Raw genomic sequence first — 446556 nt, forward strand, 5'->3', positions numbered from 1 at the left:
TGACATTGTGAGTATTGTATTTATATGAGACAAGAGAGCAGAAGTAGGCAGCTTTTGCAGTACAGCCCTACAGATAAATAACATACAATTCAATTGGTTAAGGAAGACTATCCCACCTTCTTATGTAAGATGCAGTGGTGAGTTAGGAATTTATCCCTTAAAACAAAGCAACACCTACTCGCAAACTCTCATCACTCGTTACAAATTGTCTTCCAACTGAATAATTTAATGCTAAAATTTCGGCTACACCAAGTTCTCAAAAAGGCTGCGGGGTGGCACAGAGAGGAGGAAGAACATCGTTTGATCACAAGGTTAGAGCACTGCCACAGGAAGTGCACCCTCCAGCAAAAACAAGTTCTGCCTTTGAGGGAACAACAGAATAAATAGACCAGCATAATTAATGCTGCAGAAGTCACTGCAGAGAATGATCACACTCTTTCTAAAAATAAATACATACAATAGAAACTATTGTTATGAAAGAAACTGCTCAATTGCTGGCACACATAGCCATCAGTGAAATGCTGATCACTCATCATAATCGATGCAGAAATTATACAATGTCACCTTAACATATTTTAGCCCTGGAGTGGTTGAACATGTGACAGGGGGACAGTATGGAGGTTTCAGATCTTATCGGTATGACGGCATTTCAACAATGTTCTCTGTCACATGGTGTGGTATGCGCCGCCTCTGAAACAATGCCACTGGAGATATTGCGATCTCCTGTCAATCTACAGGTAAGTGAGACACAGATCAGCGCATCGCAGGTATTCAAACAACAAAGCTTTTCAGTTTTCCTCCTTTTTCTTTGCTCATGTAAGAATTGTCTTGAAAAATACAGTAACCGTGGCATCCAGTCAGGCCTGCCACATGACATCACTCACAGTTGAAGTATCGAAACCACAGAAAGGATTAAAAAAGTACAAATGATACACCAACAGTGTTATACAGCATTAATTGGAACTCATTTGTACACATTGCTCACACTAAGTGTTGTGATTGTATTGACGATAACCGTGATATTTTAGAAATGAAATGTTGATATCAGGTTAATAAAACAAATATGATACAATTTTTTTTTTTTTAAATAATATTTCTAAATAATTGTCACAAACCGCTGTTCTTAAACAGCCCACAATCTGCTTGTGCTGCTGTCTCCTCAGAAACTTTTTTGTTGAGAAGATAGCGATGATTAGAGCACACATCCAACCCCCTCCCAATGAGCCATCCATTACTGTACTGTCCATGCTCAGTTTTAGCCAGTTTGAGTTTGTGTTATATTTAAATTATTGTTCATATGAAATCTTCAGCTTGTTCCAATATGGACCTGTGTTCCCTGGATGTGATTATGAACAGTGATTTTAAATTGGACAAACACACTGAATCAGTGATCAAAGGAGAAGTCCTTTTTATCATTTCATTAATTTAAAAGGGTTATACATGCTTTTATCTCATCCCGACTTGACTACTGTATTCCCATTTATGCTAGCTTCCCTTTCATGCTTGCAGCTTGTTTTTTAATGGGAACATGCAAGCGAGAGCAAATTTTCCCCCATACTGGCCTCCCTTCACTGGTTCCCTGTACGTTTTAGTACTGATTTTAAGATTTTATTGTTTGCCTAAAAATACTTTAATGGGCTGCCTCCAATCTATGTCTCTGACCTTTTGCGACCACACATCCCATCAAGGTCGCTCAGGTCCAACACTGGCCAATTACATCTGGTTTTTCCAAGATCAAGGTTGAAACACAGGGGAGATTTTACTTTTGCAGTTGTAGCCCCCAGACTCTGGAACGTGTTGCCTCCACATATTAAGCTTGCTCTACACTGCTTGTTTTTAAGACTGTGCTCCTGTAAAAAAACAAGCCCATAGGTTGTTTGTGCAGCAGGTTATCAAGGCCCATATTTACAGCAACGTCTAGCAGCCAAAGTAATTATGAAAGGAACAAAGGGAAAAGTCAACAAAACACAGGATTATGATACAGGAGAGCAGTGTTGGGTTCCCATGTGAAAGGAGCTTTTTTTGTTGTTTTTATCATCCATGACTGTTTGACAAAGTTAACCTTGTTGTTATTATGGTAACTATGACAACCAAGATCCGGTACGTCTGCTGCCATAGGGGTGGGAGACAATCCTATGGGTCGTATTAGAGAGTTTAAAAAAAAAAAAAACCTATAGGTTTGTTCAGGTTGGAGGATTGTGTCTTAAACTCTCCTTATTCCCTGGCTGACTCAGTATGAGAGTATCTTTTGTTATTGTTATTGTGGACTTTTAAACTTGTCTTTATGTTTATATTGTGTTGTCCTGTGGATTTTTCAATTTTGGTTGTACAGCACCTTGGTCAACTGTTGTTTTAAAATGATCTGTATGAATAAATTAAATGTGACTTGGCTTTTTCACAAACTAGAAATTGATCGCTTCATCATTGTCTGTTGGGAAAATAATGTGAAACCAACAACTTTTAAAGCTTGAAGAGTGAAAAGGCATCAAATAATTGCTTCCTTCTCGTATGACTGAAAACCTGTTTTCTTTGGAATCAATTAGCATCTTGTCATTCATCTCAGACACAGTATAATTTTCTATTGTGCGATCTATGACAGCTGTAAGAGGTAAGCCCATCATGTGAAATTGATCTTTACTGCAGAGCTTATAACATAACTGTTTTCTTAAGATACATTGTGTGTGTTCAGAGAAATAAAATGTCAGTCAAGTGTTTGGCACTTTGATATAATCCATCTGTGAAGTGTGACTAATCAGAAAAGTATTTCCTCGAACTCTGCAAGTACAGTTCAAAACAGCACATGGAGTCAGATGAAAGATATGAGAGCGTCAGGCAGTCGGCAGCTTCTTGGTGACAGAAAACCAGTGCACACTCCTGAAGATGATCTGACACTCAGATAACCCTTAGCTACAGTGTTATAATCAGCAGAGGAGACAGAACTTTTACTTTGTCAAACAGCATCTTTGTCTCTCACATGCTTCGTCATGAGACTCTAGGTTTGAGCACATGCAAATCAGTCTGGAGGTGTCACCCGGCCTCAGGTGCCTCAATCAGCCATACAGGTGACTCTGAGCAGTCAACACATTTTACTACATCACAAGGGCGTAATCTCAGCTTTCATTATTTATTTTTAGGTGTTTCTGATACTTACAAACTTAATTTCACTTGCGTTTTGTGAATTGCAATTTTTTCATAAAATGTACTGTTAATGTTTGTATTGTAGATTGTTGTAGTGAAATAAATAATTAAAACCAAATTAATATTTGGTGGAAAATCTCGGTTTGATTGAAAACCTGTAACAAACAAATCAATCTCAGGAGTTCACAATAGTTCATGTTTACAAAAACTTATGCATGTACAAGGAATTTATTTATGGTATCATGTTTTTGTCTTGATTAAGTTGCAATTTTTATGGCAATGTGGAGAAAATACAACAAATAGGATTCTTATAAACTCGTGATTTACTGGGTTGCATAATCTACTGAAATTTTAATGTATGAATTGTAACATCACAGACCTTTGAATCTCATGTCATTGTATGTATACATTATATGTATATTCTTTATCATCTTATTGCAGCTCTTCACAGAAACCATTTGATGTTTACATTAAATAACATTTTCAAAACCAATACTTACATAATTCCATCAAATAGAAATGTGCATAATTTTATACACCTTTGCCCACAATTTAGCCTGACATATCTGGTATTTTTGAAAACTTTGAGATCTCTACTAGAAAATAAACTTAAGATCAGTGGGTTAGAACAATGTTTGGCTGCAGAGTACAAGTTTGTGTCAGCTGTTCTACTGGCAGGGCAAAAGAAGTCGAAGAGTTAATTCCATCTGAGGTGATTTATTGCCTGAGTTCAGCTAGCAGGTTTCTCTTCTTTAATTTTTTTCAGTCAGGATTTGAAAGGACATGTTTGAGGATCCCATGCTGGTCTAATTTGTACCACTATTAATACTTCTAAGCTATTACCTCTGACATCATCAACTCCATGACAGACTGCATCACAAAAGTACATGAACTTTTGTGTGTACACAACATCATCCCCACCAGGACAATGCAATATTTCTCCAGCAACAAGCCTGGATGACCAGCGACCTGAAGGCACTGCTGACCATGAAGAGGAGAGCCTTACTGAAGAGCATGCAGAGAGTCTTGAAAGTGAGGCTGAGGGAGAGCGAAGATACTCACAGGAGGCACCTGGTAAACAACAGCAAAACAATGCAAGGGATGGTATGAAAAGATTACAGGGTTCAAAGCTAATCAGCCGGAGGGAAACCTGATGAGAGCCAATGAGCTAAACGTGTTTTTCAAAAGGTTCAGCTGAGCCCACATGCTTTTATGTAAGGGTGGTAATTCATGAATCAATTAATTGCCCCAGACCTATGTTTTTGGACTGCTTCTATTTAATAATGTATGTCGCCCATCATCTTCCATCTCAGAATTCAATTCTCTTCTGCTTTAACATTAACAGTTGGTTCCCATTTTGTGATTTAGCTGTGCGCCACCTAAAAATCAAGGAAGGTACGACCTTACAAGGCAGTAAAAGGAGCTCACATTTGCAAGCTGTCGAGCTTCTGCTACTTTCTCCCGCAAACAACAATGGACAGCAGTTTCATAACAACTGGCCAATCAGAGATGCTCTTTAAAATCTTATTTAATTTAATACATGGCCATGTCTTGAATGTCTTTAAATGAAAGGGTCAATGAATAAGACACTGAGCATGTTAAATAAAAACATAAATAAATAAATAAAATTAAACCCTCTATCTCCTTATCCCATTGTAAACAACCCCACAATTTTACAGGCTGTTCTTTTAATAATTCTTCATAAATTGTGCTTAATTTTTGTTATGCACATTTGCAAGAGTTTTCAAATAAAGTTCTCAAAGGCCCTGGAACTAGAAGCAGCAGCAGTACTGATGTAAAATTCAAAAATTTGTGTAATTTATCTTTCCCAGTATCGCCTGGTCCCTGTCACTGTGTCTGTGTGTTGAAGATATGTGTGAAATAAATACAGAGCACACAAGAGTGACAACTATAGCTTGCAGCTGACTTCATTAAATCACTCATCCACTTGATCTTTTTTGAGATATTTCACAAGTCACACTTTGTGAATGTTTATGGGTTAACATTGTTTTATCATCCTTGTGTTTTACAATTTTATTTCTTGTTTTTTTTTTTTATTTCTTAGGCATTTTTTTCTTTCCTTGTAAAGCATTTTGTAACTTGGTAAGAAACATGCTATACAAATATGTTATAATTTTCCAGAAATAAGTTATTACTGACAATCCCAGATAAAAATTAATCTGTGGGATAATTTTTAATTTTGAAATGCTACATCCATGTTTAAAAAACTTTATTCTATATCAAATTCATGGAATTCTAATTATGAGATTTTCTGTATGTGCACACACTGATTTAATATCAGAATAATATGAGCACTTTTTTATTTATTCTATTATTCTTATTTTTGTGAATACTGCGCTGTAAATGAGCTGACACAAACAGGGCCTCTCTCTGAACCACTTTTTACGACACTTGACAGGGAAACACTGTGTCCCATTCTGACAAAGGCACTTCATACGCATTGTTAACACTATATTAACGCATCAACAAAACAGATATTTAAGAAATTCTGCTTTAAAACAAAAAGGCACATGCAGGTAAAATAAAAAATTGCAGTCAATAGTTGAGTATGTAAGGAAAAAATATTTATTATACCTCAAATAAATATTGAATGGGTATGAATTACTTTTCTAATTTCTAAATGAATCTGTCAAATAGTCTCAAACTAGAGGAAAATAGGCTTTTCAGAGAGGTATTAGCTCTTTACATAATGTCCTAGCTTCATGTTTTGTTACCTTGGAGCCAAATAAAGGCTAATGCACTGAAATAGTATTTTTATTTAATGCAGGCCCCAGCATCATGAGACTCTCATGTGACAACTAAAAGTTACAGAACATGCTCAACCGGTGGGGTGGTTTCAAGTACAAATGGTGGAGCAGTCTGTTCAAGGAGCTAAAATAAATTAATCACACATTCCTTCAGTCATATGGGTAATGAATGACAGCTGCCACACCTTCCTCACAACATGGTGCCTACTGGGTGTGTGTTTGATATGTCCTACCTGACAGGGTCATCTGAAACTTTTCGATTGTCTACTTTCACTTCTGCTCTGGTACATTCAGTTTTAAAGTTTTACTCATCTTAAAGACCTGTTTGCAGTTCTGAGGAAAAATTTAAATGATGATACAGAAGTTGAGCAACACCATTGTCATGCCAGCAGGTTCACCTTCGCAATCACTCTCTCCAAACCCACGCTGTATTATGAGAAATGTGAGGTTCCCTGTAAAAAAATGGACAAGCTTGGTGCAATGACAGAGACCTGCGGGAAGAACAATTACTATAATCCCCTGATATCTTGACAAAGAGCCAAGGATATTCAGGGCCATACAGCAACATTTGTGGCACTGTCTGCATAGAGCAGTGTAACAAGTCAGTGTAACCTCTCCATGACACTACACACCCACACTGCCGCCATGAGGTGTCATGTCAATGTCACTCAGCAATGTCACTTGCCTTGTCTCAACAATGCGTCTGGAACTCTGGGTGAATCTGATGCATCCGATTGGATGGTTTTCTGTTCTCATGAAAAACAAGAGAGATTGATGTTCTACTAATTCTTGTCCAGCCCCTTCCAGTTGTTATTTTGTCAGTATTTCTACAGTAATAGTAGTTAAAGTGATTGTTTGAGTTATTTGAGTTGGGCTTGTGTGAAGTAGTTGTGCAAAGTCAGTGTGTTACCTGCGGTAGATTCAGATCAGCGCGCTACCAGTTAGGACAGGCAGCAAGGAGCACAACACACTAGCTGGGCAATGTGCTGCTGTGGATGGGGCCACCTGAAAAAAAATGTGTTTTAGACAGTTTTTAAAAATGGCCATCAAAACAGTCTAATAAAGGTTGAAATGTACGCTTCATTTAGAGTATTTTCAGTTTATCTTCCTGTCAAAGGGAAGACACTACATTTTCTCAGTACACAAACGCACCTACACGGTGCACCATATTAGAACGTGGATCGGCAATGTGAGCGGTTTGTGATAGATGGGAACCAAATAAGAAATAGTGCTGCCCAGAGGGTATATTCTACCCTCTTGACTTGCATCGATGGCTGAAGTTCTTCGCAAACAACCTTTATCACCACCACCACCACCCGCTTCGGGCAAGAAACCACATTCAGTGACAGAGAAACCTTACACCTAGCACCTTTAAGGCAGGACAGGTTCCAACCAAGAAACAAGCCAGTACATAACCCTCTGTAAAACCGCAATTTGTCATTTTTACAGTTCAGTTGAGATATAACCTGTTAATCAGTCAGCTTTAGAGGTGCAGGCAGGTGGATGTTTCCATCTGACAGAGGCAGGCTAGCTGTTTCTGCCTGTTTCTAGTCTTTATGCTAAGCTAAGCTGACTAGCTGATCTTGGTAGCTTGATATTTGGCATACATGAGTGGTATGGTATGAATCTTCTCATTTATCTGTCATATTCTGTAATTTGTTTAACTAGTCCTTGAAGCAGCAGAGTGGCCCTAGAACATGGAAAGAATCGATTATTACAGCAGTAGTAAATAAAATGTCTCAGTGACTTCAGGCCAGTGGCATTAATTTCAATAATAATTAATACTGAAGGTATCTGAGACACTGGTGAGGACCCAGCTGCTCAGCAGGCTGTGGTTTGACCCCTTGCAATCTTTACTCTTTGTGTTTATCTCTATGAAAACTTGAGAGGAACAAAAAAATCATGCACAAATTTAAGTTATTGATTGTAATATTGACAAATGGATTGTGGACTACCTTACTGGTGGACCTTACAGGGTCACAGTAAATGGTATTCTGTCTAAGCAGCATTTGTCCTCCACACATTCAGCACAGGGTTGTGTACTGTTCATTCTCTACACCACCGGCTGTAGAAGCAAGAATGAGGACAGGTACATTCTTGAATTTGTAGATGCCAAAGGGACTGCCAGTTTGTTTTATGGCATTGAGTCATCCTGTGGTTAATGATTCAATGATTACTCAGTGGTGTACATATTTCCAAAAATGACAAAACAAGTTTTCATTTATCCCATGCAATAAGTGCTCACTGTCTGTTTCCTCACGCACCTTAAGAATTTTTTTTTTTAACTTTATTCTTCATGTTGTTGTTTTCCTTATATTAACTTCACTCCCCTTATTAAATTCTGGATTCCATGCATAGTACTAGAACTTTTAACGTCTTCAATTATTGTGTTTTTATTGTGTTTATGTTTCATGTTTTGTCTATATATACTGGCTGCTGCAAGACAAATTTCCATGTGGGACGATAAAGATCTGATCTCTAAGATAGTTAATAGGCTTATTTCCGGAAAACTAACTGTACATGAATGATCACAGAGAAGTTTGTAGATGACAGAAAGTTGTCTTCTTTACGATACTGCTTTCTTCAGCCACACTAAAACATGCTGCATGCATTTTAAGATTCAAATACTCTCAAGTTTTCAAAAAGGTTTCTGGCTGGGAAACACCTACCCTTGGATTAACTTGTCAGGTTTCATCAGTCTTATTGTGCAACATCCCTGTAGTTAACATAACTGTTAATTTAACATCTGTTGAGCATTTGCATGCCTGTGGTTAGGATGTAGGTTAACTGTAACATGTCAGCATGATGTTATGTTTAAGTAGCACGTTGAAATTCTCTTGTCAAGCACTATTATTCAATCTATAGCATTTAGCTCGAATACATTTAGGATGATGGCAGCGGAGGTTGAATTTGGTCCATTCATATATTTATCCCATTGTTCTTGAACTTCCACATACAGATACGGCTACACTGTTATTAGCTCAGAATGCAACACATTTACAGGAAAACATGTTTTCAGCTCAGCCCTCCAATGATTACAAGTGTAGGGGTAACAAATACGCTCTCATTTTTTAGATGTCAGAGTAATTTACACAAATCCATAAATGTCAGCAGCCTCCACCAGCCTGTGTGTGCTGTGCCCTGAATCAGCTGTACAAAGAATCAAAAGAAGTCCTCCGTTTGTTGTAGCATCTGTGTTGTGAGCAGTCTGCTCTCACAGACTGCTCACAACACAGGATGCTACTTTAATCAGGTTTCAAACAATATATTATATTTATTTTATTTAAACTACACAACTGTAATTGCTTCCTCAACCACAAACAACAAAAAGGTTAAATCAATGTACAGCAGTAACAGATGAGAGCAACTATTCCAACATAATGTGCTACAGTTTTATTTTTGTCGTCTATGGTACTCTGTGCAAACTCTACTGAAATTCCATGTCTGTGATTAACACTAATTCTAGTAAACTTTAATTTGTTGGTAATACATGGTCATATTCCTCCACCACAGGGTCTCGGGATGGAAAGGAGTTTTACTCGCAGAAAAAATGCGTCTGAACTATTTGTCTTAAAACATCTCAGTTGTAAAATGATCTTTGTTTTGAATGAATTCTTTCTTTGCTGAATGTGCTGTCATAAATATTCTCCAGGGATTATTGTCAAAAAACTAAACAGTTATATCGATCTAACATATAAACATATATACATATATATATTATATAAAATTGGTTGTAATGCTCTTCCATAGTAATGACAAACCAAATATATTAGAAATGTAATGTAAATTGCTAAATAAGGTTAACAGGAGGGACAACACTTCTTTTAATGCCACAAAAGTATTTTTATATTTTTTTGATGGATGTTGACTTAAATAGTGTTGTGTTGTGCCTTGGCCATTAAAAACTAAATATGTTTCTGCCAGGCAGGTGTCCATTAAATCTGTATAACAGGAGACCTCACACCTAGTTTCAGTCAACTCCACTATGTTCACCAGTAATTCACCAATAATTTTGTCTGTCTGCTGTGTGGTGCTGGGTGAAAAAAAAAAAAGCTGCCTTCTGCCTCTTGAAATGAAACTGATGACAGCGGTAAGAACCACAACACTAAAGTTACTGGTTATAAAACCAAGGGAAATGCAGAGTTTTCTGTGGGTTTGTCACCATGAATGACACCTTTCCCATTACAAATAGTAATTTCATCTGTTGCTGAGGTAAATATATTGATTATAGAAGCTTTAAGTCAAATTCCTTTGCAAAGAGTCAAAAAGACAGCTCAAACAGGCCTGTACTTTTATTTTAGATCATTTGTTTTTGGCATTACAGGCACATCATGTTTCTCTTTTAGGAACCCTTCAGGCTACTGCCTTACAGAACTAAATTAAGTCAATAGAAACAAGTCAATAACTAAAGTCCCCAACAGACTGGACAGAAACAGCCCAAAAGACTGTGCCGCCTCAAGTACTATCGTCCTAATGTCAGTGTTGGCACGCTCTCCACTCCTCAGGATGATGTGTCAGTTTAACTCATCATTGTGGTTTCTCTGAGACAGACGTGGGTGTTACATTTCAGCACTTATGGTGATAATCCACAGTATAGTATGTTTGTTGATGTTAGCAAAAGTTTGTGCTGTCTCAAAGAACACAGATGTGTTGAAGACAACCTTCTGTTGTTAGGGGGAGGAGGAATGAAAAACAGACATCAGGGCCAGAGGGGAAGAAACAAATATGCTGCCACCCACTGGGCCATATGCTGGAAAACTCTTTCTTAAGGAAAAAAAACATACAAACTATCAAACAACCAATCAAACTGATTGAACAAAAAAACTTGTATTATGTAATTTTGTTGTATATAGCACTGAGCTCAGCCCGAAGTTTCTTGAAAGACGGTCTGTTTCTGGCTTCGTACTGCCAGCAGTTGTTCATAATCCTGGAGATTTCCACAGGACATCCATGAGGAGCAGGCATACGGTACCCTGAAACACATCACAGACAGTTAAAACAGGTGTTGAGATAATCTTAGCAAGCTGTACACATTTTCTGAGATACAGAATCAGAAAAGACCTTAGTGTCAGGATAAAGCACAATAAATGAACACAATTATGTTGACATCTTATCTCCCGTGAGTCTATCTATGACCCTCTACCTCTCTCCACTTCATCTCGTGTCTGTTGGTTGGTCATGCTCGTGTAGGGCGTCATTCCCAGGGAGAAGGTCTCCCACAGTAAGACACCAAAGCTCCAGACATCACTCTCTGTAGTATAACGACCTGAAAACACCAGCAGGGGGCAGCAATGGTAAAGGCACAGACCCAGGTCCTCGTCAGTTTTTAACTGAGTATTTGGCAGACAGTAACAGGGGAAGTGTGTCTGACTGTGACTGCAGCGCAGAGGAAGTTGTGTCGTACCATAGTTCAGGGCTTCAGGAGCTGTCCATTTGACAGGAATCTGTCTGAGGCCGCCCTCTGCAGAGTAGACACCATCATCTTGCTGACGGGACATCCCAAAGTCACTGATCTTCACCACATTGTGCTCTGCAACCAGACAGTTTCTTGCTGCCAAGTCCCTTAAAAAATACAAGAGGGAAAAATATTTAATTCATGCAGAGGCAAAAAAGGAAAAAGTGACACAGAAATATCTATCTCAATATGAGAAGCAGTACTGGAACAGACAGCACTATAGATGGATCAGGAGAACGGGCGTTCTTGTCATGTCTCTGATGCTGCATGTTAGGCATGCAGCATTACAGGCTGAGCAGCTACCAGGAGCCTGCTCTGATCTGTACCCGCTGGGCAAATTGTACAGCGCTCCTGTAATGAGCCGAATGTCACAAACTCATGTCTTTCCCAACACAACCTCCACTGATGCTTCACCTTAAGCTCCCTAATCGCTCCCACCCAACAACAGATGCCTTAAATCATACACACAGGCCCATTTCAGTTCATATTTAGTGTATTTTCACAAAAAGAAATTTGTTTCTGTTTTAATTTTCTGTTTCAATTCAGTTTATCCTTTGTTATGTATGGTGATTATTTAAAACTGTGAGATCCACAGTCTTTTGAGGCTGTGCTTGTTAAAAATAATAGAAATGAAAAAAGGGAACATATCACACCCAGTTCAGAATCCTTGCACTGGCTTTCTGTCTCTTTTATAGCAGATTTTAAAATCTTATTCAATAAAATCAATATACAAGAGTGTACAAGGCTCTGAATGGTTTAGCACCCCCATGTTTAGTTGACTATTGCTCCTTGTAAACAGCCTCAGGTCATCAAGCACTATAGAGACAATATAGAGAGGCAGCCTTTTCTTGCTCTAGACCAAAACTGTGAAATAACCTGATATGCCTATGTATTCTCTTACCAGTACAAAGTTTTTTTTCTGTGGACTGAGCTCTAACTGAAGTCAGGAGTCACTACCGGAGGCTGAACACAGGCTGAACACAGGCCTACTTTTTCAGACCACAACTTAACACCACATGCTGGTGAGAGAGAACAAGAAAAAGGACACCCAGCACTTGCACCGCATGTCTCTGAAAACTAGTAGATGTTTATCAGGTGCAGTTCTAATTCTGGATGACATTTGGCTTGTTCCTTTTGAGTTTGAATGTACTTCTTGTAGATTGCTTTGGCAAAATGTGTCTTCTAAATACATGTAATGAATTCACGCCTTTTTCATTTAAGAGAAAAACTCTGTAGGTTTCTAGTTTCACCTTCATGTATGCCACAGCTATCATTTATTTAAGGAAACTCTTTATCCCTCTTTTTCAATTTACAGTTTGACTGCTACATTAACGTATGTGGACGTGCTGGTGGGAAAGTACAGTTTGGTTAACAGTTAGGTGAACTGAATGAGTTTTTTTGTTATGTCTAATGGAGGCTTAGAGATCAGTCTGCTGCAGCTTTTTGTAGACACTACATTGCACTGTATGTAAAATGAATATGTTCTAATATTTTACAAAATTCAGTTTCACTGGAACAATCGTTTGTGTAACACACTGCACTGTGTGTTTTTCCTGTGTGTTCAGTTCATGCTGGCTTTAGAGCCACCACATGTATGTTAGGAGACAAGCAGGAGGAACACAGTGTTGGGGATGTTCATGTATGGGGATGTTTCACCTACTCTGGAGTTTCACACCTGCACCGAACTGACTACACCCTGACCATGAAGAAGTACCACTCCATTCATCAAAGACATGTTGTACCCTCTAATTTGCATCTTAGTAGAGCAGGACTCATAGTGCAGCAGGATAATGACCCCAAACACCCCTCAAAGCTTTGCAGGATCTACCTGAAGACCAGGGAGTCCTGACTGTCAATGACTTTCCTTCACAGTCACCTGACCTCAGTCCCACTGAACACTAACAGGGGCTCTCTGTTATACCAAATACTAAAATATTCTGAAATTCATGTACATTTTTCAAAGATTCAACTTTTCATTCAAATAGTTTGGCTGATAAAAATAATATTACATTTGAAACAAATGCAAAATGGAAGTATCTGGGCCAGGGGTCTCAGACCATTATGGACTGAGATCACCTCAACTGATGCATTTAGGTACATATCACTTTAATGTTGCAGCTGATGAAAGTGGGGCTCACATTAATTACCTCATGTACTGCTGGGTAGCTAAAACCATAATAATATGTTATCATTTATTTTTGATTATATTTGAATGAACAATTTGAATCTGCAAAATAACCAGTAACTAAAGCCTTTAGTTCAAGTAAAAAGTTACATAAATTATTATAATTATAAATGGAAATTACTCTATTAAAGTACAAGTACCTCAAAATTATACTTAAAAACGATACTGGGGCAAATATACTTAGTTACCTTCTGCATTGCAAAACCATCTAGTATAAATAGTCAGCTCCTTGATGCAAGTGTGTCTGACTTAGATTATATAAAGTCACAGTCTTAGCTGTTCCTGATTTGATGAGACAGGGTGCTGTAAACTGTCTCGTCCCCACGGAGGGGGCTATATAAAGACTGACAGACTGAGGGACCAACCTGTGAATACACTTCCTGCTCTCCAGGTACTCCATGCCAGCTGCTACATTTTCTGTCATATTAACCAACACCTTCGGCCTCAGACTGTGACCCTCGTGGCGCAAGAAGGAGAGAAAATCCCCACCTTATGAAATGTGTACACACATACACACAAATACACACAAAGATAAACATATACAGTGATGATGAAGGAACAAAGTGGGGAAGCAGTAATGGTACGATAAATCTTGAAGCTGTTGAGATGTAAAGGTGGTGTCTATCAGGATCATATTCACCTTGAATAAGCTCCATAATGATGTAGATGGGCTGTTTCTGAGTGCACACCCCTATCAGCTTCACGATGTTAGGATGGTCGTACTGCTTCAGGATCCTGCACAGGAAAGAAGTACAGAGAGGAGTGTGTTAGTGTGTTAGTGTGTGTGTGTGTGTGTGTGTGTGTGTGTGTGTGTGTGTGTACTAACCTGGCCTCCATCAGGAACTTACTCTTGTGCTCTGGGGCCAGATTCTCTTTACAGGATTTCACAGCTACAGGAGTGTTATCAGAGCGTAAACAACCACTGTACACCTCTCCAAAGTTGCCCTGTGTAGTATCAACACCAACATGATCAATAACAGCTTTTTGAGCTCTCTTTTCTCAATCATTAGAGTATTCATCTAATCCAGCACCAAATAATTTATGTCAGTTCCACAGCTGATTTTCTTCATTTATCAACCATTTTCTTGGTGAAATGTTGTGCACAATTTTATGACCGCAGATAAAATGGGAGATAAACATCTACATCAATTGTAATGGTTGCTGTAGTTGTCCCTTCTGTCCAAACTGGCCATAAAGAGATCCCCTTCCCAAAGCAATATCAACGTAAGTGATGGAGGACAACATCTGCAGTGCGTCCTCTGTGTACAAATTATTTCTAAAGTTCAGCTGTAGTTAATATGAGACTTCAGCTGTCTGAATTACACGAACCAAGTGTTTTTACTACAAAATTCCCTCTTTGTTTTTCCAAGGGTAGTGTTTGCTTGCTGAGCCACAACAGAGGGAGAGTAACCAAATGTGGAAATTTTGTACTAAAAGACTAACTTTTCAAGATACCCACTTTATTTGAATAATTCAAACTGCTGACGCCTCATAATAGCTTTAGGCTAAACTACATAACACATTTTTGCTTAAAACAAGAGCTTTGCATTTTGTCCCCCAACACTTAGGCTGAAATCATTTCAGACAAGAGCTCTTTGTAGCCAGTATGGAGAGGGGAAATCAAAGTATTCATTTAAGACAGATAAGAAAACTTGTGAACCTTTAAACTGGTAATAAGGTCTTCAGGGCACTCATGTTGTTGTTGTTTTTATTTTTATTTAAGTGAATTAATACGACTCACTACGCAGGTCTTCCTTACCCTTTGGACAAAAAGGTTAATGCAGATACGTTCACAACATTTTGAGATGACAAACACATGGGCACACTACGCATGGCTTACTCTGCTAATAGGCATAATGAAAAGCAATGAATTAAAAATAAAGTGTTTGCTTTTGCTAACTTCGCTTCTGCATTTCTGTCAACAGATTTCAAGCTTACCCACCCGTCCAATGAGCTGTCCCAGGATAATATCATCATGTTCCAGGACCCACTTGTCCTAATGGGGTTAAAAATTAACAATAAGAGAGACACATACTGGTGATGATGTAAACTGAGACTAGCAAGGGAGGAGAGAAAAGGACATGTGAAAGACTTTGAAGGCGAGATCATTGGAGAGCAAGTTTAGGTTTGTATATGTGCAGCTTAACAGCTATAATTGTTTGCTATCAGCATGCTAAAAGATCCGTGTGTGTGTGTGTGTGTGTGTGTGTGTGTGTGTGTTACAGCAATACCTTCAGTACAGGTTTCTTTAGCACTATGTCAGCCCTCCTGGTGATGTGTTGTTGTGAGGACAGTAAATGATGGATCAGCAGCGGGATACTGGGGAAACCTTGTCCATCCAGACGGTACAGATTCTACTGACACACATGGAAAAGCATTTACAGAAGTGAACTGATGTGCAAACATCATCAAAATATCAGTTTTGTATTAATTCTAAACATATAAACTTCTGCTGAATTTGCAGAAAATAACACCATGTACAAAATAACCACAACATTTACATGAACTCTTAACTTCCTCCTATATAGATAAAATTGGAAATCTACCATTATCATCTTCTTAATGATTCAATCGGCCTTAATTACTCAATACTTGCACATGTTCAAACTTTCTGATATGAAATAGGAACAACATATATAAATTAAAATGTACCTCTACAACTCTTCTCTCTACAAAAGTTTTCTACTACTTTAAGCAGGTTCACTTACATCCGTGTTCTGAATAAGGAAATGCTTGCAGGATCCATCCCATTGCACAGAGAGCACATAACCCTGTTTCTCTTGACTCTTCCTCACCAAGAAGTCTCCATCACTCTTCAGCAGCTGCTGGACCTCTAGTCTGGGAATGGCTCCATGGTACCAGTCCTGCTGCCCCAGAGGACGATCCACCTCCTTTACCGGGCTGAGGACCGGAAGAACCTGGAGGCAGGGACAGAGAAAAGTAGAATCTTTAAAGCTGACATGAATAATGAAACAATAAGAAGTGATAGATTCTGGGTTTTAGGGTGATTCTGCAGAGATTGTATGGAGATACTTCAAAGAAGAGTCTGTAATACTTTAAACTCTAACTGCACCACCCTTCATGCCTCCAGGATAACACAGAGTTGGGAGGTGGAGGGAGAAATGGTTCACACTTCAAATAATTTAGACTTGAAATCTAACACATTATAGACATTAAAACATTATTAGCTCATCATGTTCTTCTACAGCATGCATGCTGACATTTTTGTCTGTCTGATTAAAAAGTGAAAGACTGTGCAAGGCCTTTTCCTGTTGAGAGTTTGTGTGCAGGACAGCTGGGTCATAGCTCCCTGAGTATTATCGTCTGTCAGCAATGATAAAACCATGAAATGTAAACTGGCTGCCTGGCCGCCTGAGAAGTAAACTTAGTTTTAGGTCAGGCAGAATTTCAAAAGTAGTAACTTGACCGACAAAGCTGACCTCAATAAGTCCCATGGTGCCTTCACAAGCAAGAGACCCCGAAGAAAGATCATGTGCCTGAGTGAGCGCCACAGAGGATACACTTTGAAACTTGGGCACTTTCACCAAAACATGATGAATTGTTTATTGTGAAGCAAGAGGTCTGAGTGTACAAAAACAGGTGCTGCACTTAGAGTTTAGCGAGGGAGGGTGTTAGAACCAGGAAGGGAAGTGCCCTTCAGCGGGAACAACTGATCTTCCTGTTAAAGTGTTCTTCAGCAACGCACAAAGAAATAGATATTGTTTAATGTGTACAACGTGATGCCATACAGTTAAGTATAACAAGTTCTCCTCTATCCATTATTGTTTGGTGTGTGATTATTGTAGTCGTTTCACATACCTCACATTTGGATTTAAACAGGCCACTTAGATTGTTTATGATGCCTTCCATGAGGACTCTGGAAGTTTGGCTGTGGTCCTGAGAAAAGAAAAGATCAAGAGCACATTATGACAGTAACTGGCAAAAGTGTCCTCCCTTCCCTTCTTTTTTCCATGTCCACCATTACTATCAAAATAAAAGCAAAAAATGCTTTAGGAAAAAAAAAAAACATTTGATCTGATGGTGGCGCTACATGAAGAGGATAACAAAATTCAACAGGATTTAGTACTGTTGATATCTGTAGAAAATTTCATGGAAATCTAGTTGATTGTTGGTGTTGATGTATTTCAGAACAAAGGTAAGAATGGGCTTCACTTGTTGCTTTTCAGTTTAATCTTTTGAAGTTGAGAAGTTGTGACTGAAAAAAACTGCCATCCATGAAGGCAAAAAAGTTAGAGTAAGTTGAAACTGTTGATGCCGCTCCTTGGGTAGTGATGGTTTAAGCTAAGGTTAGCTAAGAGCTGGTGTTAAGTACCATACAGTGTGGTAACAAAATCTTTAGTCTAAATGTTGTCTATAAAAATCAATAAACAAGTGGTAATATCTAACATTAGCCCTCTGTTATTGATGTTGTCAGTAAAATGAGCCCGATGATGCAGTTTTTGCTAATTGCTATAATGACTTGTTTAAGGTCTTAGATAGAAGAAGAAGTTCAGGACATGGACTAGGAACTTATCCAAGACTTATGACTGGCTATATAATGAATCTGACCTACGTCTGGTGGAAACACTATGTAAAGTAATTCTTTAAGTTGTTATGTCATACTGTTTGATTATGTTTAGAGGAAGTAGAGAACGAAAAACTGTTACTATATTTAAACCTGACATAACATCTTTGTACTTCATACCAACAATAGTTGTCCATTATCCAACACAACGTCAATCGCCCTCCTACCATAACTTGTTTTTTGAGTTTAAATGTAACGCCCAACCTATTTTTTGCATCTGGCTGACTGACAGAGCTAAATTGATGAGGAGCTAGACAAAGGAAGGAAAGCCTCTGGCAGGGAGAACATACATTGCTTGAGTTGGATGAAATTGAAACAGTGTCTGGGTCCAGTGTCAGGGCGGAGGGAGGTTCTTTGGAGCCCAGCTGCTCAAGTTTCTCCTTCAGAATAAGTCTCTGCGCCTCTAGCTTGGCTCTCATGCCCTGAGACAGAGCAACCTGCTGCCGGCACTCCTCCAGTGCATGTCTCTTGCTGAACTGGTAGACCCTGGGCAAAACAGAAAGCAGCTCTACATCAGGAAAGGTAATTTATATATTGTGCAGGACCTTATCAGTGTGAGCAACACAAAGGGAGGAGGAAGTCAATAAAACAACACACATGGCACAATAGGACAGTACAAGAGCAAACAGACATCAATAAAAAGCCTGTCTGTGCAATTATGTTTACAGATGCTTCCTGTTGACTGATGCAATCAATAACTGGGCTTCTCTAACAAGAGTTTAGTCAGCCCTGGTCCTGGATGGTGAGCATGTACGACCAGTAAACCTCAAATGAGTCCTTCTGAAGTCCTGAAACAGAACTTCAAAAAAATGAGATGAGGCTTCACTGTAGAGGTCTTTATGGCTCATCAACGCAAGGGTCAACAGAATAGGAACAGCCAGTGCATGGATGGATTGACCTGTTAGAGGGCACCAGGGCAATATCTGCTGTTTGACCTCTGATGACCACCCCAGCCTCCTTCTGTACACAATGTATGCACCCTGTCACCTCCAAGATCCTGTATAGTCCACATGGCACAGTGCACACACTATAATCCCAGCTTCATTATGTGCCCATTTAGCATAGTTAAAGTTACAGAAATTAATATGCAACTATTTGGATAATAATTAAATGTTGCAATCATTTTTCAAGCAAAAATGCCTTGATTTCAGCTTCTCAATGTGAGAATTTGCGTTTCTTTGTAAACTGCATATGTTTGGTCATAAAACAAAGATTTTAAAGATGGTACTTTGTGCTCTGGCAAAATATCATGGGCCTTTTTCTCTATTTTATGACATTTTATAGACAAAATGATTTATCCAAAAGTGGATGGTAGATTAATCATCAATGAAATTAACCATTAGTTGCTCCGTAAATTCAGTTATGCATGTTTTTATTTTGCAAATATGTATCCTGTGAGTGCAATATAATAAAAATGCAACATTTGCCTTTTTGATATATTCTAAAGTAGTGCAAATTTTAAACAAACTTGCAATAACCAGCTGTATTTCTGCAGTGAAGCTGGGGCTTCTGGGACACCCTTGAAGTCTGCGGGGCAGTTTCCTACTTTGACTAGCTGGTAATCCAACTTTATGATTTAGTGGCCTGAAAGCTATAAAGAACAACAAAAAAAATCCAATTGAATCTTGTGATGAGATTTTTTTGTCAACTATAAAGAACAAGCCAAATGCTAACATGCCACTGCTTGACCAGATTTCTGTCTTCACTGATGCTTTTGAAATAATCTCAGAGTGACGGTGAACAGGAACCACAGAAGCAAGTGTATTGACTTTTCCTCAGGTAATCAGATTCTCAGCTACAAGAGGTCACTCTTTGTCAGAGTTAATTTATAAAATGTTTCTTCAAAATCCAGACCAAAGGGCAACATAACCTCCACTCACCTCACTAACACCACCACCACCATATGTGCTCCCCAGCTGCCTTTACAAGTTTTCAACCTTTTGCAAATAAACACTTTGCTTCCAGTTGTCCTCCAGGAGCCTGTTAATGACTCGATCACTCCCACAGGACTGTAAACCTCTAACACTTTCAGACAGCCTCATCAACCAAGACAAATGAGGGGGTCGAGCTCCATAACTCTGACCATATTACTGTATTATAATTCATAGAGCACTTACTGCCCCCAGAGACCACACTGGTTATTAACTGTTGCCCAACCAAGAGCACACTGAACTCTCCTGATGGGAAGAGCTGCCCACAGAGACAAACTTTGGTAATTTGTCCTCACAGCTACCAAAGGCTGCGTGATTTTAATTTGGAAACCTCCTCTGAACCTCTGAATACAAAACTGGAGCATCACCGATTCTGGTTCATGCCTTTGGTCCGCTCACCTCTGGCCTTTTTTGACACCTTCCTGCTCTGCCTCCAGCTCCAGCTCCAGCTGTTCCACTGAGGTCTGCTGGGAGCCCAGAGTCCGAGCGAGGTCCAGCAGCTGCTCCTCTACTGCAGTTAGTCTGGGGGAAGAGGAAGGTAAAATAACTTAAGGAGAGGAAGTAATTGATGTACAATAGTCAGAGGAAATAGGAGGCAAACAGATCAGGGAAGGGTTAGGAGGAAGTAGGAAGTAGGAAGTAGTTGAGCCATTAAAAAAAAAGGAATTGGACTTAAGTCATCTATTGAGTTTGTTCTCACTTGTGCTGGATTGTCTCAAGCGTGAGGTCATTCAGTTCAATCTCTCTGGGGTTTAGCGGCTCAGTGTCCTCCAGAAGGCTACAATCAAACTCTGCACAAGCAGGAATCTCTACCACAGACCTACAAACACACACACACACAGTTCATGGCATCATTGCTCTGCAAAGTGGGCTGTCATCATGGTTGGTTGATATCTGAGAAGAAAAGTTTGCCTGTTCTGGTGAATGAAGCTTTCGTATTCTCTGTGAGGATCGATGGCCGTTAGAGCCGAAGATATCTCTCTGTGGATCTGCACTACTTCATGATGAAGAAACGTGGAAATGTCGAAATACTCCTGCAGGATCTCCTTTCTGGATCAGAGGTCCAGGGGGGGCATGGGAAAACATGCATTACACATGATGCACATATGTTGGCCTGTACATTGATTTCAAGGAACGTTTTGCAAAACTTAGCTAAATGCAAACTACATTTACATGACATCTCTTTTCCAAAGCATAAGATAAGAATTTGGAGTTTGGTTGGCTGCAGGTTGATTCATATAAATCCATCTACTTAAAGAGACTTGCCTGAGACAAGCGGTTGATCACAGTAAATATTTAGATGCTTTAACCTTTTGTCAAATTTGTGTTGTTATTGTTTGACATCTAAGATGTTCACTGGATGTCAAACATTTAATGCATGAAACTGTTCATTCATTTCACTGTTTCACTTCTCATTTCTATTTTGAAATTTTCTGAAAGTTTTCTTGAGTGCACAAACAAAGATTAGTTGTCAAAACAGCCCCCCCCCCCCCCCCCACCCACCACCACCACCACCACCACCACCAACCCACACCCAATCCCACACACACACACACACACTCACACACACATTCACAGTCTTCAATCCTCTCTGTCATATATTTGGTCTTACAGGATGAGCACCATCTCCTGCTGCAGCGTCTGCAGGGCGGTGAGCAGGGCAGGTTGGATCTGACTGTAGTGGTGCTGATGGTAAACCTGAGCAGCTCGCACGGACAGAATGTATTCATTATGCAGCTCGTGGAGTCTCAGTGTACTTTTTATGTAACGCTCTTTGGCCTTGTCTCGCTCTTTCTCTGTTCACATATACAAGAACGAGATGACACATTGTGGTAAATTATGTGACAATGGAAATACACAAATCAGATTAACACTGTATAAGTTAATTAAATTAGCCTAGTTTCACAAATCTCATTTGCAATCATCACCCTCTGCACTCAAACCCTCAAAATGGTTAATGAAAAACTACCCACAAAAACTGACAGACTGTGCCATCAGTGTGAAACTGCTCAGAGAAGTAAGTTATGCCAGGAATCCCAACCTTTATTGGCCTCCTGGTACTTCCTCTTAGCCTGAGCTGCATCTCTCGCTGCCTGTCTGTAGCTGCTCTTCAGCTTCTCCAGCTCTGTTTGCGTCACCTGAAGCGTCACACAGACACACAACAGCATCTTTTACAGCACACATGCAGATGGAAAATATGCAGTGCGAGAATTATGGTAATTTGAAGAAGGTTTTTGTGCGGTTACAAACTGCCCTCCTGAGTGAGAGCGCTACTTCAAACAGGAAGTGGACAGAGGCTGTGATACATTTCGCTGCAGAGGAACATGAAACATGAGAGAAGACATATGAGGAAATGATCTGACCTTTGTTGTGTAGCTGCAGCCAATACTTATAACTCCACCTGACTGCATCCGACATTGCTGTTTAGTTGCTATCACAACATGAATTTCAGTTATTGTGCAACTGCACAATGATGTACACAAAATCAAAACTGCCAGAACTTGAGCTGCACAGCAAAGTAAGAAAATTCAAATAAATAAATTGAATCGCAAATGGCCAAACTGCAACTCAGTATGGATAAATGAAAATGAACCCATCATTTGCCTTATGTAATTGGGTAATAAAAACAGTGTGGAGCAGCCACCAGTTTGAGATCCCATCAAAATGCATTTGCACACATTCTTTCCAGTCTATTGAACCTCATTTCATTTGACTGCTGTCTGCTTATAAAGCTGCCACTGCAGTGCTCGTCCGCATGTCAAGATGACACACTGAAGAAAACAAGCAACAACTTCTGTTTCTTGTAGGAGTCATGTCATATACATAAACTCTACCACTTCTGTTATCACTGTTTCATACACGCAATAGTCATTTACATAGTCTGCTTTCATTTTAAAATGATGAAAGCATTCAGAAAAGGAAATAGATAGTGATATTTACACTAAACACTGAGGTCTTGAACAAAATGAGTAGATGGTTTATGTGTGCAAGAATGGCTGCAAAAGAAATGAGATATTGCTTCATAACATCTGAGCTGTGGATGATATTTTTTTTCAAATACATCAGTGTTTAGAAAAAGCAAACATTATGTAAATGTTTCACAAAGTGAAAAATAACTTTACACAGTATCCATCCATAGAACACAGAAAATATGTAGTCACTTGTCTATGCACCAACACTATCTGCCTCTATCAATAAACTCAAACATGTTTAGTTTAGCTTTTAGTTTGGCTTTTATTGCATGTCCCGTTGTCTGACTGTGCAAATATATGAGCAAAAGAGTGTGCAAAAAGTCAAACAGAAGAACATCACAAGAGGAATCAAACATTATTTTCAGCAGTGAGTGGTTTTATCACAGTTGGAGGTCTGATTGTACAAAGGCGGTTCTGGCATGATAGTAGCAGTTTGTACGTAGTAGTGTGTGAGTTTGTGTGTTAGTCACACACCTTGCTGAGCTCCTGCCTCAGTAGATTCCACTGCTCTGCGTAGGTTTTGCGGAGCTGCTGTTTGTCTCTGATGAGCAGTGTCAGTTTGCTGATGGGACCATCCAACAGATCCTCAGAGCGCCTCTTCATCACCTGGCTGAGAAAGTCCGTCTGCGATACCAGCACTCCCCACGACTGACAGACAGAGGGCAAAGGTCAAGGAGACAGGGCATTTAAACGAGAGACAATTAATAAACCTCTGCAAAGGCTACACAGTCCTCCACAACCTGCAGGTCAGTCTGGATTTGTGTGTTTTTGTCTTGGTCAGCAATGTATCTTGAAAATAAACAAATAAATGGTCAATAGATTTCAATTAAATTTGATGAAAGTCAAGCAAGGGACCTAAAACAAACTAGTGGGTTTTGATGAGATTAGAGTCACCAACTGGGCACCAAATTATCCACCATGATGATTTTTTACATTATTTTCTTTTTCTTTTTTTCATTTTTACCACTCTTCTCACTAATTTTATCCGATCTTTGCAGCCTTAGATAATGGTTATATGACTTAACATAGACATAACTAGAAAACATAGAGCAATTGCAATTTGATGTATAGGTTGTGCCACACCAACATTACATAATAATGTTATATTCTATTTTTAAATTGAGATTTTTCACAGTCCATGTAAATGTAATGACTGAATATAGATCTGAAATCCAGGCAGATTAAAAAAAACCAACCTCTTGGTAGTAGTTAGTTGTACACATACATTTCTTATTATTTGAGTGTCAATATTTAGAGGATTGTGCAGCCTTAGTTGAGGTATTCTCTCTGAGTTCTTTTTTATTTGGATTTGAGAGTATATTTAAACATTTGAATAATTTTACACTATGTCAACTAGGGGAAGATGAAACATGGTTTGGCTGAGGGTTTTTTTGGTATCTAAGCCTTCAGCAGAACCCAAGGTCTCTCATAATTTTGTGAGTACCTCTTTTACAGATTTACTTTGGGATACTTTGAGCCATTCACATAAGGTGTATTTCTTACATTACCCCTTTAGCAGTCACTTCAGAATATATGTAGAGAAATGACTCATATTGTCTCATCACATATTTGAAAAAAAACTAGAATAAAATGATGAAATGGAAAGAAGTCTACATAAATTCTATATATGGAAAACACTGATTGATTGTTAATTTCCAAACCATTTTTAACTTCAACTTAATGTTTAAAGCTAGTTTGAAATAAACTGAAGTCACACTCTTTGTGTGATGGCTTTCTTCCGGTGGAATGATGATGATCAGCGAACGACTCAGGTGCAGAGTGATCTTACCTTGTTGAGCTGGCTGATGTAGTCCAGACCTGCACCAGGCTGAGGTCGGTCCATTTTCTCCGCCATTGTAGCCATGTGGTGCAGCTGCACTGCAAACTCCCGCTCACTCTTAGCCCGCTGACCCATCCACTTCTTCATGACCTCCATCAGGTGAAGCTCTGAGTCCAGCAGCCGCATAACTGCTGCATGTGCCTGAGGACACCTCAGGTCCTCTCCAAAACCCATCTCTGAATAGTTACAGTCTCCACTGTCCCAGGGCTTTGTTGTAAGCAGTAAATCCTACAGCACCTTTGTTTTTCTCAGACTGGGACAGAAACAGAGTGGTGAGCTGAAGCAGCTGCTAATGACCAAGAGGAGTTATTTCTCTGTGACCGTAGAGTGTTTTCACTTCCCTGTAAGCAAAAAGCACAGTGGTCCGTGTGAGGCAGCACTTCCTCGTGTCTGTTTGAATGTGGTTATGCTCGTAATTGAAATTTTGCTTTCAATTTAGGAACAATGTTAGAGGCACAATAACACAAAAACTGTAGTTGTAAATGTATAAAATATCCAAATAAAATGCAGAAACACACACACGGAAACAGGTGGAGGCAGAATGCTGTCTGAGAAAGACCACAGACTGAGCTTGAAACATAACACATTTCCCTTTTATATGCCATACTTCTACTTCTCTACATTTCAGAATAACAAATTTCATTTTGTAGCTGTAGTTCCTAAACTGAAAAAAACTGTACATAAAAAAAAACACATAACATATAACATTAACTAAGCAGCAATATATATATGTACTGTAAACTAATGCAAATATGGCTCAACCTTAACCAACTAAAAAAGTTCAACGCTACTTACATATGAGAGCAACAGAGATAATAATCAGCGTACATGGTTCATGATTATATTCTGCTGACAGGGGCCATTTTCCTTTAGTAACATTGACTGTTGTTTTGGTGCCACCTTTATTTTAAGTATGTGACCAGAATACTTACTCCAACACAGAAAGTGTCATCTTTACTAGCAAGGGTCTTTTAATGTCATGTTATTATAAATGTACAAAAGAACATCTGGTGAGCAGCTTAGTGGAGCAGTGTGACTTCCCCACAGTGACCTTAAAGTCTGATGGAGGCAGGTGCAGGTTTACTGCTGAACCCAGTATGCTCCTGCACATAAAAACATAATTTAAACATAGTGCCCAGTGCCATCTAACTTTGACCAGTGGCCAATGTGCTGAAACCCTCTGTGGGTGCTGTTTTTTAAGTTAACTGTTCACAGACTGCAATAAAAACTGCTTATGGTGTTTGTTGTGTAAAATTTTAAAAAAGTGTTTCATTTTCTTATTACCTCAGTGTGATCCCAGTCTCACTTCATTACTTGTATCTATGACTTGGTTAGTGTTGGGTGCAACCTCTCTGTTGTAAACTCATTGGCTTAATTACACCAACCATACATCATCAAATACGCCTATTACACAAGGTAGAGAGAAGCAGGAACACAATACAAAGAAACTGTGCAGCACTGCTCAAGCTGTGTTTGCAGACCACAGAGGAAATGTCAGCTTTTGTGTTAAGGTACAGTTGGAGGATATAGTGCAGCAATGTGGCCAGAAGCTGTACTGACTAAATGTTTCTCACTATAACTCAGTATATTTATTCACATACTGTGGTTAAAACTGTTTTGAGTACTTATAGCTTACTGAGTATTTCTATTTTCTGTCTTTCTTCTTCTTCTTCACCACATCTCATCGTCACAATGATGCACAATGATATCAAGCTGGTCTGGTTTGATCTACTCTACCAAAATGAAATGACATCCCAGGACTGTAATGTAGACATGGAGCCATGGAGACACAGCATGTCTGGGCATGTATGATATATATGCCTCTATATCAAGAGTAATGTTGCCACATGTTACCTGTGCCATATATCATTATCACATATATACACCCTCTAGATATACAAAGGTAAAGTTAAATTTTATAATATATTTATGAAATATACATAGTAAAATGTTGTATATCTACAATTGAAATATAATTTTAATAAAATTGTATATGGTGTCATATGCTGTGGCCGTATATGTTAATGATATGTATTTAAAAAATATGCAAATTTATTTTGAAAAATCAGCCCTGTGATAGATTGGCGACCTGTTAGCTGGACTGGCTCCAGCCCCTAGCAACCCTAAAAGGATGAGCAGTATGGTTAATAAATGACTGAATTAAGTTTATTAAAAACAACATATGCTTATATATGTTTTTCCTATTAATTTTAAACATACATGTCTGTATTTTTTTATTCACACAAACACACACACACACACACACACACACACACACACACATATATATATATATATATATATATAATCAACATATAGATCGGCTTTTGGAAGGACACATGTATGTAACATAAACATACATAAACACATATTGTATGGGCTAGCCATACACTGTATGTCAATATATGAAATAGCCTCAATTTCTAATAGGTTTCATGTCATTTTTACATACAGTACATGTACATATAGTTTTACTTCAACCAAGCAGTGCAACAACCAGTGGGAGTAAACAGAAGACACGTGTTGGTCGTCTATACCTGCATAGTTTGTGGAGTAGTAGCACAACAATGTCAGTTTAGTGTTTATCAAACTTAGTGAATCACTGAAATATTTAGTTTTGAAAAAAAAAAAAAACTCAAAGAGATTGATCACCAGCTCAGCCTGCTAGAAACCAGCAATAACTTTACACAGGATAGATCTGTATTAACCTTAGACGTCTATAACAAACTTATAGTTTTCCCACCGCAGATGAAAGAGGAGCTGGTCAGGAGGAAGATCAGCAGGAGGTTCATAGCTTTATGTCGACTCCTACTTGTGAGCAAAGTGAGCTTAGTTGAAGACCAGACTCTGCTTTTGAATCCTATTGAAACTCTGACCACAACACAGAAAGAGCTTCTAGCCAATATATCAGTTCAAAGCTCTGTGTTGCCAGAAATAAATAATGATCACCAGCTCCTGTCTCACAACTCTCGTACAGCTGAGAGCCAAACTCAGAATCACCCAGAAATGCCAGAAGAGCCAGAGTTCAAAGAAAAAGAAAAAATCAGCAGTCATAGTTAGGATTTATGTAACTCTGCCGTCATAAAGGTTCACCTGAATACCAGCGCTGTTTAAAAGTTGCTCAGATGTGACCCTCGTGGTCTTTCCACCACTTTGATCCAGACTGAAATATCTCAACAACTATGGACATGGAGTGCCATCAAACTCTGCACAGAGATTCACAATCCCCAGAGGGTGAATCCCACTGACTTTTCCTTTGCTTTCACACAAGTTTCACATGTGTGGTATGGTTTTGAGTAAAATGCTTAAACAAGTATTGGATGGATTATCGTGAAATCTGCAGCACACATGCATGTCTTCCCTAGGCAGATGTGTAAACACTTTGGTGATCCCCTGGCTTTTCCTGTCGCACCATCATCAGGTCAGTATTTACTCTGGTTTGTGACTAAACATCTGTAAAACGAATGCCATTCCAGTCAACCTTAGCTGTACTCTGTGTTTTGTGCTAATTAGCACATGTTAGCATGTTGAGACATAAACTCAAATGGGAAACATTAGCATTTAGCTCAAAGAAACCACCATTAGTTGTCTGTCCTCTCTGAACTTGAGCTGTTGCTTGTATTGTGCTTGAAAAATTTAAATGATTTAGTCTTATAAATGAGTATCCTGTTTTGCTATTTTCGTACACATCTACCTTTTTATGGTCTGTTTTTGTTGTTATTTTAGATATGTTGTTGGCTGACTTGGTTATAACTGTTGTTTTAAAGGTTATCTCAGATCCAAGTGCTGAAACTGTAGATGTTGCGCTAAATGGTGCTGGCAAATCATTTTAATTAATTTTTTTACAATTCAGTTTCCACACACATCTGCACAGCTTATGCTACTTATATATTTTAATCAATGTAGCAAATAGCCTACAAACCTATAATACAATTGGTTTTCATACATTTCAAAATGATGAAAAAACACTACATATATATATATAGTATTGTCAGTGCACCACCTCTACTTGACATCATGTGTAATGTGGTATCATTTATGAAGACTTTTTTATTGGCATCTCCACCACACAGAGCTTGGTATTTTATCTTAATGTTTGGTTTTAGCTAATATTTAAGACATTTTTAGGAATTTTTAGGACTCATGGAGATGTTAGAGGAAAAGTCAAGTGACAGTGGTGGAACAAAGTAGTAAAACCACACTGTAAAATGTTCTGCTGTAGACGTCCATGAGTATTATCAGCAAAATGTAAGTAAAAAAAGTACAATAATTCCCTTTAAAATGTAGTAGAGATGTACAGGAGTAGCAAAATGAAACACTCAACACAAAATTGTACTTAAGTACATGGGTCATCTGGATTTATAGTCTCCAATACATGACTGTCTGTACAAAATCTTAAGCTAATTCATCCAACGGTTGTTCAGATATTTCAGTCTGGACCAAAGTGGTGGACTGACCGACTGAAACTGCCATCCATCCACAGAGTCACGCTGCTGGCATGGCTGAGAAAGCAGTTTCTACTCAGAGCCTTTTGTCATGTTTCCACCAGATGAGACATGTCACCTTTAAAGTTCACAGAAAAGTTCATGGTTTTTATTTTTAAAAACTGTTCAAGGCCCAAAGGAAACAAATGATCAAAGTCTTTCAGAAAAATTTTCATAAAAATGCAAAGACTGAAGAAATGCCCATGATATATTTACTTCTGATACTTTATCTTGCTGCTGATACTAATAAACTTTAACTTAAGTAGGATTTACAATGCTTAAAATTGAGTATATCTACCTTGTTTTACTGGTACTTGAAGTAAAGGGTCTGAGTACATCTTCCACCACTGTGAACCTACATTTAAATCATCAAGTTATTTCCTAAAAGGGCATTTAAGTGAATAAAAACACATTCAAATTTGCATAGATCTTTATTTTAGTAGAATCTATAATTGACATCAATTAAATAAAAAGGAGAAAAACAAGAGCAAAAAAATCTTTAAATTACAAGAAAATTACACTGCACCATTCATATAGTACAAAAATAGGCCTTATTTTAGAGTTATGTCCCATGTAAGATAGTCATTCTTGTACATTATTCATAGATCACAAATCTGTAAGGTACTGTGTGCAGCCACAGGCCAGGAACCTCATGAAGAGGCAGGAGGAGGTCAACAGAGTCGTTTGAGGCTGCTCCACTAACCGCCCCTCCCCCATCACAAAGTGTTTTATTTATACTTAAGCAAGCATGTGCACACACGGACGCACGCAGATCTGATTCAGCCCTTAAGTTAATGGAGATGGGATACATTCTACGTCCTCCCACCACAGCTGCTGAACATACAGGGTGCCGTCGCAGATCTTCAAAAAGGGCAAAGATGACACAATGATATCAACAAAACACTTTGAACACAAGTGACGGGGTCGATGGACTGTGACAACCTGACAGCAACAAGTCTAAACGCTAAACAGACAGCACTGAAATGATTGTCTTTGGTTATTCCAAAGATATTGCTCCTATTAACTCCATCTGACTTCATGTTAATCACTGCAGACTATATCCTGAGGCAGGACTGAAGCAGCATCAAGCTCCACCACATAAATCAGTGGTATAAAGACAAAGCCTCCATCGTGCCCTCGAGTGAGTCTTTTCTTTATAATCAGAGGAGACAATTTGCAATGAGCTGATTTTTTTGTAACATTCCTGTTACTTTCAACATTAAAAGGCTTCTCACTTTAGTGCCTGTGAAGTGGTTGCCTTATAATTAGGGGCTGCGTTCTGGCACAATTGGAGAACCTCTTCTTTTTTAGTGTGTAGGTTCCATCAGTCTTGCAGTGACAGGGGTGAAACTGGCTGCTAATGGTTTTCTGCAGCTCCCCGTGCTTTGGAAGCACTTGCTACTTAATGCTGACTGCATTTGTGATTTCCTCAAAAGTTGGACACTTGAATGCACACAACTCTGAGTTCAACAGATAAAAGTGAATCTATCAAGCTGTAGTGAACACAACATCAAGCTAAGATGAATAAATAATTTTGTCTGGGCACTCGAGGGGCCACAGAAACTTGTCTGCACATCCCCAAAATGTTTGTAGGAGAAACTTATTAATCTTTTGTGAGGGAAGATGCAGAATATACAATGTTGGCTAGACTGAGCGTCAATTATCCACAGTAAATGCAAGAAATTGATCAAAGTCCCACAATGTAGTTATTCTAAAAAAAAAGCAAACTCTGAGCCTGGAGAGTTTAAGAAAATAGTTTATGGAAGCAATTTTGGTGCAGCATTTAGCCCAATATCTGCTGTTTACACACTTTACACCAAGCTGGGAAGTCAATAAGATTTTGAGGCTCAAGTCTGAGGCTATTACATTTTTAAATTAGCATCCTCCTTGAATGGGGGCTAATCAAAGCCTAAGTGGCAGTAGGCACTAGTGTACATCACACAAAGCCACACAGCTCACACTCTTTTTTCTGTATTTGCTTTGTTCCTTTTGAGGGGCACTTCCTCTAAATCCACATTCTCGGGTTTGTTTCCAATCCAGTTTAGTCAAAACGTGCTACACCTGCACCAGCCATCTGAGTTGAATTAAGCTTCCAGGCACAGTGCTGTGTTTGAGAGCATACACACCGGTGTTCCTCTGTGTTTCTGAACAGTAATGGGTTTGAAATTCTTTATTCTTTGCTGTTTTGTAATTTTTCTTCCTTTCTCTCTGAACACGCGTTTGCAATTTGAGTCACATTCAACTCTACATACAGTATTTATGAACCTCTTAAAAAGCTTCACAACACAAGTGATCAAATTAAAACAGATTTTTCTTGTGTGTGTGTGCGTGTGTGTGTGTGTGTGTGTGTGTGCTTGTGCACCTTCCCACCCACAAAAAAGGAAATTATTTGATTGTCAGTGAAAGAAACAAAAAGGTCTTAACCCCAGGTGGAGGCGGCTGAGTAGAAATTGTGTGCAAGAGGTGAGGGAAACATATGCCTCTAACTATTTTAGGCTGATTTAGCATCTAACTCGCTGGCCGACAAGATCTATGGACAATCCTTCTATTTTCAGTAACAAGTTTTAAAGCCCATGTGTGACTGCCCATGAATGCTGATCATAAAGGCAATAAATTTTAGGGGATGGAGAAGGTTCAGGGGACTAGAATTTACACAGCAGCTTTACAGTTTCTGAATTGCATTTGCCTGTTTTTGTTCTAAAACATAAATTTGACTTACATGCCTATCCTCTAAACCCTTCCAGAGAAGCGTTTTCATATCTGACCTACATACAATTTGACCTCTATAATCATTTAACAGCTCCTCGAACAGCGTATGAAACCTTGCTGAATGATATGAGAGGTAGATAAAAGGATGAGCAGCTGCAGTTTTGTATGCATGTCATCACCATGACAACCTCTCTCAGCAAGCTCCACTGTTTTTGTACTGGAAAAGAAAAAAAAAGAGAAAGAATAATAATTTCAACATAGTAGAAAAATGGCTACACTGGATTAAATCATGAGGTGCATATTTTTGATGATAACCAGCCCAGGGAGAAAAAAAAATCACTTTAAAACAATCTTCCCTAAAGGTATGATTAAAATCTCTCAGAATAAATAGTTTGCTGCAGTATCATTCAGAATATAATTAATTGGCAAATTCGCTGAAGAGATAATCTGAAATTCAGATTAGATGAAGACTGGAGGGTAAGTGCAGAGACGCTGATGAGATGTGGAGTCGACGCAGGATTCCTAAACTATATTCAAGATTTGGAAAAGAGAGCAGAGACTGTGAGACAAGGGAGGAAAAGGAGACCTGCACTTCAGAGGGCAGATTAACATTTATCAACCTTGTATGCCATAAACGAACACACACACACACACACACGCAGAACAACAAACACACATGAATAAACTTTCAGCTATAATGATATGAGGCGTGTGTAATGTGTGTTTGTAGTGCTAATGTGCTCTGACAAAAGGAAAAGCCTTGATGTATTGTTACCATTTCTGCACTGTCAAGAAATCAATCACAGGTTGCTCTAACACCTGTCAGCTGCTTTGAGAAGCTCTTGTGCTCAACAATCACATATTGCTCTGGGTCCCATCAGCACCTCCACTGCCTCTGTCTCAGCCCCGGGATGTGAGTGTGTGTGTGTGTGTGTGTGTGTGTGGTTTTTTTTCCCCTCATAATTTACCTTATTTTTTTGATACCCCTCCATGTGATAGCTGGGAAGTTATGAGGTTGGGAGGATTTATAGCTTCCAAACCAGAATAAGTTCATTCCATTGTGAATCCCATAAGTCTGGAGGAAGCTTTGCTAGTTGTGTGACTCACAGTTTGTTCTGCCAGAGCTGAGAGAGATCTTTCCAGCTTGTGTGTACAATAGGAGAACTAAAGCCCCCATCACACCTAGAACAATAACTATACAGATAAAAATTAAAGATGGATTCAGTTTCAAGTAAATACAATTACTGTCTCATCATGAAAAGAAGGACGACAGAGAGGATGTGCCCAGAAGGCTCTCAGACGGGCTGATTTGTGTCTCTGGCTGGTGACACACAATTATTAACCATTAAAGTCTGGACATTTCCTTGTCAGCTATTATGCTTTTGATTTTTAAAATGTACTTTAAAAATGTGAATCACTGCAGATAAGTGGTGCTTTTCTGAGCTGATTTTGGCTGTTTATGTTACTCAACAACACTTGTGTTTCCAAACCAGATTTCATGCTTCAGAATTCACATTTTTGTTGCCACTTATTTTGTACCAAATGTGACAGGACCAGCTTTAGCTTCTCTATAAAGGGCACTACACTATTCATTAGATTTACACGCTCTTATTCACACACATTCATTCGGACACACACGCGCACACGCACACACACACGCACACACACACGCACACGCACACGCACACGCACACACCTCTACTCTTCACATTCAGCAATCTCATCTGGCTACTGCACTGAGACTGAAAAAAATAGGAAGAAAGCAAATAATAATCATTTGTTTACTGTAATAAAAAGCAGCTGGAGCTAGAGGGGAAAATGGACTCTGCACAGACAGACACTGTTAGTGATTGGGGGCACGAGGAGGGAGAGAGTCAGTTTAATAGAAATGCGGCGAAGTGTGAACAAAGCAAAGCTTGGGCCATCCCGAGCTCTGAGAGACAGCAGCTTCCCATCAGGTCTCCCACAACAGAGTGGAAGACAAGATCCCGCAGCAGGACTCAGATGAAAACCCGGTAAGACAGAAAAAGAGAAAGGGATGAGAGATAAAACCAGAGAAGACTGTGAAAGGACAGTTACCACAGCCCTGAATTATCAGACAAATGAGACTGAGAGGATTTTAAAAGCAGGAGAGAAGGAGGGATCTGGGGGTGGCATTAAAGAGCACTTTGTGTTTTGATAAAGGCAGTCCTCTCATTATGGACGTCAAACTCTTCGTTTTCGGAGTCTGTATTTACCCCGTCATCCCCCCACACTGTCGGGATGCCGCGGTATGACACCATCCTATTTCCCCCGAAGGTGAAGCTGCCCCCGAGACCGGCGCCAGCCTCAAGAGAGGGCAGCTTGATGAGTGCGCCTGAGCGCAGCTGCAGCAGCAGGAAGACCCCAGCGAAGGTGGCAATGATGGCCACGCAGCTGAGCACTGCTATAGTGATGGGCAGCTGGGAGCCAAGCTGGAGCTGCAATCCTGGGTTCCCCTCGCCCACCATAAAGCGGCCAGGGGACTCACGCATGTACTGGTTGAGGTGCAGGCATGTGCCAGAGATGGGGTCCAGAGAGCTGTGAGGGGGGCAGGACAGGCATGCCTGAGGGCTGAGGCTGCTGCAGGTCAGACAGGGCGGTGGGCAGGGCAGGCAGGCTGGGACGGAAGCTGGCGTTATAAAGTTTCCCACTGTGTAGTTGAGCGGCTGGGAGCCCACTGAAAAGCCTGCTGGACATTCTTTTACACAGCCCTGCTGAAAGAGGTAGTAGCCGGCATTGCACTCTGTAACACAGAGAAAGAAAGTGAAATAAATAGCTGTACTCACCTTTTAGTTCTTCAAATGAGTCAGACTTCCCATAAAAAGAGAAGCAGGATTCCTGTCCAGACTGTCAAGCCTCAGAGAGCTCAGTTCATATGGTAAAGAACAGAGGCTGACATATCTGTATTTATTCATCCGTGGCTTGTTGTGGGACAAAGTTTCAAGGCAATTTTGCTTACAAGTCACCATTTCCGCTTTTATTAGTTCTACTTTCTTACTATAAAAACTGATGATGAAAATCTTTGCAATTTATATGCTGAGAGCAGCATGTTTAAGTGAGAAGACCTATTTCCATATGCAGCAGGTCCAGATGCAGACCATTGCCTATAATGGCAATTAACAAACTCTGGGTGCTGAGGGTACCAGAGCTACAAACAGGAGCGTGAGCCAACAGAAGGAGGAAAATCTAATTTACTGCAGGGTCTTGTCAACTCCTTCAAAAACAGAGAAAACTGTAATTATAAGCCTCAAGCAGAAAGCAGCATGTACTGTAAGAGACATGATAAACAAAACACATGATAATTACATTCTGTTCCCCCTCAGATGATTCTGTATGTGATCTTGTCTGTCAGTATGTAGGTACCTCTGACAGCCTGTAGGTGTCAGACTGTCACTAGTTCAGACAACAGTGGGTGGACTTCACACTGTGTTAGTGCTCTGTCTGTGGTATCTTTAGACCTTGCCAATAGCAGTATTTGGATTTGGTAGGTGACAGCCGTCTGGACACCATTAAATTTAAATGAGATTACTGAAAGGGACCTGGAGTAAAATTTAATTTGATCTCATCAGAAGTTAGATCCATATTTAAAATGGATAATACTGAAGAAAGTTAGTATATGAAGCTGGATGAGTTTAATAAGACAACTGTATGACTTTCAAATGAGTCTGCCCACAGTTCACAAAGAGACACACAATGCAAACGTGTGCAGCTGAGCACACACAGGGATAATATTGCATCCCGCTCACCTCACACTATCCAGGCTACTTCACATATCACATCTCAACATGAATCAGTAATTACACGAGCCCTGCTCAGCTGCTGTCACGGTAACGTCCTGCGAGGACCAAACCGGAGACAACAGATACCAGTCTTACCGATGCATATCTGCCTTAGGTCCAGGGTCTTACAGCTGCCGTTGCCAGCCTGAGGCTTGTCAGAGGAGCTGGAAGATATTGAGCCGGTGCCATACAGCACCAGGATGAACTGGGTCAGAGTGCCTGAGTGGAAAGATAGAGATGGAAATAAAAATCTGAAATTAACCAGGGGAAAAAAGTAAGCCTGTCAAAAATAGCATGGCTCCGTTCCTCCCTAGGGCAAATTTGGTAAACGTATCTTCTACTCATTGTACACTCTTAGATTTTCTGAATATAGTGATAGTAAATGACTCTGAAATGAGCTGCAACTTCAAGATGTCATGATTACACTGCGCTTAATAAGAGTGTCAACATGCATATCTCTACAGAATCATTCAAGCGCGGGTCCTTGTGAGAGGTTCCACTTTAGTAAATCACTCCTTACTGAGGATGGAGGTGTGAAGCACTTATCTACATCTATTTTCTGGGGCTTTCTTTGATTCTGAATATCGCATTGTGGGTGAACCTGCTACATCCAGATGAAGATGGTTGTGGGTGGATGATCCAAGGGCAAACATAAAAAGTGAAGTATTTACTCTAAGGCTTTATCATGCTCCTTGTTACAAGAAAACTTGTTACTGCAGAGCTACACAGATACAGCTTCACAACTCTCATAAAGAGGCACAAAGGCAGAGACTGTGGTTACAGGAGCCACTTAATCTCTAATCTCCTGACACTTGATCTGAACTCTAGACTCAGATTAAAACGTGTTAAATAACATTCAATCCTTCTTACAAGTGAGGTAGTTTTATCCTGCCCTAGTGGCCTACTGGTTAAGAACCATACAACATAATCATACCATCCCAGTTTAAATCCACCTTTAGATGTCATACCCCTCTCTCTCCGCCTGTGCTTCTTGTCTGCATCTTTATCTGATATGTATTCAAGTACACTAATTTTACATTGTTGCTGAAACAATAACTGTATTTGCTTCCAACATAGTGCCATTACTGACAAAATTGAATCTTTAGGTTAAAGAATGTTAGTCAACGAAAAAAATTAATTTGAAGATGTCTCCTTAAGGTCCTTAGCATTTTTTTTTTTTTTTTTTTTTTTTACCATTTTCTGCCATTTTACTGACAAAACAAGTAATCGATTAATCAGGAAAGTTATTTACAAATGAATGAATGATGAAAATCATTAGTTGCAACCCTATTTAAAATAGAAACCAGCCAAATGTTCATTTCTTGAATCTGTCTTATTAACAAAGAAAATGCTTCACCATAATCACTGGCACCAGCCACGTTCTCAATCTCCAGCGTCCATGCCCCCGTGGGGTTCTCATCCCAGGAGTGGGTGGTCATGAAAGCCCAGTCATTAAAACCCTCTGATGAGTAGTCATGAGGCCTGCAGGAAAACAACAAGCAGGAGTGTAAACAGTTTGTATTTACCATCAGTTACTGTACATTTGTGTGTTTGTATAGTTGTGTGTTTGTACCTGGGGTGGAGAAGTGTGGAGCGTGTGCCGGCAGGACTAATGAGGTGGATAGCCAGATTTCCCCTCCGGTTGTATGACAGAGTGAGCCGGGCCTGAACGTGCTCTAATGAGGTCACGTGACTGTCTGTCCCAATGCAGCCGTCCACGCTCATGTTAATCGATAAACGGCTGCCAATATTCCTGTCAAAAGTGAGAAGCGACATGTAACATGTAAGACATATTAAGACAGTGGCGGCCATTAGTTGTATGAGATCATTACTGGTTTTTCTGAGCTCTGGATAAGTTTCCTGCCAGATAACTTTATGAGTGGCATTTTGCTCCTGGCCAGTGTGCGAGCCTGTGAGAGGTGAACGGTTTGTTGCTTGAACAGGATGAGTGTCTCACAACCTGTAGCTCCGCTGTCCTCTGTGGAAATAAAGCACCCACCTCTTTTTTACCCCCCACCCCCACCCCCCATAAATCCGCTTAGGAGATTACATGCATCCACAACAATTCTGAGGAAGAGGAAGAGGGGGAGGGGGAGGAGGAGGAGGAGGAGGAGGAGGAAGGCGCAAGGTTTTAGTGACACTGAGGTGCCCAAATTATAGACAGGATGTGGTGTCACACTATTTTAAGACACACCCGCCCCCCCAGGTCTACCTCAAATTTTTCATGATGGATTAAAACACTACATAAATGGCCTCTGAAGCAGCCTCACATGGGAACAATCTAAAATGTTAATTTACAGCGCCATGCCAATGAGTCCTACACTGACTGTCCACGTCATAATGCAAATTCACATCAACGCAGCACTTCACTATTTCCACATTTAGGCTTCTGGAATATGTATTTTGTGGTGTTTCTGGGTAGAGTCCGAGCACATAGTAGGAAGAAATGTAAATTTATACAAATGGCCGCTGAAGCTGATTTATCATTGCCAGTTGACCACTGTGGCACAGGCGTCTGCGATTTAAGGCCTGGGAGAGGAAATATTTGTGGCACTGTTGCAGGCACGGCATCTGTTTTTACAGACACGCACACAGAAAGACAGAGGGAGGGATATGATACAAACTTACAGCCTGCACCTCAGTCACTGTGAAAAACCAACCAGTAAACAACAAGGGCAACTCATCTAGGAAGAGAGATGACAACTTTAGCCCTTTTTATCACCAATATTTCAGCAGAAGCTACAGGTGAAACTCACCACAGCGACACTATCTGAAAATTTAAAGATGCCTGTAAAATAACACTAGATTTCTCTGTTCAGCAACACCAAAACACAACACAAGCCAAAAGACCAACACAATGTGCAATATTAACAACATTATTGTTTTTTTTTAGTTCCCTCTGTCTTTAATTCGTTTTTTACTTGGCATTTAGCAGCTACCAATCACATAATTATTACATATTGATATTTAACATTTGTGAAATTGCTTTTGAATTAAATCTGTTTACAATAATAATCCTAGGAAGACACAAATATGTATAAAGCTTTTCAGAACCACCCAAAAATATTCTGGGAACCTGCCAAACCTGAGGAACTGCCATCCATTTGGCAGAGTACATTACAGAGAAACGAGGGAGAGTGCTTCTGAATCATAAATCACTTTTTGAAAAACTATGTCAGAGCTTGTAGCTTGGGCAATACTCCAGTTAGTTGAATTTTCAGTGATACGAAATTTTTCAGCCCTGGTGGTAATATGCATTAACTCTGGTAAATCCTCCTTCAGAAATATCATATTAAAAACTCTGACATTTATTTTAAACAAAGCCTTGTCAGCTCACTTATTCAGTTCAACACAGGCATACAGGAGCTTTTCGGCTACGACATCCTGCTTTGAGACACAGTCCACTTTCCAAAGTATATACACAGGGCCTGTCCCACTGATAAAATTCAAATCACAGAACTGCAAACTTCTATCACTCTGAAATTCATAGACAAGTCTTCAGATACACAGAATAAACATCTTTCATCATCTCACTGCACCACAAGTCTAAGCAAACGGCCAAACATCTGTGTAACTGCAATCATGAGGATGATGTAGTAGCAGTGTCTGTATGTAGCAGTTTATGTATATCTTGTATGAATTTCTTCCCAAAAATGGCTCCTCTTTGAGAATACTGTCATGATTCTGTTAGAGGTAATGACTGGCGGTAAGTGAGAAAGACGCTGAACCCCTATCTGCTCACTTATTTCAAGTCACTCCAGATAAGTGAGTCAGCTTAACACTTAAATTGAATAAATTGAATAACCTGCCTTGACTGCTGCTCCCAGACGCTCGAACCATCTGCTCTGAGCATCTCATAGCTGCAGTAAAAGAGAGAGAAGCCTCAAACCCAGCGAGGGAAGTGACAGGGAGCGCATAATGAAGAGGAGACGTCCGACTAGGTTTAGAATGTGACACCAGGAGGAGGAGGAAAAAATGGCTGAGGAGAAATATTGAGTCCTAAAAATACAAGGATCATGTCTGATCAGGTTGCTTTAACTGATCCCCAATAATCTTTATAATTTCTCTTATACTAACTTGTTATATACATATTGTGACATTGTGTTGTGTGTTTCTATTCTATGTGCTGCTGCTATCTTAGCTAGGGTTCTTGTAACAGATTTGTTTTTTTATGTCAGCAAGGCACTTTGCTGGTTAAAGAAAATATTCTGACCTTTAGTCCTCAGCACATGTCAAGCTCCAAAAAACGCTGAAACACAAAACACCAGCCTCTTCCATTCAAACTCCCTTGACTCCTACCGCTGATGACATCAGGGTTATTTTTTAAGTTTATACTGTACAATAGGGCAGACACTTTTTATTCAAAATCAAAACTTCTGTTTGAATGTGGTAAAAATAAACATTCAACCTGTAAAGATCTGATTAAATTCAAAATTTTAAGTGTACATCAGAACGACTGATGGCAACCTGTGTTCCACCAGGGGGCGCTCCAGAAATACACTGTCCATTTGACACAGTGAGTGCCCTGTTGCTCTATCTATAAACTCCAAATAAAAATATTGTTGTTCTCTTTGCAAATGCAAAATGGAGAAAAGGAGATAGTCCTGCTGAACATGACACCAAACTATCTGAGAGGTAAAGAGGAAATATGTTACTATTTTACACTTCAAGTGAGGCAGCCGAGGCCACTTCTGATGAATGGACCATCATTAATTCTACAATGTAGTTGGAGATTAGACTATGTGGGCTGCATATACATTAATTCAAACTAATTACTTGTTAGCTGTTATTAGTTTGAGCTTGATTTTCTTTTTAAAATGTGACAGCTCTATTATGTACTATGACAAGGATCTTGAAATTAACTGGCTGTGAGTATGTGTAGTGTACTAACCTTGGCTCAGAGACCATGGTGATCACACATTTCCTCTGTGGTCCCACGCTGGTCCATGTCTTTGCCAGTGCTACAATTGCACTGGCATCAAGTAGACCATATCCATATGAATGGCTAACTGTAGAGACCCAGAGAGAAAAGAGGAAACAGATACATGAATGTCGGCCCACTGTGAGCAGCATCCTCACTCTCCCGGCTCCAACTTTAGAGATGAACCACACTGTGTGGATCCCTATTGAAGCTCTCACTCGCCTTACATCTCTAATGACAACTTGGTTTATTAGATGCAAAACATGTTAATGAGCCTCAAAGGCCTCTGCAACTGCAGAGGGCAGAAGAGATCTTGGAAGGGCTTGATGTACCTTTGCGTCCAACCCCATTGGTTCTCCAGTCGTTGGTGAGCAGGTGGGCAGGGTGAGAAGTTCGCACAACCAGATGTTGCATATCCCTCCAGGTCAAGTTTTTACTGCAACATGTGTACATGCAAGCACACAAAGAGACATTCACAGCCACATAAAGAGAGAGAGAAAGACACACACACAGAGGGGGACACAAATGGTAAGACTCAAGCAGATCAAACAGATGCCTCTGTCAATACATCCTATAGTCTTAACCTGCAGGTGGACAGCTGATTAAATACAGAACACAATGAAACACCAGTCACATTCTTTCCTGAATTACACCAGATCTTAAGTCAACATGTACTGTGTATGAGTTTCTGCCCTTTGGCAAAATGTCTTGTGAGGAGAAAACCTGAAAAAGTGATTATTCTCCATGCAGCTGTGATCGGTCACAAAAAAAAGGGTTACAGGAGGTCACAGATGGGTTTGCTTCTCTGCTGTGATGTCACTAAATTCATGAATCTTATTGTGGATTTAGTAAAATACAGCATTTTATTTTGTAACTTTGTTAAATCACTTTCTCATTAATTCCATTCCTAATTATAAATCTTTTTCTATCACTTTACTCTGTTTTGTCACAAGACTAATTACTCATTTTCAAGACCATTCTGACATTCATGCTCGTCCCTCCATTAGTACTGCGTGACTGCATAGGAATGATTAGTGCTAACATTAAAATTGTGCTGTTTGTAAAGACACATTTGAATCTGTCAGGCAGAGGGTTAAAAAGTAATTCACAAGTAATAAAGCCGAATTGATGCATAAACAGGCAGCAATGGCAGTTAAAGCCTGATTTAATGCAAGAATGTGAAACTTCTAATCGAGCTTCAAAAAGTCTGAAAAAAAAAACCAAAAATGACCAATTTGCTGTCAGGGAACTTCTAACCACATGCTAGAGACTGATAACAGTATGGCATTATTCTAATTTCTTGGGCTCTCTGAATATTTTAGTGTAAATGCAGGTTCTCAAAATGACCAATCGTTCTGAGGAATAATTACTCCAGAATCTAATCATGAGTTTCTTCTGTGCAAATAATATTTTTAATACCTCTCTTTTCCACAGGATTAACTGATTTTAATCAACAAGTCAGGAAAACATACAGGTAGGGAAGGTTAGAATGAGGCTACACAGCTGAAGAAAAATGCAAGGCTTGGTAAGACTCATAGAAAAATGGTGATAAGCACTTACTTGGCCTCAAGGGCAAGAGCGATGATCCCAGCAGCCAGTGGGGCAGAGGCAGAGGTTCCTGTGTGTGAGTCTGTGCATTTTGATTTGAGGTCTGTAGTCACCTATGGGAGATGATCACAGTGGGCTTAAATGGACAGCTCAGACAAAAACAGACAGGACACAGAAACATACAGGACTTGTATTTTACTTGTGGATGTAAAAAAAATCTGCTCCATCACTTCTTCTTTTGTCATCTCATATACATTTTCTGGCCTAATGCTTAAAGAAAGGGGAACTCAAGAGCAGAGAGTCCATGGCATGACTCCTTGGACCGGCTGGAAAATCAAAGCAGGGAAACTAATGCTCTCCCTCTCTCAACAACTACCGGTGAGGCGTCTTTGAGCAAGACTGAGCCAAGATCTCGTCAGTGACCCACAGCAGAGGGCTGTGGTTGTACTGGGCAGCTCCCAGGTGTGAACTTCTGCAGCTGCATGAAAATAAAGCAAGGTGCTGAAGGACCAGAGGGTTTGTACCCAGCCAGAATAACGGTTAAAAAAAACAATGGATTGCAAAGAGCCCCCAGTCATCTGATGTATAGTCCTAAAGGGGAGGTCAATCTATGCAAGGAGATGAGTGAAAAGCAGTTGGAATCCAAAGTCTGCTCAATGTGCTTACGAATGCAGAGCCTCCAGAAAATTATCTTTGAATGGACTAAACAGAATAATAAATGCACCAGGAGAACTGACTTTAATGGTTCAATTATGTATTCAGGAGCTTCCCATATCCCCTTACTTAAATTGAAAGAGAAGGATAATTTAAGTCTAATGAGAAAAAAAAAAAAAAAAAAAAAAAAACAACCAAAAAGACATTAAGATATTCGCTCCTGCATAACCTGAAGGTCCCACACTCTCTCTGTTACTCCATCTCTTCATTCCTGGGTTCATGAGTGACAGCACAATTAAATGAGTACAGCACTGAAGCATTAAGGGACCAGCCACATGTCACAGAGATGTCATAAGCTGTCCATCCAGTTGGTCTGGCGTGTGTGCATGTGTGTGTGTGTGTGTGTGTGTGTGTGTGTGTGTGTGTGTGTGTGTGTGTGTGTATGTGTGTGAGATCGTTAAACAGCAAAAGACTGCCAGATGGACTTTCAGCCGTTCACTATTCATAATCATTTTAATGGCCCAAGACTGAATGAGTGGAGCAGAAGATGAGCGAAAAAAGGAGGAAAGAAGTATGTCATACAAGTATAGAATAAAGCTGCAGAGCTAAATTCTTCGCTGTATACTGTATAGAGGTAAGACAATTGCTCAGTTAACTGGTTAGCCGCTCAACACAAAATAGGTTCTCAATTGTAACGTAAAATATTTTCTTATTTTCTTAGTTTATTGTGACTGTAAACCTGAAATCCTTGGGTATTGGACTGTTCTTTGCACAAAACAAGGCTCTGAGATTTTACTATTTACAGACCAAAAGAATCAATTTATCAATAACTAATCAATAAGAGAAAAAATTTAGAAAATGCAGCTAAAAAGATAAAATATTCTTGTCATATTCTCTGTGCCAACCAGTTTATGTTACATACTAAATAAACACACTAAGTAATTAGCTAAGGCAGTTAACCTTCTTTTCTTTATAAAAATAATCTATTACATTGTCTCATGATTGGTTGTTTAATCAATAAAATGTCAGTCACAATGACAATTTCCATTGTGACATGTTCAAATTGATTGTTTTGCCTGGCAAATGGCCCAAAACTCAAAAATATTCAATTAACAATGAAATAAAGCAGAAAATCATAGTTTTTTTTAAAGAAGCTGGAACCAACATTTAAGTCGTGACTCCGTGTGAATGCCAATTGTTTTTGTGATTGGAAACAAGGAGAGGCAGAGAAAGCACAAAGACCCTGGATACTCACTATCTGTTTCTCGTTGAGGTTCCCCGAACTGTAGGTGGTGGCGAGGGTGGAGGAGCAAGCCTCACTGTACCAGGGGACATTGCCGTTCTGGGTGGAGCTGCTGATGGACAGGGTGTAGATGCTGTTGGTGTAGCCATCGCAGTTACAGCTGTCCTTCTCCCTCCCTCCGTTCCCAGAGGCCCACACAAAGATTGAGCCCAAACCACCACGACCCTGGAGAACGTACAGTACATTCAGACGAGCCGAAAAACAGACGACCACAGACCCTTTCATTCATTCATGCCTCAGACCACCACTATCCAGAAAAGAACAAAATCTCATTCAACCTTAATGGGAATCCCAATTATAGGAGGGCAAATTCATTTCAGGGCTCATTTCAAAAAGGGCCCATTAAAACCCAGCATACATCACAGAGGCCAGGGTGGTCACATAGTAAATTAAAACCAGCTAAATATCGCATGACAGCAATGCAATACAAAAAGCCGCTATATGACAACAGCTCATTGTAATAAATCATCCAACCTCTCAGCCTTTAAAGTGCAATAATTTTCATCTAAGAGCCACTTTATTGTATTGAGTGGCACTGTCTCTCTCTGCATTGATCAAACCCAGCTATGCACCACCCACAACACCATCTGACAGTACTGTCACTGTGGCAATTATCTTAGTAGTCAGTGTCAGCAGTTCCAATCAGCTTTATGGCACATGCCTTGAATCTGACTGGTCCATCGCAAGAGTTAGCTTGATGGATGTGTTTATTCATGGGGGCAGGTGTGAGAGCCTGGGGTGTGATCTGTGTGCTTACTGATCCATTCACTTGTGCATTTTACATATCTGACACGGTCCCAATATCCCACATGCATTAAAGCAAGTCCTGCTACCAGCAGCAGGACTGAAACCATGACATTATGTGGTGCCCTTTTGGTCAATATTCAGATTTCCATTCTGTTAGATGCTGCCAGACTAGTTTTTATAATTACCCCCTCCATTCTTATATATATATATACAATTAGGCATGTGTCTGGAAGACTTTGATTAGAAATGCTTGCTAAGCACTTAAAGCTGCAGATTGGATTTTTTTTTTTTTTTTTTTTTAAATACAACCTTGTTTTCATTCATTAAAAAAAAAAAAAAATACTTCAGTCATACTTGAAGAGACCACATGCCAACTAACAAGTGCTGAGAGATAAAAGATGAGCTGGCAGTTTCAGAAGCGCCCTTCAACTAACAATGAATATTTAGAAAAAATATGAACTTTTCAAACTGAATTTCTGTCAGTGCTGCATCTATTCATTTTCCAAGATTTTCCTCCCTGGTGGCTTTTAGAGGACATTCCTTTCCATTCATAATTGTCAGGGTCAAAAACTGCTTTGTTCTTGCCGCTTGTGTCCTCTCATGCTTGAACAGTTCAATTACTAACTGCTGAAAGGAAGCCACACACAGGCAGTAAATAATTTCCGTCTCACACAAACATTCACATACACACGCACACACACCTCTGTAACTCCACGCAGAAAAGCTTCTTTGGCGAGTTTGGCAGGTCCATCAACGGTCTTGCCGTCATCCTCTGGGCCCCAGCTGGCGCTGTAGATGTCAATGTGTTGGGGATTCAGACTGAGAGACTGGGCCTCCACCATGTCAGTCACCTCACCGTCCAGCATACGCACACCTGCAGCCATGTTCCCAAATGTACACACACACACACACACACAAGATGATCAATATGAGTTAATATTAAAAATTGAATATCTAATAAACATAGAACAAGAAAGTGAAACTCTTAGTTGAGAGCCCTGTTTAAGACTGGGGAAAAGGCAGGTAACAAAACATAATTTATTTAAATATCTTTAATGAAATGCCAAAATGCTGAGAAGAGTCATTTTCTATGGAAAACCATTGGTGTTAATTGTTGTTATTCGTTGACACTAATAATAATGTTAATTTAGCACAAGTTACATGCAGGGTTAGGGATATGCAGCATATAACACCATACACACTGATCTTTCAGTAACCAGAACCCCACCACTTTTGACTTTTCAATCAAGTTTTTGGGCATCTACATGAACAGTGTTGAGTCATAAGGTGCTATTAGCATAACTCAAACAAACCCCCAACCTAACTGTCTTGTTGCACTGTGGGTAATGGTTTTGACAAGGAAGAAGAATGTGTGGAATTAAAAACATCACATCTCTAGTTCTGCTTTGCTGACCTTTTTTTAAACTGTCCATTGTGATTCTAACAATGTTACAGGCATAAAACACTAAATACAATCAGTGGAGTAATGTCTTCACCACAAAAAAGATACACTGAAACACAAACAGTGCTGCAGGTGATTGCAATCTTGAAGGATCCTGTTCTACTAGACTACAGTTCAGTGCTGTGGTTCATATTGCTGTAGCTCTGTAGTTTTACCTGACTGTGTGCTCTTGTTCAGCAAGGATTGACATGTGTAAGGAAACAGCACTGCTGCTGTGGTGCTGTTTGATTTGCATAGTTAAATTTATAACTATAAGTATAATAATATTATTATTATTATATTTGTTTATAATGCTTCACATTGTCCATGTGTATTTGTGCAGAACATGCTACTGGTGTTCATTATTTGTTCATCCACTGTGATGTTATTATGGACTCCACCGTGTAAATCAAACATCATCTCTATTGATTTGCTTTGGCGCTTGAGTTGGTTGGAAAAAAAAAAAAACAGTAACGGAACAAGATAAATTGCATCGTGGGTGAACTGCCTCCTCAAGTGTGAAGCAGATTTCTGAGACTGAAAATTCAGATAAAAAGATGAAAGGAAGCATTAGTTGTCTTCCTCTATGTGTCCGAGTGAAATTGGTGCAGCTGTCTGAGTTTAAATCCAATCAGATTTGCTCTTATTGTAAGAGAAGTGAACATCTCAGCCAATGTTTAATGGCAGGCTTCAAATAAGGCTCATTTATATGGGTAAATTTAAAGTGATTGTAGATAAAGAACTGTGCCAGAGATGAAACATACAGTGAACACACAGACAGAACAATGCAGGATAAATATACAGAGAGTGAGGTGGTGGTCCTAACCAATTATTTCTGCCTTAATTTAGTAGGCTTTTCTTACAACAGAGCTCTTTCTCCCTCAGCAGACAGAGAGGTGAGAAATCAGACACCTTAAAAAACAAACTATTTTCCCCCGTTGAAGTATTGCAGGTCAGGTTACTCCATGCTGCAATATATAGGTAAAAGTAACCAAGCACATCTTTGAAGTTTTCCAAAAGCATCAAACAGGCACTGAGCTGCTCGTGTTTCCATGGCAGCCTGCACCTCTGTGAGAGAGCCATGTGATTTGCTGAAGACACTCAAGTATCTCCAGTCCCTCTCCAAAACATCCATCTATCCCAAAAACCAGAGACTGAGACAGAAAGTACATCAAAGTTCATTGCAGTTGTTATGTAGTGGTCTAAACATCACTGTTGGCTGAAGAGGTGCTGTAACTTTCAGAACACACTGCAAATTCAGAATTAAGTTAAGTCATTTTTAACAAATGAGACAAATGTGAACATCTGCTTGTTGAAGATACACTTGGCAGTATGCTATCTGGCAAATTCGCCTTCTATATAAGACAGCAGGGTTTCGTTTGTGAACTCATTTGTGAATCAGAACTCATTCTATAGGAACAGTTGTTCAGGGAAGTATGCTAGAACATGGCTCTATAGATATTAGCTTAGCACAAAATTGTAGCTTCATTGTTAACAATCCTCTCATCCAACTCGCAGTAAGAAAGCAAATGCACATCTTTCCCATAATATTGAACCTAGACCTTTAAATATCAGCCGCGAGTTAGCAGAAAAACTGTTGTAGGGTAAATGAGGCGTAATGAGTAAAACAAAGGATAAAAACATTTCTAACCAGACTCAGACAGTTTGGGGTGGACACCCTCAGAGACAGTAGCTCTGAACTAGCAACTGCTCTAACTTTGTGGGGTTTTTTTAGATTTTAACAGGGGGATTACTTTTACACAAATTATGCATACTAAGAGATCTAAGCCAGCCAGTCTGTGTTTTGAACAACCATGGAGATATTTCACAGGAGAGTCTCCTGGGTGAATAATGAGCTGCACCTCTACAGGTGGCATAAGGGCAGGTGATCTTGTGCAGAGAGTCAAAGATGTTTTTGCACCACTCCCTCTGCACTCTGCCTTTCCAATATATACTCCTTGGCCATCAAAATGAGTAAACTTGCCCGGCTGTTTTGAATTTAAAATGACTGTGGGTTTCTGCCTGTCGGGCTTCCAGCTATTGTATGACTTGCACAGTCTGTGCTCTCTTGTGTTTCTGTGTTGTGTACGCATCAGTTTAATGTTCAGTGAATGTTTGTTATGCCTCTGCACCTTGTGCCAGGGAAAATTTCATACTTGAACCTTATACCTGTAAATAAAACACTAGCCTCTGAATGAAAAGTTTGTGAAATATTTTTGTGAGAACTACAACTGCTATGAGAGAGAAGAATTTTAGACCACAGAAAGTGCACTTCCTTCTTGTTTCTTGCTTCACAGTTCTCAAGGTGTTGCGGTAGAACAAACACACACATCAAGTTAGTGTAGTTTCTGAACTTTGTTTTAGTTCTAGTTTCTGATTCTACTGCTGACAAAGAGCATTACACAGCACTCACACATATGCATATGTGTGTATATGAGTTTGTGTGTGTGTGTATGTGGATAAGTAGGCTATGTATGTATATGTATATGTATATGTATGAGCATGTATGCATATTCATATCCATTTTATTTTCATTTGTTTTATCTTGTCTGTTTTATCTCGTTTATGTTTCTATGTTTTATTTGCTTTGTAAAGTGTCCTTGGGTGTCTTGAAAGATGCTTATAATAAAATGTATTATTATTAATATTACTAAAGTATTTTGCGTTAGACGGTATGTCATGCTTTGCCGAGCTGCACTGAGGGTCCATTGCTTCGCTTTGCTTGAAGTAGAAGTTGAGAAAAGTAAAACTTTTCAAGCAGTAGCACAGGTGCCAGCCAGTGAAATCCCACTTAAGCAAATGTTCCAGCACAGGCGCTAGCTCATATATATAGAGAGAGCGGGCTAGGTGAGGGTCCAGCCTGGTACTTAACATCAAAATGAAGGAAAGGTTGATCATTTCAGTGGAGAATCAACCTGTTCTCTGTGATCAAAGCCCAAGACACAAACTGAAAAAAACATGGAGAGCCTGGAGAGAGGTGGCAGAGGCAGCTGGTGAATCTGGTTTGTGTTCGTCTGGTTGTGGAGTTGATTTCCTGTGTACTTCTCTTTAGCACTGCATGGACAGCTAGCATGGTAAGTTACTGCACAAAAAGCATCAGGCATACCCACCATCAAGCATTAACACAACGTGTACATGTGAGTGCTCTGTTATGTGTGGAAAAAAGCACATGTGTAGGTTTGTCCACCTATAACCTCCTGCTCCCCCTACATTACAACACACAGTTGCTGAATGCCATGTGGTATATTTCCACTTGCCATGTGGAATGATAATAAAGACTAGAGTTATGGCACTACTCTGATAGGGTTCAAACTTTATTACAGCTGAAAGTAAGCTGGAGGCTACTGAGATAAGCAGAGAGGTAATGAGACAGAGCATGCAGTCCTCATCAGACTGAAAGTACATCCTCAGCACAGAAACAAGAAATAAGCAATCACCAAAACAATACACTATATAGTACTAGCAATGTGACCATTACAACTAACTTTAATTCTAAAAGCCCATTTAATGTGGCTTCAATGCTGGAATCATACTGGAAGAAACAACTAAAAAAAAACATAATAAGTTGTTTACCATGAAAGATTTATGCAAATCAACTTAGTTTTTTCTTTTATATAACAGAAAGCCACTGAAGCTTCTTTGAAGAATGGGAAACTATAAAAACTGTTCCACCCTGCAGGCAGAAGCAAAACAACTCATCAGGGTGCAAATCCTTTTTTAGAACAAACAAATTAATATTTCACAATATTTTGCCACTCACATCTTCTGTATATTCTCAGAAATGGGCAGATTCTACTGTGTTTGTGCATTTCTCACACAAACAAACCTTTTAATTTTATCATTAAATTATTATGTTTGCAATCAGCTCTGCCACTAATGGTTGTGGAAGTACTCAGTAAGAGAGTCAGAAATTACACAGGCTTGTTACAAAGATCATGTTTTAGTTCAGTCATGACCCCTCTCTCTCTCTCTCTCTCTCTCTCTCTCCATTGCCCCTCACACAAAAAACTAGGACTGAAGCTATTCGGCTTGTTATCTATTAATAGGCCATTTATTTTCTCAATTGATCAATTTATTATTTATCTACAAAATCTAGTCTTGAAAATAGTAAAAAAAAATGTCCATTACAATTTCCCAGAGGTCTAGGTGATTTCTTCAAAGGGCTTATTTTGTCCAACCAACAGCCTAAACCCCTAAATTATTCAATTACCAGAAGTTTTTTTTTTATTTAATAGGAGTTACTTTGTCAAATCAAAGTAGAGGAAGATGAAAGAGGGTAACACCATGCATGCACATAATGGCGGTGACAGACACTGGGTGATGAAATTTCATTGGCCAGAATGACACAGTCAAGTATCAAGCATGCATTGCTTGATAACAGCAGGGGCCGACATCACAGTAGGGTGGCAACTAGATCTGACAATTGTGTCTTCTGACAAATTGACTTCAGTCCGTCTGTGGCAGGGCTTCAAAATAAAATCTTACAGTGGGCGTTTTCCTTTAGACAAACAAAAAAACAAAAAAGTTTGCATTACTACAGTCAAACTCTGAGGCCCCCCCTCTATCTCTTTCTCTCACTTTATTAGAGATACCAACAGCACAACCAGATGTCTCTAAATACATTGGGTTAGCATCTTATTTGGTACATCTGTACAATTTAACACAATCCAGCACAACAGCTCTGCAATAAATCCTGTTCTTTACAATGAGTTTTTGTTGACACAATGTCAGGGAGGTGTTAATTCAACTTTTTATTGGTGTTGCTTGTGGTGGTTTTGTGCTGATTCTAATTATACTGGAAGGTATATAATGTTTTGTCCACACAAATTTACAATAGATTCCTGAGGCGGCAGAATATTGGACGCGAGATATATCAGACCATTTCAGAAACTGCACATTACTGCGCTTTTTCAAAGTGTTACTCCATGCAAACCCAATACACTTACAACGCAATGGCAATCCGCATCACAACTGTGTTTTAGAGGATTCAGTGGCCTGCTGTGCCTGGGAAATTGACTGAAAATAACACCGGCTCTGTATTTCAGCTATTCTGGCAGTCAAAAAAGAAAACTGAGATGAAACTAAGGTTTGCCTCTGTGACATTACATCACTAATCCACTTATCTTTATTTGACCATACCTCCAATCTTGGCATCGTAGGCCACACCGACTCCACAGATCCCGTTGTTGGCTACGGCTGCCACCTCTCCCGCACATCGTGTTCCATGTCTAGAAAGGAAGAGGAATGAGACAGTGAGAGGTATGTTTAAGGAAACAACTTATCCTTTATTGACACATCATTTTACTGTATATACACAGGCAGTCGGCATATTAAGGGAAAACTCTGAAAAAGAAGTGGAGAAACAGGATGTCGATATGCCCATCCATAGGACATGAGGGGTCACTGATTGGTTTAAGTCGAGTAAATGATGTGACTCATAAGCTGTGCATAGCAGCTGTGACCTTACTAAGATACCTTCTGTTGTTTTTTTTCCTATCAGTATATACCCACACCTACTTGTATAACAATGGTTGGTTGTGAAAGAATGTGCTCCCACCCTTCAGTACCATGGTTGAGCTGTAGACCAAAATAAAACAAACTCTAGGAGACAGGTTCTTGGCTATGATTCCTTTAAACAAACCAGAATTTCCATTCGTCCAGAAGAACATAAATACACGTACATTATCTAACGCCTTCTAGCATTAGTAACCTTGGAGTGTCTACAAGGCCTGAATAAAGTCAAGGGAAAAGATATGTAAGACAACATACTACCATCATACATGGGAGGAAAGTGTGAATTAGATTCACCAATTTCACAATGGGTCTTTCATTACACCTGAGCCTTTGTAGTGAGATCAAGGTCCAAGTACTGCAGCACAGAGATCCAAGAACTCACTACAGAGGAGCTGATCATCACATTCCAGTCAGGTGCATTCCCTGGTCTCCCAGATGGATATGCCCTTCAAACCATGGCGCAGTCCCCACTGGATTGCAGCCATTCCCAGACAGGAATGCTGGAGCCTGGGCAACACTGCACCACACCAGGAAATAACAAAAACAGTGGACATCAATTACTGAAGGAACTATCAATGCCAACATGCTTCCATTAAGACCTTCTGGGTATCCAACCAAAGCAAAAAATATGGCAATCAAAACACCCCATCCCTAGTCAACATCCTCCAATGACACAATAAACTACATCTGGTGTCGGGATATGGACATTTAGTCTGAGATTTGTCTGCCGTAGCCCATGTTTCTTTGACTAATTCTAATAATTCTAAAGACTTCTGCTTTCTTTTAAGACATACTGTAGGTAAAATGACAAAGGGTCAGAGTATTGTAATTCATCTGTCAGTCCCAAGATCTCTTTAGATATGCTGATAAGCTGAGAGGGTGAAGGTTATGTCAATGCCACAATCAAAATCCGCACCAGGTCTCTAATGCATCACAGGACATCAGTTAGATGGAGTCCCAGCTAGAGTATACTCCACTGATGAGAGGGACTGCTGGATAATAAAACATCTTTATAGACACAAAAGTAAACACACTCACACACTCACACTCTCACACACTCACACACTCACACACTCACACACTCACACACAAATGTCATCTGACAATTTTCTGGTGAACTTTATCTCAATATTCCTGGAAGTGCTCGTCTGTTGACCTTCGATTCTTATGTCCTACAGCATCCGTGTTTGTGATGCAGTTGTTGATAAGGAGCAGCTCAGGTGTCTGCAAAGGGATGCTGGGCATGCACAGGCCTATACCCCCAGCGTTCAACTGAGCCTTTTTTCAAATCTTCCTTTGACACATTCATTACAGTCATTTACGCGGTCGGCTGACTCACGGCATACAAATGCTTTTACAGAGGTGATGCCCTCGGTTTCTGAACCTGATTATGCAAGACCTACTTGCATAATCAGTTTTTTGGGAGTGATTTTCATTGGAGTGATGAAGTGGGTACAAGATGATATCCTTTTACTGCTCCCACTCACTGCTCAGGTCAATAAGAATGTAAAGAAGAGTGCATCTATGTGTCACCCACTTGTGTCTGAATGAATTCTGCTTGTGAAAGCAGCTTGCTCCTTGCTATTTATTCAACCTGACGTACAGGAGACTGCAGCATAATGGCATTTTCATTCAACTATCAATTTGCGGTTAGTGAGCACAACTGCTCTATGCTAATCCAATCAGCAATGTTTAGTGCAGCAAATGACATTCAGGGTCAAAGCTTATTTTTATGGTGTGTTGGCTTAAATCATCCACACAAGATTTTCACAGTTTGGGTGTGGAAACAACAGTCTAAACAAAGGCCTTAGCAGTAGTCATCTACACACAAATATGTTTGGAATTTTGGCACTGTAAGGTTAGGGCTGCAACTATTGATTATTTTCATTGTTGAATAATCTGCAAATGTTTCTATTTAATAGTTTTTCATAAAATGTAATAAAACAGTGAATAATGGCCACTACAATGTCCCAGAACCCAAGCTGATACCTTCAAAGACTTTAGACCATCAGTCCAAATTAAAAAGATACGCATATTAACATTCCAGAAAACCACATTAACACTTGACGAAAAGACCAGCGACATTTTTGGGGGTTTTGCTCGAAAATGGACTTAAACAATTATCAAAATAGTTGTAAATGAATTTTCAATTAACTGATTAATCAACTTAATGATTTCTCCTTACGATATTAGTTTAGTTTAAAGTTCTGTGTGCAGCAGGCAGATTTTGGCAAACACAGATGTAATGATGAACGAGAATAGCCTGTAGACAGGAACTGAAACCCCAAGAAGATGGTACAGTAGCTGCATGTATGAAATAGCAGGCGAAAACATATACATGACAAACAAAATGAAATGGTGAACCTGCTTTGACCTTAGCAAGACAGTATTCATCACAGTAACATTACCTGCACACATATGCACACACCCCTAAGCCATTATAATGCTTCATTAAACTTGTTACTGTTAATTTATAAAATTACAAATGGCACCCGTGGTAAAGATTTTAATAGTGTACGGTCCAACTCCCCAAATGCAGTATTATTCCATATCTAATTAGAAACCTTGCCTCTGTGAGTCCTTCCGTCAACAGGATAATCAGTCATGATGAGATGCCTCAGGGAGCAACCAGTCCTCTGACAATGAGGCTAAGGAATGACTGAATGTCCCCATTTTGTCTGTATGCACAAATTTCTACTAATGACACTGTGGCATCACATGAAACCAAACCTGGATTTAACCTCCGGGCCCAGGGTTTAGAAAGGAGGCCAAAGACATGACAGGACAGCAAAGCAGATCATGACATGAAGTGCTCCAGTGAAACCACTCCCAGACATTGTCTGCAGCAACAAAGAGCTGTCTGTCACTACAACTACATCATTGTTCAATCAGTTGTTAACAAGTCACACAGATTAATTATCAGCCTGAGAGAATCCCCAACAAACTGACAGACTCTCTGACTTCAGTTACCAGATAACAGAGAGGTCTTAACTCTCAACTGCACCCACAAAATCAGTTGCAAATACGCTGACTATCCCTTCTAATACCTGAAATGATTTAACCACTATTCAACAACTATGTGAACCAAACACGCTGTAATAACCATGTTAATAACTAAGGTAAGGTAAGGCAACAAGAGATGTTTTAGGATTCATAAGAGAAAGGTTTTACTTGATTTTGATCCCATGCAATGATATTTTCTTTTTGTTAAGTGTTCTTCAGCTTCCTCTCGGAGAGTCCTTTTCAGATATGCCTGTTATGAAGAGTACTACAGTATAAACAAAAGTCATGATTCAAGCCCATTAACATTTATTTTCATGGAAAGTATCTTTTAATTTATCACATTCATCATCACATGTCTTAATAAAACTGTTTTCCTTGCACACTCATGTCTACACATGCCAAACTTGGGTACAATGAATACTCCAGCAGCCAACTGAAGACGAGCTTCCAGCAGGCCACAACAAAACTCAGTGAAGCAACAGTCAATTAGTGTCTTTCCCTCCACGGTCCCACACTGACAACATTACGCAAACTGTCCATGTTAAGATTAAGTGCTACATCCTTACACCATCAGGTTTCATTTCAACAAACACAACAGCAGCTATATTATCAACAACAGGCGCTTTTCATTTAAAAGACTTGTCTGAAGACTCAATTCTTGGAAAAAGACATGAAAATCTTTTTCAAAGAAATTTCAAAACACCCTCTAAGACACATTGAGCAACAGCTCAGGATTCCAGAGTCAGATGTAATGGTGATAACATGAGATTATGGTGAACAAAGAGCAATTTCAGTGAAGTCTTGTTCTGATTACAGCGAGAACAACTCAGGTTACAGCAGCTACAGTTGGCTGCAGGCCTGAAACCGACAACATGATCAGTATTCATACCCACAGCTGGCAGAACCATTATCACTGTGGAGAAAAAAAACCTAAACTGCATCTCTCTGGAGACCAGCTACAGAGACATGCTGTTACCATACAGATGCATCCAAACTGGATCTGTGAACTCATGGCAAAGATAGGAAAAATATTCACTCCAACCTGCACTGGTCAATAGAGTGTTATGAAAAAGAAAAAAGGCACAAATGCATTTTTCTGTAGTTTGTTATACAAAGATCTGCCACTGATGCTGCAGGTTTTTCTTAGCTGCATAAACACACAGCAATCCTCCAAGGTGCCACATGTGATAGGTAATACTTGACGAGTTCTAAATTTGGCTCCTGCAGTTTGTGATACATACAAATAATTTTCACTCAAGATGAGATCAAAATGAAAATCATGAAAAAAACTGCACAATTATCAAATCATTAAGGCTTTTGGTATCATTTTGGTCAATGTCCCACAGTAAAATACATACTGGTCCAACATTGCATTGATCTTTTTATCTTCCCACTCACCCATATTCGTAGTCTGGAACAAAACATCTTTCATTCATTTGCATTTCTATCTTGCATTAGCTTAATTACTTTTTTTTTTTTTTTTTTTAAATCACTGAGGCTCTCGAGGCTGTGGAAAGTGGCATTTGCTGTTCATTAGTCTCTGGGCTGCTCTGAACCTCAAAGGTAGATCTGAACAACTGTTTTCCTCTGCTCATTCTTAAGTCTGTTAATGGTTCTGCCAGTTTACTAATGAGCTGGCCTGCAGGACAAAAGGTCTGGTGATGTTTATAGAGCACAGTAAAGAGAGGAAAATGAAGTAAATGTCTACAGAGAGATTAATGTAAGGTCCGGTAAAAAAAGATTCATCAGCGTGCTGTTTGCAGTACAGATCCTTTCATCCATCACAGTACACTGAATATGTCTGAATTTACATGTGTAGTCAGCCTGCACTGTGGCCCTGTAAGTTAAGACTATCTTGTTTTTTCTTTACTGAGCATCATCATCATCATCATCATCATCATCATCATCATCATCATCAAGAAATATTCAGACTGGGTCATTCAGACTGCCATAGTTCAAAGTTATGTTAGCTACCCCTGAACTAAATCAAGGGGCAAAGAGCAGGGTATATCTGCAAAAGACTGCCAGTTTAGCCAGGTTTAATCCAGAACATTCACATTTGGAAAGCATCCTGATACAAGTCAAAGGAAACCCTGGAAAGAGAAACATCTAGATCCCACGCTGTCTTAGATAAACATGAAGGTGAATGGTCACATTGCTGCTGAGCCATCCTCAGTGCTGCCCGTATGCTGGGAAAGAAAGGCAGCTTTATAGAGGTGAACAGAGTTGTGCTTTCTACAGGGAACAGACACTCACAGTCTTACACAGCCTTACGCAGTTTCATTCCCGCCCACACGCTGTTTACACATGCATCTGCAACAACCCACTGTAAAGTGAGGGAAACACACACATTCACACACACATATACATACGCTCCCTCTCATTTGGTCCCGCCACAAGGAAGACATGGAGAGCTGGGTGGTAAGAGATAAGGGGTGAGGTGAGCAAGGGTTGGAAAGAGGTGCAGCCAAAATGAAGGAAACATCAATAGTAAGTGTCTTAGCTGGGCACTGGGCCACTGTGAGCCGCCAGAAGAGCTTAAGCGTGCCTTGGCATAGATTGTGGATGTGTGGAACTGCACCGAAGGGATGTTCTCCCACATTCTTCCACAAGAAATTCCATCTTTTAGGGTTTTGTTGGTGGCGGTAAAAAAAGTCTCAGGCAATGGCACAGAATCTTAAAAATACTCAGTTGGGCTGACTAAGAGAGTAACAGCACATTGTTCAAACTGTTTCTATGTTTATCCAAACTTCTGGTGACAACTGTGTGTGTGTGCATTTGTGTGTGCTTCTGCCCCTAACAACTCTATTTTTAGTATGAAAATAATTACACACCTTCTACAATCAGCCTCCACCTCCTATATTCTCAACACAGCCTTCAAGGTCTTGTTACAGCATTAGCATAGTTACAGTATGTTTGGGCCTTTCAGTAGCTCCAGCTGTATCCCCCTGGTCTCCATATTGATGGTGCCTGCTCCAGGCCCCTGTCTCAGTTGGGGACTTTTGATTTCCATCCATGCCTAACTATAATCTTCTCTGCCTATCACCAGTAATCATGGTGAGCCTCGAAATAAAAAAAGCCTCACAGGCCAGTGGCCTACAAACAGCAGATTAAAGTAAATCAGAAATTAGAGTCAGAAGGGAGGCAGGCGTTGGGAATGAAGGAAGACGAGCAGTGGCCCACCAGAGCCAAGAGATTTGCCCTGTTTCAATAATGCTGATGATCTTAATTCAATCAATTCTCTGCTAGGCATCACTGTGCTGGTAAACAACTCCAAATGCCATCTGCAGAGGCCACTGCAATAAAGCCTTTTTCTTCACACACTACCGTAATCCTAGTGTTGATTCACTCTACTTATCCAAGCTCTAGAAATGCCCCGGTGGCCCCTGTGTGATTTAAGAGGCCAAAACAAATCAACAAACTCTGAGTTGGGGGGCAGGATTCATATCAAGAAATAACTGCCCAGCATTAAATGGGCTACACCCTTTAATTGGCTTTGTTCCCAGAAATGGTGCCCTTAGACTCAAGGTCACTAATAGTTGGGCCGCGGTCTGGTTCCAGACCAAGACACTGTCCTATCTGGACCCAGACCTATAACCTATAAATTACTGATAACATATTAAATTTGGCCGTAGCCAAATTTAATTTTAACTGACACAGCTTTTCTAGCCTTTATAGCACTGGTCATGTGATGTTATTCAGCCAATTATTGCAACTGAAGTCAGTAAGTGAGAAACACACACACAGGGGAGAGACGAGACCAGAGTCTGAGAAATCAGTGGTTTAAGTGGAGGAGTGGGATAGAAGAGGTAAAGAAAGAGGAAAAGGAGGTATAAGCTGTTAAGATGTGAAATTGAGTTCACAAAAAAGAAAAGGGGAAACTAAAGCTACACTTTTTGTTTAATTTTCTAAAATTAAGCAAAGATGCATTTTTTTCAAAAGCTCTCTGTTATGACACTTATTACAGCACTTATTTTCTTTGAAATGAGAAAAGAACATTTAATTAAGGTCTGGCTTTAGCTCGGGGAAATTTTGTCTTACTGGACCTCTTTCAATTTTAATTGAACACCCCTGCCTCAGAATGAACAGTGGATGTAAAACAAACAGGACAAATAAATGAACAAAAGCAAGACATGCCCGCGCCCGCCCGCCCCCCACCCCCCAGGCCAAAAGACAAAGACAAGAGTGGAAATGACATTGTTATCTGTGCAGATTTCTTCTCTACCTGTTATCATTGACCTGCGTGTACCGGGGCTGAGGATCAGGGTCGCCATCATTCACATCATAACTGGCATCCGGGTCCTTTAAAGAGACATATAAGCTGTTAGTCAGATACAGAAACAGCTTTTTCTGAGTAAGGCTGGACAGTCAAATCGGTCTAGCACATTGAAAATAAAAAAATAAAAAAATTAGGCCAAATCTTAAAAACCTTAATATATGTCTATGACTCTTAAAATCCAAAAGACAATGTGTTACAGTCTGCTCTATTAATTCTGTTCTTATCATCATTCAGTTTGCAGCTGTAGTTACACAGCTTCTCTATGGAAAACATAATGTTTTGGCTCATCAGAGAGGTTTACTCACGTAGTTCTGCATCAGGTCAGGATGGTTCTTCTCTATTCCATCATCCAGGATGGACACCACCACCCCTTTACCTGTGTAGCCCAACTGCCAGGCAGCTTTGGCATTCAAGTCACGGTGGTTGCTGTTGTACTGAGGATGGAAGAAATAAATAACTTAGATGGAATCTAATTATCTGAGAGACACCTGAGTGCTGACAAGACTGTGCTTTTAACTAAATTTACTCTACTCATAATATATATATATAAATATATATATATAATTAATATAATGCAAACCAAAGCACCGGTTGAAAGGATGATGGCTCACAATCATCATTCCGTATGCCTTTTGATATGCTTTTGACATTCAACTTGACCTCTGGTCTAAATCCCTGTCTGGCTTTCATCTTGTTCAAAGCTCTTCTTTTTAAAGTGTACCAATGGTTAAATCAAACGTGTCAGATGTAACATCCACCAGAGTTTCCTCTTAGATTTCAGACCCTCACAAGTCTAGTGATGAAGTTTGTTCCACACCCTTGTAACGTCATTGACACTTACACCGTCAAGAGGAAAATCAATTAATGGTGAAAGTTGTGATCTGCAATGCTGATTCAGACTGAAATGGGCCTTTTGTGGCTGACACGCTGAGTGAATAATAAATCTGAGAGAGGCATGTACAAGGTTTCATTCTGAATATTGCTCATCAAGTAAATCCTTTTCCTTCTTCCTTGATGTTGGCATTCCCTCTGCACATCATGAGCATATGCATACTGTACATGTACACACACACACACACACACACACACACACACACACACATACAGATATATATTTTATCTGTGAAAAATAAATTGTCTCATCAAGATAAATACCAGATAAATATTAATTATTCATTGTAACAGCAGATCATGATCATTAGCATCTGTCCATCAAGGCCACCCCCCAACAGACACACCGACTCTTTCCTCTGGCGTACCAGGTTCAGTTTTGATGAGGCAGACTTATTTGCTGCCAGGAGAGGCGGAGGCATTATATAACTATAATTACTAAATTATTATAATATAATTACTATAATACCTATTACCTCAAAGCCACAGTGTATTTTGATAATGAGAGCAAATTATGTATTTTTTTCTGTTTTTTTTTCTGTTAACAAAATGTAGTTATTAAGTGTAACTCCATCTTGAAACTTGAACACTCATAATTCAAAAACAGCTCAAGAGCAGAGACAATTTATAGGGTAGTAAAATTGACAAGACAACAACTGCACATGAAACCAACACAATCTAAAGCCATAATTCATCCGTTTTCTTTCAAGAGGTGTTCAAAAAATGGTTCCACCATTCAGATTACATAGAGCTGCTTTTTTTTATTTTTGCACCAGGGATGTTAAGTCAGACAGAGTGAAATATCTCAAGATAAATTGGAGGAATTGCCATTAAATATGGTACAGAGATTCTTGGTACTGAGAGGATGAATCCGGATAACTTTTTATCCTCTACAGATTAATGTTCATCTGATGTGCTAACATGCTAAAATCCTGGTACATGTTATTTGAGCCCATGCTGACACGTTAGCATTTATATGCTGTTCAAAGCTCAGGCGATCCCATTAGTGGGAAGGATCTGAGAATCACAAAGGTACTGCTCCAGTTTTCAAGTCCTCTGGTGTTTAATGAGCTTTAACAACCTCAAGAGGTGCCATCAGATCTAAGAATAGAAATCAATCCTTTTTTGTGTGTTTTCCAATCATACAGGTTCTGAAACTGTTTAAAAGTCCCACAAAATGAACCATTTTCACACAAAGCAGAACAGTAGCTTTACCAATAACTTACACTGTTTTTTAATCATGATATGTAGATTTGTCATTTCTTTATCTGATACTATTGGAGACTAGAGCTGCAATTGGTTAGTTGGCAACTTTTTTGATAAATTATCAAAGTAATTTTTTTATTTTTGTCATATGTGAGTTTGAGTGCAATATCTATAATAAAAATCAGATTAACTCAGTGAAATTCGATTAACAGCTGTGAACGTATGGCGCAATCTACTGCATCTAGTAACACTGATACGACGTGGCAGCAGTCTTTTATCTGCTTAGCTGCCTGTCAGGGTGCCACCAACTACTCCAACCCACGGAGGAACAGAGTCTGTTAAAGCATAGACACTCTGAACAACTGGTGATGCAAGTCAGTTTTGCATCAGCATGACTCTTCTTCCGCCCGAAGCACCCTCACAGTAATTGAAGAAAGAGTGAAGGTGAACAGAAAATCTCAGGGGTTGTTACTGCTGCTTTTAAACAGGCTAATGTAACAGTGATATTCTTCAAGACAAATGTGAAAATCAATCAACTAAAATAAAGTGATCTTCTCTCTTTCTGGTCATGCTGTCTATGGACTTGAGTAAACCATTAATTTCTTAAACATGTAATTCAGAATTAAAAATGTGCTGTGTGTGTGTGCTGTTGTTAGAGGACTATCCTTTAGGTGAAGTCTCTAAGACTTGTGCATCTCCTTCTGCAAACAATACACACAACAGCATTTCACACAAAGACGGTATATTTTGTATTCATACAGGCTTGTCTTTTGACATGCAGCCCCAAATTTAATTACCTGTATTGAGTTTGGCCAGATGTCAAATCAACCAGTGTAGAGCACAGAGTTATGTCCCATATACACACACAATCACTCACAACACACAAATACTCTTCAATTCAAGTTTGTGTTCATACTCACCAGGTACCACTGGTCTTTGAACTTGGGATCTGAAGGTTCTACGTAAACATCCCTCTTTTTCCTCCGTTTCGACACCTGTTGCTCCGCCCAAGTCACCTAAGCAAAAAGTGCACAAACACATGTAGAGATTAGTAATGGCAAAGAAAAATATTCCAGCCACAAAGCGCACAGTTCATTGTCATTTAAATAAAAATTAAAAAAACCAGAACAAGAAATAATTATGTGCTGGCCATGAGGGTCACCATGTCAAATGCATTAATAGAGATCCCAACTCTCAGCGGGATGACAGCAGACAGAGTGAGATTAGAGGCACAGGGGTGTCGTGGACTCCTCGCTAATGAGTCTCGATGATGAATTCCAGAGCACCCCGAGACTAATTAAAATTTTTGGATCGGTGTAAAACGGGATGCAACAGAGTCTATTATGCTTATGGGTGCACCTAAACATGTATACACACTAACAGTACACACACAGAGGGGCACAAATTCAGTACAAGTCTGACAACATGACAGCAATCCAGTCTGCAGCAGGCAATTGTAATATGTGAGCTCCTGCAGAAAGTGTTGACAGAAGCAGATTGCATTCAGTGAAAATAAGCCCGCATCTTACTCCCTCTGCAGAATTGCGCTGGCTGTACAGCAAAATGCCTGGGCAGAGGAGAAGAGAAAAATATGTCAGTGAAGGAAGACAGAGAACTGCCTGCTGCAAGGACAGAGCACCTGATGTGAAGGACAAAAAAAAATCACAGCGCTCTTCTCTCTATCTCTCTCTGCCTCTGCAGATCACTAGAGACACGAGAGTAAAAGAGGAAAGAAGTAATGAAGGTCACATTAGCTGCTACAGTGAAGCGATGCCAGTCCAACACTACCATGATATAACGCCATAATGGAATAATTTCACTTCAAGGAGCAGAGAGGTTTGTGTGTGAGGTCATGTTAGTGTCACTCTCTTCACTGGTGAGAATCTCAATCAGTCTAAGTGGAGGAGACGTCTCCACCAGGGTTCATCCGATTCTTGCTGGGAAGATGAGGTCAGCCCTGTTCGCTGCAGCTGTGGCAGTTTACAGTACACACAGAAGTGGGCGACCGCTGACAAAGACAAAGAGATATAATAGAAAACGTTTGACAACGTTGAGTTGAAAACACTACGTCCAACATTGAACTGTCCGCCAATATGCCTGTGCTTCCTGTGATAGGGGTGACAGGAAATGACTATTCAGCTACCTGTATTTGTATTCCAGAGATCATCACAGACAGATGAACAAAACAAAACCGCAAGCTACTGTTACACTTTTGTCTTTCTGATTGTCTCCTTGGTTTATATGTGCTCGGAATATTAATTAACAATACATATAAAAACATGGAAACTGGCACTATAAACTTTTTCTTTGTGCTGGTGTTGTCAGCCTGAGGACTTTTACTTTTGAGAGAAAAATAATCTTATCTACCACATTCAAAAAAATAAATGCCTGTGTCCTACTGCCTCTGCATTTTATTCTGGCAATTCTCTAGCAGACAACAGTAAAAAGATAAATCAGGATGGTACATAATCTTGCAGTACAATTTGCAATAATATAGTATAAAGGTTATTAGCCATTAAGAATATTTTGCCAATATTTATATTTTTATTGTTTAACAATGTAATACAGAGGTGAGATAAGGCTGAAAAAATAAATTCACTACTGAATTAAATAATATCAAAACTAAAGTGAATGCCATCATGTCAGCTAAGAGTGTATCAGCAAACCTCTCTGAATCAATAAATATGTATCTTAATCCATATCAAATGTTGAGAGGGAGAGCCTGAAATCCTAAGAGATTCACAAACCTACTCCTTCTTGACATTATTATACACATCTAATTAGTCTGAGACAGTGTGTGGGATTGACAGGACAGTTTAGAGACAGAGGCAGTTGCTGACGCTCTCAAGTTTTATTATTGGCTTTTCTCTTTTAAAGAAGATGGCAGTATTGACTCAAAAGGTTCTCTACCGTCTGGATGACAAAGACACGGTTGTATAAAAGGCCCAAATTTGAAATCATTACACTAGTCCTGCATGTGATTTTCAGTCAGCTAGAAATCCATTTTCTCTTGCGTCATTAGGTGGTGTATGTGATTTCCCCTGTCCGTGTCCTCGTCTGTCTCTCAATCACACATTAAATCTCTTGTTTTCTCACACACACACACACACACACACACACACACACACACACACACACACACACACACAGAGTCTCTGTGGTGGAGCGTTTCCATGCTGACTCTGTTCAAACATGACAGGATTCTTGAGAAGAAACACAGGAAATTATGTATAATGTACATGGCGGTGGACTGTTTACTGCACTGTGTGGCTTGTGTAGCTTGCACTGCATCAGCTCTGCTCCTCATAGTATCTCATTATCGCTGGAGCATGGGCGTAACTTTTTTTGTTTGGTGTTGTTTTGCACACTATGCACAAACCCATCACATGCAAAAACCTTGTAATCTTGTGCGTGCCTTTCTTGTCAGTGTGACAGCTTCTTTTCACACTTGAGCTGTGTATAAAAATGTTGCAGAGATCTTACAAGCTCTATCCAGACAGACTGGTACAACAGCTCTCACAGGAAATGTATCCCTGAAGTTTTTTAATGTTGTGACATGACCATGAATAAATAATTCTTATTTTTTGATATAAACAGTTACAGCAACCAAAACGGTGTCGCTGAAAATCTATCTATCAAGAATACATTTCAATAGTCAACATTAAAAGTACATTTGTTCCTCAAACCTAAAGTACAAGGAAATAACATGACTGCTCAAAACTCTTATACTTCCTGCAAACATGCAGATTAATATCAGTACAGAAGTTTCTGCTCCTTTCAACTGCAGACACCGCAGTGACGACAGTTATCTCCTATAAATTCATTCAGCAACTCATCTTAATATCACACACACACACTTCTTGGACATGCCCATCAACACACAGCAAAGATATTATTTCCCATCAATTAATGTGTTGGAGAACACTTCTTTTGTCCTAGTTGTAAGTAAATGATGACTCAAATTAGTGGCTTGGGTGTGCTTGTAAACTATTCAAACAATGAGGATGCTTAAACAGGAAAAAATAACTTCTTGACACGAGTATACTTGTTTTTATTTCAGTAATTTTCCATTTGTAGGAAGAAGCACTAATCGCTGAAACACTGAAGTTATCATAAAGACACCGAATTTGACCAGTTTCCCTCAGTAATGTGATGCATTTTCCTCCAAATAGCAGCTAAAATCTCTCTTTAATCCATGCATAAGAACAAGAGAGAATATATCTCACTCCCTTATACTACTTATAAATCACTTTCAACATAGCATGTCAGTGACTGTCCTGTAAAATGGACTGCGAGACTTTGAATATAAACTGAACTTGAGATCAAAGTCCCCATCATCTTCAACAAAATGTTCTCTTCCCTCTCAATATTAGGGTAAACAAGAACAAGAAACAAAATAAGTCACATTTTTCGCCACCAAACTCATAATTCATATTGAACAGATTTTCTACTCTTGGCAGGAGTGTGACAACAAACATTTCCATTTTCTATTTTGCGATTTTCATGTGAAGAGTCTTTTGAAATTCTTTAAAACTCTGTGACAGAACACAGAGCCCCAGAAGCTGACAAAAAGCATTTTCATTATAAATGGGCTTTGAAAATAGAAAAAGGTGTCTATCTCACACGTCCAGACGGATCGACGGCAGAACTAATGATCACACACAGACTGCTTGGTTTGTGTTTAGGTGCTGTCTGTGCAACAAATAGATTCCCCACCCTACTCATCTTGCTCACCCACTGTTTTGTCCTTCTTCATTATACAAGCATTGCCTCCTCCCTCTGAGAGCAAATGGAAGCCTCATATAAAACATCATTACCATAAAGGAACATAATCCCAATTACAGCACAGATCAGTAGCTATGTAATTTATATTTATGCTAAAGCGTTTTTATGGTACAGCTGCTGCTATTCTTGCCATAGTAATCAAATTGGAAATAAAATAATGGTTAAGTTTAACATTTCTGGAGCCACTCATTGCTCTGCTGTGTCTGTCCTATTACTGCTCTGTTTTATGAACTAACCAAACAAAGACAATGAGGCAAAGCAAACTGCCCACAACAACAAACAAAGCAACGACAGTAGAAGGCATGGAGGTAGCAGATAGACCCAAGCTTTAAATCTTCAATAGACCCTATTAACAAGGCTCTGTTAGCCAGTCTATGAGATCTGGAAGAGGTCCAGGTGCTTTTGTCGGTAATTAGACACTTTTCAAAGAGAGTTTACTGAGCCTTTTATTCAGGCTCCATCTCCACTAGTTTAAAAACTGTGGGGACAGTCTCTCGAGGATTCAAAATTCCTCCTTGTACAAAGATTTTTTCAATGTTTTCAGAAAAGCTATGAGGCTGATGCAAACATGAATTAAATTTGCAATGATAAGCTGGTTTATAGATGCTTTTATCACACTGTTATTGCCGCACAGTTACAGAAATGTGTTGATGTGTAGACAGGAGAGAGTCTATACATAAAAACCAAGGGGATTTGGTAAATATTGCAAGTTATTGCAGCATATGCAAAGCGCATTTGATTAAACAGACCAAGAAAACAGGAAAAATTCCTGTAAATTACAGTAGGTGCTGACAAGCTGAGCTGACCCTTCGTCAGCAGACAGGAGGGACCTGAAGCTGTAATGCTCCACTTTCTCTGAGGTGCTGTGGGAAAAAAGGAATTCAACAACAGGAAATGGAGCCGCAGTGTTCAAGGAAATCCCAGAGAGGGAGGTGGACCATTTCTAACATGGGTGGAAACACCCAGCAGAAGTTGTAACATGTTATTCCTGGTGTGCACCTGTACAGTGGAGCTGCACAGCACGACTGCATGGCCAGGGATACTTTAAAGCAGGTTTCATCAACTTTTTTTTTTTTTTTCAAGGCTACAGATTAGTTTTGACATATGTAATGCATCTGTGGTTGCACTTGCATAGATTTCTATTGAGACTTATCTAAATTACTATAATGGTCCTTGAAAATATCCATTTACTGAAATGACTGGACACAGTTTAGATGTTACCATGTTGATATCATTTGAGAGGATGTTACAAAGCTGAGAAATTGGGAGTCAGTGAGAGACTCAAGAGAGGCTGCTATGTTTTTTTAAGTGACTGTTTTGTCTTTCAGTGCCATTTAACAGGTACACAGCTGCTCTGAAGGAGCTTACTGCCGTCAAATGAAACTTATTTAAACTTCTGATTTTGCTGAGGATGAAAGGAGGCTGTTTGAATTCAGTCCACTGTCAAAACAACAACAAACACACCACTGTCCACACAAAAAATTTGGGCCATTATACAAAATATTATAGGAAACCACTGAAGTGAAACTGTGATATGGAAATGGTGTCACTGTTTCTCTACCAAAGAGCAGAAATTCAGTCAATGTTCATTGCTGTGAGCTGTTTAGCAATTTAAGCAGTTAAGCAGAGTCAAAAACAAAGGTCAACAGGACTTTAAAACTTCACTTCTCTTTTATAAAAAGTATTTTTAAAGGTTCAAGGCTCTTGTAACAGCACATCCTCTTTCTCAGCCGCACACATACTGGCCATGTTCCCACAGCCATGAATGTTAATTTCACAGTCTTCCCTTTGTCCTTCCCAATGGGGTAGGACACAGACTCATTTTCAAACTAACCTAAAACTCTCTTTAAAAAAAAACTGTGAGAAAACACAGAAATGAGAATTTTTAATTTAGATCAGTCAGGGAGGAGGACCCAGTTTCGCAGGAGTGCATGTATCTAGGGAGCATCCACAGGGAAACATCAGCTCACCTTCACGCACCGAGGTAAAGTGAAGGAACAGCAAGTGAGGATGTGGTGGCTCTGAGACAGCCATTAGAAAGACAAGGTGACAAATGAAGACTAATTCTTTGTCCTGTGACTATAAGATTATTGTGAACCCCTTTGATCCTATTCTGCTTCTTATCTGAGCTACAAACAATAGCAGTGAGTGGTGACTGAATGACCAATTAATTTAAAATCAATTTTTTCAAATTAAGGAGTGAAAAGAATTAGTTTCATTTTAGAGGCAGCCACTTTCTGAGACTGATGATTCCCTACAGTTCTCTCAATAAAGAAGATCCACTTTAATATTCTCACATTAGAAACACAGTGGTAAATCTTGATGGATAAGCCCAAGGTTATAATACTCACTTGTTTAAGGATCACAAACAACTCAAAGTAAAAAATGATGTTTAAGAAGTCAGCTAAAAAAAACAGTTTTCAAAGCCGTCTGCAAGTCCTTGGAAGATGCAGCTTTTCACAATTTTTTTATTTATTTAAATTATGTTACTTGCATTTTCATAGCAGAAATATTGTAACAACATATAGAAACTTCACAAACCACTACCACGCCGTAATCCACCTTTCCACTGTCCATCTGTAAGTTTAAGGTTTAGTTTAGGTTTGGTTAGGTTTTCTTTCTCCCCACAGCATCAACTGTAGCTGCAGAATAAACTTCTTACCTTGGGATCTCTTTGTAGACGGACTTGTGTCCCCCTGTGATCTGACAGTGATCTCTTCACCAATGTACGATGCCGGAAGTGATAATAATCACCAAATACCTAGACAGACAAACAGAATAAATCAGTTATCAAATGAGGGCTTTCTTAGTAATCTGACAATAACTCCACACACATCACAATAGTACTTTTCTCTAACACTAAAGAACAAAGCCAAAACAGAACTGCATGAACTAATAATGTATAATGTATTCATAAATGTATTCACTGATTTTATTGAGACCAAAGCAGTGTTAACCACAGAGTCCTACATCGGCATCAAAGATATTTAGAAGCATCATTTTGTTTGACAGGGGAGCCGCGTGTACAGCCTTTTATTTTTGGACTGCCTTTTTCTCTGTGGTGAACTTCTCCTTAGCTAATATAACAAATCCCTCCCCATCCTTGCAACTGCAAATCATTTTTCTCAGACATTTGGAGCACTTAGTGAGGCTACTATTAGGCTGCATTAGCCAGTAAAAGGTGTTTCTCACAATTAATTAGAAGACTATTCTCCTTTTTTGTACTGGTTTCAAATAACCCCCTCCAACTCCTGGTTCCACCAGACTGACTAACATATTCCCCTGTAGGAAACCCCATACACGACCAATAATCCTCTCTTCTCAGTCCAGTTATTACCACTGTGTAATCAAGGCCCTTAATATTGAGCAGTGACACACTTTACTTAAGAGAATAAGCTGTCTGAGTAAAGAAAAGCACTCCACATCATAGCAGAGCGTGCAGAGTTTCCAAAGGAAGACGACTTGGTGGTGTGAATCTGTCAACCAATGAGATGATTGACAAAGAATTCATTTTGATAACCCATTAAAAAATTTAGTCAAGTAAAAGGACCAAACAGTAACTAGTTTATAATCACTGTAAATTTAAATTCTTTGGGGTATAGAAGATTAATTATTCATATGGAAGAACCTATATAGATTAAATGACAGTAGGCGAACATGTTAGTTGCAACCCTAAAGAGAATGTAGTAACATTTTTTCCTGTCTCACAACCACTCATGAGTCCAAGGGACCATTTTTACATTCAGTGTTAAATACTGTGTTCAGCAGCCAACCAAAATCTATGAAGGTACTCAGATAGTGTTGACACTTCCACATGCTATGAATTGTTAATTAGTGATTTTGCTAAAGAGAAAAATGGGCTGCATAAACATATGAAGATGTGTAAAAGAAGGAGAAAAAATTATGCAGACAAAAATGATGCAGCACTAAGGTACTGCAGCGTGTACTGCAACATTCCTTCACTGCAAAAGGGGCTCGGATCAGTTCCCCCCAACCTCCTCTGCTCCCATTTAATCACAGTAAACAGGCCGATTCCAGCCAGGCTCACACAAAAGGCCCCTGCATACAAAGCCAGTGGACAATAGGGAAGCAAGGAGGGAAGAGGGAAGACGCACTTTACAGGGATATTCAAGCTCAGACGTGGAACCAACGTGAGTCTGTGTGTGTGTGTGTGTGTGTGTGTGTGTGTGTGTGTGTGTGAGTCAGTGAGTACATGTGTAAAACCATAAAAGAACCAGGGAGAAAACACAGGTGACAAAGGGGAATAAAACACTAACACTCGAAGGCATTAGCTAAGCTGACAGCCCCTTTTCTGAAGAAGAGAAGAATAAGAGCAGGTAGTGGGTCCATTGTGTTAGGCAAGTAAAGTGCCTGAGAGGTGGGAGACTGATCAAAGACATGTACAGCATTAAGAAACTCTAATTAAAACTAACACCAATGAGAGACATGCTTATGAACAAAGCACTGACGGTCAATTCATCCATACAGCCGATGTTACAGCCAAAAAAAAAAAGAAAAGAAACACACATAAATGTACACATTTACACATACAGGGACAAAAGGTCAACTCACATTAAAAACAGCTCAACTGTTTCAAACATATGCACCCACACAAACACACACACACACATTCCCCTCACTAAACAAAATGAAGCCAATTCTAGCACTGCTTAATGTCTACCATGCAGCTCAATCATCATCTGGCAATCAGCAACAACACTTAGCAGTGCGTGTCTTCAACCATGTAATCTCAAGACCACATTGTTTCTGTGGAGTTTAACGTTTTTTCCACTGGGGAAAAAAGCCCATTTACGACAAAGACATTTAGATGGAAAAATGATGGAAAAATGATGTGGAAACAGATGGACCCAGGACTTGAGTGACCACTGCTGATGTGATAAGCCGGGCACTGATAGAGCAAAACAAGCTTAACTGGTGCTCACCGAGTAGCCTATTACTGAAGTGAAGCATTAATCCATCAACCTCATTAAAATGCACGGTAACAGACAGTGGAAAATTACTGTCTGCTGGTTTGTTTGCATGTTTGCTCCCTCCCTGTCTGCCAAATTTACCTTGTGGGAAAGCATTCATCAAGAGGTCTGGTTTCTCATCTCCACTGACTGTTGACACAATTATGTTTAACAAAGAGCCTAACAATGTCTGGAGACAAATTGTGAGAGAGGTTTTGGAGACTGCAATAAAATGATATGAAACTGTTTTCCATATGGAGTCGTGAACGTCAAGAACAAAGCCTGTGGATTTTGAAAATTATTCTCGAGGAGGAGGCCCTTATTGCAGTAAAAGCACAGACACATCAATCATGAAACATTTCCTTTCAGTTTTGACGTTAAACTGCTTTTGATTTGTGGGACACAACTATATTTCGTTTGTGCATCAGCGAGTTGAGATTAATTGAGAAAATGGGACCTTCACAGATACAAGCCTCGTAAAATAGTTCAGCAACTTGTTTATATAATGAGGCTGGAGTCTAATTACCCACTGAGGTGAATGGGTAGAACAGGGGCACAGTGGCAGCTGGACATGACCAGCAGTTTCTTTTAATGTGGGGCAGGGCAGACTGAGCTGCCCCACACACCTGAAAATGGGTTTGCACAGCTGGTCTTTCTTTCTGCCAAACTACGTCTTCTCTCTTCATTGTTTTACCCCCTTCATTATTTGTCCAACAGCAGTCCATCTGTCTCTGCTTACTCATTAACCTTTCATTTTATTTGGCATGTACATTATATATGCACTTTATTAGATAATAAGCTCGACAGTTTTGATAACCTTTACACTGTCGAGAGACATACAGATGTAGGTGAAGTGGTAGTTAGGATCCAGAATATTTGTCCAAATACATCTAAAGCATGTAGGAATAAACTATGAAGTTTATGAAGCCTTATAAGGCAAACTCCAGCTACCTTATTCATCAACATGTTGTCCATTCTCAACAAGCTACTGGCCACATTCCTCTACTGTGTTTATACAGTAAACACAGATTGTGACTCTTGGCACAGTCCAACGTTTGCCTCGATTGTTCTGAAGAAGTTAGATTAGTCCATTTAGTGGTTTTGACAAAAACAAGTGGATTAAATGGGATGGTGAAATATGGGCTATTTGAACGGGGAGGACAGCCGAGAAATGCCCAAGAGACTGTAATATCCACGGTGTCTTCAGAGAACGTATTCAGCCCCTTTCACTCTTTTCACACTTTATTGTGTTGTGGGTTAGGATACACCTCAAGAAGTTTTTATTTCTGATAATTTGCAAAGATTTATAAAAAAAAAATACTTTGTCAGTATTGAGTGTAGGATAATGGGCATGATGGATGTTTTTTTCCTGTATTTTTCCAGTGTACAAGGGGTCAGATGGATGATGTGGTTAGCATGATCATTGTTCAGCCAATATTTTGTAACTGACTCAGGTTAACAGTGCACAAAAAGCCACAACTTCCTCTTCTAGGGATTTTTGAGTATCATGCTATTGTCACGTCTTGATCAAAAATTTCTGAACTTTTAAATGCATCTTTTATATTCCCTTGCAAAAATGATTTGACAACGATCCTTCATTTATTTGCTAGATCTCCTTTAGTATGAATTCTTACACCATCTTGTTGATCTAGACAGGAAATAAATTGTTCTGCTTACATCAGATTACCTTGCACCACATGCTCTTCTGATTGCAGATGATTAGCTTTCACCTGGTCCCAATTTCCACACCATTGTGGTTCCCCAATCAGATAAACTTACCCCTCAGGTCAAGACTGCAGAGTTTCAAAACCTGTGGACCTTTATCTTGAAGCAAAACCTTCACTTCCACTTCTCTCTCTTCTCAAGAATCCACTACAGGAACTAAACGACCCATAGCATAAAGTGTAGCCATTGTAACCATTTCTGCTTTTGTTTCCACTATTGTCCCTCTGTTTTGTGAACAAGTTCTCAAAACATAAATTTCAGCACTGCTCTGGAGGTGATACTAAATCGAAGTTTAACATACTATTATGAGAAAACATTAAAATTAATAACATAGGTCATTTTGAAACGCATTGTAAGGAAGTTTGTGTCAATATACAGGTGAAAAAAAAAAAATACACCTTACAGGTTCTTACAAGTTCAGGTTATGGGAAGCTCCAGGTTACAGTCATTAATGTCCCATAGTGGAAAAGAGCTAACTGAATGGTGGTGGTGTTGAGATGATGGAGTATGTGTGTGTTGTGAGGTGAGGTGAGGTGAGGTGAGGTGAGGGTTAAACATCTTTGCATTACGTTACACTATCAGTTATATGTGATGAAATCTAGTTTATGCTTGCTTTTGTTTACTTGCTTGTAACTCTGGAACAAATTTAATGTTGACAGACATCCTGTGACACAATCCTGGTAAACCCCATTACTTTTTTACTACTTATTAACTTTTGGGTACACAGTAGGTACATGATTAATAGTAAATACTCTGATGAAATCAAATGAAATACTGCTTATATGCAAGGAAATCCTCTGAGATCATAAAGTAATTGTAACAAAAATACAATAGGAAAGATGCTAATGTCTAATTAGTAATAAATGTAAACAAACAAACAAACATGAGTTTACCGTATGCTCCATCCTCCTGGGTTCTCTGTTTTAGTAAATGAGGGACACAACAACTCGTCCACTGCAGCACCCCTCAATGTTATGGAGTGGGTGAGCGTGTAAAAAGTTTACAGTGTCATGGCAGAACTGCTGGAGGGCTGTTAGCTCACGGGTCGATGAGAGCTGTCCTCAGATGACTAACCCTTCACAGCGAGGTCTATGTGGTATTGTGAGGGTAAGGCCAGATAAGCACAAGACAGCACACATACGCAGACGGGACAGGCCTTACACCAAACAAGAGTTGTATTGATAATTATCGTAGAAAGGTCAATACGTTTGAAAAGTAGACCCTCAAGCATTTGGTGCTCTATTGGTTCCCACTGTCCTAGAAAGAGGACATGGTCACTGACCTGATAAGCTAAGTCATGGATGTGTGCTCATGCTCACAGATATTACCCCTTTAGCTATTTTCTCCTCATCCATGATTGACAAAAGAAAAAATGTATTGACATGGTAAAAGGAATGAATTGCTATAACCCTCTGGCCCATGAGTGAATTCTCTCACTCCCCCACCAGGCCAGAACTGACTGGCTGTGTGAGATGTGAACTTCAGCCTCAGGATGGAGTCAGATGTCATCTCAAAGAATTAGTTTGTTCCTGAGCAGAGCCACAAGCAGCAGGTGCTGCACTGGTTTCCAACTGTTGTGACCTCCATCTGAGAAGTATTTTTGAAAATAACCCCTCAGAGCAGAGACACACTCTCAAGAAACAACTGAGATCAATGGGAGGTCTTTCTAAATAAAACTTCAATCTCTTGCAGTGTCTTCAGGCTAAAAGTCCAGTATCTTAAAGTTTGAGTCAACTGTTGCTCCTCCTGGGATAGATTTGCAAAAGAGTAAATAAGGTTCAGTGACTTTGTTTCAATGCAACAATGGTTAAATGTCTTAATAGTCTTGTTAATGGTGCAATTCACTTGTAGACTAATGGGCTTGAATTGTTTCTAGGAAGTGTGGCACTAAATCATTTGAAGTATCATTCACATGTCTTCAGACAAGGCTGTTAGAAAGAAAGACAGCCATTAATTTAGGGGCCCTTGCTTCATTCAGTAATATTGACACCACATCCACTCAAGGGAGAAGAATTAATTTCTCAGCTATCATATGCAATTTGGTGGAGATCCAACAAGACAGGTGACTTTGTAAAAGGGTATTCCGGTTTTAACTGACACTGATGAGGCTTTTAAAGAATTAATCTGCTGGTCTTGTATTCATCATGTTTCTTCTGAAAAAGGAGAAAATCGAGTCAAATTTGGCATGCAGACTTTTTTGTCAAGTACATCCTGAATCTGTAATTTCGGCTGCTCAAGTTTTTGATGTCCACCAGACAGCAGTATCTGTCCTTATGCTACAATCCACCTTTCTCTGTGTATAATAAAAATTATTTAATGCTGACTGCAGTCATGATACTGTAGCATTTTTCATTGCTTTTCCAGTAACATTTTATTGTCATTAATATTTAAAACAATTACATTTCTTTTTTCTGTAATCACCTCCCAGGTAGCTGCAGTGCCTCTACCCACTTTGAAAACCACTAATCCAATGCAATGTCCTTTCACAGCAAAGTCTTCAGGCATAACCTGCTCGGAAAATGATAGTTTATCTAATTCATGTGGTCTTCAAGAGCGAGCTGGTGAATTAATCCCTTCAACTGTTACTTATGGAGCAATATTTCTGCTCAAACTGGACCAATGATTCATTTATTAATGTGCTGTACAAATGCAAATCTTAGGGAACTTTGTGTATAACTTAGGTCACACAGCAATAATGAGCTAACAGTGGTTGCAGTCAAATTTTTTTTTTTCAGCTAGACTAGAAAATGCAAAAAACCCCATTTAACTATATGCATAGATAATATATATACTCTGCAAGATATTTCACAATGTTTTTCATACTGCAGGTTTTTGCAGTTTTAATTGAATCTATTTTCACAGATTTAAAAAGCAAACTGTTAATTTCTACAATGTAGAAGAAATGTCTGTTAACTCAACAAGACCATTAGATTTTTATCTAGTATAGCACTGTAGTTCCTGTATTGTGCATTATACAGTATGAGCACTGCTCACAGACTACAAAGAGCCCTGAGCACACTTATGCGATGACTCGCTGTAGCCTACTTTACAAGAAGTTGGCGCTTCTATAAGTTTCTTTTTTTTCTTTTTTTGCAAATCCATTGAGATTTTCAGATGTCTTTCATTAAATAAAAAATATATACAATTACCACCTCATGGTTGTAGGCCTCAAACAACCAGCCAAGTTGCAGGAAATATGGTCACAATCTCCTCTTCCTGAGCATCAGCGTTGAATAATGGCCAGAAGTGTTTTTGCAGAACATTATGATGTCACAATAAAGTTAACCTTTGACCTTTTGGGTATAATATGTCATCACCTCATCATTTTATCCTATTAGACATTCAAAAGCATTACCATATGAATTCCTAAGTTTTGGCCATAAACATGTTTTGTGAGATCACAGTAACCTTTGATCAGCGTTACTGAGATATCGTGTTCACGAGAATGGGACGGACTTACGGACAACCCAAAAAAATAATGCCTCCAGCTCTGGCTGCGTGGAGACATCAAAATACAACGACTGATGTATGGAAATTCAAAGACAATCCATCATTAATGAGTGTAAAACCAAGAGGAACTGGTCCAACAGTCTGCTGCGTGATCAGTGTCACAGAAATGCCAACATGATGAATCTCTAATCATACTTGTCTGGTGAATCTGTTCAAGCCGGAAAACAAACAACTTTTCATGATCAGTCTGCTGGAAATCAAAGGTCGCCCCATTAGAGTCATATTATCAGTTGAAAGATAATCTCTCCACACACGTCGTCGACTCTCATGCAGATGCCTTGATGAGCTCATCCTCATTAGTGGAGGAATTCAACTGCATCCATTGCTTGTTACCTAGTTTGTGAGTGTGAGCGTGCGTGTGTGTGTGCGTGCATGTGTGTGGGGATGAGGATGGGGATGGGGCTGAAAAGGAGAAACAGCTAGAATGAGATGGAGGAAATTGGAGGTTGATGGAGAGGAAGCAGGTTTTTATCTCAAGAGAAGCAGTTCTGTTACTGGGATTGCAAACTGTATGATTGCTTTTGACACCATGAGGGAATACTAAATCCAATTTGAGTTTTGAATCTGTATTAAACAGTAAAATAAAACTGACCAACATATAGTTTAAAAGGGAATAAAATCTACTTTTTCATACTGGGAGGGCATTTTGGGTTTTTAACTTTTCTAAATTTTTTCTACACCAAACTTGATTTTATAAAGTGTACTAATTTAATTGTTACACACTTCTTACATAAATTCTTACTGTGGATTTAATAATATCCCAATTAACACGACCAATAGTCTTCTGACGCCAGGACACTACTTGTATTACAATAACGACCCCATGATGTTTAAAAGGAATCAGTCAACATTTTGGAGGGCTGGTCCTAAATGAGAGGATTGATACCACTTTCTTGTCTGTCTTGTTTGTCTCTTAGCAGTTAGTTTGTAAGCTTAGTTCAGCACAAAGACAGGCCAGACAAGGTGATGCAGCCCGGCTCAGTCTAAAGCTAACAAATCCGTCTAGCAGCACCCCTAAAGTTCACTATTTAACACATTATATCTCAATTGTTTAATCCATACACTTTAAGTGACACAATGTGATTTTAAAGGTTCTATGTGCTGAACTATTTATTGGCCAGGCGCAGTGACATCGAATAACCCATTTCCCAAATATAATGTAATGCAATGATGAAACCCAAACGCCAGTTATTTTTGCTCCATATAGGACAAAGTAAGGAGAGACAGTGATGGTGAAGACATCTGCAATAATTAATAAGCACAAACAGTGATGTCATCACAGTGACATTGATTACAGCAATGAATTAAATGACATGTTTAGTCTCATCACCTCATTTATTTCAAAAATAATCACTTGAGACATTTCAAGCATGGTGACACAGATTTTTAAAGTCAGTTTAGTAGGTATACACAGGGCTAATGTCCTTGACAATGAGTTTGACAGCTGAATCTGAAGCGTTTACTATAAAGTTAACAGTGCGTTAAAACTGGCAAAGAAGCACTTAGGCTGTAAATGCTGAGAGTGCAAGGACACACGTAACCCTGAAAGTCTTCACTTCACAAATAGAACATCTCATTAATAGCCTGTTGCATATTTCCCATCTTCCCTCCTTCTCTCTCTTACCCACACACACACATCAACAATGAAGGCAGTGCAAAAGGTGATTGCCAGTGGGACAGGAGCTAATAAGATTTAATTCTGGCATCTAATTTTATCTCCCCTCTTTACTCTCAGAGCTCTGATAGGGCACTGCTGCTGGACAGAAATACCAAACAGGTTCTTCCAACCCTAATGAAGGACCACTGAGACCATTTGAGGAAGCTGCACTCTTAATTTCCCAGCAGCTCTCCCTCTAAAGCACTTCCATCACTGCCCTCTCCCTCCACAGAGGACTGGACACTTTTCCTCTCTGCACCCACCACAGACACCCATCCACTCTGCACTTCAGTTTAATGGACTGTCATGAGGGTTTCACTACGGTGCACAGCAGCATCATTTTAGAGAGCGACTTGAAGGGAACATAATGCTTCCATTTTGGCATTTTGGCATTTTGGCATTTTTAATTTTTTTCTTTTAAGTGCCTTCAGTGAGGAAAAGCTATTTTTTGTTTTAGTTTTGATTTCACAGTATTTCCACGTGACATAAAGTGGGGTCCAAAAGTCTGAGTTCACTTTCTCATTTAAGTGAATTTGAAAGTGGTCTCAGACTTTTGGACCCCACTTTAGTTTTGCTAGGTTAAAAGAAAAAAAACTAGAGATCATCTGGCGAAGGGATCACACCATCACACCCGTCAACATGTTGATGTTCTGAGTATTCAATAGTTAACTACATTATTACATAGAACTCAGAAGTCATTACCTCATTATTACTATTATTAAATGACCATACAGTACCATGGGTGGGACCACACCCGTCTTCACACCCTGCCTTCATTTTGATGTCAACTACACACCTGTAAAGTTTCATAACTGTATCTTATAAGGTAGCGATGCTCTTTTGGTGACAGAATTTGTCCACAGACATTAACACCTGCCTCAATTCTCAAAACTGCCTCTCTGGTAGTTCCTGCTACAGTAGGTGTCTTCAGGACCACATTTTTGACTCACAAGGTGAAAACAATATCAGCCGCGATGTTTTGACTGGGTTTATAAGCATCTGTCAAGTTTACACTTTCTGTGTTTACTGAATTTCAAATGTCTTCACATTATTAATTTGGTAATTCCAGCGTGTCCTGCTGCACACCACTTACATGAAACTGAGCCCCAACCTTGTTCAACCTTGTGCTGCAAACGCCTGAGGCTACACACATTACAGTGCGCGATCCTCTTCGCTCGACAAAAAGCTTCCGATTCATTGTGCTCCTCTCTGGACTGGAGGTGAAGTTGGGTGAAAGAAAGACACACATCACAAAACGAGATCCACCGCACAGATGGAAGAGCTGGAGCGCTCCAAGTCTGTTTGTTACTGTTGTTTCCATGGAGACCAGTTAAAGCTCAGTTTTGACATAAACTTCATGCTCTTCCTGTTGCTGCTACAGCCTTGATTACCATTCTGTTTCTTCATCACAGACCGCAACAATATCTTGTATGAGGTCTAGGAGGATTGCAGGAGATGGTGATAAAGTATTTTGATTTTAATCGCAACAACTCTACAGTCCATTTCTAAGCTAAGAACAATGAAATGGGTGATTTGTGCAAGAGATTATCTATAGGAATGCAAAACAATTTCTCTTACGCCCACGATGCTTTCACAGTGCCACTAGCCTTTTCAAAACATGACACCAACCGCAAAGCACTGATGCAGACTTGGTGTGGCATGCATTGTGTACCTGAGCTTGGTGATTATGGAAAAATTGTTTAGTATTCTCATCAGTCATTTCTGCTTCTACAATGTTATCACAAAGCTGTTAATTTTGGACAAAATCCCCTTGCTGCTGGTGAATTTGATCCATTAATGGGTACCTGCCATGGGCCTAAAGACCACTACACACACACACCCTCTTCTCCTCTTGCTTGAATCTGTTTCAACATCAATTTCACAGATAAATGTGCAGCAATAGGCGAGAAATTGATGTTGCCAAAAATTGATCCTGTGACTGATCACTCATAAAAGGTAAAATAAGTTACCATTTAAAGGTTTTGAAATGAATATATTTTTCTCCAATACTACGTCTTAACTAGCTTGGCCTTTTTGAGGATAGTCAGCACAATGTGAAAGTCACAGAGACAGATCATCACCAGTGCATAAACCTTACAGACATGCACACCCATTTTCAATCTGGTAGAGATACATATGTAAAGCTCTGCACTGACGTCAGAGTCCCCCACAAATTAACACCATCACAACTGTGAACAATACCAGGAAACAACCACGGATCATTTCTGAAAACACTTTCAATATCAAAATCTTTTGAAAGAAACCAAAGGATATCCTGTAAGTAAAGATCATTTCCTTGAACATCTCAGTCATCTTTAAAGTAGGTGTTACTGGCAAAGCAAGTTACCCAGGCTTTAAGTAGCACCTAATGACCTGTTGGATCTGATAAAGAATCTGTTAAACACTCCGACATACCAACGAAGGAAAATAAATTGAGCTAAGAGGTAACTTCTTGAGACACCAACTTGAGAGACGTGACTATGAAAACAGGTAGCTGATTGGTTTTTGCTTTCCCACATCCGCTCAATAAACAAGTGTGACACGCACACACGCAGATGATGCAATACACAGACCCACCAATCATTTCACACTGTTCCACTTAACGAACAGGTGGAGGTTATGCACCAACAACTGCAGCAATGTTCCAACAAAGGCTGGTAGAAGAGGAATACTGCCAGCAAGTAAAGCAGGACCGAAGGTTTTAAGAAAATCAGCTTTGTAAATGTTTTGTTAGGAAGGAAATGCACTCAACACATCCGTAAGACGTCAGTGATAGACACGATGTATTTCTGTGGATAAATAGAATGAAAAACTGAACTTTTGTTTGTTTACAGGAAAACTCCACAGGGCATCTTTAGGATAATATGTACTGAAACAGATGAGTTAATAAAATATCTGGTGCAGTTTTATAGTATAGTTCAGTATAGTCCTCTGATTTACAGTGAAGCAGAGTGAAAATACTGTCAGCACCAATTAAGCAGAAATTACATTTATTGGAAGCAGAGAGTCTGTTTCTGAGAAATTGGACTGAGTTTTCAATGGGTCATCATGGTTTATTTTATACTATTATTCTCTAATCTTATGAAAGCAAATCAACATAAAAGTCATCTGAATGCTGGGTCCAGCTGCAGCCGCCACTACTGCCGTAACAATTTGTTCCTCCTGATCTGAAATTGATGTGTTCATTTATGTGGGTGAATGTCGATCAACACGATTATTCATAATTTCCATTCCCCAGGCAGTATGAACAAATGAGCTCCTCCAACCAAATAATTCAGCAATTGGGAGAAGATATGCTGAATGCAGTTACAACACAGAATTATTCATAGTAGACAGCACCATGGAGCAAAACAGCTCGGATCTCATTTACATTGTGAGAATGAAAAGCAGTCACTGCCTTGTCAAGGAACATTAAACTCATGTGACGTCGCTGCCTTTATTTCAGCTCCCTGTCATATAAAAGCTACGCTGCGTCCAGCATAAATATATCAATCACACACTTGCTCCAGAGAGTGGGGACTGTATAGGCATTAAGCAGTGTATTGCCGTGCATTTTATATGTGATCCTGGCACAAAGAATATCACTATCAAGTCCATCAATCCAGTTGAAGTAAGATAACATGAGTGAGGAGAGCTGTGCGTGCAAGATGAATTACCAAAAGCAATTATCAGCAGAGTATCCATCTTTGGGTTGAGAAATTGACGAAATTCAATGTCAGACCACAAGCTTCCTCAAAATGCAAGCTAAGCGTGTACCTCTGAGCTGAGCTATTTTCATTGCATTTGTGGCCTGTTGGTGCATATTTCCGTCCAACAATCTTTGGAGCCAGTTGTTTTGGAGGGATTGAATCTCTCAGGAAAGTAAGTGCAGATAATGAATTTTTACAGCTCGGGAGAGGCTGCGTGCTTGACCCAACATGATAAATTTAAAATGTACAGATGTTCATTTTCTCAGCTATTTTGCCAGACTTTGTACTGTGAATCATAGCCCTGTTTGGGCTGTTTGGTACAGCTTCCTGTCACAGTGAGTCTTCCCCGCCATCACCAACCCTAACTGGCAAGGAAAGCTCTAGTAACAGTTTCCACCCTGTGCGCTCATGTTCTGTTCCTCAGTGACCATAGTCTGGTTGTTAGATATGCCAAACAAACCTTGAAGGACAAAAGAACTGAAAAAAAACACAATGAGAAAAGTCCCAAAGTGTTTGGCACAGATCTAAATGGGACACTGGGAAAGATGGCCATTAAACAGCATGGCATGGCAAACACTAGTGTATGACTGGAAACAGGTTGTACTCCACTCGTCTGAGTACACAGACACCGAGCCACTCTCTATCCCTACCTCCTCCTCAATCTCACTCACAGCAGGCGAGAGTGAAAACAATGCAGCTACACATAGCAAAGGCTGGGCACTGACAGTGACCTTACAGCGCCATCAGTTCATCCTGGTGATATTTTACTGTTCCCACAGGGAGAACTGATTGATTGTCTCAGCATCGATACAAGATCCAGACGGACGAATAAAACTCAAACCAAATAAAAAAATTCAACTGCTGACTGCATGATGATTACAGTGAATGAAGGAATGAAAACACACCATCCTGGTCAGGAATAAGAAAAGGAAAAGAAGAACTCAAAGTAAATGAACAAATATCAACTCAACCACTGTAGAGAAAATTAAGTAAAGTACAATATATGTACAATAAATGCATCTAGCATTGCGTGGAAATACAACAATGACCTATTAATAAAAACCTGCACCACAGGTCTGTGTGTGGTCAGTCCACACCCATGATCCACCCACACAGCTCTTGTCACCTGTGTTGCCTAATTAGACATCTTGTGTACAAACTGTGCTAGACTGGCAGCTCCCGCATCCTCCTTTTAGCTTTTACTGCACCTGTTAGGGTGGGAAAATTCACCCTGTCATCATCATTATCAGTTCATAGAGTTTTGTGGCATCATCGTAATTCCCAGCATAGCTCCAGCCATCTCTATCTGACAGGGTATAATTAGCCAAATAAGCTTTACAAAATAAAATGTAATTGATGTTAAATAACATACTCATGGTACTACAACTTTAAAAGGCTAAACATCCCAGTGATGTCTGTGGTCTTCCAGTTTCGGATAACAAAGCTGGCTTTGTATTTGAACATAAAATCAGCCCACGCATCTGGTGTGAAACTAAGAGGCTTGATACAGTTCTCTGTTGCCATAGCCACATAACAGATACAAACCAAGTGCAGGTTTGGTACAGCAATGAACATCACAGTGACACCTACATAAATGAGAAGGAAAAAATATCTTTTCAAATGTTGTGATTTGTATAATTGATTTTGAACACATCAGCTGACTACCCAGAACATGGCATATCGGTCACTTGAACCTACTTGTGTCCTCTTCTTGTCCCTTTAATGTGCCCTGTTTCTCCATAAGTATGTGTGGTGCCATTTCAGGTCACACGAGAGAGGAACATTCCTTTCTCTTAAAGAGTCCAGTCCAGTCTCTGTCCAGCTGACTGCCACAACTGCTGAATTCAGCTTTCTGCTTGCCCAAACCACACTGCTTCTTGGACAATGACAGGAAAGCCAGCCGCAACCATTTCCTAGAGTCTGAAAACACTCTCAACATGACTTTCACTCCTATGGAGATCCTTCAGTTCTCTGGTATTTTTACGATTACGTGGCCCCCTTTGCTTTTAATCCACATTTGGTTCACTTTGCCTCAGCATATAAGGCGTTCTTGATAATATACATTTTTACATTTTACTTCAGGAAGAAATCTCATGAAATCAGTATAAAATTACTTCAGTGAAATGAAACTGTGAGGCACACATTAGTTTATGGCTCCCTATAATTTCACTCTCAGTATGTAATTGTGACTATGCAAAACACAAACCATGTTTCCTCTAACGTAGTTGCACCAGTCTCTGAGATTACTGTAAGTTGGAACAACAAGGAAAATGGAGAACAGTCCCAAAATAGACGAACAAGACGACCTTGTGCCAAAATAAGGATAATAAAAGGCTCCAGGCTGTGTTGTGTGTATGTGGGGGGGAGGGGGGACAGAAAGAGGGGGAGAGAGAGATTCTTTCATCAACAGCTAGTATTATAGGTCTGTTTTCTGTGGACTAAACACTGAACCCACTTGTTGGGAAAGCTCCCTCAGAGCTGAGCTCAGCACAGGAATCAGCTATTTCTAACGCACCATAATTGCAGTTCTCCTGGTTTACTTTGTGTATCAGAAAGACGAGGAATGGCAGCACTAGATTCTCAGGGAGACCTGGGAGCTGGAGTATCTCCACTGTGCTATAGCAGTGTGCAAATGAACGGACCGAGGGGAACGTGGACTGAAGTTGTCTGGACTGCTGCCCTGGGAATGAGAGCAAGTCACTGCGGCTCACCAGCTATAGCCACCACAGTATCCTGTCCAAAACATTGGTAACATTCCCTGAGCTGAAGCAGCCTCCAGAGAAACGGATCCAAACAGATGGACACTTCTCACAAAACAACCTCTTCAGTGCTTCCTATGCAGTTAGTTTCCTGAACATTGTGGTAAATATGGCAGGAATCGGGATATTTTGGGGTTGTAAGCACCCATCTCACCACTCAGCCTATTTCAGCATCAGCTCTGTTACATTTATATAATAACATTTAGACATACAACTTGATATATGGACTGTGTTCTGGTTATAATGCAGTGCAGTAAAGCCATTTTTCTTAACAATGCGGACAAACTCCTTAATGAATGTAAGGTAAGGGCGCTCCGGTTTTAAACACACCATCTGTATTCAATGAGATCAAACAGTGCTGGATGATGTATACAGACATTAAGAGGCACTTGGTTACTTGTAAATTAGGGCAGGGCAATATTTCAATATTATCATTTATCAACAACAATTAGCCTTCTGGGAAAAAAACATTTACAGCACTTTCTTCCACTTGATCAATGAGGAATGTGCAAGGCATCTTAACTAATAAAATTACATTAAATTAACCTTTAGTTTATTTGATGGTATAATCATACAGTACGTTGTTACCCTTACCCCACTTTTTGTTGTCTAAATGTATTATTCCAGCAAATTTTCAATAAAAATGTACTTTTGTTGTACATTGAATTTTGGCTAATATTAACCCAGTTTAGTGGTTTAAATGTCAATTTGACTTTATATGACCTTGCATATATTTTTAAGAGTAAAACAATTAGGCACTTAATCAGTGGACAAAATCAATCACCAAGAACATTGATAACCAATATTGGTAATTAATTGAAGTTACTTGTTAAACTAAAATTCTGATATTTGCTGCTTACAGAATCTCAAATGTCTCAAAGTCAAAACAAGCATTTTGAAGACATCAGGGAAACTGACTCATTTGTTACTGTTTTGGATCATTTTACAGAATGATCAAAAAAATTCTCAGCAGATGGAGAATGAAAATAATCTCTGGTTGGAGCTTAAGAGACGTGACATATCATTATTATAAAAACATTATCAGAAAAAATGCATATGATTATTATATTGATTTTAACCACATCACCTCATCTTAATGTAAATGACAAAGAAGCATAACCAAACAAGAAACACGAACTGCACAGTGTTCCTCCCAGCAGATCTCAAACCAGTTACATATTATTAGTGTATTATTCCAAATCCACCACTCTATATAACACATCCAGTTCAGTCAGCATGTCTTCAGTCAGCAAAATCATCACGCACAATAAAGAAGATGAGCTCCGTCTTCAATAGCAGGCACCCAGGGATTCAATCTCACAAACACCTGATGCGGCGAGGGGAGGGGAGGGGTGCAGGGGGGACTGCAACTCATTGATGCACGGCTTACATCAGTGATAAAATATTCATGAACACTAAAGCACACACACCAGCAACTGATACAGTAAACAGATGTGATAAATTCCTCTTCCTTTCAAACATGGATAGATGACCTAGAAAGAAATCCTGTGTTTTAGAGCTTGTGTCATTCGACTGTCAAGCTCAAACTAGCCAACTTTAAGGACTTCCACGAAAACCGAAGAACACAGAGAGACCTGTCGAGGCTGTCACATTAATAAAACAGATGATATTTAACGTCCCAAAAGAACAAACACTCCTTTTTCAAAAGCTATCAGGAAAGAAATAAACTCTACCTCAAGCACATGTAGGAACCATTTCTGCCAAGTTGGCAGGTTACCAAAACATTACTGGAAACATTCAAAAACAAATAAGCACCTACTCAGAGTGCAGTGCTGCGAGGAGGGAACAGCCTGGTGCATGATTGGAAGCTCTGAAAAGCTCTGAAAAATAAATTTAAGGTGCAACAAATCGCAAGAGAGGGAGATAGAGAGGAGTGTTTGTTTGTTGCCTTAATATTTTTATCAGACACTTACTATGCCAACAGTATTTTGACAAGATTCCTTCCAAGACAGAATGTGAATAAAAGCAACTGTATTGACAGCTTGAGGCTCTTGAGGCTAACGAAGAAAAGACTACAACTGATGAGAGAAACAAGACCTTCCTTAGCTTCTAATTTAGTAACATTGCAATCGGAAGGGACACAAAATTCACTATGCATGTGTTTCTAAACTGAACATCATGTACATCGCAACAAGGAAACAGAATAAATATAACACACTATGTCAAATTTGATCCTCATGGTGACAAATAGAAACCTGTTTTTCCACCCCTGGCAGACCTGGGTAGCTAAACTAAATCTGTAAGTGATAACGACACCTGATCCTCGATCTAAATCCAGCATCTCTGCTACACTGCAGAACAAAAATCACCTCAAAAGTGCAGATCTGTTACGACTTAGCAGGTCTCCTGTTACAAAGAAAGAAAAAAAAGCTGTCATTAAAAAAAAAAAAAAAGCTCCACCCAAATGCTGCATTCCTCCCACACTGCTGGCTCCATTAGGCCATTTACAGGCTTTTTAAATGTCCACCTCATTGTTTTCATTGTAAAAGGCTTATCAGATCTGAGCCCCTTCAAATTACACCGCAAACGACTGCTCCGCCTCCCAGGTCAGCTTGTGTGTGCGTGTCTGCGAGTGTATGAGGAGGCTGGGTCGTACGGGTCTGGCTGGACAGGAGTGTTCTGTCCTCGTTACATGACATGAGACACAAGTCAAAACCAGCTACTTCCACAGACAGATCAGTTACCTCTAACACAGTGTTGAACAACATGGCTCGCTTCAGCTGCCAACAGCTTAACAGTTGGAGCTTTCTCTGTCCAGCCACTGAACTGAGGATAACAGAGGAATATACATGAGATGTGAGGGGCTTGATTTTAAACTACCATTTAATCCATGAGGAAATAATACATTTTACTTTTTTCTACCTACATAAATCCTGTTTAAGTTAATTTAGCAAGGATGCTGGTTTTCAGCAACAATAAAACATTCACACCTGGCGGCTACCCAGTAAAACCACAGTCTTATCTCATGGCCAGTGGAGCAGACGGGTAAGTGCACTGTTTAACGGCCCCATGAATTGTCTTCCTTCCTTCAAGTGATGTGTTCATTTCCCCACCCAGATTTATAGTGTTAGTCCAGGGATCAAATTCGTGACCTTACATTCAAAAGCCTGCTTCTTTAAACTTGCAGTTTTTTTAGCTTTCATTTTAACATTTTGGCCTTTGTTCAACAGTTGAATATAAAACAACAGGAAACAGGGGAGAGATTCAGAGAGGAACCAGGAACATTGAAATTACTTAACAGAGTACCTGGACATGAGGACGCTGCTTTAAATAGTTCTTAAATGTAAAAATATTCCTAGTATACTTCAGCACACTTAAAAAAATACCTAGATTCTGATAGTTTCAGTTATCTTTAAGTATTGCAACATATAATAGATCATCTTTAGGTAGCAAACATGTATAGTGACTTGCACAGACAGCAGGAGCTTAAAGATCTGAAGAAGCTCTGCAGAAGGCATGCTGCTGCTGAAACAACAGCTTGTGGATCAAAGTCTGCACTGCCCACCTAAAAAGCTCCTGCCTTCTTTGAAAGTTACAATTTAGGGCTGCAACTATAAATCAATTCATCTGTTTCTAACTCTTTAGATTAATCAATTAATGATTCAGTCTATGAAATGTCAAAAACTGTGAAAAAATAGCCATTTCAGCTTCTCAAGCGTGTTCATTTTTTTGTTTTGTTGTTCCAGCTCTGTACTTGTTTGCTACCTTGAGTTTACCAAGACATCTTAACCAGCAGAGCACACCACTCCTTTAGGTTTAAGTGCATAAGCTGCACAATATACTTAATATGGAATACATTTAACAAGTATATACTTTGAGGTTGTTTTAAATGTTAAAGTGAAGACTTTCAACTTTGCTTTTTGTCAGAACAGGCTACTACTATTATTTCTTGTGTTATCATGACCACATATGAACATAAAAAGTAGTTATTTTCCTCTTCAGTACTGACATTCTTTACATACCTCAACCTCCTCTGAGTGTGTGCGTGCACGCATGTACATGCATGTGAGCATGCTCATATTTAAAAGCTAGAGAGGTGCCTGTCCATGTATTTTCATGTCCCCTCAGCACATCTGGCTCTTGTTACAGCCCCTGTGACCTGTGTGTGGTTCTGCTCCATCCCAGCCCCCATCTCTCCTCTGTGGGAGAGCAGAGTAATGACTGAGTGCTGCTGGGCCTTTGCTGCTGCTGCAGTTCCCAGGACCCCTGGCAACATGGGTGTTCATTCTTTGGCTCTAGGCTGGAGACGGCCTTCTGCTGACCGGTATGTTATTTTTTTTCAATCTTTGCCTTCAGAATTATGTTGTTTTTTTTGTTTTTTTTTAAAAGGAGAATGAGTGAAGCCAGTGGTGGCTTCATGAAGACATTTATGTCATCCTCAAGATTGTCTCCACACAGATTCATGTGCTGCTTTTGTCTTCTCAGGATGTGGGCCTCTACTGCTATAACTATGGGTCACAACAACGATAGCAATTATTGGTTTGACCTGACCTGCAGTGTCTTTTCGATTAATAAGCTAATCTAAAACATAAGCATATACAGGGCTCCAAAATGTTATCAGTGGCTGAGATATAGTGACAGTACTGACAAACTGAGCAGAGAGAACACATCTCTTTGGGTGAAAGGTGTTTCACATTGTCTTGGGGGCAAAACAGAGTTATCTATAGTGAAAAGCAGCGTCTACACATGTAGTAGCTTGTATTGCCGTTGTGTTATTTTGCACAAACATGTTCTATTAGTATCAATATTATGAAAACTTTGAAAGTCCACTGTCTGTATATTTTGCATAATAAAAAACCTAGAGGACAGAGTGAGGGCGGAAATCCCTGATACCACAAAATGTGGAAGGTTCAGGGGACATAAGTGAATTTGTAAAGAAGCATCCAACTTGGACATAATTAAGATCAGACTGGTATCTCTCCCCCCACATTCTGACATAACACCTTCTATGCAGAAAAAATAACAAGGTTATAGGTGGATAAAATAAACTAAAGGCAATTCTCTGTTGCCCAGCTTGTTTTGCAGCTGTTAGAGGTGTGTAGGCGGGAGTCTATTTTGTTCCATGAAGCAGTTACTGAAGAACGACGAAGTTCAGTGCCCAGAACTCGTATATCTCTCTCTTTATTTTTTTGCCTTTCTTAAAAAGTTTCCCACCACTGAATCACATTCATGCCCTCATCCTAAAAATGCGGCCTACATGTTTTTCGGGAACAGTTCCATATCTTATTTTGTTATCCTCAAACTGCGATGTAAGTTGGTATGCTTGCATTCCTTCAGTAACAAACTATTTATCAACAGATGATTTGAGCATTTAACCAAAAAAAAAATGCTCTGAGGAGATTCTAGTGAGATGCCACAATCATGACCACGTTTTTCTGAGAATGTAATATCTGCCAATGTAAATACTGCAGTGTGCTAATATATGGGCAATTCAGGCTGACCTTGAGTAATTATTGGATTTTTGAAATGCTGTGTCATCTTTTTACTTCCTTAAACTATTTACAGACTATTTTTCCTCTATGAATTACATTCAAGGGATGAGGTAACATCACGCTTTGCTGACAGATTTAACAGAGGTTACACCACTTTCACAGACTTTTCATACGTTCCAAGATCATCTCATGTAACAGACTGATTTCCCATGAAGAGTAGTTTAACAAATCAGACACTTCAACAAAACTGTTCTAATATACTGTATCACCCACACTGTTTTTATGGTGATAATGGTTTCGGACTTGATTTCAGGGAAACTGGCTCCAAAGTCCTTCCTCTAAACAGAGAAGTCTCCAGCAGAGCAAACAGGACAAGTCGATCTCTGCAGTTCATTAACTTTCAAAGAAGAGCTCCTGCACAGAGATGAAATGAGATCAGGGTCTGCTTAGTGAGAGAGAGAGGCCTGAGCGTGGAATAAAGGGAGGCAGTCTCGTTGACAACAACACAAGGACCAAAGGCAGTGGGACCAAAGACACTGTAGAGATGCTGATGAACCATCCTGAGATGAGAAACGATTCATTCCTCTCTGGATGAGAAGCCCAGCCTCTTAATGGGTCCATACTAAACAAGGGCCCCAATCCACCAGTTCTGACTGAACTGTGTTTGCAGCGTTATCATTACTGCACTTCAAAGCCACACCATCTCTAAGGGACATGCTACACTGACTGTATAAGGCTGCACACTCCGTTAGAGCCATCAGCTCTCATTGGCTAAAGTAGGGCAGAGCCACAGCACAGAGTGGTATGTTAAAGATTAATGAAGATATTGCACAAGTAAACCAGCTTCCAAAACATGCTTAAGCATGATAAAATATTTAGAGGTGGCAATCTATATAGCTGGCGTGTTTGAGCCACATGTTTGACTCATGGACCCTGGAGAGGCCCACAGGGTATATACGTTAGTCACACATCATAGATGAATAGAAACAGTGATGCTGTCTCAATAGCTGGTTTCCACCCAAGTCTGTGTTAAATGTACACTGTATTCCATAAATGATTAAAAACGCTGACTGGTGAGAGCAGAATCAGGATATATATTTGGTGATGTCTGCACCAAAGGCTGACTAAATGATGCTGTGCTTCCCCATTTTATGACTCCCATTTTCTGTTTACAGTAGAACATCGCAAACCACATCTTTGTTTTTGCCTTCAGAGCATAAAATATTAGCTGGCATAAATGAGCAATACCCTTCTCAATATTAATTAATTCCTAAAAGGCTCTTTCCATTTTTCACGTTGACGTGTACACTGACACAGCTGCTTTTCTGTTGACACAACCTTATTATTCATCTCAATGCAGCTGCTGGAAAAAAAACCCAAATAAGTCAAAGTTCTTTGTGACATTTCAAAAGTTCATTTCACACTTTGTTACCAAGTTATATGAAGCACATGCTGGCATCATGGTAAGCTGCTACAGTTTGGTGAAGAAGCAAAGAGGTGTGGATTTAATCCCCACAGAGCTTTAGCAAGGTTCCGAGACTCGTTTCTGGCGGATGATGTGTGTTTGGTGGCAAAGCAGCACAGGAGAGAGGAAGCACCTGTGTGGGACTGTACAAATCATGCTCCTTTCAACGCCCAGCATGCAGCTTCTTCTCCCATCATCTCTGGGCCCATCATATCCTGTCAGATGACTTTCCAGCAAATTTCTTCAACCCCTCCTGATTTCCCCACAGTTAATTGCTTCAGTTCTCCAGAGTCCAATTATGGACTCCATACATCATTTCTGGTATTCTGTAATTCACACTGGTTGTCCCTTGCAATGAAGTTTTAACTGAGATTTGGGTCAGAAATAATTTAGCCCTTATCACGCAACGCAGGAGAAACAATTTAGAAGAGCCTCTAAGTTGAGGTGTTGCAGTTACACAGTTATGTCTCCACAGAGTCCTGACTGAGAGAAAGACAGGCTGAGACCTTCAAATACAGAATAGAGAACACTCTTTAAAATGTATACTATGTAAAATCAATGTGATGTAGCACTTTTAGATATTAACAAAGATTAATGATTAAGGGAACAAAACATGCTTCCATCCTCTTTCCCCGCATGCTACATACAACCCATGTTATTAAACTGAACAAATACAATAAATTGAACCACACAGGTTAAGAAATGATAAAAGCTGTCCACTGTGACTGAATAATGCCCAGTGTGTTTTTGGATTTGAATGGAAACCTGGCTCTTGGCATGCTGAGAAGTGGATGATGAATCTCCTTGCAGACAGGGTTCCTTCTCAAAATGTTCTTGCTAAAAGCAATGTCACATGCAAATTATGTCACAGCATGTAGATATTAAGGGGATTTTAGAAAAGATACTAGTATGATACTGCAAGGTCTTGTGGGGAGAGAGTTTTAATTTAAAGTTGGCTTTAAAAATAAAATAAGGGAAAACCAAATGTGCAAGGGATTAGAAGTTCATTCCTATGCCATAACTTTTGATCTACTAAGAAACTTGTGGACTAGATTAAAGTGAACTTTCTACAGAGGCTCCCCTTACGTGCAGTGCTGTATCATGAGTTACTGATAGGAGAGTGTCATTTATGTAATTTATTAGAACTACAGATAATATCCATCCCTTTGCTCTTTTAATCTTGTGCTGAACAGAATATTAATAATCTTCATAAAAGGCTCTAACCTCTTCAGGAAGGAGAAAGAAGTCAGCACATTAGATACCAGAAATAGGCCAAGAAGCTCCTCAGTGAGGAGTACAGTGAGGGCACAGTATGCCAAACACAATCCTCCTTTACATGCAAAGCCCTGGGGTTGACCAGGAGAGCAAGCTCTGAAGGCATCTGGTCTCTAAACAGAGCAGCCGTATGAACACAGCCGTTTTTATCCACCACCATTAACAGAAACCACTGCTCACACGAAGGGAAGTGACATGTTTCTGAGAAATGCTCCATATTTACTTTGAAGTGAGTGTAGAAATAGATGAGTTATTTATTTATTTTTTACATTTTTTTCTTCCACTTCTGGATATGATGGAAAATAAGAAATGTATTTTTAATCCTCAGAACATTGTCCCATAAATCTTAAACTTTTTTTTTTTTTCATGAATTATCACCAGTAATCTGTTTCATACTCTAAGAGGAGGAAGCAGGAAACAAATACCTTCTTAGAAATGGTGCTGTTGACAGCCCTTATATAACACTTCCACGTGGCACAAGCTCTTTACAGGAAGATTTGACCTTTATCATGACCGAAACAGCAATCAAAAGTTGTTGCAGTTATGATGCCGCAGCAACAGTACAGTAATAGGTCGTCTTTAAACAAAAAGATGGGTGCAGTGAATTGTGTAACTGAAGGTAGAGCCAGAATGTAGTCATGCAACATTGCAAAGAGCGAGTTAAATATTGAGAGTCTGCCGCATCATCAGTGGGGAAACTTTCATGAGCTGCATACAAGACGGAATAGATGGTGAAAGCCTCAGGACACAGACAGAAAGGCACAATGTTTCAAAACACATGACTGACCTAAAAAATATAAAAAGAATTCCATCTACAGTGGTACTTTAACCAGCTGTCAAGCTTACCAGATCAAATGAAAAAAAGTGCTTTTGTTGTAGCAGTGACCACAATTGATACATTTTTCAATTAAGCTTTTGATCTTGTGGCTATTTGATCCCATTCACACGTTACGCCAGCGGTTCTCTAATGTTTTCTGGCGTGCCCCCGTTCAGAAGCAGAAAAGGCTTCATGCCCCTCCCTAGCCATCAGTTGTTAGCGATGACAGGTGAAGCAACTAATAAAAAAGGATCCATGTTGAATTTTCATGAAAAAAAAGGGCAGCATGAAAGCATCAGCAAACACTGGTTTGTTTACTTTCCCTACATAGATAGCATTTATTCAAATAAGATACTCTCCATATTTTTCCCTGGGTTATCCATGCTCCTTCCTGCAGTGGCTCAATGACCCCACCCAGGGGGGGCTGAGCCCCAGTTTGAGAACCACTAAATTACACTGTAATGATTCTTAGGATGTAACAAGTCAGTCCTCCTTATCAAATCACTTCTTACTACTAATAGCCATCCCTCTAATCCCATTTCACTATTTATTTTTTTAAATACTGGTGAAATGGAGGTGCAATTGAAACGGACAAATATTTAAGTTCCCCATGAAAAACTAAAGCGCAAGTCTGATGATGTGGGCAAGAAAAGGTCTTTAAAATGTAAAATAGCCATCCAGTGATGCAAGCTGGCAGTTAATACTCGTTTACCACTGAGTGAGTCAGCTGTTTTTTAAATTTTATTACTTTAACTTAGTTTTAATTATTCCCCTTGTACGAAAATGACCCTGCAATCTGGAAGCGGAGTCAGAGTGAGAGGTGTAATCCATTTGCACATCACATGGTCACAGCAATCTTTTAAAACTGATAGTCCGCTTCTTTTCAGGTACATTAATATTAATATTCTTTAGTGGCATCATCTATTGTAACTCTGTTGGCAATGAAGAGAAGTAGAGAAAAGGGGGAGGACTTTTACAGCCAGCAGAGACAGTTTGGGCTCTGCATCAGGGTTTTACATGAGCGGCTGTCAGACAACGTTACCATAAAGTTTCCGCACTGACAAACGACCAGCACCACTGTCACATTGGCTAGCTTGTCTGGATTGATCAGTACTGACTGAAAAACGGATGGACATCGCGTGACGTTTGGCCCCGACAAACCAAACCAACCTTTCAGAACTGGCACCAACGGAGAAGAACAGATGCATCACATCCGTCAGCCACATGACTAGCCAGTTGTCTGTGTTCCTGATGTTATAAACATGGGGGGAAAATAAATAAATAAACCGGCCAACCATTTTCATGCCCCAGCAAATCCGGCTCAGCGGTCACATCACATGGGCAGAAAGCAAACTGAGAACGTGTCTGAAATCAGAAAACTGTCACTACTCTAACACTCAATTTGACAAAAGCATCCCGAGGGCCGACTAGGGCCACACAGTGAAAGCTGAGGACAACAGGTGGCCACCCCAGCAGACAACTGTTGAACTCATGTGACAGAGCCCTCACATCAGTGGGTAAGTAACTCAGCAAGTTATCTTTAGATGTTAATGAACGAGCTCAAACCAACAGTCACTCATCCAGCCTCCAATGTACTTCATTCAGCTAAAATAAATGGGCATAACCACAACCACCTTAAAATATTTAAGAATAATTATAATTAATTCAAGTAATGAAGACAATGAGTTAACTTTGGATTTATTTGAACAGATTATTTATTAAATATGTGAATATTTTGACAAGCTCAAACAAAGAGTTGATTTGTTGATCAACAAAAGAAAATTAAACTAAAAATATTATGACAACTGACTAATCTTTCAAATATTTGCTGTTTTCCCTTGGCTTTATATTATACTAAAATAATTGATTCTTTGGGTCAGTTATCTGAAGATGTCACCGTGAGCTTGTCACCATGACATTTGTCACAATTGACATTTACAAAAATCTGTGTTATCTCATCAAGCAAAATCATGTCAAATATTATGAATACTATGATCTACTCAACGTTTGCTGTAACCCCAATAGGTTTTTAGATTTGTTGTAAATGGCATGTTTTTGTATAGTGCTTTCATCCAAAGCCCTTTACAACTTTGCCTCTCATTCACTCACTCACACACCAACGGAAACAAGCTACCGTGCAGTTTAACTCGTCTGACCACCGGGAGCAATTTGGTGATTTTCCCAAGGACACTTCAACACATGAACAGGAGGAGCTGGGGATCAAACCGCCAACTCTGTGATTAGTGATTAGGGATTAGATTACCCACGGCTGAGTCACAGCTGCCCCACTGTTGTGGGAACTAAGATTCAACTTGCCTGCTGTAGGGCTCGAAACCAGAACTTTCTGGCTATAATAAGCCAGTGGTGCTAAAGCAGTGAGCTCACATGTTGTTGGTATTAATTGTTGCTCGCTGCATCATGATGGAGAAAATCTGAAATGTTTAGGGTAGAGGTTGTATGGATGCCATATTGTGAGCAGAATGAAGGTGAAATAAAAACAACCATCATCAGTCCTATAAAACCTGCACAGCTGCAGTCTTTGATCCTCCCCTCAAGCTCTCCTGCCTAATTCCAACACCTGCACACAGTCAGACACAGCCACATGCACAGCCCCACAGCGCAGGCACGCCATGCCTGGCCACACAAAGCTCACACAGCAACTCTCATTTCCTATCAGCTGTAGGCAAATAAAAAGGCTTAACAGATTTGTTTGTCCCCAGCTCTGAAGTAATGGCTTCATTTTAATCAGTCAACAGTGACGTTATGCAGTCAGGGAAGTGCACGACACAATAGCATCTTTATTTTAGTCATCATTTTGGTTGTAACTGACCTTTCAAAGTTAATGAACAGAGGCTATTCATCAATAACATGCTGTGGACTAAACAGATGTGACTGTTCCATATCATTTATTCAAAGTTTTATCATGGCAGTGTCATGTTGTGGGCTCTTGTGCTAAACATCCCCAGCAGAAAGCCTCCTGAAGCTAGTGTCTGCAGCAGTCAATTTAACTACAGCTGCAACTAACAACTGTTTACATTATCAATTAATTGTTCTGTCATCGTATAAAATATCTGCAAAAAAGTGAAAATCATCACAGTTTCCAAAATCCCAAGGTGAATTCTTCAAAAGTCTTGGTTAAGAAGCCAGAAACAGATAAGTTTGGTAATTTTTTCACCATCAATTATCAAAATATTTGCCTATCAATCCCCTCTTGATTGACTAATTGATAAATCAACTTATCATTGCAGATTTAAACTTAACCATGGTTACACTGTGGGAAAAGGCCAAAGCAGCGCAACCAGGTGAATTTTGATTATCATTATTATTAGTATTATTTATCTAATGATGTATTTTATTCATTTTTCATTTCAACACTAGAGGAGCCTCAGGAAGTGGAGGAATAACTTGCACATGCACATAGTGGTTCTCCTCTACGGCAGCAAATAAGTATCTGCCTCATGACCTTCTGTTTAATATTTCAAACTGACTTTTTCGTCGGGTGTCAGCATCCTCACACAGGCAAATAACGACACCAGTAATGATGAAATGCCAAACAGTAGCCATGGTTATTTGCACAGAACAGGGTCTGGGTCAGTTTTTTTTTAAGCATTGGTGTGGGTCATTGTTGGGTTATTCTGATCAACCTTCTCTCCTGCAAAAAAAATGTACACCAGATCAGAGATCTATCTCATGAAGCTAGTTTAATAAGAGGGATAACTGCTATGAGTTAAAACCTGGAACATCTGTTTTTACTTGACTCTGTGTTTCAGATTTGAGAGGGTTAAAGGCTTTACTCAGCATCTATCCAGCTAACTTTATTAGGCCTGCTTCGTTAGACGGACCCCTGCTCTGCCGTTTTTCCATCTTAGAGGCTGTGTCAAAACTAGTCAGTCTAGCTCTGGTCAGACACAATAGTCTATTTTCCCTCCCTCAAAATATCATAAAATACTTAAGCAAGTTGCTGACACAGACCAAACCAAACAGCTCATCATCTTCTCTCCGCAGCTCTGTCAGTACATGGGTGTAATTGTCTGGATTCCTCGTTGTGCACGGCCAATACATAGTTAAAGGATTTAAGTGTGTAGGATTAGTCATTAGTCTGCATGCTGTGATTCAGAGCACAAATAACATTCCTGGTCATGACCAGTAAGCCCATACAGATCAAAACAGGACAAAGTTGCCTGGAAAAGTGGTGAGAATAGGTACTTAAACATCTACACGAAGAGCCGCTTGTTCTCTGACTATTAGACTTTGTGTTTCATTTTGTAAAAGAAAAAAAAACTACAGAAGCATATTCAGCATGAAAACTATTCTTAGATTCCTATGTATATATTCTACATTAAGTGTCAGGTCACACTGACTGCAACTGAGCCTGAATGTCTAAAGGTAGGTTGTGCAATCTGCAAATTACAGCTCTACCATTTAAGATGGAAAGATCCTAAAATGTTGCTGAATGTCAGTGATGGAAAATTATTTGTAGTAGTCAGTACAACAACCACATCTATGAGCTTTTCTCATCTATCCAGGAAGAGTAGGTAAAGTGGACAGATATTTAGATACTTAACAAGTTCATTCATATAGAGTGAGGTTCAGAGAGTCAACTGTATGGTTACAGCCTCAGGTTTCTGTTATTTTATGGTATTAAAATGCTTTTTTTCATCATTTTCTCTTAACGTTAGGAATACACAAGTAACTGTTCAACTCTTAAGCACAAGAAAGACTTGGCTCTTGAATAGTACCCAAGAAAAAGAAGACACTGTATGAGTAACAACGACAAAAAAAACACTCCTGCAGTCCTACTGAAGACTAAATTAATTTAAAACGTCTTAATGTTTTTGTTTTTTATCAGGAGAGGACATGATGATGTTGTAGGATAACCTGGCTAATTGGTTTCCACTGAGGTCAAACAGGAAGTCGTAAATAGAGGAATAAGTAACTGACGCACACAGGAAATGTTTATCCGTAATTCGCCGCCCACACCTACTGTGCCTGTAACACTATGGGCAAAATAAGATCTTAATAATTTAAAGCTTTCTCAACATGGACAAAGCAGTTGCCTAAAAACCTTTCTTTACTTAATCAGTTTAGCTCCTACAGATTTACATATTTTTACTTTTTGACTCTACATACTGGCTTATTGTGGGAGTTTCAGGGTAAAACAGAAAATTATAAGACTGGGACCTCAATCTGTAATGAATTGTTTTGCTACAAATTGTCTGTAATACTGATTAAACTGAACAGGGCAGGCAAGTTTTGTGATTGTTAGTTCATAGTTTAGTTTAAATAAAGATGAATCACACCATGATGAACAGTCTGTTAAGGTCTGAGCGAGTAGCTGTAGTGAAGTAGGCCTGTTGGCAGTCTGCAGAAAACACCCTGCTTCTTACAACACACCCATTACGACACAATACATTTGAATGAACAACAAACAACTGACAAGAAGATGCCTGGACTGAATACTGGTTTTCACTGGAGCTTTTCTAACTGACTAATCTGAGAGAAACGATTACTAACACCTTTTAAAAATTATAGTGTTTTGTTTTTCGTTGTGTGAAAAGTGGGGAACAAGGGCAAACTGGGCAAACAGGAAGGCCCAATAAAATTAACTTTAAAATAATAAAGGAGCATCACAAATAACTCATAACATATCTGGATATTGATAAAATATGAATAATTAATCTGATGTTAGACACATAGCAAATGGACACATTATAAAATAGCTGCAAGCTCACCTCTTTATATGCAACCATTTAAGAAGCTGATGAGCACTACAGTATATTGGCATACTCAGAATGTAGTCAGTTTTATTTTCACTTATGGCAGCTGTACAACTACTTGTCTTTGATTTCCTTATTGTCTCTAAACTTAATAAAACTGCAAATGTAAGAGGAAAAAAAAACAAGCCAAAAATGCAGTGTTTTACTTACATGTCCGTAGTTTATGAACCCATGTTTACTGGCAATGCGATCAGCTTCCTCCTGACCTCCAGGTATGTGAACGGCCCATGTGTTGGTGTAGACCTTCTGACCCAGTGCTGGTGCCAGTCCAGAAACCAACAAGACCAACAGAGGCCCAAGTAGCAACTCCAGCAGCCTAAGCCTGCGCCCTTCAAAGGGAGATAGAGGGCCAGGAGCCATGGATTCTCCTAGTGCAGCACAGTCTCTGAGCACAACGCCTCTCAAACAGGCCGAGCTGCCCGCGGTACATGCAGGTGCACAGGTAGACAAAGACGGGAACAGTCACAGCTCACCTGACGGGAAACAAAACAGAGGAAGAAAATAATTTACATATATGAAAAGTTTAGAAAGCCTGGTGACGATTCCACTGACTTACCACTCCTTGTGATCCATCATGATCACAAAACTGTAACACAAAAGAAGCCTGTGTAACCTAGGCATGTCAAAATTCACGGGGAAACTATTCACATGAGGTCAAATGAAGAACACTCGGTCAACACTCGGGGTTTGGCTTCTCCCTTTGTAGCTGCTTCCATGTTCTGGGAACAGACTGGAAACAGGAACAGAGGAGTTAACATGCTGCGTGACACACAATACAAAATAATGTATTCATCTGTTTTGTCCATGAGGAAGAACAGCTAGTTTTGAGCAAGTGTGCTACAGCCCAGCTAAGTACATTCATTTGATAATCCCACAGGAAGTTGTGAGCAGGACGTCAGGGCCTGATGTTGTGGTCAGACACACAGCAGCAAATGCTGGCGTTTACTCTCCCATGGGAGGACATGCTAGATGAAGCTTGCAAAAGGAAAATGCTTAGGTATACTGGGTTGGCAAGGGAGGTGGGAGAAGTGTGGTTGGAAAGCTAGACTACGCCCTGGATGCTGAGGGATCAGAGCAGAGTCAGTCTCACTATGAGGTGAAGTCGCCACTCGAGGGTGGAGTTTAAATGCCTGAGGCAGCAATGGCAGCCCACAGCAGGAGAGAACATATACGTTTAAGTGAAAAATGTTTACCTACAACATACCGATTTGAGTATGGGTAATTCGTTGTAGTATGCTGACTGAAGCCAAGCCATAAGAAAAACAGTCTTATGAATAAGAAAGCAATGTACCATGTGATAGCAGAGCTACAGTAGCCAGAGTGAGCAGCGACACAGATCTCACCTCATGGTTTAATTATTTGCTGATACAACTTTGCCTCTAAGCTGTTGTTTCGAACCAGGAGGGTGAGCCGTGCCTGTAGTCTGTTAAGACAATTATCTTAAGTGCTAGCCCTCAGCTAGTAACCCTGAGCTGACTGGACTGCACTGAATACAGTGGTCCTATTCTGTGTTTCCTACTGTATGCAGTCACATTTCTTCTCCTGATTCAAGTCTACAGTGGGACAGGGTTTCTCCAGTCATTTTGCTGGTGTAATGGCCCTCCTATAATGACCCTGTCTCCGGGGTTAGCCATTCAATAGACAAAATGGAGAATTTCAAATCATCGTGCCATCATGCCACACTCCAAATGAACAAACAAGCTCCTCAGAATTTCCCTGGACAGTTTGTTGTGGAGCCTGAACGATGTTTTCAGATGTGACTGGAGCATTCTGCTGTGCACTCAAATAGTCATTTAGTGTACTATTACCCAGGCGTTTCATATTAAAAAATTCTCAATGACCAACTCAAGCCAATGCACAAAGCACCACAGATAAAGATGAACATTACTTATTTTCAATTAAATATATTTTGATATAAAATGGACTTTATAAATAATTGTTTTGACTATATTTACCTATCATCAATTGAGCTGGTTTGTGGATTAACAGCTGCCTACTGGGATCTATCTGACCAACTTCTTCTACAACAGGGAAATTATGCTAAGAGTTCTCCACGGCTCTGGAGCATTAGGACAGCATACTGGCCTGAACATAAGACAATATTTTTTTTGTCTGGAAATTAGGTTTTATAAGGAATGTCGAGATTAACTAGGTCCTTTTTCAGACTATTGTGTTATGGGTTGTTTTCTGCCTTATTATATAACTAGGCTCGTGAGTGTTTTTAAGTCTGTCTGAAGTGAGTCTTTCAGAGATAGTCAGCCCTAAAAAGTGTTTTATCAGCCCAGTTTAACCTGAAATTTCTGAACGCTGGTAATAACAGGTTTTGCTGCCACAGAGAAAATAAATTCATGATGAGTGAAAACGAGTTCTCCCGATGTTGTTATTAAGTAGCCAAATGCTGCTGGTGAGAAAATCTCAGTTCAAATCTACTCACCATAAGCCTTGTTTTACCAATGCTTTGTACAGCACACGGTGCGATCACTTACGGATATGTGAAGGATTACTTCAGGACATAATGCTTAGCTCATTTGTTTCACTTTTCTTACTGCTAACATCTGCGTGTGCTGTGAAAAACAATAAAGTGTGTCACATTTTTATAAATACTGTAAAGATAATGGTCCAAAATGATGGATGGATAAATGGAAACCACCCAGGCGAGTGCCTGTTCAGAAACCGAGGGAAAACCCTGAGTTGCATCCGTAGCCCATTTAGCAACAAATTGTTCATGTAGCTAAGATAATTGCATCTACTCTGAAGCGTTTGGCTCAGTAAGTGCTACAGCCATCACTCCATATGCCATGAGATAGTTGAAATTAAAAATACTCTTGGTTTCCGTCATTAACTGTGTTGTTTCACTGACATTTAATTGTTAATTTTGCAGGCTTTCGTAATTGGACTAATCCCATTCACTTAGACCATGAAACACAGACTAATACATGTATAAACCTTTTCAAACGAACATCTGCTCACTGATTTTAATCAAGATTTGATTTTCAGCTGTATTCACTAAGGACACTTTTGGGAACCTGTTTTACATTATCAAACACATAAGGAATTTTGTTTCACGTTATTTACACATTCACAAGTATTTACCCAACATGTATATAGCTTCTGATGCATGTTTTTTTTTTTTCTTCGAAAGTAGGGTTACTCCTCTGTACATATTTATATGTAAATAACAATAAAACTAACAATTTTTCCACACTGAGCTTTGAAAAAAATGTTAATTAATTCAGGTATATTGAAAAAGCAACAGTTTAGACATACATCTTCATCAGGCAGTCATTATTTGGTATAAATGGCCTCAATGGAAGAATTACTCTTTTCCCTGTAACAATCCATTTAGTGACTTATTTTCTCATCTGGCTGGAACTCCCTCGATAATATAATTTCTTCTTCCTTTGCAGACATTGTGAAAACAATCCCTGTGCATTTACACACACTGAACGATGTCACAACAACCTTATTAGGGCAATTTCTTCATCAGCCACAGATAACAGACTGATAAACAAGTGACTGTTTGGCCATATTGCTCACAACCCTGAAATGTTTACTATAAAAAGAAGCCTTGTTTGGTCAGTGGCAATTCAAATCAATATTTGAAACCCTTGTACTCTCTGCAATTAACAGAAGCATGTGTGGAACTGATAGAAATGTTATGTTGAACATTATTTTTAAATTTTATTAAACTTCTCAAAAAGACTTGATCACTTCAGTATTTTAACAGCAATATCCCCAGAAGTTTTCTAAGCAAAGCGACAAGTAAATGTCTGAAGCCTTGAGACAGACTTGGTTTAGTCTGCTGTGAAGCTGCAGTCCAGTTAACTGCACCATTAGCGATCAGCAAGCTTACAGGTCAGCCTGGCTGTGAGCCGGCATGACAAGCTGCTAATCCATGCAAGACATTTCAACAGTAGATGTTCATTCCATAGATACCTGGATAACGGCTAACTTCCCCTTACAAACAGCTATGCGGTATTAAAAAAAGCACCATGTATATTAAACCAAGCAGAACAAAACAAGTCAGGTGCCAAGTCAAGTGTCTCTCAAAGGAAACTTTAACACCCAAATTGCTCCACCGCCTTTCAGCCCTTCCTTCCTGCTCAGTTAATCCTATTTCATAATCACACATAACTAACTTGCGAGGATCCACAACCAACACAAATTACATGTTTGCTCTTTATGATCATCAGCTCAGTTCCTACTAAAATTGACAAACAACAAATGCTTCCCGTCTCAATTCTCCCTTATTTTGACACGCTCAAAAGTGACAGCTTAACTCTTACCATTTAAACCAATATTCAGTATTTATCAGGTTTAAAGCAATAGAAATTTTAAAATACATCACACAATGAAAATGAACTAACAAGAAAGATAAAGAAAGTCAGAGAAATATCTGGTGGTATGACTCACTCAACCCTGTCCTCTGTCCCTTGATGCAACAAGTAAACAGAAATGTGATGGTTTCCAAAGCTCTGTTTGACTTCCAAGACTCACTCTGATTTTAAGTACAGATGCCCGTGACCTCATCTGGCGGCTCAACCACTCAGTTTTCTTAACGTCAGGGTGAAAACACCACACCGTGGCATAACGACTGCCCAGCTACTTCACTATTCTGTGAGAGACAAAGCAGAAGCCAACTGTCGCACTGACCACAGTAAATGATACCATAACGCCAGACTGATTCCAGAGGTTATAGCAGAAAAAAAAAAAAACTATGCAAAATTATAATTAGCCAAGTATGATTAAACCCAAAGGATAATAGCAGCCTCATTACCAAACTCATCAGGATGTTTTAAAGAGGAAACAGCTTACACCTCATCAGTTTATTATTTACATTTTAATGAGATAAAAACCAACTCACATGCATTTATCCCACATGACCCTTAGCTCACACTCAAGTATCTTATAATTACTGTCGCTTCTCACATTGTGACCCACATGAAATCAATACCTCAATGCAGGCGCACTCACACAGCCCTCAAGAGTGTATTTGGGAAATAACAAGCTGTGCGTGGCAGCATGAAGAAATGACAATAACAATGGTGATTGTAAGTTAATTCATTAATATGCCATAAACAACACTAAAATTACACCTATAAATACCGGTACTGCAAGATATAACTGGGCCAATGAAATACCTCAGAAGATCCTGAACTGTGATAAAGATAGGTTGCATCATGGCAGACTCCAAGCGTGATGCTGGGTTTATAACTATTACACCAACAACATGGCCCTGACAGTGAGCAGCAAAGTAATACACAGGCAGCAGATTAATTAATATCTGCAAAAGCTTTAATTCCTTAATATGTCATCATAATCAACCCAGTGTCACAGGGTGTAGACGGAGTCGTACTAGGAGAACCTTGCTATGATCTCTGCAAGTATGCTCTCTTTTTTTTTTTTTAATGGGAATTTTTATCGTAAAACTCATTTGATGTTTAACAGGTTGACTCTCCATACAGCCTACAGTACTTAGAAATGATTTTAAAAAAAACCCCTCTGTTGTCTGTTCTTCCCTTTTTTTCTTCTGGTACACTTGTTTTTTTACGAAGTGTTGTCATCTACTTTGTCAGACTTCCTGCAACAATGTCAGCATTAATGCTTCACAGGAAAACACTTCCATGATAGTTTCTGCTACGCAGGTTACTCTAACCTTTCCTTCGCTGGGCTCAGTTTTCCAAAGATAAGAACAACAACATATGTGGATTCCATTTAGGAGCTTGCATGGCAAGGAAATTCTTGCTCAACATAAAGACACAGCTACATGTCACCACAGTGTAAATGGAAACTACCTGGCAAACACTTACATTCAGAACAATATGCTTTGTGTATTTGAGGAGCATTGTTTTCATTTGCTACATGTAATTGTATGCAAGGGTCCCTCTTGTTTTAGTGTTTATCCATAATAATCAGCCGCTCCATATTGCCTCACCAGAGAGGCAAAATTACAGTGTTGGGTTTAGCTGAAGCACAAACAACACAAGCAGGTCACGTCCCATAATATCTCGATGTAACATCTGCTGTGACACTGAAAATCCAGTGTTGGGTTACACTTTATCTTTTCACTTAAAGTTAGTGTTCCTATCAGTCCAGATTATGTTTCATCAGATATAAAAAAAGTGCACAAAAAAAAGCAAGAGAGGTTAATAACTTCATCTCAATACAGAAACAAGCAACAGCCTAGATTCCTACTCTGAATGCAACATTTACAGATCTGCATTTCTGATGTCAAAGTCCACTCCACAGCCTCCATAATCACCGATCCTATCAAGACTATAGCGTCAACAGCATGCACAGAGCTGAGTGTTTACAGGGAGCAGAGACTGAGTCTGCAGAACAGCTCGGGGAGGAGGAAAACTTCTCCCCCTCTGGCCTGCAGCGCCAAACACTTCATGAGCTCAAGTTAAGGGGTTTAAATATATCAGCTGACGGGGGCAGCAGCGCTGTGAGTTTGCGGTCGGCGGACTCACCTCACCAGTGAAGTCCGCGACAACAACACGTAGTCATAATGTGGCTCTGAGCAGCGGATCCGATGGAGACTCCTCCGCTTGACAAATATGTCTGAGTCTGCACCGCGCCGAGATTAACGCAAACTTGACACCGCGGTAGGCTGACCTGCTCCGTCTCACAGGTGCCTCCCCTTTTCTTCTTCTCTCATCCAGCCCTGGCGAGCATTTCCGACCCGAGCCCTCTCACATTTTACTACTCGTTCCCGCAAGAGCAGCGTGGCTCACGACCACCACGATTTTTTTTTTTTTTTCGCCCACTCCGCAGGAACAACCACAGAAACCGGACGCGGCGCAGTCGACGTCAGCTAGGCATGTGTGTGTGTGTGTGTGTGTGTGTGTGTGTGTGTGAGAGAGAGAGAGAGAGAGAGAGAGAGAGAGAGACCCCTTTCGAGCCGATACACACAAACTATCAGCAGCCGGGGTCAGTAAGACAAACACACCGTCCTGTCCTGTCCTGCGCCCGGGTCCCGGAGCCGGGAGCCCGGTGAACTCTCCAGCCCCACGCAGCCCAAACAAGTAGAAATACAAGCCGGAGCAGGCGGAAACTTACAAACGGCTCAATTCACCAGCTTCCTTTCACATCCTGCTCGACCCGGCTTTGTTGTTGTTGTTGTTGTTGTTGTTGTCGTCTTTGTCTCACACCAACCGACGTTAAAAGCGACGACGGCCCGGTGAAGCGACAGCACAGTTGATAACGAAGCCTCGCTGGGTATAAATAGTCATGATAGCCCTCCGGTGCTCAGCTGAGTGGTCCCCTACGAGCCCCAGGAAATACGTCACGGACGCGGACAGAGCGGAGACGGCGGCGCGGCGCCTCCTCACCGAGCGGCGGCGGCGCTGCACCGCCACCTGCTGCTCGCAGGCCGCGGAGCAGCGCCTGTCTGAGGCGGGCAGCTGCCCGCGGTCTGTTTATACTAAGGTGGGAATTTTATTATGGTGGAAAAAGTGTGTTATAAATGCGCGTTATAAAGCCGACTACGCACCAACAAACGTCAGCTTGATTGAGAAACGTGCTGACAGCTACGTGCCAGTTTTCCTTGGGTCACATTAACCTGTTTTTGAGGCAATGTTTATGTTATATACTTAAACTAAAAAGAAATAGTGATTGTGTGCATGTGCAAAAGCTTGGGCGCCCTTGGTAAATCTTCCTTTGGCAGATGCCGCATCTTGCAAAACCCTTCTTTGTGTTCTTGATTTAGGAATTCAGACTCTCCTGCAGCTAAGTTGTGAGATGTGTTTAGGCTCTTGCACTCACAGCATGTTTCAGATCAACCCACAGATTTTTAAATTAATTTGATGTCAGGGGACTGTAACTGTGCATTACCATTTGAAGAGAGGCTAATTTTTAATGTCTGTTTGCCACAGGGGTTGTATTTACATCTTTTCACTTCAGAACTCAGCAAAATATGTAATTTACCCCGAGGTACTCAAACTTTTGCATATAACTGCACATGACAGCTCCATCATTTGCCCAGACCAGCTGATAGTTTATCACTATGCTGGCATAATACTATTGGCCCCCCCAGCTTCTGTGTATCAGACAGTTTCATTACAACTTTCATTATTAGTTCCCATATGGCAGGTGATCTTTTTTGCATGTCATTCCCCATCTCTACCTCCCCTCATTTCCAGTTATCTCTCCATTGGATCTATCTAATAAAGGCATAAAATGCCCTGAAAATAATGAAAAAAGAAAGAGAAATTGTGTAAGCAGTTTGACACAGGACCCATGTACAAGACAGGACAACAAATTTAGATAATACTGCAGGGCCTCCCTTAACTGCTATTGTATTTTAGTGGGTTAAATTCCTTAAATGCAATTAAATAAATTATCTTTAAACAAAAAGTTTCAAGAATGTTCCTTTGTATTCAATAAAACATGCAGGAAATTTAGAAGATGCTAACAGGGAGACAAGTATTGTTCTTCGAAAAAATTCAGGCAGCAAATCTAAAGCATTTCTGTCATGAAATTTGCAAACTAGGTCCTACTAGAAGGAAGGAGATTCTCATGGAGGTCACAGGGCCCGATGGTAGGCATTACTGAGCCAACAGAAGTTATAAATAAATGGGAAAACATCTGTGATTTAAAGGAAACGATTCAAGATATTTAAATTTTATCCTCCTGTCATGAGATTCATGGCACCATAATTATTACAACACGTTGTAGACATCAGTGTCCGCCCAGGATGTACAGCTAATGCAATAAAATATCATTACAAGTTTGTTTGCTTGATAATACACCCAGCGAATTTTGTCAAATAAACATTTTATAATTGCATTCCTTCCAATGATTGCTCTAACTAAACAGTATCATATATAGTACAGCTACATACAAGGATTCACATTCTTCCAGGCTGATAATTCACATAAAAGTGAAATATGCGCAACAGAGCACAGTTAAGTATAATGTAAATTAAAGGACCAACGGACCAGTTCAAAATATTTATTTGAAGTACAAATATGATGATACCAAGAGAGGTTAAAGGACAAATACATTTGTTCCAGCATATTAGATTAGTTGCCATAACAAGAGGCACAGAGCCAGTGAGCAGAAAGCAAAGCTGTCTGTGTTCAGGGCTGCTGGAGCCAGGTTTCTCCCTGTGGAGGCAGAGGAACGGAGCATTTATCATCACCTTATAAACACAGAATAAAGATCGTATTGGTTGCTCAGTACAGGCAAGTAATATTGTAATAAAACTGTATGCGCTCACAAATACTTCCTCAAATAGATCAAATTAGTCAGAGGCTCACTACGTAGATGGTCATTAGAATGAAATTTTATCACTATTATTTTTCTGAGGACACACCTCTCAGCTCCAGCAGGACGTCTCCTTCATATCGAACTAGTCCAACTGCATGTCTCTGCTCAGTGTCCAGCTCAGTCCACTGCTCCTCAGTAAGAGCCCACGCCTGCTCCGCGCTCAGCCACGACAACTGAACTGCACTGAACACCACCTGTCGGACACACATCCAACATAAATACTAAAGGAAAGCACACATGATGAAGAGGCAGCACCCTTTTGTCAAACCTTTTGACACAGTTTCTTAATTTGAATATGGAAGTTAAAGAAATCAATAAGTGACAAACCATCACATGTACATATACAGTAACACAACTACAGGGGACGGGAGTGGTTTACTATTGAAATCAATCTTCCTAAGTCAAATAATATATTCTATGTGTCCATTACTGCATGCGCTTTCTCATTACTGATTATGTATGTCTTTATATGAGCCCGTAAGTCACCTTGTCCAGTATGATTTTGTTGGAGAGCTAATCTTTGTGCCAATAAGTCCATGTGTTTTTTTAGACATTTATTCTAACCCACTGTATGCATGTTAGTATATATGCAGCTGATGTGGAAACTTCGCACCTCGAGTGAGCACACACTGTATTTTCAGTGAAGTAGAATATGTTTTGTGTCATTAAATATTTGTGTATTTATAGATCCTGGATTTTCTATTGAAGGAAAAGAAGCAGAAGTATTTTTAAGAATACTGTTGGTTGAAATTCTTATAAATTTTTTAATATCTCTAAAATGTCTTAGAAAAATATCTTTAAGTATTAAATAAATTGTAACTTACAGAAAATAGAGCCTAATAGACCCAATTTATGCTTTTTTAGATTAAATAACATGAAAATAAATTACATTTAAAAAAATGTACTAGGTTTTAACATGAGGATACAATATCGTTGTTAGTTGATATTTCTTATTGGCCATTTTCATGGCACTGTTCTGTTCTCCTAGAAAGTCATGCCAGTGTGACAGAGAGGCAGTATGAACAACACCAGGACCCTGAAACTGAAACAGCAAAATGGAATTAGGCCATCATGCCTTTAATTATTTATCATTTATTTACTCTTCCTGATGAGACTTCTCAAAATGTCTGCAGGGAATAAGATGTAATGTTTCCTCTCTTTTACAGTAGATGAGACTATTGTTGTTACAGAAGCTAAGTAAAATATTTCAAAATCTAACAGTTTAGTCAAATTTCCATTTAAAGTACACATACATGTATCTGTTCTGATGTTAAATATTGCTATGTTGATTAGCCTGAATAAACAACCCTAAAACCCCAGGTGAAACTCACTGCCAGCTTCTTTGGTGGCATCAGGGCGATGGCTTCCGGGGTGATTCCCTCCACTTGTTCTCGTACCAGAGCTGACAGCACCATATCCTCCAGGCCCACTGAACCAAGATACAAACGCTGTTGTCAGATAATTAATGTTACTCATATCAAATCAGAGGAAACACTTTAAAAAGAAACTTCCCCTTTTTCACCCTCAAATCTGTACCCTCAGGGATGTTTTTAATTGTACCTATCCATCCAAGAGCTGTCATTTCTTTCTCCCGCCCTCCTCACTCTTTGAAGGAAAAGCAATAAAAAAAAATAGTCGATGGCGAAGAAGTTTATATCTCCAGGGATATTATCTCGGTGCTGTACCTGCCAATGTCCCAATTTCAGTGAAGACCTCTGGTCCCCAAGCACTGACTGGACCAAAGGCCTCCGGGGTGGACAATCGGCTTGTCAAAGCTTCCATCTGCTGTTCTGTGCATGGCAGGGACATCTCCCGCAGGAACAGGACAGCCACACTGCAGGTTGAAGAAAAAGATTCAGGGCTTTATACCCTTTATACTCTGGGGGTGTGTAAAATGTTTTCACGAGGTTTGCGGCACTAAGAAATGTTCTCCTTACATCTGTTAGCAGGTGTATGTGATATGAATTAATGTCTCTCTAAAACTACAAGCAAGCCATTCTGTAATGCCACATGGAAAGAGTTTCATTACTATACTTTTACAAATTACAGAATTTGCATTTTTTGTCAATTCCTTTTTATTATTTTATTTTACTTTCAGATGATGTCACCTGCCTGTGTTTGACTTATGTTGTTATGATTTTTTTCTCATCACTTCTTTGGAAATATTGGATAATTTAGCAATGTTTTCAATGCGGCCAATAAATAGGCCTCTTTTAAGATTTATCGGTAATCTAAGGTTAAAAAACTCAACGGTTTGTGTGGCAGACCTTTTTTAAATGTTGCATTAATGTGGCAATGTGGACAATCATACATCAAGTATTTGACTGACCTGAGATTGTGGGGGGTCAGTTTCTTGATCTCTGAGGGATACAGACCGCAGATCAGATGGCCAAACGCGGCCAGATCAACGAATGTTAACTGCTCCACTTTCAGTTTGCGTTTCCGCAGCACACCCAAAATCACTGCTCTCATCTGAAATGTTAAACAGTACTACAGTTGAGTTCCTGTCATTTTCTCACAGTTTTACATCAGAATGAAAAATCGAAAAGTTCACCTTTTTAGTGCTCCAGTCTGTCAGTGTCCCCAGATGTGCCAACACACCCAGGTCAGTGAGATTTGCGTCTTGCAGCTCTCTTTCTCCCATCTCAGTCACCACTGAGCCCAGAGCCAGCACCTGATCTGCCCTCAGCTCTCTCACTGGACTGAAGGACTGGATTGAGTGAAGAATCAAAGCATGGCACAACCATAGATTATGGTGATATTAAAACTCAGCTGTCTTTGTCTCTCAGGGTTGGAAACTTTTGAAAAAAAGCAGGAATTCTCAGACACCAATAGTCAAAATTTCATTACATTTTTAGGGGTGACGCATTTTTACCAGGAATTGAGTTCTGCTATTTAATCAGATGGGAACAAAATCATAACTGGGTGGGAGACAGAACTGCTGCACCACAGGTCAGACTGAAAAATCTGAAGGATGATACATATTGTTACTGGTTGACCCAAAGAGAGTGTGCAGAATCCATGGGAGAGAACACATTGTGCAGAGGAGGACAATATGTGTCGATGCCTTGATAGTGGAAATAACAAACAAATACAAAAAAATGATGAGCTGACATAGTCTAAACTTTGCATGGTCTTTTGTAGGCAGAGCTTTTACTGACCTGTCTGAGTTTCACCCACAGTGACCGGCGCTGCTCAGAGCTCAGTGTAGCATCCTGACCAAAAACTTCTACACACTGTTTCAGATCCTCCTGCGACATACGGCTGAGCTGAGTGGACGACCAAGCTGAAGGAAACGTCCCTCTGATGTCTGCACAGCTTGGAACAGGCACTACTCAAAGAGACACAGGGTGATTCACTGAAATGCTACCAACAGAAACTTCCACAAAGAAATTTCATAATTCACATTGACACTTATCTACTTCGTGGATCACAAGTGATGGAGCGGTAAACTAACAACAGTTGATCTATCTGTAGATAAAATGCATTAGACGCAGTGTAACATCAGCACTAGAAGTTATAGGAAATATTTATGGAACCTTTTGCCCTCCTGCTCCGTGCCTTGACAATCCCTCGAATGAGACTCTGAGTCTGCTGTTTCTGGCGATGCTGGTCCATACACTGAGTGACACACACTCCACCCACATCACTGTCCTCCCAGCGCCTTTGACCCACCAGGACCTGCTCCACCGTGTCTTTATTCAACACTGTCTGCACAAGAGTAACACATAAAAATCTCAGAAAACCAGGAAAAGAGCAGTAAAATTAATTATTTGATTGGGTGCTTACCAGTGGGATGGCATTAATCTGCTTTGTTGAGAGAGAAAGGACCAACCTTCCCAAATGTTCAACATCCCCAACTTGCCATTTGGAAGGATCCCTGGCAAACAAGTATACAAATCTTACCCTTACTGCTGTTTTAAGTAATCTTAGTCTTACTGCAAGCACAGCTCTGGATTTTCAGGCATGAGAATGTATTTCAGACTAATATATTCTACTCTCTTAGTTTTATTCTACTACTTTAAATTTACACATGCTGAAGGTATTTTGTTTATACTTATAAATTATTACTTCCCAATCAAAATTTCTGGATACTATATTTACTTATATGTGAATTTTTAGGCATCCTTTATTGGTATGGCTAAATATATCTAGTGATATGGGATACATCCATCTGTCTGTCTGTCTGTCTGTCAGTTAGTCCACCACCACTTCGGTCCAGCCCAAAATATCTCTAAAATGGATTACCATGAAATTTAGAGACATCCATGAATCCTAAAGACTTTGGGATCATTTAGCGTTTCATCTAGCACCATCATTAGGCTGAAATTTTAGTTTATTTTATATTATATGAATTCTCATAGTCTCTACTTTGTTTATGACTAAATACCCACAAAACTAACAAATTTCTGATCAGATACAGCTTGCAAAATACAGCCTCACAGACCTGCTAGTACGTAGGCTCTTAATCTTGTTTGAAATTGTAATGAGTTCATGAACAGCCACCCTGAAACATTTCCTGGAATTTAAGAGCTGCGTGTTCAGCCTTAGAATCAACATTTCTTATCAGAGAGTGAGCCATTATAGAGCCATGAAACACCACAAGAATAAGCATTTTATGTCTTGACATTTCCTGATTACTCTTGTCTGTAATTGATTTTTTTGTTTTTTTTGGTCTGTCTGATGTTTAGTCTTTCGTTTGTTTGTCTGTCTTTGGTAGTATGCATGTAGACAATTCATCACTTTTATAAAAGGATTGGACATTTTGATTCTTAATAATACCATAAAAACACATACTTTTTTAGCCCGTCTATAAGAATACATCCATTTGTGTCAATAGGTTTCAAATTAACAACCTCTTGACATATTATTGACCAGTGTGTCATAACCAGGACCCTGTAGTTTTTTCTCAAGGGGATGTGGTCCTTTACCCGAGTACGTCTTTCTGAATGAGCAGAGCACTAATATCTCTCAGAGCTTCTTTAGGGAGGCAGAAACCTCTCATCTCCTCCAGCCGCAGAGACAGAGCTCTTCTATCCACAAGAGCCAAACTATCCCGGTCCAAGAAAGGCAGTAAAGGCCCCAGGATGTCCAGAGTGGGGCCATCAATCTCCTCCTCAGCCTGAGAAGAGCCCTGCAGAGCACCACATGCACACAGCGGACCTGGATTACAAGGATTTCACACTGATATGACTTCACTTGTGTGAAAAGCTGTTGTGAGGATGAGGCAGGCCAGAGAGCTGAATCTCTCTCTCCATCTGTTTCTCTCCAAGCATTTGTGGGTTCAGGCTTCTTAAGCAAAAACACACAAACATACAGTTTGTTCTCTCTGCCCCACTAATGTGTTAATCCAAATCAAATACATGACTCACAATCACTGACGCAAGCCCTGATTTAATTTCACCAGAAATAGTATCTCTGAGTTCCACTTTACTCTGGGTACTCATGGTTATGGTTTATCATTTTAATTGCCCTGAGGTTAATTTAGGATTTCAATTTTATCTTAATGATGCTTATAAATTACATGCAGCAACTGGTCTCTGGTCACACTTTTCTACCAAAGACATATTGTGTTTTACCAGCTCAGTTACAGCCTTCTCAGCTAAATTCGTCTGCTTGTAATGTGGCAGTCTGAGGAAATCAGCAAAGTGTGTGTGGCTGTGGTCCAAAATGGCTCTGAAGGATGCATTAGAGAGGTTCTCTATCATCGTCACTCTGGAAAAGAACAGAGTAAAGGTCACTGGATAAACTGAAAAATATCTATGAAAAGAGTAAAACACATGTTTAATAAAGAGATACTTACGGTAATGTTGCAGCAAACCCAGAGCTTAAAACATTGAGGTCGAGTTCAGGTTGTTTCCTCATTTCCTCTACGATACATTTCCGCTGGTGACACAGCCCAAACACATCTGAACTTGTTAATATTGAACATTTTTGATGGCAATATTCACTTTGTGCGTATGCATGAGTAGTCTTAGTCTAATGAATCATGGCTGCGTATCAGGAATCCTGACAAAAGATTTGAGGGGTGTTAAAGTGTTTCTCACCAGAGCAGGTCTCGTGCCTCCAGGCAGCTCACTAACAAACTGAAGCAGCTCTGCCAAATCTGTATCATTGGTCCAAAGCCTCAAAAAGTCACAGCTCATTCCACCAGCAACATGACCCAGAGCCCTACAGGTGAAACAGAGGTTATTATTTCAGTAGAGTATTTGACCTGAAAATGGCTGTAATTTGGTCTGTTTGTTTTGAGTTTGCAAGAGAAATGACTTATTGACTAAAATCATAGGTATGCGTGTTCTGGTCCAGTAGGTCCAACTCACCTCACTGACTTGCTGGTAATGTTTTTAAATTCGTAGGTTTTTTTGAACAGAAACTGAGCCTGTACAGAAAGAAAGTGTCAGAGTCAGCATTTTTTGACTGTGGTTTACAACAACATTTTAACCAAAGAATCTAAATGAATTTGTAGTTACTTTAAGGGACCAAACATACCAACAGTATTACCATATTACCATGTTGCTGGGTGTTTAATGCTTGAAAGTTTTTGGTGAAATGTAATTTAATGGGTGTCAAGTCCAGAGCGAGAAGTATTCGCAACAACTGGTCAAATTGTTGGTTTTTGTCATCGCACAGAAGATGGATCCTGTCGATCACACGTTCTTGATGAGCCTATCCTTCCTTTCACACCAACATTAGGCCCAAACTTACATGTTTCACAAAAGATGAACCCTTTCCATTTTGAACACTATGAGCTTTCCTTTTGTGCCACAAAAACCAGGACTAGAGTACTGTACACAGACCTTCTAGGTACATTTTGATAGGCAAGTAAACATAAGGTTACCTGCTTTAGTGATCTCTTGATCACAACAGGGGCTTTAAACTTTCAGTTTTGTTAAAAGCAGTTAACACTGTGAAAAATTACCAGACTGGATGTGAGACTGCACCCCATTAAATATACTGTCTTGACTATAAATCACTTTTGGGTTGCAGCCAAAAATATTTGATAACTGTCTAATTTATTGGTCAGAACAGTTTAGGCTTCATATGCAGTGTGTCACAGCGTATTTCACTGTAGCTACTAAGTGAAAAGGTTAAGCTTTATTGATTTGACTTTGGTCTTGTTAGGCTGAGAAGCTGAGAACAGGTGGTGAAAGCAGGCTAATACACTCTTGGCTGTGATGAAATCCCTTTAAGGTAGCCATTATTAATTTATGATACACTCCTCTACACCATTGTAGTACATCCAAACTAATTAGCTTGATGGCGGTCGATGTGTATTGAGTATTAATATCCTGAAAGGCTCACGTGAAGCATATCCAATGAGTCGCAGATTAAAGGGAGCAAAGACCAAAGCTGGTTAGTTTTTCTTCTTTAGAGAACTGGCAACCTATTGTTGTCATATCAATGCAGTGTTACACAGCACACAGAAGCAGACTGAAGTAAAATGCACACCTGCTGTGGGGACCAGTGTATGTCTCCGTACATGCTGGTATCTCTCATGATTGTTTCTCTATTCGTGGCTTCAATCAGCTTCCTCAGAGGGACAAATGGTAAGAGACAGTTTACCTGCTGTGCGATGTTATGCACGTCTCCGTGTAAAGCCTGTGGACACACAACCAAAATAACGCTGTAAATTTAAACCTAGAGGGTTTTTGGACAACACAAAGCAGGTCTCACATGTGTGGATTCAATGAAAACTCTGAAAACTGTAGTGCCAGATTAGCCATAGTAATGTTACTGAGGCCAGTTTTCTTTTAATGTGATATTTTCCATAAGATTTTAGGCTACTTACACAATCTGTAAGAGACGTTAAATTATATCAAATGCCAAAACCTCTCCATCTCCACTATCTTTCGCTCATGTGGCAAACACATAGTTTGCAGCAAATTACAAAGAGGGATGAAAAGAGAGAAGTCATAAGTAATGTTCTTCAGACAGTAAACACTGTTACCTCCTGCATGGTATTGTACAGCATGGCTCTGTGGCCAGGCTTAAGCTCAGTTAGCAACGTTCTCCAGCACTGACAGTGGGCAGCTTCACCGATCTCAGCCAACTGGAGGTCTCTGAGCACAGCAGGGGACAGACCAGAGTGTAACGGCTTCAGTCTGCACAGTTCTTCCATGGTGAGCTGGCAGGGAGAGAGAAACACAGTGGTGAGCATACAGTTAGTTGAAATTCTGCAGAAATATTGCGAAAATGTCTACTCACTTTGGTGTCCTTGGAAATCTTGGATAACATTTGAAATGCCTGAAGAAAGTATTAAAAAATTAATGAAGAGGGCATACAAAATACACAAATATTCACATTTTAAGACCGTTTTTTAGGTAAAAGTCACATATTTCTCCAATGTTTATCCTCTTTGTTTCTCTAGAGATTTGGTGGCTAATTAGTTGTGGATCTATAGTTACATTAGTTACACACAGCCCACGGCAGGAAGAGGACAAGTGAAACTTTTTAATATCTTATAAATGTTGGAGAACATTTAACAACTTATCGTAAGATAAGAATCACAAGAAGCAACACATGAAATGAAAAACACATTCCCTGCTGACCTGTGCTGAGGAATATGTGTGTAACCCTGGTTGTGAGAGGACTTCCAGGAGCTGTTGTGAGGGGAGAGACAGCAGGAAGGAAGCTCCTAACTGGGGTAGCAGACCACTGAGTGCAGACAGCTCTGGGGGAGTCATGCTGCTGATATTCAGGGTCTGAACCATTGGTATCAACCGAGAGGACAACTATTTGTGAGACACAGTGAAACACAGTTAGTGAGACATTGTGTGGAGCAACACACAAAACAGTGGTTGATGGACCATAGTGGTTTAAAGAAGACTTTCAGTACATAAAGTAGACATCATTAAGAACATGCACCCCTTACCCTGCCACTGGCACTGATGAACCCCTTAGACATGCACTGGGCCAGCTGCTGCCAGAAAGCAGGGGACACAGCTGAGTCCTGAACATACGAACTCAGTTCTACTGGATCAAGGTAACATGCAAGGACTCCTAACCTGCAAAAGACATAACCTTTCACCTTTTCTCATCATAAAACAAAGATAAAGAAAACATCTGTAGTGTGCAGGAGGATTAGATGTACAGTGCCATGCCTGGTAAAGCACCGTACATTAATACCTAACAAAACTCTGATATGGGTCATCAACGCTAACTACTGAGCCTCAAGAAAAAAAAACAGTGCTCCCAAAGGATCATGTTTACAGGACTTAGGTGATCCACTTTTTCAATAGTAGTTAAAGTATCATTCATGTCCAAATACAAGGCAACACCCAGTGCAGGACTGAAACTCTAAATCTATATTAAGGCTTCCCTGTGGAGTTTTTGACCACTGTTAATGCTAAAGAGATATGCTACGAGATACTCCAGGTTTCTAAACATAGTTCCCACCTCTGTATGTTATCACTGGTCAGATTTTTCTTCTTGCTGAAGAGGGTCCGGAGCACATGCCGCCCCCTCACACCATCCAGACTGCCATTGCCTAACAGCTCTATCAGAGGAGCAAGCTGGAAGAGACCACAGATTAAATGTGAAACGGGCTGAAAACAACATTCACCAACTATATACAGATTACAAGAAACCAAAAAACAAACATATAGTGAAGGTGATGGTGGTGGAGAGCAGTTTTCTCCTAAATCTACCATACAAGTTTACCTGAGTTGAGATCTGGTGACAGTGATGGCCATATGGTATGATTTATTGACTTATATACTGTTTTATACTCATAAAACCATTCAATGGTCCTATATGTAAGCATTTTTCTAATCATTTACTTAGGTTTTCCCTTTAATTTGTCATCTGTGCGTATGTAAGAACCCCAAACCGACATCTGAAGAAGAGATGCAGCAGTTATGTAAGGAGCTTGAGTTCAGTGAAATGGCCTCTAACCTGTTGTGATGTCAGTTGCTGAAAATAACTGACGGGTAGGTAAGGCAGAAGTGGGAGGATGGAACTGACAAAGTAAGGTGGCCATGTGGGGACATCACCCACAACATTCGACTGCAAGAATCGTTTTACAAAGGCCTTTTTCTGCAGCGACTTCATCCCCGAGCTGTGGTCTCGAATGGCTGTCAATCTGAAGAGCAACACAGAAGCTGTTAGCATCAGACAGGAAGTTATAACAAACGAAATGTGTCTTGGGTCAGTAACTCACACACTGTCATTGACTATCAGGGAGGCTGGGAAGCTCATGATGTCACTGACAGACATGAAGGGTATGAACTGAGACAGGTCCACAAACAGTTCTGGGGTCACTCGGGGGAACTTATGGATGAAAGCAGCGGTCATTGTTTCCATGGCTTGCAACTCTTTTTGAGACGCCTGACAGAGAAACAAAAGAGCAAGGCAGTAACTGATGTGCATTCAGTTTGAGTCTCGTTAACTATGCATCAGCCATGATGACATAGATTCAAATAAAATAGAGACAACACAAAAGAGTGTAGAACTGTAGTCATTAGAGCTGTACGTTGTGATAAGGGTGGAGGGCATTTACACACACAATTAGCTTAATAAAAAAGTGTCAAGTATAGTGCTTTTATTGTTTTGTTTCCTGTTTTAGAACAAACCTGGCTGGTTTCAACTTGGAGCTGGTCCCAACTTTGATGCATATGGGAGAGAAATCTCTTGACTGCATCTTTTTCAGCAGACATCACTAGAGTGCGAATGCTGTCTCTGGGCAACTGAAGGTACTCCTGGAGAAATAGAGCCATTAAACAACATATAAAGTTCAGTTAGGTGATGTGTTATGTAATGATAAATGTGAATGTATCTGCACGGGCCAGTACCTGTAGCAGAACCCTGAGAGCAGATGAGTTATCGTCCTGCTGGATGAGGTCCCACAAGATGGGCTGATGTGACAGCAGAAAGTGATTAATTTTTTTGATGTGTGTGTGTGTGTGTGTGTGTGTGTGTGTGTGTGTGTCGGTCAGCTAGCTTACACTGAAGCAACTCAGCAGGTCCTCTTTCACAGTGGCATTCTGCTCTCCGCGCAGGAAGACCCCCAGAGTGTGAAGGACGCTTGTGGAGGCTTCTGGCTGCAGGGTGGCCCAGGATGTGTTGTCAAGGAGACTGGAGAGAAGGATGGCCTGACCCAATCCTTGCCTCGCCTCTCCTTCCCCCTCATCAAGACCTGAAGAGAGGCCCACCATGAAGTCCAGCACTCGCAACACATATCCTAGCGCCACTAAAAACCCTTCACGCTCCCCTCCCTCGATCTCGCACACACTCAGCTTGCGAAGGATGTCGACCAGCAGTGGGGCTGGGTCCACACACAGCTGTGATGTATCAAACTTATACGGCGCTGGGAGCATGTCAAAAAATCTCTGCAGGAAGCACTTCCTGCCCTCCAGTTCTGCCTGGAGATCAGCACAGAAGTCAGCAAACTGAGGCACTGATCTTAGCAGCTGATTGTAGAGAGTGGTGTTTAGACAAATGTACTCTCTCAGCCCATGTGTCTGCCCACAGAGCTCCAGGAGGGTGGTGTTGGTGAAGTGATGCACAGCCCACTCCCTGTACTGACAAGACTCCTCAATGGTGTCAGCATGGGAGAAGTTGAGTATTTTGGAGCAGTATGCTGCAGCCCAGCTGCCCTCTGGCAATGATTGGTGAATGTCAGCAGACTCTTTGCCGCACAAGGCTGAGATCAGGACGGAGTTGTTTGGCAGGAAGCAGTGTCTGAAAGCCTGGGCACTGAGCAACCTGCTGCCCAACTGAGCTAGACAGTTCTCATCGAGTCCTGGACTTCCTATCACCTCACCCGACAGCTGCACACACAACTCGTCTATGCTTGTCTGATTGAAAAAATGGTAGTCCTTTGTCACTGCAGCCTGCAAATAGTAAAACAGGGATACATTAACATGAGGAATTGTGAGTAAAAAAAAAAAACAAGTAATGCACAAGTACATACAAATAGTATGTTCTCAGTACCTTGCCATGACACAGACATTTATGAAAAAGTTCCCAGAAAACAACTCAAAAGCTCACTCATCAAAAAAGTGATGCATTACCTGATGTGCTCTCTGCAGCCAGAATGAAGAGTTGGCACACACGGTGTTGTTGAATTCTTGGGCAAAGAACTCACTGCAGACATGGACCCAAAGGAAATCCTCTTCAGCAGCAGACAGGTACCAAGCTGCATCAGAGCATGTGGCATGCAGGTCCAGCCCCATCTGAGCCACTGCAGGGTCAACTGAGCCATTCTCCCCTTCAAACAGTTTACAGTAGAGGAACACAGTGAAGTTGGAGACACCTGTCAAGCCTGGGATGGATTCATTACACGCTGCCTCCAGGATTTCTGAAGAGGTGGAGTACTCCATCTCTTTCAGCTGGCCATTTCTCTCTCTCATTCTCCCTGTTTGTGGCTGGTTGATCTGGGAGCGACGAGGTGCGGTAGAGAGTCCATGTTTGGGGCTTGCTCGTGAAAAAGGGGCTGTTTCAGGAGACGAGTGGGCTGGTGTTTGTTGTGATCTTATACCATCTCCTTCAGTGGACGGGCAGGACAGGAACGGGAGTGAGCTTGGTAGACCCTGGGAACCCACACCCAAAGCCTGGGTGTTCCATGACACATTATGCCTTATCCCCCTACATGTGCATGGACAGATGGTAGAAATGTAATTTTCTTTTTTTTTTTTGTTTTTTTGTTCCCAACAATTTACTGTCAAACATGTGAAATACAGTGAGACATATTCCTAAAATATCTTACCATAGGATCAGCTGTCTCAGGTCACCTTCAAAAAGACAAATAATAGCTTATATTAATTGAAAATCAAAGTAAATGAGTGGTGGAAAAAAGCTCCTGTACACAACTAGGCCTGATGTAACAGTGCAGCTCAGCTAACAATGCCCAAGATATCAAGTTACTGACATCAATGAGAGGATAAAGAGATTAGCCAAGCTAACAACAGGTGCTTTCAGTGACCAGGATGATTATAAAGATTTTAAAGCAGTGTCACTGTCACATTCATTCCTGTATCTTTCAGGTGAAACCAGGGCCAAACTTATGAGCCGCTTAAAAACGAGTTTGTTAAGTAAATGAAACTAAATGCAATCTAAACTGCTTATTATTACTGCCAAGAATATGTTTGAATCAATCGATTATTATCATTATGCAAACTTCTAGCATAATTGCTTTTCTCATAATTGTCCTCTAAAACAAAGCATTTAAATGTGAGTGTGTGTCCACATAGTGTTTGTCATGTCAAATTTTTCTTAATCACTACATGATTCTATTATGGGATTATTTCGATGAATGCAATGCATGTAATTTAAACATGTCTGACAATACTAAAGTGGTCTGTGAAAATAGCCAGCAGCTGCTCCACAAACTCACCTACAGAGCACTGGCCCTGAGCATTGGGCTGTGGCACGTCCACCAGGGTGCTGACATCATCAAGCAGTGCCATGGTAACTCGTGACACTTTCTTCCTCAGGTTACCGTAAACAGAACTACCCACCCTGTGCAGGAGGTCCCTCCTCAGCCCATCCAAACTCTTCACGAGAGCGAGATTTTTCTGTGCCAAGTGGCCTCCTCGCTCTCCTCCACCTGAACGTGATAAAGCCTGTAGCAGTAAACTTTGCATGGAGTCTGGCTCATCCTCTGTCTCCCCCGTTTCTTCCAGAGATGCATTTCTAGACAACCCATCCTGCCTCATGGCCTCAGGAGGCAAGCTGAAGGGTTTCAAACGCCCAAACGCGCTTGAGCCCTTACTGTGTTCAGCTCCTTCTCCTGCTGGGTGTAAACTGACAACAGGCTTCCAGTTGCGTGTTTCTAAGAAACGCAGCAGCTGCTGAAGCCAGCTAACACTGAAGGCACAGTCACTACGACCCTTCAGAGCACAGATGAAGCCCTGCAGGCCTGCGCTGGCCTGGCCATAGGTCCCACTGACCAGAGCCTGAAGCGCAGTTTCCAGCACAGCACTCAGTGTCCTCCAGTTCTGAGATATGAAAGTCAAAAGAGGCCTGAGGGGCTGATTCTCTGATAGAGTGATCAGACTCTGCAGCAGCCCCAGGAGCCAGTCCCAGTGAGGACTGCCCCTGAGGGACAAAAACCAGTCCTGCACTTTGACACTGGGTCTGGGTGGCACCCGGCCATTCCACTGGTTCATTGCAGCACTCCCTTCAGACTGAAGAAAGAAGTGCAGCACCTTCTCCCACAGCTGCTCCTCATCTGACTCTGCCGGCGCCTCCTCCAGCTCAGCACCCACCTCTTGGAGGTACATAGAGATGTTGTAAAGGAAGCCAGAGAGTCGATGTCTGTCAATTGGCTTGTTTAATGAAGGCAGACTCTTGCCGGGAAGAAGACCAAGTGTTTTCAGGCTCCCCATGATATTCCTCTCCCAAGGGTGTGCAGATTGGTCCTTGTTTGTTTCCGGCTGAGCTTTCTGAGGATTCCAACCACCTCCTTTACTCCATTTTGAAATTATTTCCTTCAGACTGTCACGTCTCTGGTCCTCTTTACCACTCCCTGAAAGCGTCCCATTACAGACAGTTCAAGTCAACATCAAGTTATAGGCACTTTGCAACAAAACATACAGATGTTGTATGTAATGGCATATTTTGGTGTAAACTCACCTGTCTTCTCAGGGGATCCTTGTCCCAGTAAAACAGCACAAACTATGATGCTTGTGAATCTAAGCGTGGCCATCCCTGGCCCTTTCTCTGCCATCTTCATTTCATGCCAGCGTGCACAGTGACACAGTGGTGTCACATCTTTCTCTTTGGGCTGCTTTTCCGATTGATTTCAAAAAACCCCGTGTTTAAATGGATGCCGTTTTTTCGTTTTCAGTGATGGGATGGACTCAAGGAGTAAAGTATCTCACTGGAGAGGGGACATTAAACTTTAATGACTACCGTACCTGCCACATCGCCTTACCACTTTCACTGCATGGTCACTAAACAATAATCAGTCATGTAATTCACTTATAAAACCTATAAAAGTGTAAACTATTGAAAGTAGGTTCAAATGTGATGCAAATGTGATGAGTGTCCACAGAAAAAGCCATTTAGTAAGATATTTAAATACACAGTTGAATACACAGTTCTTACACTTTTAAAGACAGTTTGAAACAGAGTAGATAATAACTGAAATGAGCAGAAACTATTTTTCACTCACAATAATGAAAATTTGAGGAAAAAAAATTTTCTGTACTCACCAGAAGTTACAGTCCATTCTTGTCTATAAGTATCCTCTTAAGCGTCTGTAACTTAGCGTTGTCAACACAGCTGCCCTCTCTCTGAGTGCAACTCTCTGTTTCACCATCCCTCTGACTTTCTCTACCTTTCACTCTCCCTCTGCACCCCTCCCACCACCGTCCCCTATTTCTCCCTCTCTGTTCTTTTAGCTGTTTGGAGCATTTGCTTTTCTTGTCTCTGGGGTTTAGGGTTGTTTTTTGGCTTCATGAGTTTTCTTGTCATGCTACAGTATGGTTGACTCTTTTATATGACAACGTACAGACAGAAAGGAGTGCAGTGTGCATAAGCTGAAAAACAGTAAATATATCTCAGTCTTTTAGGTCATTGGTTTTTTTTTTTTTTTTGGATGTATAAGTTATTGATATATTATTTCTTTGGTTTCCCAGGTCATTATTTTGGACCTTCATGAGGCTATAGAAAGGTCACAGCACTCAGCAAGGTGCTCAAACAAGGTGAAAATCTGGATCATGTTAATCACACCCGTGATATCAATCCGATTCCCCAACTGTCCGATGTCTCCCACTGACTAATTCTCTATTGAGCTGTCTCTCAACTGGGACTCATCTTGTGACTCTGGGTTTGTTGGGGGTGTAGTCTTACCAACGGGGCCAGGCCAGCAGGACTGTGCAGACTGTCACTGTTTAGACACGTTTATCCCTCGGTCAGGCAGACTTACAATTGAGCCCTGTACAAGGGCAAAGCAGCAGGCTCCCCAGAGTCAGACCACTGTCTGCAGGCCCTGAAACCCAAGAGGGCTGAGTGAAAGGACCACCTCCTCCCTCCACTTGCTTTAGCTGTATGATACTGTGGTCTGCACAGGGGACAATAACTTCCTCCTGTATTATTGATACCACAGGGAACAGCGATCACTCAGTGCAGCAGGGCTCGATTCACCATGGGAATATTCAATGAGAAACTGGATCCACCCCATATGTTCCTCTTCTCTGTGCTGGAAACTCAGTCATGTCATGGGGAAATCAGCTGGTGAAAGTAGCTGTTCAGATTGGAATACTTGGTTCAAGGCCAACTTTTATCCCCATCGTCTAGTAGAAATATAAAAGCATAAATACCTCACATTACCCAAATACTGAGTTGGTCTCTACCTTGAATTACTGGCACAAAGTTCAGAATTTTGTTCACTTGCTGTTTTAGCCACGATGCATTTATTTGAATTTCAGCTAATATTAACTATTTGTGAGTTGTTTTTTTTGCCATATTTTGTGTCACACAATGTCCAGAGTGGGATGATAAAGGACTGTTAACAAACTGCCCAACAGAGGTTCTACATAACTTGTAGCTGTAAACCCATCACTTCACAGCACAAATGGCCTAAATAGCACAGGGTCACTGCATCAGCAAAATATTTAGCCAAAAACATCTAAAAATACTTATACTTAGTCATATTATTAAAACATGTATATTAACAAAATATGACTGTACTATCAACCTTTTATTAACTGCTATAGGCTAGTTGACAGTTAAGAGATCATGCATAGCTTTCCCAACCAGCCCCAGCTAGGAAAGACAGAAGGAAGCTTTGCAGATGTTGAAGCTGCTTCTGTGAGCCTCATTTTAAGAGCTGTGTGTGGCCCAGTCAGCTACAGGAAAGAAAACACTGCAAAGCTTGGTGTTAGTGGCTTATTGTTAATTAAGCAGAACTCCATATTAATTTCACATTTCAAGTTTATTTTTATGGGCAAGAATAGGAGGTAGAAAAATGTGTTGTATGATATAAAAAACTCACAACACAAAAAAAGCTTTCACACCTAGACATGAATGACTTCATATACTAGGGCACCAATACCTTGACATGTCATTGTTTGGCATTCATTCAAAGCATTGTTACTGGGTAGATAACTGGTTAAAGTGAGGGTAAGTTTTTTCATCAGTTTTTCATCAATATAGTGCTAAATAAACAAAGTGACTGCAAGATGACCCCCAAGGACCAGTGTACATTGTTTGAATAGTAAGCTATGACCTCTACAGCACAACCACTGCACTCAAGATTTGTTCTGTGGCTTCTACAGAAGCTAAGATCTGGATTGCTTGAATTCAGGTATTAAAATCTATTGCTCCACTTAACTCCTCTTAGGTCAGAGTTAATGACTTTGTTAACAGACCAAAGCAGCCAGTATTCAGATTTTTGCCTTCAGTTCATTTAAGATTCACAGGTATGTGCTCAAATTTCCCTACAAAGACAAAACAAAGTGGATACACATTGAACTGTTACTGAGTTTCTGACATGTAAAAAAACTATGTAAACAGCATGCACATTTGTGGCAAAGCAGTTTAGAGGATTTATGTTTGTGGCAAAGTAATTAGCCTAAAATGGTATAAATAGAGGCATTACAACCTTACACACAAAAGGAAAATACGAGAAACATGTCAAATTATAATTAGATAAGTGAGATTTACTGTAAGTGGTTCAGTCTTTCAATTCATTGCTTCATATTTTAGGGCAAAGCCAAGATCAAAGTGCCATCCAAGACTTCCCCCACAAGACTGCTCTAAAAGGCACAAGGCTACTCCACTGGGACACCAAAAGCCCTTTGCTTTGCTTCAAAGATCAGCAGCAGATCCTTAAGTGCCTGTCGGACACACAATTGTTTTACACAATATGAATTTCACAACATAAGTAGTTTAAATGTCATCATTAGTCAAACAAATGCAGAAATGAACTACTAACCTTGGAAATCTGAGCATTTTGATTCTGTAAGTTCCTGATGGTATTATTGCAGGAGTCAAGCTTTTCCTGGAAGTAAAAACATGTTTCTTGTTTCATGTACAAACGGCATGGCAACATGCATACAATAAATGACATTGATCAAGAACACAAATGACTACAGAGGAAGAGAACAAAAGAGAGACATGCAACAGTACCTCAATTTTTTTTGTAAGCCCACTAAGGGCAATTTGGTCCATGTTAGAGGCAGATAGTACTGTGCGGAGCTGGGCCTGTGTCTTCTCCAGGCTGTCTGTCAGTGCTTTCAGCTTCTTTTCCAGCTGCATGATCTGCGGGGCAGCTTTATCCTGCACATTCTCAGTACTCTGAGAGTATGTCTTGTACAGCTCGTCCCTCTCCAGTTGAAGCTATGACACACACACACACACACACACACACACACACACACAAAAACATATGTAAAAACATTCACCTAATACCCACAAGTACATAAAGCATTAGGCTCACATCCAAGGTGCATATGTATCAAGCTACCATTTGAGCAACATAACACAGTTCTGATAAAGGCTTTACCTAGAGTAAAGTTAAATTTTTGACTTTTACCTTGATGAATTTCTGTTCCAGGTCCTTATGTTCTGATCTTAGATCATATAGCTCCTTTTTTTTGACCTTTCCATTGGTGTCCTGTCATGAAGTGTCACAAATAAACGTGTCAATTACTAAGACACATGCTAAGCAAAGAACCAATTAAGGAACTGGTAGCAACAAATATAAATGTACGATGTGGAACTGTGAACTCAGTTTTACATACTAAAACCAGAACAACCTTTTTCATTCCATAGTATTTCATTTTTTTTTCCTTTCCAGCAATTTCCTCCTTGACTTTCAAGAGACACTCAGTGAGACATTTGGCATCCTGCAAAAGATGGAGCCGGTCTTCCTCCATCCTCTTCCTATTCGCCTCCATTTTTCCAATTTGTGTCTTAGAAAAGCCAATAAAACACATCATGTAAAGAAAAGCAAAAATGGATCGAAAGTGCTGCAACACTTAGTCAAAAGGCAGAATATTTATTGTCAACAATTTCAGTCATTTGCCAAAGAAAAATCCCAAACATAATCAGGTTACAGCTTCTGAAATTTGAAAACATTTCTAAATTTCATGTTATTATGGATCAGATTAATTATCAGTCAAGGCAAGCCATTTAAAGACATCATCTTGGGCTCTGGGAAACTGTAATGGGCAGTATTCACCATTTCATAGACAAAACAATTTATCTAATTGTAAAAATAATCAGGCTACAGGCCTAAACGAAACATCTGAAATTTCTTTGTGTTTAGTCTGACAAGGATGCTGAATATGTGCACGTATACCTTCAGTGATTGGGTTATATCTATATCCCGCTGCATGAGATTAAAAAGTGCATAAATATCCGATAAAGCTTTGTTGTGGTCTTCTTTAAGACTGGCGAACTGGCAGTTCCACTGATCCTCTCTTTCACTGGTCTCCTTTTTCCTCATATTGTCCAAATCTTGTTGCCGCAACCTCACCTTTTCCTCATAGTTGGATTCAATTTCTATTTAAATAGCAGAACAAAACAATGTCTCCTATTTAGTTTTTGATATCAAAGGGTGTTGAATCTACCTGAAAATGAGATGAGTTATTTACCTGTGATACGCTTCTTCAAGTTGTTCCTTGTTTTAGTCATTTCCTCATCATGTTTCTGTTGAGATAACAACCAAACTGGTGTTTGAGGTGTTTCTGCTTACTTGTTGACATTTACAAGATAAACAGAAATGCTGAATCCACAGATCTTTTGGTGTGTACTACAAACCAGTTCAAGCTCCTTGAAGAGATTTTCATTGTCAAGCTTCTGCATGTCTACCATGATGGCCCTCATCTCCTTGTGAAGCTCAGCTTCTAATTGTTCTTGGTCATTCTGCAGCACCTCAGTGGAGACTAAAGCTCCTGCTTTCAACTCAGAGATTGTGTTCTGGTGTTCACACAGGAGGTGCTTCATCTTCTGCTTATACACCTAGTGGGGAGAAAAACAATAGTCAAATGTGCAATGTAAAATGAATTCAGCCATTCAATCGGTCCATGGATAATCTTTGCTTGTCTGTTATCATTTCAGAAAAATGTGCCAAAATATGGGTGAGTGTTCTCATGGAAGCCCGGTATTCATGTTAGATGTATCAAAAACTGGTTACTGGCTACTGGCTTTACATCTGATTTTAGATTTCATTTGAGAAAAGCATTTAAAAGGATCAATATATCTCGACATTGCCTGTCTTTTATGAAAATAACTAATAACAGTCTTTTTAAATGGACGACAATATATTTGTGACATTATCTGTAGGGTTTTGACAACAAAAAAGGTAAAGAGAGTGTAGATTTATTCTCAATTTGTAGGGCAGCCTGTGATCCATGAACTAATCTAGGAACAGGAAAAAATTACCAAAATTATTTCTGTGAAAACCTGGAGTGTTTAATTACACCTGTATTTACAAGTGAGGTTAACTATTGTATTGTGAGGTTAACTATAATAAGTATTATCATGATTCCACTCATAGTGGATGACCACTAATTTCTTACTCTTAAATTCAGACAAAACTGAAGTTATTGTAATTGGCCCAAAACACCTCAGAGACACACTATGTGATAATATACTGACTTTGGATGACATCACCTTGGCCTCCAGTGCTACAGTCAGAAACCTTGGTGTCATTTTTGACCAGGACTTGTCCTTTACTTCACATATAAAGCAAGTCTCTAGGACAGCCTTCTTCCACCTGCGCAATATTGCTAAAATCAGACCCATTCTATGTCTAAAGGATGCTGAAAAACTAGTTCATGCATTTGTTACCTCAAGACTGGACTACTGTAACTCTTTATTGTCAGGATGTCCCAAAAATTCAGTAAAAAGCCTCCAACTGATCCAGAATGCGGCAGCACGAGTACTGACAGGATCTAGGAAACGAGATCACATCTCTCCTGTGCTAGCCTCTCTGCATTGGCTCCCTGTAAACTCTAGAATCGAATTTAAAATCCTCCTCCTCACCTACAAAGCCATTCATGGTCAGGCACCATCGTACCTTGGAGAGCTTATAGTTCCCTATTTTCCCAATAGGACACTTCGCTCTCTAAATGCAGGTCAACTTGTGGTTCCCAGAGTTTGTAAGAGTAGAATGGGGGGCAGAGCCTTCAGCTATCAGGCTCCTCTCCTGTGGAACCAGCTCCCAGTGTGGGTTCGGGAGGCAGACACCCTCTCTACCTTTAAGATCAGGCTTAAAACTGTCTTGTTTAGTAAAGCTTATAGTTAGGGCTGGCTCGGGTATGTCCTGACCCATCCCTTAGTTATGCTGCTATAGAGCTAGACTGCTGGGGGATTCCCATGATTCACTGGGCGCTCTCTCTCTATTTCTGTCTCTCTCCCCCTCTCTCTCTCGATAACTTCATGCCATTAACTTTGTATTTTTTCTCTCCTGTAGTTTGTGCTTCTCCTCTCTCTCCCTCTCTCTGTCCTCATTCTGCAGGTATCTCTGCCCCGGGAGCAGCAGGATCCAGATCCACCACTACTCATCTTTACTATTAACCACTGTTACCTGTCATTATTATTGATAACACCATTACCGACACAGCTGTTCCTGGTCTCTCTCTCTCTCTCTCTTCTCTCCCCTCTCCTCCCCCTCCCCCTCTTTCTATCTTCTCCTAAACCCAACCGGTCGAGGCAGACGGCCGCCCACCCCGAGCCCGGTTCTGTTGGAGGTTTCTTCCTGTTAAAAGGGAGTTTTTCCTCCCCCCTGTCGCCAAACGCTTGCTCTTTGTGGGAACTGTTGGGTTTATTCTGTAACAAAGTAAGGTCTTGACCTTACCCTGTAAAGTGCCTTGAGATAATGTATATTATGATTTGGCGCTATACAAATAAAATTGAATTGAATTGAATTGAATTGAATTCCCATTTTTCTGTAATAACCTGTGATTACCAACATAAACAGAACACTGTTATGTATTGCTGGATTCCATTATTTATACTATAATGTGGCTTTTGGTTGGTCTAGTAATTCAATACTATATAAAAATGTTTTTAAAGTGATATATGATTGATGACAAATGTAGTGCTAGTTACCACCAAATGTAATTCATTAACAACTTCTCTTACTTTTAAAGGTAATAGGACAATCTGTACATCTCACTAAAGAAATGCCTAATGCACAATGGATTGTGGGATACTACATACCTGCATCTATTGACTGCATTTAAAGAACCTTAAAAATGGGACAGCCTTGTTAACTGTTCTGACATATTCTGAAATACAGAAAATGGGAAAATGCAGCCCCTGAATTTGGGTGCAGTCTGACTGTGTAGCAACAGTTTATATGTGTATTACCCTTACCTTGATCTCCACTTGATGGCGACCCTCATCATCTTCTATGTCCTTCTCTAGGTTTTGAAGTTCTGCCTTAACCTCCTCTAGCTGTCTGTCTGTGATTTCCCAAAAGGTGTGGATGTTGTCCCTCTCCTTCTGAAAATAGTTCCTCTCCTCTCTCTCTCTATCCAGCTCCTCCCGAAGGCGCACAATGTGCTCTTCAAGCTGAAGTACACAGAAATATATTTCAGTGTGTCCCTATCTGAGCCAGACAATGCTTATGTCCAGTACCTTTTGATCACTATGACAGCCAAATACTGTTCATTGCCCCATTTTTATCCTAAAGGCGCACTCTGTCTTCAGTAGCCTTGGAGGTGAATCTGAGAAATTGACTCTGATGATATGGGGTTAGACACCACACATTTATACCAAAATAACTGCATGATAAACTAGTTGGTTGGAGACTGACAGGCACTTGCACGGGCAGAGAGGCTTTAACAAAAAGATGCCACTGGTACTGTTCAGTGTTTTGAGAGCTTAACCCACACTAGAAACTCAAAGTCAGGATATCTTAAGTCTGCTCCACATATTCTGATTATTGTCCACTCTATTAAAGTGCAATACTAACTTGGTGGGATACCCATTTTGAAATGCATGATGTAAAACATACCAAGCATCACTCCATACTTTTAAACAAGCACGACATTCCAGCTCTGACCTGCTCCTTGGACATCTCCTCCTTGGTAAGGCCATCTATCAGAGTGGGCGTCCTTGCCTTTGCAGGCTTTTTTCCCGTGCCTTTGTTTTTGGGTGGCTGGACAGAAGCCAACATAGAAGAGAAAGGTTAAAACTGCTGGCCATGGAAACGAAGTAGCTAACCTATAACACAACTGAGCGTTAACTGCTAGGTAGCTAACGTTAGCTTTTTACTGTAATTAGCCCACTGACGAACCCAACATGGCTGTGATATATTCATTTTAATGCTCACCATTGTAAATAATAAAACGGAGAGACGGTCTCCAATGTTTCGAACGTTTTGAGCAACTTAAAAACGACACCTGTGTCCGTATCGCTGAGTTCCAAGTTCTGACAAGCGTCGCTATGGCAACGAATGTTTAAACGTCAACATGGCAGATGGTAACCATGGAGTACATCATGACAGTAACCACGTACGTTTACTCAAGTACAATTATGAAGTTTATTTTTGTTTCATGTTATTTTATACTTCTTCTCAAATTAGACTTAACTCTTAAGTTAAGCTATATTGTTTGTTTGTTTTTGTTTTTCTTAAATGAAAGATGAGTAGGACTTCCACCACTGTGAGCAATCCCCCATGAATTTATTTTCCTTTAAAGTTGGTGTCAAAAACTGTGCCCTTGTTGTATCAATATCTGGGGCTATTTGTACTGTGGTACATTGGCTTTTTATTTTTTTATTTTTATCAAAGAATGTAAAGATCCATGCAGTGATAAAATTGTGATCCCCTGATAAATAGGGAAATTTAATTGTTTTAGATCTAATTAATAAAAACCTAAAAAACCTACTGCAAACAGGAAAAAGTGGGAATTGGGGATAGTAAACAAGTTGGCTTTTTCATAGCCAAAGACTGGCGGAATAAAAAAAAGAAAATGTAGAAAAATGTATTTCAGATACACTATATGGGTAAACACGATATACGACTTCAAGTCACTATTAAGACTGAATAATATGAGCAGAATTTAGCCCATAATATACAGACAAAACAAAATAAAAAAGGTTTATTTTACCCAACAATGCAAATTTTACATGTACTGAACACATAAATATTATTTCTCTGTTCTGGTACCTTATTCACTCACAGTCATACTGCTTTTTAATATATACATTCATATTCATATACATTCATTTTAATGCTAGGCCTACAGACATTTCCTGATATAAAGGCTTAAATACAAGACAGTTGTTTTTGTTTTGGTTTTTTTGTACATACACAAGACAAATTGTTGACAACTGGCAGAAAAACATGTTTGATGCTCAGTGATTCAGCAGTATTTTTAGCCATGTTATGGAGGCATGGCTCTAGCAAAGGTAATGTCAATCTGTCGGTCAACCACACTGGTCCGGACTGAAATATCTCAGCAGCTACTGATTGGACTATGATGAAATTGTGTTCAGATCTTCATGTTTCACAGAGGATGAATCCTAATGACAATGGCAATACCCTGACCTTTCCTCTAGCACGAGGTGGGAATTTGTTATTTTTAGTGAAATGTGATGTGAGGTATGTCGAATACCTGCTTTAAGCACACTGGCAATGCTAATGTTAGCATTTAGCCCCTCAAAGTTGAGCTGTAGTTTGTGGTGTTGTAATGAATTGTGTTATATTGCAACATGGTGTTTCTAATATTTGTGCTTCACAGTATATGAATGAGGTGAACACAATATTTTCAACCATTTGTTTATTATTTTTTTTAATCAAACAACTATTTTAAAAAACGACCACTATGTACATTTCAAGAGGAAAATCTTTAACACACGAGTCCATGATCAAACATTAAGCACAGGGATGTCAAAGAGGTCACAGAGGCCTTCACTCTCATCTAGATTACAGGTGTATTCATTTTCAGATGGTGGCGGCGACAGATGGAGAAGTGGCGAAAAAACTGATGAGCAAAGGTATACACGTGGTTACTACAAATATACGACAAACACCAATAAGATATGAAGTCAGAAAATACAGTGAACTTACCTTCAGAGGTCATAAGCTTTGTGAATAGATCTGAACTCATTATTTCTAAATAGAGGGAATATATATAATCATATACCAGTATACAGTCATATTAACTGACTTTCAAAATGTTATGAAAATAAATCATTTTAAGACACATCAAAAACAAAGGCGCAGTACCTTTGGATGGGTCCAGTAGGTCCTTCAGTTCCTTTGATAAATCTCGCACTGGAAACACGATTTTTAAAAAATTAATGTAAAAGCCCTCAATTCAGAAAAACATGCATGAGATGTTAAGGAGTTATTGTATGAGCATGCACATTTGTATAAAAGACTCAGCAGAACCAGTGAACACTGTGATATATAATCGATAAAGTGATTTCATCAGCTTGTGAAAGAAGAACTTGATATTTGTGTTATCTCCTCCTCGGTTCAGATAAGGAGCTCTAGTGATGCTTAAAAATCTGTTTGACTTGTATATAAATATTATATGTTCTGTCCACTGCTGTTGTATAAGCAAGCATCTTATTTTTTTAACCTTCTTGCATTTTCATCATAGTCATATGTTTATGTTTATTTATCTTTGCCCAGTTTTGTTGTCTTTGTTTTTGCAGTATGGCCATCTGTATCTCCCTGCACATTATTATTGGCACTGTGTACCATATGTAAGTACACTGAGAGCAACAGGAGATAAATTCCTTGGATACACAAACATACTTGCCCAGTAAAGCTGATTTGGATTTTTTTTTAAATAATAATAACAGCAGTAGTATTGGTTTAGTATTGACCTGATCAGTGTTATAAATAAATGGTGTTTTTAACTTAATATTAAGTTCAATTTACTGTAGTAAATTTAATGCACAGTCACTTTATGAAGTTATGTTATCTGATTATCTGGTGTTAGGTTTTGCTTTCAGTGGCCTATCAACAAAAACTGCACAAACTAAAATACTCACATTTAGGAGCATGAGATCTTTTGGACTCAGTGTTTATAAATGAAGGCTGCATATCCTCCATGGCTGACCGCCTTGATTTAGTGCAATGTTTGGTCTCATCTGAAGCCTGGTATGGTGCCGTACTGCTTTCTGTCGCATCTGAAGAGGACATGGCTAACTTAGCGCTCCGTAAAATTTCCTCTGGCGGTGGGACTGGCAGTACGACAGGAACAGAGCTTGCAGAGTTTTTGTTAAGAAGTAGGACATCTATGGGTCCGCTGACGCTTTTTAGATGGATCTGGTACTTTGCTGGGCTGTTCTGAACCTGAAAGAAGATGCACACACACACTAAGTTATCCCATCTGAATTTACAGGCTGAAAAAAAGAAGACAGTACAATAGGTTCTAGTGATGCAAACTTACGGCTTTGGGAATGGGAACATCTAACTGTGTGCCAGATGGCGCTCGTACCGCCAAGAGTGTGTGGCCTGAAGAGACATGAGACACTGAAAAGTCAAAAGACAATAATTTAATTTGGTCTTTATATATTTTAAGACTAAGGAAACGCTAGCTGTTCTTTTTGTTTCAATTCTAAGACAAACTACTGTATGTCAGCTGATGTGATGATCCAAGCACCATCATCATTTTATACACCACTGTTTGTCCAGCTGTGTGATAGTTATGACCACAGCAGAGCTGAGGCAAGACGAAATGTGCAGAGGAAATTTTTGCTTTCATTTTCCTCAAAAACTAAGGCTAGGAGATAACCCAAAGGTTTACTCTGTGGCATAAAAATGTATTCACAATAAAAAGCGGATAGCACTGTCTTTGGCTCACTGCCCCTCTCCAAATATATGCTCACACAAATATGTACAGAAGGGTAATTGTTAAACAACAAGACAGTGATTATACATTACCACTGAAGCAGTTGCAGATATCTTCATGATTCACATAGGTCAGAGTTGATCTGAGTTAAAGTTCAACTTGAAATATTGTTCTGGAAGAGCTAATTGACAGGCACTATAGCGATAAAAGTTGTTCACTATAATTATAAATTCATTTTCTTTTGCAAAAGAAATTGCAGCTATAAGCAATACCACACAGCTTGTGTGCCATAAAGGAAGAACTCACATTAAATCTGAGTAAATTTGCTCACGGTGCTGTCCAAAATCTCATTTTCACTTACCATTTTACTGCTAAAGAAGGAAAAGTGAAACAGATATTGTTTTTGTAAATAGAAATACATTAGAATAGAATAGTTGGCAAATGGTGAAAATCAGTGTGTTCAAGTTCAAGTTTAAACAGGCATAAAAAAGGATATTTGCTGCAGTCTTCTCTCGTGTTCCTGATGCTCTGTTCGACCCAGAGTCTCTGCTGGTCCAACATGAATTCCTTCTGCTCCAAGTCCTCCAGCTCAGACTTCAACTGTGTAAGTCTGTTGGTAAACTCGCATGCGTTTTCTCCTGGCATTGCACCACTTATTTAGAAAAAGCATATGTATTATATTGTAAAACATATTTTCCACAACAGTCTTGAAACATACATACAAATGCATGCACACAAGGCAGGGTTTAAAAACATACATCCACTTAACAATTCTCTTGGATATTTTCATAATCAGACCAATTCCCTCCAGCACATTCGTGATGTCATAGATTCGCCTTTTCTGTCCAACAGCCAGGATCCTGACAGCCTGAAAGAACACAAAAACACTTTATCAACCAAGGCCTACTTCGCCTCATCCAATGAGAATTTTTGTTTCCAAAATGTTCTCACAGTGAAGGATCAGGGTGTAAGTGAGTAAGAAACATAGAGGTAACAAAAACAGCCATGCATTTCATGGAAAGTTTGAAAAAAACAAGACAATAAAAAAAACTTTATTTCCCAGAGCATACTGTAAGCGCTGACAAGCATGAGAAATAGGATACTGAATTTTAAACGTATGTCTATATAGAGGGATCTGTATGTATGAACAATTGGCTGTATATATATTGTATGTTTGTTTATTACTATTTTTGGGGCTGACACTAGCAGTTGTCACCATCAATTAATCTGTATTTCCTCTATTAATCTATTTGTCACAATATCACAAACTTCAACTTATCAACTTATCTGACACTGTACACATATTATAAAAAGAAAACTAACCCTAACCCTAACCCGAATATGATAGAACATCTCCAGTTATGAGATCAGTGTTTGTTTTGTTGTGTGCTGGACTGGTCCCAGCTCACTTACCTCTTTGAGGTCCAGCATTCCTCCTTCAGCTTCTTGTAGTAACTTGACAAATCTGGATGCCAGCACATGAAGGCTCCTCAGACTCCTCTGGTATTTGGGGTTCTGGTCTGGCATGGCAGTCTCTCCGTCTGGACTGTGAGGGATACCATCAGGATCCATGCTGCTGAACAGGAAAAGAAAACAAATAAACCCGGGAGCGCCCCCTGCTCTCCGTTTGAATCAGCTGCCACCGGGCCCGCCTCACACAACCGGAAAGACTTTCTTTCGAAATAAAAATCTTGTCAGAGTTTCCTGTATGAGCACTCTTATAGTTTTCTCTCAACTCATATTGTGTGAATACAACGTTTAGAAAAACAATACTGTCAAGCACTTTTCGTCTAAACTGTCAGGAATCGTTACAACTCAGTGGGGTAGGTTTATTATGAAAGACTTGTACCGGAAACACTAACATTGTGTGTAGCTTTTCACTTGTAAATAGCTTTTGTTAATACCAGGTGCTGAACTTATATTAAAACTTCTTGTTGTTCGAAACAGCGCTGATACGAGCACACAATTAGGCCGTCTGCATGACATCAACGACGAGCTTTAAAATTACAACAATAAATTGCTTTTACCTCAACAGTTGTCGCGAATAGTGGTAGAGTTGCTGCTGAGGACACTGAGCTAATGCTACCAAATGCTAACAATCCTGACGACGGCAACCGACAGTGTTTTAACTTGCGATAGGAGTTTTGGCGGACAGCTAAATATATCTACAATGCAATGCCAAACTAAAGCTAATGTTTTCTGCACTGCATCAACTACATTCATCCTCCAGTCCCCACTGTTATGGAGCTCGTGCGTATTACTTCCGGTAGCCGTATATATCTTCCTTCACAATAAAAGTCCAAACATTCGACTCCTCAGAATTAAATTCTCTCAGTAAAGTAATATATTTTATGGCATCCGGGAAGATGTATTATTTATGTGTACTCCGTGTACATTAAAATTTAAATCCTAGGCCAATAACATATAGAAGACAATTGTATTATTTTCTGAGCATACCCCCACCTCCACCTAATATTAAAATCTTAAAAGTATAATTGACACAAGGGCCTGTCTATAAGACAATGCCACAAAAGTAGTTAATAACGCCACACCCACCATAGTTAATATGGTTGTTCAAATTTCCAAACAAATTTGAAATGATTAAAACTACCAAAGACGTGCAGTGAACCTGGGCTGTTTTGGGCCCATTGGTTGGGGGTCTGGACCCCTGAGGAAGCTGGCTGCCATGCGCAGTGGTAATCAAGGACACTGTCTGTCCCCAGCAAAGTTACAAATTATGTAAAAATGCTAAGACGGTCCACTGTAGACATAAGATTTAAGAATGATATGCCAATGATATCACAGCAAATTTCATTCTTTTTGTGCTGACTTGTTTTGTTGCTTCTTTTAATTTGTGTTCCAGTGTTTTGTTTTTTGTTTGTTTGTTTTTAATGTGTTTTTACTGTATTTCCCGTTGAATGTGAAAATTGCCTTTGTGTCAACTGTGCTATATGAATGGCCCTGATTTCGTCTTAAAAGCAAACATGTCTCATCAAGTATATTTTTTGATTTAGCACAAATTTTTCACAAAATGTCCTGTCGATAGGCCTACAGAGAAGACATTTTGACATGTTTTAGTTTCAGGGACCTGGTATTGTTCCTGTTGGCTCACTGTGTACATGGGCCTTCTAATTTATAGAACCTGTGTTAGTGTGTTTCCTTCTGTAACAAGTCAAAATGTGTGCTGTGAAATCAAAAGTTTGAGTACTAAGTAGTTAGTTCCCCACACCCCCCACCACCTTGCTAGAAGAAAAATGATTTTAGGATTTTCACTCACGCTTCCTACAGATCATTTTCAGTTTCTGAGTTATTTTTACACTGTCTTGCACACATAGCCTCTGCAAGATCCACCAACAGATTTTCAATGATGTTGATTCCAGGGGACTGTGGGGGCCTTCCCAAAAGTTTCAGCTTGTGTTTCTTGATGTATTTCATGGTGGATTTTGAGGTCTGCTTTGGATCATGGTCCTGTTGTAGGAGCCAGCCTCTCAGTTTAACTTTCTTGACTGACTGCAGGATATTTGTATCCAGAATCTGGTGATATTTAGTGGAATCAATTTTTCACTCTATCTGTGAAATGTTTTCTGAGTCACTGGCTGCCACATGACCTCAAAGCAGAATATTTCCACCCACAATAGTCGGCACAGTGTTCTTTCCGTTAAGTGCTGCTCCTTTTTCACTCCATACACATTTGGTGATTGTGGGCAAAAAGCTCTTTTTTAACTTCATCTGTCCACAGCAACTAGTTTCCAAATTGACTCTGTCGTATGCAGATGTTGCCTTGCCAACTCAACACGTTGACTTTTGTGATGAGTTTGCGGGTGAGGATTCCTTTCAATGATTCTTCCACGTAGACCCTGTTTGTGCATCAATGCTGCACAGTGGAACGGTGCACCAACGCTCAGGGCCCTCACTTCAGGTCCTTTGTTTTGCAAAATCCTCATATGACTGCAATGGGTGACAATCTTACAATTTTCTTTGTCTTGACTTTCACAGTTCCTCTTAAGAGCCATTTCTGACATTTCCTACCGTGAAAATTTAAAAATGGAAGAGCTGTGATATGATACCCTTTCATGGCCTCCCCTGCCTTGTAGGCAGCAGTTTTCTTCATTTTCAGATCCTCACTCAGTTACTTAGAGTAGCTCAGTGTTGTTGAGTGTTACTGCAAAGTTTAAAGTCAGAGAGTTTATCAGATCTGGAAATGTCACCAGCCGGCAATTTCAAATACCAATTCGTGATCTGCCTTTCAAAGCCTAACCTGAGACTTTACAACTAGAAAGCTGCCAAAAGTTTTGCATGTCACAATTACAGCTAAATATTTTTCTATATTTTTTTTTAGGTTTGTGAAATAAAAACATAACAGTGCATTAATATTTGAAAGAGGGTCATTTCTCAAAGGCTCTGCAGTGTATGTACTTCTTTTCACTTCAAACATCTTAAAGTATGTTATTAGCCCCAAACCTTTGCATACAGCTATATATCTTAAATGCCTCAGTAGCCTGTATGTTAACTTTAATATCTTTGTCATGTTTATTGCTTTGCCTTGTGTTAAAGTTGCCTTGATAGTTTTAGCTCTGGCAGAGTCTGAGTACGCTCCTCTACTGTAAATGTGTCGAATTAAAACCAGTTTTGTGGGTTTGGGGTAAACCATGCACCTCCTACACTACAGACCTGCCTCTGAACTGTTGTCGTACAGGACTTCCGTGTGGAGTCAGGCGCTGGTCATGTGACCCGCAGAGGCGATCACATGACTGGTCGGTCTCGTTAACGCGAAGCCGCAGTTGAGGATTTTGGAGGACGTCACAGCCAGCTAACAAGCCTCGTCTCTTTTTCTCAACCCGACGGGAAGTGCTGTGTTTCCGTTGTGAGAAGTGAGTGAGGTTTGGTAATGTTCGCCGGAGGTTTGCTGGTGTGTTTGCTGGCTGTGCTGCAGCTCGGCTCCCGGGCTCAGTACGCTCCGGATGAGGTGACACAGCTGCCGGGCATGATGTTCAAACCCAACTACCGACAGTGGTCGGGGTACCTCCAGGCACGGCCGGGAAAGTTTCTCCATTACTGGTAAGAAACTGTTAAAAAAAAAAAAAAAAAAAAAAAAAAGCCTTCTTCAGTAAAAGAAGTGAACTGAAGTATTCTCAGCAAAATTCAGCTGATTTGCTTGATTAATAGATTATATGTTTGGCCTACAAAATGTCTCAAACTCCAAACTGAAGTCCAATACTAGAAAAAGCAGAAAATCCACACAATGGGGAACAAGCCATTTGTTTTGGCAAGTAAATACAACAAACTGCAACAGGCATTGAAATGTCCTCAAATGTTGACAGGCAGTTACTTTTTAAATCATGAGCTTAAACAAAATAAACAGTCGTTGTTGCATGCACAAAAGTCAGCATGCAATGAACCCAAACTTTTGCATACAACTGCGTCATGCAGTATGGAGGATCTAACTCTAGTCCTGATCTCCTGCAGGTTTGTGACCTCTCAGAGAGACCCAGTCAAAGACCCTCTGGTCCTCTGGCTGAACGGAGGGCCGGGCTGCAGCTCGCTGGATGGATTCCTGTCAGAGAATGGACCATTTCATGTGAGCTTGCTCTCTTTATGCATAACTATACTCGTGCACTTTAATTAAAGTGACTCTGAATAGGCACTGGTGACTTTGTTTTTCAGGTGAATGATGACGGGGCTACGCTGTATGAGAACACATTCAGCTGGAACAAGATTGCCAACTTGCTGTATCTGGAATCTCCTGCAGGAGTGGGATTTTCCTATTCTGATGACCAGAAATATGCAACCGATGATGACCAGGTCAGATTAGTCTATTAAATAAGTAATAATAGATTTTACAAAGCAAAGAAAAGCTTAGAAACAGCCAGAGACCATACTGGATAAGAAACCATTTCATATGTTCTTCTCTTAGGTAGCTGATGATAATTATAAAGCTCTACAGAGTTTCTTTGCCAAGTTCCCAAATTTCACTCAAAATGATTTCTACATCTTTGGAGAAAGTTATGGTGGCATTTATGCACCAACTCTCAGCCTGCGCGTGGCTACAGGAACTGCCAAAATCAACTTCAAGGTGAGTTGCTTCTTGCAAACTTCTGTCATCTTCAGCCTCAGATGTTTTGCTCAGCAGCACTGTCAGCTGACTCACGATCAGTATTTTAGAGGCACTTAGCCAAGCATACTTTCTGATGGGAATTTCGACACCCTAACATTTATTTTTGATTCACTTGTTTCTAGGGCTTTGCAGTGGGAAATGGTCTCAGCAGTTTTGCTCTCAATGACCAAACTTTGATCTACTTTGGTTACTACCATGGCCTCTTTGGAGAGGAGTAAGTGGCACATTGTCGCTGAAGCTTGTTTGCTTTTACTATGAGGGAAAATGCACAAAAAGCAAAGTCATCTAATGCTTGAAGACCTTATACTGTACATGTTGTGTCTGGGGAACTCACCCCTGGACACAACATGTACAGTATAAGGTCAAGTTGAATACATTTTTACTGGCCATCTGACCATGTCAGTGGAACCAAGGGACAAACATGAGTTTTCAGAGGGCAGGAAAGAAAGGTAATTGTAAGTTTTTGACTGTGAATTATTTCTGTATGTAAAATGAAAGACTGTATTCTGTACATCTTTTTATGTGGAGTCTCAAGCCTCCACATAAAAAGATGTACAGTTCTACAGAATACAGCTTGTGCATTCATTGGTCAATTCATTGTAACAGCAGGGTATTGAATGTTTAAGGTCCTTAGCAGTTTCTGAATTTTACACTACACATTACTTCTGAGCAGGTTTTGAGAGCATTATGGGGTGTGCTGTTGGACACTTTTATCCCATGTATTTTTATATTTTTTAAAAACAGAATTTTATAGTACACAGCACCGTTTACATTTAGTTTGTGGTATAGAAATCTAAACAAATATAAAGCCAAATTAAAAAACATTTAAATTTACTTTTTTAGTTGTTATTCTACTAGAACCAATTTGACATACGGAGTATCTCATTTTAATGTTTTAGACCAATGTGACAATTACTGACATCAAGCCAAGGTAGGAGTCACACACAGTTGATGCAGAGATTGTCATTTTAAAGCCTTGTTTTCTGTGCAGTTTGTGGCGTGATCTGAACATAAATTGCTGCGATAAGGGGACCTGTAATTTTTACAACTCCAGTTCAAAGATCTGCCAGACGCTGGTACGTGTGCACTGTTTCTACAGTATTTACAGCTGGGAATTTCTGGTGCTACTCTATCAAATTTTCCTTTGTCTTTGTCTCCCTTCAGGTGACTATCGCTTTTGGTATTGCGTATAATATCGGACTTAATGAGTATGCCCTCTACCTGGATTGTGAGGGTCAGGGAAGATCTCACAGAGGCTATGAGAGGACCATGAGTCATCTGTTTAGGAACTACAGGAAAGATCCACATGCCCACAAAGTGAGCGTTCCCCTCTTGGCCTTGCACCTGTGCTTCAAATTCTTACTGTCTTGTAGCATTAATGATTAAAATCTTTTAATGAAGTTTTCAGATACAGTGTCTCTGGGTGAAGTCCCTCCCTGCATCAACAGCACAGCTCAGATGAACTGGCTGAACAGAGGGGATGTGAGGAAAGCTTTGCACATTCCAGATATACTGCCGCCGTGGGACATCTGCAGGTGTGTGTCAGTAAAATAATGACTGTGATTCGATGATTATGATGTCACTGTCACTCATTATGCTATATCCCTCAAGTCCCTCTTGTTGGTATTTGCCTGTATTGGTCAATGTGTTACTAACAAAATAACAGGGAGCTGTGGGTACAAATTGAATGTGGCTCTTGACTGGCTTGTTAAGAGCACTGCAACACAGTTTCGTAGACACTATGTAGTATACATTCAATCCAACAAACATTCAAAAAACTTAACTTGTTCCACAGGGAACATTTAAAAAATATAATAGGTTATAATCTGCAAATATAAAAAAAAAACACAAACAATTCATGGATACACATCTTAAAATACAAAATATGTTAGTGGAAAGCTTAAAAAAGGAAGAGAGACACAAGAGTTCAGAGCAGCACACATGCTGCACACATGCAGTATGTCACAATACAACTACATTGATCAATCTATACACACAACAAACCATCTCACCTAAAAAATTCTTATTTTCTTATTAAAGATGAAATGTACTGGGGTAGTCGAGTGGTTAGCGTGCGTACCATGTGAGCGCAATATGCTCTTAGCAGGCAGTCCCCGGTTCGACTCCCTGCTGGCTCGACTCTTTCCTGCATGTCATTCCCCTCTCTCTACCCCTTTCCTGTCAGTCTCCACTGCACTATAATAAAACAATAATAAAAAAATAAAAAAAGATGAAATAAACAAGTCTTCAACAGTTGATGCTTTCAAGGCAAAAAAGATCAAGCCCGTCAATTTTAACCATATGTGGATTCCACTGATCTTCCCCTGATGACTACTGATTTTAATACATTGACGTGGTACTTTTAGCCTGTTACAGTCTTGATTGGTGGGATTGACAGTCATCCGTCATCTGACAGTCAACTCTTCATTGCAGTGATTATGTTGGAGAGCATTACACCATGCTGTATGAAACCGTGAAGGAGGTGTATCTGAAGCTGCTTTCACAGGGCCTGCGGGCGCTCGTCTACAATGGAGACACTGACATGGCCTGCAACTTCCTGGGAGACCAGTGGTTTGTGGAGGACCTCGGCCTGAAGGTAGAAACTATAATTTAAGGAAAGATCCTACATATGTACACCCCCCCACCCCTCCCCTTTCCCAAAACTACAACCAGATGCATTTCTTAATGCTACTGATAAATGTTTCAGGCAACCACTAAGTATCAGAGCTGGATTCATGAAGACCAGATTGCTGGTTTCTACCAACAGTTTGGAAACATAACCTTCCTGACGGTCAAGGTAACCACCAGTGTGTTGTTTAGTGTCTGCCATAGAAGCATGGCTGTCCTGTTTTAGGTTCCTGATGTGAAATACCGCTCTCCTGTGTTTCAGGGTGCCGGTCACATGGTTCCTCAGTGGGCTCCAGGTCCAGCTTTCCACATGTTCCAGTCGTTCATAACAAATGGCTTCTACTGAGTCACGATGGAGACTGCTGTGTATAGACTGTCGAGGAAAAGTATGTGAACACTCTGGAATGACCTGATTTTCTGCATTAATTGGTCACAAAATGTGATCTGATCTTCATCTAAGACACAAATGTAGAGAAACGGTGCCCCCAAGCTAATATCACACAAATTATTAAATCTTTTAAGTCTTTATTGAAAACACTTAAACATTCACAGTGCTGATGGAAAAAGTAAGTGAACCCCTGGATTCAATAATTTGTTGGACCTCCTTTCACAGTAATAACCTCAAACAAGAGCTTCCAATATCTGCTGATCCAGACCACTCTTCCAACAGTACACCTAACCTCTACTGAGCTTCAGCCACCCTGACGTTATCCTGTTAGATACCTTGATAAACTTGGGAGGTCATTTGGGAACTTGGGAGCAGCCTCAAATCATGATGCTCCCTCCACTGCACTTGACCTCAGGGATGATAACTTTGTGTTGGTATGTTGTTCGTTTGCCACCATGCATAGTGCTGCATCTTCTTCCCAAGAAATTCAGCCATAGTTTAATCGCTCCATGATTTGCATATGGTAGACTCATAAACAGAGATATTAACCAGTGCCAGTGATTTCTCTACTCTAATGTTCTTTGTTACCTCACTGAGCATTTGTCTTAGCTTGGCGCCCACTTCTATTGAGAGTAGTCACAGAGCTAAATCATCTCCGTTTATAGACACATTAACATATTGTTCTTGACTCCAGTTAGCTTTTGTTGATGTCATTAGTTCACATATTTCTTCCTGCTACACTGTATACATATTGAAAACGTCATTCGTTGATTTGTGTCATTAGTTAAGATAGATTCTCTTTGATTTGGATGAAGATCTGACCATATTTGAGGAAAATTTAAATATAAATGCAGATAACTCCAAAGGGTTCAGTTACTTTTCTTGCCAGGTGTATATACACCTGTACTCATCACTTGTTAGATGGTACATTTTTCTCAGGGAAGATGAATTTAGAGGGAAAAGCACTGTTAGGGCACTTATTCTTATCATTGTTATTGTTCTTGACGTACTTGCAGTGCAGTGTGTTGAGTTTTTGGACATTGACATTGTGTTAAAATTATCTCCATCACATTGGTTTTGAGATGTAGCAATTCAAGTGCCAACTTTGAGATTTGAGGATGTTAACATCTTCACAGGGTGAACATTGTACAAATTAAAGCCTTTTATACGCTGTCCCTCCATTTTAGAGGATCAAAACTAACAAGACAAATGAACAAACTTGAATAAAATAATCATGTTTAAATCTCTTTTTTGCCTTTGGTCTGGTCTTTAACAAAGGTGAAACACATTTGCTATTTGGATTGAGATAAACTGACCCTAAAACTATTTGTTCACTTGTTTCAGATCATTGTCCTAACAACAGGCAAATAGGTATGTGTAAAAGGGCCTCACTTCCTGCACTGCTCACACAATATAGATGTAAAAAACCTTGCTTATAAAAACCAGCGCTTTACATCGTTTCACTTCAAGTCCAGTGTTGTAAGTACATACAGCCAAAACAAAGTCCTTGTCCAGATACACAAGACTCTACTGTACTTTAAAATGAAGCTGTTCTGTGTAGCACTGGTGTAAAGCAGAATCTTTGGTTTTGTCATATCAATATTTTCAGCAAATGTAAATTGTTCTGAATTTAATGAGAATGCTGAAACTGTCTTGTTAAAAACTGCAACTTCACTCATCTGTCTTTTAATTAAAGGCTTTGTTGAACTTCCACTGACACATTGATGATGTCTGATTTATTCACAGATCTTGATTGTAGTGAATTTATTGGAGTCATATATCATAGGCAGGTTCCATTAAAACTTGCCAGTGAACATCATTTGAGTCATCATTCTGTGTGAGACAACACACACAGACACATGATTAACAAATGTATTGAGAAAAGGTGTACATCCTTTCAGCCTGCAAACAGTAAATCATTGATAGAAATCATAGATGTAGCTGCTATCCACTCATCTGTAGCACCAAAACAAAAAAAACAAAAAAAAAATTAACACAAATGGTTGAATTGCATTCCAAAAATGATTGCAAGAAGTTTAAAATAAAAACATTCAGGCGCTCTTTAGTTTTTGTACTGGTCCCACAAATGTTTTGACTGCAGCGTCTTTCCCTTTCTCTAAATTATGTTGTATTTAGTCACCTGTGTGACTCATACAATGTAATTGCTTTTATATAAAAAAAAAAAAATCCCTTTTACCACTTCTATCTCTCATAACCAAAAGCAAAACACCTTATTGCTGCATTTGATAAAACAGTGATAAACAGTGAAAACAAAGGGCTGTCAGTTTTGAATTATGGATCTTAATGCACTTAACATTTACAAAGTTGATGAAGTCTAATTGAGCAAAAGTAAAACCAGGATTAAATACACTCAGTTTAGATTACTTTGGCATTGTAAACCATTTAAATATACTTTCTACTCTAAACATCTTTAGTGTTGAACAGATGAGGTTTTGAATGCTGCAGCATTAAAAACCACAGAGAGAAAGTTCACTTTGGTTTTAGCCAAAAAAACAATAAAATGATTTATAACTCCTCATGCTTGAGTTTCTGCAGTGGTGTCAGCTGATTCAAGTAAATCAAACCTCCAACTACTTGGCCTTTCTGCACCTTACACTCTGTCAGTAGCAGTGTGTACAAGTGCAAACTGAATTCTGTGCAAGATACTCCAATCTCCTGTCTACATTCAGTATCATTTTAAAACAGCTCTGTAGGAATCAAGACTCCTGAAAGAGTCTCAGTTCTTATACCCTGAATGTGGAGGTGCTGCTGTGCTGCACAGCATTTGGGGCGGCACACTGCTATGGTTTGAAACTTCATTGTTTTGCGCATAGAAGTAACCAAAACCATTTCAAAGGTCTGCTGGTTTACAGTACAGGGTCGTAGCTTTGTTCTTTTGCAAACCTGTCTTAACAAACATGACGTAATCTCAGCAATCACCTTCACAGTACATCTAAACTTAATGAAATGTATAAGAAAATATAAGAAACCAACAAAACAAAAAATAAATAACCTAAAGGACTTCCTGACTTCCTATTTTAAAATGTAATATAAGTTTGCCTTGGCCATATAGTTGAAAACCTAACATCTTTGACTCATTTAAAGGTACTGACTGGATATGAACATATCAACAAGACCTGCAATTGACACATCCCTTATTAACAATGCTGTGGCTTAGTATGTCCAAATCACTCAGTTCAGTTTTTCATAGGAAAAGAGACAAAAACCTTATTTAGTGGACAAGCGATCACCAGCACCAACATAGAGTCTAGACCTGGATTAGACCTGGGAACCACAACATGTCGATTCAATGATAAGAAACATTTACTTTGACATGCAAGTTAAAAATACACAAATTGGTACAATTTCATTATTAAAAAAAAAAATCAATTTGATCCATACAAAGTCCTTCAGCTCTTGTAAACAGGACAGGAATGCGTCACCCATACACAGTCCAGAGACAAGGGAGGACATTCTGAGGCCCTGTGGAATGACTACACTGTCAAACTATTTTTCACTGCAAGTTAAAACCATCATAAAAACATAAAACATGCAATTCAAATTTTACAGAAAATAAAAGGCAAAGTGTCTGAAGTCACTTGGCGTTGGTTGGTGTCTTCGTCTACTCCCTGACTGAGCAAAGAGCTCTGGGGCTTTAACCCCATACGGAGCAGGGATGTGACATGCCACAGTGGTTTTGATTTTTTTTTAAATGAGTGTCATGAGATGCTTCTCCATCTTATCCAGTAGTTCAGAATAGCAGCACAGGACTAAGAACCACCCCCCCACCCACCCCGTCTTCAATATCGAGGACACAGCATGCTCCAGGAAAAATGTTCCTTTTAGCTGTTGATGTCTTGATAGATGGAGTTAGTTGTGGTGAGGCCAAAGATGAAAGCTCCGATTGTAACCATGACAACACCAAAGATTACCAATCCATGCCAGCTGTGAAAGAGAGACCAGGATAATAAGTGTCGCAGATGACTCTCATTTGAAAGGCTCATTCAGAGCAGATAAATATCTCCTAATTCTGCATATTTAGAGAGTATTTATTCATAGTGCATTATTTTGTTTTCAAACAAAAAAGCTTCAATAAACCCTCTCACTGTGTACAATGAAAACAAAGTGACAAGCAAGTAACATCCAATCCATTTTAAACAGGAAGTGATTTTCTTTTTTGCCATGTTTGGATTATAGAATAGAGTCACAATTCAGGGAATGTTTTTAACATCAAAACATCAGTAAGTGTCCGTAAAAGGCCTCCTGGGTTTTTCAAAGATCAGGAGTCTATCTTTAAGACAAACAGATGCTTGGCTCTGTGATTGAAATGTATGGTAATACATAAGAGGGACAAACTAGCATCCTAAGCATTCGTGGGCAGCTACACTGCAGCACCAAGGGAGCAACCCCAGTTATGAAACATGCATGTGAGTGTAGGGACAGCATCTCACCTGGCTGTCCGGCTGTCTGTCTCCGATAGTTTGGCTTGCATCAAACACAAACCTGTTAAGTTTAAGAGACATCACATAAAGACATTACAGTGAGACATTTAAATTTAGCTTGTAAGAAAACCTGTAACAGAGCACACAATGAGGGCAGTGTTACCTGGGAAGACAAATATAAAACAGGCCGCCAATCCTCCAATCAGCGAGATCACCCGACCAATATCTGGGATGAAGAGAGCGAGGACGAGGGTGACGACAAACCACACCAGGGTCTGCAGGATCCTCCTCCTCTGCTCACGTCGTACACAAACTTCCACCTGCTCACCTTGAAACCGCAGCCAAAGTCCTTCTATAACTGCCCTGGAAAGACACATGATCACACCAGAGCGCAGTGAGGAAATGCTCCATAAACTGCTTTGTTAATAAGAAAAATCGTCCGTATCAAACACAAGGGAAGCACAAAACCCTTGTTTTTTTATCCGCAATACAGATTCTGAAAACTAAAATTAAACCAATCCAACACCAGTCCTCTTTTCTCCCCCTTGTAATTTATAAATCTGTCCATGTAATTGAACTGAAACATACTTTTATAAGTGAGGTGACACAAAGCTGTGATAACACATTGTTTCTGTAGAGAAGCTAATACATTAGAATTTTTTTCCTAATAAAAACAGTCCCTGATAATAACACATATTTAATGTGGCTGGGTCACATCTATGCTCAATACATTTAATAACTTCAGTATCTATGCTTATAATTATTTAGTATCTTGGATCAGTGCATCAGCAAGTCAAAGCAATAAAAGAACTAGAGGGATAAATCGTTCTGGCTCATACATCAGCCAATACTAACTTATGTCAGATCAGATCAGTATTGGTGTAGATGTTGCCAATAAGTAAAAGAAATGCTGAATATATGTGAGTTAATTTAGAAACAGTGTCTCCATTATACAGTGTGGGAGCCTTATCAAAAACTAATGACTATCACTCGACATATCATTAGTAAGCTTTTTTTTTTTTTACTCTTAAATATCTGCATTGGCTTTAAAAGTCCAGTCCAACCTCAACAGCATTTCATTTTTAGTGTATCTTACCTGCCACAGAAGTGTAAAATGGGGTAGGATGTGACCACACAGATGACAATAAAAGCTCTTGCGATGGCCACAGCAACATCATTGGGAGGGTACGACATCAACACGTCTTGACTGACATTGGAGCCAAATGTCAGGAAGCCACAGACACCTGATCAAACACAGAAAACAAGCACTTTAAGTACTGACAGTCAGTCATGAGCCATCTGACCTGCAACAATGCTGCACAACATTTGTCTTTTGCCATATGCGTAGTGTAAACTGACATTTAAACACTGAAACTTTATCTATTACATTTTGATTACTATATATCCAGATCCTGACACAAGAGAACCAATAAAGTGGAGAGAGGATCTGCAGCCTGTTGCAAATTTGGATTTTTGAAACGAGATATTTCTGAATGTATCAGACAATTTATCAAGACAGAGTACACACTGAGCGCACATTGCACACATTGACAATACCTGTTCCTGTGTAAACAAAGAGGCAGATTATCATGCTGAGAGTAACCACAACTCCCCAAGGTCTGATCTCTTTCCTGCTCATGCTGTTGAACACCGGCACACAGCTGACATGGCACTGTAGAGAGAGAGATCAGGAGAAAGAAGATAAGGCAAAAATAATTCATCAATATTATACTCAAATCACAAGAAAGGCAAATCATATTATGATACAATATGAGGAAATACCTGGAAGCCAAAGCATATGGTGGGCATTGCATTGAAAACTGCAGTCCAGGAAGCAGAACTGTAACAAATACAATGATTTAGCGACTCAAGCAAAGCAAGATGAGGAGGATGAGGGTGTTTCTGCTTGAATGAGTCGGTGGACAATGCTCAAATAATTAGCAAGAAGTTTCTGAAAAGCTATTACCTGCATAAAGTAAGGGCAGTGTCATGATGAGTAAGTGTGGGGCTCACCTGGTGGGAATATAGCCCGGAGTCACCTCTTTATCCGGCCAGATGTACTTTATAATGACCACGATAGTTACATACCAGGTTCCCATCACACTCAGCGTACTACAATGAAGAACGATAACGCAGATGTGATTACCTTGGAAGGTGAAAGTAATTCTCAGTGAGAAAAAATGCTGAGTGAGTAGACTGAGAGACAAAGCTTTGTACCTGGCATACTTCTGAAAGCCAATCTCTTTGGGGATGGAGAGAGGAAGAATAACCAAGACAGCAGTAACAACAATGGTAAATTTGCGGTCAGTGTACCAGAAGCCACCGTCTGCATCATGAGCCGCTGCTGCTATCACTGCAAAAAATAAAAAAAAAAACCTTTGAGAAGGACAGACAACCAGAGAGGGAGACAGTGGAGTATGCTAGAGAAATGTTAAAGAGTGGGAATTAGCTTCAAAATGCTGTACACATGGCAGAGATTTAGCAAAGTAGTTAATGAACATCACACCGACTCCATTCATGCAGTTCAAAAAGCAGAAAGAGGTGGATGGTCACAGTCTATTTCCAGAAACAGGCAGGAGTAGGATTTCTACACTGTCAGCATCTCAGTGCATGGAAATGTAAGAGTGAATCACATGAGGGACACATTTACTGAGTGAAAAAAGCTGAGTGGCGTCATCCTTGATGCTCTTTGCCCTCCTCAGTAATTGCAGTGCCTTGATTTTTTTAAAGCTTAACATCAATACCACTAAGACTAAGACTATCTTCCTTTGTTTAAAGACACAAATGTAGGTCAAAAATGACAAAGTCCATGGAAATATAGGTGAAAGAACAATAAGTAAGGACAACTATACAAGGCTAGGAGTGGCTGGCGGGTGATTCAGTGTAACTATACTTACAGCGATCCAGCTGGTCTCCAATGACAATAAAGAAAGCAATGCACGTGCCAAAGGTGTAGACAGCGATGGCTACTTCACATATGACTCCAGTGACCTTCCCACAAGTGGCTCGAACAACCTCCTGATAGGTGCTTTCGTTACTGACCTGAAGAAACCACAGAGAGGATAATGAGTGGTCATGGATTCAGCAGTGAAGGTAATGGGATAAAGAAATGCACCCTAGTCTGTATACATCAACTTCCACCATCACTGAAGGTTCTTTAAGTCTGCTAGCAGGAAGTCTAAAACTGGAGTACATCAGAGGCACTGTTTCCAGTTTCTGAAGTTATATAAGAACTTATATATATATATAAGAAGCCAATCAAAAGAAAGGATCACATGTTTGTATTTGCAGCAGGATCCTCAGAAATCATCTTCAGTTTAAGGCATGCTTAATGAGTAAGTATTGGTTCATCCCACAGCTTAATTTGACTGATAGTTGTATTTGAAAGCAATACTCTGCAGCCGTTTTTAGCTTATAAAAAAAACATAAATTATCAAAATGTTGAATGTAATCAACTGTCTCAAACTTGTCTGCCTATACTGTTTGTGTTTTAGCATGTAAGCATAAGTCTGAGTCATTCAGGAAGTGAAAGCCTGAGCTTTTGTGCAATGCACAATATTTGATCAGGAATACAACCACAGAACAAAAAAGCTTTTACACAAGAACACTGCTCCGATAGCTTCACCACTAATGACGGAAAAATATCGAAGTGAGAGAACAGCAGTAGGTGGGGGAGAAAATTAAAGAGAAACAAGTCAAACAGTAAGAGATGAAGACTTTCAGGAAGTCAGACTGTGATAGTCCTGAAGCAACACAAACCTGGCAGCAGTAGCCCAGAATCACCAGTCCACTGATTATGAAGATCAGCATAAACTGAAACACAAAGAAGGGAGACAGCGTCGCATTATAGTTCCCCAATGTACTGACTATAAGCAGTTTTATTTCGGTCACATTAAAAAAAGAGCGCTGATAACTGCAGACAGTCTGCATGTATTCTAACATTCAGTCATGTGTAAATACTGTATGCCTGCCTACGATGAAACCGGTTATCATTTATACAATTAGACAAAAACTTCAGTAATTTATCAAGTAAAACAATGTTCTTTTTTTTTTAGGAGTTCTTCTCACTGGTTTGAAATGGGCGGCACTCAGTAGTAGAAATTAGAAGTCAGTTTCCTCTGTGAAGCAATCAGGATTTAGTAACGTATAAATCACAGTCTAATAAATGTGTTTTCTTATGTTGGCATCAAATCTGATCAAACCACAACAATAAGAATAACCCACATTATTCAGTCTAATAAATTTAACTAAAAATGATTTTCTCTCCCAAACTTCAAAGTCATGAGCATTTCAGTTTTCAAGAGTTGTTTCCATCTCTCTGTTAAACTGAGTTGTGTTTATAGTGGTGGGCAGATTCAGTGAGCCATTTTAAGACACCAGCTCCAGTAATTTCTGATGGCATCTATCATCAGTTTTCCTGTTTTACAGAGCAATGATGAATAGATGTATTTCAAAAATAATCAGATCAACAGAAATTGAAAATTAATGTGGGTTGAAGCCCAGTTTATCTCATTACACTAAAAGCTTTGAGTCCTGAACACCTGCCTCGTTCAGTGGGGAAAGGACCTGTATAAAGGGGTGTTTTCACTGGGGTCTCCTCACCATTTGAAGCATCACTCCTGCAGTTACTCCTCCTGCCATATTGAAGGCTGCAGGGAAATTGAGTAGACCTGCTCCCAGCGCTGCATTCACTACGATGAAAACCGCTCCTAAAGATGACACGCCACCACTCCTCCTCCTGTCCGTCTCAAGGTGCGGCGCAGAATCCACGCTGGGGCTCTGCAAGAGCCACGCCCTTTCTCCAGAGTCATTACTGCCAACTCCACCCCAGTCCTCCACATCAGCGTTAATCGCCATGAATCTACAGGCTGTGGCTTGGCCTGTGATGCCTTACGCAACCCAGAAAATTAGTCTCCAACTGTCTGGATCCAAACTGAAGTAAGGTTAATTAGAGAGTCTGGGTGAAGGAACCAGAAATCACTCAGGTGCAGTTGCAATTTTACATCCAGCGTCTTTAGTTCCACAACAGTCAGGAGGAGCTGATGTTTCTCAAATTTATCACCAGTGTCAGCGTGATGGTGGAGCCATTCAGTGGCAGATCTGTAATGAAATATTATTTGAATTTGTAAATGCTTGCAATGGGAAATAACAACTGAACACTGTGTTATAATATCCACATACTATGTAAATTATTGGAAAGAAGTAATTTGACTTGATGTTTGAATTAACGTTAAAGAAACATAAGAGTCATTTTTAGTACAACACAGATTCTACTTTCTTAAAAGAGACATGACTACTAAGATTTTTTTAAATTGGTGACTAAGCCATAATTCTTAAGGAATATAATGTGTCAGTTTTTTTTTGTTTATTTTTTGTGAGTTCATGGCGGATATGAAAACCTGCACGACTGGCCCCCATGTGAGCATATTACAGGTTCCCTCTGGTGGTTTTGATCATCTGTGGTTCCTTAAAGCAAAGTTTTGATTCGTTGGTTCCTGAATTGTTTCTGTTTTGCAAAAAGATATACATGCACTTATCAAGCATGCTGACTACTAAAACAGTCATGCAAGTGTACATTTGAATTAACTATCCTGTGCAGGCTTCTACATTGAACCCATCTCACTGTGATGTTGATTCTGACTCTGCACTTAATCTCAACAGCCTGACCAGTGCACACCCAGGACCTGTAAAAGACACATACAGCCTACAGCCCTACATCTTCTCACCCTGGCTGATATTAAAACTGATGTGAACGTTTTTAAAAGTCTTACACATGAAGCATAAATAAAGTCAAGCTGGGTGGTTATTTAGGTGATGTTTTCATTACTGAAACACGACCCTGTTCTACTGTCACTGTCTATAGTCACATGTTATGCCGCTTTGGGCTCGAAACAAAAATACATCTCAAACAATAAAGCCATTCCAGCAGATACATGAAGAATACCAGCAGATCTCATCAAATCACCGAGGAGCCTGAGCAGACTATAGAGGCTGTAGGAGGAGAAGTGAGGCTAACGTTACTGGTAACAAGGGAAGGTGTCGAGCTGACCTTAACACAAAAGCACCTCCGGCTGCCTTCGCCAAATACAGGTTAAATAAACCCCCAGCTTTTAATATGATTACATTATGGCTTTTCTTTTTTATTAAAGAAACAATAGCCTGTTAGCAAACGCTACACCCTGCTAAACACAAACTACAACAGGCCTCATGTCATGGCTACGTCGGTGATATCCACTGTTGTGTCGTCGTCAAGTGAAGTGCGGAGGATAAAATGCAGATAATTAGGTACAGTCCTACCTCTGGTGTTTCTCAGCCAGCGGGGAATGACTGAGCCGTCTGTGTTTTGGCAGCTCGTAGAAAGCCGAAGAACATGTGACACGTCCTCATGTGACTGGAGAGCTGGGCGTGGTTTCTGTTCGCCTGGACTTGTGGGTTTTGTAGTTCTCTGTCATCACGGCCCCCCCCCCCCGAGCTGAGTACCAACCAAAATACCTCACTACATGTTGAAAAAATCCAATCCAATTGGAGTAAGTAACCTGTGACTAATGATTATTTTATTGTCGATGAATCTGCTGAGGACTCTCTCGATTAATCGATTGATTGTTTGGTTTGTAAAAATTCTGAAGATAAGTGAAATGCCGTCACAAATACCCAAAGCCAAAAGTGACACCTTCACAATACTTTGTTTTGTCCAACCAACATTTCTAACCTCCAAATTATTTGTGAAGCTGGAATTAACCCATTAATCTTCTGCCAATCGGATGATACTTTCAGCTCTACTTTATGTACTGTTGGATAGTTTCATTTATAATAAAACATCATGTTCTATAAGATTGTCACGTGTTTCACATGAAAAATTTTTTAAAGTAAGTGGGAACTCAAGCAGTCAAATACGGTAACTCTGAAATGTAGTGGAGTAGAATTAAGAAGTGGCATGAAAAAGAAAATACTCAAGTGAAGAACAAGTACCTCAATTATGTTATAGTTGAAGTCTCATGTGATATGTTAGTATTTGATACAATTAGTTAAATGTCTGATAAATACCAACTCAATGCTGCGCTGACACAAGTGGAACTTTCCACAGGAGCCCCGAAGACCCAGATTCACTGTGTGTAAATCATATTGTGGTAGATTGCACCTTGTGTAATCTACATGTGTAGGAATGTGCTGAGATAAACTGAAATGATTAGGGCCTGACAGCAATCCTCTTTTGTAAAGGGGCTACGTGTCAAAATCTGAGGACCCGCAGCACAGTATTGCCCTGAGAAAACCCAGTAGGTTAATCCAGCCTTGCTGCTTCCAGACACACTCTTGTTTGAACGCAGACTGTGAACAATATTTATTCTAACGCTACTAGTCAGTGATTACTAGGAGAAAGAAAACTATCAATACTTCATTATACATACGTTTTTAAGATAAGGTGAGTATTATCTCATTAATGTAATTTAAGGTGAGTATTATCCCTGTGAATTTCCCCACTGTGGGACTAATAAAGGCGATCTTATCTTCATGCAGACCCTCAGTTTTATGGAGGATGCAGGCACATAAGTATGGACCGGTGGGTAAATGAATGGTTAACTGATCACATCAGGAAGGGAAAAGCTAAAAGAAAAACACACACATAGACACAATAGAATAGATCATTCCTCTACAATAATTTATTTTTTGTTCAATAAGGTACATGACCAGTGATCCATTATTTCTTGACAGAATGTAAAACATGGAGGCGAAGTGCCAGACATTGCAGAAGTATGAGTACACTGGGGTGAAACCCCACATTGCTAAATGCCATCTGTGCCTTACAGTCTTAATGATGAACAGATTAATACACTGAAAGATGATGTCTGAGTGAATGAGCAGCGAGTGCATATTTTTTTCATGAACCGTCCAGTATTCATCCCACTTCTCTTTATTAACCAAACATATATAGAGATATATTTGTACTGAGATCACATACAAAGCTTTTATAATGAAAATTTAAAATGGGGCATCTGATTTGGGGCTGTCATGGAATATGAAAAAAAAGGTGGAATTCATTTAATGTGTATTGATTACTTCTTTGTACTTTGTAGTTTAACTCTTTTGGCTTATGTGCTTGCTTGTTATGGGGTTAAAGGGACTGACTGAGAGACTGCTGCCCTGCGACCAACTAGGAAAAAAAACCCACAAGATTTACAAATCCTCCTAACAGAAAAGTACTGAATACAAGGGAGATAGGTGACAATCAGAGATAAGGAGTCTAAATTACTTGATGATTGATCAGATCAGATGAACAACCGCAGATTATTGATAGTAAATTGATTAACTGATTGACAAATGCCTTTTAATACAGTCCAATGAAAAAAAAAACAAAATACATTGCCAGCCTAATCTTGAAACTCAAACAGTGCTTTAAAGCTTATAAAGTGCTACAACTTAACCACAAAAATTAAGGAAAAAAAAAAAAAAAAAAAAAAAAAAAAGAACTCACATTTTCTGCAGGCTTCCACAAAGCAACAGAGATCTCATCTTGCACCAAAAACTAATGCACAGCCTAACGTTACCCCTTGATGTTAGTTCCTTGATGTTTTATAATGAGTAGGCCCACAGCAGATAAACAGCGCACATTTAGGAGGACACTGATGCACAGCCAATAGTCGATTCCACACAATAAATAAGCAAAACTGAGACATCAGTTCAGTCAGTAGAGGGGAAAATCGCATCTTTTATAATTTAGCAGGGGAGCCTGTGAAATGTTTAAAAGAAAAGAGGACAGCAGCAACTGCTTGAACTGGGACAAAGTTGAACTCATGATAAAATCCAATCAAGAAAATGTCTAACGAAACACTGAGCTCTTTTCTAAAGGTGGAATGGAGCAGACAGAGAATAAGTGACACATAAAGCTCCTCATTAACACTGCTGCTTTGATTTTGTAGCTCTCCCAGCAGGATCCACTCTACTTGGTAACTGCGTGGATTCCCTGTGCCAGGTAGCCCACGTTTCCAGAGGTCACGCCTGCCATGGAAATTCTGCCATCCTTAGTCATGTACACAGAAAACTCCTTTGTCAAGCGCTCAACCTGCAGAAAAATACATTAACACACAACAAATCAATGTGTCAGTACTTTAGCAACAAACATTCCCACAGATAACTGTTCTCTCCTCTTATCTTGGCCTCCTGATCAACTTGTTAAAGAATGCACAGACACGTTTTTCTAAATCCTACTGAGTCCTGCTGCATAATTATGGTAAGTTATTATTGTTTTCAATAATCTGAGCTAGCAGGAGAACATAGACATTAAACAGAAGAGGCCCAAGAATGGAGCCTTGGGAAACCCCACATCATTTTTGTATACTCAGATACACTGTATCGAGTAATTACTGACACAAAATAGTCCCTGTCCTTCAAATAGGATTTAAAGCAGTTAAGTTCTGTGCCACCAGATACCCACCCACTGTTCCAGTCTGTCTAGTAATATTTTGGCAACTGTGTTGAATACAGGACTAAGATCTGATAATCCAGAGTGAAATTTACAGTGTTTATGTGGTGGTCTTTCAGGGTCTTAACAAGAGCAGTCTGGTGTGGTCAAAATCCTGACTGAAAAACCTAATAACAGTTGTTTAGGGCCAAGAAGGTGTTAAGCTGATAAACAACAGCATTTTACTCAAAAGTGGGATTTTTAATGTGGGCCTATAAGTGTTCATCAGAGAGGTTTGTTCTGTTTTAAGAGTGACTTAATAGCTGTAGTTCTCAGGCTTGTAGGAAATAAAACGAGAGAAGTGCTGACTGTTTCCAGAAGAATGTGATGCAAATACTAACCAAAGAAAGGAATTTATTCTGTCAAAACCAAAAATGTGTGTGAGAGTACCTGTTCTGGTTTGAGGCCTGTGAAGCAGAACATTCCAATCTGGTCGATGACGTGTTGCCAGTTGTGGGAGGAGCCCTCCTTTTTCAGGCCGGCCACCAGCTGTTCTCTCATCTTAATGATGCGGTTAGCCATGCCATGGACCTCCTCCAGCCTGAGATGAATGACGGCAGGGTAGGACAGATCAATAAACTGATTTTGGAATATATCTTATTTCATATCATATCATATAAAAGATGCAGACTTGAACATCTTTTGGTTCAGGTAATGTACAGTATGTGTATATGGACCGCTAACATACCACAGTGAGTACAGATCAGGTGTGTTGAGAATGGTTGATGCAATTCTGGCGCCGTTCATTGGTGGGTTGGAGTAAATGGGCCTGATGAGGATTTTAAGCTGAGACTCCACTCTCTTTGCCTCGTCTGCGTCGTTACACACCACAGTGAAGCCTCCCACACGCTCACCTGCAAATATCAACATGCACACTGACTGTTAAAGTCATTCACAGCGAGACTGACCAACCCATGTCTGTGAACCAGGGAAACTAGTAATCTATTAAGATTCACAACTTAACCCCCTAAATCAAGTTCAGTTATGAGGAGGGGTCGTCAATAAGAGCAGAAGACAGTCTCAACTGTAATGAGGCTTAAAACCAAAATTTAAATCAGAGAATAATGTAATGAAGGACCATTACATCTCTTTATTTAAATTATTAAAACAACATATTATTAATTTGTAGTCAGTAAAGTGCATTTTAGAACAATACAAATTAGGTTTGAGGTTGGACATTGACAATCACAGCGCAGTGAGCCAAAATAGATTTGTGCTGGCCTGTTTGTAAAATGTGAAACATGTCAGATTTATTTCTCCCTTTAGAGAGTTTTAGTTCTCCAAAAATATATATTATTTCATTGTTAGAATGTGAGTGTGTCTTAAGAATATTAGATAGCAAAATGAAACTTTGTTTTAGTTAAAAAAAAGAAAAACCTAGATAAACATATTTTGAGTTTACACCACATAAGGAGAAGTGCTGGTGAAAGTAACTCACATTTTAGTACAATTATATTCCGTGTTTTGAAAGTCTAAATACTTATTTGAATAGAACATGTTTGCTATCATAGTTTAACCACTGGGTGGAGGTAAAACACAAAGTAAAGTTCACCCAGTGTAATGGCAGGTTTGTCATTCTGTTTTTCTATTTTTACATGTACTGTTAACATGTCATTTTATTTCATATTTAATATATATATATATATATATATATATATATATATATATATATATTTATTCAAGAAGAGCATGTATTGGATTCTGACTGACCATAAAGTCCCATGTTCTTGGCGTAGGACTGGGACAGGACGATGTTGTGGCCCTGTTCAATGAAGTAGCGCACAGCCCAGGCATCACGGTCGATATCTCCACTGGCGAAGCCCTGATAGGCCATGTCGAAGAACACGAGCAGATTCCTTTTCTGGGAGGTGTGAAAGAAAGGGAGAGAACACAAGGAAAGAAGACAGACGCAGATGGCGACAACCAGTTAATAATTTTTCAAGTGATAACAGCTAAATACAAGTACAGTGCTTATCATCTTATTGTGGCTTTTGAACTCTTTTGAGATCTTTTAATTTTGAGATAAAGGGAAATGTGTACTGACATTTTATCAAACTGTAGCTGCAAAGATTTCACAGACCTCTCTTGAGATGATACTTACTCACCTTCACAATGTCAGCGATCTCCTTCCACTGCTCAGGCCTGGGATCCACACCGGTGGGGTTGTGGGCACAAGCATGCAACAAGATCACACTCTGCTCTGGGATTTTCTGTGACATAAAAGGAGGTTTCAGTTAGTCAACCTAAAATATTGTGTATAGCACAGAGTTGATGACAGAGTTTTCACTGTCATGTAGCTGATTACATTACTAACTGTGGCCAGCTACTTTTTACACAGTTAATATTCTTCTGTACATGAAAGTCAAAATATGATTAACCCACTTCCTATCCACCAAATGCCAACCCTTCATAATATATTGGTTAGAAACAAAAATAGGAGGAAAAAACATGAAGTCCGTCCCGGTGGCATGAATACAGTAATAAAAATACATGAATGAAAAAATACACTACACACTGGTGGAGCTGTTGAAAACCCTTACAGCCCAACCTTCACAGTCAACCCCCACGATTCCTAATTAAACTGAAAACTAGCCACAATTCTATAAAATAATAAAACATGCTAAAATACTGTAATTGTGTTTTGAATGGAATTACAATTTCAGAGCATGAAAAGATTCCAAAATATCATCAAAATATGTTCCCCATTGTCTTATCGTCTTCACTTTGTGCGAATCCCTCATTAATGTCTTACAGAGATGTCTTCAAGAGCTCCTTTGAAGTCAAAGCCACAGGTGGAGGGATCGTAGTATCGGTAGGCTTTGAGCTGCATGCCGGCGTCTCTAAAGATGGGTGTGTGGTTTCCCCAGGAGGGCTTGGGCAGGTACACATCACGTGGACCTCCGTGGAATCGAGACTGTGACAAAGGAAAGACCAGGTGAGATAACCCGACCTAAATATTAGTTTGTGCTAAAAAACCAATACAACAGGACCTCACCAAAAAGTTGGCTCCAATGCGCAGAGATCCAGTTCCTGAGATGGTTTGGACAGTGATGTTCTGTTGGGAGAACAGATCAGGACTTTAAACTATCAGAACTGATTTGACCTTCATTTATTTTGGAGTATTAAACACACAAACTTACCCTGCCACTCTTCAAGACCTCACTATCAGCACCGAAAGCCAGTTGGGCAGAGGCCTTGGTAAACTCCCCCAGACCACCAATGGGAAGGTACTCCTTATCCAGCTGTTTGGCTGCAATCATAGCCTCAGCCTAAACGGAAAGTGTAAAAATCAAAAGGTATAAAACACAACTAAAGCAATTTCCTTGACCGGTATTCCATATTCTGTACATAAAACATCTATGATTTACGATGTATTTTGTGAGGCTCAAAACAAATGGATACACACTTTCTCATGGTGACAAGGCAGAATTTTCCTTAATTATTAACATGTGTTGAAGCCCAAAACACACTGAATGCTAAAAGGCTCAGAAATGCTGATGTTCCACAGAGCTGCAGAAGCTGAGCTCAGGATGACAAAGAAAGAATGCACCAATGAGAAAGACCCTGAGCAGCAACAACCTCCTACCCATTTGACATCTGGTGAAAATATAAACCGTTTAAATTCACCATGATAAGAAAGTAAGACTGCTTTCATCCCCCAGGTAGAACTTGGTCATATCTGAATTGTATGGATCAAATCACTGTGTGTATTTGAGTGTGTCAGAGAGTGAGTGTGTCAGAGAGTGAGTGAGTGAGAGAGTGAGAGAGAGATAACACTAGAGTATTCCTGGAGGGCTTGGCGACAGTTATACCTTGCGGACACAGCTGAGCACAAAGGGCTTGCCCTGGTCATCCCTGTAGGCTCCCACCCCCAGGTTCATCTTCTTGGGGTTGGTGTCCCTCTTGAAGGCCTCGGTCACCCCCAAAATAGGATCGGGGGGACCCATCTGCACTCCACCCCACCATGAGCTGCAAAGACACCAAAGTAGGTGAATAATTATGCGGACAGGAGTACAAACACTGAAGAGAGTCAAGAGTTCATTGATAAGGCCCTTGTTAAGTTTTCATGGCCTTAAGTGACACTGGCCACACTAATGTTACACCCGTATTAGCCATGCTCCTGTGACATGCTGTGGACCTAATGCTTGAGCTTAATTCCTCATGTGACCCGAGGATACCACACTGACGTAGATCTCATGAACAACACATGCTCAGTGGACACAAGTTCCACGAAACAAACATTATAATCCATTCAGGAGGTCCAGAGTCCAAAAAACAAGAGTAACAGTTAATCTGGGCCTAGAACACACGGTTTCAGAAATTGCTCCCACATTCACTCAGTCACTACTCCCTATACCGGATTGGGGTAGTACTCCATCCTGAGAAAATGTGAATGTCATCTTCACTAGTGTTTTGTTTTTTTCAGCACATTAGTTTAATTAATATTTGTAACAATACTCCTAACTAATTAATCATTAGCTGATGTAAATGAGGACTTCTACATTTTTATTACAGGATCTGAATGGAATATCATCTTGTGTTTTACATGCTGCTCTTTGCGACAAAAACAGGTTTAAAGTTGAAGAATTAAAGAGTTTGTCCAGTGCTAAAAAATATTATCAATGAACAAACCAAACCATCCATAACATGTATAATTTTGGAAATTACTCATCTATGAAAACTGATATATCTTATAAGACTGAGGTAAAACCTGCACAAAAAACAAAACTAAGTAAAAGGCATAAGAGTAAGTAGGCCAGGATTAAAGGCAGGCAACATGAGCTCCATATCAAATGTAAAAAGGTCATGCACTCTGACTTTTTGACCTCAGCCTGACAGTCCACAGCTGATCATGCAAATGACAGTGTTGCAGTTGGTGTAAATGGATTAGAACCAATTACCAGTTTCAGCTGAAGTGGATGGTTTTCAAAAGACTTTATTCATTTTTTTTTCTAACTGACTTTTTTTTTTCCTAACTACACACTGATGCATGTGTCATGTCCAACTTAAAAAAAAAAAAAAAAAACCTTGACAGGATCACAAACCAAAAAATAATACTGCTCATAAATAAACCAATAAATCCAAACACTGGATCAGAATATATTCTGAATTACACTCTCATGACTGATCATGTCTTAAAAAATGTGATGTGTGAAATGAGTGGAAGGGGAAGGACCAGGCAAAAAAAAAAAAAAAAAAAAACTTAGCATGAGGAACATCAGCCAGCTCGAAGATGTTTCAGGTGGTGTCCTTCTCAGTATCGACATGACTCAAACACTATCTGAGTCATTTGTGCATGATGTGTGTTGTGCATTAAAAAGGTAATTGGATGATATCTTGTGATATCCAATGAAAATTACTCAAAGGTTTAAACAAGGCTACACAGCAAAGATAAATTCAGTGATTACAAGAATTAATTAAGGAGAAAATTATTTTAAATTTCTAATTTTATGTATGCAACTACCACTCAAAATGAAAGTCTATGCTCAGTAATAGGGGAAAGCACAATTCCAATGTGCAGGTAGACCTAAAGCCTACCGTACATTACAAGAGAGTTGACAGTATGAAAGTCATTCATTGCAAATTGAAAACTAAAACTAAACTTTGGTAGATTACTAGATACCACTTGTGTGTGTGTTAAAGGCCTATAAAAATCAGTGCATTGCTGACTGCGTTGCTACTACTATAATATAATAATTGTCTTGTCGCTGGAACCTTTTATGCTTTACATTAATAAGTTAAATACATTTTCACCCTTCTGTTTAATTCATGTGGATTGATGTGTGTTGCGACCTTCACTGCACGGCTGCTCACATATCGTCTCAGATTTCTTCTGTCTTTTAAACCCATCACTTTGCAGCTAAATTTAGGACTGAATGCTTTGCAAAGGGTAAGAGTCTCCAATCTCCTACTGATAACTTTAAAAAAGATTACACTTGTAGTAGTGAGTACAGTTCACTGACAAACATATGTGTGCTACATGAAAAGAAAAACAGCTCATGCTATTTGCAGTTATCAGTTCAGTTCAGTTCAGGATTGCAACTGTTAACTTGACTACAATCAGGCATTTGATCCTAAAGCTCTGATCTTACAGGGTGTAGACATCACAGTCAAAGAGGTCCAAGCTGCAACTCCCTGTATGTGATTCAGTCATATAAAGGGGCAATTGCTATATACTTTTGAAGATTAGATTAGACAAGATCTCCTGATTTTCATTGCTCAAGTACAGTGAAATATTGTAAGCAGCAATCTGTGGTCGCAGACTTAACAAAGGCTGTATAGTCTTTGTTAAGTCTGCGACCACGTTCCCATTTAAGTGAATGGGAAGGTGGTCTCAGACTTTGGGACCACATTGTACAGAATGTACTATATGCACAGAACATAAATAAGACAATAAAATACACACGTCTGTGCAAACAGAAGAGATTGCAGTTATTTTACACCATATAGCATTGTACAATTGCACAGCAACAGAAATGCTAAAAGGTCATGTATCCTTACATGACCTTTTAGCATATCTGTTACATTTGTGTTCAAGTGGTCTCATTATACGTGCACGGTGCATGTACACAGAACCTTTGAACAGCTGGACTTCAGCATTTATATAAACATCACAGTGACTGGCGAGTTTTCAGTGATCAATAGACCAAAGGCCTTTTTGGTAAGGGCAAGACTGCTGGGCTTACAACGATGCTCCTTCCCTACACACAACTTTTGAGTCTGTTTACCGACGCTAGGAGAAAAAAAAAAAAAAAAACATATTGTCATTCATTATTCTTGGGAACCAGGTCAGTGTGCTTGAACATGACACGACAAGATGAGTCCCGAAGCGAAAACTGTGAAACACACCCTCACAGACAGCCATGCGGTGTGTGAGCAAAACGAAACCTAACGTTACACCTGAGAGCCATTGATGTGTTATAACACTGATAAATACATCCATGCTGCGAGCACAGGAGCAGAACAAGGGTCAGGTGCCGAGACACGAACGAAGACTGGATTGTCTATAGGTAAAAAAAAAAGAGAGACATAGAAAAGGTTTTCAGTAGATAAAGTCACAGCGGCAGATCAAAACTAGTTTGTCCTCCAAGCGAGCCAGAAAGGACACCGGTGCCTTCCTCAGCCTCCGCTAGAAATGAGCCAATCAGCTATCAAAGGCGGAATAGGACAGCCAATCAGCTCGCACGACCTCCCCAACTACGACAAGTCGCTTAGCTCAAACTGTGCGCTGGGATCTGAAAACTGAATTCTCCTGTGAGAAATTTGCCCTCAAATCTAAAGCAAAGCAAAGCAAAATCCCAACCATCCAAAACGACACATTTTGATACAGTAATTATTTGTAACGTACCAGCTGTTACTTTCTCCAACACGCAGGTGATCGCTTCGCGGGAAGTTGCGTTACTGACACATCACAACGTGACTTTCATCACTGGAGCATTTCACTGCTAGCGCCGCCAAGTCGCCCTCTGAGGTTAGTTTATATCTCACCAGAGAGGAAGTCTGGAGCGACAGGTGCTGACCTGAGGAGGCTACAGAGTCACATCGCGTTTAAACACCGGAGCTAACCTCACATAGCACTCGGGCCCTGTTGAAACCGTTTGACCCCTGTCTGTGGTAGCTGGCCGGCTAATGTGGCTAAAGCAATCAAAGAGTAGTGAATCTTAAACATAAATCATCTGACTGACGGAACCGTTGGCGTTAACGTTAAAATAACGGCTTGTCTGCCGGCCAAGCTAGCTGCAAACCGATCCCGGCAGCTCTCCGCTAAATCCCCGAGACAGCTGTGAATAAACGTCTCTGTATCCGATGGGTTTGAGAGTGTCGCTGTGGTTTACCTGTGGCGGGTCGACAGGACCCCCAGGGACGGGGAAATGTTCCCGAGACAGTAGATCACCTTGTTGGACTTAAGCAGGGCCATCGCTGCGCTGCAGTTGGGAGTCGAGCCTGGGAGGATGTGGACGGATGTGAAGGGCAGGGATGGCGACGTCGCTACGCTCCGTGTACGTGCTGACGTCAGAGCGGCTGCTGAGATTATAATCTGATCGTGTCCTGGAGAGCAGCACACAACAGCTCCAGTACAGTCCTTTTGTAGATCAACATATCTTCTTTAGGATTCAAGATAGAGATCAAAGTATTTAAGACAAGTGTATCCAACATTGGTGGAAGAGGTTTCTTTACTTCAGTAAAAGCTGCAGTATGTCAGTGTAGGTGTAGAAGTACAGGTGAGGGTACGGAAGTATAATCCGTTTTATCATAAAGATGTATTTAAATTACCAAATGTAAAAACACTCATTATGTAGAATGACCAGTTTCAGAATATTATATTGTAGGTATATAATTATTGATGCATTAATTTGAAAATCACTTTAATGTTAATCTTAATATACTGATGAGTAGATTGTGAATTTCCCCCTTGGGATCAACAAACTTAAATTAACCTTCGATAATACATAATTGATTATGTATTAGTAATTAATAATTGTATTTTGTGTTATTAATATTAACTAATTACTAAAGCTTTAAAATAAATGCAGTGCAGTAAAAATGTCATATTTCCCTCTGAATTGCTTTAAGGTTTAAAGTTCCTTCAATGACAGCAGTGTTGTAACCTACTGTGTGTATTTACAAAACTATACCAAGTAGTATATACACTTCAACACTTTTAGGAATCTTGCTCTCAGCTAGAGGGCTGAGTGGGGGAGGTGGTGAGGTATTGACCGGCAGGTAGAGAAGGGCATGACAGCAATATGGAGAGTGGTGTGACCTTAACCAGGGGAGACTGGTTGTTTTTTAGAGGTGCAGAGAATTGGCACCTGATGGACACCATCATTTCAGTAAAGAAGGAGGCAAAGATATGGGCTGAGAGGTTTGTGTTTGGCAGGTGTGGTGGAGGATTGAGTAAAGTGGTTTTGGTTTTGTTAGCCCTTGAGGTCAGCAGGGTCACTGGGTTTGTTTCAGCTTCCAGATGGAGTCAGTCAACCATGGGTGAGGCAGGTTAGAGCAGGGAAGTTTGGTGGATAGAGGACACAGGTTATCCAGGCATGTGGTGGCGGGGCTGTGGCAGTAATGACCTCTAATGAGGAAAGTCATGAGGAAAATGTGCTAATAGGAGGTAGAGTGGAGATGACCATGGAGGAAAAGTGCATAGAAGAGAGTATTTCATTAGAATCATTCCGATCCACACTACATTTCAGAAGCTGGCAGCAGTGCATCTAAAAGCTGTTTGCTAACCATGAAAAAAGAACACAGAAGAAGAAGAAGAAGAAGAAGAAGAAGAAGAAGAACCAGAGTCTATGCCCATTTTTATATACAGTCTATGTGCAGGAACCATGACTACTAGATAAAACGTCTCTACTAAGCTATTTAATTATGAAAAATGACTGACTATGTTTTCAACAGTAAGCCTGACAGTGACCTTTTTAACAAAAATATGAAGACGATAGCAAAGATGTTTAATGGCATTTCAGCTTTAAAGTCAGTGTAGCTGCCAGTGAATCATATCATAAGGAGAACAGTTGCTTACATAAGAGCGGATGTGATCAACACAACTTTTATGGTTTTGGTTACTTCTTTATGGGAGACCTTTTGACTGCAGAAATAATTCCACTTTCCAGCAGTATCATTCTGCAGTTACTTGATGTGTCCAGTTGAGGACAGTATTACACAATAAACCCTTATCATCTTTTGAGCTGCAGGTGTTTTGCATGTTTTGTATGTTAATCTGCTAGTAGACTTGGCCCAGGTAAATCATGGAGACTTTAGAAAATTAGAAAATTAAACCATCAATTGTACCTGACCAATTTCATTAAAAAAAGTGTGTTATTTTTGACTGGAAGACAATTAAGACCAATCATCAATGTTTTACTTTTCCTGCCTGCCTGTGTACTGCAACTACAGCCTCCCACCAAGTGGAGACCTTCTCTACATTTCACTGCATAAAACTCACCAACACTTACTGTTTCTTTTGCAGCAGCTAAACAGCTGTTGAAATTTTACTTAGTATGACATGAAGAATGAAAATTTGTGTTATAGACACACTGAGATTCCAACCTTTAAAAACAACCTGCAATTACCTTCATCTGGTATTAAGGGGCTACTGCAGTAAATGCTGCATTAGGTGAAGATGCCAGGGATGTTCTCTCTTTCACAGTCATAAAGGTTTACAGGAACAGCAACTTCACTGTTCGACAGAGCCTAGAAGTCCGTGAAACATTTTCCTTTAACTATGCAGACATTGTGTGGAGGATACAGTATATGGCTATTTCCAGCAAACCCATCATGTGAAAGTGAACTCATTCACAAACCCAATGTTCAAAAACCAGTGATTTGAGGAACAGACATAAGGCAAAATGTAGTTTAAGCTTTCCGTTGTTTATTCAGTTGCAACGTGCATTGTTTTTACCTTTGTTTCTTGTTAGTAGGTTGTAGCTGTATGGTTTAACATCTCAAAGTATGCATTATGTGCATGTCCATGTATAAGATGAAATTAGTATAAACATGATCTAAATCTTTAAGTATTCCTCCAGTACTAACTAATCCTAACCCCCTAACCACACTAAAATCATTCTCCATTTGTCTTTAAACCACAGAAACTAATGACAGTTTAATATCTCATGCTTAAGAAAAATAGAAGCTGGAGGATCTGTGTAGCAAACAGAGCAGAGCTGAAAGAGGCATTTAGATGTAAACAGCAGAAAAAGAATAATGGAAACATCGGGGAAATGAGGGCAAAATTCAAGCAAAGGTGAATGCCCCAGTAAATCACATGATAGTGACCTGAGAATGAATATTGTGACTTATAATTCCCGGCACACCTGTGTTACACCCATAGAGGTGCTGTGTAGAAATCCTCTCTGGACTGGCCTTTTTCACAACAGAAATTCATGTGTCATAGTAGGAAAAGTACAAGTGTTACTAATCACATGAATTATGAATTATGTGTGCCGGTGAGTCAGGACAGTGTGACACTGACCCAGAATGCACAGCACCAGGACCCTGAAACTGAGGCAGAACAATTGAATTTATCCATCATTAATTGTATCATTTACACTTCTGCTTTTCCTTGAGTGACATGTCAGAATGTCTTTGGTCCTATTGGCAACTACCGCTGTACTTATCAGGGCTGGAAATATTATATTCTTATTAGTACAAAGACTTACTTACTGACCTCATGTAATTCACAGCATTTTTCTAGCCAACCTCAACCCGAGCAGAGCTCTAATTAGCCACAACAAGTAAAAACACCTGTAAGGGCGTACAGGGCCTTTAACGGTATTTCCCTGAGTTCTTAGTGGAGTTGAGCAGCTCTACTCTATACAAGTAAAAACTGGAATCACAGTAAACATAACATAAAAAGTGGATTTAATACTTTATTTTATATAGTGTACATTGGGTACTGCAATATGGTTTATGTATTTTCTATAGTAAAAGAATAGAGATAAAATGTTTTCCAAGGGTAAGATCCAAAAATATCAGATTTTCTGGGGCAACAGAAACCCCCCAAAACAATATTCATATGTTAAACCCTGCAGTGACTAAAAGCTCCACCATGAACATTGTTAATATGTCAAGTTTTTGATCCATCAACAAAAAAAGAAATGAATCTTATGGAGCATTGAGCTTAAAGTATGATGTGTTTGATAGTAGATAAAGACGATGATGGGGGAATAAAAGACTGATGAAGAATAGCATGAAGGCATCTTTTGAGTCACGTGCAACAATTCTGAACAGCTTCAGTGCAGATGAAACCACAGTGACATGTTTTACAGTAAGATCCTTGCTGTGTATACTCGCCTGTGTGTGTGTGTGTGTGTGTGTGTGTGTGTGTGTGTGTGTGTGCAGCTGTACAAAGAGTAAATAACAGAGGGATTCTCATCTGTCTGTTTCGATCTTATGTCTCATTCCTTTCACTGACTGGGACTGATGTGTGTGAAGGAATCAGAGCAGACATAACTCTCTTTTTCCTTGTTGTCAGCAGTTAACTGTTTCACTGTGTGCCCTTGTGTATTTCTGTGTATTTCTGTGTATTTCTGTGTATGTGTGTACCCACATGTGTATAATTCTGAACAACATTCAGTGTGAGTATGTAACTGTATTGTTTTTGAGTATGAGTGAGTGTCTGTGTAGTTGCAGTGATGGTGTGTGTGAAGGCGTGTGCTTTAAAGATAGTGAGTTCAATTAAAGATGAAAGAGCTGATGATTAATTTATGGAAGGTAGGCTGTTCCATAAAGATGAAATATGGGGGTGTGTTGTGCGTCTTTCTCCTATAGAAAGAAATAGAAAAGTAAACTAGGCCATCAGCTTGAAAATGAACTCTCTTTTGTTATTTCAGTAAATAATCTATATAATCTAAAGATATTTTGTCATTCACATATTATAGAGGCAAATATAATCAGTACTATGTTGTAGAATATGTTTCAGTGTTCAGGTCCAGATACATTTTGATGAGAAATAGATATGTTTTAATTTTTCAACTGCAAATCTTTGGTTGCCATGCTGTGGCAGATTTGTATACAGTCAGGAATCATTCTGCTGCATATTTGTTGTCCCTGGTCTCTCAGCTTGTCCTACTCTGCTCACTTCATCTCAAAGTGCCAGAGAGGCTTCAGAGACTCTCCTCCATGAAAAATGGAGCAGCACAAGCTGTTGCTACTTCATATTTTCTTTTACCAAGAGATTCGAAAGTGAAGGTGGAGCACATTCTTGCTCTGGGCATGTGTACCAGAGCTGTAATCTGCACTGAGAGGTGGTATTTTCCTTTATATGCCAGTGAGACAAAATACCAAACAAACCTTTCATTGTAGGTGCAGTGAGATGATCACATGAATAGCTGAGGTTTAACAGAAGATCATTTAGATGAGGTTAGGACTTTTTCATGCAAGTAAATAAATGGGACAAAAGTTGTCATGTTATATTTATTCATCTCTCATTAATATTTTTGATAGAACAGTTAAAGCCTCATCAAATAATACAATATCATGTTATATTAAATTAAACAGAAATAAAATAAATGAACAGATGCTACAGAACAGAAGTGTCCATTTTGAATTAATTGGGAGAAGTACATATAGATATGAGATGAATGTAAAAATACAAATGCATATTAAAAACAGGAAGCCAAATAAATAAATGCACAATATATTCCTAAAGTCATTGCAATGGTTATCTCACTGTGGAACTGCATGTAAAGTAAAAAAAAAAAAACAACTCAGAGAGGTATAAAGCTAAAAGAGCAGGGCCAGTAGCACACTTTTGTTTTCACTCTAAGCGGTGTGTAGCGAGGTTCAGGGTCACACATGCACCAGGTTACGTCAGGAGGTAGGAAGGAGGAGATGGTGGTGGTGGGGGGGGGCAGGGCAGCAGGGTCCCAGGCAGGGTCCCAGGCGGGGAGGTCACAGCGAGGAGTCACAGTGAGGAGTCACGGCAGAGGACGATCTCCAGCTCCGTGCGGTACAGTTTCCCTCCATCAGACAGAGCCATGATGCTCTTCTTGTACCCCACCAGTCCTGTTGAGTCCGTGTCCTGCCAACATGCAAAGGAGTTTACATAGAAAAGTCACCATGAGTGGGCACAAAGTCATATTCAGATGGTAGACAGTTGCAGAGGCAATGTACTGTAGGCAGCCATTTCATCTCAGCTCTATATTTGGCAGGAAGAAAAGTAACCTGAGTTGATCAATCAATAGGCTAACTATTCATTACCATTTTGTTCTTGTCGCAGAGGTCCTTCAGCAACGCATCCAGCTCCTGCTCATCAATATATCCATTACCATCCTGGTGACAGAGACAACAAAGGAGGTCTGAACAGATTTTCCTAAAGGTATTTAATGTAAAAACAAGACCGGATCTACAGCCATGCTACCAGCTCTGCAATGCTGAATGTAGGCACAGTGGTGCTTTGAGCAGCATGCTAGCATCTGCATGCTAACATGGTCACAATAACAATGCCACCATGCTGATATTTAGCAGGTGTAATATGATCTTAGTTTAGCTAATTAGCACTAAACACACTCTACAGCTGAGGTTGATAATGGCGCTACAGGAAAAGTCAGACACTCCCTGAAGTTGTTACAATTCATCCTGATGGGAACATGAATATCTGGAACAAATTTCACGACAATACATCCAATAGTTCTCAAGATATTATAAGAGGGACAGTCCAGCCGCAAAGTCACTGAGGTTCATGTTCTAGGGACCCTGCATTTCTGTAGACAAATTTAAACAAATGTACACAAATTCACGTGATAGTTGTTGAGCTATTTCAGTCGAGGCAAAAGTGGTGGACCAACCAACAAACCAATATCACCATTAATAGAGCCAAAAACTAAGTATTTATCAAATACTTGAAAGGATAAGTGACATTAATTGGAAATATATAATCAATTTAAAGCCAAAAGTAAGTTGCCAACAAGCTGCGGTGTGTAATCAGGCTTATGCCAATCAAGTGCAGAAATGTGGAAATGTGACAATATCTGTCTGTTTGTCTCTGTCTGTCCACCACTCTGGTCCAGACTGATCTCGACAACTATTGCCAAGAAACTTTGCATAGATATTCAAGGTCCCCTGAGGATGCATCCTTAAGCATGACTGTAGACTCTTGTTTAGGTACATTACCCTAGAGCAACACACACACACACACACACAATGCACAACAGAGAACACAGACACAGTATATATCATAGCACAAAAAGATAAACATGTTCTTTTCACCTTATCATAGAAAGTGAAGAGGGAGTCAAACTCTTTAACTGTGAGCCTGATGCCCTGTGTGAAAGAGACAGAGCAGAGAAAATTATTAGAAATGGATGGATATTTCTCGACAGCGGTAAAAGCCCCACCACATCCTGAACTGATATTAATCCATGGAGATTATGATAACTGGGACTAGAGTTGAGTTAATCCTGATCAGACAGACTAATCCTCTGTCAGAAAGGAATTGTTGATCTGCTCTCCCAAGCCACTGTGCACATATGGGAACATACACTACATGACAAAATGCATGTGGGAGATCTATATCTATCATAGTGCACATAGTGGCTATGTATTACTCCAATAAGACAGTACATGAAACTGCACAATGAGATATTTTTATTCTAAGATGCAAGTCCTAGGTCTTTAATCTGAATAATTTGACTCCATTTATTAAAATGATTTAATAAAACATAAAAACATTTTTAAAAACTGCTGATTTAAATGGGATTCTCTTGTGTTTTGAAAGAAAGGTAATATATATACTGTAATATGTAATTCCTGAAGGACTTAACATTAGTAAACATGATATTTGTGTCAATGCCCCATATGTTCATTCAGTACAAATAATGCTCTTGTAGTGAATCCAATAATGTTGCATTATACTACTCTGAATCTCCACTGATTTTTCTACATCAGAGGGACAAGATTTGAATCTTTAGCTGGATAGACCAATGTTTCATATGAATATAATTATTCTCAACTTGAATAAAGTTAGTGTTTTTGCGTGTTATAATCTTACCTGGAACTTCAGCAGGAAATTTTCCTGCACCGGCAGGAGCCTGTGGTAGAAAACATAGAGGAAAGTTTTATATTGTCAGCGTCCTTTGAAAAATAGTGTAAAACTGAAGACACAAGTAAACTGAAGTAACACTCACCTTGCCATCTCAGAGAGGCCCAGCTTACCATCGCCATTAAGATCAAACATCCTTAACTGCACAAAAAGAAAATTAACAAGGCATCTGTAACCAAATATCATCATGTGTTGCACATACACACACATGTCACATGTTAAACTTAACCACTCAAGTGGCATTAAATGGCAGTGGTGAGGTATGTTCAGCCCTCAGATGACTGACTGATGCTGGTAGCTAGTTAGTGTATGTTGTTCAAGGTATTAAGGAAAAACATTAAAACTCAACCCTCCAGGGAAGTTATTTCAGTTACACTGTGTAGAAATGCTGCAGCCGAGTGCTACAGTTTGAAAAATATGGGCACAAAGACATTGTTGTTGACAGAAGTGTCCAAACCTCACAGTCATACTTATAGCTAAGGCCAATCTTGAAGTATCAATGAATGATGCCACAGACAGCACGTTTTATCGCTGCAGCTGAAGTTAAACTTTCAATCAAGATACAGTATAGTGTATGGTACATCTAATGCAATATATTTCAAAAAATGATTCTGGGTTTAAGAAGTGTGTGGTTTTTCTCTGCTTATGGGCTGTAAGTAGTCATGTAGTCATTACTGTAATGTTGAAATTAATATGGATGAACAAAGACAAAATGTTGGATTTTAAATGGTGATGAAACTCTAAGCCTTTAATTCCAGAGTCCAGAGCACTAACAATTTTGCATTTGACGAAGCAGAGTGAAGGAAAAACATATTCTGTGCATAATGATGCTCACAATTGTCTGTGTGTACTCATTGAGCTTCTTCTCATCGTAGTTTCTGTTAGCCTTCTTCAGCAGGTCTGACAGGAAACCCTGAGGAGAGAGAAAAATGACCACAGTTAGTGATTTAGAAGTGATGATTTTAGTCAGGAGTTATGGTGAAAATGGGGCCGGTGTCTATGTGCAGAACTCATGATGTGACAGCAGGTGGAGTTTTCAAAGATGTTAATGTGGTTCTGTTTTTTGACACAACAGTGAGAGCTTTGCGTACATGTGCAGATTCAGTAGAGGCACTTTTTCCACCAGCATGACACAGAAGCTAATCATTATTGCAACCAAGGTTTGTTTACAGTAATTGCTGCATAGACAGTCACACATACTGTACAGCATATTAACCACTTACTCTATTTGCCGGTCTCTCTTTTGTTTTGAAATTACACAGCCACACATTTTAAAAAGGAAAACAGACAAACATGAATAACATCTACATAAGCCAAACATTTTTTTTTTTAAATCAGCATCTTGCATATGCAAATTACCGAGCTTTTTTATATTGCATAGGACACAAACTGTCATGGGTCAGAGTGAGGAGCAGTAAGTGTGCATGCTTATGCAGAGATAATACTATATGTCACCCAGAGCAGCAGTGCTTTAAGTGATTCTACATTAATCAGCTGTATTGCAGAGTTTGACATATTGTGTTTTACCTTCAGCTCATTTGATTCAATGTATCCACTGCGGTCAGTGTCATACCTCCGCCAGGCCTGCAGGAGAAGGAGAAGAGTGATATTGTTGCAGTAGCTTTAAAACAAACATGTGGGCATCTTCGACCACAATGACAAATAAGAAATACATGGCAGATCTTCTCTGATTTACAGCAAAAAAAAAAGAGACTCTAATAAAGAGAAATGGCAGCTGTGTCTTCCAACATTGTGTAATTATAGAATTTGTCAAGTCCTCATCAAAGATGGATACCTAAACCCCTCTAGCACTCACTGCTTCTCCCCTGCAGAAAGCTGCGGCCCATTCATAATGTATTGCTCTCTGAGAATAGCTTTAACACACTGAGCGGCCTGAACATCACACGACTGAAAACCCCCCTCAGTCCGAGTTCAGCCATGTGTGTGCACTGTATGTGCGGGTTATTTTTGATCTCAAAGGCCCAGATGTTCAATGCCCCACAGTTTTCTCTCTAATTATCTCAACATATGCAGCTGAAGAAGAGAGGTTGTTGCTAATGGTTTTTGCGAGTGATATATGGTGTTGTTTTGATGTTGGCGAGGTATTAAATATTAAAACATCCAGTTTAAGGTGCCTCCTTTACTATGTGTAATATTTAGATGCTTTTCTGGCTGACAACTGAGGTTTTAATGCAGCTTGGCTTTACATATAGTGACTGCAAACTAACAACAACCATCATTAGCCACTGACAAGACTAATTTATGGATAACATGAACTTTAATTTTTTATCATTTAAGTTTTTCATTTCAGTTGTTCACCTGAAGAGAATTTACATCAGTGATGTCTGTAAGCCTCAAACATGGTGCAGGTTTAGAACAATATCCAACAGTTTGTGAGTGTGCAAGCTCAAGACACAGCACACAGGCTTCAAATAAACAATTCACAGCCTTTCTTGACTGTTTCCACATGAAACAAGCACCCTAACTTCCAGGAAACAAAAGGAATCACAGGGCCACTGAGCATGTGTCCTACAGGATGAACTGTGATAACCTGAAGCATTTTGTGGGACTGCATCAGAAGCAGAGAAATAAAGGCTATTTCAAACCCAAACCTCTTTACAATCATTAAATTGAAATTTTGATGTATGATAGAGCTTGACAGAGCAGGTCGAATATATATTTATATAATGAGAACTCACTGTAAGTCATCAGGAATAAAAAAGGTGAAGAAATAAATATATACACAGATGAATATTCACAAACTTACTGCCATGAATTCAGTGCTGGATCCCACAAACTCTCTGAAACACAGCAGGAAATTTTCCTCTGTGGGCAGAATCTGAGCCAGCTAAAGAGTGGAAGGTGAAAACACAGAGGGATTATTATTATTATCATTATTATCATTATCATTATCATTATTATTATTATTATTAAAGACCTATGTCATCTAAACATCTAAAATGCAGGCTTTATTTAAACTTTTTGGTATCCTACTGGATAGATTCACAGTGAAGATAAGCTGTTTTTAATTTGTTCTCACCTCGGACATTTCGATTCTTCCATCAGTATTCTTGTCAAACTTGGTCATGAACTCCTTCATCTTTTCTTTAAACGCAGCATGTGAAGGATCCTGCAATTACATCAATTAACAGATCAAAGACAATTAGGATGATGCAGCTTTAATTTCAAGATATATTTAATATAAACACATATTGAAACATGTGAACAAGGCCAGCCCTAAACATTACATTTATAGACTTATAATTTGCAAAAGCAAATCAGTTTTGTATGAACTGTAATGCCCCCTGGATAGCTTTTTCTATCAATATAATGAGGGAATATTAATTATCGCGTGGCCCATTGCATAATGTTTATACTGAACCTGCTAACAAAACACTCACTGACATTAAATTTAATTTGTTTTCTGTCTTTAACACAGAACTTGGCTAAGAAGGGGAAATAAGAAGAAAAAGACAACACAATCCAGTCAGCACTTACTTGTTCCAAAACATTAAAAAAAAAAACACACATTTGTAGTATATAAACATAATTTAGATATATCAAGACAATGACAGAGTGAAGGTGGACTTATGAGCTATAGTGAAAGTCAAACAGTGTGTGACATAATAATCACTCATGTCACCTACAAGAGTCACTTTGGGTGAATGTGACCACAAGTTTTCAGTGACGTGCCGCACTCACCACGCCTGCTCCTCGTCTCACAGTCTCCAGCTCTTTGAAGAAGTTCTCCAGCTCCTTCCCTTCGATGTAACCATTTCCTGTGGAGCACCAGAGGAACTAAATTAGTTTGGCACAAATTATGTCATGAAGCTTTTAAGTTGCCTGAAGCTTTGTTGACTGTGCAAAAGTTTGATTAAAAGACTTGTGATTTGGATGAAAGATTAAAAGTCACTGGGGACTGTTTGGAACAGTCGCCAAACCTCAAGTGCTCGTCCAGTCTCAAGTCCTCTGTGACTGAGTCCAAGTGAGTAGTTTCCAGAGCTGCTCACTTGGACTGTATTCAGGATGTGCTTACAGCTGTACTTGCATTAGCTTGAGTTCTTCTAAGAGTACTTGATTAGTTTAGCCCTGAAGTCGGTGTACAAGGGAAAACATAGTTGTGAGTTGTCAATAATAATGTCCTGAGTGAAGGAGATTACATAACACGTTATGTCATCTCTGAAAACTTTTAATTGAAAACTCACTCCAAAACACTGAAGGCAAAGCACACAGCAACAAACCTGTGTAAACAGAATATCCTATTTTCATAATCATATATCTCTTCTCAAATTAGCGTCTAGCTGCGGCAGGGATTCTGGAGATTGAGTGACGTGCTGCAGCAGAAAAAAAAAAAGACCACAAGAGCCCAGTGTATTTGGAGTGTAGCAGTATAATGAGTGTGTTCTTGCCTGAGAGGGTGAAACTGGGCAGTCAGGTGATGCTTACTGGAGCATTCTGTCCTGTGTCCAGATTTGTACTTCTTCTGACAGTCACATGATCAGGGATAATTTAATACAATAATTTACTCCACTGGTCTCAGGGTAACGTATAGGACATTCAGCGTTCTCTTTTTAATCACAAGAATGAGTCCCATCTGTCTGCCGTCCGAGCGAGGATAGGGGGTTTGTGCATTTACAAAAATAGATGTTAATAAAATTGTTATTGCAATTCAGAATAAAAACACTGATGTACAGACTAATATGCAGAGACTCACCCTGCCCCCTTCTCTGTCTCTTAATCTCTTATCCATTCATCTCCTTTCCTTTCTGATCGTTTTCTCCCTCACCTCCCCCCTTCTTCCCTTCTCCCTGCCTAGCTTCATTCCCACAATGTATTTTTAATAGGTGCTCCATGTCACCATCTGTGCTCTGGTTGGGCTGGTGTTTATGACAAACACAAAGTTCTGTGTGTGGAAACAAAACAAGCTGACACAAAAACCAGAGGCTTGTTATAACCAGACACTCATCTCTTCTTCCATTAATAATAATTACTTGCTAATAATTACTGACTGGATGATTATGTGTCTATTATGAGCAGCATCTAAAGTGCACTACTCTTCAAAATGTTTAAAGATATTTCGCTCAGAACCAAAAACCTCTTGTTGGCACTAGAGTAAAAGTCTAGTGCCACCATGAGGTTTTTGGTTCTAAAAGCAGTAATTATTTTACTGAGGGCTAGTTCCTCCTTGCTCGGCCGGCTCTTTACAGCTGGGTCAGCAGAGTGGGGTTTACTTAGACCAAATGTGGCAAAAAAGAGTGCAATCGAGTGTGATAGAATGTATACAAGAACAGGAGTCGACACAAGTTTATGGCATTTCCAAGAGAATTTACTGCTGATGCCTGTTTCCTACTCATTTATGTACCTTTAGTGCAGATACTGCAGCTACAGGCCAGATAAATGTCTCTCTCATTTGCCCAAAATAACCCCTAATTGACTCTCAATTGCCATCTTAAATAAATTGTAAACCTTTGTACCAGACAAATGTCCAGTTCCTCTGGTGGAGTTTGTTATTACATAATAAAGCTGAAACAGGTGATTAAATACAGACCACAGTATCTCAGGTGGGGAGAGAACGAATAACCCATGATGACATTTGAGTCCGTTCAGATCCCATGGCTTGTAATAAAGCCCACATACGTAGCTGTGTTCTCAGTTCATTGGGACTCACTGGTGGAGTTTAGCTGCAGTACAAGTGTCAGCTGCCACATGGAGCGCACCACTGCACTCTGCACACTGAGCAGATGCAGCTCTCTCTCTCTCTCTCTCTCTCTCTCCCAAAACATTTTCAAACACAGCTCAACTGCTGATGGCTGAACGGCGTCTCAACAACAATACAACTGCCTGACTCATAATGACTGAAAACAGGAAAAAAGATCATGCCAAAGGCGGATCACTTCAAAGAGGTGGCTCAGTATTTCATAAAAGCCCACATGCTGCACGCTGCAATATCATTCTTCAGCTGGATGAGTTTATTCCTATATGATCAACAGGAAAGCATGTTTCACTCTTTGTATTCCATCCAGCGTGGAGCCAGCTTTCCCCTCAAATGTGGACTCACTGCAGCCAGTGGGAGACACAGTCCAGTAGTGTTGCTGTTGCTCTGCAGCTGTGGTCAAGAAAACAACCTGTTGCAACATCAGTACCATAAACACATCCCCAACAAGAGACAGTTTAAAGTGAGTGGAGAGAAGATTCTCTCTAAGATATTTACTTGTGTGTTTACGAGTGAGGACGATGACTAGTCTGAAAAGTTCTGGATCAATAAGCTGTTGGCCATTTAAACTCTCTTCATCTAAAGTTCGATCAATATATAGTTTTAAAATGTGACCTGTTTTCAGATCAGGTTTTTATTTATTTATCTGTGGCTCTGAAATGACAGTGGGATAGTCAATACGTCCTCCAAAGTAACTGTCTTCCACAATGACTCATGTGATTGATTTCTGATCCAAAACAGTTACTAACATGATCATCTTCTGATCTATCACCACTGTGGTTGTGGTTAAGGTTTGGCTGCTTAGACACAAAAACTATTCAGTTAAGTTTAGGGAAAGATCGTGGTCATGGTGAAAACAAACCAACATTGACACAGTTGGCAAGAAACAGCAGTAGAGCTGAGTGGGTCACTACAGTACTGTTTGATGAAAATACAATGTGAGTTTAAAGTACAGGGTTTTAAAGGGTTTAACAATAGAAGTCAGCTTTTTTCTGAATGGCTTCAGAAAATAATCCTTCAGTTTAAGTCATGATGATCCATAGTGGGACAATGACAAAGCTCTTCCGCAGTTTGGCTGCCACACACAGTGTAACTACTATTAGGCTGTATAAAGTGATGCAATCTACTGAGTCTAACTACTGAACTACTAAAGTACTTTTACTTAAATTTCTTTCTTATGTCACTACAGACTACTTCTACTTCCCTGGATCCAGAGGCAATTCACTACACTGATCTGATAGATTAAGATTTAACATATGATCAGATAATAGCTCAGCTTTAATGACCGTTAATAAATATGTGTTTTTAGGGGTGCAACTAATGGTTATTTTCATTATTAATCTGATGTATACGTTGATTATATCTCAATTAATCAATTGAGATATAATATAGACCATAAAATCTCAGATAAATAAATATATCAAAAGCAAATCGTGATTTCCCAAAGCCCAAATCAACCCAAAGATAGATTTTAATATAATAGACTAAAAAATTGCAAATAATAATATTTGAGAAATTTGGGCATTTTTACTTAACAAAATAGATGTTGTTCGACCTCTATATTTTTTTTTACAGGAGATTACATGGTATTTGTATTTAATATTATTATATATATTTACTGGAGTAAAATTTGAAATATGTTTACATTGAAGTCTTGTAAAGAATCTTCAACCAATGGCTGTGTGCCACCACCGCTACACTACAAACTCTCTCACACACACACACACACACACACACACACACACTCCATCCCTCCAGTTCAATCCCAGTAAGCTCTCAGATTCAGAAGCTCCTCCCAGTAAACACCCCTTCTTACCTTTTCACTCCCCTCCCTGCCTCTCTCTTTCTCTCTCTCTCTCTCTCTCTCTTGCATCCTTTTATCCCTCCCTCCCCCATCACTCTTTCCCTCCCTCATTCTTTTGATCTGTCAGCCTCCCTCCCCCTCTCTCTTTTATTTTTTCACTCCCTTTTCTCCCTCTTTTCCAGCTTCCCCTCTGCAACTTAACTCTGACTGAGTCTTATTTCATTTCTCTCATCGTGGTCTGAAAACACCGCAAATTTACACATTTATTCACAGCAAATGAACTAAGTTTTTAAGTATGTGATTTCACAGTACCTAAAAGAGCATTAAACTCTCTCTCTCTTTTCTTTTTTCTTTCTTCTTTTTTTTTTTACGGCAGACACACTAAAGACTTTTTTTTTTTTTTAAATCATGCAAAATTGAAAACACTGAATACATCTGGTATACGTTTCAGATTAGCTGGATTGAACCTACCAATTTTCTTACACCGATTAGTGCATACTGTAATATTTTCATGTTGCTGATTTTAACGCTTCACTGATTCATATAACTAAAAACAGAGACAAATTAAACTGGAAATAAAACTGCTGTAATACAGTGAATAAAAATCGGACTCCTTCCTCGCAATTACAGTTTTAGCTTCTAATAAATACTCATTTCTGAGCCGCTAAACCCCGCTTTTATCAGGCTGCTGGACACTGACCGTCTGCGTCAAAGTGTTTCCAGATATCGATGAACTGCGCCGCGGTGAGCTCGGCCAGGTGCAGGTGGGGCGGCTGCTGTGCTTGAGTGGCCATCTCTGCTGTCTCTTCCTCCTCGAAGTCGATTGAAAAAACTTTTCCTGGAGCTCCTTGGTACTGTGGACAGCTCCTGCTCAGTCGGGGCTTTTAAACCCCCCGCGGCGTCCGCGCTTCTCCTGTCCGCCACACGGGGGCACCTCCACCGTGCAGAGAGCCTGCGGGGAGCCGCAACAGGGGACCGATTACAGAGGAGGGGGCTGAGGGCTCCCCTGGGTTTTTGCATAGGAGCAACCATTACCTGCTGTCCAGGCAGCCGGTTTGATAGCAGGATCATTATATATCATCCAATCCTGCTGCTCCCATGAGGAGAAAATGACATCAAACAATTTATCCTTGAGCCCCCTGCCATCCTAGATGGGTCTCATAGGCACTGTGTCATCTCCGTCCCTTCCAACCCTGCATCCCCCTGCACCGTGAATTATCAAACAAAGCATGAATAAATTAAATATCCCATCCCAAGGGCCACAACACTTCAGGAGGAGGAAGTATAAGCAATACAAATGTGCGGTGATGTGCACGTCATGCTTCACGTTTTCTACCAGATCACTTCTTCGCTGCCTGCTGAGTTCTACCTCTCAGATACCACTTACAGATGAGACTACACCCTGCCTCCATTCTTTGCTTTTACTTTCATCTCCTCCCTCAGTCTGCCCTTCATCATTATTCCTGGCCTGTGGAGGTCGGGGGGTTCACTCAGTCTCCTCGGTCAATCGAACACATATTTGGCGTAAATCCAGGCAGCAGCAGCAGCAGCAGTGGCTGCTGTTGCGTGGCCACTAAATCACCAACATGCCTTTGTTCATTCTGCAGGATGAGCCGTACACTCCTCCAATCTTTTTTTTTCATCCTCCCCTCCTACTGTGGTGCATCTCCCTCTCCAGTTTGGTCCTCACAAGCTGGTGTGAAGAATGGGTGCTGTGGGGGGGGGGGGGGGGGGGAGCAGAAGAAGAAGATGAGGAAAACACTTTATCTCCTTCCTGCAGACCTGTGTGCTGCTGATCAGATAGAAATGAAAGAAAATAAAAACTAAAAGTGGAAGAGGGCAGATAATGTGTGTGTGTGTGTGTGTGAGAGAGAGGCAGAGAGGGAGGGAGAGTGGGAGATATTTATAGGAACTCTGATCATAAGCCTAAACAGTATGAATATTAATTAGAGAAATTATAGGATTTGTTTGCAGAGCTCTGAACACTCCCTGACAAGATTGTTGGAGGTAAAGTGATGGGATGAATAATGGAGAGTTGTATGATATGGGAATAACAATAATGGACCTCTGATCAAGTGTCATGTGGATACAAGCATGCACATTCATGCACTTACTTAGTGCAGACATGTGACGTACACACACATAAAGGCAGATGCCCTCACACATACAGTATGTGCATATACACACATACACGATGAATTTAAAATAGGCAGTCGGTAGGAGGGCTGTGGTTTTGTGTGCCAGTCATTATACATTTCATGGGTTGCGGATTATAGATAATTATGCAATCCCGTGAATGTTGTATTATGCGCATTGTGTGAAATATAGATAAAATGGCTTACGCTTGATAATTAATATGAAAGGGAGAGGGTGGTGAGGAAAGTGTGCATGTTGGCCAGGTGTTTAAGAGGCTTTTCAGTTCACTTTAATTAAATTTCCTGAAATGTGACAATTTACAGTTTTTCATGATGTAATGTATGCAGGATCAAGTGCACAAATCCTGTTCGTGTTCATACATAATGAAGAATTACTGGTCACACTGAAATATAATAAAATGATAAGCCAGTACAGGTCAGAGTACAGCATGTTCTCATTTAAGCAAAGACAGAAAAGTTTGTGACCATGTTGAAACTGTGGGTTAATGGTTTTTGTTATGGATGATTATTACCTCCAGTGTTGGCCGCTGTTTCGATGTGTCCTGCTTGAATCAATGAAAGTCATTGATCCAACATCTCTCACTCTCTCTGCTCCTTCCATGAGGTAACCATAAGTACAACCAAAGCTTCAATACCAGTCTTTAAGTTAAAAATTTTGCTGACACATGTGAATATTAAAGTCTTTTATCCATTCTGGCATCCATGCTAATATAAAGCCTAATATAAAGCTTCTGAATGCAGATGCTGCATTCAAGGTTAAAGTTGTTGCTTTGTAGAGCTACAGATGTGGTTTGATTTATTGGCTTTAGTGGATGTATACAAATGTGGGTTACGTGGCTATGCTGCGCTGCAGATGAAGATTTTCAGCATCCCAGCCATCATCTGTTGGCTGCACAGCTGGGGGGACTTGGCACAATATATGAGGACTTTTTTCAAATACAGGACAGACAAGATTTCAAGAGACAACCAACTGAGGCTGAAAAAATGTTTAACATGACCATTATTGTAGCAGAATGGAGTAAGCAGGCAACTGGGAAGAGTAAGCTGGAGTGAGCTATCCGGTTGCTGCAAGAAAAACATCAGTGAAGTGCTGCCTGCAGGAGATGCCTGGTGAATTTGGAGGTGGAGGAGCTGAGGCAGGGATCTGCAGACTCTGGCAGATTAGTGGCAGGAAGCAGATAGATTATCCAAAAAAGAAAATCTCAGAAGACAACCAAACATGACAGAAAGCAGTTCTGTGAGGTTGTACTGTGGGCTTTACCAGGACTGCTCGCTGGATGGTCAAATAACCTTCCCCCTCCCCCAACACCCACTTCACACAGTGACTGGCCAGCTGTGTGATGCTGGGAAAGGAGCCAGGGTTTTAACTTCTCCCCCCACCTCTTTTTCACTGTTTTAGCTAAGCACTTACTTTAGCATGTTAACACGCTCATTGTGACTAAGCTAAGAGACTGATGTTGAGCAGTTAAACTGCAAGTTGCTCATAAACCAAAGTATTGGGCAAATTAAAATTTTCACATGATGATGGAGCTCGATGAAAATTGAGGGGATCACTAACACTGTATGGACATGACAGTTATAATAGGTAGTTGTTGAGACATTTCAATCAAAATTACAAATGTGAATGTCATGGTGACACTTGACATCAAAAGTCATTAGGATTCTTCTTCCCCTGGGGATTGTGATGTTATTGTACAATATTGTTTTGACAATGGATCCATCAGATATTTTGGTCAGGACTAAAGTGGTGGGCCAACGGAACAACATTTCCATCCTGCTAGTGTGGCTAGAAAAATCTAGCAAGATAACTCACAATGCAAATAAAAAGGCAGTTTGATGAGCTGTGAAGTGGGAACCATCCATGTTAGTTTAGCCCTGCACTTTCACACACGACAGATAACTGCAGGCATCTAGCATGGAAGATAACTGTGCGCTAAACGCTGCGCTTACAACATGCCTACACCTGGTATTCACTACATACATCATCAGTGCACATAAAGCCATGTACAATTCGGCACACAATCAGTCCTCTTAATGGCCAGGAGGCTGTTCAGACAGGCTTCTGTGGATAACAGTGCGGTGACCCATGTGGCTGTTTATCTTACCCACCTGTCATCATTAGCTACACAGCCTTTCAGAACAGGCATGTTAATGTTCTCTGTAATGAGCAGGGCATCTCCAAACCTGTACCTTCATTTCTTCAATATCAAACCTCCACTAAACCTCAGCCTTACTCTCGTAGCTTCTCATCAGCAACCAATGAGACAACAAGTATCTAAAACTGCATAACTACACGCTCAACGGAACGATACATACCAAATGTGCATATAGTTGGTAGGAATGAATATCACAGTGGGGGCTTATTTGTGTGGAAGTGCGCATGTAGATTGAATTAGGCTTTCTGGGTTTGACTGCCGGAGACATTTGCTGCGGTGTTAATGCGGTTGAGCAGCAGTCAGAATGGGAATGTATGACTTGTGTAAATTAGAGTGACACGGTGCCTCATTGCAGTAATCAGCCATTTTTATCAGCTGCACGATGTGGACTATAGTGTGATCATCAGCGATGGAGAGCGCTGGAGTTGCCAAAGGCAGGAAAACCTATGCTGAAATCAGATAAAGCAGAATGCAATTTTCAGTCTATTTGGCAGATTGTGTTGTGATTATTTTTCTGCAGAACACTGGAACAGATAAAAACCTTACAATGAGAAGGACTGCATCATCATTTATTGCATGGCATATGTTGGTAACAAATATGTAGAGAATTGCATACAGTAACAGCAGCCTGCCACCATCACACTGCCATCTCCTGCTGAGATTGGAGCTGAACTCACACAATGCAACCCAAACATCACATCATTACATACAGTAATCCACAGATGAGGCGGGCTAAACAGTCAAGTCGACTGGATAAAACTGTACTTTTGACTTGGTTGAACAGTTAGGGGGAGAAAGGCATCTCCCTATATGCAGGCAGAACGTGTTTTCCCTCATCCATAGGGAACCATTAAGATACTGGATCTCCTGAGAGTACAGTCTCAATTGCAAAAACAACCCTACCATGAGTAATAACGTCACTTGAGATAAGAAGTGATTATTTGTATTCATGATGCAATCGTGAGCCCTGTAATGAGGTCGTGAGGCAATAACTTCATGGACATACAAAAAGAAAAGTGATGGGAATTCACTAATGAGTAACAAGAATTTAAAATCAGTCCTAAAATTGTAATGGAGGCAGTGCATTGTTGGAGTAAAGAGTGATCTGACTCAGGCTGAGAGCTACACACACTAACACACACATGCATGTCAAAAGAATGGTTTCTTGCAGACAGGGTTAGGGTTAGATGAAAAGATCAATACCCCTCTCACATGTGTGTGCACTAAATATGAAGCTATAGCCAGCAGCCAGTTAGTTTAGCACAAAGACTGGAAACAGGGAGAAACTGCGAGCATGGCTCTGTCCAAAGTCAACCTGACAGCACCTCCAAATCTCACTGTTTAACACGTCATGTCTTCTCTATTTAATCCATACAAAAACCAAAGTGTAAAAACAACACTTTGTGGTGTTACGTTCTGCTTCTTGACCAGGAGCGAGTGGATTCCTGGAGTGAGTGGTATCACTCTTCTCACCTGACACTAGTGTCTATACAGGAGGTGTAGCGTGAGCAGCCTGTCAGCAGAGCAGCTTCAGTGCTCTGGGTGTGTCGACACAGGAGGCAGTCAGGTCTCTGTGGTAATGCAGGAAAAATGGAAGAAACTCCATTTATTCCTCTAAGTGCTTCATATCTACCATTTTTGTTTCAAGAAGACAGGATTTAAATATTTCCCGAAGTCACGTATATTCTTTTTATTCTACCTCTGCCTTCTAGCGCTAGTTTGCAGTTGTCTCTCTTGGTAAACACAAAGAAGTGCTGTGAGAATAAAGAGTTACATACATAGTGGCGTACATCTGACCAGTGTGTTTTGTGGGACAATGCAAAATATTACTGCTGGACCACAAAGGCGAGGCCGGCCCTATAATCACAAATATCTGAGTCTGACTGACTACATGATCATAATGCCACCATTGGTCAGCAGAATGCCATGTGACTGTGTTGGAGTTTCCCCCATTGGCCTTTGCTCTGTCAAAATGAATTGATGCAGAGAGCAGTGGTCTGTTACCCAGATGGAAGCTGTGCACTGTGAGAGAGACAGAATAAAAAAAGATATTCTGTCACCTCTGACTTTAGGTTTACATGTAAATATAGCCAAAATCACAGCACAGTCTTTGTCTTTAATTTTTGTGATGATTTTTTCAGATGACATTGCAGTTATAAAATCAGGATTGCAGCTGTGCAAACAGCAGCTTGGAAATGGCTGGAAGTTAAAGTTACAGTCACTATTTCAAACTTGTCTGGCAACACAAACAGAAAAACATGTGAATGAGAACAGCTTTATTGGAATTTGGTTGTAATAAAATACTGAATATGTGAGCACAGTGAGAGGCAAGCAGATAAAGGGCTGACAGCAGCTGACACTACGCAGAATGCAATATGATGAGATGATGTCAGTTGTTTACAGCTGTTCAACGACGGTTTTCAATTAGTTACCAACTCACAAAACTGTCGATGAGAGTCAGAGTGCGTCAAACTATGTGGATGGTGGTTTCCTGCACATTTGACTGATTGACTGAGCTAAAGGCTCATGTCACATGCCAGCCTGCATCCACCACTCTTCATCATCAGTGTTTTTTAGAAGAAATATGAATCTGTGCAGACAAACACACATGGAGGGAAAAGAGGTTTAAGTCCAGGAGCTCAGTGCTGTAATGAATCAAGGTGTGTTGACAGGCCTCCATAAACAAATGCACTGAAGCGCAACAAAGAACTCCCACATGCACATATAAAAGTGCAGTATACATACCTGAGCAAACATATCCTCAGATGGATGTGTACTGTACTGTATGTGTGTGTGTGTGTGTGTACATATTGAATGCCTACAACAAGTGTCCCCGTGGCCTGATTTGTGCTCTCCGCCCCCACCTCTGTCCAGGCAATCCCTTTTATTGACTCGATTCAATTCAGTGGGTGAACAGAGGTGTATTGATGTGCCTTCAAGCAAAGAGCGAGAGACAATGAGACAGACAGGGAGAGAGAGAGACAGACCAATCTGTAGTAAAGAACTCTGGCAAAGATCTAATCTATCAGCCATTGATTAAGACAGTTTAAACACTGTGAAGAAGAGAAATTCAGTGAAATCAGCTCCTGTAATTACAAGTTTTGGAATAAATTAATCAAATTAAACTGAAGGTAATGCAGACCATATGGGAGCTAATCTGCCAAACTGCTGGAAAACGTGTGTGAGCCCAACAAACACGGAGCAGCTTCAAATGCTAACTGTTCTGGCAGCTGCACATTTAAAGCTTTGGCTGCATCATGTTTTTATTTTAGTCAGCCAGTGACACAATTTGTTCAAAGTGCAAGCTGTTGGCTCTGAATAGAGGCCAGGCAGGTTTCAGCCATACCAGGTTAACATTTTATACTTATCTAACAGAGAAGTATGTTATATGATTCTATCTTAGGTATCTGTCCACCAAGGTGTGTATTGCAGTGCTTATTTCGAGCACATATGAGTAGTAAATAATAGTAGTAAATATAGTAAAGAAGAAGAGATAGTATAAAAATACATTTACATTATTTAGATCATCTTTAATTTATTTCTTTTCATTTTTTACTTTCAACAATTTTTTCCAACAATCAGTATAAGATTTCATTTCTCAGTATAAACAACACTGCTTCCTGAATTTGCATCACATTGCTTTGATTATACAGTTATGTTTGACCCAGAGCAGTGAGCCATGTCCAACCTATCACCCAGGTCTATGGCATCCATATGACACACTCAGCTAAAAAACTGAGTGTGTCATATGGGGGGGGGGCTGAAGCCAATTCCAGCTGACATTGGGTGAGATCGCCAGTCTATCACAGGGCTGACATATAGAGACAAACAACCAGGCATGCTCACACTCATGACTACGGGCAATTTAGAGTCACCAGTTAACCTAATGTCTGTCTTTGGACTGTGGGAGGAAGCCAGAGTACCCAAACCCACACAGACATGAGGAGAACATACAAACTCCACACAGAAAGGCCACAGGCCCAGGGTTTGAACCCAGAGCCCTCTTGCTGTGAGGTGCCAGTGCTAACAACTGCACTGCCCCTAGCAGTGTAATTCAACAAAAATCTGAAATTGCTCACTTTGGCAGTCTGGAGTGAATTTTACAATGGATTATGTTATTCAATTTGGCGCTTTTACATTGTATTCTGTGACCCAACAGATTTTGTGTTAATATGAATTTCTATATATCCAGGCAATATCAGAGCAACATCTATTGTATATTGCAACTGTAAATGTTTTATCATAGTTCATTACATACTTTACTTTGATATGTAGGCATATTGCTGAAAATGGTGCCCCCATAGAAATCAGTATTTAGTCACAATTTTTTTTTTTTTGTGACAACGTGACAATGTGACAATTTATATTCAGATATTAGATACATAAATTTGGATAGCTTTGCAAAAACTTTAACATATAGCTCTGTCAAGCAAGAACACTGGATAATATAAGGTCACTTTTCCTCATTTTATGGAGTTTTGTAAAGTATGGGAAAAACATCTGCAGTGGCAATGTAGCTGAAAACCCATTAGGTCGCTAACTCTAATGGGTCAGATGATATAACAGAACATGTTTTTGAGAAATCTACTTTATGAGAAGTCTGAAAGGCTAAAACAATAAAAACACCAAGCTGGATTTATCAGGTTTATGGGGTTTCTGTAAAAATAAATGACTATGAGCTTTCAACTTTACCTGTGACTGCTAAATTACTTAACAACAATACCTCATGTTATTGGCTACAGGGGGAGCACAATATGTTTTAATTACCACCCATGATTGTAGAGGATGTATTTTGTTGAGAATCAGACGTGTGTAAGATTAGACTTTCATGGTGTTTTGTGGACCTGTGAATGTTTTGGACATTGTTCTTTAGTTCAGGTAAATTATCATTTAATATCATAAACCGCAAATGATAAAATCTGTATAATATTTTAAATTTTAAAGTTCATCGATATAATTTGAAATTCAACAAAAGAATAAAAAAATCCAAGTTGAACTGGCAGACATATATCAAATGGTCTGAAAAACTTTAAAGAAATTTAAAAATGTATTATTAACATTACTTCTGCAGCTCATGTAAATATATTACATTATAAAATATCAAAAACAACCATTTTAAAATCCATTTAGGTTGATTGGTTCCCATTTAATGACACTGACCCAGCTGGTGGCTGTTTGACCCATTAGGTCCCTGTCCACTGATTATATGGAAATTATACAGCACAGAAACACGAAATAAAATGAATAATATCCATCATTTAGCTATGAAGAGAAAATAGGTTTTATATGTATATTATATTTTCATTTCAGAGGACATCGGTACAAAATTCTTACGACGAACGTGATTATGTCAAACACCTTTTGAGAATATTATGGTTAACTGTTCAAGGGATTTTTCAGTGTAAATACAGCTTTGTACGTGCCATCCAATATAAAGGACATGTTGCAAGTCACAGTTCATAACCTGCGTTTCCTGCCGGCTCCTCTGCACAGACAACTCTCAGCGAGTTGGAGCACCATAGAAGAGAGTGATCCTGATTAGCATTTTAAAAAGACAAACCCCAAAAACCATTGTGCTTTGGCAATAAATCTGAGACTGTCTCACATGATTTACATACTCAATCCATAAAAGCAGCCATTAAAACAGGAACTAAAATGCAATATTTCCAAGAATCGACAAAGATTGACACTCCAATTCTGGCCAAGTGTCAGAGGTTAATTGGTTGCTGTTGTTTATGAATGGAAAACACCTGCCACATGGAAAGATTTGTGACACCAAATCCCTCTTTTCTCTTTCGCTGAGTTTTTAATTTTTCCCTACAGACTCCTAAGCTGTATCTACAACCTCAAAACCATTGCTATAATACAAATGAAAGTTGGATTAATTAATTCCCTCCTCTCGTGGATTTTGTAAATTTGTATTCTCTTTTAGGAAGGTCTCGAGGATTAATTCAAGAATACAGTACAGTATATACTTTTTCACTTCAGACACTATCTGCAGCAGTCACAGTTTCTAAGTAGGAATGATTTATCTCTCGGGGTGACTTATTTGTAATCCAATAATCCAGTGTAATACTGCCAAACTCATCATAGTTTGGCTGGATTACATCTTCACAGTTCTATTTTTTTTTCTAATCTTTGTCTTCTTAGTCACTTTCCATTATCACATTTCCACTAATACTGCAGAAAATAGCTGGGCTTCATCACGATCAGTAACTGTTTGGCAGACCTCAGAGAGCTTTGCTTTGGATTTTAAAAGCCCTCAGTCATGACAGTCACTTCACGAGCTGCTCTCCAGGGCTGTTAACACAAATTAAAATGTGTTTTTTTTTTCATATTAGCTCATATCCCTGTTTAAAATGTAAGAGTATTGTTTGTGTCTACCAAGCCAGATGTGATGTGACATGGCTCATATCTCTTTTTCTAATTCAGAGATTGATCTCTCCTCTCTGTGTTTTTAGATGATCCATCTTTCGTCTCGAGCGGGACAAATAGGGTTTGTTGTCAGACAACAGCTGCATGAGGAGAGAGCGCTTCTTGTTTGCATCGCTGCAGTGTCGCTGTGACAGAGAGCAGATGTTCACTGTGATTGCTCAGTGGTGTGTTTATTTCTACTCTGCTCCTCATCTTGTTGGAGCTGAAACATAACTGTCATCCTCAACATTTATCCCATATAGAGACTCACTTTTTCAAAATCATCCAACCCTTAAAAGCTTTACATGTGTTTACCTGTCTGTTGCGATGTTTTAATGACTCCAGAAAAAGAAACAAGATCATCATTTAAGAATTTTGAACCACTAAAGTGATCTAATTAGTTTTAAAACGCTTACTTTTTTGGTTTATATTGAGCTTGTTAACAAATTATCAAATAACACAGAAAACATATTGAAAGGTACTGAAGCATTACAGTCAAAAACCCAAAGATGTTGGGAAAACATACATCATGACCACAAGTATTTACATTACAGAGGCTGGTACTGGTGAATTTTTGGCTTTTTTTTTTACTCAAAGGCTTAACCAAATATCAAAATTGCTGCCAGTTCATTTTCCTTCAGTAGACTTATCGATCATTCAGCTAATCATTACAGCTCTGGAGGAGGGGAAGACTGGGGATGGTTGCAACACTATTTGCATTTCTCTCAGTTACTCGGAGACTATTTGGACTAGACCTACCAAACTGTTACATGTTAAACTTACAACTGTCTGCTAATTACCCATACTATTTAAAGATGATTACATTCAACATATCACAATATTTATTTGTATGGAAGAATTAAGATGTTGCACCACAGATCAGTGCCAGTTGCCAAATATTGAAAATACATTCAATCTCACTAAATAATGTTTGCTTTTTATCTCATTAAGCATAGTATTTTAAAAAATATGCATTTTCTTAAAATAATATTATAGTATGATTCAATCTAAGTACGTTTTGATTAAGTCATACAAAAGGTCAGGACAGTAAGACAAACCCTAACCCTCCAAAACATTTTTTTTTTTTTCAGTAAATGCAGCAGCAGATGTTATATGTGTCTTCTGTCTCCCTGGTGTGAGGAGGGTCTAACTGAGCATGTGCAGTACGAGTGTCATCACTCTAGTATGTTTCTGATTGGTGGAATAAGACATGTTGCAAACATCCCTCGTTTAAACGTCCTCAGTCTCCCCAACTGGTTTGTTTAAGAGTGTTTGGAGAAATAATGAAACACTCGTGCACAAGACATCAGCACATTTTTGTCCTGGGGCCTCATAGAAAGGTAATTGAGCTATGAACAGTATCGGACCTTTCAATCATTTGGAGATTGATAGCAGGTTTAATCCTGTGTTCTGATTGTTGATGTTTTGTGATTACCAGAACTGAACCAGAGCTGAAAGACCGAAATGTTTCAACAGACAACGACGACCTTGAAACTGAATCTATCAGCCACAGGCTCTGACAAGTGGGCCAAGCAGCTGAAGGACTGCACGTCTACAAACAGGTCTATGTGAGCCCAGGTCAAGGTTTTAAAGGCTCACCTCCAGGGTGCAGAGGGTGCATGGGTGCAGGTCAGTGAGCTTTCTACCAGGCTGGAGACAGAGACAAAAGAGAACAAGTCTGTCAAAACAGGCATCTCACCACAAAGCAACAGAAGGGGCACACCTGGAGACTGGAGCTGAGTTTGCAGTTTCAGCAACAAAAAGACACCCATATACAGTCGAGTCAGGGGTTGAAGGCGCCTAAAGAAAGACTGAAAGAACTTGTCGCCAAGTTTAAGGCTGAGGAGGAGGTCAGTCAGGACCTCTGGAGAGAAACTGCCCAGCAGAAGGAGTAGGAGGATGAATACCTCACAGTTTTCCTGGCTCTACAGCTAGTTCCAGAGTCTCAATCTCTGAAGAGAAACTACTCTGTTTTAAACTGCAGGTATGTATGCAGGTAGTTGGATGGAACAGTTTTGTCAAATAGACAAGTGTGAGTGTTTGTAGTTTTAACTCAGAAGTTTAACTCATTTGACTATGCTTCACTTTCTCACTGAGAGCATGAGAAGATTGATATCACTCAGTGAATACACCAAGACATTATTCCCTTGAGAGGTGAGAGGTGAGAGGTGAGGAGGACTTCAGACTTGGCTCAGACTTGAGTGTAACTGCAAGTGTAACTATTAGTATAGATATACTTACTGTATATCCCTGACAGGGTCAAGAGAACATTAAGTTTACTGGTCATTTTGTTGTGCTGTGGATGTTCTGAGGACTGCTGTACTGCAACCTACTTTATTTTTCTCACACATTAGAGATTGCTGTTAACAAGTAAGATAGCTTCTCTTAAAATGAGATCAGAGACACATGACTGACGAAGCTGAATTCCTCTGATGAACACATCTTGCTCTGCAGGGAACACCACTCTCCCACAAGTTTATGCCTGCTGCCTTGTTTTTGCTGCATAATGAGAGTTTCACTTCACCTGGTGTGTCAACATCTTTTCTATGTAGACAGCAGGGCAAGCAGTGAGTCTCCATTCAACAGTGATGTGCACACAAAAATACTAAGAGAGTCAAGGGGCCAACATAACATTTATATAAGCCAAAAACACTGCTAATGTTGAGCTTTACTGCATTTTCACATTTATATAGACAGTATTATAACTTGTTATAATGTATAATGTTTGTTTGTCCTTTAATTCACTGCTTGGCTAAAGGCCGACTACTGTTGATATGCATTTGATTCATTATTGGCCCTCTTTTCACCATATTTACTATCTGACCTGCATTAATAAGGTCTCTAATATCAATGGATACAGCCTGACCTATTCACATTTTATCATCACATGTAGTCATATGTGTGAACACATATATATATTTATCGAATGAAAAAGGCTGTAATGATAAAAAATTAGATTAAATAAATTAAAACAGAGTTCACAAGTTCACCATTCGATCACTTCATCCACACAGATTAGACTGTATTCAGTATCAGATGCAGAGACACACGTATTGCCTTGCTGGTGTGTGTGTGTACATATTTGGAAAGGCCAGAGTGGAGACAGAAGAATATTGCACTGAGGAAGGATTACATTCCCGCTACATAATACAACCCAATCACTTGACTCAACCACACACACTCACTCCGTCTCACACTGAACTGACATTTTAAAGAGTCTCACTGTACTCAATATTTATTTGTTTTCTCCCTGTGTTTTTCATGTATAGAATGTGGAAGTTTTCTCAATCTTGACTATGCATTCATCTGTGTGATTAATATTAATCTGTCTGATTTGAATTGTTTGTGTGGGCGATGGCGTGGCTGGAGGCAGACAAACAGGGGGACATATTAGTAGAATATGAGTTGCTGATTTGCTCTCTAATCCAGTTTTCATCTGTAATCCACAATATCACAAGAGCAGACAGGGAGGTATTAATATGACAAAATGAAACCTTATAAGTAACCTTTGGTGAGGAGTGTTTTTTCAGGTTGACCCAAAATACTAACCTATATTAAGAATGGCCGAAAGGTCAAAAAACAAGCTGAAAACAAGCAGAAATAAACAGATTGGAGATATATTTCTTTTTTGACCTACTAAAGTGAGAGTTAGTATCATGGTTCAGATTCTATTTTAATATTTTGACAGAAAATAGAAAAACGTTGCAATCATACCTTAAAACCAAGACATGTAAACTACAAAAAGGTAAAACATCAGTATTTGCTGTTGATAAAAGTATTAAAGCACAGTTTGTTGGAGAATCGTTAATATTAATCATTCATTCATTTGCATTCATTTTTGTAATAATTACAAAAATTAGATGTTTCTGGTTTGCAAACCCAGTTTATGTTATGACACCTTTATGTGAATGACCCTAGGGTACATAACAACTTATTATGTTTCAGTTTTAGGGGAAGTAGATTTTTATTTGCTTTTATTTTTGTTGTGGTTTATATGATTTCCTGGTTAGCTTTATTGTTGTCTGTGACATCTGAAGTGAACATACTGCAGGCAGGATGATTTCCACCTTAACCTCATCCAACAGGTGGTTAGTTCTTAATGAACAGGTAATGAAGGTGAAAATATTGTGCAGGATACGCTGCGTGATTGATGCATCCACAAATTATTTCTGCTCTGTATTCACTGATGTTGATGCAAGTCTACATAACATACCCACCCATGCCTGCATTACACAAATTAAAGCAACTGAGATATGATTGTGGTGGAAACCGGGCTAAGCAAAATGAAACAGTAATATGACAGTTATCAGTTACACAGAATATAGTTCTTGTGTCATAATCCCTGGCAAGTGCTCCACTAGAGGCTCAATTCAAAGTCAAACTGAATGATTACCACACCACGTGTACGTTAGCAAACCTCAGAGTACAGCATAGTGTCTATCCGTTGTCCCACCATACAGTCTCCACATTTGTTACCACAGTATCAAGTTAACCGTGAAACAAAATATACTAAAATCTGTTAAACCGAGTAGAACCCTTAAAAATAGCTGAGATGACTCTTATTATGCACCTGAATTCTCACACTTGTACATCCATATGCATGCACATACAGAGCATTCACACTCAATTTGGGAGCCACTGGTGTAGGCTAATAAAAGCTCTGTGAAACCTGACAACATGGAGCTGAGCAGGTTAAACTGAGTCTCAGTACCTCAGGACAAAAGCTACATTTTTGCCCCACCAGTGGTAACAATCTAGGAATAGTTTGAAAGTAGATCTGGATCAATAAATGTCTTCTCCTGCAGGAGAACGTCATCTGCTCAGAATAACAAAGAAGTCTCCATTTCCTTTTTTTCCCATTTTCTTTTGTTTTCTGGTGTATAATGAGCCTTAGCACCTCTTTGACTTTTGTTTCTGAAACAGTATCTGTAGATATTTTTTTATCATGAGAAACAAAAATAATAAATGACAAAGTGTAATCAAACTGTTTTCTCGTACGTGAATATTATGAATCAGAAATCAGCCAAAAACTAAATCAAACCTTTTTTTTTTCTCTCCCGCAAGTTGTTTTTATTCCAGGGGAGGCAATTTAATCTTTTCAATCAAGCAATCAAAGAGTTTCAGTGGGGACACCAGGCTTGCTACAATACCAACTAATGTGCTGATTTCCTCACTTCCACAGGGTTAGAAGATGTTGTCACATTTTAGCTTTCAATAAACTTTGACTTCATATCAATGTCAGAGTAAATTTTTATTATTTTTGTATGAAAATAAACTCTCCAGTAACATTATATTGATATTAAACCAGAAACCAAAATTAAAAAACTAAAAATAAACAAATACAGCATGTTTTTCAGTTGACGCTAATATGTATATTTCTACAGCTCTGTAGTTGTGTAGACCATGCAGTATAAAAGGCTTTATTGCACAGACTGTCCTTTTATATAAGGATAGAAACATTTTCTCACTGGACAGAGCTGAGAGGAATTAATTGGCAAACAGGAAGCTGGCTACAAGCTGCATGATGGCTAAAAGATAAAAAAGATCCTCAACATCCTGGGATGAAATAATGTGTTGTTAAAGACAACAGGCACTTCAGGGTAAACTCCAGGCTCTGTGCGACGTGGATTTCAACACAAACCATCTGTGACTGACAGGAGGTTTGGTGCTGAGGGTAGGACTGTTTATTCAACCTCCCAAAATTCCTCAGTGAATTTAGTCACGGATGAGATCTGCTGATCTAGTACTGAAAGTAATAAGCATTTGCATGCATTGCCAGTTTTTATCACCAGACAGTGATGTTCTCGCCTGCAGGTCGTCGATTCTTGTATCTGTTGCACAGTTACATTTTGTCAAAACTAAAATGCTTTGGAAGTCAAATCACAAAGTTGAGACCTAACTGAGGAAGTTAAGACTGAACATATATATATATATATATATATATATATATATGTATATATATATTCCAAAATGTCCTGCTCAATACATATCTTAGGCCAAATTCTTTAATAAACAATAGTATACTTAAATGAGCATACTGTTATTGGGTTTTTTGTTACTTTTTCAACTCTGAAATATCATTACTAGCAAAATTCCATGTGTAATCATTTTGCTGATTGTTTGAATGATTTTGTATGTGATTAGGATGTGTACTCAACAGGCCATTTTTTTTACATCAAATCTAAGATTTCTCAGGATAAATAACTGTAAATGAACCACGCATGAGACATTTGAATCCATCCATTGAAGTGTTAATCTTGCCACACACAAACACTGCTTTCTGAATTTGCATCACATTGCTTTGATCATACAGTTATGTTTGACCCAGAGCAGTGAGCCACGTCCAACCTATCACCCAGGTCAGTGAGAAAACAGCAACGCCAATATCAACTCTTGTTTTGATTCAACACAAACTGGAGAAAAAAATGTCCCTAATAAACATAAAGCACTGAAAACACAGTTAGACCATCCCTGCTGGGCTCGTCATCATTAGACTTAAAGGGGAGTAGAACTGCATGTGTGAAAGTTATACAGACGTTATACAGAATCCTTTGTGTTTCCAGAGGGAGCTGTATGAAGTCTGATAAACCTATCTCAAGTGATCTTACTTGAGGCCTCTGTAGCCTGCTGCTCATCTCTGCTTGATGCTACAATAACTGCTACTAGCATAACACCCTTGAAGCTCAGATCACTCTCAGCAGGATACATTATGGGTAATATAGGCACATGGTTTTTACAAAAAAAGATAATGTCAAATAAAAATACTGATATCGTTGCTGCTGCTCCATAAATGTTGTTCCTTTTTTTCCCCATCAAGAGTGTAACATTGTTAAAAGAGTGCAGTGTTCATCAGTGGATTGCTTTTTTAATATCAGTCAATAAAGATTCATTGACTAACTGCTGGAAGTATGCAGTTGCACAGTCTGTTGTGTCAACAAGAATAAAAACAGACTGTGACATAATGACACTGGTCCTGCGTGTATATGAGAGTCACAGCTCAATAACCTGCTCTATGATTGCATGAGCAGATGCAGCTTCTGTTGGATGATTTCAGAGTTCATGGTCCACAGGAACTCAGTCAGCCCTCCGCTGAGCAGTTCCTCCATGGGAACAAACTGCAGCACCTGTCTGTCCGAGCTAGAGGACTGACTCTTACCCTCCTCTCTCAACAGCTGACTCATGCAGTTATGGACATCGGTAAGAACAGGGAGTATGCGGGCTGCAGCCTCAGAGCAGAAGCCAACACACACAAGCACTGTCCCAACTACACCAGAGGGGGGCGGACACCTGAATGTGACTGAGCGAAAACACACATGCAGGCAAAACACAACTGCTGCTGTGACACGTGTTAGAGCAGAAATAACAGGCAGCACCATTGCATCCCCAGAGTTCAGGGTCTGCAGGGAAAACACAACACAACCCAAGAGCTGCTGCTGGTACAGCGGCTCCCCGTCGTGCAGTGCAATGCAGCCTCGTTGAGGGAGGGAAGGCTCTGCAGAAAATGTTAAGACTAAATTCCCAATTTGGCTCTCACAGGGACCCCACACTGAGCAGCTGCCAAACACCAGACACTGGCTCTTCTTTTTGTTCCCATAACTGTCGCCTTTGAAGACACAAATACCTGCAACACTGGACAAAATAGAGGCTGTGCAAACCACATGGCAAGAGTCACAGGGAGGCACACATGTCCAGTCTACTACTGTGTCCATCAGGGCTTCATTGAGGTGGTTTAAAAGTCCTCCTTCACAGAACGGAGAGTTTCTGAGGGCGGGTAGTGCAGCCCCAACAATAACATACCATGACTCCACATGACATTCGGACAGGGGGCCTTCCAGCACGCAGCCTGCCCCTTTGGCCTCAGTGCAGTGTCTTTGTATCCAGGTGGCATGGTAACCCCTCTCGATGCGCTCCCTCCAGGTCAGGGTCTGCAGCTCCCTCCGCTCATTAAAGGAGCCTGTTTGCTTCTTCTGTCCCAGGGGTCGGCCCGCTGAGACGCTGCAGCAGACAGGACTCACCAAGTTACGGGAGATCCATCGGCTCCGTGGAAGGAAGCTCACCTACACACAGAGAGAAACTTGATCAAGTGCAAACTTATAGTTGTTGAAAGTGTTCATTATCAGCTGCAATGAAACCTGTGGCTAATGTTGGATTTATCTGTATGTGAGCACAAAAAACTGCATGCCAGAACATATAATGCCTGGAATCCTAGAAACTAAGAAGAGTTACAGCAAGACAGTTTCTGCTTTGGAAATTATCTGCAACTCACCTCACCAAGGAAGAAAGAATTATAGATTTTGTATTTTGTAAAGATTAATGGTTCGACTGGTCGATTTAGGAATGAAGTCATTCAGCAGGCAAAAATAAACACTGACCAGTTACAGCTTCCAGATCATTACAAACTAAGGTTTTTGTTGGGGGTTTTTTTCTACATAAAACTAAACAAGCAAATACGGCATCAGTTATACTCTGATAGACTTCTCACTTTACAGATTAAACAAGTCATCAAAAAAACCCTAATCCACTGTTAATCCACAACTGCAAACAATTACAGATTGTTGGCAAAACCATTTTAATGAAGTGCAGAAATGCTGAAGATAAAGTTTATTTTCTAAAAAGTCCTGATGGGAAGAACTAATATATTGACGTGAAGCCCTTGAAGATGCCAAAAGAAGAGAGGGTTGAATACTTTCTGAAGCTACTGTCCATCAGATACTAAATTGACCTTTAGGTGAAATCGGCTGTCAACTGTTGTTGTTTTAGAGGTCAGGGTTGAACTATGACACACATCCTACCTGGAATCGCTGCAGGTATTCATGAGCCACACAGTCCCTGATGTGGTCAAGCTGCTGCCTCTGCTCTGTGCTCATGCCTTCAAACAGTTGCAGGTTTTCTGTGATCGTGGCCACCTGCAGCGTGTGGAAGTAAGAGCACACGTCTTCATGCTGTTTCAGAAACGACTCTGGGATATGTGCATTGGGGAAAAGTGCCTCTTGGTCAGCCAGATTTGGTCCGTAATTACGAATGAGTTTTGAGAGCAAAGGTCTCACAGCCTCCTTGCCGTCATAGTTCAGACACACAACATAAACCTCAGAGTTGCCCGCCTTGCTGGTGGCGGGTTTAAAGACGTTGACGGACTGGAAACAGCAGTTCAGCAGGAAGAGTAAGCAGACGGAGGAGTGTTCATACATGGTGAACATTTTCAGCACAAAGGAGCCACCGGGGCTCAGGAGCAGCAGTGCAGCTGTGACCTCACAGTAATGCAGTGACGCCACCAGCGCCTCCTGCTCATCCGGGTTCTCCTGGCAGTCAAAACTACCATCCGCTGTCACCATATCAACTCTACGCATGTTAGAAACAAACACCTGCAGCTCCAGCAAGTGTTTCTGGATCATGATGTTGCCTGTGTTATCTGAGCCAAAGAACCACCAGGGCAGCGTGTTAGCAATTAACCGATCATCTGCGATGGTCGTGCTCCCCCCATTAGCCTCGTGGTATGGGTTGAGAGTGTTGGCGGCCCAACTCCAGTCACAGTAGCGCGTGGACCCGCTGGTTTTGATGTAGTGGTTCAGAGCGGTTATAAAGGCCCCTGGAGCTTCACACAGGTGGACCGTGTTCAGCTCTCCACTTTGAAGAGCCTCATCTGGAAGAAGATTAAAGGTTCCCAGGATCTCATAGAACTTGCACCAGGCCTGAGTGCAGATCTCCGGGTTGGCAGCAGAGCGTACAGCAGTAATCACCTTCCCGGCTCGATTGGTGGAGTTGGTGTGCTGATGCCAGACCTGGACGTTCTTGTCACTGAGCTGGTTCTTTACAGCGTTCAGTGAGACCTTAAAGGCCTGCAGCCGGGGGTGCTCCTCCGCTTGGTGTTTGAGAGCCACATTTGGATCAGGGATACACCACCCCCCGTCGGATGGTTTCACATAGATTCTAACTTTACTAAACAGACCTTGAACCTCAGCCAGTGTTTCAGGGTCAGATGCCACCATGCTGTTGAAATGCTGCAGCTTGCGGACTTTCCTCCTGGTCCCATTGCCTGAGCTCATCCTCCACACCTGTTGTAGACCAACATGAGGAATTAAACATACACTGAGTGAAGTTAAAAAATTCCACTTTCTGTTTAGTGTTTATTTGAGCTGCTCACGGCATATGGCATAGTATAGACTCAATCTTTAAGGGGAAAAAAATCTGCAGACACTACATTTCACAGTGAATTATACCAAGGCTCAGCTCTGCAACCCTTTACTTTCCCTACATGCATGAGTGGTGTTGAATTACTTATGTCAACTCATTGTGATGTGGTGCCCTGAGGCGACAGGACAGACTGTAAATACTGCGGTGATTACCTCACGAGGCCAGGGCTTCATCCACAGGCTTTCTACATCACTATTAAAACACACAGTCACTTCTAAATTTGCTCAACACTCACATATTGTATCAACATTTTGATATGATGACTACATGAGGATCCAAGTTATCTTAAATATTTTGTTCCTGTACTGTGAAAACCATGTATCTCCACATTGTCAGCTGTTCATGACATGAGCTGAGAAAACAGCCCAGTTTTCAGCTTTGTGCCAATATGTTTTTGACATTACATTCGATCACAACAGTATGTTGGACTAGACACAAGAGCATGGTCTTAAGACATTTTATTTAGCCTTATAAAACCTCATCGAGGTAATCATTTTGAACAATTTGTGTAATTATTGAGCAATTTCTAATTCATGACATAAAAATAATTTACAGTCAGAATCATATTAGGCCCAGAGCTAAGTCTCTGCTCATGTGCACATGATTTAGATGACTGCACTGGGCAGGAGAACATATTTCTGGGTTATTTCTTGATTAGTCTGGAGTGACTCAGTGATGAATTGAAATATATGGCATATAAGTAACGACAGCACATTCATCAACGACCCATCATAAATCACTCTGATAAGCACTGCTGCTGTGTATGAAAGGGATCTGCTCTGTGATGTCTGTAAACAGTTCAGCTGTTGTTGATATAAACTAGCAAGAAAATGTTAGTTTTAACCAGAAAAGAGACCCAAAGAGATAATTAAATACAGTGAGAAGAGTTGAAATCAGTTTTAAATTGAGTGATAATTAATTACATCTGCATATATAATCACAGATGTGCTGGAAGATTAAGAAATCTTTTAAAACTGGGCTGCACCTCAATAAATACAACCCTTAAGTAAAAGTTGACTCACAAATGAAAATCAACTTAGAATTAGCTACATCCCTGGCAGTAAAGAACAAAGAAATTAATCAAAAAACAAATTTCATATGTCAATTGATAATGGAGGCAGTCGTTGGTTTGCTGCCTTAATTAAAATCTAAACCCATGTTTATCCCTTTACGAGCACTTTCAGTCTTTCAGACAAACAAAACACTGCAATTTTCCAAAGTAATGAAATCTCATGTTGTGACAGGTTTTCATCTAATTAAATTTATTCACACCATATGACAGTTTTGTCATAATCTCGAAGGACAGTGCAAGTACTGAATCGTCATCCACTGAATTACTGTCTTATGTCTATAAAGTTTTGCCACAAAAAACTTGGGATGGTTGAAATAAGAAATGGTGACAACATTTAGAGCTGGGCTGTTTCCTCGCAAACTGGACATTGGGTGTGCACAAATCCAGTTTGATCATCTATCTCCTGCACACTGTGTCAGACTGCTCACATCTGACACAGAACTATTTATGTGATGTAAATAACACAGTATATAAGTATATGAATACAACTTTACAGCTGTGGTAAGGTAAACAGCCTTTAAGTAGCTATGTGTTATGGGCTGTAAATTACACTGAAAAGTATACATGTTTGTGGAAAAACTAAAAATGTTATAAAATGAAAGTTTATCTCCAGCTGGAGCTGAATTGGGTACTTCCAGCAGCGCCGTGCCGAAGGCCGAGTTGTGTCTCCTAAAACCCGCCGTGGCTGAATTCACGGACACTTCTTGTTCATTAAATTATTTCAGAGTGATGTCAATGTCCCTGTGCACAGTCTGTGGAGCTGCCTGTCGGTTGTAGAAACACAAACAGCCTGAAAACAGTGAATAGAAACTCACCGGCCAGCTGCTGCTAACAGGAACCTGAACCAATGGTCACATGACTCAGAACGACACCACGCATGTGTATGGGAAAAGGGGCGGGGCCTCTTTTAAAGGCGTATGTCACATAATTTGGGGCTTGACTGCGACAAATCAAAGAAATGACATAAAAATAACAATGGTGTTTGATGTTTATGTTATCGATACTATCATTATAGTTTGGAGAAATAGACATGAGCACCAACAAAGAAGATGAATGATGTCTTGTCCTCCACCAAAAAAGATCCAATATTTATTTATAATTTATTTTTATGCAATGTCGCCTCACAGCGAGAAGGGTCTGGGTATGTAAACCAACCGGGGGCCTTTCTGTGTGGAGTTTGGATGTTCTCCTTGTTCCCACATGGGTTCCCTCCAGCTTCCTCCCACAGTCAAAAGACATGCACATTAGGTTAAATGGTTACTCTAAATTTCCCATAGGTGTGAATGTGAGCATGTCTGGTTGTTTCTCTATATGCCAACCCTGTGATAGACTAGCGACCTGTCCAGGGTGTACCCACCCTCGTCCAATGTCAGCAGGGATTGCCCCCCCACCCTGTAAGGATAAGCGGTACAGATAATGGATGGATGGATTTATTTTTAATGTTTTCATCGCTTTATTTTGTCATCAAATAGCCCTTTTCTTTGGAACTATACATCATGAACTTGTCTGTAGCCATCTTGTATTTTTGGAAGGATGAAGATTTATGACTGGTTGAGAGTGGATCTGTGAATTAGTTTGAAAGTCAAATTATATCTTGAATATAGAAATACATACAGTCATGTTAAAAAAAATGAACATCACATGTTGACTTTGTCAACATATTTGAAGCAAATATTGGATCTTCTCTGTGCCTACAGATAAAGGTTACACTTGAACAAAACCATAAGGAAAATTAGCCTTTTCAATCATTTATTCAACAAAGATTTCAACAGATTCAATATTCGTCTGTGGACATTGTCAGCCACAGAAGCTAGTATTGTCCCCTTTAACATCTTGTAGCAGTTTTGCATTATCATCCAGTCTCTGACATTGACTTGCTGAAATTTTTGATCATGCTTCCATGCAAAATTCCTGCAGTTGCAAGATGTTTGCAGGTTTTCTTGTATGTTCTGTTGACCAGGCCATTCCATAACCCTCCGTTTCTTCTTTTTAAGCCATTCCTTTGTGGATTTTCTAGTGTGCTCAGTATCATCATCCAGCTGAAAGGTTGTCTTCAGTTCAACTACAGCTTTCAGACAGCTTTCCTCACATTATCTCCAAGCATTCTTTGATATGATACCGAATTCATAGTTGAATCAATGACTGTAAGCTGCCCAGACCCTGAGGCAGCAAGGCAACCCCAATCGATAACTTTTCCATCACCATGCCTCACAATGAGTATGAGGTTCTTCTCGAGAAAAGCTGTCTTTGGTCTGGGCCAAACATATTTACTGTTACTGTGGCCAAACAACTCTATCTTTGTTTTGTCTGTCAAGAGAACATTATTCCAAAAGGCCTGCTCTTTGCCAATAAGTTGACTGGCAAACTGCAGTCTCTCAACAATGTTCTTTTTGGACAGCAGAGGCTCTTTCCTGATACACCTCCCATACAGGTCAAATTTGTTCAGTCTCTCTGTGATGGTAGACATGTGCACTTTGGCACCAGCATTTGCTAGAGTTACTTGCAGATCCAGTAATGACATTTTGGGATTCTTGGAGACTTCTTCTTGCACCAAAGAGTCTGCTTTTGGGCTGGATTTTTCAGGATAGACAGTCCTAGACTCAATCATTGGCACCTAATCTGGAAAACCTGACTCTACATTAATGGATCTGAAGGAGTGAAGGTGTGATAAATGCAGGGGTGTTGTTACTTTTTTCTTTTTTGGTGGATCAAATGTTGGCTTCTCCAAATATGCTGAAAAAGACATGGACAAAGACATTTCCATGGAGTACACTTAATTTTTGTTCAAGTAGCCTGAAGCTGCTTTATACATAACTAATTACGGAACAATAAACCCAGTTTATTGACTGTGTGTCTTGTAAAAATTTCTAAAGTGCTAATTTGTCCCCCAGAATTTTTCATTAACATTGATTATCACTCAACATGGGCATACATCTTTTAATGTTCCATGAGTGATGTTTCTAATAATATGATTATGATGGTCTTATATATATTCAAAAAATATTATGACTATACAATGACTATGTACAGTAGGGTGCATGCAGGTGAAGTGTTCTAATTTTCAGTTTATTGGTGAATTTAGTAGAGTCTGAGCTCCTGCCTGTTGAATAAACTATATGATCCTCTTTTCTACTGGATTTGTGTGTGTGTGCATCTTTTCAGTCAGATTATCAACAGTGAACTGATCTGTGCCATCATGTTATATAATTATTAGAGCTCTCTAGAGTGTGAGCTGATGAAAACTGACTTTTTAAATATTGCATTTAAATGCCATGCTTGTATGGGCTTTACATGCTTTTTGTATCTCTGCATTTGGTTTTCCCATCTTTACATCACACAGATCACATATGTTGCCATTGTAAAGGCAATTCAGGCTTTAACAAGAAATATGTGGCAAAGTAAAAACAGGACACTCACTGGAGTCTCATTCATAAATAATGGACCTTTGGGATTTCCAGGTGCAATTAGTATTTCCAAAAATGGTGGGCTGTAAACATTTTGTCCTCAGATTTACTGCTATATCAGTGACACCTCTTGTAATATTAATGCGTGCATTATGGAGTTATCGTTCTATTTATGGCTTGATGTTCCTACAGTACTGCCCAAATGCATTATCTCAGACTATGTCCTGTGGAGGAAGGCAGTCAATCCAAGAAGGTGTTTGAAGAAGTGGAGGGAAAGGGAATGTCTTACTTTGGAAATGCAGGTATGAGTTATGGAAATCAATAACCTAAAAATACAAATAATATTAGTCTAGAAGTTGTTGTGAAGGGAAACCAAGTTTCTTCATTATTACCACATAATTTAATCTAGAATCTGTAATCGTCAAGCACAGAACTTGAGTAAATGTAGTTAGTTATGTTCCTCCACCTTCTTAACCTATTTTTTTTTTCTTTAGCTGTGCATATAATAATAATAATAAAAGCTCATAAGATGAAAATAGTGCATCTCTGTTCTACTCTCAATGGGAGCTGAACTTATGATTATTTTTAGTAAATTGGGTAAAATCTGTCTTTAAGGGAATCTTATTTTGAAGGTGAGTAGAGTCATGTATTTTTTTTTTTTCAACAGGCCCTCAGGGGACTAGGAAAGCTCTACTGAGTTTACAGTATACAATTCAAATCCTTTAACAATTTATATTAAAGCAAGTGGGGTTTTAAAGGTCATGTGTGACTATCAAAAATAATTAAATGTGCTGTGCAAATGGTAAAGGGCAAAAGGGCAGCCACTCTGCAGTTCCCGCCCACCTTCAGCTCACTCTGGTCTCCACTAACAAACCAAATGCATGACTCAGTCAGTGAGAGTGTCCTGTGAACAAAACTACCACACACACAAGTCCTTCACACTGATTGTAGTGTAGATCACTTTTATCACTGTGGTGTTCATGTAATCAATACTTAGTCTGATATGTATCCAATAGGCCATATTACCTACCGTTAGATAGAAATGGTACATTTAATCATAAATGTGCACAGAGCGGTAGAGAGGAGAAATGTATTTGTCAGTTTAGCCCATTTCACGCAGTTTTGACACCTTGCCTCATGACATTTTTGCTCCTGCCTAGAGTGCTGCTCACTTCAACATCCCCTTCAAGCGAACTAATGTCGACAGTCATCTACTGCTCTTTATATGGGTTATTGGTCCCACTTCGTCAATTTACAAAATATTTTATTTACAACATAAAATGATGTAAATAGCAGCACAGCTTTGGAGTTGTTGTAAAACACCAATTCATTTCTATCACCAAAATACTGGAGCTGCTGATTGATCTGCTGGTCGTTCAGGTCCATCTAACCCACTCACTTTCACAGCTGAGAAGGAAGGTATGCCATTTATTGCTGCTCGTGACAGACAGATGCAGCAGTTGTCTTACTGATGCGGTTGCCCTTATTATGTGAGCCAACGGTCTGTCATATCACCAGATTTATGTTTCTGGTGAGCACTGTCACAGATGTAAGTGCATGCCTAAGAGGAGAGAACACACTTATTAATAGTGCATCTATAGAGGTAGTGTCTTCTTAAACCTTGTGGTATGACTTTTATTCAACATGTGTGGCTGTCAAACACTTACCAGAGTGAGCTGTGAAGCCTAAATGGATGTCGATGAGCACCGGAGAATAGCAATTCATTTACATTTCATTTCACTGCAGATCCTGTATGTTTGACAGGCTGATTTCTGTATCTGCTGATAAAACAGCAATATGTACACTGTATCTCATCCACACCAGCTCGGCGATGCTGGATTTAGGATTCACCACCAGCTCCCTTAACTAAAAGATAAGGCTGTCGACCTTCTCCAGGTTGAAGGATCGGGTGAATCTAAATTTCTACAGATGGAGGATGTTTTGAGCAGGAAATCCCACAAAATTTGACACTTAGCGACTTTCAGGTACTGCTGCAGACACTGGCTCACTGAGCCTCCAGGCACCAGGTCCAGCAAGAGGTTAAAAGAGATATATGTAGGCTTTGCTGTCGCTACATAGCCAATGTTATAGCCGGCTGTTTTCTTACCACTCTAGAAGAAAGACAGTGAGTTCAGGGTCAAACTTAATTCCTTTATTCACTAAGAGCTGTGTCCAGCAGTGGAAAGTGACACCAATATTACCTATTGCTTTACTTCTATTTCTGTCACTTCTTTTCCTATACTGAAATTAGCATGCTAGCCAGCTACCTCCAGTCCAGCCAGCCCATCTTATCACTTTCTGATAGCGAGTCACTGTCCATTCTGGCCTGAAGAGGCAGCACTGCTCAGAGGGCATATTATAACCTCTAGTTTTATAGCTAAAGCTCACAGTAAGGGACCATCACCACCACCCCACTCCCAGCAAGAAACTATGTTCGGCAGCAGAGAAAACTTACATATAGCCCCTTAAATGTAATCCTGCACGGATTGCATACCACATCTGATGAACAAAGCAATTACAACACAACAACAGATTTAATGACAGCACACCGCATGGACAATCTAGCTGTCTCTGAGACTTGTTTCATTGTTTATTTTCTGTTTCTGTCATTGATGAGTATTCGACTTCATACAGCCTTAAAAATAATTAGAAATGTCAAATTAAATGTTAAAAAGGTAACCTTAGTAAAAGGAAAATTGTGCTGTTTGCGCCAGATTTCAGTGTAACATCTCCTCGAGAAGAGGAAAACAAGGAAAACAAAATGGAAGCAAAACACAATCACATTGCCATTGCTCTCCACCACTGGACACAGCTCTTTATGAGTAAAGTGACGATGAAGTTTGATGCTCAACTTGCAACGTTTCTATTAGACTGGTGAGTAAATAACTGTAAATGTTAATGTTGGATATGCAGCAATAGCAAAAAACGCTCCTTTGAAGCACATCAGCTTAAAAACAGATCAGGTTTCACAGTGTGTTTTTATTACATTCTCTGTTCTTTTCAGAAATTATGTTTTTTCAAAAGAAACACGTCTATCAAAATAATCAACAAATAATAAAACTTGTTTAAGTAGATAAAGATAAGGTTTTTAGTCAATATGCAGTTTAATGTGTAATTTTGGTATTATGGCATTTTCACATAACATTTATCTCTAAATAAAACACAATGAACTATGCAGTAATGTTAAAACATTTAAAGATCATAATGAAAAGGACCAACATTCGTGCATCGTCAACATCACCGACACTGTACAATTTAATTTTATCTTGATTTGCTGCACTCACACACACACACACACAAGGTGACAGGGCCCTCTCCTTCACCTGAGCTCATTGCCACTGCAGCGATTATCCCACAGAGTTCAGCCCGGAGGTCAAAGATCTGCTGTCAGCACTTCAATAAAGGCCGAGCAGCAGAGTGATAGATGCATGTTATCTCCATCATGATGATCTCTACCTGCTGGTCATAACCTTGATTCATAGAAAACAAGGTCATACACATACATGCACACAACCATGTTATACATATAGTACACTGTTAGACACTCACAGTCACTAGTGATACAGAAACATCCTTTTTCCTATGTGGTATGGAGAAAGACACAGACAATCATAAAACTGACAGTTATCTGTAAATTAAACAGGCGCAAAATAGTTTTTCCCCTGTTCTTAAAACAGACACACACACACACATACACACACACACACACACACACAGATAATAACATAAATAACATGCAGCTGTCTGTTTTCATTCAGGCCTTTTGCTGATGCTCTTATCAGCAACAATTAAACCTTTAGAAGGGACGTCGCCACAAATTGCCATTTCATTAATTAGCACCGCAAGAAGCCTACATTACAAGTAATCTTTCAATAACAAAGTGGCTACAGGGGACAGCATAATAATGAGGTTGGGAAATGAGTTTTCAGAGGCCGAGGAAAATGAAAAGATATTGTAATGCAGAGAATAATGGATGATTTTAGCCGTGCTAGCGGCATCGGTCTAGTGATGGCAGCATCAGTCAGTTGGTCGCTTTAGTCAAGAGTGAAATACCTCAATAGTAGGACAATTGGATGGACTGTCATAAAGTGTGAGACACATATTCATGTCTCCAGTATCAAAAGGTAAAATTTCGATTGGTTTTCTTCTATTCTTTGGTTTATTATCTTATTATCAAATACCTGTAACTAACGACATTCCCATCAGCTTCAGTTGCTACAATCTGCTCAACACTACAAAATTAGCAAATGTTATCATGCTAACATGTTAAACATGTTATCATACTAGCATGAGCTTGCAGCTCAAGACACCAGTGTCATCGCACAGCTTCAGAGAGAAGCTAGTGTGGCTGTAGACTCTTGTTTTTGTTTTGTCATTTTTGGTATGACATGAAACAATGTCGTAGTGAACTCAGAACTGTGACAAGTAGTGCATTGGCAGAAAAGTCTAAATGCATTAAACAGAAAACTGACTGGCGTACTAAGATCTTGATAGCTGTATGCTATATGGCTGTATTTCCTAGAACTGCTGAGTTGCCTCTACAAACCTGTGGGCCAGTTTACAGTGAGTGCAGAATCCAACAAGGAGTTTGTGGACTATATGATTTTCAGTGATTTATTTTCACTGCATTTAGTGGATTTAGTCATATAGCCAGAAGGTTGAGATATAATCCCAAAGGCTAAACACAAGTAGAGTATCACCGTTTGAGGTTTGCCCTTAAGGACATTAAAGCTGCACGAGATGAAAAAAACCTATTGCATAACTAAAGCGCTGATAAGGAGCAGCTGTGTGTTTTCCTAGATGGTCCATTTTTGAAAGATGTTCTGAATCACTTTGTGTGTGTTCAGACAGATAATTACAGTATGCAAATCTCCCACACATTTCTGTGAAATTAGCATGGTTGATTTGTTGCCTTTAAGCAGACCTCTCCAGGCACAGATATGACGCCCGTTTTCTGCGTTTAATGTAAATCATTACTCACTCATACTCTCACACATGTGTAAGCATGTGCACACTCACAGGCAATGTGCCATAACTCCCTTAAGCTTGAAGTCGATAAACAGTGATTTTCAGCACACCCCAGCCATCCCTCTGTGCTCAAGGAAAGCTGCAGATGGTCACTCATATGGATCTGGCCATGTGGAGGTCAATGGAAAAACAGAGCTGAGAAATGCAAAGAAGGGATAAGAATAATGTACTTCTAAGAAAAACAATATCTCATTTTATCATAAATGTAGACACCTATTCCAAGGACAATGAATCTATCTGTTAATATTAAAAAGTTTTGGTTTTTTTTGTTCACTCAGACATGGCATACTTATTCTCATTCTCAACTGGCTTTTCTGTTATCTGTGTTTCCAGTACCCCTTCTGCACATATATGAATGGATTTATGGAACAATGTAAATAAATAAATAAATAATTCCTCAGTGGTGCTATACTGCCCCCTGGCAGTGCTTTGCGAACACAAATAAAGTCTCAAACAGACAATATATAGTAGATATATTATTGATAGAGCAAACAAAAAGCAATAAAATACATACATTCAAACATAAATATGTTTATTTCTATACACACTTAACAATTAAATATGTTTTTTTTAATTTAATATAACTGTCCACTGAAAAAATCCGTTCAAATTCAATATTTATGCATCACACAAATGAAAATATTACAGTCTCACATAGTAAATATATTTTAAATCAAGGCCTCTGGATAAAAGATCACATATACAACTAAAAACCACCTTTCCAAATGCAACATGAAGTTGTGCAAAACGAGATAAGCGTCACAGTGAAGCAGCTGCTCCAGACAGTGGTGATAATGGTGGTGAAATTCAGAATTTGTGAAGAAGCTCCATGACAGCGATGGTTGTACTCTGTCCAAAGATGAAGACTCCAACTACAATGGTTATGACTCCCCAAACTGTTAAAATCATCCTGCAATGAATTAAAAAAACAGGCATCAACAATATGAACCTTCTACGTAACAGTAATTCTTAGAGTAGATAAAATCTACTCTGGAAACTAACGCCCAAGTGGCTTTAGTTTGATTTCTACAAAAAAAATCAATAACACTTTATTTTTTGAGTTTCCTAATAAGGAAAGCCCAAGAAATGTTCCTGGACAAAATAATATACTAATTTTCAGGAAAATATTTCTTATCTTGAAATCTCCAATTTAAACCAAAGTCAATATTCATTCATTATTTGAAACTCACCTGTTGTGAACTGTCTCAGTGACTGTCGCTGGCAGTTGATATTAATTAATTAGAAGGAAGTATCCCAGCGGTACATTGCCTCTATTTTACTCACAATTAGTAACAAATTACAAAGTTCTTTTCAGAAAATGTCTTTTTTTAGGAAGTAATTCAGAAATTATGCATGTGTAAAATAAATTGTTGCCAAAATAATGTCCAGCACATATGACCCAGTCAAGCATTCACTCACCTGATTCTTGGAGTCACAGTTTCAGTTTGCATTGTGAACACCAAGCAAAGACCTGAAACAGACAAGCACACACACCAAATTTCGAACCAATCAATCTTTATTTGTGTTGTAGCATCTTTTAATATAGGTTAGTCCAGTTTAGGAGTGAAACGATTAGTTGATTAATCAGCCCAAACATTTTGGGTTTTGGATTGTCATATGGACAAAACAAGACTTTGTGATAGACATTCTTTTCTATTTGCTTTTATGCTATAGAGCAAATAATCCATCAAGAAAGTAACTGGCATATTAATTGATAATGAAAATACTCATTAGTTGCAATCTTGCAATTCAGATGTTCTACTGACAAGCTCAAAATAAGAGTATGAATATGAATATGAATGTATAAAAACACATCCATGTCCATACAAATCTGATGACGTTATTACAAACACAGATGCACACACATATTTAAGTTAAGGTTGTTTTCATACCAGGAAAGATAAAGATGAAGAAGGCACTGATTCCTCCAATGACACTGATCACCTCGCCCATGTCAGGGACGTACATGGCGATGAGAAGAGTGATGGTGATCCAGATCACAGTTAAAACAACTCTGCAGCGACTCTCAAACGAGTGAGTGACAATTCCCCGACGACGCCTTTGAATTCGTAACATCAGGTTCAGGACAACTGATCTTTTCCACACACAGCAGAGAGACACCATATTAAAAGACACACATATGTAAGCTCACCAGTTATACAGAACAACTCAACGCTGGTGGCGCTTACCTCCCCAGGAGTAGGATGATAGGATAGATGGTGATAATTGATATTCCAAAAAGGAGTCTGGAAATGATCATGACCACATCATTTCCTGGATATGACATCAAGATATCTGAGGCGACAGCTCGTCCAAATGTCATGAAGCCGTACACACCTGGAGATGGAGAGGGTGGATATGATAAGCAGCTTCAGATGAGCCCACGCTGAACTGAAGTTTGGTTTGGTGAACTCACCAGTCAGAGTGTAGATGAGCAGACAGAAGAACATGGAGACCACAGAGATGACCACCCAGTGGAAGAGCTTCTGGTTCTCCATGCTGCTATAGATTGCTATACAGGCTTCATGGCACTTCAAACACATGCAGACACACAGATTAATGAGAGTGTTTTGTTTTGAGGGGGTTCATAGGTCTCCTGTTTACACAGAGTCTGACAAGTGAGTATGTTGTGAGCTTAACCTTGCAAACCTCAACCAGTCATAATGTGACAGGAACAGTGGGAAGCATGCTCCACATGCTTGTTTAGTCGTCTGATATTGATCCCATATTTCTTTGCACATTTGAACAACATTAACTCGATATTAATTCACCTAAACATCAGGCATATTGTGTAGGTGACCTCTTACATGATCCTACCTGGAAGCCAAAGCAGATGGTTGGCACAACACTGAACATCGACGCCCATGAACCTACACTAAAAACACCGAACACACACAGACAGTTACTGATGCATATTAAGTGGAAAGCCAGTGTTAATTGCACATATGTATCCATTAAAGAGCAGGGTTACTGACCCTTGGCTGTGCTCTGGAGTTATTATCACCGCATGGCTCTCCATCAGGTAATATTTGACAATCACTGCCACACACAGATATGTAGCAGCCAGTGTCCCCAACACACTGACGGAAGGAGGAAACAGTTCAGTCACAAAAAAAAAACGTACAGTCCGAGATGCATAGTTCTGACCACAGGTAAGAGTTGTGTAGGCTACCTTGTGTACTTCTGGATGCCGATCTCTTTCGGGATGGACAGTGGTAGGATGATGACGAGGCACATGACAAAGAGGGCAAATCGTTGGTCAGTGTACCAGTGATACGGCATTTCTCCCTCACTCGACCCAGTCACCGTCTCATATAAAGAAATACACACTGGAGACACAAAAGAAGAGTCAAAATCAATCTGCTGCAACGTGGAGGCAACAATATACAGGACAACAACATTCAACATTCATTTAAACTTTGCATCCTGATGCAGTTTATGACTTTTTAATGGTGAGATAAAAGCTCTGAGGTTGGTGGATGAATTCACAGAATATGACGAGTGTGTTCAAAGCTCTGTCACAGTTCGTCTCTGACCTCTCTTGATCCCTCCTCTGGACCTAGCATCCTCACTGTCACTATTCCTGCCTCAGCCCTGCCACCCTCCATCCGCCCACCAGATGTCCTCAGACTTTGCTCCCTGTGTCAGTCACCGGATTGCTGGGTCAACCTGCTCACACATCTCCAATTCTCACTCATCTGAGCTCCCCTGCCCTCACACCCACCTGCTCCCATTTTTCTAATGATCCCAGCCAGTACTTCAACCAGTTGTTTCCACCACCTCCTTGTCAGATCGTCTACTTAAGTCCCAGAGGGTTTCCCCTCATGCCAGCTACCTGTGTGTTTTGATATCTTCCTGCCTACGAGTCCATCCAGCTGCCTGGTTTTCCTGTTTATCCATAAAGTGTCTTCTCCATAACAATCTCACTAAGTGCTCCATCTGCACTGTGCTCTGTGCACAGTTTCTGATCAAATGTCTTTTGTTTTATTGTTTGTTTGTTTGCTCTGTTTAAAACTGGAACAGAGCAAAAACATTAAAGGGATTTGAAGGGTTTCAGAATGACAAAATGACAAAGGAAAAATGAAAGGGGGATGCATTACTACTCTCAGTCACGTTTACCTTAGCAGTAGCTGGAATGAAAATTAAAGTGCGGATGATTCATGGTCTGAGAGAGATTAATTTTTTTGATATGGGAAGTGGCTGTTAAATTGATCACAAACTCAGTCGAGTGCCTTGATAATATGAAACCATTCAAATGCTGGAGAAACAAATGCTGAGTACAAATAGAGCAGTGCTTGATGATGATTAACAGATGGTATGAGGAGGATGGTGGTGGAGCCTGGTACACTTTCATGTTTATTTCTAACAGGAACTCTAAGACCCAGTCAAGCACATATTCATATTTGCTAATTTATGTTTTTGCTGACATCATGTGTTATGTTCTGCTAACAGAGATGTGTGTGTGTGTGTGTGTGTGTGTGTGTGTGTGTGTGTGTGTGTGTGTGTGTGTAGGTAAAAAAGTCTGGAAAGCGCAGGTTGAAACAAGCTTTTCACCATGTAATATGAAGTAGAATATCAAGTTGGTCTGGACGGGTCTGAGAGGCAATGTTTACCATGGTAAGTTGCACTTGTCTTGATAATGCAATCTACACTCTGCAAACCTTCAAAGAGACCCTCATTTAGTGTTGTTGCTCCTTCTCAGACTTGTGAGTGGACTGGTGTAAAGTCAACACAAAGGAATACCTAATTGGCGTTAGGACTTGAAATGGACCTGTACAGGAACATTATTGGCTGTGGCCTTAGAAGGAAGGTAAAACCCCAAGTCCAGAGCCTGATCTGTAGGACAGGCCACATATCACCACCTGTAACTAGCACTGTTGTGGGTGTTTTTTGTTTATTTGTTTGTTTTTTGTGCTGTTGAGTTTTTTGATCATGTTATATTAGGGGTGGACAATGCAACATTTTTTTGGGGGGATCTGACACCGAGAAACACCAGGACCAGAATCACTGATAAGCAATAAAGACACTGATACTTGTATGTTTCCCCATTGGCCATAGCTCTTTCAAAATGATTTGGCCCATACAGTTTCTGTTTACAGGGGGCATTTACAGGCAGTGTGGCCAATTTAGCGCCTTTGTCACTAGATTTAAATGTAAATTTATAGACTTTTCACACGGTGAGGCCATACAGGTTTTGACCTAGTTTTGTTGGTATCAATCCTACTGACACCTTCATACTCTAAGTTTCGATTCACCAAATGTTTACATGATGAAGAATAACCATGTATGTAGTATGAAGCAGTAAGCATGTCCAACACACTCACAAGAGGAGGAAAGAGTTTGTAAAAGAAGAAGCATGTAAACTATACGCATGAACAACACAGTCCGTTTTAAGTAATGACAGATGATATGTTGTTAAAATAACATAATTCATGGTTAATCTGGTTCTTACATTTCTCCAGCTGGTCCTGCACCACCACCAGGAAGGCAACACATATCATAAAGAGGTTGAAGCAGAAACAGACCTCGCAGAGTTGACCCACAGCTTGTCCACACACCTCTCTCACGACATCCTGATAGGTTTTCTGTCTGCTGACAGATGAGGCATAGCCAAGGATGACCAGACCACTGATGAGGAATACCAGGGATACCTGCCAGGACATCAAGGAGACGAGCACAACCTCAGTCTTCACTCACAGACTGGGCTGATATTGGCCCATTATTAGATGGTGGGGCCCTCAGGCACAGACATATTAAGGGAGGAGGATGCCCCCCCATCCTCCTGCACCTCATCAGCATAAACATATCGTTTCCTACAGCTAATTTCCAGTGACAAATAATATGAAGATTATTTTCTCAAGTAATAAATGAATCATTTGGTTCAAAAACATAGTTAAAAAAAACAACAAAAAAACAATAAACTTAAAGAATAAAGGTTTAAACAATATTAATACATACATCTTCAAGAGCAATATTTGACTATTAAAATAGTTACTGAATCACTTTCTGGCAATCAACTCTGATTTATTAATTGTTTCAGATCAAATTCTTTCTAAGGCTTGGTGCCACAGCAGATTGACATATTGTACACATTAACATCACTAATTTCAGTGTAGGTGTACTATAGTGTATGTTTGAATGCAGTCACTGTATTTTTGTAAAGACGCACAAAAAATACAAATTGGTATCAGTAATATCCAATAGAAGGATAAATAAAAGGACTTGAATTGGGATCAGGAGCTAAACAAGTGATTGACACTGAGCTCTCTGACTCTCCAGAAAGAGTCATCACTTCAAACAGAGTTTCCTGCTTATAGGGCCCCCGGGACCTCTTGGGCCCCTGGGCTTATTCTTGGAAAGCCCATGTGGGCCCCACATCCATCCTCACCAAAACTGAAAGCTTCATTAGAGCTCACCTGTGAAAAAGATGAGCCTCTTTCACACCAAGGAGAGACGGGAGAGTGCTGACTCTATAGAGTGCATACACAAAACTAACCCCAAACCCCCCCGAATAGCCAGATATTTAAAGTTACACGTCAATAAAAACTAGCATCTAAAGTTACAAGTTATTACATTGAAATAGTGGCTGCACGACATACAAACATTTTTTTCCTGAATGATAGCCTACAATAACACCAGGAGTGGGTTCGTTTTCCAGGAGCCTGATGCTGCACTCACCATCTCCACAGTGATGGCTGTTGTCACTCCCCCCGCCTTCTGGAAAGCCCAGGGGAAGTTGAGGAGCCCGGCTCCCAGCGCAGACTTCAGCATGATGAACACGGCGCCGAAGGATCCGAGCCGCGGAGGATCCGCATGGGACGCAGACCGGGCCAGCAGGCTGATGCTCTCCCGGGCCAGTTCCTCCATGATCCCGTACCAGCTCCGAGACTCACAAAAACCGGGACTAGAAGCTTTGACAGCTGCTTTTCTGCAAAGATTTCGTGTACAACTAAATTTTCCAAAGCAGCCCAGGTGTTTGGTTCATCCTGCAGCTTCTCAAGGATCAAACCCAGTGATTGGGCAGCCATGCAAATATATGGGCCTGCACCCACGACCCACGTGGTCTAACTGGGTATTTTGACTATTAAACATTTCACTCTGAGGTGATAAATTTGACAGTGAAGTGAGTATATTTGCTTGTGTCCTCTCCCGCTCTCCCCTTATGTCTGTCTCTCTGATGTACAGATGAAGTAGCAGGCCTACTGCTAAACCAAAGAAATAACATAGTATATTATATATTATTACCTATTATACAAGCTATTATAAGATAAATAAACATCTAAAAGCATAACTAAGTAATAGACTAGTAAGAAAAATGCACACATGTACCACATGTGTGCATTAACATGGATTTACCTGCTGGGGGTCTACAGGGAAAAACTGGCCCGCCTGTTCTTCCCACTGTCCTCACAACCTATATAATTTGTCTTTTTCTGTAATATTATTATTTTTTATTTATTTAGAATGTGCAACACACAAGCACAAAAAACAAACAAACAGAAAGTCTTAAAACTAGATTTTGACACAGAGATCAAAAACAGGGCGTCAGAGTGAAGAAATAAGAAGAATCATATGAAGAATTTCTTGGCAGCACAGCTTATAGGTTTGCAGCATTTGTTTATTTTCTGGTAAAATAAAGTCCTGGTCATCTATATTTGATTGTACTATCTACTACGCATGGGATTCATAATCCCAGCCATATTATATTGTACACACCATCTGTTGCAGAGCAGAGGGCACTGGTCAAAATCCCATGAATGCTGTTCTCCATCTCATTCAGTTTCAGAGAGGATGAATATCTTTGTTAAGAAAAAATAAATAAATAAATAAATAAACCTTTGCTGTATCTTAAACATTTCAACAGCTGGATGCAGAATGCTTTGGAGCACCTTAAAAAGATTTCATGGTGATGTTGCAGATTTTCTGAAGTGAAATACAGGACAAAGAGAGATTAGAGTGAGCCAAGGTGTTCTGGGGACAGTTCAAAGACTTAGTAGTTGATCCTCCAGGCATGTACTGTTTTCAGAAATATCTCAGGATTTCAACACAAAAAAGTAAAGAAAAGGCCTTATCAATTTTTAATGAAGTTACCCATGTAAAACTGTAGAATAAAAACAAGATGATGATCATCATGACATGACATTACAAAATTATGTTGACGTGATAGACTGTCATAAAAAAGATGTAAAGAGAGCAACACTGGGCTGTTTTTTATTTATGTATTCATTATCTATTTAGCCCAATTATCGGACTGAATTGTGATTTTGTTTCATCGGATTCTGTTTGAATTTAATAATTGAAAGAAATTTAATTCAGTTCAGAGACCTCAACGATGCTGAGGTGATAATTATTTAATTCACTGCCTTTAATTAGCTTGTGATTGTTTAAAAAAAGATAGTGAAACGCCTGCTGCAAAAGATGGGAGGACACATTTTTTTGAAATTCTAACAGACTCGTAATTGATGTTTGCGGATGTTTACACTTCTACAAAAACTGCCTTCAAATTCCTACTCAAACCACAACACCATTATATAGTTGTTTTTTTTTAAGATTTCATACTTAAGAATCAATCTCAATACAAACATGAAAGCTCTGCCTGAGGCTCAGTCAGATTTGAATCCCTCTCTCTGTCTCCGTGGTGACCTGCCATGTTTTGCGCAGATTGTGCACGGTATTGAAAATCAGTAGTTGCAGCCAAATCAGGGTTATAATCTGGATTTTAAACATGTAGTCTGTTAGCAAAAAGTAGACAAAGCCAGAGACTTTTGACATTTAGTCTGATTGATTTCAGCTCAAAACAAGAGTCAGATACCACAGTCATGTGCAAAGTGCAACTGGAATCAGCCCTACAAGCCTAAAGCTGGGAAGTGAATGAAACAGCAGTATTTAAATCAGCTATTAAACATGCTTTTTGGTGACCTTTGGTGAAACACGAATATAAAGCAGAACATCCACCTGCAGTTTAAGTGACCACTGCAATAACTTCTTATAAATTCAGCATGCTGCAGTAATGAAGTTATCTCCTCTGACCTCCAGTTGTCACACCTGCTCGCATCATGTTCAAGTCATTCTTTATGACATGCCGTTGTCGCACAGCCAATCATTATCATTGACATTTTCCATTCACGGTATTCATCCTCCAGGCTCTGAGGCACTGTTTTCAAGGGTTTCGAGGTGCAACCTGCTACACTGGATGAATAAAGACAGATGAGATTAATCTACTTATGATTCTGCTGTTATGAAACAGCTTAAGAGTATTAAGATTAGACACAAAACCGACATAGAAACACACAACTTCAAGAAAAGCAATAGTTGCGGTTTGAGGGGAAAAAAACTCTGTATTGTGTCTGTCAGCATAACTTTTAATTTAATTTCTTGTCAGGTTAAAAATTAGAGTGAACCAAAGAGGCATGTGCCACTCTATAATGCTGTGAAGAAAAAATAAATAATGCAAATAACCAAAAACAAAACCAGAAAATGAAAGAGCAAATACATTGATAATGTGAAAACCAGTAAATAAAATCCAGTGGGCTGGCTCAGTATAAAAGAAAAGTTATACATTAACATTAAATAACATTACAGCAACTGTTAATGTTATAAGGATGAAATCTGGGAACACTTCTCCTTCTTCCCACCACTGACCTATGCACTTAGCATGTACTGTCTTTATGCTTTTTAGTACATTGTAATTATTTATTGTATTATTTTGTCCTATGTGTTTTGTTGAGCTGTGGATGCTCTGTCGTATGATAATGTGCTATACAAATGAATTTGCCCTGCCTTGCTTTGCCTTTTTATTTGGCCCACAGGGGATGCCTAAAGTTATCAAACTGATTAAAGTAAAGCTTTACTGTAACCAGCAGTTCAGAGTAGAAAAAGCAACATACAATATAACTGCTTAAAAAGGACAGGAAAACCACTGAGAGGAGTCACATGATATGACACAATTTTAAACAAGTCATAAAATTAAGTAACAACATGCACACACTGCAAAGAATCCTTCCACACACGAATCTAATTTTCCAACCTTAAACCAGTCATACACAGTGATGAATTAAACTGTCTGCACTAAGACACTGTTTTGTGATAATACTCTCCACTGGGTCACACCTGATTGGATCACAAACAGATCTGAACCCCTGCCATTAAAAAAAAATCCCTCAACTCTCTCTTGTCCTAAAATCACCCTGTATTACTGATGTACTGTAGTACCGATAAAAATTGAGGTTTATACTACTACTATTAGCTTATTGGCAAGCTTTTTCTTTCAGTTAAGACATCTCAGTAATGGGAGGGCCTTCTTCGTCTCTCCCTGGATTAAACAGTTTGTTACTCCAGACAGAAATAGTACGACCATGAGCAATAGTATGTGACGTGAATTTAATTTAACACTTGGACTGGATACGTCCAGTCCACGGACCTAAGAAAGTGACACATTTAAGCAAAAACCAGTATGGATCATTTAAATATTTCTGTCCTTTTTGTCCTCTCCGAGGACAAAGCATGTAAAATCATACCAGTAATGATTTGATGAGTTAAATACAGTAGATATACCACATTGTCCATGTGAAAAACACTGAACCAAATACTTCATTAGTTTCTAAAAACCTGATTAAGGATCAAAATGTAATCATGACAAGTCTGACTTGTGAAGAGTGTGCACAGTCATGTGTTTGGATCGTAGGGGGCGGAGGACTCTCTGATGACCAGCTCACTGATTGATCAGCTAACTAACTCCTGAGCAGAACTAGAAGCGTGCTGCACACAGGGAACAAGAGTGTGCCGAGGGCCGGGCTGTGCTTGTATGTTTGCCCTTTCAGTGTTTCCTGGTTGGTCTGGTCAGAGGTGGGGGGGCTCTGCTGTGCAGGCACAGTACTAGATGGGAGGGTGGTGCGGCTGGCACACATGTCGTAGAGGTTTCCAGAAAACTGAGTCTTCCTAGACTCTTGTCTTAGAGACTCCCAGACAGCTGCTGGCTCTCCGGGACAGCCGGCCAGAGCTGAGTTAGCACACACGTGGAACGCATTCCAGGACCTTCAAGGAACCAGGACAGGAAGAGATGTCATTGTTAAGTTTAGTAATATTGTGACTGTATTGCATTTTTCACCAAGAGAGTATGTGGAGTAAGTAAACTACAATAATACAGTGATGAGATCATATACAGTTGACACCTGTGCAGATGTTGAAGAGTAAATAACGCTCTTAAAAATCTTGTTTTTCCTGACTTCCAGTGGTTTAACTCTTCATGCTGCTGCAGTGATGTACTGCAGGAACCTGTGACGCACTGTAGGGTGTGGTTGCAGGTGCAACAGAGCACACCTCTGACCACTTCTAACAGAAACAGCTTTAGGAGAGGGCAGTGAAATTATATGGTGTTAAAGTACTCTCTCAAGTTAGAGAATTAAAGATGCAGGTTCTATTTGGGAGCAGTAAACATGCTGCAGGTACTCTGACAGATTTGCAACAGAAGAAAAGCTTGTGTAATTGGATCATGTTTTTTTAAAGGAGAGGAGAAGATGTTTTCTCTGCAAACAGCTGAGCTGCTGGATGTGAACACTGATGAGACCAAAGAGTCTGATCTAAAACAATAATGTTGCAGGCCACAAACCCATCTGGACACCTCAGGGTCACTCAGGGGTGATAATTCACAATAAGTTGGTTCGTCACTACAAGCAAACATTGACATCCACTTTAAACATAACAATACTGAGAGCTTACCAAGCTCTGTGAGGTGGAGCTAAATACCAACATGCTCAAAATGACAATACTAACATGCTGATGTTTAGCAGGTATAACATTTAACATTCTCGCCATCCTTAGTCTAGTGTGTTAGAAAGCATGCGAGCATTTTTTTCAATTACACAAATCAGAAAGTATAGCTGAGGCTGATGGGAATGTGATTAGTTTTGCAGGTGTTTAGACGTGAGAATCCACTAAAAGCCAAAATAATGTCCATCTCACAGTGGTCATCCTCTGGTGACCCTGAATTTCTGTGCAAAAAAGTCATGGCACTCCAGTCAATAGTTGTTGAAATAATTTAATTTGGACCAAAGTGGTGGACTGACAAACAGAATGACAAGGTACTGTGTTACTGCCATACTGCTAACTATAATAGTACCAGCATTAACACAAAATAGAGCCTCTTTAAGAATTACAACTTAAACAATTTGAAATAAGCGTGACTGGGTGGTTACTACAGAGACAGACAGACACATACACACCTGCAAATTGCATCGATGTCCTGTGTGCTCTGGTCTTTTTGTGTTTCCACCAAACTATCCCCAAGTGTGAGTAAACACTGAGCAAAACTCTTGTAGATGGAACCACATGAAACAGGAACTGCAGCTCCGAAAGTCACAGGGACCAAGCCCGCTGGGAAGGAAAAGACAAGAGAAAACTATATGTCAATGCCATACCAAGATAGTTTTATCACAACTGGTATTAATAAGTGAATGTTTTATGGGGACTTTTTAAACATTGTGTGTATGTTTAAAAAAATGGGGATGAGAGAGAGAAATAAAATCTCCACAATCTTGTAAAGTGAAACACAATGTTTATGGCATGATCCATCCGGTGCTTAGTCGGATCAAACAAATACAGAAATATGTTGTATTCCATTCATCTGGAGGGATTATACATCCTCAAAGCCAAATTCAGTGTAGGACCACAAAACCATGTGTGAGCTGTCTGAGTGCATTGATCAGCTCATACATAACACATCCCTAAAATTGGTTTTTAGTTTTCACTAAAAAGATTCTGAGAAGCTGTGATACAAGGTTTGACTGGAATATTGAAACACTGATTTGGGACAGAGGATATCTGGTGAATGTATGTTTGAGTGAGATTCCTCCCTGTGCACTGGACCCATACAGCTGTTTTGTTATTGGTCTTGAAGACGTCTCTGAACAAAGCCAGTTGTCGGCAGCCTTGGTTAAGCTGTTCCAAGGTCAGAGGTGCAAATGGCCAAAGTATGTGGACACTTGAATTTGAGGGATTCGTCACACCGTGGACATTAATCTGCTGCTGTAATAGTTTCCACTCTTTTGGTTTCAGGCTTTCCACAAGAGGTTGGTTCCTGGTGACAACTCTGACAGCTCTAATGTTAGCCTGAAATGAAAATCGGGATGACGTCAAAACCAAACTTTGGCTAACTGACATTGAGACATTTAGCAGACATTAGCTTTTGGTCACCATACCTTACGATTAATGATGAATGATAATGATGAATGAACACCCAATACTGTAGGTCAACAAGCTCACAGGAAAGATCACCGATTACAGTGACATTATATGTCAAGATGACGTTGGCATGAGATGTTTGGATTCGGTTACCTAACAACACAACATAAATCAATATTCTACATCAAATTTCTCTTGATATTAGACAAAGTCATGACTGAATTTTGGTAACCTGGTGTCACAATCTACATTTCAACCAAATATCAACATCCAATGATGTTGGTGGCCAGCTTCGTGCCTTTTTGTTTGTATTCAAGTTCATCCCTGAAGACCTGGCTCTGTGCAGGCTGGATAAGTTCTTCCACCACAAACTGAGAAACAATTTCTTTATGGACCTTCTTTATGGTACGTTGAAACAGGAAATGGTGTTCTCTGAAACCTAAAAATTTGCCAGAGCAAGATTTTGACCCAACAGAGATATTCATCGGGCACTGGCATTGTGAACTGGCACACATTATGAGCTATCATGTGATGATCTTTTATCTGAGATCTACATTTAAATTGTTTTTTGATCCAACACCCAAAAGATTGAGTTGAGTTTTATAGTACACTATTTTGACAAACATCTCTATATGCTGCAACAGTAATATTTCCCTTAATTTGAACTGAAAACACCCCCAGACCTAAAGGGGATGGGGGATATCCGCATACTTTTGGCCACACTGTAGAAACCAGAGGCTAGCCGTTGCATCCACAACTCTCAGACTGTGGAACCACCTGCCATAAAATCATCTTAGAAATCACTTTGATAGATAAACTTTACTGTAATCATCTTTACAGTACATAATCTAACCATGTATGAATACACGTGGTTAGTTAATTTATACTATATCCTACTGCCATTTTTTCATTATGATTTTATTGCCTGCAAAATGTTTAGTTATTCTGATCATAATTTTTTTTCCTGGAAAAAAAAACTCGCAAAACCCTCGAAAATATAACACAATTCACACCCAAATACATGATGTTGTACAACCAACTGCACACACACACACACACACACACACACACACGTACACTCACAGAGAGAGAGAGAGAGAGACAATCAGAACATGAGAGGACAGCGAGCATTTCATTAAGGTAAGTGCATTTGTAAAAGCTTTCTCTCCTCAGTTTCAGAATAAGCTGAATGAAATATCTTTTATCGGTCATGTTAACTACCTTGGACTTTTTCTAAGAAACCTGCTGAAATTCTTCTAATCAACCTGAGCTCCTAACTGAAGAGAAGAGATGTTTTTTATGAGGAAAAAAACTGTAAAAACAATGCTCAAAATGAGACAGGCAAAGCAAACTCAGCACTGTTAAACTTTTCCCAGAGGATTTAAATGCACATACTCTCACACACAACCACACACACACACAACACAGTCAGACAATAACTGGAGAGTAAAAAGACATCCTTACCAAGGCAGAGAGCGATGGGCAGCAGCAGCATAGTTGCGGTGCCCAGTTGGGACTTCATCATTTGGCTCAGCAGAGTCCCGTGGAGCTGAGTCCCCTCTGAATCTGAGGCTCTGATGTGAAGCTTCTGCTGACTGTGAATCCAAACAGTATAAAGTTGTGCTTTAAAATGTGTTGTGTCCTGCCATCCACTGGGAATTCATCAGATTGCAAAAGTACAGCAATGCACAGAGGCACAACCCGGCTGGATTAACAGTAAAAGGGGCCGATGCATTGCAGAGAGTAAGAGGATGTTGTGTGTGTGTGTGTGTGTGTGTGTGTGTGTGTGTGTGTGTGTGTGTGTGTGTGTGTGGAAGCATGTGTACTGGGGAGGGGCACAAGGCAAGAGGCATAGAGAGCTTGGATGCAGCAGACCAATGAAAACATCACAACACAGCACACTGGATTAGAACGATCTCATTTCCGGTCTTCAGTATTTAGAACGTTTATTTGAAAAATGTATAAAAAATATATAGCATATGGACTAGCATTGATTCCTCTATGCACTCAGGAATCATCTCTGCCTCGTTCATGCACATCTATCTGCTGCAAAAACCTGGCTTTACTATTGAACAAGGGGTTTCTCACTAATGACAGTGGAAGGAAATATAATCAGAGGTGTCAGGAGGATTCTTTTTCATGTGGACAGATGGATGACGTCCCAGTGAGGATGAGACAATCCATCCCACCTGGGAGTCCAGCATAGATACAGAGCACCCTCTGAGAATAGCAGCAGCCCATGTGAGAATCATCTAAAGCTATGTGGGTCATGAGGGGGAGCACTGTCATGTGTTAAACAGTCTAAACTTAAGACTAGACAGAGACAGAGAATCAAAATTACATGCATACTCTGTTTAAAGATGGGTGACTGTAAACCATCTACCTTATTCCCAACTTTCCTTACTTGGGAGCCTGTCTCACATCCCTGCCCTCTCGCTCTCAGCCTCCAAATCCCCTGCTACACCCCCCAGATGGCTCACACTACGTGCATTAGTATAAGTCCTGGTTCACATCTGTATACTGACACAGGAGGAATGGTAACCCATTGTTAATCTGCAGCTTAAAACAACCATTAACTGCAGAATAATCTGTCTGTGTCAGAGGCCGCTGCCATGTATCAATACATCATGGGAGCTACTTTGGCAGCATTTCAAACCATGAGTCTTACCAGAAACATTTGTATTAGCTCAGCAAAAGTGTTTGTTTGGTTGGTTGGTTGGTTGGTTGGTTGGTTGGTTGTTTTGTTTGGTTTTACATTCTTACCTTGCTCAGAATCAATCAAGCTGGACGTAAGACATGTTTCCAAAATGTTGCGGAGGCCCTTATCGCAGCATGATTATCAGTCACATATTGGTGTAATGTTCAATTCCACATACTTATTATGTCCACATACTTTTTGACCATGTAGTAAGTGAATACTGTAAAATCATCGTGCAACTGCATTGTCTTTGACCCACAACCTTATGCTGCCTTCAAAACGTCCTGCAAGAGGATTGATGTTATCTTAGTCTCCAAGCTTCTATATGATGTTTTTACTGCAGCTGAAGCATTAAACTCTGTAAGGTGTGTGTAAGAGAGTCCTCCTGCTAACAACCATCCCACACAGATGTGTCTAGTGCTGCACTAATCATTCTCCTACCAGCAACATCCCTGCTGACCAGGAACTTTCTTACCTGGTTGCTTCATTGCACAAGAAGCTCAAAGTAGGATGTGTTCTGACCCTTGAGTTTTCCAACCCATTGTGCTCTTGTGAATCACAGACTCTGTTTGACCTACACGTGCGACTTTCCCATTGTTTTCTGATAGTTCACTCACATTTTCGCAGACCACAGTGCAGTTTTTCCGCTAAAAAAAAAGTGGTGTCATCTTCAGATACAGTCCTCTATAGGCAGTTTATTACATATGTATTATTCCAAATCAGGTTGTAGGGACATACTGGCTATGTCAAGGTCACTCAAGTGTATCTGCATACAGTTTCAGTGATACTGCACCAAAAAAAACATTTGTAGACTATATGAAAACGCTCGCCCCGTGTGGTGGCTGAAAATGCTCTCATGGAAAACAAAGGGGTTCAGCCTAAGTCACAGTAGCTACACTGAATTTCCAATAATAATCCATTTTAATGGCCAAAACAAAAGGATCAAAACATTTATAGAAAGCCTAATGCACCTCTCAGCTGTATGCTCAGTTTGCTGCACTCACATTTTCATGTTTCCAACTTAGATGCGGTGTATACTGTAGCATCAGGACAAAGAAAATGTGGATATTTTATTTTAACACTAGCTGTAGAGTATGAGTTTTGAATACTGTTTGATTCTTTTTGGTACTAATACCCTAACAATAACTAACAATAATAAGTTTTTCCAGTACCTTACTTTGAAAAACAAATATGTTTTCACTTTTTTTATTAATTTAACAAAAAAACTAAGATTTATTTTATTGTTAAATGTTGCCTAAACATAAGCGGATAAAAGAAGAAAGCCTCAATAAAATGCAAACATTACAACTGACAAAGATTTTGATTTAAATCAGCAAATATTTGATCATAATAAATAAGACCCAACCCTAAAACAATCTGAAAACTACATTCATTTTAGAGTTACATATATAAATCAGGACAGATACAACAGCCCTCTAAATGCGTCAGTTGATGGTATTTTAAATGCCTAAAAAATACATCAAGCTGAGCCATATTTATAATTATGAAAATGTCGACAGAAATAATTCACACAACAACAGACTCTTTGGAAAACTGAAGCTTCCATCAAGCTGTGAATTTTGTTATATGTGTTACTATTATGATCCAAGAAACAAGTAGCATGATAGACTGAGAGTGACTGGTCTTTAGACAGAAATCCTGCAGAATCTCTGCTGTGTTTTTACAGATACCTTAAATTACAAAAGACACATGAAGCGCGTCACATGTTCTATTCAGAGAAAAATATTGCTGTGTTTCTTGTTCATTATTTTCAAAATATAAGGACCAATTTTAAGGCAAACATGTAATTTTTGACCGGATTATTTTGTTAGCAAAATACAATGATTAATAATCCCTAATGAGATTTAATATAATGGCAACCGTTTCTTCCAGGCACACATCAAACTTTTGCTGTCATACACTGTATTTTAGGACCACACGTTACTTAAATTGTTAAATTTTATTCATTACATTATTAAAGATGTGATAATCTGACATGAGAAGCTGCTGTTTGGCCGAATGTAAAGATGGCTGTGGTGAATGGCAGCCGCCATAGAAGAGGAAGAGAGAGTTGTGTAAGTTTGATTGACAGCCCTGGATTAAGGCATTATGCAACACTGTTGGGAGTAAAAAAAATAAATCCAGATGAGATTAGGATCTGGATCCTCGCTCTCTCCAATGCTCTCTATCTTTCCATTCATCCACCTCTCCCTCTTTCTCTCCTTCATGTAACACATTATCACGATTGTCACGGTGTTTAACATTACACATTTTAAGTTTGAGTTGAGGAACTGTGTTGCAGGTTTAGATTCACATTATGGCATTGAACAATTCAGCAAGTTACAATCAAAGCTGCCAACAAACACAGACAGATCAAGTAAATTAGGCTGTATGGACGGGAGCTGAAGCTCAGCTCTTCAAGCCTTTATCTCACTGCCATCTAGAGGGTGAAAATCACGCTGCAACATGTGACTGTGCACACTGCCAATTGAAGAACACATTTTACCACTTGTTGTTCTACTAAGTTCAATCTTTTCCTTTATGCTGTATTGTATTGTATTGTATGATTGATAAATTAAAAACACCTAATCACTTGTTGGTTTCACAAATTTGACAATTTGCTGCCTTAAAAACTCTTGACTATTGTGTTTTTCAACTGTTGATCAAAACAGCCAACTTGAACGCATCATTTTACCCTCCAAAATCTTTTAATGCCCACTTTTTAGATAATTTGTGTACATTATAAGTTAAACGATCAATGAATTTACCTGACAGAGTAAACACTGCATAAATCCATAATGGAGCTAACTCTAAACTGCAATCCTCCCTGAAACCTAAACAGGGATCTCTGGGCTTCATTAGTTTTGTGACTTTTGTTGTTTCTCACCAAACATACAATACAAAACAATTTATTTCAAAAACAAGTGACAGATTTACACTTCATCTTCGTCAACTTTTTAAGGTGATGCTTTAAGCACCAGTTCATGTTAAATGTCACTGAACAGGTGTGTAAAAGAGCACTTCAATATTGAGCTGTAATGTTTGTCTTCATGATTGAAGATTTAATGTGATACAAATTATTACTTTTCCACAACTCAACACAAGTGAAAAAGTGCTCCTACCTCTTGACAATAGAGCTAGTGGAAATTTTAAATTTTTCTCTCATTTTCCTTGAAAGAGTCCGAACCAAACCCCTGACTAAAGCCCAGTGAGTTTTTATCCCCATGATACAAGCTAAACTCAAAAAATGATAAAAAAAAAAAAAAAAAAGTACATCAGAATCTTTTGACACACAGTCTGTGTTGGTTTTGTGACTGTGACACCAGACAAAGTCAGGACACATTTGTTGAGAAATTACTCAGCGTGAATCAGCACTATTTCAAAATGAAATTTACTTCAAAATAAGAGCAGAGCAGAGCTGTCAAACCAAGTTCAGAAATCTGAAATGCGTGGAACATTCTGTGCATAAAACATCATGAACAGAACACAAAGATCCAACCACTAAACTTCTGTGTGAGAGAAAAACAATCTAACCATGAACAGGCACATAAAATTGATGTCTCACATAATACCTTGGAGACTAACATACATATTCAAGTTGCATAAAGTATCATGAGAAAGGGTTTTTCTATGTACTTCTCCTTGGATTTCCTAAGGAAAAATAAAACAGTAAAAAACGTAATGCATGTCTTCAAAAAACATACTTTAATAAGATTTCATCTTTTGAGTGCCTTTTCGAGTTTTAAGGAATTCTCTACAGTCCTTTTTCTGTCACACAAATATTTTAAGCAACAAAATGAAAACCACTTTACCTTTGGAGGCAACTCAGATGAAGTCATCGTAGAGTTTTATGTCACTGACTAACACCTTAAATGTGCCAGGAGTAGTGTTTTGGTTACACAAAATCCTATTGATACTTCAGCTTGGTGTACTTTACATTACCTCTGCAATCTATTGTGAGAGATTTCTTGCACCAACCTCCAAGTTTCAGTCCAAAAGTAAGGAAATAAAAACTTCAAACGTCAGAGAAATCTTAAGGAGAAACACTTTATATGCAACTAGGCAGCTCTTAGCATCAGTCCGCTTATAAATATGCAAGCCCGCCTAACTTGGGCTAAGTTTGTGCAGACTACGAGTCCTGGTTGAAAAAAATGAAATATGCATTATTGGCCTTGGTTGGGCTGCAGGCCAACAGTGGACTGAGCCTGTCTGTATGTGATTAGCAATGAGGTTATTACTATCAGCTACATAAACTAGGCAGCCAACTTGTTTACATCAGGCCTACGAAAATTCAGCTCTGCTTGTTGAAAATAAATCGTCACCGCTCGTAGTTTCATACAAAATAGGGCTGGGTCCGCTGTTTTCAAGTCCCTCAGTATGATCTCCTCTTGTCTGAGTCTTTGTAACGGGTCGTCTCCGGTGATGTTGACCCATCAGATTTTCTTCCGGACGCTGAAAGCCACCGAGTTTCCGTACAGCAGCCGGTCCCGCTCCCGCACCTCCTCCTGCAGCTTGGCCTCGGCGACCCGCAGCTGGCGGATGGTCGCCTTCATCTCCTTCATCTTCACCTCCATCAGTGCGATGATGTCCCGCTGCTCGTTCAGTTTCCGCAGCAGCTCGGCCGACGTGGTGCCTGTGGTCAGCGAGTACGAGTGGTCCAGCGGGCTGCTGGTCACACTGACGTACTGCACGGGCAGCTGGTGCAGGGCGGACGCGGCTTCGACCGACGAGTCGTCGGCGGTAAGCTCGTCCGCGCTGCCGACCGGCGCCGTGTAGCAGGTCCCCTCTGACTGCGCGGGCAGCCGCGCCGTGCCCAGGTACTCCCCGTTTTGGCCTATCTGAACCACGGTGATGCTGTCGTCGCTCGCCTCGCCGCCAGCGTTGCCCTCGGCTCCTTCCGCCGTGCTGCCCAGGACGCTGGTGAGGACGATCCCGGAGGTCGCTGCGGCGGCAGGGGCAGGTACCCCCGCGGACACCTTCCTACCTCTGCCCCGCCGACTCCTGCGCTCGTTCACGCCCCGCAGAGGGAAAAGGGACGGTACACGAATGCTGTAGGTTTTCCTCCCGCCGGCGAAATGCACGCTGCAGACTCGGTGCCCGGTGGTGGGCTGGAAGGTGCTGAAGCAGCCGCTGACCCCGGCCCGGGAGATGTTCCTCAGCCACAGCTCCCTCAGCGCGGTGTCCTTAGGAAACGTGTAGAAGCGCAGGTCGCGGTCCCGGTGCGAGTTGTTGTAGCAGCCAGGCACACAGCAGGTGAACCCGGGCATGTTTGCCTCAGCGCCGAGGGTACAGACGCAGTCTCGGGGTGAAGCTTGGATTATTTTATTGTTGTTTCTTTATTCTATGCGTTGTTATCAAGCTCCGCGGCCTGTAAGCGGAACTACACGTCCCACAACGCTAACAACTTCCTGTTTATTTTTTTTACCAAAAACTGAGCCGATGTTCTCCGTGCGACGACTGAATCCACCCGAACTCATCCGGACTCGGACAAAAAGGAGCTTGTGGCTATACTGAATTTGAGGCTGGTGTTTTATTGTCGGTGGTAGATGTGTGGTTTTGTTGTTCGCGGTGTTATCAGGCCAACCGACGTCCACCGAGAACTAAAAGTACCATAATCCCTTGCGCTTCCTGCCCAGGTCCGTTAGTGCGCCAGCGCCCCTGCAGGTCAGAGTGTGGAAACACACCTGAGTACAGAGCAAGAGGCATGTCAACCAACCTGTTTATAATCATCATTATCCTGTTCCTTCACTTAAGTAAAACTACACTGTGGAAATAAATTGAAATCTTACTGTAATAAAAGTTGGTGCTAAAAATGTGGTTAAGGTACTAAAAGTATCAACAGTAAAAGTAATCCATGCAGTAAAAAGGTCCTTTGTGATTACTAAACTGTTATATGTAATAGTATTAGATTATTATTACTTGTGCAGCAATGCATATGCACAATTTATTGTTGTAGCTGGGTTTAATACAGTAAATTGTATTAATAGGTTTTTCAGTTTCAGTGCTATGCCAAACACAACACAACGGTGATCCCGAGACATTACTGTTTTACACAACATTCATCTTCTGGAAGTGCCAATACAGAAACAAAAGAGAAAAACAAAAATATTAGAGTATTTTTTAAAATAATGTATTTATGTGGGGGGGGGAATAATCCAAATTAATAGTTCACAGAAACAAGAAAAGAACTGCTCCTGATAAAGAGATTTTTCCTCATCAAGCTTTCTCCAAGTAACCTGCTAAATGTGAACAGCCAACCTGTTTTTGTGTATCATCCACATTTACAAAGTCAATATCTGTTTCATCTTACTAAACAGTATAGGACAGTGACTAATTATTGTTTTAATCATGGATTCATGTCCAGATTATTTTCCTCTGTTAATTGATTTGATTGTTTGGTTTGTAACATTTCTGAAAACAGTGAGACCTTCACAAAGATTGTTTTGTCCAACCAATAATCCAAACTTCAAAATTACTAAAAAAAAAAAAAAAAACATCTAATGTTTACATTTTGCTTGAAAAATTACTCAATCCATTATCAGCATGGCATTGCCAATTAATTTTCTGTCAGTTGTTCAGCTAATCATTTTAGCTCAACATGTATGTATTTTTGACACAGCAGTCATTCATGTGTTTTGTGCACACAAATCTTAATATATAAAATAACTGGTAATTGCAGCTGTCAAATAAATGTAGACATAAAAAGTATAACATTTTGCTCTAAATTGTAGTGGATTGGAAGTATGAAGTAGCATGAAAATAAAACAAGTATGAATAGTAAGTATGAATAGTAAGAATTTTTAGTAAACTACCTGCATAAACTTAGTACTTAGTTACATTCCACTTAACAGAAAATAATGTCAGCATGTTTGAAAACAACAACCTCATACATAATGCAGAATTTTTTATGAAAAAATTGTCTGTTTTCGAGGGAAATACTTCTCAATTACCTGTTTACATTAACGCGGATATTATTTTCAATGTGCTGCTTTGTGAAAGGCCCTGCGCAGGTGTTTTTCAGTTACAAAGGCTTATTAAAACTCGAGTCAGGTTGAAGTTAGGTGGAGTTATCCTGGGAATTACATGATGTAACCAAACTCTATGAACTAATCAGTCCTGAGAGGAGGTTTAATTAGGCAACATAAGTACAGTAACACCTGCGTGGTTGGACCATGGGTGTGGTGGGGTTATGTCCTAATCAAGTTGTGAAATATCCTCATCCTCACATTGAACATATAACTCCAAATTAAAATAATTCAATATCCACCCCCAAAGGTCCAATGAAAATAGTGTCTGAAATAGTTTATTGTTCACAGAGTAATACACACTACGTTGTTGACATGGTTCCCATATTTATACTGTTGGGGAATGTTTTTCCTGAGATTCAGATCAGTGCTCTTGGATATTATATACATCCAATCAATGAAATATTCAATTCAAATATTCAATAAATTAAATATTTAATTAAATCTATTTTTTTTAAAGGCCCAGATTAGTTTTTCATTTCAATTCAGGATAAACATGTTTTTCCAACATATGTACTCGTGAAATAGAGCAGTGTTGGAAAAATATTACATGTTATATTATTATTGTTTCACATCAAGCATTCATAGTAGATTAAATTTCTATTGTATCCATATTATATGTGACAGTGTTTAATTTGAACGCAGTGTAATTTTGAATCTGTTTCCCGCCACAGTTTTTATCAATCTTGCCATCTGGAACAGCCATGTAGCAGTAACCTTTATCAGCCACATGGTGGCCTTATAGAGCCCTCTTGTGTGCTTGAGATTGTGGTGGCAACCACAGGGAAGTTAACAGTCCCATATCTCCCCATGGAGGATGAATTGGTTTTGATGTTGGATTTCATCCATGGAGTTGGATGGTTGTGCATTTCCACGTCCTGCATTCCTGTCTTCTTTCCAAGGATCCCCATCCAACCACGACTCCACCTGTCAGACCCTTTTAGATATTATCTACTGATCCATAGGTCAGGTCAAACACTTCTCTATACGTTAGTTTGAAGTACAGAATACAGCCACACGGAAACATCTAAGTTTTAAGCCAGATTTCTCAGGTCAATATGGACTATTTTTGGGAAAGATTAGGATAGCACTATATTGGTGTTAATATAATATTAGTTAATATTGTAATTATATCATTATATGTGACAACACAAGGTCTCTAGAATATTTTGGCTGGTCCTCACAACTTCAATGGGCTGTTTGAGGGTTAAGACTTGGTTTAAGGACTAAGGGTTACAATCAGGTTAGGGTTAGGCATTTTGTTGTGATAATTAAGGCAGGGCAAGGAGCCAGAGAATGCATTGTTTTGACAAGTGTCACAAGTAGCATAAGACAATCATGTGCATGTCTGTGTGTGCTTGTGCTTCTATCATTGTGAGGACCAGTTTGACTTACCAAGTTAACTTGCAGACTTGTGCTGTATAGCCTACATACAAAAAGATTTAATAAGGTTACTTTTTAATATGAGGTCTGTGCTGTGTAAAAGCCAGGTTAGCACCTAATCCAAGATTGCCCCTGCTCAATGGGCAAATGTTTATTCATGGATGGATTTTTGTAGTAATTTTGTGTCTCTCTGGTCATTTTGTAGCCTATTTGTGGCTATTTCTGTCTGTGGGGTCGTTTAGTGTTTCTTTGAGGTCCTTTTTCGTCTCTTTATGGTCGTTTTGAGTTTCTTCGTGGTCTATCTTTGAAATCGTGTTACATCTATTGTCGTTTTGTTTCTTTTGAAAGGGGTCTATGACTTTCAAACATGAACAGTCACTTCATATAGAGGCTCTGGCCCAGCAGCTCTCTGACCTCTTGGGCTTCATAAGTACACATATATAACTTTCAAGGGATTTGACGTTATCTGCAAAATAACACGTTTCACAGGAACATTTTTACTCATGTTTGGTGTTTATAGGCCATGTTTTGGAGTCCAGCTGGGGCCGCCTATGTGCCGCTCACTGAGCTCTTCGGTGGTGACCCATCTCCAGCTCTTGTAGTATCTCCGGTTTCCCTTCAGTCCTGCCGCTGCTGCTGAAGTTACCATTAGCAACTGGGCAGCGCCCGGCTCAACACCCACCGCCACCGCTGGTGTCCTGCCCAATACAGTAGGTAGATCATTTCACATTTCGCTACGTATTGTCGTTATACTGCCTTCAAAGACCGTCAGATATATTAACTGTAGATGTTAACTCTGTAAAATACGTACGTTTGTCGTGAGTTTCTGGCTGGCTTTGCTCCTGTCTGGCCGGCTAGCTAAAAGCGCTAGCTAACGTTATCAATAACCTCAGTGTCGAGCAGCTGAGTGGAGCTAGCTTAGTTTGTGGGAGCCTTAGCTATCTGGAGCACATATCCGATACACGTATCTGTTAGATGAAGTAGTGGCCACTTTCTGCAGGTTTGTGGGATTGTAATAATTATCGCCAATACCCGGCTATTATTGATCTCGACCGCGGCAGTTGGGTGTAGCGTGGCTTTGTTATCGGACCAGCCGACAGCAGCACAGCACAGCACAGCACAGCACGGCACGGCTAGTATACTTTCCTGTCTGTGTCTGTGTGTGTGTGTGTGTGTGTGTGTGTGTGTGTTGTGAGAGAGAGAGACACGCACACACACAGAGGCTTCATGTGCCGCCAGCCCGGTAAATGTACGTGTTTGTTGGAAGGCGGTTGTATAGGTTCTGCAGGTGCGCATCAGGCACACACGCATCTGCTCCGGTACACTCATGTTTACAGGGAGACAAGTGAGGCGCAGGGTCAGCTCCTGACAGCCACTACTCTAACATTTACCTCACCTCTTCTCACATAAATATATCATAGTATCTTGACACTCCAGCTCAGTGCAGCTCACAGTAATGAGGATTTCTCAAAAATGGATGTTATTGTGTATGACTGAAACTAATGACTGTTTCCATTAAACATTGATCTGTTCATTAGTTTTTTCGAGTTTTTCACTTGGTCTATGAAGTGCCAGAAAATAGTGGGAAATACTATTCATAATTTCTCATAGACCAAGGTGACATCTTGAAAAATATTGCTTACTTCCAACCAACAGTCCAAAACCCAGTTGAAAGATATTCAGTCTACTATAATGTATGTATATGTGAAGCTAGAAACAGCAAATATTTTACATTTTTGCTTAACAAATGACAAAATGATTATTTAATTATTAAAATAGTTACTGATTAGATTATTGTGGCCAGGTGCTCCGACCATATGAAGCCACTGTAGTACAACAACATTACATGGATGACTGAAATCCACACAGCAGTTACATGTCCATGACAGTCAGATCAGGAAGTCAACAAGTGGCGAATTGGGAGGGCCTCAGGCGAGCTGTGCCGCACAGTATTTCATTTTAAAGTTTGTGAACTTTTCTGTCTGCAGCTTTTTGTACAAAAATGTCACTAAATTATTGTTTAACCTGGATAAGGTCATAAGACATAAATTACACTTGCTACAGAGGTAGGGTGACGTTTACTTTCGGTGGGTGTGGGACATCTGAGGAATGGCATGTTAACTATGTAACAGGACACAATGTAAGTGGCTGTCAGAGACTGCTGATAGGAAAAACTGGTCTAAACCTGTTCGTTGGTACAGTCGGTAGAGCTGCAATATAAATTGATAATATAGAGCTTGTTCCATGAGACAAATTACTGTCTGTGGTTTGGTTAACGTAAAATTGTGATATAAATTTGATTATGGCTTGTCCTTAAATCCCAGTAAAGACAAAATGATTAAGTAAAGCCATTTCAGAAACATACTTTATGGAAGCAGCAGTAATTGTAACCTAGAATATTGTTGCAGTATTGAAACAAAAAAATGCAAATTTTCTCAGTGTCACCCAGTTTTAATGGTCTGTTCATTTACTACAGGTAAACTCTCGCAGATTTCCAGACAACCGTAAAGGCCTTGATAGACAAGTGGATCATAAGCTCTTGGGATGTCAGTGAGGCTGGCCATGGTTCACACATAACGTCACAGTCAGTGGCACACTGCCATGCTGCCAGGAGTCGGTGTGTTTGGCACGGGGAGCACAGCCCGTGTGCTGGTCCCGTTGTTGAAAGCTGAAGGTTTTGAGGTTCACGCACTCTGGGGGCGAAGCGAAGAGGAAGCATGCTGCTTGGCAAAGGAACTTGGCATCCCATTTCATACCAGCCGATCTGATGATGTCCTGCTGCACCAAGATGTTGACCTCGTTTGCATCTATATTCCACCCTCAATGACAAGGCAGATCGCTGTCAAAGCACTGGGTAAGAGGTCATAAACACATGTGCACTTTTACTAAAATGCAGACTTTTATTTACATCTGCCCGGCTGCTCTATCCTAAAACCTTGGGCACATAAGTGTATAACTGGTTTCTCTGGTTTCTTCCTAAACACCAGTTCCAGGTCTTACACTCCAGTTTACTGGTACTGTATGAGCATCTGAGTCACACAAACTGCTAATGTGACCTGACCTAGCTGGGTGTGGCAGGGCAGCTCTTGAACAGATTTGAATATTTGACTGTGATGAAAGTACTCACTAAAAGATGCATATATTCATCATGACTGGATTCCTCTGCAACATATTTTATATTTTGCATAAGAATACTGTGTATATTTAATTATATCTTATATATAAGATATAATTGTGTGATTAATGGTGATCATAGCCATGACCACAAGGAATGTACCCATCTGAGGGGAAAAAAACCAAAGCAAAGCATACAGACGAAAACCTGAAATTCCCCACATCTCACGTCTGTTCACAACACATAATCACCACACTGTTGTATCAGGAAAAGTAGATCTATAAAGTTAACTGACTGTATCTGATGGAATTCCTGAGTGTTGACTTCAGCTTCCTGTTTTAGTTGCAACTTCCTGAGTGTGTCCCACCAAAGGACTTATCCACGGCACTAATTCCAAGGGGTTATGAAGGCTGCTGATCTCCATTTACAAAAATTATGTACACACCATTTTATCATATGTGCTTACAGGAGGATGTTGACTTTTTGTTTATTCATTCCAAACCCAAGGAATTGGACTATAATGCCATCTAAGCCCATCAGCTCCGCTGTCCGCAGTGGTGTCCACACCACGCCTTCAAACCATATTTGGTATACTATAACTATAACTTAAAAACCCAAACAGTCAACAATTAGCTGCTATTTTAAAGGTACATCAAGCAAAAACAAATGCAGTTCAATACAAAAGCCCTTTAATAAACCCTACCTTTTTAGTTGAAACTGTTTTGGAGAGGCATTCAGAATCAGTGTTATTTTAGAGGGTCCAAGTTCAAACGGAAAGCTGTTTCAAAAATGTAGTAGTAGTAGTAGTAATAGTAGTAGTAGCAGCAGTAGTAGCAACTGAGTGTATATAAAACACAAACTGTGTATTTAAATTTAATAAATTAAGGCAAGATAAGGAACCATACTGAGTGGACATGACTCTCATCATAGATAGATAGATAGATAGATAGATAGATAGATAGATAGATAGATAGACTCTAGTCATCCACTAGGGGAAATTCAGTCATCTAATAGTTCTTATATATATATGCAATTTAGATTTATAGGCTATGAGCCACTGCCTTTGGCAGAGGCTGAGGTGTTATACAGCCTAATGGCAGTGGGGACAAAGGATCTCCTGAACTGCTCAGATCAGCAGCACAGTGAGATGAGATGGTGGCTGTAGCTGCTTCTCTGGCTTGCTGAAATGTTGTGGAGAGGATGGTTGATATTGTCCAAGATGGTCTGCATCTTGCAGTGCATGTGTCTCTCTACAGCAGTCCCGAGTGAGTGTGCAGTCTCTTTGTATTCTTGCCTGACATGCTGCTGCCACCACTGACAGATAAAACATGCAGTATTTCACTGCAGACATCAAACCTGAGCCTCCTGAGGAAAAAGAGCTGGCTCTGCCCTTTCCAATAGATTGCATCTGTGGTCAGGGACCAGTCCAGTTTACTGTCCAGGTGCACAGCTAAGTATTTATGAGTGTTTGGCCTTCCCTCGAATGTTGACTGGCTGAAGGGTGGGCCTAGACCTGCAAAAGTCGATGACCATCTCCTTGATCTTGGATGTGTTCAGAAGGAGGCAGTTCTTGTCGCTCCATTCACAGAGGGCCATGGACAGAACCCTGTACTCCCCTTCCTGCCCATTGCTGATACATGCCACAGTAGCTGTGTCATCTGAGTATTTCTGGACGTGGCGAGACTCGGAGTTGTATGTGAAGTCCACTGTATACAGAGCCAGAACAGTCCCCTGTGGAGCCCCGGTGCTGCTCACCACTGTCCTCAAGACACGGTTACTCAGCCTGACGTCTTGTCAGGTAATCCACAAGCCAGAACGTGAAGGAGGGATCCACCACCATCACTTTGAGCTTGTCTTTAAGAATGGGGGTTGGATGGTGTTAAATGCACTTAAAAAAAATCTAAGAACATAATCCTCACGTAACCACCTGGCTCATCCAAGTAAGAATGGGTAAGAATGTAGAGTACGGCATCATCCACTCCAATATGTTGCTTGTAAGCAAACTGAAGGGGGTCTAGTGCATGTTCAACCTGTGGCCTCAGAAGGTGGAGAAGCTTGATGATGTGTGACGTGAGGGCCATTGGTCTGTAGTCGTTTATCTCGACCAGGTTCCCTACTTTAGGTACTGGAACAGGATATGATGTTTTACACAGGACCAGGACCCTCCCCGTTGGCAGACTTAAGTTTAAATCCTCTGGAGAGGTTCAGCCAGCTGATCTGCACAGTCCTTAAACAGCCTCGGGCACACATCATCCAGGCCTGCTGCTTTTCCAGGACATAGCCTGTTGAGCTCCACCTTCACCTCATTTGCTGTAAAGCACAGGAGACTTGACCCCAGTGTGAAGGGAATTGCAGCTGCAGTGTCAGGGTTGCAGCTGTGGGAGAGAGAACAGGTGAGGCTGTGTCAAACCTGTTGAACGAAATGACCTTGTCCGCATCACTTGATATTGCTCGACTGTTCTTCTCTTTATAGTCAGTGATGGTCCTCAACTCCATTCCACACCTCTCTGGTGGTGTTGTGCTGCAGTTTTGTCTCTACTTTCCTTTTGTAGTCCTCCTTCACCTGCTTTTATCTCCTCTTCAGCTAATGTTGCACACACCTGCACTTCTCCCTGTCTCCATCCCTGAGGGCCCCCTTTTTCTGGTTGAGGAGGGTCTTGATGTTACTGTTGATCCAGGGTTTGTTGTTTAGAAAGCAGCATTACAGTGTCCATACAGAAATGAATGTAGTCTATTGCCATTCTATCAAGATCAGTGTCCTTGCTGTTATTGTTTTCCTGTGACTCAAACAGTACATTCCAATCTGTGCACTCAAAACAGTCCCTTAAGAGACTCGCTGGCCTCTGGGGTCCAGTTCCTGAACGAGTGAGTGGTTGCAGCCTGCCTCAATACACAGGGTTTGTAGGAAGGCTGAAGAAAGACCAGATTATAACCTGATATGCCAGGTGGTGGTAGAGCTGAAGTAGTATAAGTCTCCTTAACATTTGCATTCAACATATCAAGTGTCTTATTTTTCCTTGTAGGACAGTCTACAAACTGAGCAAAGCCAGTCAGGTGAGAGGTTAGGGTGACATGGTCAAAATCCCCCAATATTGCAACGAATGCATCCGGGTGCTGGGTCTGTACTCTTGTGACAGTCTTGTGAATGACATCACAAGCGATTACAGGCTCTGCCCTGTCAACAACAGTGATCATGATGAGAGAGAACTCCCTTGTTACAAAGTAAGGTCTAAGACCCACTGCCAACATATCCCAACAGCAACACGTAAGAATAATTCAAACAAGAAAATAAATTGTTTAACAACCAAATATCATGAGGGAGACTTAATCTTTTAATTTTTAAATGTTAGTGTTCTCATTGTCTTTGTCTGAGTAATAATAACTCCATCCATCCCTCTCTCTCTGCAGGTATAGGAAAGAATGTTGTGTGTGAGAAAGCTGCAACTGCTGTGGATTCTTTCAAGATGGTGACTGCTGCCAGATACTACCCCCAGCTGCTCAGCATTATGGGTAATACCCTCCGCTTCCTGCCAGCTTTTGTTGCAATGCGCCAGATGCTGGTGGAGGGATACGTCGGCGAAATGCAGGTGTGCGATGTCCGAGTCTACGGCCCAAGCCTCCTGGACCAGTCTTACGGCTGGACCTGTGAGGAGCTCATGGGAGGAGGTGGTCTGCACACTGTCGGCTCGGCCATCATCGACCTTTTAAGTTACCTGACTGGCACTAGAGCCCATCGTGTACATGGCTTACTGCGGACCTTTGTGCAACAGAACAGTCTGATACGAGGCATTCGCCGTGTCACAAGTGACGATTTTTGTTTCTTCCAAATGTTGATGGGTGGAACAGGATCTAGCTCTTGTGGTGTGTGTTGCACTGTGACCCTGAACTTCAACATGCCAGGGTCATTTGTGCACGAGGTTATGGTGGTTGGATCCACTGGAAGGTTGGTTGCCAGGGGGACAGAACTGTATGGTCAACGCAATGGGAGTACAGGTGAGGAGCTGTTGCTAGGCGACAGTGGGTGGGTGGGACCAGAGGTGAAAGAGATGCCTCTGCCTCACCTGCGGGGGCTGAACTCCATGGTAAAGGCACTGAGACAGTCTTTTCAGGCTCACGAGGAGCGCCGATCATGGGCGCGAGGACCAGTTGCCATGGCACCAACATTTGAGGATGGTCTGTATGTGCAGACGGTGGTCGAGGCAGTGAAACGGTCCAGCTGTAGTGGAGAATGGGAGTGTGTTGAGATAATGAGTCAGGAGCCAGATCCAAACCACAACTTGTGTGAGGCTCTGCAGAGAAATAAGAACTAGATATATTTATACACCCAGTGCAACTACTACATGTCTGACAAAACTGGGCTTTGAATGTTGCTCCTTTACTTCGGTTGCTTTGGCAGTTTACATTTCACATGACTACTTTGCATTTTCACATTTTGAACAGAATATTTTGGTTGAGAGGATATAACTGTGTTGTGTATGTTTGTACCCCCACAGTTGCTATTTGTTTGTTCACTAAATTGTCATCCATAGCTCCATTATTCTCATTCTCACCAGAAAATATTATGAAAGCTCTGTTTTTACTTTAAGTGTGCCAAAATCTACCACGCCAAAAAATAGACGTAGTCCTTTTTGCCACTGAAGCTTGAGGTCATGGAGCCATGACTGCAGATTTCATGCTAAATAAAATATGCATCACCTGTCAGCAAAACACCACACTTACATCAAATATTGGCCGAGAGCAGAACTGTTTAATTCTCAAATAACAAGTGAATGTCTGACGGTAGCATTTCTTTTCACTTCAAGCTGTTTTTTTTTTTACTGTTGGGTTTGGGTCTAGCACAGTTTGTCCAAACTGTTAATTCAGACATTGTTGAGGTTAAAATCTTCATATAGGTTTATAGTCCAACTGCATTAACAGTTGACTCTCTAATGTACATAATATTTACATATTTATAAATATTTTGGTGTTAATGTATCCCCAACACCAATAGCACCTTATTCTGTTTACCTCAGACATGAATGTGAATATCAAGGCATGAGGATTATTTGACTAACAAAATACTTCGACTTGTTGTAGTGTGGTGACCCTGTCAGAATTCAAATCATTCTCCAGTGGAGAGCAACCTGTAAAATTCAGAATAAGAATAATGGAGCTGTTTAGAGTTTTCTTTAAACATGTAATAAGAGGCATAAATTTAGATTTTTAAAAAGATTAAATGAGGGGTTAGTAGGTTTCTATGTTATGACCTGCCATGGCATATATAAGATACTAGGGCTTGAGTAAAATAAGCTATGTAGAGAATAAAAAAGTCTGATTGGTAGAATTGCCCCTCAAAATGCCCATTTCAGAAAGAGGTTCTTCATTTTAAATTGAAAATTTGAGTATCACTCACACCCTATAAGCTAGGACAGAGGCTGTAAAAAGTTGTAGTTTACTGCTTCACAGATGCTTCATATCTAAACCCCTCAAACCACACCTACGTCATCTCAGGATTTTCTGTCATCATTTTATCAAAATATAGTCGTTCAAAGCAAATAGATTATGATATTAAGGAGGTTGAAACAAAAATTCCATGTTCTAGTAATATACTGTAGCTGTATGGTAGATGGTAGATGTTGACTGGAACAAATATAACATGTAAGGACAGAGGTGAAGTGGATTATGTCTCAGAAGGATTTATAGGATTGTTTGGTACCTGCTGTCCACTGTGAAAACAATGGTTATCTATTTAACCAATGAAACTGGCCATAAAGGAAGAAACTACCAACTTTCAGCAGCCGCTTGTCAAGCTTACACAGATAATAACAGATTATTGGTTGAGTAACAAATAAAATCTTTTTACATTATGAGAAACAGGCGCATTCTAGAAAGTGACCTTTATTGTTAAACTGTCAAAGTTTTAGAAGCAAAGCCTGAGTTTAAAATGTGTGTAAAAAGTTTGTTTACATGTGTTAACCATTGAAGTAATTTTATACTTTTACAATATTTCCTTTCATGCAATCTATGCATTTAAAGTTATTACAGATGTTTAAATCTAGAGGGTGGGACCACCACCCCACCTTACACCAGTCATCCTGAAACCTTGCTGATGTTTTCATTGAGTAGAACCACTGGATTCAACATGTGTGAGGGTAGAAATGTTTGCCTCTAACATATTCAGACAAAGCGGTAGAAAGTGTTGAACAGTTTGTGATTGTCGTTGTCACTCACTGCATCTCAGTTCTGCTGAATATCCTAAATAATATTGAAGATGGATGCAGTGTACTGGTTTGATTTAATTGGTCTCCCCCCTTCTTAGACCCATGCAGGATCTGCACATAAGGATACATACATGTTACACGCTTACCTCACGCTATCCCAACAGTGCTTTACAAAAACCCTGAATCAAGTTTACATTAAGTGTCTTTAACACATTTGCCTGCAGGATGCTCCATAACACACCACTATTAAAATACATTCCAATTAAAAGTTTTTACCGTCTTGTTAACAGTTGCTTTTGTTTTTTGTTTTTTTTTGCACTGATAACTGATAAAATGCCACCTATTTAATATGCAGTGTAATGCTTGTACCAGCCAGCTCACTGTAAAATGAATTTAACATTTGTATGTATGAGGAAGACTTTTTGTATTTATTTATGTCTTGGTGAGGAGAAAGTTTCCCTTTATTCATTCTGTTCAGTGTTTGTGTTTTCAGCCTGTGAATTTCTGTTTAAAGCTGTAATATTTATCTTGTTTATATATAGTGTTGTTTTAATTGATAACATGGCTTTTTGAGCACAATGTGTTGCATTTAAGTCGGGAAACTGTACTGTTCATCTGCCTGACAGATATTTCATTTAATAAATACAGTTGTCTTCATTTAGTGTGTTTGGTCAGACATCCGGTTATTAATTCTGCAAAAGAATGATTTCAGTTCTTTACTGAAATGACCATTTAGCAATAATGTTCACAGCATTTTTTTACCCATTAAACATAATCCAATATCTTGTAAATCAAATATTTCTGTCCAGGTCGGGTGTGTCAGTGTTCTAGACTGAGCTAGCAGCATGCTAATCTTTACCTATAGTCAGACTGAAAAATCACTTTCAAATACATTCACTGCCTCATGCAAAATGTTACCTCATGTCTTCTCACTCGTCTCCATAGTCACTTTATCTCCATGGAGGCATTCTGCTGCACTCATGTGGGAGTTGCTGAATGACCAATGTGCATGTGTCTCAAAGTGTAGGTTTGCTCCATCTATTGTTGTGTTTTTATTATCTAACATGACCATTGTCTGAGAACTTTGTACACTGCACCACAACACGTCAAAGAGTAAAGCGACAGAAGCTACACTCAATAGCTGGTTTATTAGATGGACCTAGCTAACAATTTATTTAGAGAGGAGATGACTCAACTTAATCTCATGAATTACAGTGAATCTATCTCTCGTTTCAAATTTCCTGTATTGACTACACAATATAACCATGTAATGGAAGCAGGACAGAAATTTTCCTTATCCCACTGATACATCAGCACTTCACCCTGTTGACAATCCGTTTTTTTATATCAGGAGGAGGTTATTTCTATTCCACATGTCACCACCCAGTGAAATTAGAAGGACCTCAAGGACCTAAAATATCTCAGCACCAGTAATATAAAGGAGGGATCTCTTAAACCTGTAGACAAACTTTACCCTGACACAGAATAACATTGATGTATGGCAAAAGGTTTCTAACTTTATAAATGATAAATGAATGGCTGATTTTCCATTACTATATGGATATACACTCAGTTGTCAGTTTATTAGGTACACCTAAAACATGTGCAAATATGATACAATAGTCCTGCATTAAACCCTACCTTCATGGAGGTTATAATGTTCCATATTTACTCAAACTGTTTTAGAGAGGTCCTGAAAGGTGTGTCTGTTATCTTGTCCATCCTAGTAGGGGGATAATTATTAGGTGTTTGAATCAACACCTTTCTAACACAGTTTACATTATTAACCTTTATAACCTTCATAAAGGTAGGATTTATTGCAGGATTGTTGTATTAGACTGCAATAGTTCTAGGTAGATGTGACATTAGCTCTATGTAGATGTGACAAGTAATATATATATATATATATATATATATATAAATGTAAATTTGCCAACAAAAAAAATATTTTCTGCTTTACATAAGGAATGATAAGAAGGCAGTAAAAACTGTAAATAAGTGGTCTGTTTAATGTTTTTTTAACATTATCCTGTTTTATTTACTTATTTATTCATGTATTTATTACTTACCCTTCTAATTCTTTTTATACATTAAAAACAGGAAATAATAAACTAAAAATAAAATAAAATAAAAATAAATAGAAGGTGAACGGAAGGGGCCAACCCGGATATGACGTCACGGCAGCAGCAAACATAGCTCGGCTAACTTAGCACAACAACTAACACCACTGAGTCACTGTCACACCAATTAAATTTACACCGAGCAGTGTAAATTACACGGCCTTTTTATTTCACGTACAGCTACAAGGCTAAGTATTAGCGGGACGGGATTTGGACAACAGTGGTTGGCTCATGTTGTGTGTTGACAGCCCGGAGCCAGCCAGACAGATGACCCGCAAGAGGAGTGTGGTTTGGGGGTTTTTTAAAACCGTGGACTCACAGTCGGTGCAGTGTCTGCTCTGCAGGGGCTACCAGTCCAGACAGGTCCAGGGCAGCACCACAGCCATGTTGAGGCATCTGCGCGTCAAACACCCAAAAGAGGTCGCCAAGAAATGTAAAGGGAGGGCACCTGAAACCGTGCCCAGAAACGGTCATCCAGACGTGGACATGCACAGTGACCAGTTCTGCTCCGGTACGGTGACTAAATCTGTGGGTAGTTCATCTGAGCTCCGGGTTTCTGGTAGCTACAGCTGCGACCATTAATCGAATAATCGAGTTGTCGATCGACAGAAAATTTATTTTGATGATCGGTTTAGTCTTTTCAAGCGAAAGCATGTAAAATATTTGCTGGTTTCAGGTTGTAGATTGTGAGGATTTGTTGCTTTTGATTGTCATACATGATAGTAAACTAAATATCTTTGGCTGGTGACATCTAAAGAAGTCACTATGGGAAATGTTTCACTTTTTTTCTGACATTTGATAGACAACACCATTAATCGATCAATTGAGAAAATACCCCTCAGATTAATCGATAATGAAAATAATTGTTCTTTGCAGTCCTAGTGGTAGCTCAATGTAGAATCATAACTAATTTAAAGCTTAATCAATATATCAATCTACAGAAAATTAGTATTAATAAATAACTATTTTGATAATCAGTTAGTCCATGCAAGGATCATGTCATTCATTGAGAAATAAATTGGTATATTACTTGGTAATGAAAATAATTGTTAGTTGCAGCCATAAACATGATTATTATATTGACAGATACACTTCCCTGCATGTTACTGCTGTGGTAAAACAGTGTCACATCTCTGCAAACACAAATATTTACTTTATGAATCCAGCAAAAACAGGTAAGTAATTCAGCATGTAATGTAATGTCAGTGTAAATTCTACAGCTGCGAAATGGACAGTGAATGTAGACCTGATAATGACGACAAATATAATGATTTACAAGCTTGGGGTTGTCTTCTTCAGCATTGTTAATATTATCATTATTGTTTCTCTGTGTTTTTATGTGAGATGTCTTCTGTAAAAAATCCCCGTTGACTTCGACTTTTAAAACCCACTTCAGCCACTGTTAATAAAGAGAAGCAACGCCGCTATGTTTCTCTGCACTCAACTGTCTCCCCCATACACCAAAAACAGATTAAAATGTGAATGAAAAGTGCCATAATGTTGTTGTTTTTTTTTGTACAGTATGTGTAACGTAATAGTCTATTATAAGATATTGCATTACTTTCATTCTGGCTTTTAAACAGAGTTTACGTTAATGATGTACTGATCATCATTCGTAAATTCGTAGTCGTAAATTTAAAGAATGGGTCAAAGGTATTGTTAAATGCTCGTTTCACAGAGACAGCAGTCTCTTGGTCAGACAAAACAAACTCTTTGAAGGTGTCAAATCAGAATCTGGTAACTTGTAAGGCGTAATTTAGCTATTTTCTGACATTTTACACACTGAACGATTAGTCAGTTTTAAAAATTCAACATGATAATGAATCATTAGTTGAAGCCCTAAGTATAGGCCTAACTTTATTTTCCTCTTATTTAGTGGATGTGCCACTGGAGGACGGAGACTCTGACATCCATACTACCATGAATGAATCTGATATTAGTTCTGCGATTAATGGCATCATGGAATCAGCACAAGGAGATACAGCAGAACCAATAACACATGGGGAGGCGTGTGATGACAGCCCTGTAAGACGTACCCGGCACAAAAGGAGCTTGATTTGGAGGCACTATGAGCGTTTGGACAGTTTGAACGCTGCTCGTTGCCGCATTTGCATGAAGAAGTTACAGTGCTTTGAAGGCGGCGGCACCAGCAACTTGCGTCGGCACATGTCAAAGAGACATCCGGAGGTATTTTCTAGGCTATTGGTCGACGGGCTTAAGCCACCTCCCTCCAGCTCATCACAGGGCTCAAGTGCTAACAGTGACGCTTTGACCCCATCAGAGGCTGCTGGGGCGACAGAGCAGAGACAGTTTCCAGGTAAGCTTTTATAGCTCACTGCTGTTTGAAATCATTTTTTCAAACAAATCTTCCCAAACTATGCTTTCTGATAATACTGTCATGGCAAATACATGAATTTCTCACCTACCTGTAGTCACATAATTCACTCATAATTCACATATAATGCATACAGTACATGTACTGTATTAACATGTTTTCTGCTGAACCCACTTTTATGAAAGAGAACACAAATGTAAACAAAATTATTAATCTGTCAGATGTTGGGCTACAAACACATTTCAGTCGTTGCTGAAAAAACATTTGGTTTAAAATATAAGCCAAGTTTGCAGCATCACAGCTGTTGTTTTAACCCAGCAGTGTGTAAAGCTTTCTCCCTGTAACTTTCCTTCTTAATACAAAAGGAAGAGAACTAAATGCAAAGTTTAAAAGATCATCCAGTTTGAAATTTATTTAACAACTTCTGTACTCAACTACTCAGGTATTATTAATTTCAAGAAAGCAATTGCGGGCAACAGCAACCATAATCACCTGAGGAACACCTGTGCACCTGCTAATTAATGCAGTTATCCAATCAGCCAATCACATGGCAGCAGCGCAATACACAAAACCGTGCAGATTACAGGTCAGTTCGTATTCAGAAAACATCAGAATGAGGAAGAAATGTGATCTCAGTGACTTGTCACAGACTGTGAGATGATAATTGGTGCCAGATGAGCAGGTTTGAGTATTTCTGAAACTGCTGGTCTCCTGGGATTTTTACACACATTGTCTTTGGTTTACTCAGACAGAGGAGAATTGAGGCTGTTTTGAGAGCAAAGGGGGGCCCGACCCAGTATTAGTGTGGTGTCCCTAATAAAGTACTTTGTGAGTGTAAGTTGTGTCAGTGTAAGAAAATTAATGCTTCAAAAAATCATTTATTTCATGTTTTGGGTCTACGGCATCCGTGTAATTGAAAGGTTCAAGAGCATCTGACGGAGAAAGACGTGTATTGAGGAGAGAGCGGGAGCTGATTGAAGCTCTAAGGAGGACACAGAAGGAGGAGGCTCGGGCTCTGGAGCATCAGAGGGAGCTGCTTGAGAAGCTGCGCTCAGCTGATGCCAGAGAGGCAGCTGCAGAGAGAGAGAAAATTGAGTCACTGAGGAAAGCACAGCAGGAAGAAGCCAACGCATTAAATAGACTAAGAGAAGAGTTGCAGAAGGAAAAAGCAGAGCTACAGAAGAAATGGGAAGAGCTTCAGCAGGAAAGAGAAGAACTTCTCTTGTTTTCCAGAGGACAGTAACCCTCCTGATTCAACATGACCACAGGACTCTGATGTCAGGTTTTCTATTAATGCCTTGGGACTGTTTCAAACATGTGATAATGTAAAAATCTAAATTCCTCTTTTGGTCAGATATACAAAACAGTCAATAGACAGTTGATTTTTGTTTCCACTACAACTGATGTCCGGACATCACTCTGACATCAAAAATATAGACGAACCTCTCCCACCCTGTATCCACTCATACCCACAACAAGCCATTTTCAGTTTTATAAAACAGGCAGAGCCTCCTTCAAACTCTTCAAGCCTGGGGGCGACCCGATAGCCGAGTGGTTAGGGCGTGTACCACATGAGTACAGATGCTCTTAACAGGCAAGTCGCCGGCTTGACTCCCGACCGGCCTGACTCTTTCCTGCATGTCATTCCCCCTCTCTCTGGACCTTTCCTGTCACTCTCTACTGTCCTATCGAATAATAAAGGCACAAAATGCCCAAAAATATCTTTAAAAAAAAAGAAACTCTTCAAGCCTTCAGTACAAGATCAGGGTAGTTGCACAAATTATTTTCACAAGTTTGTCTAGTAATTTTTTTTTTACTCTGGTTGCTATGAGGCCTTGAAACCCTCAGCCACAATACAGCATGTAGTTACTGACAGGTGGTGTGATCCTCTTCTGAAACTTAATTGACCTTTGTCTCGAATTGAGCCTCTTGTAAAATGTGCTAAAAGAGTTTCAATGAAATGCCATATTAAGAATATCATGTTTTCATCATTTGACCTTTTGGTTGAAACTGGATGTTAAGAAGGACATAACGTTGGGAGGGATAATTAAAAAGTGTAAACTATTGTATATTCATGTAATATTTATGTTTTAATTTTTGTTAGATTTTCTTATACTGGAGTCTATCACAAAATTTACAATCAAACCAAAGAGCCACAATTTTATGATTTATTTCTCTCTCAGCCAAAATCTAAGCATTTGATCTCCTGCCTTGTCATCACTTTTATGATATCAAGATGGAACAGATTCGTTATAGCAAACAGAATTCACAAAACTATTTCCAGAAGAAGACCTAACTATATAACTCAAGAGTTTTGCTGCTATGTTGTATCTTTATTCTGTGCAAACTCTGCCTTATCCTGCACACTGACTGATATTCTCGCAGCTCTGTATATATTGTTTTTTGTTTGTTTATTTGTTTTTTGTACCTTTGACTGTCTACTATTTTGCCTGCTTTTTATTTATTGCTGTTGATTGGCAGTTTTGCACAGTTCTTGGAAGTTTTGGATTTGACTTCCCTGTCTTGCTATTGTTTTGTGTAATAGCACTGGGTTCATTGTGTGTTTGTGTTATTGTAAAATAAATAAATAAACAAAAAAATATATATTTTTTAAATGTTTTATGTTGAATTCAGTCCTTTCAGTCCTTCAGCAGCACTGTTTTCTTTAGCACCTACTGTATTTTCCTCTGAAGGTGGGAAATGCTTGCAAGTGCCCAAAGTGGTAGTGAGGTGAGATCATCATGAGTAAAGGGATATTGTTTTAAATACTATTCAGTTTGTTTCTGTATGAAGAACTAAGTCAATGTTGGCATGGACACCTGGTTATGATAAGGTGGGATTCCTGTGAACAGTATCTGCAGTTGGAGCTCAGGTGGCCGCACATATTCACACACCTTATGGTTCCCCACCACCAGGAAGAAATGGTAAGTCATTGGCATGACTACACCCCGTACCGGTATGGGCTCAAATTTGCCTGACCCACAAATTTCATAAAATTTCAGGCCGTTCATAAAGCAGTGCAGTTTGGCTTAGGCTATGCATGAAGCAATGCGTGTACTTCAACTCACTCACACAATATTACACACTTGTAAACTTGTAAACACTATAGTTAGACTTTTTTTTTTCATCCCTTTGCCACCTTTCCATCTCCTCATAGTGGCCTACTTCAGCCGCTTCTTCAGACAAACTAAAGGCAGTAAAGTTTAGCTTTAGCTTGTGAATAATCAGCAATCCCACCGCAATTCCTTCAGAAATCGCAGTTTCTAGTTTTAAGACCAACTTGAAAATTGCGAAGCTGCTTTAAGCGCAAAAACAATAGCGCATGCGTACAAATATTAGTATTTTTACCCGGAAATAGACTTCTCAGGTAGTGTCTATGTTCTGCCACAGCCGGCCTCAAGTGGTAATGTGTGTGTTTATGTTGTCTACGGTGAAGGATAACGTTTCCTCAATGCTTGAAAATACGTTCGCCCACATTTAAAGACAAGGAGGAAGCGTATCCTCTCTCCAGTCTCATTGTTGCACGAAGAAGCGCCGCCTGACAGGCTAAATCCAGGGAGTAACCGACTCCTCCACACCGCTCCCTCAGTTCTCCCGACGCGGTGTTTTGGTGGCGGAAGATGGCAGACAGTGGAGCCGTGGCAGCGAGAAGATGCGACTCCGGATCCGTGTCCTCCGTGAGTATGGAGGCCATCTCGGGCCTGACGGAGCTGGAGGATCTGGAGAGAGTTTACCAGCAGCTGTGTGCGGAGGAGGTTAGTATGAAGCGACCGTTAACGTCGGTTCCTCTGACGTGTTCAAACCGTCGCTCCCGTCTTCCACGTAAACACCCGGATCAAAACACGGCTGAGAGAAACAACTCCACCCCGACAAATCACGTCTAAATCAGCGTGAAAGAGCCGAACTAACGACTTGTCTTTGCAGGTTAGGGTCAGATACTGTTCACTGGTTTATAGGCAGTGCGGAAGGCCGGGGTGGCACCATATTGTCTGTGTACAAGACATTCCACAACACCTGTCAAAATACCATGAAGTGAAGGTCGTAGGCAGCAGCTCATGTTTGGTATACATTTCTCTTTGTTTAGGATTAAATGATGTTGTCCTTTTAAACAAACTTCCAAACATTTATACAGGTATAAACTATATTTATCTGACAACCATAGTTATTAATTATTAGTTATATTACATCCTAAGACATTTACATTCAAAACATATGAAGATGATATAGAAAATGAGGCTTTGTTAAAGATTAAAACACTTAAACAATTAGTCAGTTGAGGGACAATTAATTAGTAACTGCTTTGATAATTGTTCAAGTCATTTTTTATGTAAGAAACTTTTTTGTGTGAGGATTTGCTGCTTTTCCTTTTAGTGATTCTAATTTATTGTTAGAAATGTTCAGGTTTTGACTATTGATTAACAAGACAAGCATTTCTGACTTGATAGTAACCTGATTAATTGAAAAAATAATCATTAGTTGCAATCCTACACAAAATAGTTATAGATGGGCTCCAACTCCAACAGTAAAATGCTGCTTACATGTGAATACATGCGTAATAACAATCAAAGGATATAACACATTATAGTTTAACACTCACTGGGGCATTTTTTTCTAGTTAGCTTTTAGTTGTGATGCTGTAATTACAGTTTCCAGTTTATACTTACATACTTGAGTATAATTTTATTTCCTCCACCATCACTCCCAACCCAGATATCTTTAGGTGTATTTCATCTACACTCACTGATATGAGTCAATTTTACAGCCTAGATATTTCAGCTTTTAGGTCAACAGCAATTCATATCTTTTTTTACAACTGTTGAAGGATGGGACTCATCTCATGTTTTGTATTCTGTTCACTACAGAAAGAAGTAGAAGTTGAGCTGGACAGACTGGTGGGGCAGGAGGGGGCCATTCACACAAAGATGCTGGCACTACAGAGGATGGGGTACAGTTTGTACAGATTACAGTAGTTCATCTCTGATTTGAGATTAAACCAATGTGGTCTATGATCTTTACAAAATAATTGTTGTGTTGTGTTGTACAAAATGCGGTCTCTTTGCTCTCCAGGCCCAACCTACAGTTGATTGGAGGGGACGCCAGTCAGCTGTCAGGCATGATCACATTTACCTGCAGCCTGGCTGAAAACGTGAGCCGCAAAGTCAGACAGCTAGACCTGGCAAAGGTGAAAACACTTACTCATTAGGTCTACTCACCCTTTTCATTTATAGAATAGAAGAGAGTTTACTGAGAATTTACTCAGCCATGCGGACTGATATAAGTGATAATAACATTCACTCTGCTCTAATATGTGGTCTACCTTCATTGATCTACACCACTCCAAAACAATTTCAACAAAAACTGAACATTAAAACCCCCTTGAAGGTATCATTTATTAAGCACTGTTGCATTAGGCTGCATAAGTTAAGTAGTTGTCTCTAATAAACTGACAACTGAATGTACATATTAACTCAATGTCAATAAATGTTGACAGAATATCAGAAACACCTTTATAATGCAGTCCAATGCAAGGTGTTTAATTGCTGCTGACACAATGTCAGAGATTTTTTGAACAACTGTCATTGTAATGCAGTCCCACACAACACCACAAACTACAGCCTTATGAATTACCCTATTATTGTTGTTGTTGTTGTTGTTATTGTTGTTATTATTATTATTATTGTTAAAAAGGTAGCATGTGTTAAAAGGAAAGCTGTATCAGATCACGTCTTATTTTATTTTTGTAGACTCGACTGTATAACGTCATCCAGCGTGCTGATGATATCCTCGATCTGAAGTTCTGCATGGATGGCGTGCAGACAGCTCTGCGTAATGAAGATTATGAACAGGCTGCAGCTCACATCCACCGATACCTTTCTCTGGACCAGTCAGTTATTGAGCTGAGCAGGCAGGGAGAAGAAAGTACGAGGCCCCTACTTTTCTGTCAAAGTGCATTGCTCAATATACACTCTTACACTGCAGTGAAGACGTGCTGTAGTCTTGTTTGGTTTTTCTACGATTTTCACTTTGAATTTGTCAGATTGGTTGGGATAAGTGGTTCATAGAGAAAAATAATGTAGGTCAAGCAAATAGCTTACATCAAGCAAAAACATTTTGCTTGTTTTTCAGACTTTCTCATTGACTACTGCAATCCTCTCAAAGATCTTATGACAATAAATGTGAGGTTGTTAAGGTTGTTGTGAGGTTTTCACTGCACTGTAAGCGTTCCTGTGAATGTATTCCTGTGCTTGTACATGTTTTGCCATCAATAGACAGACGCTGTAACACTGCCAATGCCTCATGTCTGCACAGGCAGTGCTGTGGACGCCAGTCTGGTTATGCTGCAGGAGGCAGAGCAGAAACTGAAGGTCATCGTTGCTGAGAAGCTTGATGAAGCTGTAGCAGCAGTCGATCTTGCCCAAGTGGAAAGGTTTTTCAAGATCTTCCCCCTATTAGGCCTCCACCAGCAGGGCCTCGCCCGCTTTGGTCAATATCTCTGCAGTCAGGTCAGTAGTAAACTGCTCGAGATGTGCTCAAGTATTGGAAAGGTTTATGGTGAGAGGGTTGCCAGTTGTAATTCCTCTAAGAGTATAACGCACGAAAGAGTTTCTTCTCTGCTCATATTCTCCTTTTACCACTAAGGAGGTTTTGTGTTTTCAGTTCTGTTTGTTTGCTTGCCTGTCTGGTTTTTGACATAGTTTCTATTATACACTCACCGGCCCCTTTTTGCCTTCAGAACTGCCTTAATTCTTCGTGACATAGATTCAACAAGGTGCTGGAAACATTCCTCAGACATTTTGGTCCATATTGACTTGATAGCATCACACAGTTGCTGCAGATTTGTCGGCTGCACATCCATGATGTGAATCTCCTGTTCCACCACATCACAAAGGTGCTCCATTGGATTGAGATCTGGTGACTGTGGAGGCCATTTGAGTACAGTGAACTCATTGTCATGGTCAAGAAACCAGTTTGAGATGATTTGAGCTTTGTGACGAGGCGCGTTATCCTGCTGGAAGCAGCCGTCAGAAGATGGGTACACTGAGGTTATAAAGGGATGGACATGGTCAGCAACAATACTCAGGTAGTCTGTGGTGTTTAAACGATGCTCAGTTGGTACTAAGGGGCCTAAACTGTTTCAAGAAATTATCCCCCACACCTTTACACCACCACCACCAGCCTGAACCGTTGATACAAGGCCAGATGGATCCATGCTTTCATATTGTTGATGCCAAATTCTGACCCTAGGCAGTTTCTGAAATACTCAGACCAGCCCGTCTGGCACCAACAACCGTGCCTCTTTCAAAGTCACTTAAATCACCTTTCCTCCCCATTCTGATGCTCAGTTTGAACTTCAGCGGGTTTTCTTGACCATGTCTACATGTCTAAATGCATTGAATTTTTGCCATGTGATTGGCTGATTGGCTGCATTAATGAGCAGTGAACAGGTGTACAGAATAAAGTGGCCGGTGAGTGTATATCATCGTTTGAAATTTAAGTCTTGAGTAAATGAACAGGTTAGTTTATTGTGAAGATCCCATCATGTTTTTTAAGGATTTATTAACACTGTGCAGATCTGTACTCCCTGGTTGTTTCTATAACAGTAGATAACAGCTTCCACTATTTACTGTTGTAAAACATGTACTCCTTACTTTTTGTTGAACGTAAATTCAAACTTGTAAGCTCTGAGACTACCAAATCTTTGTCTTTTATTCAGATATAGTCACAGATATGTTACAGTATCAGTAATTTCTCTGTCTCTATTCTTCACACTAACTCACACAGCTTGCCTCCAAAGCTGAGGAGAACCTGCTTTTAGCTACAGGAGGAGACCTGGGTGAAAAGAGAGCACTGATGATATTTGCAGACACACTGACACTGCTGCTGGAAGGTGAGAACACAGACCTGATACTGGCTGCATTTTTCTTTTTTTTTTCCTGTTTTTTTTTTTTTGCTTGGTGTAGACTCCACTAATACACTGCCGTGTGTTTACAGGTATTGCTCGTGTCGTCGAGACTCATCAGCCTATAGTAGAGTCATATTATGGTCCAGGCCATCTGTACACTCTCATCACTCACCTGCAGCAGGAATGTGACCGACAGGCCCAGAAAATAGTTGACAAGTTCATCCAGCAGAGAGGATACCACAACAAGGTTTGAATGACATCTGGGCCCTGTTCTTCAAATGTGGCTTTACACGCTAACCTGCTCTTATCAGGCTAAGATAATTGTGCAGCTGATTTGGTTCTTTGAATGTAGTTTAAGATTTACGGTATTTGGATTAAGTTATCTTGAATAATAGTGCACGCATAAAGACAAAATGAGTAGAGTTGAAATCATTATCCGCATTTAACTGCAGTTACATAAAGCAGGTGTGTTAAGAACCTTCCCAGCATGCACTGGGACAATAGATTTATGGACATTAATCTTATTATATGTGTGCTCCTGTGTTCCTGCGTTGTTACTGGTGTGATTTTGTTATGCATTGTGATCCACAATTTTTCCACTGTTTCCACACTTGGATCACTGTTAAACTTTAGATATTACATGAACTTGGTATGGTCTAGTATGAAGAAGATCACAGGATTCAAGGCAGGGGGGGTTGGCCTATCTCAGACCTCTGCAGAAGTCTCCAGGTGACTCTGCAGTTGTGTGGGTTTGTAAGTGGTGGAAGTGCTGAGACCTAGTGGACTGGTTTGTGGACCACTTTGTGCTCTGGTGTGGACAAAGACCAAAGAGATGGTTGTTGACTTATAATAAGGAGGACCAGGACTATGTTAGCACCATTTCCATTCTTGAAGAGGAGGTGGGGGTGACAGATACCTTGGAGTCCACCTTGACAACAGATTGGACTGGAAATCCAACCCAAAGGCTGTGATTGATCTACCGGTCCAAAAAAATTAAATCAGAGGAACCCCAAAATCCAGAATCATATTAATCATCAACAATCTAATCTGAACAACTCAGTTATCCATATACAAAGAACGGGACCCTGAGCTGCATGGAATGATTGTTTTACTGCGTTCCTTTACTTCCTGTGACCTTAAGTCTGTCCTGTAGTTTCAGATCGTCCAGAGCAGCATGATGAAGAGTGTGCCAGGGGAGAGGATTGAGCCCAGGTATTTTTGTTTGTCTCAGCAACATGCTGCATTCATCTCTACGTTTGTCTCTGTGTTGTTGTTGTTTATACCTCTGTCTTACATGAACAGGGAACTGGACCCTGTACTGGCAGAAGTAACCCTGATGAACGCAAGGGCGGAGCTCTACCTGCGCTTTTTACGTCGTCGCATGATGGCCGACTTTGAAGTTGCGGACGCTCAGAGCATCACACATGGTAGTTTTATATTATTATTATGAAGTATACAAAGATGCCTCTTTGAGATGTGGGACTGAAAACATATGTAATTTTTTTCTTATGTTTTTGCACGCTCAGAGCATCAGCAGGATGTGGAGAAGCTGCTGAAACACTGCTTGCTGAGCACGATGATGCAGGAGCTGATTGGTTACTACATTCCAATGGAAGAATACTACATGAGGGAGTCTGTCAACAAGGTAAATTACTCAATTTTACATAGTATTATATGTTTATAACTGTCCATCCTGAGTCGGACGTTGTTGAAGGAGTGCAGCGCCAAATCAGTGGAGTACTTGTTTAACACTCATTTACTTATCTTAATGCAAATATATAGTCCTGTGAAATAAGTGTTCATGTAGTAGATGAGAAGATACAGTCTGACAATGAAATAACCGTGTGAACCAGAATTAAACACATGTTGATAACATTTGAAAATAGTCTCAATATTATGTAAGAAATCCAAGTGCTAAACCGGAAGGAAAGTCCAAATAATATTGCATTTCCCACATTAGATGTAATACTTACTTATCAGAATGTATTAAAGCATTATAATAAAGCAATTTTTCATCCCCAGGCTGTTGCTATGGATTCATATGAAAAGGGTCAGCTGACCTCCAGCATGGTGGACGACTGTTTCTACATTGTAAAGAAGTGCATCAGCAGAGCGTTATCCAGCTCCAGCATCGACTGCCTGTGTGCCATGATCAACCACGCTAACTCTGTGCTGGAGTCTGACTTCAGGTGCTCACCACTTTTTCACTGTCCTGTTGACATATTCAATCCTTTTTTTTTTCACATCTCATGCATGTACATGTCCCATCCTGCCCTGTCTGTCCCTCTTCACCTGTCAGGGAGGTGTTGTATAATAAGCTGCGGCAGGGCTTTCCAGCTACGACCCTTCAGGATATCCAGCGTGGTGTCAGCAGTGCAGTCAGTCTGATGCAGAGCAGCTTACAACAGGGCAAGTTCAACACACTGGGCATCGAGAGTGCTGAACACGCAAAGGCTGCGTTTCTGGTAAGATGTATGGACAGTTGCATAAATTTACACACACGCATATACCCACTTTGCTTTTGGACAGTAATAGCTAATTTTCAATGATAAAAAATGAAGCCTTAATGACACTAAGCCTAAATTTTATGAACCTGGATTTCATGTTGCAGTGATGACATACAACAGTTATACAAGGCTTTGGCTTCTATTATTCCTGACAGGATATAGTGGAAAAACTACAAAACATTTTGTAACTTGTATATGGTCATTCAGTCTAGCAGTGGTATGTTTTTTTGTTGTTGCATCATTTCTACACTGAGGACTTTGTCGAGCAAATAAAATGTTTTGGAACCATTTGGTCACAAGCAGTTCTTATACATAATAACATGTGTGTAGGTGAAAAGGAAAATCTGCCCATAAAATGGCAAAATGTTTTCAAGAGCAGGAATCACTCATACATAGGGCTTGTTTAAAGAGAGCAGCAGTAATTTAAGTGAGGAATAAAATGCATGAATGATAATTTCAGTAATGTAAGTAGTGTTTTAATTTTTAAAGTTGCTCTCAGCTGAAGGAAGCACTACTTCAAAAACCTTTTAACCCGTTTGTCAGGTGAAATCAAGACACACTCAGGTTTAGATCTTCTACTTTGAACTTGGAAGTCAAAATGCCCAGTTATCTTCACATTATAGAAATAATCCCAGATTTACCAGCTTTAAACCAGGATTACATTTTACACAAACCTCTGTCCAGTGTGACTTCATTAAGTCTTCAGAGACCTTTATATTATAAGTCTTCCAATTTTACTCATGTTTGATGATATTGATCCAAGCAGGAATTTTGAATATCACTGACACCTTCCTCTGTGCAATGAACACAATATAGCGTTTGAAAATGGCTAAATGTGCCTGTTTCAGAACCTAGTATATTTTGTTTAGGATGAGCATTTAAGTCTCCACTTTTGGACACTGTAGTTGTATCAAGAATAGTGGAGCAGGTGACCAGGTGGTATAATTCTGGTACTAGTTCAGCTGATGCCAGAAAAGCCTTGAACAGCTTGTTTACAGTGTCTGGGTTCAGAATGCAGTTTTTGAGATTATTGAACTAGTTCATGTTAAAACTCACAGGAGACTGTCAGAAAGTTCCTAATAAATTAGGATATATCCAAGAAAGTCCTATGCAATTTGGTACTGATGATAAGGGAAATGAACGTGTGAGTTGGTGCAGTTATTAACTACCCACTCGTTTTATTTAAGTTTTAAGTTTTTAGATTATGGAACCGGTACAACAAAGCATTACTGTTATTAATACTGAGTGAGTAGCTTCTTGGGCAGTGGGCATAAATATTTTAAAGATGAAACTAAATTACCAGTGGAGATGGGAGTTGTAGAAATAGGACAAGATTTCTGCGTTACTGCAAATCATGGCAGTGAGGAGTCAGTTGCATCAGTCTCAGTGTCCCAACCAGTTGTCTGCCACTATAAAAAGTCTAAAATATTTCCACTGATAATTGCAGCCAGGCAGAGAATTATTAATTACTGGGATAAATTATGAGATTTAAGACTTACATCAGTTTTCACAAAGCTTCAGGCAGAAAACAGCTTTTAAACCCATCAAACTTCTGTAAGAATTCATTCACACATTTTTTCTTTCTATCTTAGGTGACTCTGAATAATGTGGAGGTGTGTAGTGAGAATATCACAACTTTGAAGAGAAATCTAGAGGTAAGTTTCACATCTGCTCTGCCTCTTTTATATCCATTCCGTCATTAATAGTTTAGCTTGTTGCTGAGAAATTGACTTTTTGTTTTCTTTCTCTTTGCAGAACGACTGCTCCAAGTTGTTCAGTCAGGGGGGCGGCTCTGGTGAACAAGCCAAGATTGAAAGCTGTTTGTCCGACCTTGTAAATACATCCACAAAATTCAAGGATCTCTTGCAGGTTGGAGACACTCACACACACTGATCAGTGCTTAACAGCTGAGAGTTATGTATTGCTTATTAACAGTAGCTTTGAAAGAATGGAGAAACATTTGCGTGGCGTTACCTGTGTGCACAGAGGAGGGAAATTTCATATTTATTTGACATTTGTTTACTAGGAAAGTCACAGGATAGTAAGATGTACAGTCCCCCATCATTGAAATCCGCTAATAAATCTCTGCCTTAAGACAGTGTTTCTATTAGTTTGTAGAAAGTGGGAAAAATGTATTTTATTAACATATATTTAAAGTATGGTACTCTGAGTTGTGTATCTGAGGTCTTTTTCAGCAAGCGTTTGTTGTAAATGTGTAATCACTCACAGTGCCATAAGGCCTCCCGCTGAGTGGTAAAAGTTTGATCTTGTTTTGTTTGACAGGAGGGTCTGACTGAGTTGAACACAACAGCTGTTAAGCCACAGGTCAAACCCTGGATCAGCAGCTTTCTGGCTATCTCACATAACATAGAGGAGGTAATGGTCTCAAAATCCTACACAGAAATAAACCAGAGGTCAATGAAACATCCCACTGTAACTGCTGGTCCTCTCCGCAGGAGGAGTTTAATGATTATGAAGCTAATGATCCCTGGGTGCAGCAGGTCATCGTTAACTTGGAGCAGCTCATGGCAGAGTTCAAGGTATCTGTAACGTTCAAGCTTCCACTTTGTATTAGCTGAATGTCTTTACTCTTTCTTGCTATTTTCTAACATTTCTTTGTTCCTCTGCCTCACCAGACGGCCCTCTCTCCTGTCATTTACGACACACTGACCAGCCTGATGACCAGCTTGATATCGATTGAGATGGAGAAAACTGTCCTCAAATGCTCATTCAGCAGGGTGAGGAGCTGGGCTCAGCCACAAGATGGCATCGAGCTCCCTGTGCATCACATCACATCACTGACACATGATAAAAAGCCTCCAGCAATGATTTATTAATGAGCTCAGGAGGGCCTGCAGGAGAGGGTGCTTCCTTTTAGCATGTTAGCATCTCCTATTTTTGAGCAGTGTGTTTTACAGAAAACCTCTAAATAGGTTCTTATGTGTCATCCCACATGAAGTCTTGAATAAAATATCACTGTATACATAATGTATTAACATCTTTAAACCATGTTGATCATTTTGTTATAGCTTGGAGGGCTGCAGTTCGATAAAGAGCTTCGGTCTCTAGTGGCGTACCTCACCACGGTGACCACCTGGACCATCAGGGATAAGTTTGCTCGTCTCACACAAATGGCCACCATCCTCAACCTGGAGCGGGTAATTTAGATCATTTTACACAGAATGTACATCAGTACAAAAGCATATTTTGTATGTTTATACCTTAACATTTATGACAGTGTAATGTAAAGTACATTTACTGAATTACATTTTAGTGGATACCTTACCGTAACATACCTTGAGTATTTCCATTTTATGCTACATTATACTTATACTCCACCACATTTTAATTGGAAATATTGCACTCACTCTCACTCCGTTACATCTATTTGACAGATTTATCGACTCGTTACTTTACTGATTAAGATTTGGTATACAAACTTATCTGTAATTACAGCTGATGAATATGATGCATTGTTATAAAATAAAAAATTATTAAAATAGATCCAGCTCCACTAGCTACCATACTAAAATGTGGTGTCCAGGTGGCAGTGGGGTCTGTAGACGCCGACCATCAAATCACAATGTCCACAGTTAAAGTCAGGTTAGGAACCTTTATTACAAAAGTGCCCCAGAAAATAAATTAATCACAATAGTAAAAGGGTAATTACACATGAATGCATCAATAATAATAATAATCCAGTAATATAATGTATAATTGTATAACACTCACAGGGGCCATTTTCTGTATTATTAATACTTAATCAATCTCCTGATACTTGAAAGTTCCTTCTAAGTTCCAGAGTATAGTATTGATACTATGACTTAAGAATCGGGTTTACACAGGCTCACCTGTACCTCTTTGTACTGCAGGTAACTGAGATCTTGGATTACTGGGGTCCTAACTCAGGCCCCCTGACGTGGCGGCTGACCCCAGCAGAGGTGCGTCAGGTTCTGGCACTGCGTATTGACTTCAGAAGTGAAGATATCAAGAGGCTGAGACTGTAACTCGTGAACCAGTGCGCTGGTTATCAGTGACTGCTGTGCAGTACCCACCTTGTAATGCATTTCACTAAAGAGCTCTGCACAATCCAGGTTTAATCCATGTTCCTGTAAATGGAAGTGGGCAGGGCACGGGCAAATGGCTGGGGATTTCTTTTTTTTTTTTTTTTTTTTTTTTTGTTGGAAACAAAAATGCTCATTGCTCTTCCAGGAGATTTCAGTCAGAGTTTTCAGACTCTGCATTCTGCTTCACCCCTGTCTGATGTCAGTCTGTACAAGAGCTGCTGCTCAGCTTTTAGGAGCAAGGGTTGGTGGTTACGTGGCAGGAATAACAAACTATTAGATTATTTAACTGTAAAATATGAGAATATTCTCTTGAATGTGTAATTAAAAGTCTAAGTGTATAATTGTATCACACTGGGAGTTGGAACCTTTTTAACCTGTGACTGCCTCCAAGAAACGAGGACACACTGGGACTATGGAGTGGAGCTCTGCGGATGTCAGTGAAACAGAGCAGTAATGAACATCATACCCATTAAACTGACAGAAGCAGGTCAGACAGCTGATCCAGCCTAGTCATTCAATATATGAATAGCTCCTTGTCTGTGATGATGGAACACTTTTAACCTAATAAATTTAGAGCCGCTGTGCAATGCTCCTGATCCCTGCCATCCGCCACATTTCACGAAGTGCTGCCCTATTGCCATGCAAGACCTGTTCCCAATCTTTTATACATATTTCTGACACTAAATACAAAGCTGTGTTCACTAAGCAATGAAGCATTAAAACTGGTCCATTCTCATAATATTCAGCCTAATTTCCTGGTCTAACCTGAATTCTCTGTACAGATAAAGCAGGTCAGTATGTGTTAAAACTTTTGCTGAGAGGACAGTGCAGCAGTTGTTTGTCATCAGGCCCCTTACCTTCTCCAGTGCAATCAGACTCAGACCACGAAGACAGGGATAGTTAGGAAAAGTGTGGCTTTAATGTAAACACAACATTCGATTGGCTCAGCACAAACATTCCACATGAGAGCAACCAATAAACTACTGAATAGGATGGGGTGCAGCACAAAAACATTCACAGTAAAAAAAAAATCTGGTATAATCATAATATATATATACAGTACGGTGCTTTTAAGGTGAAAATGGAGATAGGATACGGGGACTGATATGTGATAGGTTAGAGTATACAGGGATGGGAAGATGAATTTCTGGGTGCACAGGTGAAAATGGAGAGCTGTACTTTTTTCTCTGTGAAAAGAGAAATGTGACAGATGGGGGATAATGTTTCCCTGTTTTCTGATCAGGGGAGAAGAGGGTTAAAAACCCTGTCTCCCGCAGACAGAGGCTGCCTCAAATAATATTGTTCTCCTTGTGCAGTCTTCTATTTCTACACAGATTCACATCGAAGGGTAAAGCACCACACAGAGAACAAGATGTCATTGGAGGGCTGCTTTCTACCCTCTGAACCGTAGACAGGTATCGTGTACCCCAGTTTTTCATGACAGGAAATAAATATGTGGCACGGGATTTTCAGGAGGTAGGAGGAGGCATGTAGGGCATGAGGGTTAAATAATTCAATCATTCGATGATAATAAAATGTTATATCTCTTATTTAAATAATATTAATTGATAGAGCGAGCTATGATTTCTGATCTTAATCCCATGTCGTTCCGATCTGTCGTTCTCAGATGGTTGGCACCGATATGACTTTTTTTTTTTTTTTGAGATATAATTGGCTGATAGGCGTTTCCTCAGGGTACAGGAGGCCAGTGGCAATGGGGGGGGGGGGCGGCGACTCTGAACAGAAGAATCGTCTCTTTCATTATGTTTTAAAATAAAAGAGAAAGCAGAGAGTGGAACAGACCTGCAGGCTACTCAGTCATGTGTGGGACTGAAGGAGAGGGGAGCTTTGTCCCTTCTGAAAGTTAAAATAGCCTCCTTCTTTTAAGCCATGACCCTCAGCCACGAGTACAGCACCTCCCCAACATCATAGTCATCATCTCCACCTTCACACACACACAGCAGCTCTTCAAACGGGGCACCAGAGGTTGTATTCAGGACAGACAGAAATGCCTCGAGACTTGCACATAAAAAAATGTCACATAAAGAATGGGACAATATTCCATGTTGTGCTTAAAAATGACATTGCACACTCCTCGTGATGTATTTCTGGGCTGAGTTTTTGCAAAACAAGACTCCAGCTGAATAAACCCCTGGTGCTGTCGTTCCTGTTTCTTCCCAATTGTTGACACATTCATCAAAAAAAAAAAAAAGATTTAAAACATTCAGCTCAAAAACACATTTTGATATGACAAAACAGGGACTGTATACTGAAATCAAAATGAGAGGAAGGGAAGAAATCATGGCAATAATCCAGTGTGGTGTCTGACGGCAGCTCTTTGGGTCCATTTGGACGTGTAGAATTACATATTTATGTGTTTAAGTATCATCAAAATTTTTATTATTAACACCTCATACTCTCCATGACAACCTCTGTGCTTGGTCAGGCCTCAGTATAAGCCACACCCTCTAAGGTTGTTTGCAATAATGATGTCAGTAACTGCATCAAACACTACCTGGATGTTTCCTGTGTCTGTGGCACAGGTCAGGTGACAGTAGATCTCCTTATTGGGAGAGCGGTTCTTACTCTCGAACTGAACCTGAATATATGCAGTAGCATCGTCGTAAGTATTAGCACCTGGAGACAAGTGGAGGAGACAGAGAGAGGAGAGACCAGAGAGCATGAAGGATTAACATTCATCACTTTGCTCGGCTGCAGCTCTGACTGAGAATGAAAGTAAATAAAAGGACTCACCTGTGTATTCTGGAAAACAGATCGTCAGCGGCGACTTCTTGATCTTTTCAGCGAACAGATCCTTCTTGTTGAGGAAGAGGATGATGGAGGTGTCGATGAAGAACTTGTTGTTACAGATGGAGTCAAAGAGCATGAGTGACTCATGCATGCGGTTCTGCAGGAAAAGTGAACAACAGTGAGGTCAGTCTTACAATGAGGAGAGAACTTGATGTGATGTTACAGCAAAACACCGGGGTAAACGCCGCATGTAACAGTCAACATCAGCCAATTTACAGTTTGACTGACTGCTTAATGTATAACTGACCAAATACAGTCAAGTCATTGATGATGTTACAGATTTATCTTTCAAAGGTTGGATTTTATTTAGCATCAGTGAGGAACAGAACAAATAAACATCTTTGAAGATTTTTACTTTTAACCCAACCCCCAGCACCTGACATAAAACACACACACACATACAATTCATACCAAAGAAAAAGAAATACTAAAATAATGCTTTTAGAAATGCCAAAATAAATAAACTGGATGGGCAGAGAGTTCACTAGAGAGTGCAGACCTCCATCAAGGCCAATGTCAAACAACATACACCAGAAATTGGGCTATTTAAATAACAATTTGTTGTGCATAAATAAAACTGACTCGTGGAAAGAGAATTCTGCTGGTCTTTAGACAACTTCTATGAAAACTGTTATACTGTCACTGTAAATGTTGGTCATGAGGATCCCAGCCAGTATTGAACCAATGTCACTGTGGTCGTATGGTATACACCTTGACTGCTATGTCACCAGGATGCCCCAGTATCAGCCTTTAACATCAGCCAAAGCCCCACGGTGAACTGTGCACCAGAGGGATTCAGGCTATATCAATGGAGTCACACTTACAGTTGTTTCATCTTCATGGAGCACCTGGTCGTATCCACTCAGAGCAACACAGAAGATAATGGCTGTCACGTCTTCAAAGCAGTGGATCCACTTCTTCCTCTCTGACCTCTGACCTCCCACGTCAAACAGCCTGGAAAAAGTGCAAAAGTCAGTCCAGGCGCAGAGCTGCAATCCGTGAGCCTAATCTACGACAAAATGCCAACAGTAAAGGCCAAGTTGTCACAAGCTACGACGCTGCAACAACTCTCCCGCTTTCTACCTGAAATGTAGGTTTTTGAAGGTGAAGTGGGTTTCAACGATTCCAGTGGTCTTCACTCGAGTTCTCAGAATGTCCTGCTCTGTGGGCTGATAGTCTGCTGCCCCAATCCGGTCTAGACTGTCCAGGTAGCTGGTGACAACAGAGAGGAATATCGATAAGACTGTGGAATGGAAGAGTGGTGTTTTTTGTTTGTTTGTTTTTTGCAAATAGAGGTTCTTATGGTCCTTTTGATTTACTCACTATTGAGCAGAGTCGTTAAGCTGATATTCCCGGGCACGATTGAAGCACTCCTGAGTCCCAGCATCGGCCCATACACGCTTCATAGCGGTTAGAAGCTCTGCAGAGTACGGCTCTGTGTCCTCCATACGACTGACCACATCGCAAACCAGCTTAGCATCGGCCTGGACAAATACATTTCACAAGATCAGGGGAGGAGGATCAAATTTATATCTGTATATTTTATTATTTGTCATCTGTTTTAGTGGTATTGTGGGCTTTAGTTGGCAAATGCAAAGTCCACATCTTAACCAGCACTGATGTTATAATTTCTATCGACAGGATCTTAAATTCTTCCGTCCAAAGAATCACATTTTAACCCCCAAATTTCAAGGTTGGATAAGTAAAATCTCAGTTTCTATCCTGTCCGTGGATGAACATTTCAGCTGGAGGGTAAAGGTAAGACTAACTTTTCTATCCTTGTCCCCAAACTCAATTCCCAGTGAGTCCATGGCTCGGAGAATGGCTGCCAAGCTCTGGATGGTGTTGCTGTAGACCACAGGCTTATACTGCTTCACGTCATCCCCAGAAAAGCCATCTTCATGGATAATCCTGCATGCGCACACAGATATTAGCACAGAGACACAAGCTTGGAATAAACAGAAAAAGTCACATATGTCCATATGTCCATATGTCCCTGCAGACCTAAACAATTCTCTTTTCAAAATAAAAGCTCCACATGTTTTGGCAGATTATTGCGCTGTCTCTGTAAGAGTGAGTGTAGGACAGAGGGTTCTTGCCTCCTTGGCATCAAACACAACACACATATCTTTTAGTGCGCTCTCCCTTCTTCCTACCATCACTACCTAAAATGCATCTTAAAGTGTGTCAGTGTGTAATGGGACAGAAATTGATCACGTTTTCGGTCTGTGATCTGTACTTAGACAGTAATGTGATATCTAAGCCATTTATAATTAATGATAGGTAATGGAGTGGAACCAGACAGAGTACTAATCAATCACACTACACAGGACTCTGCTGTTACATTTAGTACAACACAGTTAAACTCCTTATAATCTAGTCAGCATTAATTATCCACCAGGACACCCTCACCCTGACCTCACTACGCTAAATCTGCAAAAAAATCAATCATATCTTTCTGAAACTGACCTGCAATCCACATTTAAACTTCACCAGCTTCTCTTTGATTCGCTTGTGATCAATGATTGACGCTTGATGAGGAAAATAAATAAGGGATGCTGGTTTTTATCTATATTCTTCTCAGCAGTGGAGGTGTTTTACAGCAGAGGTCGACCACCCTGCCCAAATCAAAGAGCATATCCACTCCAGTCCAAAACTCAAAGATATTCATTTTACTATCATATATGACAAAGAAAAGCACTGAATCCTCACATTTAAGAAGCGTGAACCCGCAAATGTTTGGTATTTTTGCTTAAAACAAATTATCGAAACAATTATTAATTCATAAAAATAGTTTCTTATTAATTTTCTGTCAATGAACTAATCAGTGAATCAACTTATCGTCACTGTGACAAATGTTCGCATCGTGATCTTTGAGGTTTACCACCTCAGCTGAACATTTCCCTAATTATGTGCATTTTACAGAGTCTGTAAAATGCACATAATTAGGGATGATAAGTGAATGAGCCTCACAAACCAAAGAGAGAGAAGTTTAGATTAATATAGTTAAGGCTGCAACTAACATTCATTATTGATTAATCTGCAGATTATTTTCTCAATTAATTGTTTGCCCACGGGGACATTTTCAAATTGCTCTATTTGTCCAACCAACAGTCCGAAATCTCAAAGATGTTCAACTTAATATCATATCGGACGAAGAAAACCGGTAAACAAAGTAAGTAAAATTGCCACTTCTGCTTAACAAATGGCTTAAACGATTAATAGGTGATTAAAATAGTTGCAGATTAATTTTTAATTGCATGGACTAATCATTTCAGCTCTATATACAGTATGTGCAGCTGATGAAAACTTCTCTGACCAATCACAGAGTCTGAAAAGTGTAAAAATAGATGCCCTGACATTTCTACAGCTGCAACTGACGACCATGGTGAGTACCATATTTCCCATCAGTGAATTTGCCTCTTGTTCAATTCATATAATCCATCTTTTCCATTGTGTGCTGTGATACTTCCTTATTATTGGTCACATTTTTCGACGGTGAGTTTTTTAATTGTTGTCAAGTTTTTTCTTGTGGCCTTCCGGACTCTCTCTCTTCCTCCCTCTCATTTTCACACCCACAAAGCAGTGAAACTCAATCAGGTTTGGTTCCACTCTCATTATAGACCTCAGCCAGGCCTGGATCAAACAAAATAAACTCTGAACCAGCATGTGATGATGATCATGACGAGCGGACTAAACTCAGCAGAGCACACTAAATTAACCCTCCAATACCTGAACTTTATGACCTGCACTGTGTAGTAAAACCCATCCATCTGCTCCTTGCTTAGGCTAAAACAAACGTGAAGAGTGTTTGTAAACACTATTTGGCCCCACTGTCTTGACTTCAGGGCAGAGCAGTGAGTTACGGACAACCAGAGGGAGAGCTCACAGGGAGGGTAATGAGGTGAAGGCAAGAGGAGGAGGCAGCTAGGGCGCAGTCGGTGCAGTGCAGGCCGGGATGCGCTGAGCAGGATGGAGGCAGTGAGAGAAAGACACAGTGCCGCCCACAGAGGCTGCGAGAGATGTTTCCCAGGACAAAATATACAATGGACCGCTCCTTTTCCTGACTGAAACATCTAGAAACTTAACTAAGAGGTTTATAGAACACAACAACAGTGATTTAAAACATCAAAGAGTGATTTAGCTTAGACAGGGTACGGGTTAGATGCGGTTTTAGATGCCATATTTCTGCGTAAATCCGCTTTATAGGCAAAGTACTCCCGGCGATATCAGGCACTTAAAGCCATTAAGATTAAAAGCAGAGGTATTCACTAATGGAGCTGTAGTGACCTCACTGTAATTCACACAAACACACACATACATACAGAGCGAGAGAGAGAGGGAGAGGGAGAGGGAGAGAGAGAGAGGAACAACACCCACATATCCCCAGTCGCACACTCCCTGTAGTCAAGTAAAACCCTCGTTAAGTACATTTCAGCACCCAGGCAGTGAACAGCTCCCTGGGACGCACCGGTGCGGCCTCCGCAGCCTGACTGCCTGTCTGCACAAGGTGCTCCAGTCAGAGGCGCTCCTCCGGGGCCACGGCCTCGAAACATGGCGGCTCAACCTGCCTTAGCACAGATAAGGGAGGCGCAATCTCGGGCCTTTTGCTCCGGCCGTGCGCAAGAGGGTTAAAATAAACGGGAAAAAAAGGACACTCACTTCATCTGTTTCACGATGGTGCTTTTGCCGGACTCTCCGCCGCCTGTGGAGAAACGGAGGGCAGAGTGAGAGCCGGCAGTGAAATCAGTACCACGGAGAGCACCTCCGCCCCACGCAGTCCCACCACGAGCGACACCGAGCCGCGCCGGGGCGCAGCAGCCCCGCGGCCGGGAGAGGCTCTTCTCTTACCGAGCAGAAGCAACTTGACGTCCTTGGCGGCCACCATCCCGTCCTCCTTCAGGTTTTTCTCGATGGCCTTGCTCCGGTCCAGAGCTGCGCGCTCCTCGGCGCTCAGTGTACATCCCATGTTTCCAGGCGAATGAACAATCCCGTCGTCGCTCCGGTGCGCCCTGTCCGCCCTGTGTCCCTGACCGACTCTCAGTCACTGCGCTGTCTCTCTCACTCGCTCCTCGGCGCGGTCCGCTACAGCATTAGGCCCGGATTGAGGGCAGAGCAGAGCCGGGATCCAGAGACGCTGCTTCCTCCGTGACTCCGAGAGTGTGTCTCTCTCCGTCCCCTCTCTCAGAGGGGGGTGGGGGGGTGGGGTCGTTGTGTTCGAGCCTACGGGGTTGGGGTTGTTGTTAGGTGGGGAGGGGGTGTCTCTCTCTCTCTCTCTCTCTCTCTCTCTCTCTCTTCAGGGCGGCGCTGATGATGATGATGATGATGATGATGACAGCGAATGTGTTCACGAGGGCAGGCGGGGAGGGGCGCGAGGGAGCAGGGCTGTCCGCGCGAGACTCACCTACCGCAGACGGTGTTGATGACGTCACAGCGGCCCGTGAAAGATTATCACTCACACCGGGGAGACTTCACCCCCCCCCTCCCCCGGTCTCCCGGTGTCGGTGCGGACCGGCGCACCTAACTACGCTTATATTGTTAGAGATGATATTGGTAAAGAGAACATTTACAAGCAAAAAGCCAAATTTCTCTGAGCTCAGTTGTTTATATCTAACAAAACATTTCATCTTTGGCTGAATGTGCTAACAAAAAAACAAAAAAACAAAAAGCAAAACCAAACGTTTTTAAATAAATTTGAACATTTTTTAAACATGTATAAATATTTTTTCTTTTTATTTCCTTTTTACATATTTTTTTCACTTGCTATCTGTTTTAAGTACTGCACATTTCAGCTACTTGAGCATTTACATTTTATTCTACTTTATACTTCTATTCCACGACAAGGACACACAGAGGGAAATGTTATGCCTTTTACTCAAACACATTTATTTGACAACTATACTTACTAGTTACTTCTCAGATTAAAATTTTACATGAAAACAAGATCAATTAACCTCATCTAGTTGGGGGCCCCCTGTCATGTTTCTGACGTCTATGAGTTGTTAGCAGACATTTCCCCTCTGAGATTCTCAGATGGTAACTTTTTAATAATTGTTAAAGGTACAAAGAAGTAAAATGATCAAATATTTCACAAAAGAGCAAAGATAAGGGAAAAGTCCTAAACACTGAAAACAGATCTGTGCATCACAGCTTTGTTTTCTTCCTTTTTTCTCTCCCTTTAGTCATCTCAACCCCTTTGGAGAGGCCCAACCCCTAGTCTGGGAACCACTGGACTAAACTACATAAATGTATATAAAACAGTTGAAATTGCATAAGTTGCATCCAAGACAATTGAAATGACACGCCACACTTGAGCACCCACATAAGAAATTATGGACAAGCCACCAACCAAACTGTAACTTAAAAATGATTTTTTCAGATTTAAAACATATGCAATATTTCTATAAGTGTAGAACGTAAACTCATTTTTATACCATAACCCCCCCACCCCACCCCAAAACTGATACAACCTCGGTTTCTTCAATGGTAGTTCCAGCCCCAGTTACAGCCGACATAAAGCGAGATGTGTGTGTTTATCACAACTTATAAAACTGTGTATGTCTATGCTGGGGGTTGTGGCCCAACAGTATAGCAGAAATAAGTGTTAGTGTGTGATAAAAGCATCTAATCCACACATCACATCTGGACGGATGGCCAAGTGGAGTAAAAGGGGGGTTGGGCTTTTTACAGTGGACCCTGAATGAAACCAGCCGAGACTCCATCCATCAGTGAATTTCCTCTTCCTCAGGCTGAGATAAACCCACCCACACATACACACACACACACACACAAACACACACACACACACACACACACACACACACACACACACACCTCTGCTCAAATCTCCACCTTTGTGCCCTGAAGCTCCCACAGCTTGACACACGCAGGCACACACACACTCAGCGACATCAGTAATCAGCAGTTCAATCATATGAGCAGATGCACGTGTGTGTGAGTGACAGGGAGTGATGGTAGGCGAGGAGGATTAACAATAAATTATACCTGAGGGAATTTTGACAAAATTATGTTTTCATTTTAATTACACTAATGCATCAAACACAAACATGAAGACTTTTTTTTTTTACAACCATTTAATTTGTATGCACCCATTTTGTAGAAAAAAAAAAATCAATAACCTTCAGTTTTTCACTCATTAGTAACAAAACCCAACTAGTTCCATCTGTAAATTGACTTATAAAGCAGAAACAAAGGAGGTACATTACAGTTTAAACAGTGCCTTAAACTCAGGACAGCATATTTTTTAACAGTGTTGACAGATCATTTCATCTAAATGCAAACAATAATCAATAATACTACTAACTGAAAAGCAAATCAAGATATAAATCTCACACACACACACACACACACACACACACACACACACACACACACACACACACACACACACACACACACACACACACACACACACACCAGAGGAATGATTTTAAACGTGAGGATGACAATGACAAACATACTGTATATAAAAGCTGTCAGGACAAAGTCAACCTCTCCTCATGCAGGGAGGACATGTCCCCCTCAGTTTTCACGACTCGTACACGCAGAGAGAACAGGAGCACACTTATGTTACTCTCGTGGCTGTATGTCCAGAATATTTTCAGCCAGGCTGGTGAGTTTGCAGTCCTCCAGTGCTTTGACCAGCCGGCTCAGCTTGGCCGCTCTCCCCTCCGCCTGGATGAAGCGGCTGAGCAGCTGATAGGCTTGCTCATACAGCCCTTCTCTCTCATACTCGTAGGCCAGGTTGTCTATGGCCGGACCCTTCAGAGCCCGGCAGCTCTTCCCCAGGGCCCTCCCTACATGTTTCCACTGACGGCCCACTCCATTAGAAAAGCTCTGAACATCTGCCGCTGTCAGCATTCGGTCCTCTGACGGGCCAAAGGATAAGGGATAAAGAAAAAAACATTAATGTAAACTCTACTTAATTGTGATTAAATAAACTATGGTTTATTTGTAAACAGTAAACATTTCTCAGAGCAAATTACAGACTTGCAGTCCTTAACCTTAAAGGACATTGACAGATTTTATGCAATAGGTCTATGTTAGTAGGAGCTTTGTCCCTTTAACAAAGCATTAAAGTAGCAGTACTGATTGTTTTTTTGGCCACTTGGGGACAGTGGAACAAACATAACAATGACATGTTATCACACAATAAAGTACCTAATTCACACATCCAGCAGAATCAGAGTAACATTAGCATGTGTTAATTAGTGTTTTTTTTTAAGTTATTTCTTTATGCTGTTATTGGATAGGATAGTGAAGACAGACAGGAAATGCGGGATCGAGAGCAGGGGAATGACCTGCAGTAAAGACTTAGTAGCCAGGGAGTCGAACCAGGAACTCAATACACTCAGGGCATTTGCGCCCATCCGGTATGCACCCTAACCATTTGGTTATTGTCATTGAGTCTCGTTCCTAAGCCCAATAATCTCTCCCCTTTTTGCTCTGTTTTGGTTACAAACCATTTCTGAGGAAAATATCTGTTCAATACAGAGTCTGTACCTGCTCCTTGTTGCTTATAAATCAGCTTAGAAATGTCAGTGAATATCTCTGGTGGCATATTTTCCCACTTTCCCTTGTCACATCAAAACCACTATCATCAATTTAAAAATCCCACAAGACAAATTTAATGTGAGGTTTGTTATTTCATTTCAGTGTTTGAGCAGCTGTTCTGTTTCAGCAGCCCTTTGAAATGGACTATGATCCTAATTTTACTCACAACACTGAGGTGTTTGACAAGTTTGAAGTAGTTGCTTTAAGAAAAATCACAGTTGTGTTCATGTTAGCAGCTAAATTAGACTATCCAGAGTTTTCAAGTGGTCATCCAGCAAGCAAAAAAGATTAGTGCAACCTGGAATTGCATACATGTGAAACTTTTGTGCATTAACATAAACTAAATGAGTACACTGATAGAAATTAGTTTAATTTTTTAATTTAAAATATTTATTTTTCATAATTCATATTCAACCAGGACAGACAGGGATGTCGGAGGCCTTGAACGAGGCTCTCAGGGAAAAGAAGTTCCTTATGCCAGATACAGTCGTTTGTCTGAGGAAGCTGAATCTAAATCATAACCCTAAATCAACTAAATAAGAAAATCAAATTCACTTTCAAGACACTGTCATGCCTCATCAGGTAATGCTGATTTCACAGTTCATTATGAGCTCGACAAATCTAAATCAATGCAACCCAAATACATTATCTGCAGGCACTAATCTCTTCCCATAGACTGACCATCAGTTTATAAAAGGTTGGATTAGAGTCACCTGACAACAGCACTGAATTCATATGCTGTCAGAACAATCAATCAGCAAAGATGAACACTGGAAAAAGGAACTTCTCAAATAAAAAAATGTTGCTTTTTGACTGCAGGTCAACAAATCTCGATCTTTGCAACCTGATGTTCATTTCACTGTAACACATTGTTGAAATGAACTGAACCAAATGAACTGAACTGAAAGATGGGAAATCAGTTTTAAACCTCATGATATGTTTTGGAAAATGACTGGAGGTAATGTAATGTGCATAAATATGTAGTAATGTCTTAAAACACACTAAAACAATTGTATGGACAATTAATGTTGACAGTATGGTTCATTCATTGTTTGCCACTACCTAATCACAAATATGGTTTTTAGGTGTATCTATTAAATTGCATCAAACACCTTAAACTGAAGAAAAAAAAATCTCTTTATCTGCTATAAATGCTATTTTAGTCTCCACTGTGACCTCTTTCAGCTAGTGAATGACACATTACACAAGACTCAAAAGTAAAAATTGGACATCTTGACTCACCAAATACTTTATTCTGAAACTTGAAGCAGTTGCCGGGGACAGGAGGGTCTTCCTGTGTGATAACGGTGGACTGTGGGGGATGACCAAGGGCCTGACTCTGCAGCTGCTGCTCCAGATGATCGATCTCTTCATCACGCAGGCGCTCCGGCTTATAAAATGACAAAGATCACTTAATAAACTGAATAAAATGAATTTAGCTTGTATGTTTCGGTATGTTTTGAGTCTCTGTGTCTTATTTCTATACTACATTGTAACTGCATACAGTGTGTACTACATTGACTACATTCAAGAAACATAGCGATGGAACATTGGTGATGCAGCTGAACAAGTTGTTGATCTGCCAATATTAATCAATTTTCTTTTTATGGTCTTTGGCAAAGTTTAATCTTGTAGTTATGTGTTGTTTAGTGAGCAGTGTTTTTTCTTCTTGTACACTGATTGCAGAGTCGGACTTTACGCAATGTCCATTGTACTGTCTGATCAGTCACTGAAACACCAGAAGCACTGACCCGTCCATTTTCTAATGCAAGGTTATGTAAACAGTGAATTATGTGTAGCATCATTTTTTTAAGGTCAGCCACTGCGCCTTCTGTTATTGGTACTCTTCCTCTAAGTGCTCAACACTGCCACAGCTGTGTTTAACCTGATATTCAATAGGCAGTGGATCCTCTTGTACCCTCTCAGCATCACCATCACCTTCAAGTTATTTTATGACCTTGTTCGTGCAGTTAGCTTTAACTAGAAATCACAGGTGTGATGACTTCTATTGCAGTTGTCAAAGGTGCACTCATCTCTGTTGCACTGAGGATGTGCCTCAGGGCCCGTCTTTTCAATGTAGTCTATCTAACCTGTCTGTTTTTAATTATACATAAAATCAAATACACTACACTTCAACTTAAAAATAATGTGATTATTGTAAGATGGAACAATTTTGAATAATTTCACATTTTAGCAATAATATGCAGGGTCTATTCAGATTAACGGTATACTGCATTTGTTAGATGAGTGTGAAAAACAATAAGTTACATGCTCCTTGAAACCACATTTTCCATGTCAACTACAATTGACAATGGCGGGATGGATACAGTCACTTTCTACTGATATGAGTATGATTACAATGTCAGGCTGAATAAAAGAAGTGAAAAGAACAAACAGAAACAGGGAGCATACCTGTGAAAGGTTGATGTGTTGTAGGCAAAGTTCCAGCTTGTCCAGGTAGAGATCCAGGATGTGTGTGCTGGCTTTGAGCTGGGTTTCCACTGTCAACTCTTGGGGCAGAGCAAGAAGCCGGCAGGCGTGTTGGGAGAGAGACTGACGCACTGCTCCAGAGCTGTAGCTCTCCAGGAACTGCTGACATGCTGCCACATTCACAAATTTAACCTCCACCCCCAGAAAGGGATCAGCATCGTGGACCTTCAGTATCTCATAACCCCCCAGACCTCCTACAGAATCTGACCATGGAAAATACTTATTAATAAAAGGGACATCCACGAAAAATGCATTTTTAAAATTAGCATATTGTACATGCCTAATAGATATGAACTAAAATGCCAGTGCTACCTATAAGTGTCAGCTTGATGACTTTGAAAACGATGAACTTTCCCTGTTGGTCTTTGTAGAGAGAAAGCAGGTTCACACTGGGACAGAGGGACTGCAGAAACATAACTGCACACCCTGTCCATGGCCCACAGTCCACAGTCTTGTCCGCCATTCTCTGAACACAAATGAAGACACATGTGACATGGTTTGACTGGTGAGCACACAATATCACAGCATCCTCTGTGTAGTGCACAAACCCACAAAGACATGATAAGTATAGAGTGATGACAGCCAAAAAAGCATAGGTGTGTGTAACAGTTTGGGTCTGTGTATTTTGGCTGAAGCAGTTTGAAGAGCATGGAGAAAGGAAAACTCACATCCACACAAGCGCTGGGACTTCCACAATACCTGTCATTTATTAACTTACTTTACTTCAGCCTTACCACGCCCAATTGGAGGCTCTATCTTATCATCCATGAAAAAAACAGAAGCCACACATAAACTAAACGTCACTGTTAAGTTTAGTTGCAAAACAAAAACAAGGAGCTCATTACCAGGCATCCACTCCCATCAAGGAGCACCGCTCAACTAACTTAAGGAAAACAAAAGCACGGTCTGATGACGCTGCGCCTCTTATATCTAGGCAACACAGCATGTCATAAAGGCACATTTCACAATTTCCACTGTTAAGTTCCTCTTCATTACATCATACATAACAACAATGACTCAGGCTAAAGATGCTGGCTCATGTCATTGTCCCCAGCAGTAGGCCTACCTGTGTTTACTCTATGAAGAACTGTGTAAACCTGAAGAAAAAAGAGCCATTAACTCCACACAGGTAAAAATGAAGGCCCTTAGGGGTTTTACATGTTGTGAAATAGCCTCCTGTGACACTCAGACTCCTGAAGGTGAAGAAGTTACCATCTTCTCCAGGAGCATGTTTCAGTGCCTTCACAGAGAAGTCAGGATGATTTTCATTCCCATTAAATGTCTACATTATGGATGTCAGGATGTCAGGATTCCCGGTTCCTTGTCTCCAATCAAAAGTCAATTATTATAAGTAACTGCTTGTTTCATTGCTTTTATAACAAAGTTTAAGGATTTTTGAAAAGTGCTATTATTACATAAGACTATAACCATACCAGATTATAAGATTAAAAAAATTGAAACCCCCAAAGATCAACGCTGCCAAAAGATTAAGATTAGATTAGATAATATTTCAGAATGGAGTTTTGAGGGACCCAGGTAGAGTGGTGTCTATGTGGCATACTATGTATTAAATGATTATTTGATTAGTCGATCATCAGAAAAATAATTATGATACTTGATTGACTAACCAAACATTTACTGATTCAGCAGGATTTGCAGCTTTTCTCTGTTTTCTATCATCTTAAATTAGATGTCTCTAAATTTTGATGGTTCGTGGAAGCACACAAGTTATTTCAAGACATCACCTGTGACTCGGATGAATTAATCGACCATAGCACTGATTTGTTCATCAGATTCTGAACTTGAGATGTGTTGAACTGTTAAATATACCTTTCCTTTCATCTTAGGCAGAAGATACAATTTCAAATTACTTCTCACCGAACTGATGAGGAAAATAAATCATATAACCTCCTCACTAAACCTCCTCACTAAACTAAGGCCTGGATCAGAGACAGCCAAAAATATGTTTATTCCTGGAGTTAAAACCACTTCTGTCCTAGTGGTCCCTGACTGTTGTGGCCTCACTCCACCTTATCCTTTTTTACCCCAACCTCCCTTTGAAACCCTCATTACATAAAAACATGTTTAATCTCAGTCCTCCCCTCCCCCAGTCCAGCCCCTAACTCCTGTGCTCTGGATGAACCACTGAAGCCTGCTAGGTCTCTCTTGGTGTTGTCTCCATGTCCAGGATGCACCACGCTCTGCGTGGAAAGAGCATCCTCTGAGCTGGATTATATGCATGTCCTCATATCTCACTAATACACAGTATGTCTGGTTACTGGGTGTGCAGGAATCTCCACAACTTACCCAGTATGTAATTATATGCTATCCTATTTACCGGTACTCTGGAAGTATACTGTGAGATTAATTCACCAGATGTATGAGGATTAAGTGATCATCAGGAGCTTAAAATATATCATTTAGCTTTTGCTGCCAAAAGACAACCTCTAGTATTCCCTGGACAGTCACCGTCTGACACTGAGGTGAAAAAAAATAATTAATTCACACAAGAACTTGCTTCCACAAGTTGTTAATTTCACCTCTTTGTGATGATCGTGTTCCTACACATTTTGCAATGTCTTTAGTGTACGAAACATAAAGTAAACACACACCGTCAAATATAATTAACTGTACGGCTACCACTCACAATGAAGTATACCTCACGTTTGAAAGCAAGACCAGTAAATCATTGGCATTTTTGCTTGACAAATTACTTAAATATATAAAATATATACAAAGATGGGTCCAAAAGTAAGACTTTTGGGGCCACCTGTATATACACTGAATATACATGGAAAGAGTTGCTGGTCACAGTAAACTTTCTTCCTGTCCATACTGGCCACAAAGAGGTGTCCTCTTTAAAGCTTTGGTGCGATTTGACCAATAATACACAGGAACTATCTGTGTTATAAACCACAATTTGACAGACAAGGTAAGTGACAACAAAGAGTCACAACAAGGAACCTATATTACGTGCACACTGAAATAATTAATCAGGTAATCAATCAACAGAAAAAAGATCAACACAATAGCAAAATGGCCTTTACAACAGTGAATTCAAAACTTCAGCTGAAGCTAATATGAGGCTTCATGTAACCTGTGTTAGACAAATCATGTCAGTCAGCCTCACCTTGGCTTTATCTGAAGTTTAGAAAGGATTTTTGCACAGAATGAGGGCTAACGATTTTATCAGTTAGACATTAGGAGAGGATGTTTTAAGAGCCAGTATGGACAAGAGGAACTTACAGGAACATACATGGTTGTGTAAGTATTGTTTTAAAACAAACTTTTTAAAAAAGTGAACCAATCCTTTTACAGCTCATAGTTCTAGTAGGTGAGGCTTTTCTTTAAATCCCATATTCAGTATTTATTAGCAGTGTATAAACATTAAATAACTGGTTTCTAACACACTTTAATGTGGTTGTGAGACAATATACGGACATTATTCAATGTTTATTAATGTGCAGCATTATAGAATACAAATTACTTTTCTTATTAAGACTAATATTATTTATTATTTGTTAGTACAATATCTGTCTACACACCAGCCTACTAATGGGTGCTCACAGGACAAGTTATAAATGTTGACAAATACTTTAATAAACACTTCGAACTACATTAAAGTGTGTTACAAACCACTTAAATGTTTCATACTGCTCATAAAGGCTAAAAAGGGTTATATTCGATGGACAAATAAATGACTCAATAGGCAAATAAATCAAAATTGCAGCCAACTACTTTTCTGTGAATCATCTAATCAGTTAATCTACTACTTATTTCTCTCTCTTCCTCTCTCTCTCTCCAGTACTTGTTGGCTTTTGAGTAAATAATAAAACTGACCTGTGCAGTGGGAGTAAACAGGGGCCCTGTAAACATCTCAGCAGGTTAATCCGTACAGGTGATACAACACGCGAAGTTAGCTAGTTACCTGCACCAGGTGTGATTTTTTTGTTTCAAGAACATTATACCAGAAACGCAGCTAGACTCAGCCAACCAGAGACAGCAGCCTGCCTGCTTTTAAAAATCTCACATTTCAGAGAGTGAAGTTAGAAAGATGAAAACATGAAGGGACTCTGTTGTGTTTGGAGAGAGGAGGGTTAATGTGGGTAAACCTCACGCACAGCAGACACAACTGCCGTGAGACATCGGCCCAAAACTGGGTTTAGGAGTTTTTTGAACCCCTCAGAGACCCAGGAGCAGACAGACATGTTGTTGTTTTGATTCAGTGCGAAGGAAATCTTAGTTTAAGTCGGCACAAACTTACCTTAAAACTTTGTTATATTGTTCGCTGACGCTTCTTCCTGAGAGATCACACCCACTGACACATTGAGAACTTCCTGGTCGCCCATTGGCTGAGGAGAAATGAAAACGCGCTGTGATTGGTGGAAAAAATCAACATGCCGCCCGGGGAAAAATTCATGACAGGAAGGAAGTGTCTTTTTTTTTTTTTTTTTTTTTACTGTAGACATTTATATGTAGGGCAAAGGATTTCAATTACATATCTTTGAAATGTTGTGATTACTCATGACTGAAACTAAATCACTCAAGGTGTAAAACTGATCAGTGACGTGTTGAAGGCGACTGTTTGGTCAGGTGAGAAAACTAATTGATTCAGTTTAACAGCTGCACTCTGCTGGTCTCTACTTCCCTGTGGTGAACCTACAGGCCCCGTGTTTTGCGGTTATATAAACAGTTTCCATTCATGTCAACCGATTAATAGAAAAAAAAAAAAGTAGGCCATTGCATTGCCATATTAACCTCCTGAGGGGGCCTGTGAAAAAAATGTGATAAAATTTGCAATCAATCAAATGATGTATACCCCAATAACAGTGAACCTAGAGGTGGTCATCCAGCCTTGCCACAGAAGATATGGCACTGACAGACCAATTAAGTGTCAACAATGAATTAAACTAAGTATTGGAAATTTTAGCCATTGGTGCTGTAATGATTCTTTGATTGGTCAACTAGTAGACTGACAGAAATTTTGATAATTCAATCAATTATTTAGGTAATTTGAGGCAAAAATGAGATATATTTGCTATTTCAGCTTTTCAGGTGTTTTTCTCTGTTTTATATCCTTATAAACTGAATATCTTTGAGTATGGACAAAATGAGCAATTGTAATTTTTCTGACAAATAATTGAGTGAATGATTAATCTGTGATGAAAACAATTGTAACAACCCTAGTAGCTGCATTATGGCATGCATTCTTTATGGAGACATACCTGACATCATTTTCTTGGCAAATATTAAGGAACAACAAACAAATAAATAAAACTGGCATGAAGAGGTTTTGCCAGATTCTGTTGTAAAGATACATGTTGAAAAAAGGAATGCATATATGTTTGAGAAAGTGATAACAAAAAGTTAGAAAAAAAAACTTAATGCCATGTTGCCACAATATTTGGCTCAAATTAATTAAATGGTTTGTGTACTTGTGTTTGATTATGACAGATTTCACCAGTGTCAAAAGATACCAGCATCATTCTATCATGCAACTTATTTTCCAGCTCTTACCCGATGATCATATAGCTGAGGAGGATCCAGTGGTTGTTTATTTTTTTCTCAGTGCACACAAAAACATTTTTTTGCCCATGGTTACTTTAGTGTAAATGTGAACTGTTTACATGTTCTCATTAAAACTGGATAAAGTGGAACATTTTAATTATTTATCTTTTAGGTTAAGACAGGAATTAGACCCTTTCACTTATTTCTGTTTTAGTAAAATGGATGAAGAAGTCTGTCTCATCCCATCCACTCTCACCTCTCACACTCTGATGGCTAATGCTGGTGTTAACCAAACTCTTAAAGTGGCAGTTTGCATTAAATGAATGTGAACCAAAGGGGAGCTATCTAATCTAATTGAAACACCTAAGCTGACGAATGGGTACGCCTTGGGAATATTAATAAAATTTGATTTGAGTTCACCTTTTCTCCAAGAGTAACTGGTGCTTTAAAATGTAAATATCACATAAAGAAGATGAAATAAAGATGTCAAGAACCCCACATGATATATATGTATATTTATTCATAGTACACAAAAGAAAAGTCATAAAACATTCTGCAGGTTGAACTGCCAGCAGAATCATAGGAACTTTTGTGGTTGACATGTTTTACAAATTTGAGAGTTTCTTTGTCTCTGTACACAAGGGCGAGGGAGTTGTCCTCTGGATACACTGTCAGAAGCTGTGAAAAGGATGACAACAGGGCAGTGATGATGATAAGTGTTGCCTACACATGTACAACTGCACCTTATACTGTGATCAGCACTCACCTCCTCATCCTCTTCATTAGCAACATAACACGTGAAGCCCCCAAACTCTGACTGCCAGTCTATGAAACACAAAACACAATACAAAGTTTTGTAATGTTGACAATTTTTTTCTTACTCTGTGTGTGTGTGTGTGTGTGTGTGTGTGTGTGTGTTTGTGTGTGTTCACCTGAACAACCAAAAGGTAAAACAAGATCCAGAGCATACTCTGCCCTTGCTGCTTCTCCATCATGCAGCAGAGTGTAGCCGCCATGAGACCATCGACGCAGTTCACCACAGCATACAGGTGTGCTCAGCTCTAAAGAATACACGAAGGTTAAACACGCAAACACAGCTGTATAAACCTGTGGCGGAAGAAACCAACTTACAGTGACACAAACCTTTCTCTCTGCTTGCATTTTCTGATGCGGATTCGGTCGAAGACCCCGTGGCTCCTCCATCTTGTGTGTCCTCTTGCTCCTTCTTCTCCTCATTCTCGTCGTCATCATCAGCAGGACACAGGTAGTGCAATCGAAGGCCAGTGAAGTTGGAGAGGAGCAGGAAGAAAGCCTCTGAACGAAGCAGCTCCCAGCATGCGCTCACACACTGAGGCAGGGTGTCCTGAGAAGCTACTTCATAGCATCTGAGTGCACAAAGTCAAGTGTTAAAAAATATCCCATCACATACAGAAGACATAAAGAAGACAGACCACGTTAACAAGTCAAATGATCTGTGAAACATGACCCACCTCTTATTGGGCGGACCTCTCCTCATCCACTGAATCTGAGTGTGTCGCAGTGCTTCACTCAGCTCCCTGAACTTCTCCTCCTAAAGACAAACACATCATCAGTCAACAAGAACTCATGGACACCGGTAAGGCAGAGAAAACAAGGGAGACGTTACTTTGAGAAAGTCTTTGAGCTGAATTTCAGAGCTGTCCTCGAACTCCTCCTGAATCTGCTCTTGATAGGAAATGTCCAGATACACTGGATTGACCCACTCCAGGAGCAATGTCTCCTGTTATGAACACATAAACACAACAAACACATAAACAGCATTGTAGGCTTCCTATTAAAGGACTAGTCTAACACATTTGGCACATAACCGCTATAAAACTGCAATATGTTGTTTTTACATACGCCAGCTTTTGTTCGAATTAAACAAGATATAACATGTCAGTGAGTTTTAAAGGCAACGACAAGAGGATTTTGTTGCCTATAGACTGAGTAAGGCTAGCTGTTTCCCCTGTTTCCAGTCTTTATGCTAAGCTAAGCTAACTGACTGCTGGCTTCAGCTCCATATTTAACATATAGATGTGAAGGTGCTGTCGATCTTCTTTCTCTCACAAGAAAGCAACTAAAGGCTATTTCGCCAAAATGTCAACTATTCCTATGGAGATGGTAAAATAACACCAAACTCACATCTCTTGGTAAGTGTGGAGTCCTCGGGATGGGGGGCTCTACGTGGCGAGGAGGGCGTTCCAGAGACTGACCATGAAACCAGCCACTCAGTGACAGACGACACTTATCCTGTGACAAAACTTCTGACACCTGGAAAACCACAACACGTGCTCTAGACTTCCAATTGCAGTTTCTTCGTTGGTGTAACAGCAATTTACATGGTTTCTACAGTATTCACAAAGTTAAAGACTTTTAAAGCAATTTGATACCCTTTTCATGGTCATGCAAGCCAAAGTTTGAAAGATATCAATGAAAAAGGGATGGTAGGACCAGGATGAGCAGCAGAAAATGGATGGATGAATGGGTGGATAGATTAAACAATTACAAATATCTAAGGTGAGAGGTTTGGAAAAATGGTACTGGGATTATCCAGCCAGGTTTTGCTAAAATCACATATTGTATAATACAAAAAAGGTGTTTGGGAAAACTTAAATCAACACTTTTAAGGATGTTTCAAGAGCTGCAGATGCTCGGACTTTAAAAGCCAGAGGGTCCTTACTTGGTGAAAGGACACTGGAGAAACTTCAAAGAGGACGAGCGTGTTCCAAGATGGGACGAGCGACTTCACTATACTCTGTGGCTGGAAATTACCTGATGACAAAGATGAAGAACATACGAGACCTCTGTTGTTTAAAAGCACAGAAATGCACACACACACAAAGTAGGATACTCACCATCTGTTGTGTACATATCGAGGGTTCCCCCGTCGCTGCTCTGCCATGGAGGCACAAGATACAGAATGAAAGCAATGCGCCTTCCCTCCAATTCATCATCATGACACAAAAGAACATCTAGACAGACAACAGAACATGATACGTTTAAAAAAGAAAAAAGTCAGGACAGATTAGTCATCAAAAGAACCTAAAAATAAATCAGTCCTTCCTGTTGGTGTTCTAGCACCAAGCTCACCTGTGTATTCATATCTGGCACAAGAAATATCCACTGTGGGCTCCAGTTCAACCCCCAACACTTCACTGAGCCAGGAACGGAAACGCCCAAACAGTGCTGCCCTAAAAACAGTGATACAGAAAAATATATATTGTGTTACACTGTGGAATTTTGTATTGTATTGTATAATAAAGGTGGCCCTTTTAACACTGTATAAAATGAGGCTCTCAAACCCTCACCACACAGACAGATTGTTCAACTGCCCGAAAGCCTACCATGACATTTTGTTGAGACATAAATAATAGATGATGACAAGGGGAGGCCATTATTGTGCATTTAATTACTGTGTTTAGCCTCCATGCCTGTATTTCTTCAGAAGGTGTTGTGCCATATAATCACAAATAACTATTTGGAAGAAATTACACATTGTATTCTCTCTCCTACAAACATAGTTTGCCATATTTGCAATAAAATATATATACATATTCAGATTATGTTTGAATAAAGGAAAGATTTGTAGATTATTTTGATATGTGGGTACTGTGTGAGTCTCCGAGGTGTTATCTTAGAATAAGACTTGACACCCAGCTAATATTCTTCTTGATTTCTTTCTTGGACTTGGCTCTGACACTGAACCTCTTGGCAGGTGTGGTAGCTCTATCTGCGCCATAATTAATTAATTAATTAATCTTTGTCATAATTAAAATTCATCTTTGATTTGTAGTCATTTATTTAAAATATCCAACATTTACACTGTTGTAATGACTCGTGTGTTATCTTTGTGTGTTCAGTACCAAGTTCAGCAATGTAACCAGACTCAAGAAGAAAGTCTTTCCTCTCTAAAGATTCAATTTCATTGACTATGTTGTTCTCCCATGTGACTACCTGCAGCTGAATCTATTTCCATGATGTTTACTGCACAGTCCCAGTGTTAATGCTAACTATTTAATGCTAACCAGCATTACACAGAGGAAATATACTAATAATTAAGTGGCAGATGTAAACTCTGGCTCCACCTGGTGGAGCTGATACATACGCCTCAAAATATCTCACTATTCTTTGGGCAAAATCAACATCTCATTATTTTGATTCATATTCTGCCAACATGAAACCACTGATTTTATTTTTCAGGCAAGTTTGACCAAATGAAAAGATGAAAAAAAATACAGAATGAGCTCTGTCAGTTTCTAGATACAAACTGAGCTCCATAATTTATCTCAACTGTCTCTTTGCTAAATATGAATATGTTGTGCACGAAAATTATATCATTTCTGCAAAACAAAAGGTTTTAGAGGCTAAAAGCGTGTTTAGTCCTCATGTGTAGCACATAACCTAAGCATTGCATTTACAGCACTGACATCACAGCACTAATTTTAGCTGTTGTAGCAGGTTGAGTTAAAGTAGGGTAAAAATGGGTTTAAGTGAGGTGGCTCGCTTTGTGACCACTTTATTAGGTACACCTGTGCAATGTAGTACAATCCAATACAAATGTTCTGCTGTAAAGTCTACTTATATGATGTCTGTAACGTTCAGGTCAAAATGTATGTAAATAAGAACAATTAGAAATTCCTCTTAGAATAAGTATAGTCCGCCTCTAACTATGACTAATGAATATGTGATCATCAAAAACTGAACACTGTACATTTCTTAAAAGTAGAAATTATGGAAGAGCCGTTGTATTAAATTGCATCACAATTTACAAGTGTACCTAATAAAGAGTACAGTGTCTGGAATCTCAAACTGTGCCTCAAAGTAAGGAATGTTATTCTGCCCTGTGGTTTAAAAAAAGCAACAAAATCAAAATGACGTACCTTTTCACAGCATTTTGACTTGTGAAAGCAGGAAAACCATGAATGTAATAAATAACATTAGTAATGGCTCCATTCCAGTAAATGTCTCCATAAGCCACAACAACGAGCATGAACGGTACCTGAGTCCTAGAACTTGCTCACCAAAATAAAATGCAAAATGTCTGCTGTGAAAAAGGCCCACAGCACGGCCTGGCTGTGAAAAAAGTGAGGTCATTCTGTCAGGTAGGATATACTAACTACAATGGATTACCAGTAGAATAAATGTGCTTTATATTATGTTTTGTTTTTTTAAAGGAATCTACCAGATAAATGTAGCATGACCTCTTTATCAGAAAAAACAAGCAAAGATATAAAACTGCATAAAAACAAGGCATCTCTTTTCATCAAGTTTTTGATAAATAGTTTTCCACCTGACAAAATGAGCCACCTCTCTTCAAAAGCACTTTTATTCCACTTGTAGTTAATCCTGAGACAACAGCTCCAATTATCCAAACACCGGCTATTATCCACAATCTACCTTTCTAAACATTTATCCACTCAATAACTTTACCACAAGAAGAAAAAAACAACCTTATACAACCTCATAGTGGGTCTGTCATACAGAGTGCACAGACACAACAATAGAAGCTATGTCTCACCTTAGTCCTGCGATGTGTGGCTCTGTTCTCTTCTTCAAGTCATCTGACTGGATGGGGACAACAAAAAAGTGAAGGTAACATTAGATAACAACACAAAGCCACTGGAATGAATCAGTGAGAGGACCAGCTTGATAGTTACCTGTTTAAATTTGTAGAGATCGTTTGACTTCTCGTGGAAGTTCAGCTCCAGCAGTTCTCTCTGTAGGTTTTCTGCAAAAGTCTCGCTGGCGAGGAAGTTCTTGATGATGCAGTGAGGGAAAGGGTTACAGTCCAACTCCAGATCCCCTGCACAATAATAACAAAAGGAAATGTTTCTACAATGTTGTTTTTCCACAATAATGATCCTTTAGTTTCTGTTTACTAAAGAATTGTGACAAAAAAAGACATTTTACAGCTATAGAATAAACCTGTCAGTGCTCTCTCCTGGCAAAATGATTTAATGTCAAGTCTGCCTCTAAATTACCTCAAACAAATCAAAATTATTTATCACCACACATGTACAATACTGATATGACTGTGATTAGCTATATCATTTCAGTCAGGGAAACCAAACTACAGAGTTTCAGGACAGCCACAAAACCTAAAAAATTTCTAGACTAATAAAGAGAAAGTTTGTGAAAATACATGGTCAACTCTCAACCCAGGTACAATCTTCCAAAATACAAGAGGAAAAGTGGATGCTCATGATCAAAACAATGTAGAAAATACCGGAAGTTACTGTAAATTCACTGAGCAGCTATCACACAAGTTAATGTTTACTGCGGTAGTATGTGTTATTATGACTGGTGTGTTGCTGGTTGTTAGAAAACTAGAAAAAGATGCCAGGAAAAACGGCCAAAGCACAACAAAAACAAAAAGTGTGTGACAAGTTGATAGTGACTAGATGCTGGTTTTCCAACTGGCTTATGTTTATGATTTCAGATTTATTGAAGCGCAGGGGGCCCAGACAAAGCCGGACGAGTTTTGTTTACTTGTTTACAGCCTCACCCCAGCTGCAGCGGGTCCCCTGGCTCCACGCCTCCTTCACCGCACTCTTCACATGCTCGTCCTCCACAGCTGAACAAAGTTGTGCCGGTTCTTCACACTTCTTCTGCTTTTTCTTCTTGTCTGTTTTGCCACCCTCCTCCTGTTGTCGTTTGGAGGCCATTGTGGAAACGTATCCGTGTAAAACCGGGAAAACACGCAGTTTGTGAAGCGCTTTGCCAACACTTACACCTGCAGCGTGTGTTGCTGTGAAACGGGCCGTCGCGGACAGATGACGTTTTAAAATTATAAAGTTTATGCCCTGAGTACAGACTGTCAGGCAGCCCAGGAAAACTGACAAAAATGATATCTTAACTAAAGTTCAGGTGTCTTTTAAAGCTGGAGTACGTATGAAGGAGAGAATTGTGATTTACTGGTAAATCATTTGATTTGTTGAAAGTAAATAATTAGTTTTTTTGGGTAAACATGTCAACATTTAAGTCCCAAATGAACAGATGGAAGAATGAACTAAATCTGTTTAAATCTATTCAGTGTTTGAAGGACAGAAAAGCTATTTTATTTAACTGCACCTTTAATGTGCTTATAATTATATTGCTCTGGAATTTCTCAGAAACAAATATATTATTTTAGCCAAGTTCTTTATTCACAAATGGAAATGCTGTGGACTGCAACCTTGCTCAGCTGCATTTAGGATAAAATGAAGGGTATAAGGGTATATTGATCTCTGTGATTATATAATTTAACCCCTGGCTTGACTCTTGGTTTCTAAGGCTTGTAGTTTCAGTTAATATCCTTTTGTTTGTTGTTTATTTATCAATTGCATTGCACTTGTTTTTCTGAACTATGCCATGTACAGCGGGAAAGACTGACAGTTACCATTGTAAATATGTAGTTTCAATTTAGAAAAGAAAAAAAAAAAAACCCAGAGGCTGCACTTACTGTAGTTCAGTATATCAAATCCAGCCTCTCTTACTTTGATAGAAAAAAACAAAATATGAGCCTGACACAAACTAGTGGACAAGAGTAGTCCTTGATGAGTCTTAGTTGTTTTTCACATTGTCACTTTGCTTTTAGACAACTTCTGACCCCCTGACCTACTTGAAATGCGTGTAGGTCAAGCTGACTGTTATCAGACATGCGTGATATCTTTGTGGACTGCCCTCTAATGTGCTACATGCCACTAGGTCCAACTGGGTAATGTGAGATGCAAAAAAACCCAAAAGATTTTAACTCAGGGCTCCTAATTCTACAAGTGGGGCCTCAAGAATATGCTTCAGTGGCATTAAGAGCAGTATTACCACACAAGTTACAGTTTTCAGTGTAATACTGTACATTGCAAACATTCAAAGCATTTAGATGCTGGAGAGCTTTATTCATCAGCAAATACCATCGTGTTGGGGTCTCATCAGTCCCAAATTCATTCTGTAGCATCACAAGAACCCCAATCAGTCATCAAGGACTATCTTCAGTAAAAAGAACAAGGAGTCCGATAACAGGAGGTCTAGCCACCACAAACCTCTGATCTCAACATGATGGAGTCAGTCTGGGATTGCATGACAAGACAGAAGACATTGAGACAGCCTGAATTCTCAGAATTGTGGTAAGTTCTCCAAAATGGTGGTCCTCTCTGGGACCCCTGAGTGTCTGGGGCCCTGTGACAGTTGCCAGATCTGCCAGATTGGCCTTGGTAAGATGTTCTTCTATGAAATGTTTCAAATCAGGACACGTATATACATTTTTTTTAAAAACATTTACATATGCATAGCAACAAAGCTGGTATGTGGTGGTCCTTTGTTCAGTTAAGGCATTGTTATGATGATTTGTTTTCATTTGATCTGACCTAACACTACACAGTATTATATCATATAATTATGTGGCCCACTGTGTGCTGGGATGACTCCAGCACCCTATGACCCTGAACAGGATAAGCGGTTTAGAAAAAGCATGGATGGATATTATATCATACAGGCTACAATCAGAAATTGAAAAATCAATTTTATTAACCTACATATGAAACATGACCCTTGTGCCTCAGGGGCCAAAGACAGGTCTTTGCTCCTGGGTAACGTGAATGTACCAAATGCCTTTTCATTCCTCATACAGCAATTTGAACAATGCATCCTTCCACGGTCAGGTTTTCCTCTGCACATCAGCATGCTCTGCAGTCTGACAAGTCTGATTAAGTCATAGGCAAACTAAATAAAACACCCACAATTTAAAAATCAATTCCTAAATGGATTTTACTTTGAAACTTAGTATCAGTAAGCCACTCTTTGAACTTCATAAAAACACACTCAAAGGGCTGCTTTATTAAAAAAACAAAAAAACAAAAACAAAAACCACAGCATTGTTACAGGTTAAAACAACAGGAAACTCAATGTTGTAGTTTGTTTAATCAAACACGGGCCTCCTGTGAGACGACATAAAATCAGATTCTGAACACACTGGAATATGGACTTGCATACTACAAAAACTAGCAGTTTCTCAAGATTTAAAAAAAAAAAAGACACATGACATTTTCATTTTCTTCTAACAACAATATAAACCCCCCTGTGTACTGTCAATATACCGGACATGACAAGCTTTTCTTTAGTGAAAGTTCAGCCAGAAATGAGTCCTTTTCACCGCATCATTTCTCATCTTCAAGCTTCACTCAGACAAGGCTGCACTCACAGAGACAGCCAGATGGGACTCCTGTTCACTCAGGTTAGTTGTAGATGAAGTTGAACCTACAAAGATAATTCTTTCAGATTTAATGTAATTATTTAAGAAAAGGAAACAACAATCTCCACAGAAATAGCATGGCAATTTCGGTCTTGTCCAATTTAATTTTTTTAACTAGAATTATGGCCTTGCAGTTGTATGGCTCCTCCAACCAGCCAAGGTGCAGGAAATAGGGTCACAATCTCTCCTTCTTGAGTTACAGCATTGAACAATGGCCAGAAGTGTTTTTACAGAACATTATGATGTCACAGTGAAGTTGATCTTTGACCATTTAGATATAAAATGTCATCCCTTCATTTTATTAGACAGGTAGACATTTGTGTCAAATTGTGTCATAATTGGCATATGAATTTGTGAGTTATGGCCAAGAACGTGTTTTGAGAGGTCACAGTCACTTTGACCACCAAATTCCAATAATTTCATCCTTGTGTCCAAGTGAATGTTTGTGCCAGAAGTAATAAAATTCCCTCTGAGTGTTCCTGATATATCGCATTCACAATAAGGTGAGGTCACTATGACCTTCAACTTCGATGGCTGGAAGGACAGACAGACAACCCGAAAACATGTCTCTGGCTCTGGCTGTCGCTTGTGCAGAAGCATAAAAATGTCCTGCAGGAGTCTAGTGATATTACTTTATTTCATTACAATAAACCCTTTCCCCTTTTTAGCACTGATTTAATTTAGCCACTATGAGTGAACAGAATAAATGACTATTTTCAGTTCAATTTGGGCTGTTTAAACATTGACCAAATTCATGCAAAAGACACAAACAATACCTGCTCAATAGCTGTGGTAGACTGGAAATGATTGGTCCATATCCAGGAGCGTTGTCATATAGTTCAAACAATGGTGCAGCCACCAGTTTATAGTTCTTGGGAACAGCAAACAGCGCTGTAGAAACAAGAATCACAGATTTCAAAGCAAGAAGCAATGATACTTGGGAACTTATTCATGTGTCCCCTCTCCTGTGATTACCATTAAGTAATTTCACAAGTTACATGGTGATATACTGACCTTTTTCCTGCAGCTGGACCAGGAACAGCTTCTTATGCTCCTTAGGCTTGGTGATGTGAGCTGGAATATAGGGGTACTGCAAAACAAACAAGCTCAGGTCAGTTTATATTAGTTAAGCATAGTTGTAAACTGTATCTGAACTTCCATGACTAATTGACTACAGAAAATTCAGCCTGAGTACATTTTCATATTTCCCCCTGACTTTATGAAGCTGAAAATGGCAACCATCTGCAACGGGTGTGTTGGACAGACTTCTACAGTACAGTACACTGATGAGAAGTGAATCATTTTTGACACGCCACCCAAATTTTTCCATTGTCTTTAAGAATTTGACATTTACCTCACATTAGTAATATTGTCAGTTTAGCAATGGGAAGGACGTATGACCATGACCAAATCTTACACAAATTTCAAACTCTAAGTCATAATGAAAGAAACTGATTATATGACAAATATATGTCAAATTTCAAACCTGAGCAGGAGCTGCTAAAACATTTCATGACTTATCCGGTGATGCTACACTGCTTTTAATTAAAATATATAAAATATCTATTCTATTAAAATAGTTCCTTCAGTTAATTAAATCCTCAAAACTTCTACTAACCTGTGGAGGCTCAAAGTTGGGGCGCCACCAGTTGCCAATACAGTCGTCAATCACCCAGTCCTGCTTCACCCCATCCTGCCGCCCGAGGATCTAACATTCAGACAAAAGTTAATATACATAAACTCCACAATCATCACAGCAACGAGAAGCCTCAACTGTGCAGTGACATAGCTACCTCTGTCATCAGGCGTTTCAGACCCTCAACCTCATCTTCTCCAGGACTCAGCTCTCCTCCGGGCCTGCAGGAGAGACGCAAACTGTCAGACAGGTGTTCAGTGAAAGCTGCTTGTGTCGGTTCATACAGGAGCCTCTGAACATCAGCTACTCACAGTTTAAAGAAAGTGGTACCCAGCTGCAGAAGTAACACATGAGGCAGCCTGTGTTCATGGACAATGAGGACACCTTCCACTGTCCTCCGCATTCCCATTTTATCAAACTCCTCCCGCATCCGCTGGAACCGGGCTGCCACTGAACTGTCCTTCTCGTACAGAGGCTCCTTGGTTCCAAATGTGTAGTTGGTCAGAGGATATCTGAAACAAAATGCACACATGAAAAGTCAGAAGGCATCACCAGAGAACCTTACAGTGTGGTTCATACCTACATGCTATTAAACGTAAAGCTGTAATGTAAAGTACAATAACAATAAAAATTTTTATCTAGGACTGCAGAGGAAAATTACTTCCATTAATGATTAGAGTATCTACTGACTTTTAGCTACGGATTGTTTTTAAAATCTAGTGTCAGAAAAAAGTGAGAAAAAGAAAGAAATGTATTTTAAAATTCAGACTGATCTTTGCAAAAAATTTAATTGGCAACAATTCTGAGGCATTTTTTTTAGCAAAAAGGCCAAAAAATTCACTGACACCATTTTTTAAATGTGAACATTTGCTAGTTTCTGGACACACAGAAATGCCAAACTGATGATACTATAGTCAACATCTTTGGGTTTTTTTAATACTGGTGAGAAGAAAAAACAAACTGAATATGTTGCTATCGCTTTGAGGTAATAATAATGGACAGTTTTTTGGGTTTTTTTTACTATTTTCAGTCAAAAACAATGAGCTAATTGGGCTAATTGTGGCTGTTTTTATATCCTCTACTGTCGGCCCACGGTGCACGGTAACTACCGGGCACATGCGGACACTGTGGCCGGCCTCCGGTGCTTTACTTGCCGCCGCACATGAACTCACAGGTTGATGGTCCTCTCCAGGGTGAGCGGCTTGGCGGGCCCGCTGATGTATTTGTTCCCGAACTGAACGGCACCACCCCGCGGCCAGCCGGTGGACGAGCGACTCGGAGGCACCACCGACATCTCTACCGGGAGCACGACGAGACTAAACCCTGCTGCGAAAGAGCGACGGGCAGTGGTCGGTTTATAACTCGCTGGACTGTCGAGAGAGCGGACGGACCCACCGGAGGTTTCTGCGGACCGTTCACAACAATTTCTCCACCGTCGTCCCCCTCGGTTCTCCTCTTCCGGGTGAAGTACGGTTTTCCGGGAGACATCCCGGCCAGCGACACCTGCTGGTCCGGATGATGAACAACCGAGCAAATCTCAGCACAAGATGCCGGGGGTGAGGCAATAGCATAGAGAGTAATAGAAATAATAGTGATAAAATAGGAATGAAAATAAATAAAACAACTGAATAAAGTTAAGGATTTTCTAAAAAAAAATGTTGTTTTCTTATTGCTGCGAGATTTAATGGTCACATTTAAACTTAGTGTGGTTGACAAGTAATTAGTTACAGTTAGTCCAACACAAAGCACATTTTTGTGTATATCTATGCCATCATTTTTGTGTATAACAAAATGTTGTCGATTGTCAGAGAATTAATGTGCAAAGACCCTGAAAACTGAATAATGATCATTTTAGTGGCAGCACACAACTCCTCAAATGTGAGGATTTTCTCTGAACTGCAGAGACCAAGCTGCAGGGTTTGATACAGAACAGGCCCATGGTCAGATGCTCTGGACAATTAAATCAAAGTATATGAACACATCTACAGAAAGAAAAAGCCTGATTTTAGTGAATTTTATTTCTATATTGTATTCATTGTAATTTTCTCTTCAAAAAACACCTCTCACGGTTGCAGTAGTTTTCTGTTTCAAGCTCGCTGCACTTAAACCTCTCTTCCTGCAGACCTTTCATTTGATTATCAGGTTGGTTACTTATCAGCATCAACAGACTTGAAAATCTAATGTATTAAAAATCAACATTTAGTCCTGATCAGCTATTAGTAAGCATACGTGCAGCAAGAGGTAGCACGTTGTTATAAAGTCCACTCTGATTTTCAACAGACATTTTGCTCAAATTTTCTGAATGAAAAGAAGATTCCCTCCAGCTTCGATAGGAAGAATACCCTAATTACATCCTGCTCTACAGACTATGACCACTAACTTTTTTTGAAGTATTTGAGTTTGTTGCTACATGCAGTTATTTCCAACAGCAGATTAGATAGTAATGAGTATTCAGTTTGGATACTCCTACTTCAGGATTCAATTAAGCAAAACTCTGCCGTGCACATAAGATCTAACCCCTATAGGCTGAAAAAGGGAACACTTTCGTACTGTTGTCCTTGTAGAAAAGCAATTTACATTTATGGTTGCCACACTTTCCTGATTTTGGAAAATGATTTCTAATTATCTTCAGTCTGAGTTTGCACATTTTAAGATAGATGCCTTCAAAAATTAATTTTAGTGGTAAACTTGATCTTAGAAACAGAGGCTTGAGCGTCTCACAGTCTTCCTCAGTGGATGGAGTTTACAATATCTTGAACAGAGATAACAATATAAGACCTGCTATTATAACAACTGAGTTATCGCCATGAAGATCATGAGCTCCAGAAAAAGCTATCACTTTAGAGTTTCTAGTCAAAATACATTAAGTTGCTAAATCACATATTCACACATAAAATGAAGAGGGAATAACTCAGTTCATTTCAATATTCCATTTAATAGTCATATCTATGTTTCTTATCCATCTATTGTAAACATGGCGTAATTTACCACAGTAGTTGTCTTATGTTACATAATCATACGTGCAATGCAAAAAAGTTAAACATAAGTTAAAAAAGGACAAAGACACTGCTGGATTTGTTGATTACATCACACCAAGGGGATCTCAGTTCTTTGGTCCAGTGGCCCACCCTTTGTGGTGTGCTGCTGTAATGTGGTGGTCCCTGTAGGAAGTGCCATGGATCGTCCCCCCTTTACCCTTTACTGTGGCCTCTCCTGCCCCTGTCACAGTAGTTGGTCCCGTATTTAGCAATTTCTTTATTTTTTAATTACTTCTTGCACAATGACTTCGATTCTTCTTGTTTTTGACCCTCTACCAGGCCCTCTTTGCTGCACTGCTCACCCTCTTTCCCTGACGGAGGATCAGCCATTGTGTCTTCTTCAGCTTTCACACTTTTTTCCTGCACTTCTTTTCTTGTTTCTTCACTGCTGACCAGTGTTGGTTTTTCATTTTCATACTTCTTCCCACCATCAACACCTCCCTTGCTCTCACCCATAACCCATTGCTTGCTCTTTTGGACCATCTCAAGCTCCTCATTTGCTGTTGGGAGGATTAAAAAATCATAAAACATGCCATTCAACATCCATCCATATATATTATGAAGCGGAGAAATACATGAACTCATGCATATGTCACATGCTTACAGAACTTAAAACTTACCTGTGCCCTTTTCTGCAGGCTCTGCACTGGATCTTTCTTCAGGAGGTGTCTGTAAATTGGTATCTTGGCCTGGACTATCATTGCAGTGTGCTGGACTGGTCAAATGGTGAGAAGTAGCACTTGAGTTATCATTAGCAGGGAGGCCAGAGATAGTTGGTGTTGTGGGGGTAGTGCTGACATTATTAGTGTAAGGTGGGTCTGAGTCAATCGACAGTGTGGAGCTAACTGCAGCTGTGGTTGCTGAACTGGTGGTGGAAGTGGTATCTGCACAGTTTAAGCTGGTGGTGGTGGAAGTGGTGCCTGTAGGGGTTGTTTCACTGGAAGAAGTGGAGGGAACAGGGATATCAGTGGGGCTATGGATGGCTGAGTAACTAATGGTGGAAGCAGAGACAGAGTTCGTGCAGTCTGTGGTTGTTGGGCTTGTAGTGGTGGAGCTGGTGGGAGGAAGGGCAGTAGAGATCAGGGCGGAGGAAGTGGTAACGGGGGTGTCAGGTGAAACTGTAGCTGTAATGGCATCACGTGAGTTAGATGGTGGAGATGTAGTGACCGATGAAACTAATGTTACACAGCTAGTGGAGGTGACTGAAGTGGAGTCACCACTAGCTTCAGTAACTGAACTGGCGGTGGTACACAAGCCTGATGACATATTTGATGTGCTGGTGGAGGGTGAAGAAGCGGTGGTGATGACAGAAATAGCTGCATCACCACCAGCAGCAGGAGTGACATCAACTGAGAGAATACCATCTGGCTCTTGCAAAGTCGATTTAGTTGACAGATTTGTTGATGTTGTGGAAACTGAGCTTTCATTGCTGGGAGCAGAAACAGTTTCTGAGGTGTTAATGGAAGGCGTAGCTATTGTTGTTGAGTTGGAAGTGACAGAGAGGCTCAGAGTAATGGACTCAGAGGAAGCGGAAGCAACTGAGACAGTGGCGGGGGGCTCTGTGGGTGTTGTGGTGCTTGTAAGTGTTGTCGGGAAGGTAGAGGTGGGTAGTTCAGTGATAGTTGCACTAGCCTCAGGGACAGAGGCTTTGCTGTCAAGCTCTGTAACATCTGTGGGTGTTGTAGCTGCTGCAGTAGTTTTAACAGAGTCAGTGCATATATCTGTATCAGAGGGAGTTACAGTACTTGAAGGAGAAATTATAAAACTGGTTGAGTCAGGGATTGAGTTTGAGATTGTCGGTACGGCAGGAGTGGTGGTAGCAGTGAGGGCAGGAGGAGCGGGAGGAGACGGAGCTGCAGCTGGACTGAGTTTAGTGGGCGTGTTTGTCTCCCCTTCCTGTATTTGGGCTAGCTCATTCTCAGGTGTGTTGCGGCCAGATGTTGTCGCGGGTGGTCCTGGCTTGATAACTGGCTTTGGAAGCAAAGCAGGTTTCCCAGCTGCCTCATGTGCTGACACACTTGGTCGAATTTGATGCCTTGTATCTAAAGAAAAAAATGAAATATAAATGTGGAAATGATGTATCTTCATCATATACTCATATCATATCATATCATATACTCTACCTATAAGAGAATGAATGAGTGTTTTGTGTTTGTGCGTGCGTTTTACCTGATGAAGCAGACATCGTTCGAGGTTTCGAGAAAGTTGGAGGTGGCTCAGGTTTACTGTCTATGATGGTACCTGAGACACAAAGATCAATTACATTGTATTTTACCAGTAGAATTAAGTTGCCATTATGTCTCTACAATAGATAGAGAAGAGTCAAATGCTTCTGTGTGTCTTATCAGCACAGTGTCTGAGATATTAAATCTTTTTAAAGGAGAACTGCTCCATGTCAAAAAGACTCTCCTTTTGATACAAATCCCTAAAATTCAAAGATTAACTCTGCTTAATTAACACTGAACTCGAGCAGAGAGGAGTTTAATCATATTAAATAGATAAAGGGACATACCTTCAGATTCGGCTTTTTTCATCTCTCCCTCCTGATTCTACACAAATAAAAAGAGTTATTTCAACACTTCCAATGACTCCCACAGTATACATATCTAAATTGAGATGCACATATTCACACACCTGTGTCTCTCCTGGCGGTTGTTTGGAAACTCCAATACGTTGAAGCATGAGATGGAGTTTCTGTTCAAAGCTATGTTGGCCTTCGAATTGTTTCTGAAATCAGCAACACCAGAGTAATGAGTGCTTGTCAAAACTTATGTGCTGATCTAAATGCATATATAACTTAAACTCAAACTAACATACCTTTGCAGTGTTTCTGGCATTAGTAGTACCTGCTGCTGCTGATCCAGACAGCAAAATGAGAGACTGGGACTTCCCCTCTCTGAGAGCTCGGCGGGGAGGCACTGCTTCACCCCTCAGTGCTGGAGCACCAGAAACAGGTGTCTCCTGAACAGCTGACTCTCCAGTAACAGCACTGGGATGTTCTTTTGCTTTCTCTTTTTCATTTTCCTTGTCGTGTTCCTTCACTCTGTCCTTATCTTTTTCTTTCTCAGCTCTGGCAACCTCCCTCAGCGGGCGAATCAGATCAGCGATGGAGGCCTTTTTGGGACGCCCCTCGTGGCTTGTCTCTGATTTCAAACCTCGCCTCTTTTTGAGTGTGAAGAAATCACCAAGCTTCCTCCTGAGAGTTTTTGTTGGGGGTGGACAAGGGACAGAGCTGGCAGGAGCCACTTCGTGCACTGTGATAGATTCGTCATCTTGCTTTTTCCTATATAAAGGATCGTATATATAAAATCTAGGCACATTCAGTTGTACAGTACAATGTTGTTAAATCAGTATTGTCAGAATCTAGATTGGCTAAATATCAAGGAACTATACAGAGAATCTAATTTGGCAGCAGTGATACTCACAGTGTATCAGTAGGAAGTACTCTTTTAGTAAAGAACTCTTCAACTCCTTCATCCACTCGCCCCATGAGCTCAAGGACTTCATTTTCACTCTCAATTATTGTTTCCTGATTACCACACAGATGCAGAAAACACAGACATTTTACACTGAAGATCAAACTGTTTAAGAGCAACGTGCGTAACATGTAACTTTACATTACATAACCCTCAAATCTGAAAAACCCACACGCTCTGGCACTAGAGTTTCTTCTGCCTCTATAGGTGTATTTTGGTTTGAATCTCTCATCCAGTCATGCTACAAACCACCCTCCAGGGAGTCAGTTGCTCAGTAACGTACAATGGGGGGGCGTCACTGGCTTTTGCATGTGGAATGGAACCAAGATAATTCATTTTGCCAATGTAGGTAATGTGATATCAAAATTGCTGCTATACAGTGTTGCATCATCCTGATCATATTAACATCTGTGCCCACAAGTAGCAATAAAAGCCAGACTGCAGAACACGAATTTAGCAGAAGTCACCGTTACATGATATCCTGTCAGGGGAATTGCTTGAATTTTGTCTCCATGGCCATTTGTCTCCAAGGGAGTGACTTTATGTCTACAGCCTAATAGCTGTGTGACAACAAGATCAGCTCAGTGGAAAATGGAGATGATCACACACACACTCTACATTTTGACACAAGGCTGTGAAAAAATAAAACAGCACTAGCTTTTTTCAGTGAGATCAAGAAAAGACATTCAGACCAAACTACCACCCGCTCTCCTACGTAGACATCATGCTCTTTCACACAGAATATAGTGCAGATTCTTCAAAGAGCCAGTGACCGGTACAATAAGACTGCCTTATTCAAGCAGGGACCAGGCATCTTTTCCAGCACTCCCCCTCCATCCTTCCCTTCCCTCTGCCTCTCCCCTCTGTGCCCTATTATATCTCTCCTCTCTCCCTCCCTTCCACCACCTTTCCTCTCCCACTGCATTTTTGCAAAAGCCTCCCTGATCCTCCTTCACAGTACCTGCGGTCTGCTGGGACGATAGTTCAGTTTTTGTCGGTGAGGTCTCGGTCTGCTCTGGGTGTAGTGCCTGAGCGCTGGTCCGCCCAATGGCAGCTCCATTGGGGAGACACGGCACGCTGTTGCCGTGGAGCTATGTTGCCGTGGCTCTGTTGCTGAGGCACCGTTGCTAAGAGCAGGAGCACAGCAGTATGTAATGCCTCTATTGAGGTGGGCGGGGCCTGGCCCGGCTAGACTGACAGATCTGACAACAGAGCCTCGCCTTTCTCTGCCCCCTCCCCTCTGAGAGGAAAACCATGAGAAAAAGATGGTGATAAAATAAGAAGAGGCAGAAGGAGAGGAGCAAAGTGACCACACTGATATTTGTTTCACCCGTGAATCCTGGTACATCTCAGTACATACATATGGATTTGCTGAAATGGAAATAGCTGAAATGAACAAAATGTTCTTTTGGTTATGTAACAAATTAATAATTTATTTTATATGCGGAAAAGATGCTCTGAAATGCTGTAAGTGACACTGACCTGGTCGACTCTTTCATCGCTAAAAATGTGTTCACATAAACACAGCGGTATATTTACAGTAGATTTAAAAGCAAGACTTTTCAGCAGTGCAAGAGGAAACTGAATTGCTAGAGACCTTGATAATGAATCAAAAGTCACAAACTAAGACACAGGCCCACACCCACAAGCAACAGGTTCTGTGTATATTAATTATACTACTAATTCCCCTGAGGACATGTGTCTTAGGTTTCAAGAGAATTGTTTTGCCTAGTATGAGTATTTGATATCTAAATAAGGCAATGCAGTTCCTGGTTTAACACACTTTGATATAAATGTACCATTGGCTTCGTTGGCAGATTAAAAAATGCTTTATATGATTCAACACTGATTTGTGACCGTAATAATTTGATTAAGTGGCCAAACCAACATAGTTTTTCTATGATGATCGTATTTCTTATCTTTCTGTTTCTGAAAGTATTTACATATTTCAGGGAAAGGCCATGAAGACAGTTTCTTTTTTTTAATGGTTTCCTCTTAACCCATGCAGAGTGATATGACATCAGCTATTTTAGTGCTTCAGTATAGATGTAACCTACACTCGGTAACTCTAACCTAGCAAAAAGCAAAATATATATATATATATATATATATATATATATATATACATATATATACAGCTTTTGAATGTGTCTTTCATATTAATTAGATCTTGCCTATGCTTGTTTATATGCTCGTGTATCTCTATGATTTTTTTGTTGTAGACCAAGAAGCTGAATGTTGACAGGTGGTCCTATCATTTTGTCCATCCCTTTCAAATCAGTGAGGGCAGGCTAAATAACAGAAACATCCCTCTGTATAATGCCATACAGTTCAACAGCACCACAAACTAGATCCTCTAAAATGATCAAACAGTTGAATCAACACCTCTCTGAAACAGTTTCAATAAAAACTGAACATTATAACCCTCCTGAAGATAAGATTTATTGCAGGACAGGTTGGATAGAATTAGTTTTAGCAACCTCATAAAATAACATAGGGGGTGTAAATGTAGTGACGTGATATTTCCACCTGAGATGTTGTGGAGCACAAGTATAAAGTCCCCAGTGTATGTGTTATTGAGAGAGAGTATGAGGCCCGCCCTGCACCTCCAACATGCACTCTGCCCTCCTGTGGTTGGTTTTGTGAATTGCTTTTCCTCACAAAATCTAAATTGTAACATGACTTCACAGCGCCTCCGAGTTGTTGGAGGCGTCCGAGTCTCACTCAGGCAAAACTGGGCTGTTCCCCTCATCAGTAAACGAATAACTAATCTGTCAGTTGCATCGATCACCCTGCTCATGTTTCCACGCCCCCTGCTAAATTCAAATCTGGCGCCCATCACCCACAGCCCCGCTCCACCACTCCCCTTCTCTCCCCTGGGCGCTAGGTTCGCGCAGCCGCATTAGCGCCTAGGAGCCGCCATTTTGTGTTAGGCCCACTCTTGTAAAGCGGGAGAAAACTATTAGCCGGGCGCATAGTAGCTACGGCCGACCGCAGTGGCACTGAAGAGACCAACCGAAGGCGCTGAGCTTCCAGGCCAGTATAACGGGGAGAAAAAGCTTTAGGGAGTAAGTAAATCCGCTACTTTGCCTCCAAACACGGAAACGTTTTTGTAGGAGCCGTCGCCGGCCTCTAGGTGTCACGGTAGGGCTTACCGGCCAGGCGGCTGGCGGGGGGTGTTTGTCTCCCTCTATCGTTATCCAAAATGCACGAAATCCGTCTATAAACCATAACTCCCTGTATCAGTTGAGTGTTTTGGTGGTTTTCGGCTGATATTTTGTGATATCTGCACAGGGATGGTTGGATTTACCAGTGTTTCTGTTTTAAGTTTGTTCAGGCCTGACGTCCATCTTATCGTGCCCTTTGTTTCCTGTTTTCAGACAGTCGCGCCTCCCGAGTTAACTAACTAACACTTTAACTAGTTTGTATCGATTTAACAGCACATACTTTTATTTATTTGTGCAATATGAATGTACAACGTTGATAACAACGCCACTGGACAAACTAAACGTTGTTAAAATAGGCGAAGAAGTGACTCCGAGGCGAGGACTGATTATCGACTGTTAGTGATTATTGGCAAACAGATTAACCTCATCAATGTATAATCAACACAGATTAACACATAAAGCAGCATATTCCCACTTTTTAAAGTTCACCTCGCTGTTGGACAACAATACAGGGCTGCACATCATAACAGGGGTGGAAAGTAAAAGTACTGTGCTGAACTACAGTTTGAAGTTCTCGTATTTGAGTAATTTTATGTTACATGGGAGAATTACTGCATTTTTTATTCTGCTACATTCATTTAACAGCTGTAGTTACTAATTGCTTTTGACATTAAAATAACAAGGATTAATCCAGAGAATTAATCGGCATCTACTTTGATAATCGATTAATCGTTTTAGTCATCTTTAAAGCATATTCTGTAGTTTCAGTTTTTCAAATGCGAGGCTGTGCTGCGTTTCTCAGTTTTGTATCACTGATCATCTTTGGGCTTTAGCCACTTGATCAGAGAAGGGAGACATGTTTTGGCATTGGTAATTAAATTATTTGTGACATTGCACAGAAAAAAAATTTAATCGAAAAAATATTTTGCAGATTAAGTGATAATGTAAATATTTGTTAGTTGCCGCCCTATAACATAACAAAATTATTTTGTATTATTATAGATGAAGCTACTTAAAAGTTTATGAAGTAGTTAAAATTAGCTCCTCTCTTACCAGCTGTAACATTTAAGTAAGCCTAATGTAAATTAATGCGTCAGTAATGATTACCAAATAATACAGTATTCAGAAATCTGCTGTTCTGTATGTGTAAGTGTATTTTGATGCTAATACTTAATGTATTTAAGTAAAATTTTGAATATCTGACTCTTACATGTAACAGAGTATTTCTAGTCTGTACAGATATCTTTATGATGATTTCTAAAGGCAAACATCTCAGTACTTCCATCATTGCATAAGTGAATGACTTAGTTTGAGCTTTACACTTAGCTTCAGGTACTACTTTACCTGTCACATACTCATCTCTACCCTGGCTTTGTCAGATGTGCAATGTTTTGAGTGAGACTCAGTTTTGAAGTCGTGGTCAGTGGTGAAAGAAGTATTCCTTTATGTAAATAAAAATACCAATACTACGGTTTAAAAATACTGCGTTGCAAGTCCTGCATTCAGAATCCTACTCAAGTAAAAGTATGGAAGTATTATCACCAAATGCACTTAAATAAAAGTATTTTATTGTTTGAGTCATTTAAATTTCTCTTTTTAAGATCCAAATTGACTGTACATGATTTTGGTGTGTACTTTTTTTTTCCCCCCTGTGTGTTTGTTTTTTAAAATTTCAATTATACAAACTAAAAAGCAGTTCAGTCACAAGAACAATAAATGTAGTGCAGTAAAAAGTTCAATATTTTTCTCTGAATTGTAATGGAGTATATGTATGAAATGGCATTGAATTTAAATACTACAGAAAGGTACAAATACCTTACTTTCCACCATTGGTCAGGGAACACCAGGTTGCCAGTTTTATTGGTAACCTTTTGCATTATATAAAGACTTAAAGTTTTGCCCAGGTTTTTTGATTAGTTGACAGTATTAGCTGATTAAGTCAAAAACTCCAAATCTAATCAATGGGTCTTTTAAGATCTATTAAAGGTTCAGTTAATTAAAATAACACAGACTCACTCGCCCCTCGTAGAGGTAGGCTTCACTTTTTATCTGCTGAGCCACTGCTGATACCGCAACCACCCCACAACCACAACCAAATACTGAATTTCCAGTAAAAGGGGAAAATGTGTAATATTAATAATTAATTAGTTTCCCATACCCACATTTTGACACCCATGATCATGAGGCTTGGCAATTTGGTTTGGGTTGAGTTGTCTGGTACGTACCTTAATTTGAACATGTTTTGTGCAAACACATTTTCAGTCCTCTTTGAAAACCATGTGAATGATCACCCACTGCGTCTTGCTCACTTTTTGATATATTTTGTCTTCTTCATCCAGAGTGTTGGTTGGCCTATGGCCATGGAGGGTGAGGTTGTTTCCATGGAGACCACTCAAACTGCTGCCCTGGCTGCAGAGGGAAAGGTCCTGCCAGAGGGCGGAGAGGCCATGATTCAAGGGGCAGCTATAGCTCCACAGGGGGAGGTGACCGGTAACATGGAGATGATGGTGATGGATGCTCTCGATCCAACTCTGCTGCAAATGAAGACAGAGGTTTTGGAGGGAGGCGGCACAGTGACTGTTACCGGTGGAGATGAGGGTCAGATCATCACGCTCCAGGTTGGTACAGAACACAGGTTAAGCTAGTGTTGGATTATTAGTAACTAGCCTTGCTGTGAAATGTTGTCAATGTGTGTCATTTGCTCAAGTTTAAAGGGTGCATTGTTCTTTGTAGGTGGTGAATATGGAGGAGCAGGCAGGAGCAGCATTAGGTCTTGGTCAGCTTCAGCTGGTTCAGGTACCAGTCACCACAACAACCGTAGAGGGGCTCCAGGCCACCTATGTTGATGCATCAACTGCTAACAAGGAAACAGAGCCGGTTATCTGTCACACTCTTCCCTTACCTGAGGGCTTCCAGGTGAGGGAAAAAAATCATTTTTTGGGTTATGTCCTCAACTTGTACTCAGTGAACTCCTTTGTTGGAAAGAGTCTGGTCACAATAAGAAGGATTTGTACATTTTCTTCTAGGTGGTAAAAGTGGGTGCCAATGGTGAAGTGGAGACTGTAGAGCAGGAGGAGCTTCAGGCAGCCCACGAGGAGCTTCAGGGGACAAGAGGAGAGGAAGTGGAAGAGGAAGAAGAGGCAGCAGAAGAAGAACCCCCTGTGGCTCAGGAGGAAGACCCAGAATGGTCCAAGGACCCAGACTATCAGCCCATCACCACTGTCCGTAAAGGAAAGAAAGGAAAGAAGAGCCGCCTGCGCTATGGAGAGGGAGATCGTGACATGGATGTTTCTGTATATGACTTTGAAGAAGAGCAGCAGGAAGGGCTCCTGTCAGAGGTGAATGCTGAGAAGGTTGTGGGCAACATGAAGCCACCAAAGCCCACCAAGATCAAGAAAAAAGGTTAGACTTCCACTGATTTTTTTTTTTTTTTTTAGATGCTCTGTATAGTTACATCCAACATATCTAATCATGATTGTGGAAGAGAGCAGTATCCCGTTTATAGTCGTGAAAGGTTTTAGGTTTTTTTAGCTTTAAATTAAGCTATTTACTTCCCTTTTTGTGTCCAGGTGTAAAGAAGACTTTCCAGTGTGAGCTGTGTAGCTACACCTGTCCAAGGCGCTCCAACCTGGACCGACACATGAAGAGCCACACAGATGAGAGACCACATAAATGTCACTTGTGTGGAAGGGCCTTCAGAACAGTCACACTGTTGAGAAACCACCTCAATACACACACAGGTAATTCAGAAATGTGTACTTAGACTTCATTATGCTATAATCTCATCTGTGGGCTGGGTAGCTGGACAATGTACACTATGGTCTCTTTACACTGACATTGTCAGTCCTTACAAGGCAAAAACTAGTGGGCATTCGTTTTCTGCCCTTGCGTCGTGTTAGTTTACAATACACAGGCAAAGTTTAATTCTCATTTTCTTAAAATTTTCAGGCACTCGGCCACACAAATGCACAGATTGTGACATGGCATTTGTGACAAGTGGTGAGTTGGTGCGTCATCGTCGCTACAAACACACGCATGAGAAACCCTTCAAGTGCTCCATGTGTGACTACTCCAGTGTGGAGGTAAATAATCTGTACCTACCTAATTCTTCTATTTTATCTAATTCTTCTCCCTGTTTCCTGTGATAGCTTTTTTTGTTTGTTTGTTTGTTTGTTTGTTAATGTTTCTGTCTCTCTCTTCCCAGGTGAGCAAGTTGAAAAGACACATCCGCTCTCATACGGGGGAGCGACCCTTCCAGTGCAGCCTGTGCAGCTATGCCAGCAGAGACACTTACAAGCTGAAGAGACACATGAGGACACATTCAGGTAAGACACTCTGGGTTTCAAGTGGTTGAAACACATTTTACCTCCAGATTGAGAAGAGTATCTTACTCACTATATTCTTTCCTTTGCAGGTGAGAAGCCGTATGAGTGCTACATCTGCCATGCTCGTTTCACACAGAGCGGCACCATGAAGATGCACATTCTGCAAAAACACACAGAGAACGTGGCTAAATTCCACTGCCCACACTGTGACACTGTCATCGCACGCAAGAGTGACCTTGGTAAGTTGTGTGTCACCATTTTAACTTCAAACTGCACGTCATTAAGATTAGCAGATACAGGAAATAAGCAGAGGATGTGTTGGTGAAGGCTGGTTCTTGTGAGCTCCTTTTTCAGCTCTAGGTCTTCCAATACATTCATTGCTATAAAAGAAATCATCTTTATTCGATTGTCATAAACTTGCCAGTCCCAGTCATCGAGTACTGGGGTGTCCTATTAAGTAATTGTAGAGTGAGGAGTCGGATGCATCTGGATGCACTGAATTGGAATGCTTAACAGTTTTTTGTCTTTATCCATACAACGGGTGTGTGTAACATTTGTCTGACTGATGTTCGTGTCTTTGCTGTTTCTATCTTAGGTGTTCACTTGCGGAAGCAGCACTCATTTATTGAGACAGGAAAGAAATGTCGTTACTGTGATGCTGTATTTCATGAGCGCTATGCTCTCATCCAACACCAGAAGACCCACAAGAATGAGAAACGTTTTAAATGTGACCAGTGTGATTACTGCTGCAGACAGGTTTGTGTTTTGTGGAGCATGTTACACACACACAGTACAGTGTTTATCATTTAATTTCATTACTGAATAACTGCCTATCTGATCTATTATGCTACAGGAACGCCACATGATAATGCACAAGCGTACACACACAGGGGAGAAGCCATTTGCTTGCAGCCAGTGTGAGAAAACTTTCCGGCAGAAGCAGCTCCTGGACATGCACTTCAAGCGCTACCATGATCCCAACTTCGTCCCCACTGCCTTTGTCTGCAGCAAGTGTAGCAAGACGTTCACCCGCAGGGTAGGACTGGGCTCTGAGATTTTAGCGCAAAGAGCAGTATTTATTTATTTTTTTTTATTAACTGTGTGTCACCGAATTGTGACCATTGTTTGTGTGCCTCACAGAACACCATGATGCGTCATACTGAAAACTGTACAGGTGAAGTTACTGGAGAAGAAAATGGAACTCCCACACCCAAAAAGGGCCGTCGTGGCAGGAAGAGGAAGATGCAAGCCAGGACAGATGATGATGATGATGATGACACAGGTTTGCTTTTGATGAGTAAACCTATTAAATGTCTTTATAGGAAATCTTGTTTATTTTGTTAAGTGGTGCCCCAATTTTACATCAAAATGTGCTATGAGATTTGTTCAAAGGTGGCCATTTATCATTTTAAACTAAGTGTAAAAAGTTCAAACAAAAACCTTAAGTTTAGTTTCATGGTCTGTTTGAAATGATCACAGTCCTAATGACATAATACAGCTTTTGTTTCTGATTGTACAGAAATGTAGAAAATAACCAGTAAAGGATCAGGCATGTTTATCACCACAAGTTAGCTCATAAAGTCAACCTGGAGGCAAGATAGCAACTTGTAAAAGGCAGTTACTTTACCAGGAACAGAGAATATGCCTCTCAAATCAAAAATGGTATTGACAGTTGAAAGTTGTTTTCATCCTGTCTGCCTGCCAGCCTGTACTGCTGTATACTGCCATCTGTTTAAACATTGGTGCTGTATTAATGCGCTAGTGGCTTCTTTAACTGAATTTTTTTCCCCTGCAGGAAAATAGTTACGTAAAACTATCTTTGTGTCAGAAAATGTGCTTGTGTAAACATTTTAATTCATATCTTCTTATCATACTACTTTCATATGTAGAGGGTGAGTTGGATGAGGCAGAGGAGGAAGAGGAGCTACTAACTGATATTGAGGTGGAACAAGCTCCACCAGTCGTCCCTATCCCAGCCCCTGTGGAGCCACCAGTTAAGAGGAAACGTGGGCGACCCCCCAAGAACAAACCAGACAGTAAGTGTCACACTTATGATAATTTTAAACATCTTTTAGCAGTGTTTCAGAGCTTTCAAGATTTCAGGACTTGGTGCCTGCTAATGGACTGTTAGTCCGATCACTACTACATAGCTAAACTGTCAAATCACAAGTGTTTGCCTTTAAACTATTATAACAATCTGGTATAAGTATACTTGTACCTATAGTACTGGAGTCTGACCTGAAACTCTCAACAGCGGCTGCTATCATCCGTGTTGAAGACGAGGCCACTGGAGAGGTGGATGACATCATTGTGAAGAAGGAGGTTGGTGCTGAACAAGATGATCAGGAGGATGGCAATGAGGAGGCTGCAGAGGAGGTGGTGGTCGGTGGAGTGAAGTCAACAATTCAGATGGATGAGTCGTCCCAGGAGGAGGGGACAGCACAGGAGGTGCAGCTGTCTGGGGCGCCACCAAACGGAGACCTGACCCCTGAGATGATCCTCAGCATGATGGACCGGTGATGATGTGAACCTGTAGACACACGCAGACCTTTGACCACATCTTCATCTTAATTCTTGGCATTTAGGATTACAAAAACTTGCATCCTGCACAAAAACAAACATCACTGTTGTAATTTAAGATTTGATTTTTAATCATGTATTGATAAAGACTTGGAGAAATGAAAAGATTTTTAATAAGGATTTACCTACCAAAAATGCATTACAGTACATTTGAGTTTGAAGTGGCTGTAATTGATAGCAGTGTCTTTTTTCATTATTGCCTTTGGTGTTTCATAGCTCTGTTATGTGGCAGAGAATTTATTCATTTATCTAAATTGCAAAATTTCCTCTGGCTACGTTTCTGTAGAATGGTCCACTAAATATTTTTTTAATACAGTGTAACAACTAAATCTAGACTGTTCAAGGAATTTTACTTGTTTTTTCAACTCTTTTTCCTAAGCCCTTTGTTTTTATTTGTTATACAACTGTTGGTAAGTTACAAACCTGTGTGCCAGCTGGTAGTTGTAAGTAGATAGATGTTCAATATCCTCACTGAAGAGCTCCACGTACCTCTCAGTTTGCACAGGGGGCTGCTCTAGTGCAACATAATGGCAAAAAACAAGTAAATTTAAGCCCACATTGAAAGTCAGTATGAAGCTTCATCTAAAATGTCATGAAATTGCAGAAACGGAGGCAACCTTCAGGAAGATGATACTGCCATTAATCACAGCCACTCCAAGATTAGAAAAATGAAATATTTTGAATATTTGTTGGTTTCTTTTTCTGTGGTTTGTAAATCCCTTTTAAAGCCTATTCTAGTTTTTAAATGCTTAATAGTTGCTTATCTTATGCTCCTTTCTCCCTAGTGTAACACCACTAGATTATGCATATGTACTAATAATTGTCTCTGATAAGTGCAAGGAAAGAATATTGTTTTGCTCCCTTGTGTAGCCATTCCACTTTGGGTTGATGTTTTCCTTTTGTACCATTGGCAATGCAATGCTACCTAGCAGCTTGAATGACATTTTATTAACTGTGTGGCAGACGAGAAAAGATGTATGACTGTACAACCAATAAAAAGATTAGAAATTGAGACTGACTTCTTTAGGTTTCTGCAGCTGTAATAGTTTCAGTCATGGATATTTAAAATCAATTTGGGGTTGGCTGAGCCATTAAAGCAGGTTAGTGGTATAGTTACAGCTAAAAGTTGGCTTCAATCACTATTTATCCAAATTAGTTGAGAAACCACTGAGTGCTAACTGAAATGTGTATTTTGTCTGGAGCACAGGATTTGGATTTGACTAAGATCCAGAACTAAAATTTTCATCCAACAGTTGTGAGTCAGGGTGCAGCTTTGGCCCTTCTACATGGGTTATAATTGATCTTACCACTGTAAAGTGAATCAAATTTTCCACAGCTCTTGAACAGACGTAGTAGTGCCTCCAGTGACACAGCAGGTTCACACCTACATGCAGCCCCAGTTCTTGGTGTTGGATGATACTGTTCACATGGTGTCAGTAGTGAAACAGGTCGTATTAAATGGTCACATTTCTCTGCTAACTAGTGTCTAAAACATGCGGCCAGTGGTGAAGGAAGTACTAGTAAGACCCTTTACTTCAGCAATAAAACTGTAACAAGTTGAAAAAAAACACTTTAGTAAAAGACAGTATCGAAATTCAACGCTGAATCATTGGATATTACCATTTTGTACAGGTTTATTTTCATTATGGATTAATATGTTCGTTAATTTCTTTATCAAACTTTCCAAATCTCACAATGATGAAAAATAAAGTGCAAATATCCGATATTTTTGCACGTAAATGACTTGATTGGTTTTCAAAATAGTTTCCTGTCAATCATCGACTCAACATCTCGTCTCTACACATTGTTACACATTGTTGGGTAATTTCATCTATAACAAAGCATCATATTCCGTGAGATATTTGTGTGTTTTATGTATAAAGTCTGTAAAGGTGTAGGTAATAAATGTAAGTTAGTGTAGTAAAAAAAAAAAGCACATTAGCCTCTAACACAAACACAATGACATTAAATGTGAAAATATTTCTTACTAACTTATTTCCTTTCTAGTAGTTTTAAGTCTAGTTAAATGAAGTGAAACCTTCCTTAACCACTGTTAGTCATCTGAAGTAACTGGCTCCGTGTTTTTTGTTGATCCTGACGACAGAAATGCTGCGTCTCTGCGGTTTCTGGGGCTTGGGAACCTCCTGGTCATGCAACAGTTGTACAAATCCCTGCAATGTACGAAAGTCAGAGGAAACTTAACCAACAGTTCAACCCATTCTCCTTTCTTTGCACATCTTACTGCTCTGACAGTGTTTTGTCAAATATAACCTAGATTATCCCAGTTTAAAGCACAGTTTTAGACTTGAGGAGCGTGTGTGTGATTGTGTAGGACGCAGATAATGGGTCGCTCAGCGCTGCACGGTGAAGCTTCCCCTCACGTACCGAGTCGGAGGCTAACTCCAGCCGCAGCCTGTTGCTGAACGACCCCCGGTCCTGAGACCCTCACACATGGACCCACAGCGTCTAACTCTCGGTAAGAACAAGCAGGAAAAGCGGCAGGGCAGTTTCACCAGCACTGAGGTGTCGTCGGCTGTGATATTCAACGTGTCTTTTGTATGTTCCGTTACGCTAACTTCACCTTCATCCCGTATGTCGCTATAAAATGCGAAGTTCAGTTTCAGATTGGAAGCGGGCGTTTCGTTAACTAGCATTAACATGGAGGGTCGATAGAAGCGCAATTGTTTTTTTTGGGTTTTTTTTTTGTTTTTTTTCTCAGCTGCAACGTCCTGTTTTGTAGGAAATCAGGAGGAAAAGCGCCACATGGTTTTCTCCATCGCCGCCCACTCCCCGGCTCGGTCAAACTTGTACAATGGGCCCTCTGGGCTGCGGCACCTGACACGATTTAACGGCTAAAACTGAACCTACAGTTTTTACTGAGCCACCGTCAGGTGACTCCTGTGGTTGTGGAGGACGTCGGTACTTTTTGTCCGTCCTCTCCCTCGGAAACATCACGCCTGTGTGCTTTTTTCCGTTGGATTCACCGCGGCGTCGCCAGCGCAGCAAAGGGAGCAATGGTTTGGCAAACAGTGACAGACTGAGGGACATCCTTGTTGCCACAGCAACTAGCCGAAACACAATTTCCGGTTGGAGGAGAGTCGTTTCAAAATAAAAGCAATTCTTTAAAGTCATCATTGATTTTGGTATCATCGTACATGGAAGTGTAATTGTCCACACTGTGTTTTCACCAGTGGTGGAAGAAGTACTCAAATCTTTTACCTAAGTACAAATTCTAATACGACCCTGTAATAATATACTCAATGATAGAGAAAATGATTTATTTACTTAAGCTTTTATTTCTTTCATTGCATTCTCACTGGGTCAGAAGTTTACACACACTTTGTTAATATTTGGTAGCATTGTGTTTTAAATTGTTTAATTTGGGTCAAACTTTCGGTTAGCCTACCAAAAGTTTCTTGCAATAAGTTGCTGGAATCTTGGCCCATTCTTTCTGGCAGAACTGGTGTAACTGAGTCGGGATTGTAGATGTCCTCACTTGCAAACACCTTTTCAATTGCACACAAATGTTCAGTTGGATTGAAGTCAGTGCTTTGTGATGGCCACACCAATATCTTGGCTTTGTTGTCCTTAAGCCGTTTTGCCACAACTTTGGAAGTGTGCCTGAAGTTATTGTACATTTGGAAGACCCATTTGTGAGCAAGCTTTAATTTCCTGGCTGATATCTTCAGATGTTGCTTCAATATATCCACATAATTTTCCTTCCTGGTAATACCATCCATTTTAAGTGCAGCAGTTCCTCCTGCAGCTAAGTACCCCTACAACATGAATCTGCCACCCCTGTGCTACATGGTTTGGATGGTGTTCTTCAGCTTGCAAGCCTCATCCTTTTTGGTCCAAAGGTCATTATTGCCAAACAGTTCAGTTTTTCTTCCATCAGACCACAGTACATTTCTCCAGAAAGTAAGATCTTTGTCTCCATGTGCAGTTGCAATCTGTAGTCTGGCTTTTTTTTATGGCAGCTTTGGAGCAGTGGTTTCTTTCTTGCTGAGCAGCCTTTTTGGTTATGTCGATATAGGTCTCATTTTACTTTAGCTATAGATACTTTTGCACTTGATATCTTCATAAAAACCTTTGCTGTTGTTTGGGGATTGATTTGCACTTTTTGCAACAACTAAGTTAATTTCTAGGAGACAGAACATGTCACACTCCCGAGTGCTATGACACTTGCGTGATCCCATTGTGTTTATACTTGCATACTCTTGTTTGCACAGATGAACATGGTACCTTCAGGCATTTGGAAATTGCTCTGAAGGATAAACCAGAATTGTGGAGGTCCAAAAATGTGTTTCTTTTGATTTTCCCACGATGTCAAGGAAAGAGGCAATGAGTTTGAAGACAAGCCAAATACTTAGACAGATGCTCCTCCACTGAACTCTGATTATGTTAGAAGCCTCTAAAGCCGTGACATAATTGCTGGAATTTTCCAAGCAGTTTCAAGGCACAGTCAACTTAGCATATGTAAGCTTCAGTAAACAATTGCTCAGAAAATTACTTGTGTCATGCACAAACTAGATGCCTTTACGGACATGCTAAAACTGTAGTTTAATAACGTGAAATCTGTGGAGTGGGTGACTTCAGCCTAAGTGTATGCACTGAAATAAGAGCAAAAATACAGTAAAATGGTTAATGAAACTCTTATACATGAGATCAACAGACTATTATTACTCATGCATTAATGTGTAAGCAGCATTTCACTGTTCAAGGTGGTTGAGTTGTGGCTCAGTTCTATACACTTAAAACTACTGTAACTAATGATCATCCTGATTGTTTTCTTGACTAATCGGATTGCAACAATTCAAAAAAACAGTATTCCTGTGACAATTACCAAGATCAATTGTCCAAACCTCAAAATAATTAAAAAGAAAAGCATTATATTATTTTACTCTTACTATGTTTTATTTTTTATTAACTAAATAATAATAACAATAATAATAATAATAATGTTATCCATATTTGTGTTGCAAATTGAGACTCACATTTTATACTGAAAACTGTCGGCCGGAAGTTCTTTCTGGTAACTTCTGCTACTTTGATTGTGGACACAAAAAACTGCGAAATCAAGGAGAAGGACAGCGCCCAGAATAACTGTGGACCTCTGTGGATTGTGTGGAGCATCGCGTTGGAAATGGGACCGCGGTCCGGCTCTCCGTGTTGTCGGGCGTTAAAGCAGAGGTAGGGCCGGTGGGCTTTATCGCCAAGGTCACGGCGATGATCCTGTTGAATTTTCCTCAACGCGGGCATGATGAGCACGTCCGACGTGAAGTTGCTTTCCTGTGATGTTGTCGACATTGTGTCCTCCAGCTGGCTCTGGTCGACTCCACCGCCGTTTTCCCCAGCGGTTCTTGGGGCTCGTTGTGTGTTGGCGGACCGATACTTTCAGGGAAAGGGGCGTTGAGGGTCCTGGTGTGGACGGGAGAGGACTTTTTTTGTGGCCTGTGATGAGCTCCGGAGTGGGGATATGGGGTGGGATATGTACGGAATACAAAATCTGGCTCGACACGGTTACACAAGTTTGTGGGTTGAAGTGCGTCTTTATTTGAGGTAAAGAGCAGGGCCGGGGTGTGCGGGTGTGTTGATCCGACTCGGTGGCCTGCTGCCGCCGGGTCAGGATAATCCAGTAATCTGGAGCAGAGGTGTTTGCATTTTAATGTAACACCATTACTCCTCATCCTCCTCCTCCTCCTCCTCCTCCTCTTCCTCCCCAAACACGCACCGAGGCAAAGCGTGGATGGACACTTGTCTGATTGGGTGTGAGCTATATAGTGGGTTAAATCTGCATTAATGCTCTACTCAATCTTAATGACCAGTTACAGCTTTAAAAAAAAAAAAAAAAAAAAATCTGTGCTGAAGTGATTCGTCGATTTGTGGATTCAACAGGAAATTAATCACGTTTAGTTATGATTATGAATCATCTTCTGTCACCTCTGAAGTAAAAAAAAAACAAAACAAAAAAATCAAAAAAAAAAAGTAGAGCTTGACATACAGGAATTTCTTTTCCCCATTTTGCATTATTATTATTATTATTATTAAACACTTTTAGCAGCTGAAAAGATATAACTCCTCAGGCAGATCCTCTTTTTCATTGTTCAGTTTTAGTCCTGAAACTTTACTACTATTAATCAATTAGCCCATCAGCTGAGAATTAATTGCAAGCTATTTTGATAACTGATAAATAGTTTAGGTCATTGATCAAGGCGAAATGTCTAGGGTTCACTAATTCCAGCTACTTCATTGTAAGGATTTGCTGCCTTTCTGTGATTTATACCATTGTAGGTTGAATATCTTTCTCTATTCTGTTCTATTCATGTTTTACTTTTTGTGAAAGTTTATGAACTAAACAATCAGTTGATAAATAACAAAGAAAATCATCTTGTGATAAAAGTAAAAGTTATTTGCAGCCCTATTCAGTTTTCACAGTCAATGATTAGTTTGTCAGAAGTAACCAATAAAACCAATAAAAGTGATTCTAGGCCCAACCTACGGCACTGAACTAGACTATATGTGCTTGTGCATGCAGTGAGTGCATGGAAGGCTTTTTCTTTTTTTTTTTTTTCAACAAAACTCCAGTCTTGTGAGGTGATTGGAAACAGTGTCCTCTTTGTTCACTCTGCTCTGTGGAGAGGATTAATCCAGCTAATGATCTCTAATGTAAGGAAAGGGATAAAAGCACATCTGACAGAGAGGAAACCAGGCAACTGGCTCTCGTTATTATCAATATTACTGAAGCCTGCAGAGCCTGTGTGTGGGCTGAACGTACAGCTATTTAAGGGGAGTGGGAGTAGGGCTGGGTATGCACCTCCAATACTTTAATGGACCAGCCGAATTAGTTTGATACTATCGTGGATCGAAAACTGCCTTGTCATTCGATACCAAATTTCAGTACCTAAGGACTAAATGAATAAATCTCATCAGCGTCAGTGAGCCGATAAGCATGCAGCAGGCGTGAAAAGAGATTGAGCTTAAAGATAAAACTACAGTTAAAAACTAACACTAGTTCTGTGATGTTTTTGTGGTTATTCTTTTCGTTAAAATGGATTTGATAAAATGGGAATCTAAAAAAGTATAATCCAGAATCGGTATAGAAGTCAAGGTCTCGGTATCAGTACTGGTATTGAATTTTTGAACGATACCCAGCCCTAGGTGGGAGAGAAAGATTTGCATCTTCCTGTCTATGTATGTGTGTGTTATCATGATGACTTTGCACTTTCATAGCGAGTCGTGCACTTGTTCTTTGGCCATGTTTGGAAGAAGGTGGTTGGTGTTGGGGTGTTTTATCCGTAAAGGCTCTCCGGTATGGCACCTTTTCTTTGCCATGTTCTAACCCTGACCAACTCAAGTTAATCCCCCCCAGTTTGCAGCTAAGATTAGCGGTTTAACTGGACCACTGGCCTGGTGCTCCCCCAAGCCCACGTCGTCACCGTGTGGCAGGAGAAAATAGAAAGAGAGCAGGGTGCGTACGGCTTATTCTCATGTCATTAGTGTTGCGTTTAATAAGGCTTTGATCATATAAAACCATAATCTGTGTGTTTTCCCTCTCAGTAACTACAACAGGTGATCCCATCAGTGATAATAAGACTAATTTCTCTCCTGTTTGTGAGTTTAGCGTGACACAATGCCGAGCAGATGTCACCGGCGGCTCTTCCCTGTGCTTGCTCACTCACAGATCCCATGTGTTAATATGGGTTTGGCTCGTGCTTGACAGATTTAGTGTGGTTTAAGTCTATAATCTCTTTTGTGACTAGATTAGCTCAGGCATGAAACATCTTCGGCTTCCTATAGTTTCCCCCGACTGTAGCATTGTGCTAATCTGCATGTTTAATAGCTTATCTTGGGGTAGAAAAAGGGGGTCAATTTTTACACTCTCTCTCTCTCACACAGTGGAGGTATGGTTTTATATTCTTGGGCCAGACTTCTGTGTAGAATTTCCTGTGTAGAGTCAGCCATGAGACTTCCTGTATTCTGGTGTTGGATGTGGAGGGGGGTGGAGAAGTAGGGAAGGAAGGGGAATAGAAGCACAAGCAGCCTGTACTGCCTTCTGTTGTCAGTGGTGGTCACTGTGGTTGCTGCATTCATGTCGCTCACTGTCTCAGACTTTCAACAAAACAACGTGGCCAGACCGAGGAAGTGAAAGAGTGGCATCAACCCCCCACCCCCTCCGATTTTCTCTTCAGTGACCTTTGTAATTATCAGACTCTTTGATAATCACAGAGAAGGAGAAAAAATCTTGTCAGGTACAGTGAGGTATGAGGTGAAGCAAGACATTTTTGTCTCTAATGTCTCCTTTTTGTATAATTACAGGACATGTTTGGTTTGTTAAAGCCACAGTGCTGCACTGAGCTCTCCAAGCATGTTACAGTAGTGACAATATCTCTCCGCTCAGCAGGTGAGCAGTACTCTGTCTGCCTCACTCTCCGTCCTGTCAGTTTCCTTGATGCCTGCTTTGAATGTACTTAAACTGAAATATCAGGAGGCCTTATCAGAACTGATCCCACGCTCTATCTCTCTCCCTGCCTCTCCCTCCCTCAGCACTGTTTGATCCAAGAGAAACGTGCCTTGTAAGGAAGCAGGATGTTCACAGGATCCACCAAACTGCCACCCACTAAAATCCCCCAGCCTGAACGGCTGGATGAAGTGTACGCTGCCTTACGCAGAGGCTTACAGTGAGTAAACACCTCTCATGCAGCGTTTGCATTGATTCCATTGGATGGCTGCCAGGAGGAATATCACTGAAAACGCAGGATACGACGGCTTTCATGTCTTGAAATGAAGAAGTAACAGTGATGGGTTTTTGTTGTCAGGTCGTACCTGCAGGTCCACCAGCTGGAGCTAGACAGTCTGGGTCAACAGATCAGAGAAAACAAGAGGAACGGTCGTTTGGTGAGAGCACCAGTAGTCAAACCAGTCACACCGCTGTTGACCGTGATTTGTCTCCAGTCCGCAGTCAGGCTGTTAATGTGATACTTTGTCATGCTTAATGTCTTGATTCTTTTTGTTTTGTTTATTTTGCAGGGGTCTTTGTATGAGCTGGATAAGGTGAGTTTCATTCACACCTGTTGTGTGCACGCATGAGTTCAGGACATTGAAACTGTTAACAGGTATAAGAGAGAATAAGATATTAAGATAGGATATTTATATTAGCTTGTCAAGTTTAATAATTGTTTTCTTTCCTGTAGCAAGTAAAAGCCATAGAGAGGTTCATGCGTCGCTTGGAATTCCATCTCAGCAAGGTGGGTATGAAAGGATTAAATTATTAGATCCATAGTTTTACTATTTAAAGCTCCTCTTTTCAGTATTTTTATCGGCAATGGATGAATTGACTATGTGTAATGTGAAAGGAGTCACTCGCAGTGGTGAACCCACAGAGTTAATGCTTGACTCTGCTGTACCCCTCAGCTCTGCACAGTATTAGCAATCTTTTGATTGTTTTGGTTTTCATAACTTATTGTTTTGGTTCACTCTCACTGCTCTTTCTCATGAGTTTTTTCCAGACTCAGCAGGCAGCTGTTTATAGACGGAAACCTCTGAAAGAAACTCACTGTACACTATGTGCTCAACACCAAACAGTGGACAGGCACAGATGATGACTAATTGGTGAACTTAAGAGTCTGATTTTTAGGAGTTGGTGGAGACCAAAGCAGAGCGAAAAGAAGAGTGAACATTGGACTTAAATTCATTGGACACAAATATAACTCCAAATGAATGCTAATGTTGCTTTGTGTTTGGATGTAAAAAGAGGCAACTGTTTGCAAAGGTTTGCCCTAACAGTTTTATAATGAGTTTTTATGCTAGTGCTGTGTTTACAGCTTGTTCCACTGCTCTACATTGACACTCATCAGAGGTTAAAAAAAATTATTGCTGCTGTAATTATTACATAAACTATACATTTTCAAAACTGATGTTTTTACTAAATAACAAAGAAACTAAATAAAAGAAAATTAATGAAAATATTCATTTTCATTCTCTCTTCAAGTGAGAAGTTAATTTTACAGACATTTGTTGAAACCTGTGTAATATTTGATTTTCCAGGTTGAGGAGCTTTATGATGCGTATTGTATACAGCGACGACTGCGTGATGGAGCGAGTAAGATGGTGGCAGCCTTTAACTCCGCCACTGGTAGCAAGGAGGCCAGAGAGAGCCTGAGCGAAGCAAACAAGGGCTTCAGGGAATGTACTGAGGCAAGTGACAGACCTGAGGTCAATGACCTTCTGACTAAGGTCATGGTTCTCTGTGCTATACTTTGTTCTATATTTTGCTAAAGATAGATGTCAGGCCATTTATATTACAATATAATTTGGGCTACAACTAACAATTATTTTCATTACCAAGTAATCTACAGATTAAGAATCTGTAAATTAAGATTATAATTTCCCAGGGTCCACAGTGATGTCTTTGAATATCTTTTTTGTCTGACCAGCAGATATTCAGTATCATTTAAGACAAAGAAAGTCAGAGAGTCATCACACAAGAGAAGCTGAAAACAGTGATTTAAAAAAAAAAAAATTGCTTACAAATGATTAATCAGTTTTCCAAAAAGTTTCTGATTTATTTTCTCTCAAACAACAAATCAGTGAATTCACTAATCATTTCAGTTCTAAATGTGACGACAAATGCTACTACACTATTTAAACCCTTCACTCTTTCTGTCTCTGTAGCACATGTGCTCACTTGAGAGTGAATTAGAAAGCCAGATGGGAGAATTTCACGTCAAGATGAAGGGTGAGTCACTTTTTACACTCATGTGACTTCCTCCTCCCACTGTTGGTCCAGTTCTCATTTTTCTGTTAATTTCTGATGTTTCAGGCCTTGCTGGCTTTGCACGGCTGTGTGCAGGTGACCAGTATGAGGTAAGAAACACAAATTCAAGCATTTAGGGACACATTTTGTCAGAGTCTCGGAGGCCATTGCATCAGCTGTTTTCATCCCCATTAGGTCCTAATGCGTTATGGCCGTCAACGCTGGAGGCTACGAGGCCGCATGGAGGTCAGCAACAAGCAGATATGGGACAGTGAAGAGTATATTTTCCTGCCTCTCGTCACAGAGCTGCTGTCAATTAAGGTAATGAAATCAGCTTTTAAAGGATGAGGCTTGGACGATGTGACTTTTTTCATGCTGCTAGAAAATTTTATGAGACCAAAACCAACAATGTCTGACTTTCTTTCCGTGCCCCCAAGACTATTCGTTCTAACACAAGACATAAGGCTGGAAAAATAGGCCACAGATACCTAGTTTCATTTGAAAAAATCCTAAAACAGCTGTTTTAGCAAATTTACTCAAGTGTAAATGTTGCATTTGTTAGTTACTATTTTCAGCTGCAGATTAATACACATTTTGTGTTTCAGTCAGTATTTACTGCTCTAGGATGGTGTATATAAAATCTACTGAGAATAAGCTATGGTGTGTGTGTGTGTGTGTGTGTGTGTGTGTGTGTGTGTACTTGTACTTGCTATGTAGTAAGGACCAAAAAAAGTATTTTACTAACAGAGTGAGGACATTTTGGGAAAGTGAGGACATTTTGGCCGGTCCTCACTTTTTGAGACACCTTCAAATCACATTTTGAGGGTTAAGACTTGGTTTTAGAGTTATGGTTAGAATTAGGTTTTGGTTAAGGTCAGAGTTAGGGTTAGGCACTCAGTTGTGATGGTTAAGGTTAGGGTAAGGGGCTAGGGAATGCATTATGTCAATGAGTGTCCTCACAAAGATAGAAGTACGTGTGTGTGTGTGTGTGTGTGTGTGTGCGCGCGTGTGCGCGCGCATGCGTGTGTGTGTGCGCGTTCAGTATAATAGAGAAACACGTCACACGGTGCAATTACGTGGCTCAGTGGAGGAGGAAAAATCTATATCAGTCAGTTTGGGCTAAACAGGAAATGCTTGTTAGCTGGATCCGCTCATTGTTGGTTTTACAGTAGTCGTTTCATGCGGTTTGTTGACAGTATGAAGAATACATTCTACTACCAATCATATCTTTTAATGTACTTCATGTATACTCACAAAAATGCTCCACATTATGATTGTGGTTTCTCCCTATCCTCATTTTCGCTGGCATTTGTCTGTTGTCAAGGTGACGGAGCTGAAGAGCCTGGCTAATCACGTGGTGGTGGGCAGTGTGTCCTGTGAAATGCTTGACCTGTTCTGCCCACTCCCCCAGACGCTCGCAGTGGATATCAATGACCTTGGGACGGTGAAGCTAAACTTAGAGGTCACCTGGAGGTACTTTAACCAGTAGCACACACCTCTCATGGCCTCAGCATCTTTTTGTAATTTAAATTTTTTTTGTTTTGTTTATTCATGTGTCTTTTGCCCTGTTCTTTTCCCCCCTCTCTCTCTTTCAGTCCATTTGATAAGGATGACCAGACGTCATCCACCAGTACAGTTTCTAAACGGCTGCTGTCCAATCAGAGCCCTCCTGACACGCCCTCTATGCGAGAGCAGGTGTTTTATGTGAGTCAAAAGAGATATTCAACTTCTGCGCTTTCCACTTACAGCAACTCCATGACACTAGCTGTTACACCACTGTTGCCAGTTTCACAAAGACACACTTTGGCAGACTTCAGATAGACATCTAAACTCAACTCAAGTCTTAAGTAGGACTAATTTGCTATATATCCTTGGTAAATTGAACTTTTAACTATTTTCAAAACTACAAAACATGACTGAACATGCAAATCACATCAGACCACTCAGCTCCATTCTTTCTGGCAGAAATTTTACTGTGCAAAGAGTGTGATGAAAAAATAAAACTTTCAAGGCAGTGCAGACTTATAGCAGAGCTGAGACGCTTTAAAATAAGTGATTATTGTTTTTCAACTGTCTAATTTATGTCAGACTCTAAGATCAGACTTAAGACTACAGACAGGTCTAAAGTATCTTTGTGAAACCAGGCCTGGCTCATAATATTTATAAAGGGTTTGTAACAGCTGTCAAACACTTTAAACTACTTATTTTCAACTACATAAACACACACACACACACACACACACACACACATATATGTATATATATACACATATATATATGTACACTGTATATTTGCCATTTATTTCACTGATGGCTATTATTACTGTCATTTCATTGGCTTGTTCTATTTCAGCTGCTCCCCAACTGCTTTGTCTGTAGCAGTAGCACTGATGTGTGTGAGGATATTCACAGAGGATTGTGTGTTAGGACTCGTGGTTGCGGCAGTGGTGTGGCTGATGTGAGGAGAATGAATGATAGCAGTCGTGGGTTGTGTGACAGCAGCAGCATGTATGAACGAAGCTGTGGTCCTTGTAGCTGTTTAATAGTGGTTGAGTAGCGCTCCAATGTGTCCCTCCTCTTCCTCACCTCGCTGAAGAGCCTGCCTTGTGGCAGACCCAGACAGAACTGCTCACTGGTGGAGGCGTTCCACGACGTCCCGACGGACAGGACGGCATCCTTACGTTGTGAATTGAGCCGTACAACCCCTCGATTCACCTCTGTACAGTCGGTGTGTTGGGATGTAGATGTAGCTGTAGTTAAGCTTATAGTCAAATAGTATATCAAACTAAAACAAATCAGAGAAATGAAATAACAACAATAATTTATTAGCCAAAAGTAATTAACATAGGACAAAAATGTTTACAAATGCGTTTTAAAAATGTTTTGTAAATTTAATGAATTGTTCCAGTTAATTTTAAATCATATCCAGGATTCACACATTTAATTTAGTTTGAACTGAAGGAAGACTATGTCAGGCATTTTGTCAACTATATCAGTGCTATATCAGTATACTATGGTTATTTTTTTTAATGTATATTGTATATGTATATTCTAAAACAACAAACTTTAGACATTAATTTCCTAGGGCAGATAGAACTGTAGATATGGTAATTTGTCAGATTTGTAACACTTCACTCTCTTTGTCAGTAAAAAAATGCTTATCATTGAATGTTTAAATATTAAAAATAATGACTAATCACAAGTTACCCAAAATGATATATTATCATTGGCCACATATAGTAGTGTGCATTAATATATTCAGTTTTTATTATGATGCAGCAAACTCCAAGCTGCAAATGTTTGCTGTGTTTTACTTGATAAATTATTTTTAAAAATTACATTTATTGCTGAAATTGAATTGGACTGATTTATCCAGTGGTTCTCAAACCTTTCTGTCATGCCTCCTTTAGAAGGAGAGAAAGGTTTATATCCCATAGGCTTTGGCACTACTTTGACAGTAAACCCAAAAGCCTGATTTCTTGACCTTAGCCTATACTGACGTCTAAGCTTGATGAGCCTCAGAAGAAAAAAACAGTACATTGCACTTTACATTATATTTTGTTGTTTGAATAAATCTTACTTACTGTAGCCTAGATAGCGTGAAAGTATTCTTTCTTGTCCCGTCTTCATCACATGAAACAGATTGTATTTTACTTTAGTACCACTCTATATCATGTGGTTGTCCCCTATTCAATGTCTGACCCACAGTTTGAGGACCACTGGATTTATCAATTTGTCAGTTGTATTTATCACATGTATATTGCTTTTTCTGGACGTCATTTGACAACTGTGTACACTAAACCTCTCTGTCTGTCTCTTTTTCATCTGTTGCTCCTCTGTGTTTCCCTTCTAGTCTCTGCTGAAGCGACAGGGGGAAATGGAGAACGGGACAGTCTGGTCCAACTCTTCTGAATCCTCTGATGACTCCTCCAGTCCGGCGCTGGCACATCACGCTCAGAGGCTGACCGCCTCTAACATGCTGCAAACCACTCTCACCAGTCAGCTGTCGTTCACTCCGCACAAGTCCGGCGCGTCAACGCCATCACTGTCGTCCAACCAAGAGGAGGATGAGACAGAAGCCGGGGAGGTCTTTTCTCAGAGAGATGCAGTGCCTAACGGCCATTTGCAGACTTCCTGCTCTCACAGCCACGTGAGCGAGAGCAGCCCAGACTGTACTGTGACTGACGGGGCGTCTGTCCAGTCAGCTGACCTTTCTGAAACCTCAGCAGACCTGAGCTGCTTGTGCCCCGACGTCTCGTCTGTACATCCTATGTTGTTGGTGGAGACACCCGTGTGCCAAGTGTCTGAAAGTGGCATCCCACAAGTGTGTGTTTCAGCAGAGGATGTAAAGGATGATCCCTGCGAGGACTCATCTGCACAGGCTGATGCAGAAACAGAGGACAGCACCACTGAAGCAGGAGGTGGCCATCAGGTAGAAGCATCAGAGAAACACAGTCAGTCACATCAGTCCATCCAGGAGCTAAAACAACCAGAGGATGCTCCAATGGTGAGCTCAAGAATAAGTTTATCTAGTGTTTTCTTACAGTCTAATGTGTCGAAAGGGATGTTTTCTAACACCTGCATTTGTTTTTCCATAGGTTCCATTTCCTACTTCCTCTAGTTTCACTCAGGAAGTTGAGACAGCCCTTGAAAGTTTTGATTTTCTCAACTGCTCTGACCTTGATGAAGATGAGAAAGAAGAGGAGGAGGAGGAGGAAGAGGGAGAGAAGGGGGGTGAGGAGGTGGAGGTGGAGGAGGAGGAGGAGGAGGAGGAGGAGGAGGAAGAGCAGGAAGAGCAACAAGAGGAAGAGAAAGTAGAAAAGGAAGAAGAGGATGGGCAACATGAAGAGGACCAAAACAAAGTGGAGGAAGAGAAAACAAAGGAAGAAGAAAAGGATGAAGACAATTTCTACTCTGGAGGAAGGTCAGTGTCGTGATTTGTCAGAAACTGGACAGAAATATTTGTTGTTGTCTTCTAATAGTTATTGTTGCATAGCAACTGCCTAGTCAGTCATTTTGGAGCTTTCAGAGGAAGTGTCCCAGGCGTGGTTACAAATCAGAAGTTGACTAAACGCTATGTGGTCAGAAACTGGTATTTATAGTAACTCTTAATTTCACACGAATGTGAAATTACTTTATGATTTGAAAAATATTTTAAGCCTCACTGTGTTGGACCCATGGAAGGATAACTGAATGTACCTACCTGGCAGGGGCCCAAGGGCCTGAGGCGTCAAGGGGCCAATTGACTGGAGCCTCTGTCTGAAGTGACTGTTAATATTTATTTCTGGAGAGTCAGTCAGATGACCACAAAGGGATACAGAAGGACCAAAAAGAGAAACAAAATAGCCACAAAGAGATGCCAAATGACCGTAAATGCTGCGTTGTTTTGTTTCTCTTTCTGGGTGTCCTCCTCCTGTGAGGTGAGGGGCTTTTTAAATGTTTGTTCCCAGGGGTCTGTTGTCTCGAATTTATGCTGTGCAGCCAAACATGGTTAAAATCCATACAACGGGATAAGAGTGGGCAGAATCCACATTTCATATTCTTGTGGAAATTTGTGTACGTAGAAACACTTCATGCCCATTAACGTGTACACATATTCAGACAAATGTGTACACAGTAATGCAGCTAGGATATTTTCATTTGATCAAATGATCGAGCCATAATAAAAAAGTATTTCACTCAGTGTAAATACAGTTTAGCATGAAATGAAAAGGTGGAACAAGATTCAGAAGATGTGGTTCTGTCAGCGTCAGACAAGATGGTTCCTCTAACACAAAGTGACTCATGGGGGCTCAATTCAATTTCAGCAATAAATGAAACAATTATTATTTGACGGAGTGTTTTTTATTGCCACATTGCCACAGTGACGAGGAGGAAGCAGATGGCCTGCAGATCCTTATGGAAGCCCCAGAAGGCTTTAGGAACTCAGATGAAGATCGTTTCTCTGAATCACAGGTAACAGAACGGGGATGTTGTGATATATCTATATTGACAATAACCGTGATATTTAAAAAATGAAATATCGATATCGTGTCATTAATACACATGATAATATTGTGATGGCACATGTTAGGCCTTGTGCATCTTTAATCAGTTTATCTGGTTGCTTTTTCACTCTCCCTCCAGCGTAATTGCTCTTGTTATGGTTACACACTCTCTCCACCTCCTTACACTTGTAGATAATCATGTTAAGTGATTGGCTTTTTTTTTTTTTCTCAAAAGGAGTCGAGTGTGGAAGACGTGCAGGATTTTGAACAGATGGAAATGCCAGAGGATACGGAAGAACCCAGCGAGGAAAAGGGAGATGAACAACATGGTGAGTGGAGTTTCTTCTGCCTTGTTCCAGTAAACAGAGACAGTACTTGATCATATGACGGCACAACTGCTGGCGAGAGGAGTTTGTTAATTTGCCGTTTTTAACCATTCAGGAGAGGATACATCACATGATCAAGAGGAGCGTCCCTCCACTCCCAGCCATTTGGCCACTACTCTCTTATAATGACACAGTGGAATTATAACTAAACCATTTCTCCCACTCTGATCTACTCATGCCATCTCCCTCTTCCACTGAGGGACCAGAGGCCTTGAGGGTGTTCCACTTACTGCTCAGACAAACAAGCTCTTCCATTATGGCGGAGTTTGTGCACATATTTGCCTTGTTCTGACCAAGAACGATAAACCTCGGGGTTTCTGCACCTCAGCCATGACTGAAAAAAAAACATTCACACACAAACACACACACCACCCTTCAAAAGTCCTCGCTCCTTCAACACTCACTCTGTCATGTTGCCTGGGTTTAAGTGGGATACCACATAAGTTTACATTTTCATAAACTGTTCCTGTCATGTGAAAATTCAGTGTCCAAAATGTCAACATTTCAGGCACAGCTAAAAGCGGCCTTGTTTTTGGCTTTATTACAGTGCATTTTTTAGTGATCTAATCATTTTGAAATGGTTTCATGAGTTCAAGTCGATAGATTTCTTATATGTACTATCACTTACCAAGTTACATTTCAAAGTTTTCAAAACTATCAGTATTTGCAGACATGAAAAACTGTTGATGTTTATGATTTTCAGTGTTAAATTAGCATACAGCTGAGAGCTCTTTCACTGTTAGCAGGACAGGAAAAGATTTCATGATCATGTGATGTTTGGAGATTTTTATCGACATGAAGTCATCTCCAAAGCAGGAATGTACCGTGAAAACCAACAGGATATTTTCATTTTGGGCACCAGAGACAGTTAATGAGAATATTCAGAATGATACATGATTAACCTTCAAAGCTGTAACAGGGCCTCAGCTGAACATTGAACACATTTTATATAAGAAACGAATAGAAACACTTAAAGGAAATCAGTCTGAGTTTCTCTTCAAAACTCATTTCGGTCCAATTTTTACAAACATGGAAACAATCTGCAGTGTAAAACTATATTTAAACCTGCATGTGTAGCTGCCTCACACTGCCAGCATGTCTGTATGGAAAGCTCAACTGATCAGTTTAAGTGTGTAAGCTAGGCTCCAGTGCCATGAAGCCAATGGGTCTGTAGCTGTGTACAAAAGCTGCCTCACGGGGGCGCCATAGTCTTTCAGCATCATGCTTTACGTCGTTCTACAAAAGCCTCGTCATTCAGAAAGTGCCTCAAGTGACAGAGATGGAAGGTTTTAAATGCCGGGACAGGGGAGATCAGGCAAAAGATAACAGTGTTTATTTTCTGAATTACTTTAAGAGTGTGCACAATAAGAGATATTTACTGTTTCATATAAAGAATTGTATATGTCTTGAAATGTTAAAATGTTTATGTTCAGAAATGTTTAAACTTTATAAAGGTTTCTTTGAAAGTAACATGTCCGTTGTTGTGTTGAATGTTGTGTAAGGACTGTGACAGACAGGCTTAGTTCACAAGAACAAGAGCGCAACACCAACATTTCCTTAATAATGATTTATTTTTTAACACCCTTTAAATTGTAGATGTATTGTTATGAGCATAAATAAAAGCTGGAATGGGGCGCTCTTTGGCTTTCACAGTAAAGAACTGAATGTCAAAGGACACTAAGGCACTGTTTTGAAAAACAAATGTAGCCACTTTATTCAAGCAAACTCACTATGTCTACTGGTTGAACAGTTGTGTTTAACAAAATCTGTGTTGGTTCATCTTAAGGAAAAGGATGTACCAAGTTTACATCATGACGGGAAAGACAAAAATCATTTGAAGTGTCGATCCTGTTCTTACATTCAACAAGCAACCTGTTAAAATTCCTAAAATCAGACAAAATTCAAAAGTACACTGTGACATATTTAACTAACAAAGTGTCAATATAACACAATCAGTACATCACAAACTGAATTAGAATTCCTCTCCCATTAACTTTACCCTTGTAATGCTAAAAATCCCAGTGCAATTTATTTGAGAAAACACGACATGAATTCTTAGGACACCAGTGAAAACCCATTTACGTCACATTTACATTTGCACATAATGAACTCTAAACCTGCTTTCAGTGCAATTAAACATCAGATAAAACACAGCATGATAACACAGGTAAAAACGGAACACAGTCCATCTCCCAATTGTCTTCTTTTTGTTCCATTTCTCTAAAAATAAAGTAGAAATATTTGGTTATTATTATTATTATTATAGAAAAAGTGCTCAACTTAAAAAGGCACACAGTTTTATGATTAGGGTTCATATTCATATTATAGTTTCCAACTATGAAATGAGAGAAAAAAAACACTGATAATGTATTTTATGGGTTTTATTGTTACTGTGCACTCATGGCAGTTACAGTAAACTTTATTAGCAGCAGCAGGAGATTTGCACTTTACTTTCTTTGCTACAGAGATGCTACTGCCTTGACCTTTGATTGGTGGAGGTTGTATCTGCAACTTGACTGCAAGAGCCACTCAGGGCTTAAAAACATCTGCCAACTCCTCTGCTCATTTTTTGGGTAAAAACAAAAGTTAGCCAAATTAAAATAAACTTGAGTCTATATTTTTATTTACAGTGAATCTTTAAATAATGCTCCAATCGACCATAAAGTCTTAAGTTTCTATTAATGAAAACTAATGTGTTTAAGTAATGTGGTTTCAAGTATTATAGTGCATTAATAATACTGTAATTTATTTGGTAAAGCTTATAAGTAGTTTAATAATATGGTATTTGTGAGATTTATATAAATATGGAAAACAATATTTACATATTTATATATTTTGTTTTTTTTTTTTTTTTAGTTGAAGAACCTCTGACCTCAGTTTGAGTGCAAACTGACAGAAGCACTGTGATGTTTAAGGCAGATGTTGGTATGAATATGTGTGTGATGGGGTTATTTTGATGAATTGTTTCTACTGTTTTCCAATCAGTTCCCAGTTCTAAGAAACTGATCGACAGCTGACTGAAAACTCTCTAAACACAAGAATATTTAAGTTCAGTACTAGAAACTACAACTTTTATACTGAATACAAATAATTTACAATCCGATGTTTTGGTAAATGCTAAATCAGTATTTAATATGAAAGAGGAGCTGGAGCCAAAGGTCGTAACACAAAATTAAACGTCACAATATCTCTTAATAGAACCTTTTTAGAAAAAAAAATAAAAAGAAATTTAAAGCCAAATCAGATTGGTCAGCTGAATCTCTTATTCAAAGCAAAAGAAAAAGATAATTAAATATTATGTAGAGTAATTTTTCTCACACCTAAAAACTAAGTATCAAAACCCAGTGCGGTAAAACCAGAATATGCTGTTGATCAGACATACCTAGTTGCCATGTGTACATTCTTGTTTGAGAGTTGTGTGTTCTCACCTAAAAACTCAGTGCCTGCTCCAGCGACCCTCCCATCTGCTGTAGGCCTGCACTGAGCCCGGCCTTTAGCGCTGAGTAGTTGGGCTGCTCGGTGTACTGCAGAGCCATCACTGCAGTCAGGTAGGTTTGAAATGCATCTACACCGTGATACACACACACACACGAATAATATACAATAAGCAGATGGCATCTAATTACACACTTGTCACACAGTATGTTTAAAAAGAAACATCTGAACTCACTGGAAACTCTCGTCTTCCCAAAGCATTGACTCAACAGTGCAGGCACATCCTCCATGTACCTACAATGAGAACTTTTTTGAGTATTTTGCATTTTGCATTTCCTTTTTTGCAGAGTTTTGACACAATTCAGTATTTCTTTTGTGTTTCAAAGATGGGTGGATTTTAAATATCCCACTGATGATAAACTCTCACCTCTGTTTCTGGGTGGCTACCTGGTCCGGTTGAGTGACGATGGTCCACGGCAGCTTCCCTGTGTGCCATCGCAGCATGCAGTAACCCAGAGACTGCAAGTCACTGCGTCGAGATGGCGCTGAAAGCACAGAATACGCACACAGATGGTGATGACAACACCTGTTTCCCCTCCCAGATCAAACCTAATACATCAACAACAACAAAACAATCATCATATACACATATCAGCCAGTTTGCTTTGGTTCTCGTAGTCAAACAAGTGAAATGTTGAAATGGGTTTTACACTGAAAGATATCACAATCAGCTTCATAAGAAAAGATCAAATCAGTCTAATTATGTGCAGCCTGCGTGTGCCTGACAGCTCTGCAGACAGATGGACTGTGGGAGGACTGCAGCTAGCCCCTTGTGCCAGGAAGAAAAATAAATCTAGCACTGTTTGGTTCACAGTGTCTTACATGGTGAAACTATGTCTATTTCCATGACACCGATAGGAGGGTTTTAGTTTTAGGATGAGGAGGAAGTGAAGCACAGAAATTACACACCTGCTCCTTTATGTGCGTCCAGGCTGATGAACTCTATAGTGCCCTCATGTGGTGTCCTGCTGGCTTCACGGTACTCTACATGTTGGCCTCCTGGACAGTACCTGAAAGCATGGCAGTATCCTACAAGGTAGACCTAACCACACACACACACACACACACACACACACACACACACACACACACACACACACACACACACACACACACACACACACACACACACACACACACACACACACACACACACACAAAAAAGTTGTCAGCGCAAAACACATTTCAATCAAGGACAATGACAGAGCACCCTGCACACTATTTCTCACCTGTGATGTCTGTCCTGGTTTGATGTAGATGTTTTCTGCATTAATATCAGCATGAACATACTCGTTTGTATGGATATACTGCAGAACATCCAACTGCAAGGAGAAAGACATGTTACAGATCATCAGAGTTCTGGCTCGTGTATTATTTGGGGACAAAGCTTAAAAGGTATTGTTTGACTACGAATAAAAAAGTTCAAAGAAGCTGTGAGAACACTCACTAATCTACAGGAAAGCTGAAGAACAGCTTTCTCAGACAGAAAATCATCTTCTTCTTCAATGACAGACTGGAGTGACTGGCCCATGTTGGGGAAAATTAGAAACCTATTTAAAAAAATGAACAACATATAGCAAAAGCCAAAGTTAATGCTAAATTAGTTCATATAATGTGTAAATATTCACAGAAAACACTTTTTTTCCCACACCTGTAGGAATCTGAATGAGGACCAAAGCCAACACAAGAAGGAATCCCCAGAAAATCCATCTTGTTCTGTTTGATCCACTTGTCCACTAGAGAGAAACCACAGGTTTTAATAGGACGGTTATCATGTGCGGTGTAAAATTCACCTCATGACAAATCAGAACTAAATCTAAAGGGGTTTAAAAAAGATTGAATTTGTCCCCCAGATTGACATGATGATGCCCCTGTTGAATAAATTCTTGTCCACTTCTGCCTTCCTCTGAACGGATGATAACATGAAATACAGATACTAGTGAAACTGCCAGAATCCTTCTTATTGTCCACCTCTAGTTCAGACTCTTCTGCACCTGTAATAAATGCTGATGCTACTTTAGTTTTAACAAAGTTTACTTTTCTTGTACTTATCACCAGAACAGTTACAGCTATAAATGCTCTAAAGAAAGAAATGAAAACACAACTTTGCCCTCACCAGATGCAGGTTTAGCAGCTCTCTGCAGAAAGTTCTGCTCATTGAAGATTCTCCCATCTTTCGCTCCCTAAGAGGAGGAATAACCTTAGCGATCACACTCAGTGAAACTGAAGAACTAAGGTCATGTTGTGATAATAATTCATCACTTTTTGGATGAAATACTCAGAAAACCTTGGATTTCATGAATCCTGAGGAAGCACTTACCAGTTTTAGGATGTAATTTGATTCCTTGGAACTGGATCGTGAAACTGTTTGGGAAACTGAAAAGAACAGGACAATATTATTGAACTGAAAAAAATACAGGCTCTTTTCTATTATTAGTTTTTATTTTTTTGTAAGAGAAGCTACAGTTCTGTCCACTAAACTCAGTTAGCAGTCTCTTTGTTTAAAAGGGGCAATATGTGAGTATTTCAGTTTTAAATAATCAAAAATGAACTAAGATTATCAACAGAATATTAAAAAAGACCAGTTTTGATGTTATTTCAAAGATGTTTATTTGTTGTGTTGCACAGATATGGATCGGTAAAAACTCTTCTTTTTTTGACTGCCTGCAAGGTTTTGTCCTGGTATATTGTAGTCAGACCTAGTAAGCCCCCTACTTGTTTGGAGTGTGAACTCAACACTTGGCCTGTTCTTAAACTTTGTCCCTTGAATGAAGTTAGCTGAAGCTCAGAGACTCTTAAACACATCTTAATCTACAACCGATTTTACTTTTGTTAAATCGGCTATGCTGTTAATAAGTTAACAAAACAACTCTTCTCTCCTCTAATTACTTGTTTAAAAGGACCATACGAAATAATCGCTGTTTAATAATTATTACATACTTATTACATACTCTCTCCTGAAATATATAAATTTAGTCTAAAGTTACGACTTAAGTTGGTTTGTTGTAATCTGTGTTTTAATCTCAGGATGCTTTGAGTATGCATTAAGGGGTTCATTGGTAAATGTGATGGCTGAATGATTATTATCACTGATAGACTGTTTAACTGTATCTCTATTGTACCTTCCAGTACTTCCCCTGATGTCATGTACGCAGTCTCACCTTCATAGATGACCTCTGTCGTGCTTTCACTGAGCAGTTTCATCAACTTCCACTTCTTGCCTGTTGTGTCTGTCACCTCCTCGCCTTCCTGTAGGGGCTCCACAGCAGATGCATGCTTTGCCCTCTTGGCCTTGCTTTTTCCTGTCACTGTACATTCATACAAACATTTCAAATTTATGTTAGAGAAAAAAAGGAGAAACTACTACACATAAAAACTGATGTACAGAGTGTCTCCTGCAGTTTAAACTGACATCCTGATGTCACAGTCCTGGTGAACAAAATGAAGCAGTTTAAAGCCTCATAAATAACTATTTTAGCAAAAAAAATCTCACAGATGTAGAAATGCTGCTTAACTATTATTTGTATCTGCTGGAAAAAAAGATGAGGATTTGTTTTAAGCTTTAATTCAACAAGATTTTTCTTTTCTTAAATCAGCTTAAAGCATGTTACCACTGACTTTTTTTCTCTTTACAGCATAATTAGTATCAGCAAGTGTACAGTCAGTGATTCTCTCTATAAGACACAGACCTAACAAGTGATAAGAGTAATAATGTAAAGGTAAACACGTTAATCTAAGTAGCCTCTGAAAGGAGGCTGAACCTAACAAGTGAGTTTAACTGGTACATGGATGAGTGTGTGTGTAACATCGTCTTGTGTGGTGTAGCTCACTTTTTGAAGGAGATCTAGAGATTGGTGAGGAAACTGGAGAAAGGACAGCCATGGGTGAGCCATCTACTGTTGATTCCTCTGCTTTCCCACCTGTTTTGTCAGTCAGCTTCTTTCCTTCTTCCACTTGCTTAATAGCAGGACTGGAGAGTTTTACCTTTCCCCTGACTACACGTGGATCCAGCCACAATCAAAGGATTAAAGAAAAGATTAGTCAAAGAAGAGAGACTGTAGTTTTCATAAGGTAGTACATGAATGAATAGATGAAAAAGATTGTGTTTGTTTTGTGTTTGACCTCACCAAGTCGAGGGGATTTAACGACCGGAGAAGTTGAAGTCTCTAAAATTGGCTCTACCTTTGCGTCCAGTTTGAAAGCGACTGTGTGTTGCTTTCGTGGAGGTGAGTGGAAACCAACGCCAATATCTCCTGATACAAAACATAGATTTGTTGATAACAAGAATCAAGGCATCATCTGTCTTTCTTTACATGGCACCTACTGTATTCATATGTACCGATATCGTAAACCCTTTTTTATTCATCAGTACACATTAGTTTTGGCCAGAAAGTGTTTTTGAGCTTTAAGAATCATGCCACATTAGTGGCTTTAAGTTGGTAACATGTATACACAGTACAAAAGGCACTTCAGTCTCTTCATGCTGCGTCATGTCTCTGAGTTACACTTCTTGCATCTCTTATCAGAAAACTAAATAAAAACTTCCAGGTGAAACTGCCTTCAGATCACTTTAATTACCTTCAATCGTATCATCTCTGGCAGGATACGTGGAGGGCACCACAGGCGGAGTGGCATCTTTAATGTTGAATTTAACTTCTCTGTCCAGACGAAGGGAGTTACGAGTCTTTCGCAGTGCAGGACGAGGCGTAATTGGAGTTGCAATTGCATAGTCTGTAGAAAAAGAAAATTTACACCTCCAAAGGTTTACAATCAATACGTTTAAAAATCTCTAAATAACACCAAGTAACTCCTGATACAATATTGCCAAGTTATTTACCCTTACCTTCAGTGGGCTTGCAAGCTGTGCTTGAACCACTTGTTTTAACCGCTGATGTTGGAACTTCATCCCTTTTAGGTGGAGAGAAACTTAAAGAAGCAGCCGAGTTCACAGGCCCAGATTCATCAACGGCAGAGGGAAGCTTCTCCCCACAGGAGGGACAAAATTTGAAATCAGGCTGCAACTTTGTCCCACACTGGGGGCAGAAATGGAAAGGCATTCTGCAAGAGAAAATACACTGGGGGTTAATCCTGTGTGTGGATCCTTGCAGGTGAACTCACAGACTTCACCAGGCAGCTACACAAAGAAACCAGCTATTATTGCAATGAAAAGTACCTGATCATTTGTTACGTAATAGCTGTATAAATCTGTTTAAAATATCAAAATGGATGCTCATTTCAAGAAAGAAGCAGCAACATTTATGTAAGTAAAATTACTAATACCACAAAAATACCATATAAATATTTTCTATTACAAGTAAAAGTCCTGCTTTGAGAATACTTAAGTAAAGGTTTATACATATAATAGGCAAAATGTTCTTAAACTATTAAAAGTAAAAGTATTCAGTGCAGAAATATGACCCCTGTGACTACTGTATTTTAATATACTATATTTCTAGATTATTATTATTATTATTATTACTCATGCATCAATGTGGATTTTAAACAACTTTATACAAAGCTGCAACTATTGATTATTTTCATAATTTTAGAGACTACTGTTCTGAATATTTTCTTATTAATCAGTGTATTGTAGGCCCACGTTTGGTTTGTTACTGTTAAAATGCTCATCACAATTACACAAAGCCCAAAGTCACACCTCCACAACGCTTGTTTTGTCCAACTAATAATCCTAACCTGAAAATTATTGAAGGACTCAAGAAGCTAAATCCATGACAGATTTGTCCTTTTCACATGACAAATGGGCTTCAGGATTATCATAAGAGCTGTCAGTCAACCGTGTTACCGTGATGAGATTATTTCATCAAAACAACATAAAAAAGAAAAGTCAAATCTATCTGCTGTCGTGTCAGTCAGGTAACTTAAACTTAAAACAAAATTATTAAACAGCCACTGTTTGCACCATAGTAGAAAGACGACACCAAGAAAAGCAACAATGGGAAGCTATTTCAATCTGTGCGTCAATTTCCGTTTAGAAAATAACTAAATAAATAACGAAATGACCGAAAAGCTCAACGTTAGCTAGCTAAAAAAGGGAAACTTTTTCAAAATAAAAGTACAGCTACTGAGTTTTAGCCCCAAGTACCGTCTTGTTGCTGGGTTTGAGCCTTGGCTCTAATTAAAACTGGTGCATGACTGAAAAAATATACCTTTTTTTTTAAATTATAAAAGTTATCACAACAAATTAAGAGTTTCATTTACCTTCTCCTCCGCCGTCAGGATGTTTGGGGTGGACGCTTCTTCTTCTTCGCCGGAAGTGGCTTCGGTCATTGCAGCGGTGCGGGGCCGGTGCTGCCCCCTGCAGGGGTGCGGGACAGTCGCTGCCAAGATATTTTCTCACATACACTAAGGTAACATTTTAATCTGCTCAGAAACACTTTTCCCAAAGATTTTTCCACACCTGATGATGTGAGGACGCAGTCTGAATTCAATATGGACTCCACACGATTTGCCAACAATGATAATATTAAAGCATGTTATAAATGTATTGCAATTACTGTTATGAATAGGGTTGCAAAATTCCTGGAATTTTCAAAGTTGGAAACTTTCCATGGGAATTAACGGGAATTTATGGGAATTAACAGGATTTTATGGGAATTAACGGGAATTTATGGGAATAAAACAGAAATTTACAAAATTGAAGGAACTTAAATATAGTTGGGGAAATATACTGTAGCATAATCTTGGCTAAAACAACCAGATTTAACGCAAGTACACTCCTCAATCACATGCACACAGCACTGCTTACTGCAGGGCTATTGAGGCCACGCCCCCTGCATGCACTGTGCACTCCTCCATCACATGCACAGATGATTGCTTAAACCCTAGAGGCCACACAGCTGGTAAGTTAGGTGCTAAATGTAAGCTATTTTTCATTTCATTGATCATTTCAGAGGCTAGCTTATTAGAGCTACCTCAAATGTGATGCTGTTTCTTCTGACTCCTGCAAGACGGTTTTCTGTAACCATACAAGAATTTATACATCAATTGTAAAATATTTTGAAGACCATTCCAGTTGTTTAGCCAACTATATTTCTGTTCATGCCATTGCATTAGTGTTTTTACAAGCTTTTTTGTTATTTTATTCTACAGAAAAATGACAAAACAAAAATATTTACATTTATGTTTGTATGATAGTTTGTTTAAATTACCCCCAATTTCCAGTTAATTCCCATAAATTCCCATAATTCCCATAGAAAGTTTCCAATTTGGAATATTTCCAAAATTCCCCTGCTTCACTTCCCATGGAAAGTTTCTGGAAATTTTCCGCCCCTTTGCAACTCTAGTTATGAGTCTTTCACCTGTGGGACGTAATAGTACACAGACAAAAGTCTCTAAATCCAGTCAATTAAATTGCCCACAAATGGTATACAGCTGAAGTGTGGACACGTGCAGGACGACCTGAAGAAATGTGAGTCATTGCTTCACAGTTTAAATACATTTGTAAAAATGTGTAGATAAAATATCGTTATAGGTTTTTGTACACAAATCAGTGATGCCTTTCAAGTTTACGTTGCAGTATCTCAAAATCCTGAAAAACAAACATGAGCAAGTTTATTTTTCCTGTATTGTGGTGAGGTGATAAGCTTTCTGTGTTAGTATAACAGCATAATAGTGGCTATAAATAGGGCCTGATATCAACTGGACTTACGCCCAAGCCCTTCATCAACATTTTTAGAGCTGATTATATAAAAATGAGACACTGCCTCAAGGAATACATAAATAAAAATGTTTATTTTTGGACGTAATTTACATACGTTTACGATGCATTTTGTGGCACAATTGAAAATATAGAATATTTTAGTTTAGTCTTAACTAATATGATCAAATTCAATTTCAGTGATTTTAGTGAAAATTTGAATTTGTGCAACAGTGAGAGGAAAAATATATTCATGTCTTAACTAAAGCATCACATTCACCCTTTTAAGAAGAAAAAACTAGAGAGTAATACAAGCAATGTGGATTTCTGCATAAAACTATTAAATATAGTTCAGACAATTATTCTCACAATGCTACTGCATTGCTTTACTTAGTGTAAAAACTCTCAATTTTTGTAAAATATAAAATATCAGTGACATTATACACTGATCTGAAGGGATGAGCATTAGGATTTTAAAAGCACCCCATGAGGTAAAGTGAAGTGCAGGCCCAATTTTATTGCCTTACTTGCCAATACAAAATCTATCGAAATCAAAATCCACAGATTGGACAGGCTACTGTACGGTGTATTGCCTAGCTAACATGGTCATATTAGTACTTGAAACAAACACTTTCCATCTAAAAATGTACAGATAGTTAGGGAATACATTAATGGAGCATTTCTCATGTATCTAAAAGCTCTTTTCACTGCTTGTGACTTCTTGCAACTTATTTAAGGGTTTCTATATACATTTGTTAAGCCCAGTGTATCTTGTCTTCGGATACATTTAGTGAGTAGGTAACAACCTAAGCAGTTGCCAGACTCATTAAATATGTGCCATTTGCTGTGTGAAAGAACACCTCAGCTCATTTTCCCTGAAGGTTAATGTTTTATTTTATAAAAGTGAATTAATAATCTTTTATAATGTCAGCAGAGATCGTCTTTGTTTCAAGCGAGGGAGTCCAAACTCCTCTATAGAACACAGTGGGAACCCCTGGAACAACTATCCCGAGGCTATATGTATACAAGACTATAAGGTGTGTGTACCTGGGACGGCTCTCACTAACATACATAAAACATACACGATTCAAAACTGTAGGCACTGTTACAAGTGAATAATAATAAAAATGAGCAAAACAGGGGACTGGATCTGGAGGAGGTCAGCCTCATTACAGCTGGTGTTACTGTATGTGCACAAAGTTTAGAAGAGGAGAGAGTCAGTAAACTATTACAAGGTTGAAGATAGCACCCCGACTCCACAATCTTAACGTCTGTTATTAGGGACAATACTTGTTTGACTTTGTATGTATTTAATTTGGAGGCAGTAGGAACCATTAGAGCATTTTTTTAAACCTGAAGCTCTGAGCTAAAAGAGAGTGAACTGTCCAAAAAACCTCCAAAAGTCTAAAAAGTCTAAGAAGTCTAAAAATAAATTTTGCCCAAAACAGTGAAAATATGCACAAAAGCTTTCACTTTAAATTTCTTTCTTTAAAATACATTAAGAGAATATGAAATTCTATTGATGTGTTTATTTGATGAATGGGTATTTTATACAGAAGGATGAATAACTTGAATTACCTGGTTTACTACTCAGATTTCACCTTTTTTTTTTTTTTTGAACATATTTATTCCCCTTATCTGAACTAACTACTGAACATTCATTTGTGCAATTATGCACCTATGAAGTATTGGTGACTTGGTCTAACATAATTCATGTTTTGCAGGCAAACAAGCACAAGTACTGCTTTAGAAATTAAAATACAGTGTGAGTGTGTCCATCAAGCTTATGCTGGATGGTCAGTGTGAGCTATACTTTTTCTGGCTGTGGCACAGGTGAGATGGCAGTATTCAGTTGCACATTCAATTGAGCATCAGTAGTAAATGACTAGTTACATAAAGTTCCCTAAAACTACAACCACAACCAATTTCTCTCCACCAACAAATTGTGACTGCAGGTATCACAGTCAACAATTATCTGGCTGAAGAAAGACAAAAGTGGCTTCTTTCTTGAGTTACATTAAGTGCATCCACGGTAACCTTACAGAAAATATTGACAGTATATTTATAGCACATCAGGCAGGGCAGCCCACTTTGCTGCAACATTGGCCATTAATTTTATACCTGCAAATACGATCAGCATATTCACCTGATGGGCAAAGTCGGACATTTCAGCTAGGCATCAGCAGGAAATAAATATCCCATACTCACAATCACAAATGAATTCATTTTCCAAAAACCCATTATATTAGTCCTTAATGAAAATGTCCATATTCAAAAGGCACTTAAATCTATACTAACAAATAATACAGCAAAAAAAGGATGCAAGGTCTGTGAGGCAATGGACACAAATTAATTTAAGTTAATAAAGTTTTACCTAACACAGAAGCGATATATAAACTCCCACTTTTTGAAACATTGAACTTGGTTGTCTTGTATTTTTTCAACAGTATTATAGACACACATATGTAACTAAAATGGCTCCTCATCATTCTAACATGCACATTTGCTCCTTTCTGAGCTCTCTGAGATGTCTGGGTGGGTCGGTCCATTAACTCGGACGGTCCCGTCAGGGATCCAGGACTTGTCAACACATCGTTCCATCCTCTTCATGATAAGATCCAGCAGGACGTCCACAGCTTGGTTCACGTTCTGCCCGTTTGCAGCACTTGTCTCAAAGTATGGGACTCTGCGTTGAAGAAAATAGCTGTTTTAAAAACACGGTCACAGACTACTGATACCGAGTGCGATTTAACACAAATCTTTGGGTTAAGAGAAAAAAAGCCCTGAAAGCGTGAAGCTGGAGTAATCTTACGTTTTTCTGATTTTCAACCACACCAAAACCAACAAACCTTCATATATCTCTCAATATTTTCTAACTTAAAAAAAAAAAAAAAAAAAAAAAGAAATCAGACACATTCATGCCTACTGAGCATTTTTAGCAAACCTTTCATTTGTACCATTTTTTGAGGGGGATTAGTGAGTGTTTGTGGCAGCAGGACAGTGAATGTGAGAGATCAACACAAAATATACCACAGCTCCCAAAATCATGGTAAAAAAGGAACACGTCACCAAATGTGATGTCGTGGCTCCCTTTTGTCTTGTTAATAGCTTTTGGAAAACAATGTGGCTCTGTGGCATAAGCTACATCAGCAGTGGCTACAACCACAATATTTGTCCCTCGGATCAATTTATTGTTGGTTTCAGTCTTTTCATGAGATTTTTGACATTAAGAATTTGACATTGACTTTATCAACTCTATTCTCTAAACTTAAAAGCACCCAAAGTGTGGAACTGTGAATGAGTATCAAAGCATGAAATTCAATCAAAAGTTTATTTGATACATTTCTATGATTTCTATGCTGACTGGCCAGGAACCTTTGTCGGGATTCAAAACCGTGATCATGCAGGCAAATGGGCTCACGACGCAAGCTTAGAATCAAAGGAGATAATAAATGTCATGCAGCAGAGTCAGCTTGGGGGGATGACATGTTAAGTTATATACTGAAGTTTATTCTGCTCTTGAAGGCATTTGAAACATCCACTACAATATCTGTGTTTTTAGTAAAGGTGTGTCTAATAGGGCCAGAACAAGATGTTTTAAACTTGTGCACAAATATTTGCTTTTCAAGCAGGACCAGTTTAGGCTGATATTCTCCTGACACAGACTTTGGCAAACAATGCAGCCACTGCCTTCTTGACAAATGTTTGAGGGAGAGGTTCATGTTCAGATGGTTGAAAACTGGGACATACCCGTACTTCTCTGCCAGCTCACGGGCCTCTTCTTCACTGACTGCTCTCTGATCTGCCAGGTCACATTTGTTGCCACACAGAACGATGTCTGGATTTTCGCAATATGCGTGAATCTGTAACTGACCTGAAAGACACGTTCAGCAATTAGTTATGTATTTACCTTTATACATGAGAAATATATGAAGCTCATCATTACTGTATTATAAACACCGGAAATAATGAAAAAAAATGTAACAGCTTGAGACAAAATAAAATTAGCAGCAAGAGAATTATGATATGATATGATATGATATGATATGATATGATATGATTTGATATTTATAGCTGGAAGATTACACACTTAATTACACAATATTTTGGGTCCATTTACTGTCAGTTCTACATGAGCCAGGAACAAAAAGCTTTTCTGCACATACAAGTAAGAAGAAATGTTTTGTTTTTTTTTCATTCTCCTGTGCACTTGTAGTTGCCTTAATTAAAGTATTACTGTGATGATTATTGAGAGATCAGTTTAATGATTAAGTATGCACACTACAGCAGACAACATACTCATCCAGTTTCTGACGTTGAGGAAACTTTGCTCATTTGTGAGGTCAAACAGAAGAAGGAAACCCATTGCATCTCTGAAGAATGCAGTCGTCAAACTCCGAAACCTGAAATCATTCAGTAAAAAATTAATTATGGTAAAGACACATTCGAGAAAGGTGCGAAAGGTTTAGTAGAAGTTCTTCATGTACCTCTCTTGTCCTGCAGTGTCCCACAGCTGCATGTGGATTTTCTGTCCTCTGCCTGAAGATCCATCAGGACCCGGAGATTTGTAGACCTGAGTGAAACAGAGACAGTGACATTAAACTAACTGGATGTTCCCTGCACTACTGACAGCCTGAAAGAAGATATTTGTTTATATTAGAGTATAATGTGACTAGTGAGAACAAGAATGAAAAGGCATATTTGGCAGCACCCATCCTGCTACTTTAGTTAAATAATTTAAAAAATATCTACAGGTTTGGTGAACGTTGTTGAGCAGTCCATGAGGAGAGCAACTAAAGATCAGACCTCAAACTCCTCAGTAGCTCTGGGTACTTAGCTAGTTTTATTGCTGGTGCTTTTATAGACTGTGCTCAGCTCTCAAATACAAATCTTACATTTCAGTGGTTTGACAAGATTTAACATGCCAGACTGTTATTCAAAACGGTTTGAATCCATCCATCCATGCATTAATCTGGTGTTTCATGGTAAGCTGGATCCCGGCTGCTTGCAGAAACATCTCTGTGTTTTTAGGGTTTCAACCAACAGTTTAACAGTAACTTTAAGAAAGGGCCCAGACTTAAATTAAAGTAAATTTTATTTCCAATTTCATTCCTTTAAATATAATCCACATTTTTCTTTGATCACTGTCAACAGTGCATCACTTCAGGGAATAGCCACAGACACAGCTCTGGGTTGTTTGAGGACACATTATAATTTCTTATTGTGCTTTAACTGTGACAACTATTTGTGACTTTTACAAAAGCTACTCTGTAAGTGAAAGTTTCATGGTTAACACAAGTTTTCAAATCATCTTCATCTTTTAATCATAAGTGATGAAAACATATCTTATTAAGAGATAGTAACAGTCAATGATGGACATTCAATAACTGAACATAACTTACTGAATTCCCAGTGCAACCACGATAAAACAATTACTCAGACATATTCTCGGAGCTAGAGGTCAGAAGCCTTAAAGTGGGAATATTGAGTAAATATGAGCACTGTTCAGCTGTTTGCCAACTGTATGAAGTGTTTATTCTTAAGGAGTGTGCTGCCTGTTGCGCACCAACATTAGTCATCACTCAGATTTCTGTTGCAACATTCATCAGTAGTCTTTTGTTACATGAGTGTTACTTAATGGTGTGGGAATGCATTTAAACCCCGAATAAGGCAGCCATAAGTGCTTGTAGCACACTCAGACACAAGGAAGTGGCAATTCAGAAGAATGGAGCTTAAAATCCATGTGCGCTTTTACTGAAGTACTGAATGAGGGAAATCCCATCCATTTCAATGCTACCTTTAGTTAAGGTTGCAATTTTATTCATAACCAACTGAACTTACCACTCTCTTTTCTCTGAAATCTATCCCAACTGTAGTGATGAACTTGGAGTTAAATTTTCCATCTGTGTATTGGTAGAGGAAGCTTGTTTTTCCCACGCCAGAGTCACCGAGGGCTAGGAATTTGATGAGGTAATCATAGTCCCCATCAGACATAGTGAGTCCTAAATTTCTGAAACACACAAATGAAACAATTCAGTCAACCAACAATCACACCATTTGGCAACATGATTAATCTAAAAATGATCTTGTATTTCTTTGTTTTTTTAATCCCCCAGATAACACAACCACTGGATCTAAACCCACACTCGTAGCAGTCTGTATCTAATTCAACCGCTCAAACATTATGCAACCTCTAAAATGCATGGTGCTCCTGATATTTAAATTATAAAGTTGACATTTTTTTTTTTTTTTTTACAGTCAACAAATCCCATGAAAAGAACAACACTCAGTTAGTCCTACAAACAACTACTGCCTGTGTAGCCAAAGCCCGATATAAGGCTTATTCCTCTGTCCCACAGAATTCAAACTATTAAAAAAAACACATCAGTGAGCCACACTTCTGCTCTGAGAGACATTTTCCTTCATTGTGATAAACACTATAGTTGTTTTTGTTGATTTATGACCTGGTTTGCGTCTTTAGTGGGAGCCAGTGTGCTTGAGGCTGGGGCAGCGAAGTTGGAGAGTAGTGAGAGACTGAAACCAGAACACTGCTGGTTTTGGGCTTTTCATGGGATTTGTCGACAATAAGAAAAGTATATATAACACCAGCCTCATCCTTTAAGATTATCTGGACAAGAGAAAAAACTTATTTGCATGTCACGATTACTAGATAGTCACCATGACTTAGCAGCACCTGAGCAAGACTGTGTCCGAAATCACTCCTATAAAATTTGGTTGTCTCAGTCTTCTTCATATAATCTAATCTTCCATAATTTGGGACCGATCAGACTCTTCAATCATGGTATTTGCTGATGCATAAGAATCTCAATGTCTAAAGTCATTAAAACTTCTTGCATATAGTAAAATAATGTCACAAAACTCTATGTACCAACAGGAATTATAGCAGTAGGCTGTACTGCCCTCACAGGTGCAACAATACTAACAGAAGAGGGAGGGATATGTCAATCAAGGCCAGTTGTACAGCACAGACCCTCACAGTCCTGAAAGGAGGCAACGCAAATGAAAACACCTGTGTGAGTGGACTCTGCGTAAGAAGGAGCTTTAACATTTGTCTCTCAAGTTCCTGGAGATTATTTATGCATTTGTGTAATATTATGTTGACTGAGCAATACAGTTTTGTTTCTGAGTTCCTTTGTGAGTGAAACTGGTGTTAAATGCAGTTCTATCAACCCCACACAGGTCAACCCAATTACTTTTATCTGATGTCTTCTCTGATGTCTTCCCAGTGCAAAGGGTTGATTTAACAGTACTGCAATTACATTTAATTGGATGATAGCCAGCACTGCAATTACATGGAATTGGAAGTAAATGCAATTAGCATGTGGTCGGCCCTCACTCTGGTGCAGTTTAACTGAGAACAGCAATAAAGTCACATGAGGAACATCATAACTGTCCTACTAGATGTCAACCTTAATAGTTATGTAATCAAAATGGTACATCAAGCCCATAATACACACAGCACACGGAGAGCGTGCAATTATCCCGTTCTGTCATATAGTGTATACAGTGCACTGACAAGAAGCTTACAATAAAAAAAAAATAAAACGTTTGAGAAATGAAACAATGCTATTTCCCCTTTCAGAGTCTGCAATGCGCTGTTTGATACAAAATGCAACAAGTGATGCAATAGTCGTTTTTTCTGTGTGTAAATCCATTTATCTATAATCTAATGGACCAGTGATGTAGGCTTAACTTACCAAGTATTAATTATGCATTCTTGCTAAGTACCCCTATAGATATTGGAGCATGTTCTGAAATTCACTGTCTTCATTTTTCCCAACACATTTTGTAAGTAACAGGAGAAACAGGCTAAGGTCCACCTCAATTAGGCTCATATACTGTGTCATTTATCTTAATTCAATACTGGCAGTGGAAATATATTGTGTAACATCTTTTACACTACTCCAATAATATCCAAGACCTCAGGATGTAGAGTTGTACAGTGACAGCAAACATTTTAAATTCCTGTCTCTTTCAAATCACAGCCACACACCAAAACTGACAACCAACACACCACAACATATGTTTTCGTCCTCTTGTTATCACTACAACCTGAAAGAAGTTAAACATCTCTCCGCAAATTAGTAGATTGTTGTTTTGAAATTTTTGAAGTAGAAGTTATTATTAATTCTGAAAGTGTATCAGTGCAGATTTTCTTACACATACACATTGAAAATGAGACGCACCTTACAATATCTACTGCATGTAACGTCCTCATTTGTAATGGCTGACTAATTTCAGTCAAAACAATCAACAGAAAGTGCGGATATATCATATGACCACTGCGTAAAAAAGCAGTCTGAGAAGTCTTACATTCTTTCACTGTAACCCCCACTGAACTTTTCATCTGGAGACATAAGCAGCTTAAGGTCTTGTGTAAAATCAAGATCCACGATAAAAGCACTGGGATGGAAACATTTTTTTCAAGCACTCAGCTAAGACCACCAAACCCTACAACTATGAAGTCCACCTGTTTTGAGAGAGGAACACATAAACCAATCACTGTTTAAAGCCATTTGTCTTTCAATCAGAGCTGCTACATTTTGGATGATTCTGGCCGATGAGCTCAGTCATTAAGGTATATTATACCAATTCTGGAAACTCCTGATTAATTAAATGATCATTCCTTTTATCTGTATTAAATCCTTGGATTTTTTTGATCTTGTTACTGATTATAATGATTTACTGTTGTAAGCCTGATTTTAAATGTGCTTTGTATACCCTCTACAAGGCACACCAAGCATCAATCCACACAGTTAAGACTCATTTCCCCCTTTTCTATTAAGAAAATAAATAAGATGTAGCCATTTGGTAGCCATGTTCACTATAAATAGCCTCCATGAGCACTGTCACCCACAGTAAAACTGTAAATATACAGTGTAAAACTACTAAGCAGCTTTATGTTGGTCAGTGAAAACCACATTCCTCAGGCCACATCATGCATGTTTTTAAATTGACACATGAGCAAGTAAACTAACTATTTTAAGACTCACAACTTCCGTCACTTTTCATCCTTTATCACGCCACTTTCCTTGTATCTTCCATTCGAAAGCTCCGCTGGCACATATACAGTGCAATCAGCTGCTAATTTATTAGGTACCCCAAGCTGAGACTAAAGCAGTCTAATGCAACAGCCCTGCAGTAAATCCTACATCTGTGAAGGTTATAATATTCTGTTTTGTTGATACTGTTTTAGAGAGGTATTGATTCATATTCATAATAATTGTGGTGATTGTAGTTCGTTGCACTGTTTAACGGTATTGTGTTATATTGGCCCCTGTTTTGTAAAATGTTGTCCACCCCATTTACAGCAACAAGGACAGACCTCCAAACTGACCATGAAGTTGAATCAATAAGTGAATTCATTAAAAACTGAAGGTTAAAGCCTCCATGAAGGCGGGATTTGTTTCTGGACTGTTGTATTGAACTGGATTTGTTTTAGTTATTTGTACCAAATAAAATGGCCACTGAGAGCTGGAATTCAAGAGAGCTCCTGCTTTACCAAGCAAAAATGTAAATGTGGAAAAGTTCTCCCCAAACATTTCGATAAAGACACACTAATGAAGTCCAACGGTCAATGCGATGTGACACCTGAGGGCAAAACTAATCAGCACATTTGAATTATTTTTCTACCCAGGTTACTCGCATTATCATTTAAAACCCCAAGACAAAAACTTGAGTCACCACATGATGTCTGGTTAAGAAAAAACAGGTCACAAAAGCGACACAGTGAAGCCAAACCACACAGCTGGAGATAAAGATTGTGTCAGCATATTTCTGTAGACAGTTATCAAGCTAATCAGACAACTCCTTATTGAGCCCTGTTAAAACATGAAATAGTATGATCCCATGTTGGCAAATATTATAAATAAAAGAAAGTAAATGCTCATGCATAACACAGTATGTCTAATACACACAGTTGTGCTAAAATCTAAAATTGCAAGGCCATTTCCTACTCATACTGCACTTCCCAGTCCTATCACAGCTCTAAAAAGGAAGTGAGGTCTGATGGCAGAGTATGATCTTGCGTTGTGTAAGTCAAGAGAAACAGAGTGTAGAAAGCAATCAGAAAGAACACAAAGTATTATCCTAATTACTGCCTTACACAAATCTTTCTGAGACAACAACAACATCCCTCCCTGGCCTCCTCTGCAGCTCCAAATGAAACATAATGATACTGGTTTCAAGTAAAAGAGGTGGAAAAGAGCTGATTTTAAGAAAGCACTAAAACTTGGCAAGAACAGCTCTCTGAGACATCTGTCTTCTCTGCATCAAAAACTAAATCCTCGCAGTGAATCATCGAGTGTTCGGCCGATTACCATCTTAATAAATTAACTTTCCTCAATTACCTTTTATGCCTTTGAAATCACTAAAGTTAAACTAATTTGAGGGTAAGAAGTAAATAAACAGAGGAGTCTTGTGCTTCCCTCAGCCTTTAACAGATAAGATTAAGGCGTACTAAAAGATTGGGGCATCGTTAGTGCAATACTTCCCTTCAGTAGACAAGGCCCAACAAACAGCATTTACACCAATCAGCGATTAAAACCAGTGACCAGTGGTTTTAATGTTGTGGCTGCTCTGTGGAAATAGCAGTCCAAATCTAACTGTGTATCTTAACAAAATTTATTGGTGTCAACAACAAGAACAAAAATCATATTATCTTTTATTTAGGTATATATAAGTTATAAGTCCTGTGGATGATGAGGAGGTGTGTTTATTTTGTTTTTCAAACCATATCAGCTTTAAAAAGCAGGATCAGTATCTGTTTTTTCTACTGTTGATATCTACCAAACTCGCGCTTTTATGTTTTCTTTTGAATAAAGTATACCACTTAATACAATTTAGAGTATCGTTAAGTTATACTAGCAACTACAAATGCAATGATCTGACTTTTTTCTTCCAATAGCCGATTAGCTGATAGAGAATATCAAATTAACATCATCTGATGGCAGTAGTAGCAGGAGGTCAGTATCAGTGCCAGTACCCAGTCCAGTGGTATGGGTTGGTAAGGATATTACCAACTGGTTAAAGGGGGCAACTGCAACAATCATGAGAAGCCCAAGCTCCATGCTGACCAATGGGCGAGTACTTTCTGGTCATTTAATTTCGTTTCGTACAACTGTGTACACCTTTTAAAAGATAAGGGCATTGTGGTTATGGTTGTGGTGTATTATATGTTGTATATGTGGCCACCCAGGCAAGACAGATTTTTATTTTTTTTTTAATCTCAGTGACTCTTTCACATTTAAATAAAGTGGAAGTCTCGAAACTCTGAGCTACACCTCGCTATTTCTCAGGCAGTGGGAGTGGACCTAGTAGCTGTGTTTGCCAGGCATATACTACCACCCATGTAGGCCAGCAAACAAAAAGCAGCTTTAATCATTTGTGAGGGAGAAGTGGAGGACCCACCCTGGGCAGCCGTCCAACAGTGAGGCAGGCAGCTCCTTGGGAAAATCCGGATATGCACATAACATAAACCTAATCTTAACCACTCAGGGTGACAAGGGTGCAGCCTTATAGCGATGTACATCACAGAACAAAATGCAGTTACTATTAAAACATAATGAACACCAAGCATCTTTAAACACTTCTGACTGCCAGAGCTGTCAACTATTTGGTCATTAAAATACCTTGTGGGTATTTTATCTACAGTCAAACACAGCAGCTGCTGCAGCAGAAAGAGACAGTGAAAGGCTCATAAAACTCATTCACAGGCTGAGACACACAAATAAACACTCAAATCGATTAACTGAAACAATCAGGAAATCTAGTGACCCTCAGCTGGTCCTCATGTGGCTGCCACTGCTGGTCTGGTGACCTCTTAGGCAGGAAATAATCACCTTTTTTTTTTTTAATTATTATGACTCTGCCATGAAAACTAATGAATACACGCCTGTGTCCAAACATGCCTCAGCAGCACAGTGACACATGTTCAATACTCGTAGGTCTGCTCGAAGAAACAGGAAAAAAAAAAAAAAAAAAAAAAAAGTGGTGCTCAGTGTGAAACCGAGCAAGACGTGGAAAAAGCTAAAAGCCCCGAGGAGACGGTGAGGCAGGTGGAAACAATATTTCTCCCAGCTCTTAGAAATAAGCGAGGGCCGTCTGTGTCTGAGGCCGACGGCCGGCTGCATCAGGTCGGAGAGAAAAGTTTGCAGCCCGTCGCTAACTCCTGGCAGATGCTACAGCCTGGTTTTCTTCGACTGACATTTCCTGAAAACACAGTGAACACTTCGTACTCACCGGGGCCCCGGGGCGTCGCTGCTGTGTGTCGAGGTGTTTGTTAGAAAAAGCTGCGGGCAAGTGGCCGCTGAGGACTTTAAGAGGGGCGAAAAAACGAGGACTTCACTTTCTCCGTCGCCTCGGGGTCGCAGGTCGACATGAGAGCGGCTTCATCAGCGCTGAGCACCAGCTTTACTCTCCGTGGGTGTCGTGAGTTGAGAAACAGCTCCTCCCCACGGAGCGGTGGCTCACAGCCGGGCAGCTGAACGGGAAACAGGCGTTACAACACAACCAGAGCTGCAGCCACCGGAGCGCCTCTGCCTCATGCTGCTCCTCCGCGGTGCAGGGGGACATACTGCACTGTAAAAAACAGACTTTAGAAAGCCTTCATATCATTGCACGGTGGATTTGAACAGCTCCTCTCATTGTCTTTCATCCTTGGATGTTTTAGTTTTCCACCTTGACTCTATTCTGCTTTGCTTCACATTTGATTTTCATCACCCCTCTCCTTTCCTCACAGCATTGTGCTCATTGACAATGATAGAAAACATGAGCTACCGCTTCAACATCCCATAGGCAGATCTATTTCATATATGAAAGTCCAATATGTGCACATAGAATGTAAAACATATATGTAAAAATGAAACTTATTAGAGGTTTGAACAAGTTCACATATTAACATATACAATAACCAACCGCTATTAGGTACACCTGTACAACTGCTCAAATATCTAATCAGCCAATCATGTGGATTTAGGCATGTAGACATGGTCAAGACGACCTGCTGAAGTTCAAACCGAGCGTCAGAATGGGGAAGACAGGTGATTTAGGTGACTTTGAACAAGGCATGGTTGTTGGTGCCAAACGGGCTGGTCTGAGTATTTCAGAAACTGCTGATCTACTGGGACTTTCCCGCACAACCATCTCTAGGGTTTACAGAGAATGGTCCAAAAAGAGAAAATATCCAGTGAGCGGCAGGTCTCTGGGAGAAAAATGCCTCGTTGATGCCAGAGGTCAGAGGAAAATGGCCAGACTGCTTTGAGCCGATAGGAAGGCAACAGTAACTCAAATAACCACTCAGTGTAGCCAAGATATGCAGAAGAGCATCTCTGAATGCACAACATGTCGAACCTTGAAGAAAATGTGGCAGGAAATTGGCAAGAACAGGAAACTGGCAAGAACAGGAAACTGAGGCTGCAGTTCGCAGGGGGCTCGCCAAAATTGGACAATAGAAGATCAGAAAAATGTTGCCTGGTCTGATGAGTCTCGATTTCTGCTGTGACATTCGGATGGCAGGGTCAGAATTTGGCGTCAACAACATGAAAGCATCCATCCTGCCTTGTGTCAACAGTTCAGGCTGGTGCTGGTGGTGTAAAGGTGTGGGGGATAGTTTCTTGGCACACTTTAGGCCCCTTAGTACTAACTGAGCATCGTTTAAACACCACAGACTACCTGAGTATTGTTGCTGACCATGTCCATCCCTTTATAACCTCAGTGTACCCATCTTCTGACGGCTGCTTCCAGCAGGATAACGCGCCTCGTCACAAAGCTCAAATCATCTCAAACTGGTTTCTTGACCATGACAATGAGTTCACTGTACTCAAATGGCCTCCACAGTCACCAGATCTCAATCCAATAGAGCACCGTTGGGATGTCGCACCATGGATGTGCAGCCGACAAATCTGCAGCAACTTTGTGATGCTATCAAGTCAATATGGACCAAAATGTCTGAGGAATGTTTCCAGCACCTTGTTGAATCTATGCCACAAAGAATTAAGGCAGTTCTGAAGGCAAAAAGGGGTCCAACCCAGTGCTAGCAAGGTGTACCTAATAAAGTGGCTGGTGAGTGTATGTCTTGCCCATACATTTATTTATGTATGCTATGTATGCTATCCTGTCAATGTATGTTGAAATTATATACAGTGGGTTCCAAAAGTCTGAGACCACTTTCCCAGAATGGGAAGGTGGACATGTTGAAAATGAATAAATAAAGCAGTAATAATAATAACAATCCTGAAAACATCAGAATTATTCTTCAAAGTAGCCATCATTTACATTGATGACAGCTTTGCCCAATATATTGGCATCAATGTTAAATTTGTGATGGCCAGAATTAGCAGCTAAAGTTACTTTCTCATCACTCATCACTCTCTGGTTCCTTTTCCCTCGACATTAGATTGTTGGTGGCCAAAATTAGCAGCTAATGAAAATATGTTTTATCTAGAGATTATAATTAATGACCAATTTAGCAGGTATGGTTACTGACCTTTTTTTCATATTCTTTTCACTATACTGTCATTTTTTTTAAACCTTTTACCTTACTATTAACTTTTTAGTGAGCAATGCTGGAGTGTAAAGTAAGTGTCAACCTTTCATTTTATGTAAATATTAAATCTGTGAAAGCCAGAATCAGCAGCTACTGTAACTGTCACTTTTGCAGGAATTATGTTTCCCTTGACATTAGATTTTTGCAGGTCAAACTTAAGTTAACATTCTTCCAAAGTTTTCATTTTAACTGGAATTACAAACTCGCAGCCACTGTAACTTTGTTTTTTCACAATGTGATGATAATGTTAGATTGTTGCTCACCAAATTATTAGCTTACTAATGTTATTGAAAATATTACATTTTAAGTAAACATATAATTAATGGCCAATATAACTACTAAAGTTACTGACATTTTATCACGTTACATTCGCTTTAGAATCGTTATGTTGTTATTTTTCTAAGTTTTCAGTAGGCGACACTGACAGGTAATGTAACTGTCACTGAATCATTTCATAGTGATGTTAAATTTGTGATGGCCAGAATTAGCAGCTATGTTACTGTCATTTAATGTTAGCCTATCATAAAATTCTGCCCACCATGTGATTACCTCTAACACAAGATGGATCCAGACAGTTTGACAATTTGCTGAGTGGGAAAACGAATGACATGCAGTTGGGCCAAAGTAACCTGAATCCCTTAAAACCCCTTTGACCCAGCATTAGCAATTAATGAACAATTTTCATGCTTATTTGAACCACAGACCTTGTTTTCTGTGTAAATGTTAATACCTGTGGTGAAAAGGTATTGGGAATCTGACAAAGGAGCCAAACGGCTAAATTACTCAAAGGTTTTGACTCTCGTACAAACATGATCGTGAACAATGATAACCACAGTCTATAGTGGCAACCAGCATGGCTTTCAGTCATGTTTTAAAATATATATAAATTCAGACCTTCCCAATGCTCTTTTTTATTCACAAAGTCAACTTTCAACAACATTTATTCATGTAAAAAAAAACAGGACAAAGTTTTGTTGAAACTGAAAATCCATGAGAACGGCGATATTTAATAATAAACAGATGATAAGTCAAACTACCAAATATTTTATTCTGTTCATTTACAATCACACAGAGCACAAAGAAGCATGAGATGTATCCACTGGTCTTGCCTCTTGTTCATCCTCCAGCTCTGACAGTCCGGTCGTCTCATTTAGTCCTTGTGGCTTCTGTCTGTGAAGTATTTCCGGGGAGTGATGAATTATTTCAGTCTGTTTCATTCTGTTTCTTTGGCATGCCCTGGTTTTGCTGTCCTGAGTTCTTCGGCACCGGCTCAAAATAAGGTCTGTAGATATACATGCCACCAGCAACTCCGAGCAGCGTGGCAAAGGCTATCTGTGTGAAAGGTACTCTTCGTCGAAACATGACTTCTGTTAACAAGGAATCCCAATCCCGAGACACAAGATGATCCTAAAAGAACAATAAAGTGGTGTTATCCAAGGCACTTTCAATTATGGTCTAACTCTTTTATTTTGGTACCAATTTGCAGTTCCGACGCTTTGTTGAATGTTACATGCTCTCGCAAAATTTTTATCATAACTTGTTGCATGGATATTTTTAGCAACTCCACATACAGTGCAGGTTAACTGATGTGTTGCTGGCTGTGCTGGAGCGGTGTTACTGTTTTTACAGCATATCCAGAGCTACCATAAAGTATTTCTGCATAAATCTCAAAACAATTAAAAAAAAACAGTATAGGGTGCTTCCTACAGAGGCACCTCACAGTAACTACAACAGTCTCACTCTCATCGGGTTATGCACCCTGAAGTATAAGTATGATTGTATCGCGTTTAAAACAAGAATCTCAGTTCTTGAGCTGTAACTCAACTCGTTCTCACCAAAATTGCTATAAATTCAAAGATACCTTTGATCCACAAAGTCTGGTGCCTTTTTACAGATGCCTGCAAGAGTGAATTAAGTGCACAGTCATAGTGCTGAACACACAAAGACATTAATGTTTTATTACAGGGGGAATTCCCTCAAACACTTCCTATATCCCTTCAACAAGACCTTTCAATATTCTACCACAATCGAAGAACCTCACGCTTCTTTTCATTATGATTTGCCAAGATTTCTCAATCAACACTGTCAGAATCACTAAAATCCAAGGAGGGTTGTGGACAAAACACAACAGACGTTATAATGGACTCTGAGAAACTGAGGTTGGATATTTTTCACTATTTCACTATGACATTTTACTGACTAAATCCTGACAAATGTATTGGTGGTGAACCTACATGAGGAATGCATGTGGAATAACATTGTTCAATACTGCGATTACGATATGACTTGCAATGAATAAACAAATACTGAGGTGTCTTCCTCAGCCACCGTGCTCGCGAACCTCACAGTCACCACCAAACTAACACCAATTAATCTGAGGGTAGCTGGCAGCTAGCTGATTCATTTGAGCGGCCAAACCGTGCAAATGCATAGCCCACACATCCAGAGCCCCATCTGAAAAGGCAAATGTTTACATGCATGTGTGAATGCAAAATGTTGAGGTCTCAGTGGAGAGACAGAGGGGGTTCTCTCATCAGGTGTAGCTATATAATGTCATATTCATCTTATCTCATAAATACAGTACAGTTTATCCAGTTCTTTACTGATACTCGTATTGGTACTTGTTTTTATTTTCAAAAAAGAATAAAGTTTAGAACAGAATTAGAATCAATAACATTAGTTTCTAAAGCAGCAACAATAATGTTTACAGCAACAGAGCCACTGTGTATGAACTCAATAATATCTCTCAAGAAACCAATGTAAAATGTCAATAGACTAAATAATATTCCCGACATGAAAACACTGAGTGAAGGTAAATGGAGAACTCCTCCCTGAGCTGCAGGTAACGCTGTCGGAGAGGGGGCGGCCACTGTCTCAGCCTGTCGCCACAAGTTCACACAAACCTACAGAAATCTTCCCTTTCAGCTTGTTCATAACAATTAACGTGTAGCTTCACGCCAACACACTGAGCAACTGAAAATGTGGCTTTTCTACATGTGTAAGGCTTGTTGAACAGGGGGTGTGATCAGGGACGCGTATAGGCTTTTTCCTATTGATTACACTTACAGCACATTGTTGTCAGCTCCAGTGGATATTCACTTGACACCCTTCTTCTCCTCTGTGCTGTCCACTCTGTGTGTGTGTGTGTGTCAGAGAGGGGAGCTGTACCCCGACCATAAGAACAACAAATCACTTTTTTTTTTTTTTTTTTTTTTTTGGTTCATTTGGCTCAGGCGCTGCGCCTTGAAAATCCTGCGTGTGTATATTTTGCATACAAATGAATTTATTTTCTTGTGATGACAATGAAAATACGATTTATCGGTCAGCGCCATAGACTGTGTATAAAAAGGTCAGCGCTACTTGGCGGATTAGTACTGAAATGCTCATTAGTTGCGGTTGCGTTTGATATGAGTCTTATTTTGAAAAACTCAGACCGGACATACGAACAAAGCGTCGATTCGCTACCTTGACAGTTTCCTGCCGGACGTGAATAAATCTCAAACAATGACATGGTGGAGATGCGATTCTCTGCAACGTTTATAACTCACCGAGGAGGTGGTTTGTTCGACGTCTCTGTAACGAGCAGCAGGTAAACACACACCAGGGACAGCCACACTGAGGCAACCTGAGGCACACCGCCGCGGACACGGACGTACAGCGGCTGCACTTTCTTCTTCTTCTTCTCTGAAGTGCGGCGGGACAACAGTGCGCAAGGAGCCGCCTGGTGGCGTCAGCAGTGAAGTGCCCCCTGATAAAGGACCACAACAAAACATTTATCTGGGAAACAGTAGAAAGTCTGAGCTTCAGTGGAACACGTCCAGCAAAACTAAGAACTGATGTAAGAGAATGATAAAAACAAAATGCTTCCTTATTATTATTATTATTATCATTATTGTTGTTGTTATTATTACTAAATGTAAGTTGTGTGGTCTCACAGCAAGTATTCAGGTCATTTACTTAAGTAAAAGTAATAAAACAGTGTAAAAGCTCTCTGTTACAAGTGACAGTCCTGCATTGGATACGTAACTTCAATGATTATTAAGTAATTATTATTTCAAATGATTCAATTCAATTCAATTTCATTTGCATAGCGCCAAATCATAATATATACTATCTCAAGGCCCTTTAACAGGGTAAGGTCGAGACCTTACTTTGTTACAAAGAAAAACCCAACAGTTCCCACAAAGAGCAAGTGCTTGACAACAGCGGGGAAGAAAAACTCCCTTTGAACAGGAGGAAACCTCCAACAGAACCGGGCTCAGGGTGGGCGGCCGTCTGCCTCGACCGGTTGGGTTTAAGAGGAGAAAGAGGGGGTGGGGGGGAGGAGAGAGAGAGAGAGAGAGAGAGCAGGAACAGCTGTATAGGTAATGGTGTTATCAATAATGATGACAGATAACAGTGGTTAATAGTAATGATGAGTAGTGGTGGATCTGGATCCTGCTGCTCCAGAGGCAGAGAGACCTGCAGAATGAGGACAGAGAGAGGGAGAGAGAGGAGAAGCACAAACTACAGGATAAAAAAAACAAACAAAGTTAATGGCATAAAGTAGTAGAGAGAGAGAGTGAGCCCAATGCATCATGGGAATCCCCCAGCAGTCTAGCTCTATAGCAGCATAACTAAGGGATAGTTCAGGAGCCAGCCCTAACTCTAAGCTTTATCAAAGAGGACAGTTTTCAGCCTGATCTTAAAGGTAGAGAGGGTCTCTGCTTCCTGAACCCACCCTAAATGATTAAATCAATTGAGTACATTTAATTAAATTAAATGTACTCAATTGATTTAAATTGAGTAACATTATTTAAATAAATCAAATTAAATTATATTAATTCAATAGCCTGGTGTTGAGTGAAAATAGTAATTAAATTTACTCAATAAAATAAGGTTGAGTGGAAATAATTAACTCAAATTTTCCTAAATGTAAACTAGACAAGGAACAGTGAAGACAGAAAATGTGGGGAGAGGCAGTTGGGGGTGACATGGAAGCAAATGGTCTAGCTGTTCAGGAGTTAAACCAGGAGTCACACTGCCCATGTGGTTTGCAGTCTCACCACTTGGCCATCAGGTTACCTAAAACTGGGTTGAATTTATGCAATCAGATTTGACAAAGTTTACTCAAACCCATTACATAGAGCTGACTGACTTAACTAAAATTAAATGTACTAATTAAACAGAATGTTTTGAAATTAAATAATTTCATTTCATTTCACCCATTTAGTTAAGTGAATTAACTTTACTCTATTAAATAAATTAAATTTACTCAAATTCACTTAACTCTTCTTTCAATAAAATTCTGTTAAATTATTTTGAAATTCATTAAATTAAAAGTCCCAAGTAAATTAAATCGAGTGAAATTTATTCAATCTACTCAAATTATGTTAATTGAAATTAATTGAATTTTATTAAATCTACTTGATTTGAGTCGAGCTTTTACTTTGAAGTTCGGACACAGCGTTCCCCCGGAAGTAAGTCTGAGTGCGGAAGCGCAACAACAACCTGAGCCTAGTCCACCGTGTTCTCTGCGGGAGTTTTTATGACTTTATTGCTGTTTAGTTGAAGTTAGGTTTAATGCTCTCGGTTGAATAAACGGAGAGCCTGTGCAGGTAGTTCACCCCCAGCGTCTGACCAGCAGCAGATATCTGTTTAAAATGGACCGTGTGACCTGCTTGAGTTCACTCAGCCTCTGAACTCACCTGTCTTGTATCCTGACAGGTGAGCTATGTTGTCAGCGGATTGTTCACAAAGGCCTGAAGACAAAATGTCCTGATGGAGCACATCCGACAGCGTCTGAGTTTTGGGAACAAAGGTGAAGATGTGAAACTGAGGAAGAGAAAATCCCAGCTTTACACAGTGGAAGATGAATGTCCTCTGAACGGTGAGGCTTTTATTGTGACATGTTAGACACACTGAGTACTTTTACTGAAATACTCTAACACTATACTCCATTTTGGAGATACTTGTAATCTGTTGTAGTGTTTACATGTAATACCACAAGATCTGTTGTGAACTGCACCACATTTATTTATCACTATAGTTGCAGTTAAGCCACAGTTTTACAGACAAAACATACTGTACAGTATGATGGGCTAAAAATATGATACACTGTCATAAATCAAACTCCCAAACAGTATGTGGCGTAGTTATTATATTTATCATATCATAATTCTGTGGGCGTTTGGTTTCCCTTCCTGTTTATTTTGCTTTGGTAAATAATAAAGAATACTGTGGTTAAAAAAAACAAAAAACAGGTGATGTTCAATTTCACTTTAACCAACTAAAACAATAAAATTATGCACATTCATGTGATATTATGTCACTAGGACTCATTGTTCTGCGCACTGAATACTTTAATACTTTGAGTCCATTTTGCTAATAATACTCCTGTTTCTTAACTTAAATAGGATTTTGAATGCTATTTGTAATGGAGTATTTTTACATTACAGCATTGGTACTTTTACTTAAGTAAGATCTGAGAACTTATTCTTTCACTGGTTAGTCAGTGATTATGATAATGGTGAGCACACAAACAGCTTGTGTCCCCTAGTTTTGTGCTGTGATGGTAGAAAAAAAAATCAGGTTTGTTATACTAAAATGAAGTGATTTCTCTTGAACCCCACAGATGTGCTGAGAGCCAGAGTTGTTGTGTTTTCAGTGGTGTTCAGACTTATCAACTGCTTCCTGGTTCAGACCAGCTTTGTCCCTGATGAGTACTGGCAGTCTCTGGAGGTTTCTCATCGAATGGTCTTCAAATATCCTTTTGGCGAAACACCGTCGCCTGTGAGTGTGGTTGGCCTGCTGTGTATTATTGGTACCAGAGCAGACAGCGAGAGTGCAGTGAGGACATTGAACTGTCTGGGAGCCCCTGTTGCAACCAAGCTCCCATCAAGTACAGCGCACAAAGTAACTATATTGTTTTTTGCTCAGAGACACAGAAACATACTCCTAAATACCTGACCCTTTTTATGTCAGTTTGTTTGATTAAACACAATTTAGGAGTATGCTCCATGTCATCACAATGTTAAGAAAATAATGAAAGGTTGGGACTAAAGTTTGTTCTCACTACCAAAGGGGACCACATGATTGTATTGATAGTGTAGGACTCAGTTGCTTATTGTTCATTAATGACGCAAATTCCCAAACAAATCTACCACATTACCAAAAACCAAGCCAAACCCAACCATGTCCCACTGAGGTTGAAGACCAAGGTGTGCACAGAAACAGTGGTGTGGATAAATACTAAAACAGATAATACTATGAAAGGCTAAAAGAAGCTAAGACCAGAGTCTTAACAAATTATTCATTTACCAAAGACTTTACAATAGTCTTGAATACAGCCAGAATTGGGCACCTGCTATATACGTATGTGAAAGAGAGGATTGTTTTTGCTGCCATCAGGGAGGAGTTTTTTGTTGCATCGTTTTCTTTCTAGCCACAATTATGTGATTTTACAGTTTTGCCAACTGGAGTACAATTTTGGTGTTTGAACACCTACTATCAGAACTGGGCCTTTATTTCTCCAACGATGGAGAAATGTGTTAAATAAGTTAACAAGCAACTTTCTTTCTTTTTGAAGCTGAAACCATCAGTTATTATTATTATTATTATTATTATTATTATTATTATGCTGTTACAACCTTAACAGTCTGACGTATGGGTATCTGACTTGGGAATGGAAGGAAGGACTAAGAGGATTCTCCTATCCACTCTTCTTTGCATTTATATACAAGATATTACACTTATTAAATCTCGACTCAGTCCACCTCCTGGTAAGTTTCTCACTATTCAGACAACTTTTTTTCTGCATGTCTCTGATCAAATTTATTTCATGTGGTCAAAATGTTTCACTCTATTTGGTCCGGCTGGCTCTGCAGAAATGGCTTCCACGAATAACTCAAGCACTCCTGGCTGCATTTGCTGATGTAAAATTCTTCTTCCTCATCCGAACGCTGGAAAGTCGTGATGTTGCAAAATGGACGGTGAGCATTTTGCCTGCGTACTGTTATTAACTGCAGTCCACTGTAGCACAGAAGCAGCCAACAGTGTGTGTCTGTCATGAAAGTGGGCCATAACATTTTCTGACTTTTATTTAAGGGGAAAATACTTTAGAAAGTGTATTATTGTATTAAATTAAGTAGACAAAACATGATTATTCTGTATGGTTAGGTACAACACAATATTATTCCTCTTTCATTGTGTTTTGAGAATTAATTTGGTCTTTTTAGAGTCTAAGATTTAAAAAAAAAAAAAAAAAGATATTTTAACACTCGACCCACCACAATACAGTTCTCATTTAACTTATTGTTTTGACCTGTAGTTCTTCTGCCATCTGTGCTCATGGTTCACGTGGTTCTGCTGCACCAGGACTCTGACCAACAGTATGGAGACCACCATCACCTGTCTGGCTCTTTTTTACTTTCCCCTCTCTGGGTCCAAAACACACAGCAGGTCTCTGCTTGTTAAGACCTCTAATTTCAAATTTTAATTTACCCTAATCTCCAAAATGTATTACTTACAGACACATTGTTGGTGTTTTTCTTTTTTTTTTTTTTCTCCAGCAAAAAATATTTGATCCTAGTTGCCTTGGCTGTCATTGTTCGTCCAACAGCGCTGATTGTGTGGTTTCCTCTGCTGATGTACCATTTCTGGCAGGAAGATAACAAGCTGAGGCTCATCACTCACGACTGCATTCCTATAGGGTTTGCACTTTTAATTTCATATCCACTTAAACTGTATTTTTGCTTTTTTTTTTTTCATCCACTGCATAATCCACTTTTCTTATTTCCAGGGCTTTGGCTGTTGTGATTTCAACAATGATTGACTGTCTGTTCTATGAAAAGGTAAAACATTGAAACATATCCACTAACTGCTGCTTATGAAGTTATATTGTATGTAACAGTTGCTCTTTTGTCTGTTTTCTAGTGGACCATGGTGCAGTTCAATTTTCTGAAGTTTAATGTCGTTCACGGTGTGGCTGACTTCTACGGCTCTCACCCCTGGCACTGGTACTTCACCCAGGGGTTCGCTGTTGTCATCGGCCCTCACCTTCCCTTCTTTCTTCATGGGTGCACTCTCGCCTTCAAAAGATACAAGATCCTGTTGGCAGCAGTTGTCTGGACCATCGTGGTTTACAGGTAAAACGTTTGTGTTCACATTCATGGGCCTGAATTTATCAAATTACACTTACGACTGCTCTGAGGGTGGGCATGACTCAGGTGGTAGAGCATGTGGGCCGCCGATCCCTGGGTTGGTGGTTTGATCCCCAGCTTCACCGAACCCAGGTTGTGGATGTTTGGTGTAAAGCCTTATGCCAAATCAAATATGCGGATGATGATCTGCAGTGATGACCCCTCAAGGGAGCAGCTGCAAGATGACAACAACACTTAAGAAAGCCTTGAAGAGCCAAATGAAGAGTGAGAAAATGTCACTAAAAATCAGAATCAAGGTCTCGTCACTGATACTTTACCCGCAAACATATTCCTTCGTAGTTTTGTTTATTTGTGTAAAATATTTAATAACTACAGAATTATTTGAGTTGCTTCAGAAACGAAATGATTCATTTTGACTAATCATATATTTTACAGTCATTCAGAAACCCAGAAAGTGTGAGCCAACCTCTGTTTGTGAGTGGGAGTAAATCAAAATTTATGTTTACATCCAGTGTCCCTCACTCAAACACTAGGTGTAGCCTTGACGGTCTAATGATGTCCATCCTCATAATAATTTTTATTTATTTATTTATTTATTTTGATAATTTAGATTTAGAAACCTGTTTTGTTTACATTCTTGTTGGTGTCGGGCCATTGCTGTTTTTGTTTACCGTCACCAGTCAGTGGAGTCGTGTGAAACCATTGGCAGGAGTGTGTGGTGTCTGCACAAGAACAAAGAAAACTGGGACCTGCTCATAATAATATTTCTCCATAACACTGCTAGTGGTCAAAAACTACACGCTGCCTTTAAGGCCAAAATGTTATTTTGAGCAGGCCAATGATTACAGGTCCTGGTTTTTCATGTTTTATGCTCAGCAGACAAACTTGATTTTATTTCTTTGTTTTTAGTTTACTCCCTCACAAGGAGTTCAGATTCATCTATCCTGTGCTGCCTTTCTGTATGGTCTTCTGTGGTAAGTTCTTTATTTCACATTCAAAAAATGTATTTGGAGAAAGATATGTGTTTCAGTCATGTTTTTTGTTTCTGTCTAATATCCACCACAGGAATATCTTTGGCTAATCTGAAAACGTGGCGTCGAGCTGCAGCATCCTTTTTGTTTGTGACCAACGTGGTTCCAGCTCTGTACACCGGCCTGATCCACCAGCGTGGCACTCTGGACGTCATGAGCCACCTCCAGACGCTTTGTGACGCCAGCAGCATCTCCACGCCTCCACAGCCAGATGTCCTCTTCCTCATGCCCTGCCACTCGACGCCCTACTACAGGTACACACCCCTCCACACCTGACAGTCTTTTTTCATTATTAATTACTGTATTTAAAATTTTCAAAATAACTTTTTGGGAAAAAATACATATTAAAAGATAATGAACATTGCCCAAAGCAAAAGCATCTGTTAATTAAACAATTGTGACAAATATCAAGACAGAAAATAGGAAACAATGGATGTCAACTTTTTACATTTTATAGTTTTTACTTCTCTGTCCTACATACACGTTTTAGTTTACTTAAGAACTTCTGATGTTCAATGCTAAGCTCTAATAGCACAATGTATTTAAATTTCCCAAAGCATCGTTGTACACAGGCTAAAAAGGATCAAAATTGTTGGAAAATGTCTTGAGCGACTCTATCATACAGATTCACAGAGGAGAAATATTTTTTAAATGCTCTCCATTTTTTAGTATTATCCCTTCAAGTATTTCATCATCTGCCATAATTATCTTGTTAAGATTAGGGTTTTGTCACTATTTTCTATTATGTGATCAAAAAATTAATTATTATTAGGATTTAATTTTTTCTTCCTCTCTACATGGCAAAATTAAATTTGTTATAAGTGTTTTTAGAAAGGTACAACGGCTGACTCCCCACCACCCACAAAATTAAAAATGTAAATTAACAATCTGACACAAGTAACTATTCATTATTTGTGACATTCGGGAGGTATTGTTCTGATGACATTTCCAGCATTAAGGGATTTGACTTATAATACCACATACAGCAGCTGATGATACGCTCTCCCTGTAGCCACATCCACTGCCCCATAAAGATGAAGTTTCTTGAGTGTCCTCCAGATCTGGGAGAGGAAGGTTACGTCGATGAGGCTGAGAGATTCTACAACGACCCTCTTCACTGGCTCCAGACTTCATTTCCATACAAATCCTCTCTGCCCACGCACTTGGTTTTGTTTGACGTTTTGGAAAAGGTAAGATATTCACAAATAATACTACATGCGTTTGTGCAAATATTTAGTTTCACAGTTGCCTAAACTTTAATGTGTTTTTGTTGTAGGAAATCTCTGTGTTTTTGCAAGGGAATAACTTTGTCAAGACAGCAGAGAAGTTTCACACTCACTTTCCTGAGGGACGAGTTGGTGGAAGCATTTTTATTTATGAAAGGCACTGAAAAACACTGGAACAATGGCAATTTTCTTACCTTATTAATCAATGTCATGTGATTTGATACTAAAATAAATATTTTAATCTCAGATGTTGTCATTTTGTAACATCACTTGTCATGTGTTATTGTGTGTCAAATATTTCTCTTTTTCAATTATTCATAATTTAATTTGGGGATTGTTTTTCCAGCCTTTTCCCCAACTCGCATTAAAGTAAAATGAAACTGCCGGGTCCAGTTAAAACAAGCCTGAGGTGGAATGTTAGAAAACAGCATTTTAAAAGCAAGTTATAGCCACATCACACAAGCAGCAAATTAAAACAACTTTATGGCTGTACATGGAAACATCCTTAATGCGGCATGTCTTTTTTTCTGTTTTTGTTTAGCACAATAGTTGGATTCACAATCAACATTTTCTGCTAAATATTTTTGAACAAAAGTGCTGTGGTTGAAGATGAGAATCAGTGGCGCTTCAGCAGGAAATCCTAAACATTAAGTGGTTAACATTTGTCAAATGTTAAATGAACACAAATCTCTCATGTTACAAATACATATGCCACATGTTTCATTCTAATCTAATGGTTACTTCCCTAAACAGAAAACAGCTCTAGGACGTTCAGTAGCATTAAAAAGTTAATATTGTGCAAACTTACAACAAAGGGAAGCTTTGCATCTGAATACAACCCAAAATACAATGTGCAGCTATAATATGAAACCTGGTGAGATATTTCAGTATTTGGGATCAAATGGCATCGGACCCAGTTCTATTTTGACATCAGCCATGTGTCTGTCTGTGTTTCTTCCTGATCTGCTCCACTTGCGTTCACTGTGTGGCCGAGATCTGGCTCTCTGCTGCTTTCGTTGATGCCTTGAGCGTGACTCCTCCTTTGAGTCTGTATCGGGTCTCTCAAACGGTCCACTGTGAGATTCAAACACAAAACACTGAATGACATGGTGCCAGTGTGCAAGTCCTAACTTTTGGACTCCTAAATTTTTTGGTTTAATAGTAATTCATGAAATATTTTAGCATTGAAATCAATTTCAAAATCTGAGAGAAGTGAGAGGTTGTTCACAGGTCTTCCCACTTAAAGACTATTTTGACAGCAGAGAAGTTAAACAAACCAATTATACTGGACACAACAATTATTACACAACTTGGGCACTGTGCAAATACAGTTTGCAGCACTGATGAAGTTGGAATATTTCAACTTCAGCTACCAACTAAAATAAATAAAAATGGAAATTGGATATGATAGCAGTTGCTGCATAAATTGATAAAACTGGCCCTGAATGTAAAATTAGGATGAAGATTTTATTTGGCCTGTTGAAAAACGTGTTTGTCAGATTCAATGTACTCACAAAAATCTGAAATCTGTGACATCTTATGAAATATCTGATCCATAACTAAATTGAATAATGAATTGTATCTATGTGTATACAGAGTCTATCTTCCTCATTGTGTTCCTGTGCATTGGTAAGAGAGCTCATTCACAAGATCTAATGTGGAGCAACAGCATGTGTGGTTACACCTGTTCTTTTAGCTAAGGAGCTCTCTGCAATACTTCACTTTCCTGCAAGGTTTCCTGAAAATAATTATGTAACTTTGTACAAATTTTAGGGAAAATCTGAATTTCCATGAAGGAAAAACTCAATTTAAACCAAAGACATATTAATGCATTATTGGAAGCTTTTTTTTTGCTATATATGTTGAAATGTATGTATATATAAGACCATTTCACATTTTGACTTGCTTAGCACTGATTAAAGAGTCTAGTGATGCTAGCATTTAAATGAAATTAATAAACTTAATGAAATTAAATTAAAAATTAAATGAAACCAATACATTTAAAGCTGTTGGAAATAATTTGGAAATTATTCATAAATTAAGGGCTTAAAAAAAGGGTTCCTGTTCTCTCAATTCCTCAGTATATGTGGAAAGGTAAGAAGAAAGCTTAGCTGGAAACTTTTAGCATAATTTAGAAGAATTAGAAAATGGCCATAGGAGACTTACCTCGGGCCATAGTTTTTTGTGTAAGTCTCTCCAAAAAAGTGCCTGTAGACGTAGTCATCAAGATCTCCGAACACATCATCATCAAGCCCGTGATACTCGTGCATGTCTGCCAGATAGTCCTCCACACCACTGACAAAGTCTGTGAACAGCATCTGGTCGTGGATGAACACTCCATTGCGGAAGAAGTTGTTGATAAACAGCTCAAGCTCTTTCCAGTGGTGGAAGTGGTCGACCTCCTGCTGCAGGTAGCTCTGCAACAGCTGGTAAAATTCATCTGCTCTGATTGGCTCCATAGCTTTGTTGAAAAGACTCATAGACTCCTGATAGGCACAGTCAAAAACACCGGAGCACCCTTTCAAGTTGGCTTTGTGGCTGTTTTGTCCTCTATCTTCATGAACTTTATACCCTGATTTCCGAGTGTTGTGGAAGGACTGTTTTGTATTCTTCTCATCACATTTTTTCTTATAAAAGCCTCTGGCCTTGTTGATGAAAGTTGATGCTGAGTCTTTGAAGTGTCGAAAAGTTGATTTGACAGAATCTGAAAACTTCCTTAGGTTCTCCTTCACAGCCTCTTTTGCTTTCTTAATCTGCTCTTTGTGGTGGTGGACAAACTCCTTGGTGGAGTTTTTCACAGCATCAAATGTCTCCTTCACTTTCCCTGCCATACCCGCTTTTTGTTTTTTCACTTTGGACTCTGTGTCTCCTTTGGCTCTTTCTTCTTTGGTTTCCACATACAGCCTCTCCCACAGGTCAGAGCGCTGTTGTTCGAAGCTCAGTCGCTTCTCCAGCTCCAGCAGTCGTGACTGTAGCTCTTCTGGCTCTGAACTGGCCTCCTTTCCAGCTCCAGGGATGTGACTTCTCAGACGATTCAGCTCTCTCCTCAGCTCATCTGTGGACCTCCTCTCCTTGTCGAGTTTCTTCCTCAGTGTCTGTGCTTCAGCCATTAAGTCTTCCCTCTGGGTGTGGAAGTTTCTGATCAGCTGCTTCTCCTCCTCCAGCTGCTCTTTCAGCCTCTGGTTTTCTGAGAGTAGTGAGTCGGCTCCAGCTCCCATCGCCTCCAGTTCTCTAATCTTAGATCGCAGGTTTCTCAGCTCCTCCTGTAAAGTGGACAAAGACTTTTCTTCACGTTCCAGAGAGCTTTTCAGCTGCTGGTTTTCAGCTGTCAGCCTCTGCTGCTGAGCCATGATGTTAGTCCTCTCCTCAGCTTTGTGTCTCAGCAACATTTCCAGGTGATCTCTCTGGGCCTTAATGGGAAAAAGAAGCAAATGAGAAAGTTATGTTCTGAAAGCAATCACAAAGTTCACTCAAATCTTTCAGCATCTGAGCAGTAAAACAAAACACAGTTTCAGTTTTGACTTTTTCCTCATAACATTTCCTTCCTGTAACATTTTCATTTATTTTCCACTTATGTTATAAAAGCAGTACATGGACTTCCAAGTTACCTGAATGTGCACCTGTTTGACGTTGATCTCCTGGTTCTCTTTTTTTATCTTTTCAATCACCTCTGTGAGCAGTGAAATTACTTTTTGCTCATCCAAGTCTTTAAGAGCAAAGTCTCCCCTCTGAGCCTTAGAGTGAATGAAAAAAACAAGTTATGGTCCATTAAAGTCATGGTTGCATGGGTCATGATTGTTGAAGGTGAAACTTTGTCCTGTACATAGTAAACAAGCTCTAATAATTATCTTACTATTTAATGTAGTCTAATACACGACAAACTACAGCCTCCAGACACATTATTAATAATTAAAAATGACACATGAAAAGTAAGATTTATTATTGATTTATAATTAGGACTTTTGTATTGGGTTGCATTGGAATGTGAACTGTTTCTTGGTCACTCAGTGTTTTTCTTTCTGATTGAAATAACATTTAAGAATTAAGTAAATATGAATTGAGTAAATGAAAAATGTGTATTTATAGATGAAAGAAGCACCAGAAGTCTTGCAATTGTACAGAATGAGTTAATGATTATTGTTATGTACGTTCTGCCTCAGGTGAGTTTATTATTGAGTTATGACCTGTGTCGTCACTGACCTGGTTTGTAAAATGTTGTTCACGAACATGCTGTTGAAGCAGATCCCTCACACTATCAAGCTCATTCACTTTGATTTTCTCCACAATTTTCTGTCTTTCTTGAATCTGGACTGTGCCTGTAAGTGAGATTTGTAATACAAACAGATTATTTACATGTTGAACATTTATTTACATGCAACATTAGACAGCATTGTTGGGGTAAATCTACATAAGATGAAGGAGCAGTCTGCAGTGGTCTATTTAGTCAAGGTAGGAGGAAATGTAGGACAGGTATAAAATCTACCAAGTGTTAAAAGTTCACAAACACTGTAGTTCCCACCAAAGATAAGAACTGCTGAGATATGTCTTGAACCTGGTCTTACAAGCATACTAAAGAGAAACGCAAAAGGAAACTCTGTTTCTACATTTCTAATGTTGCAATGGGAGACTGATGGACACAAAAAAAACCAAATCACATCTGAAAGACAGAGGATCTGGGCCAAAGACAGATGGAAATTATGAGATCTTTCACAGATGGTTAAATGAACTGTAAATCATTTTGCAATAGAAAATAAGTACATTAATCCCTGCTAACTGGAATGGTAATATATAAAAGTATGTTTTCTACATGAACAGTAATGTCAGTAAAATCTTCCAATTCTATACTGAACTTCTTACCATAGAAGTGACCAAAGCCCATGCTGATGGCTATGACGAGGGCAAGCAGGATACACTTGTTGAGTATACTGCTGCCCTGACCTTGCATTTGGACGTCCTGAGCAGTAGCAGGTCTAACTTCAGCCTGCTCCTCCTGCTGTGTCTCCTCTGCCACCTCCTCTTCCTCCTCCCCTTCCTCCTCTTCACTCGGACCACGCTCCTCTTCCTCAGGCTCTGTCATGATGCTTGTGGTGTTCTTCCTCACCCGTCGCCTTCGTATGACAGTACTGGCGCTTCGTCCAGCCTCATCCTCACTGCTGCTGGAATTTGTCACTGCTGGCTGCTGCACTGGGAAAACTACAGCAAAATACACAAGGTTATGGTTGCAGTGATTTTACAATGGAAGAAAATAATTTTTTTTTAAGTGGCGCAAAATAACAGGCACAGAAAGCATTCACAAGTGATGTTAATTATGCAGATTACAAATATTACTAATATGAATTGATTCAGTAATGCATTGATTTAATGCATAATTCAATGCATTAAAGGAATAGTTCAACGTTTTGGGAAATACGTTTATTTTCCTTTCTTTCCGAGTTATCAGCGGAGTGATACCTCTCAGCCAACAAATAATCTGACATTATTTTTACACTCTGTTTTTTGTGCATATTGAAAAAATGAGAAGCTCCCAAAGCTTCCAAGTTTGTTTCAGTCCTGTGAAGCTTCCTGATAAACACATTGCACTGAAGCTTGTGTCAAATGGATCATACCATGTGACTGATTAAAACACACTAACACTGCACTTAAACTACGTGAGTAGGGTACATTCATATTTTTTGTCAGTGAATTGGACAATGCTATATATTTATATATACAATATTTTCATTATTTTAATAATAACAACATACATTGGACTTATACTGCACACGTATGAGACTGGAATAATTAAAAGAAGCTGTGTTGTAATGATTCACTTTTGCAAGTCATCAGATATCACAGTGCTTGCTTCATCTGAAGCCCCAAAACTTCAAGTCTTTTTTCCAGAAAACTCCAAAGTTTCATATGGCTTTATCCACCCATACAACCATACTGACCCAAGAGTGGTATTAGTCTTGTCAATAATAATTAACATCATTTGCAAGAAATCAAATAAGCCTATTTCCCAAAGTGTCAAATCATTCCTTTAAGCACAATACAGCAAAAACGAAATTTAGAATTATGAGGAAATCAAGACAAAAGAGCACTCCTAAATCCTCTGAATTTACTGGACAATGTAATTGTTGCTGGTAATCTTAGTTTTCCAAAAAGAGAAAATGCAAAAACTCTTGAAAGAAATCAGCATCTATCTGCTCACAATTCTTAAGCTAATGGGAGTTCACAATTATATAATGTTGCATATAATTTTGTAAATTAATTACACTTCTTTTCCTTGTCTTCCAGACTTACAATGACACAGACATGCACACCGGTGGAGGAACTGTGAAAGAAATTACACACGATTTTTTTTGGTTTGTGGTTGAACATGCTTTAAAAGAAACACAGCTGGCTAACATCATTAAATAGCATGTGTTCTTGTGAGCATCAGGATTAGTTCTGTGCATTATGCATATTAGATTCACTCCAGTTCAAATCAGGCCACCTGCAAAAGAGCGGCCTCCAGTGAGCTGGCTTCTCAGATGGTAGCCTAAGTTCACCAAACTCTGTGGAATTTTCCAGTGACTCATCATCAAACCTGCTTTGTTGACGCAGAAAACAGGGCGAAGACATATTTTGTGTTGACCGTTTGGCTGCAAGTGGAAATAAAAATCAGATTGCTAAAGAAAACATGAGGATAGGTGAATGTGTTGTACCAGTCTCTGCAGCAGTGAAGGTGTACTGGCTGCTGCAGGACGTGCCGAGGTAAAACTCCCCGCTGGCTGCTGCTTCTTCCACATCTGCATGTTCATCCTCCTTCAAGTCTCCCAGAGTTACAATGTCGGAGTGATCGCTGAAGGACAATAGAGAGACATGCTCTTTCCCCTCAGCTCTGTGTCCAGCCTGCAGAGGATATGTTCGAGATGTTTGGTACAGAGAGCAGTAACAAAGTGGCTCTGGATTATTTGAAAAACACCCTGTGAGTTATTTTTAGGTCTTCTTACCTCAGAGACGTACAGTGTCTCATCTATGGTTCGTTCTCCCAGTGTGTCGTCAAGGGAATCAGCACCTCTCTCTTCAACACACCCAGTTTAAGTACAATCAGTATGAATTATGTTAAGTGTGTGAATTATGGTTGCTATGATTACAAGGTCACAAATATTAAATTGTGCAGTGAAAATGTATAGTATAACATTTATAGTCACAGAACTGCAACTCAAGTATTTTCACTATTGATTTATCAGTCAATTACTTTCTTTATTTTTTGTCAGAAAGTATTACAAAAAAATGCCCATCATAATTTCTCTGACAAATTTCATGTGTAAGCAAATAATCACATTTAACAAACTGTTCTTAAATCAATCAGTAATCAAGACATTTTATAAATTCATAATTTTATGTCAACTCATCAATTAACTGACTAACTGTTCTCTAGCTCTGATCATTTTTTATTTTTTTTGTTTTCAGAATAAATGTTTATCTAAGGATAAACACCACGACAAACACAATAAAAGTAAAAATGTAAAGGTAGAGGATGTCAGGAAAATCTAGTAAAAAAAAAAAAACCCCATAATTTAAAAAGACAAGTTCAAAAAAGTTTTTAAGATTAGTAAAAAGCTAGTGTGTGACCTTCAGATCTCTTACAAGCACTGCTAACAGGCATTCAGCTGAATTTACATTTCAATTAAGTCATTTTCACTTGTTTTGTCAATTGTCTAAATTCCTGTCATACATAAATGCATGCACCCAAAAAAATTGGTTTCATTCTAATAATGTCACACTAAAACATAATCATCAGTTAATGTTACTAATAATTCTGCAACTGTTAAACCCAGGTAAAAAAAATCAATATGATGATTTTTACCACCAGATGCAGAGGCCTGTGTGTCCTTCAGCTTTGCTTCCTCCACTGGAGGGCGCTCTAGCAGCTCTGCTCCAAATTCCACTGCTGCTTCCGATCCTAACGTTTCAATATCTGAACCCTGTAAACACAGTAAGAAAACATTGAAACTGGGCATGAAGGGAGAATTACGTCTTTCTAAATCCAGATTAATAGCTAATGACTCATTTAAAAAATGTTAAAATTTAAAAGTCTTCCTCTGAGAGATGATTAATGACTGAATAACTAAGGGAATATACAGTAAGCAGCTAAAAGTTTTGTTTTTTTTTTAAGGGTAAAAACAGCAACAAATAGCAGCAATCAGATTTGTCTCTATTCAGTATCTCAAAGGTCAGCTAATGTGCAAATAAGAAAACAGTCTCCAATAAAGAAGAAAAAAAAATTGTTCCAGGCAGTGAGTTAGAGAGAAATTGTCTAAATGTCCAATATGTTTGACAATTTGCCTTAAGTTTTGATCAACTTGTACTTTTGAGAGAATCAAGTGATTGTCTGTTTTTGAAGTGATAAACAACTTCATTCATCCTGTGATTTGGTAATCATTGTTTAATTTTCTTTCTTCTTTTTTGATTTTTGATTATTTCTTTTTTACATTTAACATTGTATTAAACCCTCCTCTCTTTGCTGTTACCTCAAAAATGTCAAGACCTATATAACACCAATAATAATCAAATGGAAATAGCAGTGAATAAGAAGAAAGAAAAAGGATTTATACCTCATTACTTATAATTGTCCAGCCACAGGACGACTCTGCATCACTTGACGTCTCTGACATTTCTGGCAGTTGCCAGCAAGAATCAGTAAAACAGGGATCTAGAGGAAATGAAGAGGTTAAATACTATAAACACTACAAAATGATGCATTGAGAAATATGTTAATATATCACATGCTACAAAGTTTGCACATTATCTCTGTAACAAATAAACAGTTCAAGCTGTTCACAATGAGTTTATTATTATAAATAATTAGGTAATTAAATTCAATAATCAAGTTAAATTTCCAAGTGTTTCCACAGCTTAAAAAAAAGACGTTATCTTATCAAATGCACACTCCACTCTGTTTCAGGACTTGTTTCACTTCCTCAAATGTAATTTTCAAATTCATAGCTTCTATTGGCTAGGCTTGGGGTGTATTTGGCTGATTGTCTCTTAAATTACAGCCAATCTATTAATGGTATGAAACAGAAACATGGGAACCAGCAATTCAGACCTGTACCTTGGTGCATTGTCATATTCATTAAGATATTATAATGTATACCATGAGACAATATAAATGTATCTACTGAGAGATTTTTCCATTATACTAACCATGATGTTCATCTTTGTACTATCTTGTAAGCAATGTAGCAAAACAATGACCAGGGGCTTTATAGCAATATTAGATTTTGCATTAATATGATGTCTTGTCATTTTATTTAATTTAATGGAGTAGCCAAAAACTGAAAAATATTTTTCAGGAGCTGCACTAGCTATGTCACTTTCTATACATAACACCCACCCTCACTGGGAACAAATAATGTCACTGATATCTGCATCAGTTCAATACCAGTACACCTGACCCCAAGCAGCCTGTACCTGTTCACTACAGGCGTGGTGGAAGGTCCTGCAAACAACGTACTGTTTGTTTATTTTATGAGAAATGATAGCAATGCAGTAGAGCCAGTCACATCTGCTTTCTTTATGGAAAGATAAATCAATTTAATTCATTTTTAAACTTCAGCACCGCTTTGACGGACGCCTACAAATTGTTTCATTAGCCACCTATGCATGGTGCTACGTCCAGTACTGTAATTAATTCAAGTTACTCCCACCTTCATTAAACAAACAAACAAACAAACAAATAGGTGTAACGACGTCCTCTAGGGGTGGCAGACCAGAAGATGCCAGCTGCTGCGGCCTGGCTGCACACAGCCAACATTTGCTTCAGCAACAGAAACATCAGCAGCTGTGAGCTGTAGCCGACATTTAACGGTTATTTTTCAGGTAGTTAACTAACTTACAGACTGGTTATTAACGTCATCTCTCTGAGCATCGTCGGGGCACATAATTAGAGCCTTGTCGACAGCGTCCGTTATCTTTAACAGCCGTTTAACATCACTACTTAAAAAAAGAAAAAGCAAGTAAAAATATTTTCTCACCGGTGTTTTGTGCCCGACGACGAGGCAGCCGTTTGTAAGCAGCTCCAGAGTTGTTGCTGTCTGCCCGAGTCCAGGTTATCCGTTAACAACACTTCACCAGCCGAGTGTAGCCGGGAAATGTAGTCTTACGGTGTACATTCGGAGACGCTGCGCAACGCCTTCAGAGAACTATTTAAACTACATTTCCCATTGACAACCACGCTGGCAAAACAGGCCCAGCGAGGGTGGAGCAGATCATGTGGAAACAAATCTTGCAGTTGCGAAAAAAAACATAAACACGGAAACGTGACTAAGGGGATCGCCCGAGGTATTAACAGGGACTGGAAGGCAGCAAATGAAACTCATTAATGTGTTTTGTACTGTGTTGTAGCGTTAGTGGGGTCTTTTTAAAAGGCATACGGCTAATACTGAAAAGTTTAAGTGTCCGACAGTAGCCACGTGTTGGTCATTGTTTTGGTGTGTGGGCCCGCCGGTCTGTTGGCGTGATCAACAAAAACTATTCAGCTGCTATGTCGCTCGACCGGTAGGCAGGGTTCAGTGACTATAGATGCACAGCTTGTACAGTGACTTATTATGTGACGCTACTGTCAGGCTGCCTGTGTTATATAGGTTTTACTCTGTTTAAGCCTGACACATGAGAGTAAATTATAAGTAGGTAAAATTAAAGAATCAAAAAATAAATAAATAAATTTCAACAAAATTGAAAGTGGAAGTAAAAAGAAGTAACTGCAACTCCTACAGCAAACTGTCATCAAAAATGTGCCTTTCATCAAATGCTTAATGCACTGTTAGTTGCAGTTTTTTGTGATTGCTTAGACACTTATTGCAGTATTTGGCTCACTGTGTCAAAAGTCCACACACAAGCCAAATAAAACAGAGAATTGAACATCTCACTTCTGTGTCAAAATGGAACTTGCACTCAAAACTTGACAATTCTTTTTCAAAATGACATGAGTGGAACAAAATGATGGGAATTACTCTTCCAAAGCAGCAACAACACAGTGATGAACCTAACACAGAACACTGCTGTCTTAACAACTTTGTATAGCTTTTTAATTTTGTCATACATTCTTCACAGAACACAAGAATAGAAAATATTTATTAGCTAATAGCTAATACCAGTGCAGGTTTTTACTGATCAGTAGAATTCACAGGCTGTGCAGGTGCATCAAAGTCCACCCTGTCACAGAAAATGAACCCACTGTATGGTGTAAGTACCTCTGGCATAAAATACTCTGGCATAAAAAACACAGGATTACAATGTTTACATTTTATAAATTTTATATTGCCATACAAGGAGGAGCTGGGGGGTGGTTGGGTCAAATAGTCAGATGCTCCCACAGACACCACCTCCAGAAACGTGGAACTTGTGCCTAGGTCACATACTGTTTTGTCTAAATGCATGCCTTGGCAACACTGCACAATCTACTGCCATTACTCTGCAGTGATACTTGCACCCATTCAGAGCAAAGCTCTTTGATTCTAACTCTGTTCTTCTCAAGTGGTACAGCTCCCTCATCGTAAGCTGGTGACGATGTACTGAAAGCTACAGTCTAGTAGAAAATTTGGGGGAAAAAAGTGTTTTTGCAATGATAGCAACATTTAAGTCTTGAATGAAGTGTCTAATGTATGAAAAAGTGTGTAGTGTTTTTGCAAGTGTGTGTTGTAGAATTAAAAACAAAGTGAAAAGTTGAAAATGTGTTTGTACTTTTGGTTCCTTTGCTTAAAGCAGGATCTCAGATGTTACAGCTTTGATGCTTTTGTTGAAGCACCTGTTTTTAGTGTGTTTGCAAAAAACTGCAAGCATGGGGGTGGAAATGTGTGCAAGGCAGCCTATAATTATCTCAGAATCTGAAGTGATCTGCAGGAAGAAGGGGTGAAAATCCTTAAATCAAGAACGGAAAAACTCTTCACCACTACAAAAACTGATACTTATTTGGAGTGCCCAAATTTTGAATACTGTACATTTTTTTGTGATACATTTTCATGTATTTATTTATTGTTTTGCCTCAATTTTACATATATATTATATATGTTCATATACTATATTTATATACTTGTATATTGAGAAGTTTCATTGTGGTTTTAGAGCTTTACACAGCACAGAAACTGCCCCTCTGAAGGTAACAAATGACCTTTTAGCAGCTGACAGGAGAAAGCAATTTTAATTCTTTTAGATCTAAGTGCAGACTTTGACACTGCAGATCATGCTATTTTAATTGACTGCCTGAAAAGATTCTGTACTTAGTTGGTTTTATTCCTACCTTTTAGATAAAACTTACTGGGTCATCATAGGTAATTATGCATCCTCTACGACACGCATTACCTGTGGTGTACCACAAGGTTCAGTTTTAGGTCCAATCTTATTCTCCATTTACATGCTTTCACTCAGCCAAGCTATCCAACGCCACAATGTCTCCTTCCATCGCTACGCAGATGACACACAGATATACCTTTCACTAAGACCTTGATGACCTAGAAATTCTAGCTGATGTTTTAAGATTAAGATAGCTTTTATTTGTCCCTTACTGTAGGATGACACAAAAATTCCTTCAACTTAACAACTCAAAATCAGAAATAAGTACCATTCAGTACCATTCAGAGTGCCCTTGGTCCCTGGTCTGCCAATGTCAAATCCATTGGCAGAAACCTTGGACGACTGTTTGATTAAAACCTGACTTTTGATCATCACATCACACAAGTATGTGTGTGTGTGCAAAAAGAGTACAAGCTCACACATGCAGCATCTAGGAAAATTCAGTTTTAGGTCAATTAAAGCACAGGAAGGTGATGAATGTAAATATCTTCAACATTAATGTGACACAGACTGTTTTGCATAATCTTCAGTTTAGCACAGCCAGCAAATTACCAAACATTTGGAGGTTTGATAAAGGTATTGTGTAAATGTCACTTTTTTTATTATTAGGCATTTTTTGGCATTGAGTTCTTTTACTATTGATTCTTTCAGTACATTTTCCTGATTATACATACATGTTTTTAATTAAGTAAGATTTTGAATGCAGAACTTTTATTTGTAATGAAGCATTTTACATTGTGGTGTTAGTACTTTTACTTTACACTTTACACCAGTGTCCCAGTCTGAATACTGATACTGATATTGAATGAGGGTGCAGGCCAGCGCCTCTTTGGCAAACAGGAGTCATCACCTGAACACATCCTGTTTGTAATTTGCTCTTTTTTCAGGGGGATGTTATATTGTGATCATCAGTGTAATGAGTGTTTAGATCATATGTATCAATTTTGTGTATTTATTTTTAATAAACAATTACAAGCCTGTCCTGTAGAAATAGTAGTTTTTTTTCTAGTTAAATAAAAGTTACATATATTTTGGAGAGTGATGATGAACCGGCATCACAATTTTTACTCTAATCACACCAACTCATGTATATAAACATATAAGGATATATAAAGGATAAACAAAGAATAGACTTGCTGCAGTTATATTAAGATGAAGCAAAAATTAAAGTAGGAAAGTAGAGTGCCATTTGCATTTTAACCAAAACAAGAGCTTAACATGTCTTGTAAAAACAACAGCAGACTTTTTTTTTCAGATTTTTTGAACTTTATTATTTAAACTGAGAATCAGATATTTTCATAATTAACTGTCTAAAATCTCCTAACTAAACATTTTTTGGCAAAAACCAACCTGCAAGTAATTTTGCAGACAAAGGCAAACTTACAAATTATAACAAAACATCAGAAAACAAAAATAATTACAAAAAGGTACATTCAGTTTTCAAGAGTTGACACCTGCTTTCTCTTTGAGAAGCAGCTGCGGGTCCCCCTGAGTTTGACTGTAAATGACCCGCAGCGCTCCATCGCACATTATTTAAACACAACATTACTGCAAAAGGGAGAACAAAGACTCTGTGTTTTACCCTTTAAATTCACATACTCAGACAGGAACATAATTCCAACATAACACCATTCATGAGATGAAAGGCAGCAGGAAAACATCCTGGGTGCTCTCTGTGTCCTTGGTACTTCTTGACCTCAGTCTCACAGACAATAATGACCCAAGTGTATTACAGCTGCACCTATCACAAGAACATGAAAAAATAAAAACCTGAGGTAGCACTAATGTACCTGTGTGAGCTACAAAAGGCCAAAATCAGAATCTGTACGACTCAAGTAGTCGTGGGTGTAATTATCACGAGATGGTGTTTTGAGTTCAGAAAATAACCAGGAGTGCTGATTACAGATTCAGGATTGAGACCTAAAAGCTCGACTAATACAGGTAATATGAATACATTATAAGGTTCAAGTTAAAATGGAAATGTCTATCCTTCTTTTCAGGATGAATGCAACTTCTTTATATCAAAAATCCATTTTATCTTGACAGATAACAAATACAAAAAGAGGAAAACTTGAATTTGTGAAAATAAATGGTGATTTATAAACACAGAGTAACATTTTCATTCTTCTTTCTTGTAGTACAACACATTACAGGGTTGTAAAATGAGTAAGAGAACACTGAAAATGACAACATTTTACACAAAGATGGGAGGCTTTAAAATGGATCTCTTGCCAATATGCAACGGTGACCTTTAAGAAAATTCTTTGGTTTACATTGTTTGCTCTTCAAAAAGAAAGTTAAACTGATTGTGTCACTTTTTATCCCAAAAATTTCCCATGATTGAATCCTCTGTAGAATCCTCTGATTAAAAACACAGCAATGTGAAAACATTTGTACATCCACTGACCTTTCTGAAATCTCTCTTATGCTATAAAATCATTCAAAACTGAAACAACTTACATCTGCGAGATCATAAATGGATATATTTTTCAAAATAAAGATATTAAATTTGAATAACAGAATCACATACTTAACAGATTTGTTGATTAAAATGTACTTCATGTATGTTTCTAACCAGGAAATCTCTCAAATACAAACTGCTAAATTATTTTAATTACTTTTCACTCATTCACAAGGCGAAAAATCAGTGGGTGCATTTTTACACAATACTGCACTGTTGCAACACAGACTACTAATCAATATAATATACTGTATTTAACTCTTATTATTTTCACCTACAATGTACAGACGTCTGGTTGCAACAGTTTTCGAGGAACTCCGTGACAGGATAATTTGGCTCGTGTGCATAAGATTAATTAGTAATTGTCACTCCGTTGTCTTTAAGTGCCTGTGAATCCTGCGGGCACTTTCTCAGAGTTTGAACCCACAACTCTCTACACTCCTTTTGTCGTGGGTCAAGGCCACTAATGTGCAAGGCTTTGTTTGAGGAGCAGCAACTCAACTGATCTCCAAGGCCACACATAATCTTTGGTCTAATGTGAGTCGATTATTTCACATTCCTCAGTAACCTTCTGCCAGAGATTAGTTGAGAGGCTAAAATAAACGCAGGTTGCAAACAACTCTTTGGGTAATAGCATCACAGTCACCGCTGCACATTGGATGATAATACAAAACTACTTTGCAGACAAGTGCTAATCTTTATCTACTCTACAGCAAAGCAAAAAACTACTTGGAACAAAAGTAACTACAATGTGTACTCAGTAGTACATATCTTCTAACAAAAATATAGTTTTTTTTTGTGGTGTTCATCAAATTCTTCACTTTCATCTCTGATTAAAAACACTTCCATTGCTTTTACTGCAATCATTCTTCATGTGTTGCATCCTCATGTGGAGCTTCTCCCTCATAGAGATTAAGCTTTGGTTTCAGCATTTGAGGGATGCTTTCCACATTAAGGCCAATTATAAAGCTTTTCTATACCGACATGCCACTGCAAGCACTTCTGGTGTGAATCTTTACACGAATAAAAAGGAAGAAGTCAACAAACAAAAGGGTCTGTTGTAAAAACAGACATCGTAGGACCTGAGGAGAAACTACAGAGGAGGTTTCCATCTGTGAGGAGGGCGGCACAATGTCACACAATGTCAAAGATACATTCATAGCATATTCTAGTAGGCAATTACACACTACAACAGTTTAGTACTGAGAAGATACCCTGTCAGTTCACCATGTAACACTACATGACTTTTCAAATGTACTAAACATTGTTCCCTGAGTTTAGGAAAACAATAAGACAACAACATAAATTCTTAAATGAGGTAGTATAAAACAGGATTAGCAAGGGCAGCTGCACATTGACATTCATAATTTCTTTCATACCATTACTCAATAATGGTCAAAATGAACAAAATATTATTAATACTGGCTCAGTACCTCGGCAACATCTGAGGAGATAAATAACAAACTGTATGTGTGTTTTACATTCTTCAGTCCACACAACAGCTGGAGCAATAGGAGAAAGCTGCAGCGCCCTCACCATCCAGTAAATCAGGACAAAGCAAGAGAAAAAGACAAAATGGATGACTATCAGGAAAAAAAGTCATCAGGAAGTATAAAATGTAATGTAACTGAAGCAGCATATCACATAACGTATGTATAAGTAGTTAAATATACAGTGGAAAGTTTACCCGGAGGTAAACCGAGGTAGATAATTAGCGAATAGGACTCACTCTTCCCTTTCGCTCCAGTGATAAACTCTCTTAAATAATGTCAGAAATGTCACTTTTTCACATTTTTGACCGTCTTTTTTAAACATTCATGGTGGGTGAGATTTTACTTTAAAAAAAAAAAACATACACAAATTAAAAGAAAAAAAAGACATTCATTAAAAGAAAAAGAAAGACGCAAAAGAAGTCAAATGACCCTCCCTGCCAACTAAAAAGGATAAATGTAAGAAAAAATCTCTCTTTGTTTCTTTACACCTCTCTCTTATGTTTACAGTACTCTCACACTGACAGTCAGGCCTGTGGTATACTGGCAACAGAAAATAACCTCAGCAGGGTTATGTGGATGAATTTTTGTCATATCTGTCCTTAGCTTGGCTTGCTGAGTTATTTCTCATCTCCCCTTCTCTGTTATGTTTTCTTGTTTGTCACCTTTATTTCTTGTTTCTCTTGGTGGTGGCATAGTTAAAGGACTAGTTTGACATTGTGGGAAATACACTTATTCGTTTTTTTGGTAAGAGTTAGATGAGGAGATTGACAACACTCTAATGAACAAATTGTACAGATTAAACAAATGAGATATAACATGTTAAGTGGTGAGCTTTCAGGATGCCGGTACGCAGATTTAGTTACCTTCAGGCAGAGCCAGTTTAGCTGTTTCTATCTGCTTCCAGTCTTTGTGCTAAACTAAGCTAACCAGCCACTGGCCATAGCTTCATATTTAAGAAGTTGGTAGAGTGGTACTAATCTTCTCATCTAACTCCCTGCCACAAAGTGAATGAGCACATGTCCCTGAAGGCCAAACTACTCCTTTAATTATCTGTTAGGGAGTGAAAATAAAAAAATAAAAAGAAGGTATACCACTGCCTTCACATACACACTCACACGCACATACACACAAAAACTCATGCACACAAACTCGCAGACATTCTCACACACTTAGAGAGAGTGCAGACTGAGAACTGCCCTGGGCTTCACGATGACAGCAGCCGTTCTCAACAGACTCCTTTAACTTCAGGTCAGGCTGACTCTCCTCTGTCAGCTCGTTCGGCTCTTCAGCAAGGTCGCTGCAGTCCGAGCCACTGCTGTCCTGCGCTGTCAGTGACGGCGGACGGCTACTAGCACCAGACGACAGGTTGGTCATCTCCGTTTCGTCATGAGAGTATCGACCTGAGTCACTGGTTGCGTGGCTGCCCTCGCTGTTAGAAGAGCCCTCTGTGTCGCCAGGACACCCGAGCAGAGCCTGCAGAGTCATGGGCTGGTCTGGGGAAACAGACAACTCCTCCTCATAGGTCAGCACTGTGGTGCCTGGCTGGTAGGAGGCAGTGCCATGCCTCAGATTCTGCAGCACAGAGAAAGTGTTTCTCCAGTTATCCGAGTGTTTATGACCCAGTTTTACAGTTTTACAGATAGCCATAAGGTGTCTCAACGTCATAAGCAAACCTGCAGAAGTTACTAGTGGGAGCTTTGAAAGCCATTTTGAAACAAATTTTGATGTTTATAGTCTTTAATGCGGGTTCTGAAAGCTATATATTAATGTATACTACTCACCAAATGTGTTTCCTTTCCTCTTAATTTTATTGTTCTTAGAGTGAAATTTCCACGATAAAAAACCTACACAACAAGCTCCACATCCTCCTTACAGTTCATTCATAATTAGCAAATAAGGAGCACCTGAGGGGAACATGAGTGCCTTCTTGGCCTGAATTGAGCTCTGCAGTGCTTAGTCCCGATGACTATTTCACAAACACAGACTCATCATTCTTAGTCTTACCTGTAATGCTTTACTGTCCTTTTTCACATTATTGCTGAAGGAAAACCACTTCTTTTTCTTCTCAGCACTGGGCTGAACAGGACCAAGAGAATTGATAATGAGATTTGTTCCACCCTAAAAGTGAAAAAGTTTTTTTTTCAGTATGAATAGGTGATGAATACAACAAAAGTTGTACACATTCCAGTGACTTTACTACTCGTTTTTATGATTTTATGATTATATTAGGGCCTCAAGCTATTTTCATTAAATATCCAATGTCTATGATCTGTATTATTATAATGGTTAATGGATTTTTATAATCAGCGTCCTTATTTACAATTTCACCTTTTCCAATATCATAACAATATTCAAAAATTTTCCAGGCCTGCAAAACCATCAATTCAAAGTTTTTGAAAGGTCTTCTGTGATTTACATGCAGTTGTAAGTGTTAAGTACCTTGGCATCAATGAAATGGTTTTGACTCATCATTGGCACAGTCACATCAGTGTTCTCAACTTGGCCGGCAGAGCCTAGACGTCCTGCAGCCGAGGCAGATGTGCTCACTCCTCCCCTGTATGTTTTAACAGCTGAAAATTTCCTGGAGGGAAACAAACATGATGTTTGTCACTATAGACAGAGGATACTCAAGGAAACTGAGCTTTTGCTGCATTCAGACATACCTGTTTTTGCCTCTGCAGACAATGATGAAAGCGCAGATGATGATGCAGATGAGAGCAATGCACACCCCCACAGTGATCCCTGTCATTGATTTTTGGTCCAGGTGGTAGAAACCATCAGAAAAGGCTGTGAAGGATGAAGGCAACATCGTCAGATTATGGTATAACTTGTTATCACCATGTTTAAGTTTCAAAAGGGAACTTCAGTATTCTTCTATCATAACATCTCAAGTGATTCTGTAAGAACAATGTTGATGGCACCAACCTGTGGAGTGCCGGGGGTTGGATAAGAGATCTGGCCGTACTGTCAGCTCCAGTGTGTGAGAAAATGGTCCATCACCCATGTCATTGGATGCAGAAATTTTCACCAAGTAGACCTGACCAGGCCTCAGGTTCTCCAGCAGTGCCATAGTGATAGTCCCTGTTGGTGAGATTTAACTTTGGTGTTTAACTGCACATTGTGAATATATTTTTGAAACAGGGCTTTTGTGTTCTTAACCTCAACCGCTGGTGTTTAACCAAGATGATTACAGCCCTTATGTATGAACAACTGTTAAAAAAGCATGAATAGTATGATATTAAAATGGATTGATCAATTCATGTATCTAGCCCTTTCATTCATGAAAACAATTTTGAAGATATAGAAACAATTTTGAAGAGTTTAAAGATGTAAAAATAGTGCTTTGATTTAAAAAAACCCTTGTCTAGGTCCACTTCCTACTTTATGTGGATCTTTCAACCACATCCATACTGCCATGACATACTTAGGTCATATGATAATCAACTGATGGAAACTGTGAAATGTGATTAAAAGCTTCAGGTGTGAGTTATTTATTTATTTTTAAAATGTCTAATCTGGTCACAGGTATCATGGTGACACATTATGAAATCAGTAGTTACATATCTAAAACTCATACAGGTTATTAACCTACACAAATTATTGTTATGTATTGTTGTATAGTTGTGTACATCTGATTATTCACGTTGCAGATATTCTTTGGCGTTCACACTGCTAAAAGAATGTGGACACATCTGGCCCACACCACCTCTGAATGTGGTCTGAGTGATTGGATCTCAAAGGTGTCCTCAATGCATCTTGGATGCGTTCACACCTGTACTTAGAGCTGTCCACTTGTGGTGGGATTACCCAGGATGGATGTTAATACCAGGTCTGAACAGTGCCTGAGAGGTGCTATGTGGGATCAGCTTGGGTGAGGGGTAAGGGGACCAGGGCCATGCACATTCCCTTATCCTGTATGACCCAGTGTCCAAACCACCAGGGTCCCAGCAGCGACTGAAGGGGGTTGGGTGTTGATTTTGAGATGAAAGGGGGCAGGGCTGAGCTGGAGGGGCTTTGTGAGTAGCTTCACTTTTAAACCCTTCACCAGTGACAGAGGAAGAGTTCTGTGCGTCTTTTTGTGTGTTTCCAGTGGTTATGTGCTCTTAAAAAAATCACACGCTGACTCACAAACCAGATATAACAACAGCTTTACAGTTAATTCTTGTTTCTGAGAAAAATACTTCTTCATTTTGGGTTAGCGGAAAAACATTATATGACTTATTCAAGGTGTTCATTTTCTAACGTCGCTACCTTAACTTTATTTCATATCAAACATGAATAATTTTTTTGTGATCTTATAATTATATGATAAATAAACTTAAAACTAAATATCTCTGTGAGTCTGTCAATATGTTTGACACTAGTCCCACTGATTATACAAACTATAATTGGCCTATTTTAAGCACAAATTCGAAGGCAATTGTTCCCAGATAACTGTATTACTCTTGCAATTCAAAAGCAAAATGTCTGTTGTAAATGATACAGCGAAACTTGCTTTAAAACATCTTGCATCCTTTTGCCCCTGACATAATTATAGACACAATATATATTAATAGAGCAACTAGAAACTGTGCAGTTAAACAGGACATGAAGTTTGTCCATGATGAAAACCAATTCAGCACATGTAATTCTGACAGATTCTACAGAAACAGGATTCTGCTTAGAATAGCAGCTCAGGAAATGTACAAACTCTAAAAATCTATGGAGTGCTGTTGTTTTGCTTATTCACACTGAGATTAGAGTTTAAAACTGCATTTTCAGTTCTGTTTTCAGATTAACACCGGAACATATGCAAATAGACTGAACAACAACTGAAAGGAGAGAACTAAATGCATTTGACACTGCTGCACTACTGATGGGAATCTGTTGTCTTTGTGTGAAAAGGGTCAAAACACCAAACTGGAGTGAGTTCGACCTGTCCTGGCACCATTCAGAGATCACAATGAACAGAGACATGGACTGGACGATGAATTACTGATTTCCAATGGATCTTTTGTCTTCAACAGGAGAGAGTCTTTGTGTGTCCCCTCCCCTGCACATTTGTAAAACCTCTTTCTCCCTACATCTCTTTCCACTCTCCTACTTACCTTCTCTTTGCAGCACTTGCCATTCCCCAGCTATCCATGCATTTCTGGAGGCATACAGGATGGTATAGTGTGTCACAGCTACGTTGAGTTCATCTGGGGGCTTCCATGAAACCAGCGCAGTGTCCTCCTCAATCAAAGTCACTTTCACGTTGGAGGGGGGTAGCATGGGCGCTGTGTGTGGATGGATGAAAAGAATAAGGTCAAAATAGAAGATGTCTTTTCATAACTCTTGAGCAACTCTAACATCTTCATTCTAGCACCAAGTGAAGAAAACATTTTAAAATAAATTTTCATCAGAATCATGTAGAAACATACTGTATGGTACACTTCATATGCAGTATATACAGCAAATGATATTAAAGTGTTTTTGTGCTGACCTTCAGGGAAAGTGCTCTGATAGACTACAGGGCTCCATGGGCTGGACAGCTGATCAATGTGAAGACGAATTGCAAATTCATACTTGGTGTTGGGCTCCAAATCACGCACCAGGAGGCTCGGCTCATTCCTGCAGAATAAAGACACAAGAGATGCTTAAAGGAGCAGTTCACTCAATACGTGTACGTTTGTTCAATATGATTTGCTGAGGTTTAGAGCTGTTGATTGTGCAGGTTATACTGACAAAATGCACTCAGTGGCATTTACGTCAAAGAGTCTTTCTGTCACTTTTGATACTCCTCTGCTCATTTTAAGCCTACTTATGTTTTGGGGTGAATGGCGCCTTTAATTATGGCCAGCAGATGGTGATGTGGAGCTGTGCTGGCGGTGGTAGTGGAGAGGCAACAGAGGTACTGGCAGTGTGAAAACTTTGCCCCAACAAGTGGCAGAAAAGTATTCATGCTGTTAAGTATGGTAAAGAAACACTTAAGGTGATATGATTTGGCTGATTTTAGGCTGTAGTAATGAACTACTGATGAAATGTCATATTACTGTCAATAATATAACATTGTGTTACAATGGGGTCTGATCTATGGCATAAGCAACAAAAACAACACAAATCCACAGCTGCATGTGTTATACATCTGGTTTCACTTTCCCTGACACCTTCCTCTCCAAACAGGAAAGTAACAAACAGTAGCATCCATAAGTTTATTAGTGATGCACTAATCAATACCATAGTTCATCAGGTGATCAGAAACAATTAACAATAGATTATAGATAACATATAGGCTAACATATTCAACATAACTTTATTAGGCCATAATATATGAAACTTGTAAGTGATGTTCAGCTGTTTGTGTTCTGCCATCAGGTGGCCAAAAGAACAGATTAATGCTGCTTCAAATGAAAAGTGGCCAGGTATGAAGAACAGAGTCTCACGTCTGCAGGTAGAGCACTAGGGAGGCGTTCTGCAGGCCCACTGGGTTGCAGCGGACAGTGTAGTTGACCGCATGGCTGGAGGAGAAGGCTGGTCGGCCCCAGTGCAGAAACACGGCAGTCGAACTGTTAGTCTTGGCGTACACATTGTGTGGAGGTGGTGGAGGGGGCACAAGGCGATCTCGAACGGCTGAGATACATAGAGAATAATTTTATTTGTGTGACTTTGGGTTATAGCAAAAACAAGCTACACCATCATGAAGCAGGCACACTCAAGTATATTATGGGACTTACAGACACATCCAGGGGTGCTGATAGTCTGGTCAGCCTGGTAACCATCTCCGACAAAATTGTAAGCCAGGAGTTTAAAGTGGTATTTCTTCCTTGGGTCTTCATTAAGAAAAAGAGAGAAACCAAAATGTATAAATAAAATCACATCATAAAATTGTGAAAAACAAACTTAAAACTTTTTGCTGCAAAATACATCAGTCTATGCGGAGTCTCATATCTGGACCTTGGGTAACTTTCACTGAGATTTATTCTCGCCATCACTCTGAATTCAGTGTAATAACTCAACACAGGTTGTAACACAGTGCCAGATGACAATGTGTTCCCTTCAGCCAACAGGAAGCAGCACTGCAACATGAAGGAGAGCTGGACTGTGTAGGTGTGGGGTCAGTTTGAGTCTGATGATGTGGTGGGAACGAGAGGTTAGGCAGTGTGACAGATGCTCAGTGTCGTGAGTCCTTTGGTCAGTTTCTGCAGCAGAACACAGGAGCTCCACTATCCATCACCCTGTCACCGAGTCTTTTCATTGCAAATAAGAAGGACCTTTCTCCAGCCCCAGTAAGGCCGGCTGGTCAGTGGTCAGTGGCCACTCCTATTTAGGTCCACAATCTGGGGGTTAAATCGACGGACAAAATCCCCAGGGAAGGACATCGCTGATGGTCAACAGCAGTTGCAGGCCTCAGTGACCCCGCAGACCCTGCTGAACAAAAGCCATCCGACCAAATGTCCCTCTTACCCTTAAAAGAATAATGATGAGGGTCCAATTTAAATGTTGCATGTAATATAAATATAATGTGAGTCATATCTGTTGACTCGTGAAGCAAGTAAAGAAATTCAGAGTATACTATTAATGTAGTAATGAGTAATGTATTTTCTGATTTTCAGTTAGAGAGTTTTAAATAGGTGACAGTGGAACCACCTTCCACTGTTGTTACAGTGTTTTATTAAAAACTGAAGTTATTATGAGTATTACTTCTAAACAGTTTCTGCTTACTAGTCAGTGAATATGAACTGTTAACTGGTAAAATGCTGGACTATAGATGCCCGTTACGGGAACACACAAAAATGTAGCTCAAACATGAATTCTGCACAAATTAACTCAAAATGTATCTTGAGCCTATTACTAGTGTTATATTTTGCTGTACTGCAGAAAACAAACAAATTCTTATTGAAGTATGAGCTATTTAGGGGTTGAGTGAACAGGGAGACCACAGGAGATGAATCTGTGTCCATGGAGGTTAAAAAAGTTTGGGGGGGGTTGAAGTCGAGCTAGTTCCACCCCCATGCAGCCTTAAGGAGTTTCACTGGAGCCAGACCAGGGCCAGCAGGTCAGGCCAAGATAAAACTTTGAAGGAATCTGGGGTCATGGGTGTGGAATATGAGACGAGCCTCTTTTTTTGCATATGGATACTCACTGCCTACATCTACCTACACCTACAAAAATACTACCATACTAATCATGAGTTTCTAGCAAAATTTTCTTTGTGCAGAGTTGAAAAATCCTTTCCCATGACCACAGTGATATTAAGAAGCAACTTTTCTTGCCGTATTTCTTTTTTCTTGTTGCAACAGATAAATAAAATCACAGGGTCTGTCATTTCTGTACAAAGTGCACCTTGTTATCTAAAGTTTCTGTGAACTTTGTTAAGTCTGTCCACCTCTAAAGAGGACCAGGCATGTAGTATGCACCTCTACACAGCCCCACAATACAATGGGCCTGCCGTAATTATGCGAGAGAGGAGCTCTGAGAGGGGGGAAGCTGTGACATCTGGGCCACGACCTTTGACATGGAATCTTGGCAAGCTAAATCCTGCAAAAGGAGGGGTTACAGGGCTCTCTCTAAAGGGGGAGGGTCAAGCAGAGGAAGTGAGTGGAAAAACAGGGAAACGCCAAGAGTCAAAATAAAATGCCACTTAATAGGTGATGACACAGTTTCCTGATAAGAGAAAACTCAGTGGACAGGTTTGTTTTTCACCCAGTGGAGCAGACACCTGAAGCTCTCATCAACAATATGATGTGACCAAAATCACTAGTCATTATATCCTGTGGTGTACACAAACTACAGCAAAGAATGTCACTTATCCATCTATAACATACACTACTTAAAGAGATTTTAAATTCTCAGAGCCAAAAGTAACATTTTCAAATGTCTTGTCTTGTCAACCAGTCCCAAACCAAATTATATTCATGATGTAAAACAGACAAAAGCAACAAATCCTCACATTTTAGAATCTAGGAATACTAATATTTGGCATTTTTGATTTGACAGAAATTACTAACTGACCATCAAAATTGCTGCCAATTAATTTTCAATTAATCAGATCATTGTTTCAGCACTACTTTATATAGCATTGGAAATTCTGCTTCGGATGCTATTCCTTGAGTGAAGACATTTGCTGTCCTTCCCACTGGGATAAATCACACATGACCTCATTCCCATAAATTATGCTGTTTGTATTAAAAGGCATATTTGAAACATTTGTAGTCACCCTTTTTTGACAGCCAAAATGCAGATCCCGTTGGCCTCTAAGGTTTTGTTCAGCCCTGCAAAAGGCCCCCCAGGCTGCAGCAAACCAGGCCTGAACAGAGGCCATAAATGTCAACTCCTGTATGAACCCTCACACCAGCATCTATCATTCCCCCTCTTGTTCTCTTTTGCCCTTACTCACACAAATCAACACACATACACACAGACCTAACTTAAGCAAAAATGACCTTTAAAAATGTTTTGTGCAGATAAATCTACAGTCATGGACACAGCTCCGCCTGGTGCCAACAGGTATGAGAGGTATTTAAACCCAGACTATAACAACATGTTCTTCTCATGGGCCATGCAGAGAATACACATGCAAGGGAAGGTCAAATTTATACCCAACTGGAGCCTCTCACAGACATTCCTGTCTCTCAGGGTGTGCTTTCAATCATTTGGATCGTCATAAGTGATAATTTAACTGCCAGCTCAGACCATGTCCTTCTACAGCTGTACACAGAGCTAGATCAACAGTATCCAGTTTTGCTACAGCTCGTAGTTCAGAAATCAATGTTATTGGCAAAAAAGGGATGGCTGCTGTGTACAACATATCAGCAATTATAGGAAATGCCATTTACAGTACAAGCAGATTTAATTTGCAGAGATCACCTGCTGAGAAAAAACAACATTCAGCATTTGGTAGCCTTGAGGACACAAAATGTGCTCTCTTGTATCAGAGCATCTGTTGCTTCAAATTTTCAATATGCAGTTTAAAATATTGCAAATAATGCCTCAGATGTAATCTGTCAAAGAAACTGAAAAGTGTAATATTCTCTCATAATAAGGGGGATGACCAACATATCTTGCAATGCAATGATTGAAGCATAAAAGTGCAGGAAGCAGGAGCAACCTGAACAGAAATTTCAGAAATCTGTGAAAAAATCCTCACGGGGTTACCCTGATCTGCTCATTAATGCCATGTCACTGTTACAGCACAGCAGAGAAATTTGAATAAGCTGAAGCTCTGTCCTCTCTCTCGATTCAGTTGTCATTATTTGAAGAGGACAGCTTGCACTAACTAACAGGCTGTAGCTGAGACAACTACGTGTACTACGATTAAATAGTACACTAAAGTATTTTATTATCTTATTACGTATCTATCAGCTCATAAAATGCACATCTCCTTAAATATATATGTATCATTCTGGATACACAGAAGCTGCTTTGCCCTGGTGGACTTTTCAAAGAAGAAATAACACGTTCTTCCTCTTGCAAATGAAAAGTTAAGATCATTAGCAATCAACTGACTCAACTGCTCAAATATTATTAGGGCTTTATAATTATAATATTGAGTGACTTACTTGATTTTATGACTGTTCTTCATTTGTGCTACTATCAGATTAGCTTTCAGCATTTAGCATTGATTTATATCAGGATTGCCTCTAAATTTGTATACCCGTTTAAATTTCTTGTATTCAATTTTTTGAAGTTGGCTTTCAATCCATTTTGAAATCTTAATAAACAGTGCAACTACCTGTAATATGAATTGTGCTATATCACAATCACAATCTTGCCTTTGAATAATGGTGCAGCTACAATCATATCAAAAAGTAATGTCTCGAAGAAGGAAGAAATAATTGGTGAAAAGCTTCAAAACCATTTAGTCAGATTCCTCACAGCACAGCAGGGCTTTCTCTGCTGCAGTATGTGTTGCCACACAGGTCAGATGCTTCATTTTACACATATCTCCTTGTGCACAGAGCTGCAGCTAATTCATGAGGATGAAATCTCAGAACTGCAAGATAGTGAGCTCACAAGCCAAGCTCATTGTTTGGCCTACAACTCAGTTGATGAGAGCTTGCATTTCCTTAAAGTCTTGGCTAATAAACTATCTTTGTGGCTCTCAAAGCCAAACACAATGGGGGTCTTTGATGTCAATGCTCCTCCAGCAACACTGCTCAAAGCAGTCATAAAACACATAGTAAATCAGCCTCCACAAAACAGCTTCCTTCTCTTCAAAACACAGCCCTGCAAAGCTCCTTTATCAAAGAGGAACAAAAAGATCATTCTTTTTATTCAGCTAAAGCTCTGTTTTTGATGTTTGATCCCAATCTTGCTGATAGCTTTAACATTAATCATCAGCTGGGATTGAAGCTTCCTCTTATTCCCATTTAACATTTATTCAATATTCAGAGTGATCTGACTGAGCAAGAAGGAGCCTTTAACATTCAGGTGACCTTTAAGAACTGCTAAGAAATTAGATAGATAGATAGATAGATAGATAGATAGATGACTTTATTCATCCCCGAAGGGAAATTAGTTTGTTACAGCTGTCCGGTGTATTATTACACAAACCAATACAACATAAAACATAAATAATATGGAAGAAATGTAATAAATAAATGTATTATTATTAGTGTCAGCAATATTAGTAGAAATGGGAGTAGTTGGTGCATAGTGCACTAGCATTGATGTAGTACTGTTTAAACCATTGAACTAAATATCTAACTAACTAAATGCCTGCAGGAGTTAGAGTTAACACCTATAGTAATTTATAGTCCTTCCACCTCTTTCTTTCTCTCTTTCTGATCCTGTTCTAGCACTGAGCTTCCTGATTTACAAGTCAGCTGCTGACCACCTGGTTGACCCGCTTCGGCCACAGATGGTCAGTTGTCCACTGCATTGGCCTGAGCCCCCTTGACTCTCTCAAACAAAAAAGCCAGAATGAATCTGACCTAAAGGCCAGAAGAGCTGTGATATGCCCCAAACACCATCCAGCAGCTGTTGAAAAGACACACACACAAAAACTAGAACCCCTCACAGAGGTTGGGAGGTCATGGAAGTGGGATGTGGTGCTGTTCTCTTCCACGCTTCATGAATCTCTGCTCGACACATGACAAGACTTAAGCCAATTAATCACTCATAAGCTTGGCAGTCAACTGTTGCTGCTGCTTTTAACCTGTGTACCATAAAGGCAGAAGGCAAATCAAATGATGTAGAACAAAACTCACCAAGGCCTCCAATGGTGTGTCTATTATCTGAAGCTCGTAGCTGAACCGGGGCGTTCTCGGGCTGGCTCTCCTCATGGTAGAAGAGCCTGTAGCCTTGCACACTAGCTGAGTTTCTGGGTGCCAACTGCCAGCCCACCAAAATAGTGGTGCAGTTTAGAGGCTCCAAATGCAGCTCGGGAGCCAGAGGAACTGTAGAGAAAAGAGTCAAAAAAGATTTTGATAATGACATTACAGGATGGAGTTATGATCCTAAGCTAAAACGAGTCTTTTCAGTTTCACAATTACAAAAACACTCTAGATAAACATCCAACTATCAAACTACAAACAAACTATATTAGTATTCCATACGTTTTATTTAAAGCACAAACAAGACATCAAACACAATCCTTGTTCTCAGAAAATTGGAAAATGTCTGCTGCTTCAAGTATTTACTGTTTCAAGTGTTTATGTGGACAGAGGAGGTTCCTGACCAGCTTTTTCTTTGAAAAGTGAAACTACCATCTGATGCCTCACCAGCTGTTTCACACTCAGTGCAGACCAAAGACAACCACACTAACAGTCAAAGGAGTTATTTCACACATTTTTTATTTTAGAAATGAGAAGAATGTTTACCAATGGAAGACTCCTGTGTGAGTTTAAACTGGAGACAGGGGGAAATAGAGATGGGCAGGAAAAACAAAGTCTCCCCTCCTCCCGCCCCAAAGTTTCAGATGTAGCTCTAAACAGCCATATACTCTTTCCCACCCAGAGGCCTGAGTTGCTCCCTTTATGACCCATGACTGAAGCCCTTCCAGTGTTACTGACAGTGGGGGGCAAAGGTCACAGAGTAACAAACGCAATGCCTTAACAAGATTATTGGAGCAAGCTCTTCTCTTTGCTCTGACCCATCGTTTAAACTGAGGAGTTCAGTGATAATTCAGCATTTTTCAATGTGTCACATTTGAAATTCAGAAAATTACAAAATGATGACTTCATATTTGTCGTTACACACTGCTATTTCAGAAATCATGACAACAACTCCACCTAATGTTGTACCTCGAGCACTGGATGCCTTCGGAGTGCGGTGAGACGTCCAGGCAGACTGCTCCCCCCACCCTACACTGGTGGCAGCAACAATTCGCAGAAGGTAGATGGTGTCCGGCTGCAGGTCCTCCAGGAGATGATGGGTCTTCTCTCCAGGTAGTTCTATCTGTGAGACTGTATTCTCAGCACTGGTGCGATAGGACAAACGATAGGCAGACACTCTGCCTCGACTCAGCTTGTCTGGGAGAGGCTGCCAAGAAACCTGGATGTCTGTGGGGCTACGGCTGGTTAGGCTGAGCTCAGGGGCGCGGAGGGGAACTGTGGATGAACAAAAGAGGAAGGTTAAGACTGAAAGAAGTCCTTTATCATGCAGCAAAACTACGATGACCAACCCACCAGATAATGCACAAAAAATACATCTGTGAGCTAAAGTTAAAATATGAAAAATCTTCACTGTGTTCAGATTTCTAACATACTGCACCAGTCCAGAGGAAAACAGTTTTGATACAAATGAGAGCTGAGCAATGAGAGGATATATAAAGTGACAAAATATTGTTTTGTCAACCATTTAAAACCTACCAATTCCATTAATATCCTTGGTTGTATTAGGCCATTGTGGAAATCCATGAGCAACACTGTTTCATGGCACTTTTGAATCAATATGATAAATTACCTTGACCTATCAAGTATTGGATTTGAAGGAGTAACCAAAACAGACATTCCTGTCTGGTTATTTAATCCACAAACAGCTTTTCAATCAATTTTTCAGGAAATGTATAGTATTGTGATATTGCAGTATACATAGGATTTTATCCATTTTGTCCACCCTAATGCAAACGGACCCTGAAACTGGAGGACAAATTATATCACGGTGGCTGCAGTTTGTTGTGGAAACAGCTGTGATATTAACGACTCTCAAATCATAATACAGCCACACATCTTGCTTTACAGTAGAAATAATAATGTGAAAATCTGACACCAATGACCATGCATGATTAACTCATTTAAGGTAATTCCATTTACTTCTCCCTTATTAAATGTGGATTACATTTTCTTTATCAAAGTACTCATTTAAAGTGACCTTGAGCTTACCCTGTGTGCACAGATGTCTATGTAATTTATTTTAATAACTTCAGTCATGAAGAACAAACACATGGCAGCCTTTGACCCACAGACCAAGACTGTGAACAAATTAGTTTTGCCTGGAGAGCAAAAACACTCCAGGGGGATGGGACATACAGATATAGATATACTGTATATACATCCTGTACACACACACACACACACACACACACACACACACACACACACACACACACACACACACACACACACACACACACACACAGCATAAAAATAATTTGATTGTTTCTCATGTCAACAAGGAAGCTAATTCACTGCACAAACAGTTTGAGGTCTGAGGTCCCACTGGAATAACAAGAGTCTAACAGACCGTCAAAAGATCAATTACTCCTCTCCCTACCCGTTTTTTAGATTTTACTGTGGGATAGACTTTATTGTCTATGATCTTCACTGGGTGTATGCCTCACCATCCTCGAGCGTGTGCTGGAACACGTGGTCCGACATACGACTGGCTCCCATGGGCATGTAGGCAACAACGTAGAAGGTGTAGTTGCGAGCCGGCTCGAGGTCATCAATAATGTAGCGAGTTGTATCATTTCCAATGACAACTTGATATTCCTCGTTGTTTAATCCTGGACAAATGACAAAATGGCAACCAATCATAAAAAGAGTTAAATAATTACAATTTCTTATCAATGTAAACCAAATGAACAGCACTTCTGGATGAGAAGCATTTTTTTTCTAAAAAGCAAATTGCCCAGTCTTGTGATAAATCTCTTTTTTGTGTTTGCAAGTTTTCACATTTATTTTGATAAATTATAGTATGTTTTTATAATTTCATATGTGCAGACCCTTATCACCTGTGGTGAAGTTCAGAAACAAAATAAGACAATGGTCCATATACTTTCCAATACAATTTTGCCTCTAATTCCATATCTTTTTCGTGCATGATCATGGCATTACAAAATATTGTACAGCTACAGTCTTTGTTTCCTGCAATATCTGTTGAAACAAACTGACATTCATCTCCACATGTCACACGAAAGACGTATTTGTTCCCTGAGGAAAAAAACACTACCTGGTCTGATTTTTGACCTAGTAAACAAGGTACTTGAACGTAAACAAAAAAGCATTCTCCACAGTCTGAATGCGTCAGTAAGCCTCCCTCAAAAGACTAACAAAGTCTGCCTTCCTGTCCAATTCACAATCTCCCACTGCCCTCATACAATTCACACTTTTAGACACTCCATCACACGGACTAATTAGTTCTTCCTTTTGGTAGAGCCTCCATTTAGTGCCAAGCCTCTCTGTCTGCAACCTCAGGTGCAGAGCTAACAGTCTGATACTCTGTCAATGTCAGCGAACAGTCATGCTTTGTGACTGGGACCAAGGAGATTGTGTCACTAAATCAAGTGCAGAAAATCCCTGAAAGATTCCAGTTATTCAAGAGTAAAACAGAGAGAATTTGTTCAGCTTGTTCTTTTTATTTTGACCTCCTTATCCCCAACAAAATCCAGCAGGTGTTTCTTTTTTACTTGGTGAATTCTGTAAGTCTCAACCCCCCAATGGAAGTCAGTGGCATTATAATTAAGCGCAGTGCTTGAATGAACAAGCTCAAGTTTTTTCTGAAATGTTGCATTGTTTGAATGTGACTCTTGTTGTCAGCAGCAAGAGTTCCCAGGGAAGCTGAAAGGCTTTCAGGCTTTTCTGCTGCCACACTGCAACCGTTGTGCTTTTTGTGAATAGTTCTGTCTGCATCCTGCATTTTATCAGCCAAAAGGAAGGGACCCTGCATCTTGAAACTCCACAAACTCCCATTTGTCAAGAAAAAAATGTTGTTCTATTTCATTTTGAAGGATTTTTTTTTTTTACTTTGCCCACCAACATAGCATTGACACAACACATGGTTAGCTCCTACATTATACTTTGTAGACAGGAAGAGGCAAAATTTTAGTTCCCGTATTGCTGTTTCCTGAGGCTAGAAAGATCATAATAATAAAATGTCTTCATGTATGAACAGTTTTACAAAATTTGTAGGAAATTCTTTCCTACACAACACATGTTCTCTTGTTGTCTTTTAAAGTTAGTGTCAAAGGAAATTCCTTTCCCTTGAGGTGCTTCTTTGATGTAAAAGCCAGGATTGTATTTTGCACCATTTGTTGTTTCAAACCTTGTTTTGACATAATACTACAGCATGTTAGAGGCCCAAGCCAAGATATGAAATCTGTACAAACCAAAATTTAAGGTCCTAAACTCCTGTTTCCTGTAAAGATAATAAACATAAAATGTCTTCATACATGAACCGTTTCATCCCTCCCTTTTTGTCCCTGTTTGTTTACAGACAACTCACCTTTAGCCTTCATGTAGTGCACTGAGTAAGCAATAACTTTATCTGAGTTATACAGAGGCCTCTCCCAAGCCAGGAGGATGGCAGAGCTCGACACCGTGTCAGCTCGGATATTCCTGGGCGCACTCGGCCGGTCCTCTGACATCACCACAATGAGCCTCGCCATGGATAGGACTGATCCCTGCTCGTTCTCTGCCTGGCACTGATAGATGGCATCGTCCTCAGGGATGATCTGATTGATCACCAGTTTGCTGAGGACACACACAAACACAGATGAAGAGTATGCACACAGAAGGCTTCATTGGGAGGTTCCTTTCCCAGGATGTAGTCATTCAGTAATTACCTTTAACAAGCAATGACAGTTGAAAAAGGAGCGGGAGCAAATTACAGGGAAACCAACTAAAACCCCATTTGCACTGCTTTAAATTATTCAGTTTCATTTCCACTGTAGGGACAGTAGTGAATTATTTATTCAAATTGCTTTGGTCAGCAATGACTGTTAAATGAGTGGCTCAACACTGCCTCAGGCTTAAAGGTGTTCCTGTTCATTATCTCTGTGCAGACAAAACAAATACATTTCATGTGTCAGAAAAGGACATTTTTGGATCACATGAATCATCCTTTAAATGGAGAGAAAGATACCTGTTGTACATCTTGATTCGACCATTGGAGTGAACTTTCTCTCCGTTCTTGAGCCAAGTGATTTGAGGTGTTGGAACTCCCTCAGCTTGGCACACAAAGCGGGCAGTGCCAGCACGGGGGCGTGTCACGCTCTCTGGCCACTCCACCAAGGAGGGTGGTGCTTTTGAAGAACAACATCAGTGAGAAATATATACATACATGAACCTTTTGAATTATAAAATATCAGCCAAACGTCTGTATACTGAATCTTCTTTCTATCTTCTATCTTTACCTAAAACAGTGACATTGGCTGAGGCGACAGTGTAGTTTCGTGTGCCTGGAGTGGTGGCTCTGCACATATAGACTCCTCCATGCTGGGGCTTGATGTCTGTGATTATGAGGTTGCCGTTTCCCAACACTTTGGTATTGTAAACATCAATAGACTTGCTGTCCGCTCGGCTCCAGGAGATGATAGGTCGGGGATTGCCTGTGGCCATGCACTCCAGGATGGCACTCTGGTGCAGCGACACCGAAATGTTCTGTGGCCCAGCGATGATACGGGGCCTCTGGGGAAGCTGGGGGCTGGGAGCTGAGAGAAAGGGAGGAGGGCAGCTTTAGTGCATACGGTTTTGTAGAGTCAATGTGAACTGTGATTCTGTAGTATTGGTTTTAGATAGTCATATGCAGGAAACACAGTTTGACCTTTGTGACAGACTACAAAACTGGCTATTGACGCTCTTCACAGAACACACTTATTAAAAGAGAGCTACGTGTCATACCTGGGGTGACAGTGAGGGTGGCTTCCGTGCTTCGGCGGCGGCTGGCAATGTTGGTGGCAATGCAGCGGTAATTGCCAGCATCTGCCCGCTGCACTCCATGTATCTGAAGAACACCACTGGGCAAGACTGTGATTCTGGATGACAGATGCAGCTATTATCACTTACAATATTGAGCAAGTATACACCAAATATTTTCAACAACTGATAATGGCTATGAGTTATTACAGAATATATTTCATGTCCGGCCTCAAAAAAATCTGCTGTAGAGTAAGAATGTAAAAAATTAATTCCACAAAATTAAACTGAAAATGACAGTGTGCATACCTTTCAGTGGCAAGGGGTAATGTGACCCGGTTGAGCTCCCAAGTGATGATGGGAGGAGGGTGGGCACTGATTTTGCAGGAAAACCTGGCGACTGAGCCTTCAGTCACCACTATGGACATCGGCTGGATTGCAAAAGCGGTGATACCTGCAGCAAAAAAGAAAAACAAATCAGACATTTGAAATGAAAGACTTTTTATGTATGTATGCGTTCCAGCATTTGTAAAAATCTTTTTAAATAGATGTAGAACTGAAACAATTTGTCTTGTCTTTTCTTTGTCAGACATCATTGTAAATTGTGTATCTTTGGGTTGAATTGTTGGTCAAACAAAAGAAGTCATTTGAAAACGTAACCTCGTAACATAACCTAAGTGATTGTATTAGGCTTTTATTTATAGATTAAATGATTGGTCAATTAATAAAACTAAAAGTAAAGCATAGTAACTGACTTTGTTAATTGCAGCCCTGAACAGATGATTTAAAGAGGTCTGAAAATTTGTCAAACTTTCAAAATCACAAACATCTCAATAAAGATCATACTGAGAACAGATGACCATCACCTCACATGCTTGGCGATAAATACTTCAATGTAATGTTGTATGTAGTATTGCAGTGACATTTCTCACCCTTTTCAGCACCAAACTGAGGTTGAACATTTGTTAAAAGGCAGTAAGGGGAGTACTGGCCCAGATGTACAGCTTCTTCTAAAACAAAAAGTTTGTAGGGAATTCTTCCCTACAACCATGAAAGTATTCTTGGTTTTATCACTAACATGTTGTTTTGTCAAAGGAAACTCCTTTGCCTTGAGGAGTTTCTTTGTTGTGGAAGATGGTGTTATATTTCACTCCATTTGTTGTCTCAAACCTTTAACATAATACTACAGCATTTTCATGGCATGAAGTCCAAGCCAAGAATGAAATCAGTGAAAGCCCTACAGTACAAAACTGCCCACAAAGTCAGGGTTGAGAAGAAGCTCTTACATCAGCAAGGGAATATAATTAAGGATTTGAATCATTATTAATGTAAAAATATAGATTTTTTATAAAAAAAAAAATATTAGTAGAAAAACTCTTTTTACAGATGCTATTTCAGAATCACCACCCCCCCCTTTCCAAACATATTGATGTACTTCAAACATTCATCCATCTCAGTCAGATCCAGTGGACGTCAGAAAACAGAGATCCCTATTACCTAAAGCTACAGACCTGCTGAGTGCTGCAGGAAGGTGATGACTGGAGTGGAACAGTTACATCCTACATGGATAGGGTTTCCCTGAAACTGAGCTGTTGTCAGCCACTAGCTGAGCGGCAAGCAAATGAGGTCCGACGTGAATTACAATAAAGCCTTTTATAGTGAACCAAACACCCAACAGAAGTGTATGCATTTTATAACAATTTATGTTGTTTTAGCTCTTTTTGTTAATAAATGCTCCCTTTGACAGTGGTTCCTCTTGGGCCATAAAAGTCCTACAAGCCATTAAGGTCACACACTGCTGTCCCATCCCCCTCTGTGCTCAAAAAGCTGCAGAAGCCTGAGATCAATCATTTGTTGAAAGAAATCAATTGCACTACACTTCTGATAGAGAGCAAATACTGACAGCACCAAAAAGAAATCAGAGCATGCTAACATTAAATTCATTCCAACAAATACATCAAATCATCCGGGAGAATTGATGGACAAATCAATAGACTGTAAGGGATTTTTTCAATGGATCAAAAAAGTAAAGTATAACTTTGTATACAACCAAATTATTTCTAATTTCAGTGGGTCTGTTTCAATACCCCTTTTAGGATGAAACTATCAACTCTTAAGTAATGGGTAAACAAACACACTGTGATGCTCTTTAGCCTCTGTGCCCATTGCTGGAGTTTCCTCTGCTGCAGTGAATCATCAGCACTCAGGGAGGAAGAACGATAAAGGAGCAGGAAGCAGGGTATCAAATTAACACTATTGTACTGTCTGTCAGAAAGATGAACATCAAAAACCACCCAAAACCATTCTATTCTGCCGCAATCTTTTGAAGTTGCTGCATGGAACCAACAAATAGATGCATATATGTGGACAACTTTTAATATGGTTAAACGAAAATCTAACTGACTATTTCCTAACTGAGCAAATAAACATGAAATAAACATAAACCTTTGTTTATGAGTTGCACAATGCCAACCCTAATTCTTTGTACTGAAGCGGATATGAACATCCTTATCAGTATATTTTTCCACAGAGACATACAACACCACGCCGTGGTAACCTTTGCTTTCGAGAAAATCCCTGCACTGTCATAAATACACAGTAGTGTCTACCGGGGCCATGATGGATGACTGTGTGTAGGCAGTGTTGCCAGGTGTTCTGGTGTCAAACTGCAGTAGAGCTCTGACAGCTAAAAGAAAACATTCAGTGAATTATGACTTTTATGACTTTTTTTCCAGAGAAAATCCTGTCTCTGTGTTTAACATTGTTCGTGTTGGACAAACTGTTGTTAGGATCAGATCTTTTTGAATTTTTTCAAATTCACTCTGAGCTGTTACCCCTCTTAGCTCCACTGTGATTGTTTGCTGTGAAGACAGAAGTGAACAGAGGCCCCTCCCCCTCCCCATTTTAACACAGACTCTTACAAAAATGCCATTAGTGTCCTGAACTGATATGACTGCAGGGCATGAGAGATGAGCCTCACTGATCCTCTGCCTCTCTACTTTGCCTTTCTGTTCAGTCAAATGCTGCTGGATTTACAAACAGCAGGATAATCATTGATTATTGATAAACTACTAAGACAAGGTAGAAAATCGATAACTGCTAGGGTTTGTGGAGCACTGGACAGAGCCCTCCCGACAGAAAATATAAGGCTGACCTCCTGCTTTGTGCGATGATGTTTGCCAAGGGGCATCTAATGTGCAGCTGAAATTATCAAGGCAAACACATCAAGCTATTTGTGATTCACTTTAATTATACGTATTTACTAATTCAGCCATCTATTCTTTGTGTGTTACTAAAGGAAATGATAAAAATGTTTTTAACTTTCACAGAGAGTATGTTTTCCATTTCCTTTACTACATCAAAAGTATAAAACCCTCGATCTTGTTTGCACTTTGGCAAATTCAAACTCAGAATAAACACCTCTGCCTGATCCCGAAAAGCATGACGAAACTGTTCTGACCATCTGCCCTTCCCAGCAATCTCACCTCTGACCTCCACAAATCCTGCCTAACACCCAACTCAGGCAGAGCCATGCTTGACCACACAAAATGAGCACTGCTATCCTGCAACTGACTAAAAATCTCTCACATCACCCTCCAGCTGTGAAATTTTTTAAATACTGTTTTGTAATAATATCCTTTTCAGCTGTATCAATGGCATCTGCCAGTAGCTGCCACTACAACAAATAAAACACACGTGCAGTCCAGCTGCTGCGATAAATTCAACACAGCTTAAATTGATCACAGTATGATAAATTTAAACTGCCTCAGGACAGGAGAGTCTATTTTTCTCTTTCTAAATCAGCATAAGTTTAATATGCGACGTTGAATCACAAAGTTAAAACTAACTGCATGCTTGACTGAAAGTAAGAGCACTGACCAGAACTCCAAATTCAAAGTTGAAGACACAAACATGAGTCTGCAAAGCCGTGTTTGCTTCCCTTCAGCTTGCAACAGATGGGCCTGCTGAAGCCTGCACCTCAACAGACTGAAGGTCAGTGGACAGGTCAGGCCCAAACAAAGGTTCCCTTACAAATACCAGGAATTAGTTCAGCCCTCTCTCCTCTAGTTACTGTGGTCAGTTTCTCAAGCACAACACAGCATAGCATACTTTACCTGCATGTTGAGAGCTATTAGAGCTACAGAATATACTTGCTGATTTCTTTTCTGATGTTGCACTGTAATGGATGCCAGGCTTTTAGTAATCCTTCTAGGAAGAATTTTTTGAGTCCATTTAACTCTCCACCTTAACCAAAAAGACCTATATTTTTTTCCCATTTCAAATTTAACAAGGGATATTACAAATACCTTCCACAATCAGTTTTGGTTTGTTTGGTCTTTTTAGTTGTGACAATACTTTTCTTGCTTTCAATTCAAATGATAAATAATAAATAAATCCAAAGCCTTTCTTCAAATTTCTAACCAACAGAAAAGATGTCATCAGTGTTGTCAGTGACGGTATATTCACCTCAACAGTTTTAACATTGTGGATGATGATTTGTGTTCAGCTCCTCAGCTATGTGGAAGGCAACGACGCCCCCAACCATCCACAGCCCAACCCACCCCCCCAGGGTCCCATCCTTTAAGGGAGACATTAAAATTGATCATCCTCTCCTGATCCTGCCGGCAATATGTTAAATTGATGGCCTTCAGCATCAGAAGGCTCTTCGCCGGCTCTCCTCGCTGATTTACTAAAACAAGCCTCAGAAGTTTTACATGTACCCCTCTCACAGGTCCTGTTCCTGTGAACTTGAGTGCACGTAACGTAATGCATGTAATACCCAAATAAGTTAATTTCACATTTGTTCATTCTACAACTCCTACTGAGAGACACCATTATTTAATTGAGTAATGAGTCCTTCATAATGTTAAATGACCCCACTGAAGATTAATAAAAGGCTCTGGAAAAAAAAGGGCTGATGAGCAAGAAGGAAAAGAATGCAAAGCTGAAAGAGCCCACAAATCAATCACTAGCTGGTTGGCAGATGTGCTGCTGCTCCACACAGGCTGCAGGATAGTCAAGTGACCACTGGCCAGGCTAAACAAAGAACTATTCCCATGAGCAGCGTGACCTCTCAAGGCACTGACATGGTGGCGGGGGAGTGGTGTTGGAAGGAGCATTCATCCCCTCCTCCAATCTCTTATCTCTGCTACAAAGTTTTCCAATCATTCAACAGCAACCCTCCACTCACCACAGACAGTGGCTTCATTGTCTTTAATCTCCAGATCAGAACATGGAGTTAAAGAAGTCAATCTGTAAATAGCTACATTCTGTCTTTAACAACACTGTTATCCTTTGCCGTGGTGTATTAGAAAAATAAGTTGATGGCAGATAAATAAAACTGAAATTTAAATAAAATGTATGTGAATACGCCAGATTAAACAGAGAAAGATGTTTATGAAAAGAAAAGTAGAGCCACTGATGACTATTGCAGCAACTGATAAAACTAGACTCTGTCTCACTGCCCCCCATCTATTGAACAATTTAAAGAAACCTTTGACCTTGAGGCTCGCTGTTCAGGGGAGCCATGGTAACCTTTCGTGTCCAGCAGAGGAGAAAAACAAGACTCCAAGCTTTGAGCTGTCCCACTAAACGTAAAGTTTATAACTTCTGCCGCTAGGGTTTGGTGACGTCATGAATTAACGTGTTGTTATCTTCATCACCATTTTCATCAGTTTCTCCCACTTTGGATTCCTTCAGTGTGAATCGTTCAGAGGGTTTTTACTGGGAGTCATATTATCCAAAGAAGTCGCCTCCTCTCCAAAACAAACAGATCAGGTGATTATAACCAGTAAAAACACAGAATAAACCAGTATCACATTTTTGTTAACGCTATGCAGCGGACACAGGACGTCAGGGAAGGGCTGGGACCTGAGACGGCTAACTTTTGTTTTGATAGTTTCTCTGATAACTTATGATCCAGACGTTCAGGAGGCTTTGACCGGCAGCTGAATTATCCACAGAGGTGTCTGCGTAGAAACACTGAAAAAAGCAGTTTCACATTAAAAATCAGTGATTCACCAACGCTGTTTGGTGGACACAGCATGTCTTAGAGGGCCTGAGAGCTAAGATACCTAACATTTGCTTGGCTATTTCTCTGATAACTAAACCAGGCGTCCAATGACTGAAGGTGACCAAGGTGTAAAAGATTGGATAAAAACTATCAGCACGTCTGACACTTTCCAGACTGCAATGCTGACATCTCTGAGAAATTCTCACCACCTAATAGCCCCAAATTTACAAATTTACACCAACTTGTGGGCGACAACTGAACCATACCCATCAAAGTTTTTGACAAATCTGACAATTCCCTCTATTTTCCTGCCCTATGTACATGTGATCACACGGTGCAAGGAGAGAAAAAAAAGAGAGCCAACTCAGAAGGCAATCTCTCTACTGAAATCCCCATCAATCTGAAGTCTATTGACAAAAGTCACATGATGTGTCTCATGTGTCACATACCTTTTCATCAGGGCTAAGTCCCCTCACCTTTGCGCTTTAGCAACCCACTGTTTCAGGTTACCCTCCATCACCATCACATTCCTCAAGGACTAGCCGGTCCACAGCTTCAACATATCAGCGTCGGATTAAAAAGCTCACAAGTGGGACCGTTCCTGCACTTGAGGTATAAAACATCCCTATGATCATTACCTTTACTCACATCTTATGAAGAACTAAGCTATCTGGAGGGAAATGGTTGCACACGTCTACTGTGTGCGTACAGCCCTGGAAAGGAGGCACTGAAGCCTGAGAAAAGTGCCTCAGGAAACAGTGACATTTGGATTATTAAAAGGTTCATAATAAGCTCAATTTCATGTGCAGTCTTTCTCCATTTAAAATAGATCAAAGACAAATGACACGCTCACGTTGCAAACATCTCTCTGCAGACTTTGACACAACAGGCAGGTCATACAATAAGAGAATCATGGTGTTTAATGAGGATTGCAACACTGACATTTCAATGAAAATGTAAACTCGGAATCAACCTCCATTCTTTAACTTTTACAATTAATGTAATTAGCCTTGCTGTGGTGAACAGGTCCAGCTGTTCCATCCACTGACACCCGGACAAATAACTGCCACCAAAGAAACCCCTTTCTTTTGCAAGCACTGGGGGGTAATCTGGACAAAAACGGTTAGAGTGAAAAGCTTTTCACTCTTTCACCAAAGTAGTGAGGCAGAAAACAATTATGTGCAAAGCCTCCAGCCCCTACTGACCTGGTGAGGCCTGCAATAAAGTTTGGTCATTTAGACTCTCAGGGCAAGGCAGAGGTACTGGGAAACGACAATTCACAATTGTGTGCGTGCACGTATGTGTGTGTGCACACCACTCACAACAACCCCCACTGCTCCCTCTGTGTCCTTCAACTGAGCATTTCTCAGGTATGTGCAAATTTTATGAGCTTCCAGATAGACCCTCAAGCATGTCTAAGTGCCATTTTAAACAGACTAGTAAAGCTTACAGGCAGCCTTTATCACCTCTTAACTTCAATAAAGCAGGTAAACTACTCAATTAATTAATATAACTACATATACTTTTAAGTACCAGAAATCATTTGATTGGCTGGGATGTCAACCAAGGAGAACTGCATGTAGGTACAACCTCAAGAAAATCAACAATTCACACTATTTGCACTCAATTTTATACAAAGTTTGATTAACCCAAAGTTCATTAACAGATATTTCAAAGGTTTACATGTTCCACCGTGGAATTAAACTGAAACAAGGATCACAACACCAGGACAAGATATGCAAAACAGCTATTTTCTGCCTCATTAAAATCAATGTCAAATTAAATTTCAACGTCTTGCTTGAAATGTTAAAAATGCATGTTTTAGTACAGATGTGAATGCAATGTATCCACGATAAAAAGGTTAACATACATTCTGAAAGAGTGTCACAGCAAGATGCATGGCCTGCAGGGTAGGAGGAGGGGATATAAGGACCCGAAAGACTAACACTGCCTGAAGCTTCTCTACTCCCCCCTTCAAATACGAGGCCAACTCGCACAGTGCTGGAGGAGAAAGCATTCCAAAAGAACAATTCCTCAAGCGATCAGGGTGCAATAACATGAAAGCCCCGGCTTGTGAATAGGGGTCATCTGCTCTTTAGCATTGCCGAGCCGGTATCCTGGACAGCTCCTAACCTTTCAAATCTCCTGCTCCTTCATTAACACACCAATGGGCATATTCCCTTTCCAAACAGTATGTTTTTGGGCTCCAACTTTGAAGACTTTGTCCCTTCTTCCTGCTGCCACTACCGAAGCTGCCCTGAATGCAACACTGAGCAGCAAAAGAAGGCAAATAAATACAATGAAGATTAATGTGTTAATGTTAAGTTTAAATCTCTTTGCATGATTTGTGCAGGAAGATTTGATTGATGATTTTTGCAAGTACATGGTAGCAAACAGTAACACTACAGAGATGTGACTTCTTCACTCACACCACATCGCATCACATGGCCTCCACACTGTAACGTTTCCAGTGTGGTTCCAGCATGATACTCACTTGCGATTGTAAGACGGGCTTTCTGGCTCAGGATTGCTCCATACTTGTTCTGAGCAAGGCACTGATAGAACCCTTCATCTGATTTGTCTCCTCTTCTGCTCTCCACTTCCGAAAAATAAAGGGATCCATTGGAGAGCAGGTACACCCGTTCATTCTCCATCACTTTCACTCCATTCTTGAGCCATCTGACGTCAATGGGTGTCTCCCCGTGTGCCTGACAGTCCAAAATAACAGCTTCTTTTCGCATGACAGTGACATCATGGGGCTCCTTGATGAAAAATAACTCACTAAAGCATAAAACACCTGCAGAAAGAGAAGAGGAAACAGACAGAGAAGCACATGAGAAATGAAGGTGGTCATCAGGATGCGGGCCCTCTGTCAGGGCAGGGGAGCAGGGCACTGTCGGGAGTTCAATAAAGAGTTTACAGGACTTACACCCCCACATGCTTTTTTTGTGAAAATTACATGTATTGGAGGCTGTGGCTCAATATCCTGTGGGTGGGTATTATCAGTGTCCACAGTGTCAGACGGATACAAGTGTGACACACATTAAAACATCCCAACAAGGTAAAGTATCACATCTGAGGGGCTTGGAGGTAGCAGCCAGCAGGAGGTCTACCGTCCTTTACTGTAATCACATCGTAGCTTTATAAAGTCTTTCTGCTCCACTTCAATCCAATAACTTATGGCTCGTAAAGTCACTAGCTGAAGGTGAAACAGTTGATCCTATTAGTCTCTGTAGTATTACCCAACTCTCAGCGTGACCTTTACGTAATGTTTCATTAATGTGACCTCTGAGGACTGAACAGAGAGACACTGTGTCATTCTTAAAAAAGGCCATGATTTAGTATATCAGAACAAAACAAGTTGCAGGTTCTTCACTTCAGTAACATTACAACCTGCAAATACTTTCATCTTACACCAAGGACTTCCTCCCATATCAAAGGAGAGAGACATGCATGAAGCCTGTATCTTTTCTTTTATCTCCTACACCAGCTCTGTGTGTGATATATGTGTTGATTTTGTATTAGTGAACTGTTTTCGCCGGACATCTGGTCCCAGTTTTCAGCTCTGTAATTGTATGATTCTGGCCAGAAGATCAAGTTAAACAGCAGCGAAATACTTTGTAATACTTTACAACACAAATACTCATATTACACCTGTCTGCTCTGCCCTAACGACTCATCTCAAACATCTTTATCTATATCCTTAAATTATCCAAAATACTGAAATATTTTTTTAATATCTGCAACACTTCTAATATCGCTAATACTATCTCTTTATATACTTAAGTGGACATCTATGAAGTTAACAAAGATCTTTTTAAAAAAGTTGTAGTTGGTTAAAATGAAGAGGTGAAATGATGAAAAACCTTAAAAACCCTTCACTCACTTTATATTGAACTGCTGACTGTGACTGACAGAGTTGAATCAGCTGAAACACTCACCCAGTCAATATAATTTAGCCCTTCGTGTCGTTTCAGCGAATAATTTAACTTCATGCTCACTTATCATCACACAAGTTAAAGTTACAGATCAGCTCCTGCTCATGACGGACGCTCGCAGTGATGAAACACTCAGATGGTTAAGTGTTTTCACTATCAAGGCCAAATGCCAGTGAAAGCTCTCCTTACCTGAGACTGGAAGAAAAAAGACAAAGAACAGCAGACGCTGATATAGTTTCCTTGTGAAAGGCTCCATTTACGTGAATTGTCCGCGCATGCTAGCTGCTCTCTCGTGGCTGCTTCCTGCAGATGAGCTGCGCTGCGACTGACGCGAGGCTCCGGTGCTGCAGGCTGCAGGAGGACAGTCTCCCTCCTCTGGGATGGACCCAGCAGTTCATCACAGCTCCAGGTCAGTGTGAAGCTTTCAGTCCAGCGCCCCCTGGCTGCAGAGAGACCCCCCCCCCCCCCCCCCCTCATCCTCCTGCATGACTGTACACATCACTGTGCGTAACCTTTAGCTGTATCTGTCTCTGCATAAGACCAAGTAATCATTGGGAGAAGTGGCTATGTAACTGTAATCTATTAAAAGTCAGAGTTTTGCATCCACGATTCTCCTTATATTGCGCAGGTATTGACCCACTGTGCACCGGAGTTTCATTATTTACCCAGAAAACCAGCCAGTTCACTGTAGAGCTGAAATGATTAGTTGATTAATCAATTAGATGATGATGATGCAAAACTCACCATCTTGGGGTTTTCACTGTTGGCCATACAAAAAAAAGCAATTTGAGTATGTTACTGTGTTTTTGTTTTTTGTTTGTTTTTTATTTGTTTGTGGTTTTAACTGTTTGTACAGTTTTTTTGTTTTTGTTTTGGTTGTGGTGGTGGTGGTGGTGGGGGGGGGGTGGGGGGGTGGGGGTTATCATATTTGTTGTCATATTTTAGAAACATCAAACTGTCAATACCAGGTCCACAAGATGGAGAAGTGATCACGGTTGTTATTCTACTTCAGTGGTACATATTCTAATATAGACCCTAATGAAATGGAGTAAATATGGAGTTCTGGGGCCACTGGGCGTTTGCCTGCTTTGCTCAGCTTGGTAACCAAGCCTTGTCTGAAAGTGTTGCAGCACCAGGTCTGACTACTTCAGTATACTTTGGGGTAGCCTTCTTTGGTCAGCATTACATTACATTTTAACATATCTCATACTGAATCAAAAATACCTTTATTTATCTGCAAAGAAATTACAGCTGTCAAATAAATGCACTGAAGTAAAAAGTAAAATACTCTCTGAAACGAGTGGAGTAACATGGCCCTGCCCATGGCCACGTTAACCATGTGAAAACTAGATGTGGGCTCCTACTGTTCCCCTGCTTGTGGATATATGTTTATGCATAGATTTATTTGGGAATATGCACCATGTACATTTCCACACAATGCCCATTTATAAGACGGTAGATAGACAGGATGGCAAAAAATGCAGCATCCAGTCAGTAACATGAATAACAATTTTTTTTCTCTACAAAATATGTCAAGTTTAAGTCGAACAATCCTTAACATGCCTACTTTTTTAAATTTAATTTGTCTGAAATGTTAGTACGGCATGCTTTGTATCAATAACTTAACAGTATTTCTGTATAGTGTGAGCCTGACACCAAAACCCTGACTGACCCAGGATCAATGTTCTTGCTTGCTTCACCAAGAACCTTTCACTTTTCCTTATCAATGCAACTGAAGCTGTATTGATGAGAGCAGATGCCGCAGTATCAGAGACCAACTGCACTCCAAATGGTCTCTACAGACTGAAAAAAAAAAATGTTAATGGAAATGAGTTTGTCTCTTGTCCTTTAAAACTGGGTCGCAATTACGAGGAAGCATTGATAGGAGCAAGACAGCTGCTGCGTCAATGTCGATATTGATCCAATGTCCATCACTTATTGTGGGGACAGATCAAACCCCTTCTCTCCCACGGACCTCCCTCTGTCTTTCCTCTATGAACCTTTATTCAGCAGCCGACCGCAGGCCAGCTGTGATGTCCGGCCAATCAGAGAGAAGAAATAAAAAAATAAAAAAAAGCATAGTGCTGATCAGTCATGGAAAATATGCACTCCTAAGTAAAGATTAAGGCTGAAAAATACAAGACAAATGTGATTGATATTAACAGAATGTATCACTGTGGCTAAAGCTGTTAACAATATGGCATATTAAAAATGCTATATCTGTATTTTGGCAGGTTTCCAAAATATAGAGGATTCTACGTTCAATAGTTCAAGCTGAACTGAGACTTTTAGTTGGATACTTAATATTTCAGAAAAAAAGGCAATAAAAGCGGGAGAAATCATTGTCATCATCATATTTTCTTCACTTGACACTGGAGTGCCATATTCATTCTGAATTTGTTTTGGAGAAACACTAGACAACTAGTTTTAAAATTGCAACTCAGGTATAACTTTGGTCAGATAACAAATTACCCTAATTAAGTGTACTAAGTGTACTTCCAAAATAAATGGAGAATTTTACAGTGTTATCGGCATGAAGAAATTTGAAAAAGATGTTAAAATAAAAGCCTTTTTTTTTATTTACTGGTTCAAAAATGGAAAGATTAGCCTCAAGATATTATCCAACAAACCTTAACATAATCAAGAATCAGACATGCTGTCAAATGCCACAATAACCTCTGTCACTCACAATGTACAACCTAATTGTTTCATACGTTGATACAAGTACTTGTACTGTATTACATAACCTAATAAGTGACCGCAACCTCAGTTTAGCATGCTCGGTCCTTTCTTACATAACGTGAGAAAGTGAGAGCCTGGCCTCATTCATGCTCAGCAGGGCTCTCCCCAGGGTGTTTAATTAATCAAGAATTCAGTTTCGGCACCTGCCAATATGGCACAGTTTGTGGGTGGAGTGATGCTCGGCCTGTATGTGAACTCGGGTCAAGCTCTGAGGTCAGATCGATGGAGTTAAAGTCATTATCAGGTTATGAATGTTGGTAAGGTTGTGGGTAAAGGGGAACCAACTTTCTCAAAGCCTGCTGCTATTGGCTGAGGCCTGTGTCTTCCTCCTACCACACATGCCCATCCCCACTGACCCTAGAAGTGTCCAAAAGGCCGGCCTGAATCGTGTGTGACCTTTTCTACTGACCTGTGTGGAGGGGAGGGGGGTTTTAGTGCCACAACAGGGGGTTGGGGAGAAATTAGGGCTCTGGCTGCTCAGCTGAATCACACAAAAGGCTCTAACCACAGAGATGTTGACGAGTCTTCTCCACACGCTGCTCTTGTTAACAGCCAAGAGCACATATGAATGAACACCCAATACTGTAGGTCAACAAGCTCACAGGAAAGATCACCGATTAATATTTAACTACAGCTGAATTAGCTCGATAAACAGTCAGACTGTGCTCTCAGCTCAGTCATGCAGTGAAATGTTGTTTGAAATAAATCCCATGATGAAACCCATGAGAGACAGTAAATGGTTGGGTGTAAAAAAGTAGAATCCAAGGAGAAGAACTGCCAATCAAGAGCCAATACGATTTGAAACAAACTAGTTTTGTTTGTCAGAAGTGGAAATGTTAGGTCGTGACTCTCAGGAAGGATACTATGTGTTTCATCTCCCCCAGCTGGTGCAATCCAGTACTACATACACATACCTGCACCTACATCTGTGCAAACTATACTTTGTACAAGCTTGACATGAATATGGTTTGATCATACAAACACATACACCTCTGAAATGAGTCAAAAATGAAATGACAAATGATGTTGATTACATTCAAATCCTGAGAGGATCATTTGTAGTTTTTCTCCATAGTTTTGATGCATTGTTAGAAACAAAAGTCTAGTTTTGAGACTTTGTGAAACATACACCAAAACTGTGTTTCCATTTGACAAATGAGCAAATGCATGCCCCAAATGGTATTCTCAAAAGTCTTCATAAAATCATATTTAAAAAGGAAATACTTCAGCAACAACAAAACAATAACAACAAAACAAACAAAAAAAAACTCCTCACTAAAGACAAGCAAAATGAAAAGCAACCTTTTACCAGCACGGTAGCTACATTAAATCAAGGACGAAATTTTTAAAAAAATGCAGAAAACAAAACATCAAAACATATTTTAGGTAGTCTGTTTACAGCTCTATATCCGGTCTTTGCTGTCATGTACATCAGATGATACCATAGATTTATATGCTCACAATTACTTAAATATTCTCCTTGGTCAGACACCTTCAATACATTGTGTGCAATACATTCAACCTTGGAATAACCGCAGTAATGTCTCAGTGTGTCCTGGACATTTGTGTTACTGGGCAAGACTATCAGTATTAATGGATGGGTTTGCAAATATTGCAGGCTGCTGTAACTTCACATTGTCCAATATGTGATACTACAAAGTTGGATGACTATTATCACACAACACAACTGAAAGTATTTCACTCCCAGACCAAACCATTACTCTGCAATACACCAGTTTATACACCAGATTCCACTCGTGAGTTCCCACAGGACCCATTATAGCTGCTGACAAACACATACATGTACTCACAAACGACTTTATAGTGTGTTATAAATCATTTCTTCAATGTTTATATATTGGTTATAAATACTAAATAGGGTTGGTTACAGTGTGACTGAGAACTGTGTAAAAAATCATTAAACGGTAAGTGAATGAATTCTAAGTTGTGTCCATCAAATCAATAGAGAAAAACTGTAATAGTAAAGGGACAACATTTATATAGCACTTTTTTAATCTATCAACCACTCTAAGTGCTTTACACTACAATCACATTCACCCATTTACACAAACACTCACTGAGGCAGAGGAGCAGTGATGCAAGGTGCAGGAGGATGCTTGTCTGCCATTGGGAGCAACTGAGGGTTCAGTGTCTTATCACACTGTAACACTACAGCAGCTGAAGAGGAGGGAGCGTTAGACATGAAGACACCAGAGGATTGATTTTACATTTTATTATTCTTCAAATATATTCATAATTTGGTGTGCTATAAGTCATCAAATTGGGATTTAACAGCTACAGTTCATTTCACCCTTTAACTGTGTGTGTGTGTGTGTGTGTATATATATATATATATATATATACATATACACACTGCAGGTATGTTGTTGTTGATGTTGTAATGCACTTATAGGTGTTATAATTGTATAATAACAAAATTTGATATTGTTGATCTATTCAATATTCTTCAGTAGAGAACAATACATATATAACAGTACTTCCATTTCAAGATTATAACATCAATAAACACAATCAGATTCTACAATATATTACAAATGAAGGCCTCTGTATTTAATTTTAAATATCAGTGAAAGAAGAGAATGTGCTTATTTTCAGCGATGTTCACATGTAAACATTTAAACACGTGCACTTGAAGCATATGATCATGCTTTTAAAGGGTGATTTAAGCAGTCTGCAGGTGACAGATTGGCAAAGATTCAGACAGTTAAGAAGTAAGACTTCGATATTAACAAAGTGCTTCACTTTATAAAAGCATAGTATAAAATTGTGTTGTCAGAGACAGAACTAGCCCACGATATCTTCCTTTATCAACAACCTGTAAACATGGCAGGCAGTGTAAACACGTGTTTTACCATTCAGAAAATGTTAAAACTACTGCTTAAGGATAGTTACTTTCTTACAAAGGTATTACAAGTGATTACACAATTTTAAAACAATAATCTGTACACATTTTGACAACCAACAAAACAAATTTTAAAGTTGTACTCTTAAAAATAGAGCACTGTGCTGAAATTAGACACCCATGATGAGTAGAAGAAAACAAAATTATATCACTCATTGACAAAAGGCAACAAAACATGTTTAACATACTGTATAAGGTCAGTCTTTCTGAGAAGGTTTCTGTAAGATGCTGCTCAGGATATATAATCTGAATATATACATTTATTTATTTTTCTGATACATAAACAGTCAGTGTTGAACTTGGGTATGAGTAGCCACTGATAATGAAGGAAACACAAAGGATGCATGAGGTGCTGAGGCACAACAATAACCTTTTTTTTTTTTTTTTTTTAAACTTTAACAGTTTCAACAACAGTTGCTGTGTCAGTTTGTAGAAGGCAAAGACAAAGTTATATTTGCATATACAATATATTTGTGTAATATCTGAGAAACTCAAAAATCAAGTGATAGTCAACTGTTATGTATATGTACAATTATGCATAGTATTTCAGCACAGTCTAACACTGCATGTAGTCACTTCTTTCAATCTGTGGACTACGCAGATACAAACAGTATAATTAGTTTTGCCTTTAACTGGTCCTGCTTTTGGTACATCACTACTACAATGCTTGACTGATACATTGACACACTTTGATTAAGTGTAGTTGCTCAAACTTGTATATAACCTGCTATGCTATATACTGTATGTGCTTTTGAGGCACATATTTTGGATTTCCTGCATCAGTGTTTCTAATATACTGGAATGAAAAATGTATATTTATGTATAGAATTTAAATGACAAGAAAATGGGAGAGAAAACATCTTCACATCTGTTTTATTTAGGTTGAATTACCAATTTATATTCATGCTTTGTTGTTTAAAACATCATATACCCGAAATCTGAGTGACAAAAGATTTAGTATATGGGCAGGGAAAGGGGTTACAGCTTACCTATACATAAAGGAGTACTAAAGAGTTTTTAGACTGTGATGAACACCAAGATTTCTACAGTTTCCTCCAATTACCACATTATATGAGAAGAGTTTAATTTGGAAAACTTAGAGGATGGAAAAATGAAAATGTTTATATCCACCTATGATTCTGACTACAACACCAAAATTAATTCCAGGATATATGGCTGTCTTTCAAATAGAAAATCAGAAGAAGCACTGTATGTTCAGAAGAAAGTTGTTATGTCTGATTATGTTCACTTTGCCCTTGAACAGTAAAAGCATCATTATTTTTTTAACTTATCTATTTGTTATGATTTTTTTCTTTCTTTCTTTGTGATATGATGGCTTGTTTGTTTTTTCTTTTTTTAAGCACTTTAATTTTGTTGTAATGTATCAATGTCAAAACAGGAGTGAAGTTAAATATTTGTAATTGGCTTCATCTTTTAATTTTAAAACCTCTGGATGACATTTTCTCACAAATGAGCAAATGTCATATTTAAAGGGATTTTTGACTGTTCACTTAACATGTAGTCATACAGTGGAAGTTCATGGTTTTCAAAGAAAAGCAACATAACCACTATAAGTCTCACATGTACCTGATGTGAGAAGCTGAGCATTATGTGTCTCTGAGGCAATTCAGCCCAAATGAAACAAATGTTTTTTAAAGTTAGATGTTTTTAAGCTTAACATTCACATTAATTTGTATAATAGTCATTTGACAGAATCATGCTCTTTGAATATTTAAGCATTTTAGCAAATAGAAGTGAATACACTTTTGAACAACTTATAATACAGAATCAAAAAATAAGAAAAGCTGAATTGTAAACATTACAACACGTGGAGTGATTCAATACCTCCATCTCGCCAGATTTAAGGTCTAACTTTCTCCATGTGTGCCCCATCAGAGGAACAAAGTGAGGGCTGTGTGACTGTCCTTCATCTGTCACACAGCTGGCAGGTTAAGATCCAAGTTTGATGCACATCTTGTTTCTCTCTTCAACATTACCACATCATGCTGCTAAGCTTTACTCTGATGGCAGTAAATGTCAGTTTAGCTCATTTACTGACATTTACTACATTAATCTACCCCGTCAAAGCCTTGTGCATTCTCAATGGCAATGTGAAGTTTCTCCCTCAGTTCCTCAAAAGACTCATAAGGGGGAAGGTCCAGCCGGTTGAAGCTTTAGGAGATGAACGGAAAGACAAAGACAGGTGAATCAGGGTTAAAATCAAATCCAAGAAGGAGTCATAAAACATGTATTTGTAGGAATCAAAATTAGATTTTGTTTTAGTTTTTCACAATTCTTAAATACTGAGATGTGTCATTGAGGCTGATGACTGTAATCAATTCTCAAATGGCAGGTAGAGAGCTTCTACTGTAATCAGCCACTAGAGGGCTTCAACCCACTGAGCTCAATTAAATACTAGTTTGAACTAGTCCTTTTTTAACAGTTTGTCTTTATCACAGCCACACAAAACTTCTGTGTGGGCTGAGCTTGAGGAAGCAGAGTGCATTCTTGTTCAATGTCATGTGTCAGTGGGGTGGGGTGATGTACTACTCAACAGTAATGGTTCCATATTCTTTCTCTTTCTAGAGCCCCTGATACTCCAATGTTTAAAATATTTTCTAACCTGATATGCAGAGATTATCATTTAGATATCGATCTTGAGCATCAACAAACATTAAAACATAATTTGTAGAGACAATGGGGGCTCATTATATTGTAGCCACATTACATTAACATCATAATAATTGTGAATGTTCCTTAATTGCGATAAAAGCTGCACTGAAATCTCTGCTCTCACTGCAAACCTCGCAGCTAAACATAATGAAAAACGCAGTAGAAAGGAGAGCTGAAATAAATGTGAGATTTTATTTTTTTTTGGCTCAATCTCCTTTAGCCTTTTTAAATGTCGGCACACACTTTCAGAAAATCTGAAAATGGTCTAGAGTATATTGCTAAACGTAAATGTGCTAGATATTATGGAAAAAAAAATTAACAGTAAAAGTGCTTACCATGTGTGGGCTCGGGGGAGTTTATCACGTGTTCCCCACTGCTCAATGGTGAACAGCTGTGGTCCATTAGACCCTGGGAAATAAACCATCAAACATCATACAAACACATACAACATAATTTCAACTGGAATTGATTTACAAGAAACAAAACAAAGTTCAAGCCACCTGTAAAGTGAAGGCAAGTGTATATAGTATGGACAGAGAAAACGTGATCAGTGGACATTGAGGCAATGATAGTCATACCCATTTGGACATAAAAGACAAGATGAAAATAATTCTTTATGCTGAGTGGATAAGTGGAAAGAAGAGTGAAAAATCAAGGGTAAAACACATCATAACAATGGAGCAGGTGGTAGTACAAAACAGATCAGCTCACCGTAGAGTTCAGCGAAGCCATTCATTGGGACCCTGGATGTTCCTGTCACAAACTGTAAGAGCCGGATTCGCTTCTCTGCATCCATCAGCAGCACCGTCTACAACAACACAACAGAAAACATTCAAATAAATAAGTCATTCTTCTTAATGGAGGGAAAACACAGACAGGTCCATGCCGTCCAGCTTCAGCTTGACGGCTCCAGGCATGGAAAGTTGTCTTACTTTCCAAAACCACTGGATAACTACGTGGTTGGAGCAATAGCTGTTCTTGTACTTGGTGTTCTCTCGCCAGTCATTCACATCCACATCTCCAAGACCACACATGAGCAGCTGTGGAAGGAAAGAAGGCAGGTATACAGACCATTATTCATCTTTCTGTAATGACTCTGATCCATTTCAACACATCAGATCAACTGAAAACTCACCTCCAGTTCATTCTCATCAAAGATCTTGATCAGATCTTGTGGTATCAACTCAAAGAATCCCTAAAACACAAAAATGAGTCAGATTTTTATCAAAATTTTAAAGGCTTTGAACACCTGTACAGATGCTTACTATGTTACAAGAAACGTATCAAATAAATTTTGACCTCCTTGAAAGCAGTCATCTGCTTCTGTATCCTGTTCACAAACCTCCACTGCATCACCAGACTGTTAACCACAAAACAGGTGATTAGCATCAAACCATAAATTATTAGTTCAAAGATTTTTTTAAAAAAAACAGGAGCTGTGTTGCTTACTGGATGTATTCCTTCTTGTTTTCATTTGTGACGACAATCTCAGACCCGCCCGGCTTCAGATCATGCTGGTGAGTCTGAAGAGAAAGAATGGGATATGTCGAATCACTAAACACAGAAAAACACTTATCACAAGGGGGAAATTGTTGAGGCAGAGACAAGATGTTGTGCAAACCTGTCCAAACAGCTCTTCATCAATGGTGAACCTTAAATCCAAGTCTGTTGGGTCATTCTCCAAAATCCACATCAAGGAGTTGAAATATTCACTGTCCTGAAAAAAGATAGTAATGATAATAATGATAATCAACTTAATTTGTATTGCACCTTTCAAAACAATGTCATAAAGTGCTTTTCAAGGGAAAACAAACATTAAAACTTTTCACATCATCTTTAAAAAAAAATCACTAAAACTAAAAAAATCTAATAAAAGTTATTTTTTTAAAGATACCATTTAAGAGGTGATTTTAGAAAAAATGGCACATTTAAGAAAATGAAAATGATCCACATCATCAGTAATTTGAGGATCCTGATACAAGGTGTTGACTTAATTATTTTTTGTTGAAAAAGTGATACTCACAACAGACTCCATGTCCTGGAGGGTGATTGGCTTCTGCAGCATCATCTTGTAGAAAGGCCGAATGAAGAAAGCTATAAATACCATAAACAAAAATGTCAGGACCGATAACATTCTACTGACTTTGTCACTGCTGCTGCTGTCCTTTCAAATATCTAAACATTTATAAAGAAATGTTCAGAAGCCCTCACCATCGAGCAGTTTTCCATGATAAACAGCCATGCCTGCCACACGGCCGATGAACTTGAAGTAGGACAGGTGGTCCTCATTACATAAACCTGAGTTAGGGTTAATCTGCAGCGTGTAGTTGTCCCTGAAAGACAAATCACGATAAATAACAACAACACCAAAAACACATATTTTTTAAATAGCTGTGCCAGTCCCTGCCTTTTATGTGATTTATATTGCTACTGACATGACTCGAAGTCTGTATTTTCCCTGATGCAAAGAGGATTAACTGTACCATGAAGAGGCTGATTCCAACTCATTTTCCATCTCAAAAATACAGTTTTCCAAAATGCATTGGTAGGTTTTGACAGTGAAGAGAAGATGGGACATTTGATCCTTTAATTTTAGTCTGCACTGTGTAAACAATAATTAATCTTCCCAACAACAAATATCACATGGAGTTTGTGACTGCACAAAATTAGCAATGATACAATATATTTATCAGGAGCTGGTAATTTTGCATATTTCTCTCAATTTTCAGAGCAGTACAGGGGCCCTGGATGCACAACATGGTCTGTCAGAGAGGAGGATGTAAATCACTTGTGCTACCTCTCATTAGCTATATCTTTATCTTTATCTGACATCAACCAGTCTTATATCAGTTAAAAAACATCAGTAAAAACAAAAACATCAACAAATACAAAACAACTCAGACACCAGATGTGTAAGATTGACAGAGAAGGTTTAGGACAGAGACGATGTTTGGACTCACGTAGCAGAATACTCAAACAGTCCGTAGTACGGGTTGAACATCTCCTTGGACATGAGGAAGAACCACTCCCTGGCCAGGCCTCCGTAGTCCAGTCCTTTTTCTCCCTCAAACTCCACCCACAGTCGTGCCTTCAGCAGGTCAGCCCTCTTAACTGAGAGGATGCGTCGGTATGAGTCCTCCAGCACAGCGTTTCGCCTCATCTTCATCTCAAAGCGGTTTGGGATGTCAGCCTACATTAAAATGTATTGACGTCATTAAGAATAAACAGCATACTTGAAAGTAAGACTGAGAAACTGATATCAGAGGTAAAAGTAACAGCAGTTTTTAAAACTATAGTTTTTTCAAAGTCAACAATCATGAAAACAACAGATGTCCTATGAAGACACTCACTGGTTTCTTCAGCTTCTTCCGGAAGTAGTCATACTTCTGTTTATAATCTCTGGAATAAGGCACAGCCTATAATAAACAAAGGATCATGTTCAGTGACAAGAAAATCAATCTTAACTTTATGAAGCCTGTAATCTATACAGAGAGAATAGTTTTTTTGTCAAATACAATCTGTACTCACTGGTCCAGTTATAGCTGAATTCTGTAATCTGGGATCATCCCATTGTGTGGTCCTGGTGTCTATGAAATAAAATACATCAGAGGCCATTCATTAATAAAGAAGTATATTCATTATCACATGAGTACAAGATTTATTTTTTAGTATTAAATGTTACACGCACTATGATCTATGTAGAATATCCTCCCGTCAGTGTGGACTCTCTCCTCCCAACCAGGCTAGGAATGAAGACAATAAAGTGCATTTAGATTATTAAATACAATAAGCAATACTATCAGGGCTAATAATATATTACAATCTAGAGCGCATTAAGACACCATCTATAACTTTTGCCTGAGATCTAAAGCCTAAATTTGATAAATGCTTTTCAATTGATTGGTTAATGATTTCCTGTGACTGATGAACTTACTGGCAGAGGGCCGAGATCAGCGGGGTCAAGCGAGGGTTTCCTCCTCATCTGTACAGGAATCTTTAGCCTGGGATCTTCCTGTTCAAAGGAAAACAAGTCAGGGTTTGTTTCAGTCAGACAGGAAATGCTCACACAAGAACTAGTTTGAGTGATCCCGATAAAGACTGTGTTTTTCACATTTTTTTAAAGTTCAGTTCAGTTAATTGAGACCCTTTCTTGTTGTGGAAATAAAAAGCTACTGGCTTTGCATCTGTTTTGAGAATTTTGAAGTTTTTCTATTGACATTCTTGAAGCCAACCATGAGTGGCCATTAGAGGAACTGCACCCCTAAGTGTGTCATCACCACTCGGACATAAAAGTACACTAGAAGCCCTCTTTTCTGCTGCTTCCTCACCCAGGTAGTTGTCTTTGTGTTGTGGTCGATGAAAAAGGGCCTTCCATTGGGAGCACTGCGAACCTCCCAACCAGCTGGCAAGAAGCCTGATGTGCCTTCAGGGCTTGGGGTGTGCTGAGGAGACACCTCGGGGGATACAACCGTTTGGGATGGTGTGGGGCTTTGGGATAAACCTGCACCACTCTGTGCTGCTGGTATCTCTGAGGGTTTCTGTCCAAGAAAATAAAAACATCTATAAGGTGCTATTTTAGTAAATTAGTTTAATCTGAAGGAATTAGGATATAAAAATGTCCATGCGAAGTGTCAGTATATATCAGTATAAATAAGAAAGCCCACTGTGTACCTGAATGATTGGTCGTGTCCATGTCGTGACTCGACTGATGTGGTTGATAAAGTAGCGTCTTCCTTTAGTGTCCCGCTTTTCCTCCCAGCCTGAAGGCAGCCCAGATGAGGTTGGAAACAGCTATTGAATGACATAAAAATTGAAAACAGTGATCAATACTGAAAACCTCAAGCTCATCATGTTCCACAGTATCCAACAAAGCAAAATATAACTTCAGTAAAACTATTTTTTAACTTCCACACCACAGGAAGTGACAGAACACTGGACAGTGATGTCTCTAGACAGAATGTATGAAGGGGTGATTTCTGTGAAATACTCACTACAGGATTTACAGGATGTTCCTCTCCGACTGAAGTCTGGGCACTTCCTCTGAGACTGGAATGGCTTGAATTACTAGCATGATCCTGCAGCAGAGGGGAGGAATGTCAAAGACAACAATCATCATTTGGCCATTAATGAGAATATATTTTCCACTCTCCATGGAAGCTCATGGTTCATATTAATCTCATGACAAGTCTCTCTTCCTCTAATTGTTGGTAACCAGAACCTTACGCTGCACACAACGTGACTCACCGTCTGGGAAGAGCGACGCTCACCAGCTGTGGCCCCTGAAATTTGCACGTTTCTCAGGTCGCCGCAGAAGGAGTGGAACTCCACAGGGGTGTGGGCTGTAGGTGATGTGAGCTGGTTATCGCTGTGGTACAACGTGGACTCGTCCTCTGTAATGATCTCCCAGCTCTACAAGAGGAGAGAGAAGACAAAGTGGGAGGCTGATTCAAGGTCAGATGCAATGACAAATTACCCAGTTTATGTAAGCAGTGTCAGACTGGGAGCTCTGTTTAATAGTGAACCGATGAGTTAGTTTGTTTAGAGTTGATGAAAGTGGTTTTCCTCAAGTGCTTATGCCCAAGATCCCAGGGGACAAGCCAGAGGCCTGCACTACGAAGCAGAATTTAACCCTGGGTATTAAGGGTTATGATAGTGTTCAGACTGGAACCCCTCTGGCTTTCTCTGTCAATTTTTTATACAAGTACCCCTCATTATTGCGTGGGGCCAGCTCCTCAGCAGGAGTGTACTACTTAATGGAATCCACAAATGCAATTATAGTGAGATCTAATCGTATCCTAATGATGGGGCAGTGATGTTAAAAGCGATTAGGCATTCACATAGTCTGCGATTCATTGCCAGCTGACCTTCCAAGATTTGGCAGCTACAACAGTTGCTTTGAGCATGGATTATGTGTTCAACTTGTTTGTGTTTGTGTAATATTATTGCTCTTCATTTGTAAAATGTGCCACTTTGCTGTAGACTTGTCCATGTTTGTGATTGGTCATATGCTGCAAACATTGCCCCTTTTATGTGAATGCGCTCACGAAAACCTGGGTTGACTTACTGAGTTGATAACCACCATCTTGTGACCACTTAGCATGATTGCAGTTGTTTGGTTGTTGAACTTGCTTTGTAGTACAGGCCTCTGAACTACACTGCTATGACCACCACTGCAATACCTGGCTGCAACATGGGATCTGCACAGCTAACAGAACAAACTTCCAACATTCCTCACACACCACCCTAATTAGAAACAGGGGTGTGGAGAGGCTGTGTGATATTCTTGTCCCACTAAAGTCCAATATTCACTCACCTCTTCTTTTAGCCTTGTTTTTGTCTCTACCTACTCATGAGGGAAATGTTTGGCTCTTTAGCCATTAAATTCTCCACTACGTTCACCACATAGTTGTCAAATGTGTCTGTCTGCTGTACGATGATGCACAGGAAGTGTACAGTGGGTTTTTACTTTTTAATACAATTGGAGTGGTAAAAGTGAACAAAAACAGTAAGGTTGCAGGCTGAAAAATCACAACAATGAGATGAATGACACTAAACAACTAGGTCTCAACAGTAATACAGGACAAGCAGGGCAAGCAGGACACAGTAAAAGGCATGCAAATGCAAATTTGTTAAAAAAGTTAAATTTACCTCAGGAGACTCTTGTGTGGTGTTTTCATCGTGGTCTGAGATCTGTCTGCGCGTAATGAACGCATGCTCCACCTCTGTGTTATTGTTCTGTCTTCTTTGCATCTCCAAATCACTGTCCCTGTTTAGGACACACACACACTATCAGTACTGCATCATCACAGAAAGTGATGTACCTTTGCTGGGAAGAAGACAGAAGACTTACTGCATTGTGGGTCGTTGCCACTGTGTGGTTCTGCTCTCATGATTGACAAAGTAGATTCTTCCCAGGTTGTCCTGACGCTCCTCCCAGCCAGGGGGCAGAGGGGGCAGCAACTGGCTTTGTCTGGGCCCTGACATGTCCTGAGACTCCAGAAGCTCCCAACCAGGCTGCACATATTTAAAAAGTTTTAAAAGGACTGGATGGAGACAATATCCTAAAACCAGCTGTTTAATTGCACACACCAAAGAAGACTTGGCAACTAGAAGAGTGGCTAGGATGACTAAAGCTTTGAGTTGGCTAAAGCTCATTCTGAAGAAATCATCTGCATATTTTACACCAGCCATGCTCACACAGTGGGTTAAATATATAAGATGGACTCATGGGCTTTGTGTGAAAGTGACAATGCAATCCAGTCTAAAAGAGCTGTTTAAAATGTTGTGTATGGTGAAAACAATGACACTGCAAGATTACACTTGGATTTTCGATCAATATGATTTTTGTCATCTAAATAACCCCAGGTTGCAGTTAATAAGCATGTAATCAGTGTTTTTTTAATATAGTTTTCATAATATTTCAGTAAAAAAATTACAATTATATGAATTAATTTATAATGTGTAGAATCATTGTGTCCAGTCACAATGATTTTTCCTGCTGTGACTAAAATAAATTTACAAGTAAAAAAAACACCACCAATACCACAAATTTACTTTGAAGGTTGCCTTTGTTTACAATTGTGGTTGCCTTCAATTTGATTCTGGGTACATTTACAACAATAATAAATGTAGAATCTGGTTTATTTTTTGCTAGTAGAAGTTCAGAATGACTGGGAACTAAAATCTATGACATATTTTGATATAAGCTATAAAAAGTGAACAGAGGATATGTGATATTTGTGAAGATCATGGGAGACATTAGCCAAACTTACGTCGGTTTCCTCCGTCTGATCTGCTGTTTCCTCCTCTGAGCCAGAGTTTTTTGGCAGGTAGGTCATTTTGAGACGTAGATGACCTTTGACTCTGGATTTGTGGCTGCGCGACAAATAGAATAATTTTTTGAACAAGCAAGAAATAAATATATGTCAGGAATGTTTAAAAATAAAATATGAACTTTGGCCTATCATTTCTCCTGCAAATAAACATATGTAAAAATGAAATGTAAAACAGGAAAAGACAAAAGATTAAATAACCATGAAATCATGCCAACCTTCGTGGGTGAAGCAGAAAATCCTTGAATGTGTATGGCCTTTCTGTATTAGGATTTTCTGTCTGAGAAACAAATGAAAAACCGTGAAAATCTTTAATTCCTTAAACACTTTTAGAGCTGCATAAATAAATCTACTGCTTGGCACTGTATCACAACAATTTATTTAAACTATACTACTACTATACTATTACATGAAACAACAATGACTTTGTACCATGAGGGCTAATTTGTGGGTGTTGTATTTATAATAAAACAAAAGCAGGGACGTAACATAAACATGACAGACTGTGTTTCCAAAACTATAGATAACGATGTGGAACAGACACTAGAATAAGGGTGTACGTGTTTATATTTACATGGCGGTGTGGGTGAAATTGAGGTCGAGAGCTTGTACAGTAAAAACTACACAAAAAAAAAAAAACTTACATGGGGACATCGACATGCAAAGAAAAAGGATATCCTGCAACCTAGGACTCACCGGTATCTGATTTAAGGGTACGTCCACCTGTCCCAGAAAGTCATCACGTGTCTGACAGAGAGAGGGAAAGAGAGTCACACACAAAAATTCACAAAAATATTATCTGCTCTTACACACACACACACACACACACACACACACACACACACACACACACACACACACACTTGTACTTCCATCTTTGTGAGGACACTCATTGACATAATGCATTCCCTAGCCCCTTACCCTAACCTTAACCATCACAACTGAGTGCCTAACCCTAACCCTAACCCTAACCTTAACCTAAACCTAATTCTAGCCATAACTCTGAAACCAAGTCTTAACCCTCAAAATGTGATTTTAAGGTGTCTGAAAAAGTGAGGACCGGCCAAAATGTCTTCACTTTCCCAAAATGTCCTCACTCTGTTAGTAAAATACTTTTTTTGGTCCTTACTATGTAGCAAGTACAAGTACACACACACACACACACACACACACACACACACACACACACACTACACACAAACACGGACACTGTCTTTAGAGTATGGAGAACCACTGCAATATAGGAGCAGTCTGTTTAACAGTGATTTTGAGTGGTATTTCATTTCCTTTCATATCTCTGTCATATCAACACATCTATCATTTCACTATTTCTTATGAAATTTGTCTGCAACACTTCTTCATCACTAGCCAGTTTCTGTAGCAAGCTTTCTTTATCCAGGTGTAAAAGAAAGTATCTCTTGTCCTCAACACAAACACTGCACCATACTCCTACTTGAAATGATGAGTCAGTTGACTTGATCTATTTCCATATATATTTTGTCTGTATCCTAGACAGGAATGTGTTTATCAGCCCACAGTGAATCGCTGCACTGTTGCTGCTAGAGAGACCGTGACCAAAATAATGTAGCATTTTTTCAGATAAATGGACTTTCCTTCATACATTCACTGCTTTCCTTCACCGCAGCCGTTACAGCCTCAAAGGCAGAAGGCTGAAGGCTAATGCGCTGCACTGTGGGAGCCGGCTCTATGACAAAATTAACACCCCAGCAGGCCAGACTGCCTTATGACGGTATAGAGCGTTGTCTTGCCCTTACGCTTCTAACAATGTGACCAAGAAAAGCGGTTAAATCCAGGTTAAAAGCTACAACTACAACTGCAATGACCAGTCTGAACAAATGCTACATTCTTAAAATCCATATGAGTATCTCCCCTATGTGTATTTTCATTTTTGCAAGGATTCTAACTATAATAGAGGGTCCCATTTGTTACACCCAGTTTAATAAGTACAGTTGTCACTAGTGGTCTGGGAAAACCCTAGATGATGTCATTAACTTCCTTATTTTGTCCAAACAACAGCCCCCAACCTAAAAATATCCAGTTTAAGATCAAGTCAAAGCAAAGACAGGCAGTCGATCCTCTCAGCTGAAAAACTGAAACTAAAGATTCTTCTAGGAATTACTTTACATCTGATCAACTATCAATATAGTGATTGACTATTGCACTGCCTTTGACCGAATCTCAAATACACATGATGAACCATCTTGCCATGCCATCCTGCTTTTATGACTCTGTTTGTAGCTTTTCAATTTCCCCCTTTAATTTATATTTTAATATTTTCGTGCTGTTTTCTTTTTTTAAAAAATGTGATGTAAAAAAACTTGCCTGATTTACCTTTTCATCTATGCCCTGATACACTCTAGTAAGTAAGTCACTTGTTATCATTGCTATTTTTGGGAAAGCTGTTCCTTTTCATTTCCAGTGAGCAACTGTGAAGTTTCTACACTGCAGTGTTTCCTTGAAAGTGAGGTCTTCCAAAATACTGATTTTTAAGGAGGTACCGGTACTCACTATCATTAATGTTGGTTATTTATTTGTAAACCACAGTCCACAGGATATTAAGAAAGTCAGAGTTTGTTGTTTACATTGTTATTATTTACATATGGCCTCTATGACAGCCAGTGTACTGGAGACCTACAAAATGTACAAGTGTATACTGTGTATAGTGTAGTGGCTCCATATAGAACATCGTCATGCACCATTTTCCTTCCTGTTGTATGTGATCACAACAGTTGACGTGAGTAACAAGGAAAATAAAGGGTTTCTAAAAATCTAAATAAATGAAAAAGCCTCAATTCAACTGACTGAGACATGAGATTTCATACAAAGTCAAGGGACATTTCTTAACTCCAGTGTCCTCCTCCACTTTTGTCTGCATGACTAATCTCACATTATGATGTTGTTTCCCAGGTCTCATTTAAGTCAATAAATCAAGTACATAGCTTGGAGCTTAATTTGTGATTTTGGCCAATAATTAATTACTATCTGTGTACACACAATGTCCAGAGGGATATCATGATCATTTTAGTGTCACATTTAAATCTGTTGCCGCACTAATAAGATCTACCTTCTTCTAAATCCACAATATATTTAATCTTACACTTAACTCACAACATGTCACCCAGTAACGCTGTAGACTGCAACAATATTAATAAATATCAGCTGCCCTTAATAGCATTCATCACTCTCACAGAGTAATTGAACCCATAGTTTAATAAACTCAACTCAGTGTTTCATAAACAGAAATTGATACACAGTTAAAGGCTAATGCTAGTAGCAGTCCCTGCTGATTTGAAAAGCAGACTAGGCCACTCATGTATCTGTAACAAACAGAATTTACTCCGAAGTGACACCATCTCTTTCCTCTGAAACTTCCTGGATCGTAGAGATGATGAGGCCAAGCTTAACAAAGAGTAAGTGTAAACTTTGGACACACGAAAAGACTGCCTGAGATAAAAGATAAAGATCACCATAAATAAAACTTCATTCAGAACAACCCTGAAGATTCATGTGACACTAAAAGGGATTCAGTTTAGCATGTGGCATTAATTAGTGCTGACCATATACTGCATGAGACTGTGGCAAATGGCTACAGACACATGTTTTGGTATCTGCGTAGAAAGCTCAATGATATCCATCTCAGCTCGGCAACGACAAACTACTTGTAACAGGTGGTCTGCAGCTTGTGAAACCTAAACTTCTGAAGAGCTACACAGCTAATGTTATTGGAGCGGTCCCATAAAACAAGTTAAAGAAAAGTTATATTTTGGCAAACACACATGGTGAAGAAATGAACTGTGTTGATTACTGTAAAACTTCACACTATTCCTTTGTTATGCTGCAGGGGAATATATAAACAAAGCATGTTTATTTTAACTCCAAAACAAAGAAAGAGGTCATGTTTTTCCTGACTGCTGGTGGTATTCCAGTTTTACAACAACTTAAAGCCTAAAAATTAAGCTTGGTGTTCAGCATGTGGGGGAAAGGACAATTTGCTTTTTGGCTGGACTGCAACAGCAGGGCCAGCCCTATGATTGCAAATGTCACTGACTGAGTGACTGATCATAGTTCTACCATTCGTCAGCCAAATGCTTTGTGACTGAGTTGGTGTCTCCCCAACAGCCACTGCTCTTTCAAAAATAATTGGCACAAACAGTTTCTATTGGGGGGTGTTTACAGCTTGCAGTGTTGCCAACATAGCACATTTGAAGTGACCACCTCTTAAGGTGGTCTCCCTGCAGTCTCAGTTCGGTTCGCTGATACAACCTCTCAAAATGTGCTTCCGCAAGTCTGCATTGCGGTTGGGTTAACCTCTGCATTATGAACACAGAGTGCTCCAGCTTCGCTTCACCCTTTGTCACTGTATTTAGCCCTGCTGTAGACAGATCACATGCTATTGCACTGAGACACTCGAAAAAAAAATTATAAACAGAACCATAGCCACTCGTAATGACAGCAAGACTGGTGGATGAGGAGCAGTTTGGTCCAAGGAAATAACTATTGTACTGATATAGAATGAACATGTGAAACAGCAGCACTGCAGAGCAGCAGCTTGGAAACAACTTGGAAGCTAACATGTAGACTTAATGGGCCACATGTCAGTCAGCTTCATTGGGAATTTGGCTGTGTTAATCAGAATCAGAATCAGAATCAGAATCAGTTTTATTGCCAAGTATGTTTTCACATACAAGGAATTTTTTCTGGTGATTGGTGCAATTGATCAGCAACAGTGGGGCTCTCTAGCCTTGTTGATGAGGCTAATAGCAGATGGGAAGAAGCTATTTTTGTGGCGAGAGGTTTTGGTCCTGAAGGACCGCAGCCTCATTAAAACATTGTATAAGTGAGTACAGACAGTAGGAGAGAAGCAAACAGATAAAGGGCTGAAACTGGCTGACGCAGTTTCAGGCAGAATGTAAATAGTCCATGACAAGATCCAGCCATATACCGGGCTTTGACCTTGTCTTGTCTTGTTATAATGGGTGAGTGATCTCTTTAAACCACGTTGACACTTTTAAAGGAATTTTAAAGCTTGAACTAGTAAATGCAGCCATCCACCCCCACCACAAACAAAACACACAAAACTAGTTAGACTTTCAGATTTGGACCGTCTACAACGGCATGTAGGTCATGTACAATTAATTTTGGGCCATCGCGTCTTAGTTCTTTATTGAATTAATGTCATTCACTTGATAAAGAACAAAATTATGCCTCATGACATTATGACTTTGGGTGTTCAAAACACAGCAGAGATTATAGGTTCATTCTCACCTTACTTGTGTAATGTGGCCAAACCTGGTTGTTCATTAACTCATGACATGATATATGGGGTTATGAGGGCACTGCAGATAAGACCAGCAGACCTGAAATTTTCATAAAAATTTCCACTGTAGGACACCACAACCTGCTGCATCACAACTGACACATTCAGCTAAATAGCTGATAGTAGATATATTAATATTATATATTAAAATTTGTTGGATTTGTAGGCATGAGGTGTTCCTTTTTAATTCTCTTGAAAACAGATGGTCAATAAAATCCAATACCAATAATAATAACACCAATTTTTGAAAAATATTTTAAAATTATTAATTCGATTTTATTTAGCTTATTTCTCAAATAAGAGAAACACTCTTATATGTGTTTCCTTGTTATTTGAATTATGATGTACTTTGTCATAAAAATCACCTTGAGAGTGTGAATCACACTGTTGTTGCTCCACTGTGAATTGACATGGACAAAATGTAAACAAAGGTGTGTAGTATTTGATGCAGACTTCCAAGAAGGACATGTGTGATGTGACACTGGACTAAATATGCTTGAAGGACCACGACCATGACAGTTAAAGTGCAAAAATACAAATGCAATATACTTGATACTTATTTCTATTAGTCACCAGTGATATTTTTGGGGGAATTTGAAAGTATGAAAATATTAGATTTACAAAAGCATTTAGATATTTAAAAAGTAAGTGAACTGGCTAATTACTGGAAGAGACCTTCTTACTTGACAACCTGCTAAATGCAGGGGGGGAGGCTGACACCTGATACTTCACAAACACTGCCTGGCAGTGGGACCCATAGGGAAGGGAACACACCACCCTTTTACTGGGAAAGGCTCAAGCTCCCATCCTGCCTACATTACATTACCACCAACACACACACACAGACACACACACAGACACACACACACACACAACCATGTCCACAGATGGCTGGCATGACTGTGCGCTGCTCTAGTATCACGCTGTTAAATTTGAATCCACGGGACTGGGCAGTGCTACAGACCACCAGACTATCTGGAGTCAGGGGGAATATTTCAGAGGCACTTTATTTATATCAGCAAGGGGCACTGGTTTTCCCACCACTAAAATTAGCTTGGGTAAATACTTAAGACGATTACTCAGAGCGCTAACAGAATAATAAAAATGGAGAACTATTCTAAAGTTGAGCATGAGTTCACACACCAACAGATAAACAGATTTGCAAGATTAAAGACGGACAACTTTTCATTCTCATTCACACTTTTCTTGGAAACCAATATGCAAATGGATTTTCTGTAATGTAACTGAAAACCTTTGAATGTTTGTCCACATTGGGCTTGTTAATTGCATGACTTAACTGTAGCGATCTTCTCAGTTACTGAATGTCGCTGTAGCTTGTGGTGAGCCTAATGGCTGACCCTGAGTAAACACAGTTTTAAAGATTTGAATGGCAGTAACAGTGAAGGAGAGCAGCGTTGTCACAGCATATTATTCTATACTGAAAAATATCTAGTACTGCACAGGTGTCAGAAAAATTATCTCTTGAACATTATTTAGCAATTATAAGTCTAAGATGCAAAATTTAGCATAGTGCCTGCATTAATGGATTTATTATTTGTAGTATTCATGACATTCAGGTGGTGTCACTTGATATGTCAAACCAAAGCAGCATCGAATCTACTTGAACCAGCTAAACAAGACTTTATGTGTCATATCTTGAAAAAAATCCAACTCATTTTAGAGCCGCTTTCCTCTAAGTCATTGTTAAGTTTCAGGGTTTCTGGCTCATTCATAATGGTCAGGCAGCATCAACTAATTCCAATTAAGAAACTTAACACTCACCTTGGTGTTTTGACCTGGGCTCTTTGGTGTATTATTCACTTTGTGGCTTGTGCTTAAATCTGTAACAGAGCTTGGCAACTTAGCTGGGCAGCAAGGAGACAAATGAATGTGCACATGTGGAGAGCAGGGGCTACTGAGTTTTGGATTTGAAACGTGACATGAAATTCCAGTGTTAGGGTAGGGCACCTCCAGGGAAAAGCTCCTTTGTATGGCATGATGACAATGGTTTCCGTCAGCCCTTTCCTGGCTTTTTCTATAAGAACAGACCTTATGGTTTTTCTCTGATGGTTTAGTTGAGGAGAACAAACAAGCAGAAGTACTACGATACAGTTTTTTGTGAGGTTCATGTACACCCTCAGGTTCTTTGGCTGGGTTAGGTGCCTCAGGATATTCCACATTGACAGAAGCTTTGGTTGTAGCTCCCTTCCCGGATATCATTGGTCTCTGGTGGGCAAAGTGCAGCAACACGCTGCTAGAGTGACGGTTAGATCTGTCAAGAGTTGATGACAGTTCCATTACTTTACTCCTGTCCTCCATTTTGTATTTTGGTTCATCCTGTAAAGGAATATTAAATTGCACCATGTGTTTGGTGTCCCTGAACTCGGCTGAACAGCCTCCTTTTGGGAGATGATGGCCACTTACTGCCGTGGTGGTGGACCCTTTCCAAGTCACTTCCTCATCTTCTTGTGAGAGTTCACTGGCAGATGTCTGAAGAGATGACTGATGCGACCCCCTTGCTGGTAGGAGAGCAGGTAGAGCCACTGGACTTACTGGGGAAGCAGGTGGGGTGCTGGAGGGGCTCTTTGGAAATATAACCAAGGAGGAGCACCGTCTCAGTGGGACCTTGGACTTGCAGCAGAGTAGACTCCTCTCCTGGGTGGTCCTGTGCTTTTCTGAAGCCTCTGGCTCAAAGATGCTGTTGCTGCTACAGTACCCGGCATCGCTGGCCATGCTGCTGCTGCATGAGCCTCCATCAGAGCCAGTACCTGCTCCTCCTTCACTAACTCCCTGGTCTCCATCCTCTATACCTCCATTCAGCTCTCCACTGATCTTACCACAAGGCTGCAGCGAGATCTGCAGAACGCTCTTCCTACTGCATCCTCCAGTGTTAACCCTGGGTATGAATACTGAAGAGTACCGCTGTAAATTAGCATAGTCTGGTGACAGAGGAGTCACCTTCAAGTGGACAGAACTGTGCGCCAGACTCTCTGTGGGGTTACGAGCTGACACACTGACTCCACTGTCTTCACCATGGCTGCTGAGGCTTTCTGACAGAGGGTCCGTGTTGCTTCTCCTTGACGCAAAATGCAAGCGGAGCCGACGTGCCATTCGTTTAACTCTCTAATCCCTGCAGCGCCAGTGAGAGCTGCATGATCAAACTTGCTGGTAGGAAAAAAGGAAAGCAAAGCAACTGCTCCGAGCTCTGCTCTGTGATCACAATCATTAGTGGCTGTACATTGCCAAAATAGCTCTGGTGACAACCTACATTCCTCTCCAGGCTGATCTCAGCTTTTAGTCAGAGGAGGTCAGTGGTTCTGTTTGGAGACATGACCCAAACATACGACCTTTGAAACTAGAGCATTCCCAGAGGTTAGCCCCTTTAAGGAGCTTAAACACAGTACGGAAAACAAAATTACACTTAAACTTAAATGGACAGAGTTTCCACTGCCGATCTGCTTTACAACCTTAGCTTAACTGCTAGTTAACTGTACCTCCTGAGTTCCAGTCAGATTAATATCTAACAGCTTGTCTTTTCCAGCCACTTCACTCCTGTTTACCCCTGTGGAAAAAACAACAACAACATGGTAGCTCTTTACGTTGCATCTTAGACTAAAGCTCTGGCTAACAGTTACATCTGCCTCAGGCCACTCACTCAAGACTCTACTTCCTGCTGCAGCTCTGCTTCTAATGTTTCTGCTGCCCTGTGCCCCCACAAATATTTTTACCCACTGCTATTGAATTACAGGAAATCAAAGGGAATGACTTTCAACATAATTTTGATTCAAACTAAGGGTTGGGCTGCAAAATAGCACAGCACACAATAAAATCTCCATAGCCTGTGAAAATATGCAGGAGAATGATTATCAACTGCAAAAGTTAGTTCATGCAAAAGTAAAGCTAAAGCCATAAAACCTTTTTGTTTTTGCTTTTGAAGTAGGTAGATAGATAAGAATGAGAACGAACTGTGATTGCTTTGACAGTGACATGACACCTGTTACATGACACCTCATGTAACAGTCAGTGCTGGTCTGATTTCCTCTCCATAGCTGTTGACAGTCCTATTTATTAATGGCAGCATATTGAGCCAGACAGACCTATTTCAGGACATTACTCTGCAACCAAATCAGTTTCAGTATAATGTGTAATAGTAAGAGGCACAGCCAGGATAAAATCATGATTCACCAGAAGACACATCACTGCTGCAGTGGACCTCACCGCTTATTTTTTAAACCAACATGACAAACTGTCTTGTGACTGGATATTAATCACTCATCAGGCCAAAAGCAGATTTAATTGATGGCGGTGCACAGACCATGAGATAAGTTTGGTGACACACACTACACAGTAATAAAGTATGGTGTAATATGCCAATAATAATGCAAAGCTGCCAGTAATATAAACATGACATTGGCAACCAGATGAACACTGCGCCCAAAAGAAATACAAAATGAAAAGCTATGTAATAAACTCTTTATAGAGCATGTTTGAATGTCATTACAAACTGTGTCAGTGGGGTGTGGTTAGAGTAGGGATTGGACATTAAAAATGGGATGGCTCTGTCAACCAGTAAGTGCAGACGTAGTGAGGATAACAAGTTGTAAGTGTATGTGTTAACATGAATTTGTATTATGAAATAATTGAGTTTCCTAACATTTATATGTACATACATATTGTGTCATCAGCAATTGGTTTCAGTTCAACATTGTGTTGCTGACAGATTACTAGCAGTTTCCCCTTGGGATTACTGGCTGACTTCTACTGTCTTCTACTTGACTCCTTGCCAAAATGCACCTTTGGAGGCTTAGTAAACTGCTCACCTTAAAATTTTTATGTACTCAAGCTTGTACCTTGAACTTTTTTTTAAATCAAAGAACCAGATATTTTATAATGTAGTTGTTAATCATTTGGACCAGTTAGGGAACTAATAGAGTTTCATGCTCAGCTAAGATGTAGAAGAGCTCCAACTAGCAACTCTACTCTGACTGTGTAAATTTGTCTACTATATAGTAATGGAACAAAAAAGTAGTGTCCATGACATGTACGCTATGTAACAATGCAATGCTGCACATTTTATAGATACAAAGAGCTGTCAGTGACTAAAAAATTGTCAGTGATGACGATGACGATGATGATGAACGATGATGATATGTTAGTGTCCAAAATCTTAATTTACTATTCACTATAGTTTAACTATTGAGTGTCTGTTATACAAGGAAAAGTGAATGAATGAATGAGGGAGTGATTTTGGTAAGAGCTCCAGTGTTTTCTCAGATCTCTGTCAAACCAGATATTGACAAGAATCATTTATTGAGTCCCCACATGCCCCTGTTGGAGCATTATTTATGTGTACTGTATTACAGCTGTTGTCTGATTGTTGACGATGTCTTGGTAGAAATTAGTTTTTATGTGATAAGCGTACTGCTAACCAAGGTAGCCATTAGTAGCTATCTGGAGATAATGTGTTGCTGATGTGTCATTCCCAGTAACTTAGTGTTGAATAACTGTCGGGATAACTTTTTCATGTTGTACTCCTTTTCTATTTACTTTTGTGGAGTCTATGTGTATGTTTACTAGATTAAATGCACAGTATGTAACTTCTGTCTTCAATCAAACCAATGACAAAAGACAGCACTTGGTGACATAATGAAATAGGGATCATGGGAGTTTGTCTTCACTGCTGCCATAAGCTTCTCCCTGTTTGGATACCTTCAGTGTCAGTTGTTAGGAGGTTTTTACCTGGAGCTGAATTATCTACAGAGGTCTCCTCCTCTCCAAAACAAAGAGACCCAGTGATTATAACTGTTAAAAGCACTGAAAGCAGTTTCACATTTAAAGTCAGTGTTTTACGCCATGCAGAGGACACAGGACATCAGAGAAGGGTTGAGAGCTTAGACTGCTAATCTGCCATTTTATGAACCAGATGTTCGGGAGGTTTTTACCAGCAGCCGAATTATCCGCAGAAGTGTCCACCTCTCCATAACAAATGGACCAGGGGATTAAAACCAAAGAAAGATAGATTAAAGCAGTGTCATGTTAGAAATCAGTGAATCACTGATGCTTTTGAAACTGAAAACTGAAACTGAGACTCCTTTCCATTGTTTCTTTGATAACTTATGAACCAGATGTTCAGGATGTTTTTACAGGCAGTGGAATTGTCCACAGGGGAATCCTCCTCTAGATAACAAATGGACCAGAGGAAAAGAAAGATCTGATAGCCGAGTGGTTAGGATGCACACCAAGTAGATGCTAATCTTCAAAGCAGGCGATTCTGTAGTTCAAGTCCCAGCTTTGTCACTCCTTACTGGCTTTTATGGGCAGCCAATCAGCAGAGGTGTCCTCCTCTCCATAACAAATGCACCAGGGTATTAAAAGAAACAACAATGAAGACGTGTAGATGCCTGATTCTATTTTTAACCAGACATATCAGGCTAATCACCTGTGCTTCAGAGCATACTTTGGTTGTCTGTGGAGAGGACAGGTCTGACTACTAGCATAAGTCTGCACCATGTGTTTCCCTTTTTTTTTTCCAGGAAACAGTGTATTTGATTTGCAAAGCATCATTGCTTCTTTTCCCTTTAGCCTTTAGCAGTCTGTAAAAACTTCTTCCTGAATTCTTTCTGAATCTGTTTGTGCAGTCGATTGCACAACAGGTCTTTACCATTTTGTCAGTGTTTTCCATGTTTTTTCCCCGTGTGAATTCATGGTGGGCATTCACTGAAGAGGGAGTAAACACGGCAACTTCTGCATACGATGGTGTCATGTTCATACCCTCTATTCATGCTGTCTCCATGCCAGAAGTGCTGAACTCAGTGTAAACGTAGTGTATATTTTACTTTTATCATTTACAAAGAAGCTGCATGTTTATTACACTCCAAAATACCAGTGAAGTGTTGTGTTATTCAAGTCTTTCATGGCATTTACCAATTAGATTAATCTGATATGTTTTGCGAAATTTGGCAAAAACTTAACATCTACATTAAAGCAAGTAAATTTGAAAACTCTGTTTTACATTAGGTCATTTTTGTGGAGACCTCTGTCTACAGTGAAATGCCTGAACAATATGGAAACAGCTACATTTCTTCTTATCCCTCTTTTTAGTTGCAAAACAACAAAATAAACACAGCCAACATCTGGTGAGGAGAGGGACAGACAGTCCAGGTGAACAAATCATTATGAGGTCAGGACTGTTCTGGTAAAATCTGCATAAATACAGATTATTGGTAACAGCTGTGATGTAAAATCTGCTATGTTGACATTCAAAATGTGCAATTACATGAAAAGTTAGAGAAAACATAAAGCTATCTTCTTAGTTTGCCCTGTCTAGATTACACAGTCAGTTACTGTCGAGTTTCAGCTCATTACACCTACGTTCAATGTCCTCCTGCTGTTTTCTCCAACACTGTGTTTTTTTGCAAAAACTCCTTTTACCCCATACACTGAAACACCAAGCCAGCATTTTCTGATTTACAAAACCTTGAGGCCAATTTGGAAAAGCTCTATTTAGGGAGGGTAAAAATGCGATTTTAGTCTCGACGGAGGCCTGAAACTGAGAAAAACTAATGCATTTAAAAAAGGTATCTGGCTTACTGTAGATGCACTCTGTATGAGTGTAGCTGAAGAGAAAGTGTTCAAAATGGAAAAAGTCTGCCCATCACACTTTGATGAAAGTGGATGATTGATGATTGATGGTAGTGTCAGAGGAAAAATAACCCTGAATCATGAATATTCATGACAAATTTCATGGAGGTCTGCCATTAGTTTTCAAGATACATAGATAACTCATAATGGCACTAGGTGAAAGGTCAAATTGTGGATCACAAAAATCTGTTTTAAATTTTATCATTTGTGACCAATAATTTTACAATGATCAGTACATTTCATATCTTGTGAGGGACAGGGCAACCTAATTTCATTCTCATAGCTAAATGGTAAAAGGTAAAAATGAACAGGTTTCCTGACTCTGTGCGTCAAAACAGCAGACACACACATTCACAGAAACATGCTCACAGTGTGACACACCCTCCAAATTACCACAAAATCTACCTGGAGAATGACAAGGCAGATTTGTCAGTCAGCCACACCCACGTTTGTTTTATCATGTGACTGTTAATCAGTGACGTGATGACAAGTTCTAGAAACATTCAGCCAAACTAAAAATAACAGAGTGAAGAAGGAGCAACGGACTATGTGTGCATGTTACGCTGGACTCTGTGGACTATGTTTTTTTTGTGTCCTTCAAAGGGACTGTAGATAAAAATCAAATCTGCACAAAATCTTGTACAACATGTCAAACTGCATCTGTTCAATGTTGCACACCCTCCTTTATAAATTAAGCAGAAAGAAAACAGACTTGCTAAGACACAAAACACAACAAGAAAATGACAATGATCAAAAACGTAGCAGCTGAGAGAGAGCGGGGCAAAACAATCACATGATTTGTTTTCATAGCACAGAATGTTTAGTTCTGTGCAGAACCTCTTAGAAATGTGACACTGTGCATAAATTACTAGATCTTTAATGACAAATTGCTACAAATGGATGTCTTAAACATATCTGCGCATTCACAGCAAACCTAATTTGCTGCAGAGCAAACTTAACCAGTAAAACAGGTTAAAAGATATCCCCAAACAGACGCAGAGCTCCTAAGAAGGCACACCACTGTCGAAACATCAGCTTATGAAATAAAGTCTGCGCTGCATAACCCTCAAAGTAATCCTTCCTGAGTGAGAATCGTCACAGATAACTGTGTAATCAATGAGAGAACACAAGACACTGGCTTCTTTATTCACTGCAGTCTCGCTTAACTCAATCTCAAAACCAACAACAACCCAAACTGCAGTTCTTACCAAGCTGCTGCTACACACAGGAGCCCTATGCATGTGTGTCATAATAAACCACTTTACTACATATCACACTACACAAAATATCACTATCATCTACTGACATTCAGCACCCGTTGTGATATGCAACTCTTTTAATGTCAATCTACAAGTGTAAGTGACGGCCATTACAATGTCCTTAAGGTAGCCAGATTTGCCCATATTTACAGATCTGAATAATAAGGTATCTCTCAGTTTTCCAATAATATCACACATCAGGGCAAAATAAGGGCAGCTGTATCTTTGACAGGCAGACAAGCCATCATTAACCTTACACTGACTGGAGGATACCCTCATCTACAGAAAAGTGACACATTCCTTTGTTTGTAGCTACTCTGCACAGCATCTGCAGATCTGACTTTTAAATATCCAAAGCTGTGTGAGACTATTTCCTGGCTTTGGGATGTGTCCAGCCAAATCAACATTACAACTATCAATTAAGACATGTCCTTCTATAGCAAAGAAGCTCTTAAAATTGATTTCAAATACTTTTGTCATTATCACACATCTCGAAAAACCCATCTACAGAGCCAGTAGACCCATGAGTGAAGAGCTTGCCCAGGGCTTTTAAACACAATTGAATTAATGAAACACATGATCCTGTAATGGAACTGCTATCTGCCAAGGTTATCCACCTTTTTAGAACATTTTTGGACTTAAGAATGGATGGCTGTTTTCCCTGTGAACCCTGTGCTAAATGTACAAAAGTGATGTGTACTAAAAATGAGCTTTAGTGCAAGGTAAATATTTATATACAACAATTTTGATATATGATTTTAAGATTTTAAAATTTTTAAAGCAAAAAATACTCCCTTGTTCCAGCTTCTCAAATATGAGAATTTGCAGGTTCTGATTCTTTGACTTATGTAGTAAATTGGAGGTTCTTTTTTTTGGATGAACAAAACAAGCAATTTAAAGACATCTTCTCCGGCTCTGAAAAACTTGTACCAGCATATCTTACTTTTTTCTATACATCAAACGACTAATCAAATGAATAAATAAAAAGCGCAGTAATTGTTATCAGCATCTTTAGTTGCAGCCTTCATGTGAGCCAACATTTTATGAAGTAAAAAAAAAACAGACCTAGAGCGACTCAAAAGAAAAAACATGGCCCAACACAACAAGCTACCTGAACCTGAAGTTCTCAGTACAATCTAGTTTAAACACAGAAAAGTTGAAAAAACAAAATAACTTACCAGGCGGTTCTCGTCAAACACCTCCAACAGCAGTCGATGCGTCCTAGGATATACCTGAAACATAACATAGACAAAACTTTTTAAAAAATACAGAAATGCTGGGTTCAACAACGAGCCGGGGTAAACAAAGCCAACAACATGACTGATTATGGTTAAATATGATCAAGTACACAGCAAATGAATCCAGGTCCCTGGTATGAATTATCTCCTGGAGCATACACTTCATGCAAGGGAAGCTATTCACATAACACAAAAGAGAAATAGTTGCATTTTAAAATGTTTGATGTTATTTACTTTAATTTCCACTTACTCTGAAAAAGAATTCTTCATTCCATTTTGGGTCCAGTGTCTGCAAGTAACATGAGATAGGAAATTAAATATTACATCAAAATAAAATATCCACGAATAAAAGTCCATGAATAAAACAGGGGTGACTGCAAATGCAGATGTTCACTTACTTACCTTTTTTATTGTTTTAGTCTGGAGGCTTGTGATTTCTCCATTGATGGGGTCATAGAGGGACAGTCTTGTATATGGATCACTGCAAGAAAATAGAGAAATACATTTAGAGGCATGGTGTATGGTGCAGACATCCATCTAAAAAGATTCAAACTGTTATGGTCTACTTTCTGTGCTCTCTATGCATTAGTGGTTTGCGTGGTTCTTCTGCCATGAGTCAAGAAAAACACTTTACACCACTGTCTGATCAGATTAGGCTCTGCATTCAGATCCAAGAAACATTACCATGATAGTTCCAGCTACTCTATGCTCAACACAAACTTGACTGCAGTTGTTATTTTATAATGGTTTGAGGCACTGTTATGTTCATAAAAACCATATCCACCAATTACAACACATTATCCATTACCCAGCATCAGTGCCACTTTAGGTAGCAATGGTTTGGCATTTGTAATGTATGAAGTGATTAGTGTTACATCAGAGGCATCACGGAGAGATGTAACACGAACGATTAAACTCATAGTAGGCATAGAGGCAAAACCCAACAAAATCAACATTGCACAAACTCTTATTTATATGACACTGTGAGGTCATGATTTGAGGTTATGCAGATGTTTTAACCAAGAGTTTTAAGGAAAACTTAAAGTAGGAAAGGGTTCCCAACAAGATGACTTTATGCTGTAGACTGACCTATTCCGCACTTATTACCAACTCCTGTTCTTAGAGGAAGTGCCTGGGTTACAAAAAATTCGGCTGTCTGCACAGAAAACACCAGGAAGAACTTTTCAGTTAATGTTTTACATTCAGATTCCGATTGAATGTGACGGTCCATTTTATTTTTGGTGCTTGAGATTGCTTTTCATTTTAGGAATTAAGGATTTTCTCTTCTTTTTATAGCAAATGCCTGATTTGAAAATTGTAAAAAAAAAAAAATCAAATTCTGAGCCTTTAGCTCTGCCAATACTTCCAATATACTCAAACTTTAAATGAAAATAAATAAAAACCAGAACCAACCATTTGTAGAAATGTAACTACCACAACTTTTAGTCTTTCTTGCAAACAACACAGAACGTACTCACTTTGGGTCATAATGGGATTAGTGGGGGAATGACAGACTGCGACAGAAAAATGAAAAAAAAAAACAAAACGTATTCACAGTTTACTAGCAGATGGCTCTACTTACATGTGCTGTTTGTTAATTGAAAAAAAAAGAAAGACTTTTTTTCTCACTGAACAGCACCTTCCTGTCCCTCTATGCAATCGTTTAGAGGATGCAATTTCATGAAGGTCTGATAGTCCAGCTTTACTTAAGATAAGGAAGAAAACTGACAGGACATGGCCGCTATATATGCAAAGGAATGTCATGACTTTGATTTGAAGAAGATGAAAAACACAGCATGGCATGACCTACATGCTTGAGTAAATCATCAAGAAAAGCTTGTCAAATGTGAAGCTCTTTTGCTTTTATCTTTAACATATCATTGTATATTAAAGTTCTATAAGTTGTTATTGCACATTATTAAAAATAACTGATAGATTAACATAGCTCTTGATTAGTCGATGCCAAGTCTTTGATGGTCTTAACTTTGTAATTGTGAGGATTTACTGTTGATGATGTCAGTATTATTTAAAATTGGGAAAATAATCAGTAGATAAATCAATAATGAAACTAATAGTTATTTGCAGCCCTACTTAAAAGTTATACAATACAAGGGTTATGTTTCTCACTTACCTGGCTCCAAGAATATCTTTTTTGGCCAGTCCAATTCCAGCAATGACTTTCACTTTTAGGACTCTGGATTCATCCTTTAAAAAAAATAAATAAATACTGATGAGTTGAACATTTAAATCACAAACCAAACAACATATGGACTTAAGGAAGAAGATAAGGAAATAAAATGATAAAAAAATTAAAAACATATCTAACTAAAAAGACCATACTCTAATTCTGATTATGTACAGTGAGTGCATATTATGTATGTGAGCAAGTCTAGTAGATATTGTATTATTTTGAATTGATTAGAGCTGAAATGATTAAGTGATCAAAAGAAAAATGATCAACATCTATTTTAATACTCGATATATCACTTCAGTCACTTTTCAAGCAAAAATGTCAAACATTTGCTGATTTTAGCCTCTCAATCATGAGATTGTGGCCTTTCTTATGAAATATCTTTGAGTTTTGGTTTTATTAACATACAAATCAAGCAATTTTAAGGTGTCAACTTGGGCTGTGGGACATTTGAACGGGCATTTCACTGCTAGTTTACATTTCATAGACTAAAATTATCAATCAGTAATGGCTTAATGTTACAATTACATCTTTTTTTTTTTTTTTTTGAGAAGATGCCTGTTATAATGTCCCCTAGACCAAAGTGACATCTTTAAATGTCTTGTTTTGTCTGACCAACACCCCAAACCTCAAAGACATTTAGTTTATTATCACGTCTGACAAAGGAAAGCTTCAAATTTTCAGTTTTGCTTAAAAATTACTATAAAGATTATTCACTTATCAAAATGAGTAATTATTGTTTTGTGATTAGTCAATGAACCAATTTCTCTAGCTGCTGCTGCCCTTATGTTGATACGACAAGGTGCTTCTGTGAACATACTGGATATAAACACAGCTCAGTCTTTAAAACCAATCACTGTCACATGCTTGCTTACTCCCCTACAATCAGTGTTTACTCCTCACTCTGATGTAACATCCTGACAACACTTGGCGCTTGTGCACATTTCCCGTCATAACCACAGCCTCGTTTCTGCTCCTGCTGTGAAGTTGGTGAATCACCAGGAGGATTTCGCAATAATCAATCCGCTTGTCGGAAACACACTATGGGTCCTGGTAACATTATTGCCTGGTCCAAGGGGAGTGACAGCATGAATTATTAGCAGGATATCTGAGTGTGTGTGTGTGTGTGTGTGTGTGTGTGTGTGTGTGTTGTGGACGGGAAATAGCCCACAGAGAGGCGGCAACAGCTTAGGAGCCTGTTGGGTTTCCTGGTTGAAAAAGTGCACAGCTGGGGCTCAGTAATTCAGGAGTCACGGATAGCATGGGCTGGGAACGAATTACATCTGATCGATCCCATCGACTTTCTATCAAAAAGTAGCACACTAAAGCCGAGACAAAGCTCCCAGTGTCTCAAGTTAACGACGCATTAATTACAGTTTGTCTGTACTCGGCTAGCTGGTTAGCTAGCAGGCTAACGACGGGATCACATGAGCAGCGGCGTTCAAAATGTGAAAAATGTGGCAGTGGTTTCACCTCATCTGTCTGAAGTCCTCGGATCTGCGTTGGAGAAAGTGCAGCCATGATATCCTCGCCCTTCTTCTTCCCGGAGAGCCTCAACAACAACAGGGACACGACAGTCCGGCCAGCCGCGGTCTCCTCTGCTGCTTCCTCGCCTCTGTTATCCCCTCTGTCCGGGTAACGTTGTGCTGGTAGAAACCGTGAACCTGAGCCTTTGGTTAACCGTGACACCGTCGTCACTCATTGTATCCATCCTCCTCCTCCTCCACCCTCTTTCCCCTTCTTCCTCCTCCTCCTGCTGTTTCCTCCTCCCTCCTCTCTCCTTGTTACCTTCGCCCTGACATTACAGCTTTAGGGAACGCACAGAAACAAATAAACAGTGGTGGAAAAGTACCGGAAAGGTGATGTAAAAGTACTCCACTGCCTGCATCCAAGAAGGCACAACAGCATCATCAACAAAATGGGCCTCATTATTTTAAATTAAATTTGATGTTAGCACTAATGCAAATGTGTAAGCAGTATTTCACTGTAGCTGCTCATGGTGGAGCTAGTTAACTACTTAGTTTAGTGCAGTGGCTCCCAAACAAGGGGTCTCAGGAGAAATCATGGGGTTAAAAAGAAGAAAGTACTAAGTTTTGTTTCAAGTTTCCTATTTTTTAGACTTTTCAGTAATATTTGTGTTATTTATGAAATATTGTAAATGTTTTTTTATCTAGTTGGGAAGTTTAGAGTGGCAACAGCTACACACTGCTTCTTTGTAAGAGGTCACATGACAAAAAAGTCTTGCATTTTTATGAAATTTCCCATCTTCCAAGCAGGTAACCATAGCAGTAATATAAATGTAGTGGAGTAAAAAGTACAGTATTCACATCTGAATTTTAGTGGAGTAGAAAAAATAAGTACAAGAAAATGAGAGTACTCAAGTAATGTACAAGTGCCTCAAAACCGTACTGTAAATTTGAGTACATTTAGGCTGCTTTGTTACTTTCCAAAGTAAAACTACTAAGATGGCAAATGAAAGCATCATTACACTTTTACTGAATCCAGTAGTTGATAATGATTTGTGAAGTATCTAGATGATTGTCTTAAATAAAAGTGGTAATACCACGATATTAAAAAGATACAAGCAAAAGTAGTGTGTCGAAATGTATTTATAAAAGTTCAAAGGAAAATCAGCAAAAATTATTAAAATAGAATGTTTTCTTTCAGTTACATTGTTATATATTAAAATGTTCAATTATTATTATTGAGGCAAGCTAAATTTGTGAGCTCTTTGAGGTGGTACTATTTTTAATCAATTTATACACTTCTGGATAATTTCATCTATGATATTCTTTTGTATGCGAGCCCATAACATAATGATACAGGTTATGACTAAAATATTATATATATATATATATATATATATATATATACAGCTTTCAGAGGTACAAAACTGTGAAATATAGAGTAGAAATATAAAGTAGCACAAAGCACAATTGCTCAATTAAAGTACAAAAGTTGTACTTTAGCACAGTATTTAAATGTACCTGAGTAACCTCAGAGTGAAAACTAGTTTTATTAATGGCCTCACCATGTCTGGGAAGCTGTTACAGTAACTAATCTTGTGCATCCATAATT

The 446556-nt window shown here is 39.7% G+C and overlaps 31 protein-coding genes across 52 annotated transcripts; 7 read left to right on the top strand and 24 right to left on the bottom strand.

Annotated features, from left to right (window-relative positions):
* Nucleotides 1-10183: 10183 nt before the first annotated feature.
* fes (FES proto-oncogene, tyrosine kinase) lies at nucleotides 10184-26624 on the bottom strand. Its single transcript, XM_071488309.1, has 18 exons — nucleotides 24824-26624; nucleotides 23509-23682; nucleotides 22104-22200; nucleotides 21675-21858; nucleotides 20975-21112; nucleotides 20763-20882; nucleotides 20462-20584; nucleotides 18422-18617; nucleotides 17366-17443; nucleotides 16255-16464; nucleotides 15778-15900; nucleotides 15489-15542; nucleotides 14373-14491; nucleotides 14187-14281; nucleotides 13912-14035; nucleotides 11311-11468; nucleotides 11050-11172; nucleotides 10184-10879 (listed from the first exon to the last, which is right to left on the bottom strand). Exons 1-18 carry the CDS (start codon nucleotides 25046-25048, stop codon nucleotides 10737-10739), a joined length of 2484 nt encoding a protein of 827 aa, XP_071344410.1. The 5' UTR covers nucleotides 25049-26624; the 3' UTR covers nucleotides 10184-10736.
* A 3146-nt stretch (nucleotides 26625-29770) lies between these two features.
* furina (furin (paired basic amino acid cleaving enzyme) a) lies at nucleotides 29771-106502 on the bottom strand. Of its 7 annotated transcripts, none has more exons than XM_071488302.1 (17): nucleotides 106319-106502; nucleotides 99407-99729; nucleotides 68822-68920; nucleotides 62295-62390; nucleotides 59583-59711; nucleotides 59224-59300; nucleotides 51621-51709; nucleotides 45742-45914; nucleotides 44246-44458; nucleotides 42349-42449; nucleotides 41121-41224; nucleotides 40759-40876; nucleotides 39677-39727; nucleotides 37441-37620; nucleotides 37225-37349; nucleotides 35964-36086; nucleotides 29771-34831 (listed from the first exon to the last, which is right to left on the bottom strand). In XM_071488302.1, the coding sequence occupies exons 2-17, from the start codon at nucleotides 99614-99616 to the stop codon at nucleotides 34224-34226; spliced, it is 2496 nt and encodes an 831-aa protein (XP_071344403.1). In that variant the 5' UTR covers nucleotides 99617-99729; nucleotides 106319-106502; the 3' UTR covers nucleotides 29771-34223. The 7 variants fall into 7 exon arrangements, with proteins under 7 accessions (XP_071344403.1, XP_071344404.1, XP_071344402.1 ...); XM_071488303.1 differs by lacking the exon at nucleotides 106319-106502 and adding an exon at nucleotides 105730-105995; XM_071488301.1 differs by lacking the exon at nucleotides 106319-106502 and adding an exon at nucleotides 103670-103810.
* A 1701-nt stretch (nucleotides 106503-108203) lies between these two features.
* LOC139627509 (stereocilin) lies at nucleotides 108204-123782 on the bottom strand. Its single transcript, XM_071488310.1, has 30 exons — nucleotides 123685-123782; nucleotides 123104-123350; nucleotides 121863-122996; nucleotides 121236-121260; nucleotides 120541-121114; nucleotides 119473-120360; nucleotides 119320-119382; nucleotides 119101-119226; nucleotides 118689-118855; nucleotides 118424-118610; nucleotides 117926-118041; nucleotides 117402-117534; nucleotides 117079-117261; nucleotides 116735-116773; nucleotides 116478-116654; nucleotides 115979-116128; nucleotides 114850-114908; nucleotides 114577-114700; nucleotides 114333-114415; nucleotides 114109-114244; nucleotides 113461-113663; nucleotides 112319-112409; nucleotides 112069-112240; nucleotides 111691-111860; nucleotides 111084-111239; nucleotides 110859-111001; nucleotides 110215-110363; nucleotides 109861-109958; nucleotides 108576-108723; nucleotides 108204-108366 (listed from the first exon to the last, which is right to left on the bottom strand). The coding sequence occupies exons 2-30, from the start codon at nucleotides 123201-123203 to the stop codon at nucleotides 108278-108280; spliced, it is 5883 nt and encodes a 1960-aa protein (XP_071344411.1). The 5' UTR covers nucleotides 123204-123350; nucleotides 123685-123782; the 3' UTR covers nucleotides 108204-108277.
* Nucleotides 123783-125389: 1607 nt separating this feature from the next.
* Nucleotides 125390-133063, bottom strand: LOC139627513 (dynein regulatory complex subunit 4-like). 3 transcript variants are annotated; one of them, XM_071488316.1, is made up of 11 exons: nucleotides 131763-133063; nucleotides 131493-131588; nucleotides 130802-130999; nucleotides 128240-128440; nucleotides 128074-128128; nucleotides 127956-127981; nucleotides 127234-127389; nucleotides 127011-127091; nucleotides 126605-126814; nucleotides 126411-126476; nucleotides 125390-126312 (listed from the first exon to the last, which is right to left on the bottom strand). In XM_071488316.1, exons 1-11 carry the CDS (start codon nucleotides 131763-131765, stop codon nucleotides 126247-126249), a joined length of 1158 nt encoding a protein of 385 aa, XP_071344417.1. In that variant the 5' UTR covers nucleotides 131766-133063; the 3' UTR covers nucleotides 125390-126246. The 3 variants fall into 3 exon arrangements, with proteins under 3 accessions (XP_071344417.1, XP_071344415.1, XP_071344416.1); XM_071488314.1 differs by having other exon boundaries at nucleotides 127779-127981; XM_071488315.1 differs by lacking the exon at nucleotides 127234-127389 and having other exon boundaries at nucleotides 127779-127981.
* Nucleotides 133064-133197: 134 nt separating this feature from the next.
* On the bottom strand, nucleotides 133198-137531 carry LOC139627514 (transcription factor E2F5-like). Of its 2 annotated transcripts, none has more exons than XM_071488317.1 (10): nucleotides 137268-137531; nucleotides 136654-136813; nucleotides 135999-136108; nucleotides 135737-135892; nucleotides 135333-135376; nucleotides 134839-134903; nucleotides 134438-134741; nucleotides 133662-133709; nucleotides 133503-133547; nucleotides 133198-133416 (listed from the first exon to the last, which is right to left on the bottom strand). In XM_071488317.1, the coding sequence occupies exons 2-10, from the start codon at nucleotides 136810-136812 to the stop codon at nucleotides 133301-133303; spliced, it is 1047 nt and encodes a 348-aa protein (XP_071344418.1). In that variant the 5' UTR covers nucleotide 136813; nucleotides 137268-137531; the 3' UTR covers nucleotides 133198-133300. The 2 variants fall into 2 exon arrangements, with proteins under 2 accessions (XP_071344418.1, XP_071344420.1); XM_071488319.1 differs by having other exon boundaries at nucleotides 136654-136816.
* A 2433-nt stretch (nucleotides 137532-139964) lies between these two features.
* On the top strand, nucleotides 139965-146084 carry LOC139627510 (lysosomal protective protein). Its single transcript, XM_071488311.1, has 12 exons — nucleotides 139965-140298; nucleotides 140707-140818; nucleotides 140905-141042; nucleotides 141155-141313; nucleotides 141478-141569; nucleotides 142347-142431; nucleotides 142520-142672; nucleotides 142757-142890; nucleotides 143789-143951; nucleotides 144063-144152; nucleotides 144246-144369; nucleotides 144597-146084. Exons 1-11 carry the CDS (start codon nucleotides 140129-140131, stop codon nucleotides 144327-144329), a joined length of 1380 nt encoding a protein of 459 aa, XP_071344412.1. The 5' UTR covers nucleotides 139965-140128; the 3' UTR covers nucleotides 144330-144369; nucleotides 144597-146084.
* A 36-nt stretch (nucleotides 146085-146120) lies between these two features.
* Nucleotides 146121-155252, bottom strand: slc38a7 (solute carrier family 38 member 7). 2 transcript variants are annotated; one of them, XM_071488312.1, is made up of 12 exons: nucleotides 155111-155252; nucleotides 153416-153913; nucleotides 152573-152626; nucleotides 151711-151855; nucleotides 151031-151166; nucleotides 150827-150925; nucleotides 150596-150653; nucleotides 150371-150485; nucleotides 149910-150057; nucleotides 148977-149176; nucleotides 148823-148874; nucleotides 146121-148316 (listed from the first exon to the last, which is right to left on the bottom strand). In XM_071488312.1, the coding sequence occupies exons 2-12, from the start codon at nucleotides 153668-153670 to the stop codon at nucleotides 148214-148216; spliced, it is 1365 nt and encodes a 454-aa protein (XP_071344413.1). In that variant the 5' UTR covers nucleotides 153671-153913; nucleotides 155111-155252; the 3' UTR covers nucleotides 146121-148213. The 2 variants fall into 2 exon arrangements, with proteins under 2 accessions (XP_071344413.1, XP_071344414.1); XM_071488313.1 differs by lacking the exon at nucleotides 155111-155252 and adding an exon at nucleotides 154213-154456.
* A 1197-nt stretch (nucleotides 155253-156449) lies between these two features.
* Nucleotides 156450-166266, bottom strand: got2b (glutamic-oxaloacetic transaminase 2b, mitochondrial). The gene is made up of 10 exons (XM_071488721.1): nucleotides 166106-166266; nucleotides 162083-162239; nucleotides 161411-161539; nucleotides 161266-161325; nucleotides 161023-161184; nucleotides 160376-160480; nucleotides 159981-160131; nucleotides 158959-159124; nucleotides 158661-158811; nucleotides 156450-157871 (listed from the first exon to the last, which is right to left on the bottom strand). The coding sequence occupies exons 1-10, from the start codon at nucleotides 166186-166188 to the stop codon at nucleotides 157749-157751; spliced, it is 1287 nt and encodes a 428-aa protein (XP_071344822.1). The 5' UTR covers nucleotides 166189-166266; the 3' UTR covers nucleotides 156450-157748.
* Nucleotides 166267-171171: 4905 nt separating this feature from the next.
* On the bottom strand, nucleotides 171172-182217 carry LOC139628413 (calretinin-like). Its single transcript, XM_071490068.1, has 11 exons — nucleotides 182029-182217; nucleotides 177514-177590; nucleotides 176852-176941; nucleotides 176579-176659; nucleotides 175339-175395; nucleotides 174647-174724; nucleotides 173897-173952; nucleotides 173761-173800; nucleotides 172980-173033; nucleotides 171972-172043; nucleotides 171172-171792 (listed from the first exon to the last, which is right to left on the bottom strand). The coding sequence occupies exons 1-11, from the start codon at nucleotides 182120-182122 to the stop codon at nucleotides 171676-171678; spliced, it is 816 nt and encodes a 271-aa protein (XP_071346169.1). The 5' UTR covers nucleotides 182123-182217; the 3' UTR covers nucleotides 171172-171675.
* Nucleotides 182218-197286: 15069 nt separating this feature from the next.
* Nucleotides 197287-204187, bottom strand: cmtr2 (cap methyltransferase 2). The gene is made up of 3 exons (XM_071489399.1): nucleotides 204133-204187; nucleotides 200847-202106; nucleotides 197287-200111 (listed from the first exon to the last, which is right to left on the bottom strand). Exons 2-3 carry the CDS (start codon nucleotides 202095-202097, stop codon nucleotides 199065-199067), a joined length of 2298 nt encoding a protein of 765 aa, XP_071345500.1. The 5' UTR covers nucleotides 202098-202106; nucleotides 204133-204187; the 3' UTR covers nucleotides 197287-199064.
* Nucleotides 204188-212212: 8025 nt separating this feature from the next.
* On the bottom strand, nucleotides 212213-218757 carry slc38a8b (solute carrier family 38 member 8b). The gene is made up of 10 exons (XM_071489066.1): nucleotides 218428-218757; nucleotides 217202-217400; nucleotides 214922-215078; nucleotides 214725-214829; nucleotides 214567-214624; nucleotides 214166-214280; nucleotides 213939-214086; nucleotides 213642-213844; nucleotides 213169-213220; nucleotides 212213-212659 (listed from the first exon to the last, which is right to left on the bottom strand). The coding sequence occupies exons 1-10, from the start codon at nucleotides 218614-218616 to the stop codon at nucleotides 212557-212559; spliced, it is 1329 nt and encodes a 442-aa protein (XP_071345167.1). The 5' UTR covers nucleotides 218617-218757; the 3' UTR covers nucleotides 212213-212556.
* A 2333-nt stretch (nucleotides 218758-221090) lies between these two features.
* On the bottom strand, nucleotides 221091-226653 carry nrn1lb (neuritin 1-like b). The gene is made up of 3 exons (XM_071490137.1): nucleotides 226393-226653; nucleotides 223971-224121; nucleotides 221091-222783 (listed from the first exon to the last, which is right to left on the bottom strand). Exons 1-3 carry the CDS (start codon nucleotides 226451-226453, stop codon nucleotides 222480-222482), a joined length of 516 nt encoding a protein of 171 aa, XP_071346238.1. The 5' UTR covers nucleotides 226454-226653; the 3' UTR covers nucleotides 221091-222479.
* A 4254-nt stretch (nucleotides 226654-230907) lies between these two features.
* On the bottom strand, nucleotides 230908-233319 carry thap11 (THAP domain containing 11). Its single transcript, XM_071488594.1, has one exon. It carries the CDS (start codon nucleotides 232891-232893, stop codon nucleotides 232060-232062), a length of 834 nt encoding a protein of 277 aa, XP_071344695.1. The 5' UTR covers nucleotides 232894-233319; the 3' UTR covers nucleotides 230908-232059.
* A 3293-nt stretch (nucleotides 233320-236612) lies between these two features.
* gfod2 (glucose-fructose oxidoreductase domain containing 2) lies at nucleotides 236613-246006 on the top strand. 2 transcript variants are annotated; one of them, XM_071488593.1, is made up of 3 exons: nucleotides 236613-236744; nucleotides 238511-238888; nucleotides 242558-246006. In XM_071488593.1, the coding sequence occupies exons 2-3, from the start codon at nucleotides 238636-238638 to the stop codon at nucleotides 243457-243459; spliced, it is 1155 nt and encodes a 384-aa protein (XP_071344694.1). In that variant the 5' UTR covers nucleotides 236613-236744; nucleotides 238511-238635; the 3' UTR covers nucleotides 243460-246006. The 2 variants fall into 2 exon arrangements, with proteins under 2 accessions (XP_071344694.1, XP_071344693.1); XM_071488592.1 differs by having other exon boundaries at nucleotides 236623-236748.
* A 1538-nt stretch (nucleotides 246007-247544) lies between these two features.
* On the top strand, nucleotides 247545-252404 carry LOC139627583 (zinc finger BED domain-containing protein 4). Its single transcript, XM_071488465.1, has 3 exons — nucleotides 247545-247980; nucleotides 249346-249786; nucleotides 250725-252404. Exons 1-3 carry the CDS (start codon nucleotides 247701-247703, stop codon nucleotides 251045-251047), a joined length of 1044 nt encoding a protein of 347 aa, XP_071344566.1. The 5' UTR covers nucleotides 247545-247700; the 3' UTR covers nucleotides 251048-252404.
* An 887-nt stretch (nucleotides 252405-253291) lies between these two features.
* Nucleotides 253292-264627, top strand: cog4 (component of oligomeric golgi complex 4). Of its 2 annotated transcripts, none has more exons than XM_071488462.1 (19): nucleotides 253292-253559; nucleotides 254667-254749; nucleotides 254872-254986; nucleotides 255549-255723; nucleotides 256114-256307; nucleotides 257587-257692; nucleotides 257797-257954; nucleotides 258861-258919; nucleotides 259010-259134; nucleotides 259234-259352; nucleotides 259730-259896; nucleotides 260007-260172; nucleotides 261807-261869; nucleotides 261970-262083; nucleotides 262498-262590; nucleotides 262671-262754; nucleotides 262851-262952; nucleotides 263244-263372; nucleotides 264087-264627. In XM_071488462.1, exons 1-19 carry the CDS (start codon nucleotides 253425-253427, stop codon nucleotides 264219-264221), a joined length of 2322 nt encoding a protein of 773 aa, XP_071344563.1. In that variant the 5' UTR covers nucleotides 253292-253424; the 3' UTR covers nucleotides 264222-264627. The 2 variants fall into 2 exon arrangements, with proteins under 2 accessions (XP_071344563.1, XP_071344564.1); XM_071488463.1 differs by lacking the exon at nucleotides 253292-253559 and adding an exon at nucleotides 253618-253728 and having other exon boundaries at nucleotides 264087-264448.
* A 551-nt stretch (nucleotides 264628-265178) lies between these two features.
* gnao1b (guanine nucleotide binding protein (G protein), alpha activating activity polypeptide O, b) lies at nucleotides 265179-272425 on the bottom strand. The gene is made up of 8 exons (XM_071488464.1): nucleotides 271944-272425; nucleotides 271755-271797; nucleotides 268862-269003; nucleotides 268416-268576; nucleotides 268176-268304; nucleotides 267917-268046; nucleotides 267036-267189; nucleotides 265179-266918 (listed from the first exon to the last, which is right to left on the bottom strand). Exons 1-8 carry the CDS (start codon nucleotides 272059-272061, stop codon nucleotides 266731-266733), a joined length of 1065 nt encoding a protein of 354 aa, XP_071344565.1. The 5' UTR covers nucleotides 272062-272425; the 3' UTR covers nucleotides 265179-266730.
* A 1681-nt stretch (nucleotides 272426-274106) lies between these two features.
* On the bottom strand, nucleotides 274107-282509 carry tradd (tnfrsf1a-associated via death domain). The gene is made up of 5 exons (XM_071489317.1): nucleotides 282421-282509; nucleotides 278469-278622; nucleotides 278079-278359; nucleotides 276909-277056; nucleotides 274107-274981 (listed from the first exon to the last, which is right to left on the bottom strand). The coding sequence occupies exons 2-5, from the start codon at nucleotides 278617-278619 to the stop codon at nucleotides 274683-274685; spliced, it is 879 nt and encodes a 292-aa protein (XP_071345418.1). The 5' UTR covers nucleotides 278620-278622; nucleotides 282421-282509; the 3' UTR covers nucleotides 274107-274682.
* A 1655-nt stretch (nucleotides 282510-284164) lies between these two features.
* Nucleotides 284165-290473, bottom strand: ogfod1 (2-oxoglutarate and iron-dependent oxygenase domain containing 1). The gene is made up of 13 exons (XM_071489316.1): nucleotides 290191-290473; nucleotides 289343-289488; nucleotides 289204-289250; nucleotides 286776-286876; nucleotides 286541-286657; nucleotides 286366-286457; nucleotides 285828-285956; nucleotides 285310-285423; nucleotides 285155-285234; nucleotides 284808-285049; nucleotides 284597-284725; nucleotides 284431-284489; nucleotides 284165-284342 (listed from the first exon to the last, which is right to left on the bottom strand). The coding sequence occupies exons 1-13, from the start codon at nucleotides 290348-290350 to the stop codon at nucleotides 284181-284183; spliced, it is 1578 nt and encodes a 525-aa protein (XP_071345417.1). The 5' UTR covers nucleotides 290351-290473; the 3' UTR covers nucleotides 284165-284180.
* A 2003-nt stretch (nucleotides 290474-292476) lies between these two features.
* On the bottom strand, nucleotides 292477-296011 carry nudt21 (nudix hydrolase 21). Its single transcript, XM_071488335.1, has 7 exons — nucleotides 295720-296011; nucleotides 294859-295059; nucleotides 294705-294768; nucleotides 294530-294619; nucleotides 293926-294001; nucleotides 293688-293802; nucleotides 292477-292916 (listed from the first exon to the last, which is right to left on the bottom strand). Exons 1-7 carry the CDS (start codon nucleotides 295839-295841, stop codon nucleotides 292895-292897), a joined length of 690 nt encoding a protein of 229 aa, XP_071344436.1. The 5' UTR covers nucleotides 295842-296011; the 3' UTR covers nucleotides 292477-292894.
* A 1451-nt stretch (nucleotides 296012-297462) lies between these two features.
* Nucleotides 297463-306845, bottom strand: LOC139627517 (uncharacterized). The gene is made up of 9 exons (XM_071488326.1): nucleotides 306538-306845; nucleotides 302023-302301; nucleotides 301011-301114; nucleotides 300403-300868; nucleotides 300220-300312; nucleotides 300098-300134; nucleotides 299755-299826; nucleotides 298206-299627; nucleotides 297463-298085 (listed from the first exon to the last, which is right to left on the bottom strand). Exons 2-9 carry the CDS (start codon nucleotides 302119-302121, stop codon nucleotides 297814-297816), a joined length of 2565 nt encoding a protein of 854 aa, XP_071344427.1. The 5' UTR covers nucleotides 302122-302301; nucleotides 306538-306845; the 3' UTR covers nucleotides 297463-297813.
* Nucleotides 306583-312145, top strand: LOC139627518 (transcriptional repressor CTCF-like). The gene is made up of 12 exons (XM_071488327.1): nucleotides 306583-306846; nucleotides 306962-307144; nucleotides 307255-307630; nucleotides 307798-307968; nucleotides 308177-308310; nucleotides 308433-308553; nucleotides 308643-308792; nucleotides 309149-309309; nucleotides 309407-309589; nucleotides 309694-309835; nucleotides 310443-310589; nucleotides 310808-312145. The coding sequence occupies exons 1-12, from the start codon at nucleotides 306583-306585 to the stop codon at nucleotides 311071-311073; spliced, it is 2298 nt and encodes a 765-aa protein (XP_071344428.1). The 3' UTR covers nucleotides 311074-312145.
* A 1324-nt stretch (nucleotides 312146-313469) lies between these two features.
* LOC139627520 (rho family-interacting cell polarization regulator 1-like) lies at nucleotides 313470-329732 on the top strand. Of its 4 annotated transcripts, none has more exons than XM_071488329.1 (17): nucleotides 313481-313609; nucleotides 319453-319537; nucleotides 319681-319814; nucleotides 319953-320031; nucleotides 320164-320187; nucleotides 320328-320381; nucleotides 321181-321330; nucleotides 321808-321871; nucleotides 321956-321999; nucleotides 322085-322210; nucleotides 323214-323362; nucleotides 323485-323593; nucleotides 325743-326396; nucleotides 326488-326813; nucleotides 327754-327844; nucleotides 328112-328205; nucleotides 328318-328537. In XM_071488329.1, the coding sequence occupies exons 3-17, from the start codon at nucleotides 319723-319725 to the stop codon at nucleotides 328386-328388; spliced, it is 2127 nt and encodes a 708-aa protein (XP_071344430.1). In that variant the 5' UTR covers nucleotides 313481-313609; nucleotides 319453-319537; nucleotides 319681-319722; the 3' UTR covers nucleotides 328389-328537. The 4 variants fall into 4 exon arrangements, with proteins under 4 accessions (XP_071344432.1, XP_071344430.1, XP_071344429.1 ...); XM_071488328.1 differs by lacking the exon at nucleotides 313481-313609 and adding an exon at nucleotides 316187-316326 and having other exon boundaries at nucleotides 328318-329732; XM_071488331.1 differs by lacking the exon at nucleotides 319453-319537 and having other exon boundaries at nucleotides 313470-313609.
* Nucleotides 329733-329814: 82 nt separating this feature from the next.
* vrk3 (VRK serine/threonine kinase 3) lies at nucleotides 329815-338095 on the bottom strand. Of its 2 annotated transcripts, none has more exons than XM_071488334.1 (16): nucleotides 337977-338095; nucleotides 336601-336815; nucleotides 336336-336488; nucleotides 335885-336007; nucleotides 335588-335752; nucleotides 334919-335065; nucleotides 334078-334133; nucleotides 333874-333940; nucleotides 333409-333493; nucleotides 333205-333307; nucleotides 332987-333079; nucleotides 332667-332799; nucleotides 332125-332242; nucleotides 331933-331991; nucleotides 331691-331827; nucleotides 329815-330482 (listed from the first exon to the last, which is right to left on the bottom strand). In XM_071488334.1, exons 2-15 carry the CDS (start codon nucleotides 336812-336814, stop codon nucleotides 331691-331693), a joined length of 1653 nt encoding a protein of 550 aa, XP_071344435.1. In that variant the 5' UTR covers nucleotide 336815; nucleotides 337977-338095; the 3' UTR covers nucleotides 329815-330482. The 2 variants fall into 2 exon arrangements, with proteins under 2 accessions (XP_071344435.1, XP_071344434.1); XM_071488333.1 differs by having other exon boundaries at nucleotides 330348-330482; nucleotides 335885-336010.
* Nucleotides 338096-339490: 1395 nt separating this feature from the next.
* On the bottom strand, nucleotides 339491-351955 carry rab27a (RAB27A, member RAS oncogene family). The gene is made up of 6 exons (XM_071488343.1): nucleotides 351676-351955; nucleotides 345256-345424; nucleotides 343902-343987; nucleotides 343714-343817; nucleotides 343165-343288; nucleotides 339491-342100 (listed from the first exon to the last, which is right to left on the bottom strand). Exons 2-6 carry the CDS (start codon nucleotides 345406-345408, stop codon nucleotides 341905-341907), a joined length of 663 nt encoding a protein of 220 aa, XP_071344444.1. The 5' UTR covers nucleotides 345409-345424; nucleotides 351676-351955; the 3' UTR covers nucleotides 339491-341904.
* Nucleotides 351956-354875: 2920 nt separating this feature from the next.
* Nucleotides 354876-357686, bottom strand: LOC139627527 (protein PIGBOS1). The gene is made up of 2 exons (XM_071488344.1): nucleotides 357529-357686; nucleotides 354876-355387 (listed from the first exon to the last, which is right to left on the bottom strand). Exon 2 carries the CDS (start codon nucleotides 355340-355342, stop codon nucleotides 355184-355186), a length of 159 nt encoding a protein of 52 aa, XP_071344445.1. The 5' UTR covers nucleotides 355343-355387; nucleotides 357529-357686; the 3' UTR covers nucleotides 354876-355183.
* On the top strand, nucleotides 357681-365623 carry pigb (phosphatidylinositol glycan anchor biosynthesis, class B). Of its 3 annotated transcripts, none has more exons than XM_071488342.1 (13): nucleotides 357681-357818; nucleotides 359687-359849; nucleotides 360594-360723; nucleotides 361623-361740; nucleotides 361846-361950; nucleotides 362289-362419; nucleotides 362530-362670; nucleotides 362760-362811; nucleotides 362894-363105; nucleotides 364030-364094; nucleotides 364186-364405; nucleotides 365164-365341; nucleotides 365428-365623. In XM_071488342.1, the coding sequence occupies exons 2-13, from the start codon at nucleotides 359741-359743 to the stop codon at nucleotides 365539-365541; spliced, it is 1575 nt and encodes a 524-aa protein (XP_071344443.1). In that variant the 5' UTR covers nucleotides 357681-357818; nucleotides 359687-359740; the 3' UTR covers nucleotides 365542-365623. The 3 variants fall into 3 exon arrangements, with proteins under 3 accessions (XP_071344443.1, XP_071344442.1, XP_071344441.1); XM_071488341.1 differs by lacking the exon at nucleotides 357681-357818 and adding an exon at nucleotides 359438-359577; XM_071488340.1 differs by lacking the exon at nucleotides 357681-357818 and having other exon boundaries at nucleotides 359448-359849.
* On the bottom strand, nucleotides 365507-375514 carry ccpg1 (cell cycle progression 1). 4 transcript variants are annotated; one of them, XM_071488338.1, is made up of 11 exons: nucleotides 375382-375514; nucleotides 373960-374057; nucleotides 373212-373329; nucleotides 372352-372422; nucleotides 372064-372250; nucleotides 371853-371945; nucleotides 370235-370570; nucleotides 369578-369693; nucleotides 368986-369111; nucleotides 367544-368787; nucleotides 365507-366451 (listed from the first exon to the last, which is right to left on the bottom strand). In XM_071488338.1, exons 2-11 carry the CDS (start codon nucleotides 374017-374019, stop codon nucleotides 366262-366264), a joined length of 2541 nt encoding a protein of 846 aa, XP_071344439.1. In that variant the 5' UTR covers nucleotides 374020-374057; nucleotides 375382-375514; the 3' UTR covers nucleotides 365507-366261. The 4 variants fall into 4 exon arrangements, with proteins under 4 accessions (XP_071344439.1, XP_071344437.1, XP_071344438.1 ...); XM_071488336.1 differs by having other exon boundaries at nucleotides 371853-371948; XM_071488337.1 differs by lacking the exon at nucleotides 375382-375514 and adding an exon at nucleotides 375244-375279 and having other exon boundaries at nucleotides 371853-371948.
* Nucleotides 375515-378896: 3382 nt separating this feature from the next.
* Nucleotides 378897-410291, bottom strand: prtga (protogenin homolog a (Gallus gallus)). The gene is made up of 19 exons (XM_071489875.1): nucleotides 409831-410291; nucleotides 408198-408500; nucleotides 400000-400144; nucleotides 399676-399809; nucleotides 399189-399485; nucleotides 398918-399077; nucleotides 398279-398526; nucleotides 396396-396560; nucleotides 394858-395163; nucleotides 393823-394011; nucleotides 388348-388443; nucleotides 388057-388243; nucleotides 387117-387244; nucleotides 386740-386910; nucleotides 384578-384733; nucleotides 384316-384439; nucleotides 384092-384233; nucleotides 383657-383770; nucleotides 378897-383224 (listed from the first exon to the last, which is right to left on the bottom strand). Exons 1-19 carry the CDS (start codon nucleotides 409895-409897, stop codon nucleotides 382814-382816), a joined length of 3543 nt encoding a protein of 1180 aa, XP_071345976.1. The 5' UTR covers nucleotides 409898-410291; the 3' UTR covers nucleotides 378897-382813.
* Nucleotides 410292-416594: 6303 nt separating this feature from the next.
* Nucleotides 416595-445241, bottom strand: LOC139627529 (E3 ubiquitin-protein ligase NEDD4-like). The gene is made up of 29 exons (XM_071488347.1): nucleotides 444952-445241; nucleotides 443419-443492; nucleotides 441690-441768; nucleotides 441538-441576; nucleotides 441228-441281; nucleotides 426508-426558; nucleotides 426030-426091; nucleotides 425752-425854; nucleotides 424830-424993; nucleotides 424628-424745; nucleotides 423224-423388; nucleotides 422971-423054; nucleotides 422651-422770; nucleotides 422308-422517; nucleotides 421914-421991; nucleotides 421668-421722; nucleotides 421508-421566; nucleotides 421330-421395; nucleotides 420940-421169; nucleotides 420191-420312; nucleotides 420003-420073; nucleotides 419601-419696; nucleotides 419429-419502; nucleotides 419279-419339; nucleotides 419115-419174; nucleotides 418912-419019; nucleotides 418691-418787; nucleotides 418315-418387; nucleotides 416595-417478 (listed from the first exon to the last, which is right to left on the bottom strand). Exons 1-29 carry the CDS (start codon nucleotides 444997-444999, stop codon nucleotides 417376-417378), a joined length of 2724 nt encoding a protein of 907 aa, XP_071344448.1. The 5' UTR covers nucleotides 445000-445241; the 3' UTR covers nucleotides 416595-417375.
* Nucleotides 430660-441219, bottom strand: LOC139627531 (E3 ubiquitin-protein ligase NEDD4-like). Its single transcript, XM_071488349.1, has one exon. The coding sequence runs from the start codon at nucleotides 434258-434260 to the stop codon at nucleotides 432902-432904; it is 1359 nt and encodes a 452-aa protein (XP_071344450.1). The 5' UTR covers nucleotides 434261-441219; the 3' UTR covers nucleotides 430660-432901.
* Nucleotides 445242-446556: the final 1315 nt, after the last annotated feature.

The sequence above is a fragment of the Trachinotus anak genome, unplaced genomic scaffold (assembly GCF_046630095.1).
Source record: "Trachinotus anak isolate AG129_WGS33_773 ecotype Australia unplaced genomic scaffold, CSIRO_AGI_Tana_v1 ptg000011l, whole genome shotgun sequence".
NCBI lineage: Eukaryota > Metazoa > Chordata > Actinopteri > Carangiformes > Carangidae > Trachinotus > Trachinotus anak.

Excerpts from the sequence above, each read along its gene's own strand:
- fes (XM_071488309.1), bottom strand. The coding sequence starts at position 25,048 with ATGGGTTTTGGAGAGGACCTGAGGTGTCCTCAGGCACATGCAGCAGTT. Across the intron at positions 17,444-18,421 it reads TTTCATCCAACTCAAGCAAT|GACCACAGCCAAACTTCCAG; the intron begins GTATGTTCTCCC and ends TTCTTTTCTCAG. Across the intron at positions 15,543-15,777 it reads TAAAGAAACCTGTACTGAAG|GACAAGTGGGTCCTGGAACA; the intron begins GTATTGCTGTAA and ends TAACCCCATTAG.
- furina (XM_071488302.1), bottom strand. The coding sequence starts at position 99,616 with ATGGCTCCTGGCCCTCTATCTCCCTTTGAAGGGCGCAGGCTTAGGCTG. Across the intron at positions 44,459-45,741 it reads TTCTGCGTGGAGTTACAGAG|GGTCGTGGTGGTTTGGGCTC; the intron begins GTGTGTGTGCGT and ends TACGTTCTCCAG. Across the intron at positions 34,832-35,963 it reads CCTAAGGCAGATATGCATCG|AGTGCAATGCCGGCTACTAC; the intron begins GTAAGACTGGTA and ends TCTGTGTTACAG.
- LOC139627509 (XM_071488310.1), bottom strand. The coding sequence starts at position 123,203 with ATGAAGATGGCAGAGAAAGGGCCAGGGATGGCCACGCTTAGATTCACA. Across the intron at positions 119,227-119,319 it reads CTCTCAGGGTTCTGCTACAG|GAGTACCTTCAGTTGCCCAG; the intron begins GTACTGGCCCGT and ends CTATTTCTCCAG. Across the intron at positions 118,042-118,423 it reads AGCAACTGACATCACAACAG|CTTGCTCCTCTGATAGAGCT; the intron begins GTTAGAGGCCAT and ends GGTCTCTTCCAG.
- LOC139627513 (XM_071488314.1), bottom strand. Across the intron at positions 131,000-131,492 it reads AGGAGATGTCCAAGGAGCAG|CTTGAAGAGCACATTGTGCG; the intron begins GTCAGAGCTGGA and ends TGTGTACTTCAG. Across the intron at positions 127,982-128,073 it reads CTTGAAGAAGCGTATCACAG|AAATTGAATCCAACTATGAG; the intron begins GTAAATAACTCA and ends CTATTTAAATAG.
- LOC139627514 (XM_071488317.1), bottom strand. The coding sequence starts at position 136,812 with ATGGATCCTGATGGTATCCCTCACAGTCCAGACGGAGAGACTGCCATG. Across the intron at positions 136,109-136,653 it reads GAATGCTGGACCTCAAAGAG|GCTGTCAGGATCCTGGCTGT; the intron begins GTAAGTGAGCTG and ends GTGTTCTTTCAG. Across the intron at positions 133,548-133,661 it reads CCTACTGGACCCATCCAAAG|AAATAATGAGTTCAGATCTA; the intron begins GTACTGCGCCTT and ends CCCTCTATTTAG.
- LOC139627510 (XM_071488311.1), top strand. The coding sequence starts at position 140,129 with ATGTTCGCCGGAGGTTTGCTGGTGTGTTTGCTGGCTGTGCTGCAGCTC. Across the intron at positions 140,819-140,904 it reads CAGAGAATGGACCATTTCAT|GTGAATGATGACGGGGCTAC; the intron begins GTGAGCTTGCTC and ends TTTGTTTTTCAG. Across the intron at positions 141,043-141,154 it reads ATGCAACCGATGATGACCAG|GTAGCTGATGATAATTATAA; the intron begins GTCAGATTAGTC and ends TTCTTCTCTTAG.
- slc38a7 (XM_071488312.1), bottom strand. The coding sequence starts at position 153,670 with ATGGCGATTAACGCTGATGTGGAGGACTGGGGTGGAGTTGGCAGTAAT. Across the intron at positions 151,856-152,572 it reads TTCTGGGCTACTGCTGCCAG|GTCAGTAACGAAAGCACCTA; the intron begins GTTTGTGTTGCT and ends TGGTTTCTTCAG. Across the intron at positions 151,167-151,710 it reads TGGAGACCAGCTGGATCGCT|TGATAGCAGCAGCGGCTCAT; the intron begins GTAAGTATAGTT and ends TATTTTTTGCAG.
- got2b (XM_071488721.1), bottom strand. The coding sequence starts at position 166,188 with ATGGCCCTGCTTAAGTCCAACAAGGTGATCTACTGTCTCGGGAACATT. Across the intron at positions 160,132-160,375 it reads AGATCGCTGACATTGTGAAG|AAAAGGAATCTGCTCGTGTT; the intron begins GTGAGTAAGTAT and ends CACACCTCCCAG. Across the intron at positions 158,812-158,958 it reads CCTGATCTGTACTCACTGTG|GCTGGAGGAGGTCCATGGCA; the intron begins GTATGTTAGCGG and ends CATTCATCTCAG.
- LOC139628413 (XM_071490068.1), bottom strand. The coding sequence starts at position 182,122 with ATGGCCACTCAAGCACAGCAGCCGCCCCACCTGCACCTGGCCGAGCTC. Across the intron at positions 176,942-177,513 it reads TGAGACGAGGAGCAGGCGTG|GATCCTTCACATGCTGCGTT; the intron begins GTGAGTGCGGCA and ends ATGTAATTGCAG. Across the intron at positions 172,044-172,979 it reads TCTTCACTTTCTATGATAAG|GATGGTAATGGATATATTGA; the intron begins GTGAAAAGAACA and ends CTCTGTCACCAG.
- cmtr2 (XM_071489399.1), bottom strand. The coding sequence starts at position 202,097 with ATGAGCTCAGGCAATGGGACCAGGAGGAAAGTCCGCAAGCTGCAGCAT. Across the intron at positions 200,112-200,846 it reads AATACCTGCAGCGATTCCAG|GTGAGCTTCCTTCCACGGAG; the intron begins GTAGGATGTGTG and ends CTCTGTGTGTAG.
- slc38a8b (XM_071489066.1), bottom strand. The coding sequence starts at position 218,616 with ATGGAGGAACTGGCCCGGGAGAGCATCAGCCTGCTGGCCCGGTCTGCG. Across the intron at positions 214,281-214,566 it reads CCATCTGCTTTGGCTTCCAG|TGCCATGAAGCCTGTATAGC; the intron begins GTAGGATCATGT and ends ATGTGTTTGAAG. Across the intron at positions 213,221-213,641 it reads CTTCATCTTTATCTTTCCTG|GTCTTTGCTTGGTGTTCACA; the intron begins GTATGAAAACAA and ends TGTCTGTTTCAG.
- nrn1lb (XM_071490137.1), bottom strand. The coding sequence starts at position 226,453 with ATGATGAAGTCCCAACTGGGCACCGCAACTATGCTGCTGCTGCCCATC. Across the intron at positions 224,122-226,392 it reads GCCCATCGCTCTCTGCCTTG|CGGGCTTGGTCCCTGTGACT; the intron begins GTAAGGATGTCT and ends TTTCCTTCCCAG. Across the intron at positions 222,784-223,970 it reads GACATCGATGCAATTTGCAG|GTCCTGGAATGCGTTCCACG; the intron begins GTGTGTATGTGT and ends GGTTCCTTGAAG.
- thap11 (XM_071488594.1), bottom strand. The coding sequence starts at position 232,893 with ATGCCCGGGTTCACCTGCTGTGTGCCTGGCTGCTACAACAACTCGCAC.
- gfod2 (XM_071488593.1), top strand. The coding sequence starts at position 238,636 with ATGCTGCCAGGAGTCGGTGTGTTTGGCACGGGGAGCACAGCCCGTGTG. Across the intron at positions 238,889-242,557 it reads GATCGCTGTCAAAGCACTGG|GTATAGGAAAGAATGTTGTG; the intron begins GTAAGAGGTCAT and ends CTCTCTCTGCAG.
- LOC139627583 (XM_071488465.1), top strand. The coding sequence starts at position 247,701 with ATGTTGTGTGTTGACAGCCCGGAGCCAGCCAGACAGATGACCCGCAAG. Across the intron at positions 247,981-249,345 it reads CAGTGACCAGTTCTGCTCCG|TGGATGTGCCACTGGAGGAC; the intron begins GTACGGTGACTA and ends CCTCTTATTTAG. Across the intron at positions 249,787-250,724 it reads AGAGCAGAGACAGTTTCCAG|GTTCAAGAGCATCTGACGGA; the intron begins GTAAGCTTTTAT and ends TGTAATTGAAAG.
- cog4 (XM_071488462.1), top strand. The coding sequence starts at position 253,425 with ATGGCAGACAGTGGAGCCGTGGCAGCGAGAAGATGCGACTCCGGATCC. Across the intron at positions 262,953-263,243 it reads TCAAATGCTCATTCAGCAGG|CTTGGAGGGCTGCAGTTCGA; the intron begins GTGAGGAGCTGG and ends ATTTTGTTATAG. Across the intron at positions 263,373-264,086 it reads CCATCCTCAACCTGGAGCGG|GTAACTGAGATCTTGGATTA; the intron begins GTAATTTAGATC and ends TTTGTACTGCAG.
- gnao1b (XM_071488464.1), bottom strand. The coding sequence starts at position 272,061 with ATGGGATGTACACTGAGCGCCGAGGAGCGCGCAGCTCTGGACCGGAGC. Across the intron at positions 269,004-271,754 it reads ACCATCGTGAAACAGATGAA|GATTATCCATGAAGATGGCT; the intron begins GTGAGTGTCCTT and ends GTGCGCATGCAG. Across the intron at positions 268,305-268,415 it reads CTTAACGACTCTGCTCAATA|CTACCTGGACAGTCTAGACC; the intron begins GTGAGTAAATCA and ends TGTTGTCACCAG.
- tradd (XM_071489317.1), bottom strand. The coding sequence starts at position 278,619 with ATGGCGGACAAGACTGTGGACTGTGGGCCATGGACAGGGTGTGCAGTT. Across the intron at positions 278,360-278,468 it reads CATCAAGCTGACACTTATAG|ATTCTGTAGGAGGTCTGGGG; the intron begins GTAGCACTGGCA and ends TTCCATGGTCAG. Across the intron at positions 277,057-278,078 it reads AACACATCAACCTTTCACAG|CCGGAGCGCCTGCGTGATGA; the intron begins GTATGCTCCCTG and ends TCATTTTATAAG.
- ogfod1 (XM_071489316.1), bottom strand. The coding sequence starts at position 290,350 with ATGGCCTCCAAACGACAACAGGAGGAGGGTGGCAAAACAGACAAGAAG. Across the intron at positions 286,877-289,203 it reads CCACACATCGCAGGACTAAG|GGCAGCACTGTTTGGGCGTT; the intron begins GTGAGACATAGC and ends CACTGTTTTTAG. Across the intron at positions 284,726-284,807 it reads AAATGCAAGCAGAGAGAAAG|AGCTGAGCACACCTGTATGC; the intron begins GTTTGTGTCACT and ends TGTATTCTTTAG.
- nudt21 (XM_071488335.1), bottom strand. The coding sequence starts at position 295,841 with ATGTCGGTGGTGCCTCCGAGTCGCTCGTCCACCGGCTGGCCGCGGGGT. Across the intron at positions 293,803-293,925 it reads GGTCCAGCTGCAGGAAAAAG|CGCTGTTTGCTGTTCCCAAG; the intron begins GTCAGTATATCA and ends TTGTTTCTACAG. Across the intron at positions 292,917-293,687 it reads CTACCACAGCTATTGAGCAG|GTTCAACTTCATCTACAACT; the intron begins GTATTGTTTGTG and ends TTATCTTTGTAG.
- LOC139627517 (XM_071488326.1), bottom strand. The coding sequence starts at position 302,121 with ATGGAGCTGCCATTGGGCGGACCAGCGCTCAGGCACTACACCCAGAGC. Across the intron at positions 300,313-300,402 it reads ATGCCAGAAACACTGCAAAG|AAACAATTCGAAGGCCAACA; the intron begins GTATGTTAGTTT and ends TGCTGATTTCAG. Across the intron at positions 298,086-298,205 it reads GCCTGCAGAAAAGGGCACAG|CAAATGAGGAGCTTGAGATG; the intron begins GTAAGTTTTAAG and ends TCCTCCCAACAG.
- LOC139627518 (XM_071488327.1), top strand. The coding sequence starts at position 306,583 with ATGGCCATGGAGGGTGAGGTTGTTTCCATGGAGACCACTCAAACTGCT. Across the intron at positions 306,847-306,961 it reads GTCAGATCATCACGCTCCAG|GTGGTGAATATGGAGGAGCA; the intron begins GTTGGTACAGAA and ends TGTTCTTTGTAG. Across the intron at positions 309,590-309,693 it reads GCAAGACGTTCACCCGCAGG|AACACCATGATGCGTCATAC; the intron begins GTAGGACTGGGC and ends TGTGCCTCACAG.
- LOC139627520 (XM_071488331.1), top strand. The coding sequence starts at position 319,723 with ATGTTCACAGGATCCACCAAACTGCCACCCACTAAAATCCCCCAGCCT. Across the intron at positions 320,188-320,327 it reads CTTTGTATGAGCTGGATAAG|CAAGTAAAAGCCATAGAGAG; the intron begins GTGAGTTTCATT and ends TCTTTCCTGTAG. Across the intron at positions 323,594-325,742 it reads TGCGAGAGCAGGTGTTTTAT|TCTCTGCTGAAGCGACAGGG; the intron begins GTGAGTCAAAAG and ends TTTCCCTTCTAG.
- vrk3 (XM_071488333.1), bottom strand. The coding sequence starts at position 336,814 with ATGCCTTTCCATTTCTGCCCCCAGTGTGGGACAAAGTTGCAGCCTGAT. Across the intron at positions 333,308-333,408 it reads CCTCATTCAGATTCCTACAG|GTTTCTAATTTTCCCCAACA; the intron begins GTGTGGGAAAAA and ends TTTTTTAAATAG. Across the intron at positions 331,828-331,932 it reads TGGGAAGACGAGAGTTTCCA|ATGCATTTCAAACCTACCTG; the intron begins GTGAGTTCAGAT and ends ATCACGGTGTAG.
- rab27a (XM_071488343.1), bottom strand. The coding sequence starts at position 345,408 with ATGTCTGATGGGGACTATGATTACCTCATCAAATTCCTAGCCCTCGGT. Across the intron at positions 343,988-345,255 it reads ATTTCAGAGAAAAGAGAGTG|GTCTACAAATCTCCGGGTCC; the intron begins GTAAGTTCAGTT and ends TGTTTCACTCAG. Across the intron at positions 343,818-343,901 it reads GACACTGCAGGACAAGAGAG|GTTTCGGAGTTTGACGACTG; the intron begins GTACATGAAGAA and ends GAATGATTTCAG.
- LOC139627527 (XM_071488344.1), bottom strand. The coding sequence starts at position 355,342 with ATGTTTCGACGAAGAGTACCTTTCACACAGATAGCCTTTGCCACGCTG.
- pigb (XM_071488342.1), top strand. The coding sequence starts at position 359,741 with ATGGAGCACATCCGACAGCGTCTGAGTTTTGGGAACAAAGGTGAAGAT. Across the intron at positions 360,724-361,622 it reads TCTCATCGAATGGTCTTCAA|GTATGGGTATCTGACTTGGG; the intron begins ATATCCTTTTGG and ends TAACAGTCTGAC. Across the intron at positions 361,951-362,288 it reads GTGATGTTGCAAAATGGACG|TTCTTCTGCCATCTGTGCTC; the intron begins GTGAGCATTTTG and ends TTTGACCTGTAG.
- ccpg1 (XM_071488336.1), bottom strand. The coding sequence starts at position 374,019 with ATGTCAGAGACGTCAAGTGATGCAGAGTCGTCCTGTGGCTGGACAATT. Across the intron at positions 370,571-371,852 it reads TGGAGGCCGCTCTTTTGCAG|TTTTCCCAGTGCAGCAGCCA; the intron begins GTGGCCTGATTT and ends ATTTTGCTGTAG. Across the intron at positions 369,694-370,234 it reads GGGCTTTGGTCACTTCTATG|GCACAGTCCAGATTCAAGAA; the intron begins GTAAGAAGTTCA and ends TCTCACTTACAG.
- prtga (XM_071489875.1), bottom strand. The coding sequence starts at position 409,897 with ATGGAGCCTTTCACAAGGAAACTATATCAGCGTCTGCTGTTCTTTGTC. Across the intron at positions 398,527-398,917 it reads CGAATCAAGATGTACAACAG|CAAACTGGTGATCAATCAGA; the intron begins GTATCTTTCTCT and ends GTGTGTCCTCAG. Across the intron at positions 383,225-383,656 it reads AGGACAGTAAAGCATTACAG|AATCTGAGGCATGGCACTGC; the intron begins GTAAGACTAAGA and ends TCTGTGCTGCAG.
- LOC139627531 (XM_071488349.1), bottom strand. The coding sequence starts at position 434,260 with ATGGCACGTCGGCTCCGCTTGCATTTTGCGTCAAGGAGAAGCAACACG.
- LOC139627529 (XM_071488347.1), bottom strand. The coding sequence starts at position 444,999 with ATGGCTGCACTTTCTCCAACGCAGATCCGAGGACTTCAGACAGATGAG. Across the intron at positions 443,493-444,951 it reads GAGGACTTCAGACAGATGAG|GATGAATCCAGAGTCCTAAA; the intron begins GTGAAACCACTG and ends TTTTTTTTAAAG. Across the intron at positions 423,055-423,223 it reads AGCGTCGCTCTTCCCAGACG|GATCATGCTAGTAATTCAAG; the intron begins GTGAGTCACGTT and ends CCTCTGCTGCAG.